Consider the following 525,479-nt stretch of genomic DNA (forward strand, 5'->3'; position numbering starts at 1 on the left):
TTGTATCCAGAAACAAGAAATTCTGTGATGGGTGTTCTAGATGGGCGAATGTGAGAACCAGAGCTGCTCAGAGCCTGGAGCATGACTTTTTAAAAAAGAAAGCAGAAAAATTATTAGAGAACACCTTCATACCACCAGAAACAGCTTCCAGAAAATAAAGAGGCTAAATTGCTGTTAGTGTTAGGACAAATCATACAGTCTTCTAGGCATACAGCACAGGTGTCAGAGTAGCAGCACACTACCTAGGTGTTCATTAGTAGTTGTGCAAAATTATTTATTTACATAGCTAGTCAAGAAACATTTGTGAAAGAGAAGAACTGAACAACTACCAGAACTTTCGAAGAAAGGAAATGTGTTTTAGCTTATCTGCTTCATTCATGATTTTAAGAAAACAACAAAATAAAAAAGCCCTAGCATATGAAAGAAGAATTAAGTGTGTTTCACAGCCTCTCCTCCCAGTCCTCCCCTTGCACCTAGCCCCAGCCATTTAAAATAGCTGCAGCTACTCTTACATCTGCAAGCCACACTGATCAAAAAGTGAGATTTGGTAATTTGTTTGCCCCAAAAACACCTTATATTTGGCTAGATTCTACTAACTGTAACACAAATTTTAAAGGATATGAAGAAAAAAAAGGCAACTTTACTAATAAATGTGATCTGTAGCATGAGGCAACTTCATTGTCAGGAAAATATATAGCTAAGATCAAGAAATCCTAAAAAGATCATTGCTACCTTTTCAAACTGATGCTGGGCATTACTTTTGCTTTTCAGTACCGAAAACAGTGATTTAACCCCTTGTTTTAAACATTTGTACAGACAAATTATTTTTATGTTTTATCTAAAAGAGGACAAATACATAGGATTAGAAGTTCAGCTGATAGAAGGTGCTGATCAGATACCCTCTAATACCTTCTAGGCATCGACTGAAAAAGGCAAATTATTTAAACCCCACAAAGTTACATGTTTCAGAGTAGCTCGGAGCCCCTTTTTAACTACTCTTATCAGTCTACTGTTTATGTTTAAATACACAGAGCTAAACATTTACCTGTATAGTTGAATCTCCCATTATAAATTTTGCTCCTTCTATTACAGCCATATATGAAAATCTTAGTTGATCAGGGGTCTGAATAAGTCCCATTCGATATTTTCTCATATCTAGCAATACCTTCTTAATATCTACAGAAAATGGGTCTTTTTTTTCCATCTGTAAAGAAAGTTACATCAAAAGTGTCATTGCTATTGATAGAGATAACATAAAAAATAATTACAAGTAAAAATCAAGTCATAATTTTTTATCTAAAAATCAATTTCTTCATATTACATTTCTATTAGTTATATACAAAATTAACTTCTCAAATTATTTCTAAATTGTTTTTACAGGAAATAGCAAATAAGCTAAGGAAAGCTTATTATGAACAAACCAATGATCATGTATTAACCAAACAGAACAGTACCCTAACATCAAGTTTTAAAATCGAGTTTAGATCTGCTTGATTTTATTCAGGCATATATTTGTACTTTGAAATAGGACTGTAAGAATCAGAACCATAAATCAGTATTTCCTGCTGCTCCTGAACGGAACGGCAATTTGGAATGACTGAACATGGCAGAAATCCCCTTATTTAAAGCAGAATCTGTAAGCCAAGCAATGAACACACATCCCCACACTGCAGCCACAAGGCCATTTTTAACCACGTTATCTACACATGCAGTGTTCACTTTAATTTGTCTAATGCTAAAGTACACTTGCATCAAAATATACACCCACACTTTTCAAAATGCAGAAGAAAAAGAACTGAAGAAAAAATTAAAAATAAGTTGAGAGGACCTAACTAAACAAGATGACAACTGTCTTACAATTTAAATGAAATGTTTCAACTAACCCTGCACTGTACTTCTCACTATTACCAAGCACAGCCAAAGAGAAAAAGCCCATGTCTGAACTTCAAAATCCAACAAGATTTTAAATTTTAACACTACAGTTCACCCAAGTCACCACCAACTACAGATGATGCAGTTCCCCGAGTAAGCAAAAAATCTGCTCGTTCATGTGGTACTGCAACTGGCTACCAAGTCCCACCTCCCACAGAGCTGCACATCTAGGGAAATTGTGCATCTCATCCTCCATTATACACTGCAGGAGATCCAGGGACATGTCTGAGTTCTCATCCTAGTTCACATACTAATCTTCTGCCACCTTAGAAAAAGAGGCCTGTCAGACCTGCAAGATACTCCATTTTTAGAGAAAACTACTTACGTATTCAGTTGTCTTAATATATATACCCAAGCCTAACTTTAAGCTTATACTAAAAATCTCAACACTTTCTAAGCACATCTCATATAAAAGGAAAAGAATGCTTACTATTTACTTTCCAGAAAGCTTTGAAAATGTGTAATGCACTTCAAGACGAATTTGTAAACGTATTTCAAGGGCTGTGTTTTTAAACCATCAAAGTATGTGAAGGGGGGGGGGGGGGTGTGTGTGTGAAGAAAAAAAAAAAAAAAAAAAAGAAAGAGTATAACATCTTAATTTATTAAAAGTTTTCACTGGCATGTCATTAACTTAAATGCTTTTAAAGCCTTCTGACCCAAAAGCCCATATTGGGAAGGGACACAGGGTGTGAGGAGAAGGAGGAGAAGGAAAGGGGTGACGGAGAAAATGACCACTTACCAGAACAAGACAAGTGTCTACTAATGAAAACGTGCCAGAACGTCCTATCCCCGCACTGCAGTGAACTACTGCAGGTCCATGTTCAGGACTTAGTGAACCGGACTCTCTGACTTTAAACAGGAAGTTCAGGAATGAAGCTGGGGATTCAGGAACTCCAAAGTCTGGCCATGTAGTATAATGAAAATGAGAGATCATCCTGGACTCACCACTCTAGAAGTAAAAACAAATAAACAATACAACTATCAAGTTTTCTACTTTTGTTTAGTTAGCACACATTTCCCCAATCTAAATCAACAGCTTTTTTTCTATTTTAAATTTCCCATTTAGACAAACAAACCAATAACTTGCTTCATGTTGAATGACAACCAGCAGTGCAACCTGAAGTAGTTTTTCATCCAAGTTGGTAGTTTTCCCCTTTGCAATTATTACCATACAACTTTTTTTTAAATTCTTCTCAAACTTCCACTGTTATATTTTGTTTGCTTTACTACCTCCTCACAACTATTACTCTTTTTCTACCATTAATGCAGCTTAAAGGCTGACAGCAATTACTAGACTGCTAGTATTAATACAACTGAAAAAAAATTAACCTCAGCCTTTTAAACACTCTCCACTTGCTCAGAGCAAGTTTAATACCATGTGGTAATATCATCTCCTTTATACCAGCCACACTACTGAGAGGAACAGGAAGCTTTACAGAAAAGGCCATACAGCAGAATGTCTAGCAAAACTTCTGCTGGACATGCTCATTCTTTGTAACTAAGAAAGAATGATTCCAAAACAATGTAGTTGTTTTAGAACCATGCAGCGCCTTTCCTAATGCAACCAACCAACTGCAAGTATTGAAACGACAGCAGGAGAGTATGCATATATCTAAAAAGCTTTGATGAAAATTTGGATCATATTTTATGGACTCACTTCAGACCTGCTGTTACATGCTACTCCTTGCCACAGTGATTTTAAGACAACTTAATTGCTGACTTAGCTTGGGAATTTTAGAAAGGTTCAGTTATTTTTATCCTTCCTCCATTTCATCTCATTTTCCACAGAGTGAAATCTACATAACCCTCCAAGTCAGAACACAAGAAGATTTAAAATATGGATGTATTCCACAGAAGCTATTTTTCTTTTTCAGCAAAACATAGCTATGAAATTCAAATAAATTATATTGTTCTTCATCTGCTCAGTCTGTTTCAACTTCTTATGAGAGACAACTTAACAAAACTCCTCTGTGAAACTAAAATAATCCAATTCATGGTTACCACAGGAACAAAAATACTCTCCCATTTTGCCTTCAACGCCTGATACTACAAGACTGCCAATACTTTCACAGAAAACTGTGGATTTTACATGACTCAAGTCACTCTCAAATGCATTGTTATCTCCCAGGAATATTTTATCTTTTGGCTAAGAGCTCAACAAGGACAACAGAGGGTGATCCAACATACTGGGAAAATGAGTACACAGTAAGATTTCAAAGGAGGGGCGGGAGGGGAGGCCTAAATTGTATAAAGAACAGGAATTTGCCTTTCTTATTTGTCTGAAGCAAAGCATTAAAAAACACTTTGTACTTTCAACTGAGATCTTACTGGTCTACCGTACCTAGTTTTTCAACTAGTGAGTTAACTCACTAATCAACTAAAATGACCTGTTTGTTTAAAAATCATGAAGGAGAGATGTTTTTAGTAAGAAATACAGAAATTATAGAATTTTAAAGAAGATAACACTCAAACAATTTCCTCTATTTCTAAGAAAAATAACTTACCAATTTACAAAGAAAATTAAGAGGAAAACTGAAGACATGAGCTAAAGACACATACTAGGTAAAGCAAAGATTAATGTTGTTTCTTGTGAATCTAGATGATCCTTTGAAGTGGTAACTGATAACTGTCCCCTCAAGATTCTTAAACAGCTTTCCAGATGAAAGTCTCACTTATACCTTAAGGCGGCAAAAATGGCCTTATCTATAGGAAAAAAAAAAAGTGATCTGTGTCTTTTTTATTGGTTTTTGGTTGTTTTTTCTTTTTTCCAAAGCCCACACTGTTACCAAGCACTAGCATCCTCCTCCTAAAAAAACATGGTAGTGCTTCAAGCACATGGCCAAGTGTCACCTTGTTTATACACTAATCTGAAAACAGGTATTTCTAAAGGAGAGATTAAAAGTGCTGCTGTACATCTCATCCAGCTCTAAGTCACAGATTTACTTTTCTCTTCCTCCCCATACTGTACAAAGGCTTTATCCATCCCACAATTTTCCACCACTTCAGCTCATTTTAAAAATACCTAGTCTCTTCGTCTTTCTCCACAGAGTCCCGTTTCAGTGCACCGGAACTGGCTGGTCTTCTTTGAACTTGCAGCTTCTAATCATACAGCCAAATCCCATTTGAGTATTTCAAGCCTCCCACATTTTCTCTCTTAAACAGAATGGCTCTTTCAAGTGGCGCTTGGCAGTCAAGCTGTACAGCTGAAATACTGTCTTTGTGTGAGTATCTGTACCACCCTTTCTAAAATAACTCCCCTGTCACTGAGCCATTCACCACAGCTATCATGTGAAGTGATGCAGGACCATAGTGAGAAAAGGTTTGGCTTTCTAAAGATTCACAAATGTTGATAGAAAGAAATTCAATTCTAAAGAACAACTCATTTTATTTGAAGTATTACCAGGAAACTTGATATTCTTCTAAAGAAAAAAAGCTGGACTTCAAGACAGGCAGCAATATAAAATTTTATGTATGTTATACACAGGGAACGTATTTCTGCATGATAACTAAAACCCAGCTTATTCTACGGTAACCACAACATACTCTTCCAGGATTTATTTCATAAGACTACCTACCAAAAAAAAAAATTCCAAAAATCCGTGAATAATCATGGGACAACACTTGACCAAGCAACTTTTAAAGAAAACGAGCCTAACCATTCCAGTGAAAGTTTCACAGACTACTGGGATAACCTTTTACTAAATAGGCAACATAGCTAAAACTGATAAACTCAGATGACCACCACGCTGCACAGTTCTCCACTGACTGCTGGTAACACCACCAGCACAATCAAAAGATGATCAAACCACAACTCATGCTCCAGGTTACAAGCAGACACGACATGAGGACTTGAGCAGAAAAATATGAAGCCCTTAGATTAACTTTAATCAAAACAAGCCTTGTCATAAATTTTTTACAGTAACTATCCAATCACTCAAAACAAAAATGTACAAAAATCTTAGAACAACTTTAGTTTGCTCAGTCACGTGAGAGTATGAACATAGATACCACCTAAATGCTCAACGGAACTTGACACCTTCAGTGTGAAGTAAAACAGGTGAAGACTGAAAAATGTTGGTCTGTCAAATTTCACACATTCCTTAGAAAAGCCTTCATTTCATAGTTCAATGGCGACCGGAATGGTCTAACATATGAAGCCATAAAATACACCCAACCCCATAGTGGTCCTGCATTTAATGACCATGCCTTAAGCACATTAACAAGTAATTTGATCATATAAAATTGAGAAGGCATGCTGTAAGAGCAATATTCTAAGCACTGAAATTCAAAAATCTTCAATCAACTTTAACTCCCTCTCTTTGTTCATTCTAATGCTTGGCAAAATGGTCTTCAAAATGTACATCAAAATGGCAATGAGGATAATGGGGCCAAATAATCCTCACAAACATTCTGGGATTTTTCTAATAACTAGTGCATATCCTATAAGTCAACATGGTAATAGCTATGCCCACTGAATCCGAAAAACACTTTAACATTCAAGTGACTCTGGGTTCTCCTTTACTGTGAGGCACAAATACCTTTCTGTTGCAGCACAAACTAGTAGGCTGCAACAAGGTTTTTATACCGTTGGTCAGATTCTATTGTCCTTGCTGTTCCTCCTTCCTCCAGAGGCCAGGCCAGACCACACTGCTCCTCCTCCACCCAACCCCTCTCCCACACTCCTCAGGGCTGTTTAACCACTTAGCAGGAAGCAGCTACAGCTGCACATCATCCATGTCAACCAACCCACTGCCTTCGAGGCAAGGCCACAGCTGCATGTTATCAATGCTAATCAACCCACTGCCTTCATTCCTCTACACCTTTCCCAACACCTCGGTCTTCTTTCCGTGGTCATGAAGACCAAAATGTCAGACTGTGTCAGGGATTAAAAGTGATATGATGACATCCCACAAAGCAAGTGTATGCCATGTTTCAGTAAATCCCTTCAAAACACTATAGGAATTACATACACATCCATATACAAAGATACCACTTGATCCCAGAACACTGCCTGCCATTAGACTGCTTGCCTCTACAAACGAAAGATCTTCTTGGCACATTTAAAATTTTGGACATTGTAAACTAACAGCAAAGTAAATGTTACCTTCTTGACCTACAATGACTCTTCCCGGTTCATCCACAGGATCAGATAGCGAGGGCCACTAAGCAGTCTTGTGTCACCTTAATCTGATAGCAATGGCCACCCAGAGGCTTAGCACTACGTTGAGAATCCATTTTGCTAAAGGGTTTTTCCAAATATTTGCTGTTTGCAGAGGACTCAAGATTCCACTTGAGGTTTATTAATGGTCCTTACTCTAAAGTATCATAACACCAGCGGCACATCAAATCTAGTTCACTTCTTGTAGTACTTTCTCCTCCAGCAAATATTTTCTTCACAGACCTCTCCTTCAGCTGCTTTGTTCTCATTTCTAGGAACCTAGTCTGAGATACATTCATCAAGGTTCCTCCAGCAGTTTCAATTCCTTTCCACTGCTCCGTGTCCTCGCCCAGTCAGTCAATCCCTGGTTTCCCTCAAGCACCAGTGCTCATTTGCCCTCCCATAGCTTCCCTGAATTCCCTGTACCAACCTAGCAGGGTGTTGCTTATAAGCATTCATTACATGTCACCTTGTGTCTTTCCCCAGACTATGCAGGTTACCACATCAGAAATTAGATAAAGAAAGCTTTGGTTTTCAGTAAAAAAGTACTTAAAACTTGTGACACAAAAAGCTGAATGCAGCAATAAGGGATAATATAAAAATACATATTCAACCCAAGGTGAAGTCTTCCAGAAGTTAGTTATCAATATCTAACAATTCTCCCATAATACTGTCACAAAACTTAGCAACCCCATCCAATAGGTTATTTAACAGACTTAAAATAAGGAAATTCCACAATAATCACCAGCAAGATAAGCACATGAGAAATATTTTCAGAACTTTTGCAAAGATACCAATAAACACCATCTCCTCTCCAAAGCTTTACTGAACTACACCAGCCACAACAGCAAAACCAAATGACTGCCTAGAACAGATACAAATAAATCCAACCACCAAATGCCTTTATCTAATCCTCAAAAATGAACACTGCTCCCCTCCACCAAATCCCACCTGTACTTCTAACGGCTTTTTAACAAAAGAAAACAAAACTTCTAGCAACAAAACCAACCAATTATTCAGAGGTTGTTTCATTGGTAACAACGTTAAACAAGCACTTTACTCTTCATACATACCTATTTTGCTTATGTTGAGATTTGTTGCAGTTAACACAAATCTACTTGAGTTCAGAATGGTTCTATTATAAAGACAATTCTAGTTCTCTTTTTTAAAGGAAACTACTTCCTAAGTATTCTTAGAATTTAGAGTGTATTTTGCTCATCAGTCATCTTATATTCCAGGCGGCAAGTGGCTAAATGTCTTACTACTCTGCCTCCACCGAAGTCCCCTCCAGAATAACTTGTATAAAACTGGTTAAGCTCACATTTCAAGTTAACTGTGAATACTCAGTTCCTACAAATTTTATGGTATAATTATCAATTTCATAAAGAAGGCTGCACTCAACATTCACAGTGTTATTCTAGAAACTATGTAGCTTTTCTGTTTGACTAACCAAGTATGTTCTACTTCTTGTAGCAATTTTATAGATTTTAAAAAAATATCTTTGGAGTTAGCATTCATGGAGCCTTATAGAAACGCTAGGGCATGAAAATAAAAATTCAGTACAGCAAGTTTGCTAAGTATTTGTCAAACTGATTTACACGGCATACAAGAAACTGTACAGCACTGATGGGCCCGCATTACCAGTCCAAAGCACACCGAGAAATTTAAGTGGTCAATAGCTTCAACTCAAAAGTCTACTACAGTATACGTTGTGCTGTTCCTCAAGGGATTTCTGCATTTTCCAGCGAATGTTATGTCCAAACACACATCATGAAAACTACATCCTTTGAAATAGGAAGTTTAAAATTAGGGGCTAATGTCAGCCAGACAATTCCATGAAGCCGCCTCTTAGGTAGTTAGGAAAGCTTGCCTCAGCTTTCCAAAAAGGAGAGCTACTCCTTCTCAGGCACTAGCTTGCAAGCACTACTTCTCTCTTGCCTCTGCTGTCAATAAACAAATGACTAAACAGAAATTCTTCAGGTCAGTAGGACAGAATTTCATAAAGCTCTTCTTACATTGAATAGACCAAGGAACAAGCCAAGTTTATCATGTTGATCTCATGAGGGATGTTTCAAATTAACAAACATTATCTCAACATACTATTAACAGCTGGCATAAATTCAAATATTTTTGACCAAATATATCAATGTTTAGTTGTATAAAACAACATGCAAAGAAACACCTTCGAGCCTTCCTTTCCCAAATCCACTGACAAGACAACCTTGAATAAAACTTGCCATACTAGCACTTTCAATTAATATAAGGCAAGGTTTATAGGGAGAGAGAATATCTTACAAGACATAGCTGGAACAAACAGACAAGCTCTTCAATCCTGTCTTCAGCTCTGAAACAGAAGCAGCAAATTCCAACCCAAGCTCAGGCCAGGAACAATTTTTTTGAGCTTAACTTGATTAAATTGTCAAAGTGCTTAATTTTTAAGAGAAAAGGATGGTTGGTCCTGTGGAGCAAAAGGGGAGGTAAGCAAGAGGAGATAAAGTTACCTATCTACAGGTGGTAATCACCCCTCCCCCAAAAAACTTACACAGCTAGACTGAATTACATGGAAAACTAAAATTCCATTAAAAACCAGTAATTACTGACTGATTTCTGATATTCAAAAGAAATCAGAATTTTCAGCTCCTAGTTTCATCCTTTTAGGGTATTTCTTACAGCTCCTCTTAGAATCACCACTACCAGCAATTACAATTCAATATGTTAAGGTATTGCCATATGGAAAATATAACTATAAAAATGCTGAAGCTGTCATCTCTTTCAAAGTAGACATTAATTCAGGTCTAACTCACTTGCTTATATGCCACACATACATATTCAACATCATCAGAAGTGCATTACAATTTTCAGTGTAAAAGCTCAATCAAACCAGTAGTGACAATATGCTAAACAGTTTTCATTATATACTTAAGCCCAGGAACATGAGCTATACAGACTGAGAAAAGCTTACGTTGATATTTTCTAATTGCAGTAGATGTACTGTGTAATAGGATTTGACGTCTTCAGATACTAGCCTCACACGGAAACCTGTTTCACTGAATGTCATAACTTCTTCTTCTTTTGTTGGCCAGTATTGAGCACACTTCACCTAATTCATTTTTTTTTTAAAAAAGAAGGGGGGGGGGCAGGCGGGAAGAGAGAGAAAAAAGAAAAATCTGGTTAAGTATCCTAGTATTTTTGGGTTTGCATGAACAGATTCTGAGACCCCATTATTCAATACAGTAGATTCGACTCAAGTACCTGCTGCTGGTCTGAGGAATTAAAAGTCCACAGTGTTTACAGCCAAGTTACAGCTGTTTCACAATGGCTATTATGCATTCCAGCTTTATCTGTTTATACTTTCTTTCATCCCAGGTTAGTGTGTTTTGAGACACATTCTTAACCCCTCTTCCCCACTCTTGCTCTCTACAGTGAAAAGATCTTTACTCAGCTGTTTCAACAACACTTCCCCCTCCGTTTCTGACATGCACACCTGCACATTTACATAACTGACGTAACATCCAGTTTTCCCAAGGCTTGTTGAATACTAGCAGATTCTAGCAAAACAAAAGAACAAACTAACAAAGCAATGCAAAACTGTCCCCTGTCCTTTATTCCTCTTGCCCTGCACTCCAACTTTCTGTAGGAAAATTTCTGCATAAGAAAGTAAGTGACTTTTTAATGGACTAGTCAACTCCTTTTTTTCACTCACAAATCTACTCTGAGGAAAAGCCATAAACCTCAAATGACATGCATTTATAACTAAATCCAGTTGTTTTAGGCACATTAGCAGAAAAACTACAGAACAGAAGATTCCTGTATTCTTGCATGCACATATACCACCAGCTTTAAAGAATCAAAAATAACTACATCAGTTTGACAGTTGCTGGGAAGCAGCTTGTCTTCACTGTTACAAACAGCTAAGATCACTATATAACAAATATATTACTCTCATAGATTTAGCAGAAATAATCTAAAGATACTTTAAACCAAACTTGTCCTCCCATCTTCCATTTCGTTCTAGAGCATCTTACACTGCTTCTATTACACCTTATTTCTGTCTGTACATGCTCCTTTCTCAGGATGTTACTGTCACCTTTCTGGATGTATATTTATCAGATGCTGTTTTCACCAAACTGAATTTTGTCTTAGCTCCATCACTTCAATATTATATTAAACACATGTTACACTGTATACCAGTGAGGAAGTCTGTTAGTTCTGTTAATGTTAACAATCAAACATTGTTCAACTGTATTACTATTATGTGGCTTACTTTACAACTTCAGGCCTAATATTACTTACCGATTCTTTTTCAACAATTCTGTTCAGCATGACAACTGCTTTGGTTTGTTGTTGCCATACCATTAGCCAAAAATGACAACATGTATTAGGCAGTGGACCCTGTGTAATGAAGAAGAAAAACGGGTGTTAAAATATATAGGCAAAGCAGTCTGAACACAGTTAATTGGTCACTGTCCTCTGAAAAAGTTTACACAAATTATTAATAGAATAACAGAAATGACAGGTTAGAAAGTAACCAACTCCACAGATCATTCCTGCACCTGAAAGTTGTTGTTGTTGGGGGGTGGGGGGGTGGTGGTGTTTGAAAAAACAAACAAAAAAACAACCCACAAACAACAGAACAGTAATAGCTCAGGGAAGGGATGTTTCAGTTTGGGCATCAACACTATTGTGCTGTGAGAAGAAAAGCTACTGCTCAGAAGGTGCAAGATGAAATAAGGGGTAGAAATTGTTGCAATCCATTTCCAAAACAACTGAAGAAAAGAGCAAGAAATACCTGAAAAACTTCATATGCAGTAAATTTTTCAAATATTCCCTTTAGCTTTTTATTAAAATATGAAATAATGTGCCCAAAACTAAAATAAACAGGCAGTTAATATGTGATACATGTAATTCACAGGGAGAAGGAACCATCCAAATATAAATTACAACTTTATAAATCTCCCCTCCCCGACATTCTCAATTCCTATAATAACCTAGTAATTGGTAATACTTACCTGTGTTAAAATATAGTACCTCTGGGCTTCTTCTATGACCACAAGGCTGGCATTGATATAGTCATTCTCAGTGTTCTGCAATTTTACACGACTATGATCATCTAAAATTTAAAGAAAATTAAGAATTAATGATGCATCCATCCATCTTCTAACAGGCAAGTTTAGGTCTGACAAGCAATTAGAAATAAATTCTGCAATACTAAACAAATAGTAACCTATAAACATACATTAAACTAATTTCTCAAGTAACTTTGGGAACTGCCTGTCTCATTCTCCCCTCAGCAGTCCATCAGAGTAATTCCAGCTATTAATAGAATTTACTGAGAAAACTGGAATACCCAGTTTTCTTTAAAAAACAACCAAACAAAACAACCCTCCCACACATGCCAAAAGATGCTCACAGCCATCCCTCAACAGTTGCATTTCCTTAACAGAACAGCACCACAACCCACACCAGGCAGCACGCTGTCCTATCACACCAGATCACTCTGCTGCATGGTTTCCTTTAAGTTCAGAATTCCAAGATTTTTGGTGAACTGAGATTTCACAGGTTGAGGTAGAATCATGAAGTTAAACTCACACAACAACAACAAAAAAACAATAAAAAAAAACACACAAAAACCCCTACTTGTAATAACTCAAACCAAGCTTTAATCAATTTAATTTCCCCGTAATTTATTATTTAATACTATACAAGTTAAAAATACTAAAGAAGGGGCATATGTACCTATTTAACAAATCTTCCAATTAAAGGAAGCCGAATCTAATTACAAATTTTCAGTCTCTCACGGTTACACAGGCAAGACAGAAGATTCCCCTATTTATGGCAGAGGCAAGCAAAGGACTCCTGTTGAAATTCTAACATTAGCATGAGAAAGATTACCAGACTGTCCTACTAGAACACTGCATAATAAAAGCTCACCGTGGCTATTCCTAGAAACTTAGTATCTGATTTATCACCCTCTAGGAGACATTTAAGTAATCAGACTTGTTCGCATTAATTAGAACTGCATTAAACAAACAGCATTTTTAGTTTAAAATTTGTACCCAACTGCATGCCAAGAAATGAGATTCAACTGACTGCAAACCCCCCCGAAGCTCAGCTGCCTAGATGGGTTGTTTATGAGAACAGTAAATAAATAGCAATGAATTTAAGAGACTTCCAACACATTTCAAGAAGAGATGGAAGAGATTCCATAAAGAAACTGACAGAGCCGAGAGTGAATTACAGTGCAGTGCCTGTTTTTAACCTACATTCACCTGGTCAAACCCACAAAACTAATTTGGGATGCAGACTTATAGCACAGCTCCTGTTAGAGTATTACTCTGCTTTTGCCTCTCCCATCCCTGCACCAAAAGGCTAACTTCCTTTGGACAAACAAAATTTTGGGAAATGCACAAAATCCATGGGTTTTGACATGAGCAACTACCAAGTACCCCACTCAGTCCAGCTGTCCTAGTTGAACTGAGATTAAGTCTCTTTATCACAGCCAGTCTATACAGCACAAGGCTTATCTAAGAGATCCATGAATATGGCCCCAGATAGGCAAAAAGCTGACAGGAATGAAAAAATAGTTACTAAATAAGACCCTTGTTCTATAGACTGCTCATATGATTTTATAAATACTTTCTATGTGTTTGGAAACCTGGATAAAGTACATTTACTAGGTTTTATCTGCTTTTATACTTTCCCTCATCTATCTGCTATTCACAACTGTCAAAGGGGATCTTACTGGATTCAAGGAAAGAAGTCAACAGAAAGTTTGGGGGGTTTTGGGTTGGTTTGGTGGGGTTTTTTTTCTGAAGGGCTGAGATTTGGGGTTGTTATCCTACCTCCTTTAGCTGCTAGCTTTTATATGCAGTCACATACAAATGTGCAGAGTACAGAAATATGCTGGAAACCTATTTTTAATATCGAAGTATGAGAAAGTTACTGGGTTTGTCTGTTTTCATTAGCATTCCAGCTGTAAGGCAACACCATCCTGACTTTCAGGAGCCTTAAAACAATTTATGATACATCTGCATGAAGAAAAAAGTATTATCAAAGCCAAGACACAGTAAAATGAAGACACTTGCATTTTAAAGTAAAATGTATCTCCTTGTACTATTTTGTCCAGACAGGAAAGCGTTACTTTTTCCTTTCATGTATCACTTTATCTGAAATGTTTCTACTGGAGAGAAACCAAGGCCTTTGTAAATATTACATGTCATTTGCCAACAGGAAAACCTTAAGATCTTGTTATAGTAAATCACACATACCGGTACTAGTGTTCTCGGAAAGATGACATAAGCAAGCACTGTTAACAGTTTAATCACCCAGCAGCAGCTGCTGTATTGCTGCCAAGAGGAGATAACTGCAGAGGCTCTAATGAGGCTTCCTACTGTAATCCTTACACACGTTTTCCGCCTTACTTTTTCCTTCTTATAAATTCTGCTTTGTACACAGGACAAATTAAATTCTGAAAGTGTTTGGTTTTTTTTTTTTTTAAAAGCCCCTTTTAACAACTAGTTCTATGCACAGAGAGCTTCCCTTCTCCTCCCCAACTAAAACAAGAGTCGATCCTACATATACACAGAGGCATACATGCCACAGGACAAAGAAAGCCACTAGAATATATTGATTTCCCATCTTTCAAGGGAAAACGTTCCTAAAGGACACAATGACCTAGAAACCTCATTCAAGTTTTAGCTTGCTCTTCTGAATTAAAATGAAGCAAGCCAACTTTTGACAGTGAGTTAGCTGTAACGTGTTTCCTGTATGTAAATCACTTCCAGTTACAAAGTACTTCAGATTTATATGAATGATTAACCTATCTTAAATCTTTATCTTAAATGTTGCCATGCCCAGAACAGCCAAAATCTAGTACTCGTTCTCTGAGGCGCCAATTCCCCTATTTCAACAAACCATGCAGCCTGAAAAGGAAGTGGAAATCTTAAAAATGCTTCTCATTCTGGCTTCCTGCACTAAGAAAACTACTGTCAGAACGACCCTGTCTGAGGTAAGTGAACTCTTACTACCCACTTAAATGAAAACCTGTCCCACAGGTATCACTGACAACATTCCCTGTGTCTCAAATAAGGCCAAGACTTCACATTACACATCAATTTGCCCACTCCCTGCTAAAAAGAAAGTTACCTATCCAGTTAAAACCAAGATACAAAACGTCTGGCACTTTACATTATACAGTTCTTGCAGTTAGTTAATGAAAGGTGACTTGAAAATAACTGTGCTTCTAGAAGTGAAACCACTGTATAATTGAAAAATTGTCTTTCATTCAATAAATGTCTCTGGCTCCACAAATATAGAACTATTAACAACAAAGGAGAGTGAAATGCTACCTAGTGGATTAAAGAAAGTAATAAATAAAACATGTAGCCATAAGCCATCCCAATGACCCAGTATGACCCTTTCCCACTTACCAGCAAATCCCCTTCATTTCACTAATCCAAATCTAGCCTATCTGAGCTGCTAAATTATTCACATACTCTGTCACCATACTTACAAATCTCAAATTTCAGAGGTAGCCTATGGCACAAGAAAGCAAAGTGACTTTTCCCCACCCTGTCACCAGTTGTAAGCAATGAATGCCATTGTATCAGTCATGGCCTAGCTCCTAACTGAAATGTATTCATACTGAAATACACACTTAACTACTGCACAGATTCCTTACACTTTGAAGGACTGAAAAAAACCTTAAGATACATTTTAGATCAGTGGGTGCTATAAAACTCCCCTCCTCCCCAACACCAAAGAAAGAAGTATCTCCAAAAACAGCACACTGAGTTTATTTATACCATGTTTCTGGTAACAAGATGTTTTATAGAAACATTAGATAACGTCATCATTAAGTATCAACATCAGCTTCTAACACGGACAACGAGAAGTGCAGTAGGTTTATTTTGGACAGAACATCTCCTTGTTCTCAGCACACACACTTGAAACACAGGACAGAAAGGGAACATTTTTGCAGTGACAATTAATCAACAATATTTGCAAAGCCATCCACATCTGCTCCAGCTCTGTTCCCTGTAAAGAACAATACTCTTCATGTTCCTTTCTCCCTAACATACACTCTAGGTCAACTGTAAGCCTATGGTTGAAAGGTCCAACACAAAGTCTACTAAAGGTCACAGGAAGACAAGAGAAATCACTACCTCAAGATCATCCAACAGCAACACCAGCTTCTATCAGGTGAAAATGTTCAGGTGGCCTAAGATACTGGGCTACACACCACATGACAAAGGCAGGCTAAAGATAAAACTGCAAACCCCCCCATCTACCCTCCAAAAGCAAAAGGAAAAAGAAAAATCCTGCCAATTTTGCTGAGGGGATTTCCTTCTAGCCTCTAAATCTGGGAACACAGTAAGCAGATCTCTAAAGGTGTTTACAGTCAATCTGAGACACTAGACTCCCCTGATAGCAACTAAGGATAAGATTTAGAAGGTAAGTAATAACAGAAATCTTAAGAGTGTCATTGAAGTTATCAATAAGGAATAATAACCTCACGAGTTATTTTCCTCTCAACAATGTTTTCTGAGAAATGGTTCCATCTGTCAGGAAATGACTGGTTGTCAAACCAAACTATTTCAGATTAACTTCCTGTTTCAATAGCACTACATAGCCAAAATAGTCCTCTCCATATTCTAGACTAATACCAAACTGCAGGACTGCTATTTTTTTTGGCTAGGCAGTAACTCTTGAGGGCTTTTACCCAACCAAACTTATACATACCATAGCTCTTTAGCCAACAGAACTGGACACTAACAAAAATATTTATGAAACTGGAGACAATGTGAAACTCAACTGTAATGGGCAAAGATAATTAGTCTTTTCCAGCTAACAGAAATCAACTTCTAGCTAAAAATCCACATATTGGACACAAGTGGTTTCAGCATACCTATCTTGTGTATTACGGCTGAAATGGGGCAAACCAACCCAAAGCATTTTTTCCGGCACTTGTAATTGACATATTTCTGTAAGACAGAATAATCTTTGCATTTCCTCTTGCAGACATACCACCTCCGATTTTAGACTGGCTTGGCCACTATCTAGATTAACAAACCATTTTCTCACTGCTACGCAGAACTACAGCATTTTCATTAAATTGTATCTTACAGTATGTTTAAGTAGCAGTTAAAGAGCAGTAAAATTGGTGAAGGACCGAGTTGTTAAGATTGCATGAGACTGAGTTCTACTGCATTTCTGCAATGCCAGCTCCTTGCACACATGCACCATGATTACATTTCTTCACCCCAGTGACCAAACTGCGTAACTTTTACTGCAGCTGCTTTGAAATTTAGGTACTGTTATTTTGCAATGTTATTTATCATACAGTCCCTTCCAGGTCTCTTTGTCCTCCCAACTCTCACCAACAATTATGAGTCATATTTGAAAACACAAAGATGTAAAATTCAATGGGAATTAGTTCAGACAGTCCTGCAGGCCATCTTGGTGGCCCAATTCAAACCTTCTTTCTTTCATAAATACTAAATCCATAATTCATAAATACTAAAAACGGAGACATGCCTCAAAGTTCACCATCTTAGCCCAGCCATCATGTTGTAAGTCATGTCAACTAGCACATAATGACCTTAGCCCTTCCTATGCCAAACAACTGCTTCCAAGACTAGGTTTTATCTGCCTCTGCTCTTGCACAGGGTCCAGGGATTTATACAATCACATAACTAATTTCCTCCTGGCTAAACAAGCATTTCAGAAGCAGGCTTTGCCATGACCAAGGCAGAGATGTTTGATGCTCTTCACTACTGGAAAAGTTGTGCCATGATTCAGGAAACTCTTGAGCTCCGGAAAGCTACAAGAGATGGATACAAGTCATACCTCTAAGACACTATTGCAGGCATTTTTAGATGCTACTTAAATAACACAATGGGGTTTTATTATTTTTTTTTAGAAACACTCCTTTCAAAAAGAAAGAAAACCCACAAATATGTTGAAGGTATGCTGCTGTTCTCTTTGTAGCAGTCACTGACTAAGAAACTGATGGAATTCCATGGATGGAATAAGCGGCAAACGCATAGTTATAGCTTCTGCCACAGGAGTTGTATAGGATATTGGACCAAGGAACAGAACTTGGGCCTTGTGGGCTCAAATCCAGTTTCCTGCCTTCTCTCCTTACAACCCCCATCCCAACTTTGGTATGAAACAGGAAGTAAATAAAACCCAATCTACTTTACCACTGCTAAGATGCTAATGCTGTGCTGTAACAGGACAGCAAACTTGGGACACCTACACACCTCTGCACATATCAACAAAGGCCCAGCAGAGGCCTATCTCCCTTTACTGAGCATACAGCGTTAGTCAGGAAGCCTTGACTAACTTGAGATACCTTCTTAAACAGACCACACTGGAGAATGCCATGCAGATGCAGCCAAGAGGCTGTGCATTGAACTCTTTTAAGTTCAGTTTCTTCAGAGTGCAGTATTGAGATTCAGTATCAAGCCAGACTGGATCCACTTGGAGTGGACACGCTGTGCACATTAGCGTTCTAGCAGCAGTCTGATGAGTAGCGCACAGTGCTGCATCTGATCAGCATGACTCAATCTGAGACCCTTTCTGTGTAATTTTGAGAAGTGCTATGCACATGCTGCTACCACAACCTTCAACTGGAAACAAGGAGTTCAGCACTTCTCCAAATTTTACAATAGGTATTCAGATTAAGCTGTCAAACAAAAAGCCCAAATACAATTGCAACCCTTCAGAAATTCTACATCCAGTAACAAGAAGGCTTTTACGAGCCTTTGGTGTTCTGGGAAACTCCATACTAAAGAACACACAAACATTTAACCATTTGCAACATCAGTATTTTGTAGAAAAATTAAGGCTGCACTCATTTCTTCTCCTAGTCCTTTTGAAAGTGACTTATGATAGCTTTCTCCAGCTCTAACTATATATTGGTAATCTTTTGCTCACACCTTTTTATAGCAATTTTGGATTACAGTTTCTACAGTAAATGCCATTGAAAACAAGTGCACAACACCGCAGTAGCAAAGAAGCTGGTAAAAAACAAGAAAGTTGTCTTCACCCAAGATGTAAGATCATTATGTCATAAAGACCATTTTATGGCAGTTAAGCTGTACAAAGCACTTCTTACTGTATCTACTCACATTGAGAACAACTTCATGCATACGTTCTTCCGAACAGACAAAAATAACAAAATCTCAAGTATTTCTTAAAGCAACAGTACAAATCAAGAGGCATTTACCCAGTCTTACAAATGTGCAGAATCACTTAGCCCAAAAGGAAACTTTCAGTCAAAGCTTATTAACTTAGCTTCTGTGCTCAGTAGATGTTGATTTTCTTAATGACAAAGCAATATTAAACAAATAATTTCCTTATAAGGAAAAATGTTTAATATTTTACTTTGCAGCTCACAAACACTTCCCTACATACCAATAACAATGATTTTCAATCATCTCTCATTCACCATCCAGCACAATGAGTTTAAACCACAGGCTCTTCTCCCTTCTGTTATATACGTTTGCATATGTGTTATGAAAAACATATTTATCATAGGATACCTGTCTACAGAAATAAACAAAATACAAAACCTACAATAACCATGATTTATTAGCTATGGTGTTTAAAAGTAAACTGGGTAAGTAAAAGGTCTACAAAGTTTACCACTGTATTTACATAAAAAGATACTTACATGGACTAACATCTCTGTATCTGTTTCGATTTCTGTTTTCTGGATATTTTGCAACTCTGTGAGGGTAGTCACTGGATTTATGCCGAATTTCCTTTAAAAGACAAAAAACGCAAGTCACTTATAGCCAGCAAGGTGATTAAGGTTAGTGTTATACACACCCTATTTTAAGACTTTCAAACTTATTAATTAATGCAGGTTATTAGTAATTAACATTTTTAAACTGACCTTCACTACAGCTAGTGGTATTTTCATGCAGACAATGTGTGTCTCATTCATGGCCAAGCTGTTGCCATTTAGATCTTCCCACACTTGGCTAACACCACCAAACTAACATAAATGCAGTTTGGTAAGGAACTTACGTAGCAGGATCAAAGGCAGGGAAAAACCCCAGATATTTATTATGTTTGCAGTTTACCTCAGACGTCACATTACCTCCCACAGTAATAAGAGACTCGGACAGACAGAACTAATAGCAGTCAGTACACTGCTAGCTCCTTTACACCAACCAGCAGCATAAATGCCCACAAAGGCACCTAGTTAATGATTTTATGGCTGCTGTTAACAGCCATAAGATTATTCTTGGTGGTTTGACAGTTCAACCCAGATAGCTGTAGTTAAACATGACCCAGTAGTATGAAGGAACAATTCTAAACTCAAAATATCAATGTGATATCACAGCCTGCTTCTTCACAGGCATCAATACAAACCTTCCATTCCAATAATCTGCACTTAGAAGATACTCTAACATACTCGTTTACACACTATTTTAAAGAGTATGCTATACTGTTCATGTACTCTGAATGTTCAGATTTTACTCTTTTGCCTCTGAGTGTATCTTTTCCAGAACTTCACTAATATATACAGATTTACTTTATGTAGACAACTGAAAACACAGCTAAAAAGCTATTGACAAGCAGCCTCCAACAAACTGAACTATTCCCTCTACATCTCTGCAATGACGCCACTCAGCAGGCATGTTGTACAATACAGAATTAACAATATTTTGCTTTGATTTCACCTTTTGCTACATGTGAACATTATGTCCCAAAGAGCATTTAAAGCTCTCTTTATAACCAAGCATTCTTTGGTCTTTTTCTATCTTTCCACTATCTTCTTTGTCTTCTCAAACTTCATAAATAGCCTATATATTCCCAGACAATTAACACAGCCAAAAAAGACTCTGGTGGCAATTTAATATACGTAAGGAAGCTCCATTTTGTAGTATCTGGTGTATGACATTACTTAAGTGCAGCGCGAACCTGTAAAGAAACTGAACCACAATGTGGAACAGCAACTGTCAAGCACCAATGCTCTACATATTTGTACAAAAATATCTTATCTTTTAAACAATCAGGGTTTTTGTTTTGATACAGCACACTGGAATTCGTCTTCTTCTCTAGTTTATGCGGCTTAAAAGCTTTGGGAGCAGCCATGTGCTCACTGAATAAATGTATCTGTGAGGCATTCACAACTGAGTTTCCATGAAATGTAAATTATGTATTACTCCATAACTGGATACGACAGACTTTTTTTTTTTTAAAAAAAGCACTGGCATCCTCTGTGCACAGAAACAGACCTGTAATTTGGTCAAAAACAATAAAACAGCTAGAAACACTACTACAGTGATGGGAGGGGGGGGGGGGGGGCTTGCTAAAAGTATTAAACCTAAGGAAGCTTAATGACTAGTTCTAAAATCAGGTTTTCCCATGTATGATTCAGCCATCACAAACTGGAGAAACAAACCAGATGCTAGATCTAACATAAGGTATATTATACAAGAAAAACTTGCATTGGAAAAGGAAAAAGTAAAAAATCAGTATCATTTATTCAGTTATTAACTCAGATTGGATAAGAGCTCTGGCAGTCAATATAAATAATCCAAGCTTCACAGGATTCTACCACAAGTCTTGGCAAATTCATGGAACTGAAGAGTAAAAATAACAACTGGTCCCAGCAAGAAATAAAAAAACCCTAATACCCAACTTTTTTCTCCTTCAGAGAAACGTAATATTCTCAGGACAAACATGTTATGTTTCTTATACAACACTATAATAGAAAAATACCTTCGGAAACAAAAACTCAGTGTGAAAACACGTATCAGCAATTCAGAGTATTTTCTACAAGTGTGTACTATTTAAAACCATCACTTGCTACTTCTGTGCTTTAAAGCAGATTTGTATTCTCTGGTTTTAACAAAAACCAAACGTGTTAAGTACCCTGAAAAAATCCTGAGTCTGCAAAATCTACAAAATCAGGGAAACAAAAGATTCTAACACAAAGAACCTTATTAAAAATATTTTATGGCATAGCTGTAGTAAAATTAGGAAATTCACACACAAATTTTAACAGAGCTTAATTTTCTCTTCAGTTTACTTCTCCAAGAACATCTAAGCAACATCAAAATTACTTGGGAAAGCTAATTTGCTCAGTCTGGATATACCACATGTAAAGTGTGTGTACTTTTTTACCTCATAAAAATACCAGTTGCAGAAATCTTCCCTTAAACTGTGCTAAGATAACGAGGTAAAAGCATATTTCTGTTATTCCTTGTTAAATTCAAACGACAGCTCAGTTCCATAATACATGCGTAAAGACAGCGTATTCGAAATACATGTAGAGCGGGGGGAGGGGGGGAGTATTAACAGAAAAAGCACAACTTAAGTTAGTAAAGAGAACTTTAATTTGGGGTTCTTTTTCCTCATTTGTGAAAGGGCACTGTAAAATACATACCGGCTCAAATAACTGTTCTAGTACTGTAAGCTTAAACATAAAGTCAGCGTTATGGACCCGAACCAAAGACTACTGCTGCAAGCTAGCGAGCCCGCTGTTCCTAGAGCACGCGGGGCAGCAGGCGCTTCCCGGCGGCGGCCACGCGCCGGGCAGGTGCGGGCGGCGGGAACGGCGCGCGCCGAGGCCGAGCGGGCGCCTGCGGAGCCGCTGCGCTGCGGCCTCAGCGCCAGAGCCGCGAACCCGGGGCGACGGCGAGCCTCGGCCGCACCGGTACCACCAGGTACCGCTTCCCGCTCCACCTGGAGACCGCGGGGGAAACACCCTCGCCGGGATCTGACCGGGCCGCCCCGCCAAGCCCTCAGCGCCTCAGCCGCCACCGCGCCCCGCCACCAGCGCCCGGCCGAAGCGCCCGAGCCCCGGGCCCGCGCAGACGCAATGCGCCGGCAGCCCCCCGCCGCCCGGCAGCGCGCCGCACAGCGCCTGCGCGCCACCCCCCCACCCCCGCTACCCGCCCGGGGCGGAGCAGCGGCCGCCCCCGGGAGCATGCGCAGCGCCCGCCCGCAGTTTCGCTGCGTGCACCTGAAGGCGAGCCGTGGCCCAGCGACTTCCGCTCCCCGCCGAGGCGGCGCGCGCCGGCAGCGGGCGCTGACAACGCGGTGCCCGCTCCCCGCCCTTCCCCCAGCCCCCCTGCCGGGGCGGCGCCGGGGAGACCCCCCTGGCTCACCAGATAACGCGCCTGCCAGTCGTTAGTGGCGTCTATCTCCTGGAACTCCTGCTCGATGGTAGCGGACATGGCGGCGGCCAGAGCGAGAGCCTGTCCGGGGGCCGGCACGCTCCCGGCCCCGCGCGCGCTGCCCACCGCACGGGAGCGCCGAGCGCGCTCCGCCCTGCCGCCGCTGCCGCGCGCGCACATACGCTCGCAACGGGTCCCGCGGGCGCCCGTGCCGGGCGCATGCGCGCGCCGCGGCCCCGCCCACTGAGCGTTGGCCAGACCACGCCCGCGGGGAGGCGGGAAGCACCTGGGGTGACGTCACGGGGCGGGGGGGCCAGGCAGAGGGCGCGGGGGCCGCACGCAGGTAGCCGAGGGTCCCTGCCGGGCCGAGGGTCCCTGCCGGGCCGGGGCCGGCTTCGGGCGCGGGGCCGCGAGCAGCCGCCTGCCGCCCCGGTGTCACTGCAAGGGTAGGGCCCGGGCGGGCCGCAGCCGGTGGATGGGCGCTCCGGCCCGGCCCGGCTCAGCGGGGACGGTCCGGGCCCCGCTGCCTGCACGTACGAGAACCGGTGCGTGTCGGACAGGCAAACCGCGGCCGGGCCTGCCGTCTCCATGGCGGAAACGCGGCGGGGCGGCGCGCAGCGGCCCCCTGCGATCGCTTCCAGAAGCAAGCCCCTAGGAGACCGCCTCGCGAACGGCGGGCGACACCGAAGGTCACGCAGGGTTTGGCGAGGGCAGCGTTGCTCAAGCTGCGGGGAACCCGCGGTGCAGCTCCGCGTGACCGAGGCGCGCTTGTCGCCCCGCAGCTGCCTTCGCACCAAGGCGCGGGCGGCCACGGCCCTGGCTGCGGACGGGACAGCGGCTTAGCGCCGCGCGGTCTCACTCTGCACCGCAAGGGGGAAGAGCTTAAAGCGCCGGGCTCCCCCCTCACCCCCCAGTGGCAGCGCTGCCGCTGCCCCAGCCGCCCCCTCTCCCAGGCTGCCCGTCCTGGACCTGCTCCGCCCCCCCCCCCGCCGCCTCACGAACGGGGCGGTCTCACGGGAACGCCTTAATTGCCCGCCGCCGCGCCCGGGCGGTCCCGGGCCCCCGCTGCCCCGCTCCGCTCTGCCGTCCCCTGGCGGTCAGCCTTGGCCGCGGCGCCTGCCGTCTGCGCTGCGGTGGCCGGGCCGCACCGGGCCCCCCCCGAGCGCCGCGCCCCGGGCTCGCACACGGTGCGGGGGCTGAGCGTGGCCGCCGCAGCCCGCGCGAAAACCGGCTGCGCGGTGCTGCACGGTGCCGCGGCGCCCTGCGCACTGTCACGCCGCAGTCCCTAGCAGCAGCCGAGGCGCGACGCCGGGCCTCGGGTGATTTTTGGGAACGGCTTCAGGCGCGAGGTGAGGAGGGAAGGTCGGCAGAGCGAGGCGCTTGCTCCGCCATTAACGTGCTGGTGGCGGTCAGTGCGCTGCTGCTGAGGCGCCGTGCCGGCCGCCGTTAGAGCAATGCAGCGCGAAGGGCACCTGGGCGGCCAGGGGTGGTGCCTGGCTTGAGCCTTGCCCACCTCACACCTAAAGGCCACCAGCTGCACGCTGGAGAAATGTGGCCTCAGTGCTCAGTGAGCAGAGTTCACACTCCCCGCCGTCGTGCGGTTTTATAGCTACAAAAAGGCAACAAGGCTTGTTCAGCGTGGTGCAAGAAATGTTTATGTGGTAACACAGGTAAGGCAAATATTTTTGGAACAAACTTCTGGCTTGGACATCCAAATACCTGTCATCGGCTGTTGCGTTTCCTTCCTGTCTGCAGACTGCAGCGCAGTAGAGCGCTCCAAGAATGTGCTCCCGTAATGAAAGCTGGTATCTTGTACACCAGGGGACTGCATGATGCACGTCTGAAGCATGGCTGATGGGACAGCATGCATCGGTAACTTCACAGCATGTTTTTCCAGGTAGCTCAAGGAAATGTTGCGTAAGATTTTCTTGAACTGTGGGTTCAACCTTTGAAATCAATATAGGGACTAGCTTTCCTGGATTTTTCTGCTTGCACAGGCCAGTTCTACAGATGTTCTCTAGTTAATCAGTGTGCTACATGAGATTAGTTATGAAATAAGTAAATAAGACATTTGTGAATTATGTTTATGACTAAGCGCAGAGCAGAATCTAAGTATCCATCCTCAAGATAGTAGGTCTGCTTGAATTCATGTTTCAATGAACAGAAAGTGTTCTTAACCTCAGAAAACTGATCTTGCACAATCTGGGTGTAGGAAAGTAAATAGATACATAGAAACTCTCTGCCAAATAACAAATTTAAATAAATTAAAACATACAACTTCACTGATTTTACTCTTCAATAGGCTTTTCTCTAGTTACAAACTGGCTGACTTACCTGTATTTGTAACATTTGTTATTACTGCCTTTTTTATCCCTCGCTGGAACTATTTGTAGGTCAGAGACATTGTGATGCCCATGAAGCCATCCAACGTGGATCGCATCTAAATGAGGCCCAGTCACTGTCCTGTTGGTCCAGAGAACAGAGAATGATGCTGCCCAGTGGCATGTCAGTTTCTCTTTATTCTGGTGCAAAGGCCAGGGAAGACCTGGAGGTTGCTAGTTGTGCAGTGTGACAAGATCTTGTGCTTGAATTCAGGGACAGCTCTATCAGCTAAGGAGCGCCCCATGTTTATCAACTGAGTGACCTATTGAGACATCAGTGTGTTTTAAGAAGCATGTAGGAGAAGTAGTAGTTTTGCTATATATACACAGGAATGTGTATTCTGCTCTTCTAATTAGCAGCTGTCATGCATATGAGAAGCTTGTTCTTGTCATTGCTTGTGATATTTGGGGATGTAGTTCATATTGGCAAAGCAATGGAATTGTGTTATCAGGAGAGGGAGTTTTATGGTAGCAGCTCTGTTTAGTATCTGTAACACAAATCAGTGCCTAGAGACAGCTCATGGAAAACTAAAATAAGTGTTCATTAATTGTGATTTACAGATGGCTTAGAAGAGCAGTAACTGGTAAATCAGGGGGTTCTGGAGAAATTGCCATTGTTTACTTTTTAGTTATATTTTACTGCAAATACGCTGAAAATGTTGTACCAGTTCCCAGGGTTTTGGGAATTGAGCCCAGGATAGGCCCAGGGCTACAGTTATAATGGTCTATGAAGGAAAACTGTATATACAACATAAACCAAGTACACTCATTAGAAAACTTTATTTATTCTGTTGCCAATAGTATATTCCAGTTCTGTATTAGCTGTGTAGCCAAACCCAGATGAACTACTACATAAACTCTTAAACCCTTGAGATAGCATGAGACATCAGCAAAGCAGGATAATGGAGTTGCTGGAATGTGTGGTATATTGTCAGTCTTTTCCGTCTTAGTATAAACACAAGGAAGTAGTTATTGCAATGTTTTCTTATTAAAAAATGGAGTAGTGCATTCAGATCTGGGGCTCCCATCATAAGAAGGACATGGACCTGTTGGAGCGAGCCCAGAGGAGGGACACAAAGATGATCAGAGGTCTGGAGCACCTCTCCTGTGAAGACAGGCTGAGGGAGTTGGGGTTGTTCAGCCTGGAGGAGAGAAGGCTCTGGGGAGACCTTATAGTGGCCTCCCAGTACCTGAAGGGGGCCTACAACAAAGCTGGAGAGGGACTTCTTACAAGGGCACGTAGTGACAGGACAAGAGGTAACGGCTTTAAGCTGTAAGAAGACAGACTTAGATTAGGCATTAGGAAGACATTCTTTGCTGTGAGGGTGGTGAGGCACTGGGCCAGGTTTCCCAGAGAAGCCGTGGATGCCCCATCCCTGGAAGTGTTCAAGGCCAGCCTGTATGGGGCTTTGAGAAACCTGGTGTAGTGGAAGGTGTCCCTGCCCATGGCAGGGGGCTTGGAACTAGATGATATGTAAGGTCCTTTCTAGCCTAAACCATTCTGTGATTCTATGAAAATATCTGATAATTTGAGAAGCCCCATTTGCTGTGCTGACCCAACAGTCACCCCAGGGCAGTTGGTATCTACAGCAGTTCTGTTCTCAAAATTAGTTTTGGTGCCCTTGCTCATCTGAATGAAAAAGACCAATCAACTTAACTTTATATGTTTTTTGTCCAGCAACGTTGGCCAAACAATTAACTTTAGTACCAGTCTGGAATGGACTAACTGCTTGTTCTGCCATGTGTACATTTTTTGGGTCATTCACTGGAATTACTTAAGTATCATTTATTGGAAATGATCTGTTTTGTGCTGGTTTTCTGGGAACCATTTTGGATATTGGTAGATGAAGAACAAATTCTTCCCTGTGGTGGTTTTATTCACAAATACGCTCCACATCAATCTTAGCTGTTAAGAAAGAAAGCTGGAATGTGCTTAAGCTTGCCACGATGTGAAAGGTTCAGAACATATCATTCCTAATTTAAGTCTTGTAGCCCCAAGCCTAAAGGAGAAGAGGATCCTCCCTTTCCCCATGCACTGGATAGGACTGGAAACCCAGAAAGTCTGGCCACTCTTCTGGCACCTGATAGGGAGCAGGAGAAGCTGAATGAAAGGGTCCAATGGTCAGGTCTGTGCATTTACAGTGGAATCCTCCTATTTCAGACTTTTAGGGATTGCATTCCTTGTTCAAGTGAACATTAAAATTCCTGTTACTGAAAGTAGGTGCCAGTGCAAATACCTGTCCTCAGCTGTATTATTGATGTCCTCCCCCTGCCCAAAACTGTATTTTGGCGTACAAAAAAGGGAAAAAACCCCCACCAAATTTTAAACGATGCCTAGCAAAATACAAACCCTTGTAGCAGCAACCGTAGCAGAATCTCAAAGGGCCCTAACAGGTTTGCATTCAGCTAAGGGAGTCAGTCACATCAATCATAGGTCCACAACAGTGGGATTCTAGTGTCCAATGTCTGTTAAAAAATGGCTATGTAGTAAAAGTGATGGAACTACAGAAGCTGTAATTATGTTTTGAAGAGAAGGACGGCTGTGCCCAGACTAAATGATTGCCCAAACTGTAGTTTGGAGTTCTGGGTAAAAGAAATTCCTGGCCAAGGAAGAAAGGAAAGATTAAGGTCTATTAAGGAAGTCTGGTTTATAGCCCAGAGATCTGTGCCAGTCTGCACAGCACTGGACTCCTACGGTGAAGCTGAAATAATTGTGGAGCGTGAAAAGAAAACCGCAATGGGCAGAAGTGCTGTCGTGAGTGAATGGACACTAGCTAGCAGAAAAGGGAGCCAGCCAGGATGTCTGATGGGTAGAACAACTTTAGTCTCTGCTGTGGCTTTGTGAAGCAGCACTTCCAGCAACCTAAGCTGGGGTGTGCAGTCAGCCACAAAACCTAATGCCTATGAGTCAATGCAGGGGGTGTGGGGTATGGCTACAGGAAGAGAAGAGCCAGTTGCCAAGAGAAAGATAACTCCAAGTTATTATTTTTGTTGCTTGTAGAGAGGATCTTGCTTGCTGGGGACTGTTTGTATATGTTACTTGATTTTCTGTCCTTTTTTCCTTTTCACACCTAGCCACAGTGACATTAAAATCATAGCTTTCAAGTAAGCAAGTAAAATTGAGTGAGTGTCCAGAGTGGCTTTGGTTTGATGTCATTCAATGGCCCTGGTTAGAAGGTCATTTTTTACTAGAAACTCCATCTATGGAAACTGCTTATAGCTGACACAAAGTTTTCACATTAAGTGTTTACTGAGACTTGCATTTGATTGAAGATCGCTGGTTTATTAGAGTTTAAAATTGTTTTCCTCGCAGTTGGAGTAGAGCTGTTCCATGCTTAGACCGTTTCTAATCTCACAGTTATTGTTTCAAAGAATCACTTTACATTACTATATAATGGTTAAAGAGGTGTCTAAACTGCAGTTCTGGAAACACCTTTAAGCTGGCTGGCTGGCGAGTCTTCAATTCACATTCTGTCATAATTTTGAAATCATGTTATCGTGATCTTGTAACTTGTCTATAGCACAGATTCTGTGTTTTAGTGGCTTCCATGCTTGTATTGTAAGTATTTTCATCTGCATTCAAGCTTATCTTCCAAATTACAAAATGAAGGGCATTCTCTGAATTACAGCTGAAAAGGTTGCAATGTACGACTCATGCCACTGTTATTTGCTAGGAGAGTATCAGTAAATGTTACAAATTACTGTTCTCCATTTTATGTTCCAGTTTTTCTTTGGGTTTCCCAGCATCTGAACAAGGCAATTATGCCTATTTTCGTGGGTGTAAAAATCCTCAAATTGTGTTTGCCTTCCCCCCATCCCCAAACAGTTTGAAATAAAGTAATAAAAGTCTTTTTGGCAATGTAAGTTATGATTGTAATCCATTTTGTAATTTATGTTTCTGCATTAGACAACCTGAAGTGCCAATAACAGGAAAGGGTTTTTTTTTACTACTAGCTGTAATAATGATTTAAAAAACCTTATTGTTACCAGCTTCACAGAAACTTAAATTTACCATGTGTTGGTGAGCCTTCAACATGCATTACAATAATTATGTCTGTCTTTTCTGTGCTAGAAGAGGTAGATCTGTGCAAGATTTGTGATATCTGTGCCTGGTTTTAAGTTGACATTAATATATCTGATTTCATATAATTTCCCGTATAAGCTCATCCTATTGAGGTAATCAGCAGCCCTGTAGGAGCCACATTCTCTGAGTCACTGTTTTGATGGCAGAGTTCCATGAATGTGTGGCTAGTTTTGTCTGCTGAGATGTCCTTTGGAATGTTACGTAGGGCAAGGTGTTCACAATTGTGTCACTATGTAAAGTCATTGAATCTTGTAAGGACCATGAAACACTAGGTAAGAATTTGCACAGCTACATTTACTTGGCAAGGCAGGATTGCAATAACCGATGCACCTCTCTTTTTGCCCTCAAAGTAAATCGGAAAGCAAGGAGGAAAACAGATTTTGCCTGTAGGTGGCAGAGCCATGAAGAAATTATAATTTTTCAGGCAGTATGATTTCCTAACAAAGCAAATTAATAGTGCATGTAAAATTTATCTTCCCTTCTATTCTTTGATAATGTCTCTCACAAAAATGGCTTTGAAACTAATCTACTAAAATAAGGAGTCTTAAAAAAATCTGTTTTGCATAACAAATATATTCATTTCTCAATATATGCTGTGTTTTCTTTGGTCCAGACATTTAAAACCTCTAATTCGTACCCTTATGGCATATGAAATGCTGCAACTGCTAAACCAATTTGTTTGTTTTCTCAAAGAAAATAAAAACTGAGTGTAATGTACTGAAAGAAGGATCCATAACACAAGTTTTGCAATTGGAATGCTGTCAAGGTCTTTAACGTCTTATTTTAGCCAGTGGAACAGTTCCAGCAGCTCAGGTCATGACACTACCACTTACTGGAATTAACAACCTGGGGAGGAAAGCACCCTTGTACAGAACGTGTCCAGTATCAGAATGGGTGTGTGACATTCTCTGGATCTTTTGAATTTTAGATCTTTTTTCCTACTATCTCACTGTATGCCAAGAGACATCACTCGTCATCAAAGGATATTGTTTTCTTTTTTTAAAAACTTTATGGTACTTTTCAAACAGACCACTGCAGCTTCTTTACTGGCAGCCAGTAGTACCCTTGAAGTACACTGGAAGTGATCTGTCACAAAGAAAACGGTCCTAGTACACAATTTTCTTTACTTTGGCATCCTTTTATGTCAGAAATGTCTTCATTGTGTGTTAGATCACTCAGAGTCAGATTCTTCTCAAGATTTCAGTGTAAAATAATGTAATTGCTAACACAGATTTGCAGTAATAGAGCAACACTACAGAGAGATAAAAAGCCAAAGTATGTTATTGAGATTGTATTTGTCAAGAAATATCCCCCAGGGTCACTTTAACATCTCAGCTAGCTTCTAGTTCCCATTCTCTTACACTAATTTTGGAAGCTCTCTTCACTTGAAACTGATTTTCTTTGTCCAAGATGGCTGTTTTCTTCTTAACAGCCCTCTCATAAGCACTACCTAGGGAAGACAGGATGCAGAGGAAAAGCAAAGGGGTTTTTTAATGTGTTTAAGCAAGACCACCTTAGTTTTGGCCTTTGGTTTTCTTGATTAAGAGAATATTTAGTTGAGTCTGGTGATTAAATTATTGAAAGTGATTCTGTGAGGAGGAGATTAAGATATATGACTTCCATAAGCCCCTATTTATATACACTAACAAGTTGTTACATTAACATTTATATTGCAATCAGTATGCCCCTGATTTCCTATTGCTTCTCAACACATTGATAATACCTTATAGATAATGTATTCAGAAGTTATAGATATGCAATCTGATTTCTAGATTCAGAATGTATTTTGGCTGGTGAATACCATGTAAGGAATAAATACCACAGCAGCAATTGTGAAATGAGAAGTCGGAAGCATTCTTTGTGAAACCGCCGCACATACACTCTTGGTTCTAGGGGTTTTCTCTGGGCAACGTTACAAATCCTGTGATTCAGTAGTTCTTGGTCCCATAAAAAGGAATAAGGATAATTCTCAGTTAATTTCCAGTTTCAGCAACCTTGGAAAGTAGGATGAGGCAGATAGCTGAAGGAGGTAACTGCATTAGCTATTACAGCTAAATCTGCTGTCAAATACGCATCAACAGTGTGCACCATTAATATAGAATTTACACATATCTGCCACAGTAATTGGAATAAATCCTGAGTATCTTTGGAAAGGAGGTTCCAATGAAGGAATGCCATGATTCTGTTTTTAAAACATAAATATATATGCCTTTCAGGGTGACAGTAAAACTTCCTTTTACCTTTCACTTTCCTGAGAGAGGAAGTAGTTGGGAGGGCCTTGTTTACACAGAGGAATGACTCATTAATAGGTTCAATAATGAATTAGATCAGTGAAATCTATGCTGCAAGTTATACACCCCCCACCCCCCCACATTGCTCTAAATGGAAACTTACCCGCACAGCATTTTATACAATTGTTTTATAATGTGAGTTGCATATATGTATACTTTTAAATCTACCAAGTGTTACCAGATGTGATGGAAATTAAATTAGCTAGAATTACCAAGTACTGATTTATATTTTTCTCGATAATTTAAAAATACATCTATAAAAAATAGGGCAGATACTTTTAATAATCATGCAGATAAATGCATGATTAACTCTTTGAAGTTTACCTCTTTCAACATTAGAATATAGCGCTATTGGGGGGAAAATGAAATAATTTTTTGTTTGGCTAATCTGTGTAATTCAAGAGACAGTGGATAAGTAATCCCCATGCACAGAACGTTTCTGTGCAACATTTCATGCATGTGTTTATACTCTGTGCGTAATACTTGTGTATATAAATATCATCTGTTTCTGCCATCCTCCCATAGAGCACTGCAACGTGCTGTGTATGCTCTTTGTATTTCAGATGTCTGAAGGACATAGGCTCAAAAGTTAATGCTTAGTACTTGGTGACAGTACATCAGCCACTCAGCAAAGAGGCACAAATCTGAAATAGTTATATTTCAGTTTGCTCAAAAGCAGATATTTTTTGTGAAATGTTGAATAAGTTGTGTTAGTAGAAATAATGTCTAATAGACATTGTTTTCTCCACAAAATGGCATGCGACTTACCTTGGGCAGGAAGCAACAGCTGGTAATTAGCACTCACCTGACCTTTGCTGAAAGGAGTACTCACTGTTGAGCAGTTGCTAATAAGCTTCCACAATGGAGCTGTGTGTGACTGTTCAAAGTGCCATTAATCCTAAGCCACCATGTGAACATGCCTTAAAATACTCTGTGCTCTTTTCAGTGTTCATACTGCGGGTGGGCTTTTAGCTTTGGACTGTGTTTGTTTTGACATGTGTCTGGAGTTTTCAGTTTAAGTATCTGTCACAGCACAAACATCCCTTATTCCTGTAAGGCCAACTAAACATGCTAGTTAGTACAAGTCTGTAGAAAGGAGATTTAACAATATGCAGACCTGATTCTTGTCTTGTGACAGTGAAGTTTAGAAATAATTTCATTGAAAATACGTTAACATAAACTATGACCATACAGTTTACACAATACCAAAACTCTGTGAATTCTTTGCTGAATCTAATGATGGGTCCCTTGGGTAATGTGTCCTCACAGCAATTCCTGTTGGAAATTTCTCCTTGTTATGATTCTGATCTAACTGTACCTCTGGGTTGAGATCTGTGATGAATAAAGTGGTTGGTGATGAGTATAAAATCACCATACGGTTTCTCTTCGAAGGGAGTGCACTCTTACAGCTGACTGTGAGGCAGTGTTTTTGTTAGTGGGAATTTCATGGCAGGGGAAAAGCCTTAAGTGAGCACAAAAAAACATTTTCAAAATTTCCAGTGAATGGGAAATTAGCTTATGTAGTCATGTATCTCCTGGAAATTCAAGTATGCTTCTCCTGGAACCTTGTCTGGGATGTCATTGTGTGTTCTTAATCCAGATGTTTCAAATGCTTTGGGAACAATGAACTATTATTATTGTCAGAATAAATTAATCATCTTTGCTCTTAGAAATGTCAGAGGGAGGAGTATGTAGCAGACATCTAGGAAACCTTCGGTGTTTGCTCTACTGGAGTTGGAAACCTTCCTAGACAGATATGTTTAGCTTCTTCTAATGGTGGTCAAAATAGAAAATTACTCCAGCATTGTGCGTTTAACATTTGCTGATATATACTATCAGGACTACGTTGCTGGACTGTTTCTTAGTTAACTCCATCTTGTTATGTCTCACAATGATCTAGAGGCTATACATAACGTACATAACATGGCATTCATAAATAGGTGATTCCAAATCTATTACGTAGTCTACCCATACACCATGTGGAAATTTGAAATCTGAGAGAGAGACAGGGTCTGTTCTACATGAGAAGAGATGAAAGTGTCTTTTCACAGTTTGAAACCCTTGGGTATGCCCTTTCACATTACCCTTTCAACAGGGTTCCTTGAAGTCTGAGGTGGTCTGTAAGTACAGCCACTTGCCCTAGCTGGGATTCCTGTTAGTCCTGGAGCATGTAATAGATCGTGATTTCTTAAGCACACACTTTCAGATACATGAAAATGGCCCCAAGGATTATTCTTTCGCTGGCAGTCAGAAGTATAAGGCTGTTTTTAGGATAGGCCCTGTGTTTGTTAAACTACTGCCCTTGTAGATGCAGAAATATATTAATGCCTTTGTACAGGCGCTTAAATATTTTTTTTTTAAATGAGTGATCCTGTTGGGTGTGGGGAATATGTGGTTTTCCTAAATCATTAATTTCAAAAGCTCTTTAACCTATTATACCTAATAGCGTTTTAATGAAGCTTGTTTGTTACACTTCCTGACAACAGAAGTTTTGATTATGTAACAAGAGAAATGAGCAAGTTACTTCCATACCTATTACTGCAACGATAACATTGTATTGTTGTCATCTTTCCAACTGTATTGTACCACCTCAGCTGCACTATGAATTCAGATTTTTACCAAATGTTCATGTATTATGCCTTAATAAAAGAATGTATTCTTCTTTTTCCAAATAATAATAAAAAAATCCTCAAAGACATTTATTTCTATGGACAGGCAATGCTGAAGTCTCCATTTTAACTTTAGAGTCTTTCTTTTATGTAAATAGATAACAGCAGGGCCAGCTGCAGGTATAGGCAATGTAGGCAGGTTGTCTATGGATGCAGATGTTCAGGGTGGCAAAATGGTCCCAATAAAGAGCAGCCAAGCTCCGCTCTTTCCTCTGCCAAGGCCTTTCTCCTGTGGAGAGGAAGACCACACGTTTGAACTGTTCATGCTACACGAACAACTGATTTCTACATCCTGCTGGCAAACTCTCCAGGCCTGAGTAATTTATACTTTTATACTGTATGTATACATGTTATACTGTATTTATAGGCGTTTTATACTCCCTCTCAGAGTCAGTATGCACCAGAGGCAGTAGCAAACCTGGCTCTTCTGACTCAGTCCTGTCTCTGCCCTTCCCCGTTACAGGAGCAGCTGAGCCCCGGCAGCAGTGCAGATGTAAATGATGACTTTGCTGCTTGAGAGATAAGGAGTGTGGGCAATGAGAGGCACAACCTCCTGAATCTAGAGACTGAAGGTATGGGATCCAGTGATGGATGAAGAGGGCCTCTTCGTTCTCCTCCTAGTCAGCCAAAACCCCACTTAGTCTTCTCAGCCTGTCTCCACAGTGGCTATCTCTGTACCTCCCTCTTTCCTCCACGCTTTTCACAGAATCATAGAATCATTTAGGTTGACAAAGACCTTTAAGACTGTCAAGTCCAACCATTAACTCAGGACTGCCAAGTCCACCACTAAACCACGTCCCTAAGTGCTGCATCTACACATTTCTTAAATGCTTCCAGGGATAGTGACTCCACCACCTCCCTGGGCAGCCTGTTCCAATGCTTGGCCACTCTTTCAGTGAAGAAAGTTTTCTTAATATCAGATCTAAACCTCCCCTGGTGCAACTTGAGGCCTTTCCCCCTTGTCCTGTCACTTGTTATCTGGGAGAAGAGACCTACTTTGCTGCCCTTCTCTGGACACACTCCCGCACCTCAACATCCCTCTTGAAGGGAGGGGCCCAAAACTGAACCCAGCATTCGAGGTGCAGCCTCACCAGTGCTGAGTACAGGGGGACAATCACAGCAGGACAAACCCTGGTCCTGCTGGCCACACTGTTTCTGATACAAGCGAGGATGCTGTGACACGTGCGTACACTGCTGGCTCACATTCAGCCAGCTGCCAACCAGCACCCCCAGGTCCTTTTCCACCAAGCAGCTTTCCAGCCACTCTGCCCCAAGCCATTGTGTGGGGTTGTTATGACCCAAGTTCTTTGTGCACCTCCACCTTCCACAACCCCGTCTTCTTTTTATACAGACTCTGAATAGTACTGCTGCAAAATTCAACTTTTCCTGTAGATGGAGAAGCTTTGAGTCACCGTCAGTAACCAACCACTTAAATAAGATCTTTCAATCTATTAAGCAGATCACATCAAATTGTACACTCACTTCAAAAACGTGAGAAAGAAAAACTCCATTTAAAGGAAAAAATAATTTAAAGATACACCTACAGTAAATGAAATGAAGTCACATTTGGGGTGGGTGGCATCGTGTGTCTGGCATCAAATCGTACCCTGTGAGAAACCACCCTGTGTAACATGGTCCAGCCCTGCTTTCCCTGCCCCACTGCAGCTGCGCCCCTGCCTCCACCTCCTCGGAGCAGGAGGGTTGCCATCTGCAGCCTCTCCATCCCACAGGCCAGAGGCTGAGGAGGAAAGGCTGTAAGATTTGCTCCTTCCCTCAGCGGCACCTCTCTTCCCCCTTGTGAGTAGACTGCTGAAGGAAATGGGAGTTGTCTCATGTGTGGGGTTCCTGAAGGAGTGGACTCTAGAAGGCAGAAGGGTGATCACTGGAGACAGAAGTGCATGTTGCAGGGTCCTCCATCAGGAGGGGGACAGATGAGACAGTTCAGTGCTGTGCGGCAGCTTTTGACATGCAAAGGGGCAGGCTCCAGGCCATAGGAAGGGCAGGTCATCTGGGGAGAGTAAAAATTGGTGGGGTGAGGTCCTGCTTCAAACACAGTTCACCAAATCCTGTCTGAGCCCACTGTCCAAATGACTAAATATTACTGTGGTATCTGGTGGTGCTGTGAAACCTTTTTTTAAGGTGGTGAAAGCTACGTGTTACCACCCGCAAGTAAAGGCGTTAAAGGCTTCCTTAGCTTATAAACAAGCATGAACAGCCATTCTGTAAGGAACATCTTTAATATTGCATTCAGTAGTCTGCAGAAATGGTTTAACTGTCAACATTGTAATCGATTTATACGTCTTTTTCCACTTCTGCTGTTTCTTTCCATACACACCAAAACAGACAGAGGAAAGCCACTGCTGCCGAGTTTAGACTTTTTGTCTGTTTTTACTGTGAAAACTCTCAGGGACAGCTATTTTCCATTTTTACTCCTACAAGCTCTGTTTCTATTTCCCAACTTTAGGTCACTAGTTTAAAGATAGCTCTGATGTAGTTACACAATCTGAGACCAAGCTTCATATTCATCTGTTAGGAAGCTGTTAGTATTCCCTTCCTAGCTGTCAGTTATGTTGCTTGTCAGTCATGTTGCTTGTCAGTCTGTCATTCAGATTTTCTCTGATATTTCTTTGCACGTTCATGTGACTGAGAATAGTTTTCCATCCATAAGCCACTTACTTGCATAACATCACTCCAGTTCCCCTTTAACTCATCTTTTACGTGCTGCCAAAGCTATACTTGATTATGACGGGCTGTTTTGCTCGAATGGCATTTCTTGGATTAATCAATTACTATTTTGCTTACTTCATCTTCCTATAGTCTTTTTTTTACATTATGTGGTAAAATGTAGTTCTATGGAGTTGGAGCATATCTTTTTCTTGCCTCTTTCTAATAGCCCTTTTATAGGTAAACTAAGTTTTAATTTCAGTTTGGGGCATTCTATTAATTTCCTAGCAAAACAAATATTAACATGTTGTAAGTGGAACACTAACTGCAGCAGCAACGAAGCAGGGTGACACGTAAAGAAAAGGTCACTCCTCTGTTTTCTTAATTGCCTGTAGGAGTTTTACTCTCAGTTTACTCATGTAAAGACTTGGGGACTTTATTTACCCTCCTTTATGCCCATGAAACCTAATTTTGCTACTAATTTCTTTCCATGGTCTGCCACTCATGCCTGGTAAGTGGTCCTTTTAATTTGACTTACCCGTCATAGCAATAATTGCTGGTATTCTTTTTCCTAGACAAGAATTCATCCTGTGTCTGAAACATCCACCGTTAGATTTCTAGTTCGTACGACACAGTATGTTACACCTACAAGACCACTTGCTGGCAGCATGCCTAACATTTTCAAACTTTCTAATCGTTAAGCTTCAAGATTCTCAAAGTTAAGCAGCCTACTTAATGACTAGATTTACTAGATTTTTTTTTCTGAATCTAATTGTTTGATAATACCACTCTGTATTTCTAATCCAGGAATCTCAAAAGAAGAGATATTATTTTACTGCCTATCCAATATTATACATTGTTTTGAATCCAGTTTTTAAGTTAAGGAAAACATCGTAGAGAGAAGTGTGCAACTTTCACAGTGTCAGGCAGGTCTCCCCTGTCAACAATAATATTTTTCAATAGTTACCAGGAATGGAACCTGGAAATGTTCTGTAAACTGCTTTAGCATGATAATCCATGATTGTCCGTTACAGATCAGCTTCTAGTACAGACAGGACTGAAGCATACGATAGAGGTAGCCATATGAACCAGGCTTCCTCACCCTCTGTCCTATGCCAATATAAACAACCTTAATGCATACAGTTCTTGATTTACTCTCCTTTGGGCCGGCCTTTGTATCTTCTAAAATCTCCCCCTACAGGCAAGAGCATCTTTTACTTGAAGAAGGTCAAAAGGGAAAAAGGAAAGTACCGACTGTATTTTCTTTAAATCCAAGGCAATATCAGCTATAGCCACTTTGAATGAGGGTTTCTCCACCAATGCTAATACAGTTACGCTGAACTTCCAGCAGAAGTAAATTAAGTTATGTGTATTTATCCAGTCAATTTGAGAACAAAATTGCCCTACTATGTCAAAAGTGAAAAACTAACCTTATTATAGATACTTCTCTTTCTTCTCCTATGCTGTGTTCAATTATGTTCAATTTAATTTAATCTAGAGATAATACTGAGCCCAAATGTTAAAAAAAATGTATCAAGATTGCCATAATTCAGTATGGTCTTCCTCTGCACATGATCCAGAAAATAGTAAGGTTAAAATACAACTGTCTTTTCCACCTCATGCACACCATCACCACGAACTGAATGTCTTTACTGTTCAGCTCCAAGAGTAAGAGGAAAACACTGAGGTTAGCTAATCATTGAATTCTAATTCATGGCTCAGTAACTGGAAGCTGCACATTTCCTGGGGTTTCCAGTGAGTTCAAGCATGCTTCCCGTTATCTTCCTACACAGCACAGTGTTCTGGTTACCATCAGTAATGAATGATGCTGATGCCCTCCTGACCGTGGCCATGGTGGCTTGGATCATCCTATCATGCTCCAACTTCACTACCCTCTGGATACTGTGGAGTGCAGCAGGGAGCTGCAGCACTTTGCAGCACTCGGTGACTTGCTTCCTAGATTTGTTAGCACCGTTCAAAGGGGAATGTCTTGCTAGGCAGTAATCTTGAATTCATTCTTAATTTCATCTAAATTAAGATAAAAAGAAATTAAAATATTTATTCCTAAGATTAGAAATAGGCAACAGAATAAGAAGGGTTTGTTAGACCTAAGTGAGGAAGTAAAACATTTAAACTGCACAGCTATTCACATTATTTCTATCTGATTTACCATACTACCCTAGATGTCAAGTCTTCTGTGGTTCCAGACACCTTACGCTCATGTTAGAGCATTGGAAAATCGCTTTTTTGATGTTAGCTTTTATAGCAAATTTCTTTTATAGCATTTGAAATCTTCCTGAAGAGATCCAGAGAGATTTGATCTTATTCAACTGATCTTATTTTACTTTTAATCCAGGATATAGTCTGGCCATTTAAAAGAATTTAAATTAGCATTATTTCATTTCCCAGAAGATGCAGATGCCTCTTAGTTAGACCGGATGCCACCCACTCCACTTGATTGTCTATTTAATGACTGCTTGCCTTAACAAAGGGTGTATCTTGTGCCCTCATCCCTTCACTAATTTTGATGTTTCACTATGAAGCATTTCCTCTATTGAACCTTAGTTCTGTGTCAGTCTTTCCACTAACAAAAACCAGCTGATACAAATGTCTGTGTGAGGTAAATGTATTTATCTCATTCCTGGGTATTGACTGAAATCAGACACAATGGTAAATTAACATTCTGCGATGACAGTTCCCCATGTTTCCTGGATTTTTTTTAAGTAAGTGAGGATTATTGACCCAGTTTCTAAATAAATCTAAACTGAATTACCTGCATTGAATCTAGAGACTGAGGACAGGGGTAGATTATATTTAAATGATGAAAAAAATTGTGTATGTGTATATGTATTAAAAAAAAAAAAAGGTTTTTTTTGCTTAGTGACCAAACTAGAATGTAAGAAAAAAAGCTTAGTCTTGATTTGAAGTGTATGGGTTTTGTTGTCTTGTCAAAGGCAATAAACATTTTAGGTCAAACAAAAATGAGCATTTGTGACATTTAAATATTTATATATTATTCAAATGAAACAGACTGATGCCAATTATTTGTGAATCCGACAATTCTGCCCAGCTCCAACTATACTGGTATTACTGGCTGAAGAAGTATTTAAGAAATAAATAAAATTTAAGCAGGTGAAAAATATGAATTCACTAGTTGTAATATACTTAGAGTGTTGATGTCACTGAAGCTGGGAATAAGAAAACTCCGTAACACCAACGTATCACTGAGAAGCAGGCATTCCTTTATTGCAGTGCTGGATGCATGGGGGATTGTTCCACCTAACATGCATGCTGTACGTTACATCTAGGCAAGATTATAGAGACCATACACATGTTTATGCATTACATTTCTTGGAAAAATCATACATACTCATTCAATAAGCAGTGTTATGTTAATTAAGTATTGCGCATGCTCCTTACATGTACTAGAGTCTCTAGGGAGTCTCAAAGAATAGTCGACCCTATAGTTACAGCTGACCGAGCACCAAACCTGTTTGCTTCCCTTATATGGCCTGTCCATGTTTGTTTCATAAGTTTCCTATACAAGTCTCCTCAGTGACCCTCATTTTTAGACGACTCTTTTCCTCTTGGCATGAAATTACGCAACTAAGGGTGGTTAGCACTTTTTCCATAGTGATTGTTCTGAAACAAACAATAATACTTGGTAACATTGACAAAATCATTACATTACTAAAAATTGCAAAAGAGCAGGTTTTTAACAGCTGAATCACTGACTCAAAAAAAAAAAAGAAATTTTAAAATAAATATAATCAAGGGTTTACAGTAAAAGACATTTCCCAAAAATAGCTAACAAAATCAAGCATCAGAGGAACTGCCATGAACTAAAAAAAAATTAAAACAGCTTTTAATGTTTTTATTAGGTACTGTCTCTCCAGCTATTTGAATTAAGCAGCAAATGAAATTTCAAAGTACAAATATCTCTAATCATGCTGAAAGAAGATTAAAAAAATAAAATCTTACTCCTTATCAGTCCAAATAAATGCATGAATATTTATGTTGAGGTTTTTTGTTTGTTTTATTCTTACCTATGAGTGTTTTCCTTCTAGCAAGAAAAAAATAATACCTCTCCAATTACAGTGCTGGAACTATCAGGAACAATCAAGTTTGCTTGCTTCTCATATTGCGTTACTTAAATTTTATCCATTATTTAGAAAATAGTGAAATTTCGACCTCCAAAGTGATTGCGTGTGATTGCAGCATGTGTGGGTGTGGGTGTACACATACGTGTATGACCATGGCCCTACAGTCCAAAGTGAGGTTCCCTCTAGGAGAGGAATTGTGCAATACCATCTTCCAAAACAAGAAAATGTTTCCTCCTTCCTCTCATTAGCTCCTCATTTTTTAAAATGCTTTACAAATTTTCTGTATTATTTACAATCTCCGAACCAAATTCTCCACTGATATAAATAGGTAAAACTTAGATGTCTTAACGATCTTGACAACTATTTGCAAATTCTTCTCTTCAACTCAAATCCCATGTTCTTCATTAACATTTAGCTATAGTATTTTTAAAAAATTACCATTTTTAACCTACCAACTTATATAAGAATGTAAAACCAGCTGGTATTTTTTCTTTTAAATCCTTCCACATTTTCCATTCTCTGTAATTGAAAACATTTTTGTCATACTCCCTGTACTTGGGTAACAAAATATTTTTCAACATGTTAGCTTCTCCTTACCCAGTATCATTAAAATAACAAAATCCTAGCATCTTAAAGCCATAGTGTCCCTTCAAGTCTAAGTTTGTTGTCATTTATCCCAACCTATTATCATTAATCTACTGTCATTCCTTATTACATTTGAGTACAGCACACCTAGTCTTCAGATGAGGTCTACTAATGAAACACATGCATTAGTTTGTTAAATGCTTGCATATTAAGTATGCTTGCAAATTATGCAGAACACAGTGAAGTGATCTCTGTGGCGTATAACAGCAGCTCCATCAGTTGCTATGGAATGTAGTTTACAGTTTGAAAAAATAAACGCATTAAACGTCAAACCCAAACTGCCAGGCTTACTCCACAAGCAGTTAATGGTTTCTTTATAATTCTGTTAAGTATTTGGACATTCCATAACAAAACCTCTTCACCAAGCGGACAGAATTTGACTCCCTATTGCCATGACCAAACATGATAATTTTAAATGAGGTGAGAATCAAAAGTCCTTTTTCAAATGGTAAAAGTAATCTCCTGATAAAGCTGGAGATACAAAAAATGTTCTAGAAAAGGTCTGAATTGGACATGAATCAAGAGAATTTGATATGTCTGATTTCAGGAAACTTTAGATTTTATTCTCTTCCTTAATCACTTAATATATGATCTGGAAACTGCATCGTAGCTATAGGGCAGTGAAGGTGTCCTAATGACTTGAGTAGTTTTGAAACTGAAATAAAGCACAGTTAAATACAAGCGTGTTTGCTGTCACTTATTACCAGCATCATAATTTCATTATTTGTCTCTTAAATCTACTAATTGCATTATTACTATTTGGATTGTAGCAAATTAATTATTATTTTTCCTTTGTCAGTATTTATCAGCCATTGTAATTAGCTTCAGAATAGCTAGTAAATACCATGGCTTACAGATGAAACATGCCTTAAAAACAAGACAATGGACAAAACTTGTGCTCAATGACATGATGAATGAACGGTATTTAAAAAATATTAGCACCGAGAGCTGCGTGATCTGGTGTGCAAGCTGATACCGCAGGATACAAACTAGAAGAAAGGGCTTCTGCTACTGAGGGACTCCCTGGAAGTTGGTATTTCAGTGGCGAGAGTATTGAGCCCTCAAGAGCTCGGCTGCTTTGGTTAATTTGTTCGGTGCAGCCTTGTGACTACACACTAGTCGTTAGTGGTCTACAGTTCCCACCCAGACCTCAGTCACTTGTGATGTGTTTTCTACCTCGTGCAAGTCTCTGTTCTGCTTCATCTGCTTCACCGTCTGTGATGCTAGCCAGTACCTACCATGCCTCACTCGGCGTTTCCAGCTGGACTGTGCATTCCTTCACTGTCTGCGTTGTATATCACTTGCTTCACCCTCCCTACAAACCTTCCAAATTTAACCCCTACACATCTGTCCTCGAGGAGCAGGTCTCAATCTTTTGCACCACAGTATTCTTGACAGAATTGTTTACTTCGAAGAAGAAAAAAATGTAGAAATCTATAATGGAAACCAAGAAAATTTTAAAAACAGAGGATGTTAATTAATCCTTGCAAATAGTTAACAAGACATGGCCTTGGGAGAAGGAGTAGACATCATAAATAGGTCAAGCTAAGCTCAAGGAGAACCAAATAGTTAATGAGACCAAACAGAAAATTACTTCAACTATGTGTGAGCTACCCTGATTAGCATACTAAAAGATCCACCCTCGAGCAAAGAGAGCCCCCCGCTAAGCCCCTCTGCAAGGAACGTGAGCGGTGGAAAAAAAAAAGAACCCACAACCCCAAACCACTGTACCTTTAAATGGAGCGAGGCTCGTCAGAGCCAATGATAATTGTGAATAAATGTAATTGTAAACAATTGTTCAAAGCGTATAAAATGCTTCACGATGCGTTAAGGGATGTGCTGGCGTTGTGGATTACCGCTGAGCGCCCATCTCCGTGCAGACAGGCAAGAGACGAACGTCCCTGTGTGGATCGGCTCTTCCACACGCGGGGACTTCACCCAGATCTGGGGTGACTTCACCCAGATCTGGGGTGACAGCTTCAGGGCTCATCTGACGGTACTCGTTAGTACGGTCAATCGTAAACTGTAAGTCAATGATGTAAGTACTACGCTGCCGTGTTGGCAGTTTCCTCTGCCCGCTTATTGATTTGCATCATTACAGCGAGCTCCAACGCTGCAGGTAAGGTGAGGTAACTGCGCCCAGCCCCCACGGCGCCTGCTCGGCGCGGGAGATGGCGACGGCCCCGGCGGCAAGAGACGGGAAGGCGGAAACGGCAGCAGCGCCCCTCAGGCCCAAAGCGCTCCGGAGGACAGGGGCGAAGGGGGGACAGCGGTAACACAAGGCAACCGCGATCACCCGGGTGGGCTACGTGGCTGCGGAGAGTGCCTGCGGGCCGGGCCAGCCGCAGCGCCGCGCGGAGGCGGCAGCGGGGCCGTGAGGCGGCGGCGCACTGCAGCGCGCGCGGGCCCGCCCAGCCCGGCCCCCGCGGCAGCGCGAGCCTGTCGCTTGCCGCCCCCTGCTGGCGCGTAGCGGCCCCGCCAGCCGCCCGGCGCCCACACCGCGGCAACCGGGCGTTTCGCGTACGCCTTTACAGGGGCAGGTAGCAAAAAACCCTTCGCAGGGCCCAGCCGTAACGAAGGCGGCAGAAAGGTGTCACCTCAGAGGCGACGCAGGCCGGGAGAAGCCGCCCGGCCAGGGCACCCCGGCTCTCGGAGCTGCCGGGGCCTCTGTGCCTCCCCACGGCAGCCCGCGCCCCGCCGTTACCTGCGGAGGAATTAACGCCCCGACGCACGCGAGCGAGCGCTCACGCGGCGCTGGGCCGCTTTGCTGCCTGGCGCGCCAGACTCGCCGTTTGAAGCCGCGCCGGCCGGCTCGACAGCCCGCCCCGACGCTGCCCCTGGGGCGGAGCGGCCGGCGGGGGAGGCTCCCGGCGGCGGCGGGCAGAAGGGCGCACGCGCAAAGCGGCGAGGGCGCGCGGCGGGCTCTGGCGGCTGCGCGCGAGCCGGCGGTGGCCGTTGCCCCGCCCCGCCGCGTGAGGAGGGCGCGTGCCTGGGCCGCGCGGGCGGGCGGGAGCGTGGCGGCCGGGGCGCGGCGCGATGTTCGTGGCCCGCAGCATCGCGGCGGACCACCGCGACCTCATCCACGATGTCTCCTTCGACTTCCACGGGCGGCGCATGGCGACCTGCTCCAGCGACCAGAGCGTCAAAGTGAGCGGGAGCCGCCGGGCCTTGCGCGGGGGGGGTGCGGGGGGTGCGCGGCGCCTGCCTGCGCGGCTCCCGCGGTGCGCGGCCTACCGGGCGGCGGGGCCGGGCTGGGCCGGGCCGGGGCGCAGCCTTCCCCCGCGCAGCGGGCCCGCGCCTCCCGGCGGGAGGGGCCCGTACCGCTCCGCCCCGCCGTGCCCGGGGAGCGAAGGGCCGCGCTCGGCGCCCGCGACCCGCCGCCGTGGGCACGTTCCGCCCGAGGTCCCGGCTGCGGTGCGGGCGGCGGGGCCGGCGGGGCCGGCGGGGCCGGCGGGGCCGGGGAGCGTTCGCACGGGGCGCGCTTTGTGTGTGTACGCGCACGGCTGCAGGGACGCGGCTGCTCCCCCGACCCCGTGCGGAGCTGGAAAACATCCTTCAGCTGCTGCGGCTGCAGCGGTGCGGCTTGTCTTGTGATTCAGCTGAAAATGCGTATTTATTGACGGGCCCAGAGGGAAGAAGCTACTTTTTCATAACGAAGTACCAGTAAGCAAAAGGCTGAAAAGTTCTGCGTGTGCTCTGGCAGGCTAGGGAAACTGTAGAATACTAGAAACCTTTATTTTACATCCCTTTACGGGAAATTAAGTAATAGTAAATGAAAAGTTAACTGCTTTTATCGTTTTCTCTGCAGAGTGGGAAGTTAAGACAAAAATTCAGGAGTTGCAGAGTTAAGATCTAAGGGATGTAATTTGCAGAGAGCAGTCTTATCTTTTGTGAGGTCTTTTCTGTAGAAAGTTATGTCAAATGTATATCAGGTGTAAAACTAAACAAGCAACCCTTCTTCCTGAGGTTATATTTAAAAGTGACAACAAAAAGTAAGTCAAAATGATGTCACTCTTTGGTCTGAACTGATCACTTAAAACTTGCAGCCTCAAATGAATGTTCTTAAGCAAGTTGCCAAGAGGTAGGTAGAAATCAAAATCGATGTTCTTTAGCGAAATAACCTTACTTTTGCATGGTTAAAATACACTTTGTGAGACTGCCTTGTTAAGTTTCACTCTAAACAGAGTTTTGCAACACTTGTAAAGCAGTGCTATTTTGTGGCGTAGGTCCTGTTCTCACTAGGTGGGCCCTGCAGAATAGCAGGCCAGGAGAATTTACAGAGTTGGGCCGTGATGGTCTCAGCAAGGGTTGTGTTAGAGATCCAGGATGGCGCAATGAGGTGACTTTCAGTAAAGTTATACAGCGAGTGAATTACAAATGGGAGTGGATGCCAGACTTTTAAAGGTATCTTTCATGTGGTTACATTCATGAGTGACTTCACAATTTTTCAGAAAAGAAGTCAAAAAGGTGATAAAAATATATGGGAAATTAAGAAAAAGGAAGGTTAAGTGACTTACGTGTGGTTATAAATCAAGGCAGAAATATCAGTAACAGGAACAAGATCTGTTCCCCCAGTAGTGTCACTTTTTGTTATCCTGCTCTGTCTCTGGGATAATTGCCAGGAGCCATATCAGGGGTTTGTGACCAGATGTGAGCACGTGTGGTGGTGAGGACTGTGGGAGCTCTAGAGTGAAACTGGCCAGTGCTGCTCATGGAACAGAGGGAAGTGTTGAGATCTGTAAAAAATTGTCATCTGTGAATAATGTATTGTTTAAAAAATGAAAGCTTTCATACAGTAGTGGATTTTGTAGGTGTATGCCTCTTCTCCCTACCTGTAGTAGGGATGTTTTTGAGTGAAGTGCAGTTGTGTACTGAGCCAGGTAGAGTTTTCCAGATGAAAATGTTTAGTGATATATATATTACTTTTTTAAATGGCTGTGTTTTTTAGCACTACTTGGTAAGCTTTATATACAAATTGTATGATTGTATTTTGATTTTTCAATAGGTCTGGGACAAAAGTGAAAATGGGGATTGGCATTGCACTGCCAGCTGGAAGGTTTGTATTTATAAAAATTACATCGTTATAACCATAATTTCTCCTTCGTTTTTGAAAAAACATGCTTAATTTTTGCTGACTTAGTAGAGCAGAAATACTTTTGATTTGTTGTAGATCCTGTATTTCTTAATGGCAAAATATTTTTTCTCTGCTTTTATAAAACAGCTCTAATACTTCTTACCTAAAGCAGAAGCTAGCGTGCAGCCTTATATTAGCACTTAGGAATGTTGGTAGACTTTGTATCAGTAAACATAGCAGTAACTGGTGTTTAGGGAGTTGGAAAACAGTACCTTAATTTTTAATTGAATATTTAATTTTTGCATATTGTAAGACTTAAAAAGAAAAAAAAAAAAAAGCCAGACCTCTTCCTATTAAATGTTACAACCTCTGACCTCTGTGTGCTTGTTGTTTGGTTTTTTTAACCAAACCTTTCTGAGAACTGTCACGTACTCTGCTTCATCAGGGTAATAAGTGCATTCAGCTTCTGAATTGTTTTTAAACTTACTTTTAATAACACCATGATACAGTAATCCTTGTAAGTGGAAATGCAAGTGAAGCTTTTGAATTTCCCTTCTCTAAAAAGAAAAGCATTAGGTTGACTAGGTATGAAGGGTGAGTTTTATGTAAAAAAGGAGAAGATAAGTAATGCTCTGCATATGCTTTGGAAGAGTATAGACAAGCTAGAAGCGAGCACGGTAATGGATGAAAATTGTAAAATGAAGGTGTACTTTTGTGTCAAGGCAGAATCTTATCTTGGAAGTTACGGTTTAAAGGAGTAATAAGAAATGCCTTGAAATACACTTGTAATAATTACCTTTTAGCTATTAATTAATAGCAACAAAACTTTGCAGTGCTTAAGGAATAAATGCAAGAGCTGCTGTGAAACTTTGAGCTTTATAAAAGAACACGGGTTTCTAAGGATTAGTCTTACTACTTCCTAGAATTTAATTTTGCTTCTGCAGAAAGTAATGAAAATGTATGATCACTTGGACTAATACAGTAAGTGCATTACTCTGTAGTGTTTTGGTGTTATCTTGCAGACACATAGCGGATCTGTGTGGCGTGTGACATGGGCCCATCCTGAATTTGGGCAGGTCCTGGCTTCCTGCTCTTTTGATAGAACAGCAGCTGTATGGGAAGAAATAGTGGGAGAGTCAAATGATAAACTCCGAGGCCAGAGTCACTGGGTGAGACTTCAACATATTAATTACAGTTTATATATGTGCCCATATAAACACATTTTTTTTTTTTACTGTGCCTTACTGATTTGTTTGCTTATCATAATGGGCTGAAGCTGCAAACTGTTGAAATTTCAGAACTAAACAGAAGACTGAACATGCAAATTGTTCGAATTACCAAGTTACTGGACATTACTGGTTTTGCAACATATTTTCTATTTCTGAAACAGAAAAAGCACACTCTTTTTCTTCTGTTAATATGGAGTGTCCCTGATTTGCCTGAAGTATTTGGGGAAAACAGCTAGATGACAACATTCAGGCCCGATTAGTGTCACTGCTGGTGGTGTTTCTTAGTAGGATGTTCCCTGGCAAGCAACTTGCAGACATGAATTTCCATCTGCAGTAGAATCAAAGTTGTACATTTTTTTCTGTGACAGGAGCTCATCTGAAACTGTCTCATGCTGTTCTTTTTTCGTCTTTCAAACGAGATCAAGTTTTGAGGGGAAATTGTTTGGAAGTGGATTTTCTAGGTAGCATTTCATCAAGAGAATTTTAGATTTAAACAGATTTTCTCAGCTATTCTTCATGTGTACTCTTATATAACTCAGTATAATATTCCTGCCTCAAACATTTTGTTTTAGGTGGCTAAAATATCTGCAGTTTTCTACTAAAGTTTTCTAACATTAAAATACATAATTACAAAGATTTAAGTTGTCAGGAGTCTTGGGACCCGGTGGGGTGTGGAAGCTCACTCCTGGGTGCAGTTGTGATACATAGCTTTCAGCTCAAACTCATACTTTCTTGGCCAGGAGAGGATACAACTTGAAAAACAAATGTTTATAACTTTTTTCCTCTTTCACCCTAGCTAATCTTCCTGTCAAATGTCTGCTGTACTCACCCATTCCCTTATCAGAAATAATTGTTTTGATGCTTCAGTTGGAAAATGTTTCATGGTAAACTTCAGCAGCACTGAAATTAAAAAGCAGTGTTGCTAGGCATTGCAGTTAATATTGTCACCGGTATGAATGAAGAGGACAGTTTCAAACTGCCTGTGGCCAGTATTCTTCTATTTTGTGCTTCTGTTATGCGGTTGGGTTTTTTTTTCCTAAAAAGCGTAATCTAAACAACTCTTTTTGGCATCAGAACTTTGATACCACTATGAGTATATTTCTTGATGCTTGAAATTGCATTAGTGCAATGACCTGCCACTTTTCCACTTCATTGGTGTGTAAAGACTTGTTTTTTTAAGTTCTTGATGGAAGAGGTAAGTGATCCTATGAAATGGTGTTGTCAGACTTTCATTAGGTTTCCTTAGGGGATAATTTTTTAATGGAAATTTCTAGCATTTCCTTCAAGAATTTCTGCCTTTCTTTGCAGGTGAAGAGGACCACTCTAGTAGACAGCAGGACATCTGTTACAGATGTGAAGTTTGCTCCCAAGCATATGGGTCTTATGTTAGCAACCTGTTCAGCAGATGGAGTTGTAAGGATTTATGAAGCTCCAGATGTGATGAACCTTAGTCAGTGGTCACTGCAGCATGAAATCTCATGTAAGCTAAGCTGCAGTTGTATTTCTTGGAATCCTTCAAGGTATGTTATTAAAACTGTAGGTTTAAGCAGAAGATCTAAAGAGTTAGTTCTGAAGTTTTGTAGAATAAATTCTAAAACTGCATGTAGAAGATTGAGTGTACTTTAGTCAGATCTTAAAGAAAGCTGCTAACAGTTCTTTTAATAAAGCAAGAGCCAGAGGAGTGTTTCAGAAAGCCCTCTTGTGCTCTGTGAGGTAATAGTCCCAGCTTAATTATTTTTAGCAAGTAATGAGCTAAAGAGCTATGGAGTGCTCTTTATTTATCCCACAAAACTTAACTTGGATTTTCGTAAGAGAAAGTGTTTATAAAGGGACAGTTAGATTCTTAGGTGCTCAGTGTTATACTTAACCTTCTTGAACAGGAAGGAATCAGAGAGGAGTTTGGTTGGGTATTCCTCAGCCAGAACACATACATGTAGAGGTTCTCCTTAGCTTTTCATCTTGTATCCTCCCCCAGCAATAACAGGAAGGGAAAAAACAATCAGAACTCCTTTGGATTCTGTTTGTCCGGAAGCGCTTAGTTGGCTTTCCCTGTAGACGTAGTGGTCTGTGGCCTGCTGATCCAGTTAATCTTCTCTTCGTTGATAGTAGTCTGTCCTGAAGATTGAGAGTACAGGCTTTCACTTTAATGCATGGGATGGGGTTAAAAGTTGATACAAAAACTAGAACTCATCCACGTTTAGCTTTTGTAATCTATCTTCTAAAACCTGAATGAAATCCCACTAAATCAATCATTAAAAGTACTGCAAAGAATGCAGACTGTGCCATGAAACTTGTGGCAAATACTTGACCGCAGATGCATATATAAAATCAATCCTGTTCTCTGGGACCATCATCTTGAATTGCTAAATAATGTTTCCTAATGATTTCATCTTAGTGGGTGTATAAAGTGGGCTTTCAAGTCAACAGAACAGAGATTGTACCGGTAACTGTGCATAGTACTTACTTCTGTTTCCTTGTGATCCCCCTGCCTTGTGATATTTTATTTTTGTTATGTTTTGATTTCTTTAGAGATTACACATCTAAAATTTAAAACAAGATTTGGTGTACTTTCTGTGGAATCACCTGTAAATATAACAGTATTTATTTTCACCTTTTAGCTCTCGAGCACATTCTCCAATGATAGCTGTAGGAAGTGATGACAACAGTCCAAATATACTGGCTAAGGTTCAAATTTATGAATATAATGAAAATACCAGGTATGCTAAATGACAATGTATAACACTTCTGGGATCTGAAAGTAGTTTTTAATTTATGGCCTTTCTTTTTTTTCCTGGTAATAGATGTGGAGGGGGTTAGTAAATAGTAATAATAGATTAATTCTGTCTCTGAGCTATTAGATGGAAAAGGAGAGGGAGACCTCAGAATGGTAACTGTTGTTAATCAGACATGATACTGGTAATTTTGTTCTGTCATGGTGCAGAAATGCCATGTTCCTACCAGCATTTTAACGGGAGGCTTACTCTGCTTCTAATTTATATGCTTAATTTTGCACAGGGAATTAATAGGGCAAAGTTGAAATTTGAATTGTGTTGCACTTGGCACCATTTTGTTCAAGGTGACCTTAAAATCCTTTTAAAAGCACGTTTATAATGACAGAAAGTCCTGTGAATTACCAGCATTCTGTGAAAGTTCAGTTTGTACGGTTAAGAATTCAGAAACCGAAAAGGTCAGGAAGTGTGTGCACAACCACTTTCAACTAAATGATGACAGACAACTTGTGTTTCAGTCAGAATGATTGGTGTGGGAAAGGAGCCAAGGTGTTTTGTGGGTTTATGCCTAGCTTCAGACAACGTTCTCTGTGCATTAACAGTAAAGAAAAGTTGTAACTTACCTGGTAGTAAATAAAAAAATGGGACACATGTTTATGATAACAGTGGAGGAGGCAGATAGTGGTCTGCTTACAAGCACAGAAAATGTAGTAAGTTACTGAGATGCAAATTTCCTTTAGATTTGTGAAAGGGAGAATGTCTGTGTCCCTTTTTCAACTGTAGACAGTAATGTTCTTTGTTGTATGATTTAGCACACTGTGTTGTTAGTAGTTACTGTATCTGATGTATTCCATTTCTGAAGAAATCTGCTTGTAACTGTTACTTAAATTTATGTTAAGAAACTTTTTATTTTTACAAGTCTCATTGTGTATACTAATCCCTTTTCCCCTGTTCTACTATGTCTGGTTTATATAACTTGCATCACTGGTCATTTTGATGGCATTAAAGGTTAATTTCTTATGCTGTACAGGAAGTATGCAAAAGCAGAAGCTCTGATGACTGTCACAGATCCTGTACATGATATTGCATTTGCTCCAAATCTGGGAAGATCTTTCCACATCTTAGCTGTAGCAACTAAAGATGTACGAATTTTCACACTGAAACCTCTAAGGTGAGCTTAAAAGGAAGATTATTTGGTGCGACGTGGTGCATACTATATAGTCTTATTTTAATAGTATCTGCAAAGCAAAAGTAGTAACAAGTATGCAGGACTGTTTTTAGCAGTCTGATTTTTAAGGTGACAAGACTGTGAGCAAGTCTGTTATTTTGTCTGAATATCTCAATACTCCTAATGTAGTAACAATTGTGATCTAAACTTCTTGAAAGATGTAGTCCTCTCTTTTTGTCATCATGTTCAAGCCCAGACCTTTGAGCAGTTGTGTGCAGAAATGTCACTTTTTTTCTTAAACAGGAAAGAATTGACTTCATCAGGAGGATTAACAAAATTTGAAATTCATATCGTGGCACAGTTTGATAATCACAACTCCCAGGTGTGGCGAGTGAGCTGGAATATTACAGGCACAGTGCTTGCCTCCTCTGGTGATGATGGCTGTGTTAGGCTCTGGAAGGGTAAGGTCACCCACCTGAAATACATTAGCTTCTTTGCATGCTGAATACACTTAAGAAATTTTACTCAAAGAAATAACCTTGGAGTAAAAGTTCATTTTAGATTTGTGAATGATAAATATTTTTGTATTTCTATTTACATGTCAGAAAAAAAGGAAATAACTTTCTGTGGTGGAACACTTGCATGATTTAGGCTGCTGTGAATAGTTTTAACTGTACCCTTAAATTCTTTCACCAAACTATGTAAAATTGTCATTATAAAAATTAACATGGCTACTGCATTACTAACTTTGCCTGCTGCCAAAACCAGAAAATCTACATTCAGTCACAGTGTTCAGGGAAAATGGCTTTTTTCTGTGTAAATTTCCGAAATCAACAACCACCACCCAGTGGCACTTTTCCTGGACTGTTCTCGTTTGTTTTACAGTATTGTAATTACTGTAAAAAGGAAAATAATTGCCTGCTGAACAAAACTGAGTTTTAAATTGTGGATAGGCAGAGAATGTCAGACAGCTAAAGGGCCAGATCCTCAGCTGTTTAGAATTTATATATTGGTATTGAAGTTCAAATCTAATTCACACCAGGTGCAGAGCAGTTGAAACATCATAGTTGTATCAAACGCTGAGCTTCAGAAGAGAAACTAACACTTCTTGTATGTCTGTATTTGCAGCTAATTACATGGACAACTGGAAGTGTACTGGTATATTGAAAGGTAATGGGAGTCCAGTGAATGGTAGTTCTCAGCAGGGAATTTTTAATGCCTCTCTAGGTTCAGCCAATACGAGTCTACAGAATTCACTAAATGGATCATCTGCCAGCAGGTAGGTTAATTAGTAGACTTACTTTCAGTAAATAGTCTCTTCTCTGAATCATCTCAATTTTACTTAGCTTTCGTATTTGTTTTATAATTTCTTTATTGAAGTGCACTGTGATTTATTGCATGAATACTTCTACAAGCTCTTCTAGTGTTGCTCTGTGATGGTGTCTGTTATGCCAGCGTTAAGAGAAAAATGAACAAAACCATAAGCCATAACTGAATCATTCCATATAAATAAGCAATGTCATCAACTATTTTCAGTTTGAGACCTTTCACATTATTAAAAGTAACTTTCTGAAATAGTTCAGACAAGGAGAAGCTTGATTGTACTGCTGTATAACTGCCCTTTTGTTTTAGATGCATGTTAAACAGTGAAGCAAAAATACCAGCAACAAATTTCTGTTCTTCACTGGGATAATGTAGCAGAAAGGAAGGAGGAAAAGATACTCCATAATGTATGGTTTCAACAATCATATACTAATGTTAGTTTACTTGCATTTTTGCAGGTGTACTATCAATTGAATAAAAGTTTTGGGTTTTTAAAATCTTCCTCATACGGCATTCTTATTGCAGATTAACTTGTTCTCTTTGTTATGTTTTTATTCTGTAGTAATTGCTGTTCAGTAGGTAAATTTCATTGCCTCTTCTGAAAACCATTTTGATCTGTGCACACTGAAGTCCTGATATCTGAGCCCTGCATTTGTATGGTGGAGTGTGTACAATCAGCTTCACAGGATGTGTCCTATGTAAGGACTGGATGTGGCCAGATTCCATAGCAGCAGCTTCCAAGTTTTGTGGCCACCTTTTATATTTTTCAAATGCCTTGGGTTAGCCTCCATTCTCATCCATACAGAGCTACTAAGATGGCTTTTTTTGAGTTTAAAATGCTTATCGTAAAGTACTATGACAGTTTGCTTTTGGAGAGTAGCCTTCAGCCCCTGCCCTTCAGCAGTCAATCCCGAATGGCAGTTCTGGCTTCCAGATCCCTAGCTGTGTTGAACAGAGAAGGACTTTAACATTTTCATCACAAGATAAATGGGAGAGCGAGAAATGGTAGTGGCCCAAGCCTGATATTGGTCATCTGGTTCCAGGTGCTACTTCCAGTGTAGCAGAAAAATGCTGAGATGCAGTCCTGTCTTGGAAGTATGATGTCCAAAGCTATGTAACTATTTGCTTGGGCTCCATAGGGAGATACAGGATACTTTATACTTCTCTAGCACAGGGTGTGGTTGCACAGTCTCCTTGTCTAAGACTGCTGCTGCCAGAAGGACTCCCTGAAGTCGGTAGTAAGCTGTTGTAAAACTGAAACTTTTAGCATTATTTTAGGCTCCTTCCATTGCACTGTATTTCGAAAGTGGGTTTTTTTTCTGTTTTATTGTTTGCTTGTTTGTTTTCATAAATTATTCTTGGCTCCAATTTGGAATTAACATTTTGTTACAGAATTAAGTCTGTGGAATTTCAGAATACATGGTGTCTTGTCCTAGGATTGAGCCTTACTATACAAAAAGATGCACTTAACTATACTTTCTTTTGTAATTACATTGGCTTGAATTGCATAAGCACAGTTGCTAACTTTTGTCTTAGTGTATTAATGCTTATAATAAAGACTCATGTACTGACACTTGACTAAATTGGTATGCCACACAGCGTTTATTTGGTCTGTGACTGTGGATGCTATGTTTCAGTGTCTATACATTTAAACACTTAGAACAGCTGAAGTATAGGCAGATCCGGAAAACTTAAAGCACAGTTACCAGACTGGATTTGTAATCAAAATAGCTTCCAAACTGATGATGTAGAGTGCTGGAAAAAAAGTCAGTAGGGCTGTATTGTTATGTTGATGTAATTGTGTGTCTAGATCTATGATACAATTTCCATTCTCCATTTGTATTATGTCCTTTTTAACAGAAAGCAGAGCTGATACCAAGCTAACTGGAGTAACTTTGGTGTTTTGCTGCTTGTTGCATGCACACAGGAATGGAAAACGAACTCCTTTTTCCCCTCCCCAACGCCGTTTGACCTCTCCCAAGACACCAGCAGCCTGCTAACTACTAAATGCTATTCAAAAAGCCTTTTTAAAACACGTTGTGTACGTTTTTTGTACTAGCCTGCACAGTTTGATACTGTTGGAACTCCTGATAGAAAAATACTTGGAGAGGCTTCTTGTTCGGGGAAAAAAAACCACAGCCAACCAACCCAAACCCTAAAACTTCCATCAAAACACTTTTTTTTGAAAGCTTGTCAAATTAAAAGACTAGTTCATGACTAAAAGTGAGATTATTTTTTTTTTGTCCTTAATTGGGATGGGAGGAGGGAAGTGACAGTTAAGAGAAATTTCATTAAAATTGTTTTGATAAATGATCTGTTTCGCATTTCATAATGTTCATTGTTTAAGATTCCTAAACATCACAAGTTTGTAACTGCTTTGTAATATATGCAGCTGTTAGTTTTAAAGGAATAAGAAAACTGTGTTTTGACAATTGTACAGATGGTAGCTTTTGATAGTTTGGTATTGCTTCATTTATACCTTAGTATGACTTCAAATAAATGTTTTGTAAGTACTGTCATACTTTCTTCATCCTAAGAGAAGTACTTTTTCTGATATGTATTTGTACATTCCTATGGTAATAATTCCATGGAGTAACTAAAATTCTCTAAGCATAGTATCCTAAAAAATGCAAACACTTGAGCCATACAAAGATAGAAACCAAAATGCAGCTTGTTGTGAATTGTCCCATAATGTCATTAATTGTATAGCTGTTCATTTATGTAAGACCACAGAACTGTAAACAGGACAGAAAATATCTGTAGGTATCTAATATAGTTATACTAAAAGGCACAAGTATTACGGGTAAGTTCTAATAAAAACGGCAGAAAAATGACATGAAATGGCATAATTCTGAGTCTTGCATTCACCAGGAATCTTAAATTTACTCTGAGGATTTTGCAGAAAAATGTAAATACATACAAAGACTGTATTTCACTGAAAGTAGTTATTCTCTGTAAATGTATATTATTAATTTTAAAGCATTGTAAAAACAATGATGTTTTTACATCTATTTTGGAAGCGCTGTGAAGTTAATCTGAATTAGATGCATATGCAGAAAATGTACTTAAATAATATTTAATGTATATTTTGTGTCACAAATGAAGCGTTACTAAAAGCTCTGTTAACAAATTGCAGGAATTTTGGGAGAATTAAAGCCTGTTAATAGCTGTGCTACAACATCCTTTTGATTTCCAAAGCAATCCGTTCTTTTGTAAAGATGTATACTAGGATTCTTTTTATGGTGTTCTTTTCTATGAATTTCAGTGGAAAAGACTGTATTATTTTCCTTTGAAGAACAGTTTCCAGATTTGTCTTGTTTTGAATTACAAGCCTTGATTTCTGCTATTATGTTCTATTGGTTTTGGCATGGATATACTAAAGCCTTTTTTTTTTTTCCAGCATGTCTTTTCTCCTCTTTGGTTCTCCTTGTATTTACTACCTTTCTCTTTTTCTTGTTTTGTTTTTTGTTTGGTTTTTTTTTGGTTTGTTTTTTTGTTTTGGTGTTTTGTTCCTTTCTTAATTGTTTCAGGTATTTCTTTCCCCCTCTGGATTCCCCACGGGCTGGATCGAGATGGTCCAGTCATGCCCAGCTCCTTCCTCCTCCTCCTCTGATAGAGCACTCTTGCGATGCTGACACTGCCAACCTCCAGTATCCTCACCCTCGCAGACGATGTGTATCTCGGCCTCTTAATCTATTACCTGAGAATGAAGGGGTTTAACATGTTACTTTAAATAAACTCTGAAGGGCCTTATTTTGGTGTTTGTGAATGCTTCCATTTCTGGCTGCCTTTGATATTTCTTCTCTCGTACAGAAGATTTTTAAAAAAATTGGGAACTTCATGCATGTTTTGCAAAACAAACTACAATATTTGGAATATGTTATTTATGTTTGTGTGTCAAAGGAACATTTTATCAGTACCCTTTGAGCTATGGCAACACATACAAACAGTATTAACCACAAACTATGGAGTAGCTGACTTTTAATATGCCTGTCTTTTTTTGTCTTTTTTTTTTCCTTTTTTATTTTTGGAATCAGTTTAGTATGGTCTTGGATTTTTTTTCTTTTTGTATATTGCACTGACAAATGTGAAACATACTCTCAAAATTAAATATGCCTTCAAGAAGTTGCTGAGTAACTAAAGGATTATATTGGATCAACTTGTAAAAGTAACAAAACCATTCCTGTGTATACTGCAGCAAAATAGTTTGGAGTATTTGGTGACTTAAGAATTTTCCATCTTGCTGTATAAATATTTAAATTTTATAATTGTGGTTGATTAATAAACTTATTCTAAAAGGTCTGTATTAGTATGCTTTTTCTTGTAATAGGCTTTTTTTTTTTTTTTAACTGGCTTCTGATCAACGAGCTTTTTTGGTCCAGGTGTCCATTCTCAGCTTTGCTTTTGTGCCATTCTGGATGTGCCATTGCCTGTTACGTTTTTGTGCCACAGGGTGTGCTCAGACTTTTCTCATGGGTGTGTGTGGAAGATCTGCAGAGACTACTAGAGTCTTTAGGTTTCAAAATACCATGTAATTCTTTTTCCTGTGATTGAATAATTTACTTAGGACATTGTGAAGAAATACTACTGACTTGAAAGCCCCCTTTTTTGATGTGTCAGCATGAACATCATTGCTGTGGATCAGCATGCTGGCATTGGCTCAAGCTTTGGCTGGTGTGGGACAGGTGAGAGGCAAAGACTGGACAATGAGTGCGTGGTATTGCTAGGGAGTAGTGTTACTGTGCAGGATGTGATTGCTGAGCTTGTTCAGCTAGATCTTGGGGGGAGGAAGGATAAAGGTGGGCACTGTAGAGAAGAAGTCATGTATTTCAATGTGCCTCAAAGTGGGCTCATGCTACTTAGGGTACAGACCACTGGCATAAAGAGAATGGAAAGGGCAATGTGTGTTCTTCTAAAATGATAGCAAGTTCCTGTGAATTTTACTTGTATTGTGAAAAAACACTAGAGGTAACGGTGTTAAGAGTGCTTGCTGACTGTGTGGAGGTAGGCTGCTGACAGTTTTCACCAGCAAGAACAGAACTGGGGAGTGGGGCTGGAGGTAAAGGTTTAGACCAGGGGTCCTCAAACTACGGCCCGTGGGCTGGATACGGCCCCCCAGCGTCCTCAGTTTGGCCCCCGGTATTTACAGACCCCCCGCCCCACCGGGGGTTGCGGGGGGAAACCAAGCAGCTGCAGATGGCTGCCTGCCACTTCATCCGCGCGCCGGCCCCCTGGTTAAAAAGTTTGAGGACCCCTGGTTTAGACCTTTTTACCAAAAAGTTAACTTTTATAAAACCATGCTACACTTTGTATGGTAAACAACAGAAATGTTACATGATTAAATGTATGGTTTAAAGGGGGGGTGGAAAGATTATTTCTCTGAGGGAGAATGAGTCTGGGAAAATTACTTTGGGGGGGAATTGGAGAAAATTGGGACCTAGCAGAAGTGTAATAATACAGGAAGTTTTTTAGGATAAGATACAGCTATTGCTTTCAGGATGGTTGGTATGCATGGGTTCTACCCCAGCTCCCTAAGCAACACATCCTATCATCTCAGCACCTGCGGACAGGAGTAACTTGGAAGGAAGGGGAACTTGGTGGTCTGGTAAGCTGTACAGTAGTTGTCACATGAAGAATATATGAGATGTTCACTGCTGAGCCAACCATTGTGGCAAAATTACTTTCCTCAGATGAAACAGCCTCACTGTAATACTAATGCACACCTCCATCCCAAAGTTACCCACTTCCCAGGTACTACACCTCACTGGGCATGTGATACCAATCAGTAACAAAAATATGTACAATTAGAGTCACTCAAGCTCCAACTAAATGTAAAGAAAGTGGACTGGTCCTGGACTGAAATAAGTCTAAAGGCTGGGGGCGGGGGGGGGAGGGATTTTTGTCTACACTCCCAAATTATGTTGAACACATCTGTGCATGAAGTTGGGTCAGGCTGACCCACTCATAAGTTGTTATGAGTGAAGTGACTTCTAATCAAGGGAGTCAGCCTTGGAAAGGATGGGGACAAAGAACGGATGGTGAAAAGACAACCCCTGTACATCAACAGAAAATTAGTTGAAAGTAGGACAAAGGTAATTGTGGTAGTGGGAGATTGTGACCTCCAACTCAAACAGCCCGCCCCCCCCCCCCAAAGAGGGCAAAACCCCACTTGGGGAGCATGCGCAGTTAGTGAAAAACTTCAGCAGTGCTATCTGAGGGTGTGCGCTAATCAGCATTAGAAGCCAGAAACTTGTAACCAATCCTGTGTATGACACTGGATATGCAATGTACTACAAAGTATAAAAAGTGAACAAATGAGGAGAGGAGTTAGGGAAGACTCCATCTGGGATCAGTCAACAGGCCAAGCCTGTCTTCTCCGCCACTGAGACACCTACTGGGTAAGAACTTTATTCTATGACTAACTCATGCTAGCTGTTATCAGGTGTATTGTAAGCTTACTTTGCAGTCGCTCTGTTATCACTGGCAATCTTTGAACTTTAATTCTGTCACAAGCTTGATAATCTTCAGCTGAAGTTAGTTTTGCGTAAGCCTCCAGAGATCTGAGTAGTTGTGATAAGGGATTTGACTCAGTGATGCTGTCAGTGGGGGCCCCTGAATGGGTCAGTCAAATCACGTTCCACCCCCCTCCCATCCCCAATACCATGGGGTGTCAAATGCAGGTAGCGGACAGGCTGGTTGGACACAAGGGTCTCATCTTTCTTGGGAGACTGACAGGCTGATCAAATACAAAGGGTTTGAGGAAACCTCTCTTCTTAATGTGAGAGTAATTTGAAAAAAAAGACAATTGAAACTATTATACTAAGACTCATTCCTAAAACAGAACAAACTGGTTTGGGGTATGCAAGGAGCAGAATACACTTTTGAAGGTTTAAGCCACTTGCAGAATTTCTGTCTTAACCATTTAAAAGGTCACTCCCTTCAATACAGTAATTGATCATTTTCTTATACTTGTACCAGGAAAAAAACGTAGGGCTCCTTCCTAAGCAGCCATCAGGAAAAGCAAGGTGGCAGTGTCTACACACACCGTTGTTTCCCAATGCTAAAAGTTTGTGCTAAGACCCTACAGTGTCTGTTGGGTATGCCTTAATTACTGCAGTGTAACAAAGTGTCAAATATATTCAAAGATAATTCTTTATGTGTAACTATCCTTGATATGGCAGATCTATGGGAAAGATTCCTGCTTGCATTTTTTTTTCATTAAATTTGCTTCTGTTATTCTTTTGGAGCCCAGAATAACCAGTTATGATAATAACGTAAATGACCACTTTTTGCAGCTTTCAGTGTGTGTTTTTATAGTTAATTCAGCATGGTCACATTATTTTCCTCTGTGCTGAACATGTATTATTAGATATCCTGACTAATCTCTGTCAGACTCCTGATGGAAAAACGCTGTTACAGTTTCAGTGCAAACAAGTCGCATTTCCAATGGACTGGCCAAGTATTTTGACTTCAACAAATGAACTTATGCTGGTTTTGTTGCCAATCCTTGCCTTTCCCCCTGCCTGCCACTTCCACTGACATCTCTCCAAACCCGGACCTTGCATTCCGTATCCTTGACCTTTGCTTCCTCAAACTCATGCTTTCCTCTGTATTCCTCTGCCTTGCTCCCATGAGTCAGGATTGTGAACTGGACTTTTGTGCAGGATCTGGGCCCTTGAATGTAAGCAACAGAACCCCCAGGAGGAAGGGAGATTGTAGAAGGGCTTAGAGAGGGGTGATGAGAGCAGGTACTTGCAGTATTTTAAATTTATCTGGCACTTTGAAGTCTGATGTCCCTTTTATTCTTCTGAAAGAAGATATGCATTACCTTGTATACTGTTTATGGGCTTGGAGCACATCTCAGCTTGAACTTCCAGGGCTAGAGGGTTTTGGGTCTTGTAGTAGTAGCCAGGAGGTGGCTTTCTTGGGTTGTTTGGTTTTGTTGTCATTTGTTTTTGTTTTGAACATATTTGAACACAGTATGAACTTCTGATGAGGCTGAAGGTGTGAATGTTCACTCTCTTTCTAGCTTTTTGCAACCTTCATACCAGGAATATGACTGTAGAAGTGCACTGTGAAAATGTCCTGGAATAACACTGAATTTGATCTAAATCTTTTAAAGCTGTCATACACACATACACGTGTTTGGAAGGCATCTGCTGCCTTCTCATCCATCCTCATAAATGTGCCATTTTTGCTTCAAAATGGAAATAAAATTTTCCATGTACTGTGTATAAACTGCACATTGCTCAACCTCATTTACGTGACTCATATAACAAGACCACGACAGAAAACATAGCCAGTTAATACAAACAGCGCCTGTCATGTAAATACAAGCCGTCACCTAAGTAAATCCCGCTGAAGCTTTTTCCTCTTCACACGGCTCTGCCCTGACCGGGGCCGCAGGGCCGGCACGCAGCACCGGCGGCTCAGGGGCTCCGCCGCTCGCCTGCGCGACCCCGAGGTACCCACCGGTACCGGGATTCAAACTCGCCGCTCCGCAAGGAAATACTTCAAATAACCGATCGCCCCCGCCGCTGCCGAGCGCCGCCCCGGGGGCACGGAGGCACCGCGCCCCGCCCCCGGGCCCGCCCCCGTCCCGCCGAACGGCCTCGCCCAATCAGCATTCCCCTCTTCGCCCCCTCCCAAACATTTTCCTCCTGCCGTCCCCCGCTGGCCAATCGCCGGCTCGGATTGCGGCTCGCCCATTGGCTGGCGGCGGGGCTGGGCGGGAGTGGGCGGGCGAAGCTGGCGCGGGCTCGGGAAAGTTTGGGAGGCGAGCGGCGGCGCTGCGCACGCGCTGCTGGCCAGCGGTTGGTCTGGGCGGCGGCAGCCGGGGGTGTGTGTGTGTGGGGGGGGCCTGTGTCTGTCTCGCTCCGGGTGAGCGGGTGGGGCCCGCCCGCCCTGTAGGGGGCGCTGCGCGGCGGAGCGGAGAGGGGCGGGGCGGGACGGGGCAGCGGGCGCCGGAGGGCGCGTAGCGGCGGGAGCGGCGGTTTGAAGTTTTGGCGGTTGGGCCGCGGTTCCTCCCGCTCCTCTCAGGCGAGTCGCGGCGCTGGGGGGGCGGTGGCGCCAGCTGGCACTTCGGGCTTCCCGCGGCAGCTGCGGGTAGGGCCGGGCCCATGCGCTTCTCTGGGGGAAAGGGGGTCGGTGCTTCGAGCCGCTCCCCGTCCCGGCCTGCGCGGCCGAGGGTGCCGGCGGCCGCCCCCCCCGGCGCAGCCATCGCGGCGTTCCCGAGCCGTGGCGTGGCGGTGTCTGCGCGGGGTGCTGAGGGGGGAGGGCCCGGGCCCAGGCCTTCCGACCCGGGATCGGCAGCGCTGGGCGGCCGCATGCCAGGTAGCGGCCCCTGATGGTCGCGTCACGGGGTTTGCGCTCCCCAGGTGCTCGCCGCTGGGGAAACGGAGGGGGGCCGTCCTGGTCCGACTAGCTTTACAGGCTAAATATAGGCTGGCACGTCGTGCAGCGTCGATACTGAACGTGTAGGGCTGTTGCTCTTTTTAGAATGTCCAAGAAGGCTGTAAAACTGTGGCCCCCAAAAGACTTTTGGGGGAAAGGATTGGAAGTAATTTTTAAGCACGTTTGTGGACAAAGTGGGGCGATTGCCAAAGAATATTGGCTGTGATGTAGAAATCATGCATTTTTGACAGCATTATTGTGACTTGTGTAACTGTATAGTTGTTTTGTTCCAGCTTTCAGATGTTGCTGGGCCAGGGCTGACGGCGTTGCCAAGCAGAGTGCTATTTTGAGCAGCTTGTGCTGGATGATGGAAGGCTTCAGAAATATTGCTGATGAGACGTTTCCAAGCTTCTTGGGCCAGTCATTGAACAGCAGTGCAAGTGTCATTTTGGAAAATGTTACTATTTCCTCAAACCCTGGCTTACCTGTTGCAGCTTCAACTGTTGCCAGGAATAAAACGGGCTGTGACAACAGGTGAGACTATCAGTTAATACCTCTTGGTATAAAAAACCAGTTGGCCAGGTTGAAACATTCCACTTTGGAGAGGAAAAATTCTTTTCACAGATTATTTGGTAGATGATTAAAACTATTTGGTAATTAGTAGCATACTAATCAGCAAACATAGAATTGATTGTATTAGTGGTGAAAAATCTGCATTTAATTCATAACTCATAAATTACTTACATTAAAATTACCCTTTAAAAGAGTAATTTAGTTTTTAGACTGATAACAGTCAAGTTTAACTCGACTCTTCAGCTTAGTATACTCAGGTTTGAAGCTGTATAGAGAGTAATACATTTTTTACATGTGTATTCTCTTAGCTCTATTAACTGCTTCTTTAACTTGCCTGGATCTGGCTCATTTTAAAAAGGGTAGTGTAAGAAATAGTGTTATGGATACAAATTAACATTTAACACAATTTATAATGATTTGTTCAGCAAGGAGTAGAGTAAAGAGTAACAGTTGGAAGCATTTGCTTACTTAACTACTGTCCTGTGACTTGACAAGGAGTAAGATCAGACTTTAAACTCTTTCCAGAATGGTGTGTTCCAAGTGGGACAGCACTAGCCGCTAAAAAGGATAATGTGGTATTTCACTAAAGAACTACGGAAGACTGGAGAGGATCGTTCTGGGTACATATGTGTACCTTTAAATACAGTTTGGCTTGAAATTGCTAAGATATTCAAATCAGTGAACTTATAGGAGATGCGTGGCCATCAATATGATCCCCCCCCCCCAGTTCTTTGGAAAACAGGAGTGGTGCGTATTAGAATGATTCTGTTGTGTGTTCCTTCTCGCGCTTTACAGGCTTTCTGATACCTGTGCATCCTATTTAGAAGGGAAACATTCACCTCTGTCAGGATCTTCTTGTGGTAATCAGTCAGATCTTGAACCAATGGGGAGATTTGCCCTCAGCTTCCATGAAGACATGTAAGTGAAACAGTTAAAATCGAATTCTGTCCTAAAATGCACATACCAGTATATAGTATGTAGATCTATACGTACTATAAGCTAATTATGGAATACTTCATAATCAAATTGCCCACCTCAGCAGCAGCTTCTACTGTTGGCCTTTTGATGGCAGTAACTGGAGAGCTCAGCTGTGCATTAGTTTGTTAGCTTACAGTGTTGGGCAGCCTGGGCAGCTTTTCCTGCTAAAACGCTGCATGCTTTCAGAAGAGGGGTAGTGTTACAGGGCTACCTGTAAACATCCTGTGCAATGCTACAGCCTGTATAGCTATACGTAAACAGTGTTTGGCTGTTTAATTGACTCATTGGGCCTCATGTACATGACAGGAATGAATCTTAAGTGATTTTTTTTTTTTTTAACTACGATGTTTTGTTTTCTGTCACACTAAGAATTTTCTAAGCGTGATTAATTGACTTACTTGAATCTGGCTTGTATTTACATAGTGTACATTGCATAATCTAGAATTAAGCTAATGTTTCTAGTTCATGTCATGTGTGTAAATAATAGTTTGCTCTGATTTAAATCTGTTCCAACTAAATAACATGCAGTGTGCATACAGAAAGGAGCATCAATTTCTATTAAATTTAGCTTCCTTATAGCATCAGTGATTGCTAGTTCTTAAGAAATAACAGGTGTTAGAGAAATACTTTAGAGGGCGTTACTCTTAGGGTAGAAATACTTTAGAGGGCATAGTGTTGGAAGTTGTTGCATAGGTTATTCTAATCAAGGTCAAATTTGTTCCTATTGTTGTGATAGAAACCGCAACATGTTTCTTTTTGATAAAATTGCATGATAGCCAGTATGTCCCTATAAAAACAATATAGGATTTAAGTGAGGGAGTCAGTGTCTTGATTGTACTGCAGTAAAAATACTACAAAACATAGAATAATTGCATTTTAGACCTTTTAAAATGTTAGTTTCATTTATATATCTAAAATACTACAGCAAAAGTGTGGTTCATTTCTCTCAATGTGGAAATTTTAACGTCTTACGTGATTATCTTATCTGCCTGTGTGGAAGTCCGGTGAAACCAGAGGTGAAAAATAACTTTTAAACAGAATTATAAAACCTGTTATTTAACAGAACTATATGGAATTTCAGCAAGTTGTGTTCTTTGTGATTTAGTCCCTAATTTAATGTTGCAAAAGGCATGCGGGTGTTATGGACTAAGGAACATCTTGTCTAGGGTTTGACTTGCTCTCAAATGGATCATGGAACTCGCCTGGAATAGACCCTTTTCCCCTTATACTTCCCCCCCTATACTTTTTCTCCTTTTTGCAGAAATGGGAGAAAGAAACAGAAAGAGAGACATATGTTGCATTATGTTTCACACTTCAGTGAAACTGAAGCCTTTGTAGTCTTGATGTTTACTCATTTATTGTAAAATGACAAGTAATAGGCCTGTACAATCTATATTAATGGGAACAGCTGAGTTCCTAGAGACAAAGGCATTAAAATCAGGTAATTTATCAAATTTTCATATGGAGAGATGTTGTATACTAATGTTGATCTATATATTTCACAGTGATTTTTCATTGAAATAATTGTGTTTCTAGGGAACTCGCTACACAAGTTAAAGAGCAAACATCTCAGCCAACATCTGTTAGTTTGAAAGAACCCCATTCAGTATATGGAGAGCAAGATCAGAATGTCATTGAGCATTCAAGTCACAGTCAAGATACCTTACTTGAGGTGTTGCCACTTCAACGATTGGAAGGTATTAAAATCTGAGGAAAATTGTATACTTACTCTCAGTGTAGTTAGCTTTTCATGCTGTAGATGTCTTCTCTTGACTCTTCACTGTTTTATGGCATAACATAAATGAATTTTGAAAAAGAACCTCTTAATTTTGAACAAACTGAAAACAGAAAGCTTGTGGTTGACATTGTTCTAAGGTTTCTTCCCAAAGTACGAAGCTAGACAGGAAGCTGGTGAAAACAATGTTTGCTATAAAATACCATAACTAGAATCTGGATTAATTTCAGGAACTTCACTTTTAGAAAAGTATGTGTAAGCTGTTTTCTACCCCTGATCTTTCAGTAGGCTTAAGTCTTTGACACTGTTTTAACTTATATCTCTTTTCTTCCCTTGTTCCAGCCTGAAATAGATGATCTTTAACAACAGCTATAGAAACTGGAAACATACTTTTCTAGTGAGATAATGCATGAAAAAGTAGTTTGGTATACTTTCTGTGAAAACTATGCTTTTTTTTTAAAGTATGACTATATAGTCCGGGAAGCAGAATAATATTCTGTAACTTACTTTAAGAGCTTGGCTAGTAATGTTAAATTTGCTAGGGTTTTTTGCTGATGCTAGTCCTGTGATTAAATTCTGCTCATTCCTTAAAATTCATTAAACATGAAGTCATTACCAAGTATATTTAATCTCTTCTAAGCTTTATCTGAACATTTGCGTAGGTTTTTGTGAGTTGACTATTAATTTAATGGAGAACATGTTTGATTAGAAAGTACTATAGTTTGTAATACAAATGTGCCCTTATAAAACATGCTTCTAGTGGTGAAGTGTTGGCTTCAGTCGCTTATTGTAGTCCTGGGGAAGTGGCAGTAACTATGGCAACAAAAGTCATGATGCTTTTGAAAACTGGGACTGCCCAGTGTTTGGACTTGATAGCACCTAGTCATATTTAACTAGTTGGTTTTAACTTGTTGTTTAATCAAGATTTAGGATTCTAGTCTGGAAATTGCCTTTTATTTCCATCTATTACTTAGGAATTAGGAACTTCTTTTGATAAAATTTGTATGTGCATGTCTAAAATGTTCTCTTGACTTGTGGGACTTGCAGTTGGATTATAGGTGGATATAACACAAAGACAGGTAGAAGCTGTTTGCAAGTGATCCAAAAAAAGAATTGGCTTAGTAGATGAAGTGCAACAGTGGAACAGAACACTTGTTTCCCACTTCTGCTAGTCTAACCTGGGACTTCTTACTTGTTTGCACTGCCTTATAGAAATCCTTAAGGCAGTATTTGTCTTTCATAGTTTTTACAGTTTTAGCCCTGGTGAAGCCCTGCCTTTTTAATTGTTCCCAGATACTTTAGATCATTGCTATAAAAACACGTGAACTTTGGCTTTGTGATAATGTGTATGTTTCAGGGTTATTTTTGTGGTGTATTTCAGACTTTCAGGAGGCCCGGTCTTCTATCTTGTAGAATAGTCAGCACTTAGTAGTGTAACATGAGAACATACTAACGTTATTGATTTGATATGAACTGATTATGCTACATTGTTTTGTTTCAGATTTGTCAACTGGAATGTGTTTGCTTCCAGACAGTAAGAATAACAAGGTGAAAGCTTTTCTAAATATGGTGAAATTAAAGGTTTTCTAATATTAATCTCATAATAGACTTACTCTGTGAGAGGAGGAGGGAGGCAATTGAACTGTGTTTATTGTCTTATGTATCCCTTAAGTTTGTAACGATGCTAGCATGCTCAGCCTGTGGTGCCTCACTTTTGCTTCCTTCTTGCAGATCATTTAACATAATTAGTATTATGGGAGCATGTCTCCATTTAATCTTTCTCAACTGTGAAAATTGTTTACTCCTAGTTGTAATTCTTTATCAGTGTAAGGAATTCACATTTTATCCCAGTTGTAGTTTAGCTTACTGAAAAGCCAGGTGAAACTTGGTGAAAAGTGAGGAGCTTTTTGGAATGCTTTTAGAAATTGAAGTAGACAATACCAACCTGATTTGACTTGTCCCTGTACTTGTTAATTACTTTGAGGAATATTAGTTTAGATGACTTCTTCAGTGTACTCAGCATTAAAAACTGCACCATTTGGAAGAACACAATCTTCCTGCTGCCTCTATTTTTTTTTTCTCTTGTGTGTGTCTGTCCCAGAGCTAGCAAATAGCTGCAGGTATTGACAGGTAGGGCTGTGCTTCAGCTGTTTTTACCTACTGTGTTAGAGAAGCTGACAGTTACAGATACAGAGATACAAGGCAGACAGGAATGGGAGATCTCCTGCCCTTTATAGAAAATGTGCCTCAGGCTGCAACCAGATGCTGTCCAAAATGTACACCTTAATGTGTCAGCTGGTGTTTACTAAAGTGATTTCATTTTCTTTCATTTGATTTTTTTAGGGGCCACAGGTGTCAGTGAGTTGCAGCTGAATGCTCACAGGCTGTCATCTGAAAACCATAATTCAAGTTCTTTTAAAATTCTTTGCTTTCTGAACTTTAACAGTTTTGCTGTCAAACGTGATCTGTTAAAAGAATGTGAGAGTAAATCCAAAACAAATGTTACATAGTGCTGTTTTTAAAAATCATTCAGGTATATAAAAGATACAACATTAACAGTTAGATTCAGCTGAAATACTACTTTATAAATAAATTAGTACACTCATTTGAAGACAACATGAACAAAAGTTTGATCTGGCTGTACAGCTTCTGAAGAAGCACTGTTTTAGCAGCGTAGGAAACTGTTGAGAGTTATTTTTGTACTTATAAGTTGTGATTGCAGCTTAATGAATGGGGAGCAGTGTTTTATTCAAGTGTAAATTCTTTAATGCTATGGTTTGGTACTTTATTTTTGAGGTCTTGTAAGTTTGGTGTCTTTCAGATGCTTTTTTTCCTCTTTCCCCTTTATGATCCCTGTATTTCTTGCATGTGTCCACTCTGGAAGCTAGCAGGCAAAGTCCATTGGAACTAAAATGTCTGCTGGAATAAGTAAGAAGAAAAAAAAGGGGGGGGGAGTTTTGGAATATTATTAACCTAATGAATTGTTTATTATTAACTGAATTTATGCAATAGCTAGTTACTTCTAGAAACATTTCTGTATGGCTGCTTTTCACAGGTTGGTCCATCTGAACCTTCTGAAAAGCTGGTAGAAGGCAAAATTTCAAGTGATCATCTTGGCAATAACCTTTCAAGTTTTTTGGAAAATGAGAAACTCTTGTCTCTTGCAAGCTCAGCAGAAGATTCTACCGGTAAGTGTGTTTATAACTCTGGGTGATTGAGTCTAGAATTCTGACTCAATGTTATTGCGTACTTGAGAAGAAAGGTATTGACAGGTCTGTAGTTGTTCAAAAACTACTATTAGGAATATAAAAGAAAACTATGTTCCTTTGGGAAACTGGCTGTTATAACATTTTAGTAGGAGTAGTTGGCTATGGAATTTGTCAGAGAAGATCTGAATTAGAAGTTCAATCTCAGAAGTTAAAGAACAGTCTTCAGTTACTGTGAATCAAAAACGCAGGTAGAAATGTGATCATTCATTTAATGAAATGGTAACCCTAGCTGCAATTTCAGTTTAGATCAATAGAGATAAGCTTCTATGATGAACACGTATGTGCAATTAGAATTAACTTTTACTTGAGTTTTGGTTCAACTCTCTTTAGATGCCACACATGCAGGGTGATACCCAAGTTGGAAGTCTAGCTTACTCACAGGGATAAAAGTGAGACCTTGAGTTCTGTGCAACTAAACAAAACTTTTGAAATTTCTGTGCCCTTGCAGTGGCTGCTGCTGAAGGACAAACATGCTCTTCTTTATTGATGCAGTTGACTTTGCACATAATGTGAAGGTTGACAGGGTATGTAGTCAGATGCAGCAAGCATGAGGGACACAGTGTGATAAATAGGTTTACTGCTCTCTTGAGATCAAGCAGTCCTGCATTCAAGTAGGGTTACTCAGTTCATCCCATGACATCTACAGATGTCATGCCTGCCTTTGAAGTCATCTTGTTCATTCGTGTTGTCACTTCACTTCTTCACTTCACAACTTCACTTGTGCATTAAGCATATAAAAATGAAGTTAATAGTTTGCTGAATAAAAATACTGGCGTTTTTTTTTCACCTGAGGGGACAGAATTACTTTTAACTGCCCTCCTAAGGAGCTGGTAGTCGTTAGCTGGAAGTATTTGCCTATTCAAGGTTCCAGTACTGGTGGAGCTAACTGATCTTTTTATCTTTCCTGGTCAGTGTGCAATGTACTAATTTTTGTAACGCAATTCTGTATTCAGGGTAAATTTTGCAGCTGATTATTTCTAAAAATAAGGAAGAAGTCTCTACTATCTAAAGTAAAATACATGAATCTACTTTCTTGTTACTTGGAAGGTAGCAGGTTATTATTTCATGAAGAAGAAATCAAGACATAGGTAATATGATTAAAACAACTGTTTGTGGTGTTAATTTCAGTTTGAATTGTAGGTATTTGTCTACCATTCAGGTAACCAAATAATCCTCCTATAATTTTTGAAGCATTCTATAGACATTTGTTCTGAGGATAGGTATTAGTCCTCTTTCAAAGACTGAAGAAACTTAGCCTGCTGCAATCCCTTCACCTTCTCCAGTGTTATATATGGAAACAGCGCCATGATTCAGATTTTTCATTTATTGACTCTCAAATGTAACAGATGCTGATTGCTTTGCTGTAATATCAAAGTGGCTGAGCATCCATACCTTCCAATTCAACTAAATCTCATTTTGTTGAAAGAATGTGCTTCTGTAAATCAGGCTCTGTACAGGGCAGTGGCGAAACGGAATGCAAAAGTAATGATGACTTACCTGTGTGTGTATAGATGTACTTTCTTCCTGTACATTCTTGGCATTGTACAGACCTCTTTGGCAGAAGGAAATACGAAGAATATTCTTCAGAATTATCTTTTTGAGGTGAAGAATTGAAATATACTCCAAAGCCAAAAATTGATGGAGAATTCTTAAACAATCACCAGCAACCTGAAAATGAACATTTTCTTAATTACGTGGGGAAAAAAAATGTAGTTTTGAACTTATAAATGCTGAGTTTATAAAGTTTGAGTAAACTGGGTTTTTTTGTATGGAAAAACGCAAACAAGGTACTGTTTCCTAGAAATGAAAGAGTGAAAAGTAAACATGTCAAACTTCTTGGAATATATTTTACAATGGTTTTAAGAGTGTTTTTAACAATGCCCTAAATACCTGACTGGTGTTTGAGCCTTAAAAATAAACAAACATAAGCCCTGGAAACTCTCCTCTCGCCCAGTCTCCACAAATGAAAAAAACCTGCCCCAAACAAAGAAAATTGTCTCTTGGAACATGTCTCACTTGCCAAATAGGAATAATACTGTTCTTAGTAATAAAACTTAACCTGTTTCGCCGTTGAAAGATAGAACTATGCTTCAGCCATGTTCTGTGAAGTTTGAGAAATGTTACACGTATACATACTCATAAATGAAAAGTGAAATATGATTTGCTAGTTGGAATGTTGTCGATTGTAGATCATGTGAAGGAACATGAATCACTTGATAACCTGGGAGTTAAAATGCTAGTTTATGGTAGTCTTGTTTTACTGTGTATCACTAGTCACAGAGTAAGACAATTATATGTTTCTGTGACCCAGTTATTTAAAGGGAAAACCAGGATAATTATGCTCTGAGTGTGTGTGTGTTGTGATACTCAATGTATTAAAAATTATGGAGTTAGTTTTGATAGTGTCAGGTGATATAAAATGTCCATGAAAGGTGGTGAATAGGATACTTTCTTCTCTTTCAATAGATGATGATATTGATGATGAAGAGTTCTTCGATAACCAACTAGAAGCCTATTTTGAACAGCTGATACAACCAGAAATGACAAGAGGAGACACTGACATACAGAAGCTCTCAGAATGCAGTACAGCGCTGAAGCTTTCTCAAAATGGCTTACTTCAAGTAGGTTTAAAGTTAAGTTCAAAGCTCAGCATGCCCAATGGCCCTTAAACACGATAGCATTATTGGGGATTGTCTGCCATGGTGAGCTAGGTTTTATTTCTGGCAAACCCAAATACTGTCCAACAGGTAGCCTGTAGAGCAAAGGATTCATTTTAAGTTTAAAGATGGCAAATACAGCTCTAAACTAGAAACAAAGTTGTTTGATCTTTTGACTTTTTCTGTTCCCTCAGCAAGGCTTTCCCTGGGAAAGAAAAAATGAAAGAAGCTAGGTAGCTATTTTTGTATTTCTTTTCCTTTTCCTTGTAGTACAGAGCTAGCAGCTGATTCATCTGCTTGTCACAGAAGGTCTTGCTGTTTATGAGATAAGGTGGAATTATGTAAGTGGCTGGCTGTCCCAAGAGTCGGGAAGGTTCGCAGCAAAGCTGAAGGAAGTTACCTATTATGGTGTCTCCTTTAAGCTTCCATTCAGGTTTTCCTGCTCCTCACACTTAGTCCTGTGCGGTCTTCTCCTTTCTTCTGAGAAGTAGCTGTGGTAGAGAACCTTGTGGAGTCAATTCTGTTATTCAATCTTGCAAAGAGGAAAAAAAAAAAAACCCAAATCTGCCACCCCACCCCAAACTTCTAAGACTGGATTTCTGCCCTTTCTCTGGGTTGATGGAGATTTGTCCTCAGAGAAATCCTGTAATTAATATAGCATCAGTAGTACTTCCTGAAGATGGACTTTCTCTGCTGGACTACTTACTACTGTATTTCTTAGTCTGTATTAGAAAAGTAAATTGCTTTGAGAGCTTTGGACTGTTGATGTTTATCTGAACTTATTGTACCTCTGAGGCATTCTTTTGAATGCTTTAAGGTGTGAATGTTTCTTACACACCTTGCTTCCCATCTCAGATTCATAATGGTGGTTTTTAGTGTCAGAGATGGTAAAATATTTGTAGATAAGCATTTGGGATCCTCTCAAGTCTACTAAGGGAAATTATATCAGTAACGAAGCAGAAGCATCTACTGATAACATTGTCTTGTGATGGCATGATACTGATTTTGATTAACAGCTTCTGAACTTAAAGACTTTTTGATGAAAGGTAAGTGTCGATAAAACAGCTAATGCCTATAAAATACTTGCTTTACCCTGTCCCCTCCATCCCCAGCAAGCTGGTCAGCTAAACTGAAACTAAGGTTGTCTTTTGATCTCACTTATAATTTGCTTGTAATAAATATCCAGGAGATGGGCCTATTGTCTGTGTAGGAATTGCTTAATTTTAATCTGATGGTTCTGTGACAAAACTACTTTCAGTAGTTTAACTTGTTCCTATTCTTAATTGGAGTTCCAGTTTTAATTGTAACTGGTTCTAGTTTTGTTTTTTGTTTCTATAACTACTAAGTTAACATGCTGGCGCTTCTTTTCTATGACACAACTAGTTTATAAAATCTTTTTAATCACTGGTTTATTATATTGGATAGCAACGTCCAAGCCTTGAGGCGTATAGCATCACAGAGACTCGGTTTTCCAGGAGAGTAAATAAATCTAGATAATGGGTCTGCGTGAAAGATTAGCATAGAGCGGTAACTAGCTGGCTTGTGGTTTGCCTTTGAGCAGCAGTTAGCTTCACTGCAAACAGATTGCTGGGGATTTAAGTGCCTTTTCATTTTCCTGGCTTTGCAACAATGCATGCAATCCTGGCAGTTGCACGCTTGACCAGAATGGGAAAGTGTGATTGATTTAAACAATTAAATGAACTGTAGCTTCTGAAATTTCAGAAAATTCCCAACTGACATCAGGATTTCCAAGCTGTGGAAAGTTATATGTTAGCCCTATAAAGTAGTCTGCATAGGCTGCTAGTTGCTGATCTATGGCTGTATGTGAAGAAGGGGATGGGTGGAGGTTTGAAGAGTGAGAATAGCACAGTTCTGCTGTCTGACCTCAGGTCTCTTCTATTTGTGTAAGATGTTCCTGCTTCTCTGCTATTGTAGATAGGCAGTAGGTTAGGTACAACAGGTTCTGAGTTAGATTTGGAGTCCTCATCCAGCAGTGGGTCAACCAGAATGGGAAGAGGAGTAGCATGGTGCCCTTGTTAAAGGGAATGAAAGGATGTAGAAGGAGTAAGAAGAGATCGTCCATCTTCTTGCTGTGTATGCCTTTGGAGGCAGATGTGTGGATTGGTGTAGCCAGAAACCATTATCCTTGGTGGTGGTGCTAGCACCTGAAGATGCCTCTGGCAGTGGCACATAAGCAAACAAAGTATGGCAATTTCTTTACTAGTGATTTTTTTAACATTGTAAAAACAACTGTAGCGTTAATTTTTTTTTTTTCTTTGGTGTAGTTGTTCTAGTGTAACTTGAATCTCCCCCCCCCCCCCCTCCCCCCCCCAAAGGAGAACTTCCAGGTTCCTGACACTTACCAGGCTGTGACAGGAGTAGATTCTGGAAATGCTAGTGATGAAGATTCACAAAATCAAGGAATAACTGGATATCCTGTGCAAAGAGAAACGCTGCCCAGAGCAGTACAGCAAGTGGTATGAAATTGTCATTTAAATTTCTGTTTATCATGTAAAGTAAGACTGTAGTAGAAGATGGCAGTTTTTTTGAAAACTTGTTAGAGGTTGAACTAACAACCCAACCGTCCTTTACAAAAAATTAACACCATCACTTTGTTTTTAGATGTGTTTTCCAAATTTTTCGAAATAGTTAACTTGGACTATTTTGTACTAGAACTGTTACCACAAAAGGTTAACAACTGCACTTCTGACACTTCTCAAATGATTATTGTTTGCTAAGAATTCCATGACTACTGGAGATGGGCTACATTCCTGTGCTGCTGCTGAGGTTTGCTCAGATTCGCTGTGTCTTCAGTGCATGGACAGCAATAAAGCTGATGTCTTGGATGTCCTTCCAAAGCAAGAAGTACCGTCCTCCGAGTGTCAGGCTGCTTCTGAGGCAGAAGTACTACATGCAGCAAGAGGACTTCTGGGGCACTACACCACTCCTAAAGTTCTTGGTGCAAATACACCTCAGACAGATGCAACTGAATGTGAAGTTGGTCTTCCCGATACCTACCTGTCGCCATCTGTAGACAGCTGTGAGAACACAAGTTCAGCTACAACAGACAAAGGTAGGTTGCTTTGAATATAACCCATCTATGCAATTATGACAAGACTCAGTTGCATGGAAAAACAAGTAAAATTGTAAGCTATGCATTTTTCTTTAGTTGTGCAAGTTGGTGATAAAAAACAATGTATGATGAATAAATTTTGACTTGCTTTTGTTTTAAAAATACTGACACTGGTTTATATTGCACTTAACTGTTGTTTATTTGATGATGAAACCAGTTTAAGCTTGCAATTGCAGCAACTTGAGCTATGTTTTTTTTAACTTGTTGCTGACTTCTGGCAAGTGAATCTTAATCTATTCTTAATCTAGACTTAAGCGACTTTGCCATATTCCTTTTTACTTTATTCAGCAGTGTAGCATTTGATATATCTTTCAGGTGACTTACCACACAGCATTGTCTATCAAAATGAAGAGGGCAAATGGGTGACTGATCTTGCATATTATACTTCGTTTGATGAAGAACAAGATCTAAATCTGTCTGAAGATGATAAAATAAATGAAGAATTCATTACTGGATGTATGTAATCTTTTTCCTTTAGTTAGCTGTTGTTATTTGTAATAGTGTTAAGTAAACTTCTTTTTTTTTTTCCCCACTTCAGCAAATCAGTATTTGGTGTTGCTAAGCCTCTGGGTTTTACATACTACAAATCATTTGAAAGCTGACGTTGATAGTAGCCTATAATGATACCATCATTAGTTATAGTTGATAATTTCTTTCCATGTTTCCTACTCTTCCCATGAAGAGTCTTTTGTTTCAAAAAGCATTCTAACGTGTCACTGGTACCTATTGCATGAGCAAAAGTAACTCCTGTAGCTGTCACTTCCACAGTTTTTCTTTTGGACTAATCAATTCCTTGGCAGCAAAATGTCATCTGTTCTAGTAGACAGATTCAAGCAATGTGTGCTGCAGCATTTCTCCTAGTCTCTAAAGTTGACATATGGGTGGGCTAATGTATTTTAAAGATGTCCGTGGTCCACTCAAGGTGGTTCTTTCAAAAAGAATGCTGTATATGTTGCTGCCTAGAGTTGTTTATTTTGAATGAGTAATCAAACAGGGTTGGTGGGTTGAAATAGTTTTTCAACACTAGGGGTTTTCTGCTGGAACAAGCAAATACAATTCAGTTTGGTAGAAACTTCCTTATCTACTATGTCAGTAAAGCAGATCTTCTCCATTATTTTTCGAATGCCAGCATATTTCAGACACTTCCTGCATCTCAGACTCAGGTTGTCGAGTGATTAGAAGAGCATATTAGAAGATACAGATACTTGACTGTTGTAAAATTTTCCATGGCTTTTTAGCTTTTTCCCACCTGATGGGTTTTTAAAGCGATTTTGCTTTCAAGCAGATTGGCTTACCTCTTCACACAGTAGAAGACGTGCTTACAGATTTAGTATAGTTAGCATTTTTCTGGCTGCTACGTTGCCTGTCTGTCTGCATTGCTCAAGCATGGTGCTTGACAGCTGAGAAATTTTATTTGTAGGGACAGAAAGGAAATGTTACATCTGATGCTTCTGAGTCTCATTTATGACATGTCTATCTCTGTCAGCAAACTGTGTGCACAGTGTATTCTTTTATAGAATAATGCAGGATTGCTCACTTGACAGAGTTTGTTGCTTCAGTAAGTCTTCAGAGAGCCGTATGGCTTATGGAGAGGATTAAGTAAAAACTGATACTTCAAGTGCAACTGTATATAATGTGTCATTGATAGTGCTAGGTTGCCTTTAGCAAGTGTTGCTGGATTGCTCAATGAAGATGTATTCTAACTTTGTTTCTTTCCTCAGAGTATGTATTGTGACTTCCCATAGGTAATTTTATGGACAACAACTGTTTTCACTGTATGAGTTTGTGTCTATTCTTAACTTATTCCTCCATTTGCCCTTTGTCCTAAATGATGAGGGATTCTGTATACACAAAGCTATATATTTTATAAGTTTTGATGGGGTTAATAATACATTAACATTGAAATAAGGTGGTAGAGCAGTATTTCTTGATCAGTAGTTTCTCACATCATTTTGGTGAAGAGATTTTAAGTGTTCATTGTTCTGTAAATGGTAACTGCGGAAATAATACAAGCATTTGAATTTAAAAGTATTGATTTATTTGGCCTGTTAATTTGCACAGGTATTTAATGAACTGGTACAAACCAATTTGTTGCTTTTGCTCCAGTTCACAGGTACCACTTTCAGGAAATTTTCCAAACCAGATGTAATGAAAGTTTTGTTTGGAAGTAGCCATATGATGCTCAATTCTAGCTAGGTATGGGTAGCATAACCTATGAAAAATCATAGTTTGGTTTGGGGTTAAGGCTGTAAGCGACTTCATTCATCACTTGGTTAGCTACATGCTGATATTACTTTGGCTCCTGAACGTCCAGGAAGTACTGTTTTTAAAATGAATTTTGTATCAACTTTTTATTTACCATAATGGGCTGGAATAACTCCTAGTGTGTCCCAAACTCTGAGATGTAGAATTAAATATTCCAATATCTGTCCCTCAAAATTTAGTGATAGAAAATAGTAATGACAGCACTTAATAACTTAAACCTTATTTTAATAAACATTCTTTTTGGTTTTAAGGTGAAGCAGCAGCTATGATTGCGCAAGACCAGGAAGAATTTGAGAAAGCTCACAGACTCGTGCAGGTAACTAATTATCTCAATGTAAACAGAATAGTTTAATTTATTTGCAAGTTACAACTTCTGAAATCTCATTCTCTGCAGGCAGAAAAAGCAGATATTCTAAATGCATCTGAAATAGCAGATACTTCATGGAAATCTGCCAGTAGCTGCATTTTGCTGAGAACATCTGATCTTGATAAAGATGCCAGTTATTTACGTTTGTCTTTGGGGGAGTTCTTTGGTCAGAGATCAGAAGCTCTTGGTTGTCTTGGTGGAGGCAGTGATGTGAAACGGGTATGTATCTTAATGTTAATGTTAGCACACAAGGAAAAGACAAGAACAACAGCCAGCACTACTTCTGTTCTAATATTGTAACTAATTCTTCCTGAGAACTACTTTTCTGAGTTTACTTGCCAAGGAAATTCTCTGTGTGACAGATCTGGTTGGGCTTTTGTTTCACACCTGGAATTTCTGATGTGAAGGGCTCGCTGGTGTTAATGATGAATCTTGATCTTGGTCTTTTGGTCGGGAACTAATTATGTGTAGGATTAGAGAGAGAAAAGTACAGCATATACAGGGTGCATGTTAGAGGTCTGAGCAAGTGATCCACGTAATGGAAATGAAATGCTGCTCAGACAGGGGTATTTGAACAGTGAGTGGGTACCTTTGAATGGCTGGTGGGCTGTCTTGGAAAATGCCCAACTTGAGTAAAAATGTAGTCATCTAGACTCTTAACTTACCAACATACTTCTGTATGTTTTTTGCATCTGTCTGATACTTGTCTCTTTTCTTATCTGCTGTTGGTAGATGGTATCTCATCTGTAATTGCAGACAAAAAAGAAATGTGGGGAAGTGTGTCCAGTGGGAGGAAGAAGTCGAATATGTTTGTGTATTTCAGTTGTGTCCTGGTGAATTGGTAGAGTTGGCAGGTTCTGTCCTGCTGCGTTCAGAGGCTGAGCGGTAGAGCATGCCTCCAGGCAGAGGTGATGAAAGCATATGTACTTCCTTTTGTCTAACATATAAGTTGTTAGTTTATTTTATGTTTACATTGGAAGTGTATGTATTTGGATTAGGCATTTGCAGTGGTAGGAGGCATATGTTATTTTTCAGTGGTATGAGAGCCAAACAACAACTGGGGAGGCTGTGGCTGAAACTGCTTTGCAAGCCCACTGAACCTATTTATTAATGATTAAATTTACTTACGCTGTATTCTGGGCTATTTTTTTTTTTTAGCCATCTTTTGGTTACTTTATTACATCTCCGAAGAAAAGGCAACCCGTTGCTTTGCTGAGGCAGTCTGATTCATCAGGAGGTGACACCGTCCAAGAAATTTCACAATTGTCTGAAGTGTTTCGAGGTAACTCTAGAACAGAAGGGTCAGCCCTAGACACTGGTTATAATGGTAGTTAAGAATTACTTGTGTATAGCTGTTAAAGACAAATAAGAGTAATCTGTGATAGGAATACGCTAGTTCTCATTCACCAAGTATCGTTTTTTGCCGTGAGCACCTCCCCCACCCTGCTTTCCCCTAGAAAAACACAGATCACTTACAAGAGAGAACATTCTAATACCAAGTACTACCCTAAATTGTCTTGCATATTTCAGCATTTCCAGATAATGGATGATTACCAGAACGTCTTGTAATAATTAAAGTCTATTCAGAGTTTTCATGTTGAAAAAGCTCTGTAAATGTGTTGCCAAAAAACCAACAAACCCCCCCGAAAATTGGTCTGTTTGCTTGTATAGGTATAGAGGATATAGAGAAAGAAGGAAAACAATTTGGGTTGTAGCTGAGCTGAGAGTGTGTGTGTAAAACGTCGTCTACAATTTTTCCTGCCATCTTTAAAAAAAAAAATAAAATAAAAGGTATACTCCATGGTATCTGCTTAACTTGAAGTAATAATTTAGGAGATTCCTCCAAAAGTTTATATGTAAACATCACAGCATGCATTTTGGTGCATATCTATGCCTATCAACTTAATTAGGTATGTTTAGGAAAGGATGAGTTCATTTTAAATCATCTCCACTGCTCCTCATAGAACTGTGGCAACGCCAGTCTTTGGGAACTTGCTTGTACAGTCAGTGCAGTGACTTACACTTTTTTGCATTGGTGAAAAATACCATCAGGCTTTTGTGGAACCCGCTTCACTGGAGCAGCTTTACAGCTGTAATTTTCCTCAAATATTTTTATATTGCAAATATTTTTAAGGGATCTCTAATGATTATTATTTCTTTAAATCTAGTGTTACTGTGCTTAAATTCACTATACAGTAGTCTGGATTTTTGTCAAAAATTACCAACAGTTCATTGAGTTTATCTCTGTCAAGTTAAATTATAGTTGTAATTGTTGCTTTGAATAATAGAAAAATATACCAATATAATCTGCAGCTCTTTTGATAAGAGGGTTGCTGTAAATGCTAGAGAAAGTAGGTATCTGGATCACTTGGTGGCTGAGATACTAATAGTTACCTGCCATTTGATTTTCATTAGTACTGGCGATTAATAATCTTTATCAGCAATAGCAGAATGCAATTCCTGCTTACGGAGCAGCAGATGGAGAGGAAGCTGAGAAGTCAGCAACCTGAGAAGGGTGTTACTTGAAATACAAAGTATGACCGAACCCCAAATATCTACTATAACAACAGAAGTAAAGAAAAACAACCAACCAACCAACAACCCAAACAGGAAAAAAATCTACATCCCCCGACTCCCACCCCCCCAAAAAAAGAAAACCAAACCAAAAATGTTTGTTGGTTACTTACTTGTTTTCTCACTGATTATAGCATCTTTAAAAGTTGGTTTTAGTGTTCTAGGGAGGTCAGATGTTTTCCTTCAAGGAGGAACTAATTTGTTGAAACAGTAGCTTCTAGATCTCATGTGAACCATACCTCTTAGTTTGGGTTTGGTCTTGTAATCAAGGAGATTGTTTGTGGTTTTGATGGTTTCAGAAACATACCTGTCCATCCTAAACATAATCCTTCAAAATCACAAGTTCAATGCTCTCTACCTCAGTCAAACCCTGTCTCTAGTATAAGAAAATGGGCTTTACTCAAATTTAACTGTTCCAGTTTTCTAATGGAGTTTGGTTTAAGTTCATGTTATCTTGCAAACACCATTTTATGAAAAGGTTTGCTTATCTTATGCTAATATGATAAGCTACCTGAAAATAAAATTTGTACGGTGTGAGCATGGTGTTCATAATGCCAGCTTATTTTGTGACTTGATTGCAAACTTAGCAGTACTTTACAGGAAACAATTGATGCTTACAGTGTTTGGATTTATGCCTTTATGACAGCTTTTTTCTATAAAGCATTAAGGGAGCATGTGTATCCCAAGAATGCAGGTGTTTAGGCAACTCACTGTAAATTAATTCCTTGTGTTTGTCTTTGTTCTTAGATGACTTAGAAGCACAAATGAAAGAAAATGTAAATTCTACCAGCTGTGAAGGTGCATGGCATAGGATAGATACTGCAGCTGGAATACATAAAAGCATTAATACAGAAGCTGCTGCCGAAAGTAAACCAAAGGTATTTCTCTTGTCTTTTTCTATTAAGTGCAACTATGAACTTGAACAAAATGCAAGTAACTTGGACTATTATTGTTTCTTTGAATATGGTGAAATTTGGACTTCTATGTCAGCTCACTGGTTTTTTTTTATTGAACATTTGAATCCTAGCAGGTGCCACTGTTTGTTAGGGTAGTTTCATTAGAATGCCGTGATCCAGCAGTGAGTCAGGTCTTACTATCAGCATCTCATTTCTCTTTTTCTTCCTGCTTCATGTTTGGAGTTGCTTGGTCTGTCAGCCCACAGTTTTTCAGTTTTTCAGAGATTCCTGGGCTGTTGATGTTCTGTGATCAAGTTTCTGAATTTTGGCTGTGGCTTTCACTTCTGGTTTGGTGTTTGGTTTGTTGTTTTTTTTAAGTGATTTGTCTTTAGCATGGGAATGAAGTCTCTTACTTGATAAAATTTAAAAATATCAACATGGTGTAAGTCTGAAAAAGTGTGTGTTCAGTTTGGTAATCCTGGACACCTGCATTCTCTGTCTTGGCACATCATGTTCTTTTTCTGATCAGGCAGAATATACACAGACCCATTCAGTTACAGAAGCAGCCCTTCTGTGCAGTCACTGCATGGTGTCAGTCACTAGCAAGATTGACTTGGTTTAGCTGATCAAATTATGTAAGCTGGAGACTTAAATGCAGAAGGACTGGTTGGATTGCTCATCTGACTATGTACTGCTGTAATTGCTTTTCTTTCTGATTTATCCTTATCCTTATTCTAGATACAAAATGCATGACTTTGGGTTTCGATGATGTATATCCAGATTCTAATCTACCCTACCCTTAATTTGTACAAGTTCAGGTCACCCTTAGTCTGATAAGGATGCTAAAATGTTCTCCAATAGAGACAAATCACAGAATGGTTGAGGTCAAAAGGCACTCCTGGTGATCATCTAGTCCATCCCTTCTTGCTCAAAGCCAGGTCAAACAGAGGAGGCTGATCAAGGTCTGGTCATGTTTTGAATATCTCCAAGGATGGAGATTCTATAGTTTCTCTGGGCAACCTGTTCCAGTGTTTGATCGTGTTGATGTTAAAAATCTTTCCCTTATGTTTAAATAAGAATTTTCTGTATTTAAAACTGTGCCCTTTCTTCTTACTGGATACCTCAGAGAAGAGTTTGGGTTCATCTTCTTTACTCCTCACCTTCCTGCTCCTCTCCCCATCAGGTATTTATACACCTTAATAAGGATTCCTCCTAAGCCTTGTTGTCTTGAAGATAAATAATTCCAGCTCTCTCCTCAGATGACAGGTGCTCCAAGCTCTTACTCAGCTTTGTGGCCCTTCACTAGACTCTCTCCAGTATGTCCATGTCTCTCTTCTACTGGGGAGTCCATAACTGGTCACAGCACTCCAGGTGTGGTTGCACCAGTGCTGAGTAGAGGGGAAGGACCACCTCCCACAGCCTATTGCCAACTCTTTCTTACTGCAGCCCAGGATGCTGTTGGCTGCCTTTGCCACAAGGACACATTGCTAGTTAGTTGTCAACTTCATGTCTACCAGGACCTCCCAAGTCCTGTTCTGCCAAGCTACTTTCTGTCTTCTTGGTCCCCAGCTTGTATGGATGTGTGGGGTTATTCCTCCCCAGGTGCTGATCTTCGCTTTTCCCTTTGATCTTCATGAGATTCTTCTCAGCCCATTTTTCGGGCCTGTTGAGGTCTCAGAAAGACAGCCTGCTCTTCTGATGTATCAACTGCACCTCTTGGTTTTGTATGATAATTGAACTGTCTGAGGGATGCACTCTGCCCCATCATTCATATCGTTAAGGAAGATGTTGAAATGGTGCTGGCATCTTTCTTGATCCCTGGGGTGCTCCACTAGTGAGCAGGTGACTTCCTGCTGGACTTCGTGCTGCTGATCACAACCCTTTGAGCCAGTTTTCAGTCCAGTCATGGTCTACTTAAATACTCCATACTTCATCAGTCTTTTTACGAGGAGTTGTGAAGACATGCCTGTGTATCTACAGGAGGACAGATGGGGTTTTTTTTCTTCCTGACTGTATGTATATCTGAGGGAGGTGGGAAGAGATTGTGGTCTGGACATGACTGTCTACTTATTCCATGCCTTTTGCTAAGAATAGCCATTGTGAAAACTGAAGAAATCAGACTTGAGTGGTAGAGAAAACTGTAGAAATATCCTTGTCTTCCCCCTGTAGAGAGGCAGATGATTTAAAGTTAATTGGGAAGATACTGTGTATTCAGTCACGGTAGTTTCTTCTCTGTTATTTGTTCTCAAAGGGATTTCACTCCCAGTTCTTCCAACTGAATTAAAACATTTTAGGATTCTGGAAGCTTTACAGGAACTAAGGCTTCCAAGAAGGCAATCTTTATTTAATGTTTAAAAAATCCCAAACAACTAACTCCGTGGAGTAGACTTAAAAAATCAGTACAATGAGAATTATGCCTGCTGCAGTGTTTCTTCTTGACAGGCAACTAAAAATGTGGCAATTAGAAATGTTAATATATTATCATATACCAAAAAGCAAAATAATACAAAGCACTAAACAAAAAATGTATTGCTTTGGTCCTTAACTCATTTTGGTTTGTTGTAGGACGGAATTCATAAAGACAAGTTTGAAGATGGCTTATCTACTAATTTTGACTCTGTCCTGAGTATTAGCACGATTGCATCTGCTATTGCTAATGCTTCCTCCAGTGCTGATCCTTCCCAGCTAGCTGCTATGATGATGGCACTCTCTAATAAAAGTGAAAGAACATGTTTCCTTCCTGGAATTGTTAAAGAGACAGAAGTCTCTGCTAATCAGGTATTATCCAGCAATGTGGAAAATAGTGTATTTGATATGGAAAAATACCTCAAAAAAACAGATGAGCTTGGACATGAAAGTGAATATGAGAGTATTGTGAAACATGAAGCATCTGTCCAGAACCTTATATCTGATACCTTTTTACTGGATAAAGATAAAAATACGGATACTCTTGCAGAAGACTTGATAAATAATCATAGCAATCAGCAAGAAATAGAGGAGCGAATTCTGCAATATTTTCATGGAGAAAATGATATTCAGAATTTGTCTAGTCTGTCTGGTGTTCCCAACTATGGAGATGTAACTGCAAATAATGTAAAATATTCAGAAAAGTTATCAAATTTAGTAAGTAGTAAACATTTACCGTCAATGAATGCCTATATTAGATCAGATATGCCTGATACCCAAACTTCACCTATTGGAAATGAAGCACAGACGTGTAGAATTCCTTTAGCAGCAAAAATGGAAGCGGCACCAAGAAGTTTGCTTGCTCACCAGGGCAGTGATCTCACTAATAGATGTTGTATCGGGGAAGACAAAGAAACTGTAGATCAAGTAACAAGTGCTGTTCTTGAACCATGTAACGATTTGGTGGAGAAAAACACAGGAAATACTCTGTCACTCAACAGCTTAAAACCTGACAAGCAACCTAGTAAATACGTCTCGGTAAGTCCTACAAAAGCAAAACCGATGCAGAAATTGAACAATGATGAAAAGAAGCAAAATGCAGAAATAGAGAAGAAAAACAAAGATGCCACTACCGCTTGCAGTGGTAATGTGAAACATGTAACTTTTGAGAAACTGTCCCTGACTTCCCAGAATAGTACTGGTAAGTAAACCTATATAAATGTAACCAGTTGTTCGAAAAGGCTTTTCTGGACAGTAGATTTGTTGCCTGTGCTTAAATAAATACTGTTATTAAATTCTGTTTTATTTACCAGAGCATAAACCCATTGTACCTAAATGTGACCTGCTGCCTCTGGAGGATGAGCAATGTAGCTTCAGACCTTCAACTTCACCGCTGAATCATTCTTCTCCTAGTGAGGCTTCTGGAACAGCATTTTCAGGGTAAATGTCTTGGTGCAGGTTATAAAGAATTATTAATGCTTCATGGGGATTTTTGAGGGATCAAGTTTTAGTTTGCATGTTGTACTTGATCTCCGTTTATAGAAGATCTTTATTAAGTTGAGACTTCGTTCTTAGACTAAGCTTTCTGTTTGCTTTTATTATATGTGTGGGGAAGCAGTATTAAACAATTGTGGACTTTTTATTTTCCTCACTGGCCTGATGAGACAGAGACACTGGATAGGAACATTGTTTCTGCTCAGGATTATCCAGTAATGTAAGAATACAAAATATTCAGCCTGTTAGTGAGATACACTGGAACAACAACTAATAAATATGGGATTTTATAGCTCTATCAACACAAAGTTTTAGGTATCAGATGTAACTCATCTATTACAAATAAAGCTGGTTGGGGGCTATGCTGTTAATTATATGATAAAGCTTGACATTGTATAGACCAATGAAGATGTGAGTTTTTTTAAAGTTGTAAGTAGTTCAGTCACTTTGATTCTCTGATTCATACCACTGCTTGGTGTGAGAGAGGATGGGTGGAGGTATTTGTATTGCTTTTGTCCACTTCCTATTTTGAAACCACAACTTGTATCTAAGATTTAAGGCTTTCTTAGCAACTGAAGGGCAGTTTTTTTTTTAAATGAGTTCCCATAACAGTAAGTGTTATATAAATGTTAAGATTACAACTAAGTTGATTATGTAGTCTTAAACATATAAATATGGCCAGTAGCCAATGGCTATGTATATCCTCATAAGAAGATGAAGGCAACTGATTTCTTTGCTTTAACTTTTAAGTTCACTGTTGGATATTTAACTATAGTTAGTGTTGTACATGATGTTAGAATTACAGGCTGGCATTTCTCGGAAATAAAAATGTGCAGAAATACGTGAATTTTTGCAAGAATGTTACATTAGACATTAGGATTTCTAATTAAAATTGTCTGTAACTTAGTTGTTTTTATGTAATCTCTTTGACAAAGTGGTGACAGATCCTGTGTTTTCAGCTGTGTGAAATTAAGAGAATCTCAGTAGTGAATAGGAAATACTAGTGTGTGATGTCTGGGATGTTGAATGAGTTGATTTGACATTCTTCTACGTAGTTCCATACATTTATATTGATTCAGCTTTTTTCTTTTAGTAAGGTGTTGTGTTGTTTCTGTGACCTTAGCATCTGAGTTCAGCTGTGGAACTCCCATACTTTGCTTTATGGATTTATATCCCATGAAAATGAGTTTTATGTACATCAAAGCCAGAACTTGTAAAGGTTAATTGAGAGATGGTTTCTCATTTCTACTGACTGTACTAAACAGAATGGCTAAGTAAGTTGATTTTTAGAACAGTGTGGCTACTCTGTAGCATTGATTTTCTTAGGGGCAGCATGAGAAATATGTTCTAATACTGACATACTCTGAATCTGTTTTTCAGGTCTGAAACTGATTTTACTTGCACACCACGTTATCAGGAATCTTCTTGCAAAGAGAGCGTGCTACCTCAGTCAGTTTACTCAAGTCCTAGCATGAGCAGATTAACATACATCTCTGCATCTGACAGTGCCCTTAAGAACACGGCTGTAATATCTAATCTGGAGACATACTGGGTAAGAAAATCTTGAACTGTATTTCAAGTTTCAAGATTCTTGAACTGTATTTCAAGATATTCAGTTTCTTTAAACCAACCAAACAAAAGAACACCTCCCTCTCACCCACAAACCAAACCCTTAAATGGCCATAATAATTCTAAATTACAAAATCTGTAAGGATTGCAGAACAGTTTAGGACATGCTGTGCATAGGGAGAAGGTATTGTGCTTCTTCACCACTCCTGAGTTTTTTTCAGAAATTTAAATTCTGAAATAGATTGTGTTAAATATACAATCTCAATGAATATAAACACAGTAAAATATTCAAAAACTACTAACTTCTGAAAAAAGTTAGTTGGGATATTTTTCCCCCTCTCATTTTTTCCTCAATGTCTTGTTAAGTCATTCTGTTCTTGAAGTGCAGTGTAGTATTCCTGCAGTAGTTTGCAGGATCTGTATCTGCTTTCATCATTCCTGAGGCTCCCTTTCTGCTCAGCTTCAGCTGTTAGGGGAATATTCTCCCTGTTGTTTTTCTTTTTCCTGGAAAAATGTTTATAGGTATGTATTTTAGCTGTAAATTTTCAGAACTGAAGCTGTCATTTTCTACCTCTGATGTTCATTCTGACTGTTTTTACTGCTTTAGCAAAGAGTGCACTCTGAGAGTGAAACTTTTGTTCAGACTTGCAATCTTATGCTGAATAAGATATTTGACATTCTTCTACCTAATCCATGGGTTCCTTGGGATCTGGAATCTTTGTTATGCCTTCCCCCTTCAAAGTGTGTGGAGATGTGGATGGAACTTTAAAAACCAAACAAGCAAAAGCTGAAAAACCTCTCTTGAGTGCATCCATATGTAATGTATAAATCTGAGTGGTTACATTTCTTCTGTAATATCTTTCTCAGTTGTGCCTTTCTCTACCACAGGAAATAGAAATGCCATCTACTATGCTTTGTTTTTTTTGATCAGTTTGCAGAGGATGAGGCTTTTCAGGACTAGTGGCTAGTGAAAGCTTTAGTGAAGCCTTCTCTTCCTCCTATATGAAGACCAGAGCAACGTTCCTTCATGCTGAAAGCATCAGGAGGAAGGAAGCCTGTGTTATGGCCTATAGCCCATTTTGTTCTACGCCTAGTTGCTCAAGTTACAGTGGGAATATCTGTTGTTTTTCATCTTGATGTTTCCAGTGGGAATCACAGCCCCATAGGGAGGAACTCAGGGGCAAATTTAAATGGGTATTTGCTTGCAGTCCATACTGACATAGCATCAGCTCTTGTGTCTGTTTCACATTTGAAATGCATGTGGTTCTGGATTCCTGTAATCTCGTGCAAATGGGTGGCTCTTGATGCTTTTTTCTAACTGGATGCATGCTAGTTTGCCTCTCTGTCTTGAAGAGGTGTTACTGTTTGAGTAGTTCGTGTTCCCCAGGATAGTTCAGCAAGGAGATCCTCAAGTACTTTACCAAAGCTTTACATTTGTATTACGAGTATGTTTGTAAGTCTGATTTATAATGCTGCAGTGTTAATTTATTCCTTTGGGTTAGTAATCTTTTTATGCTGTGTGTGTGGAGAGAGAGAGAGAGACTGAGAGATCTTAATCTCATTTTTACTTATTAAAAGCCACTTTCATGTCCCTTGCCTGAAGCTTCTTATAGACAACAAGAATGTTTGTATTCGTGTTACTTCAGATAATGTTCAAGAAAGTTATAAAGAATATGGAAAGAAATAATCTATACTGCAATTGAGTGCTGCTGTTTAGGATTGATTCATGCATTTTTAACTGTGAAAATCTTCCTGGTATTGGATCCAAACCCAATAAATAAGACAACTCACTGCAGGTCTCTTGTTTTTAGAATAATAGTATCTGTGTACCTGTCAATGACTTTAGGAATTTGTTGGTTTTTTTTTTTTCATAGTACAGTTGCCTTCCCACAGAATGGCTTTATGAAGTTATAGGAAGTCCAACATTTTTGACCTTGTGGAAACTCATGTAGTCAGTGGTAACTTCAGAGAGCAGAATATTCTTCCGGTGTTAATGCCTAGTGTCGTGGGTTGACCCCAGCTGGTAGCTGAGCTCCTCTTCCAATTGCTTGCTCACTGCACCCTGGGTGGGATGGAGGAGAGAATTAGAAGGGCAAAAGGGTGGGGTGGGGAACTTCTGGGTTGAGATAAAGATGGTTTACTAAGTGAAGGGGGAGTGAGTGGGTGGATGGGCAGGCAGAAAAGTGATGCAAAAGCAATCACTTGCTATCAGCAGACCAATGCCTGGTCAGTCTCCAAGCAACAGCTACTTTGGAAAAATGCCCCCACAGTTTGATTGCTGAGCGTGTTATTTGGTATGGATTCTCTCTGCTCAGCTGGGGTCAGCTGTCCTGACTGTGTGCCCTCCCTACCTCTTGCCCACCCCCAGCTTACTCTGTGGAGTGTCCGGGTGAGAAATGGAGAAGGCCTTGACACTGTGCAAGCACTGTTCAGTGATAGCTAAAACACTGGTGTGTTACCAGCACTGTTTTGGTCACAAATATAAAAATATAGCACCACAGGGGCTGCTATGAAGAAAATGAACTCCAGACCCAGTACACTTAGGTAGAATGTGACTTTAGATAGCAAACAGGTTGAAGTTGCAGGTTTTCTTTTTCAAGGTGAAGAGCCACATATACTGTAACAGCAAAGCTTCAAACAGGACTTTACAAACTTTATTATTTATATTGGATAGCAGTACTAGTATTAAGGTCTGTCTTGTTTTATGTATCCTATTTGCTTTTCTAAAACTTGCAATTCTGCATATTATTTTTGTTTATTAGGATGAAAATGCTAGTGAACTAAGTACAACAATAATTCGAGCCAGCCCAACTTCTTCGCTAGAACATACAAACAAAAATCCAGGAGACCACGCACGTCAAAGAAATAAAACAGAAGCACTGCTTAGTATTGACCAGAAATCAGAAGAAAATGCACTTGCAGGTCTTCAAAGAAAACTTGATGATGTACTGGATCAAGAACTGTCTAAAGAAGGTTATCCGAAGAACGAAAAGCAGCTTGCATCTATTCCTTCAAATGTAGCAGCAAAACATGAAGAGCTAGACTGTGTTAAATCAGCTGTACCAACTAAATTATGTATCTTTCAGCCACTTCCTTTTAATGTTGACGCACAAGAAGCGTGGCAGGATCAAACAAGCAAAGCACAGAGACAAGGATTACCATCCTGGAATATATTACCGGTGTGTCCTGGATTAAGCACTTGTATGCCATTCAATCAAAACTCATCTGGTGAACAATATGTCCCTATTTCAAGCCTTAAATCCCATCTCACTGCCTCTCATAGTCAAGCAATTCCTTCTGTTCCCACATTGCTTACAGGACATTCTCTTGCAACAACTCCATTTGCACAACAGCATCTGGGAAATAAACCATCTACTGGAAATACTGTTTTGTCTCAGTTACATGGCTGCAACTCTGCAGGTTTTGGTCTTCCAGCAGGGCTTCTTTGTTCAGGTATCCCAGTAGGGCATTCTGAGAATCCAGCGATGATAGGAATCCCTTTAGGTTCAAATACTGGTTCTGGCTCTTTGGGTGCAGCTTCACTTCGTAATCCACACTCTACTTCCTGGAACAAGAACATCCTAAATATAAAATCATGTACTGGACAACCTCTTGGAGCTGGTAGAAATGAGTGGGAGTTACCAAAGTCACCTAGTATTGGTAAGTGTGTTTTTTCAAGCGTGTTTAAAATACAGCTATGGACAAGAGTGGCGATAGTCATGACGCCAATATTACAGTAAATAAAATTAAGATGACTACTAACTGTAACCATGACTATTCTTTATGCAAGCTTTCTTATTTTAAATAAAGGTATTACTAATTTTCCTTATTTAATGAAGTCTCTAAATTCAATGTCTATTCTTACAGTTCCCCTGATGGTCTTAAAAGTTTTTCTTAATTTAGAAGAATTTCAGCATTCAGTGGTTTTGTGTTTGTTTAAAGGATCTAGATCTGGCTTTTGTAGAAGGAAGAGAAATCCTGGCTGCAGTTCATGCTGTGCAAGGCAGGTCATGCTCTGGAAATTCAGTTTTATTTTATCTGGCAGGTAGATGACATTTCTGTCTGCAGCCGAACTTGGTGTTAGTCAGTTAAGCCACAAAATCCAAGGAGGGGAGTGGAGGGCTTAAGCTGTTTTCTGGTTACGAAGGGGAAAGACAAGTGGCCAAGTGCCTTCGGTACATTCTGCTATTTCTCTGTGTCTTGACTTAACTCCAAATCTAAGCAGTGCAAGTTACTTTTCATTTTAAAGACTTATTTTAACCTATGATCTCTTGAGGTATTTTTTGCTATACTTTTTTCTGGCTAATTCTTTCAGACAAAAGGACAAGCTAATGGGGTTGAAGGTTTGAATTTGTGGCAGTTTGTAGGTTATTTTCTGTTTATTGATTGTTCTAGATCGTTGGTCTTGCTAGTGCATTTTAAAATAGTAAAATGTGAACAATCTTACTCTGCCTATTTTTGTATATGTAATTGCTAGGTTTTTAATGCGTTTTTGAACTCTGAATATCTATGTAGTCTAAACTTGATTTTTGACAAATGAGGTTTTGCACTTCATTTCCAGTGATGCTAGTCTTAGTTTATATTTTCATCTTATTTGCGCTATTTTTATTTTTTTGAGGGGAATAAGAATGTGTGGGTTTAAAATAAAGCTTGCGGCTCAATTAACAAAAATTTCAGGTGATTATGTGTGTCTCTTCTTGATTTGGTATGAGTACCCATTAGTTTGTTTCTGGATGTAATGAAGATTGATCCTCATTTTGTCAGAGAACTGTTAACTCCACTTTTTTGAGTTATCATTATAACGTTCTGATTCCTCTGAAAGTTATTTTGAATACTTTAGAAGTAAGGACTTCCTGGAAGCAGGATTTCTTTTTGGTTTGGTGATAGCTTTTGATGACTGCACTTATATAGCAAAAATCTGTTCTGGGAGTACTTGGTGTTTCCAGTAGCAAAAAATGCCTGAACAGCTTTTTAGGTGAGAGTTATACTCTGTTAATTTTTTTTTTTCCTTTTTGCTTGGTGTAAATATTCTAAAGATGTTGTAATACTGATACTCACATTTTCTGAGTTGGCCTAGTACTGATTAAATTGTGAATACTGAGTATTTCATATAAGGTGCGTATTTATATAAATACGCTCTGTGGGTTGATGTTGGAATGGGATGTGCTATTTCCATAAGTATTTTTGTTCATGACAATAGAACTCCAAGTAAGATGCAAATTAGAAATGAATGAAATTGAGTATCACACTTGTGGAAAACATTCTTATGAAAACTGTGGGAGTCAAACATTTCCTTGCTATAACAAAGCATTTGTCAAATTAGCTTATAAACTTGTCATGGTGGCAGCCTGAGTGCTGATTTGCTTCTGGGTACTTGGAACTAACAGGAGTGTATTTTCTTCCAAAGGACATGTAAAAGTACCAGAAGAATTGAAGTTCCCTAATGCCTGTTGTGTGGGAATTGCATCACAGACGGTTCTTAGCATTTTTAATCCAACGGAACGGTGGTTGCAGGTCAGCGTTGGAGTACTCAGTGTTTCAGTTAATGGGGAAAAGGTAAGAGATTTTTTTAAAACAAGTTTGTAGGAATAATGCTGTATTCTTACCAGATGACACCTGTAAAATTAGAGCCCTCTGTCAGACTTGTAGGTTTTTTCCCATTTTATAGTTAATATGCACAAAACCAGAGCTACCTTCTTTCATCCAGGCCACCCGACTTGTTCCAACAAGTAGTCATAGAAAAGTAAATGCCATATTGTGGGACTGACTTTTAGAATTGTTTTGTGTGTGTGAAGTGTGGTAGGTTTGAGTTTACAGCTTATTCATGGACACCTTTGTATGCAGGAGAAGTTTACTCTAGAAAAGAAAGTGTCCACGCTGAGGACTGTTGATGCTAAAACATTTTGTGCAGTTTGCTCCCATTTCTTTTGAAATCAGGAGATCTTGAATGACAGAGCATGAGAAGTAATTGGAACAGGCTTCAAGCTAGATGGATCATTCTGTGGGTTATATGTAGCTTGTAGGCCATAGACCGGGGGTGTCTTGCATTTTAATTTTATGAAGTTCTACCTACTTCAGTTGTCATAGTAATAATTCCAGAGGTAAAAGATCTCAAGAACATGAGAATGAGTTAGATTAAAAGTCCATCAGTATAATTTAATTTCCTTTACTGGTGAATATTCTTAGAAGAGAAGAATATAACAGAATGAACATAACATACTCTGAGCTTCTGGCAGTTTGGTACCTGGGAACTTGAGCTAGACGTTATTTCTGTTCTTAATATTTTTTGGTGGACTGCTTTTTATCTAGTTAATCTTGTAAACTGTGTAGTGTTGTACACAGTTCAGTTGAGTTGTGGATTCTGTTCGCTACTGGTTTTTTCCTTTTTTAAATGTAGTTCTTGCTGGTTTTGTTTGATCCTTATTACTGAGAAATAATGGGCAATGATTCACTTCATATATTACTGCTTGTAAGTCTTACAAATACGTATCATATCACTCCTTAGGTGTATTTTTCCAGCAGATGTAGCACTTTCCAGGCGTATGACTTCTGGTTTTACTCTCACCTTCTCTGAATGTTTCCTCTTCAAAAACCACCAAACCACAGTTCTGTGTTTATGTATACATACATGTATATACGAGAGTTAAGATTCCTTCTGTATTTTTCTAGTCACTCAGTATCATGGAGATTTTATGCACTCTTCACCCCTGAGATTATGTTGTACCAGGAGGTGATTTTTTTCATGAAATTACTTTACAGTTGATAGTCCCATTTACAGTTGTTTCCATGAATAAATGTATACACTTGTTTGCTGCACAGTATGATTAAAAATTTTTTTCAGTTAACTTAACTCTGGGCTATACTGAGTGTGACTTGCAGTCTCTTTCCTGCTTGAAGATCATCTATGAATATGTTCACAACAGAAACTTAAGGCATCTGCACTAGAGTTTACTGGTGATCTGCATCCACTGACCTTTCCATTACTCTTCCATCATACCTCTTTCTCCCAACTTTGATGGCAGAAAGCACCAAGTACAATTGGCTTTATTTATTTTGCTGCTGTTCTTTCTCAAAAATCAGGCTTCTACTTATGATTTAATTTTCAACTACGTATCTATACTAAATATAGTGCACATATACTTCATATTTTATATATATACACATATTACATTTTTGTTTTTTAATAGTATATATTTTCAGCTGTATATGTACAACTATAAATACTATAATCCTAGTGTTAATCTTTCACTGGATGCTGGAGAGAAGCCCCAGCAACTTTCAGGCTGATTTACCTAACTTTAAAAAAACCAAACCGAACAACCAAATAAAAAAACAATAAAAAACCCCTGTACAGATGAGTGGAATGGAAGTGGGACATGAATATGAAGATGAAATAAATAATATTGCACAAAACCATATAGAAAATGTCTGTGCTGAGCAGTGGTGCCAGATAAATGTGGTATTTTGAAAGAAACTGTCTTCTGGCAAGAGGCCTGTTAAAAATGACACAGACTTTGTTTTTCAGATGGATCCTGTGAAATATCAATGTCTGGTTTTCAAGAACAAAACCATCGTAGGATCCTATTCTACCAATGATCTGAAAATACTTTTTTTACCTTGTCATTCGGGGATCTTTCAGTGTGTTCTCAATGTTTCATCTTGGCCAGTTTCTGCAGATGCTGAGACAATCATTCAGGCAGAAGCTTTGGCAAGTAGGGTAGTTCTGACAGCAGTCGCTGAGAATCCTAATTTAGAAGTAAGTAACTTCTTGTTGTGTTTGGGGTTGTTTTTGTTGTTGTAATTTTATGAATAGTTTAATGACACTGGAAAAGAATAGGAATGCAATGTTGTTCCTCAAAGGAGCCTGGAATTTCTTATGTTTGGAGTGGGGAGGCAATATAGGAAAATGTTTACGAGAAGCCTGTAACTATCTAGGAAGTTTTTTAGTTTTGGAAAAGCACCTGGATGGAAATGAAGGATTGTGTCTGAAAAGAGTAATTTTAAAGGTATTACTTTTTCTTTAGGAAGGGAATGAATGATATCTTAAACATGTAATGCTTTTTAAGTATCTACTGTGTTGGATACCATTGAGCCTTAAAATGTAATAAAAACCATTTACTTCCATTTGTAAGGATTGATTTATTTATTACATAAAGTAGCCTTTATCTTGGTTTCTTATTACTTTCAGCTTTATGGTGGTATAGAATATTTTCTTATTTTGGACCAAGTAAAATTTGAAAGTGGATGTGTAATGTGCTTTGTCTTGTCTTGTCATAAAGAACAACCAGGTGTGAGACAGTATGACATCAAGAATTAGATCTGACTTTATGTAGTCCTACATTTAGGAGTATGGACAGGCAGAAATGGGCTTTGGTGGTATTTTTGGAGGTCCTGAACAAATTGTGTGATAGTCTGTGATGTCGCTGATAAAAGTAAAATTTTTATGTGGCCTGTTAACTTGCTTTGGGCAAAGTATGTTTTAAAGTAATGATACTCTAGTTTAATACACATGGATATAATTTTTAATGCTTCTTCCATAAATTTTGATTTAATTTTTAGTAATTTTTTTTATATGTAGTTTAGCAAAATCCATCATTCTCCATGTCTTTCATGATACAGTTCATTCAGAGTTGCTTCATATTTAAATTAAAACTAAACCCTACGCTCTGTCTCTGCATGTCTTGTTATATTCCTGAGATTGATAAAAGTACCAATTAAAAGCTGTATTTTGCTACAAATCATGACAATGAAATGTTTTTATGCTAAGAAAAATCCAGCTACTCCTTAAGTCACTTCCTTAACTTTTTAACTTGCTAAAACGACATTTTAAACTACCTAAAACTGACATTTCATATTTGCTAACAATAATCATAGTTTAAATTTATTTTTATTATAAATTAGCCAAAATAATTTGATTGTGTACTAGATCTTGGAGGATAAATATTGCACTAAGATTGGCTTGCTTGACTGAGGCAAAATACATGAGAGAGAGCCAATTGGATGAAATGCCTTTTGATGTCAAAGGAAACTTGTTTCTTAGACTCTTCCTACCCCTGGTAGGTAGTGTGTGTTGCTTCTGGGTGTAGCACGAAGATGATGGAATAGGTGATTAATATCCTTACTTTCCTGGTGCTTTTGTATAGTAGTGTGTTTTGGAGGTCTTCCTTATAAGTTCTGCTTTGCATTAAAACTAGGTGGAAACAGGAAAAAGAGGTTCTTTGGATTTTGGTGACTTGACTTCTGGGAGTTGGAAAGCTCTTCCACTAAAACTTATCAACAAAACCCATGCTTTTGTGCCAATTAGACTTATTATTAATGCAGTAAGTACAATAAACTTACTATATGTGAAAATTAACTTTTTATGATACTGAATTTTAATACAAAACCACTTTGTTGTATGTCATTAAGAAATATACCCTGGACACTAGATGTAAGATTCCCAAGGAATCTTTGGTTGGTCAGGAAATATATATTTATTTTTTTTTTTCAGAGTGGTAATCTGATTGTGCTGTAATGGTACCAGCAAAAATGCTTCTGGGATAGGTGTGGGGTTTTTGTTTGTTTGTTTGTTTACAGCCTAGCTAGCCATGGACTATGTGTTGCTTGATTTGATAGCACAGGGAAGCAGATAGCAAAAGGGTTGTGTTGCCTAAGCCTTCCCTCTGGAATGCTGGGGATGTATTCCACTGTTCAAACAAGCAGCCAAACTTGCCTCGTAGGAAGTTTAACATGTTCTTTCTTCCTCTGCAGAAGCAAGGGCAGGACTCTGTCTGCTTTGTCTCCCACTAGACACTAGCCTGTATTATAGGCTAGAGTATTCTCCTCTCTGCACCTCTGTGACAATGCAAATTTCAGGTTTTTGGCTAGGCTGGCTGCTGTTTTGTGCTGTGGGAAGGACTGGCCTTATTAAGATGGATCAGGTCATCATGGTGACTAGTGAGGTTTGGTCTTGAAAAGCCGAACTTCTTGAAGGCTTAAACTGACCAGTTCCAGCTTGTGTCCTTTTACTGCAGAAAGGTTTCTGTTTTAAGAGGGTTTGCTGGACTGTCACATATCAGCTGAAACTACAGGCTAATCTTTGATTTTTTTTTTTTTCCAAACTGCTTAGATTCTTCAAAACTTACCTTGCATTTCTCAGCTTTGTCAGCATTATTGTTAATGACAGTAAGAGATTTAATACTTCTAATACTTTTTCTTTGACAGAATGCAGTAGCTTGGCGTTGCTTCACATTTTCCAAGGAACCGGTTAATCCTTCTAATGAACAGTTGCTCCAAATGGATGGAGTTTCTCAGATAACAGCTCCATCAGTTGTAAATCATGTGATACATGCAAGCTATGATGGACAAGTGAGTAATTTGTAGTTAGCTATTCTTCCTGTTACTTGCAGTCTAAAGTGGTGGTTCTGAATATTTGAGTTCACGGTGATGATTTTTGAGGAATTTACCTATTTGAGCGTTATAGTTTTGTTGTTAGATTTTTTTTCTTTTTTTTCTATTTAGTAATTCTGTCCCTCCCGTAGGGTAAGTCAACCAATTTCTTTTTCAGGATCCCGAAGCTTTAACAGTTTGGGTTCTGTTCCATGCACCTAAGAAACAAATTTCTTGTTCAGGTATAGCAATTTGATTTTTCATTTCAGCTGAAAAAAATTTGACTTCCAATGTATGCATGTGTTAGAATTGCAGGAACAGGCTGGAAACCTGAAACATTCTATCTTTAGTTTGTGTGTCCTGATACTTCTGGTATCGCATTCATTTTTAGTAACAGAAGGAGGCAGAATATATCTAGGTCTTAATCTTTTAGATATTAACAGGAATGTTTATACTTTAGTATCAAACTGTACAAAGTGGTTATCTACTGCAAAATATGTGGAATTTGCTTTATTCCTTCTGTTGAGGGAATTAAATCATCACTTAAGGAAACATTGCATTGGATTGCAAAACAGATAAGAAATTTGAAGGAACCTCTGAGTTTTTCTGTCTTCCTAAATAGTGAAGAGTACTAGCCAAACTAGTTGATATGTATATGAGAAGATGTCTTTTTGTTTGCTTTAGGGACAATTTCAGCCCCATTTGACAGAAAGGTAAAACTTTTAAATAAGATTCTGTGAGACCTTATTTGAAAGAAAAAAACATGTTGCCAGAGTAATGGGAGAGCTTTTAATACCACCACAAGATTAATATGTTGATCGGACAGTAGCAGAAGTAAGACATGCATCCATAGGAATGGCTTTGCTGCTAATGGACTTGCTTTTGTTACACGTGGAATTGTTCCTAGATTCCTTGGGTCCTGCAGATGAATTCTTGGCAAGAGTTGATGTGGAAGTTGATAGTCCAGGACCTAGCAGTGTGATTAAAAGTATTCCTCTCCGAGCAAGAGCTGGAACAGCGAGGATACATGCTCCAAAGGACTTACAGGTTTGCATGTATTCACAAAGTGTGTTTCAGTAATAGTTTGCCTCTCCTAGCCTACTTTTTTTGTAATGTTTGGTTTTATTATATATGTATATATACATAGATACATACATACAGACTTCTTTACTTTTTCCAGACAATACATCTGTCTACTAGTGTGGGTTCAACAGCTAAACAGCAGCTGCCGCTGAAAAATGCTGGAAATATTGGTGTATATTTGAAAGTTAAGGTAGGTTGACTTCTCCCTGTTGAAATCGTGAGTTTTGAGCCGTTAATAATATTGAAACTAGAGCTGAGCCTTGGGGATCCTAGCTTAACTGTGTGATTTGACAAAAGGTTTAAAAGTTTACATAAAGAGAGTGGAAAACAGGAAAGAGATTAGCTCACATTATTGGAAAAAAGTGTATGGAAGTTTTGCTGCTTGACTTCAGTTATGTTTTTTTAACAAACATACTTTAATGATTTTTAATAAATAAATTTTTAAGAAGTGTATACAAATACCTAAAATTTTGTGGTGAATCCTGTGCTGTACGGCAGCTGTTAACTAGCTAGTGGAGTGAAGCCCATTTAAAGCAAAGAGGAATATTAGCATTGGGAAACATCTTTATTTCCTAACAAAGCTGCATTAGGTTTATATGTGATGTGTGATCTCTTTACTAATTTTCTTGAGGATCCATGGAAAGCATGGTCCCAGACTGAAGGGTGATGAGACACATTAGAAACCAGCATTTCAAAGTCAACGGAAGGAGCAGCCGGTCTCCTTTTACATAAAAAAAATTAAAAAAATATTGAGGGTTGTGAGCCCATCATTTCTTAGAGCAGAGGTCATGGAAACGGGATGCATGACTAGTATCACAAACACCACATTGGTGTGATACTGGATACTAATTGATACCAGTAATAGTTGGTACCAGCCTTGAGACTAGTGATATTACTTCATGTAATAAGTACTACTTATTGTTAAATTCTTTAAATCTCTTTGTGGCCCCTTCAGTGATGTATACACAGTTGATGTCTTTAGTACAAATACCTCTAAGAGAAGCATCTGGAGTGTCTGACTTCAGAAGAGTTTAACTCTTCTAGTAAACTAGTGCAGGCTTATGGGAAAGTTCTGAAGGTGCCAGGTGTATTTGAGTTGTCTGAACTGAACATGCACAATCAAATCATATTACATCTTGCAGAATTGTTCATTCCCTTAAAATAAGTAACCAACCCTCCCTTTTCCCCTTGTTTGCTTTCAGACATCAGATCAGGACAGCTGCTTTGCTGTTGAACCAGAGGATCTTTTCCTTCTTCCTGGAGAAGAAAGGGAAGTGACTGTCGTTTTTTTCCCAAAAAGCATAACTAGTACAGAAAGGTAACAACTGATTTTATGCCACCTGTGTTAAAAAGAGTTACCTTTGACCTTAAGGTCATGAACAAATTGAAAGTTCTACCCACGGGGGAAACTTGAAACTTTGACTTGGGTTGCTTTTGTGAGAGTCCTCATTCATTACAAAGATTTTTGCTGGGGTTCTTCTGTATAATAGATTACCTGCCTCTCTTGCTGTACATAGCTTAATGACCAGACAATATTTCCCATCACAGATCAGCAGGTGTCCCGAGACTTATTTAGTGGGAATAAATGGAGTAAGTTTCTGAAGCCCTTTATATGGTACTTGTTTCTAAAGTACAGCAAAGCCTTAAAATACTTGTCTTCAGCAGCTCCTTCAATTTCTTCTGCTCTTCTTCACTCCACTGAGACAAGGGACATGTTGTCTCTATTTTACATACAAAAATCTTGAGCACAGATCAGGATAGAAAGTGCTCATTAATTTTGGCTGCCATAATTAAATAAAATTTCAGCTGTAAATCACGTACAACATTAATGTACATGTTCCTCTTGCAGATGTAAGCATTCATATTTTTGCACGTTAGCACCTGTCAAACTTCATTCTGTGAAGTAGATTTGGTTGTTCCAAGTGACCATTCTGGTGTCATGTAAGATTATTTTATTTTTTTTTGGCAATAGCAGGGTTCTGACTGATTTAATCAGAGCAGCTTTTCCTCGTTACATGTTTTCCAGTTTCTGCTCTAGTAGAGCAAGAATGGACAAAGGAATGTGTCCAAAATATGTTCAGCTTCACTGTCTAGTTTAAGTAGGCCTAGCTAGTGCATTAAATAAAACAATGAGTTGTTCTGTGCTAATGACAGCATGATCCTAATGGATAGGCACACAAAATGATTTCTTTGCTTTCCTGTAGCTTTATGCATAACTGGTTTACATTACAGGCTCAGGGTACTGAGTAGGGTTGGAAACTTTGCAGTCAACTTGCAAGTGTTGCCAAAGGACTAATGAACTAACTAAACCAGTAACAGGAGTTCATGTTCCCTACTGGTGGGATGCAGGACTCAGTCAGTAGGCATCATAGGAATTCAATGACAGCTAGAGTGAAGGATGTTGAGCTTCGTTCCTGGCTCTAAGTGGGTCTTGTGCCATGGCAAATGCTTCAGTCTATTTTTAAAAGCTTGATTTCCTTCCTGCCCTGTGCCTTTTTTCTAGTTTTTTCTGTTCTGTTTTTCTGACTGTGTTTTCTGTTTTTCCTGTTATCATTGGTTAGATACTTCCAATCTCCACTTCTTCCATATCTACTTCATCCTTTTGTTTTATTTTTTGTTGACTTCTGTCCACCTTAATTAGACAGCACTGTCTTTTTCTGTTCCTCTTCTGTTTTGTGGTTTGTTTGTTGTTTTGGGTTTTTTTTTTTTCCTTTGGTGTGCCTACTTTCTCTTCTGTTTTCTTTGCTAGCTAGGTTCAGCTTTCCTAGTCAGTATTAGCCCATTTCTTTCTACTTCATTATTTAAATGTATATTCCTGATGCTCTCATTCATTTGTTTCTCTGCTCTGCCTGAAGAAGGTGGTAGTCATCTGGACAGTGCTCGTGTCCTATAGGGTAGAGACTGTATCATGAGAAGGTGGCTGATTCCATGTCTGTGGTTTCAGTGTTCTTTATCACAGCAATTCCAGGAAACAAAGTGAGGAAAAAAAATCTTAGGTTTGTGGCTTAGAACGCTACCATTGTTAACAGGACTCAATTTAATTTTGATGCTCCTGGGTATCTCACACTTGTAAAACTTCATTGAAGTTTCACAGGTGTTTCAAAAGGCATTTATTTAATCTATGTAGAGACCGCCAGACTTTATTTTTTGCCCATGGTAACTTCTAATTATTTTGACAGACTAATTTTGGAGAGAAACAATTTACCTAGCTGTAGTGAAATACTTACCTGAACCATTTCCAGATGAAATACTTCAGAAGATTGCTTGAGGTACATGTGACATGCATATTTATAGCCCAGAGGATTATTTTGCTATGCCTAAAGCTGGCCTTTGTCATAAAATAAGAAAAAGTATTTGTATTTTCCCCTTAAGAAGGTAGTTTAAAAAGGTCTATCTATAATTTTTTTTCTTTAGTTATGTTTTGTTTTCATCAGCTGATGTTCAGCTGATCAGTTCTGTGGTGGGATTTAAATGTATTTATTTATTTTTGAAGTACTTTGAAAATCCTTGTGCTGCCATCTGGGCCTCAGTATGAAGTGGTGATAAAAGGTGAGGTGGAGTCTAAGGAAAATAGACCTGTGTCTACAGCTGCTGCCTGCTCGGACATCCCACCCATTCTCTCCAACAAGCAGTTCATTGCCTGGGGAGGAGTACCACTTGGAGCATCAGTGTAAGTATTAGTTGGGCAGCTGTTCATATAGAATATAATATTAAGTATAGGAAATATACTTAATGGCATTTATTTGAGGTAAAACTTCCACATTGATCATCCACAGGTCATAAACTAAGCTATTGTATGACTCAAGTGAGAGAAGCAGTGTATTACAATTAATTTTTTTTGTGCAAGAAATTTTTGGAAACAAACTGTGATCTTGTTTGAGCTTTTTGTATTCTTTAGGAGCCTTTAGTTATTGTTAGAGTAATAACTGATTCTGTAAGATTAGTGTGTTATGTAAGTAGAAATGTAGTGGTAAATGTTTTCCAAGTAAGCTGATGGAAAAATTATATTCGTTTGACACCTGTCTCTTGCTAGAACTAAATCTCTGTGCGTGTTTTTCTTCAATTCATCTATTAAGACTAGAAGAATCCAATGTGGTAATGTAATTTGACCATCCAAATAGCATAGGTTGTTGGAACATCCCGTAATTTCTATGCATTTGAATGTGTTCCAATGTTAAAAATTTTAGTGATGGAGAACCCATTGCATCCCTAATTAAGATGTCTGTATCCTTCAGACTAGTTCTTGTCTGAATTTCTTAGTTTCAAGTTTCCAGCTTCAGTATGCCATGACTCAGTGAAACTGTTCATAGTTGTCTAGATACACTTTGCTGGTTTTGTATGTAAAGGCTGCAAGTTTTGCAGATCTCTGGACTTCTGTTAAGTATCACTGTAAGGACTAATCCAGAGTTGTTCTGATACTTTTTGAGGAATCCAGTAATGTTCCTGGTTGTTTAAAAGTGATCCATGTTTGTAGCCAACAAATGTTTTTAATAGCTATGTTCCTATATTCCTATATTTTTCTGCTTTGTTAAGACAGTGTATTTTTAACATAGTAGTTTTGGCTGTTTGGTGTTTGAGAATTACTTTTTCTTTGTATGCTGCTACCTTTTTATTTCCTGTTGCTCCTGAAAAATAGTTTTTATGCATCAGTGGTTTTAGGAAGCTGAAATTGTTTTAAGAATATTTGTTCCAACAGAGTACAAAACAGTGTCTGCCACTGAAAATCAGGGAGATGCTTTGCTATCCCTACGTCCTTCTCTTTGATTTTTATTACATGATCCTTCCTCCTCTTTGTGTTTTTTAGCAAGTTTTAAGGCTCGTCCCATCCTTCTGTGGTTGTTTTTTGACTTTGCAAAATGATAAAGGCACTTGCTCTGCTTGCTGGAGGTGTTTCCTTCCTTAACAGAGGAAGGATCTGAGTACTGTAAGCCTGATCAATGCCAGGATATATCAGAGAGAAAAAAATTACTTTTTGGTCAGCCTGACACTGTGAAGTGGCCATAACTTTCTTTGGTACTATCATGTTGAAAAGTACATGAAAAGCAGAAGTTATCCTTAATTTTGTGCTTTAAAACTGCTCCAGTGAATCTGGGCCAGACTACTCACAAGACTCTTGCTTCTGCATGACTAAGTGTCTCCGGATAATTTAATAGTAACTGTCTCTTAAAGTGGGTTTTTTGAAGGAATTTTTGTATTGACACAACTGCAGCTTGCATTAAAAGTTCAAGCTGTTAAGTACAATACTTGAACTTCAGAAGAGCTGTATTTAGATATTTTGAGGTGGGTTTGCTATTTGAGGATTGATGTGTAATGGTATATGACAAGTAAGGTCTTGTAAGTTTGAGCATGCAGAAATAATTTCATGGCTAACATCCTTTTGTTCGGAGAGGTGATTTTTTTTTCATGAAATGACTTTAAAATTGTCTCATCTCCATTGTTTCTGTGAATAAATATATTTTACAACAAATGTAAATTAACTGCATATAAGTAAACTTCATATTTTTCAGCCAGCAGAAGTTAACTCTAAGAAATGACTCTCCGTCTGTGACCCAGCATTTAAGACTGTTGATAAGAGGCCAGGATCAAGATTGCTTTCAGGTAACTACCCTGAAAAATTCTCTTTAGTGCTAGTGATGATTATCAGTTGATGTGTATAATAAAAATGTCTTTGCCCTGAAGTGTTGTTCCCATATAAATGTCATTGACTAGCAGGCTGCAGGAGTGCTTGCTGCCAAGATGGGCATGGTAGCAGAGCTGAAGCTACAGTGGTAACCTTAGGAAGAGCTGAAATGGTAGGAGTGTTGCAGCAAACTGGAGGTCAATTCACAGCTCCTTAAGCTGCTGTAACATAACAGAGTCAATACTTGGTGGAGTGATCCATCAGTGGCCCTTCTTGCAGGAGGGAATCCAGACCTCACTTGAAGGGACTGTGTATGTGAGGGAGGGAGGAAAGAAAAACTGAAATTAGCCTTTGGGAATTACTGTAACTAGAGGGGGTTTTTGGTCAGTAGTCCACATACGTGTGTATCCTCTTTTCTCCTCAAATGTTCAGATTTGATATCTAAAATCTTTGAGAGAATTAATGTAGTGCTGGTTAAGTTCAGCCTTACAGTATTGTGGATTGAAGGAAGAAACTGTGTGGTCTAAAATGAGAAGCATCGGTATGCTTTTTGTGGGAACATACAGTACTTGGTCTTTTTTGTTGCATATTAAGCATTACAACTTTCAGTTGACAATGCTATATGTTTAGTTAATCCAGATTTTGAGGAAGCTTATTTTGAGTTACTAATGAAGTAAGTCTTACTGCTATGTGTTTTTCCTATTGTAGTCACTTGCTTCTGATGTCTTTGTTTTTATAGCTGCAAAGTATATTTGGATCAGAAGAACGCTTAACTAGTAATTGGGAACTCAAAATTCGTCCCAGAAAAGATACTAACATATACTTGATGTTTACACCTACTCGAATAACTTGCTTCTTTGCAAAGCTGGAAATCAAACAAGTGGGGATTCGATCACAGCCAGGAATTAAGTTTACTGTAAGAGTCCCAACCTAACTTCTAATAATTTGAAATATACTTTTTAAATGATTATTGAATCTAGTACTGAATAGCTGTTTCTATTGAAAAGCTGAAAGATACACACAAGAAAAGTTTAGAAGATACACAGTATGCTTATCTGTATACTTGTTAAAGATTGTATGGGTATTAAATTTTACAGTTTGAACACCAGTCTCAATTTTGCATGCAACTTTCCCCTTGTCAAGGAAGAAGAAAGATTTTTATATACTACATTAAAAGTAGCCTAAGATTTTTAACTCTAGAACTGTCAAAAAATCTGAACTTTTCTTGTTCTGTAGGTAGGTCTTAAATTAATTTTCAGTAGAACCTCAAAAAGATTGAATAAATTTAGGTTTTTTTCTGTCACTCTTGATCTATTTTACCATAGTTGTACAGAAGTTTTAGTTAAGAAGCTTTCTTTCATTGAAGTACTTTTTGTGTGTGTGTGTTTTTCTTTTCTTTTCTTCCCTGCCCCACTCTCCCCACAGATACCATTATCTGGGTACGGAGGAACAAGCAATATAACTTTAGAAAATGTTAAAAAACTGTCAGATAGTTACATGGTAACACTGGATGGATTATTGCCTGCAAGTTTAAGGAAAGCTTCCTTCCTCATAAGAAATACAGGTTCTCGGGCTGCCTATGTTAAAGCACTGTGCTTTGCAAACCTACGAATGAAAAAAGTTATGGATCCTCAGGTAATGATGGTATCTCCAGAGAAGTTTGTACTAAGAGAAGGAACGTACGAAGTAAGTATTACACGTGATTCTGACCAAGTTTTATTAATTTAAATTAAAATAAATGTCATCAGTGAGAATGTGTCTAACTAGTCCTTTATTCAAATCTCACTTAACTTGTGTTAAACCCTGTTTCACTTGTACTGCGGCAATTTGTTGACTCATAGCCCAAATGTTAGTACTAACAATAAGATTCTTTTTCTGATTATGTATGTTTATTTTATCAGGTGATTACTATAACATGGAATCCAATGGAAAAGGAAAAGAGCTTCCATAAAACACACATGTTGGTATCAACAGTATGTTTTTTTTGTGGAGATGAAGTTTCTAGACAGCAGTATCGTAGGTAAGATGTACTTTGCTATTGAAACAGACACAGATGTTTAATAAAACATTAGAACTAGGGATGTGTGGTATCATGAGTATGGTTTTAACATGCTTCCAAAAATAGTAACAACCACCCAAAAGACAGGGATGATATGGAGAGATCTAGTAAGTCTTACATCTGGTAGGTTGTTTGGTGGACGTTTGATTTGATTATTTGTGGTTTTGTTTGCATACTGTAGCTACATTCTAGCTAAGGGTTTTATTTCCTGTTTGCATTTTTTAATTTGGGTGTGTTGGGTTTTGGGAAAAATTTTTGCTTTTGTGTGGAAGACAGTTGTGTTCTGTCTTAGTGTCTCTCTTTCCAATGTGTAGTTTTAATTTTTAAAGAAAAGGCTCATAAAAGGAGTAATACTCAAATTCAGTAGTATTAAGTTTTGAAAAAGATTCTCATCTTGATTTGCTAAATTCTGTTGATGAAGATGGTGTTGGAGTAGTTGTTGTGTATGTGAGAGGAATAACATCAGCATATGCTTGTAACACACTGAGGAAATTTGTAGAATATATCTTATGGAGCTTAAATAGAGCCTGTGCAGTATGCTGGCATATTTTGCTTTTAATGACAGAAGTGGCGTTTTTGACTTATGCTGTATGTGGCGTATAGCGATAGTGCAAAATGTTAAGAACAGGCAGAGCACTAAGGTGCTGATGATCATTGTTCAGCACAAAATTTCAGAATGGCAGTATTTCACTATTGCTTTTAAATGGATTGCCTGAATTTTGTGAAGGTAATTGTATTTATTGTTACCCAAATAAAGTATTGAGCATATCTGAATTTAACTGTATGACTTCAAATATAAAGCTCATGGAACAGCTGCATTGGCTTATTTTAGGTATCTTGGAAGATGCTTGTTACTGACTTGTATGAACTCCTTTGTCTAAGGCAATGCTCACTATCATTGAATCCATCTCAAAAGGCAAAAATATTTGGGGAATAGCTTTGATACACTGATCAACAGAAAACCCATTAGGAAGCTTGATACACTTGTATAGAGGTAATGTTGGAAGCTTTTTTTGTTCAGATTCTGGACATTGGTACATGAGTGAAATTATTTGTTGCTGATTTTATTAGTCAGCAGGCATAGCATTTGCTTCTTGAACATAGTAATCGGTTGTTTCGTGGTGGGAGCTTCTCTGAAGTCTGCCATGATAATTTGAAAGAGTTGCTTATTTCTTGAAATTACTTGAGTACTCTAAGCCAGTCAAAACCCATTCTGTAATTATGTACTAGGACGGGAATATGATTTGGGACTTAGAGGCAGGAATGTGAGATGAATAATCTGCCCAGTCTGCCAACCTGTGGCTCAAGTTCTTTACTCCATAATACACATAGTCAGTAGCCTGGTAAGTAGCTTAGACCTGAGAGTTACTATTGCTGAGGTAATATTCCCACCTGCACAGCTTTGACCCTATCTGATTGCCAGGTTTCCTCTTACTGACTTGTAGATTCCCATTTTACCTAGGACTATCTATATCCCTACGCCTCCCAGTCTTTTCTGCCCTATTGGCAGTCATGCTCCTTGGCTCCATGTTCCTGCTGTTTGCTGGCACCTGCTCCTGCTGCTGCTCTGCCATTTAGTCAATTTTTCCCCTCAAAAGGCTTTAACTCGTGACCAAAATAGCATTCTTCTCCTTCCTGTGGTGATGGAAAAAAAAAAAATCACTCAGATGTCTGATGTACTTACCAGAAATCTAAGTAGGTGTGACTGACAGCAGAGAACAAGTATCTTGAAAAGACAAGCGTATGGTAGCCATTATTTCAGTGATTCCTTTTACTGTGCAGCAATAGAGAAAGTATTTCTTTAAACATTCTAAGATTATGAAGAGAGTTCAGTTTTGAACAAATGCTCACAGATTTGAGCTTGGTGTATGCAAGAAATGATGAGTTAAAATTGTGCTGGATTCTTACCAATCTTTCCAAATTGTTGTTTTCAGTACTTTGTGTAATTTAATTACTCATGTTTCTTTAACAGAGCTATGATGTATAAACCTGAGGTAGAAAAACACATAATCCCAGAAAACAGCTTGTTGAGAAACATTGTATTTGATGAAGAATTTCAAGGGGAGCAGCTTGTGACAGAAGGTAAGCCTATGACTTCTTAAAATTAAAATGTAATAATTGTTTTCAGGTGGAAAAGTATGCTTTTAGACTTGAATCCTAGTTATTTTTCCACTTTTTTTTTTTTTTTGGTAAATGTAGAAGCAAATATCTCAGTTTGGGTTTGTGTGGCCAAGTTTTGGTAGCAGGGGGGTTTCCCCTGTGTCCAATGGAGACAATACCAGCCAGCTCCAAGGCAGACCCGCCGCTGGCCAAGGCCGAGCCCAACAGCGATGGTGGTGGTGCCTCTGGGGTAACACATTTAAGAAGTGTGTGGGGGATTTGAGACAGGTAACAGTGATTTCAGCCAGTGAGAAGATTAAGAATATGTGAGAGCAACAGCCCTGCCAACACCCTGGTCAGTGCAGAAAGAGGGGGAGGGGGGGCTCCAGGCGCCAGAGCAGAGATCCCCCTGCAGCCCGTGGTGAAGCCCACGGTGGGGCAGGCTGTGCCCCTCAGCCCGTGGAGGGCCCGATGTGGAGCAGATCCCCACCTGCAGCCCATGGAGGTCCATGGTGGAGCAGATCCCCACCTGCAGCCCATGGAGGTCCATGGTGGAGCAGATCCCCACCTGCAGCCCATGGAGGTCCATGGTGGAGCAGACCCCCACCTGCAGCCTGTGGAGGACCCCACGCGGGAGCAGGTGGGTGCCCAAAGGAGGCTGTGACCCCGTGGGAAGCCCAGGCTGGGGCAGGGTCCTGGCAGCGCCTGTGACCCTGCTGGGGACACACGCTGGAGCAGTATGTTCCTGGAGGACTGTCCCCCATGGAAGGACTCAAAACTAGTTAATGTCACATGATTTACACTCTTCAAGTATTCACCTACATTTCTGACTTGTTTGATGGCATTAGAAGACCTCACAGCAAACCCTATCGGAGGAAAAAACCTGCCACCTATTGCCACCGAGTGCCTGGAGAAAGGTAACTCCGTTTGGCTGAGACAGTGAATGCATCAACCTGACAGTCACCGGTGACGACAAGGGGGCGACAATCACTTGGAATACTGTGAAGCAAATCACATGGGTGAAAAAAAAAGCAGTTTTATCTATGTGGAATATCTTCTCTTAAGTGGTTTCACCTTAAAATGCTTCATCATAAAGAGCTTCACTTGTGAAACCACCTAAACGTGGAAGGAAGAAGTGGTAACTGCGTCTGATTTTTTCAGCATCTTATACAAATCTAAACCATCGATCTCAAAATGATGCCAACTGCTAGAAGATCACAGTTCCATCTGAATTGTTTTAACCTACTAGTAACACTTTAAAACTATTCTGTCTTGTCGCAGCATTTTCATGTTTGCCTTTTCTGACGTTCATTTAACAACTTGCATTTTCTGATGTTCATTTAACAAACCGTTCTAGACAGCTGTCAGTTTTGCTAATGGTAGCTTATTTTTTCTTTCTGTAGAAAACAAGACCTACCTCTTGCATCTTAAATGTTTTTCTGTCTGTCTTTCAGACTGAGTTTGTCACGTATAGCTTATTGTTTCCTATTTGGTCACATTTGTGTTATTTGCTCAAAATTATTTATCTTGGTCATAAAATGTCCTTGCCCTCTTATGTCCTACTTTATCTACTCAATGTAAGGTGAGGACCGTTGTTTTAAAAAAAATGAAGTGAGACAGACTTGTATAACACTGCAAATATGCCTTCAAGGAGGTGTGCTGGAAGGGTAGCTCTTAGAAAAATAAACTAGATTGTTCTTACTCGTTTTAGCGATGCTACAGACTTCATGCCTTTCCTTACCTTCTTGTCACCCAATGATGTCTAGTGTGAATAGTATGCAATCATACAGATTAGTGTTCACTGAGTTTTCGGTGGGAATATCCACAGAATTTTTTTTTTTTGTTATGTGTTCTTGTAAGTCAAATATTATGCAGGAACTAATAGTAGTACTTGGAATTAAGAAATCTGATTCTTTTTTTGTCCTTTCTATAAGATGCTATCTTTTAGGTGAAAAGTAAGTTCTTTTTTCAACATCTAAATGCTTTTTAAGCTTTTTTGCCTCTTAAATGAAAGACTGTTAAAGAGATGATGCAGGGGAAAAAAAGCTCAAAGCATAAATGCCTTGGCTGTAAGAATTGCTTTCAGTATAAATTTGGTTCCCTAGACTGTTTAGGCCTCCATTCCTCATTGCCTTAGTCCACAGAGCTATTTGAAAAACCTCTTAAGAAATTAAATAGTAATGTTAGATATGAAATAGTGTCGTGTTGGGTTTTCACCAGTCTGCTCACTTGATGCATCATTGTGGTATGGTCCAGGGCCAGCAGGTGGAAGGATCTGTGTTGTATGTTTGTGTGTTCCCAGTAAGGAGCCTTCATCCTGATCGGCCAGAGAGGGGAACAAAATGAGGCCATTGTTGCTGCTTGAGTTTGCATGAGTGCTGAGCGTTTCTGTCTGTGTTGGTCTGTGTGTGTGCATGCGTGTGGGGTTGCTCACTGGGAACATGGGCTCAGCCTTGCTACTGGTTGGACCTGTGGCAGCCTCACCTCTTTATCAGGCTACCAGATTCAGTTACTCCCTAACACTAACGTGGTTTGCTGCACTAATCGAAGATCTTTTACATACTGATCTAATGTATTTCTAGGTGCCCAGGTATGCTTCAGTTACTAGTTGAATAGGCAGTGGTTGTTGATATTTAACATCTAGCAACTGTTTATTCTAAGGTAGTCTCAAATATTTTGTGACTTCTGTACTTGGGTTGTCAAAATGAAATTGGTTTCCAATGCATATTAGCATCTTATCTGAATATCGATTTATTGTTAGAGAGGAGGGAGGGAATTCTGATAAGGTATTCTTTGCAAGATCCTGTTGCGCATTTCTAAGTATAATATGACATACTTCACTACGTTTTATAGGATTTAAACCTTTGTATAAAATTGTTTTTGTCTGTTGTGATTGTGAAGATGGCATAGTCAATCTGTTTATGTGCTTTAATTTGGGTCTGACACTTCTGGGTCTGCAGTTGTATGCACTGTGGCCTTGGCGTTCAAAGTTATGATATCATGAACTAGCCATTTTGATATTTGAGTTGGTGAAAATGAGATAGACTGTAAAAGTTAAGTGTTTTATTGGGGGTTATTTGAAAACTGGGCTTTCCAAACTGAATGGAATTCAGTGGGGGAGTGGGGGTGGGAATAAAAGAAACTTAGAGTAGAAATAATAGTCGTCCTGAAGAAAGAACATATTTCCATACTGAATTTTATTATGACAGAATAAATAAATAATTTATTCAACCCCCCACTTTCTGTTAAACATTCCTTTGCAAGACTTAGCTTTGTTAACAAGTTTCAGGATGCATGTAAATTCTAACTAAAAATGCTTCTACAGCAGATGTTGCTTTGTCTTATCCGTAGCTGAGTTGTAGAAGCTATATACAAATATTAATAGTCTCTGGTATCTACTGTGCAGCAAAAGAAATAATGATTGGATCGAATGTATCCTGTGTGAGAAGTGACCACTTCTTCATTCTGTCTATTCAATGTGAAATGGCTTGAGGCAAAGGAGAAAACTTTGACTTGATTATTAAACATGTTATTATCTATGAATTATACTCTTACATTCTTGACCTTTTTGATATTTACAGGTATAATAAATTAAATAATGATGTGTTAGATTGAATAGACTGAGTAACTGAAAAACAACTTATCAAGTTGAATCTCTTTCTTTGAAGCCTTAGGAATGTATTAGTCTTATTTGTCAGGATAAACTAAAAAAAAGTAAAACAACTTTAAATTGGTATAGATTCAGATTATCTTATACCATTTGTATAAAGATGGAAAATACTTATCTTAAAATCAAAAAGTTAAAATTGATGTGTTTAGATTTATTCTACATTTCACGTTAATTTTGATTTATGCCCAATAACTGAACTTGTAGTAAGTAGTTTTTTGAATGATCCTAGGATGTCTCAGCCAACAGATTAACTAGGTCTATATCCTCAATCTCTGTTGTGTAATTTCTGAGTGTTATAGATTTGTACTTATTAGAATTGCTTTATTATTCTCATTTTTAGTATGTGATATCCCACGGGGAACAAATGATATCAAGCTTTTCTACACAAATATGCGAAAGATTATCCTTTCTGTGGTTGGGTATTCCACTTCTGATCAGGATGGTTTTCAGCAGTCTCCTGGACATCATTCGGAACCGGACAGGTAATGTAACTATAAGGTTGACTGTCAAATCATGTCTAACTGAAGTGAATCTCCTTTCATTGAAGATTTTTGTCAGTTGAAAATTGACTTACTTTACAAGTGAAAGAACTGGCTGTATAATGAGAATGAATCCAATGAATATCTAGGTGGCTCTTCTTGCTGTTTTTCTCTATATGTTTAAAGTGTTATGATAACTTTTAAACTATTCTCTCAACTGACACCATTAATTTTATCTGCGACTTCCTAGTTCATGTGAAGAAACTGGTTTTTTTTCCATAGACACTTCCAAAATGCATTTGTTGTAGTCCTAATAGGACTATAACTACTTCATTCCTTGCAATGAATGTTTGATGTCTGGCATGGAAATAGAGAAAAATAACAAAGGCTTAGTGGCCTTTTCCTTGCCCAGCCCATATACCAGCCTTTCAGTGTAGTGTGTACTGCACTCATCAAAAGAACGATCGGTGCTGAGGCTACCCCTACCCTGTCAGTCCCTTGAATGAAATGGTCTGTTACTGGGAGGATTTCTTTGCAGCACTGGCAAAGACCTGGTCTTTAAAATGTACCTGTCACTTTTTATTAAGACAGGTCGCTGTAGCATTTGGAGCCCTGAAAAAGGAAAGAAATTCAAAATCCTATACAAGTCCTAATTATTAAGATGGCAAAGCATAAAACTGAAATAAAGATGTGTTAACTTTTAACACTATAATGAATATATTTTGCATAGGTTATTTCTTGAGTCTTCGTGTTTTTCTTCTCAGGATCCTGTTACGTAGGTGATGAAAAGATCCTACCTAGTCCTGTTGTTTTTAGCATCTATGTATGTAGATGTTGTCTTGTAATTGCTTGTACCTCTTGAACTGTAGATGCTGAACACTTTGGGACACTTAACAGACTTTTTGACTAGAAAGGTGTTTGTCAGGCATAGTGGGGATTGTGAGTCTACCTGTATCTGCAGCAGCAAGCAGGACATTTCTTGATTTGGTAGTTGGCATTTGTTTGTTTTTTCCACTTGACAGCCTTATCAGTTCTTCTAGATTTGAATTTATTCACTGGCTAAAGATGATGAGGATCTTAATTTTCTGAGTAGACTGCAATTCTTAGAAGAGATCTGAATGTGTTTACTACTAATCTGACTTAGGAAGTTCTGTGTCAAAGAATTATGTGAATCAGTTGACTTCCTAGTTCCACTGCTATCTTAAGGGATGAATTCTCACAGGTATTAGTTCAGCTGTCCTGAACTGAGTCAGGATTCTCAGAAGCATTAAAAATACAAATAGAAATTATAAGGAAGAAGAGCTGTATGTTTGCACAGCGTTGTATGGAGCAAAAATTACCCAATTTTTTCTTCTTCAGCTGTTGATTTCTGCTTTTATTTCTTTTTGAATTTAAACTCAAACTTGTTCTCAGTTAAGCTTTTAACTTAAGAAAATACGCTGAATCCTAAAATAACAGCATCATAGCTTTCATATATGAGCTTATCTGCCATGTATTTTGCAAGCCAAGGTGTGAAATGCTAGGCCGTGAAGGGATTGGAGCATCTGTCTTGCAAGGAGACTAAGAGCTGGGTTTGCCTAGTGTTGAGCAGGGGAGGATCTTACCAGTGTTTGTAAATACCTGACAGGGAAATAAAGAGGAGACTTCCAGTGATGTCCAGTGACAGGACAAGAGAAATTCAAAACCTGATTGGACAATGTCCTGAGTAACCTGCTGTAGCTGACCCTTCTCTGAGCAGGGGTGTTGGACTAGGTGATCGTCAGAGGTCCCTCCTGACCTCCAGCGTTCTGTGAAACACAACTTGCATTGCCTTCTCCCTGCAGTACTTTCTTAATCTGAATAAAATATGTAGAGAAAAAGCATTTCACTTTATCACCTGAAGATAGTTGTTTATTTTAGCACCTTGCATTCTAAACAGTACCTTCCACTGCTAAACATTCTGTGAAAAAGCTGTCACGATATAGCTGCTGAATTATTTTTTTCTAAAAATGGAGAATTGAATTAATTTGAAGGCACATGTAAAGAACATTGTATTTCAGTATTAAATTTTGAGGAAATACTCAGCGTAGGCTATTATAATTACTCATAAGTTAATTTTATTGCTGCTTTTGCTTGATGCAATCTTATTTTCAGATTTGAGAACTCTGTCAGACATATCAATGCAACTTTGGATGTTCTCCCTGTTAAAGGACCTCAGGGTCCCCCATTACTTGTACAAACCGATGATCTGGTTCAGAATAAATCAGATGCTCAACAGAATTGGACTGTTAACCCCGAGCATTTGACTTTGACATTTCCTTCTATTAGTAAGTATTTTTTGAAGTTAATAAAATAACCACTCCAGTATTAAAATAACTGCACTGTGTACTATGTTTGCAATTATTTTGTGCTTGTAAATGTGGCTTGGCCTGTGATCTTAGTGCAGTAGCTTTACATCTAAACCGTAAGCTTTGTTTGAACAGACTTTTTGTTAAATTGTCAGAGGGTGGCATGCTCTGTGTGTGTGTACATGTAATATGCATTTTTAAAGCATTGTGAAGGTAAAAATAGGGCAGGCAATGCTTTATCTTCATTGGTGCATCTCTGAATCTTGGGCACTTTGGTGAATTTTTGTACATGTGAGCTTTTTATAGCTTTTTCTATATTACAGGTGGAACAGCAGGTACTGGACGTGTAGAGGTTGTCAACAATTCTATTAAGATGTTGGCATTTGAGCTTTCGTGGCCAGCTCACTGCCTTACAATAACGCCACAACATGGAGTTATTGAACCGGAGTAAGTTTTTTTCCATAGGTTCCTTTATGTGTGAAAGTGTGGTGAGGTTTGGGAGGAATTTATTTTAGTTATTTTTTAGGAATTCATTTTAGTTTGTTTAGACTATAACCTGGAAGTAACTATTTAGTTCCACCGTATAGTCTTTTTGTCAGCTAACATGCAAATCTAGCTTTTCTATTTTAGTATCTTATCCTTTTATAGTTCTGTATAAAGCGAATGTTCTTTTGTCACCTATGACATTACCTGGAGGCCAGGAATTTTCTGTGCCTGGAAATACTATTATTATTACATAATTTTCCAGGAGCTGGATGGGTTGACAAAGCTGAAGCTTTAAAGATCTCCTTTCGCAGTAGTGGGTTTTTTTTTTAAAATAATTTACTTGTTTAAAAATAAAAGGGACTTCTTCCCCTTCCCACAACAAACAAACGAAATGAAAAATAACAGTTCTTGTAGAATGCTTCTCTTCTGAGGACTTACGGTTTTCTCCTGCAAATGTGCTGATATTCATCAGAACTTGATTGTGGGTTTTTTTTTTTTTGTGTTCTGACAAAACTGTTTTTTGTTACTCGAACTTTGGCTTCTCACTATCTGTAGGTATGAAAGAATGACAAACCAGTATCAGATCACCTCTGTCTTAATTAGCAGTATTTTGGAAAAGTAGTCAAAATATCACTGCATGTGTGTATGAGACTTCTCATGGATGTCATCAAAGCTTTTCACAATAAAATGCTTGAAAATTCTGACCACCTGTCACTTCTAAATTTATCAGTTTTTTTTTTTAAGGTCAGTTCAGAAGGGCTTTTAAGACCCACTTGTTAAACTCTTCTCATCTTCCAAAAACTAAAAAAAGTCTCATGTTCCACAAAAAAACATGTTTTGCTTTGTGAGTTTTATTGAGGTAGCGTCTTTAACTTGGTAGATGCTTGCCCAAACAGGTACTTTATTTTCAGCAGATACCTGCATCACTGTGCAAGACGTGATACATGTAAACACTTAATTCTGTATTCATGTAGATGTAAATTTTTGGATGTACGGCTGAGGAACTTTCATCACTAGTGAGAACCAAATAAAGAGGATTCTCTGGAAGGGCTAAGATATTTGCTACTCCTTGCAGGTTCAATCAGTGCCAAGAACAATGGTTTCAAAAAGAGAACAATGAACAACTTTCCAGTAGCTGTTGACAGTAAGGGCACCTTGAGTGTCTCATACCCTAGACTTATGACTGTTTGCAGAATGGTTTCTTAAAAAGAGGGAATTGAAGGCCGGCTGCAAGCAATTTTCTTGCACTGCACAATTTTAGTATACGTTTCTTTCACTGGAGAGAAATTTGCCAAAACCTCACATGTTGTGTCCAAGTAAGCAGTCTGGATCCAGAACGGAGGCCTGCAAGTAGGGAACAGACCCGTAGGAACAGCTGACTGAAGCACAGCAAGGTGCACTTGCCTGGATTTCTACTTTTCACAACCATCTCCCTGCGGTGATGGTGAAAGAAGATCCTAAGATCAAGAACTGACTCTGCCATGCAAGGGCAAGCAGATCACCTCCTGTTTCACCTTGACTATGCTCCTTAAGTTCCATGAAATGAGCTAAAGGCAGCCTCTAACCTGCCTGAATGTGGAATAATAGAGTCCCAGGTCCCTGCTGAGCTTGGTAGCATTCTGAGAGATTTTCTTGTGGAGGCGAACTGAAAATAGCCTCTGGCATGTCGCTGTGCCTCAGTGTTGGGAGTATTGGTAAATGCTGTGAAGGGAATTGTGCTTTTGGAGCAAGGACTGCTGGAATCTCCTTAGGCTACAAGAGCCACCTTTAGAAAGTGTTTCTTCCCGAGGCTTTGCTCCTTTCCATGGCAATGAAAATACTGAGAGGTAGTGTCTTTAGGTTCAATATGACTTTTCAGAGGCATGTGGTTTGTGATCCCAAGCAAGCTGGATTTGCGAGAAGTTTGCAGTATATGTCACAGACAAGCTGGCAGGAGCAGAGACAATGGAGTGTGATAACATAGTGTGTGTACTTAGTAAGTCAGTCTCACGAACACAACTTGTACATGAGAGAGAGAACCATAAGTGGCAAGTGTCTGAGAACTGCTGAGATTCACAAAACCCCCACAATTCCTTAAGGACATACCAGTGTCCTGATTTAATATTTTAAGGCCATTAATATCTTTTAGTTGAAGTTTGTAGAGATGGTGATATTGGGGCAGTAATGATGGAACTGACTTTCCTATGGGGACTGATCTTGTTCCTACACTAAACTTTTCAAATGCAAAGTGCTGTGCTAATGACACACTCAGCTAATTCTTTGGGTGTAGCTTGAGTGCTTTTGCTAACATACAACCAATGACCTTTCCTCCAGTGATTTTGTACTCATTTTTTTAAATACTTCAGCGCTTAATTTCTCCCCTCCTTTATTTAAATGTCTCCAGCGTAGAATACGGAACATTTTAAATCAGAATTTATGTTCTTATTGGTGAAATTACTGTATGATGCCATAACTGCCTCAAGTAGGTTTAGAGTCTTCAGTGTCCTCTACTGTAAATAACTGTAGAAAACACTGATAACATTAAAAGGCTTTTTTCTTTCCTCCAAGATCAGTTCTGCATGGGAGGAAGGAAAGCAAGCTGCTCCTCTGAAACTAGAATTAGTTTAAAATTGAAATGCAATTTGTGCAGTATACTTAGTTTGAACAGTACAATTCCCTTGTTGACTAGTATTAAGCTTATTTTTCTGAAACATATATAAACCTGACTGATTCTATACATTAACAATAGATAAGATTTACCTTTTCCGTATGACCCCTTATACAACCATCAATGACAAATTTATAAAGTGTGTTAGTGTTAAGTTTCTGACTACTAAAGCTTGATAATATATTGGATATCTGAATACCTTAAATTTAACTATCTAAAGATTGTCTTCTCTTACCTGCTGTCATAAAGTGCATCCCTTTTTTAAGGTGGGCTAGCAAGATCTGTTGTAGATAATCATTCTAATGCAAAGATCATGGTAATATTTTTTTTTTTCTTTTTTTAGGAGCAGTACAGTAATTCTGGTGAGTCCTAATCCATCACTTGCCACAAAACGTTCATTAATTCCTTGGAGTGGCCTAATCTATATTCATTGTGATAATGGACAAAAGGTATGTGGCTTGCTTGAGAGTTGAGGTGTTTATTTTACTTTGCTGGCTAAGGTCTAGTAACAGTGCTAAAACCTTTTAGATATGAGACAGCAGTTCTTTCAACTTCCGTTATTCTCTCTGATTAGTAAAGTTTCTTAAAAAAAAAAACTAAACCAAAAAAAGCCAACAAGAAAAAAGTGTAGTTGAGATGGTGTTTTGCAAATTGAGATTCTTTGTTTATTTATCTCTGAATAAATACTATGATGTGAACACGTAGACTGAATTGTCAACAAAATTGCATCTGTACACCCAGCACTGCCTTATGCATAATCTTCTAAAATGCTAAATATTTATGTGTACACATGCATATCTAAAAATAGTCTAGAATATTTTAAAATAAAAGAAGTTAAGGTTATCGGACAAGTCACAATAGCTCCTTTTGAGCTCCCTTGAGGTAGACTTAACCTTCTGGCTGACAAATCTGTGATAAAAAATGTCTAGAACAGATTCTTGCTCTTTGTGGATTTAAATCAATGACTTCTCCCTGATTAAAATAAGGCATATAAGTAAAATTTATGAAGCTAACAGTTTCTTTTTTCATCAATGTAAAAGCAGAGAAGACTCCTTGGTGATCTCACCCAAAGAAACAGACACCATTTCCCAAAGAAATAGACACACATCTCTGCTTTCCTTCTTGATGGAGGAAGGTGAGGTATGACCTCAGAAGTGGAAACAGCCATAAAAAACCCTGAACAAAACAAAAAGGGAAGTTGTTAAAAAGAGTGATTTGAGAAGGAAATGGAGACTGTACACATAGTTAACTCTTACGTTCTACAGTATAAGAAAAGGATTTAAGAGAAGAAGTCTACTAGGACAAAAATAGAATGTAGCAAAAACAATCAAATTGTGAGAGATCTGATAGCTGATAATGCTTTTACTGTTTCTTTGCTACCTTTCCAAATAAGCAAAAAAATATGCTAAGGTTTTTCTCGCGTTATCTGTAACATTAGCATTATAAGTGCTAATTATGTAGCAGAAGTGAACACAAAGCTTATTCTGTGTGAGGCAGCCCTGTTCCTGTTCTCTGCAAGCAGAGATATTGTAGGAGTTGTCAATTAAATCTAACTAAATTATTATTCCTATTGAATTACAATATCTAGGTAGCAAATTTTCAGTAATTTTCCTCTTCTCCTAAATTAAACTTGTCCTAAAATCTTTAAACTTTGTGAAGTTAGAGAAAACCTGATGATTTAATATATGAGACTCTTTTTCTATTGGAATGTAAATCTGAACGACGTGACCTCTTACAGCTGATGGAAATATAGCTAAATAGCTTGACTTGTTGATATGTCACTGTTCACTATTTTAATCTTTCTTTTTCTCCAAATTGTGCAAAAGTGTATAAAAGTGCAAATTCAAGAGGCAGTCACACAGAGCGTGTCTGGAGCAGACTTCCCATCTAGAAGAGAAGATCTATTTACCTCACAGTCCGAAAGTCCTACTGTTCATGTGGCAAAGTCTCTCTCAGCGCTCCCTCTAACAAAAATGGAAATAAAGAACAGAACCATTGTTTTTCCTAAAACGAGACCTGGCCAAAGCTCAGGTAATATTGCTTACTTAGTATATACAATATCTGTAGTATCTTGTATTCAGAGGTTTTATTTACTGTACTGCACGTTTGTGAGCTTGAATGCCATGAGTTTGGTTTTGTTGTTTTAGTCTGATAAATGATTGACCAGTTCCCTTCTTCTGACCATACTTTGAAATATTACTCCTTGTGATGGAACTCTTCTCAGAAGTCCTTCTTTTTTTTTTCCTGTTTTTTTTTTTTTCTTCTTCTCCTTATGCAGTATAGTCACACTTTGTCTCACAGATAGATTTGCATATAGACAGGTATGTTGCTGATCTTTTTTAAGCAACTATGATGAATGCAACCATACTGTGCTTGGGAAAGAGGACGCTGTGAAGTTACTGCATTTTGCTGAAGCTCTTTTGGGTCTGTGCACTTTTGCAGTAGATCCATTTTCATCTATGTGTGTCCCCCTAAGATGTGTGATAAATCCATCTGCATGTAACAGAGAAATAAATGTTCTTTCTTAAGACAACAGCAATGTCAGCTATAAGTCTGGTTATCTTTGTCCTTGCTGGATCATTAAGTACTTTTAATTCTGGTAATGCTTCAGATTCTCCAAATTACTGTAGAAACTGTCATTCTGTTGTCTAGATACCAAATTTTATGTTAGTGCTTAGTGTTCTTTTCTAGGTAATGAGGACTTTTTTCTAATGATTCACTGATGCTGCATATTCATTTAACAGACTTTAGAAGTTTTAAGGCTTAGTTTATCAATTATATCTGGGGGGGTGGGTTTGCTACACTTATGAAAGAGGAGTATAATATTCCTTTCCTTTCCTGTTTCTGTAAAATACCCTTATAATATATATGCAGCTAAACTTCCTGAAGTACTTCTCTAGACTGAGGTAATCTTACAAATGCTCTGTTAATTCTTGGCTATTCTGTTCTTATTGATACTGTCAAAGTTGAGACTTTCTTTTAATGTCAGTATTCTTTCTGCAATTCTAGCATAAGTTTTTCCTGAGGTTTCATACATATGTTTGTGTGTGTATATATATATGTATATATATATATGTATATATAATATATATAATATATATAATTATGCTGAGTAACAAATCCATACTAGGGTGAGAACAGGTTTTGATGCAACTTTATTTAATTGGTCTCAAACTAGAACACTGTCAGTGCTTTTCCCTGAACAGTCAAATAATAGCTTGGGAGGGAGTTTGGTATCTTGAGGGGCCTTGAGGGGTTTTTGGATATGTTTTCGTATACTGCTGCGTGAAGGTATCTGCCAAAAATCTGAATGCAATAAAATGAGACCATTGGAGGTGACTTAGATGCTCTCTCTGCTGTTCGCCATGTTCTGGATTTATGGGAAGCTAACTTCCTACTACCAGCAATCCATGTACGTAACATTCTTTGATATACTTCAGGTTCTTTTAAAGAATTATCTGTTATTGTTGTAGGGTTATTGAGGGTGAGATTTAGGTCTCACTTTGTTTTTTGAAGCATCTTCAATATGATTCTTCACTAGAAGACTTAACTTCCAAATTTCTTTTGTATAAGCTTTCAAGAATTTTGTGACACCGTGCTTTGTTTGAGTCTGCCCTTGGTGTTGGCATCGTAAGAACAGTTTCCCTTAAACCTGTGTGTCTTGAAACATAGTTTCTCTTTAAACTCTTCCCACTAAAGATACTTGAACAAAGACATTTAATATACTAGTCTGATGTTTTTCTTCTAGAGAGTTACCTGGAGATGGAGAATAAAGGGGATGAAAATATGAAGTGGTATTTGGCATCTTTTGCACCACCCTATGTTAAAGTGAGTGAATGTTTATATTGGCAATTTTATGCAAATCTCTTGTGGGTGGTTTTTTTTCCCCCTTCTCTCTTCCTGCTGCTCTCTTCCTTCTCCATCCTCTCAAGAAAGAATATATATTGGCGCATGAACTTGGTTACAAAGTTTCTTTTTGATTCTTTTCATAGCAGGGAAGTGTTTTGCTCTTTTTTTCATCTCTAATGTGCTCCTTGAGTGTGAATCAATCTCTGGTTTGCTTATTGGTTTTTAGAGTTTTCTTGTGTTCATCCAGTATCATCATCCAGACTGCATTAAGTAATCAAGTGTACATGAAAGGCCCATGTCCCTTTTGGTTCTAGAATGCTAGACTTACCTTGTTTTGAGACTTGTGCTGCTGGGATTGTGCTGTACATGGTATCTCTGTAGGTAATTGAAGTTAGATTAAGGATATTTGAATTACACTGCTGTCACCTGTGCAATTACTGTAGCTGTACCATTGATATTTGTAAATGCTTTCCTATTATTTTTGGTAGTTTGAAGTGCTATAATGGTCATTTTAATTTTATGCTAGTATTATTATGGTCTGTTGTTGTGAAGTGATGAAAAATGGTTATGTAGCACTCCTAGCTGTAGCCCAGAAGACTGAGTATGCCATGTTCCAACCAGTGCACCACCTCTAAACTGGAGGTCAGTATCATGGTGACTGCATAGATGTAGTAGTTTTACTTTTTATTAATTTGTTTTTAGGGAGTCAGTATTATTTGTTCACTTGAAAGCAGCTTAATTGGTTGCATTTTTTTTTTTAGTCCTTTGCAAGAGTGGTGTGTGGGGTGGGTGTATTGTTTGGGTTTGGTTTGGAGTTGTGGTTTGGGTTTTGGTTTAGGTTTTGGTTTTGGTTTTTTGGTTTTTTTTTTTTAACTTCTGAATCTGACTCATAACTTTATTTGCAGGATGTGGATGGAACTGGTTGTGTTTATAGGGTTACTTACTCTGCTTTCATATGTTCCCGTGTTTCTGGTACTCTTGAAGCTCATGGAGAAGAAAAGGTAAACTGATATTTATAAATATTTTGTGTATATTAGTGTATCTCAATTCTAAATAGCATCTTAGATGGGAAATTCTTTGAAATAACCGTTGAATTTTTGAAGCTGGTAATATTTTATCTGAAAATATAAAATACTTGCCTTCCAAACTTGGGTTCTGGGGTGTATCAGGTAGTCAGTATCTACTTACCACAACTGCTACAATGTCAACTGCGTTGATTCTAAGAACTCATGCATGCGGTCTGTTGACTTCAACATGGTGGTGTTTGTGTTCTGTTTTTTCTTTTTTTTTTTTTTAAGATATATTTTTCTAGAACAGAAAATAGTTTTTAAATTTTTTGTAAAAATCCACAAGAAAATTGCAAATAATACTAGATTCTTATGAAACTATTGTGGGAACTGGTTTCCCTTCCTTAGAAGCAGTCTTGTCATACTTGTTCAAGAACAGTTTGAGTTGTCTGTTCCTAAAGTTGATTTCATTTGAGTTACAATTTTATCTCCTGGCCAGTAGAGGGTTTCATAACCACAACTATAAAGCATGTCCAAGGACATGCCGAATGGGTTTCTGTGTGGCTTTTGTCCCTCATCTTCTCCCTAGATGCTACTTCAATTCTACCCATTCATCTTCATGAACATCTACCTTTCAATCATTATGGATTATTATGATATTCCTTAACTACATTATTTCTCTGATGTTGCAATTTGTAATCTGTTTGCAAGACACAAAAAACTTACTCCTGTCCAGTTTCATAGTTATTTTGTAATACTCAAAACCATTATTTGAATTTAAACAATTGTCTTTGCCTTAGTAATCCTAGTTCAGGTCTATTTGAATAACATTTACACTGTTGGCATGTCAGGCTGTTGGCTGGAGCTGATAAGGTACAGTGTTATCACAGTTTGCTGTTTTTTGCAGTGGGTATGATAATATTTAGCTCATTAGATATAGTTGTAGTGACTTATTCTAATCTGCTGCTCCCCTTCTCTTTTTTCCCCCAACCTCAACTCTGAAAACAATGCAAGTTTACTCTTGAATTAGCTTGGTACAGGCCTTTGTTATATAGGTGACCTTTAAGGATGATCAAAAGGCATAGCCTGCAAGTTGATTTGCATTTCAGGTCTCCTAGTAAATGTAGCATAGTGTGCTTGCAGTCTTGGAGCTGGGGGAGTACAGTTGTTCACTGGTTAGCTGGCAGATCAAAGAGGATATTGCTGTCTTTCAGCTGTGCTTATTTCCCCTCCTTGTCCCCTTCTCCCCCATTTTACTAATAGAAATAATTGTGCAAGCACTTGCTGAATTTGCTTGAAGCAGATTAGCTGAACTCGCATTTTGTTCAAGTTTGCTTACACAACCTATTTCATCAGAACTTTTTCTCTTGTGGGCAAAGGAGGACGAGCTGTATTGTTTTCTGCAAGATCACCTGTGTGTGGAATGTATGTTCTGTAGTGTGTAAATTTTGTGTTGGCCTAATTGTAACTTTGTGTTGCTAAAATGGTGAAGATGTATACATTATTTTCATAAGGTTCTGCAAAAGCTTTCTGTTGGTTTTGTAGGTTGCTGTAATCTTTTTACCTAGAGATAAAGGTGATTACACCCAGTTCTGGGATCTTGAGTGTCACCCAGTTGAAAAACCTAGTTGGAAACACAAATTAAGATTTCAGCTTTCTGGAGCAGTAAGTATATAAATGCTATAAATGCTGTCCTGGGCATAAATTTTTTATAATGTCTTAATTTTACTGTACAGTACTTTCTCATATGCACTGGCACATTCTGAAAAAAAAAATGCTGATGTTTTTGTTGGACTAAAATGTACTGGTTTTCTTATGTTACAAAAATACTTTTTTCATCTTGCTTATGTGATAACGCGTTATCTTTTGCCATTTAAGACATAACATTTTACTTTGCTCAGAGGAAGTAGAGACAAACTTATCTTCTGTGGAAATTGTCTGTGGAGACACAGATTTGTTTGTATCGGACACTTAAGTGAATTGGTGTTATTTTTGTAAAGAAATAGTGAGGTAACTGACCTTTGCTGTAATATGTGACTTAATGTAGTACTGGAATTTTCAAATATCCATATTGGAGATACTCAGATTGTTAGAGACATATCTATTATTTTATCAGAGTAACAACGTAGGTGGGCGTGATTTAGAGATTCGTACATGGGAAAAATTGAATTTGAACTCTCCTTTGCTCCTCTATTGTTTTTCAGCTCTAACTTATGGTGAGGCTTGGAAGGAGGGCTTTGGGAATTGGAACTGGTTTTTCTGTGCGCTCTCTCCTTACCTTGCTTTTAATCCACACCTCACCATCCATACAGGAGGAATCTACGTAGGACAGAGAATCTATAACTATGAGGAGAAATTCTAATGATTAGTTAAATGAGCAGAACGTAAAGAGCTTTGTATGTTCAGTATTGTATGTTTGCTATGTATGCTTTGCTGTCTTCTCCAGAGAGTTTGACTTTTTTTATCTGGGCTTCTTAGAAAAATATTTGGGATCTTTCTTTAGAGTACCAAACCTGTTTCAGTAGTAGGAACCTTACTTACCCTTCTTGCTGGGGTACCTTACCTTTTATTTTGCAAGGTTCTTGCTCTTGCCAGTAGGTAATAGTGTTGAAAAGGGGACTTGTTAAAAAAGTGTGTTAAATAACTTCTAATTTTGGCGTGAAGAACAAGACCTGTATAATGTTTGGTTTGGGAAGATTTTTTTTAATTCAGCTTTCATCTAATTCTTTGAACACAATTTTCCTTAAAATGAGGACAATGTCTATGTCATTTGTCTGTTTAAAGCTACTTGAAACTGAGAGAAAATGGATTCTTTATCAGAAATCTATTGAGTTTTGAAGATTTCTCTTCTTAAAAAATGTCACTAGTTGTCAGACAAGTTGTGTAAATCTTTGAGTGGCACAATTTGATATTAATGTTTTTGAACTACAGTGTCAGATGTGTTCCTCTTGATTTTTTCAAAGCTGTTAACAATTAGATCTTTCTAGCATCTCTTTGTGTATATGGGGAAAATTTTGTAGAAAATACTTGAAGTGTGTCACGATCATTTTGAAAAAGAGTTTGAAAAGGAAATACTTTATCAACCAGGTAAGGAACTATACATTTGTTTGAAAGAGGGGACAACACAGAACCTTTACTTAGATTGTTGCAGCTTTTTAATCAGATCCATTGTTAGTCAAGAAGACAAGTCAATTATAACCTATTATGTCCTAGGGATCAAGCATTTAAACTGGGTTACTACAACTTTGAAAAGGACTTGGTTCCTGCTGGGTTTGCTGAGGCAGAGGGCTATGGCTCTGGTTAATGTGATGTTTGGTAGAGTGAAGTAGGAAGACTGACTCACTTGTCATTCAGAGTGACTGAGTGATATTTATTCGTGACACCACTTCAGAAGAAATAAATTTGGGAAGGCTTGGCAAAGAACTAAAAGAACAATGTGAGGTTAGGAAAATCAGTGGCACTTACCACCGTCGTTTTTTTCCTGAAAAGCTGATCAACTGTGACTTTGATTATGCTCTGCATGCATTGGCAGTCCCCACCACTGGAAACAGTAGTCAGGAGCTCAGAAGATCATGTCTCCAAAACTGATCCCAGAGACAAAAGGAGGCATTCTGCATGTGCTCTGCAGCCCCAACCTCTCAATGCTGGCCATTCAAACTTCCATTTTTCTTTTCCTGAGAAACATTTGTTAGGCTGCTATTGGGTATTTTTCTAAGTTCATTAAGTTAAGAATGATGTGCACAGAAGTCCTGGATTGGTATTTTAGTCAGATTGTTGGGCCCTTCTATGTGAAACTGGAAACTATCAAGAGCTTGATTGAAGGCTGAGGCAGCACCTAAGTTCTGATTGCTTCTAAAGCATGGAGAATGTTGAGGACTTTATAAAGAACCCCTGCTATCATTTGAAGATATTGCAAACATTAAATGCATGCCATTTTAAATTTACACAGGTTATGTACTTCAACTGTGTAACTATGAACTGTTAATGTATCATTTTGTAGCAAACTGAGCTGAATTTCTTCATACTTAAAGCAAAACATACTCCTAATGGAGTCCTGATTTGATTATTATCAGCTTTACAAAGGTTCATCTTCTTTGAGTATCCCAGAAGTGAGAGGAGGAAAAATCTTTTTAAACTCTGTGAGCAAAATAATTTGCATTTTAAGGCTAAACAAATTTCTGTGCTCCTGAGGTGGCTTTGGAAGAGCAGCACTCTGCTGTAACCTTTCGGACAGTGTTAACATACTGATGATTTCATTTGAAACTGGAAGAGTCAGTACAGGCTATGGTAAAGCATGCAGTACTTCAGGATGCCCTTAATAAAGACTGGGGGAACTTCTGATTGTTTCCATAAGGTGCCTTATTCTCATGCAGTGAAGTTGCCTTGTTGATAAATTAGAACTCGAATGATAACACTGAGGCATGACACCCATCGTTTTTCACTGAATGGAAAACTAAAAACTTTTGAAACAATGTGCACATGTACAGATCCTTTCTTGTCTTTATGTATTGGGTTCATTCCTGGTTTGCAACTGAAAAATACTCTTTAAAATTACGATGATTTTTTTTTGGCTGCTGCTCTCTCTGACAGACTGATTAGCAGCTCTTTCAATAGAAGAAACACATGCCTAAAGGACAAGTTTGTCATAGCAGCTCTATTGAAGATTAATTTCTTTTTTCAGTCTTCCCTGTGTAGGGGAATCAACTTCTTATCTAACATCAGCACAGTTTTAAAAAATTGAGATAATGCTGTGTGACTGTAAGTTTAGGAGGTTCTTTTGGCTGTTTTAACTTTGTTCAAGATGTTGTGACACCAGGGGCTCCAAACAGCATCCGGCTAGATGAGTTAAGCAGAATTTGAAACTGGCCATTTAGCAAAGTATTCCCTTAGGGTGATCTGGTCATCTTGTGTTAGAGTATACTGAACTGGGTGGTCCTGACAATGGTAAATATTTTGGCCTAATTTCTGATTGTACAAGTGCCATATCATGCATTATCAGATTCTGTCTTTCCGGAGAGGCCTTTCTTTGAGAAGCATGTATTGTTCATATATAATAATAACAAATATAATAATAACTAAATTATTACAAAGCTTTTTTCTCTTGTGAGAATTCAAACTGTGACGATGACTTAATGCCTTCTTTCTGAGCGGTCATTTAGCTGACTTTGCTGGTTTTGAGGCATATAGGCAGAACGTCTGCAGAGGAATTGTTTTTTGTTTTGGCTTTTAGTAAAATCTCTGTTGCTAGCAGCCTTCTCGAGATTCCACTTGTGCTGCTAGTTTGTTGTGAACTGGCTTGTAGCAAATAAAGTATTCATAAGACACAGAAGCCTGTTAAAGTATTCCTCCTAAATCATTGCTTCTGTCTCAATGATCCCAGACTACTGTTCCTGAAAAAACTGTTCTTAGACTACTGTTCTTAGACCAAGGGAAATTACTTACATACTTGAATACTTAAATACTTTTGAATGCAAAGTTTAAATGCTTTTCTTCTTGCCAATAGGGTACTAAAACAGAAGATGAAACTTCAGTTGTGAAAGCTACTGCAAGTGCCCTCACAAAAACTGAGCTTCCATTTATGCAAGGAATGAACGTTTACTCTGAAGCACAATCAATCATAGCAGGGTATGTACAGACAAAACTTGAAACAGGAGAGTCTGCAACCAGGTACAAGGCAGGGGAAGGGTAAACCCAACTCCACAACCCAAACCTTTTTTTTTTACCATTAGGACAGTTATGTGGTGGAACAGGCTGCACAGAGAGGCTGTGCAGTGTCTATTCTTGAAGGTTTTCAGGATCTGACTGGAAAAAGCCCTCAGCAGCCTGGTCTGATCTCATAGCTGACCCTGAGTGGAGCAAGAGGTTGAACTAGAGATCTCCTCAGTCTTTTCTGACCTGAATTGTCCTATGAGTCTATGTTAGAGTTGTAGCTGCAACCACAGACTTGCCAAACCTCTTGATGACTTTACATTGTTCATTCTTCCATGGTTTTTCTTTTCAGTTGGGTTTCTAAGTTGCCTAACCATGGTAAATCAATTGTTAGCAGCAGTACAATCTTGTGTATGCTTTTTCTATACTCCCCTTTTGGAGACTCCATAAAACTGTAAAGTTGCTTCTGAGAAGACCACTGTACTGCATGTTTCAACCTTGCTGTTCTTCAGCCTTAAGTTAATTTCTAGTTCCTTTACTATGGGATGATGTGAACATGGGGCAGGGGAGTAAAATGTTTTGGTTAAACGTAAAATCTCGGAGCCTAGTTCTCTAGTAAAGCATATGGAGGAAGAATTCAGGTTGTGAAAGTGTGTATAAGTAAATGTACTTATGTTTATGCCACAGTGATGCTTTCATTATTCTTTCTGGCTAAAATGTATTGCCTATAAAACTTAGGGTGAGAGAGTTGATGCCTTCAGGACCTTTCTATTTTTCCCAATTCAGTCTCAAAATAACACCTGTTGTCTTGAAGTATGATAATCAGTATATCTAGCTTATATAAGTATGAAATCTTAATATCTTAAATCCCTTTTTCAAATCAGACAAAATGAGGTAATTCGAGGGGTGTATGCACCAGAAGACCTGTACACTTTTCCTCCAACTAGAGTTGGGGATTCATGCACGTTGAAGGTCAACTTGCGGAATAATTCCTTTACAACACATATGGTGAGTTTGACAGACTTTATTTTAAATAAATGTTTGTAAGTCCTTCTAGCACTTCAACTGCACTGTTGTTTTGTTTTTTTTCCTCTGCACAGAAGATTGCAAGAGTACAAATTTTAGTTTGTTAGTTTCAAAAGTCAGTATTGTATTGGGAGAATGTTACTTTCCTGTAATTTTTCTTTCCTTTTGTGTGACTGCATCAGAGTGTATTTATAATATATTTGCACCTGAAAAAAAATAGTTTGCATAGATTTGTTATCTGTTATTATATAAGTTATGTTATATATTTAATATATGTTATTTGTTGTTATTTATATTATTCATGTATTTTAACTTCATTGAAATAGTGAGTTGTAAATCTTTCTTACTATGCACAAATGTGGGCATGCTTTATTTTTAAACCTGGGGTCTGTGTAAAGCTGTATTTGTAAGTGACCTGATTTATCTTAAGCATGTCATAAATTGAATATGATAGGCTTAAATCTAATGCACTTTTAAGCATTCTGTATTAAATTGCAGCTGAAATTTCTAAGTCCCAGAGAGCCTTTCTACATCAGGCACTCAAAATACTCTCTAAGGTGAGTAATGCATATGCTAACATTCTCTCCTAACAAAAAAATTAAATCAGTAATTCAGTAATAAATACCTTCTCTGTATGTATGGTGCTAAAATGTAGATATAAATATCCAACATTCTGGCTGTCTAGTTACAGGTTTTTGGTTGGGTTTTTCTACTAAACTGTACTCTGTAATCTTGGTTAGAAGCAGAATGAGCCCACACAGTTATTCTTGCATCTGCCAGTTTCTTCCCTGCAAATTGTTTCTAACAGTGCTGCTGCTTTTAATGCTAAGCCTAATGCTTCGTTTAACCATTTGGCATGCTGTGCACAATCAAGTCATTCCTTCCATTTATACTTTCTGCACAACAGACCAAGCAAATTGCCTTCATCATGCTTCTAATTTGACAAACCTGCAGAGCTGCATCAAAGATTCTCTGCAAATTCAAAGTCTGAGCAGTCAGTGGAATTGCCCGGTCATACCAAGTATTTCAGCATATTACCTGCATAAAAAGAATTTTCAAGTTAGTGATGATAATCCCTCAAAATAAACCCAGTCATCTTTGGAGTTCATTACAAGAACTATATAACAGTCATATTAGTCATCTCTTCAAGAAATACAGCTTCTCCTCTGTAGCAGTGGGATTGTCAAGCAGACAGAAATACAACCATTTCATAGAAGTCATACAGCATATATTCTCAGTGTTTAAACAGGTCCCTGTTTTAAAGGTAGGCAGAAATTGTGAGTGAAATCGTAAATGGAATAGATACTCTGGCTCCTAATTTAATTTTGCATCTGCCAGTGATACTTAGCATTTATTATGCACCCGGGCTGTGGTGCTGCCAGCCACTGGTATTCAAGGTATTCGTAAGCCTACTTTTCAGTACCTAGTGTTATAACTCCACTTAGCATGTGTTCCAGTGTTTCTATTTAACTGGCATCTTTTTATTAAGTATGTCACATCAGACAACACAGAAGGGTTTTTATGGAGGCAATGACCAAGATAAAATCTATCCAAATAAAGGTGACTAGCTACATCTGTCTGAGGCTGTACAGCTGCAGACAAAGGACAGGATGACTTGGTTGTCCTTGGAAAAAAAAGGTGAGTAACTTCACTGGAAGACACTTGGATATTTCAAAAATATTCTTGAGGGATGCTATAAAAGCTGTTTGGTATTTTTTCTGAGAGATGATAAACTGCTATTGCTTTTATCCAAAGTAGATGTAACAAGTTTAGAATTCAATCTACTATTTCTAAAGGTTATCAACTGAATATATTGCACCTTCTAATAACATTCTACAACCTTTTTTTCTGGTAACTTTGCTGTTTTTTCTTCAGTTGTAAATATTGGCCTTTTGTAGCTCTTTTAAAATTAATTTACCTGAAGTCAACGTAGCTGTCTGAAGGAGCTCTCCCATTTAAGGACATAAAGCACAGAATTACTTGACTTGGATAGATGCTTTTAGAAGTGTTAAAAGAACTTCTTTAAATCATTTTTATTTGAGAACAGCATCAAAGAGAATTTCAAGTAAGCCAGTGTTAACTGTTTCCTTCTGAGCTAGGTTAACCAGACATCTTACAGTGTAATGTTCAAAAGTAATTTTGAAGAAATAAAAAAAACTGTTTGCAGGAACTTGGAATATTAGACTGTAAATAAGAGTGTAAAAAATAAAGTCCACCTACCTATATTTTTGGACCCAAATTGTGTCATGTAGTAAATGTGGTCTGTTGCATGCGCTTCATTTTGAGGGCAAAATTTGAAAGCAGTCCTGTGCAATCGAGTTTTTTGGATAATGGAATTTAAAGTTTGTATTTGTATTTAATATCAAGAGTCTGACCTTCAGAAGTTGGTATAGTGGCTTGCCAGTTCTTGTTCAGTTTGGTTATGGCATCACAAGTACCAATACGTAGCACCTTTACCACACTGCGCAGTTGAAAATAGTAATGGGTTTTATCCAAATACAGTATCTTGCAACCATAACTCTAGCAAAAAAAAAAAAAAAAGTTAATACTGTTCACCAAATATCTTAAAGCATGTATTCTGGTTTTTTTACCAGAGAGATGTCATTTAGCTAATATTGTAAGTCCTGCAAAGAATGGGTGGGAAGAAATTCTGTCTGGAATTCACATTCAAAAGAGGAGTTCTGTTTGTTGACAGTGTAGGGGTTTTGTTTGGTGGTGTGTTTTGTTTTGTTTTTTACTACAAAGAGATTGTCTTTAAGAAGATTACTTTTAAGTGATGTAAAGATACAGATGAAACATTAAAAAAACACTTGCCTTTTAAAAACCTTTGGTTAAATTCTGTTTCTGGAAGGACTACCAGACTATGTCTATCTAAAAAAGTTTGAAAACTGAGGTGTTTGTATTGCCTTCAGAAGCCATCTGAAATAAGTTGCTTACAGGGTAGTACATAATTCAGATATTACTAAAAGGTGAAACTATTTATTTTTGCTTGACTAATTATTTTTGTTTCTGGTAGTCACCATTCTGGGTGTCAGGAGTCAATATCCATTGATACTGCTGCCACTCAGCACTTCCAGCTTGTTGCTTGTATACCCTATATTTTATAACATTCACTCTAGGCTTTTGAGAATTAAGACAGCCACTCGTTATGTTTGGTATGTTTTTGTGCAATCTGAGTAGTAGAGGAATTATGTAACCTAAAAAGATGCAATGTAAAATTTTAAACCACTGTTTGAGGATAGGTTTACTGACTTGCAATGATTCAGCGAAATATTTCTTAATGTGGAGGCAATTAGAAGTAATTGAAATTATTTTACTAGCTTCAGATTGGTGGAATTTAAAAAAGAATTGCAAATCTGTACTTGTCACGTGACTTCTGAAGGGAAGAAATGTAGTGACTTTGCTCTAAAAGTAGTTTATGCATTGTCAGTCTTATTGCAAAGAGGCAAACCAAAGTTACCTAAGTAAAACTAGCAGCAATAAAGTATTGTAGTACTTGTATAATCAGTAGGAAAGAGTGGCCTTTATAGTCAAAGTCCCTGAGAAGAATAACAGATGATCAAATCTATAAAAATAAACTTGATGATCTAGTGCACATCCAATATACCGTTTCGGCAATAATCAAAACTAGACAAGAATTTCTTTGTCTGGTAAGATTTACTTGTTTATTAGCAAGTATGTAAATAATTGCCTTTTTACAGATCCCACCATTACATCAATGTGCCAGTCCAGTTCAAGCCAAAGGCAGAAGGAAGATTTGAAGGGCTCTTCGTTGTGCTGACGACCAAATACGACTCAATTAATATTCGGCTCTGTGGTAAAGCTATTGAAAAAAAATAGTCAGAACAGTTTTATAAACCTTTGTAACAATTTATTAAAGTTCATGCCACTTAAAATATTCAGAGATTTGCTACTATGTTTCCATACTAACATCCTACTTGTTTTGCCCTGTGATGCTGCTTTGATGGAAAGTTTTCTGTAAGATGAATTACGGTGCTTGTTTTAAAAATCTGTTTTCATAGTAAAAACACTGAGAGATAACGTCGTATGTTTTAAAGTTATCATGTTCTAATTTATGTTTCTGCACTTCAGTTGAAAAGGGAAGTTTTCTATTTTTGCATTTATTAGGAATAGTTAGATACTGATATATTTTATTTTGAGCATTGTAAATACAGAAATAAAATCTATGTGTTAACAGTTGATTCTACCCTATTTCTGTCTTTGGTTAGAGGATTCCTTGCTCTGGGTAAGGGATCAAGCTGCCTACTCCTAGGCAGTGCTAATTTTCTGGGGGGCTTTGGGGAGCAGGGGGAGGGATTTCGGTACAGAAGCTGACCTGTTAATATTATGTCCTCATCTGGTAAAGCTGGGACCAGACCTGACAATCAGCCCCTAACTTCTTACACAGTTCAGTGGAAGGCATAAGCATTGTTTTTAACTCTAACAATGTGAAAACAGTGTAAACATGACCAATACTGCCTTCAGCCCTCCAGAATGATACATCTAACCCAGTATTCTGACTCTTAAGTGGTGAAAAGATGTTGCCTTGAGAGACGACGTAAGCCTGGCTGCTGTCTTTGGTTCATTTTGCTTGCATTTCCTCAGCATCCGGATTAGGGGTGGGAGGTACATTCCCACCTGTCTTCCCCCTTTTTTTTCCTCCCCATTTATAGACCTGTTTGTGAATTTATCTGTTCACCTTTTTGAACCCTTTTGACACCTTGTTTTCACAACTTCATGTGGCAGCGAGCTCTAGAAGTTCACTGTGTACTCTTCTAACAAAATTTGTTTTTTGTGTGCTAAAGTGGCTTCTTTCTAATTTTGTTTAGTACTCTCCGGTTCTTTTATTGTAGGATTCAATGAACAACAGTTTCACAGTCAGCTTTCCTGTTGTTACCATGCCCTTTGTACCTTTTGGATTTGGCTGCTATTTTATTTCTGTAGCGTGGAGCTGTGTCTCTGAAGTTGCCTTAAGTGAGAAATGTAGCTTTTTGACAGCATGGTTCTGTCACAGCATATGCACATTATTCCTTTCTTCAGATTGGTAGAAGTGTGAGAGAAATTCCTTTCAATATGTGATTGATTATTTAACTGCATTTTCAAACAACTGGAATTTGAAAAAACTGGGAGGAAAATTCTAAAATACCCAGTGCATTGGCTTTAACATAATACTGGTGGCATGTATCAAAGTATACTAAAGAATACTAAAGCTGCTCTTTCTTCACAAAACCTCATTTCTCAGCAGCCTGGAGAAAGGAAGAGAAGATTTACTAAAAGAAATCAAACTAGACATCAAAAGACTTGCCATGTCCTTATTTGCCTATAAACGTACAAGCTCCTGTCTACTAGATACTGTGACCTTGTTTTTTGCCATCTCTTTGCCAGATGTTGCTTGCATGTTTCCCTAGTTGATGTGATGCCTGTGTAGTCCTGAATACAGAATTGGAATGCAGGGAATCTTCTGTCTGCTGCCTTACCTCAGCAGGCTTGGCTGCTTCATTTGAGGAAGACTTCACTGTCCAAACGCCTGTGTTGGTTCAGTTTTGGAAGCATGATCAGAAGGCTTTTCTACAGCTGGAAAAAAGACTGAGCTCAATGTTACTATCTTCAAAGCCTTTGCATTTCCTAGTTGAGTATCTTCTAGCTGCCCTCTGTCGTAAAGTTGCCCTTGTCTCTTGCTAGCCTAGAATAACCCTTGTGAGATGCAAGTAGTATGGATTTCAGGTCATTAGTTCCAACTTCTACAGATTCTGTTGTGTTGCTTCATGTCATGTGTTAACGTAGCTAAAGTTTTACTGAAGAGAAGGCTTGGGATTTATTGTTCATGAAAGTCATGCTTGCTGCTCTAGCAGCTGTTCTTGACCGTCCACTTAAACCTGACATTTTAATAAGCTCTGTGGTTTAGTCTTATATGTTCAACTTGATGGTAGTAATTTCTGAACCAGTTTCTGGAGGGATTGATTAACCTTTACAGTTTTCTCAAGGACCTTGGCTTCTCAGTAGCAATTGTCTTTAGATGACTGGCTGGTTAATAAGGAAACTGGATCTCTGAGGAGGAAGGATGGATCGCTGTCTGCTAATAAGAGCTGTGTGGGGTTTGGTTTTGTTTTTGGTGCCTTCTACTATCCATTGGGACATTTTTAGTAGTTGTTTCCAGAAGGTTGTATGACCACAGATCTGTGGTAAGATCCTTTGTAACATTGGTTTCTCTAAAAATAACTCTTTAAGTTCCAAAATTTTTGTCAAAGATTGATGGTGATTTTCAGTTTATTCTAGATTATTTTACTTCTAAAATTCAATTTTGCAGAATTAAGCCTTCCTGACTTTGATGCTGGACCAGTCTGTGTTCCTTATATATTAATAAGACAAGCCTCTTTAAAAAAAAAAAAATGCATTGTTGCTGTCTCTGCCTAAGGAGTTGAAACAGCTGTCAGTATTGTCACAGAGAATTTCCCCCTAAGTAGTGGTCTTTGTACATGAGCGCCTTTGAATTGGTATAAGAAACTCCAATTTTGGATAATTGTTTATTTGGTCTAAATTCAGAATTGCCTTTGTGTGCTGTTTTTGTGGTAGGCTTCTGTCCAGGACTCTGTTCACCTTTCTGTTACAGGCTTTTCTTGAATTCTTGAGATGAGAAGAACCGGGAGGAATGGTTATGCATTCTTTCCTATGTTGCCGCCTGGATTGAATGCGTGTATAGGGGGGTGTGTGTATACATATGGGTGAAACACATTTTGAAGAGTGGGTATGAGCAAATGACCTGCTGTTGTTATTCAAGGGAATCCTGGTTTGCAGGTGATGCTAAATATTTGGCATCTGTTTGCAGCCTGTTTTGCTTGATTCATTTCTAATAACAATGACTGACTTCTCAGCGTGAAGAGCAAGTTACAGTCTGACAATTCCATGACCAGACTCTGTGCTGGAGAGCACCCCTAGAGCACTTGTCCCAGCAGTAGTTTTGGCTCTTTGCATCGTATTACTATACTAGTATTCCGAAGAAAGTTCTAAGTGATTCCAGGTGATGTAAGAAGGATAGGTAATCTTCTAATATTTTAGCTGTTCTACTGCTTAGTCTCTTGTTTCACAAATGTTTAATGGGATTTTCTGTTGGTATTATATGATGTGTAATTAACCCACCTGCTGAAGAATAAAATGTGCATGACTTTATTCTCTCCACCCCCCAACCCCCTGCAATTTAAGTATCCCCCTACTGTTTTGGTATGGTTACAACAGTCATTGGACATATTGGCATCTGTGGACATGAACCTTGTCATATTTAGGTAAAGCAAATCATCTCTAGGAAAAGATAGGCTCTAATGTGTGCAATGCAAATGCAAAGACAGATTTTGTTATTTTTTATTTTTGGTGGGGTAGAGAGGGTGAGGAAGAGGAAAGGAATACTTCAGTGGAAGCGAAAATCTGATAGACAGCTAATTCATCAGTTCTAGATGAAGTTCTTCCGCAGTAGTGAAGGTGCAAGAGCTGGAATGTAGCCAATGTATTTTTACTTGCAAAGTGAGAACATCAGTGGGACTTCAAAAGTCTTGAAGAAGTCACTTCAATCTGCTTCCATTCCTAGTCCATAAAATGAGACTTGCTTCCTTTCCCTGTGGTTGCTTTATCTATGTAGTAAGCCTTTGTAGTCGAGACGGTCTTGCTTTGAGTTGTCCAGTGCTTACTGTGAAAGCCCTGATCTTTGTGTCTACATCTTTTAGGGATACAGAAAAATGAAATAATTTTGACCAAATCTCAAAGACTGCAGATTCGGTTAAGAGTTTAAACCATGATACTTTTGTTAAAAGAATCGGAATTAGCTTTGGGTATAGTTCTCTCATTTTAATCATTGTCAATTTTGAAACTTTTTTTCAGTTTTCTCCTGTTGTTGGATGCAATCCTTTGTCTCGGACTGGGAAGACTGGCTCAAATATGCCAAGCAGGCAAATTTAGAAAAACCAAACCAAACCCCAAACAATGTCTCTTTAATTATAGTAATCTTACTTGTTGGTTTTAAGACCAGTCAGAGAGAAAATTCAGAAATAATGGCTTTTAAAAAATAATTTAAGTGTCTAACACTGGGAATGTCTGTACCTGCTCAACCTAATTGGGATATTAGTAATCATAATTATTCAACAGCTTCGGAAAGTTTTCACATCACTGACTACAAATGGAGTTATAATACATTCTGTACACGTGCTTCAGTGTGTTTTGGAGATTGTTGCCCTGGCATCTGAAACTAATTAGTGTTCAGAAAACCTAGCAAAGGTACATATCAAGGCCTGGCTGTCTAGAAAATTACTTTGATTGTATAAAGGTTAAAATGGTAAAGAGAATTTTGTGAGGTTTTTTTGGTGTATAAAGTAATTTACCGAGAGCAGTGGTGGCTTTTTGAAGTAGAGTATTAAAGACTTTTGGACGTTTCTGTGGTAGGAATGCCTGTCAGGTGAAATGCTGGTATATTCTTGCTCCTATGATTTGTGGAGGAGTTGGGAGGCTACAGGGCTATCAGAGTTTGCTATGAGGTTAGTAGGTAATGTCTCTTACATATGTGAAGTATGTTAGCTTTCTATATTGTAGCATCTTCGGAAATGAGAAAAGGCATTATAGGAAGAAAAGTCCATGGAAGCTAATGAAAGAGCGGACATTTGACATAAGATCAGTTGTCCCTGGGATTGTAACTGAATATCCTGACTTCTGTTCACAGCTGTCTTGTTTGTACTTTCCCCCTCCCCTGCAAAACTAGATAATAGAAGTTAATGCCTTACTGTTTTCATTGTATAGCATAGATGAAGAATATGCATGTCTTCTAATCGATGACAGACTTCAAATATTTGCGTGAAGAATCCACCTACCTGCAGTGATGCCTCATATTCAGTAAGATGACTGTTAATAATTTAAGTAGCAATGTTTGCATCACGTCAATTTTTTCACCGAATTTACCAGTAAAGTAGAATATTGGTTCTACCTTCCCATTTGAAAATTTGAGTTTGCATTAACAGTAGAATGTGCTTATTAACATTAATGATTTTTTTTTTTTCATTACAACATTACATTAGTTCACTGATACGTTATGTAATATGGAATCTGCATTACAGGTTCATAAGGTATGGTAACTTGAAGTACAGAATGAATAAGTACTGCAAGCTGGAATATGATGGATTAAAAAGAGGGGTTTCTTGAAACATTTTATTCATTGACTTAAACTGCTCCTTAAACCTTTTCAGACTTAATGTAATGTTGTGCTGAATCTAAAGTAACAGCACGAACACCTTGCAGCATAAGAAAGTTAAGACAGAAGATGAACAATGCAGCTTTCAATAGCATACTGTTTGGCTCCAAAGCTTTCCTAAGCTTATCCTTCAAGCTTGCTTGTTTTAATTTGGCTGTATGATTGTCTGAGGAGGCTCTTAACACGGGCAGTTTTAGATGAAAACTCAGATGGATATAAAGCACTTAAATTAATTTTCTGTAAACATTACCTGATCGTCTCTGAAAATTGGGTGCCTGAGTGGCACATTTCGGCTCTAGACATTGCAATTTGAAAATGTTAGTTTGATTTCTGCCTCTTCTCTCTGATTCTTGGAATGTGTAATTTCTGAAGCTGCTCAAAAGCTCAGAAAGATGCAACCAAATTTTTTTTGTTCTGAATATTTAGTATATTTACAAAAACCTGCTTCATCCCTATTCCCAAAATTCTCATCACTTTTTATAACGGGAGGAAAAAATACAAAGTCAGTGCTGACAAGATGAAGCCTTTAATGTAGAAATACCACTTAAAAGGCTGGAATTTTTAAAGTATAAGCACTTTCTAAAACCCTCTACCTTAATATTTTTCCTAATTAGCATAGTCATTACTGCTATTGTATTAGCCAGTTATTTGTAATACTACTACATGTCTTTATGGCTCAAAATGCTGAATTCTGAAATAATTTGGGCTTGATTCCAGTGGCAGCTTGTTGTCTGGGAATGACATTTTCAGGTATAGCTTTCCTCACAGGCTCTCATCTATTGCCACCTGCCTAAATCTGACAGTTGAGCACCAGCTGGGAGTTATGACCCAGAGAAGTATAAAAGGGCTGGGGAGAGACAAAATGATCCATCAAGTCCTGCTTGTAAGTCAGGTCTCCAAACATGCATTTTCTACCCTATAAATTCAAAATTAAAATACTAATGGGTGTTCTTTTGTATTCATCCAACAATTGGTTCATTAGGTAGGTATGTACAAAGAGGCTCTGCTTGTCAATGCTGTTTGGCTCTAAAAGGAGGAAAAATCGGTAGGGGTTAGTCTAGTCGTGAAATGCCCCCACCCCTTTTTTACCTTCCTTCCATGTTTGTTCTATGAGGCTGGCGGTAGGTAATACTCATCCTGCATAGAGCTGGTTTTCATTGTGAGTATTCTGTCACTAGTCACAGCTGTCAGGTATGTCAGTCATGTAGTATTGTGGTGGTGTCAGAGACATAATCGGAGAGATTAGGTGGACACAAAGAGCTCTGAATGAGGTGGTAATTGCGTTCAGGGGGAAAAGAGAGTTAAAGAAAGAAACTTTCTTTTCTCACAAGATTCATTAAAGAGGTGACAGCTAATATATTAAAGCTGGAACAAGATAATTGTGGTAAGAATCTTTGTGTGTTCTCCCTAAAATGCAATGTGCTCACAATAAATATTCAAATGCTTATTTTGTGTTGTGAATACCAGATAACCATTTACAGTGAAATGCAACCTCTTTCAAAAAGTTTTAAATTCATTGCCAAGAATGTTCTAGGAACAGTTATAAAACTCAAAAGGAATATTGGTGCTATACTGAATCACAAAAATGCCATCTTATGAAAGCTTCTTTACAGGGATTTTCTTCAAATTGGTCTAAGTGATGGAAAAGAAATACTGAGATGCCAGCCATGGGCTATGTTCTTCCAGACTTTACTCTCTTTGAGTAGTACTTTGAATAGTACCTCTCCCCCTCCTCTCCTTTCTTTTTTTTTTTTTTTTTAAACAGTGAGACTACTTGAGTATCTGTTTACATTATACTTGAGCTGTATTAATGCCATGCTTCAGAATTGTTACTTACCTGTAGGATCCAGGAAGGAATTCCCCTTCCCTTTCCTTCCTGGTTTCTGAAAGGGGTTTTTTTGGGGGGTGGGGGTTTTGTGGTTTGTTTTGGTTTGTTTGTTTTGTTTGGGTTTTGGTTTTAGTGTGGGGTGTGTTTTTTTCTTTTTCCCCTCCTCATTTCCCTCTCTACCTTCTTCTGAAGCACTGAAGATTGCTACAGGTAGCCACACAAGGTCGGCAGAGTACACTGGTACTTTCTTTGGCAATAAATTCTTTAAAGCACCTGGTCAGTGTATCTTGCTTCCTGTCACTAGATCTGGGGTCAGGTCCTCTGTCCCCTCAAGTCCAAACAGGCAGAGTTAAACACTCTTCTTCATGGTTTGAACCTTTTCCTTTGTACCTCTGGAAGCTTTTTAAGATTTCAGCTGTTGTAAGGGCTTTGGAAACTGTTGATCTGTACTCTCTCCTGCTGTTACACTAGGGCTTGCATATGACAGATTTTAGTCATTTAATGTGGGCCAATGGATTCCTAGCCAAATAAGATGCTAGGAGAAAACATCAACAGCTTCTGAGTATTATATGTTAACAGAAGAGATGTTACATAGACCTTCCTGGCTTAGGAATTAATTCCGTGGATACTTGTGATTGTGGCAATTTAAGCTTCCCTGACCAACCCATGTTCTTTATGATCCCAATGAACAGCTACATTGATTCCCTGGCATGGCCCAACTGCTGACAGACGGAATGGTTAATCTGAAATCAACACCACTGCTGAGTGTTCTTCACTACCAACGAGTATAAAATCCTAGTAAAGGAGTATAAAAGCTAAAAGCAACTATTAGCGGCAAAATCAGTCCCACAACAAATTTAAATGAAATCGAGCATTGCCCATCTACTGCACCACTTTCAGAAAGCATGGAAAAAACAGTTTAATTTCTGTTCATTAACTTCTTTGTGTCTTACTAGAATTCAATGCTGATTAAAGTAAAAATCCAGTCTGACAATCTTTCCTCTCATGGGCTTCAGTGACAACTGTGTATGTACAAGAAATGCCATATGAGACCCTATTGTGATACATTTTTCACGTCTCTCTCAAATATTCAAAACAATGCTTTTCCATTTTCTTTTGCATCACCAAGTTATGCTAAACCTGACAGTGTAAAATGAGAAATTAGTAATAGCGAGATAACAGTTAGTCAAAAAAACTTAATTTGACTGATTCTTCATATAAATGAAAGTAGTTTGACATTTCTCATTATATTTATGGGTAGCAGTGGTGGTTTTCCAAGCCTTCTTTTCTTGCTGGCTGTTCTTACTGATACTGATATGGGTTGAGAAGAGTCACCTCCAAAGATGGGGAAAGATTTGACACATTTCCATTGTAACAATTCTGCAAGTGCTTTTAGGATAGTTGGGCCACCATGTGTTGGTATAATGGATTGATCAGTTTGATTCTTTTGATACAGGTAAATCACTTTGCAGGTCAATTCAGGCTGTGTTTACAGAGGTTACTCTGATCCGTTTTTCAGTCTACTATATATGTTTTCAAAGAAGCAATATCCAAAAACCTTTGGAGAATGAAAACCCATTCCTCCCTATTTACAGAATAGTATTTTTCTTTCAAGCTGGAAGCCTACAAAATAAGTCTTAGGTTTTCATCATAATCCTTTATGAGTTTTAAATCTATTTTTTAAGTTCACAATTTTAAATGGTTCCTGGTGAGTAGAGCCCTGGTGAGCTTCAGAACCACACACAGTTTCAATGAAGCTGTGTGAACCTGCTTCAGAATCTCTGCAAGTTTTCCGAGCTTTTATACTCACTTATGGTTTACAGACAAAAACCTACAGGGGTCCCATTTAAAGCCTCCTAGCAGCTAAAAGATAGAGAAAAAATGGCTTTTAAAAAACCTGAAGTACCCTCTTATGAGTGCATTAAAAGCAATTTTGTTTGCTTTCCACTTTCAAAATGCTTCAAGCCGCCAAAGATGTGATGTTAGAAAATGACTCATGAGTACTAGAGAGAAACAGTCTTTGAAAGTTTTTTTCATAGTAAAGGATGATAGCTAGGCAAGTGGGGTTTCTGTATTCAGAAAGAAATATCTTGTGTCATCATATTATAGATTTTTTTTTTTTAATAATCTGTTCAGATGTTCTTCACCTTTATCTTGCAGGTTTTCAGCAATTGTGTGAAAATCAGATCAGAACTTCTGTTTGTTTGTTCCTGTGGATGCTATCAGTGTTTGGAGACCAGGGCCTCCATGGAGAGGGAAGGGAATGCCAAAGCAACAAAGGCTCGTAATTTAACCCACTGGCATATGTAAGATCCAAAGAGCAGGAAAACTTTTCTCCCTTTAAGGTAAATCAGAGTGTGTCACCCTGTTGATTTTCCGAGAGTATGTCCTGTAGGGTTTAGGAGCTTTTAGTATTTGGTTGTGGTTTTGGGTTTTTTTAATTTTCATTGCAGCATTTGATATTGGAGGGGTTTCTCCATTTATTTTCTCTATGGGAAACATTGGGTGCAAAGGCAAAATATTGAAATGTCCTCCTCCCTTTGCTACTGGTACAGCTTCTCACAGGTTTCTCTCTCTCCTAGTGTAAGTAAAGACAACAGTGTGGATTACACTTTCCAAAATACAAGAATATTTGGACCATGTGTTGTGTTCTAAGCTTGTCTTGAATAAATATGCTTTCCTCTCCTCTGTTTTGCTGAGTGCTAGCAACAGAAGATTCGTTTAATGGAACCTAGAGATGACCTGACAAAACAAAGTTTAGTGAAATGTTAAATTTTCTAATGATTTAAACAGATGGTACCTATAAGAATCTCTCACAAAGCCATGCCTTTTGAAAGGCTTACCTTGCGTAATTTGTGGTTTCTTGTGCATTAGGATCAGAGGGGCATTTTGCATTGTATGGTGCAATCTCAGTTTTATTGCAAATAGTCACAGATGTATATTACATAGATATATGTTATTGTTATCTGAGTGTAATTCTGCGATATAGTAAAAAACAGGTTTTGTTTTTTATAGCTGATAAAATTCAACAATTCAAACAAGTCTGTTTCTAAATGTAACATATTTGTTATGAAAAACCATGGGGGAAATGGACTAACAGCATTAACTTTTAATGTTTTTAGTTTTAAATCTTCAGACATCCACCAGCCCCTTAGCTTTATCTCTAGAGAGTGAAAAAGAAGAAAGGAAAATTTGATGCACTTAGTTGTTGACAATAGCTGAAAATTTAATAAATTCAACAAGAATCAAGGAACTAAAAGAATTAAATGAAGAGACAGAAGTGGTAGTACAAAGAATCTAAGCTGTATTGTCCTTGTGATAAAACTGAAAGTAGGATATGTGTGAACAGGATGTGAACATAACCTAAGATCATGAGACAACGATTCTTACCTGGTTTTAATTGTGAAAACATGACTGTGAGCTTAAAAGCTGTCTCTGGAAAGAATGCTGGCTTACAGGCTAGCAACCTGTTGTGTAGTTGAACAGTAATTTAAGAGGTTTGGTATTTTTAGAAATGAAGTAAATTAAATAATGGGATGGAGTTTTCAAAGCGTTTGCATACCCAGAACAACAGTTGGTGCTTAATCTTGCCATTTAGTTGCATAAACCATTTAATGTAGGCAAATTATGTATTTCCCCAAAACTGTTTTGCTGCACCTTCACACCTGCATAGCTTTTCCTGGGTTCAAACAGTATGTGTTAAGCAGCTGGTGTATGTTAGGAGGTCATTTGAAAGCATCTTCCATATGCTACATATTTCTTGCACAGTGTCTATAGTTTCTGTGTACCCCTCTACCTTGTGGTCACCCGTGGAGTCCTCAAACGAACTACTGTCATAGCTCCAGGCGTGTGGCCTGTAGGAACTAGTCTGTCAGGATTTTCAGTACTGCTGTAAACAAGAAAAGATGTTTGTGAGTTTAAACAAAACCACCAAACTCCAAAACAAATGAACAAAAAAGCCCTGCAGAAGAACTGAGGCTGTTCCCCAGAACTGCTGTAATATACAGAATTACTTAAAAGAAGAATAATGACTAGCATCACCAGAAATGAAACCAGCTATGCTGCTGCAGTATAGTAGTTGCCCTCTTAGGAAGGATCTAGGTAAGATACTTCTGCACCACTTCAGTAAGCAGGTTATCATGGATCTTATTTTATGGCATGGAGATTCTTATCCAGTCTTTTGTAGAAAGATGAATTTTATTTTGTGTAATTGCAAAAGCACATAGGAGTGTAGTATGAAATACAGATTCATAGACTGAAATGAAGCTTGCATTTGGAACATTAAAAATAATTTAAACCAGTTTATTTTGGTGCAGTAGAAACTGAGACAGGTGAAAAATGTTAATTTATTTTGAAGGTAAGGACGTTGCAAGGTCTTTTTAAGCAAAGGTTTTGGGAAGAGACTTTGACACTTCGCTGTGCAGAAAGAGTGTTTGGATTAAGTAAGAGATGTGAGCTTTAGCAACACAGATGAGTAATATATATATTTTTTTGAATCTAGCAACGTATAGGAAAAGCTGTCTTTTAGAAAACAAAATTATTGTTTAATGAAGTCATGGTTAGAAGTTACTGTCTGGATCTTGCTGCACTTGCAGAAAAGGCAACTGCCCCTCAGCTGCTTGTCACCATCTTTTCAGCTGGTGATTATTGTAGTCTCAGATGTTTGTTGTGTGTGTTGCCATTTTTGAATTTGTCTGTCAAAACGGGTTAGGTTAGAAAGCTGTGTTGTTGGTTGGTTTTGTATTTTTTAAAAGTTGAGTTCACATTGAAGGCAACAGATTATGGAACATCTCTAAGAGCCCCTCCAGCAGATAATCTCTAGCAGAAGGGTGATGACAGGAGGTTGGAGGTTGTAACCTCTTCTGAGCTGGAGGAGTTTTTTTAAGACATTAGTTATTTCAAAACTTGGGCGGAAGCAGGCATATCTGCTGCAGGGGCAGGGGTCTTGAGGACACCCTCATTCTGGAAAGCTGCTTCTGGCATTTCCACAGCCAGGAGCCACTGACGCTGCTGATCGGCTCCCTTTGTGTGACTTGGAGCAGGGTGTCAGTATTTAGAGCCTGTTTGGGTCAGGAAGACATGCTAGAGTGGAAAGCAGACCAGTTTGGAACAGTGATGCCAAGTATGAGGATGCCTTTGTCAGCTTAGCTGAAGAGTAGCCCAGCTACAGGTGCCACTTATTCTGAACTTCATGATACTGGTTTGAAACCCAGATGCTCTTGTCCCCTAACTGCAACAAAAGGTGGAACAGCTGCTGCAGCAGCAATGGACTAAACTATGGTCTGTTAATGCCCTTAAGTGTACTGCTCTTGAAAACTTGCTTCCACTGTAATCCAATTTATATATGCTGAAGTGATAACATGAGGATTGTCCTAAGATGCTTTTTTGTTAATTTGGTAACGTGGGAGTCGTATGACAATTGCTTTGGGAACAGTGAGCTTCATATGTTGCACTTTTTGATGGGTAAAGCCCATGCTGCTTGCTTAGGCAGATCCTTGTCATGTGAAAAACTGTTGTGTCAGAGTTCAGGCATGAAGAGGTGCACCTCTGCACCACCAATACTTGCTGGCCAGAAGTTGGTCCCTTTTCGACTTTAACAAAATACTCTTTTAGTCACTTTGACACATTGAAACAAATATCCAAGGAAGAAGTCTGCTATCGCTTGGCCAGGTCTGTAAACAAGATGGTATCCTGCTTCTTAAACAGGGAGGGAGGCAGCCTGTGGTGTGATTAGCTTTTTATGAGCAGCAGTTTTCAACAGATCTGTAGGCAGTGCAGGAATAAGTCATGTGCCTCACCTAAAACAGCAAAGACCAATGCAGGTCAGTGTGCTAAAGCATCTCTTCTTCTAGATGCCTGACTTGAGGACTTACAGGTCTGGGAGGCAGTACTTCCTTTCTGCACAGGAAGAACTCCACCTTGCTTAGCCCTGTTAACGTGTGGATTTCAGGGTATGAAACATCATAAATATAGATACCTAGAAGAGACAAGTTTTGGTTCCCTTTGCCAAGAGTTTACCCCACTTGATCATCCAGGGGTAGGATGAGGTCTGTTTTCTGTGTTAGTATTATAGGCCTAAGATCTAGCAGGTCAGACTAACATATGGTCCCTCAAATGGATCTTCCTGTTATATAATATGAAGAGATATTTGTATTCAGTCCCAGAGTCCAAGAAGTCATGCCAGGAAAAGCAGATCAACAGCCTTGCCTGGAGAGTCAGGTGTGTCAGACATGAACTGAAACAAAAAAGGCAAACCCAATTGTTTAGATGAAATACAAGTGGAAGTGGTGGCTGTACAAGGGTAGGATTGCAGTCCCAGGGCCACAAGAGAATCAGCTAAGGAGAGGTGAAAAGTCTGTTCACCTGTTCTGGCGTAGGAAGGGTTGGTGTGCACCGCTACATCCAGCTGAGGAAAGTAGAAGTATCAGTGGTAGAGACAGTGTTTTACTTGCTCTTGCCTTCCGTAGTGATTAGGGTATGGGCCTAATCTTGTAACTCCACATTCCTGAATCTCTGGCTTTAATCACCAAGAATAGTTGTATAACACAAGGACTTCAGGCTTCTTAATGAGACTTACAGAACATGCAGGCTGTTTAGTGCAGCATCCTTGCATCCAGATCAGTACTGCTAGTTTGGCATCCAGCTTCTCTAGATTGTCAGTCTTGATAAATTGAAACTCAAAGCACTGAAGGGTAACACGTTTCTAGTGTAGCTAACTCTTGTGATGTTTAAGAAATGACTCAAGTACTCATGTCAGTTCAAGAGTGTTAAGTTGCTGAAACAATCTACTTACTGGGATGCATCTGAAGGAAAGGATTTTTCTTTCATACAGCTATTGTATCTGATCATATCTTATGCACTTTGTTTAGAACTCTGGAAGGAAGAGTGACTTGGAAGAAAGTCACTTGCTCAAGAACTGTATTGAGTAGTATCTATTACAACAGAGAAATCTATTTCTTGTATGACTACAATGTGGTGTTCTAAAAAAAATCAACTATAATAATACCATTTTCTTTCTGAAATCTGCCTTACTGTGACTTAAAAATCGAAACAATCTTTAATCAGAAACCTGCAATTGAGCAAAAAGCTACAATATAGTATGTCTTTGCAGAACTTCTAGAAGACTGTCCAGCAGAAAATACCAACACCGACCACTGAAATAGACAGGTGTTCCTGAAGGTGCAATTGAATGTTCCTGGTTAAAAGACATCTCTAATCCCTTTCTGAGATGGAGTTTTACAAGGCAACTGGGGGCAAACTGATCATAAAAGGCTTATTATGAGGCTGAAACATTGTTGGGGCTGTATATTCTTTGAATGGCATCTCAATGTCAGTCTAGCTCCATGCTCATTTTTCTTTCTCATTCGTAGGGAATAGCTAAATGACACACATTCTTCTTCCTGTTGATGAGGTAAACTGTAAACATCCCTCTAGACTCCCAGATTCACCTTCCAGAGTGATCTGTCTCAGCTGTGGCAATGCAAAGTTTCTTTCACGCAATTAATGGGACAATTATATCAGAATGATGAGATCATGCCTTTTGCTGAAAAGAATAGAGATCTTTCATGAACAAAGACAGCTTTATTTAAATCTTTGCAAATAGAGCACCATTTTATTCAGTGAAAGTGGGTGACTGCTACAGTTTTGGTAGGCACAGCATGGCATGGAGGTGAACTCACTCTGTAGAGTGGTAGGTAGAGCTTGGGGGTGGCTGTCTCAGAACAAAATAAGCAATGTGGTTTTTTGGTCGTGTCCCCCCCTTCCCCCAGCTTACACAGACTGAGTAGTGTGCAGGCAGTTCTAATACTGCCAAAGAAAACCTAAGGCTGTTGAAAGTAATTTCATTGTTTTGATAAATAAATACAGAAATCCCATCTTGGTCTTTTCCAGGTATCAAGACTTTTCATGTAGGTAGATACTGTGCATGTAAATCAAACTATAGTGGTGGACAGCTCTATGCTCTGGGGGAACTACTGTGGCTCATAAACTGATCCTGAGTTACGAGCCATATCCAAACAGAAACATGGAAAATATTTCCACTCTTAATTCTTTAGGCTTATGTGTTTGTACAAGGGAAAACCCAATGACATTACTAAGAGAAATACATGAGTCTAGGAAATACTTACAATTCTTTCTTTGAGCTGCAGAGCATATTTTTTCTTTAAAAAAGTCACTTGGTGAATACTAATTTTAGCCTGACTTTTGACACTGTTTTAAATGACATCTGGATATCATATAAAATCATATGTCTGGTACAAAGCTGAGACTGCCCACTGAAAAATAAATTCCTATGCTCATGTAATTCTCTTTAAGAACAGACAAATCACAGCTATCCTGACTCCAAAGTGTTTCTGATTTTTATTTCCGGTGGCAGATGTGATTCTGATGTTCTCAGAGGCTTCTTTAAATGAATGCAGCACCTAGCCCGTGCCTGGATCATTACAGTTAACTGCTATAGACTCTACTTGGTAGTTAGTAGGGTGGGGAGAAGTCTCCTAGATATTGGTACAACCTTCACAGTTACCAGTGAGTGGTCTGTGAAACCAGAGGGGCCCGGTAGGTGAGAGGGTCGCTTGGAGCCTCTTCCAGCAGCAGCTGTGCAACCTCTGGCTGAATGCCCCATGGAACTGTTCAAATGGTCTAAGCGCTGATGTCCCCTGCCAAGATTTCCGTGCTGCCCTTGGGCTGCAGTGCCAGGAATGGGGTTGAACAGAACAGTATCTTCTGTGCTGTGCTGCCTTGCCCCCCGTAGAAGCTCAGATATTTGGAGGGAGAAAGGGCTTGGAGATAACATATTGTGTCTGTTTCCCTGGGGAGGCTGAGGCCTCGCTGCATGTGGTGTAATTCAGGTTTTGATGTTGCTCATCTCTTGTGCTTTCAGGATAACAAATGGAGTACTGCAGTGAAATAAATAAATAGCACCATAAAAACAAAGATTAAACAAAAGTAAACACTAAGAAGATAGTTCTAATACCTGTGAGCAGGAGCAGGTTTTATTGTCTTATGAATGTTGAGTTTTGAAGCAATACAGTTTGGGATAGTTATGTGCTAAAAAGATGTGAATGGCATACAAATAAACCATAAGCAGGTATTTATTTCCCCATGTGCGCACACTGGTGAGAAGTCTCAGGTTTAAGGAATAAAGATTATTTCAGACTTTTGTCATCTTGCCAGAAAAACATAGCTTGAGGAAGTGATTTTTTCTGGAATCAATGTAGTTTAGATTGGCATAAGATATAGGTGTGGCTGTATTTTATAAAAATGTTGCCAGACTGTCTGATGTAATGTCAGTGCACATATATCGAGAGTATACATAAACGAATAACCTGCTTGGTCTCTTAACTCCTTATTCTAAGTAGATTACTCCAAGTCAGCTGTTTTGCATTAACTGCCGGCATGCAAATTGTTATTGTCAGGTCAATATGAGCTAATTCAAAGCCATTTATTTTCTTGGTTAAAGACCAGCTTCTTTTGCATGCGTTGCTGGGGCACGCAATACATTTTGTAGAAAATAATTGCAGATTAACTGATTTGTAGTAAATTTTACATCCTTGCTTAACTTGTGACAATGTGTTCGTGAATTCCTACTATTACAGTGTGGTGTAGTGTGGATATGCTAAACAAAAGTAGTATGTTCATTTGTACAAGTGAGGCAGAGCTTCTACCAAGGGGACTTACTTTCATACATATTCCTAATTCATCCTTTGGGAAGTCTCCATTCTTTGCAATGAATGGAAAACTACTGCAGAAATGGTAATGAGTAATAATAGAAAATAAACAAAAATAGAGGTTAATGCCACAGTGTAAATTTACTCATATTTCTGCAAATGATGATATTGTATCAGAAGAATTTCCAAAATTGCATTAAACTGCAACAGGAGTTTTTACATGTTAGGATTGAAACTGAATCCTATTTAACGTTAATCATTTAACATTAACACCCCACCCCCCGAAATTCTAGTATATGACATCACTACCTATTGTGTAAATAGTTTCCTAACCTAGGAAAACTATTTCCATTTTTAATTGTGAAAGTCTGTATTACACAGTGCGTAATGCATAGCGTTTCTAACCAGTTGCAGAAGACTATCGTTGAATATAGTACTTTCTCACGCCTTAGATTTCAAAGAGAAATACAGCGTTTTTTTCTTACATCTCATTACGTTACAGTTCTTAATCAGGGTATCATTTTTCCCAGGATGACAGGGCACGTCTTGGTACTTTAGCACTCACTAAAGAGAGATGTGAATGACCTGTTCAGATGATATCTAGAATGATGATATAGAGCTTTGGAGTTAAAATTTTGAGATGTAGAAACACTTCTTTTTCCAGAAATTTTGAATGTATTTTTCTAGTTGTCTCTTAAAGCGGTTCAGCTGTCAGTGAAGAATGCTGAAGATGCCAGCCAAAGGAATAGTCAGTGTGTTAAAAGGAAAAAGATGTAAAAAATCTATCATTTTTATGGATTTTGCATTCTTGCAATTTGTTACACTGATGCAAAAGTAACTGTGAAAGATCCTTTTTAACAGTTTTTTAATTGACCTCTGTTCTTGTTGTCTGTAAGGTATGCTAAGATCTGTAGGTAGCCTGTTTATAAATAAATGAGTAGCTAAGGATGTATCTGAGAGAAGAGACGGCAAGTTATTGGAGGAACTCCTGTTAATACAGTCATACAGAGCTGAGCATTAGAGAATGGTTTGCCTTTTTTCAAGCTGTTGGTGATCTAGTGGTTGGAGTTTGAATGCAGGAATGAATTCTGCCACTCAGCCCTCTCTGTAGTTGTTTTCTTGTCTATAGAATAGGAATAATGCTTGTGTGCGTCTGGGTTGGTGAGATGGAACTGATTAGTGACAACAAAATGATTTGAGAGCCTTTAGGGGAAGGCATTAAACAACTGTATGCTATGCAGATTTACAATATTAAAAATATATTACAGACGACCAGCAAAAGCAGGGAGGTTAAAAAAAAGTCGCTAGGATACAGTTAACACAGAAGAGCAAAGAGACAGTTCCTAAGATCCCTTTGGGAGGAGTAAGCTAGAAGGGAAAAATACAACAGTCTTATTTGCAGTATTTCTGTAAACAATTGTAGAAATATTTTTCCAGACATGAAAAAATGCTTTTGTTCACAGCAGCAGATGAAGTAAAGCAGGCATACAGTCAGCAGCAGGTTCCATTTGTTCTCATTCTGGACAACACAGGTATCTAATTCAGTGGGTAGTGTTAGCCTGGGATGCCTGCAGGTGATGCAGAGTTGCCTCTTGGGCATGAAGAACACTCAGCTACTACTCGTGTGACAATATATGCAATTTGAATTTGAGAAGTGTAATCTGTCCAACTATTTGCTTTAATTTTAATTGTCTTCTGTCACAGTAAAGCCTTCAGATTTTTCAATGCTACATTAATGCAAAAGCCTTAATTTAAAAGGAGTCCAAAAGCAAAAGGGGGGGGGGGGCAGTGGGTGGAGAAAAGTAGTTGTAGTAAATTCCCGCTGTCCACTTATCGGAGCTCTTCAGCTTTATCCTTGGGGAGAGTTGAAGGGCAGAAGTAAAAGTAAAATTATTGCAATGTAGGGTTCTTAAAATGAAGGCAATTATATTTTAAAGTTTAAGCATTGACCAGGTGCTGTGTACTGTATCAGGGACACAGTGAAGATGGTCCTTAGCACGAAAAATGAGAAATGTTTTTTTTCTGTGTAAATAGAAAGATGGAATTATGCTGTGAAGCTCTAAAGAGGAACAGCGTAGTTTTCAAACACATGTAGATGTGTCAAGTTATTATGAAGGATTTGAAAGCTAGGAGTATGGGCAGCTGAGTACGAATGATTATATTAGTGAACAGGAAAGACAGAAGCTTACAGATTGCAATACTGATTCTCCCATTACAGTTAAGCATAAGGTGATGATGCTGTTATTGATAATCAGTTCTATTATGCACCCTTTTCAAATGATTTCCCTCTTTTCATGTAAGACTATACAAAGTCTTGGAGGTTTTGGGTCATATCTTCATTAGCCTACTAGATGGGCACTGCATTCTCTATCAAATGCTTTTTCTGTAGGCTTTGTGTGTGTAAAATGAGTCTGATCCTGGTCCTACTGAAGTCAGTGGGATTTCTGATGTGGACATGAAAAGTGTTAGGATCTTGTCCAACAATATTTGGCAATTCTTTCATTTATAAGTGCTTTGCAAACTTACTACTTCCCTCACAATTAACATAAACTGGTACAGTAGGACTGGTAGCTAAGAAAGTAATTCTGGCTATGTTTTTGGAGAAGATGGTATTTTGGTAGTACTTTAAAAATTGTAGAATAACAAGCAGTGAATGGCTGCTTTGTGGTCCAGTAGACAGAATGCTGTGCAATAAATGAGGAGAATTTGGATTGGTTCTCAATTCTGCCTGTTCTTATAGTACATTTTTAAGGGAAATTGTATTTCTTTTATGGCTTAGATTCTCTGTCTGTATCATGGAAATACTAAGGCTTGTCCTCCAACACAAATCCATCTGAGACTTGGGAATGAAAATGAAAACATTTGGGAAGTTATATTGCAAAAAAGAATCTTGTATTTTTCACATGGCAAAGACTTTTTTTGCAAAGCAGATACACCTATTTGTAGATTGATAATAACAGAGTACATTCTGTGTATTAATTCATCTGCTAAATTAGTGAAGCAGTATCCAAAGTGTGTTAGTGCTGTGAGAGAGTTTGGAAATAGCATTTTATTATCACTATTAATCTGCCTACTGGAGGCTTCCCCCCAATCTGAAAAATTTACTGACTAATTTCTAAAGCAGATAAATGAATGTGAAAGCATATGGAAGTTACTAAATATCTTTCTATTTTAATGTGATAGTGCTATTGACATTTCAGCAAACTAGACAGTTTGGTATTTCAAATACCAAATAAGTCAGGGAATCAATTCAGAACTGTAGTTGCCATTTTTATTTTAAAGCAATGCTGTCAAAAAAGAAAAACTCTGTTTCAAGTTAGGATTCTGTTCTTTCAGTCTATGCTGCCTCATAAGACACTTGCTACATGTATAAAGATCTGCTAACTCCAAGAAAAATGGTTTGAGGCTCTTTCGTAACAGAAGAATAGCCAGGTTAAGACAATAATTTCTTTCTTATTTGATGATCAAATACTGTCTAACTGCTACACACATTATTGGCTATATAATAAGATGTTGATACAGAACTCATTTTGATTGCTTTTCAATCATCCAGCCCCTCTTAACAGGGAATGCAATTTCTCTCTATTGTGGTAATGTATGTGGTATTTGGTAGCTCATGTGATCTGATCAGATTCCAGTCCATTTCTCTTGGCTCCTTGCGGAGGGTTTCCTTGCCATCACTTTCTTGGCTAATTTATCAGAAGCTAAAGGTAGATCTGGCAACCTGATCTGTGCTCACTCGCAGTGGAGGTTTTTTTGCATTAGGCCTTCTTTTAGGAAAAAAAAGAGGAGGTTGCTACTGCCATGAAAGTTTGGAGAGTCTTAGGGTTGCCAGTTCTGTTCGCTGTGTGTTGATTGTATAAATTCTGAGACAGCAAGAGTGGCCGGAGCTTGTCATCCTCTGGTTTTTACAGGCTCCAAATTCACTGGTACATTGGTGCTGTCTTCAGGAAATGTCATAGTGATCAACAATACAGTTTTTGAAATTCAACAACAGATATAGAGAACGTGTGTCTAACTGAGATTTCTTCTGTGTCTCTTCCAAGCTCTTAGATTACATACTGTATACAGATTACTTAATGTATATAGTAGCTGGGGGAGTTCCAGTTTGGACTCAGCTGATTGCCATCTCTGTAGTACTTTGTCTAATGATGTCCTTTGCAAGCCTTTTTTTTTCAGTCAAGAACAAAGAAATGCATGTTCTGTAATGTTACCTTGTTGTTAAAACCTGAGGATGCAATCCAGATATTTATAGTGCTCACTAAGTTTATAGTGTGACATAGCATTTTATGTAGCGTGAAAACCATTTTAGTTATGTCCATCATGACAAGAAGACCAAAAGGTCTCCTTTCAAGATTTGTGACATTTTCTAAAACTGAGGTTTAGATCTAGTGGAGGGGTCTGCAGGTGTGTGGGTGAAATTGGCAGATGAACAACAAATTGCAGAATGACTCTGTGTGTGTACCCATGAACAACAAACTAGCTGGAGTCTGATTTTGGTGAATGACTAGAACAGACAGAATTTTTTTACAACAGCACAATCTTACAAGTAATCTTCCTTGTGCTGCCTTCCTTACATCTTTACATAATTTTTCTTCCTGTCATTGCTTTAATATGTACCACCTACTTCACAAGGCATACGAAGTGGTCCTTTTCTGTGATGGCAGTCACTGGAGTGACACAACTGCACACCACTGTAACATGCTGTTGGAAATACAGTTGGGGTCCCAGGACCCTGTGTGTTTGGTCAAGGAGACCTACAAATCCATCTGCACGCATCTGCTTGGGCATTGAGGTGCATATCAAGACCTTGCACCTACTCTGAAGCTCAGTGCAGGCTGAGACCTCCATCCCTCTATGACCAAAACATTAGAATTTACATTAAAATCTTGAACTGCTTCGGAAATTTTCAGAGTCTTTTATTAAAATATCTGACAGACATTTTTCCTTTGAAATGGCCAAAAACATTATGGCAAACTTGTGGTTTGGGGTTTTTTTGTATGTTACTATATTTTAAAAATTTTAAGGAAGTTTGATTGATTTACATTAGTTCCATAAATCACCAAATACAGAAATCATCTTCCCTGATGTACTCTTGTTAGTCTAATCAGGAAAGAGAGTGGAAGCCCTTGAAAGGAATGACCACCTTGGAATTGTCCAAGAGAAAGAATGTAACTTCTTGGCTTTAGTGAGAGAGAATTGCCACCTCTTTCTCCATTGTGATGTCTTCCCTCACTAGATTCTGCTATGCTAAAACCCCAAAACAATAACAAAAAAACCACCAAAACCCAGCCCCCACCCCAGGGGCTTGACTGAGTAGCAGTGTCTTTTGGTAGTTAACATATTGAAGACTTTTTTTCTGTCCTTAAGTACTGCAGGGGGCCGGTAAGGTTGCAGTCTGTCTTTGCAAAACACCAGCAGTTTAGGTTTATGAGCAGTGCTTATCTGCTTGTGGTGGTCAACTGGGAGATAAATCTGGATGACCTGCTGGGTAAAAAAACCTACCAAATACTTTTCTAAGTAGTTTTAAGTGTTGTTTTATTTGTAGTGTGCTTTTACATGTAGCTTACTAAGACTGGCTTATTACATGTGCCCGTATGTTACTTGACTATGTTCTTACTGTGATTTGAATGTTTTTAATTTTTTCCTCCTTGTTCTCTCAGCGGCGTAACAGATAGTAGGAATCAGTAATACTTGAGATACGCTGATCTGTGGCTTCCTGGTGGGAAACAAGATGAGTCACCAGTAACTTAAAACCAACAGCCATTATGTCCCTGAATTAAAATTTTGTCCCCTCAGTCTAATTGCTCAGATACTTGCATTCTCCACTGGCTTCCTCCCTAGCAGTGTGGCACTTCTTGAAGACTGCAAGACTGGGAAGGAAGAGGTGATAGCAGTTACACCATGTGTAACAAGCCCAGAAAAGGGGCCCTGCCAGGGATGGATATGGACACTCAGACAATGTGCTTTACCAGGTTGTGTGTCTCCTACTATATCTAATGGCATTATTGGGTCAAGTATTTATTATAGAGTCAACAGAGAACCAGTCCTTGAGGTTTTCTTGGGTCTTGCATTAGAGTTCTGGATATGGCAGAGGTGAGTGGCTGCTCCTGTTATTAAGCTACCCCTTTAGGAATGCAGTACCATGCTGTCTACCGATAACATTGAAGTTACTTTTACTATCAGGTGAATGATAAAGCAGTAAAAAACCCCGATACACCACCCCCTCTCAAATCCCAATAAAAGGAAAAAACCCAACAACAACAACAATTCAAAACTCCAACAGCCCAAGTATTAATTATATCATTACTAGATTTAGAGAGGATGGTGAAGAAAAAGAAAATCATACACAGATCTGCCTATACTCTAAATAAATTATGAGAACTTCATCTTATTTATCCAGGAAACAAATTGTCAGGATGCCTATGCAACCTTATGGATGTGAAACCTCAGTATTTGTGATACTGTGAGTATTGCTTTCACTGAAGAGGTTTTTGTTTGTTTTAAGGTAAGTTTCTTCCTGTAACCAGACTCTCTTTGGAATTCTTTTTACAGTGAGACCTCTACACAGCTCCAAGATCTCGTATGATTTATACCTTTATTTGAGTATAGATGTTAACACTTCTCTTAAACTGTCTCTCTTTAAGCTTCAGAAATACTGACATTCTTCAGATGTGTTTAAGTGGAGCTAGATACTGAATAGAACTTGTAATAGTGATTTTGGTGATTAAAGGGAAAGGAATTCATGTATCTGAGGAACTGTTGTCCTCTGGCAGCGGCCAGTACGTTAACGATTGCAGATTATCTTTGGTTGCAGATTGTATCTTCCAGGGATACCCTGGATAGGAACAAGAGTACCACCAGTATTACACGTTCTCTGTGTTTCACCTCCAAGACATGTATCCATGCATAGTGTTTTCCGAGTATGTGTTATGAGCATATGCATTTTCATTGGGTTTTGCTGCCCTCCTCCTACATGCTCAAAATAGCCCAAATTGCTGCCAGGCAAATTTTTCCACTCAAGAAGTATTATGTAGAAATAATTTTTTACTTCATAGGTGATTCTTTCTGCTTTATAAAGTTCTCCATGGGTTAGGGATATTCCTTTGCATATGGCAAGAATCTCCGACGGAAGTGAATGACTTCCAGTTTTCCTTGAGGTCATGGCAGGGAACACAGCTGAAGCATGTCAAACTCATTTGTTATGAGGTGTGTACAGATTACTCGGGCACTCTTGGAAATGGAGAGCTTGACTCTTGATGGCTAACTGTAGAGCAAGCTTGAAATCAAGTTCCTCCCAATTTTTTAGGTTATAAATAAATTAGTTACCAATTTATGGATTTTAAATAGTTGAATATGGTGATTATTCACCCTGTGACCTTTTGATGATTTGTGCAGCTTTCAGGACAGGTAGCCCCAGTATGTCATCCAGATGAGTGGAAGCTGTTCTGTTTGATTTTGTTTGATTGTTTGATGTTCCTTTGGCTCCTTGCGGCTTAATTCAAAACATTTGCTAAAATCATCTTTCACTGCTGATCTGACGCTGTCTCCATTTTGGAACTACTCCCCTGGTTCCCTGTTTCCCATCTCATCTGGTGCCCTGCAGCATGAACTGCAGGCTGTCACCTGCACCATCTTGATCGCTTGGTGCTCTGAATTCCGGGTTGGCAGATTCCTGGCTCCTTCAGGCCGACTTGCCTCTTCCTTCCAACTTGCGAACAGGGAGAGGCGAGGCAGGAAGGGAAACCAAATACACTTAGAAAGCACATTTGAGTCAAAAGTGTGGATGCTTGAAGTTGGCAGCCTTTACAAATTCCTTGTGTTACTTATTCCTTGCTCTTTCTTGTAGTCGTCCTTAGGGTCACAGGTACCCCTGGGAAGGGAAGGCGAGGGAATGTGGACTGAAGCTGATGATGAACTAACAGAAAGAGGGATTTTATTTTTTTTTTCTTTTGGGAATATTGCATATAAATATTTCTCTGTTTATGAAGCCACAGCTTCATTTACGCTTGTCCCAAGCAGCCGGGGCATAGCTGAGATTAAGGTGGCCGGTTCACTTGGTCCGCACCACCGCACTACATCCCGGAGGATATTCGGAGTGGGAGAGAGGGAGGCTGATGGTGTGGGGGGGCTGTGTTAGTGCCTCCCACACGACGGGGCCCAGGCCCGGCCGAAGCCTGCCCGGGGTTTACGCCTGCTGGGCTGTGACTGGAACTGGGTTTTCCTGTTTTACAACATTTTTTTGAAACGTCAAAAAATCTGCTTGTGACTGCCTTGCTGTACTTTTTTTATTTTTTTTTTTTTTATTTTCTCGTGTCCGTCCCCGTCCCCCCCGTCCTTACTAGCGGCGGCGGGGAGGCCGGGACGGGCCGCGGGCTGGTGGGTGCTGGCGAGGCCGCCCCGGGGCCGCTCGGGAGCTGCCGCCTTGCCGCGCGTTCGCCGCGCCCCTGCCCCTGCCCCGGGGGCCTGGCCGGGAACGGGCGCGGCCCCAGGGCAGCAGCGGCCCTTCCCCGCGGCAGCTCCGCCGCCGAGCCGCCCCGCCGTCGCTCAGGGCGCCCCCGGCGCTGGCGCGGCCCGGGCCCGCCGCCGCCGCGCACATCCGCCCGGCAGGGGTCAGTGTGGGCTGCGGGCCGGGCGGCAGCGCCGAGGGGAGGGAGCGAGGCAGCGCCGCCGCCCCGCCCCCACCGCCCCCCCGCCGGCGGCCCCCGCGCCCGTCCGCCGGAGCCAGACTCGCTGCAGACAGGCGGCAGCCAGCGGAGCGGGCAGGGCGGGGGGGAGGAGGAGGAGAGGCTGGGGATGAGTTGGAGGCAGGCACAGCCTCAGCGCAGGGAGCGAGGCTGCCGGAGACAGGCGGGGGGAGGCGGCCAGGCGCCCCGTCCGCTCCGGAGGAGGCCGGCCCGGCGCGGGGGCGAGCGGCGGGGGCCGGGGGGAGGTGAGTGCGTGCGGCCGGCTGCCCGCCGGGCCGGGGCCGGGGCCGGGCGGGGGTCGCCGCGGCGGAAAGTGTTGGGGAAAGTGCGGGGAGGCCCGAGTTGAAGGTTCGGGAGGGTGCGAGGGACGAGGCGGCGGCGGCTGCCGGGGGGCTCCGTCGGGGCTCGCCCTCCCTCCCGCCGCGGGGGTGCCGCCGGTGCCCCGGAGCCGCCGCCAGAGCGGGTCCCTGCGCGCCCGCCCCCCACCTGCCCCCCAGGTGCCGCGGAGGGTGGCGCCCGAGGGGCCGGCGGGCGGCTGCTGGCCGGCGCCAGGGGCAGCGGTGACAGGTAGCTCCGTTAGCTGGGCCGGCCTGGCCGCCGCTGCCCCCTGCTCCGCCCGGCCGGGGCAGCAGCCGGGCCGGCAGCGCCGAGGGGAGCCCGCCAGCGCGGTGCGGGGGCCAGCGGGGCCGGGGCGCCAGGGGAGCGCGGGGCGTGCGGCGCGTCCTCCCGGCTGCTCCCAGCCGAGTACCTGCGTCTGCGGCTCCGTCCCCGTCTGGGCGCTCCCGGCTGCGGCTGGCTGCGGGGGCCCGGTGCCGCCGTCCTGCCCGGTCCCGGGCGGGACCTGCCGGGGCCGCCTGGCCGTGCGCCCGGCGCCGTGCGGCAACTTCCACAGCGAGGAGAAGCGGCGGTGTGGCTGCCGGGCTCACGTACCAGCGCCCTGTGCTTAATGAGGTGCCTTTTTTAGAAAGAAAAAGTTTATTAGTAGAAGCCTAGCTTTGCTTGTCTGTGTCTGACGCCTGCTTGCGTTGTTTGCATTGAATCGGCGCATCCCGAATTTCTGAATGGCGTGCCAGGTTTTCCATCGCGTGGGTGGGTAGGTAGTTACGCGCAGGTTACGATTTGCTGCTCGCTGAAGAGACAAGCACACCGCTGTGCGTAGGTTCGAGCTGGGTAAAGAATAAACGGAGAATGGCCAAAATGCAAGAGTAACTTCTGTTTTGTGTGGAAATCTGAACACCTAGAAGGATAACGGGTTTTAGTGGGGCTTTTTTATCATTCAGAGCCTTTTCTGAATAGCAAAGGATGGTTGTGCGAGAGAACAGAAGTCAGGTGGATAATTCTATGTGGCACTGGAAAATAGCGCTTCGTGTTACAGAAGTTTATTGATCTCAAAGATGGGCATCTACTTGTCAGGAAGGAAAACTTTTTAAGAGGTTTGCCTGTTCTTACGAACAAAAACCCTCATGCATTAAAATGTTTGTGGACTGGAATTGTGCACCATGTAACACGAAGAATAAAAGGTATGCAGCATCCTACATCCAAGGCTAGCCAAAAAGGGAGAGAGTTTTTGCTGGTTAGAAAGCCTGAGAGGCAGTTACTGGTAGGTGCAGATGGGGTAAGAACATAGATGTTGCATATGTACGCTTTCTGGAAAGTGTCTTTTGGTTTTCATCTCTCAACCCCCAAGTATGTTGGTTAGACAAAACTTCTATTCTGCTTTTCCATTTCATTTTCAGGATAATTTTTGGGGAAATTGGCTCTTTCCAAGGATCTGGAGTTACTTAAATAACATGTGAAGCACTGTTGAGTAGAACTGAATAACTGTGCGTGTGGTGCACACGTGTATGGTTCCACTAATGAGAATATCAATATTCCGGCTACGTGGCTGTAAATAAAAGGGGGAGTTTTGCTGGAAAACCAGTGCGCTGGTGGGAAGCAGTCTAAGCAACATCCCTTGTCCACGTTAGCTGAAATAGCGACTGTACTCTGAACATCTATATCTGTACGGGTGTTTTAGCACCAGGTATTAAGTTACTGTGATACATAAAGCGACCAACGTGAGGACAACTTAAATCGGAATGCATCAGCTATATGCAGTTACATATAGAAGATACATCTTTTTACATAATCTGAGCTTATAGCAGCATATTTAATTCCGACTCTTAGGTATGGGAAGATCACTGTTGCATACGCATAAAGCACACGGGTATTCTCCAGTAAATTCAGATGCCTATGGGGGCCTAAATGAAGATAAATGTGTAACACAGAATGAGTTAACAACGTGAGACGGTATATTTCAGACCATTGGTTTATGTTAATTGAAATATTACGGATGCTGGGCAGCATTTGACTGATGAAGTTTGAATTTCGTCTTCAGCATCTTACACTTGTTATAAGAAAACTTGTGAAGTAGAAAGAAATGGGGATTCAACATGGAGGCACAGTTGCGTTAAGTTTGGTAAGATCAAAACTTGAATAGTAGCTTAACCCAAGGGTTTGGAACTAACCTGTCCCTTTGTTATTTTTAAGTACATAAAGTGCTGTTTTATCTGCATAGGACATGTAAGATGAGACTTGAAAAGATGAATTGTTCTTAGTTTTCTGTGTGCTGAAGGTACCATGTCTTTGGGTGGGGGAGAGAAGTTTTCTCTCTGATTTTCTTCACCAGAATTGGGTTCTCTTTCTCACAGCTGCCCTACGGTACTCTGTCAAGTGGCTGCTGCACTTCCACCAAGAACTATCTGCATTTCAGTGATGCCATCTAAAATAATTTGGAGTACTTTCAGGATATGATGTGCCAGAAAGAAGTAAATGATTGCTGAAACAATAGAGAGGGATCTGAAAAGTAACTTAATTCAATATAATCTCTAAGAGAAATGAACTGTTAAAAAGTGCATGCTGGCCCAACAGCTCTTGCACCAGCAGGGCACGGCTGTTGCATTTAACTTGTGAGTGGTCTTGGAAAAGGTTTTTTCTGTCTGGTTTCTAATAGTTTAAAATGGCTCCTTGAAAATGAATTGCCAGTTACGGAATACAAATACTTCTAGGAGTTTAGAGATGATTTTTTTCTGCAGATTGGTTCTGTGGTAACCGTGAAATTCTTCAATGGCACCAAGCTAGTATCAGCTGCTCGTTAAATGCACTGATGCCAGAACAGTGGTGCATCAGTTGCTGGGAATCCAACCCTGTAGTGAAATGATTCATACATATAAGTTTTCTTTTCTCAGTTGACAGCTATTTTTAAGAATAGCCATCTTGCCTAGAAGGTTTATATCTAAGCAAAGGCAGCCTAGATACCTAAAAATTTCTTTCCCACCAATCTTATTTTTGCCAGACTTCTAATATATACACTAAAACATTTTAATTGAATTGATTTAAATGGCTTCTTGCTAAATCTCTGGTGCTAATTGGTCATTATAAAAGGATCATGGCATTTTGGAGCTACTGTCAGGAAGTCAGCAATTTCTTGCTCAGACCACTATGATGAGTTTGAAGTCGATGTCAGTTTGAAGCAATTTATAATAACAATGGATATCAGTATCTAAATGATAGCAGATTACCTGAATAACTTCTTGAAATGAATGGGATTCTCTAGATATGTAAGTCTGCAGAAACAGTCTCAGAAGAACATAATTACGCATTTGTCCCATGTACTTTAACTTTTTCTATGTGCTGTATAGGCAGACTATTCCAGTGAAGGAAAGTTACTGACTTTTTTTTCCCATTCTGTTCTTCTGAACCTTGTATTTGAAAGGGAAAAATGTCAGTTCTTTAGAGAGGAGGTTTGATTTGCTTATTTCTGAGACTTTCCGTTGAGTAATAGTAACTGTAAAGGGACTGCAGTAGAAGGAGTGCTTGCAATTGAGTAAGAGTGATCACAACATTACAGTGTGTTCTGTATCTCCTGCTGGCAAAACGTCTTTGTATTCATCATCTATATTTATTTAATATATGCATTTCAGTAGCATGTGCCTTGATTTAGCATATTTGGAATATGCTAAATGTAGATGAATTTTACTAAATGCCTTTTTCTTATTGTTTAGTTAAGCAATGGAAATTTGCAAGTACCCGTATCGCCATTCATTATCACTCAGCATAATAATGGGTAAATTTAATCTTTCCGATTAAGAGTATTTTAGTCACAATAGACAAGGGAATGAAAATGAATTATTTTCTTGATGTTGTGCTGCATCTGTGGTGTTCATATCTGCCTTCATTTTCTCTAAAATCCTACTACAGACAGCACTCTGACCTCTTGCACTGTTTGGATGATCCTGCTCTACATCAAACTTTTCTTTCAGATAGGAGGCAGAAATTAAGAAGAATCTAAATGCAGTTTCTCTTCTTACTGCCAATGGAGAGCTCTCCTAGATTTGAAGGAAGTTTTCTTTGTGCCAAATGGTTGACTTTTCTAGAATAAAATTTCTCTAGGGCATGCAAAAAGACCTCTGGTTAATATGCTGGCATTCCCAGAACCCACTAAAACTTAGGCAGGTTGCCAGACACCACTTAATGAGGATGCCGAATGTCTGGCACGAATCTGCATGAAAACCAGCAAAGAAGCTGGGGGTGGAAGTGCGTGCGGCGGGGAGAGGGCTGGGAAAGCGACGTATCCACACCCATGATTTATTTTTAATGCCTGAATTTTGCAGAGAAACTGATCAGAAGTCCTTACCACTGGATTTTGAGAACTTGATGGGTACAGGAGTCTGAATGCTCCAAATAGAGGTAGCTGTGTTCTCAGGGAAGTAAGAGTTTTATTATGAAAGTAATTTATGAGTTAGGGGGGTTAGTTTTTGAGAGCACCAAAAGAGGATGAGAAATGATAGTGATTTTATGTTTCATTATCTGCTAGAACTGAGAAGCATTTGAAAATGTGGTTCGACAATTTAGGGGACAATGGAAGTCAGTGATTGTCAGCATCCACGCAGAAAGGCTGTTAAAGTTACACGGCAGGGATGAATAAAGTACTGCTGCTAGACCACTTAATGCCGAGTAGTAAACCTGTGGTGTGTGGCTCTGCCTGATGCCACTGTGCTTAGGTTTCGCTACATGGTAAGTAGAATTTTAGGTGTAATAGACTCTCTGATGGCTAGATAAGTGTTAAAAAAATTAGTCATATACCAAGCTGGAGCATTTTTCCATTCCAGCGCCAAGAGAATATGTTGTCTTGTGTCAAATCAAATGTTTAGTCTTTAAGGTTGAAACTGATTAAGCAAACTTAGTTATATTCTTAACTGAACATTATTTTAGACATTTAAAGCACAAACATTTTCAGCATTTTTCCCAGGCTTTAGTCTCTCCCCTACCCAGCCAAAAAAGCATTACTCCTATATAGAAGAATTTATTGATAGACATTTGGTTGGTAGACGTGACTGAAAATATTTCTTTTTTTTAATCCACAATAATTCTAATAGGAGTTTTTTGAACATGGTTGAATTTGGAAATGTGTGTGCTAGTTACTTGCTTTTCGGTATAAGTTTCCGTTGTGTATTTTACAGTTTTGGAGAGCTGTTCCTGTTACGAGGAATTTTACTTACTCGAATAGCGGCACCTACTTGATGTGTACTTTTGGGTAGGACTAAATTGTAACCCACATGCTCCAGTTTGGTTTTATTTGATTTCATTCACTAAGATGAGATGATAAATGAAAGTATTAAAGTAATTGGACTTTAATGCTGTTTGCAGTGGAAAAAGCACAAGTGTATTTTGACAGTTGTATGGGGGTCTTTGCAAAGTTTTATCTGTGTTGACAGTGAGTCCTAGCTGTCTGTAGGATAGGGTGGGCAAGTGGTGAGAGTGGTGGACATTGTACCCACCTTTTTAAACTAGCATGTATTTAGGATTAGTTCTAAAAGGCAGGGCGGTATCTCCTACAAAAGATGCAATGTTCAAGTGCTGCACATGAGAATGGAGTGGGCTGATGAAGCGTCTGTAGAAATTTCATTGTGTTTCCATCTCCTAGTGCTCTTGGTTTCTTCCATGCTTAACACCCTGGAACCCTTTTTTGTTGAAAACTGACAATAAATCAGCTTCTGAAAAAAAATCTAGTCACAATGTTGAACTTGCTATTGCCTGTACAAGATAAGTTTGGAGATTTCTGTTGTTTTTGCATTCAGTATTTTTGTTCCTGTGTTCTGACATTGTGAAAGAGGTACTGGCATCTCGGGAAGACAGCCTTTTTTGAACGTTTGTATGATAAATATCTTGAGGTTTGAATGATTTTATTGTAATCTTTGGCCACTGAACGTGTTTAAGTCGACTTTAGAGGACAGTACAAAATTCCGTTGAGAGTTTCTGTTAGAATGGACGTTAATGCTTAATAAAGTAGAATCTAAAATCGCTCCCACATTGAGAGAAGACTGGAAAACATTGTTTTCTTCTGGATAAACCCTGTTTTTTACTCAGATTTCTAAAATAAGAGTTGACTCATCTGCCTAGTATTATCTAGCATATGCCAGTATAAGGCTTCTGTGCTTTATCTTTAATTTTCAGCATCCAGTACTTGCAAGCATCTTCAAGCAGTACTCTATTTTTTAAACACAACTTCCACTCCTCCACTCTTGATTTCAAAGGTTATTAGAAGGAAAATTCTTTTTTAATTACCTCTTTACGTTGTATGGCTGAGCCTATTATTTTGGTTTCTCACACCTGTAACCTACTTGTTCTCTGTTTCATAGAGGGAAAGGAGGGGGCAGTCTGTGACTGAGATATGAAGCAATCCTTTTAACAACCACCTTCTTCCACTGAGACTGTCATGAAATTTTTACTGTGTGTTAATTAAGGGTGATCCATTATTACTTTGGACTTGTAAACACCTTTAACATTCCATTAGGTGCTAATGACACATGAAGCAAGAATTAATATGAATTTGTTAGTCCTGTATCTAGTAGGGATGTACTATACATAATTGCCTAAATATAGTAGTGTTACTTAAACTGTTGGGTTTAAATGGTATTGCTTCATTTTCTGCTTTTGCTTAACCATTAGTTATTGAATCAAATGTTGCTCATTCATAGAGTGTGTTTTGACCTGTATTATATAGAATTTCAACTGGACATTTGCCATGGTTTGCTTGAGATTTTCATAAGACAAAAGTAAGTTCCCTGGTTTCTGCCCTGTGGGTCAGAGTTGAGGAGCGTAGCAGAAAGCGCGGGAGAGATGATGTGAGGAATGCTTACAAATAACCTAACTTAATCGCTGCAGCTGTTGAACTGGTGCCTTCTGTGAAATACCTCATTGGTGTGTGTTCTTCTCTTATAATTTCACCTGAATAGATGATTGGCTTTGTAGGTTTTGTTTAACTAGTGTTAAGCAAAATGAAATTGAGCATTTGTAAATATACGTGCAGATAAGATACAGTACTCGTAAATTAAAGATTGCACCTGGTGATGTAAGAGCTAGACTTGGGCTGACTAATAGCCTCTGTTGGCCAGTGAAGTTCATGTGTTGATGTTTTCTTTTACAGAAGGTTTGTGTTAACTGTAATTCCTCGCCAATCTTGTCCGGGTAGTGGAAGTGGAGAGGAAGGGGGTTCTGTGAATATTTCCCGCATGACTGTTTTCTGTGTTTGTGATGTTTTCACATTTCTCGTACTGTTTTAATAACCTTCCTAGCAGGTTTTTAGGAGAAGCGCATTGGAGATTAACTTTTTGCATGTACCCCATTTTCACTTAAAATGTCTCAAATTATGAGTTATCCTTATTTAATTGGGAAGCCTGACGTGATCCATCTATCCAATCAAAGCAACTTGCATAATGTTGAATACAGGTACTCTTTGGTGCCTACTTTCACATAGCGTATAATAATATTTTTTTTTTTAAAACTACCATCTGTTGGTGAACAGAAATACTGCGAGTGTTTGTCAAATGTGTGCTTTATCTGACCTGTTCTACTTAGCACCTTATGGCAAAGCTTTCTCATGAAATCATTTTGCAAATGTCTTTATTCTTGCAGTGCCTTATTAGATTGATAACAACAGTGGTATCACTGTTTTATATCACTTTTTAATGTAAGGATTAGTGTAGCAAGGATTAGGGAGATAAACATCTAACTGCAAGAGGAAGTCACCTGCAGTGGGTACAGAGATGAGGATTCTAACTCACAGCTGTAGGTGAAAATTACTGTTCTGTTCTAATGATCTTCACAGCCTTTTGATGAGAACAACTGGAATAATGTAAAGTTTTTGCAGCAGAAAGCTCCAATAATTGTGTAGATTGGTCTCCTTTTTTCATAGGCGGTGATTAGGTGAGTAGTTAAATTTCAAGAAAGAAATACCACAGTGATTATGTGTGTTAGTGCTGATAGTGCACAGTAATGAGTTAAGAAGCATTTGGTTCATGATTCTTTTAAATTTTATTTGAAATTACAAAAAAAAAAGCAAACTAAGAGGAATTAAAAGAAATATAGAGAGGAAAAAGAGGGCCTCTGTGGGTTGTAGGGTGGGGGTTGGACGTGTAAGATATTCCAAAAGTGTCTTTTGAAACAATGAGTTCTCTCTTCAGTTGAACATGCACCAGCAGCAGACTGCCTTCTCCCATTCCCTGTTTTCCCCTGGGTATTGTTAGAGGTTTGAGATAAAAGCCTTTAATAATGTCTATGTGGAGACACCAAAGCAAATCACTTGAAGTGTCAAGCCAAGATGTATATGTTAAAGTATGTTAAACTTGTGTGTGAATGCTGTGTTGAATATAGAACAGCTTTATATATTTAGCTCAAATCAATCAAAGGTCATTTTAGATCTGAAGGAGAACATCATTCAGAACATAAGTTAAATTACTGTGATCTAAACCCATCTGTGTATGAATGAGAGCCTCTTGACATAGATGTTTATCATGCGTTAACTTCAGTGTTTTATACTGTACTTGATTTATCTCAGCTTTCCTCCGTGTCACTTGTTATTGATCAGTTTTGATGATGCTGCTATTAAGAGGCATCTCAGATGGAGCTAATTGCAAACTTTCAAGTGAACATAATTTAGCCAGAAAATGGCAGTTCATTGAACTTGGGATGTTTCATTGCAAATATTTCAGATTTGACAGTTTCACTGAAGTCAAAATAAGACACAACCACTCTTTGGTCCCTGGTGAACTGTTTTGGCCAGAGGCCTGGTGTTTTCAGGGTCCTCACATGGAGCTAAACTGCCAAGGATCCCACTTTGTGACTAGGGATGCTTTGTTTCTAGGATCATGTGGTTTCCTTGGACAGCCTGCATGAGAAGTCTTGCTGCAAAGTCAAGGGCTGAAGAAATCCCTGGACCCACCTCAGATTTGGGGACCTGCCGTGATCCTCTGTATCTACATATTGAAGCTATAAGTCCTCTAAAGAGTAAAACTAAGAAAAAAATCTGTTCTGTTTGACAGTTGCAAAATTTAAGTCTTGTGTTGGTAGGAAATAAGGAGATTTTTGGGGTTTGTCTGCTTTGAGACAAATTCATAATATTGGAAGAATGTCTTGCAGCCCAGAAACTGGCTAGTTCTGTTCTGAGCTGTGTTTCATTATGCTTTCGTAGATGCCAGTTAGTATCTCTCTTCCCCTTTCTTTTCGATCTGGAGTTCATCTGAAGGAGGATCTCAAGAATACCAAGGCCTCTGTTGCCTAAAGGCGTTAATTTACCCTTTGTCCTGTCAGTCCTCACCACAGAGCTTTGCAAATTGCTCTTCCCTATGTCTTGTATATGAAGACTTACATAAAGACTATCGGGAAGTTTTTATGTTCTGACAGGTTGAGATGAACGGTGAGGCATGTATTCTTCCAGGTTCTGAGGAAGAAGGGAGATGGTTGTCGTGTTTGTTCTGTTTTTGTCAAGCTGAACTAGTCTCCCAGAGGGACAGGTGTATGCAGAGAAGAGGAACTGCCCACTTGAAGTAGTTGCAGATGCAGCTGGAAATTCTGTTCTACCTATGCCCTTTTGTAAGCGATCCTTACAAAACTGAGACTTTTCCTGGACATTTCAGTTGAGGTCTGTGATGTGGTGGAGGTAGAGATTATATTATTTCTGTAAAGGGGAAGAGGATACCTTTGACTCTATTTATAAGCATTCCATTTTATAAGTTTATTCAAGGATTGCTGTATTCTCCCTACAAAAAAAATCTTTCTGAACTTTCACTTGATCAAGAAGATAAAAGCTGCACTGAAAGCTGTGAATGAAAATTGGGGAGCGACTCTGATTTCAATCCACTGAAATTGTGTGGTTGAAGATACTGAAAGCACAACTGTTCTTTAGAAAATGAAGAGAAAAATGAGTTATATTAGCTGTTGTATATTTAGCTGATGTTTCCAAGATGTTTGCATACTTGTTAAGTTTATGGCCACTGCAGTAGAGGCGTATAAATTTTAGCAGCTTAAGCAATCTCCCTGACTCCTGAACGTACAGAATTCCTAACGTATTGCTGGGGTCAGTGAGTTTGGTTTTGAAATTGAAGTTTTGTCACAGAGTTGTAATAGTCTCAGAGATCAAACTTTCTTGGTCTACATGGTACAGTAGGTTATTAGAGACAAGAGAAAATGCATGTCATCTTCCCAGTATCTTGAGTCTTACATTTGGGTGAAGGAGAAGAGTAAAATTCTTAATAGATGCTAACGATACTCTCTTTTCACAGTATAAAAATGTACAAATAATATTGTTTCCTTTTTCTCACCTTGATGTCTAAAATAGGCCATAGTCCCCTCATGCACTTGAGATGTTCTCACGTGTCCCTGACATCTACCAAAAACCAAAGGCTGTATGCAGCTGGTTCTGTTATCTCCAACATACTTCTGCCAGTTTTCCTGTTGCTGCTGTAGTCCTATTTCTCTCTCCTTCCCCCCCTCCCCTCTGTCTCTCCTCTCCCCGCCCCCCTTTTTTTTTTTCTTCTCCTTGGTAGTCCTTTAGGATACAGACATTTCAGAGACGTCATGCATCTGTAATGTCTAAATGGCTTCCTCTCCTTTCCCCTTCCACCCCAATCAAGAAATTCCAGATGGAAGCTTTTTGGTGTTAGTAACAGCTGCAGAACAGACAAATTTTTGCATCCTCAGAGCTGTGATAGTTGTAACTCCATATATGTAGTTATGATACACATTTACATGAAGGATCCTCCAGTCTTTAAGTTTCTGCAAGGCTATTCTAATCATCCTTGGTACAGCATTTCCCTCTGTTTTCTATTCCTGCATAGAAGTAGCTTCTTTCAATAGAAAGAAGTTAAGATACCCTGTTGTAAACTTGATTTTTTGGGAAGTCTGAATGTTTCTGAGTCCTGTGTTGTGATTCAAAAATTGTGCTCCCTTCTTTCCTCTCTAGGGTTTATAATAAGGTGTCAGCAATGATCTAGTCCATCTGCGAGCTTGCATCAATGCTTGGGAGAGCCATATGTGTCTGCCTCAAACAAGGCTATAGAAAAGTGTTCCACTAGCAACCAAGATGTCATCCATCTGCTAGACAATCCTGTAGTTAGTTAGCTTAATGACGTATTTATTTGAGTAGATGTTTCTGCACAGCAGACTCCAGCTTTCCTCCCTGTCCAAATTAAGACCAAAACCTCCATGCTCTGCAGAAAAAAACCCCTGCCCATTCTGGAGAATGTCAGGAAGTTTGTGGCCTGGTGGGTTTGATCTATGTATCTGCTTGAGGATGTTGTACTCCCAAATTCCAAGTGACGGAGTGCATTGTTAGGAGATGGCTCCAGCCTTCCTGTGCAGGGAGCCCATGCAGTGCAGGTGGCTGGGTGGCAGAGGGATCAACAGACTTAGATGCAAGACCTGGGTGACCTTAGATGCATGTAGAAATCCAATCATGCTGTTACTACTTTAGAGTATTATTTTAGCACATGGAGCTGTGTGAGGATTTCCTCCTGCAGCAGTCCAAGCTGGAACTGTCATAGTAAACACTTTACCCAGCTATGTAGAATAAACCAGGTGATTATTCCACTCCGTGGCTTTAACAGAAATATTTATTCAAGATTAAGGGGTTCACAGTCTTCAACGTATACCTTCTAGATGTATTCTCAGATGGTCTTGTAAAGTCAGAGCTCCAGGAATTTTGGTGGAAATACACTCTGGGAAGAGAAGCACATGGGGACTGACTGTCATAATTGTTTTTTTTCTTCCCCAGCGGCTCTAGCTACTGTTTCTTTTTAGTCCAAAGCAGCTAGGTCATTGTTGCAAGTTCGAGGCTGTTGGAATTTCTAATTTGTGAGTCAGAGTTTAGTTGAGAAAGGGGCAAAACAACAGAAGAAATGCAAATCCAGATGAAAAGAATGGTTTATGTTAAAGGCAATAATGTTAATCTGCGTTGAGGCAGCCTGGTGAATTTTATGTGGAAGAACACATATGTGTATTCAGACAAACCACTGTACAGTTGGGTCCATAAATAAATCTTCATTCATATCTTGCAAGGGAGTTTACATGAAGCATCACTCTGATTTCATCAGGAATTGAGAGACCATCGCAGCTTTTTTTGTATACAGCTGTTTGTATGATTGGACCAAACACAGTGCTATCTACTGAATTTGGTAAGTTTTACCTGACAGTTGTTTAAAAATTAGTGGACATGGATAAAAATACTTAGTGAACTTCAAGAAAAATATAGTTGTCTATGCAGATCCTAAATAAGGCCCCCCCCCCCCCCCCATTTTGTTTCTTGGCTGTACACTAGAGGCCTCTCTTCTTACAGGTGTAATTTATTTTTTTTTTTGTGGCCATAATAGCAGTTCTAAGCCAAAAAAGTAGGTGAAAGTAAAATCAGGATAATTCCATGGAGGACTTGTTCAGGCAAAACAGAGACTGAAGAGGTGAACTGTACTCTTGTTTCATCTTCTAATGATACAAAGAAAATCAGAATAATTCAGGTCAGAAGGGACCTTCTGGAGTTCATCTAGTCCAACCTGAAGTAAATAGCACTAAGGCTTTTTTGGAGAAATACTCTTGAATCTAGAAATTAGTTATTTAGATCTTAACTTTCAAAACTTGGTATTCATGTGTTTTGAATTGCTTATCTTTGAGCAGAAGTGCAATAAAGGTCAAGTGGAAGAAAATAAAAGTATGAAAAAAGAGCCTTAATTCTAAAGATTCTGAGTGAGTGCCAAAAAAGAGCAAAGTTGACACGAACTCTTGTTGCAAGCTGGAAGCTGTTCCATGTGTTTAATCAACACTTTTTTCCTTGAGATGTTCTCTTGTAAGTGTTGTCTACGTAATTAGTAAAGAAACTTGCAGTTTACTTTCTGAGAAGGGAAACAGCTGACAATTCTTCACTGATGCGAATATATGTATTTTGATTTGCATTCTTTTTGCTGTGGGGCTACCATCCATTGTTAAATAAAACACAATCAAAGAATCTTTTCCACATCACCTTATAAAATCATAGAAGTCCTCTCAGGGGTAGCTCTCTGGTGGGTCGGAGTAACATTGAGTAAGCTTTTGGTGAGAAAGGAATTTTACATCATGCTGGAAAGCTCGCAGTATCAAAACCTGATTGTTTTAAAACAGAACTAAAAAAGCATTTTTGTGCTTTTCCACCAAAATTATATTTACATTGGATTGATGTGTTCTTTTGTAGACTTGTATGATACCATGCAAAATAAAATAATTTAGAATGAAAAGTCATAATGTTATGAAATACTGTAGAATTCCTACCTTATAACATGCCTATGTCAGTTTTTGTTTCATGATTAGTGTCATCAAAAGGATACTTCACAAGAAATTTTTCTGGTTTGATGTATTGGATTTTCTGATGGAAAACAGATCCACAGGAGTATTTCTGACAAGAACTGAAAACTTCTTGTTTGGGAGCTTTGGTTTGTATTAGTTAGTTACATTTATGGTTTTGGGGTTTTTAATTTATTTATTTATTTTTAAGTTCCTTTCTTCCATACTTCCACGGCAAATTTTGAACTTGGTTAGGAAGATTGCTAAAGTTCTGTTGTTCTGATGCTTTGTTCTATTCTGTTGCGTCATTCCTTTTCATATTTTTTTTACACCATACAAGAGTATATATTACTGTATAGAAGATGTAGTATCTTCCTGACTGTTCTCAGCTATTGAATATGGTTTTTCTAACTCTATAAGTAGCAATATTAATCTTCTTTTCTTAATTTCTTACATATACAGGTACTGTACTAGATCCTAATTACTTTGTGGGTTTTTGTATCTCTTACTGCTGATTTCTCAGTTTTGTTTACCGGATGCTAATCCTGTGTAGTTTAACGGTTCCTACAAATGGAAGAAGACTTCTACAGAAACCTAATAATTTTGAACCCACTTGATGTTTCTGTTCACTTTGAATTTGAGGCTAATAAACCAACTTTTGCTTCTGAAGAGCATAGGCTATGTGGAGTCTTTACCCCATTAGCCAAGTGTTTTCCTTCCTCCAGCGTATGGGTATATGATTTTCCTGTCATTAAATGTTCCTGTCCAGTTACGCAGAAGTGTCACAAAAGAAGATTATGTGCTTGACTTCTGCTGAAGTAATTAACATAAAATTGGACTGTCTTCTTCGATTTAGTTTATGAATACTGAGGTAGCTTTGTAACACATACTGACTGAAAAAAAGGGGATGCAGAATGGTGGTACATCTTCCTGGAGTAATTTCTAGAATCTGATGCTTGGGTCTCACAGTGACAGAGTTTTAAGTCCTTGTCTTTGTATTTGGATATTCAGAAGCAGGGAGCAGAGGAAGGACATGCACAAATACTTGACTTGGGAAAGTCCTTATGCTTGATGCTGAATGGTTTCTGTTCGGCACTGTTTTGTGTTATAATCTTTATGCTACTTAAAAAGGCTTAGAAAATAAGTGAAAAAGATGACTTTCGCCTTCAGAGTTTCTTCTGTGAGCTTGAATGTGTGATAAGCCTGAATGCTGTAAAAGCCAAAAGGCTTATTTGAATATTGCTCGGCTGGGGCTAGGCCTCAAATACACAAGGATGGACACACTGTCTTAACTTTAGTAGTGGAACAACCTACAGTGAGTTATCGCATCAAAGTCTAGCACTACACTGGAAATGGTAGATTATACAAAAACACTGATTTTATTTTAAAGTACTTGCTATTTAGGTCTGCCGAAGCAATTAGCCACCTTTTTAATTTCTATTTAGCTGTCTGGTTGCTGACACAGCTTAGTAATTTTTTTTCAGAGTTTTTCATATTGAAGTAAATTACATGCTACGGAGTGCATTTGTTTTGTGAACATCACTTTTACAGTCAAAACCTTATATGCTGCTGGATAAACAAGTCATATTGTAATTAGGTATGTCTGTTTTCACCAAAACTATGTCAGAGTGTAAAACCATAAGATTAATTAGAGTTTGATTAAAGTGACATGAGTATCGTGCAGTCTTCCTTGCACTGGTTTGTGCCTAGGCTATGAACGCTCTGTTCTCTTTGTAGTGTCAAATGGTCCTGCGAAGAGCTGACCACAAAATATTTTTTGCCTTTTTTTTTTTTTTTTTAAGAATAATTGTTGAGAAAGTACTCATGATCATACTTGTCTGAAAATGTTGTTTTATCTGGTAATGTTAAATAACTTTTTAAAAAAGTTATGGGTGTTATTAATCTTATTTTTAGATTTTAGATAGCCTGTAAACCGTAAAAATACGATACCCCATATAATTGAAAGTTACTGATAAAATGGGGTAGAGTAAGATGGATAATGTAGAAATGTAAACATGCTTATAATGCATATAAGTACATTAATTATCTTTACAAATGTCTTTTCCTCCATCTAGGACCTTTAAAATGAAGGTGGCATATAGAAAACTTGAAATGGAAATGAAAGTTCATGAATGTTTGAAATCCAGTATGAACTAGAGCAAGGACTTAAAAAAGAAAACACCACCAATGTGAAGTATATATTGCAGGGGCTTGTAACAGTTCTACAAAAAAACTCCATTATTCTTTTTCTTCTCTTTGTGTGAGCGGCTGTTAGATTCGTGCCGTCTCAAATGTTTAAGGAAGGAACAAGACTCCATTTCCTGTGTTATGTTACATGCTCTTGCTCCATACGTTATTTAATTAAACTGGCTGGTGTAGAGGACCATCTGCCATCCCGAACCACCAAGATGACGTCTAGACCTTCTTGTCACTGTTAATTTAATTTTCCTTTCAGTGCTGTTCAGACTTATTTCTGCATCTGTTTCCACAAACTTGGGGAATCTTAGCTTAGTAAGTTTCCTGGGTGCCAGGTATGAAGTTGACTTCATGAGTATTCAAGCAGCCTTCTTCAGTAGGTCACTTTTGGACTGTTGTCTGGGATATAAAGCTTATGTCATCCTCCTAGTGCAAGAAACCTTGCCAGGGTGGCAGAGAAGTGGCAGACTTTGCCCCCTAGTTGTCACCAGCTTTGCTCTCACTTTAATTAAAAGCTGCAAAGAGGGATAGACGTGAATTGCTAATGGGCAATACGCTGTATTTCACTGCAAGACATCAGTTTGGTCCTGTGGTTTGCATTTTGTATTCAGAACTCCCAAACAGACTTTCCCTGTCCCACATGCCCAAGTTAACAGTTGTCATGAAAACGGGGACAGCACAAGAGGTGAAAATGTCCTAATAAACCAATACCCAGTGGTGTGTTTCCCCTGACCAGTACTTTTTTAGGTTTTTTATTTCAATTTTTTATAAACCACGATTTTCCTCCCTCCCCAGTTCTGCTCAATTTATCAGATGATTGAGCTTAAATTAAATATTTCCTATATATGATCTTCAGGAAAGCAAATGTACTGGCCCCAACTCTGCAGGAGTCCTGTGCTGATGTTGGTGGCTGGCTGTGCTCACTGGCAAGAGTACTGCTCACAAGCCGGATTGTAACGAGGATAACTTGTTGACTAATCTCAAGACAGATTCTCCTTTTATATCTAAGTCTGTGTTTGTAACTGAAAATGTGGGATATATTCAAATTTGACCTTCTGCTCGTGTCTGTGAGAAGAAAAATGTCTTTCTATCTTAAGTTACTGCATACTGTGTCTGCAAATGTAGGTCCTCTTCATGTGAGGAGAGTTACTGAACGCATCGGGGTTTGCTGTCTGTAAAGGTTTAGGAATGCTCACCTTGCTGTTTTATGTTTTGGGGTGTGCATACAAAAAAAATAATAATCTGCTTTAACTTAAGTTGTCAGCTGTGTAGAAGGATCCCAGCAGCTAGATTGTCTTTTGATTGTGGCTGTTTGAAAGAGAAATTTTGACAATGTTTACAGATCTGTGGTGATTTTCTTCTGTTTTATGCTAGATACAGAAGACTCTTAATTTGCAGACTTCCAGTAGGAAGGATTCTTTTCTGAAGCCAGGACCACAAGGACATTAATACAGTGTGACAACATTGCTTACTGCACATGCTTAGAAGTTAGTATATTTTGAGTATCTGAGAACTTTGTTTTATTGTTAGGGATCAAAAACTGTGCAATGTCAAATGCTTAAATTTTGAGGTTTTATGTGATACCTTACAGTGTATTGTCGAAGGTACTGAAAGAAGCAATGACTTTTAACTATTAAAACAAAAAAAGGAAAAATATACCCTTTAAGCCTTAATATAAACAATCCAGGCAACCGCAACCTTCCTTCATGATGTGTAGGGTTCAAACTGTGGTTGGGGCTGAAAATGGAAACTTAAAGAAAAGGAAACATATCTGAATAGATTATCAGTGGCACTGTTTAATGCAAACAAAATGATTTGTTTAGACATTATAGGGGTTAATTTGCCACATGTTGAAAATAACCTATGAGATAAAAATAAAACCTAGTACTTAAAAAGGAGAGGCCAGAAGATTTAATCCAGAAGATTTAAATCGGACAAATGAGTGCCTGCTGCTTTGACCGAGCTGAGGAGCTGTTCCAACATCGGGATGCAGGCAACAATACTTCTGTCTCCCTGAAAATGCAAATTTGAGAGAAATGCCTGTTGCTCAAGAGGACTGCTTCTAATTTGCCAGACACCTTCCCCACATATCCCTCAGTGTGATGTACTGAGGAGGTTATTTGTGCATCAGTCTTTTCCCCTTCTCTCCCCTCCCCTCTCCTCTTCTCGCCTTTCCTTTCCACTTCGTTCTGCTGCCTGTGAGCTATTCTGGTTTCCTGCAAACCGAGTTAACAACAGCTAATGATACTTTCAGGTAGCTTGCTCCCATCTGTGCTTGCCACAAAATACAGTGCTCTGACTAAATCCTGTAAGTATTTAAGAAGCATTCCATCAGAAGGGAAGGATTGCATCTGAGCTTGGGGTTTAGGGTACAGTTCCTTTCTCTTGAGTTAAAGTAAGCATGTATTTAGAGGAACAAAGAGATGAAAGGCAATGACTGCGTAGGGAGGGTGCATGTGCATGGATATATACATTATATATAAAGAAAAAAATTAGTCGCAAATGAAGTGACTAATGATAACTGGCTCTAAATCCTTTAGAGTACTCCGTGCACAGTGACCCCTGAGTATACTTCCCTCTGTCCTTTTCTGTTCTCCTATGTTGAATGAATACCGGTGGGGTGGGAAAAATGCTGTGGGTAGCCAGTTATGCTGTAGTTATGGCTCAGTCAAACCTGGTTGGAAAAAGGGAGCAGATTACACAGCTGCCTTCCAAGGAGCCGTGTGTTTTTTTATCTGTGTACATGAGGCAGTTACACAGTGAGGAGTTTAGAGTGTGGGACTATAAAGAGGATATCCACATTAATATGTTGGCCTGCTGTGGTGGTTTTTTTGTTTGGTTTTTTTTTTACATACAAAATACTTATTTTGAGAGGAAAAATAGAGCATAGGAAAGATAGATATAATCCTGAAGTATCTGGTTTTACAAAAACTAATCTGCATATTTGCAGGCTTTCCCAGTGGTGACTTGTGGACATACAGAAACCTTGTGAATTACAGATTTTTGGATGTGAGTCATACTGCATTATGTTTATTGCTATCGTGCTTACATCACATAGTCAAAAAAAAGTCTAGGTGTCCATTCCGTTTCTCTCACAGTACAAGGCTTGACCTAATTTCTGGGAGCATGTTCCTTTTCCCCCCCATTGCTACATGGGATGTGTTCAGTTCCTAACACCTGCGTTCCTTTGACTTCTGTTTATCTTGTAATACAGATTCGTTGCACTATGATGTTTATGGGGTGGTTTTGCCATATCCTGAAATACCCCTGATATGTTAATCTGATTTTTCTTTATTGAAACATACACATTCATCAGTTATGTTACACATACCATACTCTACTTTGGAGTGCCTGTTGTAGTGACATACTGCACAGAAGCCAAGTAGGGCAGCAGACGTTGGGTAAGGTGGGCTGCTTCTTGAATCCTTCAGTTTCTACCAGGTGGGTGCGATCTTTTAGAAATACCCAGTTTCCTTGTGTTTGATTGCCGTTGTTCCGGTGGCAGCCTGACCCTGCCCTAAGGAGATACTTGTCTTTCCTGGCTGTAGACAAGGCCGATCTGGTGAACTTTTAATGTTGACTGTGACATTTTGCTTACAGTTAAAGAATTTTGTAGAAGTGGAAACTGTTGTCTTGACAACTGAACTCCAGCTAATAATAGATAACTAAAGAAACCAGATGTTCAAATATATCATAATTCTCAGCAAATTCAAACTTATTCTTGAGGTTGAGAGCTGATCTCAAGACAAATATGTTTGTGTTCTAGATCTGTAGTGTAAAGAGCTCAGACTTCACTGTGGCACAATAGTTTCATAGCATAGTTCATCTGTATCTATTTTAGATGGTGTTTTTTCTGTGATAAAATGTGTTTTCTATGCTAGTTTTCTGTAAAGAAGACTATTTATTTGTACTGTAATGGCTCTTCCTTATATTTCAGTAAATATTTCAAAGGTGTGCTGCAGTTTAATAGGGAATCGTCATGTCAGTCCAACGTACTGTATACGCTTCAGGAGAACCCTGGCTTTCACTTGGGGAGCCAAGTAATAGATTCATTGCGATTTTTAGCCTCCACTAGAAGATTAACGGTTTCCTATTCTTCCCCTGCTTTCTTAACCATTTTAAATTTAAATTTCCAGTATGATTTGGTTTGTGATTGGGAGTTAATAGAGTAGAAGCAGTGGCATGTAGTGTGACAGTTGGAAACACCGGAAAAAACTGTTTCTCCTTCAGCTGTTTAGTTTTACTGTTTAACTTTGTTTTAAGATGAAAGGCACTTACCCAGTCTTCAGTAGTTTGCACGTAGTGTGTAGTGGCAATTGCTTATATACTACAGAGGTATGCACAATACACAAACTTTTATGAAACAGAATGTTAGACTTTTACCTCTTTTTTCCCCCCCTTTTTTTCCCTTCCTTTTTTCCTTTTTTTTTTTCAGAAGAGTCAGATAGCTCTCCAGCACTTCTGTTATGCTAATACTTCTTCCCAGAGCAGCATGTGAATAGGCCTCGAAATTCAGAACTGAAGTTCTGATCCTCGTTCTGAGGAGGAGCAACACTTCTGGCTCAGCGTTAAGTTATTCCTCTGGGTATAGGGTGCTTTAGAGGAGGTAGCATGAAGAATTTGTATGAGAAATTACTTGTAAATGTCACGTTTGGTTACAGCACAAAAACCCAGGAAGAGTCTGAACATTTCTGGAGTGGAGAGAAAGGACTGTTAAACAACAGTAAAGACATCCTCTGTAGTGAGGGACTCTGTGGGACCGAATTTTAGAGTGGGAGTTAGTGTAAACGAATTTGGACAAGCTCACTTGGTGTGGTTCCATCTGTGGTTTTGAAAAGAGAGATTTAGCAGTGGGATCTATTTTTTTAACTATTTGTGAAAGAATAAACATTGTATTTAAAATCACATATGCTGGTAACACTACTGTCCTGGAACTGTGAAAGATCGGCTCCGAGAAAGGCCTTTTTATTACAGAATACCTTTACTCAGAAATACATCATTCACCTACCACATAACGCTGGAGATGACTGGGGTATGAGCTGACACTGTACCTGTGTTTGTCTCAGACTAGAAGCCCCCCCTTGCTGTCCATCCCTTTTTTCATTCTGTTGCCTTCTGTGGGAGGCATCATGAATATCTGATTTATGCCTTGGATGCTGTTTTGTAAACCCTTTGTGGTGTGCTCTGCTGAACCTGGAAGGGAAGGCTCTTCTGTAAAACCGCTGCTGTCCAGAAAAATAGCCCAAAAGCATATTGGTGTCAATTCTGTAATCTGTAGTAATACGAATAATCACTGCAGATTATTTTACATAAAATTGCAGAAATGGGAGATGTTTTGGGGATGTGCTGCTCACTGTGATGTCCTTGCATTTAAATGCATGGTATAAAGATAACAGTTTTCCTCCTATTTTCTTGAAATACGTATCTTAAATCTGGTGATATTACAAAGAGAAAGCCAATAGTCAAGACTATTAAACTGATGATAAGAGGTCGAGATTCTGAGTTTCTCTTAGTTTATTTCTGGAGGATAACCTTAATGTTACGTACTTCCCACCCTCATGCCATTTTACACCTTGAGGTATTAGACTTCTGTCACTTGCTGTTGTTTTTCACTGTCTGAAGTATGGACATTTGTGGTTTTGTGACTTCTCAGGTGGCACCGGAGCTCTGTCCTTCAGCTGTCTGCTTTGAACACTGACTGCTGTGCTTGGAATCTGTCTTGAGAAATTCTTATGGGAGAGAATCCTTTTGAGGTCAGGTTTAGCCAGGGAAGAAGGGTTGTATGCTTGCTTTCCCTTTTCTTTGAACAGCTGTAAAAGCAGGTATTTGGCAGAAGTTAGAGAAACTGTCTATTTTGAATAAACTGTTCATCTTTCGGTTTTTGTAGGTGATTTTTTGGACTGTCATGATACGTAAGGCTTTAGTGTCTTAATGAAGATAACTAAGTTGTATGGACAAAGAACTTAAATCTTCTGGGTTATGCTTCAGAATTAGTTTATATGCCTTTATGACTAGTATCGATCTGTTTGAGAGAATACTTTTCAGATAAAGTGGCTCTAATAATAACCTGCACAAAACACTTTCTAGTCATCTTCAGGGGCAAAAATTGCAAAAACATAACACTGTATTAAATTAGTATAAAGAAAAAAATATATGCTCGATTTATAATACAGTGAGCATCTGTGGCTGAGGTTGCCTGTTGCTTTCAGTTACGTAAGACTACTTCAGTTGTTTGTAACTTTCTCAAATGTGAGCCATGGGAGCTGAAATTTTCCCCGCTGATTACCTGCTTTGGACTGATTATTTTGGGCTGGAAAGCATTTCAGATGCAACAAGTCAGTTGTATTTCTGAGCATAAATTTAGGAAAAGAAACACGGTCACTGTTGTCTCCATGGGAAGGTCTCAGCCATTGGCAGCGGTCTCAGAGTGAAGACTTGATTGTCGGTGGTTGACCACTGCTGGAGCTGTGCCAGTACAGCTGTTGGTGGTGCTGTGCTTTAAAGCAGGTTGCTGAAAGGGTCTGGCTTTAGACTAGCCCTCCAAGTAGGAATAGGAAGGGAGTTACTGTTAATGCAGATCGTTCCAGCCATCCAGTTTGATAGCAGCCCTGCAAGTGGTTGTTGAGGCACAGCTGGAGGAGGGAAGAAGAGGGAGGGTCAGCAATCTGTGGGGCTGTGGATGGAGTGGCCAGCTGGGGTGGAAATCTCTCAAGCAAGCTCTGCTGCTGAAGCCAGTCTTCCATCTAGCAGGGGTACCATGTTATGTTTTACTTGGAAGCATCTTGTTTAAGAGAATAAACTGCTTAAATGGTGGTTTCTTGATAGGTTGAATCTCACTGTCGACACTTTGGGAGCACGCACGTATGTGTTCCGTGATCTCAATCTGCCCCCGATGTATGCAAATACAGAGCACTTATTTGTTTGGGGAAAATGCCTCTCCAGGGGTCCTAAGTCCTGTCTGCATGTAAAAAGCTGCAGGAGGTAGCACAAGGAATTTATAAGAAAAATAACAAGAAAAAAACTATTTAGAAACAAGGAGCCTCTATAAATGATCCAGTGTGGGACCAGTTATTATAAAAATGGTGATTTAATTGTGTCAGAAACTGGAAGTAGCTGGATTTGGGAGTGTGCTGAGGGAAGGGTGATGTGGCTGACTGGGCTATATGAAGAGTAACTATGGAAAAATAACTTTCCCTACTGTATTGCATGACAGCAATGGATGGTGTTGTTTCATAACTTAAGAACAGATGAAAAAACATCCTCTTTGGTTGGAGTTGATCTGCATGGTGCTGGTCATTGACTTCAGCAAGGGCAGGCTTCCATGTAAGTACTTAAGGTGCAGCTGATAAGATACATAGCTTCTAACTCTTCTTCCTGTGCCATTTGTCAACATTATGCTGCAGGTTCTTGCAGGGGAACTGTAGACTGCCAGTGGGGCTTGAAGACTTGCAGAATCCAGAAATGCGTGGATTTTTGTTGTTTACCAGAGGACCTGGCTAGGCTAGGAGAATTATTTCACTTTAAGCCATCAGGCTAAATACAGAAATCCGCATTGTCTGAGAGTTAGGCCAAGGAAGAAACCAAAACAGTTTGCTATAAAGTTAGCCAGTAACCTGTGTGCTCATTCCCAGTAAATGATGACAACGTATGCTGTCAAATAAAAAGTGGAAGTGGATCTGGAATGCCTGGTTAAAGCAGACTTCTGTCCATCTGTCACACAGGCTAGTAAGTAACTTGTCTTTGTTCTTCTGTTAGTAAGGGTGGCCCCATCAAAATGTCAATAAGTATTGTTAGGAATATAGAAGGACCCATGTGGTTTTGGATGGGTCAGTGCCAGTGGCGTGTCTCCATCTTCTGTAATTATAATGGAGGGAATGGGAATACTGAAGTATAAACAGAAAGTTGTAAACCACCTTTTGGGTACTGACTTAAAATACAGTTTCATGTTAAGGTCATGGCTTTTGATGTAGATGCAATGCACAGAGGAGCTGGCTGTCTCTGAGTGTCATTGCCTTGCTTGGATTGGAAAGTGCCTGCCCACCCTGCAGCTCATGTTTGCTGCAGCCACCACTGTGTAAAGGTGACACTTTTAAGATTTGTCTTTAATTGTTTTTAATTTAATTTAAGCTCAGATTTTTGTCTTTAATTGTACCCAGTCATGTGCTGGTCACTTCATACTGATTTTCCCCAATGCTAATAAAGTACACTAATTTTTGAGTATTAAAACTGTGTCTGCTGTAACACAACCTATGATAATTTCTTCACTCTGATATCTGATCTGTATTTCCATTAGAAATGTGTCCTATGCGTTCTGCTTTTTATTCTGCTTCGTTCCAGTAGTTGGGTAGTCTTTTCATGGAAAATGTCTGAAGCGCCAGGATTCTTGTTCACACACTACTTCCTATGATGAGCTGTGTAAGGCAACATCTGTGCAGCACAGACAGAGCCCCTGAAAGAATACGGGGTGCGTCTGCCTGCCTGCCTGCCTGCCTGTCTCAGCTTGCTTCTCTTCCCCCTTCTGCACTTCAGGTCTGTCTTCCCAGTGCCAGTTTGCAGACTGCACTAGCAGCTCCGTGGAACTGGGGTCAGTCTCTGAGATACTCCGCAGTGACCCGTCAGTGACCGCCTAAGGCATTAGTCGGGTTCATTCTGCTGTTGGTGAGACGTAAGTGAGGTGGTAACATCTGGAGTGTGTACGCTAAAGGACTAGAGAGAAGGAGTAAGTGGAAAGAAAATTAACAGAGCAGAGCAGGGAAGAGATTGTCTTGAGAGGATGCTGAAGGTCTGAGGTGGATGTGGGAGAAACCGATGGATAAACCGAAACCAGAACACAGGAGCGGCAAATTATGACAGAAAAAGTGTAGATAATGTTAAAAAATACCCAGAAATGGTGGTGAGGAGTTCTGTTACATTGTACTTGTTTTTAATGCTTCTCACTTTCTAAGTCAAGAAACTTGGTTATAGCTGAATTGTACTTGCAGTTTGGTCACATCCAGCCCAGGCCTGAAAACTCACCTTGTGCTGATGGCGTGCACACTGTGGGGCAGATGCACAGATGTGCAGAGGTGCTCTGCACGTTTAGCTGCTTGGCCATGGGGTGGATGTTGTACACTGGGCTTCGTTTGCCAGAGCATTTTGTTCGCTCTGCGTTGGAAAGGGGGAATTAAGCATGAAAATGGGATTCACAGCAGCCAGTGTTATGGCTGTGAAGTGGTAAATAAAACACCTGAAGAGGGGTGTTTTCATTGTCTGACGGGTGTTGGCCGTTTGCCAAATGCTGTGCCAAAAGCCAGGAGTCTTGGTGAGAAGGACCACACTGGGGGAGTCTTCTCTGGTGGTGGGTATCATTGTGGGCTGCCCCTCCTTTCCTCTGCCTGTGGCGCTGGTGTCAACTTCAGCAGGAAGGCTGGAGAGCCCTTCTCCCAGGCTTGTCCGTACATTGTTCATTAAGGTACATTCCTAAAAAGTAGGATTGGACTTAGGACTTGAATTTTGCAGAACTTTAATTGCCCTTTGATTTAATGTCTCTGTCCATTAGTGCAAATGTAATGGGTTAATGTTCTTTGAGGCTAAAAATGAATGCCCGTGGTGGGAGAAACAGTCGCCTTTCCCCTGTGTCATGCTGCAGACAGACTGCTACTTCTCTTGTCAGCCTCTGATGTAACTTAATTAATTGTAGTGGAATTACTCCTGATCTATAATTAAGTGAGAAGGAAATTGAACTGGACAATGTGAGAAGCTCCCTGTGTTGTTGCTTACCATTTTGAACAGAAATGGAAGAGTTCACATTTCATTACTTCCAGTCTGTCAGCTTGAATGTGAAAACCTCCAAACCAAGTGCTGTTTCAGGAAAAAAGTTACTAGATATGGCGTGTCAAGTTTCTTTTTTCTTTAGCTAGTTACTTAAGAACTGTTATAATCTTGAGAGGATACCAGAAAATATCTTGCAAGGTTTTATTGGGTTTTTTTTTTTTCTTTTCTTCCCTCCCCCCCCCCCCCCCCTCTTTTATTTGCTTTTAAGACATGGTGTGCTAACATCCTGCAGTACCACCGTGTAAACCTGCAGTTAGTTAATCACTGTGGGATCCTTATGGGCAGGGAGGTCATACCAGAGCCCTGCCTACTGACATATCTCTTCTGCCTTCTGACTTTTGGATGTTTCATGGTAAGGGGAGACTGTATTTCGTGTCTAGCTGGAGCTGCTCCGGGTGAGATGCTTCATCAGATTTTCAGCAGATCTTTGCTACTTACGTAAAAAGTTGTACCACGAGAACTGTGAGGACTTTCTTACCAGTGTAGCAAGGTGGTGGTTATATTAACTGTGAGAAACAGCAACCGTTTTTGGTGTCCCTGGTTGGGTATGTAGCCTTTACAGGAGCATCACAGCTCTGAAAGTGGAAGCCTGTCATTCTCATTTGAAGCTAAGTATAAAGAAGTAGCTGGAAAGAAATTGCAGGATATCTGCCATTCCTCAGGGCTTGCATGGGGCTTGTCACCAAGAGTATGCCAGAGGTAGTATTCCTCTGATTGCTCATTTTTCTTGAATGTTCCCTTTGTTAGTTTTACTGTTGTTCTTGGACATCTGAATTACTTTTCCAAGTTCTTCTTTAAATCTTGGTTTAGGAGTTGTCTTTTTTGATAGCTGATTTTTTTACTGCGTCAAGGTAAATTTCAGTGTTCCTTCTCCCCCACTTGAAAACTGTAATGACAATAGATTATCATCTGTGTGAGGAAAGAAAGTGTATTTGACCAAAGATTAAATTAAAAGGTAACTTTGAGGATACAGTATGTGTTAGAGCTTAAAGAAAAATAAATACGATTGACAGAGCCTGTTGTGTATATCCCAAAGTACTTGCTTTGTTCTGTGTGCCTTTAGCCTACTTTTTGTTCCTTAATTTTTGGCATAATGAAGTTGCAGCCTTACTAATATTTTTTCTTTAAGCTATTAGCAACAGTAGTTATTAAATATCTGGTGGTTTGAATTTTTAAGTTTCTTTTGAAATTCACAGTTACTTTACTATGCCATGGCTTCTAAAATTCATCCATTCTAACTAGCTGTTCCTTGTGTTATTATCAAATACAGTCTGCAGTGCTGACACACATGGATTCCTCTTTGCATTTTTTGACATACTGTAATTATTTGATGTGTTTTCTAATTTAAAATACATGATGTAGTGAAAATGAGATTGTGACTCTTTACTTGCATGGGTAAAAAGTATTTCTAGAATTAAAGGTGATGCTAAATATTTCATTTAAAAATAGAAATACTCTTATTTTGCAGTTCAGTTACTTAATTTTTGTCTTAAAATTACAATAGCTGTGTGAAATAAAACAAGTATAAATATTTGTTGTATTATTCTGTTTAGAAAAACTAAACTTTTTAATAAAAATTAAGTCAAGCTTTAAACTGATTCTTGGCTTCTATATTTTATTATTTAAAATTATTTGTTAGTGTGTTTTTTGATTTAAGGACTTATCCTGGACTGAATGCTGTTGAACTGTTTGCCACACTGAAGTGATCTTTTTGCACAAACTGATAATAATTATGCCTTATATAGACCTAGAAAGAGAGTAAATAATTACCTGTATGTTACATCTCTCATCACTCAGTTTCTGGAACAGCAAAAATATTTTGTTGAAAGTTCCTTATAATTGAGGCAATAAGGTCAGCTGCAAAGGGTGAATGCAGGCTGGATGGGAGAGCTAGCAGAGGGGACAGATCGCACTGGGAGGATCAGTTTGAAGCACAGTTCAAGTACTCCAGTTTCTGGTAAATAGGGGATCATTTACAACATCACTGAGGTGAAAATATGAATCTGGTTAAAATACAGCAGCAATCTTACTGAGAGTGCAGTTATTTGGAAAACAGTGTATATCCCTGTCTAAAAACTGTTCCCTTTCTTTTGACTTGGATAAAAACATTCCTGTCAGAGTGATGGAAAAAATGGTATGTTTAACAGTTTACTAAATGCAAATTCTAAAATACGTTTTCTGATAATAGAATACATTTTTGATAGTGTTTATATGTTGTCACAGAACTTGATTCTGATATTTTCTGTAGCTGTTATTAAATGTTCGAGAACGATATGTTGGGAAAGCGTTGTGCATGTAATACAGAAAAATAAACTTGTGATGAGATGTCTGCGCTGGGTGGTTAGGATTTCCTTTAAGCTTGGTAGAGTTTGGGAAGCATGTGCGTCACGTCTAGTGATGTGAGAGAACAAACAAATTTCCAGTTATGCTCAAGGCAGATCCTCAGCTGATGTAAGCTATCACAAAGCAAATGATGTTAATAGAGATTTGATTATAGTTTAACTAGTTGAGAATTTGTCAGTCTGTCAGTTGTTCCCAGAGATGCTGCTGTGGTGTCTGTTGGATTTGAGCATTTTTTTATTAAGGAATTTTTGGTGTTTAAAAACTGGCAAATGAACTCCAGATGAGCCTATCCTCTCACTGAAGTAGTGGTTCTCACTTTAATTTTACCCTTTCTACAGAAATGCAGCTTTTCTTCCTGTTATTTTTCTATTGGCTCCATCCTTTGAGGTCACACTTCTGCTGACTTAGTCCAGGATTGCACCTCAAGTTCCATTAAAAACAGAGGAACAGTGACTGTTCAATCTGTTTTGAAGAAGGGCAATAAAGAACAAAATCCTGGTTTGGCAAATGTATAAGAAAGGATGCATTTTACATGTTACAAAACCATTAGATGCTACATGTAAATGAGGACTGTTTTTTAAGGGTACTTACGTTTGTTATTTGTATTTTGGTTTATTTTTCAAATTTTTATGTCCAGGGTAATTTGAGACAGCTTCTACATGGTTAAAATAGTTTAGACTGTAAATAAGGCACCATAGATTAGCAGTAGCTAAAGACTCAGTTGTGGTAGTTCATCTAGATGATGTTATTTTTGTCAAAGTTTTTGGACTGTAAATGGCTAATTTTGCATTCTACCCAACATCATTTAATGTTAGCTTGTTCCTATGAAATCATGAAAGTCTAATTTTGGTACATTATTCTAAATGGTGTTAAATGCAGGAGTTAAAAGGAACAGAGCAGAGTATCATATCAGAGTAATTGTCAATAAACAATTTATTCCAAACAAAACAGTCCTTAATGATAAGTGTCGTTTGAAGATGACCTGTTATTACAACCCACAGTTTTGCTGTCATTCAAGCTGGAGGGGACATGTGTTACTGCCTTGCTCAATTGATGAGATGGGATGGATGATTGAATGATGAGACTGCAAGCCAGGTCTTTAGCTTGTCAACTCAGGCCTAATTCGCAATGACAGTGTGCATGCAAGGCAAGTGTCTGTATTCTGTCATATTTAAGCTTCTAGTTACAGCTTGCTTTCTGTGTTAATACTGCAGATGCTCCCCAACAGACTGGAGAAGAAAAAGATGGCCATGGACAGAAAGGAGTGGGCAGTTTTTGTATACAGCACTTGCTGGTTTTTCCCCCGTTTCCTTCTTTTAATGGTTCCATGTAGAATTGTATTAAGGAAGTGTTATCCATTAACAAAAATATTTAACTGTCTGGGAGAACAGTGTATGTTTTTATAAAATACACTTTTCAGTTCACTGCCTGCCTTTGCAGTTTCCAGAGCTTCTCGAATCTGCTATTTTTCCTTTTCCTTGGGATTGTCACACGTCGTCTGTTCTTGCCCCTTGCCTCTTGTTTGGCTCTCCATTGCACAGGTGTTTTCATCACTGGGAATTGCATTGGTACCAGTAACAGTTAAAGTAACATAATCAGTCCTAACTACTGTGTGGAGCTGACTAAATTGCAGGCAGTTCTGTCTACTAAAGCTGTGGAAATCTAGTAATTTCTGTTTTAAAATGTTTCTCTATTTTATTGTAATGATTTTACCCCTGCTGCTTAGCAGAAGCCTAGTGACAGGAAAAGGGAAAGTAGCTGTCTAGAACGGTTTGTTAAATGAACATCAGAAAATGCAAGTTGTTAAATGAACGTCAGAAAAGGCAAACATGAAAATGCTGCGACAAGACAGAATAGTTTTAAAGTGTTACTAGTAGGTTAAAACAATTCAGATGGAACTGTGATCTTCTAGCAGTTGGCATCATTTTGAGATCGATGGTTTAGATTTGTATAAGATGCTGAAAAAAATCAGACGCAGTTACCACTTCTTCCTTCCACGTTTAGGTGGTTTCACAAGTGAAGCTCTTTATGATGAAGCATTTTAAGGTGAAACCACTTAAGAGAAGATATTCCACATAGATAAAACTGCTTTTTTTTTCACCCATGTGATTTGCTTCACAGTATTCCAAGTGATTGTCGCCCCCTCGTCGTACACCGGTGACTGTCAGGTTGATGCATTCACTGTCTCAGCCAAACGGAGTTACCTTTCTCCAGGCACTCGGTGGCAATAGGTGGCAGGTTTTTTCCTCCGATAGGGTTTGCTGTGAGGTCTTCTAATGCCATCAAACAAGTCAGAAATGTAGGTGAATACTTGAAAAGAGTGTAAATCATGTGACATTAACTAGTTTTGAGTCCTTCCATGGGGGACAGTCCTCCAGGAACATACTGCTCCAGCGTGTGTCCCCAGCAGGGTCACAGGCGCTGCCAGGACCCTGCCCCAGCCTGGGCTCCTCTCCCCGCGGGGTCACAGGCCCTGCCAGGACCCTGCCCCAGCCTGGGCTTCCCACGGGGTCGCAGCCTCCTTTGGGCACCCACCTGCTCCCGTGTCGGGCCCTCCACGGGCTGCAGGTGGGGATCTGCTTCACCATGGACCCCCACGGGCTGCGGGTGGGGATCTGCTCCACCACGGACCCCCACGGGCTGCAGGTGGGGATCTGCTCCACCACGGCCCTCCACGGGCTGAGGGGCACAGCCTGCCCCACCGTGGGCTTCACCACGGGCTGCAGGGGAATCTCTGCTCCGGCGCCTGGAGCCCCCCCTGCCCCTCCTGCACTGACCTGGGGGGCTGCGGGGATGTTGCTCTCACTTAGTCTCACTCCTCTCTTCCACTGCAGTTGCTGAAGTTCCCCTACCACCCCCACCCCATCCCACCCCTCTCTTAAATATGTTACCCCAGAGGCACCACCACCATTGCTGTTGGGCTCGGCCTTGGCCAGTGGTGGGTCTGTCTTGGAGCTGGCTGCCACTGCCTCCATTGGACATGGGGGAAACTTCTAGCAGAAGCCAACGCTGTAGCCCTGCCATCTCCCTGCTACCAAAACCTTGCCACGCAAACCCAGTACAGACTTCTAAAAAAATTCAGGCTGTGTCATTATTGAGTAACTTAAAACCTAAATTTGGAACAGGATCTTAACTGGATGGAGAAGAGATTCAGTGTATGTCTAAGTCAGGATGCCTTAATTTACATCCTTCATGCTTACTTTAAGAAGAATTAAAAAAATGGCTGTTTGAAAATTAGTATTGAGTTGATATCTTTGTTTTCTGTGCCTGCGTCAATCATAAGACAACACTGAAGTTACTTGTTGCTTTACCGCTATTCTAAGTGAGAATATTTAACACAGTATACTTGAGAGATTTAGGATGGTTGAGAATTTTATGTAATCCATTTAGTGTATTGGTATATTTGTGAAGCAGGAGCATTTTCCACAATATGTGCATTTCTACCAATATGAATTCTGTTTGTGTAGCACTGGGCCAAAAAAAAGGCATCTCAAAAGCTCATATCTTCAACATACTGTCCAGAAGTGGCTATTAATTTCCACGATTTTCAGGTTTGTAAACCACACTGCACTTCTGCAGGCATTTGTCAGCCGTTCGAAACAAATTTGCTACAGAAATTTACATTATTTCAATAAAACCTGTGCTTCGTACCCAGTATGGCATCAGTTACCAGTGGCAAAACAAAAAAATCTTTCTTCCTCTGAGCTTACCTACCTCATTTGATTTCTGGAGATTAATATCCAGTGCCTTGGTACCTTGTTAGAAATAACAGGCAGGACTTCATGGTAATGGCAGTTACAGTCCTTTTCACTTGACAAATGAGTACATTTTTTCCCCTGCTATGTTCAGTGAAGATTTCTTTTGCCAGACAGGTTCAGATGTAGCGCTCCAGCTGTGGTCAGGTGGGCTAGCACAGGATTGTATGAGCATTTGCTCCCCGTTTTCTTTTTCAGTGGCAGTGTAGGGCATTGATAAGACTTTGGTTGGAACCTGATCAGTCAGGACAAGTCGCTTGTATCCTGCAGGTCTCTAATGCAGCCTACTCTTGTCCATCTGTCCGTCCCACCCTTATTCCATCATACTTCCTTGTAGGATTCATTTTCTAGATTAAGAAACAACAAGTGTTAAATCTTTTAATCCCTTAGATCCCTCTTCTTGTTTCATGGATGGATTTAGCACTAGTTTCCACAGATGCAGTAAAACATCCTGTTGCAACCTCCCAGTCAGTCACTTGACAGCCCACTTTTTTCTTTCAAAACTGTTTTACAGTGACTCTTGATCTTCCCTTTCAGAAACCCTGCCGTGGTTGCTGTAATCACAGACTCTCTGAGTTCTTGTTAACTCACTTGTGTCACAGTTTTAAACTCTGTGTATATATTTGATTTACAGAATTTTTTTTCTGCTGATCAGGGGGCTCCAAAAGCTTGTGAACCAGCTTTCCAAACACAGTTAGCAACAAGCGGTGACTGCACAGTCCTAGCAGATAAAGTAATTGGTCCGCCTGCAGTTTGCGAAGTCTCATGCAAGCTCTACCAGCATGCCTCCACTCCTGATACTGAAGGTAAAGGGTATTTCCTGCTTGGTATCACAGTTGAACTTGCCAAAGAACTTCAGTTCTGATAGTGAGGTGGTGTTGTGAAGACTGCTTGTAGTGCGTATTTGCCAAGATACACAATGGTTCATGACATTGATGTGAAGTATTTAATTAGTAATTGTTTTTAGTTGAAAACATTTTAAAATTGTATAGATACATTGCAGGTGAAAGCTCTGGGGAATGAAATGTACTACCAGTTTGCTCTGCAGATCTGTTGCTAAAATTCTGAATTCTAAAATGTGTCTTAATGGTGAGCCAAGAAGGAAGGTTCTTTTTGGTTGCCTGGAAGAGCCTTTCCTGTTCTACACCTGAACTCTTCTCAGCATCTGCTTCCTCACTGCTATTTCTTTTTTAGCCCCATTGTTTCAGAGGGTTTCTTTTTTCTCAGATTGTGCTGTAAGTGCTCTGTGGTGTGCCCTCTTCTGTTTCTCTATAGCTTCCTACGTGCTCTCCATACACTCCTCTCATTCCTCTGCTGGGGTGTTCTGGTGGCAGCTCCCACTCATCACAGCTGGTGCCATTTTGCCTACATACTGCAGTAAAAAGCTGGAAAATACCAGTTTCAGGAGTACCTATGGAGCTTGCATATTTTGGCTTCCTACATACAATGAATGAGGTTTGAATGCAAGATCAGAGGTGGCGGCCTCTTCTGCTTCAAATGAGAGATCAAGAGTTGTCACAAGCAGAACAGTGCATCCTGTATGGGCTGGTCCCTGGGAGCAGCTCTTCATGTCCAGCTGGCTGCCCTTCAGTCTGTGGTAGGGTCCTGGATGGGATGTCCTTTTATTCTGCTTCAGGTAACGGACCTGGTCACTAGTGATGGTAATATACTGGCCAGTTGTGCAAACACATCTGGCACTTGCATTCTGAAAAAGCTGTTGTAGGTGCATGGATGAGGGCTTGCTTTGGTTGTACCGCATCTGCATTGGGGTCCAGTATGTGAAATGATCCAGCGCAACTGCTGTTTTGGCATGTAAAGCACAGGACAGATAGTTCTGCTTTCCCAGGAGGCGGGTGTGCAAGTTCTGGGTGATGTGGAAGTATCGGCCCTAGCAATGAGAGGAGAGCATGGAGATCGTGGAGCCCTAGGTGTGCAACTTGCGGTTCCTCTCGAAGAGGAGATTTACTTTGTGGAGGAAGGTTTATCTTCCACAGTTTGAGCTTTTCCCTAGCATATGGGTAGGTAGGAAGAGTTTTCCAAATGTGTTATAGTTACATAAAACATGCAACATCTGACAGATACGAAGAGGGTTATAATAAATGATCCCTTTGCACTCCCTCTCCAAAAAAGCTAAACAAAATGATAATACAAAGTCCATGAGATTTTCTGTCCTGGTTATGTTAGTGTGGAAACCCTGGCTGTGAGCATGGGTTAACAGTGCCTGGACCTGTTGGTGAGCTTTCTGTTAGGCAAGTACAAATTACAGTGTTAATTTTGTTTTTATTTGCCACTGCTATTAATACTTGTGTATGTGTGGGAGATTATTTCCCATATCACATCTCCAGTTCCAGTTCTGCATCTGCTATAATGCAGAGATACTAGAGGCTGCTTTAAGTTCTCAGATTATTTTTTTTTGTCTCCTTTCTCCCTTTTCTATCTTTCCCATTTTTAAAGCTGTACTAGTTTTCCGAAGGATAAAGTGAAGTTAAAAAAAGAAGTAGAGTTGTATTTAGGATGTAGGGATTATTTTGCTTTACTGGAAATATTTAGCCAAGTTAGTGGTTTGGAACTATTTTCATGAGAACTGCTTCAGCTAAAAGTTACTGAGACAAAATTCTGTAAAAATAACTGTGAACTCCAGTTTATAGCAAAGTAATTGTTGGCAGCCCTCAGTTTAAAAACTTTACGTAGCTGCAAGAAAGAAAGCATTATGGATCAAAGTGATCTGGATTTTTTTGGCAATTAAAAAAAAAAAAAAAGTTAACATTTGGGTTTGAACCCTGCTGTGACTAGTTCATTTCCATCCAATTTTTACTCTGTATCCCTAATAAGAATGACACTGAGGAACAGCGTATGGGAAGACACACTTTTTTCTATTTAAAATTGGTTCCACAGGATGGAGATTTGGCAACAGACATGGAAACCAAGCAGATCTGTTTACAGAGCTCTCTGCCTCTCCATATAATAAAACCAACAAGAAAGCTTGAATAAAGAGAGATTTTAATGATGAAGCCACACTTTGTTGAAATGTTTTTTTGGGGCTGCTTTCTTGGTCTTTTTAGCTTGTTGATAAACTAGTTATTTGGTGTGAGATGTAAATTGAGGGTGCCAACACTCATCTGGTGTCCTGTGCTCTTTAGAGCTGCTGGCCACCGTTCACAGAAATGAGCCAGATACAAAGAGATTGGAAGCGGTGATATCAAAGAAGCTGAGGCTGTTACAGGTACTGCTAGGATAAATGTTAGGAGACAACTTTTATGAGAGGGGTCATTGCAGGTTTCGGACATAAGTTTAAGGGTTAGGCTGCGGCTAGTGTCCATGCAGGAACACATGGGAGTAAGTGGAATCAGTTTCCCATCTCTTTAACTCCTACAAATCATTGTTGGATCTTTTCAGAAATCAAGTGGGGGTACCCGTGCCCTCTGTGGTGTGCTGGCAGGAAACAGCTAGGATGGGAGACTGGCAGGACACAGTTCCCTGTGCCAGTTAACTTAATGATCAGCAACAATGAGCCAATAGAGGGATGGAAATTAGTCTGTTAAGCTGGTGAAGAATAGTAGAAATTTGCCTAAGATCCAGGAGAAAACCTGGAATAAGCTGTAACTTGCTGACTCAGAAAATTTCCTGGTGCTGTACAGTTGCTGCCAGTCCCACACATCTGGCAAACAGCAGGAAAATATTTCATTTTTTTAAGTATTTCCTTACTTTTTGTTCCTCGGATTAAAAATTGTTAGAAAAATGAATGAAGTTTTGTCTTCACTGAAGAGTTACAAGAGGAAAAATTGTTATTGTGCATGTGTCACTTCTTAGTTGTATATGGAGAGGTTGGTGGTACCTTAAATTCTCTGGCTATTTGGCCTGAAAATAAGAAAATGCTTATGGGTCTTTTTTTTTCCCTTTCCTTTTTTAAAAAAGGCAGAAAATTACATTCCTTTTTTCCTAACATCTTGTCTGGAAAGATGCAAAATTCATCTATTAGAATAGAATAGAATAAAATCTATTTCATAACATGATATTTACAAATGTGTTACCTGAATGAATACAAGTTCTGCGGGAAGAGTCAACTTTTGTTTTACGAAGGGAAATGCCACCTTGCAAAGTAACTGAAGCCCTTTGATGGAGCGGACGTGCAAGTGAATATAAAAGATCTGAATGGCATTCAGAGGTCTTTGACCTTCTTTACCAGAAGGAGGCCAAGCAGCTGTGCATGAAGGAGGGTCATGTCATGGACTAATATGTGGGTTAAAAGAGGGGAAGAATAAGGTAGGAATAAGTGGTCCCTTCTGACTGTCACCAGTGTAGTTGGACTGGTTGGTGTATTTAACATAAAGAAAGTACACTGGAGAAAGGGCTTGTTAATGAAGTGAGAAGGTTTGCTGATGATACTAATATGTTCATGGTAGTAAGGCTGAAGTGAACCATGAAGAACTTGAGTAGTGCCTTACATGGCTGTGTGACTGAATAGTAGAAAAGCAGGTAAAATCCAGCGCAGATAAATGGAAAGCGATCTACATGAGGAAAAATAACTGTGATTCCACTAAAAAATGATGGGCTTCGAGCCGTTACCATGAGTGAGTCAGGTTATGATAAATAGCAATGTAAAACAGGAACTCGCTACACTAATTGGAGAAGCAAATAAAATGCTAAGAAATATTAATAAATACATAGAGAATTAAACAGATGGCATTCTTGTTGCCAATGTGTAGGTTCACGGCTCACCAGTATCCTGTATAGCATAGGCGGTTCAGGTCCACTCAGCTCAGAAACAATACAGTAGGATGGGAAAAATTTGGAGAAAGCAGCAGTCGTAAGAGGTGTGGAAAGGCTTATGTGCAAAGAATGCTGGGGCTCTGTATCCTGCAAAGAAGAGACATTGGAGGATATTCTTGAGGTCTGCAGTATTGTGAGTCATGGCGAGAGGGTGTGCAGGTTCAGTTGTTCACTGCCTCTTCCTACACAAGTCCTGGGAGGCATCGAGTAAAGTAAGAGTATAAGCAAACAAAAGAGAGGTGGGTCTTCATAAAACACTGTGGCAAAGAATGCTACGTTTACTGAAAGTTCACATGGGTCCATTTTCTGACACTACATGGTAAAAAAAAATAGTAATTTTTTTTCTGTAATTGTATGTATGATGTAATGGGTAGGTGCACTGTGAAACATTAGTGTTTCCTATGGTCTTTTGCGGTTCAGTGTAACCTTGTATTTCCCACAGTAGGTAACTATTACAAGCTTATAAGGAAAAGTGAGATAATAAGCTCATTTAGCTGAATTAAGTGGCCTCGCTATATGTATAAAATTCCTGGAATCCTTTTTTAGTGTGAGAGGAAGCCTTTTTTGATTGTTCTTATTTAGTCTCCCAGCTTCCTCAATTACTTAAGAGGATATAGTACCTTTACTTGGATTTTTACAAGCAGTCTTGGATTTAGTTTCTAGTAAATGTCTCCACCATTCCCTTTGTCACTAGAAAATTTGAGAACTTCAGTTGCGCACATAAGAGAAAATACTCTTTAAGTTACAGTGGTGTGGGTTTGTTGGCAGCTCTGGATTTTCACGAAGGCATCATGCCTCTTCAGGCATGCATGTTGTTGTTAAAGAAGGTGAAGTTGTGCTTTACCCCTCAAACAGGGCAGGTTCCTTCTCAGTGCATTGCCAGCATCTTCTGAAGTGGTCCTTTAACTGCTGTTACTGAAATACTGGGTCCCAGATTTGGTGCAAAAAACCAGTTGTTCATGCAAGGAAAGCTAGGAAATCTCTGCCTCAGGATCCTTATCCTCATCTTAGCAACAGGGGCATGGTTTTGTTGAATGTGTCTTTCCCAGTTTTGGAGCTCACACTGTATGTTGCTGAAACAGAAGTCTTCCATTGAAAGCAGAGGAATAATGACAACACCGAAAGCTCTTACCTGCAACTGCCCACACCTCCCCAGGCTGGGTGAGCTCAGTTCCCTTCTTCCCCAGGTCCCTCACCTCAGTAGCACTGTAAGTTATTCATGTTCTAAATGCATACACTTGTATGTGTTTTGTGCCTGTTTTGTGTTTTACACCTTCCCCGCCCCCGCCCTCCATACCCAGTGCCTGCACCGTATTCTGAACCTTCACTCGAGGTGTTAATAGCCATCCTTGGCAGCCTCATCAGGGAACCAGGGCTGGCCTCTGTTGCTCAGGGTGTCACATCCTTGCTCCCTGTGCTGTATCTGGTCTGGGGATTTCTGTTTCCTGGACCAGCTGGAGATCTTGAGTGTGCGTGCATGAGCCTCCATTGCTCACTGAACCCTGATGAGGGATGTGGTGTTTTACCTAGAGACTCTGCCAGAGGTGATTCCTCTCAGCACTAGGAGACCTTCATTCATTTCAGTTCTGATGGGCATATTCTCTTTTCGGAAACTTTTCTCTCTCACTTATAGTAGTATTTGTCTGTGAAAAGCGCCGATGGCCTTCTTGGTTGTGCAGTATCTGGTGTGATACTTGTGTGTGATGGACTTGTGTGCAATGTTTTGCTTCTGAAATGAGAGACAAATCTGGGGATGGTCTTGAGCAACGGTTGCAGAGAAGGCATAAATACCAAAGTTTAATGGGAGCCCAGGTTTCCTGATGGTAACTTGTTGTGCTAACAGCAGATTCATTTGTTTCCTAATTAATCAGAAGGAGTGTTCTTTTTATTTCAGCCATCTGGTGGAGAGCATGTTGTTTAGCTTCTTGCTACTGCACATTGGAGCTACACAGGAAAAAGGATGTTTCAACTTCTGTTTTTGGCTTGTTTTTCTAGGTTGAGTCAGTATACAGCACGTTAAAACATACAGTAATTGGTTGCAAAGTTCATCTCTCAAGGACTGTAGAAACATAACTTAAATTGTCTTTCCTGAAAAGACAAGATGATATTGACAGTTTAATTGCTTGTTATTATTTGTTTTATTCCATGAAATCAGTTGGCAGGACAAAAGCAAAATTTCTTTACTGAACTGCAGGACTATTCTGGGATACTGAATTTGTTACCACTTTGGAGAGAACACTCAATGTCGCTTTTACATTTCTTCTTTGGATTAATGTCAAAAACATACTGCCTGTCACACAATTTGTCGTTGAGTGTGCCATTAGCTTGCTAACTCCTCACAAGGATCTTAAAACATTGCATTTTTTTCCTCCAGAAGTCCCTTTAGCACAGCCTTTCTTTGGAAGCTATATTGTTCTTGTGGAATATTTTCCAAGGAGCAGTCTGTCCCTATGCGATGTTTACTGTATTTTTGCCTTGCAGCCAGCAGATTTTAGTACAAACTTGCCTGGGGGTGGCCTTGTCCTATTTTCCTCTTAGATGGTTCTGGCATTTATAGAGCTTGGGAGATCGTGCTTCTGAATTTTCCAGTCTGAAGAGCTCGAGCCAAAACAGCAGGGGAGAAAGCAAACCTGTGCGTTGTTTGGCTTACGGCAGCTGGGCCTGTTTTTCCTTTGACCTAAAGCAATGGCAGATTTTCTTGGGTTTTGTGTGGAGGAGGAGGGGGAGTGAAGATGAGGAAAGCTACGTGGGGAAAACTGCTTTATCTGTGTGCTCAGAAAAAGCAAACCTTCCCCCCCCTTCCCCCAATCCCTCTTTTTGCACTCCTAACCAAGATAACTCAATAAACTCCAAACTACTTCTACACTGCATGTAGAGACTGTCTTTGTTTGAGTTAGTTTACTAATACTGATTACTAATGAGAAAAGGGACTGCACGTTGTTTTAATAGTGCATTAACTTTTTGAGCAACAAACTTTTTTATGTTGTAGTACCGTAGCACTTGCAGAATGGACTTTATATTAGAGGACTGGCTGGCTCCCTCACAGTTTTTAGTGACATTTGATAGCTTCCCACCAACCTGTATTTTCTTCCCTATGTCTTGGTCAGTGAAAGAAACTGTTGCCAATTAGGGCCTGGAGTCTCAGCTGGGGAATGAACTTTGATGAATGAATGTGGGAAAAAATGAAATACCCCGCAGATGGGTGGCTTGGAGAACATAACAAGTCTTCGAGTTTGGCCTTATGCTCGGAGAGCCTTTGTTGTCTGTAAACACTGTCTCTGCAGTCATCTGCTCCAAACGAGGTTTCCTGTAGAAATGCATTTCACTGTTTTTTGCCTTCTATGTGTTGTAGTCTTATATTTATCAGCAGATGTTTAAGTTTTGCATTTAGGTAACAGAAATATTTAGTTCTGCCACAGGGTGAATTTATCCCTAGAGGAATGCTTTTGCCTGTGATTGCTGGAATCCCAGGCTTAGGGATTCCAGGAGCACAGGAGAGTTTCCTAAAAAGTGTGTGAGAACAACAGTGAGTGTTGAGGCTTAGTACACGTTAGAAGTGGAACACAGATTACACTGCCTGTGTGTGCCAAGCATTTCCAAGGGACTCGTAGTGACCAAACCAAACTAAAACCCCATAATTTCTCTAAAGACTGTTAGGATTCCTGCTTGTAGGTCTACAATAGTGTGGGACAAATGGGTGACAGTTCCTGGACCTTCTCAGCTGAACATAAAGAGAAAAATGCATCTTTCTCCATGTTTTAAAGTTTTCTCCCTTTATATTCTTTACGTCGTCATTTTTCGTTACAGATATGTGGGGATATTAATGATGACTGCTGTAGGAGAAACTATTGTTTCCACTGTAGTTCTGGCAGGAGATGATAGTGCAGAAGCTACGTAGCTGCTCCTTCTGTGAGGAGGCTGTTTACCAGCTTCATAGCGCAAATGCTCATCTGGAATAAGAGTTTTCTTAATTGGCAAGTTTGATAGATTTCCCTCCCCTCCTCTTGTCCCCATTTGCAGCCTCTGAGTCAGTCAGTGATATACCCAAATCGTGTTTCATCCTAAAGGGAAGATTATTTGGATCTGTAAATGGACACAAGAAGCAAGGGGAACGTTAGTCAGAACAGACACTCATTAGTCTGAAGGTTTCCTGTTGGGACAGGAAGGGTCAGCAGAGTTGGTGCTGTAGAACAAGTATCTCCACTGTCTCTTGGTGGAGTGGTGGGAATGCCTCAGGCTGTCAGAGTGGGCCAGGAAGGAGCTGAGCCTTTCAAAAAATGAGCTGGCTTCAGAATCGTTAGGTGTGTTACGTAGGCAAGTAGTCCAGTTTGCCTAGCGGTTCTGTATTTATTTTCCTCTTTCCATTGCACGAGACACTGTTGCAGTATGAGGCTTTCATCACTACATAGATTTGTTACCTGTCCCCTGACTGAAGTACCTTCACCTTTGCAAGTTTTGCTTTTTGTGCATGGAGAGACTGTTTAAATTAGGTACCTTAAAAAAAATAAATCTCTTCTGCAGTGATAATTTATCTCAGTTTCCTTTAATAATCACCTTTTTTGAGTACTGGTCTTCTTCATCTAATATGGACTTTTTCTGCTTTTTGTTGCCCTTTGTTCTACAAATCCCAGTGGGCTATAGTGAATTCTTGTTTGACATCTTCTCTTTTTTCAATGGTTATCCAAACTCGGAAGGGAAGGCCTAGATAAAAGACCTCAGAATTCTGTGAATTTAGTACTGCTCCTCATCTCACTTCTGTTACTAAATGTAGTAATTCCTGCATCTGTCTTCTGGTATTTAGTATTGCTGCTGCCGCCCTTAGGAATAGATTTCCTTCAAATGTTAAACTCACTTGGGGAGGCTGTAATCACGATTTACTAATTTCTCTCTTCTTTTAATATTCTCAAGAATGCCTTCCTTAACATTAAGTAGCAGATCTGGTAGATTCTTTGCTGGTATTAATTGCTGTGTAACCAAGTGCCCTTGAAAGTCAGTTATGTAAATGAGCAGCCTTGAGCTGCCCATAAGAACGATGCTGGCTTGAGTTTTAATTTAATAATTGAGGAATTGGAACGTAACATGGTTCTTTAAATCTTAAATAGGATACAGCCATATTCTTTATTATACAAATTCTAATTGCATGAACGATGATATATCAGCGGTTTAACATTTAGTTTAGGTGGTCGCTTTGCATGCAGGTGAGCCCTTTAGATACAGTTATTATTAGGAAAAAGCCTTGAATTCAATTGCCTTAGGTTTTTTTAGTTGAGTATTTTGAAAGAAATTAATGATTTGTTGTGGTCTTAAAATACCAAGTAGAGCCTTCCTTGCAATATATTCTTTACATCTGTTTTTTTCCTTTCTTAACTTAGTTATCATAAAAGTTGCAATTCTTCTGTAAACGTTCCTTGTATTTTTTCTGAAGATGCATCATACCTAAATCTCTTGGCTATTAAAAAGTACATGAGTTGTGGACAGTGGAAGGGCTGGTACATCATCCAAATAATTGTTTTGTTTGTTTGAGTAAAGGTTATTTACCATTACATACAATATATGGGAAAAGTCTGTGGATGCAAAGTTATTTGCAAATACAGGCTTGGCAAACCTCCTCTGGAATTCAAAAAGGGTTTTCCAGCTTGACTTAGTCATTTTTCCCAAATGTCTTGGCATAACTGATCACTCAGGAGTGACATATGGTAGAAACATGCTCTAAGGGACAAGTCTTCCGGATGGCGCACAGCACCACACAAGATAGACAGATGGTGGCTTATTCAACCTTGGAAAAAGTTTAATCCTACATATTGGCACGGCGGCCTGGGTACTGAGAGAGAGGCACACACATGCCTGTGAAATCTGAGGGAAAGCTTTTGTGAGTTTGCTTTATTACTGAAAGAACTAGAAAGATTGAGCTGATATTATACGGCATGAGTATCTGCAAAATTACATGTTCAACATACTGTCCAGAAAAAGTGATCTTCCCTGGAAAAGTGGAAATCCCAGAGTTAGCAGAACACTGCAGAGAATAGTTTGCTGAACTTTCCACAGCTGCTTCTAGACTAAAACATGTTTATCTGACAAAGCTGTTAAGTACTTGCCTTAACTTAGCACTGATAGCTGTTAACTGAAGTGTCTAAGAGAAAGGGTATTTCATGTTTTTCGTGGTTTTACTTATGTTTCAGGGGTTGCTATTGGTTTTGTGAAGTGTGTTGGTAGTTCATGGCATAGAAGCTGTAACCTTTCTCTTAGGTAAGTTCAGACAAAAGGTTACAAATTCCCTGATGCTAAATTTAAATTTATAGCAGTAAAGGCAAACTGTACGTTATAGTTTGTTTTTTTTAACAAGAAGCAGAAGAACATCAGGCCTTTCAGTTTAATATCTTTGTGTTTAAGACAGTGAAGAGAGAGACAGAATATCTGACATAGAAAAATGAACCAGTGATGTGGATTGTTGAGATACCTAGGGAGGAACAAAATCTGCTTTGATTTCTTTCTGGAAATCAAGTAGCAATTGCTTGATGGATACTCTGGAGTCTGTGCTGTGTTCAGTAAGGATTTTGAAAACACTGAGGACATGAAGGATTGCCTATCCAACTTCTTCTCCCCCACTTTTTTTTTGTTGTAGACCACACTCAATATTCACAACTAGAAGGAAAAGGAAGAATCTCCTGACTCTGGACTTCAAGGGTATTGTTATGTTGTATTGGGTGAGTTTAAACTAGGCAAGACATTTTTCTGAAACATTTCCAGAAAGGTAAATGTAATTCAAACAAACTAATCTTTTGCCAGTAGAGGAATACTTTGGTCAAATTAATTGCATGCCAGTAGCATTTCAGCCATACCATACCACAGCATCATGATCTTTTAGATACATATTTTATAGCAGTTATATATGTGTACGTGTTGATGTGTGTGTATAGATATATATCCATATACATAGCTACAGCTAAAACTTACTAGTGATTTTTAGATGTTGGAAGGTTTTGATTTGTCAGCCCTGGTATTTTTTGTGGTAATACATTGGTTTCAAGGAATTGTCTTAGATGAAAGAGGTGGTGAAGGAAGAGGGAGAAAAGTGAGATGCCCAGAGTAACCAGCATATTGGTAATTACTTGCCTGGATGTGGAAGACCCAGTTAATGTTTCTGTTCTGCCTAATGAGAGAAATTACTTGAAAATGAGATCCAAGCTGCTGAACTATAAAGTCACATGGCTCATTCAGCATTGAGTGATGCATAGTTTTAAAATATGATGCAGTATGAGAGGGAGTGCTGCAAAGAGACAATTCAGTAACCTGTTGCTTAGGATATGCATTGAAGGAGTAAGAAATGCCGAATTCCTGCTTTCAGCTAAGATTGCCTTTGTGTAATATAAAGATATACTGACTTTTGGGCTGGTAAAAACATACACTCTTCCCGAGGATGTGAGTACCTTTTAGGTACTTATTTTCTTGTCACCCTTTTCTTTCTTTCCCTGTGCCCCATTGTGCAAAATGGTGACCATACCATAGACACACCTGAAGGCCTACAGTAATGGCTGCAGAACTGGTGCACTGTTTCCCATTTCTTGGTTTTTTCCCCATCTACTATAATTATTATAGGATTATGTTCAGCTTTGGGGCCCCCATCATAAGAAGGACATGGACCTGTTGGAGCGAGCCCAGAGGAGGGACACAAAGATGACCAGAGGACTGGAGCACCTCTCCTGTGAAGACAGGCTGAGGGAGTTGGGGATGTTCAGCCTGGAGAAGAGAAGGCTCTGGGGACACCTTATAGTGGCCTCCCAGTACCTGAAGGGGGCCTACAACAAAGCTGGAGAGGGACTTCTTACAAGGGCCTGTGGTGACAGGACAAGAGGTAACGGCTTTAAGCTGTAAGAAGACAGACTTAGATTAGACATTAGGAAGACATTCTTTGCTGTGAGGGTGGTGAGGCACTGGGCCAGGTTGCCCAGAGAAGCCGTGGATGCCCCATCCCTGGAAGTGTTCAAGGCCAGGCAGGATGGGGCTTTGAGCAACCTGGTGTAGTGGAAGGTGTCCCTGCCCATGGCAGGGGGCTCCTCGGAACTAGATGATCTGTAAGGTCCCTTCCAACCCCAAACCATTCTATGATTCTGTGATTAGTCAGTAAAAATGTCAATAATTCAATTTTGTGCCCAAGTGCACAGTCAGCAAAATATGACAGACATCAGTTTACTCTCCTCCTAGACCCTACAAGTATCTTACACACTGCCCACGAGGAATGAGTGTTTTGGTGGCCCAGCCAGCCAGCTATGACAGAGCCCTGCTTTTCTGTCGCGGTGCATGCCTGTGGGCCTTCTAAACATCATTTTTATTTGTGAGAAGGGGAGTTACAATCTGATGATATTATTAACATTCTGCAGATCCACAATTGACACCTTTTTGACCCAGATCTGAGGTTCAGACTCAAATACTTCAGTCCCTTGAAATTTTAAGTAATGTTTCATAGAATTGCAGGTTTTATAATTCATAGGCTAAGCATGATCATACCATTGCTGAGTCGCTGAATGTTGGTGTGTATGCATCAGCCATCTGCTGTCGTCCTGTATCTTCCTGGCCAGTGACAGTGGTGGTCATTAAACCATGATGGCTCTCTGCCAGATGGGAATGGTTTGAGGTAGTAACATGGCTGTGCCCCAAAAAAGCCACTTTTCTTCACTGGTAGTAATGACTTTTGGAGGACTGAAATGAAGAAAGAGGAGCTGTAATAGAGGAATGAAGATTCTGTGAAGACAGAGATGTGAAGGGTTTGGGTGTCTGAGGGGGAACAAAGGCTGGCTTTTGTAGCAGGGGGTTTTAATTAATTATGCAAGCAAATGAGGAATGGAGAAACTGTCTACACAGGAGAGAAGCAGCCTGAAGCCTGAAGGATGTGGAAGAGAAGCTGCATGTAGTAGGGATTTTTTTTGAGGGCTCTCATCTGTAGATCACTGACCTAAGCGTGGTAAGGAAGCAGATACAAAATGCGTGTAGTCTCATTTTATTTTGTCTAGACTTGCATACCTTGCCCACTTCCCAAGTGGAGAGTGATTGGGAACTCGTACAAAGCTTGTGCATGTTTTGCTTCAACCCCAAATGTCCTGGAAACCTAGCATACCCACAGGGTTAGATCGTTGTGTTAAACTTCCTATGAAATCTGGACATGATGTGGGTTGGTGCTAACGATGGGATCTTGTGCCATCTTGCTCTGCCAGGTCCTGCTTCTTTGGAGGTATGGTAATCAATACCAAAAAAATCTAATGCAGGAACTAAAGAAAAATATTTAACGAGGTTACTGATCCAAACCAAAGGAGACCAAACATGGTTAAGAAAGGACAGACATAACTGTGTGTGCAGTGGTGGGAATTTTACCATGCTAGTTCATGCAAATCGCTGCCAGGTTGTTGAGAGAGCCTCTGAAGTTAAGCTGTAACTTTAAAATATCAGGAGTAAGATGTCTTGCTGCATACCTCATGGAATACATTTTAGTCTTTAGTGAAGAGGTGATTCAAAATGTACTCTCAAACAGGAGGGAAGAACAATTTAAAGATCCTCATTTATTCAGTAATCCAGTGGTAAGAAAATGTGAAGTTGTAATTGTCTTCTGTACTTTCTCCCCCCCTTGTTGGGAGTGTTTTTTTAGGTATTAATTCCTAATCAGGTACTTAATTGCCCTTCTTTCTCGCCCTCCTCCCCTCAAAAAATCCCAGACCACAATGACTTAAAAACTATACCATGTGTAGGTTGTGATGTGCACTGGAGGTGATGTACCTCTCTTAAAATCTTAAATGAAGGTAAAGCTGAAAATGGCTGCAATCACTTTTATGCTATCCCCCCTTGTTCCCTCTCCCTCTCCCTTCCGCTTGTGCTCACTTGCTCACTCTTTAGTATAACACAGTTGAACAGCAGTGAAGTGTAAAATGTGCTTTTGCCAAGGTCAGTTCCTTGTGATTACTCGCCTGTGGCAACTTACGCCAGTTGCAACAGACTGAGTCTCAGCAGTCCACAAAGTCACACTGGTGCTTATGCAGAGGACACCCAGTGTAGGTTATAGTAACTGTAGTCTGGAATAGCTTGCAGTGCTACTGAATTTTAGCAGCTTTATTTAACTCTTATGATCTAGCTTCCTCTTGCTTCAGTGGTATAGAAGTGGTTTAGAACACTTCTGTTCCATGAAGTGCGGGGCTGTCGTCTTCTCTGGATACCCTCAAGGAGGATTTTGTGTAGATGAAATTCTTACTTTTATAGGTTGTTTCTTTTCTTACAGTGGATTGCTCAAATTTCAGGAATTAATCATAAATGAAGAGAAGATAAAATAAACCGTCATGGGTACATGCATCTTCTAAAGATCATACCTATATTTTCTGTGGTTGGCTTGCTTTTGGGGAAAGTCGTATCAAATACTGCTCTGTTGACATTGACAGAAAAGAAATTGCATATCTACATAGTAAGAAGTATTACGAAAAAGTAGAAGTAGTTTTTTAAAGCAAGAACTTAAAAGATAGTGACACGTAGTCTCTGTACTACCTTTAAAAATGTTGTATAAACTCATAAGCATGAGGTATTTTTTTGTTCAGAAGCTAAAGATTTTGATTGCTGTGACTGGGCAACAAATATGAGATTCAAGAACATCCGTTTTAGGAGGTAGGAGTTGTTGGACCTCATTTTGTTGTGGACAGCGGATTGCACGGTGGAAGTGGGAGGGATCTCCACTTCCATTCTCGTTTCTCACATATGAGCAAACATGTCCCTTTATGAAAAGACATTGTATTTAGAACAGAAAAGCACGGACTTCCTGTGTTATATTTGTGCTATCATCAACAATATACCTGATTTTATTTTCATTCTGAAAATACTTTTGTAAGAAGGATTTAGCTCTTGAGCTCTGTGATAGTGACTTTGAGGTTACCTGTCCATCACTACGGACTAGTAGAGAGGCAATAAGCTGTCTAGATGATCGGCTGAAGGACTAGAGCTAAACTTCAGTGATCATTGAAATTCAGTTAAGTGCAAAAATTTCTTTACTTAACATTGATTATGCATTTGATTCATTTTGAAACTATGTGTTGCTGTATTGAACACTGCTCTTGTGTTTGGTTTGGAATGATTCCTGAGCAACAGTAAAATAATGGGTCAGCAATTGAGTCTTGATCCTGTAAACACGCTTGCACAAAACGCACAAGAATATTCCCGTTTTGCTCAGTGGAACTCCCCACAAAACAGGGTGGGAATTCAGAAGTCAAGTCATTTGAAGCACTTCATGAAGAGTTCATCCCGTATTTTCTATTTTATCTTGCTTCCAGGCTTACAAGAAGTATTTTTATTGAGGAATGTGTTACTTGTTGCTTTTTTTGCCTATATGGAAGACAATGAAATTTGTTTTTCTTTGCAAGTATGTTTTGGGCTGACTTTTACTGGTTTTGGTTTTCATAGCCTGTATGATTCTGTTGCTGTTCCAGCCCCTATTCCTTTGCTTTTGATAATATTTGTATTGGCCTGGTTCTTACGGAAGATTATGCTATGAGAGCTGTGTTCAGACTTCGTGAGGATTGATCTGTCTACTCATCTTAGTTGAAAATTCATGGTGGCAATTTTTTGTGTGTCTGTGCTGTGGTATATAGGCCTGTAGCACTTACAGCAGTGCATGTTACAGAGACAGTGGAAATGAATGTTACCTAGGAAATAATAATGTAGGAAAGAATAACTGTGCTTGTAGAAGCTGTTTTCAGTGAGCTGAGAAATGAACAGATGTGTGTTCTTGGGTGCGGTAATATAGAAGAGTTGCATTGTCCATGCTCACCAGAATTTGTCCTATTAATTTCCTTTAATCTTGAGGAACTTGAGGAAAGAAAAGAACTATTCAGACATCAAAGCTGGTTTTGGAACATTCCTAATGACGTTCTTGCAGTAGGCTGCTGCGTTCAGCATAAGCAAACAGTTGATAGCTGAGATCGAAGAAGTCTGCACAAAACCCTGAACTAATTCAAATCTCTGTGCAGAGCTTCTAAACAATTTTTAAAAATTCATTAGAACTTCACTATTTTTCAAGTTCTTATCTCCTGGATTCTGGGTGATAGCAGAAATGCTTCTTTGCACACAATAAAGGTAGATACTGTGGTTTTTTCTGGACAAGTAAGAATCCAGAGCCCTTGAAGCCTTGCAAGTTTTGCAGCCTAATTTTTTTAACTCACGGGTGGAGATACGAAAACTCTTAAGGGATTTAACCATACACTTCCTAGTAGTTTTAAAGGGAGCTCTCCAAGCCAGTGTCCTGGTCAGCTTTGAAATGTTTGCTGTACTAATTCAGACATGGTGGAAATAAGCATTTTAATGTAGGGATAGAACCTTACTTTTGCAATGCACCTGCAGTTTGTGAGTACCGCAAGAGGTGTCCCTTTCTGAAGACAACCGCTGCACTCTCTTAGTAGAAGTAGCGTGCCTCGTGTTTCATGTACTCACTGCTGTATCAGTTTCATTAGCAACAGACTGGAGAAATCAGCAGTAAATTTGTGTTGTGTGGCAAAACATCTCTCTTCTCTCCTTTTGTTTTTGTTTTTTTTTAACCCTTAAATATGTATCTTGCTTTTTCGGGCAACAGTAGTAATACCTCTTCATAAGCATTTAGTTCACATTCAGACATAGCAGAGTACCTGAGGACTAGCAGCCAGGTAAACAGAAGTCAATACATTTAGACAGAGAAAACATTCTCAAGTTCCCTATAAAAAATGTTTATTCTGAATAAAGGCTTGTTTTAATCCGAGGGAGCAGTAATTCTGTAACAGCTATCAAACATACATCCTTGGAAGACGAAGGGGAAACTAGCTGATAAATCATGATTTTTTGTGTTTCCCCTTTTAATGGCAATATTAGCTTTAAGCTTCTAACAGGTTTTAATAAATGGTAATTTTAGATTTCAGTTACCATAAGACAGCATCATCCGGGTAGTTTCCTTCTTATCAGATGGGTAAAATTCAGATCAGAAGGCAGGATTACAAGGCAGGGTTTCGTACAGTTTGTTATTTATGGCTTTGACACCTGAATCACTGCATGGACCAGGGCAGTCTATAACATGACTTCAGCTTTCCCATGGGAAATACAGGCTAATAATTCCTGCCTCACGGATGCATAGGAAGATTAACTTCATGGAACGAGTGAAGTATTTATTAATAATGATCGTTATTGCTATGTCACTTACTTGTTCATATCAGTGACATTGGTAATACATTACTCCTGAGGGGAATGTAAATGAGCTCATAAAACAAAAGACACTAATTCAAGTAATTTTCATCACCCTTCACCAAAGCACGTGTATTCAGTAGTGTCCATGTTAGTGCTTACTGTTTTGATGATTTTAAAATATTAGGAAATGCCACTAAATACAAAGGGAGAACCCAAGGTCATGCTCGCTTGTTCTATCTTCAGATCGCACCTACTGGAGTGTTTTTCATAATCTTTCTTTAAAGGCCTGTTAACTGAGAATGTAGGTGAAGCAGCATACATTTTAAATCCAGTTAGATTTTAGAAGTTTAATCTTGCTGTGTGTTTTCTGCAGTACATACTTGCAGTACAAGTGTGATGTATGATTAAATTGTGAAGCGTCCACAGGAGCATGGCTCTTTAATTTTTTTATAATTTCTCACATTTTTCATAATTGTGGTGGAAGAGAAGCAAAATACTTCGAAATCCATTTGCAGAGTCAGAGCTGTCAGTTGACCTGTGACAGGAGATGTGGGAAAAGCATTACATTTCTTTCAGTGGTCGGCTTGAAGGATGTGACTGAACTGCAGGGTCATACAGGGTTTTGAAGGAGGGTTTTTTTAGATGCTTTTACTATTTTATTAGCTGCTTAATGAAGAAACCCCCTGGATCTTTACTTTTTGTTTCTTTGTGGGTTTAGACTTCTGTAGTTTTTCTACTGTAAGTATTAAAAATAATCTTGTGATTAGTGTCCTTTGGGCTTAAACTGGAATTGCTTCACAGAGCCTCTGGTTTTTGGGTGTGGGTTGGAAAGAAAGAAATGAAATAAATACAAAGGGCAGAGGAGGGTGAATGTGCTTGAAAACCCAATCGCTACGAAAATTAAGGCACAGAGGTAATTTTTGACATGGTGCGGTTTTCTGAAAGGAGCAGTGGTGATCTTTCTTGCACCTATTGGTTCCTCTGCCATCATTTCATCGGACTGAGATTCCTTTTCTTAGTGTTGTAGTCTAATTTACTTAAACATTACATTTGAAAAAAAAGAAGCAAATTCAGCATCTTCATTAAATCTTGGCTGCATTTATAAATTTGTGTTACCTACGCTGCTGGCAGTGGCTGAGTTGCGCCTTAGCAAGTCTGTAGTGGTTTCAGTCAGTGAGGTCTCGCTCCCTTTGCCCCCACGGTGAACACCAGAGCTTGTGCCCTGCTGCCCTGTAGAAGACAGCTTAGGAATGTGGTCTGACGTGCTCGCTGTCCTCCTCAAGATCTCACTGCCTGTAGGAGCTGCTGAAGGTTACTGGCCATGGCCTTAAACCTTTGTTACGAACATACCTAACAGAAGTATTCAGAACTGAAAGGACGTAGTTAATTTAATATTTTTGTAATGAAAGTGAGAATTTAAGTGTCTATTTTACGTTATTGATGGAGCTTTTTTCTTTCTCAAGAACTGAACCTGAAGGGGTGATGTGTGAATCATACTTTGTGTCCCACTTACAGATTAACTTGACTCATCAGTGATTTTTCTTCCGGCATGATTTGGAGGAAATGACAGGGTTTTTTTCATGTGTAGTTTTTAATTATTACTGACTGCTGAATAAAGATAGAGATGAAGGCAGTCCAGCTAAACACCTGATTTTATTTAGGTCTGTGCTTCTAGAGTGTCACATCATACAATAAAGTATTGTGTGTTTGCATAAGAGAGACAGTAGAATGTGGATTTCTGATTCTTCAATGTTAATATCGAACAAAGATAGCAACAAGTGAGTTCTAAGAGCTCACTATTATGCTCATAATTCCTTTGCCTTAATAGTTTCCAGATATGTAAAAGAAAAAAGTGTCATGTCTGGAAAATGCTTCCTGCAAATAAAGCCTAAAATGCAAGAGCTTTTGATTTCTAAATTTTCTTTAAGCCACTCACTATCTAATGATAATATAAATTTGTAAACAAATTACACTGGTCATGTAACTTCTGCCATACTTAATAATCCTTATTTTATTGGGTAACATAATTTTTATTGTTACATTTATCTTTCAATATAACCAGATGCACAACATTTTTCAGTGCTAATTTTGTGGAAACTTGAAAAGCAAAGCCCAACTTCAGTAGCGCTTTCTAAGTTAACGAATTTATAGTCATCTAAATTTAACACATGAAAGCACTATAAGAATAGTTTCTCTTACTAAAAGCAACCATATAGCTTTTTCTGTATTAAACTGTTTTGTACCTATTTTATTCCTATGTCCAAGATCTAAGTACTCCTAATGTCTTTTGTAGAAACTAGAAAAGCTTTTGATTAGGCTTCTCAAAATCTACATTTGTTTATATTGGCATGCATTTGTTAGCCTCAGCGACTGAAGTCTTACATAGAAATGATAAATAGTGGAATCTGTTCGGTATTATATAATCTCTCCTTCTCACTCTTATGTTCATTGTCAGCACTTGACTCAAGGGATTTGTTTCATGCAGTGTAATGCTTCTTTCCCAATTATCTGTAAGGGAACACAAATGGATGTGGCAATTGCACAGTGATGGAGCTATAGAAGACATGTATGTATTTTTCTGCTGTATATGAAGACTCAAAATCTGTATCTTCACTCCATGACTGATTAGTAGATACTTTATCTTCTAACTGAAGTGAAATCCTGAACTGAAGCATCTTTAAAAGCCAGTTTACATAACTGATGATGTAAAAGTTTTTTGAGCAACTAGATAAGGGAGAAATGTGACAGATGTGTAGGATATCCACATCCACAAATGATGGGAAAATGAATATATCGTAGGTAAGATGCACAGATTCTCTCTGCAGGTATTTGAGAATCCAGACTCTTCTCCTGCATCATGTTGGCACATGGTCATTCATCTATGGCGAATGAGATCCACTTGATTCTCACGTGGCTAAAGCAGGCTTTTTAAGTTACTGGCACCAGTTTGAGCCAAATATTTCTTTCACATTATTCAACAAATGGGAAAACCTTCCTACCAAGGAAGGAGCAGAACTGAATGGTAAATGTGACAGTAATATTTATTATAGAGCTTTTCACCAAAGAGTAATCTTCTCTGATATGACGAGCTCTTAATTTCAGGTAACTTTTTTCTTCTTTCAAACTGACCAAGCAAGCATCCTTAATTCAAAAAGTAAAGAAAAAGTCACTCTCAAATTCCCTATTTCTGTTCTCTGCTGGAGGCATCCAGTTTTGTTGATAATGATCTAATCTGTTGCATAATCAGAGAATACTGAGCCTGCTGCCACAGCCTGCTTCTTTCTTGGCACTGGTGGAAGGCTTCAAAGAGAGACTGTATGTGTGAGGCGACTGCTCTACCAGAAAGACCAAGGGGATCAAAGCATGTGTTTAGAAATGGAAAACAACAAAAAGAGAAGCAGTTACCACACAGTTGTGATCCTGAAACTGAAACCAGTCACACAAAAATGAACTATTTTGAAGTTAAGGATAATTATTTCAAATTCTATAGAGCAGAAAAAGATCAGGGATTTTTAAGGAAAATTCATCAAGATTTTCTTTTGTCAGTACTTGGTATGGGGAAGACTTACTTTTCAAAAAACTGATGTGTTGACAATTGTATGCAGTTTAATTGTTTTTTGCATGATTTTATGCTGCATCGCATTGCTTTCTTGGCTCCTCTCATGTTTTCAATTACTAAATTTTAAAATGAAATCAGTTGAAAAATTACTTGAAAGCAAGAAAAAACATTGTAGGAAAGTTTTATATTGTAATAATTCTTTGAAGGTTGGGCAGTTGTTTCAAGGTTGCATTTAATGAGCTTGGGAAAAATGTAGTGGTTTGTGGTGTGTGTGATTTTTGTTTTTTTAACTTTCATAATAAATGGAAAGAACTTCTCTTCATATTATCTTCCAACATTTTAGTTGAAAATGCCTGATTGTTCAGGAGATACCTAATTTATGAGTATCTAATTTATCTTTCAGTGAGTTTCATGAATTGAAGATTAATTATTATTCCTTATACTTCAAGTATGGTTTAAATTATGCTGCAACATTGGCTTAGACTGGTCCTTTTTCAGTGTCAAATATTCATTTTTTTTCACTTACAATTCTGAATTTTTTCCTTTAATGACACAGGAAGATCTTAATAGTTACCTGTGTTGATTTAGTAAGCTGTCATAGTGGAAACATAGGAATTTCAGCTGTATGTTGTTAGGGAAACTTGCTATAATATACAAAATATTAACAAAAAGAAAACATGCAGCTTTCAGTGTCAGCTTTATGGCAGTCTCCTTGTCCATAGTCCATTGGTCCCTGTAATTTACTGTGATAGTACTTTATGGGTTTTGTGATGGGGAAAATGATAATAACATGTTTTTTCGTACTCACTGACTCCCCATACACTGGAGGCAAACTGAAGTTGGTGATACACTAAACTTACTCTCTCCCTACTATCCTTGTTATTGTGTAGTCTTCTGTATGACGTGCCAGCGTTAATTGTGGCGACTGTGCCTTTATTCCTGTGGTGCTTTGCTGATGGGCACGTATACAGTGTTTCTCATATGCTGTGAATCCTAAGAAAAACTGCAAAGCACAGTTTGATTACTCTTGATAGAGGTGCGCTGGTGTTGCACACTAGTAAAGTGTATGGCGCTCAGCCCACATGTAAAATCTTTGAATTACTTTTTTAACTAGAATTTTGGATTCCACTGTTAGAAACACTTCACCGCCTTGTTTTCCCCTCTCGTTTAAGAGACAGATTTGTTACTATGTATATTTGCAAAATTATATGTTCTAATGATATCTTGTCCTGATGGTTACAGGAGGAGGCCATAGTTCCTTCGACTGTTTCGCTCTTGGCGTGGTGTCTGTTCCTTCAGTGGTACTGCCTCATGGGGTGAGAAGGAAGGGATGCTTTGTCAGACCAGACCCTTTTGAGACCTCAGCTGCAAAACTCTAGCTGCATTTTAAAGAACAAGAGCAATCTGTGTCTTTGCAAAGATGTATTAGCCATATTCAGAAATTATTCTGAGGGTCACAGAAGATATTTTCCTTATCGAAAACTACCCCAGACCCTTTTGCGGAAACATCAGTCTTTGAAACTTTTATTTTATGTCTGTCTTTTTAACAAGGGCCAAACAAGATGTTTTTCTTTGTCCTCCTTCATGAAATAGCTGGGTTGTTCTGACTGAAATTAAAATACTTGAAAAATTAAGTCTTAAGGCAGAGACTCAGCATGAAAAATTTCAGATCAGTTTTTAAAGCTTGGTAGAGTTTTAAGGGATGGACAGTGCTCTGATCCCTAATTGTAATGCTGAGGGTCAGCTGTATTGATCTTAACCTCGTGTTGAAGAAGCACTAACACCGATTTACTAGTTGCCATAATATTATTTGGTACATGTTAAATAGCTGTTTAATCTTTTTTTTATTTTTCTGTCTGTCATTCCCATACTAGTAAAATAGATCAGTGGCAGTGAGGTTGTCTGTGCTTAGTGGAGCCTCCTCTTGTCCTCATTTTGGGTCATTGAAATCTCTGCTTTTGAGAGGCTTTTGTACTCAGTTTTTATGTTGAGGATATTTTTGACAGGGAGTCAATGCCTAGATTGCTGTTTCAGTTACTATGGAGAAGCCTTCCCAGAGGAACACTTATGCTCTATTTTCTGAAGATGGTCAAGCACCAGATTTGCCCAATTTCCTCTTAACTTGCAGTTCTGAAATTTATTTTGTACCAGTTGTCTTTAGATTGAAAATTCCTTTGGCTCTCACACATCTTTTGGATCTGCAGCATCCTAATGGAAAGAGGACAAGATGAGGATCAGAGCGGAAGAGGAATATATCCTGAAAGCCTGCGTATCACAAGAGAAATTAATGTAGTTGTAGTCTGACTGTGGGCTTTTGTTGAGAGCGAGCTATGGCATGACTGTCTTGGAAGTGAGTTTATTGGAGATTCCTGGTATAGACTGATGTATGTCTGCTAGGTCCTCTGCTTGTGGGTATGGTTTCCTTCCACAGGATGCTAGATTGTGGTGCTCCGCTTTATGTCGTGGAGCAGATAAGAGTCCTTTAAATAAGTTTGTTTCCATTGGAAACACTTCTTGGGTCTGGGCTGTATGACAATACCACATGTGCTTTGATTCTTACGTATTTGTGGGGTTTTTTCTTTTTGTCCGTTGTATTGAATGCCATTTGAAGAGACAGCTACATTAAGGTGTAGTTTAAAGTGGCAGAAAACCATATGAAGCTGAGGGCTTGATCCAGAAATAGATTATGAAAGGTTCTGAAAGCATTTTATTTTCATCTGCTTTGTCAGCATCTTTGCTGATTGAATGCTTATTCTTAAGCCCAGTGTTCTCAGACTGGTTAGGTTGTGTGATTTTTTTTTATTATTATTTTATTTTTTTCCCCAAGCTCTCACCTCCTCCAGCGATAGGAAGGCAATACTGCAGCTTTTGAAGGGCCCAAAGGTTTGATAGCATTGTGCCGCGATGCAGGCTTTCATCCTCACCCTCTGCAGTCCACTGTGATGTGAAGGGTTGAAGCCTTTTCCTTCTCATTCTTTTATTTTTTTAAAATCTCCTGTTAAATACCTGAGAGGGAGCAGACTTTTGGGAAAAAAATTTTCTACATAGTAAGAGAAGTTGGAGAAGAGGAGATTCAGAAAGGGAGCAGTTTTCTAGTTTATGCCTGGAGGATTATTCAGGAAAGACTTCAGAACATGGGGCTAAGCCTCAGCATCCTTTTACATTCCTAACCGAACTAAAGACAAATCAAACTCTCATCAATTATTTGTAAATGCAGAGGTATTTTAAGGGCCTTTTAGCTGGCTGGCGTCAGAGCCTGAAGACATAGGAAATGCTTTCTGATACCATTTTTTTCAAGGCATGAGACAGAATGAGGAAGGAGTAGACTTCTACAGAGGGTCTTAAGGCTTCAGAAGTTAGAGGAACAACATGTTACTGCATACCCTGTGAGGAAACGGGCACGAAAACTGACTTGCCCCACTGCAAGCAATTTTCAAAGGCTGAGATTAGAACCAAGGTGTTTTTTTCTGTCTCATCTTCATCCTAGCTGTAAAATTATACAAGTTTTTCTTCCAGAATTTCAATACTGAAATCCTTAAGTTAAATAGACTTTCTTAAACTGCAGAGGAATTGGTTCGTGAGCAGCTGACAGAAGCACTGAGGAGTGTGGGGTTTGCTTCCTCTTCCTCTTCCTTGCAACTGCGTCTCACTGAGTTTTGCAAGCCAAAGCTTGGGAACTCTTCCAGAGGATAAAGGCTGACGCTTCTTAATTGTGAGTTGACAAAGACACTGTCAAAATGACAGTTGTGTATAAAAGATTAGTGATAGATGGGAAAGATTTTGTCATTGAGTCTTGCCCAAATTGTGAACATTTTCAGTTGTGTGACATTTTCTAGTTTAATTAGTGTAAATCTTAAAAGCACAGGCCGTCATGATTACAGAAGGCAAATGTTTTTCAACTGTATTACAGAGATTATCCCCTAAATTTGGTATGAGGTCTGACATTCGCTGCAGGATTGCAAAACCAAAATTTGCCCTTAATGGAGGATCATCTTGAAAAACAGAACTCACATCTAAGTTTCTAATGCCAGCCATGCTTCTGGTGTTTTTGCTGCTAAGTCAGCTCCTATTTTTTTGTATAAAAGTCTTGGAAGCATCAACACTTCCATTAATGTTTATAAAGAAAGCAGCAATTTGAATATGCATGGCTGAAAAAACATTTCCTGCAGTTGGCCCAGCAAATTTCAGGCTCTCTTTAATATTTGATCCTCAGAAAATACATGCAAAAACTGAATTACTGCTTCGTATCCACACATCAGTTTGTTCTTGGAGGAAAGAAAAGCAGTAATGGGCAAAACACTGAAGGTTCGTAATGACATGAAGTTTAAGTACCTCACTGTGTGTTCATTTAATAACTTCTGATAAAGTTTGTGTTCTTTTTGTTCTGTCTTTGGAAATGTAGTTTACTTGCTTATAAAGCAGTGACTATGTAATAACTGCAGGTAGACTGTGATCATTTGAGTTGTTCCTGTCCCCTCCTCTCCGTTCTTTATTGTAGGCGTGTGTCAGTACTGCAGCCAGATTTTTTTTCCTACATAATGGAAGTTTGTTTTCTTTTTGAAATTCTGGATATGATGCTGGGTTGGTTGTTTGGCTGGTTTTTTTTTTGTTTGCTTGTTTGTTTGTGGGTTTGTTTATTTTAATAAGCATGTAAATATGTCTAAATTTACTGTTACTATATCAATTGACGTAACTTTGAGATCAAACTTTAAAAAATATATAGATAAGCACAATTTCTATGTAGATTATCATTGCTTCTTAAAGGTTGTCTTAATAGTTTGTCAAAATTACAGAGACTATCCTGATGAAAAAAGTTTTTAGGACTTCATAGCTGATTTAGAATTATGTGCATATATTTGTATGATGTTCATGGAATCAGAAGAAAAGGACTTGTAGGCCGTTTTAGAAGAAACTGTTGCTTTTTAGTACTGGTTTTGCATTTATTATGCAGATGACCTTGTATATACTTTATTTTACTTTCCTGCAGTATTAAGAAAATACATTTTTAGGTTGCATTTTAATTTAGTTGCTCTGTTCTGTACTTACAAGTTGCTCTGTTCTGTACTTACAAAAGAGTTAGCTGTGGGAATGTGTTTTGTAGGGGCTTTTTTATGACTTTGCATTGTGTAGTTGAATAAATAATTTGCATATGAAATGTGAAAAAGTCAGCACCACTTAATCGCCTTCACTCTAGCAAGCTGGTCTACGTTTATGCCTAAGCTAATTCAGAAGAACATGTGTTTACACACACTTGAGGAAATCCAATATCCAAAGCGTAACGGGAAAACGATGTCTTTACATTAAGTGGTCGGGCATCTTTAAACCTGTTCCACAGTGGGTCAGCAGTTTTGTAAAGTGGTGAGATTTTTGAGGTCTAGAAGGCCAGTCTTACAAAGACTTCAATTTAAAGAAAAAGATTTTTAAATACGAAAGAAGAGGAAATCTTCCCTGTTTTCCTTTCATCCAGACCTCCTCCCACAGCTCCACAACCATACAGCTGATACAGGGACTGGACCTGCCCAGGGGCATCCATGTAGTCTGAATGTTAGGCATGATGGTATCTTCTCTAGGGATTTCAAGACATCTCCCAGATGCAGGTGGGTCCATGTGTCAACATGACTAGATCCTCAATACCTACACCTGAACAACAACTTTGTTGTGGCATTTGTGGTATTTTGACAGCATAAATTTTTAATTTTTAATTATGGCAGATGTATATTAGAGACAACCAAAACTTTCTGGTTTTCCCATACAAGCTGGCACACAGATCACAGAACTCCTGTTTTGGACTTCAGTATAAAATAGAAATTCTGTAGCCATCAGCCATTTCTAGATGTAGGTCTGCACTTGGTGTGCTGTTAGTAATTTATTATTGCCTCATGAACTGATTATTTCTTTTTCCTGTTTTAGGTTTTATTTTGTTGGGTCATGTGGCTTTGTCAAGACCTTGCAAGGTTGATTTCCTTTCCAGGGAAAGTTCACAAGACCTGGTATTTTGATTGCAGGTTTTATAAAACAATGCTCTTCTGTAGTGAAGTGCAGCTTGACTGACTACAGCTTAACGATAGAACAGTTTGCCTTGAAATGGGTTTGGTTTAGAGCAGAAAGGATTGGTGTGGCCTTCTAAGGGAAAGGCGATCAGGGAGCAGGGAGTATTTTTCCTGCTTTATTAGGAGACCTTACGCTTTCCTTATTTATTCTTGGTTTTGGCTTTCTGTCTTTGTCTCTGTTACTGAAGATATATTTCACTTCCTTAGCTGGGCTTCAAAGAGGTGGTTTTATGTTACATTCAGTTCAGTGGATATTCATTAGCGTTCATCGTTAGTTGGAAGAAATTGGAGTTTTGCAGAATTTTAAAATTCCATTTGCATTTTTTTCTGAACTTGGAAGTTTTTAGCAGTTTTAAGATTGGGCAACTCATCAGTTGAATGCATTTGTGTTAACAATGTATGTCTTCCATAGCTTATATGTGCTGATGTGGATCACGTTGTCCTCACTAACAAACAATGGGCTTCACTGCAGTAGGAAATACTAAAAAAATGCCAAGAGTTTTCATTGGAAGGACCACAAAACCTTGTGCTTCAAGGCTTAACAAATGTGTAAGGCACAGATCAATGAAGTGGGGAATGTTTTTATACATGTGCACACTGATGGGTCTTAATTTGTATCTGGAGCATCCAGTTATGGCTGTTGTCTAAAGTTATTTGATTAGGTACACCATAAATGTCTAGTATAGCAGAATCTAAAGAATCCCAAAGGATTGAATATGGCAGTTGCTGTGTTTTTATGATAATATTACCCTTTGCCCCCTTGTTTATCACCTATGAAATTGATTACATTTTCAATGATTCTAAATTATTATTGCAGGCTTAGACTCTAGATGCAAATTAAACTTTTGATTAATCCGTCATTGATTTCATGTGATGTATGAATTTCAGTCAAAGTATATGAAAGTAATATTTAAAAATGCCATTTCAGTAATGTAGCAGTGACTACATGGGATATTTTGCTGCTCTTCTGGTGATTGAAGAAGCATGGTTTTCATCCCTTGGTAGGCAATAAACCACCTGAGATGTATTCTGCCTGGAGAGCATTATAGCTTAAATAAGGAATAACTGTGGAACTGTAATTAAATACAAATTACAGTACTAGAGCACACTCAACAAATTATCAGTTGATAGAGGTTTCATCATTCTGAGGAGGCTCTTTTAGATATAGGTAGGTAAATTTTAATGCTCTTGCTTTAATTCTGCACTCCTGTTATAAAAATGTATTCTGTTGCCAGCTTTCTGGTTTTTATCTGTGCTTTTAACTTGTTTGCTTTTCCAAACAATTTCTCTCTCTCTCTTTTTTTTTTTTTCTTTTTTTTTTTTTTCCCTTAACCCAAAACTTGAAACACTTGCACATGTGGTTTACTGTTTTCTTAAATCAAGCCTTGGACATCAGGGCATGACTCTTGTTTTATTAAACTGCAACTGCTGGGAAGTTCTTAAGGGCTCACTGAGCTCACAGTCACTTGTGAAGTGTTCCAGGTTATAACAGCAGCTTTTGCCATGCACTGACAGTGTTTTACATTAACAGTATTTATAAAAAAGGTGACACTGAGGAATAACCTTGGGAGATGAAGGCTTTAGCATGAGGCAGTTGTTCTAAAATTGTTAATTATAATGTTGAGGATGAAATTAAAGAGAGAGAGATACACTGAAAATACAGGACTTTTTAAAAAGAATTTTAATATAATTGTTTAGTTTCATTTAAATTTTCATTTGCTGGCTTCTAAGCAGTCTGCTTTCTTAAAATAAAATAAACATATTTAGTGCAAAATGAACTTAAATTTCAAAGCACTAACAAACAAGAATTCCGAGTAATCAGGCCTTTGGTGGTACATTAATATTTTATATTGAACTATTTACTAATTGCAAAAGAGGTTTCTGTTTTTCCCTTTCTTTTGAAAAATTGAAGTATTTGTATGAGCTATGATAGGCTGCTGCCGAAGATCTTGTCCTCCGAAAAATTTAGTAAAATGCGATCAGTCTGGTTGGGAGTTTGTACGGGGGTGTAGCTGTTTGGCCGTAGTGTGTTCAAAGGAGATAGGTGGTGGTGATGGTGGGGCGGCTTTCACATATGCAGAAGCATGTTTCTAGTTGTCCTTCTTCATTTCCACCCTCTCGATGGTATATAAAATGCTAGGTTTGGATTTCATTTTAATACAGCTGAGGTTTGGTCTTGTCAATCAAAAGGTCCAAAGTTCGTATCTGTTGGAATTCTCTGCAGAAATGATGCATCTTTCAAAACTATTTTTTCTAAAATGCTACTCTGATTTAAAGAATTCATGTCAAACTTGAGATCAAAGATAGACTGAATATAAGCACATTGCTACATTACTATATACTAGGGGAAATATATCACAAGGAATTTATATTTTAAAAGGGATTTCTAGTAAAAAGGGGTTTATAGGTCATGGCTGGCAGGCAATGAGAATTGCTTGTCTCCTGCCTAAATTTAAGTGCATTAAATAGCTGAAATACTGCTTAGGAAGATAGATTGGGTGATCACAATTTTTTTATTTCAAATTTTGAATCTTCTCCTTTCTTCTTTACTGTGTTGTGCCCTGGGTTTATTCTTCTAGGGGTTAAGAAGTATTTCAGGATGGGTAGTAGAACTATAGATTTGATAGCATATCTTGCAGAATTGCCTAGCAAAAGTTGTAATTCATTATTTATCATCACTGTTCAGGTGATGCCCAATATATATGTGTTTTCTTTCATCATTCCTTGTTTGTTGTTCCCTGGTGTTCTTCAGTGCATTACTAGAAAGTCTTGTTTTAATATATTACAAATATTCTCATTAATGTATTCGTTACAGTTAGAAGACTCCAGGCCTAGATATTTTCTTAGTGAATGTATTTTAGTTATAAATATTTGTATCTATTTTTCCTGTTGATGTCTGTGGCTACCTGACATATCATATGATGCCTTTCAGCTTTTTCCTATTTCAGTGACTACAAGACACTTGTGGTTTTGTGCTTGCAGCCATTCAAGCTATCAACTTTTTTGACAGTAATTATTCTAAATCCACTTCAAACAAGAATGAAGTTGCTTGCAGCTTTGTCCAATTCAATATGCAGGAATGATCTTAAATTCCTACCGGGCTTAGAAAAGGGTGAACTAGATGGTAGCATATGTTTGATCTTTCTGGTTTCATTTCAGTTGCTAAGTGGGTTTTTTTTCTCTAGCATTTCCCCGAAATGTTTTCCAGCCCTATTTTCCTCTGAGGTTGGTGATGTCCTGATCTTAGTATCTGTCTTTAGCTCTGACTTGAGCTGAGAACACTGCAGACACAGCTTTGAGTAAATACCATTAATTTTCACAATGTAGTCTCTTTCCCTCTGATAAAACCATGATGAATTTTATTGGGTATAAGAGGTATATTGTATGATTAGTCTCCCCCCCGCCTTAAACAACCTGCAAAGTATAGTGGTAGTAGGGGGGAAACACGGTATAATTACAAATATTCCGTATTTTCCTTTAGACTGCATCAGTTTCTCATATATATGGAGCTTGAAGATCATCAGGTACAAATCTCCCACTCAAATGTAGACTGGAATTTGACTTTGTTATGTTCAAACCTGGAAAAAAATGGTGTAACGCACACTGAAGTGCCCCTTTATAGTACAGGCTAACCTTAATTTAGTACTGCTTTGGCTCATCGGCTTTCTGTAGGCAAAATGACTGCAATGTTAGCAGTAGAAGAGAATGTGTGTTGAACTGAAGGAAAAAAGCAAATAATTTCCTGTGCCTGACCTCACAGAGAAACCTCTTCCTTCCCCGAAGCCAACCATGATAAAATACCATAAATTTTCTCCACATGTTCTAGCTGTGCTCAAGCAAACGCCACAGAAGATTTGAAGCTGTAACAAGATACCTTTCATCCTGAAGAGCAGGACTGAATTTCACCTTGTTCTTTTCTGAATGTTTTCTTTTGGCTAGACATTTGAGTTGTATTTGTTTTTTATTTTTTTTTCCACAGGATATTTGCTAGTGAAGGGTAATGTTGTTGGATGTACATTTCGGCATTTAATTTTTTGGCTCAGTGACCCATGGCTCCTTTTGTGTATGTTTTGGGGACAGAATAGGTTAGTGTTAGTGGCATGTCTTATATATGAGATAAACTTCTTCATCGCATAGTGCTAAACCCTTAAGATGAAGATGCAGAAAAAAGAAGAACATTAACTTGCAATATTTCTTTTGAAATTGATGTATGCAAAAAGTTTGTTTCTCTGTGTAACATTAGCAGAAGTTTATAATGCAAACATGAATCTTTATGACTGCAGATTTGAGTAAAACATATCATACTGTGATATGGTGATAGACATACCTTTTAAGGAAAGTTGGGTTTTATAATAGGAGGCTTGGTTATAAAAATGTTAAACTAAATAAGTAAATTCTTAGTGTAATTCCTTTGAGAAGTGCTGTTACACTTGGGATACAGTCAATTCAGTTTGCCTCTGTAAGGTGAAATTCTTCTGACCTGCTAAACATTTACTGTTTTTTTTTTTAAAAAAAAACCTCTTGGGTTCCTACTAATGCATATCCTTAAAAAAGTCACGTCCAGATCTGGAAGAGCAGGTCTCAGAATTACAGTCACCAAACCAAACTTCTTAGCCTAATACTTCAGAGGTGAAGAATCCCTCTTGCCCTTCCTTTTTGCAGCAGTGACAAAAATGTGCCAATGAAGATGGATGTGATCTTTCCTCAGGACCATCTTCAGTGTGTTTCAGAAACTGGTGAAGCCAGCTGGACATTTGCAAGGTGCTCAGGAACAGGGGCTTGAGAGTGGCTTGTAGCAGAAATTTCTGCTCATTTGCTATGTTTAATAAAACCAATTTTTCATTACTGAAATTTGAAAGTTATATTTTGAAGCAGCTTGAAATGTTTTTAATAATAATAAGCTAGGTATAGATTTATTCAGCAAGCTGCTGTTCTATGGAATGGTTTTGCGTAACTGTAGATCGCCGTTTGCGATTTGAACTTTTCTACCTTGTTGGCAAGATGACCTTGAAAGTGCAGAGGGGGAAACCCCTGCTGAGACTGCGGGATTCAGTGACCACCAGAAACAGTGAGTGCAAAAGTGGCTGGTGATTAAGGAGGAAAAATCTATTACATATGGCTCTGCCATCTTCCTGGGTGACCTTGATCAATTCATCAGCACTTTCTTTTGCTGGGTTGTGTCTGTGTAGGAAGGGTTGTGTTACTCTTTGGACCATATTCCCTCCCTCTGTATACCTGTGCTGACTGAGTTTACTGGGGTTATTTCTGGTCAGTACAGATGTAAGATGAGTATCGGGGTTTCTGTTTACATTGTCACGTAAGTTTGATTTCTTTTTAAACTTCAGCATTCACCTTGCATGTAGAATATAGACTGATATTTTCTTAGCATGCAAGAAGTAGTAAGAAGAAAAAAGTTAAGACGATGAGCTCTTCAGAATATAGCACTATGAGCAGGTAAAAAATTAAAGTACTAATAGTTAGGCTGCTCTGGAAATTAGTATTTATTCAGTATACAGGGCTAGATTTTACATGTTGATGAATTTTGGATATGCAGAGGAGCTCCTGGATGTCAGTGAGAATGTCAGTAAAGTTGTTTCACACTTTGAGCCTGTCCTGCAAGGAAAGGCCATTGCGGTCCGCAGTGTTCCTTCTCTGGATATGTTAATGCACAGTGAAAGTGCAGATCATGCCTGGATGGGCCCTGCTGATAAAATACCGCCTGGAGATCTCTCGGAGTGCTGATGTGTCAAAGCGCCCACAAGCAGAGGGTGAATAATACCGCTTTCTAAAGGTCACGTCTGTTGAAGTTAGCTAGTGCGCTCTTCTCGCGTTGGGCAGGAGACCACTCTAAAAAAAAGTTCTGTTCTTCTTTGTAATCTGAAAATGCATGGTTTAGTGGGTAAAATCGATAGGGCTGCAGGAAGGACAGCAGGAAGGAAAAGCAAACATTAAGAGCTTTGAAGGCTTAGGACTGGCTCTTTGAGTTAGTATGGTTGTTTGATTTCAGGTCTTGCCTACTGCAGAATTCCCCAAAATGTGTCACCTATTCTGGGAATTGCCTTATTCTCATTTCCAACCTTTTGTTTCTTTACCTTCTAATGCGAAAAAATATTCCAATTGGAACATTTGCTGTAAGTTACATCGGGCCATTTGCCCAGCAAAGTTAATAGTTATTCTCACTAGTGGATGGACATTCTAAAATAATTTAAAAATGTAACTATAATCTTATTTATTTTTTCCATCTTACATTTTGCAGTAATGTCCATCTTTCTCCTCTTATTTAAAACCTTATGCTTTTTTCCTCTTAGGCTTTTAATATTTAATGTCATTCATGAAATATTATGAGTGTAGCGTATCATTGTCATGGTTTAACCCCAGCCAGTAACTAAGTACCGTGCAGCCGCTCGTTCACTCCCCCTTGCCACACCAAGGGATTGGGTGGGGAATTGGGAATGAATGTAAAACTCGAGGGTTGAGATAAGAACAATGTAATAATTAAAATAAAATAAAATAGGGGGAAAATGCCAAGAACAACAATAATAATAACAACAACAGTAATAATAATAACAATTATAATGAAAAGGAGGGAGAAATGGAAGGGAGAAAACAAGTGATGCACAGTACAGTTGCTCACCACTGCACTGACTGATGCCCAGCCAGTCCCTGATAAGCAATCGGCTAAGCCCAGGCCAATTCCCCCCAGTTTATATACTGAGCATGACGTTCTATGGTATGGAATATCCCTTGGGCTAGTTTGGGGCAGCTGTCCCGGCTGTGTCCCCTCTTGGCTTCTTGTGCCCCTCCAGCCCTCTCGCTGGCAGGGCCTGAGAAACTGAAAAGTCTTTGACTTAGTATAAACATTACTAGCAACAACTAAAATCATCTGTTATCAACATTATTCTCACACCAAATGCAAAACACAGTATTGTACCAGCTACTAAGAAGAAAATTAACTCTATCCCAGCTGAAACCAGGCCAATCATTTGTGTATGTAACAATAAAATATATGCAACTGAAGTATAATTTGAAGTAGCTGGTCTGTCGTAACCGCTCTTGCAATTTTGTTTGGGACCTGGTTATGCTTAAACAGCTCTCATAAAACATGTATATGTTAAACTTACACCTGTTAATATAGCTAAAAAATAAATCTTCAAATGACTTTGGCAGTAACACAATATATTAGACTTGTCACCTATTTTTAGTATGTTGCTGGACATCTGTATTCACAGATAACTTCTTGTCCTGGACTTACTTGTTTATAAAGTACGTGACTGTCATGGACATGCATACTGTTTTAATTTCAAACTTAAATCCCTGAGTTCTAGATAATTTGGCTGTGCATTTTTTCTACTGTGAGGAAAAAGCATTTCCTATTTACTGAGGAAGAGGTTTATCTCATCGCCGCAGCTACAGGACTGCGGGCTGAAGTGAAGGGAAATGCTCTTCCTCCTTTTGTTTCCTTTTTTGGTTCTTCCCAAAGAACTGTTCCTTGACCCTGCTTGGTTAGTTTAGAAGTTCTGGTTCACCAGGGTGGTCTGTTGTCTGAGTTTTGGCTTTAAAAGGAAAAGCATTTTAAGCCTGCTTTTTATGAGTATGTTTAAGTAATGCTCATTCTTCTGTTCAACCAGTGTTTTCATTGCTAGACGTTTTTAAAGGATAGGTGATGGTTCATCTCTGAAGCATATACTTCACTGGTTGTTTTTATGCACTGTGGTTGTTGCTTATTTAAGTTAGGAAAGCCATTGTCCAGGCTCACTGCGTTTCGTTTGGCTTCGTTTTTTTCCATTCCTGATATCTGCTGAAGACTGGTAGGTCAGATCTTTCCAAGTTCGGTATCTTAAGTTTGTGTTTTCTGTCTGCTTCTCCTTGAGGCACTGTTTGTGGTCGCTGCTGCTGCTTCACTGTTCAAAGTAAGTTTATTCTCAAATGCTCACAAAGAAGGTACCAGCTGATTTAGCTGCCATGCAAACTGCAAGGCACCTCACCTCCTACATGGCAAGCCTTCTTTGTGTGTGTAAATAAAGTGTAGGTATTTCCCTTCTGGTCCTTAGAGCACAGTTATGTTAGGTCTGTGCTATGCAAGGTCATTCCTATGGCGTTTGGCTGGTTTCAGCTGCCAAGTGCTGTTTCTGAGGCGCTTGGGTGCTGGCTTAGTGCTTTGTGCTCTTGTTTTTCAAGTCTTCTCAGAAAACCGAGTGGAAGAGCAACCAGCATCTCCAGTGCTCTGTTTCCCACTGCTCCAGAATGGCTGTTCCCTGGCATTCGTGGGGAGCTATCCTGGATGGGGGCTTGGGTCTCATCCAGCCTCAACCCTTCTGAATGGTTGAGAGTCTAAAGGCAAGGGAAAGTCTTGATTTTTGTCATCTTATTTGCGTGTATAAGCATACAACTTAAATGGAACCAACCCCCCTTCTCCTAGGACTTGATGTTGTAGTCCAGTCCTCATTGAGTACACCGAGGCATAAAGACGGATAATTCGCATTACTTGTTGTATGGTACGCCAAGGATGGTGTCTCACAGGTAACTGTGTTTGGCTATAGCTATTAATCACCTCAAAATCTGGTAAACGTGACATATAAAAATGTTTACAAATTTAGAACAGCAACAAAACAAAACCTGACGTTAGTATATAGTAAAAGTAAATGAAGTATCTTAGTAGCAGTATCCAGTGTGACTACGTATGATAATATATTTTTTCTGGAATTCTTGTTAAATCCTGCATTGGAAGTATAATTTCATATTTTTTTATTTATAATATTATATATATATATATATATAAAATTTATAAATATATAAGTATAAATAAACAACTATGTCTGATGCCAGAAAAACTATGCCACTTATTTTCACTTGCTGGGGTTTTTGAAGAATGCTGTCTTACAGGAGAATAAATTCAATTTAGAAAAAAACCCCTACAAAAGTAGTGCAGACTTGTTAGGACAGAGTGCTGGAAATGGTTTGAATTTACAGAAGTAAGTTTCAAACAAAATCTGAGGTAGTGTTGGGTATATATGCAGTAAATTTACCGTGATGGTTGTACACTTGACCAGCAAGATAACACATCCAAAAAGGAGTATTCGGGTGTACTGAAGGTAGCACACTTCTGCCTAACATAGGCCATTTGGTCAGTTTGAACATATTCCAGGAAAACTTTACTCTCGCAGTAATTGACTGACCCAAGTTCTTAATTACTTTTCCATATTATCAAGCTAAGCTATTTGATTCTTTGCCTACATGTGGGTTTTTTCCCTGCATTTCAGCAGCTTCCTCTTTTCATTCCAGTGTTTTGGTAATTCAGCAAAGATTATGTGGACACCTGGTAAATGATCTTCCCTTTTTAACCGTTATGATTAGGAGTTATTAGGGAAATGCAGTATGTCTCTCTTTGCTTTTGTTAAACAAAACCCAACCTCAGAATTAAGTCTTCCAGACATTTTCCTCAGTTACCCACAGAAAACATCTTCGGTATTTTTATTTTTTTTTAGTAATGCACACTGGGAGCATGGATTGGTAGGAGGTGAGAAAATAACATTCCATTTCATACTCAGCTTTATAGTCATGCACAAGTAACACACAAATGATTTTTTTTAAGGAATGGATAAGCAATTGCCAGTGTACAATGTGCTGATACCTTGTTAATTATCAGCTATAAGTCTTTTAAAGAAAACCTCATAATTGATAGCCACCTTCTTGTTGATAATCACTGATAATATAAAGCTAATCTGGTCTGCAGTGGGTATAGAATGCGGTATCTGTGTTCATCAGCTGTAAATGAAACCTCAGTGTTCAGTGAATCCGACAACGAAATAATTTCTAGAAAGAATACCTTTTTGAGTAATCATTTCTTCCTGAATGTTACTTCTGGGAATTGGCTGAGGTTAAAGATATTCAGCCATTTTACCTTACCATTCCTGGGGTTTGCACTGCTTTTTTTTCTTCTCTCTTAGCTAAAGGGTAAACTTCTCTGGTAGGTTTTTGGATTGAGAGGAGGGATGAGATTGGGGTGGTAGTGGAAGGAAAAATAGGATTGAAACATAATTTTAAGAAAGTATTTTATTTCTAGACAACATTATTTTGTCTCATACATGATGCTGCTGCACCTGCTTTTCCCCATCCCTGTGCTTCACGGAGGGCTCCGCTCAAGGCCAAGGCAACCTCAACCTTCCTGACCACCCTTCACCATTGACCCCTGAGCTACCACTCATGCCTAGACCTCTCCTTCAAATGTGTCCTGCCTGTGGAAGGTTGTATTTGTCCCATCACAGTTTTCTCCCCCGCTTCTTTGGTTTCTTCGGTGTGGGAAAAATTCTGGTAATATCTAGAAAGGATCAGGTGATGGATTTATTGTCTTAACTCGTAAGTAGCAGGAGGAGTGTGATGGTGCTGCCTAAGGCCACAAAGGAAATTTCCTGGGTTACAAAGGCATGGATTCTTTGAGTTGAAAGGAGTGCACACGTCAGCAGAGAGCATCAAGGACTGGGTTTTTTTAATCAAAGAAAAAAACCCTAATTTTGCATTTGTGAAGGAGCTTATTAAGAGCAAAATGATTGTGCTTGTACCTTGCAGGCACTGCTGCTGTGGTGGCAGAACCTGTAATGAAAACAAGGCTCTCTGCTTTGATCATGGCTTGTTCTTGACTGTCTGGCAGTTAATGCTCTTATAACAGGAACATGATGGTAGCTTCTGAAGGACCCAATGAAGAAGTTTATGGCTGACCTAAAAATTAAAGAAAGGGAGACCCTTTGAAAGAGAGTGAGTGTGTGTCATAGTTGGTCAGACATTGTATTGGCCTGTTATTGAGGTCTGATGTCATATAAGAAACTCGGTTTGAAAACAAGTAAACTTGAAAGGTAACCTTAATATTTAGCCCATAATACAAACATCTCAATCTGTGTTCTTAGGAGCTTCTGTCCTGTTTCTCATGCATGAAATACTCCTGTTTTTCTTCACTTCCCTTGAGCGCTGTTTTTGGTGGGCATGACTCCAATATGTCAGAGCAAAAGTGTAGCTAGCAAGAGTGAAGAGTCACGACAAGGTACTGTGAAGAGGGGGAGAGTAGCAGAGCTTGGGGCGCTGCTGGTGCTCCTGGATTTTAGTGGGGTTTTTTGGCAGGTGCAGTTCCCTTGTGTCTTCCACAGCGTGTTTTCGTACCTTCCCTTCTGTGTCTGTGATGGAGAAGTGAATTGATGTGCATCTGCCCATTGTATCAAGATGCACCTTATGAGTGAGGAAGGGCAAGGAGAAAAACATGCCCCTTCTTGTCAACTTCTGATGCTGCTTGACTTGGGGATCATAAGTGGTTTAAAGATCTCTTTAATGATGATACACTAATATATTAACAAGGAATGTCCTCGTATCTCCTTTGAATGGAAGGGTTGTTGTACTTGATTTGTTTGCTGTAGTTGTAAGCTCTCTGGAGTAATGACCTTTCTTATGCGGCTTATAAAGTACAGTGTTTACTGATGGTGTTCTGCAAACTGCTGTAGAAAAATAATATGGGGGTAATGTAGCGCACCTACCTCTTCTGTTCTTTTTCTCTCACCAATGTAATAGAACGATACAGTTATAATTGAAGGAGATACTGGGCTAACATAGTGTAAATGGTGTTGTTTTCAAGGAATTAGATACCATTTATCAAATACTAAAATATTTTTTAATTTTCCTTTTGATTTTCCTTTTAAAATTCCTTTTTAATTCTGTGAAGATGGATATGTCAAAGCTTAGTTTGAAAATACCTGCTTTTATATAGCTATTAACTTAATTCTGAGGATGTTTAAAAATACATAGGTAACATGCACGTAGAGACCAGTAATGTTCCAGGCACATGCTCTTTAAAAGCTCTGTCATAGTTTAGTTTGCTTCAGATATTTCTTGAGCAGAGGAGCTAAAATTAGATTGGTTGCAAGTAAATAAAAAAGAAAACATTTTAAAATTTGATCTAAGTTTAGTCATGTTTTTTAAAAAATGCTGAAAACAAAGGTATTTCTCCCATTTTGAAACTCAGATATTAGTTATTGCAGTGTTTTCTGCAATATTTAGTGGGGTTTAGGACTTCAAATTGTGGATTCAGTTGATTATATGATAAATATAGTTTTCACTGGGAACGTGGGATGTGTACAGCTCTGCTGATTCAGAGAGGAGCTGGAAAATGCCTCTGAGACATCGTAATTAACTTTATTATTTTTTAAAGTGTCATGATTTTTGAGATTGCAATCTGTGCCTTTTAAAAGGTCGAGTTTTGCGATGCACAGAGTACCATGTATTGAACAGAGACGAATATTGAATGTCAGCCACTGTTCTGTAGTAATGAATGTGCTTATGAATGGCTGTGGAAAGTTTAAAGGTTATTATCTCGTGTTTGTTTACTTTGTAAAGATAAGATTTCAGAGAAAATCAAAGGGCACTGTCTGGAATTCCCAGTCACTGCAGTTCCATGGAGAGCATCGATCCCTTCCTAGAGGTTGCCAGGGACTCATTATCTCTCCGTTCATTGTAGGCTGCTGATGAAATCTCCAATATTTCAGGTTTGAGATTCTTTTATTGTTGTTTTGGCAGTTTGTCAAAATTAAATGGCTTAACCAAATCAATGTGCTGTCTTGCTTGTTAACATCTACATTTCACATGTCCATATATTTCTTCATTTTGAATGTAGTCAGAATGGAATGAGCCACAACAATGACAAAAAGAGCCTTTTTGGCCTCCTCAGCTCTGAGACTGTAAGAAAACTTTCCGGAAAATAAACTTTTGTCAATTATGTAATCACAGCTTCCACTGAGATCAGTGAGAATTGCACCCATGTACCCATGGATATGAATCCGTTGCTAAAGAATAGATGCAGCAAGGTCAGAGACAGAATATAAGCGATGATGATTATGAACTTTACTTAGTTTAGGACAACAGTTTGTGTATTTGGCTGTGTGTTTTGGTGACACAATTAATTTCATAGTTAAGAATAAAGAAATTACTTGCTGTTTGTTGTGATGGCCTCTTTTTCCATGGGGTGACTAAACTTTTCTCACCAATTTAAGTTGTAGTGATATGTGGCTTTAGATGCATGTTTATCATTAGCTAAAATAACACAGCTGTTAAGAAAAGGTTTACTGCCATACTTGTTCTGCATGCTAAGCACATTCTGTGTACATTTCAAACAAAATGCCAGTTTAATAGGCCCCCTCAGAGTTTCCAAAGGAGCGATGATGAAAGTTTGGCAAGTTTACTTGTACCATTCTGTATAAAATCTGCATGGCCATTATCTACTAGACACTTGCAATATGAAAAATGCCAGCGGTGTTTTTACATTCTTAAGAGTCTAATAAGCTACGCGTCTCAAAACTGTAAAGTTTAATTATCTGAAGCATGTATGAATATGTCAATACAGTTTTCTTATTCATGTGGAGTTATTCCTAATCTTAAATAAATTTAAATATTGGAAGTATTTAAATATAGTACATGTATTTTAACACTTCACTAGCACGCAGTGGGGTTGGCAACAGTATGTGTTTTGGAAATGCCCTCCTGTGAGCAGCCCAGGCTGAGAGCAGCAGGGACTTGAGAGGCACACTGCCTGTTACAGCTCTGCCACGTGCTGTGGGTACTTGCTTTCAATTTGACTCCAGTGACTCTTTGAACTAGCAAAATCTAGTACAGGGATTTAGTCATCTTTTGTTCTACTAAGAAACAACATGGAGCCAAAAAATGCACTTAGTCCCTGTTTTACTGTGTTGCAGTTGAAAATAATTTCATGGCTTTATCACAAATGTCATTCTATAAGAACTTGAATCCTGCTGTTCTGGGTCTAGTATTACTAATACTAAGCATAAAACACCAAAACAACCCGACTTTTCTTTTTTTAATCAAATCATGAAATATAAACCCAATGTATTTTGCTTCTTTTTACTTTTTTCTGTTCTTTGAACAATTAGAATTCAAGTTTTTCTGCCTTTCTCCGTCACCATGCTGAATATTTTTGTAACTTGTAAGCTGTGTTTTAGTGCCCAGAGCTATTTGTACTATTTCTGAATGACTACTGATTTAGTCAAATTACTGTCTGAATTGAGAAGTCACGCTCTAAGGGAAAATACAGAATCCTTATTAAAATCAGGAGCCATTAATTTGGTCTCCGTTAGTTTTGAGCAGAAATGTAAAGGGAAGTAAATACAAGGAAAATGGCTTGGTTTAGACACATCTGTCTATGTCCTTACCTGACACCCCAATAACACAGCAGGCTGGCAAATCCAGGTTGTCACATGTATCGTACAGTGGTGAAAAGCTGTCTGTCTGTTGCAGAATAGATGGAACCCAGTGCAAATGGCGAGGATGATACCCTGCTTCTGCTTCTGCTGTCAGTTTACTTTTTGCTTCATTTAGCTGTCCAGCCTCTGCAGCCGTGCTGGTAGAGGAGCTATAGCTTTTCACAAAATTAAACTTTCCTCTTTCCAGGCAATATCTAAAGTATTTAATAATACACTTTATAATTTCCCTTTTTACCTCGCATCAGATGACAGTTTGAGGAGCTCAGGCTGAGGGAAAGGGAAATTCAGGCTCACATTTTTCACAGAGTCTATTTTGGGCATTAGCTCTGGGTGCCAAGCTTCAGAGGGACGCTTTGACTTAAAGAGAAATACTGTGCTCTTACCTCGTGCTCACTCAGGTTTGAACTATGGGATTCAGCACCTCTGTCAGGCTTTAAATGTTTCAGATTGAGTACCCCAATTTAGTTACTTTTTTTGATAAACTGACTTACATGGGCTGCCAGAGGTGAAATGAACCCACCCAGAATCAGGCAAGGAAAAGAGTTGACGGAATGCCCAGTTTTATGCTCAGCTTTCAAGACTGTCTTCTTGGGCCTCTCAGAAAATCTCTTCTTTAATGACAAGCCAGGAAATCTTTTAACCAGACCTGAACTAAACATTTATGTCCCCCTTTTTAATGCCTTCCAGACTAGTCATCTTAAGTAGTGTTTTTCATATTCTGATTTCCTAGGTGTGCTGCCTTTCTTTTTTGCCTTGTTTATTCAAGTTAGTATTTGAAAAATAAAGAGTTATTTTCCGAATATGGAGTACTTACAAAATATGGATAATTTTGTTGCCACAATGGTATGTTTATACTGATGTATCTCTACTGTAACCAATTAAGTTTTTCAGTCATAAGTGAGGAATAACTTGATCAGGATTGCTGAGTTCACAGGATAGCTAATATACTTCCACAATACACCCATGAAGTATATGATACTTGCATGAAGCCAAATGTAAATGTTTCCGTTACAAGGTACTGGAGAGCAATGAGCATGCTTAATTTTGATATTTTTTCTCTGTTGATCCCTGATCAGATAATTGCTCAACAAAGCTGCAGTACCAGCAAACAATACTTACGTTATTCTCAGGGGAAAGGTAGCTTATTGATATTTCAAATGTCAGTCTTCCAGATGTATGAAACTCACTTTCTCTGCATACAACATTTCTGCTAGAAGTTTGGTACTACCTCCCTCCCATCTTGCCCTGGAAATTAATGGTGTCAGTCTGCCTAAGCACAGCAACCAAGAGATGTAAAACCTCTCCCTTTACTCACTTATGTTCTCCCATCCCTGCTGTAAATGTTTACCAGGATTTGTGTGCTTATTGTAAAGATTTTCATTGAAAATGGAATAATACGACTTCGGCACAGTTGGAAATAGGTTAATTTGTTTTCAATTACTAGCTGCTTTTCCATTCACAGGGGACTAAATTCTTTGCTCCTGAGAAGTTACAACTGAAAATTACTTGGACTGGGGGTGGTGTATTGAAAAAAAAAAAAAAAAAAAAAAGAAAGAAAACAGAATTAACTTCAAATTACTGGGTTTAGCTGAGTTGGGATGACAGTGTCCTGTTAAGGCCACAGTATGAAACAAAACCTTGTTTAAGCAGCTGCAGGAAGCTTGCACTTCCCTGTAGTGTGCCTTGGTTTCAAAATCTTTATACTTGTTTACTGGCAGCTTTTTTTGTGTCATAGTAATGATAAGCAGACCTGACCTGGGGAAGTGGGGATGTTACTAACAAATAAATAGGGAGATTAAAAGAAAAAAAGCATGGTTTATAATGGGTATGTGACTGTGTGTTGTATTTTAAGCTTGAATTCCGACAGCAGGTACAGTCAAGTACAGTTGAGTTATTGTAGTCTGAAAATGTGAAATGTGGGTGCTTTTAGTTACCTGGCAGTGTTGTGTTTTAATGAAGAAGCCAGTTGTTTGCTCTTGCTGTTTGCTGCAGGAATATAGAGCTGATGTCTTAGCAGGGAGAAAAATAACTGAAGGAAATGCTGGATGGAAAAATATGTTAGGTATTGCTCTGTGTGATAGCATGAGTGTTTCAGGTCAGTATTATTCAAGCATTTGGCCAATTAGATGCTGGCTGTGATGTTTTCCTGCTAATAAACAACTTCTCGTGTAACCCTTTAATCATATCACCCCTAGGTATCCACAAGTCTTCTATGGAGAAATATTTACAAAGATGAGTGATTTAATTCTGCCTTTAAGAAGACCTTTCACAGCTAAGACATATGCATACCTGCTAGTGGGTATCGTGTGCATGCATTTCTGTGCCACTTTTACATGAATATTAGTGATTTTCCCTTTTCACAAGTATTGTTGCAAAGTCATAGGCAGCCAGTTGTATGTTGGCACAGAGCACGTTCCTCTAAACCAGACTTAGATAGGAGAAAAGTCTTAATTTTGTCTGGTAAGGGAGAAAGATCTCTCTGCAGAGCATGGTGATTCATCTTGCAGTGCTCAGCGAAGCCAGCCAGCCAACAGGAAGCTGCTGAGCTGCTGAAACTTTTCTGCATAAGCTTTCAGCTTCAAAAAATACTTCTCTGCTACTTGATTGGGGTATTGTTGTTCTTAGTCATCAGAGCCCGGGATCTCACCGTGTACCTCTGCCATGTGTGTAAGAACACAGCCTATTGCTGTAGGAAAAACTAGATGAAACATAGGTTTTCTTCAAGTGCTGGTAAGTCATTAGTCATTCTTACCACCTCTGACTGCAAAGTGTCATGAAGTATCTATTTCTTTTGAAAACTCTCTCCCTTGCTTGTAAGTCTCCCCTGTTGACTTACAGCAAGAAGCAGCTGTTGAAGACGCCAAAGATTTTTGTTCTCTGGTAGCCTGGTGTCAGTTCAAGGAGGAGATGATCTTTTCAGCAGGTGAAAGAGGCTGCTGAAAGCTTATGAGGGTTCTGTGCTTGGTAACTTCTTCTGCCAGGGCACTGGGGGTTTTCCTCTTGCATTTCAGCTGAGGAAAGCTGAAGAATAAGTGTATTTGTGCATGTGCTTTGAGATGACCTATTGGAAACCAAAGGTAAAAACTAAAAAAAAAATTGCTAGGAGGGCCATGTGATCTTTTCTGTAGGTCAGCGTACAGTGACTGTAAGCCCCAGGATTTTCATTTCAACACTGGGCAGCACCTAATAACGCATTACAGCATTGTATGACCCTGGGGTATGGGACCAGTACTGCAGCCATTGCTGTCTGTGGTGTTTATTGTCCTGCTTTTTGCTGCTAGTTAAGAAATAACATGATCTGAATCACTTCTTGATAGTGACAGGTGCGGTCTACCAGCGTATGGTCTCTGTTTCTTCACTAGGTAGAACTCTAGCAGCTGCTTTGGGCAGTCCAGAGAGAGTTTTGGTAATATCAGGTCTAAATTGGCCCTTTGTATAGATCCTCAAAACATGCTTTCATGAAATGGACTTCACCTGAAGTGAATGTCATTGCAGAGTTGATGTCACATGGGACCCAGGGCCATTCTGGTTCTTCACTTGTCCTCTCATGATACTTAAAGCATCTCATGTGGTTTACAGAAACTCAAATACGAGACAAATCCTTAATGGAACATGAAGATGTTGAACCAAGTTTTTGTGATAAAGATGTGTCAGGTGGCTCAGTTCTCATTAGTTTGCAATTGATGCAGTTCTTAGTGAGCACATCTGAGGCTGGACAGCCTGTGGTTCAGAGCTTGGTGCTGGTCTTTCGTGGGCTCAGCTGGAAGGGAGGGTATGGGAGTGTGGCTCCTGGTTGACTCTAGTTGTAGGAAACTGTAATCTCAGGCACTCCTCAGTGAGAGGAGCAGCAGCAAGCCTTCTTGGGGTTTATGATCTCCATAGGTCTGCTCTGACAAGTATGCCACAAGCTGTCTTCTGTTTTTGGTCACTCCCTAAATTAGTAAGGAAATCATTGACCCTTGGGCTTCACCTAGTAACAGTGAATGCTTGAAATCTTACATGTGATGTGTGGAAGCCCAACAGGGGAACCTTCTCAGGATTTACATTCTGCTTCAAGTTTCTGTTATTTCAGTGGTGACCCTGAAAAACCATCATTTTATAAGCAGAGAGCAGACACCTGCTCCACATCTGTTCCTTATGTTCATCTGCCTTCTGAAGCTCTTTGCCTGTTGTTACAGTTACCCATCTTTTGTGTTCTTTGCCAAAAAGTTTGTGGCTTTTAGTTGTCATTTCAGGAGACAGAAGGATAGCAAGAAATCTCCTGTGACTAGCAAGGTAATGTTAGTTGTGGCTTTTGATGGTATTACTTCTACTGCAGAGCATTTTACAGCCTCAGGCGTTCGGATAATCTTGACTTCTCTCCTGAGCTCTCCAGCCATTTTTCTACTCTGTTGGAGCATCAGAGAGGCAGATGGGCAGTACTGTATCCTCCTAAGGTCTGTTTTAGCTGTAATATATGAAACAGAAATGTATTTTTGGCCTTCTTCCTTGTCCTCTACTCTTACAGTAGCTTTAATATTAGAAAGAAAAAAGTAGTAACATGTTCAAGGGATTCAGTGCTTACAGTTTTCTTTGCAAAATGTTTATTGAAAGTATCAAAGATTCAAACAATTATGTTTAGTATCCTAAGTGTATTGTTGAAATTTAACTTCAGAAGTGATCTTGTCAGGTTTCATGGCTTTGTAATCCATAATCCAGTTGAAAATCTGGTAGCGCTTATCTGTATGGAAAGGAGAAAGTCTTTTCTGACTTTGTGGTGGCTAGTAAAAAATGATGCAAACCACAGTCATGTTTTCTAAATCAAATCTTTTGAGACTTCAGTTCATCTGTAGTTCTCTCTGACTGATCTTAGCCCTGGGCATTTAGCGGCTGTTAGATAGGGGTTTAGTGCATCTGAAGGATGTGTAAAACTGAGCTGTGTAAAGGTGCTTGAGTTTCTGAGATAGAGAGCCTGGATTGTTCAGGTTTGACAGAGTAGATGCTCTGCATGTAACTGCTCTGTTTTGTGACAGTAGTTTTTTGGTCAGACATAAATCAAGTGAATGCAGTGCAAGACAGAATCCCATTGAACTGATTCTGAACTTCTAAAAAATACTGTTTGATAAGACATAAATGCTTCTGTAGATAAACTGTCTCAATAAAAACTTATAAGATCAAATAAGTATTGCTTTTAATGAGATACTGTGAGGCAGTGTCTTCAGTTAACTAGAAGTATGTAGCCTGCATTTCAAATTGAAGAAGAAGCCAAAGGTAGTATACCCTTGTCCACTGGGTTTTGGGTGCAAATATGAAAGCTGTGATTTTCTGTGATGCCAGGATTATTAAAAAACCCCTTCCCAACACTCCCCACACCCCCCACACCCAAAAATAACCACATCGTGCAGTTGACCTCTTGTGCCATCATCTGTTTGCCACGTGAATCAAAGGAGTGCCAGCCAGCCATGCGGGAAATGTTTTTAAATTGTTCTGGGGTTTGAAAACTTAGAATTATGGGTGTTGCCTTTCAGATGTCTTTGAGTTTAAAACTAAAAGATGGGACCATACACCATGACAGAGTGAGAGCAGTGGTGTGGTATGATTTTCATGTTAGCATATGAAAATGAACATGAGATTGGAAATCTCATTATTCCAATAGTTCGTGAATGTTGAAGTTCATCAGACTGTCTGTGAGGGGGGAAGAAAGAAAATTAAATCAGTGCTACAGCCCTCTGTTTCTATCTTATGTAAGTATAGCAGCTATGAAAAATCCAAATTTCTGGAAAAGAAAGAATGTTTATTGTAAAGACCTCTAGGAGCTGAACAAAACAACTCCTAGCCTGTATAAGGGAGGTGAATTACATCAGTTTATTTGTGCTTATCTAAGATGGTCAAGATGAGTTCAGACCTGACTTACTAAACCTTTCTAGAGTTCTTTTCCTTGCATGGGAATACACCTCAGTTCAGACCGAGGTTTTAGTTACATGTGTCTTTACTTTGGTAGCGATGAATTCCAGTGACTACAGTGACCCAAGCAACTTCCGAGACAAGATGTTGTCTAATTGAAAAGACAGGAGCCAGGCTGAACAGGATTTAACATGCCTGTTAGACCTGCCAAAACCTGCATTAGCACAAATGTCTCAGGTCTGGAGGGTGTGGGGGGTTCATGGACTGTCCTGGATCTTCAAGGATGTCTCTTTATCCATTTGAAAAATTATTTGTTCCAGTTCTTTTTTTTTCTTTTTTTTCCTGGTGGTTGTAAGCAAGGCAGCGGAGGATGGCATGGGTGCCAAAGACTGCTTCGGCTTCCCGTAAGTGCTAGCCAGTGCTGCTTTGTGTCTGTTCTCCTGCATCATACATTCTAACACCTGGGTGAGTTTAACTCTTTGTAATTATATGACCAGTAACACTAGTTTTCTTTCGTAGGAAATGGTAATCATTACAGAAATGAGTCACGGTACCATGAATGGTAGTGCTCAACAGCTTTTCAAATATTAGACCTTATATAGTGGAAAGGAAAAAGCTTGGTTCGCAATCTAAAGAGGGAGAGCAGTACCTAAACAGTGAGTGGTAAGTTAAACAAAAAATTAGGAGAGACAGATTGGAAGGTAAGTGTAGGAAGGGCAGATGAATCACTGAGTTGATGAGAATGACAGACTCTGTGTCATAGCAAATGCCTGCTCCATGAACAAAAGAATTAACAAGGTAGTAAATGTTGTAAACACATCTTATATAAGACCTAGTGTTTCATGTTACAGAAGGGTTTATTATGATTGCTGTAATTAAATTTGCATGAAGAAGAAAGGGGTTTTTGAATGAAAACTCTGCCCAGTGCTTTAATGCCACAAGAAGACTTAACTGAAAAAATGCATTTCATTTTGGACTAAGAATTTGACTCATCCTTTGAAAAAAATTGCTATGGTGATAGCAAATTAAGCGTACAGAGTGTTTGGGTTATTCATAAAGTCAAAGAGACAGGTCACTCCAAACTGTAGAGAATAATAAAGATTAAAATGCTATAACATTAATTTTCAAAGTGTAAGCACTGTAGTGTGTGATGAGAAGGATCTGCATTATAAGATCAAGCCTTATAAAGCTCTACGATAACTACTGCAACCAGTAGGAAAGCCTACTGTTTACTGTTAGAGCATTTTTATTAATATATGTTAAAATATTGGTTGTTTCCAGGTGAATGAATCTGTCTTGCATTAGCTGAGGCACTTGTTGCAGTTTACCAAATTCTGTGTAAGCATAAATAAACAAACCAAATCAGTTAAGATCACTACATCATAAAATAGACTTTCTTTGTTTCTTTTGGCAAGTCTACTTAGTTTTAACCGAGTATGGTTGCAAACTTGAACCTTAGGTCTAAAAACCTTAAGAAAAATTTGAATTGGAGTTTGAACTTCACAGATTTCATCTCCGTAGTTAGAAAATGCTTCCAGACTCCAGCCTGCGCTGCATATTTATTCATGAGAAGGTAACAACCCTTTTATATTGGGTGTTATATAAACATGTGTCAAAGACCCAACGTTGTATTTTATTGAGCTACAAATAACATGTGCAGTTTGGAGTCAGATTTTTTATTTACTGGGTGCTGCTGGCATGCTGATCCCCAAACTGAATAGGCAGGAGAGGGTCTGGTCTGCACTGAGAGGAGCTTGTGAGCTTCCAGCAAGGGGGAAAACAGCTGAAAAATACTTGGCTGCCTTTTTCTTCTGCTTCTCAGCCTTCCTGATTGAAACAGACTGTGTGTACAAGGCACTCTCTTTAACAAGTAATTCCTGTAACGTAAGTATTGTTGTGTGGTGGTATGGCAAGGGAGCAGAGAGTCTTAAGGAACCCATAGCCCCTGAAAGTGCTGGGAGGAGGAGTCATTCTGGTTGTCTGCAAGGGTGTTTGACAGCAAGGGCATCCTTCCTGAGGTGCTCGCTGCTATAAAGCTCTCCTGGTCCTTGGTTTCTGGTGGGAGCATGGGGCTCATTGACCTTTTGTGTTGGGGAGTTCCTGTGCTACACTCCAAGCATCTGTCCCCATAGTCTCAGACAGGAATGACTGCCTTCCTAAGCAGGTTTTGTGAATATAGGTCTTAACTGGCTTTGTAGCATTTTTTTTTTTCTCCAAAGAACAAGTAAAAAGTGCTGAGGCTGCACCTGGAATTTGAAAAAGAGGATTTTGAATCTGATGTAGAATTTCCTTGTGGAATTTGGCTTGAAAATCTTAGAATTTGGACCTAATCTGTAGCAAAACTGAACATTACTCAGGCAATGTAGTATTTGTCAGTACATGTGAATCCAGCTCTTAAGGTGGTTACAATTTGCCATTTTTTTCCTATTTATTGTGGATTTTTCCCTGTCCGGAGTACATTGGTGGAATTTATGTGGCTACAGTGCTTTCTGTACGAATTCTGCAAAGCAAATTAAACTTCTCTTTTTTAGCATAATGTTGCTGGCATTGACCATAAGTACAAATGAGGAAGCGGATGAGAGTTTTTAAAACATCAGATTAGAGTAATCACAATGTAAACGTGTAATATACCGGAAGAATGAAATGGTTTTCCAGTCTGATGGATTTTTCTTGTTGATTGCATTAACCTTTCATCCAAAGGTACGTGGGATAGCTTGGTGCCTGCCTTGGTAGTAGTCTTTTATGATTTTACATGATCATTACTTGTTAACTTTCTTACTCAGAAGCCAGTACTTTCTGATGTTACTCCTTTAAAGGCTGTCTTTGATCCCTTTTTTTCAAGAGTAGTCTGCACTCTTTTTTGTACTGTCTTTTCAGGTAGTAAGTTTTTGTAAAAGACAGTTGGGAAAATGTTGCTGGTTTCCCATTTATCACTTGTGCTGTAGTTGCCAGGAAATTAGCTGGGTACTATGGGCTTGTATAATGCTTGAATTCTTTTCTCGGCTTTCTGTCATATGATGTAGTCTCATACTCAAATACTAAAGAGGGTAATACAATTTCAAGCTTAAGATCACCCTCCTCTTCACTGGAAGGAGAAAGGGAAAAATATCCTGCACACACAGAAGTGAACAGAGAATTTTCAGCACACCAAGTTCATTTTTTCTAATGTTTGCTTTTTATTCCTTGGTGAATGTCTGATTCAGAGTTAAGTGATGGGGAAAAACTTCTATGCATGTTATTAAAGATAAATTATATTTCTGTTGTTGGGAAGGAGGAATTCAGTAGCTTGTTAAAAACTGATGTTTCCTCTGCCACGTAGATTTTGTTGGTTTGTTTAATAGAGCACTTAAGTGAATTCTTATGCATTGGGATTTTCTCCAACATTGAAGATAATTTTGTTCAATTGGGTTTTTAAACGTTTGAAAATTGGAATAAGAAAAGCAGCATTGTTTAGGGTCCTGGCTAGGATTTTAAAAACAGGAACAACTCGTAGTGTTCCTTATTAAATTTAATTAATTGCTACTCGTCGGCAATATGGCTGAGTTATTGTTGCAGTGAGACCAATAACTTAAAAGATTTGGAGTTCTGTATGTTCAGACATCAGTTGGAGCTTTGCCTAAGAGTAGTTTGATGATTTAATTTTTAAAAATATTTTTATTTCAAAAGGGTACTGAAGACCGTCTCACTCATGGATTTTTAAATGCTTTTGGTGTTTCCATGGCTAAATCTTTGGTAAGAGTTTAGTCAGGTTTATTGGCAGTTAAAAACAAATCTTTACTATTTGGTACCTGCTTAATGGTGAGATACATGCCATTAATTTGATCTCAGTCTGTTTTGTATTGCACAGATGTTCACATTACAAAATCATTATTGTCTACCCACAATCAGCGCTCCTATCAAGAAAAACCAATATAGGAGTGGGGAACTAAATGGGTGCCTGAAGTCTCATCTTATTCTAGAGATAGTCTTTCCAAATGAGCAATAAAGGGGACTGCCTGAAGAAACACATCTTTGGTGCATCTGAGATGTCTGTTCTACAGCTAAAGGGAATACTCCAGCCTGACCGTGCACTCACTCAGCACCAAGCCTTTATGCATTGAATAATTATTTTTAATGAATAGCGTGGGGAGTTAAATCCTTATGACTTAGTTATTTCTCAAGTGAACTGAAAGTCTGTTTCCATAGTGAATGTGAACTAGTAATTTGTGATAGGAGTTTGAAGTAATGTAATTATTCAAACCTTTTTATGGTCAGATGAAATTTGCCAAACGTTTTAGAAAGGTTTGCATTTGATTATGAGAAAATAAAGTTAAGGAGTTCTTTCTGACCCTTGGCTGAAAACTGAAGTGAATATACACAGTGGCTACCCTAAGTATTAATGTATTTAAGCATGCATGCTTGGGAAATGTGTGAAGTGTAATGTTACTGATTTCTTCAAGCTCTGTCCTCACTGTATAAGGCATAGTGCTCTTGGGTTTACTTAGAAAATGGTGAAATGAATGTGGCTCCCCCAGGTAAAATTCTGGTCAGAGTGAAGTTATTAGCAAAATTCCCACTGAATGAGCTGGGAGCAGGATTTTGCTGAAACACAAGAAATCCACTTGAAATCCAGTGCAAGGTTAAAAAAGAAACCAAACCCCTAATTCACATTTGAAAAAGTATGCGTGTCTTTCATAAACTTCATGTCCTTATTAAAATAAAAATCCATATTTTTTTTTCTTCAGTCACATCTCTTTTCAGACTATATTACTAAGTTAAATCAGAGTGAGTTTGTTTATGAAATTAGTTGCTCACTGTGTTCCTAAAAACAGTTGGTAACGCACTAATAAACACCCCTCGCTTCTGTGAACCTTTTTGTGTCCGTTTAGGTTTCCTTTGACAGGATATAATCTGTCTTTGACACAAAGTATTAAAAGTGTTAATCCTAAATAGATGAGCTGGTGATGTTATCCCCATTCAAGTAACCAGATTTTGAAAAACAAACCCCTTTTCTTGTATTTAGTTTCAAAGTGACTTGGCAACACATGTTTTTGTTTTTAATTTGTGCTGTCTGGCTGGTGGTGTATGAAAAGACTTTTAAAACCCAGGTGGAGATGCTGTCTCCGTTGTTTTCTTGTCCTGGTGAGGGGAGAGCTATGAGCTCTCATACCAAGTATAAACGGAGGTATCGAGAAATGTAACCCAACCCGCCAGGAAGGCTGCGGCACTGACAGAAATCCTTTACAGCTTGCTCCTGAGCTCTCGCCTGAAACGCTCCCTGGGGCAGACCACCAGCCCCTGGGTCGGTTTGCCCGACAGAGGCAGGGAGGAGCAGCCCGCCCGGCCCGCCTCGGTGGTCGCCCCTACCTGAGGGAGACGCGCTTCCAGCCCGGGAAGCCTATGATCCGTTGTGCTCTTAAGGACAGAGTGACGGGTGGTGCTGTGCCCGGCTGGGATTGAATGACTAGTGTGGTCTTAACCCGTGCTTGGGGAAGGGGAGAGGGGCTGCTGTCCCAGAGGTGGCCCCGCGGGTGCGCGGACCGAACCTGCGGAGAGCCCCGCGCGAGCGCGTGGAGCAGCGGGGGGAGCGCACCCGTCCGCGCTCGGCGGGCACGGCGCCGGGGTGGGAGGGGGCCCTCTGCTGAGTGAGGGGTCTGCTGCTGCGAGGGCAGGGCGAGAACAGCCTGCTGTATTTCCCCCCTGCTTTCTCAGTGAAAGGCTAAAAACCATTTCTCAGCCCTTAAGGAGGGACAAGAGGGACTGAAGGTCCTGGGTTGCTTCTGTCGTATCTCAGTAGGAGGTTTGGGTTGGTATATAGGAGTTTTGGGTTGTTTTTTTGGGGTTTTGTTTGGTTTTTTTTTTTCAATAGCTAAACGTCATTTCTCCCTGCTATGCAGAGAGAGCAGGCTCTGTCTCAGCAGACAGGAAAATGAGGCAGCTTGATCAGCTAACGAGGTTAGCAAGTAATCCTCGTTACAGTCATTTCCACTGCTCACCGCTGCTTGAGGAAGTAGGTCTTACTGGGGATTGCCCTGTAGTTTTTTGACAAAAGGCATTTTCCTCAGTAGTATTATAGCGGTTTTCTGTTACAAATCATTTTGGCTTGGCTCTTTCTCTCCTTCCTTGCCTTACCTTCATTTCTGCTACTGATTTCTTTCAGAATTTATCTAAATGGCTTTCCACAAACCCTGAGAGATCATACCCCTCAAAGCTGAATTGCATTTCTTAACTCGTACTCCTCCTAGAGAGCTGTCAGGAGGTGGGTTTACATTCGGAGCAAAGATTGCTCGTTTCACCTCAGCAAGTATTTTTAGTTAAGCATTTTTTCCTCTAGGCAATTTCAGATGGTCTCTACTGGATCTTTAATAACATACACACTAGTAAGTTTTATTTTAAGTTGTTATTTGTAGTTTTACTATAATTTGGAGATAGCCGGAGGCTATACCTCCTGTAAGAAAAATATTTTAGTTCTCCTTAACGTGAAGGAACTTGCTCCATTAACTGCATTTGACTTAATGTTGTGAGCTTAAACACTAACCTGAAAGCTGTTAGTCAGACCTCTGGTTTAAAGCAACAAGGGTGTAATCACAAGTCAAATTGAGGTGGTAGCATTAGGTAGTTAGCAACTGGGTTTAATAGACTCTGCTATTGTACGTTTGGTTATGACTTTCCTGTTGATAAAATTATTTTTTTGAGATTCTTTGGGTTTTATTCCTCAGATTCACTAAAAACTGCTTAGTTGTGAACTCTGAAAGCCTGATCAATTATTTTTTTAAAAATACACATAGTAAGGTAGTGAGATTTTTAATTTTTTGTCCTATGTGCTAGAAGTTATTTTTGGCCTTGTGTTAGGGGCAAAGGCAGCTAGCATTTCAGCATCCTCCTAGCTCCCGTTTCTGCCAGATGATAGAGGTTTAAGAAATACATTTGCTCCTAGCTCAGGTACTGCTCACACTCCATTCTGCTGGTCCGACTGGAGTGGGCAGTGCAATACAAGGCAGAGAGTTGCTGTGGGTGACTGGTTTTGGTCGGTGAGGCAGGCATACCTATTCTTCAGGTGAAGCTCTGTCTGCAATAGCAGAACTCTGGCTAACTTTGTGAGAAGGTGGCTTGAGAAAACAGAAGAGGATTTGCCCTTTCTTTTGACAAGCTGCAGAGGACCCTGTTTCCCCACGTTTTCTTATTAAAATAAATTCACATGTAATTTTTAAATCTGTTGTCCCTGGTTAGTGGAAACTACAGTAGTTTTGTTGTCATTCAGACACCACAGGATCATGAAAACGTATACGTCTGCCTTCACCCTACAATCAGGCAGAAACTGTCAAGCATACATTCTTTCTCACTCCTGTACTGTGGGAGTGGAAGATAGAGTACCTGCAAAATAGCTGGTAACCATGGTGGTCTTGGTGATGGCTACTGGGAGCGCTCTAAGATTACTCCTAAAGTTGTTTAAAAGCTTCATCTGTGATGGTAGTTGTCAGGAGCAAAGCACTACCCTCTTGCCACATTAAATTAGTTTTTAGAATTCTTTTGTTTAGTCTCCACATACATTATGTTACTGTTACAGTATGTTAGTGTTGTTCCTTGTATATTGTTTCTTCTGGGAAATATCTTTGGGGAAACAGCCTCCTGTGAGATTTGGTGATCTTTTTGGATGTCCAACTGGACAGGAACAGACTTTTAAACTCGGAGATTTCAAAACTTTCACATATATGTTTTATATATACAATGAAATGCATCGGATTTAATTGTAAACAGCTCGTGGATTCTCTCTGCGTGCTTGGATGGGTTTTGTGTATTCATATAAGATTAATGTCTTGGTCGCTATGTAGCTTACAGTTCTACAGTCAGATTCATGGCGTTCATTTTTCTGTGTTATTAATGAAAGTTTTAGCTATTAGCGGAAATATTTCTTGTAGAAGTTTTCCATGGAAGCTCTGCTAATCTTCATGCTTCCAAAAGTGAGAAGTGAATGTGTGTGAACTATGCACATGAACAAACTGTAGCAAATGTGTATAATCTAGCTACTGCTTTTTATTAAACATTTGCTATTGTATGATTGTTCTCAGCTGCTTATCACTTCATGTATCTTTAACTTTTGGACTGAAGTTTTCCATGCTGGTTGCCTGAATTCCGGTATGTTATGTTTTAGTCAAAATGGCTCCACTGTTTCAAATAACGGGATTAATAAAAAGCATATTTTGCATTTGTGAAAAAGAAATACTTTGGCATACTTTTCTTGAGAAGCTTATGCTCCTCTCTTATTTAGAAATTTGGCAGAAATGTGGTTTTTTGCTTCTTAACTTCCCAGTGCTACCAATAAATACTAGTAAAACGTTGCTTGTCTCACCTAGTGTACCCACATCAAACTGATGCAATGAAGAACTCCGTTAAAAGCCCCTGAGGAGGTACATGGTTCTCCTCTCAGAGCAGGGTCTGAACAGAACTGTTAACCAGGATTGAGGCCATATGCTGAGGACAAGGAAGAAGAACAGTATTAGACATGCATATTTCATTTCTGAAGGCATTTTTATCCTGGACTGTGAGAAAACCATAAATTCTGTAAAATAAATGCTATGCTGGATAGTAATGGGAAGACAAAATGAATATGAGGAGGTTTGAGCTTCTGGGCTACTGGATTCCAGGAACAGCAGGACGGGTTGTCTTGAATTCTGCTGCAAAACCTGTCAGTTTGATTAGTGTAATGCATATTCCCAAATAGACTGGGGACAGCATGGTTGTTTTTTAGGAGCTTGATTTAAAAATCTTAACTATGTTCTCTGTACTGCGTCTTCAAGAATTTGATCAGAGAAATGGATGCTTCATCACGCTTTTATCAGCGTGAGGCTTATTGACTCCAGTATTTGAGGGAATCGGAGCTCATGGAGAAATTTTGCAAGCCATATCAGACTCAAACTAGAAAGGCCACATTGTTTATATTTCTTGATTGTGTGTGTATTATTTTTAGTTGCATTTTAGGAAAATGAAAGGGATTTCTTCATTTTTTGAATGAACTGACTGCATTCTTTTGACTATGCAAGTAGAAATAGAGGAAAAAAAGTCTCTAAATTTACCTTGGTGAGATTTTCTAGTTATATTGTATAGGGTTTTTTTACACTTAAAAATTAGTAAATATTCTGGAAACTAAATGGAGAATATTAATTCCACATAACCGTGTGTAAGCAATCATTTATTTGCTTAGGTAGTTGTTTTTAGAACTACTTGAGTAAATAAATTCTACTCAAGTAAGTTCTATGAATAAAGGTAAGTTTAAATAGTGCTTTTCACCATTTAAAGAAAAAAAAAAATCATCATTTGCTTTTAATGGTCCAGCAAACCTGCATGTGCTTCCATTCCCTTCTTGTACCCCTTTTTGGGAAAAACTCAACATGGTTAATGAGTTGGGGTGCAGCAAAATTTGTGTACTTTAAGAAGAAAAAACACATGGAAGAGTTCTGCCAGTCAGTGTTTGTTAACAAAATGAAGCATGATTTCAAAAACACTTTGAGTTTTTGATTTGCTTGAAATAGTTTGTTTACAAATTTAGGCCCAGATCTGTCAGTCGGGCATCCTGCATGAATACACCAGAAGTGCACCTCATATTTCAGGAAAATGCAGGTAAAAGCATTGCAGTGTTGTTTCTGAAATGTGAGGGTTTGGCCGGGTGCGTTGCACTGTGTTACAGGTTGTGCTCCACATCTGGGTGGATGTCTTTGTGGTGGGCTCCAGAAACATCAGGTCTCCACTGGTGGTACCCCCATGGCTCCTTCCTGGTTTGAGCTGGGTGGTGTTTGGTGAGGGACCAGGTCCCACCGCATTTCCCTCCTGGACGTTGGTGCCCAGGAGGGCTCGCCGGTACAGCAAGCTTGGGGAAGTTGATGTGCAAGCTGACTCAAGCAGAGTAGTGCCTCAGGGACTGAAATAAGCCACCCCTGTTAGGGACCTTTATACTGGTATGACTATGTTAGCACATTTGCTGGCACCGAGATTGTTAGAGAAAGGGGAAAGGATCGCACCCTAAGGGATGTTACAGTGCAGGTGAAAGCTGCTGGTATCAGCGTGGCCTCCGCTGCCTGTGTGTATTTCTACACGTCTGTCTTCAAACCCCTCAAATAACTGAATCCAGATCATGTTTAGCTTTAGTTACAGGATGAAAATTGATGTAAGCTATAAAGTCTTTAGGTATCCAGAGTACAGTATGAAACACAGGAGTCTGTTTAAAAGCTCATCCAGGGGATGACAAACTCCCTTGTTTGCTGGCTGTCACGTCCGGTAGTGTTTTCTTAATTTCCAGTAGGACTCTTCAAAGACTTCAGAGGCCCCGGATTTAAGTGAGGGAAATAGGAGTGCAGTCAAGCCTATGATGCCTCACGGCTTCAGAGAAGAATATTTCAGCAGTTTCATTAATAAAATAGCTCTTAAAGCGCTATGGAAAATGAAATAACAGCAGTCCTACAAAAGAGACGCTGAGAACCACCACCACCTTTGTCGTTCAGTGAAAAAAATCAAGTCTTGGTATAAGGAGAATTTTTTTTTAGAAAAACAAACTTGACTGCAATGAGCTGACACAGGCAGTACAGTAATAATGATAAACTTTATAAAGCAAAGTGTCTCTTATTAATGTGCTGCAAAGCACTCTAGAGATTCTCAATTCTCAAATTAAGCTATAAAAGATAATAGAAGAGCTTATAAAGTTTCTGCACAGTGAATGATTTCATGGCAGTGGCTTTGTTTGTTTTAATGATGTGAGCAGAGGGCATTTGCCCGACATCTTCAGCATTCCCAAGGGGAATAGGTACAGCAGTTACATTTTACAGTTTCACTGACATTATAGGGGTGCTGGGTTTTGCAGTTGTATTATGGTGTACTTTATAGATTGTAAGCTTTGAAATTAAAAACTTCAGTGAGGAAACAAACGTGGAAGTTTACTGCTGCTGTAATTCAGCTGGTTGCAGAAATAAATACATTTATTTACATTTGCATGGTACATTTGAATAACAGTTGAGGGCCATGACTTTTTACTGGCATCCATAATCTTAACGTAGCTCTTCATGGACTGAAATACTGTCGTAAGGGGTGATGTTTTGCTCATGAGCTCATCGAAGAATTCATGAACCAGTCGGGAATAGAGACAGAGTGATGCTCTTCCATCTCAGTTGACCTTTTTGCCTTCCCAAAACCAGGTATAAGCAAGTGTTTTTTACTGTGCTGTGCCTGTGCTGTCCCCACCCAGTCACCCAGCCTTAACTCCCACGTACATGCTTTCCTAAAGGGCAGATGTGTGATAATGAAGTAGGGGATTTTTCATCCAGCTAAATGGAATAACAGAGAAAAGTCTTAATTTTAGAAGTTAGATTTGAGGTACTGCTAACAGATTTCAATTTGAATGCTCTGTGTTTACTTCCTGATATTTTTGTAGGTCTCCTTTGCCCCTCTTCAGTTCACTTTCATGATAAAGTTGACTTAAAAATCTCAGCAAAACTATCTGGAGGAGGACTGCATCATACTGTTGTGAGGTGTTTGTTGGGTTTTTTTAAGTGTAAATTAATTTTCTCTTTAAGCAGAAAAATGTGTCTACAATGATGCCATGAAGTGCTCTAGAAGACTATGTATTGCAGGCATGGTTTGCATACAGAGCTTTATACAAAGACATTTACACACAAGTGTGTACACAAATAGACAATTTTCAGAGACACGTTGTATAGCTTTTACAATGATGGGAGGTCATTGCATGTTGCTGTCATATAAAGAGTCTGCAAGAAAGCTCCTCTGAATTGGGAGAAGGAATGTAATTTCATTCATTAAGAGGTAGAAAATAACTTTCTTTTTCCTGAAGTCACCACTTGTCAGACTGTTTGTGGGCTTTGAACTGAAAGATTTTACAGACTAGGAAAATATTTGTGGTGTTATTTGCTTTTTTAATTTGGCAGATTCGTCTGCTTTTTGGAGGAAGGATTGGAATAAAATGAGGAAACTAGATCCCTCTCTCCCTTTTAGGGGTGGAGGTTTATTCCAGCTGTGAGCACTCCTAACTTCCCTATAAAATGCTCGTGCATTGCTCAACTGTTCTTATGTGTTTCAATTAAAATTTGGTGTTGTCAGTTCAGATTTGTTGTAAGTGCAGTTTGGTGGTTTATGTTATGCAGCAGAGTAATGGAAGGCAAAGCGTATGTGTGCAAAAAAAGGCATTTAGTTGGAAACTGGAGTTGAACTGCATTCAGTTCTTGCCAATGCTGCTTTTAAGTTTGTGCTATTTTCATAGTTTCCCAAAGTGATACTGTTACTAAAAGAAAATAGCCCCCTGAGCTGGCATTTTTGATGTTTGCTTCTGGCCACAAGGTAAGTGTGGTTTGGTTATTTGTTAAAAATCCACATAGTTCTGTCTGCAGATGCATATTTGACTGTTTTTTTCCCTGTCTGTTCTGTATGTTTTTATTAAAAAGTCCCAGAGACTTTTTTTAACTCTAAAATAGATGTAGAGCTTCAGGCTTGCCATGAAGTCTCAACAGATAGAAAGCGGGTTGTATCTCAGTGTATGATATGATGTAACAGAAGCAAAATCTTTGACATTTTGTTGGTAATTGAGCTTTAAAGTTGTGAAGACACACATGCTTGAAAATGGCCTGTTACAAATCTGTAATGTGTACTGAATTTAACATGTCAGGGTTGGTTGGTTTGGTTTTGGTTCTGTCATCGTACTAGGGAATAGATTTTATACCTTACTTTGGTGATATTTTTTCTTGCATGTTATTTAAAAAAAAAACAACAAGACAACGAGCGTTAAGCTAGAAGAGGTGAGAAAAGTCAGAAAAACGCCTAGGTAAATTTAGATTTAGATCAGATATTAGGAAGACATTCTTTGCTGTCAGGGTGGTGAGGCACTGGGCCAGGTTTCCCAGAGAAGCCGTGGATGCCCCATCCCTGGAAGTGTTCAAGGCCAGGCAGGATGGGGCTTTGAGCAATCCGGTGTAGTGGGAGGTGTCCCTGTCCATGGCAGGGGGCTGGAACTAGATGATCTTTAAGGTCCCTTCCAACCTAAACCATTCTAAGATTCTGTGAAATCAGGATTAGTTTTACTAGCTTATGTATATACTGGATAGCAACTTACTCCTTCCAAAAAATTGGACTCCAAACAGGACAAGTAATTTTTCCATTTGCTGTTGGAAGACAGACCTGTATGCAGTTCCTCTGGACACTGTCTCTCACTGACAATAGCCCTTACTCTTTTTCTGCTGCTCTGGAAGGTAGGAGGACACGGCAATGGTCCCCGGGCATGGGGTATATATCCCTTTGAGCTGAGGGGGGATAATACAGTCAAGCCTGTCCACCATTGCCCAGTGGGAGACTCCAGTTTACCTGTGGGTTCTGGGGCTGACCGTCCTCCCTCAAAAAGATTTTCTGACTCCTTCCTGTTCCCTTAGGTCAGTGTGTGAAGAAGTACTGCATACCCTTAAAGAAAGTGTGTGCCATTCGCAGCATCAGCATGTAGCCTCACAGATTTTGCATTTAAAAAGAATGTGAAGCACAGATACTTAGTTTGATGGTAATTAACTTTGAGCAGTGTACCAAAGTATTTGGCACATTTAGAAGTGTTTTAAAATCAAGGTTTCAGTTTGTTTCTGAGAAATTTTGTAGTTAACCCAGTTTCTGCTCTTGATGCATGAGTGACTGGGTACCATATGATGAACTGTGTTACATAAGATGCTCAAATTGTTGATCCAAAATTCTAGCTATTTAACTCTTCTGGGATCTTAGTGTTTCTTGTTTTATTTTTGTCCTGTTTTCTCTTTTCAGTATTTGAAGTGTTGATATGAAGCCCTTTTCTGCCAGTGCTGTTAGCAGAAAGAACTTATGTACACCCATCTGCCTGTTCCTTGGGCATGAGAATGGGTTGCTCTGTCAGGAGCTTTTAACTATGTGGTATAGATTAAGACAGGTGGGGTTTTTCCTGCTTTCCCCTCTTTCCTCTAAATGGGTTTGTGTCTTGCAGCAGGATATAGTCAAGTAAAAATCATCAGCATCATTGATTCCAGCTGCTTCCTCAACAGAAAAAGTGCATTTTATTTGGATGAGCTTTGCTGTCTGTCGAATGTTTCGAGAGGAAGACAGTTTCTCCCCTTCTGTGCATCTTTCCCACCCAGATGTTTGGTTCTTTATTGTATTTTATTAATAATAAGTCCAATGCTTTCTTAGCTGTAGGGCTGTAATGCGGAAAGCAGATGCTCCTGCTAGAAAATATTACGTGATACTAGAAGCTTAATTATCAAAGGCACAAAGTCAGACTCTCATTACATTTTCTACTTTTTTAAAAAGAAAAAAATATTCCATAAGTATTCTGTGTTTTTATGGTAAGACTGATGAAAGGTTAACAGCTGGAAAATACAAAGCTGCAACTCCATGGCTGAACAAGAAAAATAATGATTGTTCATCTGCAGAGATCATTATTTTCTTCTAATATGAGATGCAGTGTTTCCAGTTGTAGTTGTGAAGCTTTAATTAAAATTCATAACTATTTATACATTATATCTGTGTAGGGTCTTCCTATAGGAATCTGTCTCTGTATTGGGAGAGGGTTGCAGGGGGGAAGACTGGCAGGTAGGCTTGAAAGACCATACGTAATCTTACGGGTATTTGAAAGTCAACGTTATGATTTTGTGGTTAAAAGGATGTTGTGAAACACAGAACAAGGCCAGAGAGGTCAGATTTCCCTAAATACACAGATAGTATAAGAAGAGAACAGTTGAATGGGATGTTTCCTTGAGAGAAACAAAACAGGCCAATATTTCTAGATAAAAATACCAATTTTTGAGTTGCTTGGTTGAAAACCTCAGAGTACTTTTGTTCCCCCGGTTACATGAGTGGTGTTCCTCAGGAGTCAGTGCTGGCACTGGTGCTGTTTAACATCTTTGTCAGTAACATGGGCGGTAGGATGGAGTGCACCCTCAGCAAGTCCCCAGCCACACCAAGCTGTGCATGGGGTTGACACGCTGGAGGGAAGGGATGCTGTCCAGAGGGACCTTGACAGGCTTGTTCAAGGCCAGGCTGGATGGGGCTTTGAGCAAAGTGGGTCTAGTGGAAGGTGTCCTTGCCCATGGCAGGGGGGCTGGAACTAGATGATATTTAAGGTCCCTTCCAACCCAAACCATTCTAAGATTCTGTGATTAAAGAAGGTGCTGTCAGTGTTGCATCGCTAGCACACTTCTTCAGTTATGTGCAGTTACGTGCCTCCAGTTACAGCCAGACACTGTGTATGAGCATAGCAAGAACAGTTTTAAAATATAACAAGGGTATATTAAAATTCATGTTATTAAAAAATGTTGGTAGAAAATAGATTAATAAAACACATCATGGTACTCTTGGTGAGTTGTTTGGTTTTGCCAGTCCGGATTAGAAATGCTTCCTGAATTACAGCCAGAGTGAGGGAGTTGGAATTCTGTCCTTGTAACCGTACTGAACAAGTACTTCTCAGCTACGGGAATTTCACAGATGTAACTGATAACAGCACTGCTTCCCGTGCCTCTATGCAGTTTGTTTATGTAAAAAGCTGTCCTTCAAGGGCAGGAAAAAATAGCCTCTTTGCTTCTGTATGTTGAGTAGTGAGGGATTTGAGAGAATGAGCTGTGTAGTTCTCTGGAAAATGAGATTTAGCTGATCACATCGGGCTACTGCTTCCCAGCTGTGCTCTCCCCTTGAATTTTGAGAGTTATTTTGTCAATTGTTTTCCAACAGATTTTTTTGAAGGAGGCCAGGCTTAAGGGAGAGTATGTGTTGTTGGTGTTGTATGATATGTACTGAATCACTGTCCTCTGACTTGGTTAAAAGGGTTTCTTTGGCATGATTTTACAATGCTAATAGAGTTGTTCGGGATTTTCAGAATGATACACTTACTTGAGAACAAAATCTAATCAATCAAAATTCTGCTTTAGCTTTTTCTCCCTATTTTACCAGCAACACCTCTGTTCCCTAAGAATTTTACAGCTCTTTAATCCACAAGTAGAAGTTATATCCATTTCACTGACAGGATGGGAAGCCTAGAGAGATCAGGTAACGTGCCCAAAGGTACCAAGTCCAATCTCCAAAGTCCAATCAAAATACGGGAAATTCTAACCTGTTATTTTGTTCCTTTTTTCATTTCCAGGTTAAAAGTTGGAGTAAAGTTGTATTGTTAGTTGTAACTAAGAATTGCTGTCGCAGTTATTTATGCCTCATTGACTGTGGGGCTTAGAAGTACACCCATTTAAATGCTGAAGAAGCGCTTTCTTTGGTATTGCCTAGATTGTTTAGTAATAAAGCAGAGTTAATTTTCCTTAGCCTGGCATGGGCAAAATCACCATGAACTCAGGTGATACTGTTGCTTGGATGTGACTTCGGATACAGACTCCATATTAATCTAGTTGCTATGTAGTGTCTGGCAGGAGATAAAATTCAAGTAGATGCCCTGGAATGTGTAGCACCAGGAGACCATGTTAAGGCAATGGTTTGGCTGTCTGGATTGCTGCATTGAGTTCGGAGCTCAGTTGTAGTATAATGATGGAATTACAATTTAAACTTGCTGGTTTTCTTAGGTACTGAGAAAACGGAGACCTGGTCTTAATGGCAGCAAACAAGAGTTTAAAACTTAGTGCTTTGTGTAGATTGTTGTAGTTCAGCGTGAAAATCAAAACTGGTAGAATATGTATCAGCAAACCTCAGGCTTTTTCAGTCATCTAAAATCTGGTGCAATTCTGTGGGAGAAGTTTTAGGTATTGTTGTAACAAGGGTCCTTTCTGGATACACTCATATCTTTTTAAGTTTTCTGTGGTACTAGAAGTAAAATTGCTTTGTACAGTAGATGATCTATATAGGCAGTCTGAAATAGTTGCACACCTTCTTTAGGTTAGAAGAGGCATACGCGTGTGACTGACTTCTTGCAGTGACTGCAGCTGTATTGCAGAATGCCAGCGTCTCCTGTGCTGCCCCCAGTAATGCTGGGAACACCCTGCAGCTGATGTGCCCAGTGCTGTGTATGGTTTCTTTAAACTGGGTTTTGTTTGTCTGGATAATGTTCTATTTGCATTTCTTCATGCAGCGTGCAGATGATGTTGGCTCCTGAGACACTAAATAAACCAGATGAATTCTTGTGGCATGGCTTGATTTGCAGGAAATGAGAACTAGCTTTGTGCAGTAATGTGTATAAAATAGTAGTGGGCCATTCTCCTATGTTCCCCACCCTCCTGAACAGCTGCTGCTCACAGCAGATGGACTTTCATAGGACTGACTGATACAGTCTTCCAGAAAGTTAGGAAATTCTTATCAGTGCCTCTTAAATTAGTGTGGTGGCAGTTTATGCTAATTCAATTGTATAGTTCATGTTTTATTCTTTAGCAGGAGAGGATTTTCTTTGGTCGTGGCCCAAGTGCATAGGATGCCATATCCTTCTTGAGAGTGGCTGAGCACCCTTGCTTCCCAGTGGTGTATGCAGCAAACCCAAGTGCTGTACAGATAGTAGTTTTTTTCTCCAAGACAGTAGTTTTATTCTCCAATAGCTTCCATGCCCCTTGAGTGTTTCTTCAGCACCGTTTCATTTTTCATTACAGTTAGCACAGGTTCACTGTTCTCTTCTGCATTTTGCATTCGCCAAGATGAGCATTGTATTCTGCTTTTTCATTCATCCTAAGTGTTTTGACAGAAGTTGTAATAATGTTGGATAATTCTTCCTATTAATCTCTGAATTTTCAGATTCCCATACATATTTACTTCCGTAGTCCCCAATACTGTTCAGTGGGAGGACTCCACCGTTCCATGTCCATACACTTCTTGAGATTTTCACACGGGAGATAACTGTCTTCTGCATTTTCTTTCCAGAACAGTCAGAGTGCACATGTTTCTACCTTCACAAATAAAGTGCAGCTTGGCTAGAGCCACACAGCCTGCTTTTTATGAGCAAAATAGGTAGGTGTGTCTGTATCTTCATTGTGTATATTAGTATTTTCGGCTTCTCTAACCAGTTCAGTGGGAGGGGCTGGTTTCAGCTGTGCACCCTTCCCCTGGTGGGTGCGATGCCCTCACCCAAAAGGTGCTGTCAGTGGAGAGAGGAAGGGTAACGCTGGACTTCCTAGATGATGGGAATGGCTGACATAACTATCATCTGCTGCGGGAGAAGAGCACTGCCCATTTGCTTCTTTTGTGCGAGATCTGTCAGTGGAGATGGCAAATGACCATGTGCTCCTGTTACACTTGAAAACCTAGATAAAGAACTTGGGAACTTGTTATGGCTGGTGAAAAGCTACGAAATGTGTGATGCACACTTGGAAAATGGAGATCTTGTAAAAAACTTACATTGTTTGCGTCTGTGTGGTGGGTTCTCAAATTGAGGTGAAAGGAAGCCAGAAGAAACATTTTGTTGAAGCAGCAGTGAGTTGCTGTGGGAGAGGAGGAGGAGAGAAAAGCGTCTCTCATCTTAAGCTTAGGCTCCACATTGATAATGGTCTTGGCAGCAGATTGGCAGTGTGGCCATGTTGTGCTCTCCTAAGGTGTTTCCTCCTTGCTTATGCATCCTACGTGGCACAGCAGAATTAAACTAGTAACTTGCCTGGTTAAACCAGTAACTATCCTACTGCTGCTTATCAGGGTGGTCAGGTTCTGCAGCTATGACTCACAACCACAATTTTTCCAGTGGTGTGCAGGGATGCTAAATGCCCTTTGGAGTGTAGGTGGATGATGGATACTCAAAGTCTTGAGATACGCAGAATCCCCTGGGATTCTGGGGCAGCACCAGTCAAAAACTTGTGATCTTATTTCCAGTCTGCTTAATGCAATTTTTGCTTTTACCAGCCTTTTGCAAATTCAAATACTGACCCAGTGTTGCTTTGGAAAAAGATTAATTGAGACTGGATTCTGCTTTTACTACCTTTTTGTTATTTTGGCAAATAAAATTCAGAGCTCAGGTTTTTCTCTTGAGTGGTCAGGTTCATAGAACAGCATGATTAATGATTTCTCTTGACAACTTCTGGTAATTATAGTTTTATTAAGGTCCAGAAATAAACAATGCAATCTTTTCATTTGCCCTGCATAACACAGCTTGTACAATTTCTCCCAGTAATTATCTCATCCCAATCCAATAGCTTGTCGTGGAGATGTTAGTAAATTTTTCCACTGGGGTTTTACTGCATTCTGTCAGCGCAGCTATGATAAAATGTCTGGCTCTTTAGTTTGTTCATAGAGACAGAAAAGAGAGGACCCAAATTAATTATTTCACTTCACAAGATAAATGGAAGGAAATGTGGCATGCTCCTTTGTGTTATCAGTTATTTGTAAGATTTCTTCAAGTGAAATACTCCTTGCTATCTGATTACCAGAGGCTATTCACTTGGCATAAAGCTACTAAACAGACCGACTTTTGTATCATTGCTTCAGTTTGTTGCTTCGCTCCGAAAAGAAATAAACAGGAGGAGGAGGAGAAATGTCTGTACCAAAACATTAATTATTTTTCTTTTAAACTGGGCCTTGTCTGTAGTGGTTTTTGCAGTGTGTGCTGGCATTGGCATTGGAGATATATTTTGCTTTATAGAACATTTTCTTAACAGGCTAGAAAAAATTGATGCTTGCTTTTGGCCATATGCCCTCTTCATGAGCCCTGTTTCCTGCTTCAACTAATGCGGAAAAGACCACACCTCACTTTGGTTGTCCTCCATTTGCCCCAATTCAGGGAGTGCTGTAACAGAAAAGAAGTAAAAAGAAGCTTGGGCACTATTCCTAAACAAGCTGAAGAGTATCTGAAAGTGTCTGTAGGAATATAAATATGTATAATGTAACATACAAACTCATTTTATATGTCACTGAAATGCACCAAGGAAGTGAAATACAGGAGCTGTTTAAAAAATCACAACTGACCTATACAAATACTGAAGATAGAAAGTGAAAAAAAAGAAGGTATATGTGTGTGTGAGGAAGATGTGAATAGATAAACATTTTAAACATCTGGGTTTCTGTTTGATTTGCGTAGGGTCTGCTGTGAAAGTCACCTTGAGTTTTTTAAGTGGTCTTTGAGTTACGGAGCATACTGTTCCCCAGGAACCCAGGATTCATTTAACACTGGTGCAATGGTATCTTGTATAGAGAGAAGAAAATAACATAAATGAGGATCACGCAGTAAAACACAGGCCTTACCATCTAAAAAAGAGTAGGTATAACTAGTAGATATTAGTATATCTAGTTTAGAAGTCTATGAGAAGGAAAGCCAAAGCCTGGAAAACTTGGTGAATCCAAAAGGAGATGGAGGGGTGAGCTGTATGTGTGTACATATGCTTCATTTTAAATTGCTTTAGCAAACTTTAGAATAAAAACAAAATGTTGGAAGTGCTTTTTCATCCAAAAACTTCTTAAATATATATCCCAAGTCTGTGCTGCCTTAATGTATAGGAAGTCTAGGCCTTACTTCAGTGAATTATTTAAGCACATGGATAGTTCAATACTTGTCCTGGCTTCAGTCAGGACAACTTAGTTTTTTCCTTGAACTTGGAGACACGCTTAAAATCTCCCATTGAGCTGCAACCACGCTGCCGGCTTGGCCAGCATTTCTTCTGCTTTTAGCCACCAAGGGTTGCCGGGGGCTGCCGGAGCTCCCACAGGAGGTCTGCCCCCGTTTGGCACCTGCCTTCTGCAGGGACCACCGCGAGAGCAGCGTGGGTTAGCCCAGGCGCTCTCCCCTCTTCACTTCTCTCACCTGAAAGCCAGAAACTCAAGCAGTGAGTCCTCCCGTGATTAAGTTAAATTAAACCACAGCTTGCAAAACTGTTCAGTAACCTTCTAAAAAATGTAGATGTGTGGGCTTACTCTGCAGATACTCCTGTTGCGAAATCTGTTGAACACCTTAGTGAAATGCTGTCCTTTAGGATGTCTTGTGCCAAGGGCTATCACAGGAAATGCTTCCCATGGCTGGAGCTCTTCTGACAACACATCCTGTGAGTTCTTAATGCCTCTGTGGGAGCAACAGCACATGGCCAGAGAAGCAGACTGTATCTAGTGAAAGGAAATGGGGAATAAAAAACCCAAACAAAAACTCCAGGTTGCAGCTTTTACATGTCAGCCAGTGCTTTTGAGTTTTTCAAGACATTGCAGAGATACCAGTCTTGGAAAAAGCAGTGTTTCACTTCTTTCAGTGCAAGTTCCACCAGGCTTGGTCCTGACTGATGGCTGCACAATATCTGGCAAAGTGTAAATGTTATTGCAGGATTTAATGACACTCAATGGCTATTTTTCTCTCTCAGATACTTTTTTGCAGTGGTTCTTTAATATGCGTCTTCAAATGTTTAGAAAAGAGGAAGAGCAGGTTGACTAGCTAAATATACCATGAGAATATGGAACTCCAATAAGGTGTTAAATTGTCAAAATATTTTCTGTTTCCAGTTTGTGTAAGGTTCAGATGGTGGTGTCTTTCCCAGGACCAAATCTGAGGCAAGTGGAGAGGATGAAAACAAACTGATTTTATTTTTCTCTAGGTATTCAATCATGGAAGTGCATGACAGCTGAAAATCTTTATAGCACAGCTACGTATTTATAAAACACAATGTTTTGCTTTAGTTTGCTTCTAAGATTCATATAACACTGCAGTGTATGAATGAAAGCAGAAGTGGAATTCCTGTTGCAATTGGAAAGGAGGTAACAGATGGAGCAAAGAGAGAATCTCTAGTCTTTCTAGTCTACATTTTCTCTTTGCCATCTGATCAGTATAATGGAACACGTTCCCACCAGGGTCTCTGCAGGTTGTGAAAAATTCAATAGTTGCATCAAAGATCACACTTTATTGTAGTTTTATCAGTGTTGTTTGCTTTCCACACTCATTTTCAGGTATGTATTTTCACTTTTCAATCCTTTAAGCAGGTTGGTTTTACATTTCTGCACCACACTGGTATAAAAGAATAAATGCATAGCTTCACTGGAGTTGGCTGAGGCACACCTAAATGTGTCAGTAGAGGTCCTGACCCATTCTGTGCGTGCAAAACATGCCAGTCTGTTAGGAAACAAACACAAACTTCCTCTTTAAGTATCAGTTCAGCTTTAATGGAAGATTTCCGAATAACCTAAAGTACAATAGAAAGGTCATAGCTCTGTGTGCTGTTAAAAATTGAATTTGCCATTTTCCTGATGTGCTGTAGTGTCGTCTGGGCTGCTTTGTCATCTTCACCTGGATGCATTCAAAATCTGAGAGACCTGGAACTATTGTGCAAATGGGACTAATGGAAGGTCTGCTTGTTGAAAATACCCATTAAAAAGCCTGCTTAGCTGTACTTGTGAAGCATTTTATAAGTACTGAACTTGGTTATGAGCTGCGAGGAGACCCAGCAAGCACTGAGCACTGCACTGTCCTGCCCCAGCAGCCTGCTTCTTTTCCTTAGTGTGTCCTGCTAGCCACCTCTGAGTTCGTTATCTGTCAAGGGAGGAAAGTACTTTTGCAGTGACAGATACTGCTCACTTAGGGCAATCGAGAGATACCAGTATCTTCTTTCCTTTGCGTCCTTAAGAGAGGACTTAAACCTGATGCAGGGCACTACCATTTAAATTTTAAGCTTTGAATAAACTCTGTGTTTCAATGTCTGTTATGTTGTTAAAATTACATCTTTCTGTCTGAAGAAGCAGTGGTTGCTGAAAGTGCCTGTGTCAGAGTTTCTTCAGCACTGTTGGGTTCTTAACTAGTTCAGCAGAAATGTGGAAAATAGTCCTTTTAATGAAAAGTTAATTTTCAAGAAAGTGAAAGTATTTTATTCTTTTAAGAATCAGAATTGTATTATACCTAATACAAAGATGTAACAGTAAGAGAATTTCCCTGGATGCGAAGGTAACATCTCTTGAGCATCTGTAGGATGGGGAGAGAAACTTAAATGTTGAAAATAGAAGGGATCAAAATTGTAGATTTATAAATCAAAATCAAAAGTTACAAGGCTGAAAATGTGAATGCGAATATGGACCTGGTCTTATAAATATAGAAGAAACTCAGGCCTCTAGAGAAAAAGCTTGGGAAATGAGTACAGAAATCCATCTGTAGTCATTATAGAATAGATAGCACAATCTTAAGAGCCAAGAGAAATATATGCTGTGGTGTATGTGTATTATACTTGATCAGTTATATTTATTTTGGAATAAAATAACCTCATATGAAATGGATATTAGTTGTATAGAGCACTTTGAAGGGCTGAAAAAACATCTTGGGGACCTGACATTCAGGAATAATGCCATTTTAAACACTATTCTAAAAAATGTTTATGCAGCTTTTTCTCATAGAAGGAGCTACATGTAAGGGTGTTCTTTTTGTTAGTGCCTTTGTTTTTTTCCTTAATTTTTACTTTCTCCTCTATTAAGTTGAGATGTTTGGGTAAGAAATGGTGGGAACATTGTAAATCTGTTCTGTAACCTTATTTGATTTGAGTGAAAATTACTAGATTTGAATACAAGTAAGTAATGAGTCAGTCCTCTGCTGTATTTTGAGACAAAAATGTGTGTTCTTCAGTAATACTAGTGTCATAAAATTGGCAAAAAAAGCAGTAACATCATTAAGATAGAAAATTTATCTTTGTTAGCAGCTAGCTTTCATTCAGTGTGTTCTGAGGAAAACCAACATTCATTAGGTGTCAGGCTCACTTGGTTTCAGTGACACACCTGAGCAGAGACCCATTTTGTCGCCCAGGAAAGGGCCCTAATGAAGCCCCGAAGGGCTGGCTGGCTGTGCACTCGCGCTGCCTGCAGAGCAGAAAGTTCCCCAAGGAGCATGAGAATCTTCTCTACAGTTTTGGACCATCAGGGATATTCAGCCTTACGCTTCAGGGTATAAGGTAGTCTCTCGATCTTGCAGGTCAAGATGAAGTGTGAGGTGAGGCTGGGGGACAGCTGGTGGGATATTCACACCTGCCTGCTGAGCCTGGACTTGCACTGTTCACGAGACAGCAGGTGCTGGGACTGACAGTGACACTGGCACCCTCTGATGTGGACTGCTGTAGAAGGTTGACCTTAGTTCCATCCAATACTGCAGGCCCTGGCTAGACGCAGCTGAAATCCATTAGTAGATCGTAAGATAATCACGGATGTAGTTTCAAGCTGCCTGTGTCACTGATAGAGATAGTGAGCCAAGCGTTGTTACGTGAAGGGACAGGATGGCTGGGGAGTGAGTGGGTTCTCCTCCAAGTCCTCTTTTCTTCCTTGTTTTCAAAAATAATCTTCTCCCTAAACATGTGCCTGTCTGCTGTTCATCTTCACCCCATAAAAGTAAATGTATCCTGGTTTTTAAAAGCTGGGTGTGCAACAGCTCTAGTTTTCATTGAGCTGCAGATACCCATGCTATGCAGAAGTAGTAGTATGAAGAAAAATGTTACCTCCTTTCTCTTGTGTAGCCTGTGGGTGTTTTTAACCTTACGGAATGTTTGAAGACATCCGAATTGCGTCATCTGTGTTACAATTGAGATTTTAAAGAGATAATCGACAGCAAGACATACAAAGCTTTTTAACCGCAGAAGACTGTTAGAATGGCATACATAGTGTTGGCAGACAAGCGCACTCTTTTACTGCTCCAGAAAAGAAGGGAAGCAGCTATATGAAATGCTGATAATCTCACTGTGGTTTTGCATAGACTAGACTTGAGAGCCTTGAGTATTTTTCCTTTTCCCTTTTAACTGCAATTTTGTTATTGTATTGCTGCCCCCATCTCTGCTAAATATGGCTTTTGAAATGTAAATCATATCATGTTCTCAGAGATGCATATGACACCCTCAGCACTGTTCCTCTTTGCACTTCAAAGAGCTGTGTGGTCACACTTTGCATCTCAGCAAAATCGCAGTATTTGCCTTCTGAAGATCTCCTTTAATGTGTACAATCAATCCCTGATAATGTGTGTTGGGTTTTTGTTCCCTGGAGTCTGTTAATTTTAGTGTTGCTACAGGTCATCAGGATACATAATCTCTTCTTTTTTAATTTCTCAGTGAGCGTGCCTGAGGAGAGAGGAACACAAGAGAGGAGAGACAATTGAACATCACCATTGGCCAAGACCTGAAAAAATGGTGCTGGATGAACAGAGGATTAGAACTTAATTGTAAAAGGGAAATAAAGTCTTGGCAGGCGATTTGCTTCATTTATCATGGCCCAAATCCTCTGGCTGGCTGGTTAATGGGACTGTCCAACGCTTCCTGCTTAGGTTGAGTGCAGATCCCCTCTGCCTACAGATTGAAAGACCTGGGATCAGGTGGGAACAGGATGGTGCCCAATACGGGAATGGAAAGAGAAATGGACTCTGACGAGCTAAGATGGAAGTGACTTGACAGCTCCAAGCTCAGCAGTTGTCTCCAGTAAGGACAGGTTAAGACGGGAATCTCAAGCTTCGCTGGGAGAGCAGTATGCAGGAAGCTGGTTTTCAGGCCACGAATGCTTTCACAGGTAAGGAATTATGTTCTAGTGCAGCTCATCATTTTGGGGCAGTTTACTGGAGTTCAGAAAATAAATTGAACAGGTCCTCACTGTCGTTAGTGCCTTATGGTGCTTTCAGTTTAAATAGTATTTTAAAACAGTTCTCTTGAGGAACAGTTCAACGCTTGTATTAACAGTGAGTAACACAGTTTGCTTGTATTTCAGGCCCTCAGAAACGGATGGCCACAAGCATTAGGAAAGGTGTATCTCAGCTTTCCTCCTTAAAGTACTCATTAATAGATTAACAGCTTAACAATGAGTAGCCTCCTGGGTCAGTATAAAATGTAGTCTGTGAAGTTGCTCTTGTGTTAAGCATGGCAGCTTGGTGCGAGTGCAGGATGGACGCAGTTCATATCAGGAGGCTTCTCAGAAGCGTGTCAGTGTTGAGCGTTACCAGCCAGAGCACATCTCTGGGCAGAACTCGCCAGGTACCTTCTCCCTCCTGCCCTGCACCATTGGCATGCTGCGATGCCTAACTAGTAAAACTGGAGGGTTTAAAGGGTAACTGTTTCACCTGAGTGCAGTGTATTTCCCTGCACATACCTTGAAAATAATGTAATGAGAAAGAGGACGCCAAGGTGGTGTGTCTCTCTAAGGAAAGCTCCCTCTAGCGTAAAGTCCACTGGAGTTCATTCATTGCTTTCTGGTTTCTGATTTGAGAGGTGGGAGAAGGAAATGGGGATCAGAAGATCCTGCTGCTTTCTTTCCACGTCTGGCAGCCAGCTGAGACCCTGCGCGAAATGAGTAGAAAATCAGTTGGGTGTTTCTCTTGCTTTAGTAGGTCTAGCTAATGGATTAGTACCAGAGTGAAAGTTAGTGATGTCCAGGACGTTTATGCTTCCAATTTAAAATGTGTACCTTCCGAGTAAGTTTGCTGGATTGTGGGTTATATGTATGGGAAGATCATTTTGTGTCTCAGGCTGCTTTACCCTGGGCTGCTTGCTGTTTGAGGAGCTCCTCCCAGGAAAGGAACAGCACAACCGTTAGTCTCCCTATGGGCAGACTCCCACTTTGTCCCTTCCCAAAGCAGATCCACCCTCAGAGCCTGGTCCCACCCTTCTGGCTGCAGTGGGGCAGCAGCTCTGTGTCCGCCTGTCTGCACCAGCGCGTTGGTTTGGAGCGGTAGTGGAGTTCTGAACTCTCTGCCTCACCTCGTGTTGCTTTGATTTACAATACGGTTTCCATGCATGTCAATGAGACAGGTCTTGAAGGGAGAGGAAATGGGAAGCTTTTCTCCACCTCTGCTCCAGTGCTGATGGGAGATGTGAAGTCTGGGACCACCGCAGGGCCCTCCTTCCTCTGCCTGGCCAGCAGCATGCTCCTACAGCTCCCTGCTGCCGTTCTTGTCCTGTTTGTGCATCTTCCTCCTCCCTGCTCTCTGCCAGCCCTCAGCTCATTCCCAGGAAGTTTTTGCCTCTCCTTTGCTCTCCACGAGAATTCCTACTGTGTAGATATCTGTTCTCTTCCTTACCAGCCTTCTTGGCTCTCTCCTTTGCTGAAAACCTTATTACTTTTAGCACCCTTGCAATATTCTTTTCTTTCCAGCTTTACGCTCGTCGGCCTATCACTTACGTCCCAGAAGGTAGGTGTTGTTGGCACTGTGGTGAGGGTGCTGGGGCAGCAGAGTGTCAGAAAGCTGTAACCTCGTGGCTGCTGCTGGGTGGAAGGGACCTGGCAAACAGTGCTGCATAAAATTCAGGGAGATGAAACTGGGATCCCTGGAGGCCCAGGACAACAGTCAGATTGTGGTGGCAACCCAGCAGATTCAGACCTATTTTGGAGACTTTAACAGCGTGAAGGTTGCTTTGTCTCTTGTAAAGAATTCTTACATTCTTTTGGTGTTGCCCTCAGGTAAACATGTTAATAAACATTTTCAAATCTTGGTAGCTGTACTAAAGAATTATTAAATGTTAGGTTGCACCGTATATTCAGGAGATTTGTAAAGGGAACAGGCAGGAGACTTGTAGGGGAAACAGGTTGAAATCTCATTGCTTTATATGAAGAGAAGGCAAGGACTTCTGTTTCTTCTAATTTGTATCAAATTGATATCTGCATTTGCTTTTTGGAGATCTTGTTCCTTGTTAGATTTATATAATGCATTCAGCAGTAAAAGGTGGGTAGGTATGTATTTCTTAGAAAAATTGGTAGGACTGTTATGCTAATTTAAGAGTTGCAATTAAAGTGTAATGGCACGTGCATATGGTTGCTCCTCTGATCCTGGCTATACTGCTCCTTCTGTTTTATTGGAATGCCAGTTGAGCTGTAGGAGAAAACAGTAGCTGCTAGCAGCAGAGGGGGCGTGACCACATGCAGAAGGGAGTTAATTTGTACAGAAAAAGCTTTGATACCTGAAACCTGTGCAGTGTCAACACTGAATCTAGGCATGCTAAGTGACTGCAGCTATTGCAACAATCAGAGTAATCATTTCAATTTACAACTGAACAGAGTGCTGGCAAAAGAAGCTTGTGAGGGTGATGCCTCTGTGTAGCCACCTTTGGAGTATTTCATAAACCTCCTTTCCACCTTGCTAATTGCTGTGACCTAGAAAGGCTTACAGTTAAGGCTAGGAGATACTTTGATCCTGTCTGCATGCTCATTTTACTGGCACAGATGCCAAAGCTGCCCTTTTTTGCAGATGGCTCTTGTTCCAAGAGATGGGCTCATCCAGTCACTTCATTATGTATTACCAAAACATAGCTTATGGTTAGAGCTTTTTCACTTTACTGGCTAAATACTAATCTCAGCAGATCATGTAAGTATAATAGGTTCAGGATTACCGAATATAGAAAAGGCAATGGAAGGGAAGTACTCCTAGGCTTGATTAGGAAAGAGATGGCTGAGCCTATGATAGTAAAAGGCAATTTGAGTACAGCAATCATGAAAGAGTGAGCCTATCATTTTTCAGAAGAAGAGAAGAGTGAACATGAGAATAAAAGCAATAGTATGCAAGCAAGTAGATTGCAGCTCATAGAAGTGATAGGTAACATTTCTTGGGAAACAAACCTAAGAAATTCAGAAAGACTGGCAATTTCTAAAGGAACTAACTTTTTATTTTCCAGTCACAGTAAAGAATAATAAAAGCACAAATAGAAGGTGTCCCAATGAAAAGGTGTAAGAAGAGACAAAACTGCATGATCTAAAAACTCATACAGAAAGTGGAAGGTAGATACGTTACTGGAGATGAGTATAAAAGAACATTAGAAGAATCCAACGGCCAAATGGGATAGGCCAAGGCACAAAACATAGAACAACTATTAAAGGACATGGTAACAAGGAATCATGCTGTTTTCTCAGCAGTAATAAAAGGAGAGCTGAGTTTCTGGACTGCTAGTTGAGAGGGAATGACAAAACTCATGATGTGGTGCTGCAGAGAGGACCAAGTATTTAATGATAATGTTTTGCATCATGGTTTGCCCAAAAGGGTGACTTGTAATCAGGTGGCAAGCAAAGGACTGCTACCTTGAGAAAGGTAAGTATTCCAACTAGTGCAGGAATAGAACTGATGGTAAAGTAATGAGATAATAGGTATTTTAGAACAAGCGGGAGCTTATTGAATTGTCTCTGCAACAGGGTGAAATAGCTGAAGCAATGTCTGAACAATTAGTGGTTACACTGGAGAGCATTTGGAGGACAGTCTAGGTTCAAACAAGCTGTGAAAGAGCAAACACTGCACCTACATGTAAAATTTCCTGGGTCATTCTTTTTCCCCTTTGGAGGAGATAGCTTATCTTAAATTCTTAGAGGAAAAAAGTTTGAATCAAATAATCAACTGATCTTTTTTTTTAAAAAAAAAGAATAGCTAGTAGATAATAATATGATAAATGAATTTGCATGTTTTTTTCCAGAAGGTACCTTGTCAGACAAGCCTAATTTCCCTGTAAGCAGAGACATAGTATATCTTGATATACTGTTAAAGGCTTTTCACCCTTTCATAAACAAGGTGGCAATATGGGCTACAAGGTGGGTGCACAGTTGGCTGGAAAGCTGTTCTTGGAATAATTACCAGTGATTCATAGTCAAACTAGAAGGAGATGTCAAGTGGGATTCTGTCCTGGATTGCCTGAAAATATTAAATATTTTAATTAATGATTTGGGTGATAGAATCTGCATGCAAAATTTCCAGATGACACCGACCAGGGAGAGGATGTAAACCCTCTTAAGCACAGGATTAGAATTCAAAATTAATGTGGTATAATGGAGAACTGATCTAAAATAAATACGATGCAGTTCATCAAGGACAACTTCTAAATCGTGGTTGGGCAGGAATAATCAGCTGTGCAAATCAAAATGTAGAATAACTGGTGAGGCAGCAGGTCTGCAGAAAACAGATGGGCAGTTGCAAGAGTTCAGAAAATGGCTATGAATCAACAATACTATGCCATAAATGTTATGCTAGAATATATGGACAGGAGTCTGCATGTAAGACATGCAAAATGTTTTTTCCACTCTACTTAGCATTTGTGTGGCTGGTGGACTACACCTGCTCTGAGCAGTGCTCTTCAGGCCTATTGGAAGCATCCAGAGAAAAGCAAAAGGAGAAAGGCCAGAGGTCTAGACAACATGACCCTTGACAACTGAAAAAAGTCTTTTTCAGACTAGAGCAGTAACTCTCGAACTTTCTGAAGATGATTTTCCTAGGTTCCCACAAAGCAGTGGGGATTTGTGCCAGGGCATGTGCCAGATGTGCTGAGCTACATGGCAAGATGTGGCCATGATACTGGTGTGATGGTCAGAAGGACCACCTCGCTTGCACGCTTCTTAGCTGCCATGAAGTACCGCACTTTCTGCCTTGGCTGCTCTCAGTGCTGTGCCAGTGCTAGGGTAACAGTGGTGGGGATCCTGGACAGCCGGGGTCTATTTTTTACATTAGCTTTCTTCACCAGTGTGTTTGGAGTGCTGGTTTAGGAGAACAGTGTGAATCTGAACTCCATCGTTGGGGAGTGTGTGGCACCGGGCCATCCAAGATGACCAGAGTATAAGGGGAATACTGTGGGATGGATTAGGAACCAGTGTATGAAGCCTCCTGACCTTGCAAGGTCAGTTTAGGTCCATCAGGATTTTATTAGCTCCATCGCAGCACAAGCTCTGTCAGACCTGGGCTGACTCGGAGGCATTCCTGCCATCTGACCCTCAGCACTGCTGGTGGGATTATTAGCTCTGGCACTATGGAAACCAGAATAAATAGTAAGAGGTTGCTCTGTGCAGGGGCCCCCTGCCCTTCAGTCTGGCAATGACTTTTCCTGTCACCTTCTGATCCCATTCTGTCATAGCTTCATATCTTCTCCCTCACACCTTTCCCTGGGGAAGTGATGGCACCCTCAAATCGTTCCATAATCCCTTGCAGCCTTGCATCTCAAGGTCATTGTCACTGAAGCTTGACCTTGGGCCATATCCAGAGAGCCCGAGTTACTCCCAAGGAGCAACTCCTCAGCTTGGCTGATATTCCCCCAGGCCCTGCTTTAGCAGAGAGACTGAACGCATCTGTTAGGAGATCCTCGTGCCCACAGAAACACAGCTTGGTAGAGCTTCTCCAGTTCCCCCAGCTCTGCTCTGTACTCCCCTGGCACTCAGAACTTCTGCTGCATTTCTTCTGCTGTGTTTCACGCTTTCCCAACCTCTCTCCCCTCTTCCCCCATCAGTGCCTAAACGCCCTCTCACTGTGCTGAGGCTCCTCCATCCCTCCCCATGTGTACATATGGTCTCACTTCTCTCCCAGTTTTCCTACCTTTCTGTTGATCTTCCTGATTTTCACTGCTTTCCTTCACCTTCTTTTGTTTCCAGACCCCTTCCACTTCCAGACCAACCTAATTCCAGGTTGTCAAAAAGCCTCTTCCCCTCTTCTCTAGACTCAACCCTTCCTCTCTTTGTCTGCCCCCCTCTGGGGTGAGTACCTTTCCCCACCTAACATCTCTTCCACGATGACTTCTGCTGGTTTGTGTGGGACCTTTCTTTACAGAAAGGCGATCTGGAAGCCTGCTTCTCAGTTTGGCTTCTCTCCCCACATCTTGTTTTGCTTAACTGCTGGCGTTTTGGGTGGAGACGTGTCTGGCATGGGGGTGGTAGTTCCAGAATAGGGAGGCTCCTTGAGGGGATTACATGGGAGACCAGGTAAATTGCTCCAGCAGATTGCGTATGACCCAGTTGGCCATTATTCATTTAGGCAATGGAAGAGTGAGGGAAGTTGTGATAACCATTTAAAAGTATATGGAAATTTCATGTAAAGAGGAAGGCAGTAGAAACTCCTTCCCAGTTCTGCTGGGGATAGAGCATGAAGTAACAGACAAGCTTACTGTGGTGGAGAGATTGAGGTTAGACATTAGGAAAATCTTTCTAATGGTAAGGATAGTTAAGAACTACAGCCGATTGCCTAGGGAGGTTGCGAAGTCCCCATCACTGAAGGTTTTTAAGAGCAAGTTGGACAAATACCTGTCAGGAATGGTTTATGTATAGTTGATCTTGCCCTGGGGCAGGGGAACGGACTTCATGAGAGCACTTCCAGCCTTACTTTTCTGTGATTCTATTACTGCTGGTTCCCTGGACAATAAATGTACATTTTCAAAGTTAGTAACCCACCTGCACTACTCTGTCTTCTCTGTGTTTAAGTAGATTCTTTGGAGCTCTTGGAATAATTGACAAAGGACAGCTTTAGAGTCTTGGGTGTTTAAAGTCTTAACTCTCTTTTTGCTGGAGTGTTGCTCTGCTGCATTCCTTCTACCCTGGCCTTCTTTAAACATCTTATTTTTGGGGTGTGTGACATTTGTTTCTGTGTCTGGGCAACTTGTATAGAAATATTTTAGTGTTACAGAAATACTGCATCCATTCTTCTGTTTCATAGTATGCAAGTATTTTAAGAAAAGCCTTTACCACTCTTAGACAGTGAACATATTTAAAGGTAATTGTTAAGAATAATAAAAAATAGGACAAAGCCAAAGCAACTACCCTTTGAGTTTGTTTTCTTTGTTATGAATAAAACTATGAGCAATTTACTTAGCACGAAATACATAACTGGTGTATCTGCAGCTGAAGGTAGCCTTCTTCCTTGGAATTATAATTGAGGCTCAATGTAAAACAGCAAAACAGGTTTGAAATGTCTTCTAATAACTATATAATGTAATTAATATTAAAAGCAGTTGAAAACTCACTTATACATTAACACAGGTCTCCCACATTGCTGTTGTCATTATTTGCATGATTTTCAATTACAGATAAACATCTAATTTAAAAAATACAACTTGAATATGTAGCAGAACATTTTCATCCCCCTCTGTTTGTTTTATTTTCATCTGCCTCTCGAAGCTGGTCTGGCCTTCCTAAAATCTCTGAAGTCTTCTTAACAAATGCATTCTTATTTTAAAAATTTTCAAGGTTACTGTGTCGCTCATGGACAACTCTTACTGCCTCTTAGTTCTTGGGAGAAACAGATTGCTTTTTGCAATGCCCCTTACTCAGCACACAGATAGTAACAGATCACATTCCATTGTATTCCCTTAGATATTTTATTTAGTGTGCAATTTTTGGAGTACAGATAGTATTCTCAGCAAAAATACATGGAAGAAGATATAACTGTAGTTCCTATGATTTTGCTATCTAAAAATGTTATGTTCAGTAGCGTTCAGCAAAACTGGTTTTGGTATAGTCGTGCATAGCCTGGAAGTCTCCTCTTCAGGGTTAAATGCTTTAATAGAATTACAAGAGAGTGAGAAACTGTGAAAATCAATTCGCAAACGCTGGTGCTGTGTGAGAGTGATAGCTTTTGGTCACAGCCTAGTTCTTCTGTTGTCCTTAAGATGAGTGATTAAAACAGTAATACTTTCTGCTTTAGGTCACTCTTCAGATCTGAGAGGTCAGCTTTTAAGTTTTGATCCCCAACTTTGTGTAGGTGAAACACTGTGTTTTCTGCTCTTTCCTTTCACCTCAAGAAAACAGATAGTCCTCTGCACATGTCTGGTTGAAGAACTGTTTAATCTGTAACCGGACAGATACTGCCTTTGGTAAGTCAGCTGCGGCAGTTCTTACGCAAATAGAGGGGCATTTCGCTCAGGCTGAAGATTTCATGGTTTAAATGCTTCTCCTTTCAAATTTTTACTTAACTGGAGTAGAAGACCTTCTTGCCTGTTTGCTTGTTTCAGTAAAGTACTGCATCCTTTTCCATTTGCTAAGGGGAAGAGTGGGAGAATTTGGGTGGCAGTCGCTCCCAGAAGGTGGCCTTGCTGTGTGAAGCCACCTGGAGCTCAGAGAACGTGGAGGCAGAGAAAGGTGGAAAAGAAACCAAGAGGGCTTGAGAGGAAAAGGAGCGGTGTGGTGCCCTCTGAAACACCTTGAGAGACACTGGACTCAGGAAAGGATCCTCCACAGACCTTGAACTGCAGGCATCATGTAACACCATTCCTGTCAAACTCCATCCTAAAATTATTACTCTGATCTGGAAGGAATTTTTTTTTTTTTAATTTTAAATTAATTTTCATTCATATTTGAGTTAATTTAAATTCCATTTTAAGTTACTTAATTTTCAGTGTAGATGTGGTCTTGGCTATGTGTGCATGATCCACTTGTTCTTATGACAGTCCAGAGCCCAAATGCAGGGCTGTGGATTGGGCAGGCCGGAGTGAAAGCAGGCTCAAATTTAGAGAAATGTCAAGGCCAATGCTATTATTAAAATTATTTTGTGAAGTAGCGTGTTGCTGGAAATGGCAAACTTCTTCCCAAAGTCATGGGGGGGAATGCTGCAGCATGTTCAGGGAGGATGTTGAGCCCGGCTCCTCACCTTTGATAACCATTTTTAGTAGATGATACTCAGCTGTAGCGTTACCATTTGCAAAGCTGATGGCTTTTTGGAAATGCCCATCTGCCATTTCTCATTTCTTAATAGTACATGTTGCAGTGTCTTCGCATGGTACAACTTAATCAGCCAAATGGCCAGTTCCAGACTGAATGACAGTAAATTTTGCTGTAAATATGCTACATTTCAGTGTTTAATCATAATAAAAAGGCAGACTTTTTTGAATGGACAAAACGAATGTGTAGTCCCTCAATAAACCCCATAAAATAAAAAGCAGTGAAAACTGGTTGTTAAATTGGCAGTGTATGTTTTCTGTTAATTATTTGTAATTAATTAGGTGCTTTTTAAAAATTATTTTTTAATATTTACTTGTAAGAGAAGAGATGGGATATGGCGTTCGGGCTGTGCCAGTGGCTGGCCGAGGGTGTTTTCGCTGCTGGAAAAGCCCCTCTGCACCTGCAGGTAGCGCTGCGGCCGGTGCTGCTTCCGAGGGGGAAGGAGCCTCGGGCGGCGGCCGTTGCGGGCGGCCAGGAGCCCCGCGCAGGAGCCGCTCGTCGCGCCCAGCGCCCGCCTGGCGGGAGGCGGCGTCCCGCCCGCCCCGGCTCCTTGCGGCGGGCAGGCGGGCGGCCCGGCGCCGTCCTGCAGGGGGCGCCGCGGGGGGCCGGGCCGGGCCGGCGGCGGGAGCGGCGCTGCCGCCTCGCCTGGGAGCAGCAGCGGGAGGCGGCCTGGAAGCGCGTTCCGGTACGCGCTTAAAAAGCCCCTAAAGAGGAAGCGTAAAACCCAAACTGATGAGGAACGGCTGAAGCACTTGAGTGCCTCAGCCCTTCTGGAAGCTGGGGAGTACAGTGGCCGAGTGGAAATATGAGCCATATTAGCCCAAACCTAATTTTATTCACATAAAAACGATGCGGGGTGATCCCAGGCACTCGGCTCCAGGCGGCGGTGTTTTGGGTGAGTAGCATGAGGTGAAGTTTGGACTAAGGCTTTGCTGCTTGGTTTTTCTGTAATGTCAAGCAGGCCGTTTCACTTTATATTCGATCAGTTTTCTTCTACCAAAAAATAAATAATATGAATTAATGTTACATTTATTTGTTGTATGCTGTGGCAATGCCTTTACAAATCAGAACTTGCAGTCTGGGTAAACAGAGAAGTGAAAATACTTGACGTTGAAGGATAAATGTTGTGGTGAAAAAGCCACAAAATTGAGGAGGAGGTAATACCACGTATACAGAGTTAAATGTCACATTTACTTCTCTGGTACTTACACCCTTCTACTTTTTCGGAAGAGAGGCCAGGATGCATGGGGATTAATTTACTTGTCAGGCCTTTTTTTTGTAGCTGTTTGGTTTGGGTTTTGTTCAGAGCAGAGCTTCTTACAGATGGACACAGTCCTTCCTCTGAGCCTTTCTACAAACGCACACGTTCCGGTGGCTGTATCTGCTGCATCTCCCATCCTGGGGCATGGCTTTCCTCACAGGAGCACTCTGTGATGGAGCAACCGGGACCCACCCAAAGCACGCACCCCGTGCTGTGCCCCTCCCAGGTTTTCTCCCTGGGCACTGCCCAGCCCCTGCTCCAAACCCTTTCCAGAGGGATTCTCCCACCCTCTTTAATTTCTGCTCAACCCTCAGCAGCACTGAATAAGCAAAATGTTTGGTTTCCGGTAGGATCATTACTTGCTGGTAGGGTGCAGCCTTTGAGCCCTGCCAGCCTCTTGTGAACACCCAGAGATACTCTCTGCCCTGGAACAGAGTAAGACACGATACTCTGATTTATCTGTAATAACACTGCTGCTTTCTGAGATCCATCTTTTCTAAAGTTATGCTCACGTAGGGCTGAGAAACTGCTGATTTCTGAACCAGGGGGGTTTTGGCAAGTGGGGTTTTGACAGTATCTGGACCCCAGAAACTTGGGGTTTGATATCAAAACAAAATTCTGTATCGTATTTGAGTTCTTTCCTGTAGTCACTCCGCTATAATTTGACTGTAAAATTTACCCAGTAGTTTGGGCAGCTGAATCCCTAAGCTTTCTTTAAAAACCATCGAGATGTGTTTCCCACGGGTTTAAGCAGATGTATCTGTGTGCAGGTGGCAAACAGGGGCACTCTCCCTGCTCTTCACAACCATGGGTCTGTTTCCACATTCTCTCATGCTGGGATTAACAATCTGTTAACAGTGAAGAACAGGTTGAGCAGTATGTCTTTCATACATTGTGGGGTTTGATTTTTATTTCTTAATTTTTTCTCTCCTTATTGTGTGCTCTTTGTGTCCATAGCTTTCTTGCTTTCCTCGCTACAAAGTCACTCCCTTCTGATTTAAGGGCAAGAATAGAAGGAGCTTTGTTTGAGGGGTGAGGAGTTAACAATGAGGATTTTTCATGACGAAAACGCCCAAAAAAGAATCCAATTCTACAGCCAGCATCTAAGCAGCATCTTCAATCCACACCTCTGAGGATAAGCTTGTGTCTCTTGTTAGTGGGTGAAATAGCTTCGTTCAATGCTATTTGATTGCTGACAATGCTGCACTGCAAGCGTTTGTGTTGTAGGTGTACATATGCTGAGGTGGTGGGAGGAGGACCCAGGATAAGGTATGGGCTTCAGAAAATCCCAGAAGACTTGCTTGGATGTGGCTTGTTCAAGAATTGTCTGTTTGTCCTGGAGGCTTAGACTGTACAAACCAGTAATTTATACTGGCTGAAGACAGATTCACAGCCGGCTGTGTACTCAGTTGGTCCTTGATTTAAACGAAAAAATTGGAGTATGTGCATGAGTCTCCATTTTTCCCCTTCCTGAGCTTTATTATACTTGATTTGTTTATCTCAAAAGAAATACTTTCAAGATAATATCTGCTTCCAGTTGCTCAGAGCAAGAATTTGAAGAGACACATGACCTGCTACGACAATGCAAGAGTAAGTTCAGAAAAACTTCACTGCTCTCAGTTCAGGATGTCGGTGGCATCTGTGAGCTAAAGACACTTCTCTTTTTTTCTGTAGAGATCATAACTTCTGTATCCAAACCAGTGCTGTTTATAGAAATCATTGGAGAGTTTCTGTGTAGTAAAAGGAATAGGGGTGAGCTCCAACAATAAAGTCAACAAGTATGGTTCTTGAAGATGTTTTTATTCAGTGCCTTCTCTAGTGTGTGCATGGAAAAAGTGACATAGCATTGACTTACTGGCTTTTGTACAATCACTCAAGTATGTTACTGGTTTAAAACCGTATTATTCTACTTTTTGATACAAACAAGGTAGTGTTCTCTCGGGCATATGATCCCTGCTTATAGTGATCAGTGTTGCACCGAAGAACCTTCAGCTGATATGGGGACCCTGCTGTGCAAAGGTAATGAAGGTCAGCCCCTTTTAAAATCTCAGTGTCTAAAAAAGGCAAGATAGAAGCAGATAGAAAAAGTACTGCTACTGCTGTCCTCCATATGCAGATAGGCAACTAAGGCACAGATGAAATATTTACGTGGAGTGAGCTAGAACTTGGCAGACCTGAGAACTAAAGCTACAGCCTCTGAATCTGAACCCAGTAGGAAGGGTGAGATTATAACCACAAGTACTAATGTATTTATTTTTATCTCCTAGTCAGCAGTATACCTGCTGCACTATTTTCTTGTATTTCATCTGTTGTATCTTTATTCTTTTTACTTGCTGCCATGAGGAGAAGAACATAAGTCAGTAGGATTTTTGTGGAAACTAGAGGTTTGCTTTATGTCAGCATTCCTGGAAAGAATTTATCTGAAAAAGAATTACAGCTACCCATAAAATATGTGACACAAACAACCCTTCTCATCTGCAGGTATCAATTGTGCATTGGCAAGAAGGGGGTGCTGGGATACCAGACTGCTTGAAGGATATGGGACATTACTTAAGGGCTTAAAAAAAATAATGTCATTGAATTGCCAACTAGAGAGCAGGATTATTGAAACTTATGGGAACAAAATTTAGTGAGATGAATACAAATAAATCTGTCCATGGTAGCTGTACTTCTTTTTCAAGGATCTTTAAATGCAAAATATGATGTTCATTAATGTAATGCAGGCAGGCTCATTGCTTTGTTGCTTTATACATGTATGAATCAGACTTACATGATGTCTTAAGACCTATTTTGAAGAGCCTTAAAAAGGTCTGTTCTTTATGTAACTTGCTTTCTCTGAAGGAGGAAAGGCAGGTTTTGTGGAAAGATCCTATTTTATACTACAACTAGTGGTCTGTTTGGAAAGCAAACAAACAACTTACCAAAACCCACAAGTATTCAGGCATACGAGCCCTTTACCTCCAGGAAATCTTTAAGTAAGCATTTGAGATTCTTCAGTTTGCTAAGGGCCATCTTCTGCTACATAAGCAAAACAGAATTAAAACCAGTCATGGACAGCCAGTGGGGAGAAAATTCTCATGCAAGTGAAATTGGCTGTTGCTGTATTAGCATTTTGCTTTCAATCAGTATTGTGATTGTGAGCAAAATCCCCCAGTTGGCCCCATTCGTGGTGCTGTGGTTCAGCTTAGAAGATAGCTTTGTTGCCACCAGAGTAGCCAGTGCTTGCTAACAGAAGACTAGAGAAGGTAAAGTTGCTTTATTCCAGCTGTTTGATACCTGTGACCTAACGAAGAGGCAGTGGGATGCTGGATGTGTTAATGAGGGAACTAAGGAAAGAGAAGTGAGACCTAGGGATAATAGCTGAAATTAAGTGAACTTGCAGAATTTCACCCTGAAAGAAATAGATGCTTGAGTCTACCACCTGGAAAGAGTGTTTGTGGAAAACCAGAAGATGGATGTCAAAGCCTGACTTGTGATGGTTGCAGAAGGTAAAGCTGAAGATGAAGTTAGATGTGCATGCAGTGGTTAATGTGATTCGCTTAACAGTGAGTGCTGTCACTACAACCACACTGAAGTTCTGCCAACAGTGGGTTACAAAAACCTTTAAACACTTGTACAGGGAACAAACTCTGGAAATCTTACCCTTAAACTGACAGTCTTGAAACAGTTTTAACTGTGAAAGAGCTATACTCATTTTTCAGAAGAGTTTCATAAGTCTAGTGTGCTGATTCTTAGTTTTTCTGTTCTTAAATATAGGGCCACTGTCTAAAAGTCATATCAGTGTGAAACTGTGTAGACATTACATGATGCCAAGAAAGGACTTGCCAGGTATTTATAAATAAATTCCTGGTGCGCTCCCATTTTCCTTCCTCTTGTCTTTGCTATTATCCCACGCATTTGCCCCCAGGCTTTCTGTACTCTTTTTGTAGATATACTAGTAGTAATTCTCTTTTTCTGATTTTTGTTCTTGAAGAAAATAGATCAATTATATAGTGTAACGCTGGTTAGGTTACAGCTAATAGCTACAGCTCTTAACCTCACATGTTCTTTTTTTACCTCTGTGGTAATAATGAATCATTAAATTGAGTGGAGCAGAGTCCTTGAGATATAGAAGTAGGATTTTTTTTTAACAAAGGCATTCCAAAATGATAACCTTAAAACTTCTTTTATTGATTACCATTGTGTAATGTTGTCAGCATCTTATGACTGTTAGGAGGTTTAAAAAGTGCAACTTAAACTGTGAGAATAGTGTGTAGAAAATTTGTGTACCCTGTTACAGCAGGCATGCTTTTATTGTATTTGAATCTTTCAAGATTATTCTCTGGAAATCAGAAATTAAAGAACAAGATAGTCTTCGTATAAATGATAGAAGAGATCCCATTTTAATAATACTTGATCAGCTGCTAAGAACGCTTAGTTTTGCTGAACATGTCTACCAGAAGAGAAAAAATTGAATTATATGTCCAGTTCATTTAGAAAGCAGTATTTTGAGTCTCATAATGTTAAAAAGTATCAGATGTGCCTTTAGTACAAGGGGAAGATACATTACTGCTCTGGTCCACAGTGAAAAAAAAGTATGTATTTTCTCACTACTGTGCAGATGTTCTAATGTAGTGATGATATTCTTACTTGTCACTGTTAACTTTGTTGATTACAAATTACTAAATCAGGTAGTGTGAAGTGAGACAATAACCCTCTCCTGTCTCCATTACTTTCAGTTTGTTCTGCAGCTTTTTTTAAAGTAATACTGTTTGGGTTTTTTTATTCTGTCAGGTTTTACAACAGAAGTAGACTCCACAAGAAGTTACAGGGGTTATAACATCTGTCATTAGATTTCTGTGTTCTGTACAGGTAATAATCAGTGAAGTTTAGCTGTCAAGAGTTTGTATAATAGGAAGAATTAAGGAGAACTGAAACTGCATCCCTAAAATAGCAAATAGTTTTGTATTAGAGTAAGATATTAAAAAAACAACAAAAAATCGAAGGAACAAAGGCTAAAATAAAGCTGATTGGAAAAACTATGATGTTTATCAGACTGAAGATGTGACATAGCTTTGCTTTTCTGTTCTCAGTAGTAAGAACACTTAGTTGCATTGTCTCAGGGATTTCCCTAGGAAAAAAGATTACTCTGGATTTTACTTCATATGACAACATAGTTGAAATTTGGTATGATTACTTTCTTGACGGCTGTGCATCTGATACTGACCTACAGTAGTAGGTGTCATGAAGAGTAAATTACATATGATTTAGAGTTCAGATATTGATATTAGCAGGTGCGTGGCTGCATACTGTGTCAAATGTAATGACATTCATCCTTAGATTTATTCTGCTGGACTTTATTGTTAGATATTGGAAGATTCGGTTTCCCCTAATGACTTATGCTGACACTGGAAGACATTACATATCTGATGATCTCATGGGTACTCTTGTTATTGAGAAAAGCTATTCCATTTGCTGTGAAATATATTACATTGAGTTACACATCCCTGTATTGGTAATTTCTACAAGGCAGAAATTATAGGGGGTGGTAGTTTCCTTTATTAGACCATCTGATTTAGTTGGACAAAACAGACAAGCTGTGTGCATTGCAACTCCTTATTCAGGTCTGTGAAAAAGCTCCTGAATGACAGATCTGCATGCTCCAAACCTTGCTGTTTTCCACATGTATTTGTTGATCAATTAAAAGATAACTTGTCTCTTTATAAAGCTTGCCTTGATTAAACTGCCACGTCTACAATAAACCACAACTTTGTAATTTCATCCTTTGCCATTCAGGACACATACGCTTATTTTCTTAGAACTGCCTCAGTTAAAGTTACTTTCAGCCATTTTGCTTTGTGCTGAGTTCTCCCTTCACATTTTCTTGCTCTGGGTATAGCCAGAAGGGCTGACTCTTCTACCTAAGCTCAAATGAAGTGGTGCTAAAAACGCGATTAAGCAGTTGAGGCTGCTATTTGCTTTTCAGTTTATGTTCCCATCCACTGAGACTTCGCTACAGACCTTATTGGTAGCCAAAGTATTTATTTTGTGGCCTATCATATGTGATTTAAACAATCTATTTAAAGCTTGGTTTCATGCTTCTCAGTCAAATCACCTTGTCTTCAGGGGCATGCTGTACAGCATTGCATCCTTGTAAGGGGAATTTTCCTAGAGCAGGTAAGTCACTTTCTTCTTTGTAGCATTTGTAGTTTTCTGTCAGTTTGAATGAACCTCATTCCTCCTGATCCCCAGCTCCTCTCAGAGCTTTGTCTACACTCCACTACTGACTTTGCCATGGAAACCTTTTTGGGTCCAACAACAGTGCACACAAAGGATTTAATACACAGAAGAGAAGTGCCGGTCCTCTCACAGCTGCCCTGTACATATGCCACCTTTCTCATGTCTATCTGATGACTGATCCGAAAGGGAAAGAGCCTTTGGATAAGACTCACTATCTCCACTCAGGAGTTGTGGTTCAGCTGGTAGCCTGAGAACCTGGGTGTATGGCTTTCTGTCTCTTCCCTTCGGACAGGCGAGCAGTGGTCAGATGGGAGGTTTTCCTGGAAACTGTAATGTCCCCTCTTCTCCAGCTCACAGCCTGAGAGACTGGCTTCTGCTGGCTCTGACAGTCCTGCCATGACTTGAGCAAGCTGACTGTAGTGGTTTCTGTGGAAGAGCTATGCTAAGAAGCGACTGGAAAATCCCTTCTATCAGCATAATGGACTGGTGTGTGTTTTTTGAGTTACAACACATTCTGAAAAAGAACAAGATTTTTTTTAAGACCACTGTTTTCTCTTCCTGAGAGATGATCATGCATAAGGACCCTTATTATAAAATTGGGATATGTACTTGTTGTCTTTAGTTAGAAACTTTCTGTCATCACCCTAAAGGGGCTCTGCTTATGCTGTTTAACTATGCAAGTATTTGTGATTCAAATGTGTGTAGGGTGATGAACAGAAACGTGGCAGAAAATTTATCATTACCAGTTACGAGCAGAAATGGTTTGGGAATCTTGATAATCCTGGATTTCCTGTGCTTTAACATCATGTGTTACTCTCATTTATTCTATTTTTATAAAGAATACATGGAAAACTTGCAAGAGCCATCATGTAGTGGTTTTTTTTCTGTGGTTGTTTTTTTGCAACTACTTAAGCACATTTTGCACTTAAAATTCTCCATGAAACTGTAACTTTTTCTAAGAAAGGAAGTTTTAATACTGAAGTAGCACTTTTTTGTTCCTGTAGTAACTTTTTTTCTTTTAGTGTTAAACTAGTTACTTGAAACCTTGGAAAATTTTCTCTAGTGAGTTTTAAGACAGATGTGGTAGATTTCATATTTCATGAGGAAGGAAATATCTATGAAAAACCTGGAAATACCCATTATAAGGAAGATGTGTCTAAGGTGTGAAGTGCAGATAGGTTGAGAACTTCTACAAACTTCTAAGAAACTTGAAGTTTATGTTTCAGTGTAGTTTTCCATCTAATGATTTATTACATTGCCAAATAACATTGCTAATATTAATGGTAGATCTTTCATCAGTTTTTACAATATTTGATTTTCATGCTGAGTTCAACAGAGCCAGATTCTGTATGATATTTTTATAATAATAGGCATTATTTCTATCATGACATCCAAAAAGCAGCTGTGGCAGTTCAGCAGCTCAAGCACAAAACCTTCTGACTTTTCCCTTTTCATTATGGTTAGCAATAATTTGTGTGTGTGTGTTACCTTAAAATATGGTTTTGAATATTTTTAAGCTTGAATTAGTTTTAATCCTAGAGGACCAGTGTCTGTTGACTGTCTGTGGTAAAAAGGAAGGAAAAACATACATATGAAGCTCATTTTCAGAAGCTAACTGGCATTGCCAGCAAAAATTGTGACCTTATCAATATTAGTTTAGTCTGAAAACTTGTGTACCATGCGTATGTTTTCTGCAGGGTGAGAAGAGAGTAGGAAGATCACTGGATGTAAGACAGGGGGGAAGCTGACACACAAATAAGGCTATCTCCTTTTGCCCGTGCAGGTAATGTTGTATGCGTCAGGAGTTAGTTTACTGCACAAGGTGTTCTCCTTCAGTACTAAATCTGCCAGCTCAGTAAATCCCAGGCATGCTTAATTATCCTGTTCATTTTTCTGGAGTAGGAGAACTGGGAGAGGCACCTGGGTCTGTCATAGACTGCAAATACTTCTGCGCAGTTTACAGTTGTTACTGCAGAGGAGACTTCTTCCCATGAGCATTGGGTGCTGCTTGCTCACTTGGAGTTGGGAGCATCAGCTGGCATTAGGGCTAGCATGCAGCTGCAGAAATGCAAGGTCCCTGTTTTGAGGTGCAATCCTACGTCCTGTTGAAAGTCCTCCTACAGTCCTATTGACATTGGGCTGTTGAGAGACATATTACCACCACTGTGCTGGGGACTGAAGACACAGCGTCAAATGAAAGTGAATTTGAGCTCTTGACCCATTGGTATTAGTGGCTGAACTGACAATAAAATAAAATGGCTGTTCAGGTTTTAATAGCAGTTTAAGACAAGAGTTACTGGTCTCTATTCACTTGTAGGTCTTCTCAAAATTATCCTTCCCTGACATACTGGGGAATGTGATAACAAACCAGAGGCAATCTGTAGCTACATTCACTTGCTTGCTAATTGTGCTTTTATTTTTATTCCTCTTCGAAAGTGTTCTCAGGGTGCTGGGGGCTCAGCATATTCATCATGATGGCTGCAGCAGAAGTCTCAGAGCAGTTCTTTCAAACCTTCACACCTTTCTCATAAATTAGTAATTTATCAGTGCAATAATAATAATAATAATAGTAATAATAATTGATCTGAATTATCCCAGAGCCATCATGAAATGATGGCTGTTTTGGTCAGGCCCAATTTCATGGCCTACAGGGTGGAGAGGTGACAGGGTCATGGACGATTGACATAGGTGTGACGCACAGTATTTTAAACAGAGCTATGGCAGCTTTCCATCCTTATGATGCCTTGCATACCCTGCTAATACTCTTTTCCTTCATGCAGGGATAAAGCATTTTCATTTATCTGACTAATTTGAAATAGTTGTGGAAGACATCACTGGGGACAAAGATATCCTTGTATATTGGTATAAGAAATTTATAATCATTCTTCCTTCTTCATTGAAATCCTGATCTTTGCAGTCTTGCAGTGAACATTAGCTACATTACTGACTTCACTGAGTACAGAGATTAGATCCTGAATGAAGTGAAGGGTATAAGAAGAATATGGATTAGTCTTCTAAGAGAATATTGCTCAAGATTTCTTTCTGAGGTGCCGTAGCTACTTCAGGAAATGAAAGATAAACAAGGTAAAGCTCCACTAGCCACTGCAGTGGTGCTAGTTATATGCTGACAGAATTGTTCTTTGTAGATGGTTGAAAAGAGATGCTTGGAACCCCTTCTGAACAAAAAAAGTGACTTTTCCTGCAAGATGAGACATGGAAGTGTTTGGTTTTACTTTTTCTTTGATAGGGATAAATACTTGGACTAAATGGAAGTCAACAGGAGCGTTATATCTCATCTGATAGCTGTCTGGGTGGCACAGTAGAAACGCTGGCAGTTTACATTGAGAAAATCTGTACAGATAACAGAAACTAAATTAATAGTTGATGAGAATTGAAAAAACTAATGGAACTAGAGAAATTATTAAAATTATTAATCAGTACAGATTCTCCTCAACACTGAGACACATTATAATGTTACTCAGTTTGCTAGTACCTTCCTTCTTACAGTCATCACAAGCTTTACATACCTGGATCATTTCACAGCAGCAGTAGTGGCATCATTATTGTTGTAGTTATTATTATTGTGGTTGGTTGTCACTGGCTGGGTGCCCACCAAAGCTGCTCTATCACTCCCCTCCTCAACCAGAGAGGGGAGGCCAAATGTAGCAAAAGGCTCGTGGGTCAAGATAAGGGAGATCACTCAGCAATTACTGTCATGGGCAAAACAGATGACTTGGGGAAATTGGTTTAATTTATTACCAATCAAATCAGAGTAGTATAATGAGAACTAAAAATCAAAAGTTAAAAACACCTTCCCCCCACCCCTCCCTTATTTCTGGGCTCACCTTTACTCCCTATTTCTCTGCCTTCTCTCCCCGAGTGATGCAGGGGGACAGGGAGCAGGGGCTGCAGTCAGTCCATCACACGCTGTCTCTGCCACTCCCTCCGTTGCAGGGGAAGGGTCCTCACACTGCCCTGCTCCAGTGTGGGGTCGGGCCTGTGGGAGACAGTCCTTTATGAACTTCTCCAATGTGTGTCCTTTCCATGGACTGCAGTTCTTCACAAACCGCTCCATCGTGGGTCGGGTCTCCCATGGGGTCACAAGCCCTGCCAGCAAACCTGCTCCAGTGTGAGCTCCTGTCTCCACAGAGCCACAGGTCCTGCCAGCAAACCTGCTTCAGCATGGGCTTCCCTTGGGGTCCCAGCCTCCTTCAGGTGTCCACCTGCTCCACCATGGCTCTCCACGGGCTGAGGGGCACAGCCTGCCTCACCATGGGCTTCACCACGGGCTGCAGGGGAATCTCTGCTCCGGTGCCTGGAGCCCTCCCTGCCCCTCCTGCACTGACCTGGGTGTCCGCAGGGCTGTTTCTGTCACATATGCTCACTCCTCTCTTCTGCTGCAATTGTGCAGATTTCTCTTCCCCACCCCCCACCTCGTAAATGTGTTACCCCAGAAGCACTGTCACCACCGCTGATGGGCTCAGCCTTGGCCAGCGATGGGTCTGTCTTGTAGCCGGCTGGTACTGTCGCCATTGGATATTGAGAAGCTTCTAGCAGCTTCTCACAGAAGCCACCCCAGTAGCCCCCCTGCTACCAAAACCTTGCCATGCAAACCCAGTACAAGTATTATTATTATCATCATCATCCCAGCCCTAGATATGCTGAGGAAAGCCAAATAGCTTGCCCAGCGTCATGTAGACTGGGGGAGAACAGTAGCTAAGAAAATAATTGTAATCTTTTTGTTTCAAGTTCTTAGAAAATCTTCTAATCTTCTGTGACTTTTCAGAAATAAAAAATTATAGACTCTTAGTTAAGGTAGCATAATAGTTTTCCCCTTGGATCTTTTGGTATACAACCTTATGCATTCCCTTCATGCTGCTCCAGGTTGGGAGAGCACCCACACTTTGCAAGACCTAAGTCTTGCATACTTTGCAAGTGTAATAGTGCAGTATTGCAGGCTGCTCCCTCTTACAAATTAGCAACCTGTACAGCCAGCAAATACCTTTACTCCTGAACATTATATGAAAGTAATTGAGGCTAGTCTTCTTGGTTGGCCGGCAGATTTTGTATGCAGACATCAGGTATTAAAATGGAAGCTGGAAAATTGTAGTGCAGTCTGGCAGGACTATTCCACGTGTGCTTGGAATGTGCTTTTTCGCTTTGCATTGCCTAATGCACATCATGTATTACATTGTTGATATATGGATTCAAATTCAGATGATACTCTGTTTAAAATAAAAATTTTTAAAAGAGTGTTTCCTATTAACCAGTGGGAATTTCCATGTAAAACAAGCCAGTATTTTTTTGATGGTTCTGCATTGAGATTTTGAACTCTACATTGTCCTTGTATTTAAGGAGTATGAAAACATTCACGCACTGACTACTTTGTGAAGGAATCGCAGGGTCAGACTTTGCTTCAAACCTTGGTCTACAATGCCTACACTTTTAAGTTTGCTGTTAGATCCATTAATGTAATAGTGTATGTCCCTGTATACAGTGGTGTGAATCAAAGGTGAATTTTGTAAGGGAAGAATATGGAAAGATTGGAATTTTTTTCTTTGATTTTTTTTTCTTTGTGAGGCATTTGCCTGTACGTTGTAAAGAAAGAAATTATTTAAAAAAAAGAGAACACTGGTATGATTCTTTCTATTAATCAGGTTATGCTTTCCTTGTTTTGCTGTTGATATGAGGCTTGAGAGAGAAAAAAAAAATCAGAAGGCACTTACAGAAATCTTTATGCAAAAGGCAAGATGCAGACTGCTGATTGCTAGGCATTTGATATAAATAATCTTTAAGTGAAATAAATATGTGAAGCTCTATTAAAGTTGAAGATCTGATCTAGAGAGTTTTAAAGTGATTTAGAGGAGTAGTCCTCTCTCATCTTAGTTGTTTAGTTTTCACCATGTAGGTACGTGTAAAATTTCTTCACTTTGTCTCTCCACGGGATACACGAGAATGAAATACTCAATGTTTTAAAAAATAAAAAAGGGCAAACCACTCCTCTCTTTTTTTTAATGTTCCTTTTATATCTTTCTATATCTCTATATATGCGCATGTCAAAGAAGAGAGTGAGCAAGATATTTAAAATGCATGTTTAGAACTGGAATTCAGTGAAGCAGAGTTATCATTAAACTATATGTGATCAGCCCCCAAAATCTCAAAAATGAGACAGACGCACTGAACGTCAGTGTATTGTTGGAAAGTTTCCTAGCCTGCTGTATCCATTGCCCATTTCTTTGATGCTTATAATTTTAATGCTAGTTTTGTAAACAGTCCGAGTATGTGAATTCCTCCTATCTTAGATATCATCAAATAGAATTTTTTTTACCCAAGTTTTGTCTGATGTAATTACACTTCTAAAAAGCTGCAGACTGGTAATTCTCTGAAGGACCCTAATGTGCTGTTTGAAAATCAGAAGTAGAATTAATTCTTTTTCTTTGGTTACTCCTTTGTGAGGTGTCTATTACCTGTCATTTTAAATATTTGCCCTAATAATTTAAGTGTTGCAAAGAACAGCATCCTACAGCCATATTCCCTAGAAATCACCATGGAAATCTAAAAGTGATGATTTAGTGTCCTGAGAAATAATGTTGAGGAACAGAACAAAACTGCATCCATCTAGTCTGACAATAGCAGCTCTGCCACAACTTTGCCTTTCAAGAAGAGTAAGCACATACTTTGCTGTGTCACATCACATGAATGTTGATGGTTTAGTCACAAGATAATATAACACTTATTAATGGTATGCTTAATGTGTGCTTTTAGAATAAGTTTTTTTCATTCCATATTTTAAGCTTTGACAAAAATAAAACTGTGTGAGATCATGTTTGGAAATCTAGAAAACATATTTAAACCAAAACTGTTCTCTCTCAGACGTGCTACCATTTAAGCTATGCATTTAGCAACTGCAATATATTCTGAAAACTGCAAGTTACTACTGTTGCACATGCATATCTGTTTATATTTAAATATAAACATGCTCATCTCTTAACTGGTTAATCCCATTTTGAAGCCTTTTACGACTGCATACCATGTGCCAGTAAGTATTAGAGTGTGCATTTGCTGTTTAAGACAGGTAACCTCCTTAAAAACCCTTACACATAGGTCTTTCAATGAAATTTTTGTTAAGTTTTGTATAACCTTAATCTATTATGAAAGGAGCTTTCTGTCCTTTGGAATGACCTTTTATCAGGGTGTGTTTTCCTGTCTCTTAGGTAGTAGAGCACATTAAATAAATTGCTGTCAACTCAAATACAGAGTTACTGCATGAAGTGTAAAAAGAGATATTTCAATATTATTTCCCTGTTCTTATTAATTACGACTCCTCTAGCTAGTTTGTTCTTAATCCACTGTAACACAAACCACAAAGGATTTGTGTAAGCCGTTGCTGAAGTACTTTAGTTGAACATTTTTTGTTAGTATTGCAAAGAACAGGTGGTGTTTGCACACTGGAAGCTGCATCTCAGCTCAGATCTTACAAACAACAGGTTTGATATACAAACTTATCAAAATGTACTAACTTGTTCACAGTGTTCATTTCATTGCAGCCTTCCTTATGTACCAGTAAATAGCTGAGAGCTTAAGTGGACTAAGAAAAAAATCAGGGAGTCTTATGATAACATTACTGTGGCATTTTACTCAACTTTGAATTTGATCCCCAAATATTTGTGTGCTAGGTTGCTCTTTACCTTACCTTGGTAGCTGTTGGACAGCACATTAGGGTCCTTCAGAGAATTACCTTTTTCTTTATTGAGGACGTGTGATCATTCTTTTCATATTCATCTACCTGCACGCAGCGCCTGCAAACCATAAGATGTTTCTAATCTGCAGCTTGGATTTTGGAATGATCACCTCTGTGGAGAAGTTTTTTTCTCTGTTAGTATAACATTCAATAGTAACACACTTTGTGTTTTAAAGAAGTATTTCCTAATGACAAGGAAAATTACTTTGTTTAAATGGTGTTTCTTAGTGTCTCAACATAATTTTTTAAGGTGAAGGACCCTAAGAGGGATATGATGGAACACAAGGAAGCTGTAAGAAATATTTTGTTCCTTCGTTTTTGCTTGAAGATTAGCAGCATGCTGTATTAGCTAGCTTTTTCGATTTACTATGAACTCCCTATTTGAAGTCTTCTGAGGATAGGCCAGAGCTAGAAAACTGACCTTGCTTTAATTATGTTGGCTTATAAAACCACAGAAAATTATCACCATCTCTGAACATATTAGTAATAATAAACTGGTACAATATGGCAAACTACCGTGCCCACAGTTAAAACGCAATTAGTTGCTCTTGAGTTTCCAATGCTCTGACTGTTAATGCAGGTATGGTTTTGGGTGATTCTCTTGTGTTCAGCACATCACTTGTATAATTTTTAACATGCTTTAACTTGTCATTGATACACTGATAACTTGAGCTGTAACTGGAGATTTGTTCTAGCCCATCTCTTGTCTCCACCCAAAAAACTCTGTAGGGCTTCTGATTGATATGCAGTGGCAGATTAAAATTAGATGGCTGAAATGGTTATCGCTGTCAACTGCCTACCCTGCCTCTCTGACAGACATTGCTGTCTCAAGGCTGGCACAGCTGATCTGCATGTCAGCCATGGTACTTTGCAGTCCAGCATATTAAGATAAACCACAGACAGAAATAATGTCCAGAAGAGCTGTAGGCTTGAAATAATGTGTCAGGATTTTGAGCTGTGGTTTGGAGATCAAATTCTATTTGGCTTTCAAACATAATGCATATTTTGTCAGCAAAGTCAGCTTCATATGTCAATGATCCTCCAAGCCTAGGTCACACAGTTACATGTGCATGACAGGCTGGCGTTCCCTCAGGTGTGCTGGTACAGTGGGCAGCAGGCCTTTGGTGTGAACTAGGTGGTGATCTTTTTGCAAAACTGTTTTTAGGAAGAGGCAGAGATGGTTAACTTCTCAAAGCCAGCTGTGCCAGCAGGGTGCCAGGCTGTGCAGCTCCACGAAAGCCCATTGTACAGATGTCAGTTGTGAAGACAAGACCTTACCATCACACCTGGGCACCCTGGCATCATCCTTCTGCCCTTGGTGTCCAGCTCCAGTCTCTCCCCTCCTCACCACCCTGCTGCTTAGTGGGGTGGTGCTGGGGTCAGGGGGACTGGCTGGTTCAAACAGACCTATTGGAAACTTCCTTAGTTTCTCTGTCTCCTTTCAGAGAAGTGGTCGCATGTGGATGGGAACTGCAGCCAGTGGCGGAGGAAGGCTGTGCCCCCTGCATTGGGCAGCAGTGCCAGCCCAAAGCGTTTGGTTATGGAGATGCAGCACTCCAGCTCATTTACCTTGGTTCTCATATGCAGCATAGTCATGGCCTGAGATTGTGAACTCTAGTTCTGTTCTAGAGGCACTGTTCATATACAGGTTTTGCATCATGTCAGGCTTGTGCCTCTTAGGTACTTCACTTAAACACACAGCCTATCTGCAGAGTTCAATGTAGTTTGGGGAAGGAAGAAAGCTATTTGCTTTGGTTTCCTGTAAACTCTGAAGTTTCCCAAGATACTGCATGGTGCGTGGATAGACACAGCACCATCCAGTGTAATGTGAACTGTATGTTCATGTTCACAAGCAGAAATGCACTGCCCTAAATGCACTGTTGCTTTTTAAATGATACCGTTTCAACAACAAAAAAAATTTATATGGTAGGGATTTTTTCAGGGGGCCTGTATCAGTGTTTTCTGCATAGTCTACTTTGTAAGCACTTCGGCCATGGAAATTATGAAATAATCTTGGTTAAATAGCTGCTATATGGTCAAATATGTTGCTGATGCTTAAACAAAATTGCATAATTGTAGTGTGAAAGAATCTTTATTGAAACTATGCTGCTTAGGTTGCTAAATGAGGCACTCTCAACCCATAAATACTGACATTACTCTTTGCTGTGCATTCACATTTCTTCCCTCTTGGCTGGCTGTCCTGTGTACTGAAAGTTGGGAGCACTCATGGACAAAAGAGCATCTGATAGTTGTAATGGCTGTGCTTGGCAGCACAGACACCTGGAAGTGAAATGGAAATCTTGTGTGAAAGTGTGGGGGAACAGAGCTTACCTCCTTTCTCCACCACAGTTAATCTGCCTCTTCCCCTGCTGTCCCAGTATGGTTTGGACTGTTGTTCTAGTTAGTGGTGGTATTGCTGGAGCCTCACAGTGTCTGCGCCTTTGAGTTATTTTGATGCACTGCCAGAGCTTTTCCAGAGACTGTCCTGATGCAGACAATGGAAAGATAACTGCATTTTTTTTAAAAACAGTTTTTATTTCCATAAAAGCAGAAGAGACTCCTGAGACAAAGCAAAGGTACTTCTGTAGCCCAGGGGTGTTCTTCCCCCTCAGCATCACACAGACCCACTGCATTCAGTGAACATAGGAGGGATTCTCCAAGACATTTATAGCAGAAAATATTAGGCAATCCAAATGACTACCAGCTTTGCTATATGGAAATGCATATAGGTGAGAGTCTGTATGCATTTGTAACACAATGCATAAATGGGAGGAAGTGTTAATGGAAAGTGACTGAAGGAGAAGGCAAGGGGTAGAAAAGAGGAAATTTCTAATAGGAAAAACATTCCTTCGTTTATTTTTTAAGAAGGTTTAGCCATAAACGCCCAGCTTTCTGGGAAAGGTACTAAGGTGAATAAAATGGGTGACTCATTTTTTGGAAGGAGCTGAATAAGGACTGAGGAATTAAATAACAATTGATACAATAGAGTATTAGTTTGTAAAAAACATTGTATATGCCATACAATGCAAGCCATTGAGAGCAATCTGTTTGGCTGTACTGTGTGTATTATTTTTGTTTATATTTTTTGTTACGTGAATACTGGGGCACAGTCATCTGAATTACACTTCTTAGGTAATCAGACAAAGTGAAATCACTTTTAAAGTACATAAACTAACAGTGATACAGGATTCCTGAATACAGGAACATGCAAATCTCTGCAGATGTGGATTGGAGAACATGTGTTACAGATTATAAAAAAACCCTTGTCATTACTCACATTATTGTGCATTGCACAATTCAGATGCCATTGAGAAATGAAAGGGGAACTCTCTTGTCCATGAAAATCTGGAAGCCATGTTACAGTGGAAGCTCCATCACTGTCTTGTATCTTGAACATAGTAAATACATCCATTTCTCTTTCTGCACAGTATGCATAGGAAGACGTGTAAAAATAAGTGTCATCAGTATTAGGTTGATGTCTTCTGAACAGCCACTTGAATCATGGTACATTCTTGCCTGTGTTGTATCTTGTATGGAAAGTCAAGGTCTCAGGTATATTCTCGGACCCCTCCTTGCTTCAGTAACATTACGAGGTTGCAGACAGGAATGATATTTATTCTGTATTTCAGTACCTCCTAGGAGAGCTAACTGAAAACACTTCCTGCCTTAACAGGGGTCACAGTATTAAGTAATTTGACCTAATTGAATAACAGAGAATGTATTTTCCCCACCAATCATCACGTTTCCCCCAGCCCCCAGATAGTCCTCAGGAGCTGCAGTAACTGTTGTGTCCTCATCTGGGCCCGTTTTTAGGACTGCAGTCAAAACTTACCAACGTGTCTGTGAAGTGACATGGTTTACTTTGTATTTCTCTGGATTCAAAGGTTGTGGTGTTACCTGATAAAATGGTCTTATCTTGAGCCATTTGCTATGCAAACAATATTCCAAAGAAAAAACAAGAAGCTGCTATAGTAACATTTTTTTAAATTTTGTATTCCTCTACGTATGCAGCACTCTACGAACCTGGTGACACTGTGATTTTTAAAGATTCCTTAATATGAAAACCAGCTAAGATAATTTTGAAATATTTATCATAATTCAGGAATTCTTTGAATTATCATTAAGAAGAACTAGACATTTAGAAAATCTCATTTGCACATACCCTTTACTTCTCATCTGCACTTGCCCATGATAATGACATTGTGCTTGACAAAAATTATAAGGTACATATTTAATGTATTTTTAATCATCTCCTCATGTAATTTCACAACTGAAAACGAGAGTGTCATTATCTGAGTCACCAGTGCGCCTTCCCCATACTTGATTAGGAAAATCTCTGCTAGTATATATAGAAGTCAGGGGGCGGTGGGGGCTCCCCCAAGGTCTGTCAGGGCAGGGCCTGGCAGCCATGGCCCATCTCACCACCCCAGCCAGCAGCAGGGCATTGGGGGGCCCCAGGGCAGCCCCAACCCCGGGCAGCGCGCACCTCCCTGGGGTGCGGTGATGGCCTGGGACGTGAGCCCACAGGGGAGCTTGGCGTGCCATAGTGGACCCTGCTTCGCCACTGCATTGAACTGGGAGAAATGCACGGCCTTCTCATGGCTCATGGAAACCTGTCCCTTAGAGGCTGTTCCTTCTCAGGAGCTGGAGTGAAGGTGTTCCCTGTCCACCACCTTGGCGGCTGTACGCATCTGTCGTGGCACCCTGTGTCCTCCTTTCTGTGGGATCTGACCCAAGTGACTCATGGGTTGGAGTCAAGATTGTGACTCGGTTGAGTTGTTGGCACTGACACAGGTCTCTGAGGGGGGAAGCGCTGGGCACGTGGTGCTGGAAGGACATTTCTGCAGAAGCTTTGTGGCTGGAGAAGGTGTCAGGCTGCTATGGCAGGGTTGTAAAGGAGGCTTTACACGAGTGCGGAGCAGGGGACACAATTCTCAAGTTTTGTTGAGAAGTTCTGGCATTTCAGCGCTGTGTGGGCTTAAACGGGCATATCATTGCTAGGTCAGGAAAAATAAGTGGGTGGAAGGGCAGAAAATGCAAACCTGTACCCTGATACTGCCTTGCGGTTTTACGGTAAGATGATAGATAGATTTCATGAAGGTAGCAATAAAAGAAGCTTTCCTGTATTGGTCTTTCCCTGTGGTGGCAAAACCGGCCATCTGAGTGAGTCTGTGATGGTCTTTGAGATCACCTTGGAGAGGCTTCTCCATTTGTGCTGTGGTGGGAACTGTCCTCTCCTCTTTCTTGGAGAGACCTGCTCAGGGGAGCTGCTGGGCCCTGCTGCGAGGCTGCGGAGGCTCGCTGTATGGGCAGGACGGTGGCTGAGCCATAGCCAGTCTCCTGAACTTGGTGAAGACAGGAAAAAATTTCCAATGTTGATGAAAACTCTTTTTATAATGCCCCTATGGACTCCAGGAAGAGACATTTCTGTTTCTTTTCGCACTGGAGACAGGTATACAAGGGGAAGAAAGATCACAGGCAAAACCTGACCTCACTGACAAATCTCAAAATAAAGGAGTTCTTTCAGTTGTCCTCATGACGTCTAGTGTAATTTTGGTCAGGCTATTAATTAAAGTAAGCTTAGTGGAATGCCCTAATGCCCTGAACTGGTGAACTGAACAGTGGATTTCACTACCTGTAAGAATATTGTGTTTGCTTCCTTCAGCTGCTGGCATAAATAGTAACTAGTTAAAGGGCATAGCTTCAGGCTTTGCCTTAAGAAGAAGATGAAAAGATAATTGCTGGATAAGCAAGAGAGCATGGAGGACTGCAAGAAGGTAGCAGCTCAGCAGATGAGACTGGTTTTGAACCAGTGACAATCTTCTTTCAGTCAGCCCAGTTTTAAGGCTGTAATCCCCCTGGGCAGAGGAGCTCTCTCAGTCTCCATGTTGCCTGACTGACAGCGGGGTCCCCTGTCCTGTGCGAGGCAGTGGGCAGTGAGGCAGGCCTTTGACCGTGGCTTACAGCCCTGCTTCTTACTCTGCATAAGCTGATCCGCTTTCATTTTTGCTGGTATTCTGCTTGGCATTCTTTTTGTGAAGTGTATTTTGTTTTGTAAAGGCCTATTTATCCCTCCCTTCCCTGCACCAATGGAGGTTTATTAGATCCTGTGGCAGCCTGCCATCTTCCTTATTAACCAAGCTTTTTCCCAAATAAACATGTTCCTTGTATACACTGCCTCCTATTTATGATTTACTTCCCATTATAAAGCTGCAATCTACAATATTAAAAATAATAGACAGATGTTTATCAGAGGTTGAACAGGGTTTTTTGTATTGACTCTGGTATTTGTGGTTTATATTTCTTTAATCTCTAGTGCAGTGCGCTTCCTCCCACCCTCCCCAATTTACTACTTTTGCCTCTTGCTACCCATATAACAGGTGACTGCTCTCTAAACATAAGTTTCTTTCAGGCTGTTACATGTTGCCCTATGAACAGGAGTATGAAGAAGTAAGGAAGCCTTTGTGTGAGAAATTAGAAATCAGGCCTTTATTCTAGAGATCTAGATCCACCTGGAGGCAGAGATTTTCACGGTGTACAGAGAGAATGCCAGCAGGGTATTTGATCACCCTCTGCTGGCTGTGCTGCCGGGGCTGCAACCAGTACGCTGGATTTTGGGAGAGTGCCTTTCTTTACACTCTAGTTAAGTGATTTAGGATTTCATTTTGTGCATTTGGACTGTGTTACTACAGTTTAGCCACAACAATTTGAGATCACTGGCTGCATATATAGCTTTTTTTTATTATTTGAATGGATGGAATAGAATTCCACCCCTGAGGCAGATAATCATCTCAGACCCGTTAAATAAGTAGCTGTGACATGCATCATAACAGCGGCCTAAACCACCATATTTTTTCAATATGACACTTTGTTGCTTTTTGTTTCCTTGGCCTGTGGTTGGACTTACATTACAAAACCAAACAGCACTTAGCTATAATTAAAAATGCCCTACAGTAAGTGGGATGACAGAACAATGGGAATGCTGTTCATATGGATGAAATCAAGTGTAAATGAAGTCTAAAAGAATTAAGTTGAATGCAAGGACAAAATTAACTTGTTGGGTAGGCACAGAAAGTGTAAAATAAGCCTACCCAGGACAGCAGATCCTGCATTTCACAATAAAAAACTCCAAACAGAGGAATTTTTTGTATCATGAAGCAAATCCATCTTTTGCTGTTGCAGCTGAAACATAACCTTCAATTAACTATTTAAAATGCAGTCATATATTAATGGGTATTTGTATGTAGAGAGTTTACACTGCAAGCATCTTACCTTGAGCATGTGAACAATATACTTATTTATACTATTTGCATGCAGTTTATAAAAATAGGAAATGTTCATATTAGTGTTCTTAGTATCCCTCCTTTTTTTCAACATGGAATCATGTTTATGAAAACTTTATGTTGAAGAATCAGTATATTGTCAAGATAAATTTTAAAATTATATAGCAGATATAATTGCAAACATATTAAGATGTAATTATAAGAAGGGCTGGGGTTTTTTTCAACCTCCAGCTGTCATCTTGCTTCAGGTTTAGCTCTAGTCAGAGCCTTGCTGACCAACCTACTGATGTTTCACTAATTGCCACTTGAAAATGGAAAGGAAAACTGCCTAGCTTTGAAACATTATTCATGAAAAGGATCGTGCTGGCTTGTTTTCAGAACAGGAGCTTTCCCCCTCTTCTTGTCTAGACAGGCCAAGTACAAGACTTTGTACTGAAAAAGGCTCTCTGGTGTGTCATTAGGCACATTGGTCTAGTCTGGAGTGGTCTGGATTTCCCTGTTGAAGTGTTTTGAGGCCACTCCTAGTATTCTGGTACAGACCTCGGCAGGTTTATTTACCAACTTTCAGTTTGATGATACTGTTAATATTTCCTTTCTACTCTCTCCATCAGCCTGACTTTGATCTACCTTGCTTTACAAGGAGGGGTTCTCTTCTGGTTTGCTTAAAAGCACACTCTGTTTAAATGCATTTACTATGCAAACTACTTTAAGGTACTGAATTTTCATTTACAAGTAACAAATACCTGATGCTAAATATGTTCTGTGTTCAGAAGTATCTGTATTTTCATTGAATGATCTAATTTGTCCCACAATACATTTTTTCCTTTGAGTATTTCCTTCAGATTTCCACAGAATGTGATTATGCAGGCTAAGTTGTAAACTTTTGTGTCCTCCATTAGACATTAAATTTTGTTAGATTTACAAGTTGCTTTTGCACATGATGTGGGTTGATCCTGGCCAGCAGCTAAGCACTTGCATGGCCACTCACTCACGACCCCCTCCCACCCCACAGGACAGGGGAGAGAACAGGAAGAGTAACAGCAAAATTACACTTTTACTAAGTGAAGGAAAGAGGAAAAAAACTCAAGTCATTTAAAGGCAGTCACTCACCACCTCCCACAAGCAGACCGATGCCCAGCCAAGTCTCTGAACAATGGGAAGACAATTTTGATGTGGTCTGCTATCTAGGACAAAAAACACCCCGCTCTTAAAGCACAAATCCTTCCTCTTGTTAATCCTCTTACGGTAATGTTAGTTAAAAACCAGAATTTTAACACTTTAATAGAGCTACTAAAGATGTAATACTTTGTTTGGTCTTTTGTCTGAAGACTGTATAATCTAGTGGCAAACAGAAACCCAGAGTTCTTAGCTGTAATTGCTTTTGAGGTGTCATCTTGCCTGAGCATTTATCAGCCATGGAGGAAGCGTGGAAAGTTTTACATTAACACTCAACACAAAGACACAGGAAAGAATTAAATAGTGTGGCCAAAGTAACACGTCCAATGTTCTAACTTCAAGCAATATAGCGTTTGATATTTGTCTTTCAAATAGAAGCAGTATGTCCTTTACCACTTTAATTTCACCCTGTTATATTCCTTATTTAAGGAACCTGGGAAGTTTGAACCCTTTCAAGGCGACTTTTCTAATCTTCTAAGGCAGCTTTGTTCTTTTCTTGTTCTAGTTTCTTACTTCATGAAGTTGCAGAAATTAGTATTAAAGTGTTGCTTTGTCAGATTGTTAATATTGAGGCCGATTTGTTTAGTCTCCTTTCCAAAAGTAACTGTTAATGACCTTCTTAGTTCCTTGGGTTTCAAAGGCTTACTCTGTTTGGTTATAATTTTTTTTATGCTCTATACTCAAAACAGAAAACTCAAGGCCTTAAATGTCTCTTCAGTTCTTTGTTGTAGCAGAGAAGGACAGGGTGATAAAGGAACAGAGAAAAATATTTTGTTTGTACAGTATTTTATTGTACAATTGGAATAGTTAGAGTACTGCAGGGTTGAACTGAAAAAGCTTAAATCTTGAGGACATTTTTTAGGCAAACACTGATTTTTAAGTGCAGTTTGACCAAATGAAATAGAAAGATAGATTTTTTTCACAGGAAATATTTTTTTTCTTGCGCAGCATTTTAAGGCTTTTATTTGTATTCCTAAGCAGCATTTTATATGTTATGCATGTGGATACATATATTTTTGTAGCAGCAGATTCTTGGTGGTATGTGTACCAAAATGTCATTAAAACTCTTGATGAAAAGTGTTCAGAGTGAAGTCCACAAATCACTTTTACCTATAAGTAAATTTGCTAAGAAAATAATTTCATTCCATTTCCCATTTTATTTTTCCTCTCCCTTGCTATTACCATGCTTATGTTACACATCAGATACGCGTGGGTAAATATCACATCTCAGTAACTGTTTCAGGGGCTTTTTAGAGTTAGAGATCCTGTTGTCTCAGTTCAGAGTTAAGTCCAAGCCTGTTAAGATTAAAGGAAAGTCTCTTGTTGATACTGTTGAAGATGAACAAATGCTGTCCCTTTGCTGGGAAGGACCAGTAATCATCTCTCTGAAGCAGAATCAGCCAACCCAAACTGCAGCCTTAGGGAAGTCCAGGGTTCAGGGAATGGCACTACTTTAATAACTACTTGTGAGTGTTTCTAATTCTGTCTGCTTTGCCTCTGCTTGTGAATGATAATCGCCGGGATTTGTCAACATGCTGGAAGTGTAATCATTAAATTATAATTTTTCTAGATATAATATGTCTTTTGTTCTATATGTGTAGTTTATTTAACTTTGGAACAAGCCTAGTGAGAAAGCTTTTTATAATTGCATGTGTATTTCTGTGAATGTTTCTTGATTATATCTCAAATACTTACTATTAAAGTATACTTGGTCGCATAGGAATTATTCTTGTGACGGAGCTATATTTAGGGGAAACCATTCATTTTTTTGTAATGAACAAAATGTGAAAAATACAGCATGTCTGCATATAGCATTCATATACTTTATAGAGGTTTTAGAAGTTTACTGACTTTGTGAAGCAAACTGGCTTGTGGGAGTTCAATGTGCAGACACGGAATGCTTGATTAATTAGTTGGGAGACTGGGAAATTTGCTTTGGAAAGGTAGTTAAGGAATAATCGTCTGTGTCTGGAAGGATTGTTCCTGGTTGCAAACTATAATGTTGCATTACACCTGATGCTGTTTTATACTGTGCAAGACTTTTTTTAATGTGGGACAATTATTATTTTTATTCATAGTTCTGTCTTGACCCAAGTATGCAAGGTGCCACACAGACATGTATGAGAATATGGTCTTTGTCCGAAGTGAACTGTAATCAACATGAACTACAAAAAAAAAAAAAAAAAATTGTCTGTTTATTAAGAAGACAAAGTTGAATTTCCCCAAATGGCAAATCTGGTTTACCAGTGGGTTGATTACGGTGATCTGCAATGTGTCATGTATGTATTTGTATGTGCAATGCTACAAATAATACATATAATATTTTGGTGTTGAAATGCTAAAGACCCATCCACCATGATAGCATCTACTTGAAAAATACTGCCTTTAATGTCAGTCATTCTAGCAGTGAAGAAAGTAAGCATCCGTTTCCTCACAAATTTTTGTTTTGGTTTCTTTTTGCCTTTCAGAGTGCAAATTCACCTGCGCCAGTGGTAAATGCTTGTATCTTGGTTCATTGATTTGTAACCAACAGAATGACTGTGGGGATAACAGTGATGAAGAGAACTGTCTGCTTGTAACAGAGCATCCACCTCCAGGCATCTTTAGCTGTAAGTACTGGCTCTTTGTGTGCATCCGTGTGTGTATATATGTCGAATACTTCTGTTTAGCTCAGAAATCAGTCTGTTTGGAGACTTGGTCTGCAGTGTGATACCTAGGGAGGATGAGATGAAGTAAATACCATTTTTCTCTTAACCAGCAGTGATTTGTAACACACTTTCCCTATGTTCCTAAAGCCTGAAAATTGTAGTTATGCAAAGGAAGTTTGTGCTGCAGACGTTGAGGTTGTAATTGTACAGATCATGTGTGGCTTCTGAGAAAGAAGCGTAAATATCTAAATGATTAAATAATTTGTTCTCCAAGGTTCTAAAAAATATTTTATGCTTTGTCTGTGTGACAGTCTTTATATGCTATTAAGACTATTAAGAAAGTTGTAATCTTTTCAGTTATCATTCCTGTTAATCAAATATATTTTATTAGTGCTGAGATGAACATCATTTGGTAGGTCACTGAGCTTTTGTATGTATATATTTAAAACAGCTTAATTGCTATTCTTTGGGGCATGAATTTCTCACAGAGTACCAGAGTTTATCACCAGAATTGCTCTCTTAGTAATTTTCCCTCAGTGTTGTACACTGAAACCAAACTTTGATTTTTGTGTTTGTATGTTCTACAGTAATTTATTTTTAAACCACAATTCAGCTTTCTGGATGGGGGAGAAATTTTCCAATAATGCTTCTGGTGTACAAGTACAACAGAAGTGCCATTATGCTACTTACTGCTTTCCAAATGGTTTGGCTCTGCCAGTACTGACATCCCTCAGCATGCTATTTCACCTCTGGTTGTGACTGTGGCTTAGGAATATCTGTGTTGTTATGTTGTTATTAATAATAGGGATTATATTAAACAGCTTGTATCTGTAATTTTTGTAACGAACGCATGTGCCACTAAGGAGGATAGAATCACAGAGTGGGTTCGTAATAGAAGACGAAATCTGGTGGTGAATATGCCTTTCCTCCTCTGCCCTCTCACGTCCAAATGAACGTGTTTCTAAATGTACTGCAAAAGTTTTTAAATCTTGTACTTCCCAGTACTTTGGTGTGTCTGCAGTGATTTCAGAGGTTTTGAAATAACAATGGCCTACATAGGCTTTTATGTTACTTAATTTTATTTTTCTTCTGATTTGTTGGGGGTTTTCTTGTTTTGGTTTTTTTTTTGTTGGTTTTTTTTTGAGTGGAACTCTTTCCAAAGCCCCAGGACTAGCCATACATAGGCTTTGGTGAGGGGTCCAGACATGTATTTCCCCGTGAACTTAGGCTAATATTGGCTTTTGAGTTGTAAAAAAGTTATACCTTACTATTTGTTTGCAAGACATGTAAGCATATCTTTAAAGTTCAAATAGAGGAATTTTTTGATGGGAACACTGTACAGCTCTTCTCTTAAACCAGGCCAGCACAGCTGTTTGTCCGAAAGGAGCCATGTGGTAGCATGTGGTAGCAGATGGAAGGACGGACTTTGGTGACAAGCAGTTGGAACACTGCAGGTGGTGGCCCTGTGTGGCTGCAGTGTGATGGTGGCACCCTGTAAGTTCCTAGGTGGAGGTCCTGGGTGGACTTCCCAAAGCCTCTTTCAACTTGGGGTCTGATATCCAGGGCACCGGTGGTTTTTCAGTACCCCTCTGTGCTGGTGGCAGCTGTGCAGTAGTTGCAGCAGTGTGTTGGCACCATGTGCTGGCCGCCTCCTCAAAAGGCCTTTGGACTGTAGAAATTGTTACGTGCTTGATCCAGGATCTGCAGATTTCCTGGTCTTCCCTTAAGTCACATCAGTCCCCTTCGGCATTGCAGCAGGTCACGAACATGAAGACAGGCATGCCTGAAAGGGAGTGGTGCCAGTTAGCTGGCTGGTCATCCCCCTCACCTCCAGCAGCGTGACGTTTATCTGGACCAAACCCAACAAACTGTGTCTCTAAAAAACCTTCAGCAGCAGGTTTCCTCCTGCTTGCACAGGAGCTTCGACTTCTGTGTTTCATGATCCTGTCTCTGTAAAGTCATGCAGGTCAACGTGGCAGCATTTCTCTTTCTTTCCAGTGGATTTGGAGAAGAATAGTTTACTTCCTTCTCAAATCAGCCTTTTACAAATATGAAGACTGTTACTACCCATCTGTCAGTTACCCTCTGGGAGGTAAAAAAAAACCCCAAAAATAAACCCAAGTTCCTTCACAATAATTATGTTTCCTCAAATCTGTTATACTTGTTCATTTTCTCTGATTCCTTCTAAAATACGGTGTCCAATAGTCCTGCTACTTCAGTCCTCCCCAGTGGTGAGTGAAGAAGAATTATTAGGTAAACAGTCTTATTAAGTCACTCAAGAACTGTATTTGCTGGTTTTGGAACAGCATTTCAAATGAGGAGTTTGTAGAGGAAATACTTGATTTATTGCTAGGAGCATTTGGAAGTGCTTAACCTTTTGCTTACCTTGTAGCAGAGAGCCATTCATTATTTGTTGCATTTGGGGATATTGATAGTGACTGTACTTTTTAATTGCAATAGGGACTGTGTGACAAGTGCTGTTTATTTATTTTAAATAAAAAAACCCAAAACCCAGTGAAACAGGGTCCTAATGGGTGAAACAAAGAGGAAAAGTATCGAAGCCAGATGGAAAAATAATATAACTGTAAAACAATATTTAAATCAAATTAGGATTAGTGATGTTTATCATGTCCTGGCTATTAAACAGGCTGCTACATGGTATAAATCAGTGCCAGTTGGTTATAGGAAAGAGCATTATTATGGATGTGGCAGTTGGTTGTGTCGGCTTATTCCAGCCCTGAAAAAATGTGGAATACTTGTTGAAGTGAGGTCCCCGGGCCTTCGAGGGATGACATGTTGAATTAAGAAACCTGTGCATGCTTTTGCTCAATGATTTTAATGGGAATCCCTACCAGCATATATGTGCTTGAAATGTCCCAGCTAACGAGGCTACCTCCCCACACAGAAGTACATACATTCATTGGCATCTGATCAGTGACAAGACATAATACAGCTCAATAAGAAGAAAATGAGTTTAAAACAAAAATCGTTTGAGGAATTTTAAAGCAGGAATTTCTGGTCAGTGTTACATATCAGCTCTATTCTTGCATCTTCTTGCTTGTGCACAGCTCCTGAATGGGGAAGAAACTGTTGGAAGGAGCCACACATTAAGTGTGTGCTGGTCCGCATCTGAGCAGGGTGGCCTGTTTCTCCCTGGGACTGCTCTTGTATTTACCTAGAGCACATTGGCACTCCTTTGGTATCCCTTCCCTTCTGCTGTTTCTTCAAAGAATCCCTTTCTCATACTGTATTGAAACCTTCTATCTTCCCATGGTGGAAACAATATTCATCTCATTTCACAGTAACACATAGACTGCCCCAAACGATGTCTAAATAAATAAATTTTCATATGGAAGTTCTGCTTTCATTTGTTTAAGCAGTATATGCCATGTTAGCGGTAGCCCATATTTCCAAGCTACTGAAGCATTTCTCATTTGTGCTCTTGCCAGCAGCCAAATCCAGAATGTCTCATTGGAGCTTATTGTTTAGTTAAGTTGCATGAGCAGTGGTATAGAAAGATATTTTTTGTGGGTGACCTGCTCCCTGGATCTCGTGATTATAGCAGACGCTCTCTCATTGTGTTTGAGTTTAAATCTCCCAGACCTGGTGTTTCTCTCTCCTTGCTATTGTTATCTGGCACCAGTGTGAAGTCTGTTAATTCAGTCTTCTAAATGTTGCTGTTGAAGTCAATAAGATGTCTCACATTTACAAAGTTAAAAAAACCATGTATTTCTGCAGCCCTTTGGTTTTATTAATTTTCCTCTGCTGACTTGTAGGGAGGTTTCCTTATGCTGCTACATGGGCAGTTCAGTCTGTATAGCACACAGAAGATGGAGGGCCGCGGGGGGAAATCTGCAGCAGCTCCAAGGTGTGTTAAGAGTCTGATTTTAGACAACACAAGCTGCAGTCCAGCAAGTTGCTCAAAATACATCCTAAGGCATTTAAGCCAAACATGTTAAGGTAACAGCTTGCTTGGTTTGAATTGGGATTTTTAACATGGGTTTGGTGATGCATGTCGAAGCGCAGCTCGCCCTCCTCGGTGAGGATGCTCCAGTGTTACTGCACGTTTCCCCACAGGTAGCCTGGTGCAAAGTAGCCCTTGTCACCTTCTGGTAGGTCTACTTTCTGTTCTTATTTTCATCAGCTATAAAGACTTATTGATTGAGATAATGGTGGTAACTGTTCTTTTAACACTACTTGGAGGTCCAGGGTGTATTTAACAGCACAAAGCCACAGTGGGAAAAATGAGATGAAGGGTAGGATTTTAAACATTGCAGACTTGGCCTTGGCAGCAGCTTGCTGTTCCACGTGACCTGCAAAATTTGGACTCTGAGGAATTGAAACAATGTGCCTGCTTCTAGCAGGACACAGTTCATTTGTTCAAGCATTTCCCTTTGTTTCACAACAAATGATCATACTGCCTTGTCCTGCTAAAAGTAAATTAGATTTTGAAATGGGAAGCATGTCTGTTTGCAGCATCTGCGTTGTCTAATTGAGAAGGGTTGCAGTGATGGAGATTTTAGTTCTTTAATTGTTTGGTAGAAAACAGTACAGGTAGCTAGCTCTGCTGTGATCTGTATATGTTTGTGGGCATATGAAACACAAATATTGACATGCATGAGAATTTGAAGAATAAAGGAGAGCAAATCCTTCTTGTCATGTGAAAACTGTCTACATCAAATTTCAAGTTGTCAGCATTGATGGAGGTGATGTGTCATGGCTGTTTTGGCATAGAATAGTTTGCTGTGGGAGTTCATTTTCCTCTGCAAGGTAAAAAAACCCCAAACAAATCAAATATATAGCTCTCCCTTTCACCACCCCCACCTACTTCTGTCAGCTCTGAGCCTTGTAGGGATCTACAGGGGGTTGGAGAATGATTCTGTTTTAAAAACAAAAAGCTCAATCAAAGGAAAATATTTTGTTTAAAGAGACCTTTGGCATCCCCCTCTGACTGTGACACTGAATTTGCGCAGATAAAAACAACCGCTTAGATTTACATTTTGATTGTGCTTCTGCTTTCATGTATGCCAGGCTGTCCCACTTCAGGTGAAATTTATCCATTTCTTTAAATATTTAGCAGTCTAGCGTTGATGTTAATGAAAGTCTGGCACTGCTATTTTGAGCATTGCAACAATGATAGTAATTTTCAGTGTCAGATTACTGCTTCTTGGAGGAAAAGGGAGATGGGAGGAGGGAAGAGCAGGGGGGGTGGTGGAAATTGTTTCGGGTCTAATAGAGTTTGTCATCAGCCTGGCTGTGCCAGACAGATGGATCATGAATACTGTCTAGACGCTCTCTGCCTGAGTGGAGCTGTGGTCTCTAAGGACAAGCAATGAGACGCCGGCTTAAGTGACTGGGGAAAGTCAGGACATGCTCCCCTCTATAATCAGATGGCGATCTGGGCTGATCCTGCCCTGCCGGGTGGGGGGAGAGGCCCCGCTGGTGCTGGGAGCTGGTCAATACTGATCTCAGTTGAAACTTGGCTATTACGGGGCTTTAGGGGGGAGAGGACAGGGATGGTGTTACGACGCTATTGATTTCAGCTGCATCTGCCCAGGGACTGCCGGGTCATTTGGCTGGGAGTATAGATCTAGGGAGGGGGTGGATTGGGAGAGCCATCATCTGGCCATAAAGTACATGTGTAAAACTGCATGGTCATCTGTATTTATTGATTGGTTTAGTCACAGTATACCCTTGAAAATGCTTAGTTACTTGCTAACTTTTTCTTGATTTGGCCCACTTGTTCAGAGGGTTTCAGCTCTGCTCCCTACCTGGGGCTCCATATGTGTTAATGATTGGACTCAGTGATCTTAAAGGTCTTTTCCAACCTAAACAACTCCATGATTCTATGTCCCCTGCTGTTAAGATGAGGTTACATGAGGCTGCCTGCAGTTTGGAAAGGGGAAGCTGTGTTAACAAGGTGAGACCTGTAGCCTAGGGCAGATCTTGTGCTTTTTAGTGGTCTTCTCATGCTGTTACTTGTCCTTTCCCTGTCACTAAGCACAATTAATGATTAGGAAATAGAAAATTCTGATGTAGACAGAGTGATAAATATTTTTTGACTGGTGGAGTTATCATAAAAACTTAATTTGGTACATATGCTAACTTACTTAAAAAGCAAGAGGTTCTCTGGGTTTTGTATCACAGAACAAGCCATGGCATTCTGGATTTTAGTTCTGTGTCTATATAACTAAATACTGGGTGGGTTTTATTTAGGAAATCCAGTTGGCTTTCAGCCTATAGTGAAGTCTGGTTTCTTAAAGTGCTGTAAGCAGGTTCTGTGCTTTGTTTTGAAATAATTTAATCTTTACATATTTTTGAAGCACAGCATGGAACATTAGCAGTTTATAGGAGCGTGAAAATTTGGAAAAAAAGAAGGTAAATTTTCTGTTTTCCTTTAATATTTTGTACTTATTTTTAAAAATACTGCCTTTCCTGGTGTTTAATGAATGAAGTAGAATGCTGGTCCCATGAACTCTGTAATAAAACTGCAGTGGAATTCAGTAACGCTAGAGTTTACCCCTTCTTCATTTGAAGCCTTACAGTATTAACAGCTCGGACAAGCCAGACACACATGTATGTGGCCAATAACAACCATGAAATATGCTGGTACAACGTCAGGTATTTGCATTTGCTTACAAACAGGGCTGAACTCTGCTCCTGCTAAGGAATTTCCATTTCACAAAGTTTCCAGATGAACATTAATCATATTTTTACAGTTAATGAGAAAAGACATAAAAGCTCATAGTGCCCTGCAGATGAAAATGTGGGAATTTCAATAGCTCTGAAATGCTGTATCATTCATTGACAAAGTGTGTTAAGTCAGTTGTATCACCTTTAATCAAGATCAAGATACAACATTTGTTAGAACTGTTTTTGTTCTTCATACACATTTCATTCATCCCTCCTTCAATTCCTGTTAGCTTTTAGAAACTTCATCTAGTACTAATTAGTACAATTATACCTGGTATTGCTTTTGCTTTCTCCTGTTTCCTTTTTCTGCTACTGGTTTCTTACAGAAGCAAAAGAGAATTTCAAGTGCTCAGAGTGTACAGTGTATTAAAATCTTTCATTCAAAGACTGATTTTTATGTATCTGAGAGAATGCCTAAACTTCAGGCTGGAAATCTCCAAAGCAGTAGTGCCAGGCATGATGTGACTTTCTGTCTTGGAGGTTTGCTGTCTCTCTGCAAGAGACAGGAGCTCCTTGTGGACTGCTGTGAAGAAGGGAGATGGCCTCCCATAGGCTCTGAGCGCACCATTTCTCACACTGTCTTCTCCATCAGAAGTGCATGGTAGCAAAAATATTTCGTAAGTGCAGGCCTAAAACTAAAGTACAAAACCCACAACACAGTATCCTACCGCAGGCACAATTCTCGCCCTGGAGAGACGACGAGAATAAACTGTAAGGCAATTATTTTCAGACATTATTTCAAGTAGAACTAGTAGGTGCTTAAACACCAGATCAGAAATCATACAGAGTGGAACTGAGCAACTTTTGTTGATGTTATTTTTCAGTCCACATTAGTAAGTATTGTTCATTGCTGTCCTTCCTCTCTACTTTTTCATTTGCAGGGGTCGCACTGTACAGTGCACGACGAGCTACCTGGCTAAATCACTGTAAGTTTTAGATGCAGCTCTGAAATCCTGTGTGAGTTTTAAAGCCGCTGGTGTCCCTGTCATTCATGCAATTCACATTGATTGTCACTGGTAAATGCCCATTAGGAGCACTCCAATTGTGCTGTGTTTGCACTTGACTAATACAAGCCTACAGGAGCAGTCACAAACTTTCTTCTGTACAGCATTGGAAGCTGTTCAGGTGCTTTGGTAGCATGAAGGTTACTTATATTTTCATATGCTTTAAAGTGTTTCAGAGAATGTGCTTTTAGGCAGCTTCTTTTTAAAACAAAAAATAATTAAAAAAACCCCTCTCACAACAAAGGGACCTGGAGTCAAACTAGACCACCTTCCATCTCTAGGAATGCTGCAGACTTGTGATCTTTGATTGCTTTTCATTTGGCAGATACATACCTGACCCTTCATCTCCAGAAACTCTTCATCTCCCTGATGAAATGAAGCACCTTAATTTTTCTGAATCAGACTCATCTCCTCCTTCTGTTTTAAAGTAACATCTGAGATAAAGGTGAATTGGGAGTTTGCTTGTATGTCCTGGGAATAAATGCACACTGAATATTTTCTGTCAGAAGTTTCTGTGTAGCTTAACCTAGAGCATCATGTTCATACTCAAAGATATTCATGCATTTCAGTTATCTCTATGGCCAGTATTGTGTGTGAAATTACGTTTTACATATCATGTAGTGTTTAACCAAAGCATGTTGCTTTGGCCATTAGTGTGCAGCTATTTTTCTCAAACTGGGAAGTGTGAGAAACCCTGTTTTCTCCACAGTTTTGCAAGTGCTTGAAACTGGTGTAAGCCAGTGTTGCCCCTTGTAGTTGCTCCCTCATTTGTCCATGTGCAAATGTTTGTGTAGCCACACAGGAGTTGGGTTGGAGACCTCATCTGGTTCTGATGAAACTTCCACTTTGTTGTGGCTGGTGTCATGTCTTTGATTCTATTCTCAGCAAAACTGTGCAAACTCTTATGCTGGCACAAAGAAGAGGACAGTACAAGTGGTTCCATTTAGTGATGCTTTATCCTTGACTGGTTTAAGGTTTCCATGAAACAGTAGTGTTGTTAAATTCCTTAGTCCTTGCCTCACTAAAGCATATACTGAAAGACCTTTTCCTGAATACAGGAGAGTTTGGGAATTAAGAGCTAATTGTTGTTTTCCCTCTTCTCCCCCATTCTGAAAGTCTCATCATTTGTCACTTTTTGTTACAGAGAAATGAAACAGAAGAATGAAACAACAGAAGGGGGTCTCTCATGCCCGTTCATGGGCTTGGGTTCATTAAGAATGAACCCATGCTAGTAGATGCTAAATGCTTAACATCTCAATAACAAAGTCCAGTTTGGCTTAAGACATGAGGCTTTATTGGAATAATGTTAGCTAGTTAAATGAGTTCATAGGAACAGCTGTCTTGGGTTGTATCAAAGGCCCAGCTAGCCCAATACTGAATCTGGCACCGGCCAGTTGCAGATGCTAAGTGAAAGAGTATAAGCAAATGAAACAAAACAGTTGTGCTTTTCCCAGTAAACCAGGTTCCTTGGAGGAATGCTACACTGCTCTGCATAAGGAGCATGGGATTTCTGTCCTCCTGAGAAAATTCAACATTTAGAAAGGGAAGGAAGTGAGGTAAAGAGCAAATGTCTCTTTTCAGAAGTGTAAGAATGAGAGAAGAGCCTTCCAACCCTTTGCTAGCCAATAGATGTGTGGGCGCATTGGTTTCTTCAATATTCATTACGTGCTTTTCATGTTGAGGCACTTTGAATGTAGGATGCAAACTTGAAAGTGCTGAACTCATGTCAACCCGAAAGACTATTTACCTGGTCTTTTCACTTATGTTGCAAGGAACAATTTTTTTTTTTTTCTCTCATCAAATATTTTGAATTTTGAAAATTTCAAATTTGAGAAATATATTTCTCAATATCTCAAAATATTTCTCAAAGCTTACTGGTTTTTCTGATGGGTGGTGAGGTTCTTTCGGACAGGATTTGCGGACTGTGTGACAGCTTTATATTTAATGGTGAACCATGTTCATCGTGTGATGAGAGTAGGCTTATAGTTGGCTTCGATGTTACAAAACCCAAACGCATGCACAAAACCTGTTGCAGGTAGAAAACAGTTGTCACCTGGGACTGTGTGGCATACAGGCATCAGATACTGTGGGAGTGCATATGTGTATATGCCAGCAGGCTAGCACTCATTTTTTGTTTTATTTACATGCATGTTGTATGCAAATGTAAGGAGTGAATACTAACCAGTTGGCATTTAGGAAAAATATCAGCCGCATAGGAAGATCTGTACCTCAGCTCCTATGAAATCATAAATGGGGATTTCTGTCTCAGTTTAAAAATACCCACTCTTTTTAATTAAAGATTTAGGGTTGAAATCAAGGCTAAAATATTTTTTCATTGTCTGTTTAGACCATAAATGAAACAGTTGACCAACTGTTGATACTGAGCCACTGTTAAGAGCTAAAAGAAAACAGATCAGGAGAGTGAGTTGTTAAAGTCATTGCATTTTGATCTGATAAGTGAGTTTTCTCTAATTTAGCAATACTATCGAAGAGGCTAGAGTGGTATGTAGCACAGCATTAGTCCAACCATACGTGATAAGATCACAGCTCTATTTTCTTTCCAGCAGTATTGCTACACTGGTGGCTTCCTCTTTCTTTCTCAGATTTCTCCTTCTTTCCTTCTGTTTCAGTATTGCTGTGTAATAGCTTCATAAAAGTTAGACAGATTAAGGACCTGGGGGTTGTAGAGATAATAATGACGCACTATGTGAATATGAGTCTGGCACCTAGTAGCACCTTGGTAGAAATAGGAAGCTGTGATCACAGTATTAAAATATGCTAACAAGCTGAAGGAGCTAATGGCTTGAATTTTTACAGTGCAGATGTTCAATCCAGCACTTGTGCTGAATACAATAACAAATGTGTGAGGGCTGATGGTGATATTACTGTGTTCTTGGCAGCACAGTCCTCCAAAACTATCTTTCTTTCTTTGATATTTTATCAAGATTTAGAATGTTCTTTTTTGTGATCTAAGATAACGAATGTGTGTATAAACAAATTGTTATGGCTAAGGCTGGTTAGGCAAGGGTTGTCTTTATTCAAACGGGATTCTGTAAGAATGGGTGTACCCCTGTGTGTCGTGGTGGGGATCAGTATCGCGGTTCTTGGATAGTTCATGCTCTGCATCTCCTACTGAATTTCAGATAATTTTATTGTTGTTGATTTCAAAACCTAGCCCATCTGGCCAGAATAAACCATCTGGTTTGAGAAACTGTAGAGCCACGGTCTGATGTAAGGGTCATCTCCCTGTGCTTTCCAGAGGAGAGTCAGTCAGTAGTCTCCTGGAGAACAGTCACAGGGGCCTGTATTCCACTCCAGTACCTCAGCCTGGCCACCCACCTCATGGTATTTCACATATTCGGGTCTCTTCCTTCATGTTCCATGCTTTGCAGCTAATGCCCAAAGTGAATATTGCTGTGCTGCAGAACCTTTCAACTGTTTCAGTAGCAAATGATCTTGACTTCTTTCCAGCAGACTCTGATATTCCTGAAGAAATTACCATGTGTACCAGTCAAAGATTTCCTAGACGTTGTTGGGAATCATTATGTGGCAAACCTGAAACCTGCCTTTTTTTTTTTTTTTTTCCCTCCCTGGCAAAGGTGCTGGCTTGTTTGTTTCAATTACCAGGATGAAAGGTGCATGTGTCTTTTGTTTGTAATAAGCTGCAGCTCTCACTGTGAATACCTGTCACTTCTGATAGCCTATTACAATGCACATGATCAGTCAGCTGGCTGTGAGTATTTGGGGCTGGCGGTGCTCCTCCGCAGTTGCATTTACTATACTATGTAATGCAGGTTTCAAACCATGTCCCCTTTTGTCAATCCTATTAGATGAAGTATGGGTAGAATTAATTCCACTGATGTTATAAAACTAAATGAAGGACTGAAATGATATGAGGAATGGAAGACATGGTGATCAGTGAATAGGTCTTGCCAAGAGTTCCAGGTTTGCTTGGCATCTCTGCCACAGACTTCCTCTGCAAACCTGATGAAATCATTATTGTTTTTCTTCCTTAATGTCTTTATTTATAAAATTGAGATAATGATGTTCATCTACTTTGCAGAAGTAATAAAAGAAGATGAAAATTTTATGTGGTTGAAAAACATGCAAAGAGATGTTAAGCTGTAATAACCTCGGAAAATGGGTATTATACTGCAAAAAAACCCAACAATAAGCTGACTGTGAGAATTTTTAAAAAAGTTTAGAAAGCATGTGCTTCATGTTGTGTATTAACATTAGCACATACTGTCCAATATTAATAAATTTATCTTTGATTTTTCACTTGTATGTCAACATGTAAGAGCAAGGAAATAGATATGCTAAAGAGTTTCTAAGTAGACACATAAAAAGTCAATTTGCATTAAAATTTGACTAGAGACAGAAGAATAGGAGTAAGTTTTATCAGTCAACTATAATTCCACAACTGGAGCAGAATATCTAAAAGAAAGGTGAATGTAATGCAATGTAATGATATTTGGTTGTGTGTTAGGGAAGTCTGAAGAGGTATATCAGAAGGATTTAATCAAATGAGGTCAGCCATGAACAGAATGATGGATGAAATTCAATCTTGATTAATGCAAAGTAATTCATACTGGAGGGCAAAGTATGTGCTATTAATACAGTTTATTGGATCCTAATTAATTGTGTAGTTTAAAGAAAAAGGACCAAAGTATCACTACAAAGGGCTGAATGAAGACCTCTTTAGAGAATATGGTTGTGGTCAGATAAAATATTTTGAATCAATAAAAATAGGATGTGAAATGTTGTGATGCTGTGACATAAATCAACATTTCACCTTTATCTAGAATGCTGTGTTCAAGTGTTGCCACAGCACAGAAACATGCTGCAGATGTAGAAAACATGGGAAAACAGCAGAAAGAAGTTGTGAACAGACTTTTGATATGAATAGAGACCAGAAAGCTTGGAATTGTTTACTAGTGAGGCTAGGTAAAGAGTGGGGAGATAAAAAGGTACACAGAATTATGAGTGTTGAACAGGAGGTGGGTCTGGAACTTAGGCTGTATTATAAGATTAGAAGATGGCTCAGTGCAGTAGTTGAAAGCTGATAAAAAACAATTTTTTCCACACATCCTGTCTTTAGGCTGTATACCTCATTATTGTGCAGTGTTATTGAGGCAAGAATTTAGCAATAATTAAAGAAAGGAAGCCTCTGAACTCTAGAGTCCACTTGTGTGCAATCTATCCAGAGAGGAGTAGTTAGGAAATGTGTAAGGCTGAGGTTTCAGTCTTTTGGAGAACTGAACATCCTACTCCAGGAGAACAATGCGTAGATTGCCATGTGTGGTGTGAGACTGAAGTTCATTGTAAGTGACTTGGAATAGTGCTTGTGTGCAGCTATGATCAAAGTCCTCAGGTGCAGTTTCACTGACTTAAGTAATACTGATATTGCATGTGACAGCCTTCCGTCATATCTTATAAAGCAGAAATCTGGACTGTCTTGTGTATGTTTTTCATAGAAGGTGGTTAACTAGCGAGGCTGGCAGATGGAGTTGCTCAACAAGTGAAAACTGTGGTTATCTCTGCCAGCCAGTGTTGAATTACCTATTGCACACCAGGCTCTAGCCCTGGGAGGGGTGTTGAGCACATCCCCAGTGCAGGAGAGCACACTGGTGGGAAACACGTACTAGGAATTGCAGAGGAAGCTGGTTTAAGCAAGCAAGGTTTAGAATTAAATGTGTTGCAATATGGATTGGTATTTAATTCTTTGAAGCTTCTTACAGCCCTTCTTCCATTAGGCTTGTGTAGTTAATAAACCAGACCTTCAGAAATGTTTACTCGTTACATGTAATGTACTGAACTCCGTATGTCAGTGTTCAGCAGTAATGGACACCATTTGTAGCTCTTCTGTTCTTGCAGGAGGTGATAATAGTTTCCTTGCTTATTGCAACACAAGCTGTCCATTAATTAGGACTTTCAGAGAGAAATGTGTGTAGGCTGTGAACATGCAGAGTGATGCAGAGAGGTGGAAAACAGATGTTTGGTCATATATGCACCAGCCAGCTATTACTCAGATACCATCCGTTGTCTAATTAGTGGCTGGAATGTTGAATAATATTGGTGGTTGTGCGATTGCTGGAGTGCAGTCCGGCATCTGGTTTTCACACTTGTCTTAATCTCTACATGGTACTTAAGTAACATGCTTCTATTAAAATTGTTTTGAAAATGAGGTATCTAGAACTCACTTGTTACAGCAGATTAATTTCTTGGTGCAGACTACTGAATGTGTAGGGCCATCAGCTTTTTGTACCCTTTAAGGGACAGCATTGGGTTAACACGGGGGAGGAAACCTGACTCATCCATTTTGCTTCCTGTCATGCTAATGAACCCGATGTGTGCCATCTCAACTTTAAACTACCCCCTTGATGATTCTCACTGTACCTTTTTCAGTGAAGAGTCAGCAAAGAGCAGCCAATTTCTGAACTGCCATAGCTGAGGGAAGTATGTGGTAATATTACCTGTATGATGAATGGCTCCTTAGGAAAACTATTGCAATTTATCTAAAGTTCTTATTTTTATTGTATTGTCTCTTAAGAATTTCAGTACAAAGTATTAGTATTTCCAGTGGCTATATGCCCTAAAAATACATGCATGCATGCATGCACACACGTGTGAATATATTCTTGAACAGTCTTTTTACTTTTGTTAAGTCCGGATCTGTGATACATTTCAGCCCTGCCCGTTATTACAGGAACAGGCAGTAACAGCACAACTAGTGTGGCTGCACTGGGGCTGTAAGATACCTACTACTGTACTGTATTCCGGGTAAAAGGCACATCTGTAGATCGGAAAGAGTGACTCCAGATTTGCTGCCAGAACGTAAACACAGAGATGATTTTTGTCTGATACCGTTTCTGCATTTGTAAAATGTTTCTCATGCTTTCCTGAAACAACTTCCTTCTTTATCCGTATGAAAAAGCTTGTAAATTAGAAGAGCGCTTCTAATCTTCCAGGTAGCTGGAGAAGTAATCCCTCTTTCCCCTCTTCTCTTCTCTCCCTCCTTATCTTCCCTCCCCACAGAATGCTAAAGCATTGTTTTTCCTCCCACAGTTGAAAGGTGTGTTTTGCAGAATACAAATGAGATATTTGTTGGCTAGCAAAAATTGAAGTGAAACAAAAGACATGTCCTTCAAGTACAAATGGCGCTTTAGAGATCTCTGTTGGAAAGCCTAATTTCTATGTGAGCACAACTGTTTCTCCATATTGCCTGGAACACTTCAGTTACGTATTTGGCCACACATTCTATTATGGATTCTATAAAGACATAATTTGTCAAGCTAATAACTGTGTACAAAAATGCTTATGCATAATAAAAATGGATTTCAGAGATCTTTGAATTACACCCATAGACACAAAATTTTGCAGTACTTCGCAATATACTGAGCTGGTTAGATTATAGTAATAATAATAATTAGGATTCCTTTCTCCATTCTGCAGGGCTAACTGAACTACTTGTTTGAATCATATCAGTTAGATTCCACCACCACCCGCCCACCCCAATTTTTGGCCTATCTAGTGAGGAAGCTAAAGTACTATTTAACTATCATGACCTTGCTTGCAGAGTGTGTTTTTCATGACACTGAAGGTCTCTTATTTAAAAAGAGCAATAACAGACTTTATGGCATGTTGTACCTAGGTGGATAACTGGTTATTGTAGGAAATGTGTATTTTTTAAGCCAAATAGAAAATCTGCCTTACTAAATCACAGACTGCATAGGCTCTTTCTAGAAATTCTTTTCTTTGATTAAGTGATATATCAGCCGCATTCAAAAGGTATGTTTGCCCCCGATTTCAATGGCAGTTAAGTCACTTAAGTAGGAGCTAGACACACAAATGTGTTCTATATATGACCATAGTAGCTATTTAAACTAAGGATTTAAGTAGATGGAATGTAATTATCCCCATTGCAAGACTAATACACAAGGGAAAAATGCCATAGGATTTTGTAATAGCAACAAGTGGTCAAGACATTACATTTATGCTTTGCTAGTTTTACCAGCTGTGTCTCATTCCATTATTCATACACAGGCAGACAGACACACACCTCTCTTCTAATTAATTGTAGTTGTCGACCAGTGGGGGGAAAAAAAAACAACTCCAGAGGTGATTTTCCAGAGAAAATCTGATTCAGAGTGGGGCCACCAACTGCTAGAAATCTGCAGATGTGAAACAGATTTTTGACATTTAAAAATCTGTGTTCATCACATGAATCTGAAAAAGAAATGCATTGGGATTTTCTTAGTGATTTGCTTATCTCAGTTAAAAAACCCCAACCAACCAAACAAACAAAAAAACCCCAAAAACCCCAACAACAACAAAATAATACTTCAGGTTTTCTGCCTCATGTTGTGCATGAAGCTACATCTATCAATGATTCATAGTGATAAAACATTGGTAAAACATTTGTCTGCGGGAAACAAGGCGAAGGCACGGGCACTGTGTGTTGGAAATCAGGGGTTTAAGTGTCACTTACCAATGGACAGGTATGGGGTGATGAGTCCATGTAACTTGCATTCTTAAACTGTTAGTTTTTTTAAAAAAAAACTTATATTCCACCTGGCACAATATTTTCACACCAATGGTGCATCTCTCAGTGGTAGAGTCCGGTATTGTGAGGGAGAGCTTGCTGACCATAAACACTGAAATTTAAGTAATAGGAGAATAGCTACAAGTACACGAGTGTTTCAAGATACTGTTGGTTTGGGTAGCTTTTTTTTCTTTCTTTGGTAGAAGGCTACATTAGAAGGTGGTCTTTTAAAGTACTTGGATATAAATGGTAGGAGCAATCTAATTCTTTCAGTTCAGAGATGTTTCTTTTCCATGTGTGACTGAACCAGTTGGCCTCCTGAAGGCATCAGCCCTGGTCTCTGAATCCTACCACTGGCCTATAGATCTTGTCAATATTTTTTTAAGCAGGAATCAAAGCAACATCTTGACTTCATAGCCTCCATTTGACGCCTTTGCAGGCTGTTTGCTGGGCCTGCCAGCCCTTGGCAGACATAGCATATTGAAGTCGGGCATGGACAAAAACATGCTGTATTTCATGCATGTGAAGACGTCACCTTGCACTGCAGTTCTACGCAGTATTTCCACTGCTCATAGGAGTAACTACATTCTGACAAAGCTTTTCATTTGTCCGTAACATGTTTGAAGTGTACATTGCCTGGAGGAGGTCCCTTTAGCTGACCTTAAAAGACCTGAAGCTTCCACAAAATACTACACTGACCTATTAAAACAGTGACAGTCCTTAGAAAAAAGCAGCTGGGCCTTTTAGGTGTGTCCAAAAAGGATGGAGAAACAGGGACTTAGTCTGAGAGCAAGAAGATTGGGTGAGATTTGATAGAGAAACTGGAAGATGGATAACTTGTGGTAGTCAGAGCGAAGCTGTCTGACGAGTCAGTCGGTGGGAAGAAAGCAGGAGGTGTGGCAGGTTGTGGGAAGAAAAAGTTGCTGGATTTCCCAAAGACATTGCCCTGCCTTGCATAGCTGTCGCCATCCGAAACTCACTGCGCGCGTACGTGTTCCCAAACACCCTTCCTGCGGGTTGTCTTTAAGTCAGTTTATAACTGCCTGGGATTTTTGGTTCCTGCTATTTGTGCAGGAGTCATGTAGGTAAAACCTAACATTCAGCTGGTGTGCCATCAGCCACTCTGTATGTGCATGTTAATAGTGAGGATGTTGCTCCAGGTGGAGCACTGCAGATTCTCATTTATTTGGATACAGGGTATTTAGAGCACCTGATTATACTTGCTGTGTTTTCATGAAGAAAACAAGAAGCAATAATCCATTGTTTTAAAAAACACCGGTAAAAGCAATTGGGAAATTTAAGTTGTGCAGGATTAGGGTCCTAATTGCTCATATATGGTGTCCCAGCTCAGGTTAGTGGTGAAAACAGACCTCATTCTTTCTTACATGGCATCATTCCTTTCACTCCTAAATTAGGCAAGGGGTTAAAAAGATCTGTACTTGGAGTTGTTTGGGGCCCTTTGGTAGGGCTGGGTGTGAAGAACCTTGCATTGAAATTATATGCATTGTGAACTGAGTCCAGAGGAGCTTCATTGATTTAGCCCTGCTGGATATCAAATTATTCATCTTGTCTGTTACTTTCATAAGTAGTAAACGTAGATAATATTCATAAATCAAGAAAGAAAAAAATAAATAATGTTTCAAGCATTGAGTATATTTCAGACCTTTTGTTGACTAGCAAATTAAGTACCAGGGACCTGGCAGCATGTCCATGGCTCCGGTTTAGCTGCAGGTCCGTTGGGCCATGCTGATGGGCCTGAGGAACAGGAAGAAGAGAAGGTGGAGGTTATTCCCACCATGGTGGTTGGGAGGGTTCAATAGCATGAATGTGGAGGAAGCTGTGCTTTAATGGTATTTGTGTTTGTACTATAAGTTGCATCGTGTCTTTGATTCCTTCAGCAAATATAGTACAAGGAGTTACTACTTTTCATTGTAATTTGAAAAGAAATTGACAACTAGACACACACAACACATCCAGGGAGGCCGCCTTAGTGCGGACATTCAGAGTAGCAAAACTGGTACTTGGTAGCATAAAGGGGTCTCTTTTAAAATGTTTCTTGATGTAGTTAGTACATGTCACAGAAAATCTATATATTGGAAAAGCTTCAGTAAGTTTGAGGTTAGGAGAGAAGGATGTAAGGAATTGCTAATTGTAGGATAACAATATTCCTGGTGAACAGATACCTTGACAACTCAAACTGATGCTGAAAATGAACACATTGGAAACAAATAGTATGTAGTACCAGTTGTGAGGATGTGAATTCATGCTTGTAAGTAGAAGTGCTGAACTTCAGTAAACTGCTTTCCTTTCACTGAATCATACCTACCGTTTCAGCTGAGCATTGCTGAGGAAAGCAGTGAAAGGGGCTCGTTAGATCCGGCTTCATCTCCTTTTGTTTCAATTGGTGCCAAGGCTGGAACTAGCTAGGGGTCTCCCCTCCTTCTTCTTGCTTCCTGCCATCTTTTGATGTTTTGCCTCCTAAAATCCTTTTAACCAAATCAGTCCACTTCCTTCTGTTCAAAGTATGGGTGTTGCAACGTCCACTGACATCTGGAAGTTGGACAGCTTTGAGCTTCCTCTTTTTCACTCAGGCACTTGGAGAATGACAGTGAACCAGCAAGCAGATAAAAGGAGTCATTTAGACTTCAGTTTCAGATAAAAGAATCAAGTTTGGTGACATATTCCAGTCTAACAGTATTACTTCTGTTCTTTGTGGCAAAATATATTAGAATAAAAAGAACAAGGAAGTATTCAGTGCTGTATCTGCTGGATTTTTATTCTGCCCTGTGTTGTATGCCAGGTTTTAAGCCATGGAGAGTTTAATGAAAAAAAATGACCTTTCAGTTCAGCTCCCTTTCTTCCTTCCCTTCCCACTCTCCTGTCCTTTGAAATTGTCCCCCCTCACCGCTGTAGGAGGAGTTTTCAGGAACCAGTTCAGGGTCAAAGTCTGGATTTTATAGACTTATGTCAGGTCACAGAGTTGCTTTGCATGAATGGACCAGTGTCTAATGGGCAGTTCCAGCTTTAAAAGATTTATATCTTCTTTATAAAAGTATTTATATTATTTAAATTTCTTTATATTATCTCTCCAGTAAGAGGTAGTTTCCACAGTGTGCTGGAAGGGGCTGTGTTTACTGAAGAGCTCTACAGAGCTGGAACTGGGCTTAAGAAATACCTGGTTTATCACGAAGAGCTATTTTCTGGAAGCTTAAGAAGTTTTTTTTTGAGAAGGTCATTTGAGTCTGGATTCACTTGAGATGAGTTCTACAGATTTTTTTCCACAAAACATAACATAAACCTTGTACATTCCCAGTGGTAAGTCAAATGTTGCAGTGAGCTGAAGGAGGGATTGTACTCCGGGAAATGAAGTTCAGCTGAAGCTTGGTGTGTTGTTATAGGTCTTCTCAGAAATGGGGTTCATTCAGCATGTTTAGTTAAATTCTTCAGGCTGGCACTTATTCTTAGAAACAGATATTAATTAAACTGCTAAGTTGGAAAGGGCATGAGAGGAAAAGAGGGGGGAAAAAGCCCAAATAATGTTAGTGAGTGTCAGGTGAAGTTCATTTATGTTAAAAGACTGCACAATCAAGATAAACTAAATGGTACTATGGGCAAATGAATAAAATAATTTTAACTAAAATTAATTTAATATTTATTAACATTAATATTTAATACTCATATGTATTATATGTTACATAGTATTTAATATAAAATATTAATGTCAAACTATTAAGCAATTATTAAAATCCACTGTTGAAAGAAGCCACATGGATCTTCAAAAGCAGTTTTAGGACTAGTTTTCCTAATTCTGCTGAGAGAATAGATGTTGCTTTCCCAGGTTTCTCATAAAACTGACTTTTGAATGTAAATTTTTTTGCTTTTATATGCAGTTGGATTTACGTCCTTTTCATTGCTCATGAAGAACTGGGTTTACACTTCCTACACCATGCCTCCATCAGAGTGTTCCAGTCAGTAGGTTTTAGTCATTCAGTCCAGAAAAACACCCTGGGAGCTAGTTTCTTTGAATTCTTAAACGATTTTCGATAAAATGAGCACAATTGATTTCTTTCTCTCTTCTTTTCTTGGAAAACTCCATTGAATCTATGTTGTTTGGATTTCATTTCTCTCTTTAGATCTGCCTCCTTCACCCAATAACAAGGAGATGCGACATGGTTTGTTTTTTTTCTAAGTCAGCGTAGTATAGACTGGTTTCCTTGGCTGAAAAATCTTTCATCTCTTGCTAGCGTAGCTGCACTTCAATATTTACAGGTTACATTTTCTTCTGTGTTTTTTGGGTTTTTTTTTTTCATTACTGACTGTAACAAGGACAAATTGACACTTATTTTAGAACAAAACTTTAGTTTTGGAAAAGTGTACTGGAAAACCCCCAATGCATGCTTTTGCAAAAAAGAATGGTTATAGTAAAGCCAATGTTCTCACCAAGAGCCTTTCATGTGAAGTGCCCCAAAATTGTTGTTGGGTCTGACTTCTCTGGGTCCTCAGGTTTTATTGCTTTGTTGAGTCTTCAGGTTTGGACTTAGATACTAATACTTTATTGTTTAAAAATAATAATGTTCTGGTCAGGTAAACATTTGTTAAAGGAAAATCTGACCTATGATACAGCCTTGTAAAAAAGATTGTTTTGAAAGGTTGTATGTTTTCTGAGTGGAACAGGAAGTCTAAACACTTTCTGATTAGGATTTTGAAGCCTGTATTGACATAATAGTATCCAAAAGACCTAATTGATAAATTGTGATGTGGTCTTCATGCAACAATGAAAACTTTAGTATTGGAGGTGTGATCGTGACCTATATAGAGTGACTCCATCAGTGCTTATTGGAATGTAGAGTTCTTTGCTGGAAATAGAAATCTGTCCAGTTTGGTCATTGCATCCCTTGTTTTCATTGGGATCATGCATCTGTTCCAACTATTTTCAAAAGTACTGAGCGTCTTCAGATTGGGTGTTGTGTTCTTGGTGCCTGGGAAAGTGGCCTTCAGTTTTCTGGATCTGTGACCACCTACCTGTCTTCCACCAAAGATTTTCCAGTTGTACAAGATTTAAACACCTTTTTCTCTCAGAAGGAAAACAAAAGAGCAAATATTAAATAAGAAACTGTCTGGTTTAGGTTTGGAAGTGTCTCTTTGGGGAAGCCATCATGCAAACAGTTTTCTCCAACCTAAAATACATAGGTTGGAGGAGAATTATAGAGACATGTTGAAAAGCAAGAAAACATCTGGCTCTTGAAGAGTTGCTGCCATCCACTTTTGTTAATGATCAGAGCCAGCAATAAATAAAACTATACAGAAGTGAAATAAAAGAGCAAAAAGCCCAGCAGCTCCTGAAGCAAATTTAAAAATCCAGGGCGCAAGAGTTCCCTATTAACAAGAGGGCTCTCCAGCATCCATTATTGTACTTAGCCACCGTAACTGCTTACCAAAACATCTTCCCGTCTACCAGCACTTGAAGAGAAAGACTGAAGGGCAGTGCTTAAGTTTATCGGGCAGGACGTTACAAAGACGCCCAGTCTTTGTGTATCTGAAGAGATTTTGCATAAGGGATTTCTAATTCAGCATCTTGCTGGAAACCTGCATTTTCTTCATTTTATTTAAGTTCCTTGTACACTGACGCACACATTCCTGGAAAATGTCAACATCAGCAAGCAGGTTAGTGTGTAAATTTTGTTGACAAGTGCCAGTGAATGACCGAAGAAGGAAATAGGTAAAATGTGGAAAATGAGAATGGGAGGCTGACATGCTAGCAGACAGCAGAATTGAAGAAGGATTTGACACAATTGAGAGAGAAAACCAAGATGATGTGTACTTAAAATGTAAAGTCATCAAACTCCCTCAATGCCTGTATTAGGTTGAAAATGTATATTAATACGGAAAAAGCTTCAGGAGCATAAAACCAGTTTTTGAACACTTAGCATGTCTTACAAGCTCTGTTAGCAACAGCCAGTGGTTTGTTAGGTTGTTTTAGCTTTACGTGACAATTGATATATTTGTGTCCTAATATATTTTTGGTAGACTAGTAACTAAACACCTAAACTGGATAGTCTGAAGATCTGCACTATAAGGTATACATTGCCCATCAGACTCTCAGGGAGCTGAATGCCTCTTTTGCCTGTTTCATGTTCATGTATGTATGTGCACTCACATATACACATATTTAATATATTGTGTTAGTATTTTATAATATAAGTCATATTAACAATATAAAGTAAATTTTTAATTAATATATAACAATATAAATCTCATACATTATAAAATAAGCTTTACTGTATTTCATCTACATATTTCATCTACACCATAGATGAAAACTTAAGTGACAGGTGTATTCTAAACATTGTGAGACTGTTGTAAGCCAACTTTTAAAATTCATGGAATGATGACTACGTGCACAGTAATAATATATTGGTCTTTATATTTCTTTCTGCTCAGAGAACATGGAATAGAATTGCGATAGCATAGTATGTTTTCAGGATGATTAAAGCTTTTATTAATATCCAGCATTTTTAGATGCTACAGCAGAAAATATTATAATTGAATGTCTTAAACAATTTGTGTCTAATTATAAAGGACACTGTGTGAGCTGAATTCAATATTTTTTTGGAAGTTGAGGTTAAGGTTAAGCAGGAAGGAAAACTGGGTAATGAATTTTCTGAGGGGAAGAACAGGTAAGTGGTACATAAATATAACTTGCCCAGACACAGGGTTTATGTTGGACTATCTGACGTAAAATGAAAATTATGCAAATTTTTGGCTGTTACTGCGCAAGATCAGAAAAGCATCCTGTTCAGAATTGGCAACTGTCTAATAATTATGATGTGGTTGTTCAACACAGTCTGCTGCTGGGAAAAGGTATCACATTTGGCATTTATTTGTTCAAGTCAGTATTATTTCATCTAAATTAACATATAGACGCCTTTCTTGTTCACAGTGTTTGTACTGTTGCTGCTTTGATTTCTCCAGATCTTTAAGACCTGGGGAATGTCCTCCCTGGTGAGACGAGATGTCTTCAATAGATGACTCTATTTCAGGTCTGCAAGAGGCAAGAACTGAATAAGAAAAAGGAATAGCCCACATGATTTTCTGTTACTTGTCTGTTCAGAAAAGCAAGAAGTCATCTTGTGTATGCTTTGAAGTACAGAGACCAGACTATTGCAAAAAAGCTTGCCTTTCCCTATCAAAACGACTTTGTTACATGTCTTTAATATGAAACCAGCTAGCAAGACAGAACAATTTTAAGGTAGGTTTGGAGTTTCCCTTCAAAGACGACCCTCTGGCAGATGCTGGCATTTATAGAAGAAGAAACGTAAGGAAAAAGGGAGGGTGTCTCCATTTATTCTTAGTATATATCAATTTGTGGGAAAACTACAATTGTTAAAACATGCATTTTAGAGAAGTACAGAAAGCAAGTTCTGCAATCCAGAGGTTTCTGGTTGTTTTGTTTTGTTTTGTTTTCAGTAAAAGCATTGGCTCTACTGGTGTTTCCTGCACCTGGTTGTAAAACAATAGACAATACAGCTCAGTCTCCATAATATAACTCTCCAAAATTTTGAAGTGTGTTATAAATAACATACTAGTAAGCCAGAACAGGATTAAAATGTTCTTGCTGTTATTTTCCCCCAATTTAGACTGAGAAAAGTTGTGCAGGGGAGTAGTTTAAAAGTTGATATCCTGTCTTTGGTTTCATTAAAATGTTGATTTTTAACAATCCTTTATCAAGTGACTTCCTTCCAGGCAGAGGACTCTAGCGTATGCATTTTTCTTCTGTTTCCCCCCTCCTTCTTGGAAGCTTCAGAAACTACAGCTTTTAAACGGTTAGGGAAGCTCCCTGTTGAAACACATTGGGCACCTGAGACTTCGACATGTAGATGTGGCATTTAAGAACGTTGTTTAGTGGTGGACTTAGCTGTCCTAGGTTTATGGTTGGACTCCGTGATCTTAAAGTTCTTTTCCAACATAAACGATTCCATGAGTCTGTGATTCAGGTCTGCGACACGACAGCAGCTGCAAGCAGCACCCTGCATTCATCTGTTAGCTCTTGTGGTGCTGCTCCCAGCCTGAACTGCCCAGGGCAGTAAGGGATAGGTTAAGGATCACTTTGTGCTCTCCCACAACGTTCATGACATTATGCAAACAACTACATCAAGAATTTATTTATTGATCTCACTTTTTAAAAGAGGAAATGTTAGGAAAAAACCTGACAGCACAGGGGGAAAAAAGGTAGAAGAATTTTGGGTCCTATGAGATAAGTGTTGAACACTGCTTCTTTGCAGAGAGCGCAGAAACACCAGCTGGCAAGGCATTTATTTTTGCTTCAGAATGTATTTGAGCAGTAAACAATTTAATAAACTTTCCTTTCTAGTCATTTCCAAGCCTTTTCTAGAAGACAGCTATAAATTGTGTGAAAAAGATATGTATAATTCTGTCTCTGGTATGCATCAAAATTTTTGTTTTTTAGAGACTTTGGTGGATTTTTTGTGGACCAAATAGTAGTACTGACCCCTTAAAACAAAAAAACCCAACCTTAATATCTTTGGTTGAGAAAATAGATTATATTAACCATCTCAAGTAAATCTTCGCTGTTTGCTGTTTTGAAGTTGGAAAAATCTACTACTTTCAGACTAAGGAAGTGTCTTTTGAGAGAAGTGTCTTTTGCAAAGTGTCTTTTAGGGCTCCCCAGTACAGGAGATCTGGAGCTACTGGAGAGTCCAGTGAAGGTCCATGAAAATGATGGACTGGACCATCTTACCTGTGAGGAAAGGCTGGGAGAGCTGGGGATGCTTGGCCTGGAGAACAGAAGGCTCAGGGTGGATCTCGTCAATGTATATAAATATATTGAAGGAAGGGTGTACAGAAGGAGGAGCCAGGCTCTTTCCAAGTTTACCAATGACAGGGCCAGAGGCAGTGGGTACATACTGAAACACAGGAGGTTTCCTCCAAATATCAGAAAACACTTCTGTACTGTGACTGTGACTGAGCACTGGCACAGGTTGCCCAGGGAGGCTGCGGAGTCTTGGTCCTTGGGCTTATTCGGGAGCTGCCTGGGCACAGTCCAGGCCACCGGCTCTGGGTGGCCCTGCTTGAGCAGGGGCGTTGGCCCAGTTGACCTCCAGAGGTTCTTCCAACATCAACCATTCTGTCATTATGTGAAGATATGTCATAACTTTAAAGTTCCCGTATACTTACTTTCCTCTCCTTTTTCACCTTCCTGTGCTGGAGATTTGCCTTATTTGAAGCAGTTGATTGCAAGCCAATCTAAATCTTTCGTCTAGACAGATAAAACTGTTCTTTGCAGCGTATCTCACTTGCAATCATGGCAATTCCACAGGTGCATAGAGCAGGTTTGTACTGGATTTATTTTGCCTTCCATCTTAGCTTGGGCTATGCAGACTGTCCACTGATGGCTGAAACTGGTGAATCAGTGTGTTTATACAACATAACATCAGAAGATGTGTCCATGTGGATGCAGTCATGATTGCTGAGATACCCCAGCTAACTTTATGAGTATCAGAAGCATGATTGTATTAGTCTAGGACAATGCCATGCTAATGTGGATAAAGAAGTCCAAGATAATTCATTGCTCATGTTTGTTACTACACTGTGGAGTGTAAGCCAGCCCTGAAGTTGTTGTTCTGCAGCCTGGTTATCTGCCCTCATTTTATTTCAGCATAGAGTTCAGTCCCCCAGGATGTAATATAGGACATATTTGAACAATTTTGCTGTTCCTAAACTGAAAAAGAAAAAAACGACAGTGTTTGTCCTGATAAATCGTATCTTAATTGGCCCTGAAGATAGGTTCCCTAAAAGGAACCTGAGTTCTGTTATATAAAGAAAAACAATTGTTTTAATGGAAATTGGAAGGAGTTTTCATTTTGTTCCAGCAGAGTTCTTAATTTTGTTGGCAAAAATAGGAGCAATTTTTCAGCTGTCAGTAACACTCCTCTCCATTCTGCCTGAATCTGGAAGTAATGGCCTTCCGCATCATCTTGTTTACTCCTCTTGGTTGAAAAATGTTGCAAATTCAATATCAGGTTAGACAGACACATTTGTTTATAAAACCTATGAGGCTGCTGGAGTACCAGTTTTCTGAGTGGTTTATAAATAGCAGTATTTTAGGCTGGGGTAGAGGCGTGAATGGGGAAGCTTCAGAGGGAGAGAGCATAGAGCTGTGACCCAGAGCAGCATTCATGCATGAAATGAGATATTGTACAGTGGACGTTCTTATTTTGGCTAATGTAGCCTCAGGCAGAAAATTCTCTTGCTGCATTCTTGAAAGATTTTTTTTTTCTTTTCCTCTTTAACCTTGTACATTAATTATCGCTTTGCGGTTTCTGAACGATAAATTGGTCATTTTATAGAGAGGAAAGTGCATATTCATGTACTTCAGAAACAGTGAGTGAATGCGTGCTTTTTCCACGGGCATCACTGTACTCAAAATTGTTTCTATAGACTGGCTGCATTTTCCTCAAAAATTTGTACACCTTCTAAATGTTGTCCCGATGTTCAAGGACAATCCAAAATTGTGTATTTTGGGATTTTGGTCTGTTGACTTCTTTTGTTCGTATTTTCTTCACTTTTTATTAATAGCTTGGCTTTTTCCAGTGGAATTGTGAGGAGATTCATCAGTGCATGCAGATCTTCAATGAAAATTAATGGGAGCAAAAAGTACATTTTAATTGCCAGCTAAAGCCATGTTTAGAAATTTGCTACTCTTAGAAATATTCCAACTTTTGTGTAAAAGCAGGGGAAAACCAAACATTTTGGTGAAAAACATCTGCAAGAGGGCAGGAAAATCAACCCATGATACCTGTTATTGCCAGGAATGGTTAGGTTAGTTGAGTGTTGGAGAGCTGAACTGGACAGCTTCTTAGACTAAAACTTAAATAAGAATTGATTAAAATATTCTCTATATTCACTCTTGATTCTTTATGCTTACTGTTTAAAATACATGAAACAAAGACCAGTTTAGGAAAAAAAAGTCTTTGTTTCTCTTAATATTGTAAGTATCTTCTGTTGTAGAATTGAGGCTCTGGCTCAGTCTTATAAGAATACAAGTTACATTTAGGTTTCACAACAAGTTAAATGAGTTTTTTCAACCCCGAGCTAGTTTTCAGTGGTATGGAAACTGTCATCTTCTGAAGAGGTAAACCAAAGACGAAAAGAACTCATAGCTGATGTGCCATGCCAGTAATACCTGAGCTGCATTGGGTGGTCCTGGATTTTGGTTGCCTACTGGTGGTATGATGTCTGGGAGGTGGTCCTGGACTGTTATTTTGGAGGGGGCGGGGAATCAGTCCTTGGAAGCAGGCAATAAAATAGATCAGTCCATCCCAAATTGTCTAGCTAATCCTATATTGTAACTTCAGGGGACAAACCCCCGCCCCCCCCTCCCCCCCCTTATTTTCGTATGTCAGTATAGTAATGATAATGTTGCCAGTCCCTCTGAAGTTCTGCAAAAAGCCACCTGATTGTGAAGTACCTGGGGTCTGTGTTGCTGTTTGTAGTACTTGTATCTCATGACAGCTGACTATACTTGGCATCCTTTGGTCGTGGTAACCATTTCATATTGCAAGTGAAATTCTCTATTCTGCTGCTTTGATAGATGTTTACTAGGGCTGGCTAAAAAATAAATACTGATTTCTTATATGATAAAATGGAGATTATTGCATGTATTCACTGTATTTCAACAAAATGTTTAACTCTAATTCCACAAGAGGATGTAGCACAATTTAATTCTCTTGTTCATCCTTTTGAGTTACATATTCTGGGCCTTTTTTAAAAATTTATTTTACATACATTTTACATTTTGCATAAAGGTAGTCACTATGCAGATTACTGAAATACAAAAGTGAATTTTATAGCTGTCTAATCTGGGCCAGGAGAAAACTGATTAGTGCTGCTTAGAAATGCTGACAATTTCTATTTGTCTGAAATTAAGTCTTGTTTAAAAATGTAATTTTTCTTGGCAAGAAACTCCTACAGATTTCAGACCTCTTTTGGACAGCCTTTACTACTTTTAAATGGAACTTTTGAAATACTTTCCACTTTATTTTCCACTTTTTTGTTAAAACATGAAGATTTTCGTAGGAAAGATTATGATCTTTACTCACAACTAGTTATAAGGAAGATACTAAATACAGTGTGTAGAAATACCTACTTTGCACTGTGTATCTTCCTCACTTCAGATAGATTGGTCACAGTGTCAGCCTTGACAGCTGTTGTAATTGTTCTAGCAAAGGTAAGGAAGAAAATTTCTGATGTCACCAGATAGACAAGAAGAAAGAAGCCTGCAGGAGGGGAGAAGATTGAGGAAATCTAATAGATCTGGCTTGAAGAGCTCAATTTTTAATTTTGGTCTCTTTTTCTACTATAAAATCTATCCAATTATTGTTTCGTTTGTGATTAGGTACCTCCTTGGGGTGGATTTTGGCATGCTATTCCTCCTGTATTATAAATACTGACATCACACTAATCTATGCAGATCACTGCTCAATCAATCTGAGCATCTGTGGTTGATTAAACAAAACACGTAGGTGTGAAAGCATTTGCATCTCACATGCCCTGCTGGATCTGGCAAAGGCTGAGGGGAGTGTAAAGGCATGGAAAAGGATTTGTCACTGCGATGCCTACGTGGCAGTTTGGAGATCTAATTGTGATGGGCACAGAGATAATCTGCGTGGGCTGAGTTGCTGGTAGAAGTGGAGATTGGAGAAGCCAGGCTTCATCCCAGTTGCTTGAAGATGTGAATCCAGCTGGACTCAAACCTGTTCCTGTGGCTGCAGTGATGTTAAAGTTCAAATCCATGGGGTTAAAGCTCGCTGGGATGTGCTGGGGGATCCTGTGGTCACACCTGTAGCCATCCCTGCAGATAGCGAGCTGCTGAGGGTCACAGGCTGCCAGAAAGCTGTGGCATGGCCTTGTTCCTGTGGCTGGTGGCCAGAGAGGTGGGCAACACTTGCAGGGAACCAAGCAAGGTGGCGAGTGGGAAGTGTCCTCAAAGTGGTCTGTGGCAGACAGCAAGCACAGGGTAGCTGGACTCTGCCGGTCCTTCAGACTTTGGTATAACTCATGTGTGGCCACTCTCATCATTGCTTCTTCCCCAGGTTTGCCTGTTTATCCTCTCCTTCTGTCCTTTCTTTATCTTCCATGTAATTGTTGTGCATTTTGCCTGACCACAGAGAAAGGAGGTAGTAAAGAGCAGATGAAATAGTTTGTGTTGAGTGAGAGGAGTAGGGGGACAGGTAGACTTACCAATAACTGATCAGACATTTTATAATCCTAGTTCGGCCTTTGTTCACTGCACGCTCAGATAAGAATGAGGAGAACCAAACTGATCCGTCTCAGCAAATCTTGTGAATTAAGTCAATGGCATCAACAGGTGAGCAAGAGAGCCCCTGGGTCACTGCTTGGGAGCTCCTCTGCATCGGTGTGGTTCAGCAGGGAGCTTACACGAGAGCAGCTCCCACAGGGATGGTGATGATCAGCTGGGTTACAGACTTGCTGCCCACCCGCCTGCCTCTTTGTGGAAGCAGTTCTGTCTGTGTGGCGAGAAGTCACTGAGGAATAAATTGCAATAGTCCCTTGGCTCTGCAGTGAAGGAATGTTCCTTCAAGTAAATACACAACTTAATGAAACCGAATTTAAAGAGACACTACCCTGTGAAACTGCACGCTTCCCAATGATGAGTCACAGATGTCAAAGGTAGCAGAGTGGTAGCGCATCTTCAGTTGGGGAGAGATGTCAGCTCTCTACAGTTAGAGGATATTTAATTGAGATTTACAGGTTTTGAGTTTGTAAGACTGCAGTGTTAACAGTGGAGAATGAAGTGGTTTTGGTCCACTGAGGGAAGCTGGTGGTGTGCTCTGGGGCTGGCAGACAGAGACCTGGGCATCCCCAGAATGGTGATGTTCAGCTAGGTGTGGTGCGTTGCTTTCTGATAATTTGGTACCTTCACAAGAAATGTGTTTCCGAAACTAGAAGTCTGTTTGAGCTACAAGTCCTTTTTAAAGAGAAACACTTTTTTTCTGTCAGAGCAGGTACATGTAAATCAGTTGTGTGATTATATGCAGAACTACAATCCTCCTTCTAAACCCACAATGGCAATGTGAAATTCTAGTGTGAAAATCACATATTGTTCAGGAAGTGCAAGGAATCCACTTACTGTACAAGAGTTGAGATAGCTTTACTTAAAATGGATTATTTGCTTTGAACTCTGGACTTTGGGAAAGAAGGGTGTGCATTATTGTCCTCTTGCCTTTCTGTGGATGATGATCTTGAAGTTGCTTATGCAAATGTATTGCTAACTTTCTGATTTTGTTCTCGTCTCATGGTATTCTCTTCTTTCCTACCGGAAAGCCTGTCTGCTAGCATGATGGCATTTCATGGGATTTCAGCTCTTGGGTTTCAGGATTGCCTTCCTAATGTTCCTGAAAAATGCTTAGGAGCTGTAAGTCCTCAGAAATTAGAAGGAAATAAAATGTTAAAGTCCATTATTGACTAAAAGAAATGCCTGCTTTTATTCCAAATGTGAAATTTTATGGTACCTGACTCATATTTTTGAGTACTTGGTGTTGGCAGTACTGTAATGAGTAGAACATATGGACACTGCTACTGCAAGCTTGCCCAGCATTACTGTCTCGGCAGCAAATACCTTTTATGTATTTGGTCTTCAGGTCAGATTGAAGTATTGACTTCTTCACTGTAACAGTAAGAGTGCCAGCTGGGCTGATGGCTTTGTGGTGTGGACACTTGCACAATACACATAGAGGTGAGATCTCATGCAGGCTGTTCAAAAGCTATCCGCTTGCAACAATTTTAACACTGTTCAAACGAATGCTGATAGAGGATATATTGAGCTTCTCACCTGTCTCTTAATTCTTATGAACATTCAGACCTTGGTGGTTCATCAATTTTATTTTTTTATTTTCCCCAGCTCTATGGTCAAACTTTTTGTTTGGTTAAATGCAGAATAATTAAGATCCTCCTATCATTATTTAGTTTCAGTTTTACTGTTCCTTAAATACGTTTCTCCATGTTTTCTTATGATGGCAGGTACAAGATGTACCTTGGCCACTGTGCAGCTGCAAGGTTGCCAGGGGGAATGAATGGGCCAGTGTCTCTATGGTTGGCTGGTTTACACTCCTGTTACAGGGTCACTTGTACTCTTCTTTCCTTAATGTCCTTATTCTCCTGAGACTGCTATGCAGAGAATATTACTTAATCTATAATAGAGAGATTATAAAGACCCAGAATCACCTCTGTTATGAACGCTGGCAATTTGGGGTGGGTGATGGAAGTTCTAAGTTGGCAGTCAAGGCACTTGCACCCTTTTCTTTTTCTTTGCGATCAGGAGAGTTGCATGTGTGTGTACATGTGTTTATACTCATACGCTCCTGTATGTAGTGAACGATGACTTTTTGTTTAATCGTATTGTTCTGCATTATTCAGCCATTACTTAACAGCTCTTTCACACAGAGGTGATGGGGTTTTGTCCTCCTCTTCCTTTTATAGCAAGCTTTGCCATGATTTGCAAAAATGACATGAGTGAGAATGTCATGATGTTCCTCCCTGATGCCTCTCCTGACGCCTCTTCTGACTCTTACTGACAGATATATAGTGTAAGCTCTGCTTCTTCATTTAGTATGGATCATGTTGGCAGTGAGATCAAAGAGGAGGAATCTTGGGAGATGCCAAACAGTTTTTAACTGGCTTCTTACAAAAGCCAAGGGTGTTTTTTAGTATATGTACATAAGAATAAAATACTTTTTATTCCTCCTTTCTTTCAACAGCTCCTTCAGTCTTCTTGTGTCACTGCAGAAAATTCTTGAGTTTAAAGTTTACCGTGAACCGTGTTTGTGAATATCTGTTATTACATATTTTACTAAACATTATTACTTACTTTTTTTTCCTTAGTTGAGCAAATACTTCATCATCCCGTCCTAGTTCCTCTGCCAAAAACCTTTATAGTGGTTCCCACTGGTGACAGCCAACTTGATCAATCACAGACTGCCCTGCTGCTGAACTCCACTAACAAGCCATTTATAACTACAGCATACTTTTTACCCTGTTTATTATTTTTTATTTTATGTCTGATCTCAAATGATATTTGCCTTGCTTTGCACAGACTCCAGAGAATAATTTTCAGAAAACTGTTTGTTGAGTTTTTGCTTAGCATTTGGAAATATGTTAAGGTATGCAAAATCGCATCTTCTATTTGTAGTCCTATGCTGCGTCTGTTTGTATGCAGGCTGGCTCCTGTCAGGCCACTGGATCAAGATGGACAAGTACTGGTCAAACAATGGCCAGACAAAAATTGAAGGATGCCCAAGTGTTTTCCACTAGGAGATCAACTTCATTATCTTTTGTTCTTGTTTGTTCTCTACCACAAAACAAAGTTCCAGTGGCTGTGAATATTGGCTCTGCCGTTTTGCTTTTGTGTGTATCTGTATTTTTAGTAAAAGGAAAACAGAACTTGGTACATGAACTCTTACCAGTTCCTGACGTGTAATAGAGATTCTTCTGCCCTAATTTCACCTTAAGAATTATTAAAATGCCAGATTTTCTCAGAACTCCAGTAAAAGATGCAATTTTAGCTTCTTTAGCAAAGGTATTATCATGACCTCAACCAAACCCATACGTTACTTTCCGTGCATTTTTATATTAGAGTTCAACATGTCATTGATTTAGACTATGTTATTTCCGAGAGAACAAAATACCATTTGTTACTGCCAGGAAGCCTTGATAAAGGGTGTGGGATATAGAAGGTGTTTTTATATAAAACAGTTTATACATAGCCTGCTTACATGCCATTTCCTTGTCCTTTATTACCTCTCTTTTCCTTTTTTCCCCTGTGCGTTTACTTTCTAGGCTGATCCATATTCTGTTTTCTGTTTGCAGAAGTAACTGAGGAATATTGATTCTTGTCTATGTTGGCATGACAGATCAACCCCTTGGAAATATCACTGAAGTAAGAAATTAAATCCAAGCAGTTGGATTTTTACTCTCTTCATCCTCCACTGAGTACTTTAAAAGCCCAGACTTTTTATATAAGCAGCTGAAGAGAAGCAGAGTCACTGTTGAGTGCATTGTTGTTCTGCTGTAGCTTCCAGATGGTGAGGAAAGAAGTCCTAGGGAAAATGTAGGACCAGCATGTTCTGTCAAAGTCAAGCTTGTGTCTAGATGGAGAGGCTTATGTAAGGCAGCAGGAGAGGAAGGGTGCCTTGTGTAGCTGCTGTTCTAGCAAGTAAACACTGAGTACCTCTCATGTTTTGACCCAGAGGCTGACAGCAAAATGCACTTTCGTGCCTTTTTACTTAGCTCTCTCTGACTTGCAACTTGAGGTCATTCTCTTGCCTTGATGGTTTTTCAAATGCATGTTTATCTTCCTGTTATTATTTTTTTTTAAGGCTTTGCTTTTCCTGCTTAAGCCAAGCCACTTTTCCTAAGAACCCATATACACCTGCTCAGCTAATTTAAAACAGATATAGCATGTTACTGATTCTAAGTGGCCTTGAGAGGTTGTTGATGGCATTTGGCAAACAATGCAGACGATATGCAAATCACCAGAGGCAGCACAGAGTCTTGTTCATAAAGATAAATTCTGTTTGAAGGTAGCTTTCTAGTTTGACTTTGAAAAAGTGTGGTAGTGTAGCTTTAAGCTATTGGTATTCTCAAATGTAGTTCAGTCAGTGTATCTCAGTACCTTACGCGGACCTCTGGCTACCCCTCTAGCGCTTAACTTGCCCGACATCTGCATTTTGTTTTGATTTTCCTCTGGCTGAATTCAAATCTCTGCCAGTGAGTGCTTTCTATGTTACCCTCTTATAACTATTTCCCGTTGATTTTGGAGCTATTGTCAAAGGCAGTCTCTATTTATTTCTGCTATAAAAATGTGACTAGCAAGAAAAAATGTTTTCTCCTTTTGATTTGGATACAACTTCTTCAGCACTCACAGGTTCTGTCTTAACTTGGTTACTCGGGTGTTGCCCTTAGCTTTGCTTCTATCTATACATAGAACTTTCTCAATGCAATTTGTTGGTGCTTTGTCCTCAGATAGGCTAATCTGCTTGGAGGTAGGATTGAGAGTCAAGAGCCCATCTCCTGTTCACCAGGGCTTATATTGCAGCTACTTTGCAGTGAGGACACAGGCTACGTAACTGGAGGGTTGATGGTCCTTCAAAGCCTTCTCATGGTTTTGGCTCCCTGTCTTGAATGCCCAGAAGTACAGACAGGTTTTTTCTGCAGCTGATTGCAGAAGCATATTCTGGAAGCTTGGCTTACAAAGTTGCAGGGAGTTCTAGGACAGGTGCAATTGTGTGTAAAATTGAGAGAAAGTTGTGACTGGAGTTCGGCTTTTCAGTGGTGGTGTCTACACCTGGGAGGGAGTCATTCAGTAATGTTGACATCTGGTTTCCAAACCCAGAAGTAAGTCTGAGTGATGGTCTGCCCTTAGATAATCAGACTTTCTTTTCTTTCCTTTCCGAATGTAGCTTTAGTCCCTCCATTATTTTTCCATACTAGAAGACCATGTCATGCAGTTAATACCTTTGTAACCACTATTTTACAAACTATTTTATACAGTGCTGTGGCCTTTCTGACACCTAGCTTTTTTCCTTAGACAGAGTATATATTTGATTCTACTGCCTTTTGTTACAAACTCAAGGGAAATGTAAGAAAATTCCTTTGTGAAGCCCTGGACAAAAAAAAAAACACCAAAAGATCAGTACTTTTTCCAAGCGAGGAGAAATGAAGCTTTGTACCATGGCTCAGTTTTATGAAATTAGGTTTTTTGGCTTCACTGTAAGAGCAGAAGCCTGGCTAAATTATTGTTATGCTCTCAGGTAGAGCAATTAATGCTGTGGCACTGTTCTTCCCATGCTCCTGAAGAATTATCTCTTAAACTGTAGAATGAAATTTAAATAGTCTTTATCTTGGTCTCTCCCTCTCGCCGCCGCCCCCCCCCCCCCCCCCCCCCATTATTGGCCTGAAATAGTTCACAATTTTTGAAACTTCATTTAAAATAAAGTTGCAGACATCTCTGTAAAGAGTTAAAATATTGGCTTGGTCAGAGGAGGGCAATAACAGTGCCAAGACTCTTCCAAGACTCTTGGGTGAAGCTACTCTGTTGAGATATTTACTGCCCTTGTGATTGAATCAACTAGAGGAGGATAATTACTGCTTTTTCATACGTCTATTCTGGGAATGGGAGTATGCAAGTTAGAAAATAAAATGTTAACCCATCTTATGTCTATAAGTTTCAGATCAGTACTTGAGAATTATATGAATTTCTTTCTTGCGCTGAGGTCTAAGAGCAAATTAACTGTGAGAGGTCATGTCACCATTTCCTACTCTGGTAATACCCCACTCCTTTGGGAGGACTGGGTTGTTGGGGAAGGGAAGGAATAGTGATGTCTTGGTGTATTGTCTCAAATTAATTTGACGTGTATTCAGGGACTGATGTGTGTATGTATGGTGACTGTCACGCACAGTTAGCAGTTTCGTTTGGAGAGGCGCAGGGGGTTACTAGCAATAGCCTTGTCTTAAGCAGAGGGGAATCTAAGGAACATACTACCTCATGCACTTTTTCATTTTGGTGAATTTGCTTTTTGAGTTGTACTCAAACAAGTAGTACTCTTGTTCCTTTGATCACGTCCTTGAGCACCTTCCCCTTGTGCATGCCTTTCTGCCCCACTGCCTTCCAAATAGTTCCTGTGACAGCAGATACCCAGACTGAAAATGTTTGCCATAACTCGTAAGTCAAAGTACTTTCAGTCCCAGAATAGAGGAGGCTGCATGCAGACTTCATTACACAGTATTCATAACATAAACAAGCTTGCAATTATGTCATAGCAACAAGCGCTGTGCTTACATGAAAGTTTGATTCAGGCCTCCAAGAGTGGAAGACCTTTGCATCCAAAATATCACAGCGACCTACTTCTCTGAAAGAGTGCCCTACATAATTTCAGAAATTAGATATGACACTAATATAGTAGGCCATATGGTGCCTTTTGCTGGTGTAGGGTGAACAGGGGGATATTCTTGGGGCCATGCAAATGTCTGTCCACTGACTAGGTGAAGTCAGCTCATTATTAGTTGGTGTAAGGTGTGACGCTTGTTTTCCTGATGTTGTGAAGGCAACGAACTCAAAAGTGCCAGTTGTTTTAAAAAGGCATTTGCTAATAGAATGGGCATGCTTCTAAAAACTGGTAACCTTTTTTTTTTTTTTTTTTTTTGGACTAGTACTGTCTGCCTTTGATGGCCACTGACAACGCCAGAGGCTACATCTAAAATTTAGACAACTCAGAACTTACCTCTCAATAATTTATAAAGAGAGAGGGTTTCCCAGGAGCAGTTAGACATGTTTAACTGATCTGATCCTGAGCTGCCAGAGCAGGATTATTTATTTTTCTGGTGGTGTTTCCCCAGACTGGCGATGGAGGTTGTTAAATGTGTGAGAGGTGTGTTGCTGGTGCTATGTTGGGGCATTGCGAACAGTAGGAGAACTGTTATTGGGTGGTGTCTATGTCAGGGACAAATAACATTAGCCACAAATAACTTGTTCTTCAATCAAAGGCTTCTTTTGGGTTTGATGTAAACGTAAGCTCTATAGCTAGTCATCCAAAGGAAGAGAGGCCTTATAGCATCCCCTGAAGCAGGGAGGAGCTGGTGGTGGAAAAACAGGAGGGGAGAATGACCCTATATTCTTCATTATTAGTAGTAAATGTACACTTAATTGATAGTACAGCACTGTGTTGGCCTGGGTGAAGCACGTGACCATGTTAAAGACTGGGTGCGGGCAGGGTGTCCCACCTGCTAAAGCAGCCAGCAGGGATGCAGCAGGTGGGGTCAGCAGCACGGGCCATTCCCAAGGGGATGGGAAGGGATGGCAGGAGGAGCAGGTAGAGGTAACAGCAAGCTGCAAATCCTGCTCCTTGTTTGGCAGTGGAGTTACTGCCCAACAGCTGTATGTGAATTTCAGTTGTCAACACATTGGGATGGCAGAGAAGGTTTCAGGACAAGATGGTGCCTTACTCAGAAATCAGCTGGTTGTGTGGCCTGGAGTTCTTAAGCATTTGGTCCTTGCCAGAGTGCCGGATGGTTTTACCTGTGACAGTTTTACGCAGTGTGTCGTCTTTTGCTCTGTTGTACCTTGTCAAATTGCCATAAAGTAACATCCCTCCCTGGCACGGTACCCACTTGTTATTTATTTATTTACATTTGTGCATCATTGTAGAAATTATGTTTGCAGGTGAAAAAAAACCCCCACAAACCAAAGGATCTTGTTTCAGCCCTTTCCCCATAGTTTCCTTTTAGATTGATGGAAAATTTTTTGCCTCCCCCTTTTTTTTTTCCCTAAGTAATACCTTAGGTAATACCAAAGTGAGCTTTTCTGTAATGCCCCGTCCAAAAAGAATGTCCTTTTTCTGAGTACTGCCCACATTTTAGGTGTCTGCTGCATAGGTTTTCTGTGTAATAACTCTTGTGGCAATCTGCAGACCTCAGCTGAAATACCCTTCTAACAAAACTGCTTCTGAGAGACAATAAGAAGCAGCGCTGCTTTGGGCACACTGAGGCAATTCAGGTGGTGCTGCTTGACATGTGTGCAGGGCAAGGCTTTAAAGAGCAAAATGCAATGCATGGGCTGTCGAGCAGGCGGTGGGGATGTCTGGAGTTCCTCCTAAAGGGGGACTGCGCAGATGTGGAAGGCTCCTTCTTCATGCTCCCCTCCTGCCAGCCAGCGCAAGCACTGCGAGTGGTTGTCAGTCCAGGAAGTTGGCATCCCTTCACAGCCTGGTGTGTGTGTTTTTATTAGGTGGCATCCATGGGGATAATCTCATTTTGGCATTTAACCATAAGGTAAATGTTCAGTGACCTTTGGGCGATTTCTGCACGTAACACCATGTGCTGTCAGCTACTTGATATTGGTGGTGATAGTGTTTCTGGCAGAGCCTCTAAGGTGGGAGCCCTCATTGTTTGGGGGCTGCCTTGTTTGCTGACAGACAGGACTGTCTTCACCTGCTGCCAGCACAGGAGGCACCTGCTGATCAGAAACTTCTTTTATCACAACGTTTAATTTGCTGTCTCACAGCTTTTTGAAAGAGAAGCGTTTCATCTCTTGAATTTGGAAAGGAATGATATGGTTATATTAAGCAGATGATGCCTATCTGTGACTGAAAGGGGGTTTGTTTGTTTTGGTTTGGTTTGTTGTTTGTTTTGTGTTTTTTTTTTAAGATGGCAGTTACAGTGGAGTATAGTGCAAGTGTCTCAGCTGCAGACGTGAGATGAGTCAGGTCTGGATAACTGTGCTCCTGCAGAGAGTGCCTGGATTGTCCTGAAGGTTCCCTCTCCAGAGCTGTCTGGTCTTTCTCCTTGCTTCTGTCTAGATTGGAGAGAGAGGCTGTGTAACTTGGGTGTAACTGTCATGAGTAGTAACATAGGGTGGATTGGTTTGCGTTGGTTTTTTTGGTTTTGAAGCAAAGCTGCTGTTTGCACTGATGGAGCTTACGGGGGCGTGAAACCAGCCTAAACCCTGTTGGACGAATGGCACCTAAGATGTTCCTGCTGCAGTGTTCAACCAGGCTCTATGCTGATGGTGATTACCAGGCAGATGTCTGCTCTGCATAAAATTTTAGACCCAGCACTGAACTGACACAGATTTTTATTAGATTTCATAGGAGAATGGCATGCCTATGCCATTTTGGAAATGTTGCAGTCCTCTTAGACTTGTAGCTACTTTTTACGTTGTAAAATACATGCCCTAAAACTAGTGCCCGCACACTGAACTCTCCTTGAAGAATGTCTTAGGGGTGGACACATAAGTTGAGCTGATAACATGGATGGTTGTGATGATTAAAATATCCCCAAAGGTTAGAATCTGCCTTACCGATTATAGTGAGCAGCATTTCTGGGTAGTGATGCCAGTTCGAATGGCATTTGGACGCAAATGATTCTTCTCTTAATGTTTTACAAGCAGAGGATTTTTGAAGAGTGGTGGTTATGTGGGTTGTTGGGGTTTTGTTTTGTTTTTCTTTGATAGGAATAGGTTTGTTTTCTCTGTGCTTTGCATCATGTCTGGAATTCAAACGAGAATGGGAATGTAACAAAAGTCATACTCGGTCGATGACTTTCAAGCAAAGAAGGAAAAACTGCTGAATTTTGAGTGTGGTGGGTTTTCTTGGTTTTTTGAGGTTTGTTTTAACCTGAAAACACCAACTTCTCTTATCTATTTCCCTTCTTTAATCCAGGAAGGGAGTGCTTTACTCTCAAGGACAAATACATACGTACCCAAAGTCCCCTGGGTCCTAAAGGTTTTGCCCATTCCCTTTTTTCTTTGCTGTTGCCTAAGGAAATGAAGTGATTTGGCTGGCTCAACCATTCCTTGTTTTTACTATTTCCACAGCTGCTGGCCAACTACCTCAGGTTTTTAAGGTTAATTTGACTTCGCTCTTCAAGGCAACTGGCAGGGATGTGGGAAGGGTGTGGGATGTGGCAAGCAGTCTGCCAGCTTTCTTAAAACTGCAGTAACAAACCCCAGCATAATCTTGAAGGCCTTACTGCTGCCTTCCCTCTGCTGTGATCCAGGAAGGTTTTGGGTGCCTAAAGGAGTAAAACATCTCACAGAGATTTGTATTAATCCATGAGAACACTGTTTTGAAGAAGTCCATTTTTATTTAATGCTGCTCTGCATTTCAGAGTTTGGTTAATATGGTAACTCATATGAATAATGTAGAGATGTAGCAGACTGTTTATGACCACCTGTGCACAGTGGTCTGTAATATGGCTAATAAAGGGAGAGAAGCTCCCAGACATGCAGTAGAAGAATGCTGTTCATTAAGAAGTCATTGGGGACCAGTAGTTTAATGCTTCCAAGTAGCCAAGGCAGTTGTGTAGACACAGTCAGATATATAATGAAGATTAAGCTGTTCAGTATTCATTAAACTGAAAGTAACAGTTATATATGGTAGAAAAGAATGTTTTGGGTGCTCTTTGCCTATGGAGAAGCCATTATATTGACTTCACAGAATTCAGAACCTGAAGGACTTCATTAGATTGTCTTAACTTGAGGGTGCAAAAGGCCTTGGAATTTCATTCATATGCCCTTAGTAATATTGACCTCAGAGGTTTTATTTGGATTAAACTGTTGCATGCCACGTTCAGAAAAAAATTCAGAACAGAGGTCACATCAGAAGTTTAAGATGCCTGTCTGGATAAGCTAAGGTACAGGCTTAAACGCTGTGATTCAAACACTATACTAAAAAAGAAAGCAAAAGTGTCATTAGACCACTGCAGGAAAATTCCTTTGGGGTTCCGGATTTGGGGAGATGCTGCCAGTATAATTGGGTACAGCCAAGTAACACCCACCAGATTAAGCACTGAAGAAGTAAAATTCTCTGTGTTACCACTGAATATTGTTCCATCCTACCCAGTGATTCTTGCTGTGGCATAGCATTTCAGGGGACTGCTTCATTTTGTAGCAGAAAGTAACACTAGGGTGTACAGCAGGGGAGGATCTCCTTCTTGGTGTGGTTGTCATCATTGTTGCCTTGTGCAGAACGGTATTAGTAGCAACTGAGTGTGGTACTATTAATTATCTGCCTTTGGTTTAAGAGACTGAATAGGGGATTCATAGTTTAAGGGTCAGAACTGGTCACTGTAATTATTCAGCTTGAACCCTTCCTGTTAGAGCTAGCCATTTAGTTTTTCCTATAAATTATGTGGAAGCATATTTTTTAGAGAGAAATTCAGTCTTCAAGACTCCATGTGATGGTGAGTCTACCACCTGGCAACCTGTTCCTGTGTTTAATTACCCACACTGCTAGAAAATTGAGTCTTAATTCATGATAATTTATTTATTCTAGATAATAAAGCCTTTGGGGCTGTCTGTCCTTTTAGTAAGTGTTTTTACAGTGCCTAGCACAAAAGGATCTCTGACTTCTGATGGGAGCCTAGGTGCCACCAGAATGCACAATGTTAGCTTGGAAAAGTAGACAGTGTTTCTCTTTACTCAGTCTTAAAGCATATAAGCTTAAGGAGTTAGGTTCCTCTGTGCAGTGACTTCTTTTTCTTCCCTTGTATTTCCCCTCCTTATTTTACAGGCTATATGGTGGTGTTCTCAGTAAGGGAATGAGCATTGTTTTTCACTTCTGTTGTTTTCTGGGGCTAACACTAAAAAGTTCCCCTTTTTCAATTTGTCAGCTGCATTGACAAATTACTCTTTGGCAAAGAATACAGCACAGTAATCTTGGAGTATAATTTTTATGTCAGTCTGATTTCCTTTATTTCTGACAAGGGTATTGCTGGGCAACTGAAAGATATGGCTATATATTTTTGTAAATGCATTAATAAGAATGTTCATCCTTGCATAGAAAAAGTCTCTTAGAATAAATGTCCTGGTCAGACAAAGGAATAGTTAAAGTCTGGAGGAAGTATGCAGCATGACTACACATTTGCCTGATTTCGGGTTGCTGAAATATTATCTCATATAGGTTGGGACTAAAAAAGGTGTTAGGTTTTTTGAATCAGCTGCCAGTGGCTCCAACAGGCTCTCGGAAAGCCAAGGATTAGTCAGATGGAGGAATGTCTTGGCCAAAACTCTCTTTTCTCTGGCTAAACCTACTCCCTTGGCAGTGCCGCATTGTATTCTTATAAAAGCTGCTGTGGAAGCTTGAGGTCAATGCAAGATTTCTTTCTGAGTATTGGATCCTCCTGGGAACACTTAAAGTAGATTGAGAGCTCCTTCTGCTCTGGAATGTAATGGTGAATATGGGCCATTTCTAGGACATTTTGTTTGTTTTATGAACCTGCTTCTCCAGATTCTCCTTTTGTTTATCCAATCACTACAAATGACTTCTTGACAAGGCAGGTGATTTTGTCTGCCGTGCATTATAGCAAAGAACTGATGGCTCCAAACAGTAGACATGTTGTTCCCATCTCAAGATGTCAAGTGCAAGCGTCTTTCAGCTGTGATTACCCACATGCCATCTTTGGTTCCATCTGAGATGTCCTAATCTTTCCTATGTTGGGAGGACGCCTTACAACAAAACATTACCTAGCAACAAAAATACCTCCGGTTGGTTCAGGGAAAGCAACAGAAGAGTTGTTATTAATCATGCTGAGATGCTGCATTGTGGTTTAACAAATTGGAAAGGAAAGGCCAGATTAAATATTGACATTTACTATATTCCAACTGTGTTAGCTTTCACTTTGGCTGACATGAAAATGTATATTCAGTGAAAATGGGAAATAAAAACCCTTGTCTGTGTTCTTTTGGATATCCTGATGTGGAGGAAAAAAACCCAAAACTAACAGTGATTTTTATTTGGGGAGGATGCAGATGTAACCTTCCAAATCTGAGAGGCTGAAGGGACTTAAATTCTGGTCCAAAGGGCTACTGGAGTTTGAGTGTCAAGATTACAGGGTAGACTGTCTTCAAAGGAAACCATTTTATTTTAAAAGAAAACTTTAATGAGCTCACTGTGTTAAAAAATGGGTTTAATGAATGGGTATCATAGCTGTGAAAGACCTGAGACTTATCAGCAGTCTACAGTTTGCTGTATTTGAAGAGTAAATTTCAGTGCATTTCCAGCAGATTAAAGCCTGACTTTGTTTTAGCCATCTCTATTCAACAGTGATAACTTTACATGGCTAAGTTAGACCTTGGTGTAACAGATCTCCTTGACCCTAATGTCATATGCTGAGTTCCACTAAAGATTCTAGAGAAAGGATGGCATCATGAGCTGTTACTGAAAATATAAATAGTCCATAACCATATAGGAAAGAAATGTGGTTAGAAATGAGGAAGGTAGTAATGTATGCAGAGGTATTTTGATGTTAAACTGTGCTGTTCTGGAAAGGTTGGGGAACTTTCCACTCTGCTCTTTCTTTTAGAGGTGGTAATTTGGAACCAGTCCATGTATTGCTGTGTAGGTAGTGTGAGCAAACAGTGTCACAAGTGGGCATGGGTGGGTGGTTGAAATCGTAATTCACAATTTTTCTTCATATGATCTTCACTGAGATGAAATGGTGCCAGATCAGTCAGTCTGGTTTTGCTGAAGCCACTATTTTCCTGGTGGTAGCTTTTCACTGCAGCCATTGTTTGCTACATGTGTTACCTGCAGATGGTGAGTGAGGAGGAGAACACAGATCTGTAGAAGGACGAGTGCAATTGCAGAAAGGGCTAAAATAATCTAGCATTAATTTCTATCGCACCTTTTAAATTAATCGATTAGTGCAAGGAAAAGAAATTCAAGGCATTACTGTCCAAGTCCCTTTGAAAACTAGAGCTCCATCTTGACAAAAAAAAAAAAAAAAAAGCAGCTACTTTTTTTTTTTTTTACTGGTTTCAGTAAAGAAATGTCTTGTATTCATCAGCCTAAGAAACAACTTTAGGTTTGCTACTTCCAATGAGTTAACTTGTTCATCTTCTGGAGAGAGTCTGGTTTTACAGCCTATGCGTGCAAACTACAAGATTTAAAAAAAAAATAAAATAAAAAAAATCTCTAGAGAGTTAAGATTGCTGGGGGATGATGTAGGCTAGTGTAAAGTTTTGAAGTGATGCATATAATGTTCTTGTCAGTTTTTTTTTAAGCTGTTGCTGTATCCTTGTAAGTAGTTGAAAAGTGTCTTTCCTCTGGTAATAGCCGTAGTTTGTAGATAATGGCTTGTCAGAAATGCTGTTGTTTCATAAAGATTAGCTATGTGAAAATGTCTGCAAATGCTTTTTCTTGCTTGTCTGCTACTGAGAGGGTACAACAGGAACACAAAAGAGGGGCTGGGAGTACATGGCAAGGAAGCAGTCAAGACTTTAAGAAGTAATAAATGGTGATTCTAGAAGTCCTGGACATCTGTGTGGTAGAGCCATGTGAAGAAGCCTTTTCAAAATCAGTGTTGCTTCTGATTCAGGAGTGTCCCAGAGAAACCAGCTCACTAGTTTGTCATCAAGGATATGTGGTGACAGATCAGGTAGTAGGATTTTTAAGAAGGGTAGAAAATCGGATTGCTTGCCTTCACAAAACCTCAGCTTTTAACAAAATGTGTGGCTTTACACAAAGTAAGTAATTGGGGAATATCTTGTGTTTGGTATTTGAAATTGCCACAAATATAGTTAACAAATTAAGAAACAATTTGTATTTTGGACTTTTTATGCTAACATCAGTGGGAATTGAACAATGTCTTGATGCTCTGAAAAGCAACAGGCCAGTCTTGATACAGGTTTTCTCATGGATCTCCAGACTTTGATGTAGTCTGACTCGCAGCTGCTGATGTGAAGTTGCTGTTGAAGACTGAGTGAGAAGGTAAGCTGTACAGGATCGTGAACCACAAAAGCAGATAAGGTGTAAGCTTGCTGAGAAACACAGTTTAGAGCCAACTCAACCTTGTCACAAATTTCTGTCAAACTTGGTAAATAATTTTTTAGGGAAGTATTTCAGTATTTGAATTTTTAAGTTGTCAAAACATTTCATTTCAGAATCTTTCTAAATTTTAAATTTCACATATTTTTTACAAGACCAACTTATGTTGGAGAAAATTTAAGTACTAAATGCACAAAAACACACAAAACAAAACCCCAGAAAAAAGCTTTGTTTGTTATTCACTTAATCACTATCCTCAACTGCCCAATTTCTGTTTGAATTGAAGGGAGAAGGGAGCCGAATATTCTTTTCAGTCCTGTGGTTATGATGCACAATTAGAACAGGGCAAATAAGAAATACTTCAATTACATAGAAGCTTTTTTGCTCTCAGGAAAAGATTAATCAACCTGGTTTTCAGTGATTGGAATTCAGGAAAGCCATGTTAGAGACTCTTTTTATTTCCTCCCCTTTTATCTTCCTCCTGCATTGCTACTGTAACAGGTTGGGGGAGGAAGGAGGTTTGGCAGCCAGCAGGAATAAGAGCACTTGTCACCACTTGAGAGGATTTGGGAGAATTTCTTCAGCAGATTGGAGGGAAGAGTAAGAAGTTCACATCAGCCTAGAGGTATGTGTGAGATTTGCTGAGTGACTTTTGTGGTAGATGCCCTTAGTACACCCTGTTGTCAAAATCCTCTTGAGTTTATTTTATTAAAAAAGAAATTCTCCTTGTGCCCTCTTTTTATCCAACAGACCTCCCTTTCCAGTTATCAAAAGCTTAGCTCAGTAATGACAAAGTGGCCTGATTCCCTTCCTCCAGCTGCAGAGTGCTGCTGTGAGTTCCTGTGTAGTGGCAAGAGAGAGACCTTTTTTTTTTCCTGCATCCTAAAGGCACCCTAATGTCTGCCACCTCATCTGATTGTCACAGCTCCTCCAGCGATCACAGACACCTCACCACGGCTTTCCTGCTCCAGCTGCTTGCACCCACAATATGCCACATATTTTGTGTCACGGAGAATTTGGCATACCCAGCAATCTGCCTTGCTCTCTTTTCCCTGCTTTGGCAGGACACGCCGAGGGCAAGCATTTTGGCTCAAACTTGGCCTGTCACAGTGTAGGGTGTTAACTCCCCACAAAACTGGTTTGTGGCTGGGACACAATTTTTCCATCTCTTTCTCCATTTTTTAAGTGATACAAATCTGTTAGCATTTTATTTAAAATAAAAATAATCAGAAACACTGAGAGAAGCATATTCTTCTTGTTGACATAAACCTGAAAACTTACTGAAAAAGCGTGGGCATCCTTGGGAAGACCAAGTGTTCCAATAAGGAATCTCGTCGCAATTGTGGCTTCTTCTTATCTTGTCATTGGACTTTGTCTCCAGGGTAGAAACTGAACATGGCTAAATCTCTGCTAAGAACCTCTTGAAGGAGCTTTCCTGCAGGAAAGAATGAGTGACTCGGGGTATAAGCCAGAGGTATCATCAACCTGTCAGAGTACTGGCACTCAAAAGCAGTTGTCCTTGATTGCTGTGTATTGGTGACATCATGGCTTGAAATTTGACTTGCTAAAAATAATTCCAGTATTTTAAAGTGAAATTGTCCCCTGTAAAAGATGCTAACTTGCGGGACCTAGAGGTGAAAACCTGTTTTGTTGGGGTTTGGCAGCAAATGGAAGCACATGAGGATGTGTGTTAGCACTTTGGCATACAGTGCAATGTGGGAATGTCTAATACTTGGATGGCATTACTATTTTGCAGGGGGCATATCCAGCCTTTCTCTAAGCGGGCACATTTTTCTGCTGCAAAATACTGAAAAATATTTTAATGTGTCATTTGTCAAATCCATGTTGGTCTTTTTTTGTCAGGGCATGGCCTCAGTTGAATAGGCAGTATGAGAACATATTCCCACCAGGAAAAGCAGCATGCAGAGCACATCCATTACCATTGTCTTGTCAGTCCAAGTAGCTGAGGCTTCCTGGGCAAAGAATCTTGTTTCTTGGTCCCAGTAACACCAAGCCTACAGATTACATTTTAGCTGTGTTTTTTTTCGTAGTGAGGGAAGATATTTTTTTCCTTCCAAGTTGGATTTCTGTGCCTGCCCATTCCTCACGCTGAAAATGGGCTTGCTTCTTTATGCTCTGGCTTGTAGTCAGCTTGGGAATAGTCACCACATCCTTGCCAAAGAGAGTCACATTCCTTTCTTGTTCTGACAGAGGTCTCTGGATCATTTTTTGTCTTCATGTTTGTCAGGTATCACTAGTATCTAATGCACGTGAGATGAAAGAAGGCACACCTCACTTCGGATGAGCAATTTAGATAAGTTTCATCAATTTCGGTTATCCTTGCTGTTTGCCATGAAGAGCTGTCTGGAAGAAACCATGACACCTTCTGCCTCTCCTCTTTGTGCAGATTTTATTCTTTTTTTATATAAAATGTTCCTTTCATGTTTTTGAATCACTGGTAGTGATGAACAAGAAACAAATCTGTAATACAATTGTGATGCCTGAGCAGTTTCCTCAGCAAAAACTACAAAGAACTTGATTAAAATACGTGCATATAGTAAAAGTGGGTAAGTCTATATTATGTCTGCCCTGAATTGGTTGAACCCCAAGGAAGCTAGTGTACTACTTTCATGTGGTAGACTGTGTATTTTAAATAGTAAATCCGGTCCAAGGAGTAGTTATGGTGGAATCAAATGGAACAGCACAGATTGAAAAGACAACATGTCCTGAAACATGAAGTAAAGAAGTAAAGAGCTGGAGTGCAATCTTCAGTATATGGATGCTGATCACAAATGCTAACAGATTTTAAACTGAAATGCTCATCTATATACTTGTATCAAAGGAAAAGAATGCACTCAGATTGTATCCTCACCCTCTTTGATGCGATATGATTTAAAGTATGTGCTGACATTAAAGAGATGAAAGATGAGAGGAGGAAAAAAGTAGTTTTAATGCAAGAGATTTGCTAGCATTTTTGAAAGATTTTGTTCGTTTTTAATACGGAGAAGTTTGTTTTAAGCATGTTAGACTTTTGAACAAGAGAAAATGACCATATTTGATTTTACCCAACATTCATACAATTGTGCACAACAACTGAATATAAAGGAGTATTCTGAAAGGTGGGATGCAGACATCTGCATGTTGGACCTGAACTGGGGCCTTCCAGACAGGTTCTGACCAGGGAACTGGTCACGGTGTAAGCATGTCCCACAGCCAGGGCTGACAGACCCCCTTAGAGGAGAGGAATGTTCAGCCTGAACTCGCTGCTGTCACAGTCTTTGCAGACTGGAGCAAGTTTGCATGCAACTGTCTTCTTAGTGTGGTAGCTTCAAAAGTGCAATTGTACCCATTATGCTGAGAAACCCTAAGATTTAAAGAAATCAATATGGATAGTATTTAGGTGGTTGGAATCTGCTCTTCTGGAGAGACCTCATGAAAAAGGAGAAAAATACCAGTTCGTATTTCTGTTTGAGGCTTTTAAAATTAAATACAGGCAACATTATGACTTTGAATATTTTTATATTTGCCGAAACCAAGCTGTTGCTCTTGTCTCTGTTTCTAAGCAAATATGAGCCTACAGCAAGCACTGTTGTATCCTCAGGATTTTGTTTTCAAGTAGACAAGAGCTCAAACACAAATGATCCAGAAACAGAAAATGTAGTATATTGGGCAAAGTTTGGGGGGAATTAATTTTTTTAAAGGCACAAGTAGTTCACTTTGTTCTAACTGATAGAGAAACAAGAGAGTGATTGAGGCCAAGAATGAGTTGCTTTGGAAAATCATGGTTTGCAACCCTATTCTCAGACCATAGATCCACATCGTCTTTTGCCATGAAACTTTTCCCCCAAACTCTTTGCCCATTTTGGAGCCACCATGTCCTAGAGAATTCATTGATGATGTTGTGCCTGAATGATTGTTCCACTTCCCTCTTGCTGCTGTTCGCAGGCACTGGTACTCCTGACTTAGTCTAAACATGTGTTAAACTTAAGAACTGTGGCTGTGTTTGTGAAGCTCTGAGATGGACAGACTCACACTTCCCATTTATGTTTTCACTTTGACCTTTCAAGGTCTTTTCTGCTTGGGGAGATTAAAAAAAAAAAATGGGTGTAAAGACCCCTCTGCATATTTGCTTGGTAGTGTTTTGAGAAAAGTTTTGTTTCTTGTTTTGGGAGTTTTATTCATTTTTGACAGTTTGATAGAAGATGGCTGTATTAATATGCAAGTAAAGCAGTGCCTGCATAACAAGCACTTGTAGATGACCACAGTATTGCAGTAGTGAGTGGAAGGTGGGTTTTGTGATATAACAAGGAGGGAAAAAATGTATGCTGTGAGTGGAAAAGGGGATCTAATAATATTACATAAGTGGAGTAGAGAAGGTAAGTGAGTAGAGGAACACCTGGTCCTTCAATAAAGAACGTGGAAGGACAAAGTGAAGGCAGCAATGTGTGTGAGGAGTGTCAAGGGGGGAGAGCAGTGCTGCAGTGCAGAGGCAGCCTCACCTGGAGCCCTGTGCCCTGTCTATCCTCAGCAATAGCAGGTAAATTCATGCATATTCATAGTGATAGAAATAATAACAATAATGAAAATTAGTAGCAAAGTCAAATTAATGTGGTCTTCTGCAGCAGAAATATTTACCCGATGTGTCCTGCCAGTTACAGAGATTGGCATTAAACCTAGACATTACCTCATCTTCCTGGGCAGACAGCCTATTTCTATGCTAAGCAAGTCTGCAGGAGTGAACAACTGAATACCTGCCTGATTAGCTGTGCAGCAGCAGATCCTGGTTAGAAGCGATTTCCCTTAGCGCTTTCTCTCTTTTGCTCGCCTGCTTGCTCTCTGCAAGGTTTGTCACCATGAGTTATCAAACTACCTTTTTTATCTTGAAGGCTGTGTTGCAGGGGAGATTGGCCAGACAGGTGGGCTGGTATAAATGCTGGACCAAATCAGAAAGGTCAAGAAGAACAGAAGGAAGAAACTGAAGTGTGTACATATGTGTATGTATTTCCCTCCCCATCTCTGCATGTGTCAGTGCCAGCTAGGTGAAACTGGATTAATGAGGAAGGGAGAGATAAGTGCTAAGAGGATTGTGCTATAAAAGGAGATTTTGGGTTTTGAGAATAGATGAGGGTTTCTTCATGAAAACTTTAATTGGCTACCTTAGATCATTTCTTTAGCTTTGTTGCTGGGTGGCAAATCATGTTTCCTGCTGGGCGTAAAATCATAGCGTAATAATGATAGTTGGCCTGTGTAGAGTGTCTTCTATCACAGACTCCCAGCATGCTGTATATTCCTTAAAAAATTAAGGCTCATAATGTATTTCAGACAAATAGTCTGACAAGTAGTAATAAAAATAGTAATAGGAGAAAAACAAAGTGGAGGGGAAAAAATCTCCAACAACAGCTGATTTTTTTTTTCAGCACCTTTAAAAGAGCACCACGCTGTTGCATCCACCTGCTTGGCTACCACTCATCTTTTTTTCCTTAACAAAGTTCAAGGAGTCCAGGATACAGTATCACTGTTACTGATTTGTTGAAGTCCTCACAGTAATGCCTTTGTGCATTTAAGAGCTGTGGATGTCTGTAGGTCACACCTCTACCTTGGTGTTGGCACACCAGTATTTTCCCACGTATACATCTGTTTCCATTTCAAGCCTGTATGAAGCTGGCCACCTGGCCACCTTTGTGCTTTTTCCCCATTTGGCTCCATCGGTTACATTACCAGGAAGACATGGTGAAAAGGCACAGCGAAATTAAGCCTCTTGTTCTTCTGTTTTGATGTTCATAAATCTGAAGTCATTCCGCACAAGGGTAGTATTTATAATCGAGTGGATTTCTTATCCGTTTTGATCAGTGGATGTATTTCTAAATCGCAGTCCACTCAGCTGTTGAAAACAGTGAGGAACTACCTCATGAAGAAAAGGCCTCAACTGATTGGCATCTTTCACCTTCTTCTGTCCTGCCAAAATACACGTGGCTTCTACTGGACCTGCTCTACCCAGTGGCCAAGCTCTGGAAGTAACTTTTTTCCTTGCAATTACTGGTCCTAATTCTGAGAAAGCGTATTACTGAAACATGCATTACTCTCCTGGAAATGGCATGGGGTCTGGAGGTGTAGAGTCCTGCACCAGTAGACCTGTAAAACAGCTGAGTTATTTCCCAGGAGGGGAGTTTTCTGTTGGTAAATGGCTGCAAGTTGCAGTCTCCTGGGTGTGTTAAAGGAGGAGAAAATCCTTTAAAAAAAAATATTCCCATGTCTTTTTAACAGCAGTGATTAAGATGCTATAGAAACACAGAAGTGGACACTGATTCTTCACTCTTAATTACTGGTAGAGCCGGACATTTTGATTTGTAAGGCTATCATTTTGGTTAAGTGGCAGTTAATATTTCTGACAGAAATGTTACAGAAGGATCACAAAGGAATAGGGATCCAGTTGCTCACTCAGCCTTGCTTATGAGGATTTTGTCGTTGTTTTCATCAAATCCGTTGAAACAGTAACACCGTCTTATGTTGAGGCTTTAAGAGGCAGTGGCATAAAAGAGATGTCATCAGCAAAAAGGGAAGCAGTGTCCTGACATTCCTCAAGGGAACAGTAGGAGCTTATGGCCTTCTGGAGCAGAGAAGGAAAAGGGTATTTGCTTGATCTTGGTAAACTATGTCAAAGTTCTGCATTTCATCAAAATATCTGAGGGAAGTCTTTGACCCAATTGGTTTTTTTCCTCAGCACTATAAAAGATAATAAAATTCTACATCATTCCTGTATTTCCAATACTTCATAGTCAAAAAAGGGTACTCTCCTGTTGCTAGTGATTTGGCCTAGTTTGACACAGACAGAAGACCTTGACACTTTTCAGGCAGATTATTTAAGTGGTGAAAGATTCACAAAGTCAGATTGTCCTCTTTATGAAAAGACAAGTAGACTACTGAGATATTTCTGGATGTTAATTTGTAGCTAAATTATAAAATTCATTGGGTTTCTTCATTTAAGAATTTAAGCTTTCGTAGTGTCGGGGCCAACTAGTGTGGTGGAACATCGAGCTGCCTGAGTTATCGAAGTATACAAGCATTAGCTTGTTAGCTAGGAGAAGTGCTAGTACTCTAAACATGAGTTTGAAGGAGTCATCTCCATAACCCTTGTGCCTGCAGGCAGGAATGACTAATGGAAGAAGAAAAAACCAGTTCATTTCTGAAACAAAGTGGCATTTTCCATTCTGTCATCTGCAGATGAGAAGAATGGACATTGGGTTATGACACTGCTCTCTAAATTTTTCTCAAGGGAAAACAGAAGCGGAACATAATCTTCATTTTTTTCAGAATGTTTCCTCACTTAAGGCAAAAGCAAGAACAGCGTTGCTTAAGACATGACAGAAAATACTATGTTGTTTCAGTGGTCATGTACAGTGCCAGCACAACCTGTGCTGCTTTATGGCCAGTGACTGTGCAAGAGTAAACATTTTTTTCAGTGTGTCTCTAATTAAATTTTCTTTTTAAATCCCCAGGACTCAGACAAAAAAATGTGCAAGCCATTGGTTACAACACTCCTCTTTAGCAAGCATTTTTGCTTCTACTCAAAAAAGAGAAGTATCTAGAAGTTGTCCTGTAGCTTATCTTTTGACCTGACAATTTACATCTTCATCTGAATTGGAAATGTAGCAGGTTGCTAACAGGGAGGTATGGTAGATCCCATAATACTTTTATCTTATCAGCAATCTCTGCCTGCGTCAACATGACAAAACAGTGCTGGCACCCTATCCCTGGTGGCAAATGAAGTTACTTCCTCTTTAATACATATTCTTAATAGGCTTGAACTCCTAGATCCATTGATGGTGTGATCTCTGCATTAAGCAGATGTATCCTTTCACTTGATGATTATAAAATACTGAGCCTCCACCCCTGCCCTGAATTGTGATCTCTCTAAATTATCTTGACTTATATTTTTGCTTTTGTTTTACCACTTCATACTGAGCCTCCACCCCTGCCCTGAATTGTGATCTCTCTAAATTAACTTGACTTATATTTTTGCTGTTGTTTTACCACTTCCTTACAACTGCTATGATTTTACTCCGTAATGATATTTACCCTGGAATATGATGCCATTAAAATGTAACAGCTATCCTGTTTTACTTACATAAACAGGCAAAATACAGATCACTCAATAAATAAGGAACAAATAAAAGTGCAGAGCTTGCTTTTTTGTTTGTTTGTTTTTAATAGCCATATCATTAACAGTTGTCAAAAGGGTAGGCAATGTGACTTAAATTCTTTAGCTTACTGTTGTCAGCCACCAAGCAACAGTTCAGATCATATACAACTTTGGATATTGATAATCTGATTTTGCCAATTCCTTATTGTTTTAGTGATAAAATTGCAACTCCAAATAAAATGTCTTGGCTCATTACGAACACAAAACTAAAATGTTTCCTGTATGCCTTTTGTAAGAGAAGAAGTTTTATTGAATATTGTTGAATGGGATGAATTTTAAATATTGTCATGCATTTTGCACACAGAAGTGGAATAGGTGGAGCTCAGATTTGAGAAGAGACTGCTGGGTCTCTGCTTACCACACTCTGCCAGTGACATCCAGATCTCTAGGGGGGCTGCAAGTTAAGAGGCAGGATCCTCAACATCCTGTGTTTTCAGCTGATTCACAACTGAGGTATGCTGGTGTTTGGGGTAGGAGAGCACAGCATTGTCCACAGTGCACTCTGCTCAGCAGTGTTGTCTGTGGTCCAGCACAGATGGGGAACAAGTGTCAGAAGGCTCCTCTGATTGCAGGGAGAGGTGCTCAGCTGCTCTCCTGGGGGACAGGGCTACTGAGTGTGCATCTCCACTGAGCTAGGAGCTCTGGCTGACTTTCATTCTCCACAAAGCTCAAACTACATTTTCAGCAGAGTGCAGTGTTTACCAGATGCTACTAAAGTGTGGATATTTTCCTCTGCTAATGTTTCAGCCACTTAGACACAAATGAGAATTACAATGTACTAAAGCCACTGCAAAACATTTCTTCCCTGTTTAAAATTCCCACAGAAATAGGGCTTCAGTGACTGTGAACATTGTGTGTGTGTGCATGGGTGTGCACACATGCATGTGCGTGTTCCTTTGCCAGTTTGCCTGCCTGCAACAACTTTGGAACCAGGAGTTCCCCAAAAAAGAAACAGGTCTTATATATGTGATGGTTTCTTCAAAAGTGAGAAGCAGGTGAAAGAGAAAAAAAGACCTTATTAGTGAGCCTACTGAAAGAAAAGCTGCAGGAAGAACCCAGTGCCTAGTCAGCACCAGGATCTTATGTGAAAAAGGGATGGTATGGATGCTTCAGCTACTGAAAGAGCTTTTTCTAGTGCTTGCATCTTACTGAATGTCATCAATCCAACCAGAAAGCTCTGGGAAATCAGATATTGTTAGTTCTGCTGTTCACAGACCCATGTGTGATTTTTAACATTTCTTTTGAAGAATATATAGGGTGAATACTGCTATGTAGGTATCTTCGGAGTTGTATGCTCTCCAACAGGAAAGTAATTTGTGTAATCACCATGTAGGCTTGCCTGCACATTTCATGAAAGCTCTTCAGCAAGGCAGAGTTGCTGCTGCCTGCAAAAGCTTGAGGGTGCTTCCCGTTTCTTGTCCGTTTATTTACTGTCTTTGCAAATCAACCAGTAAAGGAACTTGCCAAGTTGAATCAGTTGTCGTGGGCCATGTTGCAGTCGCCTTTGCTCCAGGAGCTAGGCCGGGGCCTCAGATTCCTTTAACATAAACCAGAAAAACTTCAAGGTGGCAATTGATTTCAGTTATTTCCAATTAAAGATGGATCTGCATTGGCAATTTAAGCATCAAAAGACTGTATTCTGGCCACTTTTGTTTTGGGGGGCAGGAGAAGGGGACAGTGATGTGAGAGTCCAAGGGTCTTTGTTTCTTACTACGGTGTTTCAGGTGTAGTTCTGGTGAACTGATTTTCAGTTCAGAAGATCTGTTGTAGATTTTTTGTTTTGTTTGTATTTCTGTATGTATGTTAAAAACAAGGAATGGATTTTTAAGTAACTCAAATACTGAATGACAGTAAGCTAAGGTTATATTAGTATCTTTTCTTCTTAAGCTTTAAAAATTGGCAGAAAGGATGGCTAGGTAAGTTACGCTGTATTACTGAATACAGTTTTATTGAAGTGGTTTTGCAATACCTTGTGTGCTAGATTCACTAAAAAGGAAACAAAAATTATGTACTAAATGCTTTAGCTTTTACTCACCATTAAGGTGGTGGTGTTAGTACATGTAAGAAACTCTATGGGTTTTTTAGGACCTGTTTTTCTTTTCAGTTCCTATATTAGAGAATTCTGAAGGCCCAGTTTAGTTACTGAAACATGAGTTAGTCTTGGCTCTATCCAAAGGTGGGCAGTGTTTTCAAAAGTAGTAGTAAGAATGTGGTGTAAAATAAGAGGCGTCGGCCTTAGGGAATTTTCCTCTGCTAAAGGGCTGCCCAAAATGTTGATTCTCTTTTTCTCACTGTGTTGTTTCAAGTCTTGTGATTCATGACGTTATTTGGGTTGTATTTTCTGTTCTTCTTGCAAGATGTTGTGGAATGTACCTTGAGAGATGCTTAAAAATAGTCTAAATTGAATTGAGGTGGATGTTGAGTGGGAGGTTAAGTAAGGAGGAGAACATACTTTTCATAAACTCCTTTGATTTATGGAAAATTAATAAGTAATAATTTGCAGAATCATAAAAGTGTTCATAATTCTCGGTCTACATACAGTGTGTATCTGTCTCCATGTACACACAACTGTGTGTGGAATGCTCCCCATCGCTATCCTTGCTCAAATAGAACAGTTTGCTTACAAGAAGATTTAATGAATTCCCCAAAGACCAGGGTCATGCGGTTTAGCATCAGTGGAAGATGAAGCTGCTTCCTATATTAGCTTTTTTTCTGAATTGTGCAGTGTTTGAAAATAGGTAAGAGAGCTTGTGTGATGCTAGGAACATTGTAAAAAGCACCTGTGAATTACCTGTTCACGTGGTATGTGCATGTGTTTTGATGGCCATACATACTTGTAACTGTCTGTCTGTATGAACAAGAGTCACTTACAGTCTTCTGAGATTTTTTGGGTCTTGGGCCAAAGAGCTTTTGTGCACCTTGATCTTGTGCAAGTTACTGCTCTTTGCATGAGTAACAGAGCAGATATACAGACAGATGATGATGTGTTGAATGTGATTGTTTAACAAGTATAATCAAAACATCTTCTTACCTTGAATCTTATAATATCATTCACAAATAGCAGTTTAACTGCCACGATAACACTGTCAAAGTGGGGCTGACATCATGTCGCCCCCCTTTTTTAAATGGCAGATAGAGTGAGACATAGAGGTTTCGCATGTTTTCTTGTGTTCTGTGGGTAATCATCATTAAAGTTGGAGTCCAGATCTTTTTAACTCCAAAACCATTAGAAAATTATTATTAGACTGTTATTAATGCATGCGCTTAATTCAGCTGTGAACACTGTTACGTGTTCATACATGTTATGTAATATTGAAATTGTTGCATGAAACTTTAGTGCATGAATAGGGAATGATTGCATAGAGGGAAAGGTGAAATGCGACATCATGTTGGCATGCTACTTTCCAACGTGACTTTTGACTTAGCAAAGCTACTCAACTGAAGGGCTGCATCTTAAATTTACTCTCAAAATATCTGTGTTCCTCTTTATACAAAGACAATGGTGTGTGATCATTCATATGAAATTAAAAATGTGTGGCTGGATATGCAGTTGGGTTCACATTGCCTGCATTTCCGTAGTTTTGGGTTAGAATATTGGATCTTAACACTCCTCTGATGCTCTCTGGAACATAAAAAAGTCTCCTGGCAAAAAATAGGATATTTTTTTTGTAGAAAGGATTCACTCTATAAGTACAGTTAAAAGAGGCATCAGACTGGAGGAAAAAAAAGCAAAGACAAGTGTTCTGCTTCTGAAAGCAGAAAACTGGTGCCATTACTGTAGGGCCCAGGTGTTGGGACTGTAGCCCCAAGTGTTTGTACATGGTATTGTAAGTGTGTGGCTGCTCAGAGCATCCATGTCTTGCAAATACTTTTCTTCAGTTTGTTAAATGTATTTTAGGCTCTGAAAGTCTCAGACATGGGGAGAGAGAGCAGAGACGAGTGATTGTAACAGATATTAAAATTTGGAGGGGTTTTTTTGCTTAAAGCTGAACAAAGAGACCTTACAAATCACCAAGTGCCGAAATGTTAGAAGGAAAACATTCATGCTACCATAAGTGTAATAAAATTTGATGACTAAGGCAGTAAAATGGTGAATTATCCTTATTGCCAAAGTTCCAGGGAGGGGTGGAAGTTGTGTTTGATAGCAGACCTTTATATCCCGTGCCTTTTCCTTTTTATTCGCTCATCAAAGCGATATTCACTTAGGCACAGTATACATACTAGTCTGCAGTCACCCATGGAATGTAGGTGATACATCATTTCTCTCACTATGATGATCTATCACACTGGCATAACTATATGCGAGGTAAAAAGCATTTTAGCACTGAAAGCAATCCAGGAGGGTTAGATGCATCATGAGTGGTGAAGACAATTTCAGGTACTCTTGACTAACTGGAAGTATTTCCCTTCTTAGAAGGATAGGGAACAGAATGCTTCAGAGAGGGATTTTGCTGTCAGGTTTTGTAGTTCTAACAATGCCTAGTTTTCGAGTTGTAGTAAGATAAGGGACTTTAAGAGAGGTTGAGGGACAGCTCACCTCTCTTCATATTACCACAAAGATCATGCTACTATGTGTCCAAAGGTGTGGCATGTACACTGCAGATTAGTAAAACAGAGAGAGATACGTTGTGAGTCTATAAACAACAGGTAAGTCTAAACATTTCTTTGATATTTTCTTGGTTGAAATGTTTATTCACGTGTGCCTGGCTGTTCCCAATTTATTTCTTTTTAATTAATTAATTAATAATTTGCTGAGAAGATGGTAGTAAAAACAGCCATTAAAATTAAGTTTTGAAATCACTGAATGATGCTGCTGATACACACCAATGATATGTATGTGGGTACAGATGAACGTCTCAGATTGTTGAGCCCAACAGTTACTGTATCTATACTTTACTATATCCATACATTCAGGTTTAAATTATCCAGCTTTTTCACAGAGAAAAAGAAACTTCATTATTAAGTAGATCCAAGTGTCTGTAAGACAATTCTGTCTGGATAAGTGGGTGTGCAGTCCTGGTGTTGGTAATGTCATTTCCAAATGGGTTTTGAGGACTGTTCTGGAAGTCTGAGACCTGATGTGTTATTTAGTGCAGACTTGTCAAAGCTAGTGAGAGCATAACCCCATGGCACTTCTACTGGGGACAAGGTGCTTGGTGTCTGGGTGAGTCAGGTTTAGTGGTAGGTCTCCTGCTGGCATTGAGACATTGGCAGACACAAAGTGTTGGAGAGGACACAAGGCAAAGCAGCATCATTAAAATCAAAACCAGGGTCAGCACGTCATGCAGCAGTGTATAGTCTGTGATGATGAGCATGTGAGGCATTGAGGGAGAGACTACTGCAGGTCTTGGGCTTGAAGCAGGTTCTACAATAAGTGCAGGATCTTGTGCTGGGCAGGATTTCCTCTTCCTTTGGACCTCTCATCAGCTTGTTAATTCCCCTTGCAGGAGTCAGCCAGTCAAGGGCTGTTTCCTAATAATTGCCAGGAATGGTCCAAGTTGCAGAACCTCCAAAGGAGACAGCAGGTGATAACGCCTCCCAAGTCACTGCAGGGGTAGTGCCAGTGCCTTTCTGGTTGTCTGTGAGACCAGACATTTCCTGTAAGCACCAACAAAGAGGCAGCTGCATGGTTGGTGCCTAATGTCATTGAGAGTATCTTCTTGCCAGAAGTGTTTGATGCCAGTTCAGGGAGATCAGCTTCTTCAGAAGTGACGTGTGTAGGTACCAGCTCTCAGATTGGCAATGGCAGCTTGATGGAAACATGCTCAGTTCCTGTGCATTTGAAATTCCTGCTAAGTTACAGGCATTTGCAAATTACATCAATAAGCAGTATGATATGGATGAGTTGTTTAGAAAAACATTTGCCAGGTTTCTTTGAAGATGTTCTTAATACCCCACGCTTTGAAGATGCAAGTTTCTGCTAGTAAATCAAGGGCTTAAATTCTTCATTATAATATTAGAAACAAATTTGCAAAAAGAGAAATAGAGCAAATTACATCAGGAACACTTCAGTAACTATTATTAAGGACCTTTCAGGTATGAATTAGCTGCGGAAGCCAAGAAGCAGTTCAGCACTGAGCTCCCTTCCAGGACGCTCTTCCCAGGAACACCCAGGGAGCTCCTGGCTATTGCCAAGTGGTAATGAAACATCAAGCTTCACTGAACTTCCGGTGTAACTTACTGCACTGCACTTTTGTTCATATGGTGCTTGTTAGTAAACAAATGAAACATTTGTTAAACCTGTTTGGTATTAATTTGGGACATGCAAAAAGTTCCTTGGAATGTTAATTTCCTATTTTTGGTTTCCTTTCCTGTCTAGGAAGGTAATTGAAGTGCAATTCTACCCTAGTTATCCTGCATGATAAACTTCTTTTTTAAAAACTTGATGGCTTTCCAGCATCATACAGACCATTTATGTTAAAAGTCAGTACTCTAAGAAAGTGTGAGGGAGTGGCAATTACGAGCCTCCACGTTCAATTCTGAGGTGTTGCCGTTGGTCAAGGAAAGTTCTGTACTGAGAATGAATGCAGATAATTAGCGCAATTTCTTTTCTGTCATCCAGAAGAGCAGATACCAAAGTATTCATCTGGTTAACACTTTACCACCTCTTAATTGTATATGTATATGTATGGTATTCAGCCTCAGCTTTAAAGAAAGCAGGGAAATAGCATCACACAGTTTTTTAATCACTTTACCATGCCTATACACTTACCATGATATAGTTGTTTTCATGGGTGATTTCCTTCTTGACATACTCTCTTCCTATAAAGAACTCTGTGAATTTAGTATGAATAAATTAGCTTCACCACCCTGCACCCTCTATAAGCGTTTCTTGGGGTTGTGATGTTTTTGTGGGGTTTTTTTGGGGGGAGTTGGATAAATGGCATCCCTACAGAACAGAATTAAGGTGTTTCTATTCTGTCAGCTGAACAGACAGATTTAATGTCAAACTTGGTCTCTAAATTTCTGTACTTTCCAAAGGCTGCTATTTACAGTGACAGAATCTTCATCCTTTTCCCCACACCCCTACACCCCCCCACCTCCTTTCTTAAACTGTGGTTATGGTCTCTCAACCTTAAATCTAATTCAAATGTCTTCCTTTTGTTTGGAGAATGGTGCTATATTAGAAATGCATCTGATGCGGATATTATGAAAGCTAAAGGGTTGAGGAGAGGAAGGGGGGCAAAGTGTGTGTATATGTCATTACAGTCATTTACCAAATGCTTTGCTTTGAAAGTCTAAACCGTATTCAAATGTAGGTTGTGTAGTCTTCTTTTGATTTTTCCAAGATCTTATCCTCTAAGTTTTCTACTGTAGAAATAGTGACTCCCAAAAGAAGTGTAAAATAGCCTTGTGTGTGTATAGGAATTAATTTCTTTCCATTTAAACTAGTTGTCTTTAGAAGTTAGAAGTGCCCAATACACTTTATTAGATCACTGAGAAGCTAGGCACTGGTTATTCTGTATTTGAGAAGAGGAAAAAAAAAAAACTTTTATTAAAGCCCTGTCTTGTTGGCTTTGTGTGGCTTAGCAGGTAAAACTATTCTTGGTAGTATATGAAGACCTCTTGAGGAAGAAGGGATCACAGGTCTGTGTCACATGTCTGTGGGCTGTTGAGCTGCCTTTGATCTAGCAGCTAGAGCTGAATTTTGTTTGGTGGGCTTTCACAGTTCCCCAAGGATTGTGTATTTTGAAACGTTCATTGCAATAGCTTACACTGCAGTCCGTGCAGCATTTTGTGGACTCTTGAGGTGGAGGTTTGCAGAAATCACACTTAATAGCAATGGCTGCCCTGGCTGCCTGTCTGTATCTTTCCACAGTGGTTTCCAAAGTAAAGCTGAGAAATAAGCCATTGATGCCATGTTCTCCAAGGTCAATATCCCACTGGCAACCCAAACAAGGAAATAGACTCGATCTAGGAAGTCACTGAATTGCCTTTTCTACCTGATCTAGTAATCCTGTCAATTCTGTCCATGCTAGAAAAGATTCTAATTCAAGGGCTACTCTGATTAGAGGATTTGGAGCCTCCATCAACAGTAGTGTCTTCAAATGCAAAGAGTATTTCTTTCACGCATTTATGACACACGTTGTGCTGGCAGGGAAGGATCAGTGGACGGGTAAATAATTCCTTGCATACTGGGCAGATGAGCTCTCTTTCGATCCCCTTAATGGTAACCGGGCTCTTCAGCCGGCAGCCCTCCGTCCCCGCATGCTTATATCGTAATGTGCCTTACGTTTCTGTAAGAGTGTTGCTGTCTGGTTTGGGAAGTAGGAGAAGGACAAAAGATATAAAAGCTTGCACTTTCATGGTTTAAATCCGTTTTTAAATATTTTCTCGGGCAGCTACTTGCTTTATATTGAATTTAAACCACTTGGATTTTTATTTCCTAATTAATCTTGGTGCATTTCTTTCAGTTTTTAGGCTATTGCAGTGCTACTCTATAAGTACCCAAATTGCACTGCGGCATAGTTGCAGCACCACAAAATGCAGTTATTTCTGTTAATATCATTTTTGTCTGCGTGATGTATTAGGTTATTTTTTATTTGTTCATCTTTCTTGTCCTCACATCTACCTACATGGGGCTCTGCTCATATTCATCTTGGGGATTTCTTGTTCTAAGACAGTTATTCTTTACACCATTCTCACTATATCCTAGGACATGGGTATCTTCAGGTAGTGAGGTGGAGACAGGGAGAAACTGTGGTTTAAGTACTCCAGCTCTCTTTAGCTGACAGAGTATGTTTTGAAGAGTTTTTCCTTGTGCTGCATGTTGAAGCAGACATCAGGCATGTCTGTGTTTCAAGGATGGACAAATAAGTAGGGAACTGTAGTTGTTTTTCTGACCCTTCTTCCCACTTAACCAAGCAGAAATTCTATAGCAAAGAGAATCTCACCCATTATTTTGAATAGTAATGTTAATTGTACCTCATCCATTACCTAATCAGGTCATGCTTTATTTTGCTCAGTCTGAATTATCATTCACATTTGGTTAACCCAGGAATCCAGAGTAGTGACATTAAATACTTGGTTAATTTGAAGATCTTAAGATTCAGCAAACCAGCCTTTAAATATCAATAACAGAATGTTGGAGTGGCTGCAGCATTCTTCCAGCATTGTATAATTTTTATAGACTTGATTCCTCATATTAATGCTTTTTTTGGTATATTTCTTCCCATTTGTTCCCAGCAGAAATTTCAAGTTGAAATAGAGTGAGCAATATTTCCAAGGGCTTCAAATAGTAGGGAAATAGAACCATTTCACAAGAAGGTTTTGACACACACACCCATTTGTATCCAAAAGAAAAACATATTTGCAGTTAAATAACAGTGAATATCCTTCAGTTCTGAAAAGTTCTTTCACTCTACCTGTCAAAAGCCCTTTTGGTAACCAGCAACCCTTCCATGATATACAGTGTATCTCCCACTTCCTCTGTCAAACGACATGATTTTACATTTGCATTTATTTTCTCATAGTTAATATGGTATTAAAGCTATCTACTGTACTTTAGCATGGCACTTAAATGCAAAGTGGGGTTGTAAAATTAGGTGACTGTTCTTGCAGTGATTGGTCTGCCTTTTAAATCCTTCCAGTGTGTCCATTCTCTGTGGTGTCTCATTGCCTTTCTGGGAGTCTCCGTCTGTCAAAGAACTGATCGTTTTAAGAGATGGATTGCAAAAGTTTGTTTTTCTCCATTTCCTGAAATGCTGCCTGTTAGGTTGGACCTACCTGGTCTTGGTAGGCTTTACAGAACTTAGGTGGCAACCCATCATCACCTGGCATTTTGCCAGTCCCGAGGGACTTGATAGCTTCACTGGTTGTCATCTTGTGAAATGCTTTTCACTTCATTGGTCATAGCTGCTATGTCGTGTCCATTCTGGCAGATACGCTGGCAGGTTAATTATCATCAGATGTATATGATCTGGGGGGCAAAAAACCCTTGTAAACTGCTGACTGTATGAAGAGTTTCAACAAATAATTTCTAATCTGCAAGTGAAATACTTTTGCTGGCCTCATGGGGTTTGTGCTGAGCCAACAATAATTTTCTTGCTTGCTTCTCACACTAGCTCTACTTAGTATATGTCAGAAAGTTGTGGTAAAATGATAGAGTGAGTTAATACTTGGTCCTTGCAGAGTGCTATGGTAGTGTATTTGGCGTCTCTCTTTTTTAACATTAAATGCTCTACGGATGTCTGAAATTCCCAAGTATTCTTTCTTCAGCAGTCTTAGAGCTGTCTCTTTGCAATGAATATTGTGTCCCACTTACGAACATACAAGTTGCTGAAGTTTGAACAGTGGAAGCTAGGTGGAAGTTAAAGGCCACTGTACACAAAATGTAGTCTGGATTGAAACTAGGAATCTTTAACATGGCAAACCTGCAGATCCCAATGTATATGTGAAGTAGCCCAGCCAAGTCCAGTGCGTTTTGGCACACAAGCTCATCGCCTGCCTTTCTCCTTCCTTCCAGCACTTGTTTTCTCCTCTTCAGCTGGCTGTTGGGAAGTGCTGTGGCCTGTTCAGAAGAGCTGCCACGGTGATTCAGCCATGGGGTGCACGTGAGGCGTGCATGCAGCAGGAGATGGCCCCTGTGCTGTCATTTGGCTACGTGTTACTCATAAATATCACATCTATTTCACTCCATGGTTTGTATGTGTGTGTGGAGAGAGGTAGCTGGTTAAGTAAAAAAAACTTGAGTAATTCAAATCTCTTTTGGACTCACCACCAATGTAAAATGGGTATAACTGTGCAAATTAACAAAACTATTAGCATGAGAGAGGCTGAGATCTCAATCAAGCCCTGAAGCCCACCATTTACTCGTGGCTAATGACTTTGCATGTCGTCAGTTTTGAATACCTGAGCAGTTGACAGGTGTCCTAATATTTTTGTTTAATACGGTTGGCTTGGTCCATATGTGAATGTATAGATGAAAGAGATTTTATCTATGACTACTTTATCAGGTGAGGCCATATCTGGAGTTCTGTGTCCAGTTCTTGGCTTCCCAGCACAGGAGAGACGTGGGCATACCGGAGACTCAAGTTGAGCAAAGAGCCACAAAGACAATGAGACTGGAGCATCTCTCCTATGAGGAAAGGCTGAGAGCTGGGACTTCTGAGCCTGGAGAAGAGAAGGTTCAGGGTCATAATCTTAGCAATATCTGTAAATACCTGGAGAGAGGGTGCAAAGAGGATGGAGCCAGGCTTTTTTTCAGTGGTGCCCAGTGACAGGACCAGAGGCAGTGGGCACAAACTGAAACATAGGAGGTTCCCTCTGAACATTGGGAAAGACTTTTTACTGTGAGGGTGACTGAGCACTGGCACAGGTTGCTCAGGGAGGCTGTGGAGTCTCCATCCTTGGAGATTTTCAGAAGCTGCATGAAAATAATCGTGGGCAACTGGCTCTGGGTGGGGGTGGCCCTGCTTGAGCAGGGCATTGGAGCAGACGACTTCTCGAGTTCCCTTCAACCTCAACCGCTCTGTAAGTCTGTGATCCATGGGATGTGACATGCTGGGATGCACAATAATTACATTATGTTTACTCAGTTAGCCAGAAATTCACATTTTTTGATTTTAAACCTGAAGTTTAAGTCCACACTTAAAAGTACTAATGTCTTCTGGTTTTTGTTTCCATGCAGTGTCTGTAGCTCATGTACTTACAGTAACACAGTCAAGTTGATACATAGTATGGGTCTGAATAAAGGTGAAGGAATGTAGAAATTAAATCAAAACAACCTTTTATTTACAATAAGTAGCCTCCTTTTAATAGGAGCAGCTTTACTGCTGCTATTAAGCTTTTGAATTCTCTGTTTTGTCTATATGATTGTTTTGCTGCCTTTCATTATAATTAATTGGGTAGATGAGTTTTCATTTAGAAAACAGTGGAATTTTTTCACATTAAGCCAATAGCAAGGGAATGCTGCAGAAAATCACTAGAGCCTCAGCATACAACCTTGTTTTGGTTTTAGGATAGAGTATGTGGAATTACACACAGCTGCAAGAAGAGTCTGAGAAGAGTCTCAGACAAATTAGAATTTTTTTGAAACATCTGCTGTTTCTACCCACCTTCTCATCTAGCTAAAATTCAGTTTCGTGTTTCAACTACTGCCATGTACTTTTCTTTTGCCCTGACAAATGCAGTCTTGCTCATATCCATGGCAAATGCTCCTGCAAAGATTGTTGTCCCAGCTTGTCACTGAAGTTGGTGATGAATGTTGGCATCACTGGTTGATCAGAGACAGGAGCTGATATTTTGGTGAGAAATGAGATATGATAGGTAGGAAATGAATAGGTCTTGAAAGCAAAGGCAAGCAATATATGTGCTAGAGATTTTGTTACAGAGGAAGGGGAATTGGTGGAAGGATTAGAAGAAGAGTGACAGGGGCAAACTTTCCTTAGCTTCTGTGCTTTCAACGCTGATGCTCTTCCCTGAAAGCTCCTGTAAACATCCTCCAGGCTCTCACGGTATCCTTCTTGGAAGTCTCCCTTGCTGTTGTGTCTGCAGAAACTTGGCAATCATGAGGTTAGGGGTTTGTTCTGACTTACACCACCCGACGGTTTCCTTGCACACTTGCTCTCTTCTAATATTCATCTGCTTGTACCTTCTTGTAGACTGCAGGGCTCATGCAGCTGGAGAAGGGAGCCTTTGCTAGCAGCCCTCTCTGCAACAAGGTTTATTCATCAGACTTTGCATACTGGAACTGTTAACCCCTATCTAAGAAGCAACCCTTCCAATCCTTTGCCTAAATGTTTACCTAGTGACCCAGCCTTAAAATTAACTAGATGGCCTCTTACATAAATCTTGCCCCAGTCCAACAGTCCCTACCAACCCTTTGCTTGGCAATTTGTTGTAAAATCTGGACCTCCTTTTCTGATTAGTCTCTGCAGCCTTGTCCTTAGCCATAACCCCTGCAGTACAGCCATCTGTCTAGCTTGATGATACTTTTTTCCTTGTAAATCCCTCTCCATCCCTAGTGGGTCATGTAAATCATTTAGCACACTGCTTGTTGTACAGTTCTTTCATAAGCATATAAAAGGAAGACAAAAGATGGAGATTCCAGTACACAGCAGAGTTAATGGATGCAGGAGGAGGGGGTATGCAATTAGGCAGTATGAATAGGTTATAGATAAGGAATACTGGTGTCTTGCACCTGGAGAAAGACAGTCAAATCTCAAATATCTCTGCAGCAGATTAAGAGGAATTGGGAATAGTAGAGCTTTCTTCCCCTTCAGAGCCACGTTTGGCTTGAAAAGATTTTTTTTAGCTCACAGGCATCACTATATAGGAATAGCTGTACTCTTTTCCAGATTATTTCAACAGTGCGGTCACTTGTCATCAGCACTGAGCTGGCTCATATGCCCTGGTGGCCATTGGGCTGACTGCATGCAGAAGGACATGGGTGTTAGTGTACTGAACTCCTTGAGCCCTGGTGCCTTGAAGGCGCAGTAGCTCAGCTCAGGGCTGGCCTCCAGTGCCTGAACTGAGCCGCCCTCTCCCTCAGTTTGCACCATAGTGTCACAAAGGGCTTACACTGAGCAGGAGCTGATAAGCCCTGATAGCCCAGCATGATCTCGGTGGTGTGCCCCACCTTCCTACTATGAATTTGGTGAGGCTTTTTTTAGTGGGTGCCCGGGCCATGGGCTGTCGTGCTCCTGCTGTGAGCTTGTCCCATCACTGGATAGGTGATGAGCACTTGTTTCTCTTTCATTCAGTGCAGCTGCGACTGGTCCTGTGTTGGTCTTACAGAGATGACCAGTCTTCCTGGAACATCCTTGGCACAGCCAAATAGCTGGATGAGAGGGAAAATGCCCCCTAATTGTCTGTAAGTGAACCATTCCAGTTTTAGAGGAATGTTTAAGGGGAAAAAAAAATAAAAATTAAGTGTTCCATATTAAGTTTCAGCTTGATTGCTCATCATGATTGGCTTAAACCCAGAAGTCTAATGCTTAATATTCTTCCTGAATCTTTAACTGTTGTAACTCTGGACAACCTTCTGATCTGTACAGATGTCATCATACGCTTTGTGAAATTCTTACCCTCAGCAGTGTCTAACAGCCAATTCTACTGTCATTTGCATATTGCAGGGAATATTGGGTTTTTTTAACGAAAGTAGCCAACACTGTTTCTCAAGGCCTGGTAAGCCCCATGGTTTAGATTTGATCGAGTTGTAAATTGCTCAATGTCAGCATTTGTAGGGACCACAGAGTTGTAGAATGGCATGGCTCTGTGCATGCAGAATAAAGCTACGTGCTTACATGGTATTTTTTATGCCTGAAACAGTGAACAAATAGTAATACTCACAACATATGGAAGGGCAGGAGACTCCTTTGTTTTGAATGTGTGAAGCTGAGGAAGGGGTGGGGGGAATTAGCAGAACGTGGAAGAGAGTTCCACCTTTCAGCTAGAGTTTTGGTCTGTTAAATGATGTGGCCAGATTTCAAGTCAGAGGACTGTTCTAAATCATGCAAAACACCTGAATCAAGCTATTTCACAGAGGATTGTTGCTAATTGTTAATGACCTATTGAATATTTTAGATGAACAAAAGTACATGGTTGGAAGTAAAATTGACTGAAAGGGCTAAATCAAGAAAAAGTCCCTTACCCTGAATGCAGAAGTTCACCTAAGATGTTAGGGACATCCTATTTGATGTTTGAAATTAATCAACACAGGAGACAGCACGCTCAGCTTTGTTATAGAAGAAAAGCATTGGTGTAGATGTTCCTCCTAACTTCCATGATTCTGTAGCAACTATGACACACTCAGTTATTTTTGGTTTAAAATGTTGCAAACACTAAGACGTGAAAGATTTTTGTTGATGGCATAACATGGAATGGAATAAAATCTGTTGCATCAGAGAGGTGCTAGTATATATAGTATGCATGGATGTTAACCTAAACTATATATGGCATAAGGTCTCCTCTTACTAGACAATTGTACCATTGTCTAGGATATGCTAAAATTCCTTTGATACTTTACTGACAAAATTGAACCTTTTGTCAACTACAGTTACAATTATGCTGAAGAATTAATTTTATACCATTATCTTTTAAGTTACGGCATGCTTAATTTTGTCTGTGTAGCTCAGAATAAAAGAAATTGCAGATGTGTTATGGGAGCTGAAGCTGTGTGCTGAGTTAGGACATGATCCATTCCTGGGAAGCATGGCTGGGTCCTGTGGGAAGTCTAGGAAACAGGATAGTCCTTAAATACTCCTTTGACTTGAGCCTAATTTTCATAGACAGCATATGTTTTACTGAGCATTTTGGAGGACTTTGCACTTGAGATACAGTTTTCCTTATTTGATACTCCGGTGAATATTGAGGAACCTTTTATCTTTTGCTTCCTGGCTGAATGCAACTTTAGATGATGCTGTGAATAGAGTGCGTGCCAATCTGTAATGAAATTTCCAAGTACAGTTTATGTCAGGCAGAGGGCTTTGACCTTCCTGTTTTGTTTTTGTAGGAGATGTGCAACAGCAGAGTCTAATCTTCCTCTTTCTAAAGTCAGAGCTTGTTTGGTGAGGTTTTCAAAATATTCCAATCTGATAAATCTATCTGACAAGATTTATGAACCCGTTAATATTCCTTAAATTAACTTAAGACATCCAATCATCTTGAGAATTATGCTTACACAATATCATGTTGGCCATTAATTTGATTTCATATCTAGCTACACACATTCTTTGAAAAGTTTTATGCAACACATGCATTTGTATACTTTTATCTGTAGTATTGAGCTACTGAACTGAAAATTGTTCTCAGCATTATCTCTTCTTGGTAGGGCCCAACATGTCTGTACATACTGTGTGTGACTGCACTATGTTCTGTCCTACCTCTGCTTCATCTTTCCTTTTCTGTTGCACAGGACAGAACTGTGACTCTTCGGGAAATATTAAAGAGGGTAGAGCATTCCTCTGAGGACTGTTGTGCATGTAGAGATGCTGGCAACTGTCAGCTTCAAATAGTATATATACAGTCTTTTAGTAGACATATACTAACCACCAACAAACTGCAGATTCTGTAAACCAGGGAGTAATATTTATCTGGTATGTTCCAAGTAAGCTTTAATTAAAGTCCTTGAGTGAAAAATACTTTGATACACACACAGACTTACCCGTTTTGCTGTTAAATGTTTACATTTATATGCAAGGCTTCACTGTGGTAGTATATATCTCAGCAGGCACCTACAAATACATTGCATGCAGTGATTTATCAGCCTATACAGTGTTACTGCATAAGTGTACACTATGCAAGTAACACATCAGCCTGACTTAAGAGCTTAAGCCTGGCACCATCCCAGTTCTTCCAAGTGGCTACAGAGTCCAGTAAACTAACAATGTATCTGTGTCTCCACAGCAGAAAGTTCTCTGTCCTTGATCAGTGACTGACTTGAATCAGTTGCTAGTGAAGCAAAAACATCTTTCAACAGCATTACTAAGCTGCACTTGAACAGCAGATGCATCTCTGCAGCCTGGGCAAACCACCCGTCAAGTCTGCAGAAGCTGCTGCAAGCCATTGCATTTGCAACCTTCCCTCCTGCCCTGACCATCTCAGCTCTTGGAGGACGATGGTGTATGACCTGTGACAAGGATGGCCCAAAGTGAAAACGTCCACCAAAGCTTCAGAAATAGTTAGCAACAGCAGTACAAGGCAGTAGCTTTGTTTTGTAGGGGCATGAGCCCTTCTTAACTGAGCTGTCCTGCTTTGCTCGCTGCTGGACAGGCATATGGAAGGTCGGATTAAATTCCACTGCTCCTTCCTGCTCTCTTCTCCCTACTGAAGTCAGTGGACCATGCTGCTGGGTGTGGGGCTGACATCCACATACGTCCATGGCCTCGTTTTAAGGACAGTATCTGTGTTTCCCTCTTAGCCATTTAAGTGTGTGGTCACTTTGATGAGGAAGACTGGGCTTGCTAACCGTCTGCTTTGTGGTCATTGTCTAGAGGTGTGCTGGGCCAGTGAAACTGGCTTTTTGAAAGCCTAATGCAGTTTTAATGACAGCTGTACTCCATTCCCTGAAGTTTTTCTGGTTTTTTTCTGTTTGTTTTTAGTGTCTGTAGAACAGATTTTAAACTAAATGAACAAAAGCGGTGCAGAGCTTAGCAGGTCTGGGAGGATCCTGGGTATATCAAAACCAAATGGGAACCAAGACTTTTACCAAAACCTAGAAAAATACGGACTGCAAGTCTCCCGTGAGTTGCCTGGCTGGCTTTCTACCTCCAAATTATTTCCATACAGCAAGTTTAGCAGGGATGGACCCAACAGGCATTGGTTGGGAGTCTCCAGGATTTCTTTGTATGATTGTAACTATTGTATTTTCCGTCTTGGATAGAAAAAGTGTGCTTTTTATTGTTAACAGTATTTGGCATGATATCAGCTTTAAAGAGAAGCTTCTTCAGAGAGAACCAGACTATGGAAAGAATATACCTGTCTGTGTCTAACAGAGGTAGACAGGCCCCCTTCCTGCAGGAAAAACACTTGTTTCCATTTTTCTGTGGTGATTTGCCAAGTGGTCTGGATGGGAAGAACTTCTCTGCCCTGTTCTTTGCTCCCATCTCTGGTGTGGCTCTGGCCAGCAGGCTCAGCTGCTCTCTTGGCTGAAGATGCTCCGCTGCTCATGGCAATGATACCCTGACAAAACACGGTTGACTCAAATCAGACCAGCCTCCTCCCTGAAAAAGAAAACTTTCAAGTGAGAAATAAGTCTGATCACTTTAATCTCTTTATGTCTTCCTCTGTGCCTTCCCTTTTAAATTAAAGCACACAATCTTGATCTTCTGTCTTACTTGGAAATGGAAATCTGAAGGAGTGGTGGGGGGGAGTGGAGAAATAATGATGAAGGAAGAGATAAATGTAGCAAAGGTGGAAGTGATAGTTTATTCATGGTGTTACATCTCTGTTATCTTGATCTGGCCTACTTGAAGACTGGGTTTTTTCCCATCCGAGCTCCTTTGATGAGTGTTGATGGTTCTCTCCCACTGCTGTGGCTGTGGCCGTGGCCCGATCCTCTCGCCCCATTTCCCTCACAGTCAACATCCACAGGATGTATATTATAATCCGTGTGGATGGAAGTAGAAGCAGCAAAAAATAACCTTCCCTGGCATGGTAGGCAAACCATCCATCTGTTTTCCACCAGCTCCCACATCTCCTGTTTCTGAAGATACTGCACCTATTTTGCAGCTGACTGCCAGGCTCCAGCTATCATGCTGGAATCAACAACCCAGAGATTCTCTTCTACTTCTTATTACCTTTCCTTCCAGGAGCAGTTCCATAAGCCCAACATATTTCTGGAAATCTGCTGGCTTTGATTATTACCTTTGATTTAGAGAAGTATGAGATTTGTTTTATTTCATTTTGTTTTGTAGAGAGACTTTCAAAGGCAAGGCAATGTGGAGATAGCTTTCCATTCTTTTCTTGCTGCCAATTTTCTCATGCTGTTGAGGATTTATTTAGGCTTTGTTTTGAGGCAGAGTTGGTTGGGGGTTTTTTCACCTCTCTGGTATGGCTAACACCAACTATTAAAATTGTGAGCCAATCTGTTAAAATCATGATTAGTTTAAAGATCACGAGCCTTTAATAAACAGGTTATTTTCTTGAGGCTTTGCAGCCTACTTGGGCTTTTCAGGCTTTTCTGTGTAACCTGCTGGAGGCCTTCTGTAATGGAAGCAGATTCCAAGGTAATCAGTTGTTTTTAAAAGCTATGACTTTAAATAGAACTTCGTGAGACTTGAAATAAAATTGCAAGGGTTGGCAATGCTGAGTCTCTTATTCTAGAAGCTTTACAGTATTTTAAGTGCTTCTGTGAGACATTTAGAGCAGCACTTCCCCCTCCGGCCCCCAGATGCCTCATTTGAAGCAGTTCATGCAGCTTGCAACATGGCTCTGTCAGGGTTCACAGAGACTCCAGCTTCTTTCCTATGTGACCCAGACGTTCTGTCCCCTGAAATGTGCCAGACAGACAAGAGGTTACTTTGAGAAATAGTTTGCACTTTTCCCAGACTCTGCTGCTCAGCTTCTTTTACAAATATATAGCTGAGGTAATGTCACTGTAGATAGTTATTTGTACATTTTTTCCAAAAGCTGAATGTTTAAGCTAAGAAATTCAAGAAATTTTGTTGCAAATTCATTTTTCAGGTTTCCTTCTGTCTCTGCTTTAGGAGCATTAATTAGGACTGTTTGACAGCATAAAGAGTCTTTTGACTGAAGCAGAACCAAAGGACTTCCTCGGCAGTGTACAAAGAATTTGCTTGAAGGTCTTCTGACAGCAGCAAAGCGGGGTTTTTTGTTGTTGGTTTTTTTTGGATTTTTTGGTTGGTTTGGTTTTTTTTTGCAGGTGAGCATGGTTGTGTTTCCCCTCACTTGCATTGAGAATAGTGTTAGTTACTAGGCAAATGCCGTAAAAAATCATGCTGTTCTGTTCTAAGGCACCTTTTTACCCCCCAATGGAATTGTAACATAATACTTTCTTTCCAGGTATCTTTGTCCGAGTTGCAATGTAACAATAGTGATTGCACTCTTCATTAGTCTTCACATGAGGTTTTCAGACTTAAACATTTACAGTAGTACAAGGTATTCTGCTGTAGTTCATTATGATGTCCTTTAGGAAGCTTGGGTTTGAGTCAAGAGTAGTTGAGCCTACAGAAAACTGATGAAAACTAAGACAACATAAGAGTTGCAGTGAAGTGCCTACCAGAACATTTTTTTTTCCTAGATGGTGGTGGAACTGGAAATGAATCAGGTTATTCCCAGTTTGTTGGATCTTCTGTAACACCCACCACCACCACCACCTTCAGGAGCCTCACATGGAGAGTTGCTGCCCGTCCCAAAGTCCGTGTCTCATACTTGCTTGGTGGAGTTTCTGCTTTGCACAGGTACTTACAGGTGTCAGCAAAGGCGAGCAGAGACTGCTCTGTAGCCTAACAGATGCACTCGGGGAGGCCCAAGGTCAAGTATTTTCTTCAAAGCTGGCAGAGGTAGTTTTCCATACTCTAGGTAAGTGTTCTCTGTTTTGGAAGGAGTTTTCATTTAGCTTTCTTTTATCATCCTTCCCCCTCCCCCCTATCATTTACTTCTGCTTAAAGGAAGAACATTTAGCATTCCTATTTCTTTCTGGGTTTGATAGTCATTTATTGTTATTGAAAATTTAGCACCTTTTACATGCTCTGCAATTAGAAATAGCAACAGAAACTCTCTGGAAACCAGAGCACTGTGCAATAGTAGAAACGGTGAAACAAGGCAAGGTTGAAGCGACAACAAGTCATAAAATGGCTGAGCAACCTGTGTGCTGTACAGCTGCACGGAAGCCTTCAGTCTGCCTCAGAGTGTTGAAATGAAAAAAAAACCCAAAAAACCAAACCCAAAACGGAAAGTGAGGAATGTAGCAAGGGCAGGAAACAGAGATAGAAAGCGAAGTGACTTTCTCACAAACTGCCTAAGCATTAATGCCAGAACCTCCCTACCCGATCCAACCACCCTGACTTTAATCCTGCCCTAAGTCCTGTGCCATACCCAAGAGCTGTATACTTAAACTGAAAAGTATATTTGCACACAGCCAAAACCGTGATCTTCCCAGTGACACAGCACACCGCATAAACTGATGTCTCCTTTGTTAGTCATTTCTTGTGTACATTTGATGGGATGGTCCTGGCTGAAATACAGTGCTAATGCCTTCTCAGTGACTCCTGCTTACCCCAGCTGGATGTGGAGTTGAAATGGGAGGCAGATGTACACCAGCTCTTCCCCTATATATTCGGTTTTTTCAGAATTTTAATTTAAGACACATTTGGAATGAATGTGAGACATTCAGTACCAGCAACAGTAAAGACCCGACTTCAGTCTCACATAACCAGAGACTTTGGTAAACTGGTCTCAGGGGCAAGGAGGCATTGGGGCTTGCATCACCAGCTCTTTCGACTTGCATCAATTCTCTGCAGGATATGGCCCCTTAAGGACTCTTCTTCCAAGCGCTGGATTATATGTTTACCAAAGACTGTCACTTTTAGTCAAGATGGGGGAGGCTGTAATTGGTTTCATTTTATACAAATTCAGTGTAACTCTGATGAATTGCAAATTTGTTGAAGCATCAGGTACCCTGATGCTGTAACGAAACATAATTTGATTTTTAACTCAAGTTTCATTCAAGAACACATTTTTTTTAATATTTCAGGTTGATTTTTCTGTCTATTTGTTTAGCTTTTAAGTTGGAAGCTGCCTCAGCATATTATATGTCCTGCTGTAGTGGCACTTTTTGGCTAAGCTCACGGGAAGTTTTAGAGTTTGCTGCCTCCTGAGAGCGTAACTCAGTAAGACAGTGGTTTTGTTGGCAAAGTCAATGCAAGAGCCTTCTGGCTCTGTGCATCTGCCTGCCATCACCAAGGTTTTGGCAGTATGACTGTTGGCAGGGCTGAACTGCTGAGCTATCAGTGAAAATATCTCTGTGGAAAAACAACTCTACAGGAAAAAAAGGTACTAGATATTGTTACACTGGATCAATTCTGCGATGTAGGATGGTGGCACAGACAGTTGAGGTGGCTAGCTGTGGTGTGAGTCCAGGTGAGTGGGACCCTTTAAACCTCAGCTCAGTGCCGTAGCCAGCAATTTGTCAAATGTTTCAGCACTAACGGTGGGAGTGTATTATGGAAATACCATAAGCCAACCAAGACACAATTACAGGCTTCTGTGATTTCCATCAGTTGTCAAGTATTCCCCAAGTTAAAGTTTTCATGTTAAAATAAGTAAATGTTAAATTAATCAGAGTGATTACTGCATCGTTTTCAGAAAGACGGTTAGCTGCTGGTATTTGTAGATCACTGATTCATCTTGGAGATGCAATGTAGCAGGGAGTGTGGATACATCCCTTGGAAAAAGAGGCATTTCGGCTGTGTCCTTTAAAGCCTTTCTTCCCTTCAGATACACTCATGACAAAAACACTTTCTGAAAGATACTCAGTGGCGGTTGAAAGCAGAAGATGCGTTTATGCTGCAGGTTGTTAGATGTATTTACAGCCTTTTTGGGGAGCTCAGTGGGAACTGTGCTATGGTTATTTATTGGTCTGCTTCAACAGCTGCTGGTTGAAATTGAAGAAAATCTATTGCCATGATTTGCAAAAACATTATAGATTGCTTGTGTTGCGATGAGTTATGAGAGGCAATTTGAGTGAAACCCAACACATGTTGGTAGCTGTAGTATGTCAGGAGAAAACACGTAGTTTGCAATATTCAGATAATCAATATGAATGGATCTGCAGTTTCTTCACATATAAAAGTAGTCTTGTTTGCACTGATTTCTCAATTTCCTTTGTGATTTCTCAGGCCTGGCCAAAGGGACTGAAGATTCTGGTTTCAAATTTGAGTCAGTGGTGGTGACTTCAGATGGTGCCTTCCAGCCACTCTTTGCTGCCCTGAGCTGTGCAAACACAGGTGTTTCCAGGAACTTATCTGGCAGAAAAATAATTTGGAAAAAGAGCAAAGAGCATTAGAGCAAGTTACTGATCGATCCATGTACCCAGTAGTTTAAGCATGCACTTCCGCAGATTCCCATTCTTCTGGCAGCATGCAGTTCTTTGTCAATTCTTTCAGGTTCACCTTTGAAAGAAAGGGATGAAGTTGGCAAAAAAAAGATTTTTATGTGAGTCCCTCTGACTGCAGGCAGTATGCAATATGGGAAGCCCCATGAAAATAGAAAAACCTGTTCGTGAATGCCCGTTTATATTCCCTCACTGCAGCAGTGATCCTTTGGCGCTTTGTCCACAACTTTTCTGTTCACTGGGAGCATTGCCACTGGGAACCTTGCTCTCTGCTTTTTGATTTCTCTCCTGTGAAGTGGCCAGAGAGGTGACGAGCACCTTCAGGTGACTGGTTGCTTGCCCAGCACAGACTTGGTGTCTGAACTAGAAAGAGTAGTTTGCCAGTAAATCTTTCCTGTGGGTATGCTCATCTGAAAGGAGAGTCCTTGCAGTTATTGAGAGTTGCAACTGTTGTCACATCCAGGACGTTCCTACTCAGTCTGGTGACTGTAGTGCCAAGGTCATGGCGCACAGCGTTTCTGAAAAATGAAGACTATTGAATAAATAAAAGTACATTAACAAGAAGTAGAATTTGTAGATCATACAGACAGCTAGCCAGATTACAATGTGTGTGAGAATGTGTGTGTAATTATGTTGTTTCAAAAGATGAGCTAGCTCTGTAGGGCAGGGACTTTCCTTGTATGCTATTTAATTTTATTCACCACATTAAAAAAATGTAATGTTGGAATTCAGTCAGTGTCTTCAGTGATATTTTAGTTTTCCATTGCATTTAAGGATAAAGTTGGACTACGGAAGTCTTTTTCTGCTGTGTTTGGTAGTGATCCTTGTCAGCAGGATACTGTGTTTGGTTTTAGCTCCCTCACTTCATGAGAGACAGAACTGAAGCAGAAAAAGTTCTGAATGATAAGGAATTTCAAATAGGTAAGCACAAAGAAAAGATTGAAAAAATTGGCTTGCTTGGTCTACAGAAAAGGAGACCAGAAGGGACGTAAGTCTTTGATAAGCAAAGTGTCAGTATTTAAGGGACAGTGATCAATGGCTCGCCATAATTTCCAGAGGAAGCAATCAATCTTAGGTGCCACAGAGGTGATTTAGGCTAGAAGTCTGTAAGACCTTTCTGTTGCTGAGATGGTTAAACATCACCAGTGGCTACCTGAGGCTTACTCAATGCAGTGTCCTCACTAGAGGTGAGAACAGCTTAGGTAATCGTCAGTCGTAGGCAATCTGCATGCACTTGATCCTACCTTAAAGCAGGAGGTCAGACTAGTTAATCTCTAAATTCTTCAGCCCCATATTTCTGTGTTTTTATGCCTGAATAAAAACCCCTACAGCACCCTGTGGCTAAAACAGAGGAGTTTGTTAGATCACTGTCTGCTTTCCACGTCTAATTTTATCTTCGTCTGCGCTTGGTCTTGCTCTATCTCCGGCCACATGTTCTAGCGTACTTCCTTGTGACAGTTCTCCTACAGCTGTGTGGTGACCTAGACTGCAGTGCTGACCCAACAGGAAAGCAACCCAGTAAGGGAGATTAGTTTAATGTGACTTATTCAACCCATGTAGCCATTTAGTAGATACAATGCAAACATTTATAGTGGTGATAGCTTTTGTACTCTGTCAGGAATGTTGATTAATGAATAATGCAGGATACAGTATCAAGTCTTCTGGAATTTTCTTCAGCTCTTAATAATGACTTGGGGAAGTCAGTTAGCAATTTTATCTTGTTTTCTCATCTGCAAAATAAAAATACTTGTCTAACTTGCAAGAACTGTTGCACAGCTCTTAGAATTAAGTTTTAAGAGTGGGTGAAAGTCTGAAAATACAGTATTTTTTTAAAGGTCAAAACAGCATTTTCTGATAATTGTGGTACAAAATTAACTTGAGCTGACACAATTTCTTATCTCTATGCCAAAGTAATTTGTCTCCTGTGAATGTAGAAGGTAAAGTCAGGGTATCCACTCAAAGAGGTATTTCTTAGACATTTATCACATTGAATGCAGCCTGTATTTTCTCCTTTTTATTCTCATCGTGTAAGGAGAGGATTAATATTTTCCCAGCTGGTTTTGCCTACACTGGAGCACTTTATGGTCAAAATGCATTGATTACTATGGAAAGGCTGGAAAGCTTTGAACAATTCAAAAATACAAGCTGTAATCAGGGGATTGTGATCGTGCTGTCATTCTGCGCAGAGAACTGGAGAGGTCTTAGCCACATGAGCTGTAAACACACTGTGTCATCCCTGCTTAGGCTCTCACAACATGAAAGCCCTGATTGGTGGTTTTGGCACATTTTCCTGAAACGTCATTGGTGTAGATCCTACTAAGCCAAAGAAGTAAATAGGTTTTGATCCTGTGTAGCTCCAGTGGGAACAGAAGTTGGGAATACAAACACAAGTTCAAGTTGGTTTTAGGAGCAATGCTTGGCAGCCCATGCGTAAAAGTGTTGTGCTTCTCTCTGGTGGCAATGGGCTGTGTGCTGGTAGGATGTGTCCTGTAAATGTATCTGACGACGTGTAGGCTTCCTCCTGGACTGCAGCAGTATTTATATATGGATGATTGAGTATGGTCACCTAGGCGTTTTGAAACACCAAGATGTCAGTTTGACCCTCATATATAAACATTCGTGTCAAATGCAGCAGTAAATACTGAGCTATCAGTGGCTACCTGTCCTCTAACTGTATACTTGTAGGATGCTTTATCTGTGGTTTGGCCAGCATGGTGCAGACATCCTGGATTACGACTTTTAGCTGACATTGCTCAGGACTTCAGTGGAATTTCACTGTTTGATTCTTCCTGAAGTTAATATCCACTTTATGGTGCGTTGTCATTGCTGGATTGTAGTTACCAACTCTTGCCATCTTCCTCTATAGTCATACATCGATTTGCATTTTCTTTAAAACCTGTCTTCCAAGGCTACTGATTATAGAAATAGTTATGAATTTTGGTCTCACTGAAAAGAAGTTATTTTCCAGCTCTCTCAGTTGCAAAGAAAAGCTTAAACACGTGATCCCTGAAGGCTTTGAAACTAGATAAAATTCAAGAAAAAAGATGTAGGAATCTTTAAGCTCTCCTGATAGAAGCACTGCCTTAATTTCTGAATAGTTTGAGGTGGTAAGTCATGTTATGATGTTAGATTCCTTATAATAGTTATTTGTTAAATATCTGTGTGTTTGGCTGTGTTTTTAATCAGTGCCAGCTTCAAGACCTAAAATGAATGACTCCAGTCATTCACGGATATTTTTTTCCATTGATGACAGTATATTCAAACATAGACAAAAATATTAATAACAAAAAGTTTTTTTCTTCCTGTTCTTACTGATAATGCTTCTTAAGTATATTGGTAACTTTTTTGCTGTCCTTAGATTTTCTGAATAATACCTTTAAATGTAAGTAGTAGGCTGCTTACCGCTGCTTCACATTCTCTCCTGAAAGATGCTAACCAAAATGAGTTGTTAGTGTAATCTCCCTAGCTTCACATCTGTGCTCTGTATACAGAAAGTCTTATGTCATAACTGTTCTTGAAATACAGTTGAACCCCATATGGATTTTCCGGTTAGTTGTTAGCAATTGTGGTGAGCACTAGGAAATCCAGCAAGAACTCTACAGGACTGTGGTGAGAGAGGGCCAGCCCCCAGATAGACCCAATGTGCAATTTTAAGGATTTCCTATGGAATTTTGTTAATAAAAGGTTTGCTGACTTTGAACTAATGAGAAATAAATGTTGCTTCAAAAGTCGTTGACAAACCTAACTAAACTCAGCCAGAAACCTCTCAGTTTTGCTAAGCTGTAGTTCACTGGCTTGACAGCTCCTCTTCTTACCAGGAGTTCTGATTTAACACTTTTGGGAAATTTTGGGAGACAAAAGGAAATTTTATTACATGCAATGAGCTTACAAACATCAAGATGCAATATGAATTCTAAATTAGTTTAATTTAACAGCACCTTTTTGTTAGTTATTTTGTGACTCCATTACTATTCTATTAACTTGATGATTTTTATGCAAATAAACTTTCCTGTTTAAAAAAAGAAAGAAAGAAAAGGGGATTGTTCCTATGTAGCTATGTTTCTTACCAGGCAACTGCAAATGTGGTAATGCAGTGATATGGCTATCCTTTTAATGTAAGGTCTCTAGACAGTACTTCACTGAAGGGTGTAGACATGCTGTTAGAGGATCATGTTTCCATAAAACAACAGAAGCTTAAGTTAGTGCATTAGGTTTGCTAAAACACGTTTGCTTCCACATCTTAATCTTGTTTTCATTGGATACAATCAAATACTTTATCATTGAAATAACAAAGTATGTCAGCAAGTAATTGTATTTGCAAATTTCAGGCCATAATTATGAGAGCATATGCAAAATTACGGGCAAGGAAAGGGTAACCCAGTTAAGATGAGACTGAAAATTGGGCTTATTACGTATACATGCTTTTTGAAACAGACAGGGAGAGGCAACACTTTCCCTGGAAAGAAAGAAGTCAGCATGGTGCGGGCATTGCTCTTTAATGTGCTTTGCCAGTACAAAGGACTACTTTTTTGTTATTATTTTAATCCTTTTCCAATTGAAGTTTTCATTTTGGGACAGTGACAGAAATGATTTGAAAACAAATTGAGAAATAAGAGCTGTAATGATCCTAGAGCTTTTCTTCTGCTTAAAAGTTAATGTTTTAACAGCTGAAGTGAAGAGGCTGGAAAATAAGTAAAGCAAAACCTCAAAAGCAAGAAAATAACCTTACCTCTCATTAGTATTCAAGCGAATCTGCAGCATAGGACCTTTGTCATACAGCTATTTATGGGAATAGTGAGCTAGTTGCAGAGCCTTCGCACACTTCCCCAGCAGAGTAGGAAGGTACATTTTGGAGAATGCTCCAAAAGTGCAAATGGGAATAAAACTGTCTTTTCCTCTGCGTTTTGGAATGTACATGTCTGATCTGGGTGGAAAAAAAAAAAAAAGAGAAAAAAAAAAGGGTTATTTTATTTTTAGGGTGAAAGAGATCGTTTTTCTAAATGCAAACACCCCTTTGTTCCTTCAGTCCTTTCTACTCCAACTACAAGCCTCCTGACCAAAGCTGAGCTTCTGTTCAAGGTGTAGGGAAAGGGCTGCCATTCCCCCCATGGGTCTGGTCAGTGCTGCCTCAGAGCGGGTTGGAGGCAGCATTTCAGAGACTGGAAGCTGCTTTGCCCTCAGGTCTCCACATGCCAACTCCACGCTGCTCCTAGCTGGGAGCTAGCAGCTGAGCTGAAGTTTGTAACTCCAATTCCATTCTCAGTAGCACTGGCAATGTACTGGGTGGTCAGTTTGGGTCTATTTTTAGGTTATGAATAAGGGTTACGTGTTTCAGCTGTCTACACCTTTTGTTTAACACCAGACTTCTTTCCTCATTTACAGTCTAGGCTGACTGGGAAATGTGAGTGGAAAAGGTTTCTGAAATCTGTGGTTTCTTAACATCAGAATAGTAAGGTTTGGTTTAGGTTGCATGGCAGTCTGACACAGAAGGCTCACTTACTGCAGAATAAGTCTCTTGAGTTTAATTTTATTTGCGTGCCACATTCCTTAGAGCAAATAAAAAGTGCGAGTTTTGAAATCGTTTAGATGGATTTTCCCCAAACCTCAACAAAATCTGTGATCTCATTGTTCGTAACTTGCTTTGTTAAATTCTATACTTGGACTATGCATGACAATGTTTGCCACTGCACTTCTTACGGCTCTGTTAAGTCTACATATGTAGTTTATTCTGTCAAGATGTTCTTCTTATCCTGGCTTGTTAGTGCAGTAAACAGTTTTCACCGTTGCGGCAAGCTGTTTTGTAAAGGGTTATCTGTTGTGACAGCCTCAATCTTTACCTGTTTCTTCAGTGAAACATCCAACAAATAGTCTTTGTATTTGAATGTGCATTTTACATATTGCACTGCACAAAAGCGATGTGTTTATTTTGATTCTAGTATAGTACATTTTGTATTCTATATGATTCCTGGATGATACTTAGCTTTATTTTCTGCTGTGCTAGCTCATGCTGCTTTAGCAGGGTCTGTTGGCTTGTGCTTTTCACCTCTAGGAACTCCTCCTATGTTACTCCTCCCTTACGAACACATCCTGAGGTTGGAGCCCGTTACAGGAGGCACAGTGCAAACATATACAGAGAGGCACTGTTTGGCCTGAAAAGGTTGCAATCTAAAAATGAGCCTGATGATGTCTAGACAAGACTGTAAGTATTTAGTACCTTTACAGTGCTTTGCATCTTCAAAGCACTCTGCAAACATTAACTGATTAACATAACTGCGCCATCTGTTTTGATGTTTACATTTTGTGCAGGCAAAATTCCTGCTTTGCTTTATTACCTCTTGCAGGTATGTGGCTGTCATTATTATGGCCCTTCAGAGGATGGTAAAGTCAGGTCCATGCACGTCTACAGTAACATTTTGCCTTAAAACTCAAGCCAGTGCCATTGGGGCCCCCCTCTCTGACCTGGCTACGGCGGCTGGGATTATTTCCCTCTGAAATTTCAGCCTCTAGTCTGTAGAAACTGTTGTTCCCATGGCTGCCGGAGGCTGCTGCCTCTCTTGTCGCTTTGCTACTTAACTGTTTTCTCCCCGGCACTGGACAGGCAGGGACGCATCCAACACAGCAGCTTCTGCATGGAACGCTCCCAGACAGGGAGCTGAAATATTGGCTCGGGCAGACAAAGTGGTAGAAACCAAAAGTGAAAAGAAGGGGAAGCCTTTACTCAGTTTTCAGCAAGAGGTTGTTTTTCTCTCCGACTTCATGCATGGCTACCAGAAATGTAATTTTCTTTCTTCTTTTTCCAACTTGATAATGGTGATTCTATGTAATGGAGGGGTTGTACTGATTGAACCAGCGTTAATTTTCCATTTCTGTTTAAATTTCTTCCTAAAGATTTAGGCAAAGTCTGGTTTAAGACTGATTTAAACCAAAACACTAGTAGCACTGACAGCCATTCAGAGCTGAAAGATCTTAAACCAAAACATACTCTTCATTTATGTCTTCTTTTTCTTTTATTTTCAACTTCTTCCCATTTCCATGTTTCAGGTGTTTCAAGTAGATGGCACAACCCAAGACTACCTTTATTTTCAAGTTACTGCAACTTTGTTTTGCAGAAGAGCTGCAAAGAAACAGCGCTTTGCTGTCAGCAGGGAGAGATGGGCAATGTTTTGATTCAGGGAAAATTGCAAAGACGCTCCATGAGAGAAGTGGATTGTGAGAGATGTGTAGTGAGGCAGTGTGCTGGCAGTCTTTTGCGTCAGTAAAGGAGTCATCATTTAAAATCTCAGATTAAGCTCAGATTAAATTGTGCCATGCCATTTTATGGGAATCAGCTGTGACCGAGAGGAGGCGAGGCGGCTGCGAAGCATCCGGGAAAGGCCTGCTGTAGTTGCACCTCACTCCTGAATTGCTTTGCACAGAGAGGCAGACATCACGCATGGTCCTGGAAGAAACTCTTTTACAAACTTGATGTCTGGCATAGTTCACACCATGGTTTTAAGTGTGACCTCAAGGCATTTGCAAAGAGTATCTTTATAAAGACTGTGATGAATGTGTAGGATACTCGCACAGACAAATTTGCAATTAATAATCCAACAAACCTGCAACATTCGAAGTATGGTGAAAAGACAGGCTTGGACGGACCTAGATGATGGGTGTGGCTTTTCTTCACACTGAATATTTTTTCAACATTTTTTTATTTGTTTGCATACTCACTTCTGGTAGAGACATTTTGCTATGCTTGCAGGGTAGGATACAGTAGTGGGAGCTTTGCTCTGACAAAATGGAAGCCACCTTTGTCAGGCAGTGGCATCAGAAAAGCTGATGCCAAATGCCACCAGGCTCTGACTGGAAGCCTTTACAGAAAGGTTCAATGTTTTATAAAAAATAGGCTGTGGTTTAGAAAAGGACTGTGTCCTGTGGGATTCCCAGGGTGAGGTGAGACAGCCATAGTTACTCCCCTTGAACAGAGCCTTTCCCTCACCAGAGCAAGGCTGGAAGGAGAGAGATGTGGCCCTGAGCAACCAGCTCTGAGCGGCCCAGCTTGAGCAGTGGGTTGGATGAGATGACCTCCAGAGGTCCCTTCCAGCCTGAACCCTTCTGTAAGCCTGTGATTCAGAGCCTTCCTCCTGTTCCTCGTATTCCCTCCTAAAGTTTCCTCCTGCCGATGTGGTTTCTTTCAGGTATATGCTGTAGTCCCTTCAGTAGGTTGCTCTGGGAAGAAAGAGTATGAAGACAGAGAATTGCAGATGTTACGAAGTTATGTGCAGCTGATTTTACAAGCTGGAGGAGCGCCTCCTATAAACCACTGAGCATCGTTCACTCAGATGGAAGGACTTGTGCTGAGAGCAGGCAGCACTCTGTAGACTCTGTAGACTATAGCTTTATGTAAAGAATCCCACAGCAATTAGTGAATTATGCATCTGACTAACTTGATGGAGATTAATTGTAAGCCTGCCTTGCCTATGATTGCCCTTATTAGTCCAAACAGTTCCCTGGCCCCCCCCACCCCCCCCCACCCCCCAAAAAAAAAAATATTCAGCAATTTTTCTATATTCAGTAAAGGAAAATGTTTTATATAATCGATGTAGATACCTCAGTAATCTTAGATGTGGGTCTTCCAGCTTTTTACCTCCTTATTGACTCATATCTCATCTGCCTTTTTACTCCTAGTCTCTCCTCCACCCCTTATTTTTGGGGGATGAAGCTGCAGCATCAGCGTTTCTTCAGTTAGGCTGTAATGAGGTCCCACTGGGTGTGGGAACTTTAAATTTTTAGGCAATTTACAAATAATTTTGTTTTATTCTATAAAGTAATGGTGATATGCAATAGATGGCCTGACATCTCACATGAAGTAAAAGGAGGTGTCTCTTACTGCAGCAACATGACGAAGTTTCTGAAAGTCTGTATAAGATGAAAAATATTTGCATGTAGGCATAGAGGGAAGCACTGTGCAAGCATCTAATTGCAACACTCCGTGCTGACTCTTTTGAATGTGTGTTGGTTTTATTAAGCATTCTTAATAAGAAGCCAGACTTTTGCTTAGGCAAAAAATACAATAGAAACAGCGGATTCAGTTCTCAATTATTGGAGTGCATGCAGTTGGGGAAACCTGTCTGGATGCAGTAAACCAGGTGAATTTATTCCATCTGTGAAAAATTATAATAAACTGGTTTTGTGGTGCTGTATTGGCTGACTCACCATTTGTGTGTACGTGTGTGCACATGCATGTGTATGTATGGCTCTGTTACGTCTTGAAGTTGTGGTTTCATGTGTTACATTATGAATTGCATATGAGGGTAACATACACATGACAAACTGCGGATCCATATGGGATGGTGTTTTAACATCCTGTACTTTTAGGTATTTTCAGGGAACTGTGCCTGAGGAGGTAAAGGGGGGATCTGCTGGTGACTTCTCACTACAGGTGACTTTTCATGAAAATGTTGCTGTCAGACACAAAATGGCCATGGTTCATTCCTAGATCAGAATGCAATATAAAAAGGAAATAACCTTGTGTATTGTTATATGGTAGCCATGTCAGTTATCTCACTAAAGAGATTCATAGCTTTGTGGAGAAAGAGACACACTTTCTTCTAGCATGAGAAGAATCCACATTTACAAGTCTTTAATGATGCAACATTTCTGGTTGGGGAAAAGTTACTGCAGATCATTATTAGCCTCTTCAGTAACTCCCCCTGACCTCTTCGCAGTTAAGCCTGACTCTGGCCATGTCTGTGGTAACCTAAAGCTGTGGCTTTACTAAGGATAGTAACTAGTAATGAAATAATTCTACACTCTTTAGCGCTTAGCTCAAATAGTTTTTAGGGGCATGCATGAAGCAAGATGTAGTACTATACAGATTTATCAGGTCTCCTATGAAATTACTTTTAAAATGCATTCTTGGATTTGTCTTTGTAGTAAGTGTTTCCATCCCTACTTTTGGCTCAGAAACCTTTATGCTGGGCTACATGATGACTGACTTGTTCTACACAAATCTCATAGTTCAGTTCTCACAACAGGCTAAATATTTTGCTTAAGGTAATTACCTGACTTCAAAGGAACTTTCATAGAAAAGTAATAATATCAAAAAGAGCCTATGTGCTATAAATAGAGTATAAAGTTCCACATTAAAGTTGTGTGTATATTACAGGAATCTTCAGAGCAGTGTGAAATATAATTAGGGCCTTCTACTGAGGCATAAACTTCTCAGTAATACGTGCTAATCTTATTTGCTTAGAATGAGGTGGGAATATACCTATCAAGACATCTTTTCAAATATTTGAATCCTTTACGTCTGAGTTTCTAGTTATACTTGTCTGACTTGATATTTCTTCATTGTCATTTTTCTATACTGTAAAGTTTATTTGTGAATACACTTTCTCCTCTAGACAGACAAAGTCAAAAGCATGAGCTTTCAGTGGGACAATTGGAATTTTAGTGAGATGTAAAGCACATTTTAAGAAAAGAGGAAGAAGTAGTAAAATAAATAAGTTCATGTGTAGTTAAGCTATGTGCTTTTCACAGGGTGTGTTGATTGCCTGAGAGGTCACATTGTAGTTGAAGGCAAGTCAGGTCCTTTGAAGTAGTGCCATTGCTGTTAAGGCCTCTTGTCTGCAGCATCTCAGTTCTTGCTACAAATAAAAGTCTGTTGGAAAAGAGTATTTTTAATTAATATACAGCTTTTCTGAGGAAAACGTGTTCTATTTATTCCTCGTTTACCTCTTCTTTCCTCACCCTACAACTGAAGTGTGTGTCCAGAGTACCTCTGCAGAAATAATGCTTTAATGGAAAGTATTGATTTGGTGCATAAGAGTTAATACATTTACCTCATGATTACTTCAGGAACACTCTGCTCCCAGTGCTGGCCATGCAAGCAGCTTAAGAATAAGGCAAAGTATTGCTTTTGTCCAGAACAGGAATATTTCGAGTCTTTGATCTCTGGAATTTAAAGCAGCACTTTTTGCTTGGAAGGTATCATTACTACTAACATTGTACAGATGGAAAAACTGAGACAGGGCCAGTGACTCATCCAGCAAATTACCGATGGAGGGAGGAAGGGACCAAGCTGTCCTGTCCCTTCAGTTTCCTGCCGGACCAATTGCTGCCGTGTCTGATTCGGCAGACTGAATGGAAGATAGTTTGGAGCAGCACTGCTTTGGGTACTGTTATGTATCAAGACTTCCAAAAAGTAGTCACTCAGCAGAATACTGCGTTTGTAAACTTGCTGTTGTTTCAGTGAGAAAGAGAGAAACAGAGTTTGGGAGGAACTTGTATGTACATGACAATTAAATCTAGATGTTTATGCCTCTCTTGTAATTTATTACAGGACTTGCAGTAACCTAGAGCGAAACCAAAACCAAGTTACCTGAATTACTGTTTTACATTAGTTCCCAGTGTATTTTCAACTTTATATTGCTGGGCAAGCTTTTGCTGTTCCAGTAGGGTGTAAAAGGTTCTGAAATGTTCCTCAAGCTGTGCTTGCCACAGGCAGTTGCCATAAGTACTTATTTTTGTATCTCACTGCTAAAATCAAATCAAATCAAGTCAAAGTACACTTACTGTTTTCCTAATATGTTCTGTGTAAGTAATAGTTCCAGGTGTCAGTAGTGGTACACGTAGGTGACGGGGAGAGTGGCCTTACTCCAGTGGCATCTCTGTTAGGAGCTCTATGAAATATTTTTCTGTTGAAAAAAGGATTTGCAATCTAATGAACTGCCTTACTGACCGTAAAAATTTCTGGAAATCTGGAAACTTCCAGGAGGAGACTGGGCTGATTTCCTCACAGCATGCTTGCGGACAGCATGGTGACCTCTGGGGACCTGCATTTGCAGGGCTCCCCAGGATCTTACCTGGGCACCTCACCTCGGGTGCTGTATCAGAGCAAGAGGGCTCACAAGCCTGAGGGTCTGCGGCACTTCTGGGGTGGTACCCCAGAAGCCTTGAAGGCTAGCCAAGGGAGGTGGTTATGGAAACTCAGCTTCTACATGCTCTGCCATCCCTGAAGTCAAGTAACTCAATTTATTTCGAAAACTCCAAATGGGACCCCTGTCATGAACACTTGTTTCCAGAAACATACTCCTACTACCACCAAAGATAGTTTTTAAAATCTGGGGTGACTTTAAAAAGGGGTGTGTGTGTGTGTGTGTGTGTTTCAGGGGGGATTTTTAAAAGATTTTTTAAAATAGAAACTTGGATTCTAGAACTGAATAGAACTGGACTGAATTTTTAGATAATGAAAGTGTATCCTTATGCTTATTATGTGGTATCATAAGATACTATTTTCAGGTTGCCCCTTATTCCAATTGACTGGACATATGAATTTAATACAAGACCATTATTTTAACTTCAGAAAATTTTCCTTAAATCTGGTGCCAGCAAGCTTAAGATGCAGAAGGAGCTTTGCAAATGAATTGTTTTTATAATTTAACTGAAAGAAAGTAGAACGATTGGGACCATTCAGGACATGTGTGTTTTCAAGTTCCTCCTAAATTTTTTCCTTCTGATTTAACAAAACAAAATCAGGAAAAGAAGTAAGAGGCTGATATCATACAGACATAATAAATTAGGTCCCATAGCTGGTTTAATTTAGACAGGTTCTTCCATCTCTGCATCACCGTTGCATTGTTTACTCGGGAAAGAAGACACAGTAATAAACAAACACAAAGACTTAGGGCCAGTGACCGCCTGCGTATCACTTAGCAACATCAATATTTTTGTGCACAAATAAAGGTCTCCTGCACAGTGCCTGCTGCCAGTATGCGTGTGTGCATGCGTGTGCGCCTCTGTAGTGCTGACCTTGTACGCAGAGAGATCAGTTTGTCGGTGATTGGTCACTCCTTAATTTGGATGTCTAGACATTTCAGTCCGCGCGAGCGAAAGGCAGACATCTAAAGACGTGAGAAGAGATTCTAAGGGACACCAGGACCTTAAAATAATTCCCCAGCAAACTGTAGATGTATTTTGTTAATTTTAAAAATATATGGTAGAAGTGATTGAATGGAACACATGACTGAAGGCTTTATTTTTTATTATCTCTATTAATTAATATGCTTCTTGGATGTTTTCGTGGCTGTGATATAAATAGGTAAAGCTTCCATAAAGGTTATCTGCAAGTGTAAGAGAGTTAATATTATGATTGCTCTGCTGGCTGGGAATGTGTTTTCTTCACTTGCTAAGAACCAGAATCTTTAGAAAATAAATGAACTCTGTTTGAATGAACTAGCAAATCTTAATTTATAATGTAAATATATAATGTTAAATCTATATTCAGTAATGTCATCTCCCAGAATGTCCAGATGAATAGAAAATTATTGTCCACCATCTGCGTTTTATTGAAAACCTTTCTGTGTGCAAGCAAATGTGTTTATATCCACACATAAGAAGGGCTCAGTTCTGCCAAATGCTGAGAGCCCTCAATTCCCACTGATGCCGTTGGGCATTTGAATATTTCCAGGGCATTAGCCCTATGTTTGCAAAACAGTGGCATGCACATACATTTGCAATGGCCCAGATTTTCAGTCCTCTTTAAATATATGTGCAAATGGAGAAAATGATCACGGAGTTACCATTGGCATGGATGGTTGTGTTTGGGATATTGAATATTTGAATAATGAATTAAAATTTACTTTTTAGAAAAAAATGTTTAAATTGAGAAAGCTGTATCTGTGACCTTAATATTTTTCTGTAGTAAGATGCAGAATGTGACAGAGCTTGAAGGAGCTATTAATATCCTTCAAAGACCTATTTTAGTTTTCTTTGGTTTTAATCCTTTCGGTCATAAATCCCAGAAAACAGCAACTGGTGATCGAAGAGCAGCCAGCACTGAGAAGCAGGCACTCTGCAGCACTGCAGCAGCAAATTCTTTTGAAAATGATGTGAAATAGTTTGATTTCAGTACTGATGTGGTGTACTCTACCCAGTATCACAGTATTCCCATGCGGGATTAACTATAGCAGCATCACAGAGAAACTTCTATACCACTGTAGATGTGTCTGTATTACAGGCTGTGCTGGTGTAAAGTGTTTGGGTAAGAATCACACCTATAACTGAACCCAGTGTACTTTTGCAGAAACAACAGACCAAATCTTGGAGCTAGTCTGTACTGGGAGGGTTCCCAGTATAGCATTAGCAGGGTGTCTACCTAGTTGTAGCTGTATTGATGTGACACTCACACCCCCCCCCCTACAATCCATGAGAGCAATTCATTTCAGCATATAAAAATCAATTTATCTTCATGTTTTTGCTTCCTTTAATTCTGGGAGGAAACTGCACATCTAGAATAGCTTCAGGTTGTTTCTTCTACAAGATCGCCCTGTTCCTTTCTATTTTTCCTTTTCTTGCCTTTCCTAATGTTTGGCACAACTACTATCAGTAAACTACATTACCTCCTGAATTCTGTATCGGATGAAGAGTTGCCTTCCCTTGGCAAACATCCCCTAGCTTTGTGTGGATGTGGTGGCAGAGAAAGAACCCACACAGACATGTGATGGCAAAGCACTAACACTGACAGGTCCCTTGATGTCCCCTCTGGTAAATCTGTCCCATTTTTAGAGGCAGGCTACAATTACTGAATATTCCTTCCCCTCTGTCTTCAGCAAAGTTTGTCTCTATGCAAATATTAAAATACATTCAGACCCTAAGCCTAGTGTAACTTGCACTGCTGATGGAGCTTCTCTTGGAGAACCAGGAGGGCATTTAAAAACAGGGAAGAAAGTGGGGTTGGTTTTTTTTTTTAGAAAATACACCTAAAACACTCTTATAGAGCAAATTGTACTTTAAAAATTGTTAACTAGGTAAAATTAACTAGGTAAAATAAACAGCAGTGGGGTTCTCCATCACCGGCTTGCCCTTTTTTATGTGCTAGCTTATGTGAAAATGTTTTATTTGCAGTATTGCCTGCTAGTTCTTGCGATTTTATTGTACATTCCATGGTTTTCTGCAAGTTTCAGCTCTGAGGTTCTAATGATTATCTGAGAATCTCAGCTTTAATCATAACACATAGCAACAAGAAAATTAATGCAAAAAAAACCCTTCAGTGAGATGTTATGGAAAGGGAAGGTGATACCTGTTGTAAACCAAACTCAATTTGTCCCACACTTGTTCTCTTACCAGTTTCATGCCTGCTCTCACACAACACCCCTATGCTTTTAAGTTCAAAGAGATGCTGTCCAAGAGTGATCTGGCCAGGATCAGTTGCATGCCCCTGGAGGACAAGGGACATCATGCATCAAGTTCTCATGTTGCTTGACTTCTGCATCTGCAGTGCCCTGTTTTTGGGGTAAATCTCTTTCCTTTGGCAGTCAGGCACGTTATTATGGTGTGTCCTTTTGCTTCCGAAGCTTGCTTAACTTAGCCTAGGTGAATCTTAGTTTGCTGCCTGTTGCCTAGGTTTGCCCTCTGTGGGTGTCTTTATGGCTGCAGTCTGCTTCCCTGCTGGGAGAGCAGGAAAAGGAATGGCATGTATAGCATGGTGCAGCCTGCTGCTATCCTCCTTCTGTCAGGGCACAGGTCTTCTGCTAATCTGCGCTGCAGGTTTCCTAAGGCACAAGCTTCCTGGTCCTAATGCGAACACCACAGTCCTTGGTGCTTACCTGTTTGATGGCTGTCAGTCCTGTCCATGGTTATCAAAATGTTTTGGGGTTTTTTTTTGTAACTTTGCTCTATTGCCTTTTGTGGTGTTTTTACTGACAGGCATTTCTGTTCATACGTTCTTCAGAACAATCTTAATATTTCTGCTGCAAATGCTACAATACAGCAAAACCAAGATTCTAGTCGGAAGTATTTTAAACTGTGACTTAAAGAAGTACAAATTAAGGTATCAGTTGAAAAATAAATTGCATCTAATGTTTTTGCAATGCTGCGATTTTATATCTGACTGTCATTTGGGTTTGGCATATCCATGATCTGGGTTGCTAGTATTACAGCTAAAATGGGCCAACAAGGACATTTTAAAACATTACATTTTCTTTAGTCTAGACATATTTTCACAAACAGTCCAGCTATGGCTAAGGGTCTTTGTAGGCCCAACACAGTTCAGAAGCTGCTACTTTTGGAACAATCTAGAGCTCACTGCCCCTGAAAACAATAGAGAATATTACTCATTTATTGGCCATATTGGCAAAACTGAGTGGTTGCTACCTTGTGCAATCACTTTGTTCCCATTCCTGTTCTGCCTCATCTGCTTTGCTGGTGCTCAGAAATCACTTACCGTTCTTCTGATCCAGTTTGCTGTGTGGCTGCTCAAAGGTTTTTATCACCACAGCAGAATGAGTATGGCAAGATAGGAAATACCTAGAAGCTGTTCAGCAGTCTATCCTGGGATTTTGCCATGTATGTCTCTGGGTGTGTTACATCAGGAAGGGAGTACTGAATGTGTACCCAGCACCCGTAATGCAATATCGTAATATTCATAAGCTTCCGTGAAGGTCACTTGGTTTTGAATCTTTGGAGTCATATTGCTAGGAATTATGCTGTCCTCTGAGGTGCTAGTGCTGAAATACGAACTGATGGAAATTTGAACAAATTGTATTTTTTGAATGCTCTCCATGGTTTTATGTACGATTTGACTAGGCATTTAGATGATTTAGCTTGGTTAACCTGAGCACGTAACCAATTTTATAATTGGGCAGCTTTAACATTTGCACATTCCCATTTGTTAAAATTTAATTTTATGGTAGCAGACACTTAACTTTTGCATGCATTTAGTAAATATATAATGTGTTCCTGTATCAGGTCCTTTGATAAGGTATTCTCTAACCGAGCTCCATAGAATTAATTCCAATTCCTGCCTATTTTTTGTTCTTCTTGTCTGTAGTGTTCCCAGCAGTGCAGTAGCTAGGATTTGATTTCTGTCAGAAATGATACTGCTTCAGTCTCGTCTCTCTAAGTCTCCGCAGGGAGGTTAGAGGGTGGTTATCCTCTGGCTGGTCTGGACCTCGTCCAGCATTCAATGAGAATGCAAATCCCCTTGAAAGCAGATACCTTCTCTGCAGTGATACTGCCTTTATGCTGTGTGCGCTTCAGGAAGCTTATGTTAAGTTTGTATTTGCATTGAAATACTGTTATTTTTTAAAGGTACCCGATCATTTGCTCTTCTGAAAGCTTCGTAAACGTTCCTAATTCTTTCCTTTTTTTCCTTTTTAACAAGAAAAAAAAAAAAAAAGAGCAAATGGAACATGACTCAGGGCCTTGCCACAGCAGTGTAGGAGATTAACTGCTTTGTCAGAACAGAAGTTTGATTGTCAAGGCTTTTGCTGTAGTTCAGCACGTTAATTTTTGCAATGAGAGGATCCCACATCTTTCTTCTTTTCTAAGGCACAGTGTGGCAGCATGAGGCTTAAGCCAGCTGGGCTTCCTTGCTGGTCCTCGCCATCCAGGTACAGAGGCGTTGGCCAGAGGGCCCGATTTGAACAGGTGAAGCAGCTTTCGGAGTGGGAGTAGCGCTGGATTTCAAGAGCGGAGCTGGGAAGCCCACAGCCGGTGTCCAGCGCCTGCTCTGGCCAGAGGGCTGGCGAGCTGTGCCTGGGGGGCAGGGCCTGCCGCGTGGGAGGGCGAGGGCCGCGGGGCCAGGCGCGCTGGCTCGGGCATGGCGGGGCGGCTCTGCGGGCGGGGCCGCTGCCCGCGCTGCTCTCGCTGCTCTCGCTCCCGGAGCTGCAGCTGCTGCCCGCGGAGGGGCGTTGGGACCGGCGCGACGGGGCTGGAGGGGCGCACTGGCAGCCGGGCCGGGCTCCCCGATTCAGAATGCTCCCGTGCGCGCTAAAAAGCCTTTTTACCCTTCTGTAGCGAAGCAGATTGACCTTAAAGTGGCTGTAAATCTGCGACTCTTCCCCCGATTCAAGTTTTGTCTTGCTCAGGCCGTTCAAAAATAACCGTTCGCTGCAGGCCTGCCAACGGATTTACGGCCGCGCGTTTGCAGGGCCCAGCTATTTCCGTGCGCGGCGGCCAGCGCGGCTCGCTGACATCATGAGGCGGCTATAAAAACCCGGGGCATCACACCTCCCCGCGCACCAGCCCCTCTGTTGATCGCACTGTTGTCACTCCCTTAACAACCGTCGCCACGTCCCGCCTTCGCGTCCTGCCGCCACCCCCCCTCCCCGGCTCCCCGAGGCCGGCTGTCATGTTTCCAGAAAAAGCCAGCGGCGGCGGGGCCGGGGCCGCGGGGCGCTCCCGCCCTGGCGGGCCGTGGCCGGCAGGTGTCCCCGGCGCCGGGGAGCGGCCTCCGCGCTGGCCGCGGGCGGGTGGAGCGCCCGGCCCCGCCGCCCTTGGGCTTCCTCGGCCGGGCGTGGGCGCCGGGCTGCTCCTGCGGGCTCCCGCCGGCTGCGCTGGCAGGCGTGCCCCATTGAGCAGGGAAGAAATAACGTTGTTTTCTGGGTTCAGGGAAAGCGGGGGGGGGGGGGGGGCTGAACCATCACCTTGGTGATAAATAAACATAAACTCCCCTAATGGTTTAATTAATAATTTGATTAAAACGTAGGTATTTCATAACATTTTGATTAGTCCCTTTCTCTACAACCCCACATTGAAGCCTTCTAACCAGCCCTTCAAAGCTACCCAAACCCCCGTGCTTCCCCGCTGCCCTCATAATGTGCAGGGAGAAGGTCCCCAGCAGCTGAGCCTGTGTGAGGACCCCGTTTCACCAGCCGCGTTCTGTGAGGAGGTCAACATCCTGTGATCCAAAGCGGGCAGGCTAAAGAGGAGCAGGTGGACATTACCTACACAAAATGCTGGAGGTGTCTTTCCTAGCTTGCCAGATTTTCTTTTTCACTCCTTGTCTGCCAGCATTGTGTTTCACCATTTCAGTCCCCGCTCAGCGAGGAGCATTCCTGCTCATCAGGTTGCCCACAGCCCCTCACCCCTGCCAAGAGCTGAGCCTCCCCACATGGGTGTCCTCCAGGGCCAGCCTTCCCCCTTCTCTTGGTGGTGCTGCGGGTGCCCCTCCAGCTAACCACCACCTCTGCAGGGCCTGCCGACACACGCTGCGGCTGAGCTGGTGGGCTGAATGCTATGTTCCTTGTCATTCATCACAGTGGCTATTTTCTTCTTGATAAACCCTTCCTAACTGCAGAACAGGTCCTTCATCTCATCAAGACGTATCTCTGTTAAGAAAATAGGCTGGGTTTTAAAATGTGTCTGCTAATATATTGAAATTAGCCAGATTTTTAGGATTTTTTTCTTTTAATGTTTTTGTGTAGACACAGTACCTCATGTTTCAGTGTTGAACGCTGTTCTTTCCCTGATCCATTGTTTGGTTTTGGAAGACTTCGACTTCCGTAACTGAGCAGAAGATGCCATCTCAGTGAGTGTCAGCTCAGCTCTAGTCATCTATGGCCTTGTTTCCAGAGATGATGAGGATCCACTGCTTCCTGAGTAGTCAACAGGAAACAGAGTGATGAGCATCTTTGAAAAGGAGCCTTGTACCATAGAAAAATTGCTATATATGTAAAAAAAGAAGTGTACATGTGTGAATGCTATACTGATAGGGTACATGGCTGTGAGCATGCCTTGAGCTAGCTATGAGGCTCAAAAGGTTAGAGACACTGTAAAAGTTAGTTATACTGAGTCAGTGGCATTCCTGTGAGGGTTTCACTGGCACTTACTGGGAAGGGGCACTTGTTTGAGCTCCAGGAAAGATGTAGGTTTGGGTTTTTAACTTTGAATTGTTATTAAAAACTAGAACAATATTTTAAGCCTCTGTTTTCTTTTGTAACAGGAGGGGGAAGGTTTCAACAACTCTTCTTATTGTGTGCATTGATGTAACCTCCAGAGAGGTTAACAAGGTTAGATTTTTGAACAAGGCAAATCTCTAAATACGTCATTACATATTCAGGACATGCAAAGTGCTGAGCTCTTTGAAGGCTCAACATTTCTGGATGCTGAGAACTGAAAATGTGGCCCACTGTATGAAATTACCATGTGTCATTAAAAAAAAAAAAAAAAAAGAAAAAAAAGAGATGGCAATCCAGGTAGCTGAGACGATACTATGGCATTCTGCACGGCTTGGGAGAAAGGACAGGCAACAAGTGAGTGTTGTATATTGAAGGCAAGGAATGCATTGTCCTTATGGCTTCTCCAGAACTCAGGCTTGCACAATCACGTAGACACAGCCATGGGTTTTTTTCTTGGCTTTGCCACCTGCCTTCAGCTGGTGCTCAGGACAGTGGGTTCACCTCCCTGTGCCTATTTCTCTGCTTACCCTTTGCTTTTTACACCCACCAAAACTTTAATTAGTTATGGTCACACAACATGCGTGGGCTGCATTGTGGCACCACAGGGACTCGTAGGTGCTGCGTTGCTCCATGCAGCGGAACCTGGGGAGGTGGGGGGTGGGGCGGTCCTTACTTTGAAACACTGAATTGGAAAAACTTTTTCAGCTCCTCATGTGGCTATGTGGCTTCTGTTTGTGTAAGGAGTTATTGTAATAACCACTTTATCTCACAGCTGAAAGACTGCATCAGAAAGCCGTTAGAGAGCCGGGTTATTTGGGATACTGGCACCAGACATGTTCTGTTGGTTTGCAGTTCTTCAGTCTGAAAACTTAGGCAGTTTCTGTTCTGCTCCATCACATTTAAGTCCAAGATATTTCCCCTGTTATTCAGAACTGATTTTCAGGGGAGAAATCATTCTATCCTTTCCTTTCCCCTTGTTATTTCTGAGGATGCTGATTTGTAGCAATCCAAGATGATGGATGATGCCTCTCGTATTGAGATGATGGCATACTTACCAGGACCTAAACGTGTTCTTGCTGAGGGACTGTATAACATGGAGAAACTAAGACTGAAAGCCAGCTCAGGTGAAGAGTTGCTTTTAGGACATAAGAATAAGTTCTTGTACAGAATTTTTCTACAGTTGTCTGTAAGTGCTTTTACAGAGAAATAACCATCCTGGCCAATCTCATGGTGAGTGGAAAATGAAGGTATGAGGGTTGGAGTTATATATGACAGAGGTACGGAGAAGAATGGAAGAGACCGGATTGCATCCAAGCCTCTGTAGATTTTCTGTCCATTGCCATGCTGGTTGGATTACATTGCTTCTAATGTTTTTCTCCCTGGTGAGCTTTGAGTCCAAACTGGTGATGGCTTGTCGTGGGCTAGTGTCACTAGCATGTTTGTTTGAGGTGAGGGAACCCACAAAAGATGAATGAAGAACTGTTATCTTGAGCCTTTCTTAAATGTCAGTATTCAATCTTAATTGAGCTTGCTTTAACTTGCTTTAGTTCTTCTTTCGAGGGGTGAAAAGAGTGTTTAAGTATATTGAATTCCATGCTGTTTGCTGTAGAGATACACATTAACACATGGTGAGGAGTAAATGTTAGTATACTGTGCTACTCTGTCTTCCATAACTAATATTATTATCTAGTCGCCCCCTTAATCTCTGTTCTTTCCAATTACTTTACTCGCAGTTACAGGGAACTCATAATATCCATATCATCTAGCCTGTATGGCAACCAAAAACCCGGTTTGCCCAATAAGCTGGTAGTATTCGTAATGGTCTTCAATACCAGGGTCAAAAAGACTCAAGCACAGAACTTGGGGGTGGTTTCTTTTTGTGCAGTACATGCTATTTAGATTAGTGCAAAAGTTCTGGAATCCTTTCTGTCTCAATTTTGTTAATATACTTGTTTTTGGTGTAATCTCATCTTTCATCCATCTGAAGCACAATATTGACTAATCTTTTCATTTGCTTAACCTGTTTACTAAACCCTGAGTTTCCCAGAGTGCTGAGGATAACACGTGAAGGTGACTCAGGTACAGTTTAAGAATATAAAGCAGCCTGGAATAAAGGGCTCAAGAATAGCAAGTAGGAGTTATTTACAGCAATTTAAGCTAATCTGTGTAACTGTGTGTGGAAGCTGAACAGAGCCCTTGCATGAAGGGGCAGTTGATACTCAGCATGGGAGAAGTTAGTGAGTTCTGCAACAAGAGATCTAACATACCTTTCCTCTGGTGGCCTTCCATTTGAAGCAGATGTCACTAAAATACAAAACACCAAACATGAAATTCCATGAAAGCTTTTGCATAGTCTTAAACATCATAAAGAGGCAAGGGCTTGCACCTTCCTCTCTTTCTTCATGGACAGTATTAATCTTTCTCTTTTTTTAATAGCTTTAGAGTGCGACTCAAGTTTTCTGGTGTTCCAGTAATGACATTAGTGTACAGACTGAACATGAGGACCTGTATTTTAAGTTATTTACAGGTATCTCAAAATTGACTTTTGGGGATGAGAATGGTCTTCCCATATCCAGAAATAAATTCCTTCTGGAAGGGGAGGTAAACATCTGGTTGACTGTTTTAATCCATTGAGTTTAAATAGTGTGTCTTTCCCCTGCAGAATATTTTTTTTCAGTTATTTTTTGAGCCCAGACTACTCAGAAACATAGTTCTCTGAACAAGGGGGACCATAAAGCTTTGGCATTTATAAAAGCCATGGTTATGACATAATAAAACATGGGGGTTTTTTTAAGAGTTTTGCTCAGTTATGTTTACTGTTGATTTTCCTAGTTTCAGAAAACTCCTGCTTCATCTTCTATTGCTGCTTTTGTGTGTATGGTTGATTTTTATAATGCAGGGTGAAGGCATTAGCAATGTTTATGTGCTTTTGCATTTTTTTGTTAGTATTTTAATTACCATCAGTTTCTCTAATCAGACCATGCCGTTAACATTTCTCCTATTCCATGCTTGATTGGAATCAGAGTTGAGGTTTCACATGCAAGAACCATGTCATTCTTTGTTCCTGGTTCTGTGTCAGTGTGTATAACTCACACAGTCATCCTTTTTTAAATTTGTAACTAACAGTGTTAAATTTTTCTGGAAAAATGTTAAGAAGGTGAGAGAAAGTCCATGACAAAATGATGAGGATACAACCCACACAACTGAATGTCTTGAAACAGAGGCTTCTTTCTTTGAGCAGACACACAGCGTCCATCAGAAGTAGTATCAGCACTAGAATGGCTCATGTACATGTTGCATTTCTTTGAAAAACAGTAGTACAGTACTGAAAAGCAAACATGTTTTTGGCTTTATTTAATTACCAGTAGTTGTCTTCTTTCTTTAAATGACTTGCCTTCGGTAGCCTGACAGTACTTTTTTTTGTCCCCTCAGAATTTTCTGTGCTGTGAGCTGTGCCCTTACAAACAATTTGAACTTGTGGAAGTGGCAGGGGCAACTTTCGGAAACATGTAGCTGCCAAGTTTCCTGTGATGTGATCTTAAAATAGACCAGACTGGGAAAAGAGGGGAGGACTGTCACCAAGTGCCACTCTGTATGTCAGGACTGTTTTTACTTGATCTATATCGGCTGGTGAAGCCCTTTGTGAGCAGAAGAAAGAACCTCACCCCCACCCATTTCCTCTTTTCAGGCTATTTTGGGCTCACTGTGAAGTTCTCAGTGTACTTTCTCAGCCAGAGCAGCATTATGAGCTCCTTCTGGTAAATCACATTTTTGGGCTGGGGGGGTGGGGAGGACTGTAAGGGGAAGACAGGAATTTGTCTTTAAACAGGTTGAGGTTTTTTTTCCCTTTGTGCGTGCATGAGTGTGTGCAAGAAAATACTCGCTATGGAAGTTTCCAGTATAATTTTTTTGACCCAGTTTACCTAGATAGCTTTCATTCATGCTAGCAGGTGGTATTGACATTTTCTCTTTTCTGTTTTAAGGAGTCATTAAATTTAATGAAGAGCTAGTTGCAGGAAGAGGTATCAGGATCTTAAGGAATATGTGGAATATTCAAGCTGATTATTCTTATTAGTGCTTGGGTGAAAAATGCCACTGCCTAAACATACATCACTGATCTATTTCTGTAGTGGGGCGATAGCCTAATTCTTTTTTTTTTTTTTCTTTCTCTGAAGTTTCCACCAGAATAATCTGGTTGTTTTCACTGAGATTTTCATTGAGTCCAACCACTGTGGAGAAATCAGAACAGGAGTCCAATTTTCCATGTGGATGTAAAGAGTTCTGTCCTTACTTATGTTCGTATTCCCAGAAAAACGTCTAGAGAAGAAAAAAAGTAATCTGAAAGATGATGTGAATGTGTGGGAGAACACACTCTCAGATTTCTCTGCATAAAAAATCAGGATGATATGAAACATAGCCCTGTAAAAGGAGAAAAAGAGAATGGGGGGAAAGTTTGAAGGGGTTTATCACATGTTTGCTTGGGACTTTCTGCTGGTTTTAGCAGAACTGCACAGTCCTGCAGTTCTTCAAGTCCTCAAGACTGTTACTACTTGAACCTACCAAAGACTGAGCAGTTTAGAGGAGGAAGGTTTTGTACTTGCTACAAAATCTTCTCTGTGATGTTGTGAATACTAGCTTAATCCTAGGGAATGTTTGGTTGAAAGGCTACACTTGGGTTGAATGTAAGCATTTTCCAGAGAACCCTTAAAAATGTCCTCTGGGGGAATGGAAAAAATGAGTGATCTGATTTTTTTTCTGATCTCATTAAGTTTTAAATTCAAGAACAAACCAGGAAAAGATTATTCACATATTACTGCATCATAATAAGTCATCATTTAAAAAAAAAAAAGACTCACATGCAGTATCTGAAAATTCTTTGAAGTTTGTTTGCCTTTGGGAAAAATGTACCTTGTGCAGTCGTGGTGAGGTCAGTTGACAGTTCCTGATTTCTCAGCTTGGATTGATAGGTTATTTTTTTGCATTGTAAACACATCACTCTTCTGGGTCTGTGCATACCCCAAACAGGTACTTTTTGCTATCATTTTAAAAGGGAACAGGTATTCTCCACAAGAATCAGTTGGTTTTGTTTTGCCCCAAAATTCTAGTTTCACCACTGAGAAACAGTCTCAATGCCTCAGATCCCTTTTATGCTTAAATTAGGCCCAAAGTCCTTAGGGGAAAGATGAGAAGGAAAGGACTTGGTAATTTTAAATTTCTATATGACTTATTCTTGGGTTTGTTTGGTCTGTATTAAAATCCTAAGTAAAAGTCCATGCTTTACAGTTAACACAATAGAATGTGAGTCAGTCTTGACAGCGCTGTGTTCTCCTGGTACTGATATCTTGTCCCATCTTTTCCCTGAGCTGAGGCACCCTGTCTGCAACATCTTAATATTTTCATATATTATAATATTTTCATGGTTCCTTAAGCTCTCTTGCTGGTTCTTCCATCGCCTGGTGGGCTAGCACAGTGCATATTGCTATTATTTTTCTCAGAAATGTGCTCTTGAGTCTCACTCATCTGTGCACCAAAACCAAAGTATGTTTTTCCCTAAAATTCATAAAGCTTCAGCAAGAACCCAGAAGGCTGGGAGGGGTAGGCAGAACAGTTCAGCCTAAGTTTCCTGGACTTCCCCTGCATAACTTGTAGGTTTCCTATTTGGCTGGCAGGACTAGACCTGGAGTCAAATGTATTGCATCTACGTTGTCTCAAAGCTTGCTGCTACACTGTTGTGGGATTTTTTGTTAGATTGTTTTATTCCTTGCAGCTGAAAATCTCTTCTGCAACGTCCTGCCCCTCACCTCTGGCATCAAAAAATTGAAATAAATGGCATGTTCATTTTGTTACGGTGATACAGTTTGTTAGAAGCCAATCCAGAGACCTTAATGAGTGTCTTTTGAGGAGTCCAGGCTCGAATGCCTGTAAAGAAATGTGCAGTAGCTCCTTGTGAGTATTTCTCTGTGGTCAGCTTGTTTTGTGATGGCGAGTCATGGAGAAGGATGGCTATTGGGGCTGAGTACACAGAGGAAAACACATGGGATTTCGTTCCGGGGGTGGGGGAAGCAATTCCACCCTGGTGCGCCTGGCACCAACAGCCCATCCCATCATATGCTGCTTTAAGAGGAAGGTTATTGTCAGCAGCCAGAAGTGTAGAGGGTCATAAATTCTGGGATACATCGACATCTTAGTCGGTGCCAGTCTGCGAGCAGGAACTTTTCTCAGCCAGGCATGGTTCCGGGTTGCTGGGGACAAGACAGGGCTGCGGTATTTACAGCCCCAGCAGCCTGTTGCTAGAGATTGCTACCACTGCGCAGTAGCCCTCGTTTGTAGTAGCTGGGTGGTGACATTGGCATAAGATACTTTGCACAGCTGGGCCACGCCAGTGCCAGATATGAATCTGTGGTACGAGCTGACCCAGCTGCACTGAAAGTCTCATTCTTCTCTCTATCATTTTTTTTAATCGACAGTGCAAAGTGAGGGTTACAGCTAATACACTCTTGCACCCACGTGCATAAAATACGTAGACATTAAGCAAACACAGTTCTCTTTCTTTCTTTCCTTTTCTTTAAGCATTGTAAGGGTGTATTCTTAAACATCTGCAGTTGTCCAAGCTGCATGTCTTGCTCTCCTAAAGGCAGAAGGGGGGAGGGGGGGGGGGGGGCGGGGCGCCATGGACAACCAAAACCAAAAAGTGTTTGTGTATATGTGTGCATATATATATATATATATAAAATATGTCCCTTTTTTCTGTTTCAGTTTTGCTTAGAGAAGAGCAGTTTTCAGTATTGAAATAATGCAAGCTGATCATTTTTTCTGAGTTGCAAATACTGAAATAGTGCACATTACACAGGTCAGCAACTAAAGCCCAATTACACACTTATTTGTAAATTGTCCAATTGTGAAGGGGCAACAGTCAGCTTTTCTTTCCCAATCTTGAGTGTCTCATAGGTATATATTTACAGTTCCTACACAAGCTTTATAAGCATAAAATGAGATCCAAGTCTCTTAGTTGCCTTGAGGGTTTTCTAGATTGGGAATGGACTAGGTTTGTCTCTAATCCAATAAAGAAGTTTAAAGCATTACTATAAAAGAATAGATATAAAAATATAATTAATGAGTATTGGATAATGCTGACGAACAAGTGAAGAAACTTTTTTTTTTTAATCTTCATTGATGGCAGTCTGAATCAGGATTTAGCTCAGAGCAAACTGCCATTCTGAAGCATTCAAAAATAATTTGCCAAGACATTAGAAAAAAAGAGAATTGCTTAAAATAGTGATGTTAAGAAGAATCAACAAATGACATCAAACCAAGAAAAACTTCCAGTTCTTTTTATTTGTTTACTGGCTTTTTATTTCCTCCTGGGAAACTCTGAAGCCAGATTTTCAGGCTATCCTCTGCAATTATGGAACCCAGAAATAATAGTTTTTAAATGAAAGCCAAGTTTCTCAAGAAGATACATGACTCCAGGAACTGGGGCTTTAAAAAAAAAGCAAACGCCGCAATATTTGAGATGGCTTTGTTGACTTTTGACTTTCCCACAGGCCAGAAGAGCCATGGCCCTTGACAAAGACAGACGATGGTGCATGGCTTCCACTAAGATCTGCTTGCAAATAGCCTGATGCTGGCAGCTGGAGGTGTGAAATGCTGCATGTTACCAGTCTCTGGCCAAGTGGTGACAAAGAGCTTTGAGGGGCAGCTCATACTAACAATGAGAAGGCATGAGAGGGCAAACACTGCATGCTGGGCTACATCATTCCAGTCTGTCCCTGTTTTTTAAGTAGTAGAGCATGGAGTGATGTGAGAAACAAAGGGTGGAGCTGAGTACTTGCATGAGTAACATCTGCAGGACTGGGCCTGATCCTCTTCCCACTGAAATCATCTGGCATCTCGCCAGCCCTGGCACTGGGACCAGGATCTGTGCCAGCAAAGAAAAGGGAAAACTATTAGGCTCTTTCTATGGCCTGCTCAAGGAGAAATTATTGGGAAAAAAAAAAAGGGGGGGGGGGGGGAGGGGCACAAATAGGTGAAAATAAATGATACTATTAAAATAGACACTTTTGCTAATATCCATAGGGACATGTTTTGTAAGCAGTGTCGTTAGTTCTGCCAGTCTTCCTTCAGACGTGCAGGAATCTTGGCACTTGGTTGGAGGAGTCAGTCTCTGGGTTTGGAGGTGTGGGACATGAAGAACTGGAAGAGGAGATAGGACCAGCCACTGGCATCTCTGTGGTGGGGTTGCTGTGAGGACAGGGAACGTGTTTTTCTCAGCTTGGGAATGTTGTGTTGCAGCTTTAAAAAATTTGGAAATACCATCCTCATGACCTGGATCTTTTCCATAAGCTTTTCCCTTTCTTTTCTTCTTTTTATTATAGTTAATCTTATTTCTAAATACCAATTTTCTTCCCCGCAAGCAATTTAGTAAATAATGGCATCTTTACCTCTTTCTCTACTCCAGTTCAGTTTTTGAGGTGGTTTTTCATTTCTGTGGAAGGCTTTTTGGGTTGTGTGTTTAAGTATGGTAAATTAGAGTAGAAATAGGTCAACTGATCAGTAACTGCTGGTTTGCCTTTAAAAGCAAATCACATTAAAAATTATTCTTCATGTTCCTCAGTGTGTGTGCCAGCCATGTGTAATTTTAGCTTGTGGTAGTGGCAATGGGTCATTTGGGGCAAGGGAAAACAAACCCTCTGGAATCAGAAGTAAGAGCAGAGTAAGGAAAATAACAAAAATACAATTATTTGCTAAAAAAATAATTTTTTATAATTTTAGGAGTCATGCGTGTAGGACAGTTGCAGCTTTGAACCTACTGTGTTTGGAAAATTGCTTACCTTGGTCGCGCAAGCATAACTCACGGACTGATTTGAGAACTTCTGTGTTTAACTTAAATAAAGATAAAGTTTTCCTATTCACTGTTCTGTCATTGTCAGCTTGCGGGACATAAGCAGAGCTGTTATGGTGCTGGCATATCTGCAAATATGCTTTTATATTACCTGGAGAGTTTTTAAGGTATCAAATCAGCATTCCTCAACTATAAAGCTGTATGGTTTACTCCTAAAATTTTTTCTCCCTCTTCTGGCACTGTTCGTTTTGTGTAATCTTAAATGTCACATGGTGCTTTTCCAAAATTGACCACAATGATTGCATTGAACCTTTTGAAAGACAAGTCTTATTCGTAAAGGAAAGAATATCAGGGACTTGTTTGCTGTACTTCTAAAAATTGCTTGACATGTATTTCTGAACTGGTTGGGGAGCTCCTTTAAAGTCGTCCTACTCTGAAGTTCTCTTAGTTAATGACTGCGGCTTAGTCTGCACTAGAAAATGGTTTGTCAGCGAGGGTTGTGCGTAAATCACTCTCCTAACACATTCAGCTGTGCCAGCAGAAACTGGAGGGTAGATGAAATTATTTAAAAAAAAAAAAAAAGATTATTTTGCTGGTGTAGCTTGTTCCTTGCAAGAGACAGGTTTAAACTGTACTGTCTGAGGGGTTCTTTGCTCATATAGGCTGTGTCGGGATAAGAGACAGTTACCTGTGTAACTTTCTGAACTCCATTAAATGCTCTCATGCTAGGAGGAACAATGCCTGTTGCCAAGATGGCCTGTTTTCAGAAACCTTTGCCAGCCGTACTTAGACCCAAGCAATACTGATTTAATGTCTTTTTAGAAGTGGATTCGTTTAAGTTAGTGGAATTCCCTCCTTGTCTTAATGAGTTAAAGAGCATTTCTTACAGTCGATCTGATTGACAGAATGTAAGTTGCAACCTGATGTGGATTCAGTGCTGACCGGGCTTTGGGCACAGCACTGGAGGAGGCACCTCGCCTGAAGGATTCAGTGGCTCTGGACTGGACTGTCCCAGTTCATGGGTGATGGTGCAGCACGTGCTGTATGCATGAGAATGACTTCTGTAGCCTTCATAGATGCTGGCAAGGTGATGGAAAAAAATTGCCTGCGTGCACAAAAAAAGAGATCTTTTGTATCATAAGTGCTTTCTGAGTGGCTGGATCTCTCTTCTGCTTCATCTGGTGATCACTACGGTTCCTTCACACTGTGCCATCCCTGGCAAGTGTCAAAGGTGCAGGGCTAGCAGTAACAGCACTCTTAAACTCTTAAGTGTTGTTACAGTTCCTGTTGTTTTTCTAATGTTGTATCTTTGACATCCAGTGGTGCATGCCATGTAGAACATCTGTGGTCCATCTACCATCCCTGCCTTGCACTCAGTAACCCCAGTGAGCTAGCAGTGTGAAGGAAAATGGCACAAAATATCCCAGTTCCTCTTTCAGTGTTCAGAAGATTTTTTTTTTTTTTTTTTTTTTTGGGGGGGGGGGGAATCTTTTCCTTCTCTGTGGCATGGATGTGATTGTCCACATGGATTTGTTGAGTGTAGTCATGGGAGGGTTACAGAGGAGACCTGTCACCTCCTGCTTCTTTGCCACTGTGCTGGCACCACTTACGTTCCCAATAGTGCAGTGCCTCTCTGATTTCCTGTCTCTATGTGCCAGATCACGGGAGCTAGACGGCAGTGCTGTACTGGGGCCAGAGCCAAAGAAGAGGAGCAAAAGACAAGAGCAGACTTCTTTCCTTTGGTGAAGCTGTGCGCTAGGGGTCTTAGGTTATTGACTTGGAATGACTGACCCAAGTCTTTCTAGCAATTTGAAAGTGGGGCTTATAACTGGAAGCCCTCCTATCCCCTCTGTTTTTTACACTATCCTATTCCAACAGTGTTGCTGTTTGAGCTGGATTTAAATTCTGTGGAGTCTGTAGGGCTGTAAAGAAAATCCTGGAACTCCTGTCTTGCTGTCCCAGTGCTTCACTGTGCACTCAGATTTCCCATTTTGTTTCCCAATTCATTCTAGGACTAAAACCAACGTAAAGACCCAGCATGTTCCATGTGAGCACTCAAATCCTGCAGGAAGAAGTTCTGCAAAGGAATCTGAATGGTAACAGGAATGACTTGGTTTTGGACCTCAGAGGCAGCAGTAATTTGGAGACTAAGCGTGGAATTGGTAGCCCTGAACTAGCAGTAGCCATGCAAGGTTCTCTGCAGAGTGGCAGTTCTGGTAGCTGGACCCTTGTATAAGCTGGAAAAACTACCCATGGTGTAGATGTTGCTCACAGTGCCTCACAGTGGCAGAATTTCCTTTTTGTTAATGGAATTGATTGGTTTTTTGATCCAGTGTGACTTGAAAGAGTGAGCTAGTTGTGCTGCCTACTTTTTTTGAAAATGCCTTTACAAGATCACCAGCCACTACAGGGAGCTGCTTTCCAGCTAGCATGGCACAGGCAGACTGCCCTGTTCACAGCTCTCATCCTGGATGTTTTTTCCAAATCCTGCCTATTCACCACAGGTCCCCCTTAATTGCTGACATCCTTGGTGGCCCTTTGTCCAGTGACTGGCAGACTGTCACCAGATCCCTCATCTCAAATCCATCAGAGGTGTAGCAAAACCCAGCTACTTACAGGGACTGTTCCATCCTTTCTTTTGTGACCCGACTGAAACCGGAGTTTTAGTATTGAAGATTGGTTAGCAGTTTATTTAATGGCATGCGAATGCTCGTCTGAGAATAGGTTCATAGTTACGTTCTTGTGATCCAAAACAGACAGGAACACAAGTCTGTGTGCATCTGGTTGGGATATTAGGCTGCAGGGCTTTTGGTCCATTTGGTTTTGGTGGTATGGTTGGTTTTGTTTTACTTTGAGATGTCACTTGAAAAGAGATTTGTCCTAATTTAGCAATAAGCCATGATCTGGAGGTAAATGCATATTTGATGATGTTATAGTGTTTATAGAATGCTTAGTTTTTTATTTTTGACAGGTCTTTCATGTGATAGGATCTGTGCTTTGGGGCTGTACTCTGCAAAACTGAGAATGCAGCAGCGCTACAGGGTTTAAGATAAATCAATCTGTTTTTCCTCTTGCCTCCCATGGTAAATTTGCTCCTGTGGTGGTTGCATAAAGCAACCCAGCTGAGCAAAGCCTCAATAAAAGAGAAGAGGCTTGCAACTTGCTTTCTGTCAACTTGCCACACTCCCTCTGTACATGCTGCTCTACTCCAGTTGCAGATTACCATAGTAAATAGCTTCCAAAACTCCAGCAGTCCTTTCTCCCATGTGCCTTTGCTTGTTGGCATGACCAAAACGCTCTTGTGCTACCGGAGCACAGCTCATCCGCTGATACTGCATGGTAGAAACCAGTTTATTATCAGTGTCCTTTTTGATACTTTGATAGCGCTAGTTGTTCATGCATTCCTGCTCCTGGAAAAGAAGTGAATTGGGTATCTGGAAATGCTAGCCGTCACAAGCTTGGAGTTGGCCAGCCTCACTTGAGGCATTTCCACTGAGGGCTAGACTTGGGACTTTGAAGTCTTCGGAGTGAATCTAGAAATCCTGTGGTGGAAAGGCATGTGGAAATCCAAGGCAGCATTATTTTTCCGGGATACTGGATACAAGTAGCCCATCAGAATAAAGAACTTTTCATCAATCTCATTTACCTTATGTTCAGAGCGTGCACCCTGTAAAACTGGAAATTGAGACTGTACTTTAACAGGCTGTAAATGAGCAGATTTTAGGCAGTTGGAATCAGGTGGTGTGTGAGGCTCATGGCATCGGTGGCACAGTCCCTCTTCCAAGCAGAACTGACTTGCATCTGCCCAGCACCTCCATTGCAATATGGGGTGCCGGGTTTCCTGCTGTCCCACACTAGAGGTAGGAGGCAGGATAGCATGACAGCTCTGGCTTGCAAAGAGCTACTTTTTTGCTCTGTTTCTACACTGTTTGCACCATCTAAGTTAGTGAGGTACCTGTTTTATAGCGGTGGGTACAGCATGAGCCTACACTGGCATGCTGTAGCTACCTTCCTACATACTTGCTTTCATCCAAGTTGTACAGTATGAGGAAAGACTTGGCATTGTCTTCCTGACTTACCAAATCTTGTATTAGTCATGTCTTTGGGAGATGGTGGCAGTTCTTCACCTCCCACGCATAGCCTAGATATAGTCTTTTACCGGGCTCAATATGGATGTTAAAAAAAAAATAAAATAAAAAAATCCCAGTTCTTCAACTTCTTTAACTGGAAATTGGAATAATTCATAAATGGTACAATGAGGAGAGCAGCAGCCTATGCTATCAATGGTATTTTTTGCTTCCCTTCCCCCTCTTGCTGTTGTGGTAGGGCGAATTGCATCATTTTTAATAAGATTAGAGCTATTTGCATTTTAAGGTGTTCAGGGTATTAGCTGGCAGTGTGTCAGTTTAGTCTGTCTGAGCTGGCTTTGGTCACCTCCCATAAAGGTTAGAGAGTTCAAAAATATTGTGCCTTGTTGAACTGAGAGTCTAGACATGTCTGGAGAGATCCTTAGTTTTCAGGGTTTGTCTAAGCTTTGTTTCAATAGGGGTGTGAAAGCTACCAAAAATGACAAGCTAACACAAAGGTTTGAAAGTCATTTGAGTACCGTGTGGGTGAGAAATGCCTGTATCTGTACTCTTAGTCAAAGAACAGTAAAAGGGCACACATTAAAAAAATAAAGAGCACTGTAAAGTAAATGAAAGGCCCTTTATTTGTGTGTAGAAATTGAAAAGGAGTTTGGGGTTGCTCCTGGCTGTACTGTAGAAACTTAGGTGTGCTGTTCAGACCTCTGCGTGGCAGGCTGTAGTCGTGTGCATTCGGCCTGATCCCTGCAACCTTTCCTGGATGTGAGCCAGGTGACAGCCTTCCCTAAGGCTTCAGGAATGAAAGAAAAGAGCAATAAATATTCCAAGTATTATTCCCGCGGGACTGCACACTTTGCCACTTGTGGAGCCCCAGCTGATGTTGGTGGACCTGTGCTCCATGCAGCCTTAGCCACCCCTGTCCTGCTCAGGTACCTTACCTCTGGTGCCACCTTTCTGTTCAAGAGGGCTTTCACTGATGACCCCCAGTTCTCCTCCTTGAAAAGGCTAGTTCCCTTTTCTCTTCCAATTCCCATGAGCCTCTTTAACCCTTGGTGGGGAAAAAAGCATATTGTCCAAGAACATGGCTTTCAGGGGAAGATCTCAAAACAAGCAGCAGTGCTGCTTCTGTACCATAAGCTCTCTTGAATCATGGAGAGTTTAATGGGCCTTAACAGAAGTTGGACAGTTGCCTGAGCCTTGACAGATGCTGCTGTGTATTGTGTGCTATCTGGAGGAGTCCCTGTATGCTGGGGTCGTCTTACCTTGTGTAGGTGCTTTGAAGCAGTGGTTGAACTAGGAATGCTTAAGGATATGCCACAGAGACTGCTTTTGAAGTTGCTGACAGATGGACAAAACACTAGAGTTACACACTGTTGTTTTTCCCAAAAAAGCTTGAGATTTCTTGACTAGCAGATCAAGTAGCCTGGGAAAAGGACAAAAGAACAGTAATGTATGCGAAATATCCCTGTTGAGGTTTCCTAGAGAGAAATTAATGCAGAACAGGAGCTATTTGCTTCTGCAAGTTTCTACAGGCAAATTATAATTCTTGACTGCTTTTCAGTTCTCATGGTAGTTGGAGTATTTTAAAGCTCTGATTCCTGGAACCATATAAATAAGAATGTCAAGTTTCATTATAAAGATTTTATAATAAAGCATGTTTCTAGCCTTCCAGACTGCGGCCTAAATCTTTAAGGCATGGCCTTAGTAAACTCAAATGTTTCTAAACAACAGAAAACAATGGAAACGTTTTCTTGATCTTGGGATTAACTTCAAGTGGGTAATACTAGAATTACCAAACTTTCCTGATGAGTAGTGCTGAAGGCTCTTGAGGGATTTAACCTCCTCAGCAGTTATGTTTAATTTGAAGTGTGGAGAAAGAGAGCAGACAGTTTATTTCCCTAGTTATTTAGGCACCATTGGTGATATATTTGTGGGTTTGTGTGTTTAATACTGGCTTTGATGTTTTCCCTTATGCATCTTTTTATTATATAAATAATGTCCTTGTTTCTTAGTGTTTGTTGTTAGTGTGTGCAAATACATTCATCTTTTGTTTCACCCTTCCCTAGTGACCTGTTACATTTAGTTATAGGATATGCAGAAAGGAAATAATTAGTCTAACTTTGATCTGCCCTTGAAATTGCGCTGTGCTTTTAAACCACTGTAAAAGAGGAACAGTAAGTTTGTTTCTGCTCTTCTCAGCAACAAAGCACAGAGTGAATCTAGGCATTGTAAATTACTGTCTTACGATAGCCTAAAGAGCCATTTTTTAACAAATGAGTTGTAGATGGAGACTTTTCTTTCCAGTGGGTTATGCTGCATATTAGGGCAGGGTGTGCCAGGATCTCCTGAACTGTGAAATCAGAAGAGACTGTTAAATCATCACTTCTGAGCACCTGTGTGGGTGCCTGTTTCATCCCACCTGCTTATTTTCATATAGTCCCTCACCTTAATTTAGGTGTCCCCCCTCTTTTTTAAATTGAAGCTTAGTTTGTTGTTGATTCATTTCTGCATAGCTCTATAGCTTTTCTTTTTTTCTTTTTTTTTTTTCCCTTTTTTCCCCTTCCTCTTTCTCTTTTGTCATTTTGCCATTCTGCTTGGCACTGCAGGAGCAAATTATTAAAGGTTCCCTGCTCCAAGGAGCTTGGGGGTGTGTGGTGGGGCGGTGTGGGGGTGGGAATCTGCCAGAAGTTATTTAAAGTAGGCTGTGAAATTTGCAAAATGTTACGGGAAAACCAGGTATAGTTTTCTGTTCCTGGTCTCCATAGTCTGGAAGCAAAGCAAAGTTTGGGTGATAGAACAAAAACATCTTGGACAGTTGTTTTTTCCAGTTGCTGGTGGTGAAGGACAGTCTTGGGTAGTATGGCCACAGCATTTGAACTGTGTGTCCATCTAGTTAATTTGCTTTTACTTAAGTTGGACCTTTCAGATTGCATTTTTGGGTTTTTTTAAACCTTTAATTATTTCCCAATGTGAGGCTTTTTTTCAGACACCAAAAATGCTATAAGGTAGGTAATAGGAAGACAGAAAGCAGCTTTATTTTTGTTAGAATCTGGTCCTTGTTTTCACAGTTTCTTTTAATGCTTAGTAAAAAGGAGAGCAGAAGGCGTTTGGAATACAGAAAACACAATGGGGCTAATTTCTCCTGCTGCTCCCCATGTTCGGGCTTTGTGGTTACTGCGTGTGGCTTGGTGGGAGATTGTCGTAGTGCAACAGAAAACTGTCTTGGTGGGTGATTCAGTAGATGGACCCTGATATAGGGGAAATAGTATTTGCTGTCAACACCCTGAAAAGGTTTCCTTCAGGATGGGTGGGTTGTTTGGTTTTTTTTGGCTAGGCAGATGTTGAGCTAAGAATGTGCAGAATTTTGTACAGTGGTTGTGAGCATTTTACTCCTTAATCTCACCTCCTGTTTTATAAGAAATTAATATTTTTTGCTGTAGTTCCAGATGTCAAGATTGTAGATATAAGGACTGTCTTTTTTTAATTATGCAGTGCTCAGGCCACTGCAGTTGTGATTCTTGATTGAAGGATCTTTGTGTTGCTGTAATACAAATAAAAGGTCAGAATGAGCTAATTTTACCATGATGCGTTTAACAAGCATGGATGAAATGTGAAACCAAGGTCTTTATAGATCCTCATAATTAAAGATCCCACTGTATAGTTCATATTATTTTTTGTTACTATTTTTATTTGGGTTAACTATTATTACTACTGAGCAATGGCTTCCAGTCCAGTTCAAGTAATTTTGTTCCTTTTATCTGTTAGCTGTATTTCCTGCCCAAAGCCATTGTGTTGTTGCTTTAAGATGACATCCCCTGTGCTGTACCCCAGAGCTAGATGCAGTAATATATGAAAGTGTCTTTACACACTTCACACTATTATGATGCTAAATTATTTAGGTTTTTCAAAAGGCATTTAGTTCTCTGCTGAAAGAGGATTCAAATGTGTACAGCAGTGGTGGTTATTACTCTATGTATGTTTGTCCATAAATGCATATGAAAGGTAGAGATGTTAATTTTAGTTTCGCTGAGTCTACCAGGCTGGAAACTGAATGTAAATCTGAGTATGTATCTCTCTCTTGCGTTTGCCTCTAGCAGCTTTTAGAGTTACGAATGCACATTTTTAATGACTAAATGTAACATTAACAGAGAGCCATTCTGCCCCAATTGTTTCCAAGAGAATGGACTTGCTAGAGACTGCTTTTAAGTAGCCACATCTGTCTAATCAAGGTTTCCCCCATCCCCCTGGAAAAAAAATAAATTAAAAAGCAGAGAAAATGAGATTATTCATTTCTGTGCAAGCTTCAGAGTGGCAGCTGGACTGCCAAGTAGAAGGAAGAGATCATGTTGTATGGCTGCATGAAAGACACTTTCCTCCAGAAGCTGGTATTTTTGTTCAGCCCTACAGCATGTGGGCGGGAGTCTGTATGGTACCACCAGGGCTGGGATGCAGTGGTGGTGTCATGATGGGTAACCTGCTGCATTCTGCAAGTGTGGGTGTGGAAAACAGCAGCAGAGGTGGAATACTGTAAAGGGTGCAGGGTCACCATTAGGTTATTATGTTTTTCTTCCAATTTTTCAACAAAACCCTGCTGCATTTTAGGAGTTTAACAGTGAAACAAAAATATTTTGGAAAGCCATCATAGCCTTTCTCTTCATTTTGCCTTTCTATGCTCCCTAAACACAAGGTGCTGCTTTGCTGGATGTTGGGGCTGGACGTGCAGGCTTGGTAGCATTACTGCTGCATGCTTGCTCTTTGCAGCTGTGACTGGGAGAGGGCCAGTGCCTACATGGTGGGACCAGCCTTGGGCTGAGACACCCAGGGGATGAGTAGCTTCCCCGTGTCAGTGGGGACAAAGTGGTCCAGCTTCTGCTCCTCTCCCCTGGCCTGCCACAACAGAGAGTTTGTGGCTTGCAGAGAGCAGGGAGGATACTTGCCTTATTCTGCCTATGCCTCCAGGCAGTTTCTGCAAAGCAGCTAGCCTCTGGCATCTTGCTCCTGTGTTGAGGAATGGGTATCTGAGTCCTGTTGGACAGGCTTTGGAGTTTGGGGGGTCTATAAGGGGAAATGGAGTTTGGCTAGCTAGAAGACTCCATCAGCTCCTGGCACCTTCCTGTTCCCTCTTGTTCCCAGTAACGTGAAACTGATAATCTTAAATGAAGTGGTTAATGTACATTACTAAAAAAAAAAGAAAGTATATCGCAAGGTTGTGTGAAAAGTCAGAGAAGGTTTTGACCAACCCAAGGACAAGAGCGATTCAGAAAGGCGTGCAGGCAGCTGGTGATGAGGTAAAGTGCAAGAGATCATCCCTTCTCTGTCCCACCTATGCCAGCAGGTTAGGAGGCCTTTGCTGGGTGAGGCATCCTGCCAGCTCCCTGAAAGGAAGGCTTTCCAGGGGGGTCAGGGCTTTCACACTGCTCTACCCTCTGACCGGGCTCATGGGGGCAGGGAAGAGACCTGGAGCAAAAGGCAGCACAACCACTTTTAAGGGTATGACCTTAAAGGAAGAGGTGCTGGAAAAGCCAAAGATAAAGACGGCCCAAAACATCCTTAAGGCTGCCAAGCCTAAAATTAGATGCAGGCTAGGCTTTGTTTTCCTTGCAGGCTCACATGCCACATGCATCTTCCCCCAGTTGGCCTACTCCGTGATGACGGCGAGTGCTGACGCCAAGGAGCACTTGACTCCCCAGGAACAAGTTTCTTGTGACTTTCTGTGCACCCCATTGTCACACGATGGGAGCAGGCAGGCGACACAGCAGAGCTGCCATCACATGCAGGCCCACACGGTGCGGCACTGCTGACAGCAGTTATCCTGGGACTGTTGCCATTGACAGCCAAAATGTTGTTGACTGCAGGGAACATTGAAATTATTATTGGTGAGCAGATGAGGTATTAAGTGCAGAGTTGACATTAGGAGTCCATGCACATGACACAATTCACCATGTCACACATTGGTTTAAAATGTGGGCAGTGGATCAGGAGCCAGTAGCAGAGAGATGCTGGATACCACACCCCACGTGCATGTTATAACCCTTTCTCAGAGGCTGTCACTTATGTTTTGGCAGGGCACCTATTAACAGTTATGCCCAAAAAATCCACTTGTGCTAGATGGACAAGAAAAATACGCATTTGGACATAGATTGGCCATTCTGGGTGGGCCAAAACATTGAAAGATTATACTTTGAGCTGCACTTCTGTGCAAATACAGTTTGATTCTCATGTCAGTGCATTAAAATGGAGTAGTGTGACCATACAGTCACTACTGTTTAAGATGGTGTATCTGTTAAGCAGACATGCTGTTAAATCAGACTTACTGTGTGAGCTCTGAAACAGGCTATCTTAATTTTATTCAGAATTCGCTTAGCACTGTTGTATCCACATTATGCAGCATAAAAGCCTGTTAGATACGTGCTCACCAGGGAGCCCTGTGACTGAGCGAGAGCCCTTCTGATCTGTTTGCCAGGTTGCTACCAACTCTGCATGAGACTTGGGCAGTTTTAGAGGGGAGGGATACAGGTAAAACTAGCTGCTGTGCAAGGGACTGATCAGCCCAGGACATTCCAGGAACACAGAATTCGGTTTTTCATTTTGCTTCTCCCTGCTTGTCCTGTTTCCTCCAGCTGCTTAGGGAAAGCAGCAGTTTTACAGCGGCCTTCTTTAATCCCCTTTCACTGGACTGCAATTTTACCCAAGCAGTACCTACATTAACGGAAGGGAGAGGCACGGAGTATAAAGCTGCACGAAGGGTTTTACACTTGTCTCCTTGCTTGCTGTGTAGCCAGGATAAGTCATAACCGTTTTTCCAAATCCCTGTGAGTTTTTCTTCAAAATGAAGTGATTAACTTCTTCTGTAAACTTCCCCTTGTCTAGGGCATCCAGGCCTTGTGCTGAGCTTGACAGCATTCAAGATCGCCTGCCCACATAGACTATTAGGTTCTGCTTATCCTTCGTTTCCACTGCCTGGTGAAATATTAGATAACGGGGAAAGAGCTTATCTTACATGCGTCTGAACTGACAAATATGGCAGCCTTTCAGTAAAAAGGCTAATGCAGACGAGGCCTTTTTCCTGGCTAGAATAAGAATGAGGCCAGCGCTTGTCTTCTGCCACTGACAACGGTCAGATGCGTGCAGCATGATTTCCATAGCATCCAGACAGTCAGAGCACCTAAATCTACCTGTCTAGTCAATACATCAGCTTTGCTGGAGCGGGGAGCTGAAGTTTGTCATTGAGGCGGGTTTCTAATGCAGCACGAATGGATCTTTCAGCTGTACTCCAGGGTAAACATTGTAAGCCACGCAAATTTATTTACCAGCGGTGACAAATAACTGTGTCAGTCACTTTTGTTTTCTTCCCTAAATAAGACATTCTCTATAAATGCCCTTATGGATTTAATTTTTGCAGCTTTAACCAGGGGGGAGGGGAAATGGGGGGGATTTCTTGCTGTTTGAACAGGTTAATATTAGTGTTTTTTACTCTCTGTGTTTCTGCACATGAAAAAATGAGTTTAAGTTTGGACTCGATGATCTCAAAAGTCTTTTCCAACCTAGATGATTCTATGATTCTAATAAACTTCAAAGGGACCCATTTCAGGGTTTAACAGTTTGATGGTAGCAGCTGGGAAACACTGTCCTGGTATCAGTATTGAGGTGAGTTTGGCTGAAAAGCATAGCTGAGAAGTCTTTACCGTGCCAGGGCTACCTGGAGGGGGAAGAGGAGCAGGAAGGAGGGGGCTGCTTTGCCCGCAGGGTGCTGAGCAAGGCCTGTTACTCATTTCAGAAGTTTCTTGGCTTGTCTCAGGCATAGAGCTGTGCTTGAAGTTTAACGCTTCCATTTTGAGAGAGTACTCACCATTATAATGTGGCATATTTCTACATTGCATTCATACAGATATTTTGGGAAATTGTTTTCCCAGCCGTAAATCCTAAACTGTACATTTGCTGTCAAATTCTCAGCCAACAGCTAAAACCCAAAGTGTCTGACAGCTCATAAAGCTGGGGATCTAGTGGGAGAAACCGGTAGCCTTTTCAGAAATGAAGGACTAGAAGTTAATGGGTGGCTTGCTGCAGTTCGGGGAAACACAAGTGTGCTCTGAACAGAGGAAGTGGAAAGAGTCGTTAGTTGGGCAAGCCAGACACACCTAGACAGCATCCTGAGCTGCTGCCAACCCACACGGGGTTTTTGGACCTTTTCCAGGCTTTGTTCCTGAAAATAAATTGTTCAAGATGGGAAACTTTGAAGATTGCATTGACCAGTGAGCTGTGCCTCTGGGTGTGAGCTTCAAGGGAGAGAACACAGGCTTTGAATTTGGGCTAGAGGCTCACAGAGAAAAAGCTGTGATCAAAGTTTAGCCTACATTTCATATGTTTGCAGGAGGTGATCTGCAATTTTTTTGTTGTTTCTCCTTATCAGTGAGGTTTATTCTGGCCTCAGAAATTGAGAAAGGGCTGTCAATCTGATTATTTAGTTTAGCTATTGACTTGCTTTGTAGCTGCAATTCATATAAAATGATTGCTGCTGGGTCTATTTCACAGGAGCAGCACATGAAGAAATTAACATCTATAAACCATTCAGAATATGTAAAACAATGGATATATGCTAAGTATTACGTTATTTATTTAATACTCTGATAGCCATGTTGCAAAACAAATGAAGAGGTGGGGATATCTTTTGGAACAGAATATACTGCAGTGCCTGCCCTGATCTGCATTAGACATCTGCACTGTGAAGTACAAGTGATGCTGAAAGATGCACTGAGAAAACAAATGGGTTACAATACTGTCGTGTTAGAAATGACAAAATGTGTAGGCAACAGAGAAACTAAAACTACTTCAGTTTCAGGCATAATTGTAAAGTATTAACTGAAGAAATACAGCAGGAAAGGTAAAATATGAACAGTTTGGAAACTGGGACTCACAGTTTCACTTCTTTATATGACAGAAGCTCTGTGCTAAAAAAAAAAAAGAGCAACTTTTCTTTTAGCTGTATTTTTTTTTTTCAATTTAACACTGGAAACCACAACTCTTACCTATAAAAGTAAAAAAAAAACCCAACACCAAAAACAAAAAAAACCCCACCTTCCTGAAATTTTTTTCAGGTATTCACGTTTAAGCTGGCTTTAAGGAGGACACCTACAATGAACAGAAAGTCCTAGTTGAGCTTTCACAGCAAGAAATATGAGAGCACATGAAGCAAAAATGCCAGAGTCCTTTCAAATTCAAAGTGTCTAAGCTGTCTGCCCAAAAAAAGGATAGATTCAAGCTGGGAGCCAGTTTGAGTTGTATGACAGATTCATGTTCCTTGTATGCACAGCCTTGGCTTGAGCAGTTCCCTTCTTCCGATCTTCTGTGTGTAAAACAGAAACCAGATATATTGACAGCAAGGTAAAGTTATTTGATGTGTCTATAAAAAACAGGATAAGAGCTGGAAAGAGTGTCCCATTTTCTAATTAAATCTAATAAAACTGTGCTAATTCAGTGACATGCAGCTTCCAAGGCAGGAAACATGGCAGGTAAGGTATCAGCAGGTGAGCAACTCAGCCTCGCCATCCCTAGTGTGGTACAGAAACGTTTCTCAGACTTCATCCATGAATCATCGGTGATTAGTGCACGGAGATTTCTCTTGTGAGACCCTTTTGTGTACCTACTGCAGCCAGGGAATCAGATCCCTGAGAACAGAAGTAGGCTGGGAAGCTCTTTCCGTAGTGTGTAAACTTTGTGAGGAAAGTAATTGCAAGCTTGCACTGCATTCGGTTGCGACTACAGAAATAGGAGTGGTGCAGCATGTACAGGGAGTATATACTGCCCTTCCTGAGGGTGGGGGCTGCGTGGCCAGGTCTTTGTCACATGCCACAGGGAGTTTGTATGCGTGGTCCTTGTGGTGTGGTGTGCCCAGGCATCGTGGATGGGAGCGGAGGTGCATGGGTGCACACAGGTGTCTGATGAAGTCCAGGCGCACAGTGTGTGGGGGAGGTTGAGATGCTGTGTGCAGGTGGCCAGCACGTGCCTCTGATGTCAGACGTGTCCCAGACCCTGCACACTCACTGAGTATGCACTGCACTGGCAAAACACGTACTCTCAGGAGTCATTTGTCTGGGACTTCTGAATGGCAAAAAGCCTGGTCTGAGCTGCTATGCAGATCAGGATGTCAGGCGTCCTGAAATCCTGGACAAATCCCCTTAGTGCTTTTGGTAAATGTGCAACTGGTATTTGCTGTTGTGACAGCAGATCCTGTGGTAAAAATACCTGTCTCCCAGCACTGCAAACCTGACTCGCGTCCCACAGGTAATGGGTGAGCAGTCGGTGCTGTTTCTTGAATTTTTGCGCAAATGCGTGAAGCAGTCCTGGTGGCAGGGGATCACAAAGCTGCATTGCAAAGCACTTGCCTGGCTCAGGCCAAATCTCTGCACCTGTGGCTTAAGACTCAGCAGATCAGAGGTATGGCAGAGACCCCTGACCTCAGACTGAACGGGATGATGTCTCTGCCCTTTGCTTCTCCAGAAGGCTGCATCTGCCCTGCACTTGCCAGTGCAACTTGACGGTGTGGAAGGTGTGCGGGCAGTGTCCCCTCCTAGGCTGGGCAGGAAGCACAGCCCTCTCCCTGGAGGCTGCATAACAACTTGGGTTTGTTTGCTTTTAACCCTTCACCTTAATCCTAATTTTCATTAGGTTTCATTGGGTTTTTTTATTAAGAATTAGGACTGTGCCAAATTTGAAGCATCAGTAGTTTCACTACCACAATGGGGTAGCGTAGAGTGAGAGGGAGTGAATGTGCTTTTCCTGCTCTGTGTGTGCAGGCACACATGAGAGAGCACAGTTTCTCTGTAACTCTGAAAATTAGTATCTTACTCTCCAAACTTCCTTTCCCACAAGGAGATTCACCCAGAAGGTCTCACCCCACCCAAACAGGGTGTAATGGTATCTCTTTAGTGGGCTACACAAAAATGCTACCGGTGAGTCAGTACAGTGTCGGATGTACAGTCGTACAGAGTGTGAACATAGGATGAAGTAGTTTGAAATGCAGCCTCCCATCCAAAAATACCAGCCAACCAACTGTAAGATACACTAACTGTCAGTTCCCAGTGTGTCTGTTGAGATTTCAAGCAAATTTTGGTTTTTGCTGGCACACAAAGGAAAATGCCATTGCAGCCACTTGGGGCCTGCCTTCTGCTCATCGGGAAAGGGCACCACTAGGCAGATCTTGAAAATGCACCTTTATGATTTAAGTGCTCATATGTCGTCTTCAAAAGTGGCTTAGCAGCCCAAATTTCATAGAGTACTGGTATCAGGCGGTGTGTGAAGACTGGCGCAGGTGAGGCCGTGCTCTGTGGAAGCGCTGCGTAGGTGCTGCTGTGGTATCAGGAGAGGGAAGAGTGGGGACAGGCAGGGAGAGCTGAAGGGACTTCCCTTAAGTCACTAGAAGGTCTGTGATAGAGCTGGGGAGAGAAGTTGAACCTCAGTCTGATGTAGCTAGTAGACGATGCATTCTCCTTAAACATCTTTTATGCCATATATTTGGGGCAGTCTTGTATGTGCTGTACGCAGGGCCATTTTTCCATTTCTTTCTCAGTCCCTGAAGTCCTCCTATGAAACACTTCAAGTTTAAGTATACTGTACCAAATTCAGTGTTATGCTGGTAGTACAGGGGAAGAAATGGATGGAGGAGCAGTGTTAGAAAGCACCCCTTCAGCCCTTACTGAGACCCCAGCTCTGTCCTAGAGTTTGTTCAAAAACATCCATCCCTCCTGGATTGCCTGGGCTGAGTAACATCACAGCCCACCAAGTAGTGGGACGCTGCTATTCCACGGATGAAGCAACACTGCATTGCCGGTATCATTAGGCTGCTGGTTTTGCTTCTGGCTCTTGGCTTCCACCCTGAAATGATGGTGTCACTGGAGCTGCCTAGAGGTACAACAGTTATCCCAGCCTTATGCAGGGTACAAGAGGTTGTCGGTCTTTATGGTAAATGGTCAAGCTGCCTTCCTGTCATATGTGTAATGTCTCAGAAGTGGTTTGAGCTTGTAGATACCATTAATTACGTTGAAAACAAGAATACTGTCATTGTGCTGGGTAGGATTGGCCTAATTTTATGTAAAGTCGATGCGGATTTAAGCTTCGTTTCGAGTTACTAGGGTGCTGTCCATCAAGTCATGTTTGGAAATCGTTTTTTAGAAGCTGTGCCAGTTTTAACATGCTGCTTTAATATTTTTCTGGCTGCAATAGGGCAAGACATAGAAATCGTACATTGTCATCACACAGAGCTGTGAAGCATGGGGTTTTTTGGTTTGTGTTTTTTTTTCTTTCTCTCTCTTGCACTCTGTCATATGGAAACCAGATCAAGATTATGAAATTATTGCCCACAAACTGTGATCTTTTTTCTCTTTTGTGGTGGGGACTGACAAGTCAGTGATGGCTTGGTGCTGTTGGTACTAGCTGTTCATGCTGCACGCATTTGTATGTATCAGGAAGTGCTGAACTTGGCGTGCTTCTCGGTTGGCACACAGGCTGGTAAAACGTCAGATTTTTAATTGTGATAAAGTTCATGAAAGAAAAAATTATGGCAGATGTTTCCTTTTGTCAGAGCTGAAGTGAATCATTAAAATGTGATATGATGTACTATGAACTAGTCAGTGTAAACATCATCCCTGTGAACATGTCAAAAGACTGAAGAACGTAGACGATTCATGGTAATGTCAAAAACCATGTGGTCTGAATGCTGTATTACCAAGCTCTTCTCTTTAAATGCAGAGCATGAATCTTATGAATTTTTATTGCCTTTATACAAAATGAAAAGATAACATATTCTGCTTTGGTAAAAATAGCCTGGTAGCTTCTGCAACATGGTTGTCATTTCGCTGGTGGTATACTCAGAGGTCTGCTTTTCACAAGCAGCAGTGAGGTATCCGATTCTCACTGAGCACTGAGCTTGCTTGCCTAATTCCCTCTTTTCTAGAGGATGTATTTTTGGGAAGTCTTACTCCTTTGCCAGTCTGAAGGAAGTGGCAGAAACGCCGCTGCTTGCCGAGGAATGCCTGTGATGATGCGTTAAAAGTGGCTCCCGATAAGTGGTTATGGAAAAACTGCAGGAAGCTTCTGACGGCCAACATTCTCTGTGGACTTTCTCTCCCACCTCCTCACATCCCCTGCAGGAGGATTATTGTCTACATGCTCACTTAGGCCATTAGTCAGAACAGAAGTGCATTAGAAACTTCCTGATGCTTCCCCATGAGCTGAATACATTGTATCTGCAGTTATTCTCATTGTGGCTGGTCTAAGAAGTCTTGACTAGATTCTGATTCTTATTCCCAGTGTTGTCAGTTCTCAGTATTTTAACATAAATTAAGTGGGTTTCTTAATGCTTCAGCTGTTGGAATCAAGGGAGTTGACGAATATCTTCATTTTGACATAAAGGTCAAAGAAACACCGGAAAGATGTGATCGAAGTGTACCCAAAGTCTTGTTTTATGCCACTCTGCCACTCTTTGATCTCTGATTTGAGGGAGCTTGACTTAACAGTTTGGAATGCTGTGGATTAGGAATAAAATATTCTGTTATATCATAAAGTGGCTTATAAAGTGCAGCAAATCCAAATAATTTTGCATGTCAGAAGTCTCAGTCCCCATCTCTTTTGGGGATACACTGAAAGTGAGGTGAATGTGTTTTGCAGAGCAATTTGAATACTTCTAAACTGTGGCCCCCTTCTCCAGATCAATTACATTGATTTACTGGGGAAAATGTGTGTTTGTGTGCATGGACATACACAAATTGTATACAAACAATGTATTTTATTTTAAGCAGGGCTGCAGAAGCCAGAAGTAATGAACTTAGTACAGAGATTCAGTGATAACAGTTGTTAATGGCAAGGCATCTGTAGTTTTTGCACCATGGTGATTTGTGGAAATGCACTGTTCTTTTTTAAATCAGCATAAATTTTTACACCTCTCTTGCACCATAGGAACTTAATCCATCATGAAAACTCGGTAGAAGCTGCACCATTGTATCCTGAGGCAGATGTGAAATTTGTGTGAGTCACTGATTTGTGATCAAGCTGAAGGAAACTGAGTCTACAGTTCTTAAGAAAGAAGCCGCCCATTTGGGATGCATTTACGCAGCTCTTTTTGTATAAATCATTAGCGCTATAAACTATCCATTGTTGTTAGGAGAAGAAATTTAACAATGCAAATAAAACAAAATACTGTGGCAGAGCAATTTTATGCTTGATTGTAATGTTTAATGGCATGTTCTCATAAAGAGATTTTCCCATCCTTCAGACCTATCATGTCTGTGACTCCCTTGATTTCCAATGGTTTGGATGTCCCCCATTTTATTCCTAGAGTTGTTTTCTCTAGAGCAATTTCTGTAAACATGCTGCAGCATGGGGTTATCCAGGGTTAATTTCCCTTATGATTACACATCCAGACAGCATATATGTAAATGCGGCAAGACAAGTGATAAGAAAACTGTAGGATAAAAGAAAATGAAGAAAATTCCCTTGTTTTGCTTGTAGATCCATTTTTCAGTATCAGTGTATTTTCCTTAATTTTCAGTGTTAATGCTAGCTTACATGGGCATCCTGGTTCTTTAAAAGCTTTATTTTTCTGTCATCGCTGGCCTAAATTTTTGCATTATGTTGATTCCCTTTCTCTCCCCTATCTCTTTGGATATTTCTTCCAGGTTCCTCTCTTCATCCTTTACTTTCAGGTACTAGACGGCACCATCATTGAGGCAGAGCTTTGTATCTCTAAACCAGCTGGTTATATTAGTGTCAGAAATAAAAATACAGCGTTCACATTCTACTTGTATTTTTAGTGCTTTACTGTAATCCTGGTTCTACTTTCCCTTCTTATCTCCATTCTATGTCTTGCCCTTTGGTTCCTTTTTTTAGACCAAGGTTGATGGGTTTTCTTGTGATCTTGGAAGGTTTCTGCACTGTCCAGCTTTTTGAGGTCTTCCCATACACCTTAGTCAGAAAGTACTAAAATATCTTGATAGTCTGTTAATCTGCAGTCAAGTGCCCGTTGTTTTCTTTTCCTGGCTGCCAAGGAGTTTGTTGGGAATTGAGATTTATGGAGTGAATACTCCACCTGGCAGGAGACTCTCTGTAACTCCTAAGTGTGTTCTTCAGTGGAAGAATGAACATTCCTTTTTGTGTGTAAAATACTGCTAATAGCTTATTTAGCAACCTATATTTCTACAACAGGGCTTTCAGTTTTGTGTTGGAGGTGGGTTCTTGCATATGCATAGATTCTAGCACCCATGCTAATTCCGTCTCTCATTTAACTTTCATCTGTTCCTATGGTAGGATAATGCATGATGTGATCTCTCAGCTTTTTAATGTGGTTCTTAGTGCATCTCTTCTAACTCCTGTTTGAATGGGCTAAAAAAAATACTAATAATGAGGGATGATTCTTCCCTGTACTTGCTGGGAATTGCGTGGAAAACACAGGGAGCTTAGGCAGGGTAGTCATGCTGCAACCACTGAGACTCCACAGAGTCCAGTACCAGGTATTAATTGCATGTGCTGCAGGGAGAACTCTGAATAACAACAGGATTAAGAAAAATACGTTGGTGATCCTTTCTTGCCTTTTCCTTAAATGGCTCATTTTTACAACTACTGGTTAGATTTGAGCTCGACGTAAGGCAAAAGCTGTGGAATGTGATCAAATGAGGGATGCAAGGGGTTGCAGTATTTTCAGCACAGCTGATTTTGTTCACGGTTTTTTAATAGAACTAAATGGAGGATTGAATTAGTCGATGATTAAAATAAGTGGAAGCCACTGTATTACAGTGTTCGACGTAATGGGTACCTGCGTGAAATTTTGGTTCTCAGTCACCCAGTTGCTTCGTCCCTTTAGGGTTATTTTCAAGGTCTGAGTAGCCTGGACTGATTATCACCCTCAGATTTACAGCTGCCTGTCCCTGCGTAGAGTTTCTTGTTCCTTACGCGTCAGCACTAAGAAATTTGTATCTGTTTTTCAGCAGTGGCAGACGAGCATCAAAGTTACCAGCAGTGTAATCTCCAGGGTAAACAGGGCCAACACATTATGCTCGCTGTACCATTTAACCCTGCTGGAGGAGATGACTGTAAATTGCCTGTGTCGAGCTGGTGCGTGAGGACTAATAGAACTGCAGTGGGGATAATTCATGAGTAGATTTTCTCACTCGCCAGTGTAAACAGAGCTAGGGCTAGTCAGGTCTGAAACGGTGATTACTTTTAAAACAGCATGTTACAATTCAGTGTCCCAGGTTGAACCCTCCTTCCAGCACAGGAAAACAAACCATCGCATGCGTGGCTACCACATGGACCACGCAGGCTGTGCAACTAACTATGCATATGAAGAACTGCTTTGTTTTTCTAGGAAATGAGGTTTGGAGGGAGGTCCTTAACTGCAGATTGCAAAGGGTGATTTAGAAAAAGAAAAAAAAGAAGAAAAAAACATCAATTTCACAATCCTTATTAATGCAGAGTAAAGAACAGCTTGAACAGGGAGTTAATTTAGAGGCCTTGAATACTGTCCTCTTCTGCATTAAATCCCTCCACCAAACTTGCGTTTTTTGGGTTGTGCTGATAATCTCTCCACACTGCTCCTGTCTGCTTGTTCCTTGCACCTGATCACATTAAATACAATGACATAATAGATATGCACCTGCTGGCAAATAAGTTACCTGAATTCACTGCCAGCGAGAATAGCACTTTTCCTTTCCCTGGGGTGGTGCCATTCCTCAGTATCTTTTTCTGACAGATTTAACCTGTAAACTCCAGACTTAATGGAAAAGGTGAAAATTTGCTCCAGGAAGTGGCAATTTGAGAGGTGGGGGCATTTGGTGTGTGTGTCTGCGGTCACTTGAAGCCCATCCAGGGTGCAGACCCTTACCCAAAAGGGAATGGTCCTGGTCTTCTGCTCTGTCTCTCACTGACCGTTTCCTGCTGCCTTTTGTTGTGTTGGCATCAGCGTTCACCCAGCAAGCAATTTGACTTTTTCCACTGTGAGCAGAGACCTGGTCCAGCTCATCTGTGCTACAGCTGTGTCGCTGTCCGCGGGTGCACTGGGGCTGGCACAAAACGGACAGCGGGAAGGACCCAGGTCCATGCTCCCATGGCTGCTAGCTTGACATGGGGCTGGGATTGCAGCAGGCAGTGATTACCTGGGTACTCCCAAGACCTGCCTGGGCTGGCTGGGGGGCTGAAAGCATAGCTCCCCCCCCAGCAGGCACGTGTCACCCCAGCCTGTCTTTGGCTGTGAAGCATCATCCTGGTGCCGCCTGGAAGAGGCACATAAGGATGCATGCCCCTGTGTGAAGCATTAATGGTTGTAGACATGTGACCGTCTCAGATGGTTTTCAGGGCTGAAGTTAGGTGCGTGGCTCTGAGCTGTATCAGGGAGGGGGAAGCACCTCAGCGCACACGCACACACCCCCCCACACACACACACTGTCCAGGTTCCCCAGGTGAGTGACCACAAGGGGCTGACTGCAGGCAGGATGAAACACTCCCTTATTTTCCAGTTTAAGACGGGGTTTTTTTTTACTTTTCAGAGTAAGGGCTGGCCAAAAGCCTGCCCACAGTCAGTAATGTCTTTAGAGAAGCAGAGAAAGAAAGAAGGAGGTAAGTAGCAGAAATGCAAAACTCCTATTGAGAAAGCAGCACCTGTCCAGTTTTGGTCACCAAAGCATAACGCTGTTTTCTTACACTTAAGAGATAATATCTTTGCTACTAGTAAAACCAAAAAATTGGCTTTCGTTCTTGTGGTTTCCAGAATGAGTCTTTTGTTTTCCCAGTCAAGACCGAGGAGACAGATCAGTAAACACATCCTTTATAAAATTTCACCTAAATGTTACCAAGTTTAATTAGCCCTTGGGTTTATCATTAATATGCTAGACTTGCAGTGGCTTGTGGAGGAGCATGATGACTCGGTGTGCCAAAGCCTGCTTAGGTAGCTTCAACCCTGTCACCAGAGCAGCCGACCTGCTCAGAGGTCATGTGGAACCTGCTGCTGGGAGGGGGATTTTAGAAGGAAGCCAGTCCCCTGTCCTTGTTGACAGAGCAGCTTTTCTGGGCTATCTGGCACTTACAACGCAGTTGTTCAGCCCCTGAAGGGGTTGATTCACATTAAAAACTTGATGATAAATTCTTAATAAATAGCCAAATATTGTTCTGAGGATGTTCTTGAGGATGCTTATCAGGTGCGTTGCTTATGGATACAGCACTCTTAATGATTTTGCAGTCATTATGCCTGCGCTTGTACAGTAATACTAAACAAATTTTGGTGGGTAGGGAAGTAGTGGGCTAGAGAGGGAGTAAAGCGTATAATCTTACCAGTCTCTCTACATACCGAATTCCCAGTTTTGCCGAAGCAGTTGGCTTGTGTTAGAAGGTTAATGCCCTTCAGGAACTGAAAAGATTGAACATCCAGGCTTCAATTGTAGGAGACCGAAGTAAAGAAGCAGTGTTAATACTAATACATTAATTTTATTTTTTCTGCTTATAGTCTTTGAACTACACACATCTGAAACCAACTTCTCATGTTAAATATGAGGTTTGGGAATGATGCGTGTGGGTCAATCCTTGGCTCAGAAAATCTGTTTGACACTTCAGTCCTTGGCAACGAGAATTTGCAACAGGAAGGTAATCAGCCTCAGCAGCGACTCTGTACGCACAAAGCAGGCCATGCCCATACAACAGCCATGTTTAAAAGGCTGGTCTGTTGAATCAGTTGTTTTCAAAGTAGGCTAGGGGAGATGAGATTGTAGTTTGGAAGGTGTTCCACATCTGCTGTCTGAACTGAATTACTTCCCTTTGCTGGTAATGGTGCTGTAGTCTGTTAACACTCCGCTTGCACAAAAGCATTCCATTGACATACAACTTAAACTCATTCTGCTCTTCTAGGAACTCTCGGGATATTTATTTACAGTCCACAATCACTGTCCCCCAGCCTGACTGTACTGTTTGGTTTGGGGCCTTAGTCCATGCAGTATCGAGCTGAACATCAACAATCGTTTAATAAATCCAGACAGCAGGGATATAGCCTGTAACCCAGCAAGGGAGCCTGCTGTGTGCTGCGGATATGGGTATCAGGATGTGTCTTCTAGTATTTTCAGCACCCTGACTCTTCTGCATGCTGGCTTGGCGGATGACCGTGTGCAGGCTGGCTCCTCAGGCTCTTTCCCCTGTTGGCCTTTGCTCCTTGACTTTAGTCAGGGGATCCTTCTTTTGGGGGGGGGGGGGGACTGGTCCATGAAGTTCACATATTTGAGGTGTGGGGAGCAGCAGGTCTGTCTCCATGGGCAGGCCTAGAGCATGTCTGGGGGCAGCCTGGGCCATCGCGGCGGTGCTGTGAGGGGGAGCGGTGCTGGCGTGGGGCTGTGACGAGCCAGCCAGCCCACTGGAAGCAGGACATGCTGCAGCCCAGCTCCTGTGCCTTCAGCAGCTCCCAGGAGCTGGCCGAGTACGGACCATCGGGTGAGCTCTCTTCTCCTGCTCACACAGACACGCACTGGTCTTGCCCGCTGCTTTGGGGATGCTACCCCAGAGACTTAACGAGCAACGGGAGGGGGCTTGGCCTTCCTGGTGGGGCAGGTACAGGAGGAACATCCCGGGAGCGGAGGGACACACCGCTCACGGGTAACGGGGGTCCTGGCGAGGCAGGGACCCCTGCGGGGCTGGGGGCAGCCTGCAGTTCGGCTGCCGGGCTCCGACGGTGAGTGCGGGGTGGGACGGCAGGCGGTCGGGCTGAGGCCCAGCCGGGCTGGCTCCGCCGCGGGGCAGGGGAGGGCGGGCGCTGCTGGAGCCGGGAGCCTTGGCCAGGAACCACGCGTGCGGCTGGATCCCCAGGCTCGGGATCCCCGGTGCTTTCCTTTCCCCTCCCCCTCTTTATTTTTTTTTTTAAACGCGTGTGCGTGGATCGCTGGCGGTGACAGGCGCTCTTTCCTCTGGGGGTTGGCGCGTTACCGTATTGCAGCAGGGGGCGCCTCCCCGTTATTTTACACTCCCCCCCCCGACCACGCCTGCGGTGCTGCGCGGGGAAGATTCCGCGTTTTCCGCTTCTGCCGGCTGTGTGCCTGCGGCGCGGGACGGGACGGGGGGGGGTCCTCTCCGGCGCCTTTCGAAGAGCCGCGTCCCCGGTGGGGATGGCTCGGTAACGCGGGGGGCGTGCCGCTGACCCCCGCTCCCCCGCCGGGGCCGGCAGCCGACGGAGGCGGGCGCGGCGCCGGCTCCCCCGCGGGCGCGTGACGGCGGGGCGCGGGCACGTGCGGGGGGCGGGGCGGGCGGCGGCGCAGGCGCGGCGGGCCGGGGCAGGCGGAAGAGCCTGGGCGCCCCGAGCGCCCGCCGGGCCGGGCCGGGCTTAAAGAGCGGCGGGGCGGCGGCGCGGGTAAGCTACGCACCTTCCTCCCCGCGGCCCTCCCGGCCCCGCGCCGGGCTCGGCCAGGAGCGGGGCGGCCGGGGGCTTTGTCCGCCTTTTTTTTTTTTTTTTTTTTTTTTTTTCTCCCGGCGATTCACCGCGATTTTCTTTATTGTTTTCGGGGTTTTTTTACGATTTTTTTTTTAAATTCCTTCCGCACCAGGCGGGGCCCCGCCGTCCGGAGCGCCGAGCCGCCTTTCGTGTCCGTGTGTCCGTGCGAGCGCTCACACGCGCGGCCCGGGGCCCGGGGAGCGAGGGCGGCCAGTGCCGGCCCTGTCTGCCCGCTCCGGCTGGGCCGGCGCTCCGCGGCGTGCGGCAGCTGCCCGGCGGCGGCCGCGGTGTGAGCGCCGGGGCCGGGCCCCGCCGGTGCGCTGGCGGGAGGGCCGGCCGGCCGGGAGACTTGTCTGTCGGTCCGTGCCCGCGTAGGGCTGAGCGGGCAGCCTGGGGACGCTGTCCCCCCGCTGGATGGAGCCCAGGGCTGCCGGTGATGCGGTGCCCCCCGCGGGGGCTGGCGGAGTGGTTTGAGCCCCCCGTCTGCCGGAGGCGAGCATGTCCAGTGAGCAGCTTAATAGGACAGCGGTGAAGGATGCGCGGTTAAAAGACCTGTTGTTGGAAAGAGGTACCCGCCTGTTCGCTGCTGCGCCCGCAGGGGCAGGGCTGCGGCGAGCCCGGGCTCCGGCTTACCGGAGCGAAGCCCAACTTCGCGGCTGGCGGAGCCGAGGGACGCCGTGGGGGCTTCCCTGGCCGGGGGGGGGTCTGTCTGCCGAGGAGGACTGCGGGTGGCGGTCCAGGTGCTTTCGCTTGCGTGCATGTTGACGGGGTTATAAATAATTTCTCTTGTTTTCATGCTTTTCTGTGGAGGTGTCGTCATTCAGTATATAGTTGCTTTTTCCGCGCTGGGCACTTACCATAGAAAAATACTCTACTAGGAGGAGAAAAATGTATTATAAATGTGATTTCCTGCGTGTAAAGAAACAGGTATATGCAAGTGTGACAGAGAGACTTGGGGAGGTAAAAAACCGTGTCGTTTCTCTTCCCCAAGTCTCTTTGCCAGCTGACAGCGGAGGAGCCGGCTGGAGCAGGTGCCGGGGCGGGGGGCGAGGCGGGGGCCGGCGGCCGCCGGGAAGCACTCGCGGTGCCTTGAGCGGTGCCGGTGAAGAGAGACCGCTGCAGCTCTTGTTTTTTCCCTTTTTCCTGTTAATAACCTAGTGAGTAGCAGGAGGGCTAGTCAGGAGGAAGGGTGAGGTTGAAAATTACCTTCCTTTTTTCTTTCAATCCATACTTTAAGCGAGGAAATCCTCTCGAATATCAGTAGGGTGTTCTGTTGCAGTTTGCATTTGCGGTGTAAAGCTGGACTTGGAAAATCCTGTGTGTTGTGGTTTTAATTTTCTTTACTATGTGGCCATGTTTTAGTCAAACATTTCGAAATTATTCTTCCCCCCTGCCAAGGGAAATGCTCAGAGACCCAATCATTTATTTCTAAAGGAGAGGTACTGTCCCCTGCCGCTGAGATGCTGGAGCCCTGATAAATTTAGAAGACTCTGCCCTCGGCAGATAGAGAAAGTAATATGTCATTCCAGTGATCTTTGCATTCTAGGAAAGCCTAAATCAACATTGCTTGTTTTGCATGTTGCCCTTTAGCAACAGTCTCTCAATTTCCAGTCTAAAGTATTACACGGACCCCCCAAAAAAGGTTTTGTTAAAGAAACCCTTTAGTACTCGGTAGCTGCAGAATGTGATTTGCAGCAGTCGTCAGTAGTGTTAAGTCTGTATTTTGTTTGTGCTTCTGAGGCAAAACCCCCTCAACTTTTTACTTAAACGTGGGTTTGGTGGGTTTGTTTTTTAATTAATGCTATGCTTCCTGCCTTTTGATCTTTTAGTGCTGACGACATTAGCTTCCAGTGGTGCGAGGGGGGGTGGAGGGATGTTGCTGCACTGCATATGGGATTGATAGCAAAAGTGAAGCAAAGCACTGACTAACCAAAATTTTTGAAGATGTTCTGCTTGGTGAGTGGATGGTACTTAACAGCAAAGAGAAAGTAAATGATAGATGTATTGTTGCCCTTTTACTCTTTGCTTAGCCTTAAATAGGTTTAGTTACTCCTACTGAGATGATTGCAGAACCTCAGCACTTAGATGGTGGTGTGCCTGTGCCCACTGGTAACTTGTGACAAACAGCTGGACCTCAGCACCAGCCTCCACTGGACACCAGTGCACTTGCAGCTCCTGTAATCTGAGGTTTTGTTTGGAGATCTTAGAGTCTTAGGTTTGTAAGAGATCTTAGAATAATGAAACAGTCTTGGACTTCCTTTGGTTCCACTGCAGGTCACTTTGGATTTTATGTGTGAAAAGCATTTGTCTAGCTCGGCTTTATAGTTGTGTTGTGTTTGCATACTGCTGTTACACAGAAGGCTGAGGATGACTGCAAATGAAAGAGATGGGGGGGGGGGGGGGAACTTGTTTTCTCTGATTGCTTTGTCTTTTTGTTTTTGTATTTTGTTTATCTTTCTTTCTTTATTGGCTTTTTAAAACAGAAAATTTAGTATCGCTTCCCCAAAGTCCATTTTTTGGTGTCCAAAAAAATAACAGTACTTCTGGGAAGTGCCAAAACTGAGTAACTTGCACTGCTGCTTTGCTTTTTCTGCCAGGCTAGCAACCAAAAACCTCTTCCCATTAACTGGAGTTGTCTTTCAAGATGAGAGCATCCCCTGTGAGCGATGTAGTTTCCATAGAAATATCAGCAAGTGTGTAACTCCAAAGGGCAATTCCTCCCCTTGCTCATCCCTGCTGCTCCAGTATAGCCAAAAGGGTGAAAGAGTGACTCATTTCTAAATCTACTTAATATTTGTTGTATAGGCAGGACTTCAGATAAGATGATGGGCTCTGATGGAGTTACTTGTAATTGTATCTCTTGCTACAGCCAAGGCCTTGGTTTCATTTTTAACCATAGTGGAACATAACTTGTTTTAGAATATCAGATCTCTTTTTAGATTTTTACTTGAATGGGAATGTCCTAGAACAGTTAATTTTTATCTAGTTGGAGAGAAGCAATTGAAGAAGACGTTGTATGTAGATTCAATAGGGAAAAAAAAAATCCCCCTCTTGATTTAGATAGCTTTTGTGCCGTTCAGCTGGTTGAAAAATCAAGAGTAGTTTACTAGATAGTGTCCCGATTCCTTTCTCTGTGGCCTCTGCTTTGAAGCTTATGGAACCCTCTGGATTCAGTTGGCATTGCAGGTGGCTATTAAAATAGAGTGGGGTTTGAGTGTCTTTGGTTTGTTTTTTCTCCTAGTGAAATCATTTTATTCTCCAGAAGGCTTGTCTGTACTATTCATGCTGAAGAATTTGTTACTTGTGAAGGCTGCAGAGTAGTATCACCAAGAAGTTTCTTAGCTTTGATCTGCAGCCACTAATACTGAATGATGGGCACTGCCAAAAAAATATTTTCATACTACTTTGGAACAGTGTTTTCTTCACGAAACTTTGTGAAATGGACAGCAGTAACATCTTAATCAAGATCAGTCTTGATGGAATACTGAGGATTTTTCAGGTTATTGCTTTGATGGATAACTTTCTCTGTGTGATTGACATATTTTCCTTTTTTTTCTTTGTTTTAGCTGAACTGGAGTTTGTTCAAATCATCATTATAATTGTAGTTATAACTGTTATGGTGGTAGTGATCATCTGCTTGTTGAACCATTACAAACTCTCGACACGCTCCTTTATCAACCGACAGAGCCAAAGCAGAAGACAGGAAGAAACTTTGCAGACAGTGAGTATGAGCCCCTTGCACCAAATACCTTCTCTTTGCGCTGTACGGGCCTGCGGCAAAGCCTTCTGAGGAGCTCCAGCACAGGCAACTGTTGAAAAACTTCTCATGCCACTTCCAGTACTCCCTATAGTTAGGTCTTTTGCTGAGGTTGTATTTGTCAGTAGAACAAAAAATCATAACATAAATTAAGATATGATTAATTAAAGAGTTATTATTTTAGACCCTACTACGTTTTATGTAGCCTATTTTCATTTTATGTTTGGAGGCTCAGATGTGACATCCTGTTTGCTGCTGCTGTAATTCGAAGGGGAGTGTAGGGGAAATGGATGGAGACCACCTGGGGTACAAAGATTTGAAATAAATGTTGTTTGACTTTCCATGTATTTACTAATATCCTGGAGTTTTATCACTATTGCTCTTTTGTGAAGCTACAATAACTGGTTTTTTGGATTCAAACCACTGGCTCAGTAAAGGCCTGTGTTTGTTTCATTCAAATTACATCAAAATGTAACATTTGTTTTACTCAAACAACAAGAAAATGATCCCTCCAAGGACTGGAGTGGTTAAGATGTGTTGTTACAGAGCCAAACACTTAAGACAGTCTCAGCTGAGACCTCTTAAGGCTGTCTTTTGTCAACCCAGCAGTAAATGGGCCCCTAACTTGCCTTGGGACCAGGAGTTTGCTGGGTGGTATGCACTGCTCCCTTGTGAGGGTTTAACCACAGGGTGTCTGTGGCCCTGGAACATCCCCCCCCCAAGCCAGGCAGTATCCTCTGCTGTTGCAGGGAGGTCCTTTTTCTGATGTGCTTTTCAATGTCCCTGGAGTGGTGCCCCTTGGCCTCTTTGCTAACTGTGATAGCCAAGTGGCCACTGGTGGGGATAGCATTTTGGTGCATCGAACTTCTGGCAGCAGTGTTGGGTTCACACTTTCATTTCATTTTGTTGTCAAAAAACCTGACTGTAGCTGAGAGGTGTAGCCCCATAATGGTTTACACCAGTCATAAGTCCACGGTTTCACCTTTCTTTCCATCCTGGTCCTGTGTTTCCTCCTTCTTTGTGCTTAGGGAGCTACTGGGGTCATGGTGAGAGGCCTCAGGGGACTGATCTGGCTGAACACTAATCGTGTTTTTTTCAGTTAGATTTCAGCCAGATAAACGACTGAAATGCCTGGGCCAGGGAGGAGACAGGGATGCCACAGCCAGGGCTGGACCTGAGCAGCTGCTGTGGAGCTGGACCCCTGGCAACTTGAGTTCCCAAAGGTCCCGCTTAGCGCATCACCTGCGCCTTTTTGCTAGGGTGAATAGCTCATACCTTGGAGGCTGTGCAAGGACGAAAGGAGCTGTCTCCTCGAGGGGAAGTAGCCTCATTCTCTAGTGCTTTGGTAGCACAGAAATATTTAGCTCTTAATTTGCTTACAGACAAAACTGGAACTTGTCAAACCTTGAGCCCTTGTGGACTTCAGGATTGGAAAAAATGGCTGGATTAATTTGTGTTACTCTTAAATGGATGCTGTCATTCAAGACCCACACTTCTGTCTGAAAAATGTTAGCTAAAATTGCTAAAAGTACCTAAAACTAAATAATTTGAGATAAAGGAAATGCATTTTCATCTTCACACATCTTTTAAAACTGCAGTAAGCTGTCAAATGCATGGAGTAACGCGTTCCTTCCTTTCTATGGTTTGTTAGTATTTCTGTTGTCGGAGCAAGTGATGCCTTTTTCTCTTAGATGCAAGGGAGGAAACATCACCTTCTTGTGAAGAAGAACATGCAGTTTGGTGGTGGAGACTTAGGAGCACTGTAGTATCCAGAACTGCTCTTAAATAATTTTTAAAACACTGACTCAGTTTCAGTTTGTCACCCTTTTCAGTCATGATAATCATAGGCAAGTGAGCACTTCATGGGAATTGATGATTAGTTGGCGAGAACTGGTTACTAATTCTTCTGAAAACTCTGGTATAGGTTTGTCGTCATTGACTCCTGGATTTCTGATAGGCTGAAGCTGGGTCATACTTGTGGGGAATGGGACCTAAGAGGTCTCTTAGGTCAGATGTCAAATATGTTTGAGTTCCCCAGTGCCTCAGGTGTTGGAAAGACATTATGATAGAAACTGGTTGTGCACTGCTTACAATGGAAACCTGAAAAGCGGTGTGTGTTGCGTGAGGGTCGGGAACCTAAAGCATTTGCTCTGTGATCTGAAACTGGAAATGACCAGTCTGTTATTGTCCACGGAGGAGTGAATTGTACAAGGGAAATCGCGTGAGCAGTAAGATGCAGGTTAGATTATATAATTTGAAAAGATGTTCATTTTTTTAACCAGGCAGGCCTTGTTCTGTGTGCAAATGCTATTGATAAGTGGATTCTCTTCCAAGGGAATGGTTTTGTGGGGTGTGTTTTTTAATGGTATATGGACTCTGAAAACAGGTTTAAGTGTTTAGTAGCTACTGATGTCTGAAGAAAATACCATTCTGACTCAGGCTTTCTGTTGGTGGAGGAATAGTGAATGGAAATAGAGGAAGTTTGGCCGTATTTCTTAAAAAGAAAATGGCAAAGAAAATTAATTGACTGTGGGCTAGTTCCTGTAGTGAACTATGAAGTGAACTCCCCTTCATGTAACTGAGGTAGCAGATGTGTACCAAGATGCAGAATCATGCCTTTTGTATTTGGAGGGGCTTTTTTTTTTTTGTCCTTTCGTTACCTTCATTTTTCCTTTCTTTAACCCTGTCCTATTTCTAGTAATTGTGCTATCCAACAGCTGAGCTGTGGCTGAATTGTGCAGATTTCTGGCCCCGTAAAGACCAACTATCGAACACATGATTTCTCTTATTCTGGTTCTTCTAGAAACTATAATAGAAATGAGCAGATAAATTATCTGCTGCTGTTATTGCCAACCTCACACCTGTAAAACTCATGGAGCAGTACAGCTTCCACAATAACGAAATAAAATGTATTTGTGTGTTTCTTTGTCTGGATGAACTTCCTTTTGTGTTAAAAACAAAAAAAATTCACTGAAAACCAAAACAAAAAAGGCCTTAAAGCTGAAATTCTCATTGTCTTCCAAGCCCAGAAATTAGAGTATTAAAAAGATGAAGTATCACTGGAATCACAAGTGTTGGTAACACTTGAAGGGCAGAAAAGGGACCAATCCCAGAAGCAAAAACCCTCCCCTTTGATAAGTGCGTGCTGGAAAGTAGCTGTTACATTCATGTTCTGTAAATATGCTTTCCAGTGTGGCCACCAATTAATCTTTTTTTTTTTTTTCTTTTCATCCCCTCTGGAGTCTCATATTCCAGTCTTTGCCCAGGTCCTTGTTATATTAACTGGGTTAGTGTGCTGAGGCCTTAAACAGATCACAGCAGGGTCAGGACAACCTTTGAGTGCTCAGGAGTACTGGATGCTTCTGCAGCAGCACTGCCAAGGCTGCTGCCTGCCCTTCCAAGGCAAACCCTGCTGTCTCCTAGTGTAGCTATTTAGAATATTTGAACCCTGTTTTAACACCAGCAGAAATACAAATTTTGGGGTCGTTAACTGTGAAAGGTGGAAGGATGCTGAGTGTCAGCTGTGTTGTCACGAGCAGCAGTGTGCGTGACTCACTGAAGTGAGTGTACATGGTACTGAATGGTGTCCATACCACAATGGATAAAATATGGAGGGTTTCCCACTGCTGCCCAGTCCATCAGCCATGTTTTGCTTCGCAGCCGGGAGTGAGCCACGGTTTGCAGAGCATCTGAGGGGAACGTGAAGGCTGTGGGGTGTGGAGTGCTGGGTTGTTTTGGGGCAGAGCCATGTGGCAGCCTTGGAAAGGCACATCTGTGTATGGGGTATGTATGCCTGATATCCCAGGGGAGGTATGTGTTGCTGGCTCTGCACTGGGAGGGCAGCACTGCTGGTAACCAAAACCATCCTGCTGGAGTGTAGGTAGCCACAGCTGAGCTGCTGCTGCGGCACTGTGCTGTTTGCTGGGACAAAACAAAGATCGATCTTGTTCTCTGATGATTAACTCTTAGTGTCATCGCCAGTGATTTTCAGGGGGATGTTGAGGAGAAAGAGATTAAGTGATTTACAGAGAGGTACTTAATGAGCTTCTGGTGTTCCTAAATTTATTCCTTCTCTTTGTCCTGGTGGCTTCTGTCTCCATGTTTTTCTCTTATGAACTGGATGTTGAAGGGGTACTGAACACTTGGACTGCCTCAGGCCTGCTCCTGGCGGCAAAGTCCCTGTATCTATCACACAAGATGCTCACCCTGACTGGACCCCACCGCCCAGCACCCAGGGCAGCATTGCTGCTGGGGCTAGTCAGCTTGCATTAGGACCTGCATTGATAATGCCCATCGTGAATGCCAGGCTCCAGGAGCACAGCTGTAAAAATATTGCCCTCTTCCCCGGAACAGCATTTCAGAATAAAAGGGGAACATTAGGGGGGTGACAGAAAACACTCAATATTGACAATGCCAGGGATTTGTCAGTGATTTCAAATCTTAGTCTTGCCTCTTGGCCTTTTAAATTGTTCCCTGCCGGTGTTGGCATTATTCCTTCTGTTCCCTGCTGGTATCCCTGTATCACTCATTCTCATTTTCTTGCTGACATGTACAAAAGAAAGAAAATGCCACTGGGAACGTGAACGCAGTCTGTAGCAGGGAGAGAGCGTGAGTGCTGTAGACCACCGTGCTTTGCTAAACGTTTTGCTTTGCACCAGGCAGGCTTCAGTTGGCAGGAGCTGGACATGTGCTGTGTTCTCCTGTCTGTATGAGGGATGTGGGCTTGTCTCTTCAGGGAGTGCTGCCAGTAGGGACAGCATGGGCTGGCTGCTGCTCTTTGAAGTCTACCACAATAAAGTTCAGGACATCTTTAATAAAGGCAGGACCATCTAAGAAACCGGCAGGTAGGACTAGAAAGTGAGGAGCACCAGCTTCGGGTGGCTCCCGACTCAAATGTGTCACCTTGGGCAACTTGCTTCTTCTCCAAATAAAGGAGGAAGGATAATAGTACTTACTTCCATCGCTTGGATGAAATGAAGATTACTTGAAGTGGTAAAGCGCTGTGAAGTTGGGGAAGTAAGTTTTAAGGCATTAAGTAACAGAAATTATTGCTCTTAAGTGTAGCGAGGTGGACTACCACATGTGGGAGGTTTGGTGCTCTCCATAATTATCTCGCTGTAGTACTTCTCCCCCTTGGTACTGGGGGAAGTACCTGCCCTTGGGGAAATACAGCTTTTAAAGGGAAGAGCAGCCCTGCCGGAACCTTGTCGTCCTGTTGGGGATAACGCAGTAGTTTGTTTCGCTCGTGTTGAGCAGGGAAAACGTCGCCATCTGCAGAGCTGCGATGGTCTCTGTCACCCGAGAAGAGGCCGGGAGGGCCCCTGTGCCTTCCCGGAGCGTTTCGAGCCAGCTGCCGCTGCAGCGCGGCGTGATGTATCGCTGCCACCTAGGGCCGGAACGGGAAACGGCGCTGCTGTCCGACACGCTCACATGTGCCAGAGGGGTGTATACATGTATCTCCATTAAAAAAAAATCAAAAAAAATCTGAGTTTAATCGAGAGGAAAAGAGGGACTTTTTAATACTTGTAATGCATTTCAGAAAGTGAAAAAATAACTTTTGTTTCTCAGGAGATAGTTTCAGTCAGTATTCTAATTCTCAGAGACTTAAACTTGGAGAAAAACTGAAGATCTCCTTGAGAGTCAGTAAAAAAGTTTGGATTCTGTGGTTTTGTTGTGGTTTAACCCCAGACAGCAGCTAAGCACCACACAGGTGCTTGCTCCTGGTGGAATGGGGAGAGATTTGGAGGGATAAGAGTTACAAAACTTGTATGTTGAGACAAAGACAGTTTAATAAGTAAAAGCAAAAGCCATATACACAAGCAAAGCAAGAAATTAATTCGCTACTTCCCATCAATAGGCAGGTGTTCAACCATCCCCAGGAAAGCAGGGCTCCATAACAGTTACTTGGGAAGACAAATGCCCTCACTCCGAATGTCCCTCCCTCCCTCCCTGTTCCCCCAGCTTTTATCGCTGAGCATGATGCTGTATGGTATGGGATATCCTTTTCCTCAGCTGGGGCCAGCTGTCCTGGCTGTGCCCCCTCCCAACTTCTTGTGCCCCCCCAGCCTGCTCGCTGGTGGGGTGGGGTGAGGAGCAGAAAAGGCCTTGGTGCTGTGTAAGCCTGCTCAGCAATAACAAAAACATTTCTGTGTTAGCAACACTGTTTCCTGAACAAATCTAAAAGATAGCCCCATTCTAGCTACTGTGAAGAAAATTAACTCTATCCTAGCTGAAACCAGCCCAGGGATGATTTTGCTTTATTGCACTTTGAGGAATTTTTCTTACTGAATGTAAATTTTCACCTGTAACTTAACCCTGAATTAAAAATTTTTCTTCAGGTACGTTTCTTCCCTGCTGTCTGTCAATGTGCTGATGCTCAGCCAAGGTAGTTTGGATGACACCACGTGGTCCAGGAAGCACAGTGTTTAAAAATGGCCTCAAAAAGTAATCTTCCTAAACTGTTTAATTCTGGAGGTTGTAAACATTTGTAAAATACGAATTAGACCAATTATCTTAGTCTTCTCCGATCTCCTAAGATCTCAATATTGAGTTAAATAATCATTACCATAAGATAAGTAATCACTCAGCTGGATTTATTAAATGATGCTGTTATTTCAAAACCTAATCACAACATTAATTTCTGTAATTTATTGTGAAACCAGCAGTCGCAAAGGTCAGCAAGTGATGTAGCTGGATCCCTAGGATTTTTCTTGTTTTGGTGTTATTTGTAGGAGCTAGGATTTACCATGGAGACTCACTCTTTTTTGTTCCCAAACCGAACGATGTTAAAGATGAATACAGTATAGGAATGAATGTATAAGCTTTCTCTTCCTGTTACTTTTAACTATGGAAGCTCATGCCTGAAGACTTTTAGTCTCTTTAAGAAGGAGAAAGTTGAAGTGGATGGCTACTGAGAACCTATAAGAAGCGGGTAAATGATATATTGCCCACAGGAAAAAAAAAGGATAAATGGCATTTGCTGAGGCTTAGCCTTGATTGCACATACCTAAAACCTACTTGTACAACACCCTGGGCTTTTGGTGTGAGGGGGCATTGGTAGCTGGGAAGCTCCTATCCGCATGATGCCAAGCAGTGCGGTCCTGGGGCTGCCAGCTTGCGCCAGGCCTGGCAGCTGGTTAGCCGTCATGCTGAGCCGTATTGCCTGTGTCCAATTCCGTCTTGCTTACAGGATGAGAAGTCACTGAGTGAAACGAAGTTGAAAGTAGGTTTTTTTTTTATCATTAGGAAATATAGCTTGCTGTTTTGAATAATAAAGAGAGAAACAATATCAGGGAATATAAATACAAATGCTCTCAGTTCTTACCTGATTTGCACTGACCTGAGCACAGGGAAGCATTTTAGTTGTGGAATGTAGGTCTGTAAGTAGAGGGGCAGGGAGAGAGCAAGAAATTAACACTTTTCCACAGTGTAGGTCACTCCAAATTGTTGATGGCAGTCCCAGCATGCTATTTCTTACATCTGCATCTTGGGGAAAGAAAAGTCGTGGCGGTATTTTCCTTCTGCAACACAGGTTTTTTTCCTTTCTTCTCCTCTCATCCCCTTGTCATCACCCAACGAACACAGGGGTAGGTGGGCACCAACCCTTGGATTAGGTTGTATCTGCCCAGTTTAGGGGAGAGAGGATTTCCCTGATATGAAAGACTTGAGAAGGGTAGACAGTAAGTTTCCTGTGGTGGATGTAGAGATTTCAGGAAGGCAGAATGACTGAAAAGACCCAAATCGGGAAGATGGTGCAGGCACCTGTTTGGACGCAGTTCTCTTGTTCCAGACAGATGTCACCTTCTGTAGAGGAGATGGGGTTTATCTATGGAAGGCAAAGTGCAGAAAACCTCCAGCATCTCAGGGTAAGACTCATCAAAGGACTTCAGTGTGTTAAATTTTTATTCATTTCCTAGCTTTTCTCTTAGCCTTGGGCTGTTAGCGGAAGCGCATGTCTAAGTAAGTGGTTGCGGACAGACCTGAGCAGTCTGCCTTTGCGCCGAGCTGGCAGCTCCCAGGCCAGCCCTGAAGCGGGAGCCACACTGCTCAGCAGCAAGCTGCGGAGTCTGGGTCGGAGGCACCTCGTGAATTACGTGCTATGTAAAAGGATAAGGGGTATCTAGTGCATGATATCAGGCATAAATTATTTTCCTGTTCTATTCTGTCCCTCAAATACATGTAAATAAAAACTTCATAGAGCCATTCACAATTAAGCACTGGCAGGTTGTCCCTTGTCTCTTTCTGTCTCTCTCTTCTCTCTGTACTCTTTCCCATGCTGTCATACTGTTCTCCTCTTAAAGTCTAGGAAGCCCCTCTACGTGTTTATATGTGTCATTGCAGGTCACTGTACAATAAATTCATGTCCTAGAAGGGTTCAGGGGTTTCTCTATAGCTGAGTGCAGGAAACCCAGTTGCTTGCTAACCCCTTCCCTTTCTCATTGCCTCTCTTGCTGTCCGTTTCAAGACTGCCTGAAGTAAGAGCATACCGCCTTTTCCTACATTGGGCCGGTTGGTCTGGGCTTACTCTAGCGGTGATGAGAGATTCCTGTACTATGGCACTGGACCAACGAGCTATGCATGGTGAGGTTGGTCTGCACGTGGTGTGTGAGCCTGGTGTTTTCCAAGTGTGGGCGTGCTGCGCACATGCTACCCAGCCATCTGCCTGGGGAGTTCTCTGGCTCCTGGGATAGAGATCTTACTGGGGGTTGGCTGCTGCCAAATGATTTATTCAGCCTGCTGCTCTCTCCAGAGGAAACCTTAGGGAAGGGAGTAGTTACACGTGGGCTGCAGGACACACTGTGAGACAGAGTCCATGTTGTTACACATCATTGCATCCTAACCATTTCACAACCTTGCAGTTCGGCTGCATCCCAAGCTGTCTACCTCCTCAATAGTTAGCCCAGAGCTGGGAGAGCCTTGGGCTCCTTTGGTCTTGTAGTCTTGGTCTGCCTATTGCAGCACCCTGCTTGCACTCTGGGTGGTCCCTGTAGCAGCTGCAGTGCCTCCAGGCAGGGTCTTCTAGTGTACTGGAGTTAGCAGCAGTAGAAGTAACGGCCAGTGCCACTCTTCTAGCAAGTTGATTCTGTTAAGGCGTTGCTGGTACCACATCTGCATGCCTCGGCTCAGCACGCAGGTCCCGCTCCATCTCAGTGCAAGGAGATTTTCCCCATATACTGCACTGTCTCCCTCAACTCTCCTTACTCTCTCCTGCCTTAGGGGAGATGAGCCCTAGGATGGGAGCCATCATTTCCACATCAGAAACTCTCTTCCATAAGGGAGTTGAAGTAACGTGTAGTGGTGGCAAATGGAATTCCTTTCTGGGTTGGGTTTGCCTTTTTTCCTCTCTTCTGAGCTTGAACACATTAAACGTGAGACCAAGACAGTTACATAAATCATATTTTTCAGACTGTCACTTGGGAATCTGCTGTTGGGCTGTGTATGGACTGTAGTTCACGGGCAGTTAATTGAGCAGTGTAGCTTTGACTAATATATTTTACTTAACAATTGCAACAGGCTTGGAGCCTGCTGGGTTAGCTGCTGATAACCTGATAGTTTTTAATTGTGCAATTATACCCTCAGATATTTCAAAATGGGGGCATCCAGGTGATGGAGGGGTGGAAAGGAAGGTGAGTACATGTATATGTACATGTCTATATACAGTTACACAGTTACAACTTCTTCTTTTGACAAAACCTTATATAGGCACTGAAATATGTGACTACGTAAGATTTGTCTTTCGTATCAGGCCTTTGCACATGGGGATACTTTCAAAGGGAGGTTGTAAACAATTGCAGTTGTCAGCCTCCCTGCCTCTGCTCTCTAAAGTTACGTAAGAAAAGTGGTTGACCAGATTTGTTATTCAAAGCATTTCCCTTAACAGCTGAATCCTGTAGGAGATTCCTCTCAGAGCAGCTTTCCTCTGGGGTGGACTCTCCTGACCAGATCACAGGTGGCTTTTGGTCTCTGAGTGTCATGATGAACATCTAGTTAGGTCTGTTTTTACATCTGAAATATGTTGAAGGATGCTATGGTGAGAAGAAGCAGTATGGTAAGATTTGAAAGTAGTCTACACAAGGTAGTGCTTTTGGGGACAGTATGCTTTTTCCTTCCTGTTCCTGAAATTTCTTGTGTCTATAAAATCATGAAACTTGAACTGGCACCACGAAAATAGTTGTGACCATACAATGTTTGGATTTTCTCTTTCTGAACCAAGATTGAAATTCTGTGCTTTATACTTTCTGACGTGTCCTTTTCAGCTTTGAAATTTCCAGTAAAATAAACCCATTGTGGTAGTTAGTGATACTCTAAACAATTAATTAAGAAGAAAAAATTATCATATACCTTAAGCTGTTTTCCCTTATTGACATGTTGTTCTTCACTCTTATTCTGCCCTGAGTGCTGGTACAGCATCAGAACCAGGCTCTCAAGGCATGAGAGGGAAAATACTTTGGCCTGAGAAGGTGTTTGGGGAGGTGGTTGAAGAGGGGAACAGGTGGCTGAAACCCAGCCGTCTAACTACTGCTTATGGCGGGAGTTGGGCAACTGGCAGTTTTGACCAGAATATACCTGAGTTTAGAGTGACTGTCACTTCACTGAGACTACAGACGACAGGTTTCATTGCGAACTGTTTCAGCTTTGGCGTGTAATTGGGATCCTGGCTGGTAGGTCAACTTCGTTGGACCTGCCAACCTCGCTGATGTGGCCTTGTCACGAGCTGGGAGGTGACAGGTACCTGCTCAGCACAAAAGCGCTGAAGTGTCCGCAGTCATTCCTGCATGTTGCAACATGGTCGTAGCTGCAACCAGCCGGGTGCTGTGGATGGCATCTCAGCACTTGCAAAATGGACCAATCTTGACCTGCTTGGGTGCAGAGCTGCTGTTTGCTCTAGTTTTGGAAAGAACAGGGTGGGATGTTACTTGCTTACCACCTCTGTTTGGGTGGCGAGGGCCAGTCCTTCAAAGCTGACTGCTTGTAAGAGTTTTGGCACTGAGGCAGGATGGTGATGTGATCTATTAATTTTTCCTCTTTTCTTGTTTTCTTCTACATTCCAGGAAGGGTGCTTGTGGCCTTCAGAAAGCTCGGTTTCGCGCCAGGGTGCTTCAGAGGTATGGACAGATTTCTTACTATCTTCACCATGTACTTTCCTCTTTCCTGTAATGTATATTTAATTCCTTTCAAAAACATGCATCTGTTCAGGAAATAAAGCTTTTTCAGTGTAGACTAAGAGCCAGGTTCATGTGGACATCTGAGCCTGCCTTAACTCCCATTCCATAAATGCGTAAGACTTTTTCATTAAAAGAATAAAATTCTGCCTACCTGACACGTCATCTCCATCAGCAGCTCCCTGTATCATAGCAGGCATTCACAGGTAAAGTGGTGGAGGTGTGTCTCTGTCATGCAGTGGCTCAGTAATTAAGAGTACTCAATAGAAGCGGGGAGACCAGTTGCTCTTCTTCCTGAGTTTTTCTTGGATTTACAACACATATCCTGTCACCGGTGTCTCCTGTCTTCCAGCTAGCACAGATCGCTGGTCTGTGTGTGATTTGTGGGTGTATTGTTCCGAGTGGTCCAGCTCTCCTGTGACAAACGGCAAAGCTTCCTGGTGGTTGGCCCTGCATCTGTGAGGGTCAGGGGCTAAAGACTTGCTCTGTGTGGACCCAGAAATGAGAAGACCAGTTTGATAGATCTAGATCTAAGAAGCTGATGTGTCTGTCTAGATCTGGAATAGACCAAATGAGGAGCAATAGCTTCTCACAGAGTACCTTGAACTCTTCCTTTTGTAAAGCCTGACCTTCTGTGGGGCTTAATATGCCAGGGACATTTTTTCCACTTGCAGCACAGAAGCCTTATAGGTCCTCCCCGGAGGCTGATTTCTGGCTGAGAACTGAGGAGGAGGACACCTGATACACTGTGGTAGTGAAGGCGTGAGATATGCCGGGCCTTTACAAAATGTACTAAAATGACCATCTGAATTCTTTGATGATGCGGGTATTACATTAACTCTGAGTAGGAGGGGGAGGCTCAGGCTGCAGCTGAAATTCAGTATTGGGACACTTTTGTAGAACTAGTCAATTGTCAAGACTAGAGAGAATGTCTTTCTTTGTTCAGAAGCAGAATAATTTTCCGTTGGCACTGCATGTTTTAATGTCAGAAGGAGCTGTGTGGGGTCTTGGTCGTCCTTCATGAAGCTGTTCTCAAGTATGTTGAATTCCTTCCTGCAACTCCTACCTGTTCTTATCACGTGCACGCATGTGGGAGCACGCGTCCAAGTGTGTCCTGGGTTTAACCTCCTAAGATGGGTGGCAAAGAGAATCATTTTGCATTTTATCAATTCTTTGTTAATACGGCGCCCCCACAGTGCTTTGCTCAGATATAGAGTCACGTGTGTGTCTCTTCCCATTTCAGATCATGTATGCTCCAAGGTCCAGGGACAGGTTTACCACCCCGTCTTTTATGCAGCGGGACCGTTTCAGTCGCTTCCAGCCCACTTACCCTTACATGCAGCATGAGATTGACCTCCCTCCGACCATCTCCCTCTCCGATGGGGAAGAGCCACCGCCGTACCAAGGCCCGTGCACCCTGCAGCTCCGGGACCCAGAACAGCAGATGGAGCTCAACCGGGAATCTGTCAGGGCACCGCCCAACCGAACCATTTTTGATAGCGACTTGATAGACATCTCAATGTACAATGGGGGCCCCTGCCCACCCAGCAGCAATTCGGGCATAAGTGCAACCAACTATAGCAGTAACGGAAGGATGGAAGGACCACCCCCGACATACAGTGAGGTCATGGGGCATTACCCAGGCTCCTCTTTTTTCCATCACCAGCACAACAATGTGCCTCCTTCCTCACAGAGGGGGAGCAGACTTCAGTTTCAGCAGAACAATTCAGAGAGCACAATAGTCCCCAGCAAAGGCCAAGACCGTAAACCAGGAAACCTGGTCTAAGTTACTCGCCCAGGTGCATTTGAACTGAAGAGGAGAGGTTCATGCAGGGCAGTGGAGGAAGACCCCCCCCATGCTCCAGTGCACAATGTTGTTACGTTTCACGTGGTACAACTTAGTAAAACCAAACGTGCAAACCAGTTCTTTGTTTCTGATTCCTTTCAGGGGAATTGCATGCAAAGCAGATTGAAAGAAATACAAACTTCCATTCAGTTTGTCTGCGAGCAGTGTTTCAGGGGAGAGGGGGGATATATTATTTTTTTTTAATAAACTATTTCAATTATTTAATTCTAAAAGTTAACTTAGCACAGAAATGGCTTGTACAGCCTGTTTTATACTCACTGAATGGCAGAAGGAAGAAGGTGGTTTTGCTAGATAAATGGGGGAAGAATTGGCTAGTTTGCTTTTTTTTTTCTCCCAGGGTATGGATTTTTTTTTTAATATGAAACAAAATTCCTGTTTTGTGTGCCAAGGTATAAAGTTGAGAACTTAGATGAATGCAAGGAATTAATTTGTGTTGTGATAAATGTGTTCTAAAAAGTTGCACTATCTTAATGTTTTAAAAAAATATATATGAGGGAACTGTTTTATGTGAAGTTCTTCTATATGTCGTCTTTTGACCTGTGGAATAATGATAGAGCCCCAGAAGTAATCTGGAGGAGTTTGCCCCCTTCCCCCCAGGTTTGCTAGAAAAAGGGGACAGGACTTAGCCTAACATCTCTTGGCTTTTACAAATCAAGAAATTACAGGGACGCTTGTCTTTGCAATAATTTGCATTCGAATAACAGTGCATCAGTGAAGTGTCTTGGAGACTTTTGGATGGAAGAAGGCAAATATGAAATCCCAGCACTTTCCATCACTTAGGTTTTAGCTGATTTTTAGTGTAGACTATTTGTTTTGTAAATGGCAAAACAAAATCCCAGATGTGTTAATTTGTATTGATGCTAAGTGCTGCCATTCTTTTGTTTTCATAATGCAGCATCACCAGTACTTACAGTTTTAGAGACTTTTGTCCTCGCTGTAGCCTGAAATGTATTTAGACACACATATCATGACATTATGCAATAAATTGTGTAAAAATGCAAGATGGGTTTTTTCCCCTGCAGTGCTGTTCAAATACGTGAGACTCTGTTGTGCTTTTCGCTCTCTGTTTCATCCTTCAGATACTGAAGTTCAGTCCTGGAGATCCATCTTGTTGAAGTGAAGGGGCTGTTGTAGCTGTAGCCCCCCCCCCCATGCTTTCTCTGCAGCAGGACCGAGAGCGCTTGTGACAGTGGTGCTGGCTTCTGTGGCGTCCCTGGCAGTGACACGGGAGCACCAGTTATGCTCACTGCGAAGCATTTTGCTCTGGGCCCTGTTGCAGAAACCCTCCTCCATGCCCGTCATCCGGCTGATGCCAGCAGGACTACACTCATGGGTAAAGATGACTCACATAGTAACCAAGTGTCTGTAAGCCCTGGTTTTGCCGTGCTGGTCTTCAGAGTAGCTGGAAAATGTTACCTGCCTGTAAAGTGGCATGTGGGGTGTTTCTTCCTGGCTGGTTCTGTGTGGAAGCACATGCAGTGCTGGAAGGCAGTTGACGAATGGTGGTAGTGGCATCACAAGCACATGAAAAAGCACAACTTGCACTTAAAATGCATTTCGGAAACCGACTTAAAAGTAAGAACCTTTGGAGTCTTAGCTTGAATAGTCTCTAATATATATGTGTATGAGTGTGTCATAGACCTGTTCACTTCAAGTTCTTTCACTTTTTTCTATTTTCTTAAGCCTTGTGCTTGGTTAGGGGCAGCAGCCACTGAGTGCCGTGCCCTAGCGCCTGGTCCCATGGCCGGAGGATTTCTGCAGGACTTCTGTACACCAGGGGCTCTGATAACTGAAGTGCATCTTTGATCTATGCAGAGTTTTAATGCCAAAACAGTGTGCATGTCTGTGTGTGTGTTTTATGGGCCTCAGTGTAGATTATTTTCTCCATAAGGTAGTTTGATTTTATTCTAGTTTAGAAATCGTTTATGTAACTGTTAGTCTGAATATGCAGCCCCATTTGTCTCTGTAATTGTTTTTTGGTCTGAGTCGTGCTGGTAATGCAGAGTAAAGCTGCCTTTTAATTTATGTATTATTTGAAGGGAGAGAGAGAGATTGTATGATGGGTTTTACTCCCCCCACCCCCCTCCCTGACCCACAGGACAGGTGTTTAGGAGATGACTAGGTGGCTGTCAGTCAGCTAGGGCTCTCATCATGTCTGGTTCCTGGGAATAAAAGCTGTGAAATTAGATTTTTGCAAATAACCTATGAACATAATTCTTAGTTAAAAAGCAAACAAACAAACCCAAACAAGAGAAAACCAGCAAATGTTGGGTTTGGTCTTCAGTGACTTTTATTGTCCTTCAGAAGTGAGCTTGTAAGCCAGAGAATGCACGTGCCTATACGGATACTGTGCTTTTGCCTAAACGAGGATTATGTAGCTGAGAAGCCGTCATGTGAGAACAGCTGGAACTCGGTCGTCATGGCAGAGCACACCTGGACTGGGCCCTGGGCTTGGACCGGTTGAGTACCAACTTCTCCCCATGCACAGATCTCAGCGAAGTGAGCCTTGAAGTTGCCTTCGAAGTCACCTCTTGGGAACATGCTTTCTTTGAAGACGGCCCTTCGCCATCTTTTGCCCTCTTTGCATGCCAGTAGATTTATGCATTTCCCATTAACGTTGTCTGGTATGATATGTGCATTGTTGTCTCTTAATTTTTCATGATTGAGGAAGTTTTCCTTTGCGTGGAAAACGTAACCTGTTAGAGTTCTGTGGAAGAGATTTGTTTAACAAGAACTTAGTATTTGCTCACCTAATGGTTGCGTTTCCTTGTGCATCTTCGCCTTCTCATCATATTCTGCTGTGTGCAAAGCTAATGTGCAGCCAGTGTACCTGTCAGCTCTGAAAGTGTAGTCATCTGTTGCTTGCTATAGGTGAGTTTGCAATCTGCTACTTTTGTTTCAGGGCCTCTTAAAGGAGTAAATATGGTATTTACTTTTGTTTTGGAGCCCCTTATAGGAGTAAACATGGTATTTTCTGATGAGTATTAGTCATCTCCGATGGGAGTGCCGTCCGTATGTTGCAACAGTGTGTGTTTTTCTTTTGTTGCGGTGAAAGAGAATATACCATGGCTAACAGAACAGAATGGTAAAAGAAGGAATATCAGAATTAGATAGCACTGTTGATCTTTGCGGGCTTAGAAATTGGCGATCTCTGAAGGTAGGTAATTCTATAAAGCACTTACGGAAAACTCCCTTTGAAAATAGCCAGAATTGATGAACTGTATTCCACAGCCACTCAAATGAAGCTTTTTAAATTATAAAAGATTTCTGAAAACATTGTAGATTTAATCATGTGGATTATACCTCAGTAGTGGGGTTTTGGTTTATGCATATTGTGCACAAAACCCACATAATACATGCGTGGAACTTTCTGTGCGATGGATCGTATTAGCCTGAGTTCTGGTTGCACCTCCTGACCTTTGCCCAGTAACCCATCTTCCCAAAATTCAGTCCAGTGGTGTCCCCGTTTTAGAAATATTCAGGTTAAAAGTGGAGGGTTTTTTTAAGTGTACCTTTAAGAAATAAAGCAGCGTTATTATTGTTGTTATTATCATCTTTCTGCAAAGGTTAATTTTTCCCTTATGTGGTTTGGCATGGATCCCTTCTTGGTGCTAAATATGCCCGATCTTTGGTGTTCTCCTGTGATCTTGTAGGGCTAGAAAAAAAGTTTCTCGATGGAGCACTCGGCTCTACTTCTGGATGTATGTTTAGCCTGATAGTGGTTGGGTTCATCTCAGTGCTGTACAAATAGGCTCTGTGTATGTGACACTGCTTGAAAGATGTGAGTGAGGGATATGAAGACTGGTACCCACTCTATGGAGCAGTGTTCAGATCCCTCATGGTATTTTGCGTTACAGGTGGGTTTTGTCAGGGAGGACCTACTTGAGCTACTCCTAGTGTTGTCACTGATGAACTCTGCACTTAACCCAGTCTCGGTCTGATGTGACTTTATTACAGTATACTTTCCCCTTTTGAGTATGAAAACTCAGATGCGTGCCCCATATGCGAGTTCTTGATCGTTAGTGAGGAAGGTATTTAGTTCCTGCGTTTATGGAATCTGCAGGAACCGTGGGTCAAGCTGTGCTTCATTTGGCTTTTTATTATTGTTTGCCCACGTCTCCCACCAGTTTGTCCCAGCTGGAAGCTGCTCCTGTTACCCCAAATCTCTGAATTTTTGTGGTGCAGAAATATATGTATATGTATATAAAAGTGTTGCTGAGATTGATGATTTTTTTTTTTTCTTCCTGTTAATGTGGTTCAGGGAAGGGCAAGGAGTAAATGACATTGTTTCTGGAAGAGTGCACTTTTGTTTGCAACAGGGAAGAAAGCCTTGTCCTGCTGGAGAGTCCTGTGCATGGGCTGTCTGGAACAGTGCTGTCTCAAGTGGTTGTTTGTAACCCTGCCAGGTAGTGAGATACTGGATCTTAAAACTGACATCCTGATCTGTAAGGAATGCTTGAATGTTTTGGAGAAGATAGATTACTAACCTTTCTCTGACTCTGAGCCCTGAACGCTTGTGGTAACTAAGGTAACCTTATTTCATAGGCAAAGGGAAAGAAAATAATGTGCTGGTGAAAATAGATATGCTCCAAAATTGTTCTTTGCTTTCCCCCCTCCCTTCCCCCAAGGCTGAACAGTAGGCTTGCTGGTACGTTTGAAGGTGTTTAGGGTTATTCACAAGTTGTCTCTGGTCACTACAGTTAAGTCATGTCCATGCACATGTGTGTATACATACCTGCATGCAAACTTCTGCCTGTATCCTACCCCTCGATCATTTATATATTAGTTACTATTCCACAGTCACCTTCTGGAAGTGCTAAATGCCTATATATTGTGCTCTCAGGAACAGTGACAGGTCATTTATCAAACAGCTGGATGCACGAGGAATATTTGCTTTTCAGTCATGTAAATGTTGTGGCCCTGCTTTTATCAGTAGGGAGTTCCTTGCTTCGCAAATCCTTGCCCCTGACTTGGTGTGCTAGTGCATGTTCCATCCAACAGCAGTCTCCTTTTGGGTGAGCTTTGAAAAATCCTTGTGCTTTTGGGACGACCCTAACTTATTGATGTACAGGAAGGAAATGTACTTCTTGTACTCTAGATCTCAGAAGTGTGTTTTTTCAGACCTAGCTGATGCTGAGAACCTAGTGATGCATTTGTACAGTGGGTTCAGATGAAGGCTAGCTTTTGATTACATCTTTGCTTTTTAGATAAAGGCTGTTCCAAATAATTCAATTACACACATCTGGTCTTTTCCCACACTGTGTTGTGTGCTTGCCAACAAGTGTGACTAACAGCTTTTCTCCTGAAGTAGCCCCAAATGTTTCAATTTTTTAAGTCCCTGGAAGGAGGCATGCTCTTAATTGTCTGAGACCTGTTGAAGCCTTGCAGAGCATGGAAAAGTCCTTTGTGAGGGTGTGTTGAACTTGCAGAGGTTTCCCGTCTGAAGACTGTTGTGAATGTTTCTTTAGGAAATTGAAGTTTAAAGTTTTGAGTGTCCCAACTGAAAATGTGGGTTGGTAAGATTCCACCACCACCCCCGGCCCCCCTTACTTAATGTATTGTTTGCCAGCCTGTGCTCATTAATTAGGGGTGTAAATTGCCTTTTGACCCACCTCCGACTGCCGTTGCTATGCTGGCAAAAGCCCCATCGGGCACATTTGCAGCGGCAAAGAAGAGTCATTTTCTTGGTGTGGCTCCACTTGGGGAATTAGCAGAAGCTGCACCAAGTTCAGCCTCCAAAACCAGCATCAGACCTGCACTGCCCCTTCCCAGCACACTCCAGTGTGGGTGACGGCTCAGTTTCAGTTAAGTGCTTTTACCACACTACTAAGTACCACAGACATTCAGTGGAGGAGTCTGCGGGTGTTTCCTTGAAATTGCAACTGTTTGCATTAAATATATTCCAGGACTGATAATGCCGGTTTTGTAACCACTGACTACGTTTCTCCTGCTTTCGAAAGGGAAAACCAAGCACGATTTTGTATTGAGAAGTGTTGCAAACTCTCCTGGCTCGCTCTTCTGCCTTGCTGTTGTCTCTTCCATTTTTAGACCGAATACAAGCAACCCGGGTATTGCTAGCATCACTTTCCTGCTATAAGAGAGCTTACCTTTTTTGTTGGTTAACAATAAAAAAACAAACTTGTAACCTAGATATTTCCCTCTTCCCTCTGACAGCCGTGTGATTTACTGCCAGAGATGACTCTGTCATTTCTTTGCTATATTGCTGCTGCTGTTTTAAATGGTTTGATATACGAGCTTTCTGAAACAACGTGGTGTGTGTAGGATTTCGTGGCTGATGAAGCTGTCTCTTTTCTTCTTCCTTTCGCTCCTTGGTTTGTGCTTGTCTGTCCGCCGTGGTAGGTTTATTAATAAATTATATATGTCCGTATTAGATATAATTTTTTAGGAGGTTTGCATGTCGGTAGTTTGTAAGCAACTAAGGTGCCTCATGTTCAGGTCTGAGCAGATAGGAATCCCCTTGCACTCGAGAGGGCCTGATCCAAAGCCCGATGAAGTTGGTAGGAGGACTGTTGCCAACCTCAGGGGGCTTTGGATCAGGCCTTACGCTCCCACCTTTGTTGTGCCTCACTTAAAATGGTGCTTTTTCAGTTGTCTGTCTTTTTTTTTCTGGTTTGTTTGGGTTTTTTTTCTTTGTATGGTGCTGTGTATAACTTGAATATATTATGCACATATCCTACCCAATGGGTAGAACAAACAAACATACAAAAACAAATAGATGTTGTTAATACTGTAAGATAATGTATAGATGATACCAATTTTAACACAAAAAAGAAAATGGCATAGACTTTGTGAATGCCAACTTCTGTGCTTGGTCCTTTTTTGTAAGAAAATTTCCAAATGAATGCACACAAATGACAAAAAGTCTATGTATTTTATTTTCCTATTAAATATCAATATAATATCATAAGGGAAAAAGTTTGAACAAATCCTTTTTGAATAGCCTGTGTATAGCGATTGGTCGTTTGATGCATCTTTGCTGTGAAGGTTTGTTGTTTTTTTTTTAGATGTGTCACTTTAAGAAAAAGGAAAAAACACAAAACAAACAAAACCTCCACAGCTTTAACCTTGCAACTAGATGCTTCTCATATTGGTTGCTGCCTCACTGTTGCCGAGTTAGACCAGTATTAGTTATTACTTCTCCGGCAGATACGTTATTTATTATTATCCTTGATTAACTTTTTGTTATATTAAAAAAAAAAACAAACAAACAACTTAGAAATGGGCTAAAAGCTTTCAAATCTTTTTATCCGCATCCTAGATTTGAAGTGAAGCTCAGACAAGTGGGAACTGACCCAAACCATCCCTGCAAAATCAGAACTAGGCCAACGAGAGTTTTGTGACAACAGCCAGCCCTTGCTCTGTGCCCACTACTGGCGTGCAATCCTGCCACTGCAAACTGTCTTAAGGCTGGGTGTGCAGCTGGGACTCGCTGCTGACCTGTGCGGCTGCAGGGTGCAAGCCTTAAGGGTAGGCAGGAAAAGCCGCAGCTGGTAGCGAGCTGAACGCAGGGTTTGAGCGTGAGCTTTTGAGTCAGCAGCGCTGCTGCTGCGTTGGCCTCTGACAGCAATGGCTTACCCTGGGTTCGTATTGAAGATTATGGAGAAACACCTAAACCTGTTCAGACCCAACACGGGAAGCGGTGTGGAAAGTAATGAAATGCGTGAACTTTCTGCCAGGTTCTCTGGGCAGTTTGGTTCTCCCTGGTGTCTCCGCGCGTTTGGCTGTCTGTCCCCGTGCCCCGCATGCCGTCGGTATGGGCTCTTTGGTAAAGCAAATACCTCAGGAAAACTCACCATGAAGTTCTAGTGTAGAGACTTGCAGATGCTGTACTTATTTTTCTAAACTGTTTGTTCTAACTATCCCAGGACGGTAGGTGATATAAAAGTTTATTGGTCCCAGACAGACTAGTCCTCTCACAGATGGATACCGACTAATCTTCCATAGATTCTCATGTCTGTATGTAGCTTTTTTATACTTGTTAGGCTTTAACCACAGATGTAAGGTAGCAGCGTGTTGGGATATGTTTGAGATGGCGTTTCGGTTTAGTTTTTCAGATGACTAGCTAAACGCTATGCTAAAACTCAGGGGGCCTTATCCAGGGCCCAGTGAAGTCAGGGGAGGCTTCCTCTGGTGTGAGTGGGCTTTCCATCTGGTCCGTCACGCTGGAGGATGGTGCCCTGGGAGCACAGTCCTTCACAACTTCTCTGCCGACCTGAAACTTCAGCTACTCGTTTGTAAATATCTTTTAAAAAGCCCTCACAGGAGTCCTGTACCCGAATGTTGATCATGGTTGTTTTGGGTTCTTTTGTTTTAAAGAAGTGTGTAAGTTTTTTATGGCCAGTTCTGCATCATCAAGCCCTTACAGGTAGCTTGTATCCATCCCTCTATGTATCGAGCTCTTTTATCAGTAAGCATGTACCATAGGGAAATGCGCATATTTCATGACTGTCACTCGTTAACTCATTTATTGTTTGTCAGGGCATAGGGTAATTGTTGTGGAAGTACACCTTGCCTGGCCGCCTTCGTGTTTTTGTTTGCACTGCAGTACCACTTCTGTGCATGAAGGAAGGAAAACAAACAAAAAACCGCAGGCCGTGACTAGGAAGACTGTACAGAGCAAACCTCCCACTGGAGGAATCTAGGGTAGGATTTATCACAACAAAACTTGCATATTGAGTGGACCAAACACGAGCATGTCTCCTTTTAGAGGCACTAATTTGCTTTGAAGCTGCAGTGGAAAGAGCAGACTATCTATTAAGTGTATTCACAGCTGTGTTCACGCTTTTCCGTTTACCACAAAGCACAGCAGGCAGCCAAGATTTTAAAAGAAGTGTAAGCAGAAGTTATGAGAGCCTCGGGCATCGTAGACCCGGACAGCAAAAATAATAATAATAAAAAAATCACCTTAATATTCTTTAACAAAGCTTTTCTACTTGCCGTACAAAGACTACATAAGCATTGATAGGGGTTTTATCTTTGTATAGCTATCAGCTGCCCATTGCTGCTGTGCTCAGAGCATTTCATGATGGTATGCACATCAGTCAGGCTGTTACACTTAAAATTAACCATCAAATGCCTGGTTTTAGAGTGTTGACCCTTTCTTTGTTGTTTCTTGCTAGTTATTTTACAGTGTAAAATGCTTTATTGCGCTATGGATTTTTTTGTATTTCCAACATTGTGGTTTTCGAGATCATGTTTCCAGCACCTCTTATTTTTGTCCATTTTGTTTCAAGCTATTCTGAAATATGTACAGCACTATCAACAATATTTAATCTTTCTTTTAAACTTTATTGTTGTAAAAACAAAGCTATTGAAAACAGTAAGTCTTTACAACTGTATTGGAGTTTCTCAGTAGCTGTTCACGTGATGCTATGACAAACCTGGCTTGCTTTAATTTTTTTAAAAAAAAATATTTTCCTTTTAACACGATTAATTTGTTGCTTATTTTCCACCGTAACTCCCAATTATATACATGAGAAGATTTCAGCTGTTGTGTATCTGACTTTTAATTGAGCAAATGGTGATGTCCTAGTTTTTAGACCTAAGGTCTGTTTATTGCAATACTTTTAAAGGAAGATGTTGCTCTAAGTGCTGTTGTTAGTTTTAAATACAGATTTTATGCTTGTTCTTAATATGCTGTGGTTAAACCATGGCACAAAATTATTAAAAATCATGAAATGCATTTGTCTCCTGTTGAGTTTATTTTCTCTTTGAAGCGAAAAACCAAAACCGAACAAAACAAGAAAGGTGAAACACTGGAGTGGCCTTCTGTAGAACAAGTACTTGTCGTCTTCCCTTGCTGGTTTGCTGCTGGCAACCAGGTAGGTGATTGTTAAGGAATCAGAGGGTGGATTCAATCCTTGAAGCGTATGGGAGGGCCCTGGGAAACAGATGTTTGATTAGGATTTTATATCAGTGTTCTGACCCTCAACCTTTGGTGATTAATGCTGGGGCGGTTGCAGGTGTTCCTGCCCTACCTTCTGCCGTGGGATGAGCCATAGCAGGAGGCAGCTGTGCCGGAGCACCTGCCTGTCACCCGCTGTAGTTAAGTCTAGGCACTTGTGATTTCAGTTCCCTTCAGATCAGCCCCGCCTCAGTCTCATTTAAAGCACTGGGTGCTGGTGGCTGCCTCTGGCATGCCGGTGCTGCCTGGCCAGCTGGGGATAAGCAGTGGCCCCAAATCACTGAGCTGCAAAAACTGGTTAAAAAAATGAATGTACAAGGTACGGCTTGTGGGTGGGGAAGCACAGCCTGGTTTAAGAGACCGGGGGCATGCTTTGGCAAACGTTTAACACGGGAGCAGTTGTGGTTGGGGGGGGGAGCGGCAGGAGGGGGATATATACAGTTGGTAAGAAACTAGACAGAAGGGTCCTGTGAAAGACGCTTGTCTTTCGTAATGCTGATCTTCGCAAGGTAGATCAAACTGTCCCTGCCTGGTACCTGTCACTTTGCTATACTAAAGCTCAACAAACCCAGGAAAGATTATTTTTTAACAGAGCAGTTGATTACTGTTTAATTATAAAGTGATGCTTTGTTTAGCACGATTATTAACAAAATTATTATCTTTTATTATATTTTATACCTGTCCCTGTGCTTGCTGGAGCTTGAGCTCTCTGTTGTTGATAGGCAGTGCTTAGGGGGAGGTGGTACTTCAAACCTGGGGGGGTTCTCACAGGTCTTTTCAAGACAGAGGTCTGCTGTGGGAGCCACCGTCCCAGCCCGTTCCTGACGTGCTGCTTACAGAGCGGCCTTTGTATTGCCCTCAGATAGGGACCGGGAGGCATGCCCGTTGCTGCTGTTCTTTTTGAATGGCTATGCTCTTTAAATGTTACAATACTTATTTTTGGTTCAAAAGTAACCATTTTCTCTTCCTGTAGCCACCCCCAGTTAGCTGTCCTCCATCTACAGCGTTTTAATTCTTTAGTACTTGGGGAAATTGCTAGTTCCTTAGTCCTTAGAAGTGCTCCAGATCTCCAAGCTTCTGCTCCTCCTTTACAGTCTGAACCTTGAACCCCCTGGAAACTGCCTATTTTTTTTGGCCTGCTTTGATCTTTTACTTAATACGGTTTTAATTGTATTTATATTTGTTTTATAATATGCCATTCTGTTTGATTGTGTTTTAATATCTCTGCCAATGGTTGCAACTCAGAACTCGGCTATAAATGGGATGTCACATCTCAGTAGGGTTACTTTTTTCCTGTTAAAAGATTAATACAGTGGCTGCTGCAGTCCTGTGAAAGCTCTAGGTCTGGCTTCCAGGCTCCCAGCAGTATTGTGTCTCATTACAAACACCCTGTTTTTAACATCCCAAACCATTTTCTTCCGAAGACCCTTCTGTAATGAGACTTCGTTACTTAGACAAAAATTAATTAGGCTTCTCTCATTATCACTGTTTTGATCAGTTGTGCTTTAAATGAGTTCTAATTAAAATGCACATTTTAAAATCCTTACTGCTGAATCCTGTTCTAATAGCTCGCCTCTACTGCAGCAGTGCCTTGCTTTTGTGTAGTTTGCATTGTGCCGCTTTTACAGAAGTCTAGCATTGATTAGAATAAAAACTCGCACGATTTTTTCCCCCTTGTTTTCTATCTTCCCCCCCCGCCCCCCCCCCCCCCCCCGACTGACTGCCAAATGATTGCTCCCGAAAGTGGGGATTAGAGCTGAGATACCGAATTCTTTGCATGTGGTAAACTGATAAGCCGAGTTTCTCCGTATCCTGTACAGTCAGTAACGTTACTTGTCCCCAGAATGTTTCAAAACATAAGGGAGAAACTGTGGGCTTGTACTTGCTACTATTTAACTGCCTATTTCTGCTTGCCTTGGGTGTTCCAAGTTGCCCTTGATATATTATTTAAGTTGGCAGGACTGCATGATCTGTCCCAGTGATGTCCGTCACATGCTAAGCTGGGGGCAGCTTTGCTGGGATGCCAGGGGACACGCTAATTACAGCGGGGGGGGCATGGTGAAGGCTTGCTCTCCTTGAGGAAGGGACTAACATGTAAACATGCTTACTGTAAAGTATTTTGTACCCGTTAATGGTTTCCATGATGAAGCGTGTTGTGGATTAGTAGCAGAAGGGTGCTAATACTATTCTAAAGGTGAGGAAACGGGCATTAAGAAGGACATGGCAGGTCTCGGCGCGGTCGGTGGCCATGCTGGGAATAACCTTCCGGTTGCCACCATTCTCGGTCCCTCCGCCTGCGAGGTGCAGTTTCTCCCCGCTCACTTCTAACACGCTGGTACTGCTGCCTCACACAGAGCTGTTTTTCTGTGTTGGGCTGATAGTGGCAGGGCTTTAAGCCAGCAGCCGGAATGTAGCCACCCCTTGTCCAGAGGAAGAGGGTGTCTTTTCCATGGAGGCCAAAATGCCATCCTTGAGCCCCAGAAGCTCCCGTCAGTGCCAACACCAGATCACTCCAGATTAATTTAAGGTTTGCAGACATTACAGTGATTGACAGTTGAGTTGAGTGGAAAATTCCAGCTTAATCCTGCTCTGTGTGCCACAGACATGGGCTCAGACAGCTTGACCCACATTTAACCCTGGGCAGCAAGAAACTCTAGGGAGAAAAGAAAAAAAAAGTCATTTTCATCTCAAAGCAGTGAGAATGTTCCAGCTTATTACACATCCCTGTGTATATGCATACATGCCTAATTGTGTTACAATGCTGTGAATATTTCATAAGCTGAGCCATGTTTGCCCTAGTTGGCTCTGCTTGGCGAAGAAGCCATGGAAGCCAGATATAAAAGCACAAATGTGCTTGCATAGCCGTTCAGCAGGGTTTACGGCAACAGCAAAATGTATAGGAGCTAGTTCTCTCCTGACAATGGGGTGTTAGGATTGTAAGTGCTATAAAATTTGCTTACAACTGCAAAATATATAGCTCTCGGGGAAAAAGCTGATGAGCTGGTAACTTTCACTAATGTTTTGTCAGGAAAAGCCTAACAGGTAAGGCTTGAATGACTGACTGCAAAGTCGGTCTGGTTCCTTTGGTCCCCTTCGTTCTGCAGATCAAAGGCGCTGATAGTCACTTTACCTGTGTTTGTTTTGGATAGTGGCTGGTGCACTGTGAGGTGTTACAGCTCCTCAGCCAGAAGGTGCCTTGGTGCACATTAAAAGCCCGATGGCTGAGTGCTAACTGCATTAGTTACTCAACATGCAAGCACTCTCACCTTTTAAAATGATGCTGTATATTCTGCTGATACAAGATAGATAAGAAAATATGTGTGCTAGCTCCCGCCATATGCTAGGGGAAACAGACACTTTAAAATTATGATTTGTCAGGAAAATCGGATCAAGTACGCTAAAATCGCCATCTGACAGTAACACGCAAGAAATAAAATGCCTGTCTGTGGTAAAACTGTACTCGAAAGTAAATCGTGCAGCTGTAGCTTAATTGCTGCTTGTGCATTGGCAGATTTACTTTCTGGGTTTTTTTAAGCACGTTGGCTGCATGCAGGTACGTACTGTGCAGAGATGTGCACATTGCTTAAATAGAGCACAGCAATCCAGCAATATAAAATATACTGTTAGTGACATTAGGCAGAACTTGGGAGTGCTCCTTCTGTAAGATTCTAGTGTGTTATCTTTATTTTCATATAAAAAAAGAAACCAAAAAATGCTTTTCTAATCTAATCCAGGATAAAAATGAACTGCAGGCATTTGGTGAACCGGAGCATTAGCCATCAGTCAGCCAAGGCTGAGAAATTTCTCTTCCCCCACTAAAATTCTTACGAAGTGTCTCCTGCATTAAAAGATGTCTGCTGCAATGGGGGGGGGGGGGGGGGGGGGGGGGAGGGGCGGCTGAAGGCCCTAGCAGTGTGCAGGCACCTGCTTTTGAGGGAAGGGTGCCCGGAGCCAGCCCTCGCAGAGCGGTGCAGAGCCGCTTGCTTGGGCTGGTCATTGCTTGGGCTGGGACTTTGGTACTGGTGCCAAACGGAGCTGTGACTTCAACTTTAAGATAAGGAGTGAGACTTTAGCTCCTGCCCCATCTTGGGAAGCAATTCCAGCTCTGGCCCACCTCATGCTGCTGCTGGTGCTCTGGCCCAATATTGGGCCAAGATTTTTGCTTGGCCACAACTTTGGCTCCAGCCACAGCTTTGGCTCTGGCCATTGCTCAGGCCACAAATTTGGCTCCATCACCATCTTGGGCTGCCAGTTTAGCTCCAGCTTGATACCTGATTGCAGTTTTGGTTCTGGCCCCATATTGGGCTGTGACTTAATCTCTGGCCTGATATTGGCCCCTGCTCAGCCTGCGACTTTGGCTCCAGTACCATCTCAGGCAGCTGCTGGGCCACCTGCTTGATATCGGACTGCAGCTTTGGCTCTGGCCCTACTTGGGAGGCTGTTGTGGCTCTGGCCGATATTTTGGCCGCTGCTTCAGCTCCAGCCCCATAATTGAGCTGTGACTTTGACTCTGGCCACCTCTGGCCACATCTCGGTCTCTGGGTTGCAGCTTTGGCTCTGGCACCTGTTCGGTTCATGACTTCTGCTCCAGCCCATTAAAGGCTGCAGCTTTGGCGCTGACCCCTTCCTGGGCAGTGATTTCAGCCCTGTTCCCCATTCAGGCCAGTAGCAGCTCTTTTCAAGCCACACCTTCAGCGCCTGTCCAATATCAGACCATGCCTTTGGTTCTGTCCCAGTAACCTCAGCTCTGGTCCCCTGTTCCTGCCTCTGTTTGGGTTGTGACTTCTTGGGCTACGACTTTAGCTCTGGCCCTGTTTCACGCCACAAGTTCAGCTCCAGCCCCGTATTGGGCTGAGATTTCAGCTCCAACCCCATCTTGAGCTGCAACATCAGTGGCAGTGCCATTTGTGCTGCATCTTTGGCTCTGGCCCAATCTCAGGCCACGTCTTTGGCTCTGGCCCCTATTCAGTTGTTAATTTGTCCCTTGCCACGTCCTGGGCTGTTACTTTGCCTCTGGCTGAAATTTTGGGCCATGGCTTCAGCTCTGGCCCCATCTCTAGGTGTGACTTCAGCTCCATTCCAATTTCAGGTTGTGATTTCAGCTCAGACCCATCCTGGGCCTCTGACTTCAGTTTGGCTGAATACTGGGTCACTGCTCCTGCTCCGGTGCCTGCTCCATCAGTGACTTTGACTACAGCTTGATAGCGTGCTGTGACTTTGGCTCTAGCCCCATGTCGGTCTGTGGCTTCATCTCCAATGGCATCTCTGGTCGTGATTTTGGCTCTGGCCCCATATTGGGCTGTGACTTCAGCTCCTGACCTATCTTGGGCCACTACTTGCCTCCGACGCAAGTTTGGCGCTGGTCCATGCTCAGGCAGCTATCGCAGCTCTGGCTGCTGTTTGGGCAGCGATGTGGGCTCTGGCCATGGCTTTGGTTCCAGCCCATCCTGGGTTAAGACTTCGGCTCTAGCACTACCTCAGGTGGTAACCGCTGCTCTGGCCTGATACTGGGCTGTGACTTTTGCTTCAATCCCTGTTTGGGCTGTTGCTTTGACTCTGGCCCCATCGTCAGCTGCAGTTTTGGCTCTGGCCCCATCTCGAGCCACAATTTAGGCTCCAGTCACATACTGAGTTGTGATGTTGGCTCCGACCCTGCATTGGTTTGCAACTTCAGCTCCAGCCCCATCTTGAGACACCGTTTCAGATTTGGCTCCTGCTGGAGTCATGACATTAATCCAGTCCCATCTTGGGACCCCAGTTTTGGCCCAATTCCCTGCTCTCATCACAGCATGGACTCGTCTTGGGCTGCAGCTTTAGCTTTGGCTCAGTTGTGGGCCCTGGTTTTGGCTCCAGCCTGCTCAGGCTTCTACGTCAGTGCTATCCTCATTTCAGACCATGACTTCAGGTCTGGCCCCACTTCAGGTTGTGACTTTGGGGCTGCAGCTTCGGCTCTGGTGCCATCTTGGGCTGCTGCTTTGGCTGTGGTCAGTTATCAGGCTGTTACTTTGGCTCCAGTCCACTGCACAGGAGGGTCCTACAGCTCTGGTCCCTAATCTTTGGCTCCAGCCCCATCTTGAGCTGTGACTTTTGCTCGGCCCTGATATTGGGTCACTGCTTGGGCTCCAGTCCTGTACTGGGCTGTGACTTCAGCTCCGGCCACATCTATGTCTGCAAAGTTGTCTCCAGCCTGATACTGGGCCGTGACTCTGGCCTCTGCTTGGGCTCTCATGGCTGCTCTGGCTCCGCTTGGTCCTTCTGTTCTAGTGGTGTCTTGGGCTGTGACTTTAGGTCCTGCCCAACATTAGGAAAAACTTTTGCTCTTGGCCATGCTTGGGCTGCAGCTTTGGCACTGGTGCCAGATCAAGGACTTTTGTCAGGATATTGGGATGAGACTTCAGCTTCTGTCTCACCTTGGGCAGCAGTTTTGGCTCTGGCCCCACGTCAGGCTGCTACTTGGATTCCAGCCCTGACTTGCTGTGAACAGTGCTTGGGCTGAAACTTTGGCTCCTGCCCCTGGTAGGGTCATGTCTTTGGCTCTGGTCTTCATTTGGGCATTATTTTGCTTTCATCCTCATTTCAGCCTCTTAAGTTAGCTCCAGCCAGACTTTGCCTCCAGCTCTTGCTCAGGCTGCTGTTTCAGCTCTGGCATCACCTTGGACTGTGACTTTCACTTGAACTCCTGCTAGAACAGTCACTTGGCTTGGGCCTTTACACAAGCTATGCCTTCAGCCCCATCATGTGCTGCTACTTTTCAGGTCGCTGCTTTGGCTCTGGCTCCATCCTGGGACGTGACTCTGGGTCTAGCCCTACCTTAGGCTGTAACTTTGGTCCCAGGTCCTGCTTAGACACTACTTCACCTTCTGCTTAGGCTGCAGCTTCATTTCCAGCTTCTGCTGGCAGGCACTCAGTGCCTTCCTGTGTGTACCTGCACCAGAGGCAGACAAGGTGATGCTCTGTGATGTGTGAGGCAGGGAGCAGGCAGAAGTGGGCAAAAGTCACCAAAGCAGCAATTTCTCTGCTGCTTGTGTGGCGGGCAGATGCCTTAATCCTGGTCTCACTAGATTTCTGAAGGTTTTGCAAAAAGATGGAGGTACCACCCCACCACCCCTTCTTCTAGGGCATAAAGGACACATAAAGGAACATCCCTTTCCCCTGAGGATGCTGACCTGCCAGGGGAAGATGGCAGCCCCTTGGGTCTCCATCTGGGCTTTCCACCTCACCAAAGACATGGCACTCTGCTGAGGGGAGATCAGGCAGCTCTGCCAGGCATTCCCTTGCTCCGGTCACTTGTTGGCTGCCTCAGTGCCAGCTCCAGGTGCTGTGCATGGACTGTTAGCTTTCCTAGGCCACAGCACCTGCTCCCCCATTCCTCCTGTGCTGCCAAAGGCACCCACTGGTACTGCTCCACCTCAAGGAATGCTGCTGCCATATGGCAGTGTGACATCTGTGCTGGCTTGGACACTAGTAAGTGACCCTACGTTGGTCCCAGGCACCCCTCTGCATGGTGCAACTGCCCAGCCTGTGCGCACAGCCTCACCAAAGGCACATGGGCCCTGGCTTCCAGCCACGCAGACGCACATTGTCCTACTGTCTGTAACAAAAACTGGATCCTAGTCTTGTGGCAAGAGCTACAGAAATGAAGTTATAAGTGAGATACAAAGATGAAAGCAAACTTTTAACTGTAGTTAAAACCACAGTGTAGCTGGGTACATGCTGGGCACCCAGTGGACTAACGTCGTTCATTCCCTGGGTGGCCCAGAACTCCCCAGCTGGTCTCTGCACTAATGAGGCAATGCATTGATTCCAGATGAGGCTGACTTGAGACAAGGTCACCAGTACCAAGCATTTGACTAACTGTCACAAAAAACTCTCCAGGTCAGATTTTCAAAGTCCTGAAGATCTCCCCACCTGCTTTGTGCAGATCAATCCACGTAATTGTGTGCCCTGTTAATGGACATGCTGGGTGGAGGGTGCAGCTGTCCCAGAAACCGCTCGAGGCTGTTCATGCTGCTAAACTGACCAAACAGTACAGAGATGATGCGCTTGCCAATACTCACTAAGAGCTGTTCCTGCAGATACAGAAATGGTCACATAAGACAGTCCTACTGTACACAGTTAAGAGATACCTTTTGTACTTGGCATTGGTAGTGAACAAATCAGTAAACACTGGAGGGGTCACAGGCCGGCTGGACAGGGGGAAGGGCAGAAGGATGGGGGTACCAAAAGGGTGCATCTGTGTAATGAACAAGTGCTGATGTGCCTGGGGGCTACAGACCCATCCTAGGAAACCAAGATGCCCCTGTGCCATCCCTGCCACATGCAAAGAAGAGACAGATCCTGTGAACTGCACCGAGAGGTTACCACGTTTGGCCTCAGACTGAGAGGATGACAATACAGTATCACCCAGGCAGGCTTAAGGCTCTGCAGGGTGCAATGCTGCCTGCAAAAATGGAAAACCAGAACAGATGCCGACATCAGAAGAATGCGAGCATGGGGACAATAAGAAAAAGTGCACTAAAATAGAAAAAAAAAGAAGCTGCATCTATTAACTCCAATCCTACAGCAGTGGTCAGCTCAGCAGCATAAGAGTTCACAGAATTATTTTTTAATATTTAACAGAAACATGGCACGTTACATCTTCAGGGCACTGAATATACAATGATTACTCCTCACAACATCCCTGTGAGGTAGGCATTAGATTGCAGTTACTATTTGACATGTGGACAGAGGCAGAGAAGTACATAATCAGCCCTGCACAATGAAGTCAATGAAGTTCAACTCACTTAAGCCTGGAGAAGCCCCCAGTGACTTGACTGAAAATGTAAGAGTGGGGCTGAGCTGATAAAGTATCAGCTACCTTCTTTTACTCTAGTTAATTACAATGCTCAGGGTCCAACTCTGTTGCTTTCCCATATCCCCCTACAAAACCCCACCTTTGTTAAACAAGACACACATGCAGAGAGTTGCTACCAAGTGAGTTCTGCAATAGAAATAGGAAAAAAAAAAATAAAAAATCACATTTCAATTTAGCCTACATTTGAATAAAACCATGAGTGAAGTTTGCCTGCCCAGTTAAATAGAACAGTTTCAACTTCAGTCCTTTTATGATATTTGAGACGGCATTTCAGCCTTCAGCTGTAAGTGTTTGCTTAACATAAGAAAATCTAGGGGAAAAAAGTTTTTGAGACAGTGATCAGTGTCTCAAAAATTATGCTTCATTTAGTTAAATTGTTCTACTGAAGTCTGAGGAATTCCTGAATAGGAGGAGGAACTTTTGGGTTTAACTCAACCCAAACTCAAACTTTTCATGTTCTTTAAAAAGCCCCTTAGTATACCAGTTTCTCAAGTAAACTCCTCTATCAGAATGTTTTTGTTCCAAAAATGAAATAGAACAGTTTTGTAAACTTCAACATAATAAAAAAATCCTAGTTTGTAATATACGATTATTGATTAATTTCATTTAATAACTTTCTTTCTACTGTAAATCAACTTTAGGAAAAAAGTATACTGACAGTATGGCTACTGTGATTAACTCATCTTCCTACAGCTTTCAGTTGAGGTTTCTGAAAAGATACACTGTCCAAGAAAGATTCATAGTCTCAACCTGTAAACTACCACAACTCAGCTGAAGTCAATGTAGCTGTTATAATTCATTCAGACTGAGTGGCTAATCCATTGATTCCTTCATGTGCAGTATCGGTGACAATGGTCTGTCTCCAAGTTGAGAGATGATCACGACTGAAGAGGCCTGGGTCCACATACTCTGAAAACCAGAATATTTTACCTTTCCCTGCAGAGAAATCTTAATTCTCATTTGATGGAAGATTCAGTCCAATGGAACAATGGCTGTGCACTACGATGGAAGAAGAACAAAGTAGTTGGAAGAAACCATCTTCATTGTGGATTGGGGGTGGGGGTGGTGATTAAAAAGAAAAAAAAAAAGAGGGAAGAGTTAATTGTTAACGATATTACCAATGGACGCACAAACTTCTAATCTGAGATTTACTTTTCCTCTGTAAATTGAAATTTTGTCACAACCTCTCCCCAGGCGACTTTTAACCTTGGTGAATACACAGAATTTTTAAATCCAGAGCAACTGCAGTCTCCAGACAAGGCAGGAAGAAACAATAAAAACAAACAAAAAAAAGCTCAGAAGTGCACTTCATATATCCTGCCTCACAAAGGGTTAAAGTGCTAAGTTTGATATATCCAAAAATTAAGCATCTCTCCTAGTCCTTTAGTTTTTTAAATGAAACTTTATCTTTGGTTTCTTGTATCTTCTCAGTAATTTTATCCTTTGTTTCCTCCATCTTCTCAGTAATTTTATCCTTTGTTTCCTCCATCTTCTCAGTAATTTTATCCTTTGTTTCCTCCATCCTATCTTGTAGATACTCCTTTACTGGTGGTGGTGTGGACATGTAGCCATTCTTACGCAAATATTTAACAGTGATGGATGTTCCTCCCAAAGTCACAGTGTATCTGGCAGGAGTTGCAATCTTAAAAAAACCCAAAGAACACTCCATGTCAATAAAACAGGACAGTATTATTTAGCAAAAGGTATTTTTAATATTGAGAATTCTTTTGGGCGAGTATCAGATACTAAAAAGGTCTTCTATTTATAAGGAAATAAGCCAATATACAGTGCATATCCCCCCCACCCCCCGCAATGCATACCCTGCTTAAAGTATCCTTTTGACAAAACCAGCACAGGCATTAGACTTGCATTTAAAAAACCCAAACAAACCACCCACAAACCTCCCTGTGTAGCTTGTGGGACAAGCATTAGGCATCTCACAAAGCAATTCAGAACAGACAGTATGTGAACACCGAACCATATAAGCAAAGAGGAAATATTGACAATGTATGTTTTAAAATTCTAAAAATCCAAGAGTATAGGCATCTTTCAGTCCAAAACTAGGACACACACAGTCCTTAAGAGGTCAGCTAACCCAAGACACAATAAACCAGGTTTGTTATGCTAGACAGACTAAACTGTTCTTTCAGAACTTCAGAGATAAAGCCTGCACAATCTTTTTGCAACCTATTCTAGTGCTTCCGCATCTTGGAAGTTCCTTCCAACACTGCCAGATCTCACAGCTATAATAAAATCTTTGTATTTAACCACGTTTCTTTATTGGTCTCTTTTGGGCACAGGAATAATTGGCCAGAATAGTGCTTTCACATGTTGTTTAGGAAAGTAACCCTTTTAAATAACAGATAAGGAGCACATCACATTTGGAAACAAAACAGGTGAGTGGCATTCAAAGAGAATACGGTACTTTGGTTTTGCACGGTCTAACATGGTTCAAGTTTCCTAAACATGGATTGTGCACATATAAAGCAGTAGAGACCCAAACCTGAATGTAAGTAATTGAGTCAAATGGACAGTGACAGTACTTGACAATGATGGAGAGCTAAGGTAGGAAGACAAACTAGCAAATGCTCTAGGATAAAAATAACTGTACTTTTATCAGGAAGTCATGATGTGTTTAGACCTTACCTCTTTATCCCTGTTAATTACGTCAGGGTTACAAAGGAATAACTTATTTGTAATTAAATCTGAGGGCAGACAATAGTTCTGCAGCAAACAAGTTATTTTAGAAATACAGACAGACTCCTTAAAAGGAACACAGAGCCCATATCAACTTGCATATGACTATTTTTACTACAAAAATGAATGTTCAAGCATGTGTAACTATCAAAGAAAGAAAACAGCATAAATTCTTTCTGCTGTAAACAAGTAAACCCTGTTTAGTTCACCAGGCAAGATTTACAGCTTATTTACAAACTATAATTATACTTACTTTATACAATGCATATGCAGTTAGTGCATTTCCACTCTGGGAATTTTTCAGGATGTTTACTATGCTGTCTGGTAACCCAATCAACTCTAGGAATGGAACAACATTCACTCCTCTATAAAAGAAAAAAATAATAATCGATAACCTGAATTGGAATTTGAAACCTGAACACTGATTTAGAGTACCATTTCCATTCTTTTCATTTACACAAAGTCTGTAATCTTATAGCGAAGTATTTTTTCACCTAAGCAACGCGCTTACAGAATTGTATTTCTGTACCTATAGGCAAATTAATGTTCTTTTCAGGATTCCAAGAGGTGAGGCATTTATATTATCCCTGCTGAGCTGAGTAGCTACTAACTTACCTGTGCCCCAGTTTAGTATGTTTGGAGGTAAGTAGATATAATGGTGGTAAGACAGCTATTCAGGCTTAACTTCATGTTCTACTTTGCCTACTTTTTTTTTTTTCCTTTTAAAAACTTCAGACTAATCTGCAGCATGCCTGGAAGCACAGAATCCATACTTTAGGGTCCTCCATTCACTTTTAAATATATTAAACAAATGGAATGTGGCAAAAGAAAAGGAAGCGACATGTTATATGGACAAGACTTCAGGGGTTCTGGCCCAGTTGTTCTACCTTGTCAATATAAGGTGTCAAGATGGGCGGAGGGAGCTCCTATCACAGTTTCTTTCTGTTTGAAAATCAGGGAAGCTAGTATCAGCACCAAAAAACCAAAAAGACAGCCCATCTTTACATTACAGTGGAAAGCTACATGCAGTTATAGAGGACCTGACACTCCAATATTTAGAGATGTTATATTATCATTATCCATTTCTACCTAGTATTTTAAGCATTCATTCTTCTGTGCATGTGATCACTTCAGTATCAGAAACAGTAACAGGCAGTTAATTTACTAAAGACCCTACAATCCAAAGGCCTATCTCCAGAGCAGAAAAAGTAGACCTAGTAAGATTTGAAAGACAGCATTAACAGCGTTATTTCATAAACTACCGTTGTTTAGTCTTGTATCATGAGCAGTCATTCTGAAAGTTGTTTTTCCACTTCAAGAGGGTGCTGCTCCTGTGGCATGACAAACTGAAGCTTTGTTACAGTTTCTAGTTAAATATTTCAGTTGTTTTCATCCATCAAATACCTATTTCAGCAGCTAACTTTGACTGAAGATTACTTTTTTTGGAACACTTACCTGAAATTTCTGGATGTAAGTATCAAGATGAATTAATCCAAAGCAAAATATTTTTATAGCTGAAGACCTTTATTCCTCTGACATGAGCTAAATTTAGAATGACATTTGGATCTATAGCTCCTAGAAAGGGCAATTATGCCTGCTGGTTAGAGTAACTAAAACACTTGTGCGGTAAGGCATTCTGATGTCAAAACCCCATTTTTGCCACCATGAAATATACAACACTAGCAATCCAGAAATAAACATTTATTTAGCAAACCATTTGCAGACAGATAAAACCTTTCAACTGAACTAGCAGCTCATAGATGATACAGTAGTTCTTTTTCCTAAGAAATGGCATTTTCCAGAGTAGTATCTGGCACGTGCTACAGCTGAAAACCCCAAATTAAAATACTTAATTTATCTTTTTTTTAACCACACAAATATTTAATTTCCAATTAAAAAGTCTGGCCTACAGTAGCAATTTTTTTCAGTGGAAGACAGGAAAGACAGGAAAAAAAAGGAAAAGATACACGACTTGCAAAGAGCTCAGAGTGAGGTGAACGACATGGAAGTCCAATGATGAGGGAGGACCAGTGAAGAAGGGGGGGAGAAAAATGGCAAAATACCCCTCAAGTCAAAGGGCAAAAAAACCCCAAAAAACAAAACAGGTCTACAAAGACCTCACCTAGCAATTTGTAATCAGGATTCCAAATCCCTATCTTAACCTTGTCAGAGGTTACTAATAATTTCAATGATGTTTACATCCATGCATATTTTGGGGAGATGAGCATTTCTTCAGGTATCTGGTATGCATCAATAACAGCATGATAATAGTGTGTATGTGACACTCTCAAGTCCTATACTCTTTCAATATTAATCTTATGCTTCAGTTAAAAACATAGCCTCATTTCCCTATTACATATAGAGTCATTTTAACATGTAATAATAATCTATATGTCCTTTCACCTGTGAAAGTCAGTCTCAATTCAACAGCAGTATTGGACACTGCAACAGAATATCAACTTACTTCATGGCTGCATAGTAAAAGGATCCAAACCATACAGTGGAAGTCAGAATATGCACTGGAATCATGACTTTTCCATACTGTTTAAAAGTCTTCTTGAATCTCTGAACGAGACTAATTGATTTGTCTTGTAATGGATCAGGTTCTGAAGAATCTGACTCTACAGGGCTCTGCTTGGGTGTATCAGTGGCTGAAGTCAAAGGATTTTTCTCTTCTGGTACTTTGTGAGGAGTGTCTGCTGGCTGTGATGCAAAAGGACTTTTCTTTGAGGCAAAGTGTGCTGCACCTGCATGAAGACGTCGTTTAGGAGGGTCCCGTGCCAAAATCACTTTGCACCCAGCATTAGACAACACCGACTGTCCTTTTAAGCACTGGAAGATACTAGTGCGAGGAAAAACCAAACATGTCCCACGCGCCAGCTGAGATGCAGTATGTAATAGACTCTGATGCATTTTGATGAAATGTGGCTGAGGTTTTTAGAGAGGAAACAAAAAGAAAAGAGCAAACACATTGCAATTCAATAATCTGATTTCTATTTGCTGTAATGCCACTTGAAATTCTCAAATTTTAAATTGCTTTCTATTCTTCAACTTTAAAAGGTTTTCCTTACCTTGCTTTGCAGAAATGGCTACCTTCCAGAATTAAGCAAATAATTTTAGATCTCACTTCTTTAGCATTCTGAACTAAAATGGCCCCTTCACTTAACACACACTGCTCCTTACAGCTAAAACACTCATGTTACTCTCTAAAAACACTTTTAGATGTTTAATGCTATCTGCTGCTTTTGTCTGCATAATCTGGCACAGTTGTTGAAAAGTTACCTCTGAAACTTCACTTCTAGTAGCAACTGATAGTTTGATACTTTGAGCCTACATACACATAGTATGAACTCACTTAAGTGCAATTAAAATTAATTTTTGGTGTCAATACAGTTAGTTTTGGTGTAATTTTCATATTCTATACGACTTTGAACTAAAAGTTAATACAGTAAAAAATAATCAGTAACTTATTAATAATCAATTAATAAGAAATAACCTTAATAGCAATAAACCATAACAGCCTGCTAGTATAAATCTGTTAGGAAGGGGGATGGTGCTGTTGAATGTCATGTATTAACACAAGCAACATTGAGCTGCAATTTCCAAAATATTACAATGCAAATAATATCTTCAAAATCTGGATAACCCAGTTAACTTTATGATTTTGAATACCTAACAGTTTTTTTTAACTTTCAGGAGTAACCCCATTTACAGGTTCCCCACAAAAGAGGGTAATTTTGTCTGGCATGTACAAACATCAAGAAGTCATTTTTTTCCCCAAAAAATGCATGATTTGAACTAGTGAATGAAATATTCTCCCCTTTAAACAATGACTGGAAGTTACAGAACTAGTTTTCCTTCCCTCCAAAAAAAGTGCCAGTAACCGATTTTATGTAATGAAAAAATACGCCCGTTAAGTTGTATTACAATGCTCAAATATTTCTGATGCTTTTGTATTTAATTATCATAACAATTCTTGATCCAAACTAGAAATCATTAAAGTTTAATTCAAACTCCACTGTCACCTTCATATCTGCTCCCCCTTCACTTATAGTGTTAGATACATTTGAATTGGGTGTTTCGATAGTGAATTTGTCTAGGCTGCTGAAAAATGATCAATACTTCATAACATAGGCAGAAGGTTTTAAAAAAATAAATAAAATGAAGCCATACATACATACCCTTTATTACTTTCCAGATCCGCAACAAGGACAGTATGATTAGGTTTGTATCTTCAAAAAGTTGTAACTCTTCCACTTGTTCCCCACCTTTCAAATATATCTCTTGAACATATTGATGACTCTGCTAAAGTAGAAAAAAAGGCTTATTTAGAGAAACAGCAACAACAGCAAACTAATATGATGAAGATTTTTGGTGAGCCCGAAACCTTGCTTACTGAAGAAGTTATTGGTATAAATTCCCCTTTGGATACTGACACAGTAATGGGAGATCTTTTTTGCGTAACTTAGAAGTTCCTCAACTTTGAATTACCGTTTCCTTCCAAGAGACAGAAGTTTCATAACCCAAATGCATCTGTTGGAATATTCCTGCCTGTATGTTTTCTAGGTATTTTTATGTTATTGTTGTACTTGAATTAGTTGCAATTACTAGAATTACAGTGTTTGATGTGGGGAAAAGATCAGAGGAATGGTTTCAAACTCCCTGGGAACCTCTACCTTGCACATCAAGCACAGACACCCACTTCTGTTGAACTTGTATTAACACGAGGTATTGCATCAACAGGGGAAAAAGGAACACTTGTCTCTATGCAAGCAAGCAGTAACTCACTCCTGTTGAGTTATGAACTCTTGTGGGAGCCAAGAAATACTGCTGCTTATAGAGCAGTAGATCAGCTACAGGTACTGCCTCTCTCCGAGTCAGTTTTCTGCAAGAACTCACTGAAATAACTACTTGTGCTATCTCTGGTTTTATGAGAAGTGGAGATTCTTGCTGAATTCTTAGATCCAAATGCAATCGCTTCTCAAAACAAAAAGTAGTGAAAAGACTCAGCAAAATTCAAGTGTTAAGATGGCACACTGCCATATACTAACTACCTTACCAATTCACAGAAATTGTTAACAAACTGGAAGAATGCAACTACACTGCTTGCCTATGGCCACTTACGCTCCTCTCCCGAGGGATAACTCTCCACAGCAGACTGCCCCCCCCCCTCACTAACAGTACACAACACTAAGCATCTGCCCCAAGTAGATTTCCACAATATCCAGCCAGCAGACTCCGCAAAGGTTACCTGTCCATCTATGGGAATTTGGGAGCTCTTGAGTCAGACTACTACTGTTCACCTGTTTTCAGCGGACGGTACCCTATTGAGAAATACCTGTTCCAAACAAGCTTTGACAATTGCTACCACACAGGATGGGGACAACTATGCTCAGCGCACTGATTTTGGTTCATTAATGTTATCGACTGGACTCTGCATTCCGAACAGCCTTGGAAGGAGATCATTCTTCTGTACAGATGCAGGAAGAAACTGAACAAGTATTTCTGAATTTTTGCATTCTATATAGTGTATATATAGCAGCATTTCTCAGAACAGTTTCTAGGTTTTGCTGTTCAGCACCTACTGACAGCACAAAAATAACGCTGTACCACCACACCTCTGATTCATTGCAATGACTGCAGAACACGTGGTATTAAACGGCTGCCAGGGGGCTAGAATTCTCCTTAATGCAAAGAAGCAATGGGTCACTACACTCATCAGTCAGTAGCTAACATAGCTCTGTGATTAGTAAATGAGTTTCAAGGCCTCTGCTCACAAGTTAGCTGCACCGTGTAAAACTTAAAATGTCACCAATGGCTTTTAAAGCAGGGGAACTACCAAGGCTACTGACAAAGAGTTGCCACGCCACTTTTTTTCTTCCTGCATCCTCAGATGGACTTAGAACTCATTAACTAAAGGGTTTTTCTCCATGATGCAAGACCTGGTTGGTCAAAGGGAAGGTTCTCTGTCTAGGGTAGATCCTGAAAAGGTCCTGAACCTTGTAAGCACAGATGGTATGGTTCTAGTTAACGTTCGGCAAAACAGCTTACTTTTTGCTTCTCTACTTTAAAAAAACCTTTTTGCTAGATGCTTGATATATAAAAGGCTTAAATATGATAGTGCTATTTGAGATAATAAAACAGGTATTTTAAAACAAGGTTGGCATTTTCCTAACAAACCTACTGTGTTTCATGGGTACAAGCTTCATTTTACTTATCTAAATGAACAAAGGAGAGGCTTCTAAAGCATCAGTAAATTGAAGATTATGCTACTTTCCAGCAGCATGACAAGACTAAATGAGGCAAGTATTACAACGGTTACAGCAGGAAAGGCAACTTAATAAAACAACAGATTACTATAGCATACACTTTGTAAATTGATTTTAAATAAATGAATATTGTTAAAGGGGTAATAGGTGCAGCTACTCAACTGTAGTATTTTAATTACTTGGCTCAACGTTGCAAACAAACAGGACAGACAAAGTGCACAATAAATGTGGCTGTAGGTCCAAATGAAACTTAGTTGTTTCATCCCTCTAAAACACGAGATGAATACAGAAAATCTGTCCTTTAAGACAGTTAGTGAAAGAAAGTTCCTAGCACCCTGTGTGCTCAACAGGCAGCGGGAGAAAGTGTGCGAGCCTATGAATTTGAGACACAATTCTATTCTTTATGTATAATACTTTCATTAAAGAAATTACTGGAGCTATATAAGCTATACAATTTCCCTGTAACTTTTGGTTGTTCAAACCACTCAGATTCTAAGGAAGCCAGGACAGTAACCTAAATGTTACCCACAACTGCACCTAGTGACTTTTCAGAAGTTGTTTCTTCATTTTAGTGCGTTTTATTTTTTTCATGCTATTGCACAATGCTGCAAAGACACAGAAAGGAAAGAAGCTAGATGCTTCAGATACAAAGGTGGAAAAGCAGCTGGCCTCTGGCCAGAGAATTTTGCAGTGGGGGTGGGGCATGAACAGAAGGTATTTGAAAACATCTTAGATGTCTACATTAGCTTTCTCTTAAAAATGCCACAAGGAAAAAAAATAATATGGGGATGTCTAAGGACAAACATAGCTGTTCTCTGCTGTAAGAATACCATGCGGTCAGTGACTAAATAGATGCTAGTAGGCCAATCTATGAAACTATATACTAACACTTCTGGGAGAAGGTCTCCAATTCAGTGCTGTCATATTCTGGCTGACTACTTAGAGTATCTCTGGCTGGCTGTAAACTGAGCTGAAGGGATCTTGGCTGTTCAGGACGTACTCCTGGGTTGCAATTCTTGGCCATCCGTTTAGTTCTTGAAGGCAGCTCTTTCTCATGGCAAGCTATTAAAAAGGCCTCTGACAAAGGGAGTGCTCCAGTGCCCTCTTCAGGGAAAGTATAGATCAACTTCTTATTACAGTAGTAGAGTTTTTGTTTAGCAAACTTTTGTACTTCTGTTATAATTTAGATCAGCTTTGGCATAAACCTGATGTACTGTAGGAGTACTGTCTCTTGCATTTGCTCTGCTAAATCTTTGCCTTCCAGTGATTACTAGGAAGTACAGATTAGACCTCCTTTTGTTCCCGAGGACAACAAAAGCTCGCTAGGATCTTTTAATGTCAGAGTTCATCTATGACTACCACAAATTCATCGTTTTGGATGTGTGCCAACATTTTATGCAAAAAAAAAAAAAGAAATGGGATCAGTGGTAAAACACAGAAGTAACAAGCCAGGCCAATATAGGTACAGCAAAAGCTGCTGTCGATATCTGCTGTTGGAAAGAAAAACCATGCCAGAGATGCTGTCAGATGAAACTTTCATCAGAGTAATTTGTATTAAAAGTTACCCCATTACAGTTAACTTTTTTTGAGCTCCCAGAGAAATTAAAACACAATATGTGGTCGATATAAGATGGCAAAAACTTTAGTGTAAATTCTTTTGCAAAAGAGGTCAGAAAGCACCCGAGGGAATTGAGGGTGTAGCATATGTAGATTACAGTGGTTTATTTTCTCAGTTCTACCAGAAACACTCTGGATACAATATGTAAATATGGATGAATTTAAAACATTTTTCCCTGTTCTGTTACTGTTTAAAAAAAGAACATTAATTATACCACAGGAGAGCTCCCAATGAAAATCCATGAGTTTTTCCATTCCCAAGACACCTTTCTATGAAATCAGAGAATTAATTTACATCCTTGTCATTTTTAGTGTAAAATCAAGCAAACTTTGAGGGTTGTCTGTTGTATACACAGAAGAATTTTGAAAAGACTCTTAAGTTTTCAGAAATCCTTCCCAGCTCACTCTTCAGACTGCATAAAAGGCAAATACAGAGATCTCATCCAAACAGCTCAGTTTAATAGCCCCCCCGCTTACATTTATACTAAATACAATTAAAAAAATAAAGCAAAACTTGTTTTCAGATTTCAATAATTCTTTTCACAAACTTATTGACAGTATATTAAAAAGAAAAAAGGGCATCTTGCCAAGGTCATAAACCATAATTAAAAAAAAAAAAAACCTGAACAGAAAAAACACGTGGGTTTCCTAAAATGCTTGGAGCACATTTTAGAATTATTGTAATAATAGCGCAATACATGCAAAGCATCATTGTTTTTCCTAAACTCAATATAAGACTGTAACTATAAGCCTTAGTAACTGCAATAGTTCAGCATAAAATGCAGTCACTACCCATGGATGGGAAAACGGCAGTGTATAGGGACTTTTTATTCTTTGTATCAGTACGTTTAAAGTGTATGTATGAGCATTCACAATTTGTATTTTGACCTTTACTACTTTTGCAGTGTCCCTGATACAATCTGTTATACATTCTAGACTAAGAAATTTGGTTCTAACTTGAAGTTTGGGCATCACTAGCAGTCTAATCTTGTCTATCAGTTAGAACTGTCTAGAATACATAACACCACATTTTAGGTTAAAGGGAGTAATGCAAAATAAGTCATCGTGAGATTTATTAAAATCTTGGTTAAAAAATCATCATGTTAAAGCAAATGAAAGAGTAAACTCTTGTAGACAAATCACACACATTAGCCCCATCCCACCTCCACCACATTTAATCTCTGTAATACCTCCACTTAGCAAATGCTACGCTATAATTTTTAAATTGATCATATTACTACAGTTCAATACCGATGTAAGTGGAGACAAGCCAACAACTTTTTTACCCTTATTTTATCTGAACTACTCTTGTACTTGCTAAAACAAAGAGTGAAGTCACAAAAGTAAGATACACCCTCATAGGGTCCTTACACACAGCAATCTTCTCTACAGCAATTTTCTGATAATCAGAAGGCAAATGAAGCATGAGAACGTAATGCAATGCCTACCTGTTGATTTACAGATCTGGAATGCTAAACAGGAGGCTTAACAGCTGATTTGCACCCAGTCAATATTACAGTGGTATCCCCATTTTCCTCTGTGTTAGAAGGCATTGAATCTTAAGCTTGCATGCAGTTAAGCATTATATAAAAGTGTGAGTGTCCTTCCTCTAATTCTTCTAAAACAAAGCATCACAATCATTTGTAGTGCTTTCTGCTCTTCAGAACGATGTTTTTAATAACTGGTGCTATTCCTTCTTTTAACTGTTTTCCTGTTCCATAGTGCTGAACAGCTACCCCGGGGTTCCTTCATTCAGAAGTTTGATTCTGCCCTCTACTGAATTTTTACATAAGTACACCTCTCATACTTACACTGCAAAAGGTCTTTGCTCTCCACAATTCCTTCCAGTAAGTCTAAGTTTGCTGGACCATCTTCTATGTTGGTTTCAGAGCCTCCCAAAACAACAGACAGGCATCAAGGGAAGGAGAAAAAACCCCGCCTTTTAAAGTGCTATCTGATTTGACTTTTTGCCTGTTTGTCACTCCATAGACAGGTGTCTGCAATAAGCAAGATAGAAAAGTTATGCTTTTAAACCTTAACTAAGCTTTAAAATAGGTATATACATCTATGCTAAAAGGGTTAAAAAAGCCCTTTGTTAGTTCAAAGCAGGGATTGTACTGTCTGCTTATTATTTTGCCCTTCTGCACATTACCTTTCACTTGACACTAATGATCAAAACACGTTCTAATTCTCTCTCCCTTCTATTCCACTCTTATGTAGTAACTTTCTCAAGCAACCCCTAATAGCCTCTTTCATCTTTGTATCTCCCAATATATCATTAGATCATTCCCCTCAAGACACTTGTGTTTTTCTGTCAAGCAAGTTTTGAATCAGAGGGCTGTTAACATGGAGGTGTAGGTGTGCGGTGGTACAGTTTGCAAAGCTGTGGGAGGTTTCTACCAAGCAACTAAAAGGAGCAGCAAAAGGTAATTCATATAAGCAAGCCTCATGTCAGCGGTTTCCTGCATATGGCTTTAAACTCCCTCAGGAAAAAAACACCCCCAAGTGAACTGGCAAGTGAGTTAGATGCTAAAACACAAACAAATAAATAAATATACAGATCCATTTTCTACATTTTACTGAAACATTGCTGGAGAATTTCTTAGGATCTCCCCTCTCAATAGTTCAGTGAACCTTATTTGGCAGCTTCCTCGCCTCTTTCAATTTTCACTGAGGATCTCAGGAGTTCTGAGTGTACATTTTAACACATACGGGAACACATTAGAAACACAACTATTCTATGTTCAGCGTTCAGATATTTCTTCTATGAAGTTCTGCTACCTCTCTTCAGAATGCATAGCTGCTGTGCACATCTCTTTTCACTAACAGAGGCACCAGTAACAATCAAAAGGCTGCAGGCAAAACTGAACTCCAGCTTGCTCAAGACTTCCTGCTATTCATAATTTAGATTCTAGTAGCCAAGCTCATTTTTTAATTCATAATATTCCCACTCAGGACTTTGCTGATATAAAAATTAGATTATAATATTTAATTTAAACAGCTCTCGGAGTTATAATCAAGTATTTACTCCTGAAAGGTCTAATGAAACAACTGGAGACACTCTGTAGATACTGTGACTTTTACTAAAACAAATATTGCTAATAAAGTTCATCCTTTTTGACCAGACCATAGAATAAGAGCTTAGGTATTCAAATACTCTTTTTTTTTTGGACTAACTATAAAAGGCATTTAGTAGGGATATGCTTAATGTTAGATCTTAGCATCAACTTTACACAGCCTTCTGCCTCATCTTGCATTGGGACTCCAAAACTGTTTCTTTTCTAGCCTTGATAAATGCCATTTTTTGCCACCTTGGATCTTTGCAGGTGTTGTCTCATTGTTCTGAGTCTCTTCCCTCCATAACTCAACCATAACCAATGGTATTGGCTGTAATAATACTTCAAATGCAAGTTATAGTATGTAACAATTTTACAAAGCACTTAAAACAGCAACCTCTACCAAGTAACAAGTCTTCTACTCATCAAATTCACCAAAGCGTTTCTAAGACTTTCACAAAACATCCTCAAGGAAAAACTCTGAAGCCTTACAAATAGAAACAAAGTAGGAATAAGCACAAACCAGTCCCAAACTGAGAAAAAACCCACAGCTTCAGTAAGAACAGAATTCACAGTGGAAGCATTAGGCTCAATTTTTTTTCTTTTATATTCTCACCACATTTATTTCACATTCTCAAACACTGAAAAGCTGTCATTTTCCCCAGCAAAAAATACAGAATGTTCATCTTTCAGCAGAATTACTGTTGGCAGACATTCACTTCCAGTATAAACCTTTTCTAAATATTCAAACTAAGTGTTGAATTCTCTGTTGTGAATTCAAACTTGTCCATATGGGGAAATCTGTGTAGTATCAATCAGAGTATCTTGAAAAATTATGTGTGAAGATGCTGATCATAACATTTACAGAACACACACACGCTCAAAACCACACTCTTCATCTAATTTTTAGTAAATGCTGTTCCCCACATCTCTACAAATGAATGTGAACTGTTTTCATGAAAGTAGTATTTTTTTATTAAGGTCTTGATACTTGAGTAGATAAACTTTCCTGCCCACTATTAAATTTAATGCCTTATACAACATCTTTTGCTTACAGGACATGATTGATGATGTTACCAGACACACAAACAACAAAATGACACCATTTATAAATGCCTGAAAGAACATAAGAGACTGAGAGCTGTGTTTTTACACCAGAAGGAAAAGTCTGACAGGACTTCAGTAATAGGGCCCTAATAATGCTCCCGCTTACAGTCTGCTGTATTCAGCTTGAGAGAGAAATCCTGTGACTGCAACACTGCAGCCTTTGAGAGCACACTGCCTTCTATGAGATGTGATTAACAATGCCCAAGGCTTTTATTTCGGCACAGAAACCTTCCTCCATCAGAAAGTACTCTCCTATGGCCTGAGAGAGCAGGAAGCAAAAAATGACATCTAATTTTAACATTAGCGAAATCAACTTTTAAATTCACAAAACATTAAGAGCAAATAGCTGACTGACACGTGTGGGACTAAGCACTACCATTACGGTTGAAAGATAAATACCCTCATGTTCTACTTAACCAGCTACTTCTGGAAGAGACTTTAAGAACTGCTGTAAAGCCACCCATGTATTTTTATTTAGAATCAACAAAATCTAGCCATTTGAAAAAAAACCACATCAAACCCACCATCACTGCTGTGTTTTATTTATAATTTGATCATGAGCACCAGACTGTACTAACCCCCCACCCCCTTCCCTCATCCCACTCTGCCAGGACAGACTACAGATGTTCTAGGAGCTACAAGGGATCATCTGCTACAATGCTCTGTACGTCTGCTACAAAGCCACAATCACAGCTGCACAACTTCTTGTTTCACAGATACAAGAAATGCTACACATGGTCAAGGTCAGTTTTTGGACAAGATCCAAGCAATTAGAATTTACAGCCCAGCTAAGTGGCACCTTCATTTTCTGATGTGCACAAACAGAATACAACCTAGTTTTACCATTCAGATGTCTGTTTAGAAGGAGTAGTGCCATGTCTGGCAAGCCAATGAAAAAAAATATTCTTTTTTTTTGTTGACTCATACAATGGGTAGCTAGTTTGAAGATGTTGCGGGCAGAACTAACTGATGGAAGGCACAGGCGTAGAAAGGATTAGAGCTGTTTAGAGGACACAAAGTTCATGAGAACACAGATCGCTACCACTTGCACTGCAGAATTCTAGACATCAACAAGAGTAAAGCCCTACTGTAGAATCCCAGAGCCTTAAAGGAGAAATTACTTCTGCCCTTAACTGCTTACTTACTAGGACAGACAGAAGGTGGGAGGACTGACATAACTAGGCACACTAATCTGGCCTACCAACCTGGTTAAACTATAATTTTTCTGACAGTTTGAAGCGATATATTCTTGACTTAATATGAATAAACTACATTGGACTTAACATACCTATACTGGTACCTTCAAGACTTAAATTTAGGAAGGTATCATCACAATAGATCATACAGATTCTTTAACTGAGTAACAACTTTCTACTCTTACTGTAATTTTATTGTAATGACAGGGACATGAAGAATAATCTGTGGTGTTAAGAGGTATCATGACTCACGACTTGAAGTTCTGTAGCTTGAGCAGCATTCTTTTTTTGTTGTTGTTACTGCCATACTAAACAATCCGTTTGTCTTAAGTCAAAGAATCTACTACAAAAACTTTATAGTCACTAAGAATCCCTGACCTTGAGGTTGATCTCTGATCTAAAGTGATGGAACTAGGTAGTTACCTATCAGAACAGCAAGGTAAAATCCTTATGATCTATTGTGATGACACCTTACTGTCCAGGAATGCCTCAATCATGTTTTGGGCCCAGGCCTCAGTTCTAGTGGTTTTATGCCATTCTTAATACTGAAATATTGCTGATTGATGCTGAATTTGCTTCAGCATCTGATTTTCAAAATAAGTTCAGATTCAACTATCTGGGTTCACAGCGTATCAACACCAAGAACTTTCTTGGATCTTTTCCCCAATCTGCAAAACCAACTGATTACAAGGAATCTTATGCATTCAACTAGCAGTTTCACATTGTAAAAATCAGCCCTCTTTCTGCTTTTGTCATTGAATTTGTTGTGGCCTTATCTTCAAGACCAGTCAGAACTCCCTCCAGATCCAGAAATGTGTCAAGATGCAAACTGAGGGCTGTTATCTGAGATAAGGGGGCATCAAGAACTCAGTCTTGCAAAACCAGACTTCAGTTTCTCAGTGATGCCTATAAGCATACACAGAGAGCTAGGTCAGTTTGGAGATATCTACAGCAGGAGAATTACACAGATACTTTTAAAACCCAAAATCAGATCAAACCTTTTCTTATCAGCTGATATAGTCTGTAAGGTAGATCTGTAGACAGTCATGCTAGACAAATCCTTAACTTCTTACATGCTCTTTAGCAGTCTGAAATTTGCCTACTCAGTTTTTGCCATGTGCAAGCCACCAGATATCCACCTACTCAAATAATCAAATGATGTTCCCCCCCCAATGGAAGTGCTTCTCAAGCAGCAAGTGCAATACAATAATGCTGCCGCAGAGGCCAGTCATCCTCCTTTTACCTCAAGCAGCCCTTGAACATAAAAGGAGTTAAACATCTGCTGTCAGCCCCATAGGAGGAGATGGATGGTGGGGACACATTATCCTCTGTGCATGCATTTCCCACACAGAAGCAGCTGCAAGTCATATAAGCGAGTGGCACAGGCAGCAAAACACATTCCAGATAAGGAATCTGTTCCCTAACCCTCCCCTAAAGTAGCAAAACTGGCAAATAATTTTATGTTTATGCTCGTAACAGCAATAACATCTTGGGGTTTTGGTAAACTGAGGAACACTTTCAGTTTAAGAATTAGTTTTGGTAAAGAATTCTAGGTCACCTCATGTACTCCCGTCCACATTAATGTTGTCTCTTTTGGGCCAGCTTGTAGAAGGCATTTCAGAAACAGATGTAAATAAGGCGGAACATGTAGTTTGTAATACCTGACGTAAATCCACATTTGAATTAAGAACTTTAACAAAAATTCTCATGACTTCTCAGTCTGCCTCCCTGGATAACTCCCATAGTTAATTACCAGAAGCAGATTACTAATGAGAACCATAACTCTCCGCAACTTTGCCAAGAGGGTTGTGCCTCATTCGGCCAGCCACTGCCTCCTAAGGATTCAGACTCCTCCAAAGATGGTCCATACAAAACGTAAAGAGAAAAAACGGTGCTGAGAGCTCAAGACGAGCAAGAAAACATAGTTTTACCAGTGAACAGGTAAGAGGAGCAAAAGTCGCATTTTTGAGATTCTCCTACTGAGGGAAGCCAGCCCTTTGCTCTTATTTGTCACGTACGACACAGCTCAAAGAATTTATTAGACAAGAAAATATTTGCTCGGCCTCCTTAAATAGTATCGAAAGTCAAGAAACGCGCAGAATCGGTTGTCTCGGGACAGAAACACCATCAGGAGCGAAACCTAACTACGGCCCTATAACGGTGCAACCGCCAGAGAGCGGCGGCCGGCGTTTTCCACGCCAGACCGAACGGCCCCGCAGTTTGCAAAAGAGAAAGCAGCGGGGGGAAGGCACCGAGCTCCAGGCGGCCAGCCCGCCTCGCCGCGCCCCCGGCCACCAGCGGCCGCCGGTCGGTCAACCCAACCCCCGGGACCGCGATGGCAAAACAGCCGGGGGCGGGGGCGCCCGCGGGTCCCGCCGCCGCCCACCAGCCAGCGCGCGGCAGCGGCCACGCGCCCTCCCGCCGCCGCCGCCCGGGGGGCTCCGCGAGCCGCCCGCACCCGCCTCGGCCCGCTGCCGGGCGGCGGCCCCTCCCCCTCGGCCCCACCGAGCGGGTACCTTGTGGCCACGCCACCGCTCCTCCTCACGGGCCCCGAGCCATGGAGACGCGCCGGGCGGCGGTTGACCGACGGCCGCTGCCGCGCGCACCGCTCCCGTCACCTCCCCCTGACCCGCCCCGCGCGCGCGGCAGGACAACGTGCGGCAGCGCCCGTCCCCACCATCACCTTGAGGCCCGGCGGGGCCCGACGGCGCAGGCGCGCGCCGCGCCCCCTCGCACGGCCCTGTGGGGCCGGCAGTCCTGCCGCGGTGGGCCCGGCCCGGGCGCCGAGCCTCGTCACGTCTCCCGCGTCGCGCAGCCCCGCGTTCGCCCCGCTCCTCCCCCGGACGTGACGCCGTCGCCCTCGCCACCTCGCGCCGGGGTCGTCACTTCCGCAAACAGGATGGCGGAGCGCTGGGCTGGGTGAGTGCCGCGCGCCGCCCGGCCGGCCGGCGACGGGGCCGCGAGGCGCGGAGCCGGCCGGGCGGCGCGGGACGCGCGAGGCGGCGGCCGGCGGGAGGTGGGCGGGGCGCGGCCCGCCGCGCGCGGGAGGCAGGCCCTGAGCCCTCGGCCTCGCGGGCGGCCGGTGGGGGGGCGGGGCCGAGGCGAGGGGGGGGGCGGTGCGCGCGGGGGCCGCCGCGCCGCGCCACCGGCCGGCGCCAATCGCTGGGGCCGCGCCGGGGCTGCTGGGCGGGGGCGGTGGCGGTGGCGCGCGCTCTGCCCCGCTGCTGAGGCGGGCCGGGCCGCGGCGGGTGCTTGGGAAACCGCCCCGGGCAGCGGCCTGACCGCGGGGCCGGTGCCCGCCGCGGGGTCGATGCCCGCCGGCGGCGGGACGCGCTCCCTCCCGTTGCGCGGCCCCCTGTGACGCAGCTGACAGCCTTCGGGGCCCGGGCCGTTGGCGGCAGCCGCCGCTGCGGCCTGTCGCCTCTGCGCGTCCGACTCCATGGGCCGCGCGCGCAGCCCCGTCGCCGTCCCGCCGGCGCTGGGGGCTCCCCAGCTGTTCTCCCGAAGGAGCTGCCCCGGGCACCTGGCTGCCGTCGCTGTGGTGAAATTCTGAGCGTTGCTACATTTAGGCTGTAAAAGCATCTGGTAAACTGCTGGGGACAGCCGGGTGGGGATGAGGGAGGGTGCGCTGCCTCTTTGGAAGTGCCTTGGGTGCTGTACCGTGGTGGAAAAATCGTGTCCGTAAGGCATGCTTCGAGGCCATCTGTTCCGAGGAGAGCTGTTCGGCATCTCCGTATAGCGGCCTTCTTAATGAACGCGTTTTAGCCCTCATTAGGAGACCCGAGCCTGGATATGGTGGAACGTGGGTGTTTTCTGTTAGCCTGGAATAGGCCGCTGCTTTAGGAAAGGAGTTGCCAAGCTCTCCTGTCCTGTGCCTTATTAAAAAGCCTTTGCCCTGCTTCCTGATGGTGACAAGAAGGCTGTGATGTGCTGGAGACTAAGTGAGCTTTGTAGCAGTGATTTGCAGTCCTTCAGGCTGCGTACGTATTTGTGAAGTGGAGATAAAAAAAAATCAGGTAGAGCTGAAGATGCCTCGTGTTAGTGAAGCTTGAGGCATAGTGGATATTCTTGGCAAACTTGAAAATCCACAACTGATAGGAAAATGTGCTCTTAAAACCACCTTGATTTTCTTGTTTTTGAGAACTTCCATTTGAAAACTTGCGTTTGAAAACATATCAGGTTAAATAATGAATTTACTAAGTCAAGGAACTCTTGTCAGCTTGTGTTTCTAAGCATAAATTGGTAGGTTACTTTTAATGGGGAGGGGGAAAGGGAGTTTATAGGCTGAAAACCAGTAACACGTTGCAGTTGAATCAATAAAGATAAATCTTTACTCTTCACATCTGAGTCTTTCTTATCTTAATTTGATCTTATTATAATGAGAGTACTTGGAAATTTTGCATATTTTATTGTGCTGTGTTTATTAAATAACTAGTCAAATTTGAAGTCTAGATGATGTTTAGGGCAAAGGCATGTTATTTTTATAATGCCACTATTAGTATTGAAAGTCAGGACTGTAACCACAAGTAAGTGAAATTGAACATTGAACATAGTTGTTTTTTGTTCCCCCCCCGCCCCCTGCAGATTTTGATTCTGATCAATGGACAAGGAGACTAACCTGTCAGAAATGGCTGATTTAACCAAGACAGAAGAACAAGAAGTAGAGAAGAGTTTGGATGAAGAAGTGGAGAAAACACCTCACACTTTAGAGGCAGATTCTGGTGTTGGTTGGGAAGGTGATAGTTCAACTTCAGGTACAGTGCACTCCACTGAAAATGAAAAAGAAGTTGTTAGTGATAATCAGGATGGCAGAGCAAAAAGGAAGAATTTAGATCCTGAAGATGAACCTCCTAAGAAAGTAAGTAGTGAGTATCGTTTATTTTGAGCTATGTTCAAATCCTTGTTTCAAAGTCTTAGCTCAAGAAAAGATTGAAAGTATTTATGGTAAACATGTGAACCAGCATGAAATGCCAATTGTCAAAGTTTGTGGCTAGCTTCCTAGCAAAATGACAGGTGCAGAAGTTATGTTGGGCTAAATGGAAGAGAAAGAGGGCTAGTAATTAGAATGTCAAGAAAACTGATCTCAGCATGTTCTTAGTCTAATGCTAAGACTTAACATTCCATCTCTATTTGGTAGCAATCTGGTAGTGTAGTGTAGGATTTACTGCTGTTAGTCCAAGTCCCATATCTTGAGTTCATGTGTTTTGTATGTTGTTATCCTGTTGTGTATGTTGTTATTCCTAACCTAACTAGGTTAGGAAGAGGTTCTGCCTTAAGATGTTTGTCCTTCAATTTCCTCAACAAAGTATTATGTAATTTAGAAAACTCTACAAACTGCATCCTCTGTGATACAATTTCAGTGTGATTTGTTAGCAAAGTAAAGACTGAAAGGTTCACAGGTGTTGGTTTGTTTTTTTTAAGACTGCAAGAGTAGCAAAAAATACTTGTCCTTTTAACTGGGAGGGTGAAAAGGGTAATGTTTTATATGATGCTGTCCCTCACTGTGTATGAGCTTGCAGAATCTGATGCTAAAATCCAGTCTAATTTTGACCTTTTGGGATATTTAAGTATAGTTTGAAAATGTCTTTGACCTATTGTTTTGTTTCTCTGTTCAGAGTATTTCCAGCATGTTGATTTATGCCAAGCAATTAGGTAAAATAAAGGATGCACTTTGTTGTGATAGAAACAGTATTAACCCTTTCATCTTTTCAATAAGGTAGTTCTTCGATAAGGTTTAAGTGGACAAGAATTACATTGGTTTTGTCTAGCTTAAGGTGATTGCATTGAATGCAGCTGCCACCATTTAGATGTTATAGCTGATGGCTGTTCACAACTGTGCTTGCGGCAGTTGTGACACATTAATGGATGGCATGAATGTGTCCCCCACACTTGTCAAAGTCAGCTGTTCTAGCTTATGTCACCTTCAGTGGCCATTCAAGGAGCCATCTGTGCTTACCCTAAAAAAGCCTAGAAATGGTCAAAATATTTTTTAGTATCAGTCTGTCGAGCATGGTAATAAACAGATGAATGGGGTCATAGAGATTCCAAGCAAGTATGTCTTGTATTCATTCTGAAAGTTACCAAAATTATATGAAACACTGAAGAATTCATGTAGTGTACTGAGGTCAGTCAGACCTTTTCCCTTGAAGAACTGCTATTTGAATAGTAAGATATCGGGATTTTGACTTTTGTAGTCAGCTGTGGGGAATGCTTTTAATTACCTTGTGAATTCATACTGGCTGGGGTTTTGTGGCATGTTAGTGGGTTTTAACAGAGAATCCTTCTTTCTAGTTCATACTGTTATTTCAAACACTTCTGTACCTCACCGACTTTGTGTTGTTTCTCCATTTTCTGTTACTTTGATTTTATGTATAATTTATTTCAATTTCATGTATATAATTGAAGATTATTTTCAAAGTAAAGAAGTGTTAGGAGTGTAATATCTGGATGTAGACTGCTTCTCTGGGTCACATGGGACAGAAATCTCTTGAAGTATTTACAGTTACAGCTAAAACAGGGACATTTCTGTTGCTAACTCTTTAGCATTAAATGGGATATGTTGTCAGGTCATTACACTTATTCCTTTACCATGGTCTCTGGCAGTGGGATCATCCACTTAGGGCTTTGTGCAACATCAGCTAGTTGGCATTTTGGTTAAACTGGCAGTTCATACACTTCTGTTAGATCTAAGCACTGAATTTCTGAAACAGGATTTTTAAAGAAGCTTAAAGTTCCTTGGGGAGGAACATCCCTCTCTTCAATCCTAGGCTTAAGGGGAATGGAACTGATTCTTTGAGAGTGGTCCAGTATTAGAGAACTGAAATTAAGTATTCTGTGAAGGAAAGATGCTGGGCATCATCTGTCAGAAATTACTTGGAACAACTGAAAAGGGGATTGACTTTTTAAGGGAGTTATCTCTGTGATAATTGAAGTACTGATATCAGTACCAGGACAGATACGGGAAATGTTTATATATACATAATAATGGTGCTCTTCATAGTATTACTTGTTTACTTTCTTAAGTCCTTAAAGTGAACACATCTTGATTAAATGAAAAAGTAACAAAAATAATTCACTGCTTGAGTCTATTCCTTCCCTTGTTTCTACAGCATGAGGTGGGCCATGGGCAAGCTGTAGCTGCACATTATAATGAACTTCAAGAAGTTGGATTGGAAAAACGTAGCCAATCTCGCATATTCTACCTCCGAAACTTTAATAACTGGACAAAGAGCGTCCTCATTGGTAAGCTTCCTTAATTGGTCACTTCAGACTTTTAACTAATTTTAAGTTTTAAAGATCAACTGACCTGAAAACTAGAAAAAGTTCATACTGGAAACTCTTCTTCTTCCTGAGATTTTTAAAGAGAAAGTTACACCTTTAAATCACGAAGAAGCAATCTGTTCTTGTTAGATTGAGCTGTTCTTGTTATTTAAATCTACCTCAAATAATTTCTTAGCCATTTTCCCAAAGCAGTTTGTCCTCAGGTCTTGATTAAGCAGTTCTGCAGGGAACTTGAAACACGTAAATATTTTCTGTATTACCCATAGTTAACAGTTTAAAAGATGAAAAACTAGAGGATGTAGTGTTTTAAGAATCAACAGCTTTTTATAAAAGGCAAAGTCTGCTGTCCACAAATCAATTCCAAAGTGCGGGTGCAAACAAAGAAAAGAATTACTGGCACAGCAGCACAGATTCATGAAGAGGGATCTGTGCCAGGACATATTGACACATTTATCTTAGCATGCTGCTTTTTATTGTGTTTTATCAGTGCAGTTAGAAGCAGTGTTTAGGTTTATATAAAGCCATTCCTGAAGCCTTTCAGTCATGATGAATCTCAGTAGTGTGGTTTACAGCAGTTGTATCAAAACTTCTTTCCTTTGTCTTACTGTGAAGAAAAGTTGCTAACATGCTGATACATGCTGATATGTTTTTCACAATATGCTAACATCAGTCAGAGCAGAAATTATGTATATTTATATGTAGGGTAAAACCACAGCAAATAAGTAGCAATGTTACTGCAAGGCCTAGGAGAGTGATTGGAAAACTATGCATTTTTGTAATGTGACTACAAAGAAGTGTTGTGGCTGATGTATTTAATTGGCTTTTACTCTTCTGCAAAAGGCTTTCTCGTACTTATAACGTCTGCCTTCATTATAAGGGTAATGAAAGGGAACTGTGGTTGTTTAGTGATGTGCAGTTTTGCCTTTGTCTGCCAGTGAAACAGTTCAGAGCTCCAGACATATTGCATGCAAAGCACATTAAGCGCAGAAAATACTAATTATCTTCTCCATAGTTTTAAAAGTTTACGGTTCCTTTTGTCATTAGTGGTTTCTAGAAAAAAGAGATTTAAGTCTGTGATGTTAAGAAGACTTATAGGTAAGGTCATTCCTGAGGTGTATTAAAATTCTCAAAATCTGGTGGTCCTTTAGGCTTCTCTGTAAAATCTAAGTGAACTACAGAGACCTGTACATGCATTCTCTTTATTTTTCTAGGTGAATTTATAGACCGAGTACGACGGAAAAAGAATGATATAACTGTTTTGGATCTAGGATGTGGCAAAGGTGGAGATCTACTGAAATGGAAAAAAGGCAGAATTAAAAAACTTGTCTGTACGGGTAAGAAGACACAACAACTTTCCAGGGAAAGTACATCAGTGTTTTGTGGGAAAGCCAAGCATGTCTCCAGTCTTATTATTTTTTCAGTAAGCCCAAGAATGTAGTGATACACCTGCCAAAAAGTCTTTGATGTCTTCAGGTTAAAGGACAAAAAACTTGATTGCCAGCATAAATATAAGAACCACTGATTTTCCATGTGATCAGCTTTCAGTTCAACTCGTGAATAAAAACTAGTATCACTGAAAAAATACACAATTGTCACAGATTGTCTTAGGCAAAATGTAGCACTGGGAAAAAGACCGACGTTTTGTATTATGTGCGTTTTCTCCCACATCTAATCTCGTGTTGTATTTTTTTAACTGTTCTAAAAGCACACAGAGAAAAGTTCCATTTAAAAAAACAAATAAACCCCACGGTGTTGTGACAAAAAATGTTCTTTGGTATTACAGTCAACTAAAGATTTTCAGACTCGGGGGAAGGAGCTGAAACTGATTAAAGAAATCTTTTGTTTAAACAGTTTGCTTAGGTGTTGGGAGGGAGATGCCATCTTCCCTTTTCCCCAAAAGTGTCCCAAGGAAAATCAGACAAAATATTACTTAACTTCAAATTTAGTTATATACTAAAATTTCATAAAATTCTTTTAGTGGGAATTATTCTGGGTGTTGTACATTTTACAGTTCTTTCTTGCCTTTTTCAGTTGGCAGTCTTCAAATGCAGTTGATTTAGTCACGAAGTTTTTACGTAAATTTATTGCATATTGTTAGTTTTAAAATTTGTGCAAACTTAGTGAAAATGTCTGAGAGGAACAGTCTTAAGAAGAAGAAACTTTAGCATGATGCAGTATAACAGCATATAGCAGAAATAATTGCGTTTCAGCATCTTGTATATTTTTAAGAAGATTAAGAGCTTTCAGTACTGTTGGAGAAACTCTGGGAACTGAATTTTACTAATGCATACTAGACACTTAATGCTGACAGCACTTAGTATCTGTCACCTAGTATCCATCACTTGTAATTTTGGAGGCTTGCTTTGTACTTTTGAGCATGGGAGCTTTCTAAAACCTTCATGTTGCAATTTTTGTATTGAAGTAAAGACTGAAAGTGGTGGAGTTATAAGCCCAAACTCTTTCTGCAAGTTAAATTCCTTTTCTGCAAATTGGCAGTAAGTGTTTGGTCTCCTCAATGTGTAATTGAAGATCAACTTTTATCCCTATCATAATGGATCTGCTGTTTTCCAGTAACCATTCAATTTTTCTTGCCTGGGGAGCATTTTAGACACTTTTTTTTAAATACTCTCTCCATATTAGATATTGCAGACATTTCTGTGCAACAGTGCAAGCAGCGATACGAAGACATGAAGGCCCGATGTCGTTATAATGAGCATATTTTTGATGCAGAATTTATACAAGCAGATAGTACTAAGGTACAGTTCCTATGCTTTCTCATATTTTTGAGATTTAACGTCCTTTTGTTAAGCAAGTACTGGAGGTGATGGTGGTGCTGTAATAGTTTGGGTGTGTATATTTTTAAGATCAGATTGTTGTACTATCAGGAGAATCAGCCGTATCAGTTACTGAAAAGATGTGTAAGACGTAAATGTATTTCGTTATTGTTTTGCAGTGTAACGTTCTTGAAGCCTGTCTTTTCCAGGTAATAAATCTGGTGCTTTCAGTTTCTTTTGCTTGACAAAGGGAAGGAAGTGACTACTTACATCTGGATTTCTGGGAGCCAGCATGGGATGTTGGAAACTATCTTGATGAATGTATTTTTATACTGGAATGAATAGGGGATGTTTTCTGATTTGATTTGTACATTTTGCTTATACCAGTATTTTTGTTCTACTGCCATTTTAATTACTGTCGTACATACCTTCAAAACTTACATGATAGAGTAGATATCTTAGACTGTCTGGAGGCAATGGTGAATACATTGCCGAAGATTTGGAGACAATTTTGTAACCAGCACTGCTTTTGCTTCCTAGAAATGCAGGCTGAGAGTGCTCTGCTGATGCAGGTTGCGGGACGGAGCCAATGTAGTTCCAGCATATCTGTTGAAAGGCTGAACCTGTTCTTCCCAGTCTTGCAGGGAGAATTGTTTGCTAGAATTATTGGTTGCCTCTTCTGAGGAATACAGCCTCATGCAGGTTCCAGGTCATCTCTTTTGGCTCAAAATTACAGTGGGAGAGAGAGTAAAGAGCCTTGGCTGGGAAAGAAAGGGATATTTTCATGTTGCTATTACAGCTCAGACTTACACGCATATATATTTCCTGTTGCATGCTCTGCTCTGTCTGTCCGTGCACACAGAAGTTCATCTTCCTGACTTTGTATCTCTATCATCTATGTTGTATATAGTGCAAAATCTCATTCTCACAGCTTGTCTAATTCCACGCACCTCTGTTTCTCAGTTTCCTGTATCTTTGTCAAAAAGTGGAGGGGGAGTAATTGAACAGATAAACTTGCCATGGGTATATGAAGTGTCCATTTTTGTCTATCTGCATACAGAACGTTGACAGTATGTGGCATGAACTAGTAGAGTCTGGGAGTGAGTGGGTGGATGGGAAGTCTGGGAGAGAAGAGAAACTTGGGTAGAGCTGTTAAGCATGAAATATTTTTAAGTATGGAATGCATGTCACGGGCCTTGGGGAAAATTTGTGTGCTCCAGCGTTACTTATGGTAAGTACTAGCATTGTATAAAAGAAGCCTGATGAAGATGAGTTAGAGAACTGCTCAGTACAGGGTCAAACTGGCAAGCTTTAACCTGACAAATATCAAGGGTGCCAACTTCTTCTGAGTTACTGCTTACTTGGTCTGGGATGGGGAAGGAGTATGCTGGTACTCATGTACGTACATGTGTGAGAATACAGACAAATAAAACTTGGTGGGCAGTGCAAATTGCCATATTTAAAACAACCCATCCTCCTCTCAATTATATGTTTAATGGGTCATTTCTCATTACAGAGACTTAGTAAACTGAAAATTTGTTTTAATGCAATAATTATTGCAATTTATTGCAATAATTATTGCAATAATGCAATAATATATTTAGCTGTTTCCAGCTAAATAGTGGCCAGTTATAAACATTCAGCAGTAAAATATCTCTGGAAACTATCAGGTAACTAACTTTGGGTTCTGACCTTTCAGGTGTAGTGGTGTTAACTGATGACATGAAATGTGTCTGTGTATTCTTCTGTTCCCAGATATCGTGTAAAGTTTTTTGTGTAGCAGAGGACTTTTTTTTCCACTCTTACTTTTCGTCTTCTTGTTGAACTTCTGAAGGAATGCGAGCTGAAAGGAAAGACTTCAAAGAATTACACGTGTAGCATACTTATTGCAGGGTTTAAGTGAATCATTCTTGTTTCTGTAGCTTTTGTTACAAATTTTTTTCTTTTTAATCTATTTCAGGATCTCTTGTCTTCCAAATACAATGATTCAGATATGCGCTTTGACATTTGCAGCTGTCAATTTGTTTACCATTACTCATTTGAGACATATGAGCAGGCTGATATGATGCTTAAAAATGCTTGTGGGAACCTCTCCCCTGGAGGGTATTTCATTGGCACAACTCCAAATAGCTTTGAACTTGTGTAAGTACCTTTGTATTCTATTAGTCTTTCAAAAGTCTGTGAAGCATAGTTATGTGGTAGTCATTCTTACAGTGCTCCGATACATTTGTGCAAAAAAAAAAAGCAAATTTTTTGCAACAAGTTTGGATTCTAGTCAGGAAAATCTCACTCTTGAATGTCAAACAGGTAAATCTGTGCAGATCCTCGTCTGTTGTACCCATGGCCTTTCTGGTATTGGGTATAGATCTTCATACATAAACCCTCTGTAGTGACTTCAGTAGTGGCAAAATAGCCACAGCCTGGGGAGTAACTGTCAGGATTTTGCTGTGTTTGTTCCAGGAAGCCTGGCTTGTCCATGTACGCTGTGTCTGGGCTAACGCTTGATTTTTCTAGCTCCATTTAGTCTTTGGCATGTTGTATGGGAATGTTAAAGTGTTAAAACCTAGTATGCTGCTTCTCTTCCTTTCATTGTTTTGTTGCCTTATTAGGTAAGGGAGGTGGGAAACTACAGAGATTACTGAATGCTGTGGTACTGGGAGAAATGCTTTCAGGCCTCTTATGCATAGTTTTCTCTGCCTTTTAAATTTAAAACTGGTCGTTTACTGTTTGTTTATATCTCATTTTGTAGGAAGCGACTTGAAGCTTCAGAAACAAATTCATTTGGGAATGAGGTATACAATGTAAAATTTGAAAAGAAGGGAGAATATCCCCTGTTTGGCTGCAAGTATGATTTCCACTTAGAAGAAGTGGTTGATGTCCCTGAGTTCTTGGTTTACTTTCCATTACTGGAAGAGTAAGTTAAATTTGAGTTCATTATACAATGAAAGGTGTGAAATATAATAAGCATTTGTTTAGTTTGTGCATTATAGCATAATTCTTGCAGAAAATTATATTTTGGTTTTCTTTTTCATATGTTTCAGTCTTTTTTTGTTGTTGCTCCAAATGCAGAAGTTTCATGCATTTCCATCCACAACTGTAATCTGTCCATTGCACTCAGTTGAAGGTGCTCTGGTCAGAAGCTGGGAAGACTTAAACTAGGTCTCACAAGAATGTCTGCATCTGATATATTCAATCTGTCAGCAAACCTCTAGTGCTGTTGACTTTTTCTTCTTTGATCTTAACTTTTTTGGAGGTTTCATTCTACCTTTCTGTAGTCATTCAGCAAGCAGACTTGTGTACCCTCTTCATCATGGTGCCCCTTGTCTTCTCCAACTTTCTTTGGATGCTTGTAGGATTTTTCCTACAACTTACTTTTTTTTCCCCTCTAAATCTTCTGTGAGCATATATTTTGCTGTTACCTCTGTGTGAATTCAGATCTGCCTTTCTCAGCCTGTCTTTGGAGATGCAGACAAATGTTTCCATGTTGGGGTTTTTCCTGCTCTTCAAGCTCAGTATGGTTGTTAAACCATATTAAGCTTCCCCTTCAAACCTGTATATTTTCTCACACTTCATTTTTAGGTCTTTATGAAAAATACCAGCATCTGTCACTGACACCTGTAACTTCAGTGTTGTAGGACCAGGGTGTATACATATAATTGACATGTAATGCACTAGATCTGGTAGAAAGAGGTTCTGTAAGTATATCCATAATACCTGATGTGACAGGATGGTGATGCTGCGGGGAAAATGGTGTAGTCTGTCTGGAAGTTCAAATGGAACTTACTTCTGTGTGTTGGGAAAAAGAGACATTTTTCCTATGAAAATTTCTGTAAACTACTTGTGTAGATTGTTGTTGTCCTAATTAAAAAAAGTACAGTGTGTGGTGGTAGTGCAGGTTTTTTTCATCTGAAATGTCTTTACTAAAAGAAATGAATTCTAGAAAGAGTGTAATCCTAGTGAATACCAGAAGGTGTCACTGTGGCTTAAAATTTTTCCTTTGGAAAGAAAACTACAATAATTTTGTGGCTTCCCTAATTAAGCTTATTATTTTGACAGAATGGCAAAGAAGCACGGTATGAAATTAGTCTACAAAATGACATTTCGGGAATTCTATGAAGAAAAAATCAAGAACGAGGAGCATAAAATGCTGTTAAGGAGAATGCAGGCCTTGGAGGTAAATATGGAGTTAACTTATTTCATTTAAGTAGCATTTTACATCTTGTTAGTTATTTGTGCAATAATTGAAATTCCTGTTGTGACCATTGTGCGATTAATTAAGGCCTGCCAATAGAAGAACTAAACTCCTTTGGCTGAAAGTGCAGCTGTGGTGGGTTAACCCTGACTGGCTGGCAGACCCCCACCAACCTGCTCGCTTGTTCCCTTTTCCAAACAGGATGGAGGGAGAAAATAAGGAAAAAATATGTGTGTCAGGATAAAGATAGGGAGTATTGCTTAGCAATTACTGTTACGAACAAAACAGGCTAAACTCGGAGAAGATAAATTTATTACTGGAAAAAAAAAAGGGTAGGAAGGTGAGAAACAAAGACAACCTAGAAACACTTTTGCCCTACCCACTGCTTGTTTCTGAGCTCAACTTTACTCCCTTACGTTTGACCTTTATACCTCTTCTCCCTGCCCTACAACTCGGGGGGGGGAATGGAGGTTTGGTCAGTCCATAACACTTTGCCTCTCCTTCCTCCTCACACTTTCCCCCTCCTGCTCCAGCATGGGTCCCTTCAATGAGATACAGTCCTTTGCAAACCACTCCAGTATGCGTTCTCTCCATGTGGTACAGTCCTTCGGATGCAGACTGCTCCAGCATGGGTTGGTTCCTCACGGGGTTGCAGGACCTGCCAGGAAACCTGCTCCTGGCTGGGCTCCTCTCCATGGGCCACAGCTCTGTGCCAGGAGCTTAGTCCTGCGTGGGCTCTCCATGGGCTGCAGCTTCCTTTAGGGCATGTCCACCTGCTGCAGCACGGGGCCCTCTGTGGGCTGCAGTGTGGGTGTCAGCTCCACTGTGGTCCTCCATGGGCTGCAGCAGGACAACTTGCATTGCCATGGTCTTCTCCAGGTGCTGCCCGGGAGTCTCCTTTCTGGGGTTTGGAGCTTCCTCCCCCTCCTTCTTCTCTGGTCTTGGTGTCTGCAGGGTTGTTTCACATTTTTCCTCACTCCCCTCTCACAGCTGTTGTGCAGGTTTTGTTGAGCTTTCTTAACTATGCTTTCCCAGAGGCACTGCATTGTGGCTGAGGGGCTCAGCAGTGCACTGTGGTGGCTCTGTTGGGGTGGTGGAACTGGCTGTGTCCCACATGGGACAGCCCCAGCCCCTCCTTAGAGGCTGCCTCTGCAGCTCCCCCCCACTGCCAGCACCTAGGCACCAGCACCTAATAAAGTGATTCAATTTGGTAGATAAAATTTAAACTTTGAGGCAAGTTTTTGTTAAGTAGTAAGCAGAAACACAAGAATCCTGCCTAGTGTCACACAATGGTAACCATAATCCATTTCTCCTTCAGCAGAGAGACACTGAAAGCGCTATCTTTGTGCAAGGTATATTGATTGAAAAGACAGAAAGTAATCTTTGTAGGAATGGAAGGACAGGCTGTGTTTGTAGAAGAAAATGGTACTTAACTGTAGCTGAGCTTGTGGTTTTGCCCAATGCTTTTGCTTTCTCATACTCAGACTTTTATCCTAGATGAATTTAGCAGCTTCAGAGCAGCTTTTCAGTGCTCTCTCTGAGGCTTTGGCTTTACTTACAATTCTCTGTGCTTCCCTGCTCCCTCAAACAGTAGAACTTTTCAGCATATAACTATAAAGTCAAGTATCTGGTGACTTACTAAACAGAGTCACATGGGTGCAAGTGCACTTGATAGTCCTTGTTGACTCTGAAGGTGACAGTGTTTTTTATGGGCTCATATTGCCAGTAGCATGGTGACACAGCCTTTGACATATCAGCTTTGTCCTTAGAAAAGGGACAGTTGTCTTAAATTGGTGGCCACTTATGATGGGGACTGAATTGTTAAGTGCAGACCGTTATGAAGTAAGTGGGATCCTTAATAAGTATATATTAGTTTTGGAGAATCGGTTGTATACTTCTCTTGCAGCTTCTGTGTGTTTACTGAAGCATTTTAAGCATTCTGCTTGAAATCTTACAGTTGCTCGCTTCTTAGTATTCAGCTTAAGAGATGCTGGTTTGTTCAGTTGCTGTTGTAAAAGAGGGTATATCTAGGTAATACCCGTAATCAGCTGTACACAGAGGGTAATTTTTGTAGTTATTCTGTTTCCCCTGTTTTGGAGACGTAAAAGTTAATTTGTAAATCCTAGGTGTCAGATTTTCTGGGAAGTAGGGAATGTCAGACCTGATCCTGTAGATGCTGTAAAGGAGAGATCTAAATTTAAGGTACTCTTAATTATTACTGACCTCTGTTCTGGGCTGTCCTGTGAAAAATACTTGACTGATGTGATTAATGTATCTTACTATGCAATTAATATTTATTTTCTTGTTTTTTCTGTGTTTTCCAGCCATATTCTACATTTGGTGATTCTAGGCTTGTTTCTGATAAACCTGATGATTATGAGCACGCCAAAGAGTTCATCAAAGATGGCAAGGCAAAGTTACCATTGGTAAGTTCCTTCTTACTTTACTAGAGCAAATGGTGTCTAAAATTGAGGGTCCCGGTCTTTTAGACATGTGGTGCATTCTTCATTTCAGCTGCAATGAAATTGGTATGAATGTATCTCTGCATGTGAAAAATCATAGAGCTGCAGGGCTGAGGAATTCCTAATCAATACCCCATTCTCAAGGAATCAAATTCACTTAATGTGGTAGCTATTGAGAAATTTGTAACTATGCCAAAGGCAAGGGATATTTTGCCATCTTCCTTGGCAGCTGTTCTAACATAACTCTTTTTAATTTGGAGAGTTTTCTTAGAGTTCTGGATTTTCAGACTACCAATTTGAAGCTTCAGTTTTCTTCTTCTAATCCTCTGACAGGAGAGTTCAAAACTTTCTTCATGATACTGTATGTGTTTGAAATCTTAAATGCACTTTTTCTGTTGACTTTTTGGGTGAGGAAGATCCAGCTCCCTTCTTAGCTGACTTTATTAAAGTTCTGTAAATGCTATTTTTTAAAATATACTGTACCATCTTTATTTTAACAGAGGTCCTAGAATTAGACTAGTCCTATGTGCATAAAATTAAATCAATGTATTTTCCACCCGAGACTTTATTAAGTATGATATTCTGTTCATATTCTGAATGAAAAGAAACTATTTGCAATGATAGTAATTTTACTTTGTACAAAACTTAGTCTGCTATCCTATTGCATTATTCATTTCTCCCGTTTCGGCAGTTTGATTTATGACTTCAGAAATAGAATAATATTGAACCATCGTTAATGTAGATCATACTAGATTTTAGATCAGTGGTCCAATTAAACATGTTTTTTCTGCTTGTCTTCTAATGCACATGCTACCTTTCTGAGCTTGCAGTCTTTCTTATGTTTTTATGAAGGATTTTTTTTCTTCCGTTGTCCTAGCAGTACATGACTATGTTGGAGTTGTCTGCAGCTTTTCATTCCTTTGTATTAGTTTCAGAGTTGGGTGCATGATGGACAGGAGCCTGCACAGCTGCTGTTCCTGGGAGGCAAGCAGCAGGACAGGCAATGTCTACTGTCATTTTTCCCCAGGAACTGCTGCCGTTTGGGTCTTGCCTCTTCTGTACCCAGGCTAGCTATTCAGGGTAGCATACAGCTGTGTTTGCTTTGGTCTGTGCATTTGGAGAGTCAGGCTGGATGGAAACCTTGCAAAGGCTTAGTTTAACCTAACCATTCATGTGGAATGGTTCCTGATAAGGGATGTTGGCTCTTCCAGTCTGAACTTTAGGTCTTTTTTTGTATGTTGAGGCTCCTTGACAAGAGAGAACCAAAACTGGAGACTAGTTTGAGTAAATATTGTGGTTTTAGTAAAATCATTTGCAGTTACTGATAGATGGCATCCTATTTCATTGTCATAGATGTAGCATGAGGCTGGTCAGCTTGAAGTTTTTCCACTTGGATTTTTCTTTTTTTAATCATTAGTTTATATACCGTTCGTGTTCTGAATTCTTGAAGGTGTATTCCTTTTACTGTGTATATAAAAATCCTACATCAAGAGGGAAAATAAATTTGTTCTCTGTATTTGAAATCTAAAAATTTTAAAAATAAACCCGCTACTTTTAAGAAAAGCTTAAGAACGTGAGAATAGTCAAGTCAGACCAGAGGCATCTTTTGCTAGGTGCTTTGTAACCTGTCAGAGAAGAAAATCTGCTTGAAAAAGCCTTTTTTTCACTAGCATTTTATAAGATTAATGCTTTGGTCAGGATTGGTCAGTGGGTAACATAAGGGCTAAATCATGCCCCCATGGAAAGGGGATGGAGTGGGCAGAGCAGAAAACCAGCTTGTTGTTGCCTCACGCTTCTTAATTGGTAGGGTAAATGGTCGCAGCTTTATACTTGTGCACTGGCCCAGCTGTCATCCAAAGGCTGAACTAGGGGTAGATTTCCTAGGCCGTGAGGCACTTTTTTTTCACAGCGTGAGCTGGGTTGGCAAGTAGAATTTTTGTGGGCTGCAGGGTGGTGTCACGTGGAGGCAGGTAGTAGTATTCTTCCTGGGGATGGTGACAGCACTGCGGTATAGGGCCTGGTCTTGACTTCCACAAGTCTTGGGCATCTTGGGCTGGGCAGCGGCTTGAGCCAGGTCAAGTCACACTGATGTGTGGTAATGGGCCCAGTGTGCTCTGCATTGCAGAGGAGTCCAGCCCAACAGACTGTTGGCCTGTTCTCTTACACTTGTGTAGTTTAGGTGTGTTCCATTTGCTACCATCATAGTTATTGGAGTTATAATTATTTGTGGTCTACAGGAATGCTGCTCTTGACCCTGAATAGCCAGCTCGTGTGGGTGGTTAGATGTTGGTCTGTGAAAGATTAATTATCCTGAGTTAAATTGGTGTTTTATTGTTTCCTCACTTCTTGTTGAAACCGTGTTTTTGGGTTTTTTTTGTCCCCTTCTAGGGAACCTTGAGTAAATCTGAATGGGAAGCAACAAGTAAGTACTGTTTTGAAAACTCAGTATTGACTGAATCACTGCTATGGAAAGTGTGTAAAATAGCCTGTTCGTTATGGAAGAAAATCCACATTTTAAATATAACAAGATTTTATTATTTGTGTCATTCAGATGCCTATGTATAGGTTTTGTAGTGCACACATCTCAAGAAATTGGGAGGGAAATGCATAAAATGGCTTGAAATTTTGCTTTATGTAGCTTCTGGCGCGCAAACTTTTGGGCTAAAATAGTTTGGGAAAGCCTTACTTAAGATGTATGAAGAGAGGATGCCCAATGTTAAAGGATTACTTAGCTAGTGTTAGAGGATTAAATACTACACTTCTGTTTGGTACACTTGGATATCATACTGTTATCAGTCAATTGGAAAACAAACTCCACTTGGGACATACATTAATCAGAAATAATACAAATCTGTTTTGGGAAGACAGGGATGAAGCTTTACTCTTTGCCTATAGTGATATATTTCAGGAAGAAGCAATTAAAGCATTGATGGTGAAGGGGTGTTTGAATGTTTTACAAAGAGAGGAGAATAAATTCAGTGCCTTGCACACTGAAAAGGATACACTGTTGTTAAATATGTTCTGAAATGTTGTGAGCATGTGCCATGGAAAACTTTTACCATCTTTCTTTTCCAACGTTGAGTTTAATAAAATTCAGATACAAGGCACTGAGAATTCTAGGCGTAAAAATTCCTGGAGAGATAGTTACTTAATTCTGTGTAACTGCAGCCAACCACCCATTTTCAGTTTTGCAGACCAGTGTACTGGTTGCATTAGTGGTCTAAAAACAAATGAAAAATGCTGTTCAATTAATGAATAAAAACATCTTTAGTTAAGCTGTTTGCTTTCTTAAATTATTACCTAATTTTTAAGGGTATGAATCATAAAGCAGACATTAATTCCAGCAATGTAGAAGTATTATGTAAACTGTTGATCTAACTGAGGGGGTTTTTATACCTTTAAAAGTTCAGTGATGACTGTGCAAAGTAGTCTGTTTCTAGTAGTTCAGAGAGATACGGAGTACGGAGCAGTTAGGGTAGAAGTACAGCTTGCTTGTTACATGGAACTTCATTTTATTGCTGAGGAATGTATGATAGGCTTGTCTTGAAAGATTTGCAATGTAGCTATGGCACATCACCCGTTAAGATAAAAGTTGAGTTCAAGTGGAAAATCATAAATGTTTAATTAGACTCATGGTCTCAAGAAAGTGGTTTAACTTACCTGTCTGGTATGAAGTATAAGAACATCTGGCACAGGTGGCATTGATTACGTGCCAAATAAGAGTTTCCCAAGGGTGATGGTGTGGACTGTATGCATATCCATTTTTAGAATCGTACTGTTTTGGAGTTGAGAAAATGCCATAATTTCTTCTTTGTCTGTGATAATTTTAAGAGCAAAATTAATAACTTTGTACCATGAGTTTATTAACTTTTTAATTAAAAATGAAGTTGATAATTTTGCCCTTGATTGTCCATTACTGCATGTGTGAAGGAATCTGTAAACTTTGTTGTATATGACTTTTTATGCACCAGTAGATGTTCATTATGTGTAGAATGGATGGCAGAGTAATTTGTGAATTCCATTCACCTTTCAGTAATACTGTTAACTGAAGTTAGTGTTGCATATCAGCAACCATATCAGCAATATTTAAGATACTTTGCTTTTGTGCATTGTTAGCTCCATTGTGGAAACACGTCTAAAACCATGCTGGAATTGAATACTAGATTCACTCATTGGGAAACCGTAGCATTTCTTATGATTTCAGTAATCGGCTAACAGGTTGTTTGGGCAGAATATCAACCTGTTTACCTTTTGAAAACTTAATTGAGTCAGAGGAAGCTGAAACTTTGAATGCTCTAATTTTATTTTTTAGGTATTTACTTGGTGTTTGCATTTGAGAAGCAACTGTGAAACTTAACGGATTAAATTCTTCACTTCTGGATGCAGCAAGAAGAGATCATATCCATGTGCAAGTTGGAATGGTCAGAAATCCATTGTGGCAACTATTTTTTTATTTTTTATTTTTTAATTATCAGAAGTGTGCGGGACACTACCAAAAACTAGAGCAAGCTCATGATTCTGAGTTACATTGCCTGTCTGTGACAGATGGACTTGTGTGTGTATATATAAGAAAGATTCTGAACCAGTCTTTTTAAGCATTTGTAAGCAATCTGCATGCTCTCAAAACTCATGGTTGGAACTTGACACAACTTTGTTAGAAACAAATGCTTTGTTAGTAGAAGTATGTTTGTGATTACAAGCCTGACCCTGCACTTTCTGAAATTGATGGAAATATGACTGTTGACTTTGATGGTGCAGTATGAGGGCCTAAATATTGTACTTGGTTAACTAATTCATAATGAGATATATTCAGACATATAGGGTATGTCTACATTGCATGCAGAGCTAAGTGGCAAATAATACCTGAGTCAGTTTGAGTACCTTTGTGCTGTGCTCAAGCCTGCAGTGTAAATCTACCTTAATGGTATTCCAGGTGTAGTTTACATGGTGAAGTCCCATGATGTTCTTGTTTTTCATGCTTGCTAATATGTAGTGTCACTTTATGGTGCTTTCAAGATTAAACGAGTTTGTTCTGTACAAAACTGCTCTGAAAAAACTGAATTTCTAAAGTTTTAAATCTCTACATTGTTTTTCCAAATAAGACTGTAGTAATCAATAATAGCTGGAACAGGAACTTAGATTGCTGAGTGTTTTCTACTTTATTAAAGACTCTCCTGACTTTTTGGTAGTTTAAATGTCTCCTGAAACTTACTAGACAGATCTTAGGCTATGTTTCTTACTTGTTTCATAAAATTCCAAATAGGCTCAGCAGAAGGATGAACTGTTGGTGGTAATGGGGACCTCACTACAGTCCTTAAGGCATTAGGAACGTGGCCATGTACTGGATCATGAACCAAAAGGGGAGCCTGTATAACATCTAGGGATACCAGAAGTTCACTCGCGAACTGTGGGAGGGCTGTGACTGTGTGTATATACCCTGGTACATGTGGATAACAGTCCCCAAATTAGAGACAAATGTTTTGTTTGGGAGTGTAATCTAATGACACTAATAGGCAAAACAGTGCCTACCTACCATCTTAACTGCCCATCAGTCCCTTGGAGCTCGCTTAGGGATTTCTGACATGGTGTTTGCTCTGCTTTCCACATGATGGTAGCCACCCACTACTGAGAGGGTGTGAATACTTCATGTTTTTTCTCTCCCTTCTTGGGCTAACAGTAACTGGCGGCTGCTGGTGGCTGGTATAGTTTACGTAGAGATGATATGATGAAATGTTGATGGTACATGAGCATTATGAAAAATTACAATAGATCTGGAAAGAACACTTCTGTTACAGAGTTAAGCATTCAAAGTATTGAGTTAGTAGTTGAATTGCCTTCCCCCTATAATTAGGTCATACTCTTTCCTCCATGACTCCTGATTTTTAGTTTTATTTTATTGTGTAGAACACCTGTAGCCTTTGCCAAAGCAGTAAAATGACAGTCAGTTCTGCTGCTGTATTTAAGAAAACAAAACTTTCTTGTCTGCTAGAATTAGTACTTGTGAAAGTAGCTGAAAAATGCCAACAGTTTAGAAGTGCTGAAATGTTTCATTTAAATTTGTGTGCATCAAAACTAGTTTTGTTAGTTTTCTTGTGTCAAATTTCATTTGAAAGTACATTGTTATGCTATTTTTGGAAGAAATCAGAATAATAAAAGGAGGGGAAATACAGTGGAGTGTCTTTCCTCTTTTAAGCAAATCTCAACATTTCAAAGAATCGCATAATGATTGTGGTTGGAAGTGACCTCTGGAGATCATCTGATCCAACCCCGTGCTCAAGCAGGTTCACATAGAGCTGGTGGCCCAGGACCGCGTCCAGAAGGCTTTTGAAATCCCCAAGGATGGAGATTTTCACAGCCACCCTGGGCAACCCACTGCCCTGGTTTTGGCTGGGATAGAGTTAATTTTCTTAGTAGTTGGTACAGTGCTGTGTTTTGGATTTGGTGTGAGGATAATGTTGATAACACACTGATGCTTTAGTTGTTGCTAAGTAGCGCTTACTCTAAATGAAGGATTTTTAAGTTTCCCATGCTAGTGAGGAGGTGCACAAGAAACCAGGAGGGAGCAGAGCCAGGACAGCTGACCTGAACTAGCCAAAGGGGTAGTCCATACCGTAGAACATCATGCTTAGTACATGTACTGGGGGGAGTTGGCTGGGGTCTGCCAATCGCTGCTTGGGGACTGGCAGGCATTGGTCAGCAGGTGGTGAGCAATTGTACTGTGAATCAGTTAGGGTTTTTTTTCTTTGGGTTTTATTCCTCTCTCGTATCTCTTTTTCCTTACATTTGTTGTTACTATTATATTTTTATTTCAATTATTAAATTGTTCTTACCTCAACGCACAAGTTTTACCTTTTTCCCTGATTCCCCTCTCCCTATCCCGCTGGGGGCAGTGAGCTAGCAGCTGCGTGGTACTTGATTGCTGGCTGGAGTTAAACCACAACGTGCCTGCCAGTGCTTGTCACCCTCACAGTACAAAAGTGTTTCCTGATGTTCAGAGGGAACCTGCTGTGTTTCAGTGTGTGCCCTTGCCTCTGGCCCTTCACTGGACACCACAGAAAAGAGCCTGGCTCTGTCTTTATACCCTCCCTTCGTGTATTTGTACACAATGATAAGATTACCACCCTGAGCTTTTTCTTCTCCAGGTTAAACAGCCCCAGCTCTCTCAGCTTTTCTTCATATGAGAGAGGCTCCATGAGTTTGAACATGATTTGATCCAGTATTGAGCTCTGGAGTACACTGTTAGCCAGTGGCTTCCAACTAGACTTTGTTCGACTGATCACCACTCTGGGACCGGCTGCTCAGCCAGTTTGCAATCCCCCTCGCTGTCTGCTCATCCAAGATGGTGTTAAAAGCCTTCCTGAAGTCAGGGTAAGACTATATTCACTGCTCTCCCCTCATCTACCAAGCCAGTCATTTATTTCATCATGGAAGTTTATCCAATTGGTCAAGCATGACTTCCCCTCGATGAATCTGTGCCGACTACTTCTAATGGTTTTCTTGTCCTTCATGTGCCTGGAAATCATTTCCAGTATCTGTTCAATCACCTCATCGAGGTGAAGTTGACCATACTGTAGTTTACTGCATCCTTCTTGCTCTTCTTCAAGATAGGAGTGGCATTTGCTTTCCTCCAGTCTTTGGGCACTTCTCCCAGTTGCCATGAATATTCAAAGATTATTGAGTGTGGCCTCATAATGGTACCTGCCAACTCCCTCTGCACTCACGGGTGCATCCCATCAGGGTCCATGATCAGGTATTCCCTGACCTGATCTTCAACCAAGAACACATTTTCCTTGTTCCAACCTTTCCCTCTGGTCTCTGGGCCTGGGATTCCTTGAAAGCCAGTCTTTTAGCAAGTAAAGCTTTACTTTAGCAAGTAAAGACAGAAGCTAAGAAGGCATTTGGGACCTCAGCCTTTTCCATGTTCTGTGTCACCAGTGCCCCTGCCTCATTCAGCACTGGGTCCACATTTTTCCCAGTCTTCTTTTTGTCACCTATGTACTTAGAGAAGCCCTTCTTGCTTTTGAAATCTCTGGCCTGATTCAATTCCAGTTGGGCTTTTGGCTTTCCTAACTGCGTATCTGCGTGCTTGCACAGTGTTGCTATATTCCTAGCAAGTTACCTGCCCATGCTTTCACCCTCTGTATGCTTCCTTCTTGTGTTTGAATTTTGCCAGGAGATCATTCATTTTTCATATATGCAGGCTCCCTGGTATTTTTGCCTGACTTCCTAATTGTTGGGGTGGGCCATTTGAGCTTGGAGGAGGTGATCCTTGAATATTAACCAGCTTTCTCAGGCCCCTCTTCGCTCCAGGGCCTTATCCCATTAGACTCTACCAAGCAGATCTTCGTGAGGCCAACATACACTTTCCTGAAGTCCAGCGTTGCACTTGCTTTTTGCCCTGCTCCATCAGCTCACGATCCCGAACTCAAATATCTCATGGCCACTTCAGCCAAGGTGGCCTTTGACCTTCATATCCCCAACAAGCCTCTTGTTGTTGGTGAGATGAGGTCCAGCAGAGCACCTCTCCTTGTTGGTTCCCAATCACTGGGGTCAGGAAGTCATCATCAGTGCTCTTCAGGAACCTCCTGAATTGTTTATATCCTGCTGTGTTGTCCCTACAGCAGATAACTGAGGACCAGGGCCTGCAAGAGTGAAGCTGCTTCTGGCTGGCTGTAGAGAGCCTCAAGTCACACACCAGCCCTTTCTATTAAGATGGATTTTTCAGTGCTCGTGAAAAATGCATTTGCGGAGGTAAGGAAGACTTGTTAAAAAAAAAAAATGGTACTTGGCTAACAGTGGTAATTTGTCCTAATGTTTTATCTCATCTTCACTTCTGGAGGAAGCAGCTATATATTTTGTTTCCTTGTCCTGTAGCTGAGGTTATGAGGCAATGAAGTTGTGCAAGTGCTGTTAGCATAGGTAATTGTTCCTTGTGGGGTTTAGGATATTCTGCAATCTTACAGCAAAAACAATGAAATGAAATACTGTATTTGTGCAAGAAATGTGTCACGCTTCAGTACATTACTGTTACATCAGTGCTGTGTTGTATGAATTTGCTTTTGTGAAATATACACCAGTGTGGTAGAAATTGCTGCAAAGCACTTAAGCATGTGTTGTGTTCCGTGCATAAGGAGGCATGTTACCTGGTAGAATGATTTGATTGACATAAGAAGCTAAGCTGCTGCAAATCTTACATGTACTACTGTTACAACATTTGAATAGATTAATTTACATAATGAACATCTCAGTCCTTTGACTAAAAGTGTTTTCCTTTGAGTCATAGTCTATTTAATAGAGCACTCTCTCTTCTAATACCTGTTTTTATTAAACAGAGTAATTATATGCTGTATTCTAACTGCTAAACTGTGTTTGTAAAGACTTTGAAAACAGTTAATTTAGGGAACATTAAGCTGGGTAGCAGTAAATTTAAAACATCTGCAGAGTAATCAAGGGGCTGGTAATAAATCCACTTTTGCAATCCACTTATTGCCAAAGTAATAATGCTTCTGGGGGGAGCAATGTCTTGTCTCATATCAAGTAGGATTAACAGTAGTCTTGTAATCTCAGTTCCCAGTGTTGCTTGCGTGCTACAAATGAGAGTTTCTGTCTCTACAGAAGTGAGGGAACGGACATCTGTATTGTTACTTATGAATGCAAATGAGCATCCTGATTTTTCAGAACTGTGAAGTGCAAAAATCAGGTCATTTAAGTGCCATAGGACATGGCGGCAAGTGTTTGAGTTGTTTTTGAAGAAACCTCATTTGAGATTTAAAGAAAAAGTCTGAAATCTGAATCTGTCTGCTGATGACATGAATACCATGCACTGAACTAAAAACTGTTAATGTAGTTTAGTTTTTTGCAGCCTCAGTGTGTAGTGTTTTACATGGATGTGCTAGTGCTGGTGAAATGACTTTCTCTTAACCTCCCTTCCAGCATACCATCACCATCATAGATTTATCTACTGCCTTGAATGTTTCTGTTACTTAGAGAACAGATGTAAGGCAGAACAAAGCTAACACCAGACCCTGGCAGTGTGCCCTGGGGGCCAGGAAGGCCAAAGGGATCCTGGGGGGCATGAGGAGGAACATGGCCAGCAGGTGGAGGGAGGTGATCCTGCCCCTCTGCTCTGTCCTGGTGAGGCCGCACCTGGAGCGCTGTGTCCAGTGCTGGGCTCCCCAGTTCAGGAGAGACAGGGAACCACTGGGGAGCACCCAGCGGAGGTCTGCCAAGGGGATGATGAGGGGACTGGAGCATCTCCCTTGTGAGGACAGGCTGGGAGAGCTGGGCCTGTTCCACCTGGGGAAGAGAAGACTGAGAGGGGGTCTCATCAATGTCTACAAATATTGTAAGGGCAAGTGTCAAGAGGATGGGGCCAGGCTCTTTTCAGCAGTGCCCAGTGACAGGACAAGGGACAACGGGCACAAACTGCAGCACAGGCAGCTCCATCTGAATATGAGAAAGGACTTCTTTACCCTGAGGGTGACAGAGCAGTGGCACAGGCTGCCCAGAGAGGCTGTGGAGTCTCCTTCTCTGGAGACATTCAAACCCTGCCTGGACACGATCCTGTGCAACCTGCTGTAGGTGACCCTGCTTTAGCAGGGGTTGGACTGGGTGAATTGCAGGGTTCCCTTCCAGTCCTGACCATCCTGTGATTCTGTGATAAATTAAGTTCTGAGATGTCAAAGGTTTTCCAATGGTGTATAAATGCTATTTTAATGGAAGCTGTCATTCCTCCTTCATTTTATTAAATCTGGTTCTCAACATTGTTTTTTTATTCACTTTAGTGTATCTCCCAGCAACTGAAATTAACTTTCAGGGTAAGGTGTTTGAACATTTAAGGTCTGACTGTGCTTTTAATAGTTGAAGCCCAAGGAAAGGATATTCTTTTAGTTCATAGACCGTATTGTTTTAATAGCTTTGTAGGAGTTGTGCTCTCTGAGTCTTAACAGTCTTGTCTGAATTTATGTAAGTTGTGTTTCTGACACAATCTGATAGAATGATGTTCTTTTGCACACCCTTAATTAATCACTAATCATGATTAAACTGGAAATTTACTACTCTTAGCAGTGTAACATCGCCATGGGATACAGAGTAACAGTGTTCACATTTTCTGGAGGCATACTTTCTCACTCCTGCCTAATGTGTGGCTCTTCTTAACTTGCATGGCTTTTTCATAGTCTTGGAATGAGACTACTCAACTGATGACTTACTAGCTCCCAGCCAGTAATAGCTTCCTTCTCAGTTGTATTCACATATTCTAACTTGACAGTAATGGAATTGTTCTGACTTCAGGCACAAGAATAGTCTTTGTTGGTTTTAAAACCACAGAAAAATAAATGAGATAATAAATACAAAGCCTTGGTTTATGTGTAAAATACAGCTTTTAAATCTCTAATTTTTATAGTCCAAGGAAACTGCTCTGTGGAGTAGTAATTTTCTGATAGAAGAATTATTCTGAATTCTTTGGTCCAAATAGTTCTTTTCTTTCTTCAGTTCCCTTTGACACTTGCCACTGTACAGTTGTATAACAGACAGCTGGAACTGAAGCCTACTTATTTGTAAAAAAGCTGTGAGCTGAACAAATAAAAATAATTACAGGGTTGGAAATTGTTTGCTTCCTTGCATAATTAATTTCTTCATCTAGAAGCAAATCACTGCTTCCTCTTAACAACAGCCCTGAGGAAAAATTCGGTTGCCTTAAGAGTGTGTAGGGCCCCCTGCACTTTGAGTATAATGATATGGACTGTTGGACCTCTTAGAAACTGGGGAGTCTGGGCTGACTACTGTGAGTCTGAGCCCACAGGAGGCTTTTGGGCAAACCCATGGAAGCCCAGCTGTGATAACCAAGGGGCTGATTACATATTGTACAATTAGTCTAATGCCTGTTTAAGATGAAGTTTATATAAGATGTAACACAATCTGAAAGAAAGATGTAGTCCTAAGGCTGCTCTGAAGACATACCTCTCAGTAATTTAGTTGAATTTGTCCCTTCTGCTTGTGGGTTGTATCACTTGCTTGTGGTGTGATAGCACTTCATGCTAGATGCTGTCCAGACAAGGGAAAGAATAGTTAATCCTCCGAAGAACAGTCTTTAAAATGGAAGACAGTTGTTTTCTAAGTTGCCCTACTTGGATGGAACTTTGCCTTCAATAGTACTATGTTTTTGTGCCTGAATAGAGATAAATTTATGTTTTACTGCAAGTTTGTAAGAGTATATTGGCAATTTCATAGAATCATAGAATGGTTTAGGTTGGAAGGGACCTTACAGATCATCTAGTTCCAGCCCCCTGCCATGGACAGGGACACCTTCCACTAGACCAGGTTGCTCAAAGCCCCATCCAGCCTGGCCTTGGACACTTCCAGGGATGGGGCATCCACAGCTTCTCTGGGAAACCTGGCCCAGTGCCTCACCACCCTCACAGTAAAAAATAACTTCCTTGTATCTAACCTAAATCTACCCTGTTTTAGTTTAAAACTGTTATACCATGTCCTTTCATCGTAGGCCCTGATAAAAAGTCTCTCTCCATCTTTCTTATAAGCCCCCTTTAAGTATTGAAAGGCCTCAGTAAGGTTTCCCTGTAGCCTTCTCTTCTCCAGGTTAAAGAATTTCAAGCAAAGCAGCAATATTTTATTGTATGTTTGTAGTGGGTTGACCCTGGCTGGGTGCCAGGTGCCCACCAAAGCCGCTCTGTCACCCGGCTCCTCAGCTGGGCAGGGGAGGGAAGATGCAGTGACAGGCTCCTGGGTTGGGATAAGGACAGCGAGATCGCTCAGCAATTACCGTCACGGGCAAAACAGACCGGACTTGGGGAAATTAGTGTAGTTTATTACCAATCAAATCAGAGTAGGATAACAAGAAATAAAACCTAAATCTTAAAACACCTTGGCCCATCTCTACCTTCTTCCCAGGTTCAATTCACTCCTGATTTCTCTACCTCCTCCCCAAAAGTGGTGCAGGGGGACAGGAAATGAAGGCTGCCATCAGTTCCTGCTCCAGCATGGGTCCCTCCCACGGGAGACAGTCCTTTGGGCACAGCCGGCTCCAGCGTGGGTCCCCCGTGGGGTCACAGGCCCTGCCAGGACCCTGCCCCAGCCTGGGCTCCTCTCCCCACGGGGTCACAGCCTCCTTTGGGCACCCACCTGCTCCGGCGTGGGGTCCTCCATGGGCTGCGGGTGGGGATCTGCTCCACCACGGACCCCCACGGGCTGCAGGTGGGGATCTGCTCCACCACGGACCCCCGCGGGCTGCAGGTGGGGATCTGCTCCACCATGGACCTCCACGGGCTGAGGGGCACAGCCTGCCCCACCGTGGGCTTCACCACGGGCTGCAGGGGAATCTCTGCTCTGGCGCCTGGAGCCCCCCCTGCCCCTCCTGCACTGACCTGGGGGGCTGCGGGGATGTTGCTGTCACACACTCTCACTCCTCTCTTGAGCTCCAATGGCTGTTGTGCAGGGTTTCCCCCTTTTCTTAAATGTATTATCCCAGAGGTGGTGATGGGTTCGGCCTTGGCCAGCAGCAGGTCCATCTTGGAGACGGCTGGCATTGGCTCCATTGGACATAGGGGAGGCTTCTAGCAGCTTCTCACAGAAGGCACACTGGTAGCCCCTGCTACCGAAACCTTGCCATGCAAACCCAGTACAATGTTGGTCTTTAAAACCCTCCAAAATTAGTGTAGCAAAACCTGGCACTTTATCATACTTCTTGCCACCAGACAACTACGTCATTGCCCAACAGCCTGTTAGAACAATAAATAAATGAGTACCCGTTTATTTATTATTATTATATATAATATATATTATTATTATAGTAAATACCCATGCAGCAGCTGTTAGCCCAACATCTGAGATGGGAGGATGCACAGAAGGCAAGGAGACCCTGACAAATGGTTTAAGACCATCTATGACAATGGATGCAATAACCCATTTATTTCTGGAACATAGGTGTTTTTTTAATATATAAAGTGCATTTGCTTACATCCACTTTGCCATCGTTGAAATATATCTCTTGTTCTTGCCATACTTTCATTCCTGCCAGAATATTAATTATAAAATCACTGTTGTTCTGTGAAATTTATCTGCTGATGAAGATGAGGTTACTGTTTAACTAATCACTAACAACATATTAGAAAAAAAGAGGCAAAAAGCACAAGTTTTATATTTTTCCTTTTCAGAGCTTTATGTGGACTCCTGAGGTAAATGAAAATGAAATATGCAATTTGGCTGCTCCCTTTAGTGTTTTCATATGGCAAGCAAAGTTGTGCCCCGCTTTCATGAGGAGTGGAGAGAGGGAAGGATGTCCTACTGGTGTAAGTTCATTAATTCCACAGCATTGTAACCTGTCATTTTCACAGCACTTAGGAATCTCAAGATGAAACAATGCGAGTTTTGTAGAGAAATCACTTTTAATAGACTTTCTTTTGTTAGCTGGCTTTTACCTACAACCGGCCTAACAGAAACTATTTTCTTCTGTTATGACTTACTTTTGTAGTACAATTTTTAACTTTAGTAATCCTTCGTGTTGTCAGTTTGTGCTAACTCCAAAGATGACTTAGGTGCTTTGACCAACAGCATCCACAGTGTTCGTGCACCTGTGCATGAGTCACAGCTGGAGCCTGCTGTGGAATTTTCGGTTCAGCAACTAATTTCATTTGGCCTTGTTTTTAGAATCATTCATACAGGGTAGGGCATAGGGCAGTACATCTTCCAATAAACAAAAAAGCAAATAAAAGGATTATTTTTTTTAATTTCCTGGATCTTCTTTCCCCTGTTGTTCTCTATTCTGTTATCAAATGCCATACTGAAAGAGTGTATTTCATGTTTCCTGTGGGAGTTGATCAATTAAATTATTGTAACTGAGGCTTCTATAGTGAGAATATATTGGGGAGAAGAAAACATTAGTAAAATACATTTTTCATCTTTACAGGAGTTCTTTCAAACTAGTGTAGAATAATCTCTGCCTATTTCTTTGTTTTGCTTGAAATGAATCTGTCAGTGGTGGTCACTGCCTTAAATAAGCAGTTCCTGTTGTATGGAACACTTCCACTTCATGTGTGAAAGGACAGTGGGTCCTCCAGTACAAATAAGATTTTGATGGAAATATGCATTACAAAGTGATATAAACATTCTGGGTCTAGCAGGTGAGTTTTTCATAAATGGTTCACTGTGGAGGAAAACATAACATTATGCTTGTGGATTCCAGGTCAGAAGTGGTTCATGGAACGCAGGACATGCCCTCATTGTACTTTGCTTAACAATTTCTACTTTAAATTAATGGCTTAAATCAGGTGAATATTCTCTTTTGTCCTTTCCTACAGATGTGCTTGCATCCAGACAGTATCTGTGGTTTTGCTTATCATGTTTTCTGCTCTCACAGCTGCCCTTTCTAGCAGCAATCTAGCAGTTACACACTGAAGCATGTCTTATAAAAAGAAAAATGAATCTTTCACAGATGTGTTACCTTTCAGTCATATAGTGTGCTGAACCTCCTAGGTGAGCATGAAACTAAATCTTCATGGACTTAGGATGTTAATATCACCCACTTCACTCAGTATAAAGGTGGCTGTGTCCAGTGTGGTGAGAAAAACTAATTCATAGTCAGATTTTCTGTATTCAACTAGTGGACCTTACCATGTTTCTCCTCTGCCTAAACGGAAAATGGCTTATAGTCCCTACAGGATTTAGTATTTTTTTTTCTTTCAGTAAGAAACCAACCTAGGTAATCATGACTTTGTACTTACACAGTAAAGTATTTGTTTTACTTCTGTCTTCTTGAAACTCTTTTCAGATTTAAGCATGTTAGATCTAAAAACATACTCCAGTTTGATCAACTAAAGTCATGACATTTACGTAGATAGCAATGACAGGGTTTCTTGTAGATCATTCGCTAAGCCCACTAAGCCTAACTTATAAGACTTTATGCATCTCAATCTTGTGCTGTGAGGCAAAACTTTGTTCTGGTTTACACAAAGGGCTAGTAATACAAAGGTGTTAGGTCTCTAAAACTGGACTGAGGAGGAGTTTAAAGTATTTGGATTTGAACTTATGATTCCCCCACACTGACTCAGCAGATTCCAAATTTGTGTGGAAACCTCTTCCTTTTTTTTCCTCTCCCCTTTTTTTTTGCTTTTCACAAGTTGAGGTGTTTTGTCTCTTCTCTGGTGAAGTCCTCGACAACCCTGATCCAGTGGGTTTACTCAGACCATGTTGAGCAGAGTAAGTATCACCTGGAAGAGTCTTTTTTTCAGACTGACTTAATTGCCATCACTTTCTGCAAAGAGAAGGGGCAGCAAGAGAGCTAGGGTAGAGGGGCCAATATGGAGGCAGAGCATGTTAGTTTGTATTTGTATTAAAAACTTAAACAACCCCACCTGAAATGTAATTTTTCTTTTAGCCACTGGAATCAGCAATCAGGAGCTAAGAGGAGGAATAGCTCAGTTTAGTGGGAACATTGGCTAACAAGTCAAGTACACAATAAAAGAATTTCCCAGGCTCTTGTTTACCTCTGCCTAAGAAAGTGTGAGAAAATGAATTAGGATAGATTGCTTATTAACAGGCAACAGCTTAGTCAAGGAGATGTGTTGTCATGAACTACCAGAATGAAGTATAGATGTCTATAAAAATGTCAGGTCCAAGATGAAGCCAAAGCTTAGGGATTAGCTTATAATCACTTTTGTGTTATACAGTGAATAGTTTTTACAAGTAAGTGACATGCCGTTCAGTCCTGCTGTAATTAAAGAATGCTAATGAGTTATGTCAGGTAGTGCTTTGCTGGGCAATTATACCAATTCATATAATGACATAAGGCAGGCAGCAGAATGAATGCAGGGTAGACCTCCAGACAACCAGCAAAAGCTCAAGAGTCTGGGAAATGCTGAGCTAATACAACTACATAAATAAGTAATTGAATTCTGGTATCTATTGATATGCTGATAGACACAGAAAAATGTCAAGTGACTCAGCAAAGGCTCTGGGCGATACTGCACACAAAAAATACTTCTAGTCTGCTGGCTAGATGACTGATTTGGCCAGAAAATGGTTTGTAGAGAGCAGCAGGGATACTCTGCAGTGTTTTAGCACCATCAGAGCATCATTTAAAAGCCATTCTGTTACCTTTCAGCTGCTGGTTATCTTCTTCTACATATATAACACAACATTTTTTCTGCCTGTACCAAGCTTCAGTAGATGGTAGATCCGGATTGGTTCTCATCTTTCTGTCCTGCTCCTATGCATTCAGTTGCATTCGTATACAATACTGATGTGATAGTGTGTCTGTAGAATTTCATGTTAGTCTGTGGTAGAATGAGTTTCTCTCAGATCCAGTTCTCCGGGTAATATAATTATGGCATGCCTTTGTCCTCATTTCCTGAAGGCCACAGATTTCTGACTTAGTTCTTTGGACAGTGCCCATACAGAAAGTCAGGCGAAGAAAGTCCTTCTTCAGCCCAAATGTTTCCAAATGTTTTAGCCTTTGACCAGAGTTTTCCTTGCTCAAATCTGCATTAAAAAGAGCTGGCAAACCATGTTCTGTGTGGGCAGTCAGAAACAGGAGCAGGGCAGGGCTGGGAAAAATAAATTCACAAAAATTTAATCCATACTTTTCACTAAATTTTATTTCCAATCGACCTCTAAATTCTTGTATTTATTTCTGGAGGCCAGATAAGTAAAGAGGAAATTATCAGTGATTTAAAATGAAATTTTATTTTGAATTACTAATTATTTTTATTATTTATTTGATGAACATTTTTATTCAATGAAGGACACAAAGTATTTATAATTGTTACTCTGCTTGGCAAAAATTAAATCTAGGGGAGGTGCTTCAGGGAGCACAAGCTACTCTGGGTACAAGTCAAGCTTATATGCAGATCTCCAGCTTGTTACTGAAAAGTGGAGTAGAGCAATCTTCTCTGGCTGGAGGCTTGCCGAATTTAGCAGAGTTTGATAGTAAATGTGACAGTGGTTTAACAGGATATGATGGCAAGGTACACTTGATTATTTACTGCACAGAAGACAGGGTCAGACAAAACTGTCAGGGAGACCCTCCTGTTGAGTCATGAGGTTCAGAAGGGACCCCTTACATTCCAAACTCCTCCTCAGAGGGAAGATTAGTTGTGGCTAGATCCAGACTTAGTCTCAGACTTGGTCAACAGTTTATATCTAAAGGATTGTATGTGCACAATCAATACTTTATAAAACTTAGCTAAGATTTTCACATACTCTTAATCACATCAATAGTCTGCTGAGGCAGGGAATCTCTCAGCCTCGAGGAGTAACCTTGAGAGGCATCCTGACTCAAGGGGAGATCCTGGCATGCAGCCCGCTGCGGTGCAGGAGAGCACAGTGGGCCCTGGGCTGTCCACTACTTATGGAGTAAGATAATTGACTCATAGTCATATTTATACACCCACTACAGAAGTTAGTTTTTTTAAAACTTGGCTTGAATCAGACCTTGACCAGCACCATTAGGAGGGTGCATTGTCCAATTTAGTCCTTGGCTATCGTGTTGTTTTCTGTCTCCCCCAAATCCACTTTGAGTTGCATACAGCCATCACAACCACACCCATCCATTTCGACCACCGCATGGTCGTTACCACTTGAGCATTGTCACAGAAACAAAGGTCAGGATGGGGAGGGGAGCACACTGCCACACTTGACCCTGTGACTATAGTCAATTCATCTTACCCTCATTAAGTGGTCGTGTGGTCACCTCTTGCCTCTGTGCCATAAATTGTATATTGATAATTTATACGATTACAGATGCATGCTAAGTAGATAGTCAAGCACTGATATTTGTTATGTGCTAATCGTATGTTTTGGGTGGTTCAGGTTGGGTTATTTGTTTTATGATGTACCAAATCTTTATATATAATATAATTGTAAGTGATAGACATATTAAAGTTAGAGTCAGTAAAATCACGACTGGGTGAAACATTAAATTAAAAAGTCCCGTTGCTGTTGGTGACTATCCAAGAAGAGTTTCCCAGCAATGGCGCTCTCCATTGTTCTTCACTCTTTCCAAGACATGGTGTATCAACTCTGTATCATGATGAATGGTGATTAGAGTTTCTGTGTCCATTGTTTTGGTCACGTTCTAGTAGTTGATGCAGATTACCATGTTGCAGTAGTTTTGTCACCAACGTAAGATTCATTCCAATGGGGTTATGCAATAAATCTTGACTCAATGTACGGCTAGATTGTAATAATTGATAAGTTGTAACAGGAGTGAATAATTAAAGTCACATCTCATAATTCTGGTAAAGTTACAAGCATGAGAATTTGAGTGATTACTTTTATCTACAGTAATGTTAGCTACAAATATGACATCACAAAGGGTTCTCGTACAAACACATCCTTTTCCAATATATACGAGTACATTTTCAGGTGTTTCATTGGGATGTATTTCAAAATGACAGGATTTTTCTCAGTATTAAGACAAATGTCCTGGGCCTTAATAGTATTACTGTTACAAAAAAAAATCCTTGTCATTCCCATACGATGTATGTGTTAGCGTCAATAGTTAGCCATTTTGTTGAGCCCATATTCTATGTTCCAATGGATAAAGCATAGTTCCATCGTGATTTAATCCTAGCGCAGTGATTTGGTATATGGCATATACTGAAACATTGCATATTGCTAAGGCAAAAGCTGTGGCCTTATTGTTGATTGGGTCATAAGTAAAATTGCCTGGACACCACCAAGAAGTTGCTGAGTTGGACTTAGCATAGGACAGCTACTGAAGGAATGATGAACCACTGAGATATTGGCTTCAGTAGCCATTTGGTCCATTAAAACCTCTCTGCTACTTGTTACTGTGCAGGAAATATCTTCCGCTTTAAATAGTACAATGTAATTATGTACTGGCTGTGGTGATTGATTTTCTGCAGCAAGCAGTGGCCCTACAACGTATATTGAACCCTTGGATCTCTGTCAGATATAATCAGAATAAAGAAATAATACTACCTGCACAAGCCACAGGCAAACTTCTCTTATTCTCTTGCTGAAGAAGGGCAAAAAATAGCTCACAATTACAGTCAAATTTTACAGTTTTTATCACAACAGGTTAGCATGTAAGCTGTTACGTTAAAGAGAGGTTGTATACGAAGTAAGAGGTGCTATTCAGTGTGCCTGAAGATTTCACTACAAACAGATTAAAGAGGGTATAATACTAAAGCCACCCACTGCTTCAAGTGTTTTTCATACAAAAAGTCCTCATATGCCTCACAGAGGCTGGAATGTTTTACCAGGAAATAAAAGTGGAAGGTGGCATACAGCTGCATGAGAATGTGAAGAGGTGAAATGTAAAGAGGGTACCTATGGAAATTGTAGAGTCTGCTGTTGCCCCTCCACTTTGAAAGAAGCATCATGGAGAGCGCAGAGGGGTTATGATTTTTTGTGTGCTTGTTACTTCCATGGTAAGACTGTTTCATTCACACGTGGCCAGCTGGATACCTCAACTGCCAGCCTTACAATGCCAGCAATGAAAGCCACATTGTCTTATAGACTCTTTACATCTATCAAGTGACAGTAAATATTATGTAAGACAAGTTAGCTGACCTGTGCTTTTGCCTCATCTTCAGAGTACATCCTCAATTATAGCATACAGAGGTATAAATAGCATTGGAAAGGCACAGTTGAAGCCATCCTCAAGATCTTATGTGACAATGCAGGAAACCAACACCTTAGTCTAAATAGATTCAATATATTAACTGGACTTCAGACTGAGTTTCCAAGTAAGAAAGCTGAGAGTGGAATCAGTAAAGCACAATGCAGAAGGCGACTGTTCTTTTTTGTTTGGTCCTGAGGAAGGAGCTTATAAGACTTGCTCTACGCTGCCAGGATCCTAACACTGAATAAGTCCTCTTTATTCACCAATAAGGCCCAGAATGTCCAGTTCCCTTGACAAGGGTAGTAGCAATCAGATAGGGATAGCTTCTTTGTCTTAAATGTTTTCCAAGCCAGTACTTTGATAGAAAGCTCTTTCTTGGCTCCTTTTCAGGTATTTTTGCATATCTAATGTGTAATTGTTCCCTCTCTAGGTTGTGTGTGTGTTTCTGCCTTGGAGCAGACATGCAGTGGCAATCCAGATCTGTCTGGATATTGTCACTAGCAACCTATCTTGGAATAGAGGCTAGATTTCAGCACAGCGTGTGTAACTGGTTTTTTGTTCAACCTAAACAAAGAGTACTTCTATTGAGGCACTGCCCATTCATCAAGAGATTTCTTTCATTGCAAAAGAAATTTTTCTGTAAGTCTATGCCTACTTGCTCAGTTCTAGGAATTTTACTTGAAGACGATGATCACAGACAAGGTAAAGTTTGTTCTCTTTGCCTCTTCACATAATAAATTTTATTCTCTGAATTAAAGTGTAATAAAACCCAATAATTCCAATTTTTCTTAAGGGTAGAAATGCATTGTCTGGTTGTACAATTAGGCTGTGGTATTAAAGCATTATTATACATATTCTAGACTTGTATTAAGGTATTTTCCAAGTACAATGCTGTAATACTTTAAGTATTCTAAATTATGTTAATATAATCCCTCTTCTACATAGGCTGAACTCTGAGGGCATTAGCTTACTATTAATTATAAAAGAGTTTGCTTCATTGCCCAGTGGGCTTGCAATCAGCGTATAAGCAAAAAATAATAGATGAAATAGGATAACCCAAATAGCACCTAGAAAAGCCAGGAGTGTCAATGTCCACAGGAACATGGAGAAATCAGTTCTGGAAAGTACTTGCATGGGGTCTGGCTGGGTTAGAGTTCATAGCAGCCCATGAGGTGCTGTGCTTTGCACCTGTGGCTGAAACAGTGCTGATAACACACCAGTGTTTTGGCTATTGCTGAGCAGAGCTTGCACAGCATCAAGGCTGTCTCTGCAAACCACTCCTGCCACCAAAGGCCAGTAGGCTGGGTGTGGGCAAGAGGTTCGAGGGGTCACAGCTGGGACAGCTGGCCCCCAACAGATCAGATGGATACCCTATACCATATGATGTCGTGCTCAGCAGTAAAAGCTGGGGGAAAGGAGGAGATAGGGAGAACATTTCTGGTTGTGGTGTCTGCCTTCCCAAATAATCATTATGCATGGGCCCTGCTTTCCTGGAAAAGTCTGAACATTGACTGCCAATGGGAAGTAGTGAATGACTTCTTTTTGCTTTGCCTGTGTGCAACACTTTTGCTTTCCTTATTAAACCGTCATTATCTTGATCCATGAATCCTTTCACCTTTCTTATATTTTCTCCCAATCCCATGGCAGAGGGGAGCGCGAGTGGCAGGGTGGGTGTTTGGTTGCTGGCCAGCTGGCCAGGATCAACCCACCACAGCACAACAAAGCTGAATTTTAAGAGTGTAATGTTTTTAGAAATTATGTTTTAAAGCACCTTACTGGAAATAATATAAAAAGGTCTGATTTTTTTTAAAGATGACTTGTTCAACAGTCCTTGAAAACCAGGTTCCTCACAACTGGGCATACAAAGTCTTTCTTAAAATATCCTGCATGCAATAATGACTACATAAAGCCTCTCTCATTAGCTGCCAAAATGATTTGTGTGCTGATACTTGAACATCAATGTGTCCCACAGAACAAAAGTAATAAGATGAGCAAGTTTAAAGTCTATGATCCTCTTCCTCCTTATGGCAAAACAGTAAGTTAGAAGGCTGTAGGAAAGCTTATTACTCGTGATGACCTTTGTGTTATGCTTCTGTTCTCCATCTACGGAGTAGCAGTACAATGTGATCTTTCACAGCTTCTGCAGTCTTGTCTTCTCACAAGTGCCTGTAATCATTACATTGGTCTACATCATCACAAATACACAGAATAATTTTTTGCCTCTTTGAGCTCCGATTAAACACTTGTATTAAATATTAAAGATTCTGTTTATCATTGCAGTGTTTTAAGTTTCAAAATTTGGTGGCTACACGATTGGTGTAACCAAGTGACAGAGCTGGGGTGCAGCATGATTCTGACTCTTGGTTTTGTGCAGGCAATTAGCTGTGGACGGGGAAGATGTTAATTACTGTAGTTAAGAAGAATCTAGATGTTTTTTGGCAATTTTGCAACGTGATTTCAGTGCTAGCTTCAGTGGAGCAGGCAGTTTTGTAGCAGATTTGTCCTCATACTACTTTACTCATTGCTCTTCCAACTTCAGCAAAAGAAGTACAATATTCAGTGTTCTTTATTCACTGCAAGAAACAGTTTTTTGGCCAGACTGGAATCACTTGTTATTTAATTTTGTATTTATTACATGTCCAGAAAGAAAAACAAGCAAGTAAGAGAAAAAATAAGCAACTATTATTTTTTCTTTCACATTTATATATACATTAGAAAATACTGTGCAGAAAATCATTGAATTGTTGTGCTGGTTTTGGCTGGGATTAAGTTAGTTTTCTCCATAGTAACTAGTATGGGGCTGTGTTTTGGAGATTTGTGCTCGAAACAGTGTTGATAACAGAGGGATGTTTTACTTACTGCTGAGCAGTGCTTACTGCCAAGGGCTGTTCTGCTTCTCACCCCACCCCACCAGCGAGCAGGCTGGGGGGGCACAAGAAGCTGGGAGGGGGCACAGCCAGGACAGCTGGCCCCAGCTGACCAAAGGGATGTCCCATACCATACGGTATCATGCTCAGCATATAAAGCTGGGGGAAGAAGAAGTGGGCGGACGGACTTTTGGAGTTTGTCCTCCCAAGTAACCATAATGTGTGATGGAGCCCAGCATTCCTGGGGATGGCTGATCACCTGCCTGCCGATGGGAAGTAGTGAATGAATTCCTTGTTTTGCTGTGCTTGTGTACAGGCAGCCACTCTGTACACAATCTGAAAATTTGCAAGCACTCTCCTTTCTTGAAGGACAAGTCCATTTTGGTCCAGGACTTGTAGTCATAGAGGGCCACGAAGGTAGTGACTCCACTAGCCAGTGCCCCGGCACGCTGCGGTGAGGTGACTGTGTTGGAGGTGTTGAAGCCTCCAAAGAGCTTAGACTCAGCAGCCATGGTCCCAAAGGAGCAGCTGGGGGTGCAATGGGTGTCAGGAGTGGCTGCTTTACTTATTAAACTGTCTTTGTCTCAACCCACAAGTTTTCTCACTCTTACTCTTCCTATTCTCTCCCCTATCCCCCTGTGGAAGAAGGAGTGAGAAGCTGTGTGGGGCTTAGTTACTGACTGTGGTTAAACCATGATAATTGTATAGTCTAAAAAAGAGATGAGGAAGCAAATCTATATTACTTCTAGAACATCAGTAAGACAACCTACCATTGAAGAGAATATCTGATTTTACGCTTCTACACTGCAATAATGGCACCCACATGTACTCAAGGATATCAAAGAAAACTTGGTAGTCTCTTTTAAAGTAAAAACATTTAAACAAGTCTGAAATAAATGAAGATTATCCTATGCAAGCCTTTTCAAAGCTATGTAAGGGAAGCATATGGAGTAGAAAGCTTGAAATCAAACTACAGTTGTGAATGCATGGGTTGTTCTTTGGTGTTAATAGTAATATTGGCTTTTTTTTTTTGTAAACAACAAATCAAGTGCAGTTAGTACTAAAAGGAAAAGTTCACACAAAAAGGTATTTAGCTGTAGCAATTGATTTCAGGGGAAGTGCCAGAGCACAACTCCTCCAAAAATGCGGAAAGGTGGTGTATTTTAAGCAAGATTTCAGCATCAGGCCTAGAAGGTGGTTTCTGTGCCCTTTAACAACGGCAGGGAATAACAGGCTGAACAAATATGTAATTTCTCCTCTATGAGGTTGTGTGCAAGCAACCAAATGCTCAGTTTCACCCAGGGCTTCCTTATAGACAGCAGCAGTTTTGCATTAGTACCACCAGTTATGTGAAAGCGGTACAGCTTCTCACTGGAGGTGTAGTTGTATGTTACATCCAAGTATGGATGCAAAAAGGCAGATGTTCTACACAGAAACATCTCTACCCATTCAAGTACAACAAGCTGTGCAAGGCGACAGTATCCTAATAAAGATGTCTAGTTGATACATCTTTTTTTAACTAGGTGAAGAAAACTGAATTGGAATTTGATCTTCCCGTCATGATTGTGTGCATTTCCAAACTTCAAGGCTTTGGAATATTATTTACAGCTTGGTGTTCCTGGTCTTGCTCCTGCCGGGCCAGCACTGCTCACTTGGGAAGCTAGAGTTTGTCTTTTTAACCATTGCACTCTGTCTGATGTATTTTCTATGATGGTTACATTGAGCTTGGGATTGTTGTAGGTGAAATAAATTTAGCACCAGGCTGAATTTGAGCCCCATAAATATGGCCTCGAGCAACGTGTTGGAAGAGATGCCTACCACTTATTGAACAGCCTCAGGGCCTGAGCCCTCAGTCAGGGCAGTGGCGCCTCCATCACAGCCCTCTAAGGGCAGGGCCTTCAGCCCCAAGCCTCCTACTTCCCAAGGGATAAGACTTGCTCATCTGACTACAGGACTGCTGTCACAGGCACTTTTTTGAACTACACCAAAGTGAACTCTCTGGAGCTGGAAAAGGACCAAACAAGAGTAAGTCATGATATCTTAATAGTAGCTGGTCATTAGGACCTCCTCTGGGAGCGGAGAAGCTGGTATTTTTGACCTTGTTCCCTGGACAAAGTGTTTTATCGTTGTTCAATTAGAAACACCAACAAACCTCAAAGTATTCAACTCTTCTTCCTCTCAAATAAGTATATGATCTTTCAGGCAGCTAATTGTTATGGTTGAGTCTGGGTCAGGAGAGTAGGAAGACAATTATCATTACCATCCTTCTGCTAAGGGCAACCGCTTCATTGCCTTCATCTACTAATTGGATCCCTCACTTAAGTAAGCTTTCCCTGAGCTAGCTCACCCCCTTGTTAATTGTGCTGTGCTTCTGTAAATACAAAAAACCAAACCCATTTGCTATGCATCTGTATTCCTGTTAACCAATTTAGTTTGGTAGTGCACACATCAACAAGTGAGATCCGTCATATTTATTTTATCTGTATGTGAAAAACATTTAAATTAGCAGAACAGATCTGGTTTCTAAGGCTGTGGTTTGGCACAGGTTTCCTTTGGTGTCTGTGCCAGCTGCAACAGTTTCTGTGTCCCATTGGTCACTTTTTCCTCCTGCTTGTATTGCATGGGTCTATATGTGAATATATAGACCTAGACTTCAAATTTAGCAGAAAAATAACCATCCTTTTAAAAGGCTACTTCTTTTCAACTCAGAATGTTCCCTGATCCCATTTGCCTTATGGCTTCCAAGTGTTCCTGCTGGCATGGCCAGTGTGGAGGCCAGGCTGAGAACTGAAGGCTGCTTGAGCGACCATAAATGTGGAAATAAATGGATTTCCACTCGTGGCATACTGTGTGCATGCTTTTTTAATGGTTTCATTTTCCAGTCTTAATTTGAAAATGATAATTTTCAAATAACTTCAGATAACTTCAAATAACTTCAGATAACTTCAGCTATGCCAATTATTATTTAGATAATTATCAGATAACTTTAGTTATGGCAAAGAAATAAGAAGGTTGCAACACCCTCCCCAAACCAAACAAAATCCTAAGCCCTCTGGCCTCACATGCCATTATATTTTCATGAGGCTGGAAAATATATAGGGCCAGGTTTTCTAAAATGTGTGCTTGGAGTTAGCCTTCAAGTCAATATTTAGTGACCCAAACATATGTCTTGAATTTTGAAAGCAATGCTTATTCTGCTGTTAATGAAAAACTATTCTGGAATGCCTTTTGGAAAAAAACAATTCAATGAATGCATAGGACAACTTCAAAACCCACAAATATTCAGAAGTAAGAATAAAATAAAAAATGGGCTGACAGAATAGGAAGAAATTTTTTTAAATGGGCTAAAATATTGAGATCTAATATATTTTGGTTTTATTGACTGTGTAGTGAACACATTTTCACATGGAAAAAAGCCTTATTATCACAACTGGAAGTAGCTGGCACATTGGCCTGCAATATTAAAATTGGCAAGGTTCTAAAAGCTAAGGGATGTAGGAGCTGTGGTTTGACATAGCAGTAAAGTTAATGTTCTGATCCTCTGTTAGAAATCTGGCTGTGATGCAAAGCTCTGATGCAACACAGACTCATTCAGCTGGTTCAGATTTCTTTAAACAATTTTGACGGGTTGACTTGATGCTGGCATGCTTTATGGCTGTGCTTGAATTGCCTGTCTACCCTGTTTTAACTTTATGTCAAGTCAGGCATTGATCATCCATCCCATTGCAGGGCATAAACTCTATGTTGTTTGCTAAATCCAGCACAAACCTTCAGGATGAAAACATGTCTTCCACTGAGGCAGGTGTTCTGAACTTTTTTTCACTGTATCCTCTGATTTATATGAGCATGTCTTCGTAAGAATTTCCCAGTGCCTTCCTGTTATTCTCTGGGACTTCACAAGCTCATAAATTTAATCTCAAAATAATGGAAAAATACATTAAAAAGAAGCATCTAGTTACTGACAATTTTTTACTGTCTTTTAGGAAGACTCTAATGAAGATGAAGAGGTGGACATTTCATTAGTTGATTAAATTATCTTTCTTATATTATGAATTCTATATTAATATGAAACTTTCATTTGCCTTTGCATTTTTAATCAATTGTTGTATTATCTATAACTGAGAAGCACTGCAATTTTCCCCTAGTCTTGTTTAGTCTGCTGAGAATAGACTTCTACAAACCTGAAAGAGAAGGCTGTCTTGCTGTTTCATTTTATTATTATTATTGTCACTGCATCAGTAGCAGTTAATTTTAACTCTCAGCACCAAAACCAGTACTTGGTTGCAAACCTCCAATTAACTGGACATACTTGATGAGAAACTATTTTCTCTAGTTTGCTCCTCACTGCGTATTAAAAGATCCAACTGTCCTACTGTTAAGGCTGTCTTCAAGTTGGGAAGTATACTTTGTGTTTCCTGTTTTTCAGAAGCAATGATATCACTGAACTTGATAATGTTGGTACTGCAGGTCATTATTAATTCTGTTACTAAACCTGAGATGTCTGCTAACCAAGTGCTTGTCTTTCTCATTGCTGGAAATTAGGCTTCTTCTGTTTCATCCTAGTGTTTGAGTAAAAGCTTGTGAACTTGCCCCACCAGCAGATTGATTCCCTGGAGAAAAGTCAGGAGACTTGCAATTCCTGATTCTTCTAACCTTTCTGAAACTTTGGATTAACTTGTTTGTCCCCTTCTCTTGAATAAAAAATACTTACATATATATAAGTTGACTACACTGCTACTACTTTCCCTGAAACCAAAGTTAATTCTTTGCTCCTCCTTTGTGCATTCCTAAGTAGCTGTTCAGACCATAGTTGTCCCTGCTGATTTTCAGGGAATTTTTCATATGAGCTAGTCATTGACAGACCAGGATGTATCAACAAAAATATACTTGATTTTGCTAATTAGAGCCATGTTCTATAGCTGCGTGACATAACTGACATTAACGGAGTTAGACTAATGGGGGCAATCCTTGCGGGTCAAACTTCTGTAACAACGTTGGTGGTGGCTCTGTATGTCCATGGGAGTGTACATGGAGTACAAGCGTAGCCACTAGAACTAGAACTCCATGGTATTTTTGTGGTATCAAACTGCTGCTCCATCAATGTGGAACAGCAACTCCCATCATGGTGGTGATCTGCGGTAAGGTCTGCACAACTGCATCTTCCCTCCTGACTCCCCAGTGATTTTCTTGAAGAGTGCTTGAGCTTTCTGCCTGTCAGCCCTGGAGACCTTGAAAGCTGGCCACTCAAATACAGATTCACAGGAAAAAAATAGATTTTTCCTTAAGATTAAAGCTTTAACTTTTTTTCCCAGAAGTTTGAACTGTCTGTCTTTCATCCTCCAGATGGAAGTATTTCAATCCCAGGTTTCAACTAGCCATAGAGTTTGAGGTGCATTTTAGGCATTCAGCATCTTTTATAAGCATGAAGGTCACTTTTTCAAAGATGCATTTTTTCACCACTTTGAAGGCTGTGATGTTTAGCTAACATTGACCTCCATACCGCAATAATTGAGGAGCCGAGCAAGAGGTAGTAAGAAAGATTGTAGATGCTAAGCAATTTTTGCTTTTTATTTATCAGCAATCAGAGACAGCATGAAGAAATGTAATTCAGTTGAGAAATCACAGCATAGTCCAGCTTTGCTTTTGCAGAAATTGATTTCCCAATTGATCCAATAGCAACTGATTTCTTGGAGACACAAATCTGCTAGCCCTCTTAGCCTGAAGGATTAACCCATGCCCTGGGATTTCTCGGTTATTTTAGTTAGAATCAGAGCTTGCTCTAGAGGCTTCCCTCTGTCTGAAATCATACTGGATTTCTTCTGTTTGGTATGTTTTGGGGTTTTTTTTTGTTGGTTTTTTTTGGGGGGGAAGGAGAGAAAGAAAGAAAGAAAGAGAGAAAGAAAGAAAGGAAGGAAGGAAGGAAGGAAGGAAGGAAGGGTTTTTTGGTTCATGTTTCAAAACCTGTCAAAAAGAAATTATCTTCTGGTTGTCTTTTATAATCAGGCACTTTGTAAGCCTAGGAAAACTAGAAAGCTGCAGCTTATTGGCAGCCTCACTAAACCAGTACGACAATAATTTTCTCAAGTTCTGCTTCACTTTTAATACTGGCTTAGACACTAAATACAATAGGGCTTATGGTACCTGTTTTTGTGAGGGATTAGTGGTGCTTGGAATTTTAAATGCTGTGAATCTGGGAGGCTCATGAGAGTCACTTGATTTTTGTATGTCAGCAAACAGCTTACCATCACGGACAATGCTTTAGTGTAAACTGGTTTAAGTTCTCACTGATACAACTGAATGCACTGGTTACTTCTGTATAGAAGCCAATAGTCTGGGTTCAGATGTGATACTGAACTTCTTTCCTTTCTGCAGATCTGTTTGTTTCTGGCTAACAAAATTTGTCTTTTTAATTTTGTTATCTTTGCAATCAGCCATAACAATACTCCGTATTTTCACTTCTTGTCAGGTGAATGTTAGAGAAACAATAATTTCTGTTCCTGAAATAATGTTGCTTATTTCTTTTCTTTCAGCATACAGCGATTAAAAAAGTCCTGACATTAAAATAGGATACTGTATATTGCAAGTCTTTGTTGTAGGAAAACCGAGAAAAAGTAGTGTAGTAAGGGCTTTTAAGAAAAAAATAAGCTCTGAGCTATATGGTTATTATTTAATTCTCATTCTGGTGCATTTAGACACCTCATTAAATAGGAAGTAACTTGCATTTTTTATCAACCTAAACAGAGAGTGAGGAAAGAATCTGTATGTCAGTAGAGAGAT

General features: G+C 40.5%; 6 protein-coding genes across 23 annotated transcripts in view; 4 read left to right on the forward strand and 2 right to left on the reverse strand.

The window, feature by feature from the left end:
- The window catches only part of PTPN2 (protein tyrosine phosphatase non-receptor type 2), a 32,531-nt gene extending 9,071 nt beyond the window's left edge, over positions 1–23,460 (reverse strand). The window contains exons 1-7 of one of the 2 annotated variants that reach the window (XM_055704983.1): positions 23,224–23,458; positions 19,770–19,860; positions 12,100–12,200; positions 11,384–11,482; positions 10,053–10,190; positions 2,672–2,881; positions 1,046–1,204 (exon numbers count right to left, since the gene is read on the reverse strand). In XM_055704983.1, the coding sequence (XP_055560958.1) occupies positions 1,046–1,204; positions 2,672–2,881; positions 10,053–10,190; positions 11,384–11,482; positions 12,100–12,200; positions 19,770–19,860; positions 23,224–23,412 (987 nt within the window). In that variant the 5' untranslated portion in view covers positions 23,413–23,458. Of the gene's footprint in view, positions 1–1,045; positions 1,205–2,671; positions 2,882–10,052; positions 10,191–11,383; positions 11,483–12,099; positions 12,201–19,769; positions 19,861–23,223 lie in introns of both variants that reach the window. The other variant, XM_055704982.1, reaches the window with a different exon arrangement.
- A 21,560-nt stretch (positions 23,461–45,020) lies between these two features.
- Positions 45,021–57,894, forward strand: SEH1L (SEH1 like nucleoporin). 2 transcript variants are annotated; one of them, XM_055704984.1, is made up of 9 exons: positions 45,021–45,216; positions 47,075–47,125; positions 48,166–48,312; positions 49,681–49,892; positions 50,991–51,089; positions 52,132–52,272; positions 52,573–52,730; positions 53,398–53,548; positions 57,123–57,894. In XM_055704984.1, the coding sequence occupies exons 1-9, from the start codon at positions 45,106–45,108 to the stop codon at positions 57,310–57,312; spliced, it is 1,260 nt and encodes a 419-aa protein (XP_055560959.1). In that variant the 5' UTR covers positions 45,021–45,105; the 3' UTR covers positions 57,313–57,894. The 2 variants fall into 2 exon arrangements, with proteins under 2 accessions (XP_055560959.1, XP_055560960.1); XM_055704985.1 differs by having other exon boundaries at positions 45,022–45,216; positions 55,453–57,894.
- Positions 57,895–62,527: 4,633 nt separating this feature from the next.
- On the forward strand, positions 62,528–133,471 carry CEP192 (centrosomal protein 192). 4 transcript variants are annotated; one of them, XM_055704751.1, is made up of 44 exons: positions 62,528–62,631; positions 63,279–63,519; positions 64,354–64,476; positions 66,073–66,233; positions 67,773–67,819; positions 69,327–69,459; positions 72,007–72,161; positions 74,534–74,674; positions 74,937–75,270; positions 75,646–75,786; positions 77,847–77,911; positions 77,990–78,181; positions 79,121–79,244; positions 81,284–81,414; positions 83,998–85,039; positions 85,152–85,278; positions 86,713–86,884; positions 89,664–90,561; positions 92,309–92,457; positions 94,427–94,657; positions 96,096–96,221; positions 97,105–97,248; positions 97,448–97,511; positions 98,177–98,316; positions 98,450–98,542; positions 99,555–99,670; positions 101,846–102,022; positions 103,860–103,950; positions 104,712–104,888; positions 105,398–105,658; positions 105,874–105,992; positions 108,004–108,113; positions 112,142–112,283; positions 114,414–114,586; positions 114,931–115,054; positions 118,084–118,189; positions 119,567–119,771; positions 121,489–121,568; positions 122,495–122,590; positions 124,142–124,261; positions 128,100–128,221; positions 129,130–129,253; positions 129,770–129,828; positions 132,973–133,471. In XM_055704751.1, the coding sequence occupies exons 2-44, from the start codon at positions 63,350–63,352 to the stop codon at positions 133,109–133,111; spliced, it is 7,644 nt and encodes a 2,547-aa protein (XP_055560726.1). In that variant the 5' UTR covers positions 62,528–62,631; positions 63,279–63,349; the 3' UTR covers positions 133,112–133,471. The 4 variants fall into 4 exon arrangements, with proteins under 4 accessions (XP_055560726.1, XP_055560727.1, XP_055560728.1 ...); XM_055704752.1 differs by lacking the exon at positions 74,534–74,674; XM_055704753.1 differs by lacking the exons at positions 114,414–114,586; positions 114,931–115,054.
- A 25,328-nt stretch (positions 133,472–158,799) lies between these two features.
- On the forward strand, positions 158,800–453,506 carry LDLRAD4 (low density lipoprotein receptor class A domain containing 4). 8 transcript variants are annotated; one of them, XM_055705560.1, is made up of 7 exons: positions 158,910–158,925; positions 201,803–201,884; positions 263,024–263,474; positions 298,488–298,628; positions 430,584–430,738; positions 441,826–441,879; positions 443,180–453,506. In XM_055705560.1, exons 3-7 carry the CDS (start codon positions 263,435–263,437, stop codon positions 443,720–443,722), a joined length of 933 nt encoding a protein of 310 aa, XP_055561535.1. In that variant the 5' UTR covers positions 158,910–158,925; positions 201,803–201,884; positions 263,024–263,434; the 3' UTR covers positions 443,723–453,506. The 8 variants fall into 8 exon arrangements, 7 of the variants coding, with proteins under 7 accessions (XP_055561537.1, XP_055561535.1, XP_055561536.1 ...); XM_055705562.1 differs by lacking the exon at positions 201,803–201,884 and having other exon boundaries at positions 158,800–158,925; XM_055705561.1 differs by lacking the exons at positions 158,910–158,925; positions 201,803–201,884 and adding an exon at positions 240,675–240,797.
- An 8,811-nt stretch (positions 453,507–462,317) lies between these two features.
- FAM210A (family with sequence similarity 210 member A) lies at positions 462,318–481,346 on the reverse strand. Of its 5 annotated transcripts, none has more exons than XM_055704081.1 (5): positions 481,208–481,346; positions 469,461–469,581; positions 467,744–468,207; positions 465,533–465,644; positions 462,318–464,224 (listed from the first exon to the last, which is right to left on the reverse strand). In XM_055704081.1, exons 3-5 carry the CDS (start codon positions 468,190–468,192, stop codon positions 463,958–463,960), a joined length of 828 nt encoding a protein of 275 aa, XP_055560056.1. In that variant the 5' UTR covers positions 468,193–468,207; positions 469,461–469,581; positions 481,208–481,346; the 3' UTR covers positions 462,318–463,957. The 5 variants fall into 5 exon arrangements, with proteins under 5 accessions (XP_055560056.1, XP_055560055.1, XP_055560054.1 ...); XM_055704080.1 differs by having other exon boundaries at positions 469,461–469,584; XM_055704079.1 differs by lacking the exon at positions 481,208–481,346 and adding an exon at positions 481,041–481,201.
- Position 481,347: 1 nt separating this feature from the next.
- Positions 481,348–501,402, forward strand: RNMT (RNA guanine-7 methyltransferase). Of its 2 annotated transcripts, none has more exons than XM_055704077.1 (11): positions 481,348–481,443; positions 483,109–483,382; positions 485,634–485,766; positions 487,017–487,139; positions 488,446–488,561; positions 490,540–490,721; positions 491,329–491,493; positions 492,636–492,753; positions 495,096–495,197; positions 497,622–497,655; positions 499,546–501,402. In XM_055704077.1, the coding sequence occupies exons 2-11, from the start codon at positions 483,125–483,127 to the stop codon at positions 499,581–499,583; spliced, it is 1,269 nt and encodes a 422-aa protein (XP_055560052.1). In that variant the 5' UTR covers positions 481,348–481,443; positions 483,109–483,124; the 3' UTR covers positions 499,584–501,402. The 2 variants fall into 2 exon arrangements, with proteins under 2 accessions (XP_055560052.1, XP_014143041.1); XM_014287566.3 differs by lacking the exon at positions 481,348–481,443 and adding an exon at positions 481,727–482,109.
- Positions 501,403–525,479: the final 24,077 nt, after the last annotated feature.

The sequence above is a fragment of the Falco cherrug genome, chromosome 3 (assembly GCF_023634085.1).
Source record: "Falco cherrug isolate bFalChe1 chromosome 3, bFalChe1.pri, whole genome shotgun sequence".
Lineage (NCBI taxonomy): Eukaryota > Metazoa > Chordata > Aves > Falconiformes > Falconidae > Falco > Falco cherrug.

Excerpts from the sequence above, each read along its gene's own strand:
- RNMT (XM_055704077.1), top strand. The coding sequence starts at position 483,125 with ATGGACAAGGAGACTAACCTGTCAGAAATGGCTGATTTAACCAAGACA. Across the intron at positions 487,140-488,445 it reads TAAAAAACTTGTCTGTACGG|ATATTGCAGACATTTCTGTG; the intron begins GTAAGAAGACAC and ends TCTCCATATTAG. Across the intron at positions 491,494-492,635 it reads TACTTTCCATTACTGGAAGA|AATGGCAAAGAAGCACGGTA; the intron begins GTAAGTTAAATT and ends TTATTTTGACAG.
- LDLRAD4 (XM_027798446.2), top strand. The coding sequence starts at position 273,189 with ATGCGGGGTGATCCCAGGCACTCGGCTCCAGGCGGCGGTGTTTTGG. Across the intron at positions 430,739-441,825 it reads AGGAAGAAACTTTGCAGACA|GAAGGGTGCTTGTGGCCTTC; the intron begins GTGAGTATGAGC and ends TCTACATTCCAG. Across the intron at positions 441,880-443,179 it reads CGCGCCAGGGTGCTTCAGAG|ATCATGTATGCTCCAAGGTC; the intron begins GTATGGACAGAT and ends TTCCCATTTCAG.
- SEH1L (XM_055704984.1), top strand. The coding sequence starts at position 45,106 with ATGTTCGTGGCCCGCAGCATCGCGGCGGACCACCGCGACCTCATCCAC. Across the intron at positions 52,731-53,397 it reads CTGTGTTAGGCTCTGGAAGG|CTAATTACATGGACAACTGG; the intron begins GTAAGGTCACCC and ends CTGTATTTGCAG. Across the intron at positions 53,549-57,122 it reads AATGGATCATCTGCCAGCAG|GTATTTCTTTCCCCCTCTGG; the intron begins GTAGGTTAATTA and ends TAATTGTTTCAG.
- CEP192 (XM_055704751.1), top strand. The coding sequence starts at position 63,350 with ATGATGGAAGGCTTCAGAAATATTGCTGATGAGACGTTTCCAAGCTTC. Across the intron at positions 97,249-97,447 it reads ATGCAAGCTATGATGGACAA|GATCCCGAAGCTTTAACAGT; the intron begins GTGAGTAATTTG and ends TTTCTTTTTCAG. Across the intron at positions 119,772-121,488 it reads GAGACCTGGCCAAAGCTCAG|AGAGTTACCTGGAGATGGAG; the intron begins GTAATATTGCTT and ends TTTTTCTTCTAG.
- FAM210A (XM_055704081.1), bottom strand. The coding sequence starts at position 468,192 with ATGCATCAGAGTCTATTACATACTGCATCTCAGCTGGCGCGTGGGACA. Across the intron at positions 465,645-467,743 it reads TTTTACTATGCAGCCATGAA|AGGAGTGAATGTTGTTCCAT; the intron begins GTAAGTTGATAT and ends TTTCTTTTATAG. Across the intron at positions 464,225-465,532 it reads CTGCATATGCATTGTATAAA|ATTGCAACTCCTGCCAGATA; the intron begins GTAAGTATAATT and ends GGTTTTTTTAAG.